General features: G+C 33.2%; 41 protein-coding genes, 3 long non-coding RNA genes and 1 pseudogene across 66 annotated transcripts; 25 read left to right on the top strand and 20 right to left on the bottom strand.

The window, feature by feature from the left end:
* Nucleotides 1–2,235: 2,235 nt before the first annotated feature.
* LOC140050478 (transmembrane protein 33-like) lies at nt 2,236–13,283 on the bottom strand. Of its 3 annotated transcripts, none has more exons than XM_072095694.1 (8): nt 13,198–13,283; nt 7,543–7,670; nt 7,139–7,233; nt 4,954–5,144; nt 4,415–4,482; nt 3,819–3,952; nt 3,451–3,534; nt 2,236–3,356 (listed from the first exon to the last, which is right to left on the bottom strand). In XM_072095694.1, exons 2-8 carry the CDS (start codon nt 7,627–7,629, stop codon nt 3,212–3,214), a joined length of 804 nt encoding a protein of 267 aa, XP_071951795.1. In that variant the 5' UTR covers nt 7,630–7,670; nt 13,198–13,283; the 3' UTR covers nt 2,236–3,211. The 3 variants fall into 3 exon arrangements, with proteins under 3 accessions (XP_071951795.1, XP_071951794.1, XP_071951793.1); XM_072095693.1 differs by having other exon boundaries at nt 4,954–5,141; nt 7,547–7,670; XM_072095692.1 differs by having other exon boundaries at nt 2,238–3,356; nt 7,547–7,670; nt 13,198–13,281.
* A 27-nt stretch (nt 13,284–13,310) lies between these two features.
* LOC140050477 (methionine adenosyltransferase 2 subunit beta-like) lies at nt 13,311–15,770 on the top strand. Of its 2 annotated transcripts, none has more exons than XM_072095691.1 (6): nt 13,311–13,380; nt 13,829–14,022; nt 14,108–14,222; nt 14,513–14,665; nt 14,842–15,035; nt 15,279–15,770. In XM_072095691.1, the coding sequence occupies exons 2-6, from the start codon at nt 13,843–13,845 to the stop codon at nt 15,525–15,527; spliced, it is 891 nt and encodes a 296-aa protein (XP_071951792.1). In that variant the 5' UTR covers nt 13,311–13,380; nt 13,829–13,842; the 3' UTR covers nt 15,528–15,770. The 2 variants fall into 2 exon arrangements, with proteins under 2 accessions (XP_071951792.1, XP_071951791.1); XM_072095690.1 differs by having other exon boundaries at nt 13,312–13,380; nt 13,826–14,022.
* A 19,130-nt stretch (nt 15,771–34,900) lies between these two features.
* On the top strand, nt 34,901–37,697 carry LOC140049926 (uncharacterized; annotated as a pseudogene).
* A 15,508-nt stretch (nt 37,698–53,205) lies between these two features.
* LOC140050476 (protocadherin-9-like) lies at nt 53,206–84,415 on the top strand. 2 transcript variants are annotated; one of them, XM_072095688.1, is made up of 5 exons: nt 53,206–53,357; nt 62,392–65,257; nt 79,427–79,586; nt 80,369–80,394; nt 81,000–81,113. In XM_072095688.1, the coding sequence occupies exons 2-4, from the start codon at nt 62,447–62,449 to the stop codon at nt 80,389–80,391; spliced, it is 2,994 nt and encodes a 997-aa protein (XP_071951789.1). In that variant the 5' UTR covers nt 53,206–53,357; nt 62,392–62,446; the 3' UTR covers nt 80,392–80,394; nt 81,000–81,113. The 2 variants fall into 2 exon arrangements, with proteins under 2 accessions (XP_071951789.1, XP_071951788.1); XM_072095687.1 differs by lacking the exon at nt 80,369–80,394 and having other exon boundaries at nt 53,208–53,357; nt 81,000–84,415.
* LOC140050479 (uncharacterized) lies at nt 53,763–61,873 on the bottom strand. The gene is made up of 3 exons (XR_011845396.1): nt 61,799–61,873; nt 56,623–56,712; nt 53,763–54,906 (listed from the first exon to the last, which is right to left on the bottom strand). It is a non-coding gene; the product is annotated as an uncharacterized lncRNA (long non-coding RNA).
* Nucleotides 84,416–105,924: 21,509 nt separating the features above from the next.
* LOC140050480 (uncharacterized) lies at nt 105,925–127,519 on the bottom strand. Its single transcript, XR_011845397.1, has 3 exons — nt 126,792–127,519; nt 120,975–121,066; nt 105,925–106,019 (listed from the first exon to the last, which is right to left on the bottom strand). It is a non-coding gene; the product is annotated as an uncharacterized lncRNA (long non-coding RNA).
* A 41,611-nt stretch (nt 127,520–169,130) lies between these two features.
* On the bottom strand, nt 169,131–177,400 carry LOC140049925 (dnaJ homolog subfamily A member 3, mitochondrial-like). The gene is made up of 10 exons (XM_072094879.1): nt 177,217–177,400; nt 176,497–176,630; nt 174,982–175,065; nt 174,479–174,694; nt 173,853–174,005; nt 173,478–173,625; nt 172,999–173,192; nt 172,559–172,674; nt 171,445–171,542; nt 169,131–170,957 (listed from the first exon to the last, which is right to left on the bottom strand). The coding sequence occupies exons 1-10, from the start codon at nt 177,398–177,400 to the stop codon at nt 170,620–170,622; spliced, it is 1,665 nt and encodes a 554-aa protein (XP_071950980.1). The 3' UTR covers nt 169,131–170,619.
* A 91-nt stretch (nt 177,401–177,491) lies between these two features.
* LOC140050471 (coronin-7-like) lies at nt 177,492–186,832 on the top strand. Its single transcript, XM_072095683.1, has 25 exons — nt 177,492–177,607; nt 178,085–178,178; nt 178,506–178,602; nt 178,708–178,859; nt 179,082–179,268; nt 179,492–179,619; nt 179,759–179,845; nt 180,072–180,154; nt 180,341–180,395; nt 180,624–180,681; nt 180,799–180,944; nt 181,050–181,145; nt 181,272–181,367; nt 181,459–181,812; nt 181,991–182,186; nt 182,470–182,612; nt 182,807–182,911; nt 183,060–183,145; nt 183,718–183,856; nt 183,961–184,050; nt 184,200–184,316; nt 184,623–184,758; nt 184,893–184,984; nt 185,088–185,177; nt 185,423–186,832. The coding sequence occupies exons 2-25, from the start codon at nt 178,119–178,121 to the stop codon at nt 185,429–185,431; spliced, it is 2,802 nt and encodes a 933-aa protein (XP_071951784.1). The 5' UTR covers nt 177,492–177,607; nt 178,085–178,118; the 3' UTR covers nt 185,432–186,832.
* Nucleotides 186,833–187,368: 536 nt separating this feature from the next.
* On the top strand, nt 187,369–188,982 carry LOC140050473 (uncharacterized). Its single transcript, XM_072095685.1, has one exon. It carries the CDS (start codon nt 187,485–187,487, stop codon nt 188,898–188,900), a length of 1,416 nt encoding a protein of 471 aa, XP_071951786.1. The 5' UTR covers nt 187,369–187,484; the 3' UTR covers nt 188,901–188,982.
* A 700-nt stretch (nt 188,983–189,682) lies between these two features.
* On the bottom strand, nt 189,683–202,974 carry LOC140050470 (leucine--tRNA ligase, cytoplasmic-like). Its single transcript, XM_072095682.1, has 22 exons — nt 202,885–202,974; nt 202,300–202,444; nt 201,947–202,034; nt 201,746–201,826; nt 201,389–201,517; nt 200,922–201,083; nt 200,313–200,557; nt 198,794–199,019; nt 198,315–198,479; nt 198,029–198,223; nt 197,688–197,917; nt 197,454–197,536; nt 195,854–195,992; nt 193,889–194,226; nt 193,246–193,523; nt 192,512–192,793; nt 192,267–192,374; nt 191,910–192,020; nt 191,689–191,793; nt 191,415–191,510; nt 191,062–191,194; nt 189,683–189,986 (listed from the first exon to the last, which is right to left on the bottom strand). Exons 2-22 carry the CDS (start codon nt 202,434–202,436, stop codon nt 189,781–189,783), a joined length of 3,537 nt encoding a protein of 1,178 aa, XP_071951783.1. The 5' UTR covers nt 202,437–202,444; nt 202,885–202,974; the 3' UTR covers nt 189,683–189,780.
* Nucleotides 202,975–203,115: 141 nt separating this feature from the next.
* Nucleotides 203,116–206,264, top strand: LOC140050475 (exosome complex component RRP43-like). The gene is made up of 11 exons (XM_072095686.1): nt 203,116–203,132; nt 203,247–203,283; nt 203,447–203,510; nt 203,641–203,714; nt 204,002–204,047; nt 204,182–204,287; nt 204,434–204,479; nt 204,650–204,746; nt 205,301–205,421; nt 205,572–205,678; nt 205,757–206,264. Exons 1-11 carry the CDS (start codon nt 203,116–203,118, stop codon nt 205,867–205,869), a joined length of 828 nt encoding a protein of 275 aa, XP_071951787.1. The 3' UTR covers nt 205,870–206,264.
* Nucleotides 206,265–206,280: 16 nt separating this feature from the next.
* LOC140050472 (uncharacterized) lies at nt 206,281–216,216 on the bottom strand. Its single transcript, XM_072095684.1, has 18 exons — nt 216,146–216,216; nt 215,684–215,737; nt 215,271–215,410; nt 214,593–214,743; nt 214,341–214,397; nt 213,688–213,744; nt 213,087–213,253; nt 212,925–212,957; nt 212,587–212,761; nt 211,995–212,154; nt 211,711–211,855; nt 210,865–210,935; nt 210,539–210,682; nt 209,792–210,013; nt 209,277–209,602; nt 208,879–208,971; nt 208,257–208,469; nt 206,281–208,019 (listed from the first exon to the last, which is right to left on the bottom strand). The coding sequence occupies exons 2-18, from the start codon at nt 215,684–215,686 to the stop codon at nt 207,828–207,830; spliced, it is 2,349 nt and encodes a 782-aa protein (XP_071951785.1). The 5' UTR covers nt 215,687–215,737; nt 216,146–216,216; the 3' UTR covers nt 206,281–207,827.
* On the bottom strand, nt 216,217–219,130 carry LOC140049924 (transcription factor SPT20 homolog). The gene is made up of 9 exons (XM_072094878.1): nt 219,094–219,130; nt 218,618–218,704; nt 218,148–218,183; nt 217,964–218,031; nt 217,561–217,627; nt 217,113–217,251; nt 216,699–216,727; nt 216,553–216,588; nt 216,217–216,387 (listed from the first exon to the last, which is right to left on the bottom strand). Exons 2-9 carry the CDS (start codon nt 218,618–218,620, stop codon nt 216,217–216,219), a joined length of 549 nt encoding a protein of 182 aa, XP_071950979.1. The 5' UTR covers nt 218,621–218,704; nt 219,094–219,130.
* Nucleotides 219,131–226,619: 7,489 nt separating this feature from the next.
* Nucleotides 226,620–237,098, top strand: LOC140050469 (glutaredoxin domain-containing cysteine-rich protein 1-like). The gene is made up of 4 exons (XM_072095681.1): nt 226,620–227,388; nt 227,695–227,934; nt 231,850–231,915; nt 234,744–237,098. The coding sequence occupies exons 1-4, from the start codon at nt 226,777–226,779 to the stop codon at nt 234,927–234,929; spliced, it is 1,104 nt and encodes a 367-aa protein (XP_071951782.1). The 5' UTR covers nt 226,620–226,776; the 3' UTR covers nt 234,930–237,098.
* A 1,055-nt stretch (nt 237,099–238,153) lies between these two features.
* LOC140050465 (uncharacterized) lies at nt 238,154–274,083 on the bottom strand. Of its 4 annotated transcripts, none has more exons than XM_072095673.1 (10): nt 273,987–274,083; nt 261,949–262,239; nt 258,867–259,029; nt 258,219–258,513; nt 257,346–257,390; nt 253,726–253,807; nt 252,369–252,508; nt 251,055–251,232; nt 241,194–241,852; nt 238,154–240,831 (listed from the first exon to the last, which is right to left on the bottom strand). In XM_072095673.1, the coding sequence occupies exons 2-10, from the start codon at nt 262,136–262,138 to the stop codon at nt 240,508–240,510; spliced, it is 2,076 nt and encodes a 691-aa protein (XP_071951774.1). In that variant the 5' UTR covers nt 262,139–262,239; nt 273,987–274,083; the 3' UTR covers nt 238,154–240,507. The 4 variants fall into 4 exon arrangements, with proteins under 4 accessions (XP_071951774.1, XP_071951771.1, XP_071951772.1 ...); XM_072095670.1 differs by lacking the exon at nt 273,987–274,083 and adding an exon at nt 268,203–268,381; XM_072095671.1 differs by lacking the exon at nt 273,987–274,083 and adding an exon at nt 268,203–268,381 and having other exon boundaries at nt 251,055–251,229.
* LOC140050468 (UPF0462 protein C4orf33 homolog) lies at nt 255,960–277,400 on the top strand. Of its 4 annotated transcripts, none has more exons than XM_072095680.1 (6): nt 255,960–256,282; nt 274,741–274,936; nt 275,050–275,107; nt 275,514–275,565; nt 276,169–276,365; nt 276,748–277,400. In XM_072095680.1, exons 2-6 carry the CDS (start codon nt 274,747–274,749, stop codon nt 276,836–276,838), a joined length of 588 nt encoding a protein of 195 aa, XP_071951781.1. In that variant the 5' UTR covers nt 255,960–256,282; nt 274,741–274,746; the 3' UTR covers nt 276,839–277,400. The 4 variants fall into 4 exon arrangements, with proteins under 4 accessions (XP_071951781.1, XP_071951780.1, XP_071951779.1 ...); XM_072095679.1 differs by lacking the exon at nt 255,960–256,282 and adding an exon at nt 257,085–257,264; XM_072095678.1 differs by lacking the exon at nt 255,960–256,282 and adding an exon at nt 268,406–268,658.
* Nucleotides 277,401–277,611: 211 nt separating this feature from the next.
* Nucleotides 277,612–282,055, bottom strand: LOC140050467 (cytoskeleton-associated protein 2-like). Its single transcript, XM_072095674.1, has 7 exons — nt 281,740–282,055; nt 281,141–281,405; nt 280,611–281,021; nt 279,834–280,026; nt 279,514–279,687; nt 278,490–278,734; nt 277,612–278,077 (listed from the first exon to the last, which is right to left on the bottom strand). The coding sequence occupies exons 1-7, from the start codon at nt 281,759–281,761 to the stop codon at nt 277,858–277,860; spliced, it is 1,530 nt and encodes a 509-aa protein (XP_071951775.1). The 5' UTR covers nt 281,762–282,055; the 3' UTR covers nt 277,612–277,857.
* A 214-nt stretch (nt 282,056–282,269) lies between these two features.
* LOC140050462 (uncharacterized) lies at nt 282,270–286,650 on the top strand. Of its 2 annotated transcripts, none has more exons than XM_072095666.1 (5): nt 282,270–282,300; nt 282,747–283,017; nt 283,198–283,374; nt 283,924–285,501; nt 285,802–286,650. In XM_072095666.1, exons 2-5 carry the CDS (start codon nt 282,829–282,831, stop codon nt 286,369–286,371), a joined length of 2,514 nt encoding a protein of 837 aa, XP_071951767.1. In that variant the 5' UTR covers nt 282,270–282,300; nt 282,747–282,828; the 3' UTR covers nt 286,372–286,650. The 2 variants fall into 2 exon arrangements, with proteins under 2 accessions (XP_071951767.1, XP_071951768.1); XM_072095667.1 differs by having other exon boundaries at nt 285,788–285,960.
* A 10,691-nt stretch (nt 286,651–297,341) lies between these two features.
* On the top strand, nt 297,342–301,265 carry LOC140049923 (uncharacterized). Its single transcript, XM_072094876.1, has 6 exons — nt 297,342–297,365; nt 297,732–297,923; nt 298,290–298,469; nt 298,651–300,183; nt 300,576–300,713; nt 301,218–301,265. The coding sequence occupies exons 1-6, from the start codon at nt 297,342–297,344 to the stop codon at nt 301,263–301,265; spliced, it is 2,115 nt and encodes a 704-aa protein (XP_071950977.1).
* On the bottom strand, nt 300,354–314,510 carry LOC140050453 (H(+)/Cl(-) exchange transporter 4-like). 2 transcript variants are annotated; one of them, XM_072095638.1, is made up of 19 exons: nt 314,432–314,510; nt 313,765–313,836; nt 311,495–311,667; nt 310,399–310,614; nt 309,606–309,925; nt 309,028–309,234; nt 308,790–308,870; nt 308,194–308,376; nt 307,985–308,074; nt 307,609–307,733; nt 307,145–307,375; nt 306,758–306,876; nt 304,812–304,926; nt 304,520–304,615; nt 304,138–304,196; nt 303,849–303,956; nt 303,378–303,502; nt 303,005–303,099; nt 300,354–302,576 (listed from the first exon to the last, which is right to left on the bottom strand). In XM_072095638.1, the coding sequence occupies exons 2-19, from the start codon at nt 313,809–313,811 to the stop codon at nt 302,486–302,488; spliced, it is 2,481 nt and encodes an 826-aa protein (XP_071951739.1). In that variant the 5' UTR covers nt 313,812–313,836; nt 314,432–314,510; the 3' UTR covers nt 300,354–302,485. The 2 variants fall into 2 exon arrangements, with proteins under 2 accessions (XP_071951739.1, XP_071951740.1); XM_072095639.1 differs by lacking the exon at nt 313,765–313,836 and having other exon boundaries at nt 314,432–314,486.
* A 298-nt stretch (nt 314,511–314,808) lies between these two features.
* On the top strand, nt 314,809–318,381 carry LOC140050452 (histone PARylation factor 1-like). Its single transcript, XM_072095637.1, has 7 exons — nt 314,809–314,963; nt 315,255–315,402; nt 315,643–315,786; nt 316,124–316,307; nt 316,608–316,706; nt 316,937–317,175; nt 317,583–318,381. The coding sequence occupies exons 1-7, from the start codon at nt 314,814–314,816 to the stop codon at nt 317,882–317,884; spliced, it is 1,266 nt and encodes a 421-aa protein (XP_071951738.1). The 5' UTR covers nt 314,809–314,813; the 3' UTR covers nt 317,885–318,381.
* Nucleotides 318,382–318,419: 38 nt separating this feature from the next.
* Nucleotides 318,420–338,334, top strand: LOC140050451 (THO complex subunit 2-like). Its single transcript, XM_072095636.1, has 38 exons — nt 318,420–318,487; nt 319,450–319,511; nt 319,632–319,723; nt 320,098–320,149; nt 320,409–320,476; nt 320,738–320,859; nt 321,286–321,437; nt 321,955–322,115; nt 322,338–322,424; nt 322,723–322,869; nt 323,438–323,610; nt 323,923–324,103; nt 325,898–325,936; nt 326,273–326,403; nt 326,708–326,894; nt 327,277–327,370; nt 327,878–327,958; nt 328,288–328,384; nt 328,691–328,808; nt 329,069–329,248; nt 329,665–329,829; nt 330,331–330,491; nt 330,852–330,978; nt 331,602–331,743; nt 331,940–332,097; nt 332,417–332,545; nt 332,666–332,797; nt 332,988–333,056; nt 333,333–333,448; nt 333,608–333,674; nt 333,887–333,992; nt 334,316–334,397; nt 334,654–334,997; nt 335,431–335,480; nt 336,581–336,692; nt 336,886–336,983; nt 337,317–337,452; nt 337,863–338,334. Exons 1-38 carry the CDS (start codon nt 318,423–318,425, stop codon nt 337,895–337,897), a joined length of 4,518 nt encoding a protein of 1,505 aa, XP_071951737.1. The 5' UTR covers nt 318,420–318,422; the 3' UTR covers nt 337,898–338,334.
* Nucleotides 338,335–340,374: 2,040 nt separating this feature from the next.
* LOC140049460 (protein unc-50 homolog) lies at nt 340,375–343,367 on the top strand. 2 transcript variants are annotated; one of them, XM_072094346.1, is made up of 8 exons: nt 340,375–340,479; nt 340,916–341,117; nt 341,244–341,269; nt 341,402–341,467; nt 341,640–341,760; nt 341,888–342,027; nt 342,311–342,412; nt 342,572–343,367. In XM_072094346.1, the coding sequence occupies exons 2-8, from the start codon at nt 340,921–340,923 to the stop codon at nt 342,709–342,711; spliced, it is 792 nt and encodes a 263-aa protein (XP_071950447.1). In that variant the 5' UTR covers nt 340,375–340,479; nt 340,916–340,920; the 3' UTR covers nt 342,712–343,367. The 2 variants fall into 2 exon arrangements, with proteins under 2 accessions (XP_071950447.1, XP_071950448.1); XM_072094347.1 differs by having other exon boundaries at nt 340,397–340,479; nt 340,880–341,117.
* Nucleotides 343,368–343,524: 157 nt separating this feature from the next.
* Nucleotides 343,525–348,128, top strand: LOC140050449 (short coiled-coil protein B-like). Its single transcript, XM_072095632.1, has 5 exons — nt 343,525–343,629; nt 344,809–344,920; nt 346,092–346,235; nt 346,668–346,806; nt 347,110–348,128. Exons 2-5 carry the CDS (start codon nt 344,854–344,856, stop codon nt 347,141–347,143), a joined length of 384 nt encoding a protein of 127 aa, XP_071951733.1. The 5' UTR covers nt 343,525–343,629; nt 344,809–344,853; the 3' UTR covers nt 347,144–348,128.
* On the bottom strand, nt 348,095–357,131 carry LOC140050442 (transient-receptor-potential-like protein). The gene is made up of 8 exons (XM_072095626.1): nt 357,015–357,131; nt 354,506–355,538; nt 353,672–354,020; nt 352,708–353,137; nt 352,060–352,252; nt 350,794–351,006; nt 350,332–350,498; nt 348,095–349,957 (listed from the first exon to the last, which is right to left on the bottom strand). The coding sequence occupies exons 2-8, from the start codon at nt 355,529–355,531 to the stop codon at nt 349,627–349,629; spliced, it is 2,709 nt and encodes a 902-aa protein (XP_071951727.1). The 5' UTR covers nt 355,532–355,538; nt 357,015–357,131; the 3' UTR covers nt 348,095–349,626.
* On the top strand, nt 351,248–382,400 carry LOC140050450 (cytochrome c oxidase assembly factor 5-like). Of its 2 annotated transcripts, XM_072095634.1 has the most exons (6): nt 351,248–351,304; nt 357,672–357,858; nt 360,502–360,595; nt 380,939–381,042; nt 381,426–381,524; nt 382,061–382,400. In XM_072095634.1, exons 4-6 carry the CDS (start codon nt 380,941–380,943, stop codon nt 382,100–382,102), a joined length of 243 nt encoding a protein of 80 aa, XP_071951735.1. In that variant the 5' UTR covers nt 351,248–351,304; nt 357,672–357,858; nt 360,502–360,595; nt 380,939–380,940; the 3' UTR covers nt 382,103–382,400. The 2 variants fall into 2 exon arrangements, with proteins under 2 accessions (XP_071951735.1, XP_071951734.1); XM_072095633.1 differs by lacking the exons at nt 351,248–351,304; nt 357,672–357,858; nt 360,502–360,595 and adding an exon at nt 380,254–380,338.
* On the bottom strand, nt 359,497–364,163 carry LOC140050445 (uncharacterized). Its single transcript, XM_072095629.1, has 7 exons — nt 364,090–364,163; nt 363,454–363,640; nt 362,911–363,099; nt 362,577–362,604; nt 362,208–362,353; nt 361,706–361,837; nt 359,497–361,261 (listed from the first exon to the last, which is right to left on the bottom strand). The coding sequence occupies exons 2-7, from the start codon at nt 363,637–363,639 to the stop codon at nt 361,082–361,084; spliced, it is 861 nt and encodes a 286-aa protein (XP_071951730.1). The 5' UTR covers nt 363,640; nt 364,090–364,163; the 3' UTR covers nt 359,497–361,081.
* Nucleotides 364,351–371,467, top strand: LOC140050444 (mitochondria-eating protein-like). Its single transcript, XM_072095628.1, has 12 exons — nt 364,351–364,532; nt 365,038–365,143; nt 365,570–365,804; nt 366,113–366,208; nt 367,181–367,315; nt 367,893–368,097; nt 368,535–368,693; nt 368,901–369,076; nt 369,353–369,482; nt 369,771–369,870; nt 369,979–370,006; nt 370,708–371,467. Exons 1-11 carry the CDS (start codon nt 364,446–364,448, stop codon nt 370,002–370,004), a joined length of 1,455 nt encoding a protein of 484 aa, XP_071951729.1. The 5' UTR covers nt 364,351–364,445; the 3' UTR covers nt 370,005–370,006; nt 370,708–371,467.
* On the bottom strand, nt 371,887–380,222 carry LOC140050443 (periodic tryptophan protein 2 homolog). The gene is made up of 17 exons (XM_072095627.1): nt 380,124–380,222; nt 379,654–379,766; nt 379,316–379,410; nt 378,629–378,872; nt 378,150–378,285; nt 377,785–377,903; nt 377,504–377,647; nt 377,011–377,218; nt 376,252–376,397; nt 375,937–376,084; nt 375,480–375,630; nt 374,797–374,977; nt 373,974–374,121; nt 373,563–373,731; nt 373,156–373,374; nt 372,510–372,735; nt 371,887–372,230 (listed from the first exon to the last, which is right to left on the bottom strand). Exons 1-17 carry the CDS (start codon nt 380,139–380,141, stop codon nt 372,146–372,148), a joined length of 2,550 nt encoding a protein of 849 aa, XP_071951728.1. The 5' UTR covers nt 380,142–380,222; the 3' UTR covers nt 371,887–372,145.
* A 347-nt stretch (nt 382,401–382,747) lies between the features above and the next one.
* LOC140050447 (histone deacetylase complex subunit SAP30L-like) lies at nt 382,748–385,586 on the bottom strand. The gene is made up of 5 exons (XM_072095631.1): nt 385,465–385,586; nt 384,620–384,807; nt 384,326–384,451; nt 383,974–384,072; nt 382,748–383,329 (listed from the first exon to the last, which is right to left on the bottom strand). Exons 2-5 carry the CDS (start codon nt 384,788–384,790, stop codon nt 383,213–383,215), a joined length of 513 nt encoding a protein of 170 aa, XP_071951732.1. The 5' UTR covers nt 384,791–384,807; nt 385,465–385,586; the 3' UTR covers nt 382,748–383,212.
* Nucleotides 385,587–385,980: 394 nt separating this feature from the next.
* On the top strand, nt 385,981–389,896 carry LOC140050446 (high mobility group protein 1 homolog). Its single transcript, XM_072095630.1, has 5 exons — nt 385,981–386,089; nt 387,300–387,467; nt 388,039–388,196; nt 388,727–388,901; nt 389,049–389,896. The coding sequence occupies exons 2-5, from the start codon at nt 387,336–387,338 to the stop codon at nt 389,232–389,234; spliced, it is 651 nt and encodes a 216-aa protein (XP_071951731.1). The 5' UTR covers nt 385,981–386,089; nt 387,300–387,335; the 3' UTR covers nt 389,235–389,896.
* Nucleotides 389,897–391,176: 1,280 nt separating this feature from the next.
* On the top strand, nt 391,177–408,118 carry LOC140050441 (uncharacterized). Its single transcript, XM_072095625.1, has 12 exons — nt 391,177–391,299; nt 391,842–392,021; nt 392,465–392,593; nt 392,918–393,023; nt 393,258–393,369; nt 393,631–393,708; nt 393,980–394,092; nt 394,240–394,319; nt 394,599–394,689; nt 395,154–395,228; nt 405,236–405,375; nt 405,688–408,118. Exons 2-12 carry the CDS (start codon nt 391,854–391,856, stop codon nt 405,823–405,825), a joined length of 1,230 nt encoding a protein of 409 aa, XP_071951726.1. The 5' UTR covers nt 391,177–391,299; nt 391,842–391,853; the 3' UTR covers nt 405,826–408,118.
* A 260-nt stretch (nt 408,119–408,378) lies between these two features.
* LOC140050440 (heat shock protein 75 kDa, mitochondrial-like) lies at nt 408,379–418,251 on the top strand. Its single transcript, XM_072095623.1, has 17 exons — nt 408,379–408,544; nt 408,935–409,057; nt 409,598–409,680; nt 410,060–410,215; nt 410,451–410,522; nt 410,844–411,001; nt 411,372–411,481; nt 411,706–411,779; nt 412,036–412,315; nt 413,982–414,051; nt 414,311–414,458; nt 414,747–414,874; nt 415,178–415,365; nt 415,783–415,868; nt 416,934–417,079; nt 417,216–417,288; nt 417,409–418,251. The coding sequence occupies exons 1-17, from the start codon at nt 408,388–408,390 to the stop codon at nt 417,511–417,513; spliced, it is 2,157 nt and encodes a 718-aa protein (XP_071951724.1). The 5' UTR covers nt 408,379–408,387; the 3' UTR covers nt 417,514–418,251.
* Nucleotides 418,252–418,554: 303 nt separating this feature from the next.
* On the top strand, nt 418,555–422,853 carry LOC140050439 (V-type proton ATPase 16 kDa proteolipid subunit c). Its single transcript, XM_072095622.1, has 3 exons — nt 418,555–418,750; nt 420,714–420,903; nt 421,581–422,853. Exons 1-3 carry the CDS (start codon nt 418,675–418,677, stop codon nt 421,783–421,785), a joined length of 471 nt encoding a protein of 156 aa, XP_071951723.1. The 5' UTR covers nt 418,555–418,674; the 3' UTR covers nt 421,786–422,853.
* A 336-nt stretch (nt 422,854–423,189) lies between these two features.
* On the top strand, nt 423,190–427,046 carry LOC140050437 (exosome complex component RRP45-like). 2 transcript variants are annotated; one of them, XM_072095620.1, is made up of 10 exons: nt 423,190–423,309; nt 423,676–423,770; nt 423,958–424,077; nt 424,272–424,374; nt 424,539–424,676; nt 424,839–424,918; nt 425,087–425,219; nt 425,756–425,841; nt 426,074–426,190; nt 426,339–427,046. In XM_072095620.1, the coding sequence occupies exons 1-10, from the start codon at nt 423,244–423,246 to the stop codon at nt 426,406–426,408; spliced, it is 1,008 nt and encodes a 335-aa protein (XP_071951721.1). In that variant the 5' UTR covers nt 423,190–423,243; the 3' UTR covers nt 426,409–427,046. The 2 variants fall into 2 exon arrangements, with proteins under 2 accessions (XP_071951721.1, XP_071951722.1); XM_072095621.1 differs by lacking the exon at nt 423,190–423,309 and adding an exon at nt 423,329–423,519.
* Nucleotides 427,047–427,329: 283 nt separating this feature from the next.
* Nucleotides 427,330–462,633, top strand: LOC140050435 (protein diaphanous homolog 2-like). Of its 4 annotated transcripts, XM_072095618.1 has the most exons (24): nt 427,330–427,522; nt 430,189–430,380; nt 436,519–436,626; nt 437,053–437,237; nt 440,747–440,947; nt 441,336–441,444; nt 441,851–441,961; nt 442,298–442,416; nt 442,618–442,734; nt 443,256–443,371; nt 444,305–444,369; nt 444,531–444,635; nt 448,146–448,538; nt 449,103–449,214; nt 449,397–449,495; nt 449,928–450,118; nt 451,332–451,571; nt 451,893–452,022; nt 452,244–452,368; nt 453,464–453,628; nt 453,836–454,079; nt 455,356–455,400; nt 457,507–457,536; nt 459,369–459,490. In XM_072095618.1, exons 1-23 carry the CDS (start codon nt 427,487–427,489, stop codon nt 457,533–457,535), a joined length of 3,237 nt encoding a protein of 1,078 aa, XP_071951719.1. In that variant the 5' UTR covers nt 427,330–427,486; the 3' UTR covers nt 457,536; nt 459,369–459,490. The 4 variants fall into 4 exon arrangements, with proteins under 4 accessions (XP_071951719.1, XP_071951717.1, XP_071951716.1 ...); XM_072095616.1 differs by lacking the exon at nt 457,507–457,536 and having other exon boundaries at nt 459,369–462,633; XM_072095615.1 differs by lacking the exons at nt 455,356–455,400; nt 457,507–457,536 and adding an exon at nt 454,989–455,039 and having other exon boundaries at nt 459,369–462,633.
* A 319-nt stretch (nt 462,634–462,952) lies between these two features.
* Nucleotides 462,953–467,311, top strand: LOC140050436 (uncharacterized). The gene is made up of 7 exons (XM_072095619.1): nt 462,953–463,084; nt 464,278–464,422; nt 464,688–464,814; nt 464,907–465,122; nt 465,399–465,608; nt 465,732–465,977; nt 466,080–467,311. Exons 1-7 carry the CDS (start codon nt 463,060–463,062, stop codon nt 466,620–466,622), a joined length of 1,512 nt encoding a protein of 503 aa, XP_071951720.1. The 5' UTR covers nt 462,953–463,059; the 3' UTR covers nt 466,623–467,311.
* Nucleotides 467,312–472,196: 4,885 nt separating this feature from the next.
* On the top strand, nt 472,197–474,797 carry LOC140049456 (E3 ubiquitin-protein ligase TRIM33-like). 2 transcript variants are annotated; one of them, XM_072094343.1, is made up of 3 exons: nt 472,197–472,329; nt 472,853–473,971; nt 474,259–474,314. In XM_072094343.1, exons 1-3 carry the CDS (start codon nt 472,243–472,245, stop codon nt 474,259–474,261), a joined length of 1,209 nt encoding a protein of 402 aa, XP_071950444.1. In that variant the 5' UTR covers nt 472,197–472,242; the 3' UTR covers nt 474,262–474,314. The 2 variants fall into 2 exon arrangements, with proteins under 2 accessions (XP_071950444.1, XP_071950443.1); XM_072094342.1 differs by having other exon boundaries at nt 472,853–474,797.
* A 7,919-nt stretch (nt 474,798–482,716) lies between these two features.
* On the bottom strand, nt 482,717–493,082 carry LOC140049455 (ankyrin repeat and LEM domain-containing protein 2-like). Of its 3 annotated transcripts, none has more exons than XM_072094339.1 (14): nt 493,061–493,082; nt 491,308–491,382; nt 490,640–490,952; nt 490,253–490,410; nt 489,889–490,050; nt 489,156–489,344; nt 488,857–488,979; nt 488,582–488,693; nt 488,040–488,218; nt 486,442–486,548; nt 485,435–485,577; nt 484,711–485,290; nt 484,013–484,141; nt 482,717–483,725 (listed from the first exon to the last, which is right to left on the bottom strand). In XM_072094339.1, exons 3-14 carry the CDS (start codon nt 490,935–490,937, stop codon nt 483,548–483,550), a joined length of 2,358 nt encoding a protein of 785 aa, XP_071950440.1. In that variant the 5' UTR covers nt 490,938–490,952; nt 491,308–491,382; nt 493,061–493,082; the 3' UTR covers nt 482,717–483,547. The 3 variants fall into 3 exon arrangements, with proteins under 3 accessions (XP_071950440.1, XP_071950442.1, XP_071950441.1); XM_072094341.1 differs by having other exon boundaries at nt 489,889–489,903; nt 490,265–490,410; XM_072094340.1 differs by lacking the exon at nt 493,061–493,082 and having other exon boundaries at nt 491,308–491,391.
* A 2,891-nt stretch (nt 493,083–495,973) lies between these two features.
* LOC140049922 (phosphatidylinositol 3,4,5-trisphosphate 3-phosphatase TPTE2-like) lies at nt 495,974–501,786 on the bottom strand. Its single transcript, XM_072094875.1, has 16 exons — nt 501,716–501,786; nt 501,225–501,272; nt 500,913–501,074; nt 500,521–500,640; nt 499,325–499,415; nt 498,946–499,009; nt 498,639–498,764; nt 498,174–498,255; nt 497,939–498,027; nt 497,711–497,772; nt 497,480–497,560; nt 497,196–497,301; nt 496,988–497,085; nt 496,774–496,872; nt 496,467–496,537; nt 495,974–496,379 (listed from the first exon to the last, which is right to left on the bottom strand). The coding sequence occupies exons 1-16, from the start codon at nt 501,784–501,786 to the stop codon at nt 496,274–496,276; spliced, it is 1,476 nt and encodes a 491-aa protein (XP_071950976.1). The 3' UTR covers nt 495,974–496,273.
* Nucleotides 501,787–504,589: 2,803 nt separating this feature from the next.
* Nucleotides 504,590–508,979, bottom strand: LOC140049453 (mitochondrial ornithine transporter 1-like). 2 transcript variants are annotated; one of them, XM_072094338.1, is made up of 6 exons: nt 508,900–508,979; nt 507,253–507,341; nt 506,476–506,872; nt 506,020–506,192; nt 505,713–505,871; nt 504,590–505,387 (listed from the first exon to the last, which is right to left on the bottom strand). In XM_072094338.1, the coding sequence occupies exons 2-6, from the start codon at nt 507,332–507,334 to the stop codon at nt 505,266–505,268; spliced, it is 933 nt and encodes a 310-aa protein (XP_071950439.1). In that variant the 5' UTR covers nt 507,335–507,341; nt 508,900–508,979; the 3' UTR covers nt 504,590–505,265. The 2 variants fall into 2 exon arrangements, with proteins under 2 accessions (XP_071950439.1, XP_071950438.1); XM_072094337.1 differs by lacking the exon at nt 508,900–508,979 and adding an exon at nt 507,754–507,885.
* An 86-nt stretch (nt 508,980–509,065) lies between these two features.
* LOC140050432 (cilia- and flagella-associated protein 337-like) lies at nt 509,066–520,556 on the bottom strand. Its single transcript, XM_072095610.1, has 23 exons — nt 520,086–520,556; nt 516,306–516,359; nt 515,930–516,010; nt 515,718–515,783; nt 515,340–515,510; nt 515,172–515,231; nt 514,960–515,048; nt 514,663–514,755; nt 514,444–514,536; nt 514,115–514,302; nt 513,644–513,902; nt 513,351–513,456; nt 512,992–513,149; nt 512,719–512,821; nt 512,258–512,605; nt 511,854–512,016; nt 511,503–511,654; nt 511,097–511,238; nt 510,964–511,003; nt 510,760–510,848; nt 510,468–510,667; nt 510,098–510,207; nt 509,066–509,746 (listed from the first exon to the last, which is right to left on the bottom strand). The coding sequence occupies exons 1-23, from the start codon at nt 520,446–520,448 to the stop codon at nt 509,590–509,592; spliced, it is 3,285 nt and encodes a 1,094-aa protein (XP_071951711.1). The 5' UTR covers nt 520,449–520,556; the 3' UTR covers nt 509,066–509,589.
* A 21-nt stretch (nt 520,557–520,577) lies between these two features.
* LOC140050431 (uncharacterized) lies at nt 520,578–522,152 on the bottom strand. Its single transcript, XR_011845395.1, has 3 exons — nt 521,843–522,152; nt 521,108–521,164; nt 520,578–520,626 (listed from the first exon to the last, which is right to left on the bottom strand). It is a non-coding gene; the product is annotated as an uncharacterized lncRNA (long non-coding RNA).
* A 131-nt stretch (nt 522,153–522,283) lies between these two features.
* On the bottom strand, nt 522,284–533,837 carry LOC140050430 (RING finger protein 150-like). The gene is made up of 7 exons (XM_072095609.1): nt 533,039–533,837; nt 530,762–531,015; nt 529,666–529,737; nt 527,425–527,501; nt 526,787–526,883; nt 525,799–526,021; nt 522,284–525,369 (listed from the first exon to the last, which is right to left on the bottom strand). Exons 1-7 carry the CDS (start codon nt 533,691–533,693, stop codon nt 525,272–525,274), a joined length of 1,476 nt encoding a protein of 491 aa, XP_071951710.1. The 5' UTR covers nt 533,694–533,837; the 3' UTR covers nt 522,284–525,271.
* Nucleotides 533,838–534,310: 473 nt separating this feature from the next.
* On the top strand, nt 534,311–539,534 carry LOC140049451 (spondin-1-like). The gene is made up of 2 exons (XM_072094336.1): nt 534,311–535,493; nt 537,949–539,534. The coding sequence occupies exons 1-2, from the start codon at nt 534,550–534,552 to the stop codon at nt 538,019–538,021; spliced, it is 1,017 nt and encodes a 338-aa protein (XP_071950437.1). The 5' UTR covers nt 534,311–534,549; the 3' UTR covers nt 538,022–539,534.
* The last annotated feature ends 8,634 nt before the right edge of the window (nt 539,535–548,168 follow it).

Here is a 548,168-nt window from a genome sequence, read left to right as displayed (position 1 = left end):
CGACTGAACCACCTTGAGTAAACGGTTACATAATGTAATATGATTGATTCAATAAGCGGCACCTTCCATTTAGTGAATTATCATTTATACATAAATTTTAACAACTTATTTAGGGAAACCGTAACTCAGACAAAAAATGTTTAATTTGAAGACCGTCGTGTGGATTTTACAGATTTGTATTTTTATTTAAATTGAATGTCGTGTGCACGTGTGACGCGTCGTTGACGTAATCATGGACTCAATGCAGTTGAGAGTTGTTTCTGAGAAGTGAGCAGCAGACGTGAAAAAGAAGTCGACAAAAGTAAGTGATTAAACATTATGTTATTAACATATTTATGTATCAGAGTATGCATTATATAAGCCAGATATTTGCATTAGGCATTTCCATCTTTGGTGGTCAGCTCAGATTTCATAAGCGTGTCTTACGTGTATTGTGTTTGTACCACCATGGAGGAATGCCATAAATACTCCGAGAATAAGAATGAAGGAGCATTTATTTTCCCTCTCTCTTCATGTGTATACTACCGTTTATTATAATACATCGATCCATTGAGGTTTTTTTCCTCCATTAATAAAACGAGTAACAATCCAAAAAATACATAGCATTGGTTTTAAACTGATAGGTACATTACAGAATGGACCGGTGTGATATAACAACCCACATTCTAAGATAGGTACATTACAGAATGGACCGGTGTGATATAACAACCCACATTCTAAGATAGGTACATTACAGAATCGACCAGTGTGATATAACAACCCACATTCTAAGATAGGTACATTACAGAATGGACCGGTGTGATATAACAACCCACATTCTAAGATAGGTACATTACAGAATGGACCGGTGTGATATAACAACCCATATTCTAAAACAAGCGCCATTGAAATTCAAATTTCTGCATTTTTACGTTACGTAATATTGCACCGATAGAAATGACCGTTTTGGTGACTTACGGTGGTGTGTGTGATGCAACCTTGTAGGTTTATTGTATATGTAGACCTACGTAGGCCCCTAACATATTGTAAAAACATTCAACTAAATTCAAATTTCTACGACAGGATTTTTTCATCACTTTTTTGGTTTTCATATCTTTTACTTCGATTCTACAATATTATTTTCGGGGTTTTTTTTCAACTGAATCGAATTTCAAGTTGCTGCGACAGGATTTGTTCATCACTTCGACTTTATTTTGGTTTTTATCTTTTACTTCGATTTCTGTTAAATTCGAAATTCGAGTTTCTACGACAGGATTTTTTTTTTCATTCGATTTTTTTTATTTCATCTTTTACTTCGATACTTACTGCGTTTCTCCGAAATTATTTTTAAGGAGATTTTTTCAACTATATTCGAATTTCAAGTTTCTACGACAGGATTTTTTCATCACATCGACCATTTTTATTTCATCTTTTACTTCGATTTACTCCGTTTCTCCGAAATAATAGTCGAGGTTTTTTAAAACTAAATTCGAATTTTAAGTTTCTACGACAGGATTTTTTCATCACTTCAACTTTAGTTTTGTTTTCATCTTTTACTTCGATTTCTTTTACATTACTTACTACGTTCCTCCGAAATTATTTTCGGGTTTACCGCGTTTACCCAAATTGCGTTCGTCGTTTATTTTGTTCAAGTCTACCATCCATGACTCTACGTATTGACCAGTAAATTTTGTAATCGACATTATGAGATTACTCATATATTATCTGAGTGACAATCAAATGTTATGAATTTAATTTTCCATCAATATAGCTTTTCTTCGTATTATTAAATTATGTTTTTTTTGAAAAATATTATATTATTTTTGAAAACTTACCTGTACAGGGATTTTTTCAAAAAATGGCCAATTTTTTTTTACTATAGAACAATTGACCATTTATGTAAAAAGTGGTTACTATAGCACAATTAACATACGCAGAACCAATTATTCGACTCTTCGCATGCTTATTATGCTATAGTAACCATTTATGTCAAAAAATAAAAGGGTCGAAAATCGGCCATTTTTCGAAAATTTCCCTGTACTATAGTACAGGGATTTTTTCGAAAAATGGCCAATTTTCGACTTTTTTATTTTTCGATAAAACTGGTTACTATAGCACAATTGACATGCGCAGAACGCATTATTCGACTCTGCAAATGTTTATTATGCTATAGTAACTATTTATGTCAAAAGTGGTTACTATAGCACAATTGACATACGCAGAACCAATTATTCGTATCTGCGCATGTTTATTATGCTATAGTAACCATTTATGTCAAAAAATAAAAGGGTCGAAAATCGGCCATTTTTCGAAAATTTCCCTGTACTATATACAGCGATTTTTTTCGAAAAATGGCCAAAATATCCACTAATTAAAATTCAATAATTATGCGATAATATTGCCATATATGCTATAGTAACCATTCATGTCAAAACTGGTTACTATAGCACAATTGACATGCGCAGAACGCATTATTCGACTCTGCGCATGTTGATTATGCTATAGTAACCATTTATGTCAAAAAATAAAAGGGTTGAAAATCGGCCATTTTTCGAAAATTTCCCTGTACTATATACAGCGATTTTTTTTCGAAAAATGGCCAAAATATCCACTATTTAAAATTCAATAATTATGTGATAATATTGCCATATATGCACATACATTGTGTTATAAACATATTATAGAGCCATAGTAACTAGTTATGGCAAAAAATAAAAGGCTCAACATTTTTGGAAAATTTTAGTACCGGGATTTTTTTCAAAAAATAGCTAAAATATCAACTTTTAAAAATATGTTGAGGTAACAAGAGCAGAACACATTGTGTGATTCTGTGCATGCCAATTAGTTAGGCCATGTGTACACATTTACAATTTTAGAGGTGTATGTGCACACATGTAGACATGTGCTATTTTAATATTTCTGATGCAGAGTATACATAGTGTAAATTTTAACCATGTTCTTTAATATAGATACATAACTCAATTGAACATTAAATTAATACAAATTGGGTTCACTAAACATTTTATATCATAGTGGTTCTCCAAATATCATTTTCTATAATGAGATCTTATTATTCCACAGGGTGTTTCAAATCCTACTTAAGTCAACACTTGTATGACAGCTTGTTTTAAGCACCGGTATTGGTTTGTCAAGTATTTGTAATATCAATATTCATTCTGTATTGCACTTTGCTATCTTAATGTCAAAATCATACAGAGAATAGAGTGTGTGTTTAAAGCCTTGGCGCAGTGTTCATAGGTACAGCAAACCTTGACAGTAAAGACACGGACTTTTCAATAGTAGTCTTAATGAAACCAGGTGTTGAAGGACGTTGTGCAAACTCTTCAGCTTTCATGCGCAATTCTCCCATAATTTGTCTGAAATAAAAAAAACGTAATGTTAAACGGATTTTAAATTAATTTAACAAAAGATATTGTCTGCTTTGAGGTGTAAAATAAATGATTAAATTACCTGGTGTATGGATTTCTGCGTGATGCATAGCGATATACTAAAAAATTGAAATGCATAAACGGCGACAAGAGGCTGCATTTACCACTGAAAAAAAATGTTTACGATACAACATTATTTATTGTCATTTTAACAAGAAGGTACAAATGAAATTAGGTTGGCTGGTTTACATTTTGTTTTTTACTAATCAGATTAAGAAAATCTTAAAAGGGAGCTGGTTTGTTTCCTCTGTTGCTTTATACTTAAGACTTATTATAAGGAAACCTTTTATTCCGAGACATTATTGTACAAGCAAACATTAATGATTCAGACAAAATTGTTCTCACATTTGTACATTTCAAAATTAGGATATATTTACTTTCAGTACTTACTAGAACAACATAAAAAATAAAAATGGAAACAAGATAATTTCATTAAAAGCAATGATACGCAGTATGTCCGTCTGCCTCGCCACCAGTTTATTGATCAAATTCCTCAGAATAGGTACTGACGTAGGCCCAGCTTTCTATACATAAAAAAATATAAAATACATCATGGTCAACAACATACAGTAGAAAGTCTTTTAAGGGTCAACTATTTAGGGTTCGTCACTGGGTCAACTATTTAGGGTTCGTCACTGGGTCAACTATTTAGGGTTCGTCACTGGGTCAACTATTTAGGGTTCGTCACTGGAAAGTTCCCCCTAAAAGGGTGTCCAAAAGGAGCAGGGTATGTGTAGGGTGTGAAAAAGAGTTTGGATGAACCTCAATTATTAGTACCTTACTCTATTAATGCTACCTAATGGTGATGATGATGATGATGTCATGGTAGCAGTGGTGAAGAATTGATGAATGTTCATATGACAATTATGGTGTATGACAGTGATGTGCCCAAATATGGTAGTAATAGGCTCATATATGGTAGTGATACGACTTTTCGTCAGTTTGATAGTGTAGACAAAGCTTAATATACATATAAAACAACTTACATCCAGCAGTTTCCTGGTGTAATTTGAGGAATGAAGTAGGCTATATAGAAAAACTGGAATCAAAGCAACTGTATATATGTTAAGGCTTGTTAAAATAAATTAGAACCAGTATTAAACTTTTCTTGATAAGCTAAATTCTCCTGTTTGTGTTAATCATTGCATTATCAGATATCAGTTGACTACACAGAATTGCATGTCCTGTACAAACAGGTCATATATATATATATATATATATATACACAGTAAAAGGCTAGTGTACTAGAATATACATATGAGAGGGATACAGCTAAACTGGCTAACACAACATGACCGTTTACAGATGTTATTAAATATGCTAACAATTTCTCTATAAATACTATATAATACTGTACTTTAAATGAGGAAAATCATATTTTAGTGTGATTTTCCATTTTGTATTGTTTTTGTTTTATACATTGAATTTTATTCTGAAATAAAGTGATCAATCAATCAATTACCAGAACGTAAAACAGGTTTTTATTTGACTTGATTGTGTAATACTGCATAGAAATAAAGGATACTTGTAATAGGTGAACCATTGATAAAGATCAAAGAGTACAAGACATTATGGCAGCTATCTTCAAGTAACAACTGAGCGAGGTAATGACGAGAGAAATGGAAATTTGGCATCCGCTGGTGTAAACGAAGGGCGCTGGCCAATGCGTTACAGATCAGTGCACGTTGATAATAACTGTAACTTTCTTCACGACTGCTGCAAAATAATGATAATTTATTTATTTATTTTCCGTCACATTTAACAGCGGGAAACCTGCCACTAATAGAATGGATTAAAAATATTTAAAACAATATTAAATATTCTAAAATTTTATACATCATACATTTATAATTATTCAGTATATTTTTTAAATTACTAGCCTGTATATCTACACATTTAAAGGGGGGTTCCGGGTTTAAAATGAATAGTAAAAAATGTAAAATATATTTGTTTGTCTCTTGAACGGTAAAAGTTTCAATTTATATAAGCGCCCAGTGAAGCAGAACGAAGGCTGTGAAATGAGGCCAGATTACAAGTGCAGCTACGGCAATATGACACTGTGTTACAGAATAGGAAATTCGTGAAATGGTCAATCTTCCGACGACTCGTTATCATTAACCATATCAATTACTTTGGAAAATTATACTTATCTGATGTAATTTTAGTCGGTCTTCCCATTTATAAAGTCAATGTTCTATGAAAATTCATCAAAACAGTGAAAAATTAGATATGTTTGCACTTTACGTTTGCCGATTTTCGCACTGACTTAGGGAAAGCCTTCAACATCAATGAAGCGTAACGTATACATTCCTGCTGAGAGCGAGGAGAGCGAGACGACGATACACGTGCTCTATCTACCCATGCCTGGCATCGTCACGTGATAAGCAGATACAGTATACAATACCAAACTGGTCGGGTCGAGTATACCCCGTCTATAATTACAACATGAACGATGTACAGTATTTGATTGAAGGTCGACTCGACCTACCGGAATGGTATAGATAATATAGCTCGAATGAGAGAGTTGGAATATTTGTAAACATAAGTATTGCTAATTTTAAGAAGTGTAGCCTAGTAAAAGGCCTGGTAGTATCAATTCGCATAGGGTCTACTACACTAGCTAGCTCAATTTTTAACTGGGCCGGATCGGCTAGGTCTCCTTCCTACTACTGGTCTACTTGCTTGATGCAGGTAGTATCCGCTTTTTTGGAGAGTAAATTAGGCCTATTTTAGGCCTACTTAGACGATCGGGACATCATACGTGCGGACGGCGAACGGCGATATTTACAGCCGATTTTGTAGAATGTTTTAGGTTTAGATTGTTTAGGAGTTTGGTTGATAGGATGGGTTTGGAATCCACTGAGTTTTGTTATTTATGGGCCAATCGTTTAGTAGTGGGCCAATCGTTTAGTAGTAGGCTAGCTAGGCCCATGATGGGCCCCAATGTTTTAGCGTTTTAATCTCTAGTCAGAATGGCTCTCACCCATGAAAAAAAATGATTTAGGCCTAGCCTAGTACGTGAAACCGATAGTACGATCTGTACTATTCGAGGTATAAAAATAGTATATAATTTATGACTCCGTAATCTGTACTAAATTTTGTATTTTATTAAATGTCAAATAAATATATGCTACTACTGTTATTATTACACTTTAGGCCTACCTTAGAAAACCTACAAATAATGTATTTCACAATGATCTGGTGGTCGTCGTTTGACAGGGGAGATTGAAAAACACAACGTACATGACGTCGCGAGTTTGGAATCCACTGATGACGTGATTTTGTGAATATCTCATGAATATTAATGAGCTTCCCTAAGCTGCTGAAAAACAGACTTTCCATGAATTTACCCTAAAATGTATATGAAATTTTATTTTTTTATTTCTCGTTATTATTTCTTCATTCTGACATGTCTATATTTTTATAATATTTTTTATTTAATAAATAAACGATATTTAAAAGCAATTTTAAACCCAGAATCCCCCTTTAACCAATATTATTTCATTTAATTTTTCATTTATTTATTTTACCAAACCAACAAAAAAACAGGTCAGCCAAGGTAAGTGACTGTGGCTACTATGACTCAATGATTAATTCACTTATATATTATAAAAATATTAATATTTGGTAATTATGAAAAACACAATTGAATACGGTACTGAATCTATTGTTTGTAAACTTATTAGTGGATGTTATGATAAATAAATTACCTTGATAAGGGCAGGACATACATGATTGAAAACGTAACGCTTGCAATGCGAGCTATCCACATTCCACAGTCAACTTTGTTTTCCAGTAGATGGCTCTAAATTAAAAAAACACACACAACAAACTTGGTGATATTGTACCTAATGGTATATCTTTATCAATCTTATTGATTGTAATCATCAATTATTATTATTAAGTGATTATATCAAACGAAATTGGTTCCTATATGAATAAGAGGTTTTGTGCGCTACAGTAATGCACAATTGAGACAGTTTTTAAGGTCAAATGAGACAAATGATTCGCATTGGAAAATTTGACCCTAACAATAAAGAATAATAGGTTTAAATGTGTATTTAACGCTGGTTTGTGAGTGGAGAATGTAATGTGTCTGTGCTTCATAGCTTACGTACACCGACAGCTCTCCAACTATGTGCTTGTTGCTCCTGCTGCTGCTGCTGTTGGCCTCCGTTGCCGGTTGTACTTGTTGGAACATCTTCTGGTACCTCTTCTATTGTTGGCATCTTGAAAACTTATCTAAAATCGATTTGAAAAAGAACAATACATTCAAGAACAACATTTTTCACATTCTCCAGATCTCTCTATCTAGTTAAACTGACTGAGTAGGCCATCCTACCTAGTCCTACTACTGAGTAGGAGTAGGCTACTCTAGTTAGAGGGGCCGACCTACTTAGCTTAGGGTTGGTTTGGGTGCAAGATGGCTAGCAGCAATAGTAGAGGATTTGAATACAGGTCAACCCGTACCCATGCCAACTCGTACCCACCAACTCGTACCCAAATTTTGGCTTACTCGTACCCAAAATTTTGGCTGACCCGTACCCATCATTGGCTGACCCGTACCCATCATTGGCTGGCCCGTACCCAAGTTTAATGCTATTTAAAGTATATTTATATTACATTTAAACCCAGTTTTATTAAATTTTTAGATACCAATCATATGTTCGATATTATAATGGCAAAAACTATTGACCTAAAATGTATAATAATATGTACAGACTCGTACGAAAAAAGCACAGCTTTCATCGTATTTGCGTACGTCGTATTTGGTCAAGTTAATACTTGAGGGCGCTGTTTTATATGGCTCTGTGGAAGATGTCAGTGGTCGGCTGCTGTGCTGCATTCTATTTTTTTTTCATTTATGAGTTATTAATCTATTATTTTCTACGAATAGTAGTACATGGAAATTGAAATACCCACTAGTCTGTGATGATGAAAACTTGAATTATTAAAAGTAAACATGAATATCTTTTATACATAATTTGTATTTTCATTTTATTTTACAGATAATGAAGTAATGTGCTTTTTGAAAATCGTTTTAAAACGAATGGTTTTTGTTGTTTTGTTTTGCAAGTTTTGGAAAATATTAAACTGTTTTAACATTTCGAAAATATTTAATACATTTTTAAATAGTCACTCGTATTTTAAAATCACGAAACTATTTAAGTGGATACCAGCCTCATTGCTGCTATGAGCATTTAGTAGTAGATTAGATTATTGCCGTTCATCTAGTATACAATGACGGATGTGAGAGTAATAATAAAAGGTAACTACTGTACTAACCTCCAATAATTTAACATTTAATTACAAACGACGACATTTGCTGTTATTACGTTTTCATTTCATAATGATTATTACTGTATTATTATGACTAAAAACCGAAATAAATACTACTAAAACTTAAAAAAATCATCTTATCGCTGACAGATACGTAAGTACTCAGACACGTGTAGGTAGGCCTTCAGAACGTTTATATTATTTTAGTAAATAAGACGACATCCGTTGCCATGGAAAAACGATCGTAGTTCATTTCATTTGTCTTATTTGACACATTATAGAATGCGTATTTTTTTTTAAAAAAAGGGAATCCCTCGTCAGCAAAAACACGTAGCTGTAAGTTATTGAGGAAACATCTACCAAAAATGTTTAATTACCGTAAACAAACAGATAATTTTACTGAATTATTTAAGAAAAAAAAATAAATAGAAAACGATCATACGCCACATTGCGTTGCCTATTTTTGGACACACTACAAATGGACCCGTACAAATGCGTTTTTTTTTTTAATAATAAAGAGGAATCCCCATTCAGCAAAAACACGTAGCTGTTATAGAAGAAAATCTGCCAAAATGTTTAATTGCCTTAGGCTACAGTACGACAGTACGTGTATATGATCATTTCACTGAATTATTAATAAATAAGATATATGGAAAATGATCATACGTCATTACTAAGTCGTCTCTTTGACGCCGGCCCTACAAATGCGTGTTTTTTATAATAAAAGGTTAATCCCGGTCAGAAAAAACACGTAACACGAAATCTACGAGTAATTCGACCCCATAGCCCGGCAGGCTTTTCGCTTAAAACAGGGTGTTGTTAATTCAACCAATTTTAAATATACCAAATACAATAGAAATAATTACTTGATCAAATGTAATCAGGGAAGATAATTAGAATTAAATAAAAGAATAAAAATTGATAAGTATAAAATTATACGTTGTTGGTGCTTTACCTGGGCTTAATTGAATTGTAATACTAACTATACAACAGTTAAAATATTTTTTTATTAATTAATGTTCTCTTACGTAAATAAAAAAGACACATCAAACATACGTTTATAAAACTATAATACTAGATTTAAATAAATGTTAACAAATATATGCCTAATTAAACGAAGTCTACAATCAAATCAATGGTCATTTTTATTAGCACACATTTCACCGAGACCTGTAAAATAAAAAAACAATTTAAATATAAAAATATTCATACGGCAAAAGCATACCACTAGTTTTACGCCGATCAAATCATTACAAGTAATTATTCAAATTGGGTACGAGTAGGCCAAATAATGGGTACGAGTAAGCCAAAAATGGGTACGGGTAAGCCAAAAAATGGGTACGAGTAAGCCAAATACTTGGGTACGAGTAAGCCAAATATTTAGGTACGAGTTGGGGCGCTAATGCAGTTTCGTACCCACCCCTTAAAATTACTCAAAATCTTCATCCAACCTACTCACGAGTTGTCTACAACATTCTGCAATCATAAAATTGTAAAAAATCAATAATTTTTTATTTAAAACTATTTTTAATCAATTAATACTGAGCACCCTTCGGAAATACATCGCCAGCTTAGCTTCGCGAAAATCATCGCTAGGCCTGCCGATAAAAGTACGGAGGCCTCACAGGACATTAACTCTATAGAGTAAACAGTTGCGTTCTATAGAGGGCGTAGTTACTAACGTTTAAAGCACGCACCAAATAATTATAATTTTCATTATTTCCGACATGCGTTTCGTATTTTTAATAAAGAAAAGAAATACTATACAATTGCTGTATTCATCATTGTGGGTATCATCATAATTATGTTATGTTTTTAATTTGTTCTTTCATTTTACTAGTAGAATTTCACACAGAAAAGAAGATAAATATGGAACTGCTGACTCTTGAAGATATAAGTACTGACCAATTTTCCTCTGTTTTAGTTTATTTTACATTATGGTTTGTAGGTCAAATAAATAAATGAAATGAATAAAAAGAATTAAAAAACAGAAAGATATAATTTATTGAAATGTAATGTACAGTAATACAATAATTATAATAAAAAATGTTTTCCATCAATTACTAGAATTTATTTTACTTCTGCTGACACTGAATACATCATTTCATGTCTATTCATTAATTTATTTCAACAATATTTTATGAGGGTGGTCCATCCAGCCGAAGCTGATCATTAGGGACCCTTACAAAAAATATAATTTGACAAGACAATAACACACAACATTCAAAATAAATAGAATTCAACATAATTAAACACAAAATATTTCTTTATGAAAAAAAATTAAAATCCGTTTCACGAGGAACATGTAAAAAATATTTTATTATCGCCATAATATGATCATATAACAGCGTCCTCTATAGATCGATGCCCTATGAGGCCTCCGTACTTTCATCGGCAGGCCTAGCGATGATTTTCGCGAAGCTAAGCTGGCGATGGATTTCTGAAGGGTGCTCAATTATTAATTGATTAAAAATAGTTATAAATAAGAAATTATCGATATTTTACCATTTTATGCTTGCTGAATGCTGTAGACAACTCGTGAGTAGGCTAGATGAAGTATTGAAATCATTTGGAGTAATTTTAAGGGGTGGGTACGAAACTGCATTAGCGCCCGAGTTGGCATGGGTACGGGTTGGTTTGGGTACGGGTTAGCCAAAGTGGGTACGAGTTGACCAATTATTTGGGTACGGGTTAGCCAAGTTGGGTACGAGTTGGCATGGGTACGGGTTGGTTTGGGGGCGCTAATGCAGTTTCGTACCCAACCCTTAAAATTACTCAAAATGATTTCAATACTTCATCTAGCCTACTCACGAGTTGTCTACAGCATTTAGCAAGCATAAAATGGTAAAATATCGATAATTTCTTATTTATAACTATTTTTAATCAATTAATAATTGAGCACCCTTCAGAAATCCATCGCCAGCTTAGCTTCGCGAAAATCATCGCTAGGCCTGCCGATGAAAGTACGGAGGCCTCATAGGGCATCGATCTATAGAGGACGCTGTTATGATCATATTATGGCGATAATAAAATATTTTTTACATGTTCCTCGTGAAACGGATTTTAAGTTTTTTTCATAAAGAAATATTTTGTGTTTAATTATGTTGTTAATTTTTAGAACTTCTATTTATTTTGAATATTGTGTGTTATTGTCTTGTCAAATTATATTTTTTGTAAGGGTCCCTAATGATCAGCTTCGGCTGGATGGACCACCCTCATAAAATATTGTTGAAATAAATTAATGAATAGTTGCTTCATTATGTAATGTTTTATTTGATTTTATTTTAATAAACACAACAGGAAAGAAGATAAAAAAGAAGAAATGAAAGACATGAAATGATGTATTCAGTGTCAGCAGAAGTAAAATAAATTCTAGTAATTGATGGAAAACATTTTTATTATAATTATTGTATTACTGTACATTACATTTCAATAAATTATATCTTTCTGTTTTTGTTGCATTTCCTATTTCCATGTATTTGAAGAGGTCTTTCATAGGTGAATAAAAAATGTTAATTAATAATAATATACTTCTATAAAATCTTAAAACAGGGAAACCATTAGCGTTTCTAGTATAGCTAGTGATAACAAATACTAAAACAATTAATTCGTCATAGCTTGATTATTGTGTTATAACATTAACAATGTAACTCAGGAATGAAGTACTGTAATTCTTTTTATTCATTTCATTTATTTATTTGACCTACAAACCATAATGTAAAATAAACTAAAACAGAGGAAAATTGGTCAGTACTTATATCTTCAAGAGTCAGCAGTTCCATATTTATCTTCTTTTATGTGTGAAATTCTACTAGTAAAATGAAAGAACAAATTAAAAACATAACAAAATTATGATGATACACACAATGATGAATACAGCAATTGTATAGTATTTCTTTTCTTTATTAAAAATACGAAACGCATGTCGGAAATAATGAAAATTATAATTATTTGGTGCGTGCTTTAAACGTTAGTAACTACGCCCTCTATAGAACGCAACTGTTTACTCTATTAATAGAGTTAATGTCCTGTGAGGCCTCCGTACTTTTATCGGCAGGCCTAGCGATGATTTTCGCGAAGCTAAGCTGGCGATGTATTTCCGAAGGGTGCTCAGTATTAATTGATTAAAAATAGTTTTAAATAAAAAAATTCCGATTTTTTACAATTTTATGATTGCAGAATGTTGTAGACAACTCGTGAGTAGGTTGGATGAATATTTTGAGTAATTTTAAGGGGTGGGTACGAAACTGCATTAGCGCCGGTTTGGGTACGGGTTGACCAGCCTAGACCTACTAGAAGCCTGCTGGGCCTACTAGTAGTAGGCTAGGCCTAGCCTAGCCCTGGTGGTGGGCCTGGCCTTAGGCCCACCTAGACCTACTCTAGATTTATCACACTTAATCTAAAAAGCATATTTTTAAATATATACCCTATTTCTTACATAAAACTTATTTATAACTAAAATAAAATGCATATACAAGCAAGAAAATACCTTTGTCCTTTCTACTTTAATTTTATTACTCAGCTAAATCCAGACGTAAGTGGCGTCGTACACATCCTTCCCATCATGCAAAAACTTGACGAAGCGTATCGTCGCGGACGACGTGTGGGCAGCGGTGCGGAACGGAAATTCAAGAAGTAAACATTGTAACATCACTGTCATTATTAACTAGCTGTAAGAAGATAAACATTGTTTAAAGCTAACAAATGTACAGATAGAATGATTACATTTAATTTTACCAAATTCTCTATAATTTTAGGTCAACCGCTCCATCCAACAACAAGAAACCCTTCCGTGGAAGTGACGGAAATGGGAACAAGAATAACATAACTGAGTCGAGGGTGGCTGCACTCTCTGACTACTGTCTCCAACCCTATGAAGAAGCAGCCTCTGTCAGTTCTTATTATTAGCACTAGGCCTAGGCTTAAGACTTAGCCTATCTCTATTAATGTAGTCTAGTTTGAAATAAAATTGGTAATGATTTAATTAAAATACACACTATTATTATTAGTGTTTATTATTAACTGTTGGATGATTAAGCGGTTGACCTGAATAAGATTGTCAATATACTACTGTAGTAACATTTTATTTTAAAATGTATAACATTTATGTTTGAAAGTAGGTTAAGAGACGATTATGAAAAAAGTCTTAATAACCGGTGCATCAGGTCTACTGGGAAGAGCCATCCTTAAGGAATTCAGCAACAATGCATCATGGGAAGTACTGGGTCTGGCATTCTCACGGTCTGGTAACAACCTAAAGAAAGTGGATCTTACAGACGAAACCGCGATCAAAGACACACTCAACACATTTAAGGTACAAATAACATATATACCAAATTTGCACAACATTATACAAGTTGTAAATACAGTAGTAAAATATTAAAATGTTTTTTCCCCAGCCTGATGTTGTTGTTCATTCCGCTGCAGAAAGACGGCCAGATATCGTACAAAATAAACCTGGTGAAACAAAGAAGTTAAACGTTGGTGCTACGGAGGTTATTGCAAAACTCTGTGGTAATTATTTATGGGATTGAACAAATCACAAACACTTCAGCAGACATGATTTAACTTATTATGCGTAACTGGAAAATCCCTATAATTTCCCAATGATGAAAATGAAAATGAATGGAAAATCCCGCATTTGCATGGTCTTATTAATATCAGAACAGCAACTTAAAACATATGTAGTGTGTTGATATATGATAAAAAAAAAAATGATTGGCTGCACATGCAAGTTACACTATTACTTTAAATACCACCATTTTGGTACATTTGTGATTTGTGAATTTTCTATTGTTTTGCAGGGGAGCTTAACACATTTTTGGTTTATATCAGTACTGATTATGTATTTGATGGAACAAAACCTCCCTATAAACCAATGGACCAACCCAACCCTTTGAATGATTATGGTCAAAGCAAACTAGATGGTGAAAAGGTTGTACTGCAATGCAATCCAAGTAAGTTTAAAATACATGGTTCACATCTAACATATCAAGGCATTTTGAAAAAGGTTTATGTGAAAAATGCCTTAAACAAGATTTAAACCCAGACGGTATGGTATTTGAAGCTGAACACCATCAGGTTTTTTTTTAATTCACAATAAATTAAATCATATATTTTACTTGATTGACAGGTGCTGTTGTGCTTCGTGTACCGATCCTTTACGGGCAAATAGAATTTCTTTCCGAGAGTGCCGTTACAATTTTATTCAATGCTGTGAAGGACTCGTCCAAACCAGGAAGTATGTGTCACTACCAACAACGCTTTCCAACACACACACAAGATGTCGCTGCTGTCATTAAACAGTTGGCAGAAAAACAGTCTAAGGTAAACGCGAACAAAAAATTATTTATGAATATAATTTATATATAATAGTTTGGCACAATAACAAACCATCCTGCCCAAAACAAAAAAAATATGGAAAGTGTAATGTTGAATGACAGAAAATGCTTCAAGAGATAGGAGGGAGTTTGGGGTTTCCTTTACCTCGCATTATGGTAAAAACATGTACACATACTGCCACATGTGTTGGTAGGTCAGTATTTACAAACTGATATTTTTACTTCACAGGATTCATCCATCAAAGGCACGTATCATTGGAGTAATAATGAACAACTGACAAAGTTTACAATGGCGGTTAAAATGGCTGAAATATTCAATCTACCACATGACCACTTGCAAGCCAATCAGAATGCTCCTCCTGGAGCACCAAGGCCTAAGAACGCTCAGCTTGATACATCTGATTTAGAAGCACTCGGTATCGGGCAGAGAACACCATTCCAGGAAGGCATTAAGGAAGCGTTATCACCATATTTGTGACTTTTTAATAATAATCATATTATAAATTTCTCCCTGATTTATTGAAATATTATAATGAAAATATAAGAACATTTTACTGAAATAAATCGTGAATATGATCATAAATAACTGTTATAGTTATTTGGATAACAAATAATTTTATTGAATTTAATTATTTTGGGTATAATAATTCTTCCTGCTGTCTTCAATCTTAGTAAAAACTAGACATAATACAATATTGATTTACTTGTTTACAGTACTTTAATTTATTTGGGTTTAATTTAAGGATACATTAAAATTACGTTTGTAAATTAATTTTTTTTTTAACTATTATGTAATACTGTAATAATAATTACTGTGCGGTATAGAAAGACTAAAACGTAGCTTCCTGACTCTCCAAAAAATAGTAATAGCGCCCTCTATGCTTATTGGGAATTGAAAACTAATTTCTGCATGTGTAGGCCTATGTACAATTACATAAGAAAGTATAGAAAATCACTTTCCAGATTTATAACAATTAACAGCACGAGAGAAAGACATCCAATTTATGCAAAGCAAACTAGTTGCTAATGACAAGAAACAACAACATTCCTTCAAATTCATAGTCTCTTTTTTTAATGCCATTTTCACACGTTTTCGTGAACTGCCATGACCCTATTAAGAAAAACATTTTTTTTTAATATTCGTAGATCAATTTAATATGATTATGACCACAAATGTGAAAAGGTCGAACAAGTAATCCCTATTATTTTATGTGAACTCGGCCAAAAGGGAAGACAAGATACACAGGTCGTGTCCTTGCCAATTGTGAGGGTACCGATAGCGGCTTTTGTTTTTTTCTCTCTCTTAAACCACGGAAATGCTTAGTTTGCTATCTACTGCTGGTGGTAAAGTAATTATGGAGGGGGTACTAGTAGGGCAAGAGACTAAATCCACATAAATGAAATGCTACTCACTAACGTACCAGCCCGATATCACCAGTTAAGAATGTTTTGCTTATATTTATATTCATCTGACCCCTTTTGTCGAGACGTCAGCATGGAACTTACTGGTCATTTGAAAATAGTGACGGGAACAATTTATACAATACCTGATACCTGGTGATCAATCAATGTGGACAACGTGACAATGACAAGCGTGAAAACAAACTACAACAAACTCTTTTTATTTGGTTTAATGATATTAAATTATCTCACACTTTCGTCCACCTCATTAATTCAGGCCCGTATGCAGCATTTATAATGGGGGGGTGCGAGCGAAGCGAGCAACAATGGCTGGGGGCCAGGGGGCCGCCAAGGGCCCCCGGTCAGGGTCCAGGGGCCGAAGGCCCTGGAAAAATTTGCGTTATTTGACGTTCTAAAGACTGATGTAAGACTGTCTGTTGTGGCTTGGGCTAGTTGAACGATGGACACCAGAACTTAACGCTTTCATGATGAGGCCAACTCAGCAGGGGTGGCGCCAGGATCTTCCCGACGCGGGGGCTACATTCCCCGATGAGGGGGCTATGCGAGCGAAGCGAGCATCACTAGGCTGAGGGCCAGGGGCCGCCAAGAGCCCCCGGTGGGGTCCAGGGGGGCGAAGCCCCCGGAAGCAACGCGTTCTAGCGTCATTTGAGGTCTTTTTAATCAGATTTAGGGTAGCCATTTTTTCCATTTTTTATAATGCATAAATAAAATACTGCGTGCAAAAAAACGATGCGCGATGACTGTTTCAATCCATATTTTTCAATTTAAAAAATAAAAGTTCAAAGAAAATTTAGAAAAATAGAGTTGGAGGTCCCGGAAATTGGACTTATTATACTTCAAAACATGAAAAAAAATATATAAGTCCCTATCATGGGTTGTGACTGAGCTAAGAAATGTTTGAAAAATAGAGATGCTAGGTCTCGGAAAATGTACTTCTTGTTCTTCGAAATACGACCAGCTTTATTGTTGGGGCTGAGCTAAGAAAATGTTTAAAACTAGAGCTGCAGGTCTTCAAAAAATTGCATTTTATACTTTGGAAACATCAGGCCTAGAGGCTTAAAAACGCAAGCGTAGACCTTTTTCAGTCGGGGAAAAAAGTTTATTCCTCCCAGGTGTATGCATGCGTACCATCTGGACTTCCGAGTGGTGAGAAATTCATGACATACAGGATATTGAAAATGTAATAACTATAGCTATAATGTTGGCTAAGCGAAAATGGCATGTTTTTTTGTTTAGTAATAGATGAAAAATTTATTTTAGGTGCCCCACGGTACAGAAGGTTACTTGTAAATAAAAAAAATTGGTGAACAAACGAACAATTAACATAATTCGTTTTTGCTGTAGTGTAGCGTACGTCGACGCAGTACACGACGTAACCGTGGGTAAACTTCGCCTGGAAAATAACACATTACACATTTTGGTCCCTGGATGAAACTTGATATCACGCGTCTCGACCCAACGTTGAACGATTCGTACAAAGGGATACCGCCAGACAAGTGCGTACCTAGCTATTGTTTAGTAGTAAGTTAGATCGCTGGCAATAATGAATGCATATAAAGTGCATATTATCACTCTGACGTACTCTCACGGTCAATGAAACGTCGCGGTTTTCTAGGCGCTGAAGCTAGCTACGAAGTGAACGCGAACGCTTTTTACTGTATATTATATTCCCCGACAAAAAGTACACGTGTTCCATTCGGTAACCGTCGGTAAACTTCGCCTGGAAAATAACTACATTACACATTTTGGTCCCTGGATGAAACTTGATATCACGCGTCTCGACCCAACGTTGAACGATTCGTACAAAGGGATACCGCCAGACAAGTGCGTACCTAGCTAATGTTTATTAGTAAGTTAGATCGCTGGCAATAATGAATGCATAAAAGTGCATATTAGCCCTCTGACGTACTCTCACGGTCAATGGAACATCGTGGTTTTAATTTCTAGGCGCTGAAGCTATATGAAGTGAACGCGAACGTTTTTACTGTATATTATACCGCGTACCGCGTACATGAAGCGCTAAGCTATTGCTTGTCGTCACATGATCGACTGCGCATGTTTTACATCAAGTTTGTAGTCAGTTCAGATTCCGTAATTTAATTACCGGTATTTTTTCATTTTATATTAGCATATTTTTGTTTGTATACCATTGATAATGTAAATTTTGTATATATATAATGATATTGTCTTTAGTTAAACAAGACAAGAAAAAATACCAACCGAGGAAATAGTGGACCTTTTGGGACTTGGGGGGGTGCGTCTGCACCCAACGCACCCCCCCCCCCCCCTGGATACGGGCCTGTAATTTGACGTTCTTATAGGCCTGAGAAAACTCATTGTTGCGCTCCATCCACACCACGCACTTCCGGTGCGACTTTTATGCGTGCTACACGCGTTTCCGCTTTTGTTACCTAGGAGATTTGATTGATTTTAGTTGAGTGCCCTCTATTAATGTAAAAAGTGTTAATCATGATAGAAAAGTAACATAATTTAATAAATACATGTAGTAGTAATTCATTTAGAATGTTGTCTTATTAATATCAGAACAGCAACTTAAATATGCAGTGTGTTAATATCTGATAAAAAAGAACATTAACGCCATTAGAATGATTGTGTTTGTTGTGCATGGTATACAGATTCTTTTGCAATAAAGTTTGAAATAGGAATAGTGTGATTTTATTCTCCCAAGATTCAAAATCTAATAATGAGGATAATATTAATAATAAATGGAAATAAACCTATAACAGGTGAGACTCATTCTACGAATGAAATAAGGAGAATAGATTAAGGATAATATTATCCACCGCAAATGAACACCTCACCCTTTTAGATAAACCGTCAGATGCGGGCCAGCCGGGATCAGGATAGGTACCAATCTGTCGCGTTTCTGTGAACTAAATGAGAACAGATCGATCATTTAATGACAAACTATCTTGATAAGGAATTCCTCGGGTATGCGTCAGGTTGATCGATCACGAAGGCAGGAGGTGCAGGATATTGCCTATCTTTTTATATCTTAACTTTTATAGTTTCTTTGCTTATACTGAAAATGCCCGTGCATGTTTAGTGCGCAATGAAGGATTCGAACATAATGATATTCAACATAGTTAAAAGTGCATCTCTCACATATTTAGAATCATTCTCGTGGGATAAGTTTAAACTTTCGCTAGAAGCATTTCAACTATCAATAAATACACTTGACTAAATACACTTGACGATTGTATACAATAGTTGATACAACATAAATCTTCATCTTACGGTTTTAAGATAAAAACATTTACGTTTTCTACCGCAATTTGTAAATGAGTCAAATTTAAGTTCAGCAGTAAGCTCCTTTCAAAATGTTCATTTTCTATAATAATAAGGGCAGGGGTAGATCTCAATGACGTCATAATATAATAATAATTTTCTCTCGGTAACTTTTTATTACGTCAGGATACTGTATGGTAATAACTGACCTAACTAATATATAGTTGTTTTGTAATATAGGCCATTGTATTGTACTTTATTTTCTAAATACAGGTATTGTGTTTAACTGTACGCACCTTTATGTTGAGCTGTGTCACTGATATAAAAGCGAATGCTTATTCAAGTTATATATCATTTATACGTGTACATCGGTAATCTGGTGGTACCGTCTTCACCCTTTTGTTTGCGCCCGCGTTAATAATATCTGTATTACGTGTCAGTTAGCAGCGCATGATGAGTGCGAACCGATGATTCTGATGAATTGTTTAGAGTGGCTTTAAACAATTTTATCTCTAAACGAAACATTAGTTAACATTCGTGTACGGAAATTTATATAAAAACCCCTAATAAGGAAATTAACAAAAAAAAAATAGCGCATAAACTGAAGATGAAACAAATAAATAGATTCAGATTTCATGTTCTAGGCAACATTATTTAGGTTACGGTACCCACAATAGCAACATTCTACCCACGCCGATAGATACGCGACCTACATTATAAAACAGAGGAAATATATAGATGAATATTGCGTATCATATAAAACAATCATGAAATCCTTTCTCCTAGCGCAAATTTGGCGCGTGTCGACTCTTGCCACGTGCAAATAAAAATAATGCATTGTTTATCACATTAATTTAGCCAGACGTAGCATTTTACGACCGCATCCGCTCCCAATTCAAAATCTGTCGATCGAATAATTTGATTCGAAAGCAAAGAGTACAGTTTCAAAATTCTTAATCCTTCCTATTGTTTACCAATGTCAACAAGTGAGGTTTTAAATTTAATCTCTTTTTACTTAATAAACTTAATAAACTGCAAAATAAACATTAGGGTGTACAGCTTGGGCAGGTGTAAAGATTTAATCGTATGTTTTCTAGGTGATTTCACGATGTTTGTACAGGTAACGGCGTTTGTTTTACCTAGAACAAAACAGGCAGACTTATAATCTTATTAGGTGGCATACGTCAGGTCGTAGAAGGGACAGGTAAGCTAAAATAATGGCAATTTTAAAAAGATATTGTTACACAAGTTATTAAGGCGTGCTTAAGTATAATTTCTGTTCACGGTATTAATTTATTGTTACTTTTCGTTCTAATAATTGTCAACATTGTTTTTTGTAAATTGCGTGGCCCATGGGCGAGGTGTGTACTTCTATTCGCGTGCCTTTTTAAAAACATCTGACTCTTGCACGAGTACCCAAAAGACTAGCAGGAACAAACGCCTTCAAAATCACTCGTTTATATGCGTATCAAGTACTGACAGTAGGCCTACTACAATCCAGTGGTTCCGCATATTGAGAAGAATAAAATATTTTCAAATATCAAGACTGAAGGAATGACGTCATCACAACTATTAAATATTCTGGAATTGTTTTCCCAATCATGATAACATTTATTTCATAAACATTCATATTCCGTGCATGATTAATAATACCAACATAAATGTAACTGCTATCTCTTTAATAAGCTAACACGTTTTGTACGCGCGTCTGGGCGTAACCTAGCCTGGGGGCATGATGATTACTCCTTTTTTTTTTAAATGAATTATAAATTGTATCATTATTATAAACACAATTTTGAGCTTTCTAATCTAATGAATTATGTATTTTTTATAGATGTTTTATCACATTAATTGTGCTACCGTATAAAAGGCCAATAATGTTTGAATAGGAAGGTCAATACGGTGGGCTTACGTTCTTGTGTTTAAATATTTTTGAGTATAATATTTTACAACAAATATTAATCTAAACAGATACTGATATCAAAAATATTTAACAATAAATCAGTTAAACACACGCGCGCGTGCCATGCCGGTATTCCTATTGTAATTACTAGGGTATCAAAACCAATTAAATTTACAAAATTCTGAATTCCTAAAGTTAAGTAATGTTATATGGATTGAACGTTTGCGAGATGCAACTTTCTCACTTTTATGGATCCTTGAAATCGGTGGGACAAGGTGTGAATGTGTCGCTTATGGGCAAGTAAATCAGGCAAGATTTGTTCCCTAAAGACCAAATTAATTACCATAAAAGCCCATATATCCCACGATTTAACGATAAGATTTAATAATCATAGCCCGTACATCAACTCAGTCAAATTGCCTAAAGTCCAATTGAACTAATTTTCTCTAGGCTAAACATCAGCATGGTAGCCAATCCCGGACAGGAAGTAAACAGCCGTGTACCGTGTTCGTCAGGTGGGGTATTTGAAAGAAAACAGGCCTAAAAGATACATTATTGCTGTAGGATACATATCACCTGAAATTACATGATTTCCATTATGACAGACAACACATTTAATTGGTACAGAGGTGTGCCCTCTGGGTCCGGTAAGACTACTGACCATATGTAGGTTACGAAAAAGAAAGGAATCGTTTTTACAAAAAGTAGACCTTATCTATACAAATGTTTAATTGTGTGTTGATTATTGGTGGGACCTTTCTTATGTCCTTTCACAGATAAAAACGTAGTTGAATAGCATATGCTGTACTTATGTGACCATGGAACTTAGCCTATATCATATATCGTATCAATAACTATCATTTCGAACTCATTCTAAGAATTTTTGTCTGTGACGACCGATAGTCAAATTTTTTCACATTATTCGTTATAACTTAAAGTGTGAAAAAACGACCCAACCATGAAAAATAATTAAACTTATGATATCAAGTAATGTAGCCTACGCGGAAGCCGACACCGTTTTCTTCACTCCAGTGCCTGTATAGCAATCGCTTTGTTAGGTGTTACGACTGTACTCCAAGTAAAACAAATATGGCCTATATTTTTCATAATTTTATGAATGCTAATAAATGAAAAGGAATTAATCCAAAACACCATTTTAGCTTTTTTGTCATGGTAACGAATCGTGACGTAACATAAGTTTCTAGACTATCAACCTTGATAGGAATGTATTTATGTAATTCTTGTGAGAATTAAATGGATAAAACACTTAAGAAAATCAAACGGGTTTACTTAATATAATGAAAGAAGACATGATAACTATTAATGACAAAAAATAGAGGAAGGACGTAACGCAACATAAGTGATTTGACCAATCACAAGCGATGGATTATTTGAACAGTGGGTTGTCATTGGTCAACTCGCTTGAGTTGCGCGTACGCCACGCCCTGGGCTTGCGTCTGTAGTGGGAACCATGCTTTAATTATTCCTGGTCAAACCAAACACTTAATTACTTTTACACAATCTTCGTCCTTCTTGGAATTCATTATGATTAATTTTAAAGACACATTTGCTAAGCAAAAGCATATTAATATCGGTGTTTTTATTTCTATTATTTTATTTCATTTATTTCGTCAAAACAGAAAGATAACAAAACATAACACAAATTCGTGAAGGTGACGGGATTAAACAGAAGCAATTGCTTATACATTTTCTTCCCCGTCGTACATTTTCTCCGCCACCGTAAATTTTCTCCGCCGCCGTAAATTTTCTCCGTATTGTGTAGGCTAACATCATCTAGGAATACGGTAAATTTAATGAAAACTAGCACAGCAACATGGTCCTGATTGTCTGGTGCATTGGGTCTTTTTTTCTAACATATAAAAAAAACCATCTATAGTAGGCCTATATTGTTGAAACACTCATAAATCAGCGTGACATTTATAAATACATAATGCACATGTTGATATTACTATAATAGTCACTCTAAATGTGTTAACAAACATCACCAGTAATTGCAGCATGAACATCTTTTAAAGGTTTATATCGTTAAACTAATATTTTAAGTTAGATATAATGTTATGTCAATGTTGTCCTTCTAATTGCACTCAAGAACATTATAATTTGTTCACCATAAGTAAGGTAACACCATTGTCTCATTTTATTTAGGAGGCCTATATATTTTATATTTATAAATAAAATAATAGTGTCTTCAGACACCTAGGCCTACAATGGTGTTACCTTACTTTATAGTAGTATTAGTAGTAGTACTTTTATATTTATATATTTTATGTCCCTTCCAAAAAAAAAGCAGTACGGAGGTTACGTAAACTTAAAAGCATGAGGTTCAAAGCATAATATAAATGTAATCTACAAAATGGATGAGCCAAAAGGTATACAGTACAGACTGTACAATGATCCCTTGACCATTGAAAAGGCTACCATTATAATGTGCCACTGACAGGCTGCAATATAATCATGATTCATCGATACAGTATTTGTTATATTTTTAAAAGAGTTCCATTTTAAAATACAACTTTGGTACATTATTATGATATTGATAGACATTTATTTATTTATTTTTCAAACAGTCATTCATTCTAATTAACGTGAAGTGTAATAATCATCTGTCATTTGTATGCTGCCTACTAGCTTATTACGTAATATTACGTAATAGATTGATTAAATCATAAGCTTCGAATGCAAACATTTCGTGACTTATGGTCTACACACAGTGTGTAGACGAGTTTATACCTCCATGGTTTATGAACGTTATTTACAATTCATTTAACTCTGTTTAGTTCTCTTATAACTCATTTAACCCCGTTAATACAATTCGCAAAGAATGTTGTATTATCAAAAAAAATTAGGAAAACGCCAATCTTAAATTGTTTACTCCGGTTATTTGCTGGTTCTTGCTTTTTATATTTTGTACATATGTACTTAGTTTCTTAAAAATGATTGAATAGATCGAAACGTTGAATTCTCAACATGTGTTCTGTCTCTTTTAGTTTTTCTGTTTATTGTTTTTTTTACTAAATTACTTTTCGTTTTTTTTTTTCATAAATGTGTATTTTAATCTTTACTCTGGCCTCGTTCAAGAAGTGTGCCATGCACTGTAGTTATTATGTTATTTTTCGTTTCGTTTATTTATTGGATCAGCATAAAATCAATACAATACTTTTTTAAACAAACAGAAAACAAAAACAACAAAGAGATGGAAATACTGGGCAGGGGCAGCTTAAGCAAAATAGATCGCTGTAACTCAAATGAGTCATCTGACCCCCCTCATATAATCTTTATTAAATTTCTTTAAAATTTGTCGAATATTATGTAAAAGAATTGCTATCAGTAACTGATGTTCGATACAAAAACAATGGACAATCACCCTGTTATGTATAACGCTCATGGGCCACGTTCTCGCTGATCTGTCATCACTAAACAAAAGAAACACATGAGCGGTCTATCCCGCAGGCATACATCATATCGCAATTGCCTGTAAAACTTTTACTACATTATGGTTAGATTATTCTTTGCATTTTTCTAATAATCGTTTATATATTAACTTGCTAGCCGGTCATTGAACTCAGCTTTAATCAATTTAATGAACCAAACACACACGCATGACTCTCAGAAAATTCCAGATTTGTCTTATTTTAGATTTAATAAATTAACAATGAATACCGTGATAACGAAGGAGTCTTCGAACATTAAAAACAATAATAGAGGCTTATCTATGAAGTTATAAACGAAACCATATATTTCTGCTATACATTCGTTTTCAGGATTAGTGGATCCCATCAGAATTCCTCGCTCTGGCAAACTTCTAGCGCCATGACGTCATGATTATAAAAGAGTTGTTTTCATTAATGCTCTAACCATTTGACTATTGTTACTAATTACTAGTCATTTCGCTAATTAGTAATTGGATTCTCAGTTAATACTACATTATTACATAATTAACAGTCTTCGTTATGTTGTATTGTACATATTCTGTTCAGTCTTGGCTCCCACTTGGAAACAAAACAAGGACGTGTGGACGGAACGCAAAGGCGAAAAATTTGACCAATCACGATGTGATAGATCATTCGAACTGTTGCTTGTGATTGGTCACTTGACTTGCGTTGCGCCTACGTCAATATTTGTAAGTTATGTCTCATGGGCGCGCATCCGACATTGCAAAGCTAGAAAGAACATTAGGTTAGGGCCCAGACTTCTACTATTTCAAAATCCTGAATCCACCACGGTTTCTTGTCACAAGGTTCTTGAAAGTTTTAATTCATATATTCCATGCATACTCCCATTGCCACACAAAAACAACACGAGAACCGCATTTTCCTCTGGAATTAGCATTTGTATATTTTTTAATTCTTTTTTATTGACGATGTACAAAACAAACGCGAGTATGAAAACCAATATATTTTGAGTGTTGCTAATAAACTTTGGACCCAAACGAAAGGTTACAGATTTAACTGGACATAGTTGTTGCTTAAATCTTTCAACAAGTCCCTATATCTGGTGTTTGGCGGAGAAGCCCGCCACTTCATTCCTTTTCTTGCCGTGAAATCGCTCGTAAATTTATGCAATAAAACTGTTACGAATTTGACGACCGCCATTTTGGTCAAAACATAATGCTCTTTGTGCTTCTTGATAAATGAAAGATTGTTTAATTACGATTGTTGATTACCGTAAATTATTCAAGTTTTTAAAACCTTTTTCTTTATAATAATCACTAAATTTCAAGACAGTAAAAGATAAAGGCGAGTAGCACTCCAGTGGTGGAATTGTCCAACAAAGTTGTATAGGCCTTAACACATTAATATTTAAACAATTTCCTCCATATAGCATTACACTAAATACGTCATTCCTAGTACGTGCTTTGCTTTTATGGGAACCAATACTATAACATATTCTTTAGTATTGTATATCAATTAATATCTAACCTTATAGTTAATTATTGTAGGAACCACCAGTTCACTTTTTCAGTTGGGCCTTAAGTCTTTGCTTAGGTTGGAATACCATGTAAGCCATGTCTATCATCACTTCTACTAAAGCGAACTTAATAGTAAACCATGTCTAGTACTCACTCATACCTGATGTTACGACTATTTAAGTTGTTACATTTTACAACTTTGTGGCGGATAAAATCCTTTGAAACACTGCAGATACGTGGGCACTGTTCCTCGTAAAATAATTTTTAAATGTCGTTAGCCTTATAAAATGATGACGAAGAATTTAAAAATTTTCGCATTGTTTACTCTTCTCATCGCGTATCACGTGTGAGGTATGCCTAGGTGAAACATTATGCAAATATAACGATTTGGAAAGCAGGTGAGAATTGGAAATCAGTATGACGTCATAAAAGTCACAAAATAATTCAAACATTTGTGGTATTCGATTGTGAATTTTTACCGTTAGTTTTGCGTTGAGTACGGTACCTATCTAACGGAGTATTTTGAGAATGTTCTTAACGTTTTCTATTCGAATGATTTTCTGTTGAGCACAATCCGTTTACAATTTACAATTCGATATAAAAAGTACTCAACGAATCTTATGTTGACAACGAAAGTTCCCAATCGAATACGACAATTGTCTATTCTATTTAATTAAGCCTATAGGCCTATCTGCATAAAATTGAATAAGAAATTATGTATGACGACGGATGATAAATGACGAAATGATAACGATACTGATTTTTATTAGTGGTAATTATAAATAAGGTGCCCGTAAGATGGTAATTTCAATTTCTATTTAGATATCCATGGTAATATATAAGCTGATCTGATGCGAACTTTCGTCCGCATTAATCAACGGTTTATTTGGGGTAGGTCTACATTTTTGTATAGTATCATACGCAGAAAGTATTGAAATCTATGGAACGCCGTTTACGCAACATTTCGATGATATGAATTTTATGACGCGATATGTGAATGAAATGCATCGATATGAATTAAAAATTCATATCATCAAAATGTTGCGTAAACGGCGTTCCATAGAAATCAGTTTGATTGAAGTGTTGTTATTGTGTACTGTATTTTCTATAAATAAAGAAATCTAGGTAATAGAGGGTCAAGTGTAGAAATACCAAATCCATCATGAACCGATACCTCAACGCGGTCAATATTTGGCACCTTACGAAACCAAGGCGTCAAGTTTAGCGAAATCTATAGACGCGGTCACTCAATTGTCAAGTACGAAACCCCAAGATGACCAGTTGACTGAAGGAGATTTTTTACCGCGGTCACTTTCAGACAGTTTCGTCAATTAAGTCTTGAAGTTAATTGAGTACGGTCTAAATTTTCGATGGTATCAGTGTTAGAAGTGTTGACTAATTATAAAGATAGAAATGCCGGATTCACTTCGGATTTAAAAAGTCTGGATTGGAAACCGCATCAAATGGAAGAGCTAAAAGCAGGTTATCTTCATATAAACACATACTTTACATTATGTATCTATCATCATCAAATCATTGACACATGGTTGACATAGGGTCATTTACTTGTCATGGTGTAAGTGGTCCATGAGATATAATACACTTCACATACGACTCGCTGGTATGTATGCCGCATATCGTAATTTTTAAATACAGTATAATTATATAAACATAAAATATTCTCGATCCGTTGTTTAGGCCTACGATATATATCTACATTTAGCAATATGGCCTAATCCAACGTTATCGTATCATAGCGGCACTAAGAATCCCGTACATCAACAGTTCATAAATCACAAAAACCTAAATGAACTTTAGCTCTGTCATACTATATACTAATTTGACAAAAATTGTGATGTGCCCAAATATGGTAGTAATATGACATCATCATGTCCATGGCCACATCACATTTCTTGGTCACATAAAGTTTGAAAGTGTAGACTGAGCTTTACACCACGGAGAAATGAGTACTTATTTAGGCCTATAAATGCTCACAAAGTAACCCTCTAAATAATAATAATAATAATAATAACAATAATAATAATAATAATAAATATATTTATATAGGATAAAACAATCAGATAACAGTGTATCTGTTTTACATTGTGGTCCTGTCTTAATCAAAATATACAAAAGAGAAACTTAATTAAAAATAATACAGTTTTTATGAAAAGAAATGAGATTTGTAAATAAAGGTTGTAGTCAACATGCATTATACTGCAGGCTGTTTATTGTCACTAAACATGATACCGTACTTTAAATTAATAACAGCAACTTTAAACAAAAGTTACTAGTACTTTTTGATTCCAAAAAAAAATCTTAACAAACAATGTCATGACCACATTAATAAATGGGCCTGTACAATAGGTCAGTGTCTTGTAAATAAATATGTACAATACGGATCCATCATTATCGGATCACTGACACCTCACATACCATATCACTGAGCTGTACTTGGCCTGCTACTCCATCATGTTCAAGTACCGTTGACAACCAGGTAGTAGAAGCCAAGCAATGTCATTGGCATTAAATATTATAAATGTTAGAATTTGTCAACATTGTGTACCGTATATAATATTGTGCCCAAATATAACATTTTATCATTTGTTAAGTGAGGTCAAGTGTAAAAAAAAGTTTATGCGTGGTCGCGCGCCACTGGATGCAAGGGCGTAATCACAACGCAAGCAAATAGTCCATCGCATGTTTGTCAAATTACGTGCGTTGTTCTTAACGCTCTGTCACACTATCAAATTAGTTTAACAAAAAAAAAGTATATGATGTGCCCAAATATGATAGTGATATACCCAAATATGGTAGTGATATGACATAATCGTGTCTAGTATATGGGCACATTTTTTGTCAAATAAAGTTTGGTAGTGTAGACAGAGCTTTACAAAAAATCCATCGCCTGTATCCAGACAAATTAGGTGCGTTGTTCTTACGTCCTTGTAAGCGCGTCGAGTGGGAACCAAGCTAATATACGTGCGTACTCGCGCACAACTGTAGTTGAAAAGCGTGTAGAGGTTTTTATGACATTGGCTTCATTTATAACCACATATTTATGATACAACATACTGTACGTATAAATACACTAACGAAATACTTATGGTATTGTAGGTTATCGCAGACCTACTTTTAAAAATAGTACGATAATGATTAAAACGATTAAAAAACTGAATTCAAAATAAAACAGTTTTTATTATGGTGAAAATAACAGTAGCATTACAATTTAATAATTGCTTCAATAACGATAAAAGTACTAACCGCTCAATTTTTCATTCCAAATATTATTATAATTCTAAAATAAATAGGCATACTTTTGTTATACCAATCAATATACATTATTAGAAAGTAACTACTAATCTAAATTTGATGATTGTCGATGAAAATTTGTTTTTGCAATAATAACTTGTATTTGTTAAACTCAATACGAATAAGCCTACAATGATTTGTATTATTCTGTAACAATAAACATCAAAATGTAATTACTTATAATCTAACAATGTTTTTTTACGTTAAATATCTGGGCCTAATTACAAATGAAGGAAGCAGAGATAGTTTAGCATCTGCCCATGCGCACATGCCAGTCCTCTTTACATAATATTTGTCACTTTGTAGCCTTTCTACAAAATGCATGTCTGTAACCTAATCCATGATAGTAATATTCTCAGTATACTTTGCATCAGACAACTAAAATTATTAGAACAGAACTACACTGTAAAAAAAATCTGTAATTTTACAGATAATATTCTACATGTTTTGTTTGTTATTTATTTTTACAGCATAATTTTGTTAAAAAATACATTTTTGCAGTGAAATTCTCTGTTATATTACGAAATTCCGTAAACTTACTACATATCTGTAAATTGACGGGAAAAAAATAATTTAACAACATAACTGTTGGAATTTTAAATTCATACTATATTTTCACTGAATGTTTTAGGTAATTAATCTGTAATTTTACAGAGAATATTTTACAGATACAGTAAAAATACATTTTTACTGTAAAGGTCTGTGTTATTTTACAGAAGACCATAAATTAACTACACATTTGTAAATATACGGCCAATAAAAATACATTATCTATAAAAAATAGATATATAAAATCTGAAATTACATTAAAAAACTATATTTTTAATTAACATTTTATTTTACTGTCAATTTCTCTTTAAATTCTACACATTTCGACTATTATTTAATTTAACAACATAACTGTAAAATAAATTTACATTTTTACTGTATTACTACGGACAATTTTAGACAGAGACAGAGAGTATTTTACAGATTCTGCAGTTACAGAACAATTTATTTCAAAAATACATTTTTTGCTGTAAAGTTATCTGTTATTTTACTGAATACCGTAAATTTACTAAATTTACAATAAAATAATTATTCTCTTTGAAAATAAATAATATAAAATTACAGAACAAAATATCTATTTACAATTAACATTTATTTTACTGTCAAAATACAATCAAATTCTCTTTTAATTCTACACATATCGACTATTATTTTTTTTAACAACAAAACTGTTAGAAATTTACATGTTCACTGTTTTATTACAGACAATGAAGATATCTAATCTAAATCTAAATCTAAATCTGTAATTTGACAAAAATACAGAGAATGTTTTACAGATTCATTACGGCATAGGCCTAATGTGTTTTTAAAATATATGTTTGAAAGTGTTCTGTTATTTTACGGACCGTAGGCTTAAATTAACTATTATTATTTGTAAATATACAGTAAAATAATTATTCTCTGTGAAAATTAATAAAACTGTATAACAGAACAGTTTCTATTTTCAATTAACATTTAGCCTACTGTAAAAACACAATCAATTTCTCTTTAATTCTACACATATCCACTATTAATTTTAATTATTAAAATTAATTCCCTAACTGTTTGGAATTTACATTTTCGCTGTTTTATACGGACAATGGAGATCTATCTAATTGTTTTCTGTTAGTTTACAGAGACTGTTTTACAGATTAGTTACGGCAATTAATTAATGTTTTGCTGTCAACCAGAACTTTCTGTTTTTTTTACAGAATACCGTAAATTAAATATATTTATAAATTTACAGTAGGCCTAAATCATTCTTTGTGAAACAAAAAAATCTCTATTTTTAATTAACTATTTAAATTCATTTTTATTGAAATAAATAATATTTTCTTGAAAAAAAAATTAAACTAACCATCATTTTTTTTAACACATTGTTTCAATTAATTCATGGGAACATCGGGAAGAATATGTTTTCCCTGTTCATGATCATTCAAACGAAAATCTTCTAGAATCTTCTTCTATTGATTGTTGGCTTACTATTACTGTATGTACGTATAGTTCCAAGTCGATGTTTTTTGCATCGACTTGGAACTATACGTACATAATAGTAAGCCAAAGAGTTAACAACTACACACTACAAGCAACAATGATATAACATGATCTTGATCTTGAAGTATCGTTAATGCGCGCAGCAAATAACAAATATCGTCTTGAACTAAACGTTCATTAAACCAACGAATATCGCAAATATCGCGCACGAGCAGCAAATGGTAATAATCCAACGCGTTAAAAGGACGACCCTAACAACAGACGTATCGTGAACACACAATTATTGAAACAACTCAATACAATGTATATAAATACATTAACATTAACTCAATCAAAATTGTTTGGGCCTAGCACTAAATTTGATTTGGATTTTTTTTTACATTTGTGGGCGAAAAGGTCTCTCTTTTTTTCACATTTGTAGGCGCTGTTTTCACATTTGTGGGTGATGCGTTTTTATATTTGTGGGCGCTGCATGTTTTCACATTTGTGGGTGATGCGTTTTCGAATTTGTGGTTTTTTCACATTTGTGGGTGATACGTTTTCACATTTGTGGTTGTTTTCGCATTTGTGGGCGTTTTCACATTTGTGGGTTCAACAAGGTTTCTGTTTTTGAGACCCAACAAAACATTTTCAAGGAGGCTAAAACTACTTTTATATAAAGAAATCGCGAAAACAGAGAACCCAAAACTCCTCAATAGGAAATTTGTCTTGTTTTTTCTATCAAGTACTTTATTTTTTTTATACATTATTATAAATATATTTTTATTACCTCTAAAAATGGGCAAAATAATTTAGATATCTGCCCAAGTAATCAATAGGGTTCATTATATGCCAAATCAAACAATCATGGTTTCAGAGGTCATTATGTTCAAAATATGCCACAGCAACCTCTAATTTTAGTTGTGAAGCCTTAATTAAGCAATAATTTTAAATCAAAGTTTTACCTCTTATACCCTGTAGTTTCAGTCTGTTTTTGATTAAGAATAAAGTTTTACTATTTGACCTTTGATTTATGGTAAAAAAATATGAAAATTATTTTATTTTGTATAATATATAGACATATAAAATAGAACACTTAATCACAAATTTATAAAAATGTTCACATTTTAGCCTACAGTTTTCATTCATGTATTCATCAATATTATCGATCTAAAAATACTATACTTTATTGAGTTGTGTCCTAATTTTGCATAATAGTTAGAGTAATTTAGACATACTGTAGGTAAAAAGTAGCAGATACCACTACTTATTTAACTATGTGGAATTTCTATATTGCTATAGTTTAATTCATTGATCTACCTACCTAATTTATTGACCTACAGGAGCATCAAATATGAGTGATTTGAGTGATACACTCACTACTGACACAGTAGACTTAGACTTACTCAAAGAGTATATAGTAGATGTTTTGAGAGTTTCAGATGATATAAGAGATGACATCATTGAAAAACTCTTAGAACTTGGTGTAGAAAAACCGTCAGATTTGGAGTATGTTAATGAGGCAGACTTAAAGTCACTTGACCTACGAAAAATACAACTTCGTAAGCTATTAAAAAGCTTTAATGATGGTAAGTTTTGATATTAACTATTTTGTTTAAAATTTGATTTCTACTTTTATTGTTGTTACTTTGAAATTTATTATAAAGTTTATTTGATTAAATCCACGTCAAAGTCACCAGAGGATTCACTTGATTGATTTAAGTATAGTGCATAATTCTAGTAAGAATACATGCCATAGTTTTGGGATTCAATATTTTGATATTAAAAATCATCAGTGATGATAATTTAATGGTGAAACATTGAATCCCAAGATGATGCAATGTATTTTTAGGTTAATATTAGTAGTAGTATGCATACTTTGTTGTCAAAATTAGCTTTGTCAGACATGCTATTGCTATTGGTAGGTAGGTTCTCGGTTGAAGTCCTTGTGAAGCTTGTCAATTCCCTGGTTAAGTGGGTTTAGGTATTAAAGTCCTCTAAAATATCTCTTTAAGAAGCGTGCCCAAATGTTTTGATCGCAAAACTCCTGCGATAATAGGCTCAGCACAGTAATGAGTTGTGGGTGGAGTATATCCACCGCAAAAGGGACTGCCCCGTTTGCACTGCGGGAGCTCTCTCCAAGTGTTTATCAAGTGCTACTCTAAGTTGTTTACAAAAACCTAATTCCTATATAGCAGACAAGTTGTTTGCGCCCCAAGGAGCTATAACTGATATAAATAGGCATGATCTTCACTCTATGTTGACAGAAATTAATGAATAGAATTGCTTTACAAAATTCCTATTTTTATTTTACCACATTTTGCTTTATTTTAACTTCAATTATATTTTCCAGGGATGTATCAACCTTCTTCCACATCTTCTCTTTTTCCGTATGATTTTTCTTTTTGCACTCCCCCTCCCTCTCCTGCTTCTGCTCCTTCTCTAGAATCTTCTACCACTATTTCTCTACCTATGCTCCAATCTTATCCTTTCTTTCCTTCAAGCCAGTATTCTTCTCCACCTCACACCCCTACTTCTATATATCCCTTGATTGTTTTCCACCTACTCCTCCTAATTATCATTCCTTTGTTTCTGATTCTCCTTCCTCATCAGTTCTTAGTTTCCCAAATGCCTTTTCTGTTTTATGGTATAGTATTGTTTTATTGCTTTCTATACTACTTTTTGTTTTCTTTTTTTTTCATACTTTTTTCATACTACTGGTGAAAATATTTTGATTTATTATTTCCCTCTTATTTAATTTCATGGTGGGTAGGGGGAGGTGTGTGTAAAAAATGATTAAATTGGTAAGTAATTAAGTACCTTGGATGAATCATATTTTTTTACATAACCTGCTTATAGGCTGGGCTAGGAGATGGATCACCAATATAGGCCTATGTACTTGCAACTTAGAATCATTCTTGTACAATTCACAAACATGTGAATGTATTGTTGGCTCATTTTATCAAGGTCTTTTTTTTTTATTGAAATACAATATTATCAATCGTTATTCATAGAAGTGACATGTCTACACTTAAACCTTAGATTCGTACCGTGGTACAGCTATTATGCAAATTACATGAATATCACTACTCTAGATTTACTGTGGTATTCACAGAAGCGGTAATTTTGTGATCAAAACATTTGGGCTCTCAAACCCTTAAGACTCTATTTCTAATTGGCATGCTACCATAATTTTGCTACCTTTCCTTAAATCGTTTGTTCATTGCTGTCCATCACATTTTTAAATATAAATTTGTTTTACTTTCGTAAAGGGATGCGATTTACCCAGCGGACAATATGCTATTCTTCTACATCACCAAATTCAAGTTGTGCAACAGATTCTTCTCCAGGCAGGTCTAGCGGTTGGAGTTCTTCATACACATTACCCTGGTCCAAAATGTCAAAAAGTCTTTTGGAAAGTATCAGAAAAAAGGAAAGACCTCTTCCATCTGAAAGGCGTGAAATGATTCGAATATTGGCCGACGACATTTCCAAGAAATTTAGTAAACCCACAAGGAGTCAGCTTGCCGAGGTTGCTTCAAAGGTAGTTTCAGAATATCCAGAAAGTTTTAAAGACTGTTTGGATGATATAGTAGTTGGAACTGGCTATAATTCCCTCCTACGACAACTCGAACACAGATTTCAAAACATTAACCGGTCTACCAAAACTTTGAAGAGGCCCAGTAGTCTTGATCTTGTGGAATCTGATATGCCAGCAAAACAAAAAAAGTCTGTTATTTCATCCTACGGCACTATTGCAATTGAGTATCAGCCTTTGCTACCAGCTGAAGAAGATGAATCAAGTCAGGATTTGAAAAAAGAAGCTATGAAGGATATTCATTCAAGAAAAGATTGGAGTTTAGATGATGTAAAAGACTATCTTGATGATACATATCCTACTGTAAGGCTTCTTATAAATGATGGCAATAGCTCAATTGCAAATTTAAAGAGGAGTGGCCATTTCTGTTTGAGAAGATTGGATTACTCCATCATTTCAAAAGATTAGTGGGTATTGATATAATTGACACTTTTACAGAAGCACTGACCTCTAAAATTCCCAGAGTATTACAGTTCATGAATGAAAAACAAAGTAAGCACTCAGGAAAATCTTGAAGGAAATAGTGGAAGCAAAGCGTGATGGTACCAACAGCCCTGATGTTCTTGGCCTTTTGATGGTATTGGCAACATTTTTCGGGGAGGAAACAAATGAATTAATAATTGTTGAAGAAGTATGTTATAATAATTCTATTTTAAGGTCAATTCATTATTGCTTTTACAAAATACACAATTGTATTTATTGTCTACCATTTCACTGTAATTATAATTTGGATTGCAATTTACTTCTGCACACCTATAACATTTGATGATGTTGAGCTTTTTAGGAGACAAGTTTAGAAGCCGATATTGACACTGAAGTTCTTCCAATCACTTCATGTATAATAGCTCTTGGTAAGTAATAATTCAATTTTTTTCATGTTATTGTATTTACTGTGTTTGTTGTTATGAAATGTTATATATTCCATAAACACATTAGTTCTCAGAGAACAATTTCCCTCTTTTAAAATGCTTATTTCACTATTTAATTCAATTATCTATTTTGTCAAGCGCTTTGGCTCGAAAATTGTCTTGCATGGGTAAAATACAGACAGTATGGGCAATAGGATAATATACAAATGCAATAGGCCTAAATACTAAAATTTCAGAAAAAGTTAAAACATGGCAAGTAGTAAAATATCATAACATTGTTAATGTTAGAGAAAAGAACACTATTTACAATCTTGATAATACGTATATTGAGCAAGAATTAATGTTAAGATACTGTTAAATTTCCAGAAAAGTTCTTTGTCACAGCTGCTTTCTTTCTTTTTAATACAGGTACATCAGCACTGACCTCAACTTCTTTCATGCTAGTTGTTGACCAAGAAATAGTAAATTGCAACATCCACTCCCCATTAGAGGCATTATGCATGTTGTTTGCATCCTTTTTCGTTTTTAACATTGAATATGGAGATAAGAACATTGCAACTTTAGAGTTTGTCCAACGGTAAGTATTAATATTTAAATGGTATTTAAGATTCATGTTAATTAAATGTTGCTTTTTCCGATGCTCCTGGGGTATGAAAAATAAAACACTTTCTACTTTTGTTTAATCAACAATGATGTCCCTTGTAATCACTAAGAATTATCTGAAGTCCCATGTCAAAATATAATGAAGAATAATTTGTCATGCCTGCTTGTATTTTTTTTTTAGCTGTTTGGTTCGCATTAACCCTACTGGTTCCAAAACAAAGAAAACCTCAAGATGTAGTGTTAATCCAAAAGTAGTTTCTCTCATCAATGGGCTGAAAGATTTTGAATCTGATTGGAGCCAGTAAGAAAGTTTTTGGAAAGATTAAATGGAAATTCAGTGGTAGATACCCTGATGTGTTTTTTAAAATTGATGTTTTTTTTAAATTGTGTTTTTAAAGAGATGTTCGGTTTTTTAAGATTTAATAGTGCCACTATGATTAAACAAATGAATTTACTGTTGAAACTAACTAACTATTATGCAATATAATCTTTGTAGAGCCATAACAGAGTGTTCTTGGTGTTGGTTATTTTTTAGAATTTAAGGTTTTCTAAGTTACAGTTATATTATGAAATCATGTCTGGCAAGACAACAATAATAATATTCATTCAATGTGTATAATACATGGTTAGTTTCAACAGTAAATTCATTTGTTTAATCATAGTTGTAGGTGGCTACCAAAATAAGTTACAATATTGAGTTATAAAAGAAACAAACTTTTAGAGATACCCTAATGTATTTTTTTTAATTGTTTGAAAAGATGTGTTGTTCAGCAAAGATTATAATTCCCCACTATGCAGTACCAGATATGTAAATTGATGGCATTATGGTATAATTTACAAATTTAGAAAAAAATTGGAAAGTAATTAAATAAAAACTTATTATCTATATTATTTCCTCCATGATTATATGTTGTGCTAAAGTAATTGTTTACAAAATAAATGATTACAGACTATTTCCTGTTTATTTCAAACTGTAGCTGTTATTTTACAGTATGCATGGTCACTGTTTATTTGCTTGTATACGAACATCACATTTGTATTGCTATTGTTGTTTTCTATTTTACTGAATTTCTGTAAAAAAAATGTCCCTTATACCATCAGTATGTTGACTTAACATCACATATGTAGTATTTTCTATTTACAGAATTGATAATAAAATAACAGCAAAAACTGGTGTAAACTGCGTCGCCATACCGTCTGTCTTTTTACTTAACATCCCATGTTATATTTTTTATATACAGAATTTCTGTTAAAAAAAATAACAGCAAAAACTGGTGTCAACCGCGTCGCCATACCGTCTGTTTTTTTACTTAACATACCGTCTGTTTTTTTTACTTAACATCCCATGTTGTATTTTTATATACAGAATTTCTGTTTAAACAAGAATATTTCTTACAAAAAACGCTGCTCGCTTATTGTTATTGCTAAGGTCAAGTCTGGGGGTCACTTCATCACGCCTAGATACTTCAAGTATCCTATTACAGTACAAACAAAAACTTCAATGGACTGTTTTGATAATAATTCAATGATTATCTGACAGTGAATTATAGTAATATCATGGGACTCATAAATACCAGAAATGCTCTGGGATTTGTCATTAGACTCTTTTCCCAGCCGTTTTTTGGATTCAACAGGTGGTACCTATAAATTATAGTCGAGTTTCCATTTTAACAAAAATGTCAAAGTGTAGTACTATACTGCTGCTTGATTTCATCTAATGAATGAGTCATTTCATGTGACGTAGCAGGCTAGAGCAGCAGCGTGAAAAATAACAGCAAAAACTGGTGTCAACCGCGTCGCAATACCGTCTGTTTTTTTACTTAACATCCCATGTTGTATTTTTATATACAGAATTTCTATTTAAAAAAATAACATCAAAAAGTGGTGTCAACCGCGTCGCCATACCGTCTGTTTTTTTACTTAACATCACATGTTGTATTTTCTATTTACAGATTTTATGAAAATAAAAAGTACAACAGGTAAAAAAACAGACGGTATGGCGACGCGGTTGACACCACTTTTTGCTGTTTTTTTACATGTTTTTTTTTACAGTGTAGTTTTCATTAGACGAGACGCACCGCTAGGACGTACGACGCGCAACGCAAGCGAGTTGACAAGCCACTATTCGCGTTAAAAAGATCTTGAATTCGCCCAATTTATAGGTCCATGGTTTTAATATGCCATTTTAAATTGTTATCAGTAGGGGCTTATTGTTTGTTTAAAAAAAGACAAACGCATTCCCAAACAATTACGTATTATTGCGACTTTCATAATCCAAATCTAATTTGTTCGATGATTACTAAAGGTCTCAACAAACACCACCGGATCGCCGCCGAGGCCAAGTATGTTTGATAAATTAGCTATAGTAGTTTTAAAACATTAAAATAGTTAATGATTAAATATTAGTTATTTACCCGGAAGGCAAACGCCACAAAAGACAATCATTTTGATTTTTTCTAAATTATCAATAAAAGAAATATGCGTTCAACCCGCATCTATCTACCATAATATTCACCCTAAGGTATTGTTGATTGATGTGTGTGGGATTCCAACGATAGGTTATTTTAAAAATCATTTCAAATATTTCTTTGGTTTAATCATTAAATTGAATGAATTAAATTAAATTTCGTTATCGTATGTGATTACGAATGTTGTCCCCCGACGCTGTTGGCAAACAATTCAGTGACATTTTCTTTTGAACTTCAGCATTTCTGAGACGATAGAATGTATAGAATTATTGGTGATTCATTGAATTATATTAAAGTTTGGTCTTGATTTTGTTCTAAATAAACTACTACCAACAATCAAGACTCGCTTCCTTGTTGCATCATATTGTCAATTACATTGTGTAGTGTATTTTGCGCGAATCATCTAACTCGTCTTGGTGACGAGTTCAAGTCTTCTTCGCCATCATCAACCTTTTTGATATTTTAATATAATGTTCAAAATGTAAGCCTGTTTTGGTCTGTATATCTCCATTGTGTTAATGAACTTCGCGTATATCTCAGCAGTATAAATCTATAAATAGCATGTCCATATGTTACTAATTGTTGTTATTGTTATTGTTATGCAGTCTTTTCTACCTGCACAGATGTAACTTCTCAGATTTGAGTTCGATAAAACGTACTTAGGTCTATTGCAACACACGTAAAATAGCAGTATCGCGATTTGTACGCGACGCGATTATTAAAGAAGACAATCGTACCCAATGTTAAAAAAGATACATAACTTAAGTACATGACTCTTAAACATGGAAAAAAAACTCAAGAGATAAGCAACGTTGATATTATTGTGATAGCTCTGATGATAGCATCAACATGATATTCTGATACATTTATTAAGTTTGATCTTAAGAATGAAACTTAATTCAGACGCAAAGCTAGATAATTGAAAATCGCTGGGTTTTAAATGTGCATCTGTGGGTCTTCTCAGACCCTCACGGCGCGGCGGGCAATCCTAGCCCTGAGGCGGTCCAACACTGATGACGAAGCCGTCAGGCCTTCAGGTGTTAAGGCCTAGTTCGGTTCACGGTCACCAATGAGGTTGCACTACAGGTTTCTGTAGCCGAATGCAAAGTTCCTTTGTCGGTAGTAAATCGCACAAACATTTGTTTCTCAGCATATCCTATGGATGATTTTATCCACTCATAAATAAATATGACAATAAAAAATGAATAATTAGAGAGTATGACTGAACTAAAATCAGCAGAGTGTAGGATCATTACCAAAATATAAAAAAGGATGGAGCAAGCGAGCTACACAGCAATCCAACTGGGAGGCAATTTATCTCAACGATCGACCAATGATGTTAATTAATACTGTATATACACTCTTATGAAATGTCAACGTTGATTGTTTGCATTCAAAGAACATGCCATAACGGTTCCATCATCTACTGTGGTAACTTTTGGCGTTCCATACCGTCCCTCTCTGCCAACTCAGTAGAGTAGTAGTTCATCAAGCTAGGACGCAACACAACGACAACGTAACGCAACGTAAAGGATTTGACCAATCACAAGCGAATGATTACTGTATTCAAACTAACGCTTGTCATTGGCTAACTCGCTTGCGTTGCGTTTACGTCCTTGTGTTGCGTCCTAGTGAGAATCAAGCTTAAGTCGCCAACGCCGTCTATATTCCGCTCTTCATACATATTTTTTATTTGGGCGTAGAACTGTTGTCATGATTATAATATCACAATTGTTTATCTGTGTTTTGACAATTACACATTACATACATTTGAAAGTGACGTTTCTAGAAATTTCGGACAATTTAGTATTATCAGCAGGACACGCTAAGTGTGACCAATCCCATGTGTGTTTCTCATATGCTAACCGTTCCATAATGGAAAGTGTCGCATTGGTATGATTCTATAGTTTTGTCGGTTTAAAAGAAACTTTCGGCAAACATTACGAGACTCAACGGTGATAGAAGGAAATTATAAATATATTTATTGATACATTATTTGTGTACACATGTTTAGCGATTACGTCATTTTTGCAACTGGTTTTCCTCTACAAGTTATTGATAAGACGTTATGACGAGTAAACAACCACAGAAAACAAAATTCATGATTAGCGAAAATGAAAGAATAAGCAAATAAATAAATGAAAACAATTATAATTAGATGATTACAAGGTATATCTAGCATCTTAAGGAAATCGCAACGTCAAAAAATGCTAGGCATGCTGATATCAAGAAATGCTAGGCATGCTGATATCAAGAAATGCTAGGCATGCTGATAATTATTAGAAACGGAATCTAATAAAAAGTAACAAAACACCACACGAAATAATAGAAATGGTTGGACCTTTAGCGTACCATACATGTTTGACAGGATTGGTTCACAACCTTCCTGCAACCAGCAATCCAACCATGGTCCTATCAATTAGATTCAACTACTATATATACCACTTTGGACCTTTGGATTGCCATACATGTTTGGCAGGATTGGTTCACAACCGTCCTGCAACCAGCAATCCAACCATGGTCCTATCAATTAGATTCAACTAACTATATCTACTGTACCACTTTGGACCTTTAGCGTACCATACATGTTTGACAGGATTGGTTCACAACCGTACTGCAACCAGCAATCCAACAATGGTCCTATCAATTAGATTCAACTACTATATATACCACTTTGGACCTTTGGATTGCCATACATGTTTGGCAGGATTGGTTCACAACCGTCCTGCAACCAGCAATCCAACAATGGTCCTATCAATTAGATTCAACTACTATATATACCACTTTGGACCTTTAGCGTACCATACATGTTTGACAGGATTGGTGCACAACCTTCCTGCAACCAGCAATCCAACCATGGTCCTATCAATTAGATTCAACTACTATTATACCACTTTGGACCTTTGGATTGCCATACATGTTTGACAGGATTGGTTGATGACCAAGATCCTACCAGCAGTTCAACAATTGTCCTATCAATTAGATTCAACTACTATATATACCACTTTGGACCTTTAGCGTACCATACATGTTTGACAGGATTGGTGCACAACCTTCCTGCAACCAGCAATCCAACCATGGTCCTATCAATTAGATTCAACTACTATTATACCACTTTGGACCTTTGGATTGCCATACATGTTTGACAGGATTGGTTGATGACCAAGATCCTACCAGCAGTTCAACAATTGTCCTATCAATTAGATTTAACTACTCTATATACCACTTTGTAGTAATGAATCACTAATTTAGAAAAATAAAGGTTAATATAACTCAATGATTCATTTCAAACGATTTCATGATATGATGATTAAAGTTCAGTAATTGATAGTTTGTTCATTATTATCAAAGTACGGTTAATACTCTATTCATGATAGGTTAGATACATTATTCAGAATACTCTATTCATGATACGTTAGATACATTATTCAGAATACTCTATTCATGATAGGTTAGATACATTATTCAGAAGACGTTGGCGAAGCACACATGATAATGCCTGTGATTGGTCAACTTACTTGCTTTCCACTCAGACGCAGCGCAATGACGTAACCACACCTCAAGTAACCAACACGACGCAAAGGATCACCCGAACGCTTGTGATTGGTCAACTCACGTTGCGCTTACGTTGCGTTGTGTCTAGAAAGTAGGAACAAAGGTTCAAGCGTATATTTTCAATTGATAAGGATTTTTAAAGGTAAATGATTTTCAAATATTCCATTTATTATGGCATGCAAGAGAGAAAGAAAATGTTATAAGTACGTGAAACAGACCATAAATATAAATAGTACTGACCCTGCCATTACGTCATCGTTGAGACAGAAAATTAGGACATCGGAAATCAAGATGAGAAGATTGAAACAGATCGATCGATCGATCGAAGAAGTCGGTAATGTTCATTACAGAAAACAATCTTTGCCAATCAACTTCCAGGGACTCCATTTGATTAGAATATTTAGGTGAACACTAATCAATAATAATCTTACGAAATTGGGTTGATTAATCACGTGATCGGAATAATTGTAAACGAAGCAATTCATTTCAGGATATCGGCGGAAAACATCTGAAAACTTAAGGTAAAGGTTTTAAATATTTGTCCTCAAACTGAGGAAATTCGGATGCAAGCAGTGCAAAGCCTACTATATCAGAACACCACCGGGAGACGATCCTCTACTTCTTGCAAATAGTGTACCAAGTTCTTTTACGTGCACTATGTACACGGGGTCAACGGCTTTATGTCCCATCCGTAGGACGAGCTCTACGTCCCATCTTTGGACATTTCTGTAGGTCCAACACAACAACATCGAGTTTTTTATAATGTCGTATGACGAATCTGCCATCACCGAATCAATCCGAATCCATGTATGATAAATATAGGCTCCTTGACAATATTTCAAATTTAATTGTTGTCGCGCGCGCAATAATTGTAAATGACAATGACAATAGTGATATTGATAATGATTTTAATAGCAATGCGTACATATGTTATGCTGGCGTAACTAATGTTACTCAAACCAGGGAAGTATTTCACTCTTCCCTGCTCCAAAAAATTATTACATAGGCATAATCACAATAATGCGAAGGATGGAAGATAAGTTATCAGGCAATAACGATATAATGTATATCATAGATGATGCTTAGCCCAGATAGTTAGCACACTGCGCTCGACGTGAATACGGTTCATTGTTTTAAGAGATGCCTGTCTTAAATTGGTTTTCACCCAAAAGAATCGATTTTCCTCAATGTTTAAGAGGTCTCGTTACTACCATCTGTTGTCCTCGTAAAAAATCATATCTGCATGAATTTAGGCTATAATAATAATTGCAGCTTGTCTTTCGAAGTTGTTAATGGAGAGTGAAACCCGGTCGTGAGCAACTCGGCTAATCGATACGAGGCGTTATCAACCGGCCTAGACGGAATCGCTTCGTTCGGACACCTGATCACGCAACATACGGTAACATAATTGATGTGATATAACTTTGATTTCCAAATATATTATGCCAATCCTGAGTATAGCAACTTAGTAGTATTACAAAACATTAATAACCAACATTACTACATCATTCATAAGTTTACAATAATTTGCATACTCGTGACGTCAAAATGGTTACTTGATGGAATACTTATTCAAGGTCGTTAAAGTGAGAGAGTGAGTATCGTAACGGAATCAATGGCAATAATATATGAAATTATTATAACGAACTCGAGATATCAAGGGGAATATTTGCGTTGCAATGGTGATAAGTATTAGGCCTAATGGGAAAATGAAACGACCTTAGAAAAAAACTGGAGAAATTGGGTTTACTGTTAGGTCTTTGATTAACAGTGTTACCACGCCACGGAGTGACATCAAGAAAAGACACGCAGTTTGACGCGCACGTTCAGCTTCCGCGGGGGAGTTTTTGTGTGTTTTTTTTTTGGCATTCAATTCTTTCGTGCACCAACGACATCAAACATTCAAGTAAATGTTATTTTTTCATTTTAAAAGGAGAAAAGCACTTTCCCATGTAATTGGCATTCATTTATGTATCTAACTATAAATTATTTTTAAATGAATAATACCTCATATTTATCAATATTCTTGCATATCACAATTACCACGCCGCTCTGTAAACGTAATGGTTGATGTGTCTTCTCATCTTCATCAATGGTTACACAAACAATATTACTTAATTTACCGTGACTCATCTTCCTTTTGTACTATCTCAAAAGTTTCTTTAAGGCATTATGTGTAAAAACGAAAGCAATCGTGAACAATGCTAGAGGCAATTTGACTCGCTATTAACATTTTTACGCACGCGCCATCGTTTATGCCGCGTCGATATATCATTAAACTGCACTTTTTCCCTTCCCCACCTCTCGTGTGACCATTATAAGTCCTGGTTGTCGCATTTTACTTAAACAATATTCCAGCGCATTATGCAGAGATTGAAACTTATTCTGTACATTAGGCCTATTTTTAAATCTTTTTTTCTTTGTCTGTTTTTTTAAATTCCAATTTCGTTGCGGAAAGTCTCATACATTCAATATACCAGAGGAGTAACGTAAGAGGTAGTCGTTTACAAAAAGGTCGCAAAAGATAAGCCTTTATATAGTATAGGCCTATGTGATATATAAACGACGATATTGTTTGTATCAACATATCATCGGCATCATTCTTTACGCTCTCCGTGTTCGAGTTACTCGCGTGCGAAACCTTTTATTTCATGCTGACAATAATTGGAGATTGTTGTGTCATCCTCTTTGTTATCATATTATACTATAGAGATAATGAACGTCACGTGTCATTAGGCATCACATGGTAATGAGAAACCATAGGTAGAATATTAATACTTCTGTATGGCACGCCAACATGGACATAACTACTATACTTAGTATTTTCAAATGTACTTGCATAACGTAAACTTACGTCAGAGTAGTAAAAACATCTGACCAATCCACGTGACATATAGTAGTTATGTCTGTATAAAATGCTCAACAAAAGGTTTGTACCTCCAACATGTGGTTAAAAACCTTGCTTTTGCAATGCCTTAATATTGTAACCAAGATGGGCCTCAATATTTTGACATTTTCATTCATAATCTCATCAACATTAAAAGAACTCTTTTTTTACAACACATCGTTAATAAACCATGCATAGTCTCCTATGAAGTGTTGTTTTTAAGTTTGGTTGTAAGGGGGGGGGGGGGGAGGCAGGAGTGAGTAAAAAAGAACTCAGAACAAGACAATTGCATTGGACAGAGACAGCTGAATCATGGTCCTATTAGTTATAGGTCGGTATATAATAGGAGGTATTAACTGGTCGGTGAACAAGCGTTATTAACCAGAAATGTACAATGTCACTATTTATCGACAGAATTGAGAACGGAATACTACAACAATAACTTGAATAATAATAATAATAATCTCATAAATAAAAATTATATTTACTATTATTTTGATAACAAACGAGTCGTAATTAACTACCATGCCTCTTGGTAGATATATTGTACGAACAATCTACCAAAGTGAACACACTAAAAACGAACAAAAGGAGAATTAGACGCTGATGTATAAAGAAACATATAATAATTGTGATTAAGAAATGATCATAAAAAAACAGACAATTCCATGGCAACGATATTAATATAATATTAAATTAGAATTTATTGGCTTGTGGTTGTTATTTATTTTAGTTTTTTTTCGTAATTATGATATCATATGCTTTTTAAATTTCTAATATTATACGATTTGCCTTTGTGTTTCTTTTATTGGTTGTTATGGTGGTAAGTTTATATACTACACGGTACTTTTATTCAGATAGGACGTTATTATACAATGTTATCACAGACGCCTAATTAGTAACAAAAGATTACATTTTAAATTTACAACTTTTGAAATACAATTTTGGTATGCTCTTACAAACAACGTCTGAAAACGCTTCGTGTCTTTAAAATCCGAATACAAAATATAAGAAAAACTATGGAATGAAATTTGAGGAAAATAACTGAACGAAATCTATAAAACGAATAATTAAATTTCTCTGTCTACATTATCAAACTATTTTGACAAAAAAATCGTGATGTTCCAAAATATGGTAGTGATATGATATCATCATGTACATATATAGACACATCACATGACAGACCTTTACTGAAAGTTCTCTAAATTAAAGTAAAAATATGCACAAAATATTGAGTAGGCCCTATACGTATTAGGCCTATTGAGTATACGTATTAGGCCTATTGAGTATACGTATTAGGCCTATTGAGTATACGTATTAGGCCTATTGAGTATACGTATTAGGCCTATTGAGTATACGTATTAGGCCTATTGAGTATACGTATTAGGCCTATTGAGTATACGTATTAGGCCTATTGAGTATACGTATTAGGCCTATTGAGTATACGTATTAGGCCTATTGAGTATACGTATTAGGCCTATTGAGTATACGTATTAGGCCTATTTAATCATGTTTTATATGCCAACGAGGGCATAGTACTTTGAACATATAACAAACGCTGATTTCTTCATCCTTATCATAATATCCACACCAAGGTAAAATGCTTATGTCTTTTAACTTAAACATTTTATCACAATGATAGGCGTGGACGAGTAACTTGCATTTCACAAAAGAACAAAATGCGATCGATATTGTATGCATATTATATAATTATTACTTAATTCCACGTGTCGAACTCTACGCGCAAAACTACCACAAGTTGTATAGATTATATACCGGTAGCTAATAATAGTCCGATAGTGATATTATTAATTATTACAGTAGCTGTTTCCAAGGTGTCCGTTCACCTGTTTTATCTCCCGTCATCGGCACTGTTTTATTTGTCGATAATAAATCCACTTCGAAAACATTAACACAAGGTATGGGTATGATATGGATATTCATTCATTCATTCAATCTTTTATTTCGGAAACTCTGGTCCATAGAAAGTAAAAAATTACATATAAATGAAATAAAATAAACAAGACTAATTACTACTACTCATCTCAGGATGACATTCCACCTAGAGAGCATCTTCGATATATGGCCTGGGCGTAGTTCAGTACTTTCTGAAAACATCACAACACACCCATAGCTTGGTCTTTCCATACAAGATGAAAAAGCATGACTGTTGTTTAATCAAATTTCTTCTAACGCATTATTGGGTACCGCAAAACGAAATTAAAAGCGAAACTTGAGACCAATAATCCATATGTTTTGGGCGATTTCAATGATTTAATGTTAAAACGAAATGAGAATAATTCGAGAACCTTCTAGCTAAGCCCACGGTACATTTAATATCAACATTTATATAAGCCTAGTTCTAAACCGACTAGCCATAAACCGACTGAAAATTAATATATTCATAACAATAAAAAACATTTACTTAATTTTGTTTGCATAGAATACGATTGACGATCTTTTCAGGTAGAAAACAACAAAGTGCCGCGAAAATAAACACTTTCCCGTTGACAAAAAGATGGCCCAAACAGACAATAAAAAAATTCCCAGCTTTGACTCTCTCACGATAAAAACAAAGTTACTGTACAAACATGTTGCACTCGGCCTGACAAAATAAACCTCCTCCTACTCCCAAGATTAATGAACAAACATTTTGAGATGTGTTTCTATCTGCGAGGTTGTAGTAATTGAAGTCATAGATTAATAAAGCCTAAGGAAGGACAAGTTAAATTAGTCTTAAGTTACATTAGACATGAAATCAATTAGTTTTGAAGATTTAATGAGCTATATCTAAATCCAATAGTAGAGCTCACGCAGAGATCCTAGGCTCACTCTGTACATGTTAAACACCTGTATTCCAATAAAGGTGTTCAGACGTGGATGTAGTAGGGAGTATTGGTCAGTTTGCAGATTTATTTGGTGGAATTATTTGGATTTTCGACACGGAGCGAATACTTCGGGAGTTTCGACATATCAGCTTTGCATATTAATCTTCTTATTTTTGACGTCATATTATGATGACGTTAGAATGAACTTAAGGAGGGTGAGGCATATACCAAAAAGAAGTTTATTAAGTTATTTTTATGTGTGTAAGCATAGAGAATCCTAACTCATTTCTCCATGGTGTAATGATATAGTTATATCTTCTTCGGAAATGTTATAATTTGAAGCAATTTAGGTCACTATGATAATTATAATGAAACCACGTGTGAGTACGCGGCACTTTGTAAAAGATTCCGAACACCCTTCGCTCATTTCCACGATCAATGGTATGAGATACATATATTATGACAATATAGTATATATACCTTGGCGAATATTACGTAATATCTCTCAAGTGTATCATAGCCAAACGAAATACAATATTTCCATGTATAGTTTCCTAGTTTTATGTATTCAAGTGCAAATGGTCGTTAATTGATATAGGATATTATAGCCTGTTACGCACAAGCCTATCGAATATAAAGTTCTATTTACACTTGTTCCGTTTCAACATGGAGAAATAAAGTATTTTTCCATGATTTCACGGATCGGAACACGGCGCAGTTGTCAAATGAATTGAAAGTGAACTCTTCCGTTCCGTGAAACGGAACAAGTGCAAACTTAGCTTAAGCATGGAATAATTACTCCATGGCTTAAGGCCCAAAATACACGTAATTATTATCTATTTATCTCAGTAATATTTTCCTTGAAAAATGTAAATTCTAAGAAATGAACCATAATTCGTTTGAACTATGTGTTCGTTTATTAAGTTAATAAAGTACTAGAGGACATTTCACATTCTGTTTTCATCAGAAGATAATACAGATTTACAGTCAAGCAATCAAACGCACTTTGTAGGCCGTGATCAGCAAGTCAATGTGGATGAAATAAAACTAATGGCGGACTAACTTGTACCTACGTACAGGTATAGCGCGCCAAGCTGTCATTTATTCATGCAACAGAGATTCCATAGTATACAGGGTATGCAATGCTAAGTAAAGCTTTGGTACCCATCAGAGACGCAACACAAGGACGTAACGCAACGTACGTGAGTTGACCAATCACAAGCGATGACTTATGCGAACTGTCGCTTGTCATTGGTCTACATCCTTGCGTTGCGTTTTACATCTTTGCGTTGTGTTTTACGTCCTTGCGTTGCGTCCTAGTGGAAACCAAGCTCAAGTGTAAATCCAGAGGTATACGTATTAATGTAATAAAAAACTCAACATATTAATGCTTCTTGTTAATTATTAACTCAACGTTTATAAATGCGGTAATTTAATAAGCATGTCTGCTTCTAACCTTTATCTTTTTAAGACTAGCTCAGAAACAGAATAATCATACAAATAATTAAGAAGGAACTTTACATCACTAAATGATGAACATAACTATTTCCCCGACACCTACAACATCATCACAATAATTCCAACACGCCTCCACTGTAAAATCACGTAAAAAGTATTATAGGCCTCTAAGAACGCGACATATACTGCGGTCGGTGTGTTTCGGACGTTCGCCTCTATAAATTTCGTTATAACAGGCCTGTACTATTTCATAACTTTCTGTTTTAATCATTCTAGACTGTTGAACGTTAGTTACAGTGATTACCTGGCCCCCCTACCGTACCCAAACGAGTGACTGACCGACCCTCGCATTACCCTCTCGCACACGCTAAACGAATTCAGCGTAAGGTTGGTCGATTTCCGAAAAACTTAATGCTTTCAAAACATTCCATACATTCATATTAAAATTATTGTCGACGGTAAATATGAAAACACTTTTCACTATCAAGACATAGTATTCTTATCCGGTATAAAATCAGGACTGTTACAACATTATTTATTTGTATAATATATATTATTTGATTTATTTGACGATTACGACACCGGTGAGTTTTAGTTTTCTTAAGTTTTCTACCATGGACCTATAACTAATTTATAGGTCCATGGTTCTACGTTTTCATTTTACTGGCCCATTTGAAATGTTGTTGTACGAGTTCAATATAACACATTTCTGCACTCACTCCATGGAGAAATAAGTCTCTAAAAGTTAAATATAACATACGATAATGTATAAATATAAACTGCTGTACATCATTTTTTTACCTTTGTTTAGTGTGCGCATGGAAGAGTGACTCCCTGGTGCGAAGGGAAGTAAAAAATGCGGGTAGTAGTGACGTAACGGTAAAACAAAGAACGTTATTTACGTGAATTTTGCAACGTAATAACGCCTGTCGTTCAAAATGAATATGTTACATAAGCAGTGGCTTCCTGTGCCAGCGTCTATCCACTGGGAGAGGCAGCATAGTGACAAAGGGTTTATTGGGAGAGGCAGCACAGTGGCTTCCTGGGCCAGCGTCTATCCACTGGGAGAGGCAGCATAGTGACAATGAACTTGAGTACAAAGCGAAGAATACAAACAGTAAAACATAGAAAATGACAAACTCGAACTGGTAACTTGTCTGCACTGAACTCTCAATATTTAACATTGGGCTTCAGTTATAATTTTCTGAAGGATTCATTAAAACATACCTATTTTCCTAGTATTATTTTATCGAAACAATCGAGTAATAATATTCCAATGCAACTACAGTACATTTCTTTTTAAATTTCAAATAGCGCCACCACATAAAACCAAAATGTATATACGTACAGTAGGCCTACTGCCTCTTTGGAATATAAAAAGAGAAATAAATATCTGGTTGTTATCGTCTATTGTTGTACTTATACACATATAGGGCAGATACCGGTTTTAAGTTCATTTTCCCAAATATTTGTTTATCTGTACTGTTAGACAATCTCTAATATCGAGGTTAGTTCACTGCCTCAAACTTTATTTCTAACATTTACAATCAATAACAGTTACAATGGCTGCACAATCGCTTTTAGGTGAATCAACTACATTATAATACCATACACAAATGTATAATTCCGAATGATACTTAAATTCATCAATTTAATGGATACCAGATGAATTTCCAATTTGTAAATAAAATGTATTTACAAATAGCATTATATAAAATGAATATGTATTTAATGTTCCTTATATAAATCAGTTGGGTTTTTGTTTGCCCTACATTCAAACATGAATTTCCTCAAACATGAACATGTGAAGTAGGCCTAGTATCGACTGCGTACAAACCAAAAGGCCAGGGTTAAACATTGTCTCGAAAACTTCTGTTATTTACTCGCAAACTTTACTAGCAGATTTTCTAAAGTAGTTATAATCTTATTCAAATATAATAATTGTTTTACTTCAATATCTTTTTAATTTCAAAGCGATAATTGCTCACAGTGAACAAAGAGTGACCGATAGTAGGTCGTAAATAAGTAAACAGCCTATAGGTAGGCTTATCAACTTTGTAGGCCAAACCCAAAGAAACTTGATTGACGGTTTCCACCTGCGGACTCACAAATCCTCCAGTTTAGTCAGGGGAAACTGAGCAGATGAAAGGGCCCAACATTTTAACAAACGGAAAAGGTTATTTTTTTGTGGAGGGATGTTTCTGCTCGAGCGGCTACTTGTTTGAGGTAAATCATTTGAAATGTACTTTGACCACGTTCAATTATTTTAAAGAAAGCTATTATTTATTCTTCTAAAGACGTTTGTTTGGCTTAGTCTGAAGGTCAAAGTTGTGTGCGTAACGAGTCCCCTATACTGATTAGACTGTATTAATGATATATATAATAATATAGAAATCTAAAAAATAATTATTACAGCGAAAAAATAATAAAATATGTTTATGAAAGATCTGTTGGTAAATTCATGGTAAATTAAAAGACCGTGCACGTTGTATTCCTAACTTAGAGGATTCCTACAGATATTCCATTTCTCATGGTTGGATTCTTAGTATTTCTTTTAAATTTCATAAATAGGTCCATGGTAACATAATATAATATGCTTTTATTCATTATGCTATAGACATTTAAAACATGTAAGATTAATATATCCATCAAATTATTATAATTATAAACAATTTAATATTCATAATAAGAAATAATCAATATTTTAGTAAAAATAAAAAGTGTTTTTCATTTATATAAAACAAATTTATATTTTATAATTAAAATATAAAACAACAATGTTTACAAATATATGTATGAACAGTGTTATATTTGAGGACAGGTAGGCATACTGGTTAAAGAGGAGGAGCCAGTGACGTATACCAGTGACGTATACCAGTGGGTTGTGCTTAAATAATGGACGAGTCCGATGAGTGTTTGAACGGACGGTCGTACTAAGCTTACAATCTAGGGTACACCGTTTCATTCATAAGCTAACAACCAATTTGAAAGGGACTCAATATTGTTTTTTTGTTTCTTTATTGAACTGCTACTAACATTTTATTTCATTTGATAACATAGCAAAGAGTTTTTTGGAATTATTTCTACTATTACGAGTTGGAACATTTTTGTGTGGAATTCAATATTTTCCTTGTTACACTCGATCGTTGTTTTATTGTGAAATATCGACGGACATCATTACAAGATATTGGTATATTTACATCGGATATGCTATTGACATCATTGGTAAGAAATATTGAAAATATTATATTTACTTGTAACAATGTAATGATGAATATTTTGCATTTCAGTAAGAAAAATACAACGTATACAGTAGAGTAATAAGTAATAAAAAATAAGAAAACTTACGTTTAAGAATTATTTAAGACAATCTAACATTCAATAAAGTAGGTACAGTGTATTGGTGAATATTTGTATCAGTTGTTTAAGCATTCATCCACAATTATGACTATTTACTATATCTTTATGCTATGAATAGTATTGAATATCCAGCCAGTGTATTGGTTCATTTAATTACTTACTCAATCAGTAATAAACGAATGCTCCATTAATTGACTTTAAAGTAATTAATTGAGTAATTAGTAATTTATTTTAATTTACTTATTCATTACTATTACCAACTCCCTGCTATTACTATAATATGCAGTTAAATATAAAGAGGTTATGTCGTATTATAATATTTTTAATTTTATTTCTCGGTTACAAACTGACCTTTTAATCGCAGTACACAATCTTATAGGATTTAGCTATTAATCGTATACCCGACTGACTGAGAGAGAATTAGTTGGGAGATGCATATCAACCACTCACTGCCACTGTGATTTTACTAGGAATACTGCCATAATTACAGCACTGACTATCGATATATTAAGTATTGGATTTAAACAACAGTGGTATCCTGTGGTTAAGCGTGAAAAATGAAAACTTAAACAGTAGGCCTAAGTATTATTAAAAACATTACAGTATGGGATATGTAAATTTTTCATTTGCGTCCCCACCCCCAAACGACCTTTATTCCAAAGTAGCTTCATATGTATATTCACGTGATCACGTGTCAGTGGGTGGGATGCGCGAGCAATTCGGCGTGCGTAATACGCGCGAATGTACAACTTGATATGACAAAACGTCAATTTTTTTTCATTCATTCCGATTTAATATTTTGGTTGTCCCCATTCATTTGTGATGGGTTTTTTGTGCACACATTACTGCTTGCATGGTTGGTTGGGCCCGTGTCCTTGCAACATAGGCCCATGTCCGAATCCTCCTTGTCACATGTGATCGCGTATTAGGCCTTGATTTTTAGCATGTTATGAGTGCTTTATGATGGATGACGCCTGTTCTATGATAGCAGACAAGAATCTTCGTAAACTTGACGTTCGATGCTTGTTCATTATAGTACAATATCTTGTTAGACATAAAGACGAGACAATTTTTAAAAAGAAATCTTACCGCTAAATGCAATTTTATTCACCATCGTTAGTAATCCAAGGGGAGGGAAAGTCAAGGGCCAGTCGCTATTTGCTAGTTTCTCTCTTCTAACAGCTTAATTATTCGCGGTTTTTTCATAAAGTTAATTTGTCGTCCACGCGTAATGTTCAACGATGATTCAACTAAATGTCCGTTTCAATAAAATCAAAAACGCTATCGATAGTGTGTGCACTCTGACTTGACGACACTGATACAGAGTAAAACGTCCATGATAATGATGATGATTGTTCTCCACAATTCAACCAAAAAAACTATGCATTTGTATGAATTTGTTCAGACAGTAGGCCTAGTAAAAGGAAATAGTGAAAGTAATCAAACAATACAAACTTAGAAAAATTCACAAATTTGCTTAATTTTGAGAGTACTGTATTGAGAAAAAAATTGTAGAAAAACAACTCATTCGCCTGTTTTTTAAGTTTGATTTTCTATGCATGCATGATTCATAAGATGGCTATGTTTCTTTAATGTTATGCGAAATATATAGGCCTACGCAGCAAGTCTTTTACGTACAATATTTATTATACAAAACTTGGGAATTTTATACATTTATCGTTTAAAGTCGTTTGCGTAATAGCCATAAGCTTGAATATCTGCCTGTTGAAAATGTTAAAATAATCCCGAGGCACACTTCTACTACCGCACTGGTGGTATTAAGGACTTATAATAACTGTTGCTTGTTGAAGTATCGCGTTCTCGTCGCTTTTCGCGCTATTACGTAACACCACGCGTATACGCATCACTTCTCTGCAGTATGACATCATCATAATGACTGCGATCATTGTCATTATTACAGTCTTCATAAATAGTATACAGATTTTGTTTATAACGCCCTCGACTAGACCATGGAGTAACACAAACGGTGTATTTGTTTTGTAGATATCAATATATATATATATATATATCAGCTATATTTTAGGAATTACTTATTCAGTTTATAAAAGAAAAACATTATTCAACGTTTAAAAAGGTCTAATACACAACTAAATATCTCAATTTCGTTTCGTTTAATTTAGAAAATACTGTATTTCTATCTAGACTAGTTAAATTGATTTTTCGTCGTTTTTGAATGAAGGTCCCACCCAACTACGAATTTATAAATGTACATTATTATGCTGCTTTTCCAAATTAAGTCACCATAACTAATATAGGGTGTTAATATTTGTATACGTTTTTTACATATTCCGTTGTTATTATCGGTTGTTTTGGTTGATGCTAACCAGAGTGTAAGGTAATGTCCTCAGGGTACGTGCAGAAACTTCTACATCTGGTCATTACACGCTCGTTACGACCGCGAACGCACGACTACCACCCGAGGGCCTATTCTACTATGGAACGCTAAAAGCGTCTAACAACCCGGGAATACATACTCAAGGTTAATATTGGATACAAACCGACATTAAAGGTGATTTTCTTGTCTGTCCCGGTAGTGTTATATTTATAGAGTTTATAAACCAATTTATTGCTACGTACAGTATGTTCTACACCGTGGTTCAGTTTAAGTTAATCATTAAGTACGGTATGTTTCCAATGTTGTGGGGGACTTCTCTTTAGATATTTAGCAGTTCTGGTTTTTGTTTAGTTTAAACATAAAAATCACATGAATTTCGATTTGTGTTGATTACGTACACAAATAAAGAGAAATTTAAGATTGCTAATTTATTAAAATAACCAAAAGCGTTCAACGGATATGAAAACAAATTAAATTAATATTCTGCAATGTTCACAAAATGTGATTAAGAATTCTATGATTAATATAAATGCGAATGTACGACTACAAGACGAATCGATTTACATATTTATAAGTATAACGTACGTGTTCGTGTCCTATATTTACAATTGTTGTATGAATAATATACAGTATTATATAGTCGGCTTGAATTTGAGTTATTATTTTGCCTTTAAGTGGCGGTAAAATAATATATTTCCAGTCACAAATAATACTGTACAGTTAGGAAGAGTTCAATGTCAAAGTTCAATGTAAGGGGAAGGTTGCAAATGTTACCTTGATTAAATTAACATCGTCTTCTTATTTTTTGAGTAAAGTCTTTTCTTCTTGTAGGCCTAACTGTGGAACGAATCTTCGCAAAACACTCTTTAAAAAAAACAAAAACAAATGCTTTACTGTAGTTTAGGCTATATAGGTCTATATAGTTAAATCGCATTGCTTACTTAGATTATGCTATTTCAATGTTATTGTTTAACTACAGCACCGTAATACACTGTGAGCTGATATTCTTAAAGCCATAACATTATTATTAATGCTTAACACAATCCCCTGCAATTAAACACCCCAGAGATAGTCTGTTATTCGAAAGACGCCTCCTTCGTCACAGTGTCTCATCAACCCCTTATTCTTTGATTGAATTTTCCATGCGTGTCATGGAAACGGATACACATTGAAATGTAGCATTATTCATCATGTCTGTCTATCTCCTCAACACTATTCATCTTTGATTAGTTTCAGAAAAGAATTTCTACGGAGAAAATCAAATTAATATGATAATGCATTTTTGTGATATCTTAGAATTTTAATGTTTCGTGATATTTCGTACGATCACATACTGTACAGTATAACTGACACGCGTTTGTAGAAAATGTGGGGTTTTTAAAACATTCTTTCATTGATAAATAGCCTAAGCTAACTGTATGTTATTTATCTCTAAATATTAATATTCAGATAGGCCAGTATGTTTTAAATTATGAATTTATGGTAGCGTACAGTATGTACAAACACATTATTAATGAGCGAATCACGATGCAAATAATCAGTCTGTTTCCGTGCAGTTTGGACTCGTTATCAATTCTAAATAAACATTATAAAACTGAAATTACCATATAGTTCTAAATATATTGCGAATTGCACAAAGCTACTATATAGTTCTGTGATGCTTCTACTAATCTATACACTACTGTAAATAGGCCTACAATATTATACTAATCTATACACTACTGTAAATAGGCCTACAATATTATTTAATATCACTGTGAACTGTGTACAGTCAGAAGATCAGTTTTATATGTTTTTAAATTTTAAATGTATATTGCATATTTATAAATAATTCTATGTAGTTCTTCTGGGCCCCAGAAATATCATGTTATGGTGACTGTTGCTTTGGGGTCCAATGACAATTTTGATGTCGAATAAAAATGAAACAAATATCCTGCATTATTGATTTTACATGATTTATGGTTAATATAAAATAGTAATAACACCTAAATAAATGCCTGTCATTTGATTGGACGATTGTGGGTCACATGGCGTGCAATATTACAATATTAAACGATTAAATAAAATACTCGACTAAATGAATGACAATAAGGCCCAGTACGTTGGGGTTAATACATTATCTGAGCACAAACTCAACGTCCTTGAGGTGGATTATCCCGATCACATCGTTACTAATGTTCTACATGTCGTGATAAATGGTTTGCATATAAATACACTTGATGGTTACACTCGTATTCACGTTGTACCAATCAAGTGGACTTAATACGAGGCATGTTTAATTACAATATTAACCTCTTTTTGTAATTACTGTAACACTACGTTCGTTCTAATATCAACAGAAACATTTTAGAGGCGGAGAGAGTGTGTATACAGCTTACTATGTATAGTGTTATTGTACATACTGTACAGTATAATGTAAATTCAAAGTTATATTTGTTTTTACAGTATGTATAAATAGGTAATTTATATCTCGTTATAAAATTACTATAGCCACTGTTTTAGTATACAGTACTACCGTAGGCCCAATCTGCAAACCCACTTCCCTCCCCCTAATCCAACCCCACACAAATGCCGTGCTTGGTTTCATGATACTGTATGTCTTGCCGATTGTGTTTTCTTTTTTCATTCAGTCGATCCTTTCAATCATTTATGTATATTTCGTTTAGTTTTTACTTGCAATTGCTCAATTATGCATGCGCACATATTAGTATTTCAAACACACAACGTTAGCTGTAGATGACAGCTCCGTCTCCAGCTAGATATGGGTGATAAGGAGAGCGCGGAGCATTGTATAGATTTCATAATGATCTGCCGCCATGATTTACTCAACTCGGAATTCCAAAGAGACTGGATACAGTTTCACAAACAACCGAATGATGCATGGCGGTAAATAGGTAGGCGTATAGTTCCCTTTAGAGCGATTGTTGTATAACAGTCCTAAGTGAAGGTACTCTTAACTCGTGCATGCAGATTATTACAGTACATTAATACTGTAATAATCTCCTCGTAGCCGGTATGACAATTTCGAATACTTTTACAATTCGATATTAACAATAGAAACAATTGTGGAATTCGCTTTACACAAAAATACACGCATCTACCACAACGCGCGCGCACAAAACTGGTTGTTGCTGGTTGACAGTCCTGTTTTAACGTAATCTAAGAGCGCCCTCGAATAATACAAAGATGAGCCCATTCATATTATATAATGAAAAGTGGAAGCAGCAGCGACGAAGCCTGCTCCTAGGTGTTGAGATACCGTTCATAGATTCTCAGTCATGTTCAGTTTTAATTGCACAGTTAGATTTGATTTGACAAGTTTTCGACAAATAATGAAAACTCAACTCCCTATAGACGTCCAACATTAATTGAAATTGAAATAATGGCATTTTTACGTGAGAAGGTAGTCTGTGATTTTTATGTTTCTACATCAGCATCCGAGTGTATTCTGTTTTTAAACATCTCATTTCTTACTTTATGATTTGTTATATATTTTATGGTTTGTTCTGTATTTTATCGTCACCTCTTGTCTATAATAGTAATAAATAGGACTGTCTGTTTTTGCTTTTCTCGGCGCAATCGGATGTTGTAATTTTCATGAACGTTAACTTGCTAATAATATATATTAGATTTTGAATACGAATCAGGAGAGAAGATGAGGTGTTTAGTGTAATAAGCAACAGCCACGTCGATCCAAGTCAAAACGACCATTTACAGTATAAATCGAAAAAATATGACGATTAACCAGACGACGTACGAGGAGGTCTGAACGAGATTTAAGTTTTTAAAGCGCATTTTCTTATCGCATCAGCATCGCAAAGATACAGTCTGCTGTTGAATAACATTAATGTTAAATCTGCATGTGTTACGAATCATTACTCCATCATTCAGAAGGTTGATTACTCAAAACTTTGACAAAACGTGACAGAAAATACAAAGTTTGATTACGGGCTGCTTTCTCCTTGATTCCAGATGCGAACAGCACAATGGATATAAATACATTATTTCATCAGCACAATATTATAAGGAGGCCGTAGTTACCTAGTTACCATATACGCGCGCAAGGGCGTAACGCAATCACAGGCGATAGGATATGCAACTGCCGCATTTCATTGGTCAATGCGTATACGTTCTTGCGTCTCTAGGAGTGTAGTAAAACCAGGCTTCACACAGAATACACAGATGACGTCCTAGTGAATGTTGTCCTTGTTTTAATTCTTACATATTATAGTACATATGTTTTAGTCATGTAACTTGTCCGATACATCGAAAGATGCAATTACACCACACATTTTAAAATAATTTGGACTAATTTCACAACTATCATTTCTCACGCTGTCCAACAACATTACGTCATAATATGCATTGGCGTTAGAAAAGCAAATACATGGCACCGACTTCGATATCATATGCTCTTTGATTTTCGACATCGACATAAATAATAGTTCGACAACTTAAAAAAGGTGAACAGATTCATAAATTGGTTTAACTCTAACATTCAAATCGAAACTAGAAATTATCAACAAATCACAAACACTTAATCTTAATGTACAGTACATCAGACCATTTAATGTGTATCACTGTAAATAATATATTTTCTAATATGTTTTGTATTTTGTAAAAATCCTGTATAAGTACATTATTATGACTATTATTTATCTGTATGTACTGTGTAAATTAAATTAAATCACAAACATTTAAAATAATGTTCATCAGAGCATTTCATGTTCATCACTGCATATTTTATAATAAAATGTTTTGGTAAAAATCCCTGTACTACACGTTATCATGGTTATCATTATTAATTATGACTAAAAAAATATTATGATTGATTGAAAAAAGTTCACAAGAAACTTAAAAGTTGTTTCTATTGTATACAGTAGTACTGTATACACATATGGGGTATGAGAATAATGGAAATAGGACGGTGGTATGTTTTTTAATTTATTTTTTAAATTAAAAAATAATCTGTTAGATCTAAAAACATGCTGGCAAAAATGACGCCACCCGTCTTGACACAGGTATATTTTCTTAGTAAATAATAATTAAATACTGTACAGGTAATAAAATATAAATATTTACAAAATAAAGAAATTATTTATTCTAAAAACATCTGGTTCAAATAAATTCAACAGATAAAAAATTATTTTTCATATCACAGCAAATAAAAATGCTTTATAATTCATAAAAACATTATTAATAATACATAATATTAAACCCAAACATTAATAATTTTTGTTTGTTCCAATAAATTTAATTGAAAAAAAAAAGATTTACATTATCAGAAGGAAAAAATTATTTTAATATTTAAACAAATACGCTAAAAAATGTGATTATTTTTTTGTTTTATTTCCTCAACCAACTTTCAAAGTAAACGTTAAATTATGGATAATCTGCATTTATTATCTAGGTAACAAAATACAGGTAACTATGAAATCTGTATGTTTGTAAACCACTTTCGGTTACTGTAGTATATTCTGTTTATAAAACAATCGTTCGTTGATAGGAAAAATTAAAAAACCACACGCGAATCACACACGACAACAAGACAATATGGTTACACCTTAAAGTGTTAGAAGCTTGGTTCAAACTTAGGACCCAACCAAAGGACATAAGCGGAACGCATGCGAGTTGACCAATGACAAGCAACAGTTCGGATAATCCATCGCTTGTGATTGGTCAAAGTAATTGCTTTGCGTGTACGTCATTGCGCTGCGTCGAAACACACTTCTAGATTAGTTTGTATTCGTTACAGAACAAACAACACAGGTAAATCACCCCGCTAGACATAATAGATATAGCATATGAGGTATACAGGAAAGATGGAATAACTGCTTTCCTGTTTCTTGGGTAACTTAACAAAGTTATCAAGGTAAAAGCTAAACTAAGCCCAAGTAGGTCATCAGTTGCTTTGTTCTCGAAACAGAGGGCATTAAACAAGGATACGTACCTGGTGAAAGTACCGACGATCCAAACCACCACATAAGACAATATTAACGCAATCAAAAATGTTACCGAGCTTACCATATTCAAAGAAACGAAATATAAAGTAGTATACAAAAGTCAATAAGTCTCATTTACCTAAAGAACAGTGTTTATACGCACTGTACACGCGCGCGCACGCATAAAGAAACAAACGTAAAACCACCGCCGCGGTAGGCCTATAGGTCATCAATTTATTGTAATGTAGGACCCGTGTGTTTCCCCATCAGCAGGGGTAAGCGAGCACTGCTGCAGCAGCTGTAGTAGGCCTATGTAATTATATACTACTAATACTGTATTGTACTATCTATCCATAAGTGACAAGGTCGTATTTCTGAATCTGTAAATTCTGATTAACTGATCAAAGTGACGATTGTAGCCTATCTATACAGGTTGACATATAAGACAGCAAGGTTGCATTTTTTGTTTACTCCATACGAAGAATAACATTTATAATTTAATGTATCTTTTCACTGTTTACTACTGTACAGTATATACAGTATATATACATATTTTAAACCGGTTTATGGACTAATAACAACTTTCGTTTTATTTTTTCAGATACTTTGATGATCGAATTGTCATAGCAAACGCTTCTCTGGCAAGAAGAGGTAAAATGGCGAAAATGATACCAGTAGCTTTCTACATATTTATATTTCTATTTTGTAATTCATCAAACGCCCAAAAAATAGTTTACGACCTTTTTGAAGAACAACCTATTGGGTATATAGTAGGCGATATTGTAGACGATGCAGGTCTTGTGGTCAGTTCGTCCGCAGAATTTAGTGTCCTTGGTGATAATGAAGTGCCGTTTGAGATAACTAATGATGGAGACCTTTTAACAACAGAAGTCATAGATAGAGAGGTTGGTATGTGTAGCGAAAATCTCGTTGATGTCTGCCAATATGAAATTCGAATACTTATATTGGACTCCGGTTCTACTGTTGTCCGAGTGACTATTAATTTGAATGATACCAATGACAATGAACCAGTATTCCCGGAGACGAGGTACCAACTAGAGGTTTCTGAATCAGCTTCTATTGGTACAGCTATTCCAATGGAGAGTGCTGTCGACGCTGACGTTGGGGTTAATGGTATCCACAACTATACACTTGACGATACATTTAACGAAATGTTTCGGATTATTGTTACGGATACTGTAGATGGAGCCAAAACGATCCATCTTGTAATCATGCGACCTCTAGATAGAGAAAATAGAGATCGATACACTTTAGTTCTTCGGGCGAGTGATGATGGTAACCCCAAAAGAGAAGGAACCGCCACTGTTGATTTGATCATCAACGACGCTAACGACAACTCGCCCGTATTTACGGAAGCAGAGTACAGAAAAGCAGTGCCGGAGGATGTGTTGATCGGCTACGAGATTCTCAACCTGCATGCAGAAGATATCGACGAACGAGGCTTGAATTCTGAAATTGAATACACGTTTGGCAAAAGTGTGACCAGTATTGTGCGTCAACACTTTGAGGTAGACCCAGTGCAGGGTATACTGCGGACAATTGCGAATCTAGACCACGAGAGTAATGACATCTTTGTAATGATCATCCAGGCCAAAGATAAAGGAGATAATTCTATTCCTGGGTTCACTACAGTAACAATCGATATTACAGATGTCAATGACAATCCACCAATAATTTCGATTAGTTATTCTGGAATTGAACGGGTCGATAACGTGATCACTATAGACGAATCAATCGGGCCGGGGGTCTTTATAGGTCTGTTAGTGGCATCGGACGCTGACAGTGGCAACAATGGTAAATTTGACATTAGCTTTCAAGGGACATACGGCCATTTTAATTTGATTGCTCAAGATCCTTCTGCCCCTAACGAGTTTCAATTTACAACAGGGTCTGGAATTGATCGAGAAAAAATACCTGAATATAACATAACTATCAATGCTACAGACAAGGCCAAGAAAGCTGAAGACAGGAAAACAACTGTAGTTCAAGTGATGATAATTGTAAGGGATGATAACGACCAGACGCCATATTTCACAAGTCCAGAATATAAGTTTATGATGCCAGAGCATAATGAACCCGGATACAGTGTAGAAACGGTACTTGCAATTGATGAAGACGAAGGTTTGAATTCTGAAATCATTTATTCGCTGGAAGAAGCTGATGGCTACTTTCAGATTGATCCTGTAAGTGGAGAGATCACGGCTTTAATGTCAATCGACAGAGAGTCTTCGGCATCTCTTGATTTCTACGTAATAGCTTGCGACAAAGGACAGCCTCAACTTTGCAACAAAACAGTTGTCGAAGTTGTAATTATCGATAAGAACGACAAAACACCATATTTTCTTTCAAGCAGCTACAGTTTTGAGATTGATGAAAACAAGGACGTAGATACATTTATTGGTGAGGTTACAGCGACTGACGAAGATATAGGAGTAAATGGAGAATTGAAATACTCATTATCTGGTTCGAGTGATGACTTTACTATTAGGGAAAGAACAGGACGAATTTATAGTAAACGTTCCTTTGATCGTGAGCGTTCCAGGAAGTACAAACTTACAATTGTAGTAAGTGATTCTGGTATTCCCGCTAAGACGAGTAGCGTATCTGCTGACATCATCATTCGAGATATCAATGACAATGCTCCAACGGTCATTTACCCAACATCAACCAATCGCACGTTCTTTATTCCATCAGCAGCTTCTTCTAACTTCTGGATTGTCGACGTCACTGCCGTCGATCCAGATGACGGAAGGAACGGCGTGATAGAATATTCCATTAAAGGCGGTGACAAGTACGACGCATTTCAGATATTGAGTAACGGTACAGTTATGACGAAACAACGTCTTTCAAAAGACTGGGAAGGAGTGTACGATTTAAAGATAAACGTTTCCGACAAAGCAAACGTTGAAAAGAAATCTAGTGCTACAACGTTAACGATAGTAGTTGCGAACAAAGATTTCAGCGAACCGCTTGGGCCAGCACCTTTCTTAGAAAGATTCAACCTGACAGTGAAGCATTACCGAGCTTTAACACACAACAATGGCGACGAAGCAAGCTGGCCATTTATAGTGGTGATAGCACTGGCTGGTGTTGCGGTCATCCTGTTCATCATATTTTGCGTATTGTTAGCAAGATGTCATAAGAAGGACAAGATGGAACACACCTATAAAGTACCAAAGGAAGAAGAACTTTTCCAGGCCGGCAAGGTCGCTGACATAGACGGCTGCAAAAAACACCCAAATAGTCAGATTACCGTATCGGCAGCACACGAGACGAACCCGTCATCTTATGCTCAATCAAAGAACATCATGAAATGGAAAATGCACTCTCCAGATACAAGACTTGGAAACAAGCAGATGATGACGTTTAGCAGCAACTCTGATTTGAATACTGGTAGTAACCCATCTCTGGCATCTACAAGAAACACGCATGAAGCTGACGCTGAGGTAAGACCACTTTACTTTTGAAATGTCTACAATGACACAAATATTCTATCTGGAGAACATGTAATTGTTTTGACGTCAAAACACACTATAGGCCCGTATTAAATGTTGTCAATAAAACCTTGCATTGTTTACGACCAAACCAATTTTAGATCAATGAACTACACACTGTATCAATTGATTTGTTTAGCCTGCAATTTTCATCGAATTTAATTAATTAAAACCTACGCCCCTCCCTACGCCTCTACTATGGGACATTGTTTGGATCCACACCTGAAATACGTAGAAGGGTTATTTAATTACTCCTAAAACTGTATGTTTTACCCTTGTGAACTGCTCCAAGGCAACCAAGAGGAACTCAATTAAATATTGTGGCTCCAGTTTCCTTTTAATTTTACTTGAAGATTTCTAATTTAGCGTTTGCCATCCGATAACTAAATGAAGTCTTATTTTCTTCATTACATCGGTTTGGCAAACGATCCAATGTTGAAGAGAATTGACATTTAAGATGTCGAGTATTGGCGTGTAATTTAACACTTGTGCTCTAGAATGAACATTCAAGAGAAATTAGGCTGATGTCCTAATTTAAATTAAATGAACGTTTATTGCTTGATCAAAATTAGAATATAATTACCTACTATAGACAAACAATTAACTAATAATATTTAAGATACGGTACCATGTTGCTCTTTAAAATACATATCATAGATAGGTTGTTTGATTAGCCAAAAACTATTTTTGAATTATATGATCAATAAAAAAGAAATTGAAAATAGACAAGTACAACAACAATATTGTAAATATTTTAGGTTAGTTTATCTTGGCTAATACATACTGACAAAAACAGGATATTCAACGCTTCACAAACATCTACTAAATACTAATACTACAAGGGTTGTACCAGCTCAACTGAATACACCATTGTGAAGGGGTACATTTATAAGTGGTTGTTTGATAAGCCAATTATCGTCTATTTGTCCCTTAGCAATGTTTTCTTAGCCTAGTATACCTCAACACTTGAGAACCCTATGGGGATTTAAGCAACAAAAGGGCCCTTCTTTCCCATATACATGTGATCTTGTAAACAAGGATAGAATTAGATGGCTCGGAGGTAATTATCATATAACATGAAAGACTTTGTATTTTTGTGATAAAATTAATTTGCATTAAATTTAATTTTCTACCATCAGAATTGTTTTATAAACAAACCCAACAATGATTATATTTTATGAATATTTTACTGTAATGTTTTGTTGAAAAGATTACCAGCTATAAAGAACAACAAAAGGAAAAATCTGTGTATTAATTTATGGGACCATTTTTGAAAAATTAAAAGTCAATGGCTATCTAGTCCAGTGGCATACTGTAGTTGATATGGAAAGCTCTTGATAATATGTAGAGATACACATTGTTACAAAGTACAAAATTGGTTTCAACGATCAATATGGATATAGGGAACAATCAATAGGAACATTTTCTGGGTGCTTAATCACCATATCACAGACAATTACACCTCTCAGCTGGCTGGTAAAATGCTAGCTAAGCAGATGGGATTTACCACAGATACTTTATGCTATGCCTCAACTCTAGAAGCCATTAATTTAGCATAAACTATCAGTTATCTCTGGTGTAAAGAAGTACTATTTATATGCTCTAGGTCTCATTAGTAAAATACACCATAAATTGAAAATATCATAGTGTGTCTTTAATTTAAAGTCTTCAGACAAAACTATGTTTGTTCCTATAAAGATGGGAACACTATACTAAAAATACATCAAATTAAAAGATAACACAGATAATCCACTGTAGAACTATCTATGATAAACTATAAATAATACTGTTGCTGTACTTTACTTTATAGCAACACAGCTATTTAACCCTTTGCTCATTTGTAAGGAATATAATATTTATGAAAAATTGAATGCCATTTACTTTCTTTGTTTAATTTCTGTTGCAGCTGCCCTGTGTCCAACTTATTATATCTTTTGAACAATCTTCTGCCAAACTAATGTATGTAGTTTGTATTATAACTCTAGATTTTACCAATAATTACAACTATTATCAAATTATACACGGGGCTACTTAGCCTTTCAATGTCTACCTTGTTGTGCTATTTGCACTGAAAGCCATGCTTAAACTTTGATATTTACACTGTGGCCCAATATCCTGTAGTAATTCAGCGTTGCTATTTACACTACATCCCCATTTGGATACTGGGTTTTGATTGCTTCTCGCTGAATAATATTCTTCAGCTTTTGGTTAACTTTTTATCTAGAATTTGCAAAATGGAACATTTTACATTGAAAAGAGATTAAAAACACTCAGGAATGATTTAGGTCGATTAAAATACTAAGAAATAATTAATTTGAATGGCAGATTGTTCATAAAGGCAAAAAATGTAAGTTACTGCCTGAAAATTAATAATTAATCTTTACTTTAATTATCAGACATATAATACTTAACTAGACCTAACTAGATTTTCAAATTAATTATGCCCTTACTGTATATATTATGCTTATTGGATACATTTAGGTAATTACATCCAGCCATTTTTGTAAGTAAATTTAGCCTCATTACCCTATTAAAACAACCTACAAACAAAACCTCACTTTCATTTCAATGCAACTAGCATAACTCATTTATTTTCTGAAAGGATTGTTAATTCAACTTGCATAAAAGAGATTTATATTTCCACGCTCTCAACCTCGTTTTATTTTTCCAGCACATCGGGAGGTCATATTAACCAATTTCTGCTAAATTTAAGGAAAATAATAATTTGACATTGGAATTTTTAGTCTGACCTGAAACAGTAAGGGAATTGGTGTGAGTCTGACAGTTCTATATATCTAACAGTGTGATGTTATCTGGACTACATCAATAATATACAGTATTTATTTCTAGATAACCATTTTGAGTGTCTAGTTTCCAGAAAGTCTATACACACTATTTTGTCTTTAAAATGTGTATTTATAGTAATATGACAGCAGACCTATACTTAGTTACACAAATCATATTCTAGCTACTTTTAGTCTATTTTCTACTGGATTTGATTTTATACCAATGAATTTTAATATTATCAAATTAGTTTGACAAATGTGATGTGCCCAATATGGTAGTTATATGCTCAAATATGGTAGTTATATGACATCATCATGTCCATATATAGGCACATCACATTTTTTTTTCATATATAGTTTGATAGTGTAGACAGAGCTCTATTGTGACTAGTATTACTACTGTACTATTTTTTTTATTGTTATATATAAATATAAGTCAGTTTAATATTTATATATTAAAAACTTGTGTAATAATAATAATTTATAGTATCAAGGTTGCATTCAACAGCATGATGTATGACGCCATCGTTCATATTCCTCTTATCTATCATCTATTTGTAATTAATATGTAGTGTTCACCACAAAAAAAACAATCAAATTAAAGAGTATATGGGATGAAAAATACAAAAAAACGTGGAGTTCAAATATTTATAGACTAGATGTAGGACTTGTGATGATATGGTCAATTGCTGCTGATGTGTATATGCCTACAGGTTTGAAATGCATTCAAACGATGATCACTTTAAAGGTGTAGTTATGAAGGTAGTATAAATTATTTATTTTCAATAAAGCTACTACATAGAGTGAGCATAAAATTAGGAATAATAAAATGAAATTCACATCAACAACCAATAGGAAGCTCCACCAATCAACTTTAAGTATTATACTTAAATAAATGTAATTGTGGCAGAATGAATGACATAATATGCTAGAAATATGTAAATATAAGGAAATATAGAAATAATATAATATTGATTATCAAATGTACAGTAGACTACTGTATGTAATCTCTATGACTTTTTTTATAGGTATGAAACGCCTTGTGTGCCAAAATATTTATCTTTTTACCAATATTAAGTGAATAACTATCTAGAAAAGAGAGTCACTACATAGATGCCATGTAAATTCTGTCGAGTTCCTTTTAGCATAGACAAATGTGGGAAGAATAGACAAATGGGGGAAGAATAGACAAATGGGGGAAGAATAGGGCTGTTTTGTATCATTATCAAAAATCGAAGCAAGTGTAGGCCTACATCAAGATGATAGGAGATAATTCAAAATCAATGATGCTTGTTGTTTTCTAATAATAAGGGCTAGAGTATTAGGCAACATTAAACTGTAACACTATAGAAAGTAGTACAATAGAATGACAAGGTATAATCAATAAATCAATGTTTAAATAATGCTGTAGAACAATACAGTTGTTTAGATCCCAAGTAACGTTAGAAATGAGTTACATTGTGAATAGCAGGTCTTATAAGATGTAATCATTGTACTTAGTACCGGTAACACACTATTCAAAACCTATTGATCGGTTGAACAAAATATATCAATATATCATTCCATTAATAGGTCAATTGTTAGAGCCTAATAAAAGTCTGAAAAAAAAAACACTAGATGTTGCATTGAATAAATATGTAACAAATAAAAAACAACTCTGATATTAGAAAGAAGTGAGTCCAGCACGAAGCACAAAGCTGAAAATGATCCTTCTGTAGTAGTACACTCAAGGACCAATTATGGTATACAGTGTTATACACTTTAGCAAATTCTCATCAAAAGCTCTGTCTACACTATCAAACTAGTTTGACAAAAAAAGTACGATGTACCCAAATATGGAGGTGAAATGCACAAATATGGTAGTGATATGACATCATCATGCCCATATATGGACACATTTTTTGTCACATAAAGTTTGATAGTGTAGACAGAGGCTGTAGGAGGTTTTTTTAAGATCTGTTAGTTTTGGTACTGCAGTTCATTGGCTTTATTAGTTTCTACATTTATTATTACCTTGTCTAAATATCATTTGAACTAGTATGTTATATAGCCAAGTCTCCATTGATTGCAATTTGACAGTCTTAAGCCGTACTTAAAATTTCATGAATGTTATTAGTGGTAGTAATCATTCGGGAGTTAATGCGTGTGTATTTATATTTTATTTTAATCAGCCTCATTCACAAAGCTGATTGTATTGCCTGATTAACTTTGTCCTATAATAAGCAACTTATAATTATTTTGTTACTGAAAGTAATTAATCATGAGATGTTCCAATCTTGTTTCATTAATCTCTCAGAAAACACAAATTATTCTCACTTCAGAAATTCTTCTACAGTTCTGCAGTAATTCTAATAAAGTGCTGAAATAATTCTAATACAGTGCTACAGTAATTCTAATACAGTGCTGCAGTAATTCTAATAAGTGCTACAGTAATTATAATACAGTGCTGCAGTAATTCTACTACAGTGCTGAAATAATTCTAATACAGTGCTGCAGTAATTCTAATACAGTGCTATAGTAATTCTAATACAGTGCTGCAGAAATTCTAATACAGTGCTGCAGTAATTCTACTACAGTGCTAAAATAATTCTAATACAGTGCTGCAGTAATTCTAATACAGTGCTATAGTAATTCTAATACAGTGCTGCAGTAATTCTAATACAGTGCTGCAGTAATTCTAATACAGTGCTGAAATAATTCTAATACAGTGCTGCAGTAATTCTAATACAGTGCTGAAATAATTCTAATACAGTGCTGCAGTAATTCTAATACAGTGCTGCAGTAATTCTAATACAGTGCTGCAGTAATTCTAATACAGTGCTACAGTAATTCTAATACAGTGCTTCAGTAATTCTAATACAGTGCTGCAGTAATTTTACTATTGCTGCAGTAATTCTACTACAGTGCTGCAATAATTGTAGTTGCACAGTATTGTAGATGCTGCAGTATTTGTAATTTTACTGCAGTAATTCTACTATAATGTTTCAATGGTGCAAACAATTTATAGGATGCCCTTATAACTGCACAATGTTGACACCATCCCTAAAAGAAAAATATGAGCATTTATCATCACAGTCAGCCTCTATTATTATTACTACCAAGTAAGTTATTTATGTGTAGCTTGTGTGATTCTGCATTTATATTGCTACCGAAAACATCGCAATAACTTCTGTCAAAAAATATAATCTTGCTCATTATTTTACGAATAACAAAATTAGACAAATTGGCAAAAAGCTCGGAATTTGAATATACGCCGTTGGAAATTTGAATTTTTAAGTCGAAGATCTTTCGGTAAATTAACAAGCTATCACAAAATATGTGCCTTGAATTTAAAAGAATGAATCTTATGCATACAAAGTAGGGTATGAAAGTATCTTGTGAATAATATATTAGGGCCATATATTCCTTGAATATAGATGTTGAGTGAAATTTTTAAATAATAACAATAAAAAATAATAATAGAGTAGTACTTATTTATAAAATAATAATATTAAGAAGAAGAATAGTGGAATAAATACATGAAATAAATGAATTTTTAAAGATAATACTGCTTAATTAAAAATATAATCTATTTGAAATTGAATAATTATTTATTTGAGGTCAGATAGTAATAACAAACAATTATCTGTTTAATTATCAATTTAAGAGAAATCTTTCTCAATTATTATTGGATTAAAGATTTGCTCCAATCAAAGTCAAATCTGTGAGAAAAATATGTTTTGATTGGAGTTCATTTAGAATCGTGAATCAACAAAGCAGTGTCAATGCGCGATACAAATGTGAGAAAATTCACTTTTGGTTGTTATTGTTAATTGCATTACGAGGATTCAATCGGACGCTATTGATCCACCTACCAAATCACAATGCCTTTCCGACAGAACCAACTTCCACTTAGCAAACAGTACACAATCATTCGGCCGCAGTTAATTTGGACAATGCAATGGCACTTATAGGTGTGGTTTGTCTGTTAGTGTGTCTTCATGGTTTAAGCGACTACCTAATGATCTTGCGCAACAACAAATCTGAATGAATGAATTCATCCTTTGTTTTGATGAAATAAAATTGATATTTTGAAACGGTTAATGGGTATTGATAAAATAGTATAAATTCTCATTGTGATAAGCAGCTATACTAATTAACAAGTTTGAATTCCTTGTAGTTCTGACAGTTAGCTAATGTGATAACCTAACTAAGTTTGGTATTGGCGCCAAAACAAAGACTTTACTTGTCTGAAATAATTACCGTTTTACAAAATAACTTTTTTCAGAGTTGACTTCAATTTCCTCAATTTGAAGATCGTATCATGGTTTTTAAATTAATTGAGAAGAGAACAAACAACTTTAGACACAACTTTGGTTTCTTTCTTGAAGACCATGTTATAGATGGCGAGCTAATTAACAACGATTTAGTTTCAAGCCAGTAGAGAATTTTGGTTTCAATTTCATTCCAATCTGACGTTTTCTTTTGTGCTAATGTTACTAAATTACTAGTTTTTGGTTACTGAGACTTTCATTACAACCAGCTTTTTAATTCACACATGGTAGGGAAAAAACTGTCAAGCATTCGAGTGTGAAATCACTGTTTTGTTATATTTAATCCCAAATTTGGCAATTACTAGAAAAGCATAAAATACAGCTTTCAGTTTTATTCAAGTCAATTACTAATTGGTTGAATGAGTTTGGCTTTGTGATAGACTGCAATCAAAATACACATTTTAATACTGTATTCTTCTACACCTTACGGGCAAGTCTTAAGCAAAGAAATTTATAATTTTGGCTTTATAGTACAAAATAATTAATTTTGGTCCCCCGAACAAAAATAAATCTATAATCCTTGTATTGTATATGTAAATAGAGGTTCTTGCACTCTGATAACCTATATTGAAGCGGCTAGGCCAAATACTTGCATAGCCTAGTGTTAAATTGTGTTTGCATTTTATTTGTCTTGCTTAAAAACGTATAGTCTAGAATGAACAAGAAATATTTCTTTAAAAAACGCTGCTAAAAGTTGTTATTAATGTTCTATTTAATCCTAATGCTTCCGTCCTCCTAAATAAAAAAAAAAATCAAACTTGGATCCTTATTTTAATCTTATTGACATTTTCTACAGTAATGATGATTTAGAGTGTTAGCCAACTGGGAAACAAGAACAGTATTCTATATTCTATATCTAGCAATATACTGTAAATATAACTTATCTTTTCAATATAAGAAATAATTAGATTTCATTAGTCTCTAGACACATAATAAAACTGGTTCATCCAAATCTTAAACACTTCTGGGAATTTTAAAAAACTTTAGGGAGTTTAACCAAATTTGAATTGGTTGAGTGCTTGACTTTTTAAAAATATTTATTATTGACCCATCAATACATATTCGCTGTCAACAACATTGAGCTGTTGTAATCTGTTAAAGTACAAACGTGAGTCTTTTACTTAAACTAACATCAATGAACTTAAATAACTCCAGTTCACCAATCAATGTACAAGAATGACAAGGTATATTTATTTGCAAAGTAGGGCAAACAAATTGGATATTTGAGGCCCTGGTTATTGCTTTACTAAACATCACAGTATTCAATACTGAATGCTTCCAAGTTCTTTGTTGATTTCTAACTGTAGAACAAGAATTATCGATTGACTGAGGTGATTGACAAGTTGAAGCGTAACGTATGTAGAATAAACGTTTGAGCGAGTTAATGCTCGTTTCATATGTACACACATACTTTTAAATATTGATGTTTGCACAAAACGTATTGCAATAGATTGCTTAATGCTTGACCCTGGGGAGGAGAATGATCATAGTATTTGTTTATGATCTTTCAGACCAATGCTAATCTGACATTTCCTGTTCCTGAGTGTTTAAGGATTACTTAGCCCCCTAGGCAAAAGCAGGTTTATTATATGATTTCAAATAAAAGCCACACTTTTTATTCTTACAGTATAATTATAAGATTGTATGTGTGATAAGAATACAAGATACCATACGCGAATGACATCCATCAAGATATGTTAGTTTGTAACAAAAAAAACATTATTTAAAAGCAATAAATGCAGCAAAAATTGGTGAAAAGATATAAAAATGTATAAATAAAGCCTAGTACGCTGAAATTTAAGTATAGTAAAAGTTCAGTAAATAGCTTCTAGTACTGTTTATATATTTTAGTTCTTTTTTCCCCTTATTTTCATTTAAGGCAAGCCAAGATATGAGCACTGTACTGTAATTTCCATTATATTGAATAATAAAAGGAATCTGTATCTGTATTTTATCGTAAACACTGCTATTATTTACAGTAAGACAATTCCTAATCATTTTCTGTTTTTTAAATGATAAAAAAGAGCTTTAATCAAGATTATTAATAGATGAGGTATCAACAATGACTTATATCCCTCGTGGATTGAGTCATGTGCATCATTAAATAGTACAAACGTAATTAGAGTAAACTACAAACCGTACTCTACAAAACATGTTCGGCAAAAAAATACAACCGATTCGTCCTCCATATTTTCAGTACTTAATAAAACCTCAATCTATTTTGTATGCAAATGAGCATATTTTTATGACTCCCTCGAGTATTATCAGACTCTGTAAAACACCGACGATCTTAAAATTTCAAAATTTGAATTAGGTGTTCGCATAATTTAGCACACCGTTGACGAGCATTAATGATATAACTCCATACGTTAGTTTGAACTTCATAATAGTGGCTTAAAGCATTTCGGATCGTTTAAGTCTACACGCGAGAAAGTCAGGGAAATTGCTATCAATTAGGTTCAACATAGTTTTTTAAATTGCTCGTTCTGTTTAGAATCAGTATATTGTCTTGTCAACAGCAGCTTTCTTTGTTCAAACATTCATCTTATTGTTTTAAATGACATTCAGCAAAGTTGTAAATATTCAAGATTGAACGAAGAAATATTATGTGATAAATTAATGTTACTTTAATGATAAATTAATGTGATTTTAAATTGAATATATTTAAGTCAGTTATTTTAACGATAAATTAATGTGATTTTAAATTGAATATATTTAAGTCTGTTATTATAAACGATAAATTAATGTGATTTTGAATTAAATATACTTAAGTCTGTTATTTTAACAGATTAACAACTTAATGTGATTTTAAATTTAAAATATACTGAAATACTATAAGTTACTTTATCTATTTAAATAATGTTAATATGATGATAACAAGAAGTATGAAAGTTGATAATTGCTGACCTAGTATATGAAGACAGTTCATGAAGAAATAATAATTAATATTTATTAACAGAAAAATGTATAAAATTTATGTCAGACACAGAAAAAAAATATATTGAAAAATATTCTTGTGAGTCAGATAATGTATCTGTCACATTTAAGATGTAAAATGACATGTGACAAATGTAAAAAATTTAACCACTGCTATTTGACAAATTAATCATATGAGTTTGAAATTATTCTGCATTCCAAAAAATTCATTTTAATCATGTCGAACTTGAGGTTGTTGATCGAGATTATGCACAAGTATTAATTTGTAATATGCATGGAGACCAATATATAAACAACTGAGAGCTGTACAATAATATGCAAACACAGCATGCAATTAATATATATAATCCTGTTGCAAATTGGAACACTTACAAAGTGAGAATTGCACCTCGGACCTCCCTGTTAATATTAATTAGGATTTCTATCCATCTGAAACTTTAATATTGTTGGTGTCAATTTCAATGATAACAGTAAAGGTTAAATTAATATTTCTAAAGTTTTAACTTCATATTTATTGTGGATTTTTTTTAAAAATCTGTCGTTCGTTTGACATCAAATTAATTTTTGTTTCCAATTTTAAATTTCAGTGCTGATAAAGCAAAATTAAAACAGGCTGGTTATTACAACTGTCAAATATCTTTTCCTCTTCTGTAATCTAAAATCGTTTAGATTTTTATAAATCAAGTACAGATGAAATTCAAAAGCATTTATTATTTGTTATTAGATAAAGGTTTAAAGGTTTATTCGCGTCACAAGTTATCATTTCACATACAATACAGGTTTGCTAATGGACAACGATCCTCTATGAATTTGCAATATATCAAACAAATAAACGACAACAGCACAATATCCACTGAAGATAGTTAGGCCTACGTGTCTGATTCAAAGTTTTTGTTGTGTTTTGTTGCAGATATTATTACATTTGAAGTTATTGTTCCCTGTTGTGTTGTTAAGTTTAAGCAGTGCTACTTGTTAAAGTTATTTCTGACCTCGATATTGTCTTTGGTGTCACATGGTGTTAAGAATGCCTCCAGATATCTATAAAATCATAATTATTGCTTATGAGCTTCTATCGAATTTCAGATTCTGAATCCTATTGCTAGCCTAATTTAAGTTAGCCAGGAGCAGGGTTGCTCCCGTGTGGTCCACAGCAGCGGTGACTTCAACATGATCACATGCATCAACATCCTAGTACCCATTATAATATATTGTATTTTCTCATTTGAAAACAAATGACATTGGCTTAAACAAAAATATAATTATATATCTGGACATTACAGTATGTTACAAACTATATATGTGCATATAAACCTTATTGAAATGATATTTATTTTATTTCATTTTAAGCACGATACAATAAATAAAAATTGTAACATGGTAAAATAAAGAGGCTGTAACTATACAGACACATACTCATCAATTATATATATACAACTTTTACTGTGGAAAAAACTAATATCTTCTTGTATACCTCAATTGCACTCAACTTGCCCCTCAACTATCTCCCAATAAAGTTACAGGTCATCTAAGTACAACAATTATATTTCTTTTTTCATAAATTGAATTCTAAATAAAAAACGAGATTGATTTATGATTTCACTCAATAATACTTTTAAAGCTATTATGGAAAATGAATGGAAGGTTTCCTCATAATCTTCATAAGGGAATTTGGTATTAAAAACATAATTATTTATTTCACTTCATGAAAAACATATTTAAATTTAATCCTTAAAAATGACTCAACGTGAAGGTTAGTAATAACATAATATCATAAATAATATCTTTAACTTATTTTTGATAAAGATTCAATTAAACTAGTAGTTGGAACACATCAATATACAGGTGAATATTGCCATGGAAACAAGAAGTGACTCGCAAAACTACTAAGTTCTAAAAGGTCCCATAATTATCATCTCTAGTTTAGAAAATTTATTACAACTGAGTCTCAATTAATTCAGACATTTTTTTTAATAAAATATGAAAACTAAAAACCTGACCATAGGAAATAAAATTTCCCCTTTTTATACTATTTAAGAATAACAAAACTATTGAAACTATACAATTGAATATATATATAAAGTATCAATTTGTCAATAATGAGCTAAGATTTATTCTGAAAACTTCCTTTTGGACTTAATCTAGTACCATGTTAAAAATATCTTCTATTTAATGTTTAGTTATATACAGTAGAAATTGTCAGGAAGTCGTTTTGTAGCCTGTGACACAAAATTCATAGTTTACAAGCCATTAGATATGGCTTACTAGGTATACCTTTGCTTGATTTAACAACTACGCATCATTTGATAGTACTAAAGAAGCCGATATAAAATTTAGGTTAAAATTATGCGGCATAAAACTGATGGTAATTCTAGAAACTGTCCAACATTATAAAACAGAATCGTAAAATACAATCATGCACACAGAATGTTTGGATGTATATTTTGATAGTTTGACATATCTCTGGTATGTAAATGTACACATTTTTTATTTGAATGCGGATTTTTTTTTCAACGCAAGCATACAGTAGATGGATTATTACAACGCTTTAGGTTGTAATATTAATATTGAATAAATTATTGCGATATGATTATCTTGATTCAAGTATAAATAGTGTTAAATAGGCATGATATGACGACAATTAATGTAAATATAAGTTCTGTAATTGATCAATTAAAGTTGCATTTAAAAAGAAACCGCAACAAATAATCTTTTGTGTTCAAACTCTTCTTGATCATCCTGAAATTATAACCCATAGCGATGACGGTGCATTCATTCAGAACTAAGTCATTATGTAAAACTGCTGTTATGTTGATGATATTAATGTTTTCGTTCTTTGATCAATATCATGCCTAACGCCGTTCTTACATATTTGTTTTGTATGATAACAAGCATTGGTTCATTAAAGTGCTTCACATGGGCTTCAGTTAGGTAATCAAAATGTCTACCCCTAACGAGCGTCTAAGAAAACATGTTTATGTTTTGAGAATATATTAAATTTAACAAGATTAAATTGTTACATATATTGCAAGATCATTACAGTAATATTCATGATAATTCAGGTTTTTATGGAAGAAAAAAACACAATAAGAATTTGTGAAATTTTCTTTTCATATAATATAGAAATAATAAATAATAATGATTAATCTATTTGAAAACTACACATTTGAAACAGTGGCACACTTCTTGAATGAAGGTGAGCCCAGAGTAAGTAAAATAAAAGTGAAAATGATTTAATAGGCCTATTTACAAACTAAATAATTACAACTATTATCAAATTATATAAAGAACAAATAAATCCTTGAATTTGGACAAGAAATTACAAGTTCAATTTTCAAAGAGATTGGCATGTGTTACTCAGTGGTCACTGTCCTTTTTGTTCATTTCTAGCCTTTGTTATATTTTTTAATATAAGAAGGAAGCAATTAGCGGTACATGGAAAGGGAAAATCGTAGAGTAGTTAACCAATGAAAATGCTTGTTCACAAGTTAAGCAATGGAAACCCCTGTTATATTCTGCTTCGAAATGGATGAACGCAATTAGTTATTTTTAGATAATAATATATATGCGCGTTGAGTAAGACCGTATGCACTTTGTTTTCCATTAAAGTGTCATGATAGAAATGAAATTAAACACTGGTTATATATTCTATGGAGAATATGATTTGAAAGCTACAAATAATTGCTATTTGGAAAATAAAGTGTGTGAAACTACATACATGATATAAAGCATTTTTTATCTCTGTAAGATCTGCATTGCTGCCGAGAGAAAATATTAATTTCAAAATTATATAAACAAATTTATTATGCAATATATAGATGAAAAATAGTTTTGTCTACAATGTCTGTAATATGTTGCTTTTTTAATTTTGAAAGAGGCGCAGTAAAGGACTTATTTACATATTACTGTTTATGACTGAGTATAATATAAATTTGGACAGAGTTTGGTAAATGCATTCTGGGTATAATCCCACCTCCTACATATCTATAACTTTCAGTCAGCCCCATGGTACTATTAGTCGGTCTCATTTATTCAACTTGAAAATGATTTTTAAGATTATGCTTATAAAAAAATGTTTTATCTTACAGGTACAAAGATTGTTGTATAAATTAAAAATCAATGATGCAGACAGCATGAGTAGCAACTCAGAAATGGATCCCAGCAGCGACAGCGGACACGGCGACAGCGAACATGATGCTTATGGTAGACACGAGATTGGCCGTAACCACCCGAGAAATGCTCTGAAAAGTAAGTAAATCATATGTTTCTTGAACAACTCTTTTGGACAGATTATGTTTCCGATCCATAGGTATGATCAAGAAATGTGATAGTGTTATCGTCAAACATTATTTGAGAGAGTAATAAAAACCCATTCATGCACTGATGATTTAGTCACATAGTACGACACACACAAACAAAATTTCAATTCCTTTCTAGTAAAGGATCTACCGCGCATTAATCAAATAACCATTGGCTGACCCACTTTCCGAGTAAACTTTCCACAAATTTCAGATTGTATTGGTAAATATAAACGCGACTCTTATAGAAGTAAAAACGTTACAAACTATTTCCATGGATACTGCTGGACATTTAATAAAAAAAAATCAATGATAAACTTGTATTGCGTATAAATATCAGTAGTAGTTTGCTCATAAAATGTGAGAAATTGATTAAAATTCATTAAAAGAAATGAAAACAGGAAGGTAAAATAATTTTTATTGCTTGTCCATGTTCTTGAGGAAGCGTTGAATTCCATAACACTTTTTAAAATAATCAAAATTGATTTACTAATTCAATTTTCTCACATTCTTGCAGTAGACTACTAATTTGATTTTTTTTTAGACCGTAAAAATTGAAATTCTTTGGCTGAAAAAACGTCTTTGTGTGTCGTGTATCTGCTGTTGAAACTTCATGTTTTGTGATAAACCATAGCATTTGCTAGCCTAGAAATTTGAAAACATCCCTGTGAAATAGTTTATGTGTAAAGGCAATTTTTTTTCCTCTTTCCTTTGCTCCGATGCTTGTATTAGACTACTTTGTCTTAAGACAATAAACGGTGAGTACGGATGTGTAGAACTCCTCTGTATTTTCCCACGTAACTGCAATTTTCGTTGCCGATGCTGTAACAATGCTTCTATAGTCTACTCACTTCATTATACCTTTCACTTATTTTTCAAATACACAAATGGGAAGATTCGTGAACTTGTCCACATAGTCATAGAAATTTAAATAAATTCTGACATTTTTAGTTCATTTTTAGCGCACGAAATAGATATTACGCAATATTTAGTTAGGGAAACAACTAACACACCAAAGCATGCTTACGTACCAGGCTTAAATAACCTCATCATTATTGGGTTCCCTAAGTATACAATTCTCAATGTTTATTTTTATGATTTTGTTTTTTTTTTGAGTTGGAAAATGCTGCTTCTGGCATGGCTTCCGTAATTGTTCCAAAATGACCATTCAATCCATCCCAGCACTTGTGGCACTGGTCAGTTTTATGTAATACTGCATGAGGGCTAAGAAAACTGTATAATATGTATTTAACATGGTCAATATTGTGGTCAGTCATCGTTGTGGACTTCTATTGAAAGTAATTTCTTTCTTTTATTTAGTTTTTAGTAATTTTAAAATTATTATTTTTTTGTGTTTAAACAGACAGAGGAACGTACATGGCTAGCCCTCACTGCACACCAGACTGCAAGATACTAGGACATTCAGACCTCTGTTGGATGCCCGACCCTAACCAGGACCCAGTATTAATCACCAAGCAACGTCAAATTGCAGCAAATTTTCAAAATGTCAACCACGGACCACGACAAAGTCCTAATACGAACAGTTATCTGTCGACCTTTGACCCAGGGGATAACGTGCGTATGGCAGCGTCATGTCCACAAATAGTTTCTGCTTCAGGACTCGTGGCTGTTTCGGGAAACCGGAGTATAGAAGACCCTGATAATGCGCGAGTCAAATCACCGGGAGGTCAACCGTTGACACCTATTCATGAGGATCCACACGAAAATAGTGATTTAGATTTGAAAAACTCAGGAACAATTGATGGAAGAGTAACTTTCCATCGTGAGAGGGGAAATAACGCCCCTGCTTCTAAAAACTATGAAGATTATACAGGTCGGAGTAGTAGCTGTTCTGTGTTACCCCAAACATGTGCTTCGTTAGGTCTTTTACGCAACGATTCTGGAGTGATTACATCGAGGGGAAATAGTTCAGACAATTTAGCGTGTTCTGCATTAACAGATGACCCAGATGACCTTTGTACCTACTCTACCATGCCAGGGAGAGGTCACAGGGATCCAATGTATGACCCTGATAAATTGACTCCAACCACCGAAAAATTATTTTTCTCTGAGTGGGTTTGATGAAATTTTTAAATGCAGAACAATTTGCCGCCTAAGACCTTAAATTGAGCTATGTGACTCTTTTCAATGCTGTAAAACTATACAATTGAGTCACTTTGTTCAAAGTTCTATAAGGCATGCAATCAATGTGCTATTTCAGACATTTCACAGAAATTTATTAATTTATGTTTTTCATTTCAAGTTTTTAAAGAATAAGTATTGTATTAAAATGCATAATTTTGTAAAAAAAAACATAAAAATAATCCATTGCTTAAATGTACAACACATTTTAATTTCTATCCATTTTAAGGTATTTTATTATACAATGTAATGGTACAAACATTAATGAAATTATATTGTCATTTTTTGCGATAATTAAATGAACAAATATATATTTATCATAAAAGTAAGAATAGACATGAGTAATTTTAATTCTTTAATTGGAATTTATGCTAAATTAGATAATTCAACCTGGTTCTCGCTTACCTTGTCCTTGATGATGTCAGAATGACCAATCATCGTGTTTGGATAAGTTTCTTCATTCTATAAGAAAAAACAAGGCATCATTTGTTTATTATTTTCATATATAACAATTGCATGCACGACTTAACATACTATTAATTGTGTTTACAAAACTTGTGCAAAATATTTGCCAAATTTGTCTCCACAATCGTGGAATAATGTTTATATTTAAAATGAACAATATGAAGAAATGATTTGAATACGATTGAGTAACTCTGTAACTAACTGACTGGTTTCTACAATTATTTTTGTGTATCGATCTATAAATAGATTATGTTTGGTTCTTGGACCTGTTAGGTGCTATATATTAAAGATTTTCAAGAAGAATACAGTGTTTAACTTACATGAAAAGCATGATACTGTATACAGAAATAGAGATAACCAGGGATAACATAGGGTTGGATAGATATTGTAAAATAACACATACCAAAAAAATAATATTCATTCACTTTGCACTCAAATAAAACCTACAGTATTAAGTTTAATAATGATGAGTTTCAAAGTGTTTTACTATTATTTAGCCTAGGCCTATTGTATTTCATATTTAGGCCTATTTCATGTTTTTCATGTTTTGCCCATATTTAGGCCTATTTTAAGTTGTGTTTTGCCCATATTTAGGCATATTTAATGTGTTTTTTTTAGTTAAAATTCATTATTTTTTGCAAGGTTTGTGACACAAAAACAAAATATTTTTCTAATTTATTTTATGTTAGGAGCTGGGCCTCCATTAATGTTTAACATTTTGTATATAAGTTTTAAATAACATAAGTTTACAAATAATTTTGCATGTGATGATATGTTGTTTTATGTTCTGCTTTCAACTCATTCCAAATAAAATAGTAAAAAACATTTTAATTATTCTGTTTGCTAATTTCAAATAAATGATTACATGTGAAATTTCAAACTGAAACCGCTAATGTGCTTATTTTGTATATTTTTTATAGTTCACAAAAAGAATAATTTTAGAGTTATTACTTGTTGACATTTTAAACATTTCATGGTTTATACACACATTCCAAGTTGTTCCATCAAATTGTCATTCCCAACATTAGAACAACATTTCAAACATGACTATAAAAACAACTCACGCTTCTAAATTTGTTGCACCAATTACGATAAAATGTGAAGGGGGTAAATTTATTAGTCCCTACCAAACCTATGTAATTCTTATTACTTAAATCTCAGACCTTTTGGCGTCTGTTAATGAAAGCAGCGCTTTAACATTTTCTAATGTTTGGGAAACCTCTTTAGCTAATCTTTCTTGTTCGCAATTCTGATAATTCAGCAAATATTTATTCAAGCTTTATTGAGAACCTCGTATTAATAGCGGCGACCTAATAAACTTTAATTTGTGAGAACAAACAAATAATTCAAAATCTAGATTTTTTTTTATGTGACTTTGTTCAATCCACAGTTCAGATCTATTATATTATAGTATTTCCACCTTGTATGTCATAGCCTTGTACATGTATATACCACTATGTATTTCTTCATCCTAATTTGTTTGCATTCACTGCTTCTTTTTTTTGCGGACTTAATTATTGTTTTTAAAATGTGTATTTAAAATATCCCAAATCAACATCAGCCTAGTTTATTATCTTGGTCCAAAATGTAAAAAAAATGGAAATATTACTTAATGCTTTGGACGCTTTCCATATATAATTTGCAGCTACACAACAATATTATAGTGTTGACGTCATCCAACGTAATTACTATTATCATTCTTCAACACTTTGCTATATACCAAAAGCTATACAGAGATAAACAAGCGTATAAAAATGCATGACCATATTTGTGCATTATTTATTGGTGAAAAGTGTTTATATGGTTCTACAAATAATTTAAATCCACCTATTTGTTGTTTAATATAAAAATATTCATTGATAGAATTATTTCTGTATGTTAATAAAAAAAATAGCATGGTTTGGACGGAGTGCCTTTCTTTAAATAAAAAATGTGCTATTGTTAAAATGTTAATTTATGCAAATTTCTTTCTAATTTCATACATGGTTTCAGTAATAATCTGTAGATATAAGATGTGCAATTTGTAGTTAACTATTGTAATAATACAAAAAGTAAAGAACAATAGGTTGTATATAGAGGAGGGTTGACATGCTTTCTGTAAAATATCATACTCGATAAAATATATTGTTCATTTTGTTGACTTTTCTTAATAAATGTGTTGCACAAAATTCAGATGACGTTTACAGTTGTTTTATTATGGGTGTTTGAGCTCACATCATGCCTAGTCACAAGCCAAAATCAATGCTGATACTGAAAAACAATCACCACTAGGACTTATAACAGATATGACAATAGTTTAAAATAGACACACGTTTCTAAACAATGGAATTACGGATTTATAACAAGTAAGACAATAGGATTGGGCAGGTAACATGGTTTAAAACAAGTAGAACAATTATTCTAGGCAGGGTACCCAGAAATTTTCACAGTCCTGGTTTCGTAAACGAGTGTATATTTTTTATATTTCATCACAAAAATGATAATCCAACTGAAATTAGATATGCATGCTGATGTAGCTAATGCAGTTGGTTCATATATGTTCTTAATTGTCTAATCAATGATATACTCGTTGAATGGCATTACTTATATTTTGATGGAAATTTAACCAATTTTCAAATGGTTAAAATAGTTATATTAAATGATCGCTTATCAATAGTTAACTGTAATAATATAGTTTCATTCTACAAGTAATTTTTATTAGGGATGATATTTTAAATTAATCACACAGTATTGGACAAGTTTTTGCATTAATAATATTGATAGTACTTATTATTTATATATTGCACATATATTAGTAAAGTTGTAATTTACATAAATAATTACAATGATTAGAAAAGTGATAAGGTGATTGATGATGAAATTATGATAACAAGGATTATAACGATAAATATAATATACTGATAATGATGATGATTAATAATGATAAGGATGATGATAACATTTTGACAGGATGATGATGATGAAATTGTGATAAAGATAATGATGAAATTATGATGATGAAATGATGATAAAGATGATGATGGAATTATGATAAGGAAGATGATGATAAAGATAAATTATAAAGATGATACAACGATGGTAATGATGAAATTATGGTGATGATAAGGATAACAAAATGTTAATTATTTAACTATCTTTGAGTTAAATTCTTTACAGAAAAACAAATTGGAACATTAATTTAGTTAAGTTAACCTCCATATAGCAAGTAAAAGGAAGCATAATTTGTCGTTCTTTATACATTTTCTCACCAACCCCAAAAAACTAGATTACCAAAAACATTTCTGAATTTTCCATGGAAACATATTGAGAAAGTTGCCGATGGCTAGGTTTACCAATATCATTTGATTTTCACTACCATCCATCTACGTCAAATAAGTAATTCTAGGTTTGCAGAAACAGACTTCATTTCAGAGTTATTTTTGTCCATTTATGCAACTAAGGCATTAATCATAAACTACATTTGGAAAATGTTTTTTTTCAACAGTAAAAATGGACCTGTATGTATTTTTTAAATGCTATTTTAAAATTGTTCTAGATTTAAATTTTAATTGTTAGTATCTAACAATGAACTAATCTACATGAATAACTGGTTTTATTTCAAATAATTTTGTGATTTTCATTTGGGCAACCAACCAATTTTTTATAATCATATTTCTGTGATTTTACCTAAATGTTCTGAAAAGAATTAATAAATGTGGGTTACACACATGAAAGAGAGAAAAAAAAGGAAAATTAAAAATCCTAATAAAATTATTATTTATGCATAAAACAATTTAAAAACATCAATTGGAGTGAGCAGAAATTGTAATGCAGGTATCTCATAAATTGTAATCATCATCATAATAATATACTGTTTGCAAACAATTACAACTAAAATTAAAATATGCTTAAGTTAAATTGCTATGAACAATAGAAAATACAATTTCAATATTGTACATCAGATTATTGTACTATTCTGTGGACAAGAACTGCTTTGTGTAAGCCGTTCAAATTTAGAACATGCCATTAACTTTAACAAAGACAATTTTGTACATCTGTAGAATTTACATTAGTAAATAATTCAGAATTTGTTGTGATTGCTTATTTTGAAAATGTTCCAGATTCATGGATTTGGCATAACATGTTCAAATTAATTTAGCAAGGTTTGGTGGCCAGATAAAGAAAGAATGAAAAATTGGTGTAGTGTTTTAAAACTAGAACCGGTTACAAACTCATTCCGGGTGCCGTATAGAATACGAAAAAATCTAACATTTCATAACTACTTATTCCTGACTCAGTGTGAATGCAGCTTTAGTTCACAGTAGTTGGGCCTGTTCACAAACAGTTTATACAAGCAACACAATAGTGCATTCTCATCATCATGATCCTAAGCCTTATAACACAGATGTTACTAAATCTTAACATTCTCTACCTGTACTGTATTCATATTGATATACAATCTAGGGTCGTCTGTCTTTCTTGGAACTGAATAACTTACCAGAGTTTTAATTAATTACATGCATAATTACAGGCATACCTTATTCAAGAGAGCAATTGTTTAAATATTAAATTTCATAACCTAATGAATAAATTAAAACTAAAAATCAATTAGAAGTATAACTTTGCCATAAATTGTATTAAAAATGTATTAAAGATGTTATGAAGATTAAAACTGAAATCTAAAGTTGATAATCAAGTTTACATCAAAGTCTACTATTTGTTATACTGTAAAAGTATTCGAGAGAAAACCAGACATATTATGCCAGCCCAAGCGTGTCCGTTATTGGGAAAGTCGACTGTATTAAAAATCTATAGTAAATATACAATAACGATGAACATGTAGAAATGAAAACTAAATATATGAATAGAAGACGAAAATAATAAATGAATGGATGATGAAAATAATAGATGAATGGATGATAAAAAGCTCATAATACAGAACTTCACATTCAAAAATTAAATCAGAAAAAATAGGCTACTAGGCTTCAACTGAGATGTATAGATTAGGATACAGATGCCTGACAAGTGTATAGCAATCATTTTGAATGAACATTATTACTAATCATCATTTGTGAAAAGCTATAAAATAAAGTAAAGCGCTGTCTACACTATCAATGTCTTATCACAATCATATTTAAGCATATCACTCCACATTTGGGCACATCACACTTTTTTTTTTTGATAATGTAGACAGAGCTGGAAGGAAGAGTAAGTGGAAATACTACAAAAGAAATGTTTGAGAGACACCATGAGGGGTGCACAAGCCTCATCTAGGGACTACCATTTATCTGATGGAGAGACACCATGAGGGGTGCACAAGCCTCATCTAGGGACTACCATTTATCTGATGGAGAGACACCATGAGGGGTGCACAAGCCTCATCTAGGGACTACCATTTATCTGATGGAGAGACACCATGAGGGGTGCACAAGCCTCATCTAGGGACTACCATTTATCTGATGGAGAGACACCATGAGGGGTGCACAAGCCTCATCTAGGGACTACCATTTATCTGATGGAGAGACACCATGAGGGGTGCACAAGCCTCATCTAGGGACTACCATTTATCTGATGGAGAGACACCATGAGGGGTGCACAAGCCTCGTCTAGGGACTACCATTTATCTGATGGAGAGACACCATGAGGGGTGCACAAGCCTCATCTAGGGACTACCATTTATCTGATGGGTTACACTATGCTTTACTTAGCAGAATATATAAAAAAAAGTCTGAATTGCTGAACGTTTTAATATTAATACTCCTGCTCCTTACTCCTGATTTCAATGCATTTCAGAGAAAATGTATGCAAGGTTGAGAGGTTGTTCAGCGTTCTGCCAGAATTCCCACCAAAGAAAAGACATGAATATGTCGGCAAAAAATACAACATCATAAGACATACAACATTAAAATACTAATTAACATTAAACAATTAAACAAATAATGAGAATCAATCAATTAACATTATTGGTAGATTAAGTATTCAGAAATCGATTGGTGTTTTAGCCTCAATGAACTGTGCTTGCCAGTAATTGCAGACTAATATCATTATTGTTTCTTGCCGAGTATCAAAATACACGCTTCATTTTGAATCCATTAGAAACTTGTTTAATAACCATACAAAGGGAGACATCAAGAGGTCAACATTTTCAAATAATTTACTTTTACATAAGTTTGTCTTTAACATAAACAATGGAATGTACATTTTCCATTTCAATTTTTCCCCTTTTTTCCATTTTTTCCCTTTTTTTCATTTTTTCCCTTTTCCTTTTAAAATGGCAACATTTTTACTACAGTTGACTTTCCCACCGACCACCATTGGGCTGGCATATGTCTGATTTTCCAGAAAATTTGGTATTCCAATTGTGTTTTTAATAATAAAAAAATAATTTTGGATTTTCTGTACCTTAAGAAAGTTGTTGGGAAAGTTTCTGGTTTTTAGAGAGTCGGCTGTTGTATTGTGAATAGTTAGCCTAAAGAAAAAAGTTTAGGAAATTGTTTAAATTTTCTGGAAATCATTATATATGTAAAGTTTGACTATAAACCTTAAAAAGTACTTTAAATGTGTTAAAAAGTATGAATTAAACAATAACAGTGAACATATGTCATTTCTCATATAAAATCAAGACTAACCCTAACCCTATATTTTGTTAATAAATGTGTAAAAAGATAATTACAGACATTTTGGATCCTGTATAATTTACGTCACCTAATAGTGAGAATATTAAAGTTTGTTAGAAGGTGTGCAAATGAGTATGAATAACAGACATTTAACACAATGAATTGTGGTCTTGTTATCGTAAAAACACAAACCCATTTCAAACTTGTCTGTTGATCAAACTTCACTTCCATTATTGTCGTTTAATCGCCCTTGTGTAAGAAAACATTTACAATGTTTACTTTGTTAAACGTTCAACAGCTCATAAAACATCACCATATACTTTATTGGACAAGTTTACAGTTGTTTACTCATAAACAATAACACCAACTATTATTGTAGAAGCACGTTTAAACCGTTTGTGTGAAAATATTTGAGATGTATTAATACAAAGATTTACTCTTCGTTAATTTCTTCAAGTGATGATGGAATAATTTGATAGTTAATTGAGTATGATTATGATTACACAAATATAGTAAAGAGTGATTTCAATGATTACAAATGATTTGAAAAAATGAATCGTTAATTATATGATGATTTGAAATTTTAAATGTAATCGAGGAAGAAAAGAAATCACAAAAAAGTGTAGCACAGATTCGGAGCACTGGTTAAAGATCTCTGTTAAGTTTTTTAATTGCTACTTGGCCACTATAAATAAACATCTACATACACATCCTGCCATATGATCTATTTTATAAGTTTATGTAAACAATCTTTTACATAATGAGAACAGTATTTCCTGGAGGTACAATTTAGTTACATACTACATTTTCTAGCTTACTGCAAAATTTTGCTAATTTTCTGATTGAGTAAAGTTTTCTATTAAGTACAGTTCAATTAAAAATAGCTGAAATGAAAGTTTAAATGATCTATTTTCAGTCTTTTCCTGGAGTTTCTACATTTTCTAGCTTACTGCAAAAATCCTAAACTACTTCTCTGAGTTTGTTCTGATTTTGATTGAGTAGGAAAGTTGATAGTAAGTAAAGATTAAAACTACAGAACCTGAAATTAATGTTTAAATCCAGTATTTAGTTGATACATAAACATTAAAATGAAAAATGTTAATAAAAAAATTAGTTAACATTTTTTTCAGTATAGAAATTTAAGAAGTTAGAAAGCCAAACAAAATGATTTATGATATAAGTCAATCAATTTGTCATTGGTAATAAAACTTAGAAATATCAAAGTACCATGCCATTAATTATACTACAAAAGTACTGCAGCATCAGTACCATGGAGTTCAAAGGTCATGCTATTTACGAATGTGCAGATCAGTGACTGTCAGTCCTCAAAATGTCAAATAAATTTGTTGACAATCGACCAAACTGTACAGCGAGGATGGACAACCTCAACCAACCAAAAGGTTAAGAAGCTGGAGCTTGGACACCCTTAACCAACCAACAAACTAAACACTAGGTTTCGAAGACCCTCAATTTAAAGACCCTCAATTAAGGTTCAGAAAGATGTGCTGTCCTAACCAACCATAGTTTCCACCCTACATTGCGTCCGCAGAGGACTAGAACCAATACCCATAAGGTCATGCTTTCCGTTTACACCGCATATAAGTGGATGCGTCAATCAAAGATACTAATTATCCTGCGTTCACGATGTGGACTATCACGTTACATGGAAAACAGTCAGTTAAGGCGCGTTTATTGAACACTATGCAAACACGCATACATGGTAATAATTATGTACAACGCAAGATTATTATGTAAAAATTTGAGTGTAGTATCTTCCTGTTTCCCCTGAGAAATCAAATAGGTGCAGTTATTGAACGTACACAAATATATAAAGATGACAATCATGAAAACAATGCAAGAATATTAAATATATGGATAAAATATAAGAAACTCGCCTTCCCAGGAGAGAAACGTGCATTTACCAGATAATTGTAGACAACAGCGAGTATAATGAATGATGAAAGAATATTTTGTGAAGATAAAATGTAAGTAAACCATACTCCCTGGAGAAATGAACACAGAAAATCTGAATGACAATGATTGGATTAGAAAGGACAAATAGAAAAAAACAATACAAATATGAGAAAATAAATGGTCTTCAGAGAAAGGAAACAGATCTTAATCCATATAAACTCTAACCCCTTGAATTCCCCTAGAAGATCAGGTATGATAAATAGTTGTTTGTTATCATTTTCCCTGGGCTCAAGTTTAGAGTAATTTTATACAAAAAGTTATGTTGGTACAGTAGGGACACTCCATACACTCAATTATAACCATACTCCCTGAACAGAATGAGCATAAGCATATTCCTCAAATGTAGTGACCCACCCAAATGAAGTCAACATATAAAAAAAAAATGTATTGACTGAATGCATGCTCAGACAATTTCGTGAACCAACTAAAGGACATATACCAATATGTTTGAGTTGGATGGCAAAAGTAGAGTTTTTTATCTAATAATAAATAGTTATTTTTCTTTATGCTATGCGCTTCTTTCCAAGTCATTTTATCAACAAACACAGTGAAACTTATTGAGAATATTATATAACACATGAAAATGATATTGTACGATCATCAAGTAAATGATACTACTGTAATGTTTACATTAAAACATCATTTTCAACATTATCTGCACATAAATATCCACAGCTGTACGGACAACTTTATTATGTTCTTTTGAAATGTCGAAATGTTAAAGGACATAAGGGGGACAATAAGGGGTAAACACAACACAAAAGTACACATTTTGTGCACCATCTTATAACAGATAGTAGATGAACCTAAATAGAAAATATGAGAAATAAAATTTTGTCTAAACCAACATATAGCTCCCCTCTTTGACAGCTAAAAGTTGGTTTCTTGAGCTCTGTCTACACTATCAAACTAGTTCAACATAAAAGTGTGATGTGCCCAAATATGGTAGTGATGTGCCCAAATATGGTAGTGATGTGCCCAAATATGGTAGTGATGTGCCCAAATATGGTAGTGATGTGCCCAAATATGGTAGTGATATGACATCATCATGTCCATATGGACACATCACATTTTTTTTGTCAAATAAAGTTTGATAGTGTAGACAGAGCTTTAGTAAAGAGGAATCCTTCAATAAGATAATAAGCTTCAACTTATCATTTGGTTATAGGAATTGAAAATGCAATATGTCAAATGTAGTGGATATTAATGATGAATCAGGTCAAGGCAAATACCAATTTAATCCTAACCCTAGCGACTCGTTAAATAATAATATTAATAATCTGGTATTTACATAGCATTCTACAGAAAACCAACATACAGTTGGCCAGTATTTCTTTATTTTGAGGTTTTTATCTTAGATTATATTATAAATGAGTAAAACATATAAAAACACAGTAAAAAGATTGAGAAATAAGTAAGGTAATTCTGCATGATTAGGCTAACATGATGATAGATCTTGCTTTGGAACAATCAGCCTGTCGTGCAAGATGGGGTTTAACTTGCTTTGGAACAATCAGCCTGTCCTGCAAGATGGGGTTTAACTTGCTTTGGAACAATCAGCCTGTCCTGCAAGATGGGGTTTAACTTGCTTTGGAACAATCAGCCTGTCGTGCAAGATGAGGTTTAACTTGCTTTGGAACAATCAGCCTGTCGTGCAAGATGGGGTTTAACTTGCTTTGGAACAATCAGCCTGTCCTGCAAGATGGGGTTTAACTTGCTTTGGAACAATCAGCCTGTCCTGCAAGATGGGGTTTAACTTGCTTTGGAACAATCAGCCTGTCCTGCAAGATGGGGTTTAACTTGCTTTGGAACAATCAGCCTGTCCTGCAAGATGGGGTTTAACTTGCTTTGGAACAATCAGCCTGTCCTGCAAGATGGGGTTTAACTTGCTTTGGAACAATCAGCCTGTCCTGCAAGATGGGGTTTAACTTGCTTTGGAACAATCAGTCTGTCGTGCAAGATGAGGTTTAACTTGCTTTGGAACAATCAGCCTGTCCTGCAAGATGGGGTTTAACTTGCTTTGGAACAATCAGCCTGTCCTGCAAGATGGGGTTTAACTTGCTTTGGAACAATCAGCCTGTCCTGCAAGATGGGGTTTAACTTGCTTTGGAACAATCAGCCTGTCGTGCAAGATGGGGTTTAACTTGCTTTGGAACAATCAGCCTGTCGTGCAAGATGAGGTTTAACTTGCTTTGGAACAATCAGCCTGTCGTGCAAGATGGGGTTTAACTTGCTTTGGAACAATCAGCCTGTCGTGCAAGATGGGGTTTAACTTGCTTTGGAACAATCAGCCTGTCCTGCAAGATGGGGTTTAACTTGCTTTAGAACAATCAGCCTGTCCTGCAAGATGGGGTTTAACTTGCTTTGGAACAATCAGCCTGTCCTGCAAGATGGGGTTTAACTTGCTTTGGAACAATCAGCCTGTCCTGCAAGATGGGGTTTAACTTGCTTTGGAACAATCAGCCTGTCCTGCAAGATGGGGTTTAACTTGCTTTGGAACAATCAGCCTGTCCTGCAAGATGGGGGTTAACTTGCTTTGGAACAATCAACCTGTCCTGCAAGATGGGGTTTAACTTGCTTTGGAACAATCAGCCTGTCCTGCAAGATGGGGTTTAACTTGCTTTGGAACAATCAGCCTGTCCTGCAAGATGGGGGTTAACTTGCTTTGGAACAATCAGCCTGTCCTGCAAGATGGGGTTTAACTTGCTTTGGAACAATCAGCCTGTCCTGCAAGATGGGGTTTAACTTGCTTTGGAACAATCAGCCTGTCCTGCAAGATGGGGTTTAACTTGCTTTGGAACAATCAGCCTGTCCTGCAAGATGGGGTTTAACTTGCTTTGGAACAATCAGCCTGTCGTGCAAGATGGGGGTTAACTTGCTTTGGAACAATCAGCCTGTCCTGCAAGATGGGGTTTAACTTGCTTTGGAACAATCAGCCTGCCCTGCAAGATGGGGTTTAACTTGCTTTGGAACAATCAGCCTGTCCTGCAAGATGGGGTTTAACTTGCTTTGGAACAATCAGCCTGTCGTGCAAGATGGGGTTTAACTTGCTTTGGAACAATCAGCCTGTCCTGCAAGATGAGGTTTAACTTGCTTTGGAACAATCAGCCTGTCCTGCAAGATGGGGTTTAACTTGCTTTGGAACAATCAGCCTGTCGTGCAAGATGGGGTTTAACTTGCTTTGGAACAATCAGCCTGTCCTGCAAGATGGGGTTTAACTTGCTTTGGAACAATCAGCCTGTACTGCAAGATGGGGTTTAACTTGCTTTGGAACAATCAGCCTGTCCTGCAAGATGGGGTTTAACTTGCTTTAGAACAATCAGCCTGTCCTGCAAGATGGGGTTTAACTTGCTTTGGAACAATCAGCCTGTCCTGCAAGATGGGGTTTAACTTGCTTTGGAACAATCAGCCTGTCCTGCAAGATGGGGTTTAACTTGCTTTAGAACAATCAGCCTGTACTGCAAGATGGGGTTTAACTTGCTTTGGAACAATCAGCCTGTCCTGCAAGATGGGGTTTAACTTGCTTTGGAACAATCAGCCTGTCCTGCAAGATGGGGTTTAACTTGCTTTGGAACAATCAGCCTGTCCTGCAAGATGGGGTTTAACTTGCTTTAGAACAATCAGCCTGTCCTGCAAGATGGGGTTTAACTTGCTTTGGAACAATCAGCCTGTCGTGCAAGATGGGGTTTAACTTGCTTTGGAACAATCAGCCTGTCGTGCAAGATGGGGTTTAACTTGCTTTGGAACAATCAGCCTGTACTGCAAGATGGGGTTTAACTTGCTTTGGAACAATCAGCCTGTCGTGCAAGATGGGGTTTAACTTGCTTTAGAACAATCAGCCTGTCCTGCAAGATGGGGTTTAACTTGCTTTGGAACAATCAGCCTGTCCTGCAAGATGGGGTTTAACTTGCTTTGGAACAATCAACCTGTCGTGCAAGATGGGGTTTAACTTGCTTTGGAACAATCAGCCTGTACTGCAAGATGGGGTTTAACTTGCTTTGGAACAATCAGCCTGTCCTGCAAGATGGGGTTTAACTTGCTTTGGAACAATCAGCCTGTCCTGCAAGATGGGGTTTAACTTGCTTTGGAACAATCAGCCTGTCCTGCAAGATGAGGTTTAACTTGCTTTGGAACAATCAGCCTGTCCTGCAAGATGGGGTTTAACTTGCTTTGGAACAATCAGCCTGTCCTGCAAGATGGGGTTTAACTTGCTTTGGAACAATCAGCCTGTCCTGCAAGATGGGGTTTAACTTGCTTTGGAACAATCAGCCTGTCCTGCAAAATGGGGTTTAACTTGCTTTGGAACAATCAGCCTGTCCTGCAAGATGGGGTTTAACTTGCTTTGGAACAATCAGCCTGTCCTGCAAGATGGGGTTTAACTTGCTTTGGAACAATCAGCCTGTCCTGCAAGATGGGGTTTAACTTGCTTTGGAACAATCAGCCTGTCCTGCAAGATGAGGTTTAACTTGCTTTGGAACAATCAGCCTGTCCTGCAAGATGGGGTTTAACTTGCTTTGGAACAATCAGCCTGTCGTGCAAGATGGGGTTTAACTTGCTTTGGAACAATCAGCCTGTCGTGCAAGATGGGGTTTAACTTGCTTTAGAACAATCAGCCTGTCCTGCAAGATGGGGTTTAACTTGCTTTGGAACAATCAGCCTGTCGTGCAAGATGGGGTTTAACTTGCTTTGGAACAATCAGCCTGTCCTGCAAGATGAGGTTTAACTTGCTTTGGAACAATCAGCCTGTCCTGCAAGATGGGGTTTAACTTGCTTTGGAACAATCAGCCTGTCCTGCAAGATGGGGTTTAACTTGCTTTGGAACAATCAGCCTGTCCTGCAAGATGGGGTTTAACTTGCTTTGGAACAATCAGCCTGTACTGCAAGATGGGGTTTAACTTGCTTTGAAACAATCAGCCTGTACTGCAAGATGGGGTTTAACTTGCTTTGGAACAATCAGCCTGTCCTGCAAGATGGGGTTTAACTTGCTTTGGAACAATCAGCCTGTACTGCAAGATGGGGTTTAACTTGCTTTGGAACAATCAGCCTGTCCTGCAAGATGAGGTTTAACTTGCTTTGGAACAATCAGCCTGTCCTGCAAGATGGGGTTTAACTTGCTTTGGAACAATCAGCCTGTCCTGCAAGATGGGGTTTAACTTGCTTTGGAACAATCAGCCTGTCCTGCAAGATGGGGTTTAACTTGCTTTGGAACAATCAGCCTGTCCTGCAAGATGGGGTTTAACTTGCTTTGGAACAATCAGCCTGTACTGCAAGATGGGGTTTAACTTGCTTTGGAACAATCAGCCTGTACTGCAAGATGGGGTTTAACTTGCTTTGGAACAATCAGCCTGTCCTGCAAGATGGGGTTTAACTTGCTTTGGAACAATCAGCCTGTCCTGCAAGATGAGGTTTAACTTGCTTTGGAACAATCAGCCTGTCCTGCAAGATGGGGTTTAACTTGCTTTGGAACAATCAGCCTGTCCTGCAAGATGGGGTTTAACTTGCTTTGGAACAATCAGCCTGTCGTGCAAGATGGGGTTTAACTTGCTTTGGAACAATCAGCCTGTCCTGCAAGATGGGGTTTAACTTGCTTTGGAACAATCAGCCTGTCCTGCAAGATGGGGTTTAACTTGCTTTGGAACAATCAGCCTGTCGTGCAAGATGGGGTTTAACTTGCTTTGGAACAATCAGCCTGTCCTGCAAGATGGGGTTTAACTTGCTTTGGAACAATCAGCCTGTACTGCAAGATGGGGTTTAACTTGCTTTGGAACAATCAGCCTGTCGTGCAAGATGGGGTTTAACTTGCTTTGGAACAATCAGCCTGTCCTGCAAGATGGGGTTTAACTTGCTTTGGAACAATCAGCCTGTCCTGCAAGATGGGGTTTAACTTGCTTTGGAACAATCAGCCTGTCCTGCAAGATGGGGTTTAACTTGCTTTAGAACAATCAGCCTGTACTGCAAGATGGGGTTTAACTTGCTTTGGAACAATCAGCCTGTCCTGCAAGATGGGGTTTAACTTGCTTTGGAACAATCAGCCTGTCCTGCAAGATGGGGTTTAACTTGCTTTGGAACAATCAGCCTGTCGTGCAAGATGGGGTTTAACTTGCTTTAGAACAATCAGCCTGTCCTGCAAGATGGGGTTTAACTTGCTTTGGAACAATCAGCCTGTCCTGCAAGATGGGGTTTAACTTGCTTTGGAACAATCAGCCTGTCCTGCAAGATGGGGTTTAACTTGCTTTGGAACAATCAGCCTGTCCTGCAAGATGGGGTTTAACTTGCTTTGGAACAATCAGCCTGTCCTGCAAGATGGGGTTTAACTTGCTTTGGAACAATCAGTCTGTCGTGCAAGATGGGGTTTAACTTTGGTATACTTGACTTCATTGCTTATCTCTAAAGCTTGGTTCCCACTAAGAGGCAACGCAAGGAAGTAACACATTGCAAAGTGATTTGACCAATCATAAGCGATAGATTATTCGAACTGTTGAGTGTGATTGGTCAACTTGCATTGCATCCTAGTGGGAACCAAGCTTTATAAAAGTAATATTGTCTTTATTCATCCAAGTAAATCAATAATTAAATGTCTAGACATTGTTAAAAGCAAGATTATATAATTTCAGTAACAGCGTGGAGATTTTTGTGAACTCAATATATACTAAAAACAACTCAAATCCCCAAATGCTTCATATTTAGGTCTTCATACTCAATATATCTAATTTATTCAACATACTTATTGATGAAATAAGCATTCTGAATTAATAAGATTGTATTTAAATAAGAAAGATGCTCGTAACGATTACATATGGAAGCAAATAATAGGGTGATGATCTCAACGTATGCGCCATTTACTTATTCACTTATTTTTATCCGTCTTTTTAAGCATAGAAAACATGTTATCGGAATTGAGATTTATTTATGCATTGATAATGTGGTATTGTGACGCTGTAAAGTCAACATCGATACATCTCCACTAATTTGCTTGGCAAATTAGTACCTGAAGCGAATTGGTCATATAGAACAATGGCGAATTTGTTTCCATTTGTTACCGTTTACATTACGTTGCATAAATCTTAATGCATCCACAGCATTAATTCATTATAGTTGTATCTGTACATTAATTCTTTGATTACATTGTGACACGACACAACACAACACAGCATTAGAGTTTCTAGTTTACTAGTCATGGGTTCGAATCTCTGAATACAAAACAAACTTGCATACAAAATATCTGACCCTATAACTGACCAGTACTAATCATTACATTATTTGGAATTAAGATAATTGACCAATGTCATTGTGCAGCAAGCCTATGCTTTAAATTGATATTCTCCGGTCGAACCTCAAATTAGATATTAGATATGAAACAACCACCCCCTCCCCCCCCCCTAATAAAAAAAACAAATATTTTTCCACACTGAAAAACAACAAATATGGAATTCTCATTAACTGTCATCCAAGTGTTGACAACATGACTACAATTCTATAACCAAAGAGTACCATTGTAATTTTCAAGAAATCGAACATTTCCAATCTGTACTTTCACAACCCATTATGTACCAAATAATGACGATACTACGCTTCTATTGACTGCCTTGTATTAAAGTCATGGATAAAGTTTCACACAAAACAATAGGAAAAGGCAATCACAAAATGAGCAGTTTTTAATGGCTTTTGTATGAGGCCAGGTGCTCATAACTTTGATGGGCAATAGCTTTTTCTAGATATAGCGAACTAATAGAGAAGAAATGCAGTAGGATAAAATGTACGTACTGCATATGGCAGGTATAATATTTTCCTCCGGGCCCTACAGCAGAAATATTACATACTATTTAATCGAAAATGTAATATTTATTTTATTCTGAGTCAAGGGATATAAACTGTATATTTTAACAAAAAAATATCTATAACAACTATATATCTATAAAAGCTATAAATATATATATATATAGCAACTATTGAATTACATGAAGTGTTTTGTATATAACTAGTCACATACTTTCTGAAATGAAATAAAAAATGTTATTTTATGAAATTTGAGGTAGAATATCAATTTTAATGACGATAAACATCGCGTTGAGATAGTGAAAACTTACTAGTGTTTAGTGTACTTATAAACAACTGTTCATATTTTTTATCACGTTGTAACTATGGCAACAAGAATTCTAACATTATATTTTAATAATTTGCTTAGAAAGGCAAACATAAAATCGATAAAATTATTTTATTAGACTAAATTCATTTGTTATTAATTTTATGGGAATGAGTGAAGAAATATAAAACAACTTGAAGGCGACATATTACAATAGACTTACTATATTAAGTAAGACCTCACAACTATATTTAACATTCAGTTTATTTTTATAAAACTATATTTATATACTATTACTGTATGCCAAGGTCCAAACAATGCAATAATACAAGTATGAAATCTCACGACAATTTCAAATGCACCCATTTATACATCTGGTTGAGTCTAGCAATGTTTTAATTTGTAAAAACTACATTTATCATTTCATTACCTATCATTAATGTTTACATTATGAATATTTGTATCTAATTTTAGATATTTTTATTTTAGGAATGAATCCATGAACTTACTATACAGCTGTTAGGAAGAGCACTATATACTTTTAAAAAATCAAAATTTAATATTTATGCAACTAATTGTCTTGAGACATGGATATAAAATAATATGGATGTTTAAAAAATGTCCATGCATCAAATTAAGCAAAAATTTTAAAAAGCAGCAAAAGAAAGAAAACTAATTATTATTTGCAGTGACAGTAATTGAATTTAGTCACAGCTCATGGGATCTTTTAAGTAATCGGCAAACACAAAAATGAGACCATACAAGACCGACAACCAGACATCTAGAGCGTGCTAAAACACTAATGACATCCGAATATGTATAAATTACATTCAATCTCCTTATTTTCTAGTTCTTCTGCAACATGACACACCTGAATGATTTTCTCTTGGGAAACCCCTCAAAGCGACCATTACATGTTTATTCCTTACAGCGTGCAAAACATAATACTAATCGGCAATACTTTCTACAACTTTCGTACAAGCCATTACTCTCGCACGTTGTGTGAGCTGGAGTTCACAAGATCTACAAGACTGCCACAACATCAATGATGGAGCATTATAAGCTGATGAGTTTGAGTAGAGATTACATACATCATGTCCAATTATGATGGATTAAACAATGTGAGATACAACATGTTCAACGGATTAAGAGCATTAAACATCAAACCAATAAACTAATTATAATAAAGACACTATAATATTAAAGAATTATTCAAAGTAGTACAGGTAGTAACAAAATTAGTCAAAATCATTTTATCTTATGTAATGAAAACCTCACTTAAAATTTACTATAATAATAATAATAATAAACAGTATTTATATAGCGCCTAATGGATCACTGTCCCCTCTAGGTGCTTTACATAGGACCTTAACTAATGGTAATAAACTATCCCCCGCCGGACACCATTCCGGTATTTCTTAGTCGAGGTTTCGGGGATGGAGACATGAATCAATAATGTGAAGGAAAAAAAATGTAACTAAGCTTAACTATGCTTAACTAAGGTAAATCTATCCCCCGCCGGACACCATCTCGGTATTTCTGAGTCAAGGTTTCGGGGCCAGAATTAAGAATAGAGAGTAAATGAAGCATGCACAACTTAAGCTAGGGTTAAACTATCCCCCGCCGGACACCATCCCGGTATTTCTGAGTCAATGATTACTTTCTATAATGAAAATTTACAATTTAATTAATTTTAACTTCATTTTAAAAATAAAACCCTGGATAACTTAAATCATCTTGTGAACCTATCATGATGAGATAATAGATGCTGCAGAATGGACATCAAGCACATAGCAAGGATTATTACATGGAGTTCTTTTATTCCCCAAAAATACTACTGTACCCAGACCAAGTAACCTAATAGCAACTGAAAATACACTGGAATCTGGGTGCATACAGATTGATTAATATGCATTAAGAAAAAATGTGAAACATTACTGTTGTCTAGTTTTTTAAGAGCACTTCTGACTATTGACTTAGTTTGAAATCAGAACAATGAGGAGCTAAAACAATCTTTTAATAATTTTCTCATTTTATTTCTCTCATATTTATTTCCAATCTTGCGTCATCTGTCTCAGATGCATGTCCCCAACACACACGTGCCAATTTTTCTTGTGTTTACCACACCGCAACTAAAACGGCATGCACAAAAGATTTAATATCAATCATACAACATTCATAACATCAAATTACATTCCATATAATACGGTCAGCATCGCCGGTTCATTATGTACAGAATTTACTTGGATTTATGGGGATTACAATTGGATTTACAGGGATTATTTCTGTAATTGACAACAGATTAAAGTAAATCTACACCTTTGGTTCTGTCTATAATCAATAGATAGGATCCTCTTGGGAGTTTGTTCCTTCAACTAAAGGTAATAAACTGGAAATAAGCGTGTGATGTAACACTGAGATGATAATCTTGCCTTATAAAGGCTTTCTTGAGGCGTTCTTCCCTTTCTTGAGGTGTTCATCCCTTTCTTGAGGTGTTCATCTCTTTCTTGAGGTGTTCTTCTCTTTCTTGCGGTGTTCATCCCTTTCTTGCGGTGTTCATCCCTTTCTTGCGGTGTTCATCCCTTTCTTACGGTGTTCATCCCTTTCTTGAGGTGTTCTTCCCTATCTTGAGGTGTTCTTCCCTTTCTTGAGGTGTTCTTCCCTTTCTTGAGGTGTTCTTCCCTTTTTTGCCGTGTTCATCCCTTTCTTTAGGTGTTCTTCCCTTTCTTGCGGTGTTCATTAGTTTAGTAGTCATTTCTTTCTTTCATTTCTTTCATTTATTTGGCATCTCAATACATAACATTAAAAATACATCAATAATATATATTATCACCTTAAATATTAAAATACATCAAAAAAGCAAATAAAAAAGGCAGGATTAATGAAGTCTGACGATGCACGGGAAAACACATAAAGTCGTTTAAAGTAAAACAACTTAATTCCAATGTGGTCCCTAAAAAGATAGTAATTACAATTTTAACAAAACAAACATTATAAGACAGGGTTCATAAATATATAAGCATATAAGCAAAACATCTGATATAATGGCACAATAATAATTTATCTATGTTTAATTTTGTAATATTGTTTCAATTCAGTTTTAAATTTAGATGTACACATCTAATTGGTGACAGTGGCTTAGGCTGCTTTTGTGCTCTCCTGGCAGCTAGTGACTATGATTTTATGTTTCCTCCTTGCATCTTGTTTGTTTAATTTATTGATTTGTATTATATTTTTTTTTTATATTTTGCCTAAATAAATAATAATAATAATAATAATTCTTTCAATTTATGGTCGAGTTATTTTTCTCTGACAGGGAACAATAAGCAGAATACAAAATAGTAAATTCTCTTTTACCTTTCTTAACCACTTTTCTTCATTGCAGGGAACATACCATGTTTGTAGTTTTTATGTTAAATCATATCAAATATAATCTTCCATCCCTACAATGGATTTTTCCATACATTATTATATTATCTTTCATATATAAAAATAATAAACTTGGTGTGCCAGTCAATGCTGATTATTCAGAATAAATTTATTAGCAGATGTTAGGAAAATTCAGTTAAATATTCAGAATCAATATACAAAAATCGGCACTATAAAAAACTTCATAAATCGTATGTTGATGGTTTCACTAAAAAATGCAGAAAACCTATTTGATATGCAATAAACCTTGATAATTGATACATTATATCAAAGGAATGCTTTGGCGTATTCAATAAATCAAATATAAATTTATGCGCAATATAAATGATACAATCTTTCAGAAAACGCAAAATAAAAACAATCTATTCATTTGAAAACCTTCGGGGGTTGCGTATGAATTATTTCAATTTTATTACAGAGATAATTTTTCTTCTAAATTATATAATACATAAACCATGAATATGTTTTTTTTTCTTGTGCACTTACACTTTGATGGTTTCTGTATTTATACAATTTTCCAGAAATTAATGTAACAAAAAATTAAAGATGAAGATTTAGCAATTATTTAGGAAACTATTTATCTCTTCCAACTGACATCAAAACATGTCACCTTTCTCCCTACAAATCTTTTCTATCTGGGTTAATCGGCTCAATAATAAATTTTCCAGAAACGCATATGTTTTATAAAATGAAGATGAAATACCAATCTAAAAATGTGATGAAACACATTTGGGTTTTTGGTTCAAACTTAAACCACATGAGTTACTGAAGCTCTTTTAACACTATCAAACTTTCTGTGACAAAAGAATGTGATTTGCCTATATATGGTCATATCACTACTATATTTGGTCATATCACTACCATATTTGGTCATATCACTACCATATTTGGTCATATCACTACCATATTTGGTCATATCACTACCATATTTGTAGACAGAGCTTAATGCAATTTCAAAGAATTAATATTCTTTGAAAGCTATTTGTTCTGAGCTTGAGTAGAATCATGAATCTATTTATTCATCTCTAAATGTTTTGTTTTATTTGGTTCACGACATAGCACCATTTATCTTAATTTTTTCAATTAAGGAAAGTGTCATGAAAGGCAAAACAAAGGCAGAAAAAGATCTCTCAACAAACAAACTGTATCTCCTGAGAGCAAAAGATAACCGATGAAGTGTATGTTACAATTTGAGTGTACATTAACAAATAAATGCAGAAAAGCAGTAAATATTCCTAAATTCTTTCCTTAACTATATTACTTATTCTATCTATTTGTAAAGGTATAGTTTTATACTGTTCATTGAAAATTAGTTATTGAATTTTGTTTTAAATTTTGTAATTGATGAATTTACTGTAACCGTTTACTGTGGCAACTCCCTGCCCTCCAGTTCAGTATAATACATTATAGTTACAACACACAAAATATAATCAATATACAACCTATCATGACCACAAATCTCCCAAAAATAATTATAAAGAAAGTGGGAGGTGGTGAAAGGGGGGCAAGGGTTAAGGAAGGATATGAAAGGGGTGGGGTAAGGGGAAATGCAGGAGTGAATGTGTTGATTGACTGAAATATTCCCCTTTTAAAACATTTTCCAATATACCAAGAATAAAATGTAAGCAATCATCTCAAATATGACATAGAAACCACAATTGATGAGTGTTTTTGTTGGATTTATTACTGTATTAGACAATTTCAGCATTGGTATTTTAGAAATACTCTGTGTCATTGAGTTGTAGAGTTTGCTGTTTAACAGTACGACCCCGTGGGGATGACGAATTGAGAGGCACGTAAATCACCCCAGATCACAATACTCATGGACAGTAAGCCTGAGATGTATCTCCTATATTGTGTCTTAGTTTAAGTCTTGTTGAACTAAACATCACTATACAGGAGTGGACGAATAATGCTATTATCGTAATGCATGGTACTTAAAGGAAAATCTTGCTACTAATCAGTAACTTAATATTTTCTTAGTACAGATCTGTAGTCAACAATCTACTGCGCACATGAAATGCATCTTTATATCTTGCTAACCAGTATATAATTTCATTTAGTTTTCATGAAGGATAGAATTAGATAGATAAAATGAAAAGGCAAATCTGCTAATTGTTGTGATGTGGAGGCCCAGTAGCTATATTCCCCTTTAAAATTAGGGAAACACTTTCCCTTCAAATCTAAAAATTCTCATTTTTAGTACACTAATTATTAAATATTTATTGACTTAAGCAAAGCTGTAGTGAGCGGTTAAAAACAGACGAGGCAAAGATGCTTTAAATACAATTATATAAAATAAGACGAGCTGTGTGGGGAATTGGCGAGCGCCTTTTCTGCCTCATGCTTGCTATGGCTCTGCTTAAGTGAAATACATAGTATTTAAGGAGAATATCTTGCTTAAGTAAGATTAGTGAACACAGCTACAGATACTCATGTAAAACCTTAACAGTTCCAAACACTTCCTATTCCTTGTCAATACATTTATTAATTTGTTTCATATTGAATTTGAAGGTTGGTTTATCATTTATCATTATTGATTGTAATGCATTTATTTAATCAAATGGCTTTCAATAATTAAATGTCTGTAAAAACTACTAATGAAAGCAGATTATTGATTATGATAAATAATATAGCAATTTAAATTAAATATTCAATTCATATTTTTAAGAGCAAAAGCAACATACTATCTGAATGTAATAATTGTATATAGAATTGTGAACAATTGGTGAGTTTTTATCAATATTTCTAAAAGATTTTGAAGTAGAAAAAAAGTTGCATTTTAAATTTCAAAAGAAAATTTCACCCTCAAAGTAATGGTAGTTATCCCATGACAATGTTTGCTTTATTGCATCTTTATCCCTAGTAGTACTACCCCATAGTCTCTCTGGAAATAAAGTTTGGGGAAAAAGCTTATTTTATGCTTGTAAAATGCATATCAAAGCCGATAAATTTAAGTGTGCCGAATCGTCTCAGGGCCGAATCGTCCCGGGCCGAATAGTCCCGGGCCGAATAGTCCCAGGGCCGAATCGTCCCGGGCCGAATCGTCTCAGGGGCGAATCGTCCCGTTACCTTATCATTCTGTCTACGAAGACAATGAAATTGCTCTCAAACACTATAAGGTAAAAACACCAATGGTAATAAGGGTCTAAAGCATGGAGATGGACAATTAGGAGTTTGAGCTTTCAGCTTTTTATTTACAAGTTGTAGAACATAACTCATAATTGTGTCATGACAATAAAGTTTGAAGAACGAAAAATGAGAATAGAAAGTGGAGAGATGAATAGTAGAATGGAGTGAAAGTCAGTAAACCTCTAGTAAAAGAAAAAAAATGTATTTGTATTCTGATCATAACAACCAATACACAATACTGTTACATACAAAACCATGAATAGGCCTAACTGAAGTAAGGCACCAAGATTCTGAATTTCTAAAAGGATTTTTAGAATACTTTTGTTTAAATTGCATTTCGCATTCAAGGCATTGAAATTGAATATCTTTAAAACATAATTTTCAGGGATTATGAAAATTCTGTGAGTTACCTTCATGAAGTCTGAGAAGATTCTTGCGAGATGTCCAGTCATGTTAGGTTTGCATTGCGTCCATGTGGGAACCAAGCTGAATTCAGCTTAAATAGGAATGATATTTACTAACTCTAATCTGCTACGAAATATATTGCAATCTAAAAGAAAAACTGCAAAAGCAGATATATTTATGTAGGAAAATATAATAACATATATTTTCCAATATTCAAATATTTGGGTGAAGTGAAAGGCGATTAAATTGTTTACTTCTGAAATAACTTTAAATGAGAAGAAGAAACTTTACAATGAATGAGAAACACCGAAAAAGAACGTGGATATAAAGAAAGTAAGAGTTGTTTTGCAACCATAACAAGAGGCATTTAGCTTTCTGCCACCATTCATACTATCAATTTCATTCCAATCAATACATTTGTGATTCCAGCAACGAAATGTTTCTTCAACAAATTGATTTTATGATTTGTAACAAATTAATTAAGAAAATGATTCCTGGGCTATTGTAATGTAGCCCACAGCAGCTCATCACCATAGAAACTTGTTGTGGTGGAAACAAGTTGTATTGATTGGATGTCAATGGATGCTTGTCCAATGTATACAGAGACTGTCAAAGAGATACGTTGTCTATGAATGGGGTAGTCTGTTGTTTTGCCATCAACCAATCAACATATGTACGCGTATTATGCAAGAAAGCTGCTGAACCATGGGAATACGACCGTTATTCCATCCATGAAAATTAAAATAAACATTACAAGATATGCTCATAGTTAGCATCTGTGACTAGTGGTGTTATAAGTAGGAAATGAAAGATGTAAACCAAAATAATTTACGTTATATTTGAATTTGAAAAATTAGTAATTTTCAACAAATAAAATATACATATTTCAAGAAAGATTTTTAAGAACATACAATTAAATAATTATATCTACAAATTACATTTAAATTTTTTAAATAAGTGTAATTTTCAACAAATAAAAACCTTTTAAACATAGCATACACATTTTAAGAAGAATTTAAAGAACATAAAATTAAATAATTATATCTACAAAATTACATTTTAAATTAGTGTAATTTTCAACAAATAAAACATTTAAACATATCAGATAGGCCTACTTCTACTTGGCATATTTCAAGAAGAATTTTAAGAACAGAAATCAAATAAACTAGACATGTAACTCGTCACTTTGACGAGTTTGGTTATCCGCCGCGCAAGTGGTGCAACATTAACATTAAGGGGATAGGTTGAGGACAAAAGGAAGTGTTCACGTTGGCATTATGACCTGAACTGAAGAATATGATATGTTGTTATTGCTGAATTTTATTATTTAAATTCATATATAGTATACACAGTATAATCTGTATCCATATCACATACAGTGTAGAATAGGTGAAATTACGGGACCCGCTATTTATTGCAATTTTTAACATGTTGACGGTTTTAAAATGAAACGCGAAGGTAGCAATTCCGAAAGGAAATTATCTCAGCAACAACGTATTAGCGTGTAGAAGAAATTTGAATACGTGAAATATTGATGCGCGCTCTTTTAAATGTAATGAATTATGACGCAAAAGATGAAAATACGACCTTTTTTATTTAACTGGCCATATGATGACGTCACAACATCCGATTGGCAACATTTTTACATAATTTCGTATCTACAATCCAATAGCTTCCAGAAAAAGTTTTAATCGTGATTATCACATTTTATTCTTACGAGCTATAACAGATTAAAATTTACTGTAAAGATGAAATTGATGCCACACGTGATTTAAATTTTTAGGCATGATGACGTCAAAAAAATTAAAATATTTTTTACTCATGCGAAAGATAGTTGATTGACCCAGACAATATCAAAATCGGGGTGAAAATGAAAAACGAATAAGTGGAGATGCGCTCTATTCAATGTGATGAGCTATGACGAAAGATACAAAAATCCTAAATTTTATATTCGCGTGGCCATACGATGACGTCACAATGTCTGGTTAGCCATATTAATACCTGATCCGATATCTACAACTCATCTACTTCCAGAATATGCCATCCATAAAAAGTTGACCGTCTAGTTTAGAAATTACGACTGTTTAAAAAAAGGCATATTTTAAACGAATTTTTTAACCTTTTCATAAGAAACGCGCGCAAATTGTCCAATTCGACGTGCTCGTATGACGTATCTTTAAGTCGAAATTGTTTAACATTTTGTAAAATTACTAGAAAAGGCTGGAAAAACATAAATCACGCGAAAAAAATACGTTTTCAATGCTACGTGCGCACCGCACACGTAAAAATGTGCGCACGCGTGGGAATTTTTGACATGCTTAAAACGACATGAAACGCGTAGAAAGTTGATTAGAAATTAATTTTGCGCATTTTGAAATTTTAAATGCGCGTGCGCGCCTAACTTTGTGTAAAACACGGAATTTTTTTTCAACAGAAAGTTAGCGCATGATATAAATTAAACTTTTGCAAAGTTTCAAGTTGAAATGTTATTTGGTTGTCGAGCTATGTTAAATACGACAAAATCGTTAAATCGCGCGTAAGTCACGTTGCGCAATTGTAAACGTCATGAAAAGCTTCGCTTGACGACGTTACGTAAATGTCAATATGTTAAGGTAGTTACCGAAATGTTATGTTTGCGAGTTTTAGAGAAAAGCGTTACACAAAAATCATACAGAATGATTTCGTACAATCACAAGAGGTTATCCTGCAACTTCGTTGCGGATAACCAAAAAGGTAATTCATTGAAGGTTTTGAGAAAAGGAAAAGTTGAGATGGAGCATTGTTAATATTGAACTCTACTGTTTGAATGAGAAATCCTTGAATACAATACAAAAGTAAAACACAGAAAAGTATGATTCTAATATTCAACATTTTGCATTTGACAGGTATTAATATCGACATTCGGTATTCATATTTATTTTTCTTTTACCTTTCAGAAATATATTTTAAAAATATATAATCTTTAAAATGAATGTTGAGACGGCAAAGCTATCCTCTTTCAACAAGTTTATTTCCTCATGAATATCACATTTCATTTGCAGAATAAGAAGATTATGAATTTCAACCATACAGCCTAAAGTCTAAGCTGGCAGAGAATAATACGATATTTTGTTTATATATTTAAAATTAAACGTATAAACATTGAAAAATACATGAGAGTTTAACCAAGTGTACCAACACTATATTACCAGTTACTGTGTATTTATATACACATAAAGTATAACAATACCCATGAAAAAAGAATAAGTGCCGTTTTGTGGCAACTCAACACGAAGGGAGACACTTTGGTTGTTGTTTATATGGTAATCCACCCCTTTCTTAGTAATGTTCTCGCCCCATCCCCATCCTTATTTGAAATACCTGGATCTGCCACTGAGATTATATTGTTAACATGTTTCAATAGTATTAAATAAATGTATAAATGAATAGAGACTTAGTGAAGTCTCAAAATGTTATTCTTAATAATATGTTTGGTAGTTCTTCAGGACATTCCTGTCTCAACATAGTTATTTAAAATGTTGGTATGAAAACTATTATACAAACAACACCCACATTCAGTAGAATACCTAATGATATAATTGAGAAAAATGTAAATTTACTGACCCTAATAATTTGAGTTGACTACCAGAAAAATTTACGATGCCAGCGTTTAACCTGGCCTACTATCTTGTCAATAATTCTTATTTTACTACCTTTCAAAAAGTTTAAACTTTTCTAGGATGAAACTAAAATTAGGTGTTGTTAGAGCATAATAGGTGTTACTTTAGGGAGCTAACCCACATGGTATTTTCACCCCAGTCATTTTTAATGTATCCATAACTCTTTTTTCCTTGACACCATTAAACAAAGGCGTCATGTAGTTAGGCATTTTACGATCTTTTTTTATATCACTATGAATTTAAAATGACCATAAATGACTTCATTATGCTTCAATATAATTTAAGCTGGGATAAATTAAGCTTTCCCTTTTATCAATATTATATACTTCTTTTCTACCAGCAAATTTTGAATACGAAAATCATGTACATATTGTATAGTACATTGAAGAGAATTGAGAATTTTATTAACAGATTTTGATTTACTTGTTCTAAGGTTGTTTGTAGACATTAGTATTTCTCAGCCAGCAAAGTGTGAGGTTTATGAAATAATCAACAAATAGTTATGACAATTTAATATACCCTTATTAAATTTATGGGTGTAAACATTCAAAAGTGTAGTTTGTGATTGGAGTATGTAGAGTATAATTGATTGAGGAGGCTGTCTTAAATGAAAAGCGAAAACAGTTAAAAAATTATAAATACATGAAGAATTTATCAATTCCAAATGTCTTAATATTCTTTTCATTTCAACCTCAACAAATCCTAATATATTAAAAGTAAATCATTTATTCACCAAAAAAAGTTCAGAATAAAACCAAGACATGAAAAATGCAATATAGCTTTCATATAATAAGCTGACCACTGAGAGATGACAATTGATTAATTAATTCATCTACCCCTAATGAGGTTTCTCCATCTCAATTTAGTTTGACCTCGCTCACAATAAAGGCACCGACAACAAATAGGAAACTTAAAGTAAAAAACCAGTGGAATAATGAGCATTGTGATTGCCAAGCTGCCAATGTCAACCATTGTCCATCTGCAATTATATTTGCAAATATGTCACCATTGGCTGTCTATATTTTGAAATCGCAGAGTATTGAAAAACTGTGATTGCTCAACATTGACATCAATGGTCACTGCATTCATTTGCAAATATGTCACCATTGGCTGTCCATAGTCGGTCAAGGAATACAATCATCCCATTATTGAAAATATTTAAAATTTAAAACAAATAGAAATAAAAAGTGTCAAAATATGGCGATTGTAGTGGCACTTTTTTCCAAGATTTTTGGTTAAAGTCATGCTACCAGGTAACCACAAAATAATAATTTCTTTATTGATTTAGTTTCTCTTGTACAGGTGACTGTAAACAAAAATGGCTCAGGTGGTAATACTGTACACTTAGAAAAGCATTAATTAGCAACCATTGAAGAAACTCATTAAGATATCCTAATTACAGGAAGTCACACATTATCTTCTGTTTAATAGTATCATGGTAAAGGCTATGAAACAAAAGGTCATTGGTTCAAAGCTCGTACTAGTCGATTATTTATCTACAAGGAAAATTTATTCAGGAAGACAAATGGGTTCCGCAACATTTGCCGCTAGTTGCTCAGTGACTGTAGTGTTTTATTGTCAGAACAGATGAAGATACTAACTTTCAATATTACTGTATGATAACCAATCAATTGGATGCATTTTCTTATTTTCAATTATTGATTGTCAGTAATCAATGTCTCGGAATGTTGATTTATATATTTCTTTAAATCCAAATAATTATGGGCCTAGGTTTGGTTAACGAAAAACTAGCATAGAGAACATTTAATCACAACATAATCGACCAAGAAGATAGGCATTTAATGCGAGTGACAATAATAATCAATAATTAGGCATAACATTAAAACATAATTCATGTTACATGGACATTAATGTTAGAAAAGATATGAATACATGGTTGATGGTACTTTCAACATCAGCATCTGAATTCACTTGTGAAAACCGACAACCAAAATGTATACTGGTACGAGGTCACAACATACATTATTATTTTGAATGTATTGTGCTGTGGTTTCATAATATCATATGCAGAAGGAGTTAATAACTGGAATGGGTTCTGAGTTCGCGTGAGTTCAAGGGTCGGGTGGAGTGTAGATAATCTTGACGTAAGGGAAGGGTATATACGAACCAGAAAAACTAAATTAACAGGTTGCTTGGTACAACTTCAAAGCTTTTTGTTGACATCTTTTTTTAATCATCCATGACGATCCTATAAATCTAGTAGGCCTCACATATGTACCGACTAAGGCCGATTGCGCTATAACCACAGCAGCGTGTAGATACAGCGTGCAACCAACGTTCACAACAATTAATGATGGGTAAAATTCTACAATCAATTCCCAAGGCACTATTAAAAAACATTCTTTGTTGAACTTTGACATATATTTGGTTTTCTAGATAATCGAAACCGTAAAAGCTATAAAAAATGAATTTAACGATAAAAAGGTAACCAGAGATTTTTCCATAACAGATGCGCTTCAACCGGCTAGCGTATATATTCCACGACGTATTATTGCAATCACTTAAGAGATAACTAAAATATACAATTTCATCCTGAACAAGGCAGTAAATTCAAGTACTTTAAGGAATAAAATTTGGTTAAAGACGGCTACCGTATTTTCAGGCTCTGCAGCTTTTTTTATCATCTTGAATTTTCAACTAAATGTATGGAAGTCATAATAACCATGGAGGATAGTTGCCTAAACAGATAGAAAACACATTTGCTATTTATTAGAATTTATATATATGATAATGGTGATTAACTTGCATAGGGCCTAAAAGAAAAATTGTCTCTTTGATCTTAAAAAAAAAGAGAGTATAGATACATGAAAGTGTTTAAAAAAAAGTTATACGAAAATTGACACTCCAGTTTTTAATAATAATAATCTTCTAAATTAATCTATAATTATTACTTTTTAGATCAAGACCTTTTTAATTGATAGCAAGCATAATGTATAATGAAATATAGTAAATATGATGGAACTATAGCATCACATACTTTGAATACAGTACAATTGGGTATTAAACAGAATTGTATTTGAATATTAATAGATTTAGTGCAATGACTCTGCTATTCCAATCTACATACTAATCCACTAATGAATTCCCAGCTAGAAGAACTGTATTCATTGAATTATATAACCTATATAAATATGTATTATACTGTATAAGATAGCTTCAAACAACATAACAATATATTAGATTACGAACTAAAATAACTAGATTTACAATAAACACGTGTGTCCTGGCTATTTCACAGTGGCATGAAGAGGACATTAATCCATCTTGTGTACTCAGAATTTATGCCAGTACCCATTTATACACTGGGTAAAGCAAGAATGATGTAGGCCCATACCTGAAGAAGGGAAGCATATGCATGAACAGTAACCAATCTGTAATTGGCATTTTACAGAGTTAGATGTAATTGTAAATGAAATTAATTAATTAAAAAAACATAAATAAAAATTAATAATCTTGATGTATCATTTAGTAATTTAAAAAATGCTTTATCACTTTTTCAATTGATGTGTTTTACATATAATTTTTCACGTTTCACTGCTGTAAAACATTTTCCAAGTTGTTTAAAATGATTCCTTTAAAGCAAGTTAGTCATGTGATGCTGGTTGTAGTAATTCTCAATAAACATGGAATGTAAAACCTAATCCATTTTCTACCATGTGAATCGTAGTGTACTGCCAGTCAATCGATAAAAACATCAATTTCAAAATTGACCATAAATCACAAAAAAACTACTCGCACCAAACAGAAATCGTAACTTGGATGACCTCCCACTAGATACACAGTATACTACGCAATAAACTCATAAACTTGAAATATCGTAAGATGGTTGCCAGATAATATAGTAAATTATATTAAAATATTTATCACAAACCTCATAATATCCATTACTACTTAATTATTCCAGTTAATGAATTTAACTTAACTCGATAGAATAATTTATTCATAGAATCAAATTTATGGATGTAATTGAGAAAAAAATTTACAATCGCAGTTTATGAACTGTTAGCTACATGATTACCACTCTAGAATTTATAGAATGACTTTTTAGTATATTTGTGCTGCCCTGGCAAACGTGGTTGGTTAGACAAAAAAATGTGATGTCATATCACTGCCATATTTGGAAATAACACTGCCATATTTAATAACATTAAACCTTTTTTTGTCATTTTTTCATTTTATTTTTTATTCGACCAAAACACAGAAACAGAATAGAACAGAAACAGAGCACAATGGTCAGGTGCAACTAAAGCAAAACAATTACTATAACTCAAAGAGTCAGTCGCCCCTTAAAAAACATCGAAATACAAAAAATATTGCACCAAGTAAAACATTTGTACAAGTTAAAAAAAAGTATCTTAAGACTCAAAATGAGTAGAAGGGATAAGTACATAAATATACAAATTTAAAACATAAAAAGATTAAAAATTGGAAACAGCATCTCTTTCAGTTTCAGTGAGGTAATGTCGGATTTTCGAAAAAAAGCATGTTAAGGAGACCTCAAATGCTGAATTTCTTACATCATCAGGAAAAACTGCCCACACACGTGGAAATAAATTGACAGAATTACTAAAGGCTGTGGTGCGAGCGAATTTGTGTCTAAACAAAAGCGAGTCGGAATGCCTTGCATTGACCGAGACACCTTCGACGATACATGAACAGGTCAGTTATACCATATAGACATTTAACAACAAAAGAAATCAGCATGTAATCACGCCGAGAGTTCAAACTATTTTGATAGTGCTATGCTTGTGTTCCATTCTGCAGCAGAAAGAGAATGGAGGAATAAATGAATGTAAATCCTTCTACAAACCTATTAAAGGCTTCATTCAGTTTGAATATATTTAGTCATCCATCCTTTAATTCAAGCCTACTTTTTAGCATAATAAACAGATTTCTTAAACAGAAAAAAACAGGTCTATATTACATTCCTAACTACATCTATGATTACAACAAGGAAAAATGAGATTGTTTATTTGTAAAAGGTAACTGTTCTACATTTTAACAGAAAAAATTGAAAAACATTACAAAGTAGTTCAGAATTAAATGCTGACGTTCGCATACTAACAGATATCAAAGCCTATATAATTCGTAGAGCTTGGCTAACTTTGAAAATTCAACATAATTATATCTCACGTATTGGGAACAATTTGACGGTTTCGCATGACGGTACATTTCCGATGCATGGATAAATCTGAAGTTTCCTTTTAATTGGAATTTGTTAGACATGTTGTTATAGGTTATCAAAGGTTATTAATTCTGTAGTAAAAGTTTAATTTCGGTAGAATTTTCATTTTTTATTTTTATCAAACACACATAAAAACATGATTTGAAACAGATTTCTTCAAGTTAATATACACCAAGATAAAATATACGGAATAAAAATTTCAAGAAAACAATTAAACTACCTAGCTTATACAGGTTAAAAGTTAAATCAAATATTTAGTCCATATTGGATAGATATGTGGAAAAAACCGATAACTGATTAATACATTTTGTCAAAACAATTTTGCTTAAATGTATTAATCAGTTATTAATAACCAATGCAGGTTTAATTGCTTTACAGTCCTACTGATCAAGAAATATTAGTATCTGGACTCAAAATCACCAACTGTAAGAGGGCGCTATACTCATTCAAAACACAGTTTTCTTTGAATGATGGCACAGACACTAATGACTATAATTAGATTTTGAAAACTGCGATACTTATGCAAATTATGTCAATTGTATAATCTTAATTCATAGTCACAGTTAACAATGATTGCAGAAACATATCTCATTATAAATGAGCACCAGTCATATGTGCATGTTTAATGTTACTATTTTGCAACATGCTTCTAAATAGAGATGTAAGATTTGACAGTAAGAAATTTAAATGGCTGGCAGTTTTGTTTAAAGCTCTGTCTATACTATCAAACTTTGTGACAAAAAATGTGATGTGCCCATATATGGATATGATGATGTCATATCACTACCATATTTAAGCATATCACTACTATATTTGGGCTTCACTCCTTTTTTGTCAAACTAGTTTGATAGTGTAGACAGAGCTTATCACAGCACCTAGATAAAAGAAGTCAGTTAGATTCTAAACTCATCCAAACGACGATTGATATCCCCAGTGTACAGTATATAAAATCTATTGACCCCACCCAGCACCTCAAATTTTGGAGGTACCTGGATCCAGCTGGTACTACGCACACTGTCTTTCCTAAATATGTTGTACAATAACTTACTAAAGAAGACACTTAAAGGAGATGGTTAAAATTAAAACCTAAAGTGCATTTGATTTTGCCATTTATTTATTTAATAAGTAAATAGTTTAATTCTTGAGAAATCGTTGAAAGTTTGCAATCAGAAATTTTAAGAGTTTGCTGTTATGATACTTAGTATGTTCAGTCAACTGGTCCCTGATGCACCGGCATCTATCACTGTTTATCTATAATTTAACAGAATGCTTCATTGGATCAAATCTATATGAATCATATTTGTACTATTTTCTTTGCTTTTATCTTTAACAATGCTCTTATGGTATGATTATAACAATGCAAGATAATGGGGATGATATTGGCTGTTTTGTATCTTTAGGCAAACTTCAAAAGTAAAAAAATAGTGAGTAAGTATCAGTAATAATGTGTTCTATAATGGAAAATATTAACTAAATATTGGCTGAATCATAACCATACCTTGCAGTGAGTTTTTATAGAGCCATGGGTACCGTGCAGATCAACCTTTCACAATTTTTGCTCTATGGCAAAACCAAGGTCTAGGGAAATACCATTGACATTTGATAGTAACTATGTATTTAGTAATAACTTTGAAAAACAGTAAAAAAATGGGAAAAAAAACTTTTCTGGTGCTGATTTCTAACCAAACTTTGTGGAAAGAAAGACAATTGATACAACCAACCTCATAAACATATGAATGCACAGACAGAGCATTCTAAATTAATTTACTTTGATATTCATGGACCCATATGTCATAGTTTATGAAGATAAGAAGATGATACAGAAATTGATTGTAACATATATATAGGTTAAAATCTCGCAGGAGAGTCATAGCGTAGAACGCAGAATGTCAACGGAGCGAACATTCTGAGCATTTAAAATGTAACTATCAATCAATTACAATAAAAAAAGTATGCAAATCAATTTTTACAACAAAAGGCTCGAGTCTCTTGGGGGCGATACATTCTGTTGTGTCTGTTTCAATCAAAACTTGTGCTATTTTTATTGAGTAAATTGATAATTTATCCTTGAGTCTGCAGTGCCAAGACTAATTATTATATAATTTGTTGTCTTTTTGTGACATTAAAAACAAATGATTCATTGTTATAAAAATGTGGACCACAATACTACCAAATCAAACATTTTGACATATAAAATAAAAAGAATCCACCTTCTCCATAGGAAGCACCTGTATAACATAGTAATTCCTTCCTTTAAGGCCAATTTACACAGACGAGCGGTAACGGAAAGCGGGAGACCGCATAACTTGTCCCACGTGTCTATCCTGAGCGGAAACCGCCCATCCACTCCGCACTGTGTGTAAAATGATCATAAGGAATAACACTGATTCTACATTTTATTACTATTACCGTTCGTCTGTGTAAATTGGCCCTTACACACACCATCCATTTTACAAATGTTTAGAAAGAAAAAAGTTAAAAATTCTACTAGAAGAAAAAGTTTTTTATCCGACTTTTAGAAGCAACAACATTAAATAGAACAACGCAGCATAAATCTGAATATAGTCATGTTTTTTAATGTAATACATCTTTGTGATTACACGGATATTTTCAGCTCTTTTTTGAACTTTCATTCGTTTCTAGTTTATGGTCAGAAATGGTTGCAGTCAATCATTATGTGATAAAACGAGGAACCGAATTCCAAACGATGACAAATTATCAATACCATTTTTCCAATATCTATTTTATTGGGATAGATGGATTCATTGGGCTTTTGGAAATTTTCCAAAATATGAGATTGTAATTCAGATTTTTTATTGAAAACAAACTTGCTCAAATAAAAATTTCACATTTTTATATAAATTCAAAGATGTCATTTGAAGAAGAGATGACAATTTATCATTTATTTTCTGTTTTTCAATTTTTATGGGAATTAGAAAAAAATAATATATAACATGGAGGAAAATTAATTGAATAGAAAATGAAAAAATTGAATGAATGAAAGAATGGTTGAACCTATGACCCAGTAATATAATGTCTGGCATCTTAACCAGTACGCCACATACTTTTACTTCAAGATAATCAATGTAAGACACACACTTAAAATGATTAATGTTAGCGGATGTGTTGAGTTGCTCAGATAAACATTGACAGTTAATATTAATGATAATTATATTAAATTATGTATTTTGCTATTATGGTAATTTGAATAGATTTAGATTTTAGATTGTTCATGATGTAGCATTTGACAATGATGGAGTATATTAGCATACATTTTATACTGTACATATAGTTGTACAGCATCATTCAAAATCCTTTACACACAAAATACACACTATCAAACAAAAGTATGATGTGCCCAAACATGGTACAGTAGTGATATGCCTAAATATTGTAGTGATATGCCCAAATATGGTAGTGATATGCCCAAATATGGTAGAAATATGACATCATCATGTCCATGTATGGGCACATAACATTTAAGGATTTCTTTTAAGTGGTTTTCAAGAATTTATAAATTTGAGGGGTGTTTCATATCAGGTGTGAATGATGAATCAACAGATATACAAAATACTAACACAATGAAAACAGGACCATGCATAAGCAAAAACAAAAACCATACTTTAAAATCCTAATTCAAAGGCTTATCAAGTAATTTTATATATAGGAAGAAGGATACACAATACATAATATTATACCTGACACGAATACATAAATACAACAAGCTTATAAAGAATGATCAAATTGAAGACAACAAATTCTGACCTGTCACTGAGAATTCTTATTAAGCAAAAATAATATATACAGCAATTACATTAGTGTGTTATAAGCAAAGAAACACATTCTAGCTAATACTCACATATATTCACACACATTTTAATTAATGAGAAACGATATATGTTTTGTACTACTTTGATAACAATGTTGGCATTACGTTAACAAGTATGAAGATAATAATGATTAATATAGATGATGAAAGGGAAGAATAATGATGTTGATGTGATGATAAATTTGATTATACTATGGTTATATTGATAATAATGATGATGATGTGATAATAAATTTGATTATACTATGGTTATATTGATAATAATGATGATGATGTAATGATAAATTTGATTATACTATGGTTATATTGATAATAATGATGATGATGTAATGATAAATTTGATTATACTATGGTTATATTGATAATAATGATGATGATGTGATGATAAATTTGATTATACTATGGTTATATTGATAATAATGATGATGATGTGATGATAAATTTGATTATACTATGGTTATATTGATAATAATGATGATGATGATACAGTATATAAATGATGATACAGTATGAAGATAATAATGATTAATATAGATGATGAATAGTAAAAATAATGATGTTAATATGATGACATTTTGATAAACTGATTATCCTATGGTTATATTGATGATGATGATACATTTATGTTGATGATGATTCTGATTATTCATGATATTGATGCCATACAGAAGATATAGAAGAATTTTAATTCGAATTTTAATTCAAATTTTAATTTACTCATTATACTAATGATTGACAAGGAATACTAAATAAAGTATCTTTCGTACTAAAAGCAAAAAAACAAAACAAAAAGGACAAATAAGCATTTTATCAAAATAGAGTACTCTGTATGTACATATATTTATTAAGCATTTTACAGAATCTAGCAATCATATAATATAAAATGTTGTTACAAGTATTACTCTGAATGTTCTTTAACACATGATAATGTAAAGGGTTAGCTAATCACCAATTTCATTGCTTGTATGATTTTAGAAAACTTTAGAGACAAAAAGTTCGTTAACTGACAACTGCGTGTAAATCATCAAAGACCAAATGTCAGTCGTTTTTTATCATCAAGCAGAGGGAATATTACGCAAAATGTATCATTTAATGAGTATATATGACCTTTTTGTGAGAGTGCAAGCACATTATGAATCAAGTGAACTAGTTCTTAATGGCGTGCCGTTGTAAAATGTGTGTAATCGCTACACAATGAGCATTATTCTAAAATTATAAATAAGAAAATAAACGAATGAAAGAGGTGTATTAAAATAAGTAAATAATAATAATATCGAACATTCCTAAAGCACTCTTTACCGGAATCTCACAGCGCAACATGAAAAGAATAACTACTGAAATAGATGAGTTTTCGGGAGAGATTTGAATTGAAAAGTGGATGGAGCGTAACGAATGGAAAGAGGAAGTTGGTTCCAGATCTCTGAGCAAAGAAGAGGTGTTGTATATTTTTGTTTAAAAAGTACTTAACTGGACAAATAAATTGTAATGTTATCACTCACAAATTAAATTACAAGCAAGAAAATAAACGAGTAAAACATGCACATGTAAACTATGCTACTGACGTGTTATATATCACATTGCCACAACAATCTGGACAAACAAACTGTTATTGGATTTTAAAAGAATTAGAATTAATGAGCTATGTACGTCGTTTATATGTCAGAACCAAATATATAAAATCTACTTTATAGTAGATATGCCTTCCATGAAAGATTACAGTCAAAACAAAACCAGCCTTTTACCAGCCATCCATAAGAATATATAAATACTATCAGTTAAATTGGTCTATATAGCAATTTTGTTGCTCATAAATTGGAAAATGGCACATTAAAATAACAAAATAATAAATATAACACTGTAAATTATAATAATTAAAATAAATTTAAGAAAAATTTAAATTACAGTGGCACTGTGGCTTAGTGGTTTCCATGCTTCCTTACCCATCCCAGGGTCCTAGGTCCAAATCCTGTCATAATACCAGGAATTACCTAACGCCAATATACAGCCTCACTTCTTGAGTCTCATATGAGACTAGGTTTATAAAAGCATTGGTTTCCGATCCTGTCATTTTGTCATTGGCGGGTCATTGTATTTGTTTGATTGTGTGAAAATAAATATTAAATTCTAATTCAATGAATATTTTGTTTTGAAATATAAAAGTAAAGTGAATATTTTAATTCTATTTTTGATTGATTCATTTGATTGGGTCAAGGGTCAATCTAGTAATTGAATGATATTCTTTGAGTCTGAAAGAAATGTTGGTAACATTTATAATTTAGATTTACTTGAAGGTACTGGTAGAGCCCAGAATAACTAATGTTATTATAAAAATAATTTACATAAATTATATTTTAATTATTTCCGAAGAGAATGATCAATAATCTATAATAATAAAAGTTAATAACCTTGAATTAATACCTGATAAAATTCTTGGTCACGTTTGATTGGTTTTTTGTCGATGAAGAATTTGAATAGTTGAGCAAATTTCCAGTCATCTATGAGAATTAGAACTGTAATTAATATAAGAAAATAATTAAGAACATTATGTAAGTGAGTAGAATAGAGTTTAATGATCAACTTGCTAATGGCAATAATATTGAATTTTTGCACAACAGTACAGAAGATATCTCTAGGCAAAGTACAGAGATTATCACAATATGATATATAGACTGGTGGTTATGATGGTGAAGTCCTGGTAATGAGGTTTAGTGGTGTTTTGGTAATGTTGATGACTTTGTGATGGTTTGGTAATTTTGATGATGGTTTGGTTTAGTGATGTTAGTGATGATTTGGTGATGGTTTGGTAATGTTGATGATTTGGTGATGGTTTGGTAATATTGATGATTTGGTGATGGTTTGGTAATGTTGATTATTTGGTAATGTTGATGATTTGGTAATGTTGGTGATGATTTGGTAATGTTGGTGATGGTTTGGTAATGTTGGTGATGGTTTGGTAATGTTGATGATTTGGTTATGGTTTGGTAATGTTGATGATTTGGTTATGGTTTGGTAATGTTAATGATGAGCTTATGGTTTGGTAATGTTGATGATTTGGTGATTGATGGTTTGATGAAGGGGACGTCTTTGGTGAGGTTGCTAAACGTTTGGTGATTTTCATAAATGGTGATACAGTAGGTTGGCAATGTTGATAATTGTGATGGTTTAATAATGATGTTGATAGTTCAGTGATGTTGATGGCATTATTAGTAATTAGCGCTAACTACCATCACTAAAATCATTATCACCAATAATATTTATCACCATCGCTATTGCTATCATTACAACTGTTACTGCACTTTTTACATTAACATACTATAAACTACAAATTGTTTGACTTCTTGTAATCTGGGTTAATGTAAACCTGTGTGGAACTAGAGTAAAGTGAACACTTGTTTATATACATTATCTTCATTCGATCTCAACAAAGTCAAATATTCTACCTAGCGAAACACTCAAGGCAATTTGTCTAAATGTTAAAAATATTTTTGCATAAAAGAATATATGTATTACAATTCATAGATCTTTATATATTTCCACCAATCATAAACATTATTAAGAATAAAGAACCGTTTTTTGGTGTACACTTATGGAAACTAAATATTCACGTATTATGAATGTTTATGAGATGAATGGATGAAAGATTGTCAAAGAATGAAAATATAATGTATCTATTCTATGAATACAAAACATTTGTTTTTTAACATACTGACTGTGAATGCACAAATTTCTGAAATCTTAAAAAAATGTTAAAACCTGAACGAGCAATTTACAACCTGAGAATGAACTGACGTATGCGCAGGACATGATACAACCAATCAAAAGGCAACGATACACTTTGGTGTGTTATAATACTTGATAATTGGCCAATTGAGGAAATCCAATTAAATTATTATTCACGGACATATTTTTTTTTATTAACATTAATAACATTTGATATATTTTAAAATGACTTTATGGAAGTAATGTTTACTGATGAACACAAATGAGAGTACAGATGTACTCAGGGTCATCATAACTGGGTTGGTCAGTTATTCGTGCCGTGAGGCATTCTTTCAAATGGTACTTTGTATGCAATCACATTTATTTTGATGATATTAAGGAATAGAAAATTTAATTCAAAGTATTCTGAATAAAAGAAAAATATAAAAACTTTTTGAATAATGGTCATTGCTGTTACATTTACATTTTCTTTCTCATTCAATTTTTATCTTCTCATCATTTCAGATCAGACTATCCTTTCATCCCATCATTTTCCAAACCCGTAGCCAGAGGGTTTGAAGGTTCAAGTTTTTCTGAAGTGCCCTTTTTAAACTATCAGCATCAAAGGTGATAATAAATATGGATAATAAGCCTAGCTTTATAATGATTTTATGAAAAAAAAAGTTGACTTTTGTAGAAAAAAAGTTGACTTTTGTGGTAGATAAAATTAACTTTTGTGGAAAAATAAATTTCCTTGTTAAAATCCTGGCTGTGGGCTCAAAGTGAATGATGTTTCACTACACTTTATGTGATGCATATAATAATATAAAATTAACATAATTAGATTGCATTATGTTTTCTTTCTCATCATTTCCGACAATGAACATCTTGGGTATGTTTAGCCTTCAAACTAGATTAAACAAACAAACCGAGCTTCCAAAGGTGTCGTGCACGAGTATTACAATCATTGCAGTAAGGAGACCATCAAAAGTATTTATTGATGCGGCATAGTAAAAAAACATTGCTCAAATGAAGGTTCTTTTGTACCTATAATTATGCAAATTGAGTGAATTTCATTCGACATAATTTACAATTCTATGATTGAATTTGCTCGAAGCAATAAAAGCAAGCAGTAATATTACTTGGGCAGAATGCTAATTGTCGCTTAAGTAAACTTGACGAGTCTGCAGGCGGCAAGCATTTGTTCAAATATCCGTGAACTGCGAAGAGGCCCAAAGGCTTGTGGTCATCTTCCCCTTATTCCCCTTGGTTAAGGTATAAAGTCAAATCGTTATTTTTAACGAAGCATTTAGCGATTACGTTACCTAATGCACACGTTTAGAGAAACGAGGTGTAATTAACAGCCTGCATATTGTAGCGTTTGTAAAGGGTTATAGAACCTGAAGAATCCTTGAAGTAATACCACTTCAATAGCTAGACTAAAGCCACAGGCAAATATCAATACAGATTTATCAAGTTAGGAATTACAGTATCGGAAAGATAATCGTTGCTGTCCTCATCATCACTCAAAACCTGTTTCGATTAAAAGTATTTTGGATTAATCTTTCTGTTTATATTCACATATATAGATTTTCCATTATACTTACCTTGCATCAATGTGCCAAAATGCTAAAAGGAATACACTGAATATGATTTTAGTTAGTTCAGTTTGTATTTAACTCTCTCTTGGAAAATTTTCCGTCATTCCGATATTACGCTTTCCATAATTTTTTTCCATATTTTTCTGTTTTGGGCAGGATGTAAAGCTAAAACCACAAGAGATTCTCAGAAAGAAGACAATGTCAAAACAAAAGGTAATAAATATGGGATTTAGGAAAATAGTAGAAGACAACTCTAGGACTATACTATAGCCTGGCAAATTCTAGGACAACACTAAACACCTCAACCCTGGAACTTGATTACAATATTACAAACTCTAAGACAATCATAAAGACTCTACCTGGGACAATCCTAGTGACTATAGGAGAATAATATATACTTGACGGCCTGTGTCCCCTCTAAATTCCACAAATTGTAATGCAAAAGATACTAGACATCAAATTAAGTCACATTTCACTACTTTTAGGCTCTGCTTTATTACAATCCTGGTGAATACAATATTATATACTACTACTACTACTGCGTCGAGCTTGCTCGGATCCTTTTGACTACTTCTTTCCAGCCGTCTCTGTTCATCATTGCTCCTGGTAGCTCTTCAATTGTATGGCCGGAGTCCGCAACTAGTTGGTCAATGAATGATTTTGGGGGCCTGCCTGGTCTTCTTGTCCCATGTGATGGCATCCAGAGCATAAGTTCAATATTATATACTTCAGGGCAAACCTGGAGGATCTAGGACAATACTATACACTTTATGACAAGCCTGGTAACTCTACCTGGGACCCTATTGTAGGAACAATTCTGAAGGCCAAACAATTTTGAATAAATTAATATTATTGTCACTAACAAATCACAGGAAAGGCAGCTTTGATGAAACATAACATTTAACACTTCCTTATCTGCTTAAAAGATGATTAATGACGTAAAAAGTATGAACAAAATACTATGATGGATTTTAATTGATTGGAAAGCAAGACGTACAAAATGATTTATAAAGAATTAGCATGGTAATGACCGAGGAATTATAGAAAAGTATGAATCATAAGTACTTTTCAGATCACTATACTTATATTCTAGAGATAGAATTACTTATTACTTACTTATATGCAAATCATTTTGATAATATTAGGCATCTATAAAACTTGATTTTCTAAAAGAATTTCAATATCACTACCACTTCAAGAATAACCTACCAAATAGCAATTAGACAAGTTTAAAACAAAAATTAATTTATATAGTTATTTGGTTAAATATAATGTGTATGGTTATAACCAGACCTTGAGGAAAACAATATTTAAACAAGATTTTCAGTAATAAATGAAGTACTTAAAATATTAACAAATTTGCAAAATCGTCAGGACTATTTTTTGTTGTATTAAATAAAGTGTATCTCATATAAATCACAAAAACACAGATTGCAAGAAAATTGCCTCCAGAAATAAATGAATGATATGAATCATTGAGAACTAATAAATTTCAAATGTTATTAATGAATTACATTCAATTATCGCTCACCTTTGACCTTGTAATTCGCCTTAAGCAATGAGGATGTTAACGCATAATTTTTTTCTTACTATTTGGTAAATAGTGTATAACATTAATATAATTATCAAAAGTTCTCATAATTTATTCTAATCTCTTTCATATTAAACAGAAGTTCTCTTAACTCTAAATTCTTTATTTAAATACAGAACAATAAAAGCAATGATATAGCCCATATAAAACCTATATTCTTTCAAATGCTCTCCTGAGAAATATATATATTTATAGTGTACTCAGAAACGTTTTTGTGATCAATCGAGGTATAGTAATCAAAAAGCGTATAGAATATAAGATGCTGTTAGTGCAAAGGGTTGACGCATTTATTGGTCATCACTGGCTAGGCATTCCCAGTAGATGTGGTGTGATGCACGTACGCATGGTTCTAAGAGCTGAATATGTTTGCATTCGAAGTTTAATTAAACGATTTGAGCCATAATTGAGAGTAAACTTCAAACCATAATTAAATACCAAATGGGCGCGGTAGGTAGCAGATAAAAACATTTCATTTTTAAGGTACAGAAATTTGAGAAATTTAGTGGATTTTGTAACTTTAATAAATAAAAAGACACTATCTAAACAGTTTTCTTTAGTACATAAAATGTCCACTTGTAAAGCGTATAAATTGCACATTTAAAGAGCGCAATCCAAATGCAGTGTATATATACTTTCATCTTCAACCTAAGTGTATAAATGCGTTAGCGTTGAGTTGTAAAGTGTAAAGACACTCATTGGTAGCTTAGAAACACCTGCATGTCTTATCAGAATGACATTCTCTTAAGTACCGTATTTAGCACCTGCTAATAGCATTTTCAATGATGCTAAGTCTATCAAATATTGGTGTTTTTACAGATACACAATAACATTTCATCACTTGATGTGGTGTCTATACTGTAAATACTGTTAATACTTTAAAACAGTAGAATATCCTTCTCCACCTTTGAAACACAACCAGGTGTTTTATAAGGGATGTCTGTAAAATGTTAAAACATTGCCCTTCATTCGTTTCACAGGAAAGTGTTCTCTTAACAAGGGTGTCCCCTGAACAGGAGTGTCCCCTGAATAGAGTGTCCAAATGGAGAGTTCAATGCATATATTTATTTTTATTTTTTTAGAGCACTGAACTTAAAATAACTAAATCACACGGAACATGATATCACACACATGAACCACCAGAATTGTTTATCAGTTGGAACAAAAAAGACATGCTACTTAATAATAAATGAAAATTGTCATCTTTGAATGATTCTTTAGTGTCATTGTCCAAGAGGATAAAATCTGTCATCTGATTGATACGCAACAATGTCTTGAATAAATGATGGAGATGGGAGTTAATAATTAATAATGAAATAAAAACAGACAATCCTCTGGACAGTTTACCTTGCATTGACTTCAGCTGAAGGCCTTAGGGCACCAGCCATTGGAGAGCTTTAGGACCCGTTCAGTCGCAAAACCTTACATCGAAAGCTGTGGTGAGCCTAACAAATTCATCTAAGACACTGCCCTCATTGGCAGGCTTAACAAATCACCTTGGAGATGCAACAGAGGAAGTAGACAAGTATTTCTTCTTACTGGGCTAAGCTTTTCACCTGTTTTGAGAAATTACCAAAGCATTTTAAGCATCAAACTTTGGCTTAAGTCCCTAATCATTGAAAACCACAGAGGGATTTAGAATGATGGATATTAAAGTCATTAGGTATTACAAAAAAAAAACATGGGAGGGAATAATTGCAAATAATGAAAATTCCAATCTCAAGCTCCTGTTTGTATTAAAGAATTACACAAAACATGCAAAAAAAAAAAACTATAACCAATAACATATTTATATTTTGTAACAACAATAATTCATTTTTAGCTTTTGTACTGACCTGGGATTTCAGCATACGCTTTAATACTGACCTGGGAATTTACCCAAATGTGCAATTTCAACATTGTCCTCAATTTATATTTAAATACTGACCTGGGAGTTAGTAATAACTACCCTGGATACAATGGAATACCGACATGGAATCCTGGTCTATTCTTTAAATGCTGACCACGTCGGACAAATAATCACTTTGAAAAAAGCTTACCATTCAATTGATGAAATTGGAGAAAATATAAAACCAATTTTTCCCAATCATTCATTTGATATTGGAGATGAATTTAAGACAATGATTGAAAATTTAATATTGGTATCAATATCTATTTTACGATGTTTTGTTGCAATATGGAAAGTAACAGTAATCAATCTAAAATGTTTAGAGCACTCGAGAGAATGAGTTCAACTTGCAATATCAGTTTAAATTTCTAAATTTTAATATTCAAAGACCAAGAAGGCACAGTTTATGAAATTAAGAATTCATTAGAAATATATAGGACACAATGAAACCTAATCATTGAGCTAACCGGCTTTTTTCTGATATTCTTGCGAATTGTGAAAAAAAACCGGTAACAAACGGCGTGTTGTATTTGACAGCCAAGAAATTTAGTAATTAAAATGTAGAATTGCTGCATAGCAAACGAGAATCCATGAAATTTGATCTTGTGAAATTATTCAATAGAAAGTTAAATACGTAATTGGCGATTGATGGCATTGGTTCTTTGAATAGTTTGTTTGACTTACTGACCAAATGTAATGAACTTTTTATGAAGATATTAAAATGCATTTAACCTCTCTTCATTCATTATACTGATGTTGTTTATTGTAATGTAATTATTAAAACAATTTTGAAAATATTTCTTTTAAGCAATAGATTAAAACCAACCAAAATATATTTATATACTATTTATTTAAACATTTTTATGGAACTAGGGATCTGAAAGAAGTGTTCAATTCAATTTAATAACAAAATATAGATGTTTCTTGTGCTGAATTTTTATATCTGATGTAGTTGTTTTTTGTTGTCATTAGTTAGTTAATTTTATGTGTACATTCAATGTTTGTCCAAAGAGCTATAACAATATTTACATTTTTTTTTTCTAATTTTGTTGTTGAAAAATATGGTAGTGATAAGCTTAAATATGGTAGTACTGACATCATCATGTCCATATATGGGAACATCACATAAAGTTTGATAGTGCAGAAAGAGCTTTAAAGTCTATTTTGAAGCAAAACTGGAAAGAAAATTGGACAATACAATAATATTTAATGAACGAACCAAGGATAAAAAGGAAGGCAAGGCATGAAAAGGTTAATTTATAATTCAAACAAATTATGGGCAATGATTAATAGCTTACAATTAATTGATTGATCATAAATTAATAATTAAATGATTCAATGTTTGATTAATAGACAAGTTTTTAATTTCACGGCTAATTAAATCAATATTAAAAAACTGACACCCTTCATGATTTACATACACGCTGTAAATTAACAATGAAAATTGTATGAATCATATTTTCATGAATTAAAAAAAACTTTTTATTGCTTCATAAAATGATTTATTCTATTGTTTGAGATCTATACATTTTCATATAAACTTATCTTATTATTTATTTATTTAAAACAATGTGTATATATAATGTATGAAATGTAAAGTGAGTACTCACAAGTTTTGTAATGGTTTGATAGGATGGCTGACTCACATGAAAGGCGTACATTTTTCGTTTTTTTGTTCATTTAAGTAACAAACAAAAGTGGATTCATTTACAGGTGCTCAATGGATGAACTCCAGAAGACAGTCAAGTCCACAGACAGTACCCTACCCCTTATAGGGGTGGGGTACTGTCTGTGGACGTGACTGTCTTTTTTTTCACAAAAGGGTAAAGCTAAGTAAGTTAGACTTATTTACCATAAGTCCCACTGCTAGTATTTAGTTGAAAAGGGCATTTCAGAAAAAACGAGCATTTTGTTTAAACTCTTGACATTTCGTAGTCTTTAAAAAAAAAATCACCTGTATTATAAGAACAGATGAGATTAGTATAGGATGATGAAATGGTCGTATGGACATCGTAATAACATGACTGTATGGACATCTTACAAGGTAAATTATGAGATTATGTGATGGTCAGAATATTAAAGCATTAATGTCAGATCAAGTGTGATTATTGTTGATAAGGGGATTAAGGGGATTTACAACATAATGAGAATAAGACATTACATATCCCACTATGTTGGATCTACTTGGATTATGACATGATCACATATCATGTTGGATGACATATGATCACATTAATCATGATGAAAATGACAGGATTATATCATTCCTATTGCGGCCACGTAGAACCATGCTTAAAGAATTAACCCTGATATAACGACTGATCCATATTAACAAATGAATTAAAAAATGCATAGCTTTAATTTCATATCGCAAATTACCTAATTAATATGGTGTTTAAGCCATCTGCCACAGAATTCTCAAACATGTTGTTTTGTCATGGTTCACTGCATCGACTTCATTACCAATCATCACAATATGATGATTACCATATACAGTAGGACATCTTCCAACTACAGTATTAGTTTTCAATAGGAACAGAATTTTACAAAACACTAGAGGGCAGACAAGAAATTGTTTATGATACAGAAAAACATACAATGGACCAATCTAAGACAATGCTCTGAGCAGCCTCTTACTCTAGGAGTATGTATAGTTACAATCATTATTTAAAAAGTTAACAAATAGAATGGACAAATCTAAGACAATGCTTTGAGCAACCTCTTACTCTAGGAGTATGTACAGTTACAATCATTATTTAAAAAGTTAACAAATAGAATGGACCAATCTAAGACAATGCTATGAGCAGCCTCTTACTCTAGGAGTATGTAGAGTTACAATCATTATTTAAAAAGTTAACAAATAGAATGGACCAATCTAAGACAATGCTATGAGCAGCCTCTTACTCTAGAAGTATGTAGAGTTACAATCATTATTTAAAAAGTTAACAAATAGAATGGACCAATCTAAGACAATGCTTTGAGCAGCCTCTTACTCTAGGAGTATGTAGATTTACAATCATTATTTAAAAAGTTAACAAATAGAATGGACCAATCTAAGACAATGCTTTGAGCAGCTTCTTACTCTAGGAGTATGTAGAGTTACAATCATTATTTAAAAAGTTAACAAATAGAATGGACCAATCTAAGATAATGCTTTGAGCAGCCTCTTACTATAGGAGTATGTAGCGTTACAATCATTATTTAAAAAGTTAACAAATAGAATGGACCAATCTAAGACAATGCTATGAGCAGCCTCTTACTCTAGGAGTATGTAGAGTTACAATCATTATTTAAAAAGTTAACAAATAGAATGGACCAATCTAAGACAATGCTATGAGCAGCCTCTTACTCTAGGAGTATGTAGAGTTACAATCATTATTTAAAAAGTTAACAAATAGAATGGACCAATCTAAGACAATGCTTTGAGCAGCCTCTTACTCTAGGAGTATGTAGAGTTACAATCATTATTTAAAAAGTTAACAAATAGAATGGACCAATCTAAGACAATGCTTTGAGTAGCCTCTTACTCTAAGAGTATGTAGAGTTACAATCATTATGTAAAAAGTTAACGAATAGAATGGACCAATCTAAGACAATGCTTTGAGCAGCCTCTTACTCTAGGAGTATGTAGAGTTACAATCATTATGTAAAAAGTTAACAAATAGAATGGACCAATCTAAGACAATGCTTTGAGCAACCTCTTTTATTTCTCACTAACTCAGTTAGTGAAGGATCTGGACCAACAGGTGGTAAACACCTCTAAAACGGTCCAGTCCCAATTTGCACAGTGGCTGTGTGACAGTTGCTGTGTTTGTGTGGACTAGTACACCGGGGTAACCCCCTACTCGTCTCGAAAGATGTACTAGGTTCTTTAAAGTGCGCATGAGCTATGTGTACACTGGACCTACGGTTTATAGTCCTTATCCGAGAAGACTCGTTCTACCACCAGAACCATGGAGCGAGTGAGCCTCGAACCCTTGCCGATGTTATGGCTACGTAATTACGGTTCCACTGTCTTAACCGCTCGGCCACTCACTCTTACTCTAGGAGTATGTAGAGTTACAATCATTATGTAAAAAGTTAACACATAGAATGGACCAATCTAAGACAATGCTATGAGCAACCTCTTACTCTAGGAGTGGTGTGTAGATTTCCAATGATGGTAGAAATGTGAGGAGGAAGGAACTCTTAAAGCAACAAAGATTTCAACCATGATCTGCTTCTTAGTACTCTAGGACAATGTAGATCTATCACCCTATAAAGAAAGTCAACAAATAGATGGTAGAAATGGAAAAAACTCATTGGCACTCATTTAAAAACATGAGCAACAAAGTCTATCAGACACCAGACAAGTATATAAATTTACGATAACATAACAATTGAAATGATTCAACATACTTTAATATTGGTGAAATTAAACTTTAATATGAAAACTGTCTGAATTTTTTTTTTCTGATTAAAACATTTTCTAAAGAAAACAAAAAGCAATTTGCAATTCTTATCATAATGAACATAAGTCAATTTAATGTTAGTAATTTTGATAATTTCAAACATAAAATGTTGAAATCATTGTCTGAATTTTAAAAAAATAATAAAAAACCTCTTTGTCAAAGGCAGTAAAACACAACGTCTAACTTAGCATTATTAATAATACAGGTAATGGAGCAATAACGCTGTATTTTAGTGTAGTAAGAACGTAATAAAATAGAAAACACAATAAGATCAATCTGCTTAAAAGCAATCGATAAGAAATAATGCCATATTACATGAAGCAAACAATAGCAAAGTACTGGAAATATAATGCATTGCAATTGTGTAAGTTGTATACAGTTTATGTAATCTAGTTACACAGATAGTATTGTATGATAACAAGTGCACATGTCAACAAAATAGGAATAAATTAGAACAATAAACCTGAGAAGGTAAATGAAATTAAATATTCATCACAGACAGATAATTTATAAGGAAATGTAAAAATAAGAGAAAATTTAATGCAGTAATTATTCCTACATTAAAGTTTTATGTGCCCAAATATGGTAGTGATATGCCCAAATATGGTAGTGAAGTAACATGACATCATCATGTCCATATATGGACACATCACATTAATTATATAAAATTATGTTGTGACTGTTTTCTACACTTTTAGTCTCTTAGTTTGTGAAGCATTTAGGAAAGTTGAATTTTCACGAACCTTTCTTATATCTTTTAAATGTTGTAATGAAAATAAGTAAATAAGTTGTATTGTGTAATAACTCAATATAGTAGTGTAGTGGAGGGGAGGAGGATGGTGAGAGCAGGACAAGATTTGAACTGGTGCCATGGAACAAGTAGGTCATCAAACCTACAGTGCCATTGCTAAAATGCTAGAACAATGAATGAAATAAGTAAAACTGACAAATGGACAAGTTGACAAGATAGTGTAGAATTATGTCAGTTAATGCTTTACTGAAATTTGAATCTTTTGATGAAATTTTAAAAAGTTGAAGATGACCTATTTTTTCCTCTATATCTCCAGAGTGTACTATATAACATCATTCATCAATTTCATTTGTATTGTATACAACATGCATTCTTATGGTAAACTTAATTAAATTTGAAATTAAAATCAATTCTGACATGACTATAATAAGTTTATAGATAATAAATAATGATTTGAAACAGTACTTTATGGTAAATAAGTAAAAATATCTCATCATGGAAAGATAGATCATGTGCAGAATTTGTTAATGAAATGGAAAAAAATTATAGAGCATGCCAATTCTCTCTGACAATTTTTATTTTTGATATGTGCTGTGATCCATGAGCACAGGACTTCCATTGTTATTATGGAAGAAAAAATAAAACAACTTTGAAAAAAAAAAAAGTTTATGGTATATCAATATTATTATTATATGGAAACTCTGACTGCCGATGCATTGCTCTGTCTACACTATCAAACTTTATGTGACAAAAAAATGTGATATGTCCATATATGGACCTGCTGATGTCATACTACTACCATATTTTGGCACATCACACTTTTTTTCAAATTAGTTTGATAGTGTAGACAGAGCTTTAGGCAAACACTGTATCTGATGCTACCAATAGTTCCTTAAATTTGGATCCAACCCTGGAAATGGGTGTACTTCTTTAACATTGAGGATAACAATTTATCTTCCTAATGTCTTGGTTTAGAATCAACATTTGTATAAACATAGCAATTGTTGCTTTTATATAACATTTAAATTAGAAATCATATTTTGAGCAAAATGAAAAATGAATTAAAAAAAAAGCAACATAGCCTTGGAAATGCGTGACATGAATACAAATAATTTCTTTGAAACTCATAATTACAATAAATTAACATGAAATTTCATGAATAGTGTGACATTCTTTCGATTTTTTCTAACTATGTAAATTTTACCCCTGCAGAGGTTTAAGGAGACCTAGAAAACTGTCTCCTCTGTAATTATATTGTTTTTTTGTAGATGCAAATTTTATGCAAATCCCAGTTTAGAAGTCTGCATAACTATATCAGCATCTTCATAAAAACATTATGTCATGTCTGACTGAATGCGTACAGTAGCTTAAATAAAGTTTGTTAACTAGATGTTTTTTGAATAAAGAAAAAGCTTTTAGTAGCCTATTAGAGGTTCAATCTAAATAACTGCTTGATATAGTACAGTATTTATCAAAGCAAAAACGTTTTTAAAAGATTTGTGAATATTATTAAATTCAACAGAAATAATTGTTTTTTTCTTTGAATCTATTATGACAGTTTTCCTTCCTTTCAACCATGCGTAACGAACATTCTCACGTCAATAACATTCTCGCGATGTATGATTGTGTGGAAAGAATTCTCGCGGCGCAAGCCTTCCGTGTATAACGCAATCAGGCGATGCAAATGTTAGTGTGACATAACCACTGTTGCATGGCAACCTCTTCTACTTTTAAGGTTGTTCCATAAAAGATCTTCTTTTTTTTTGGTTAGGAAATATTTCCTCTCTCCGTCTTGAAACGTTTTCCGTCATTCCACCCAGGTGTATAAATGGGAACCCGGTTCGATCAAGACACAACTTTGCACTGAATGCTAGCTGCATTATGGGAGTACGTTTCTATACGTGTATAGTATAATAGATGTTTATATTTTATCATTTTAAAGAGGGCCCCTAGATATCAGCTGACCTGGAAGGTAAATAAAGTGGAAATAAATAAATAAATAAATTATGCATTGAAAATGTTTGAAACTAAATATTTTAGGCCTATAGAAGTACTTAAGTTAATATATATATATATTTCCTTCATGAGTTAACATAACATACGGTGTACAATATGTTATATTTTTTTTTTCATCGAATTGGAGAAATGAATGCTTTTGGTTAAAATAGAAATTCATAACTGAAGCCAAAAAAGTTCTTATTCTTAGATTATTGAAATAGAAAAGCATTTTCTAACTAATATTCTGAAACTATATTTACATAATTCATTATTAATTCAACAACCTAACAAATATATTGAGAGCATTATAACAGACGTTCATTAGCTTGCGAACCTTTCTTCTACATATCTATTAATTTTAGATTAATAAGTGAATAATCACTCATTTATTAACTAGGTTTTGAGGCACCAATTTTTTTGTGGGTATTTTTGAAAAAAAAATTTTAAAAAAATGGAAATATGTATTTATGATGGCAATTATTCCAATTGGATATTTATTCTAATTTAGTTTCTTTAATTGGTGTGTCCTAGTTATTGTCAATATTCATATTTCCTTCATGCGATTACTTATATTGGATGAAGATTTCACTAAAACAAAATCATTCTCAGAACAGAAATACTTTTTCTTTTGGCAAAACCTTTCAGATCCCAGTTGCAATATTTTTTTTTTACTAAAAGCAAATTAAATCACTGAAAAGCTTTGTTTTTTTCTGAATGACATTCCATTAATTACACCACCATGCTTAGTTAAATTAGTTAGTACATCAAATGATCACACTTAGTTGTAAATGCTGAAATCAGATTTGACTTAACTTACAATCAGTTAAGTATGCAAACTTAGCAGATAATATGATACATAAACAACATTGTTTTTAGCATTACCATTAACACACTGACAAGTGACTGATCACGATGTAATAGAACGAACATAAATAGATTCTGTGGCAACAAAATATACATATGTGGTATGAGATAACATTAGTAGACACGGATTCCTGACAAAAAACATAGAGTGGCTCAGTGGTGAAATACTTCGTATTCTTTATGGTTCCTCGTGGAAAATAATGATAGTAAACTATCCTAAAACTGGACAACCTTTGAGACAGACAAACAATCTTAGAATGCATGTCATCTATGAATAACTAGAATAATTTTATAATTTCTTTAACAAATTTCAACCTATTTTGAGAGAATCTGAGGTTGTATAAAATTAGACTGAAAAGATATTCTGAAAGAGTCTTTATTTCTACAAGGCAAGGTACTCACAATAATATACTAGGCTAACTGATAGTAACCATCCATCTTCGTTCATCACCAGGGGCGGATATAATATTAATAATCTGTTAAGATATCAAAAAGTAGTTTATAATTTAATTTTAACTGTCAAAAGTGGGGAGGGAGAATGCACCCGAAGTGCTACATTACTGAACCCTTACCTCTAAAAAAAATTGTCCTTGCAAACTATGTCTAACCGATAAAAGATGTTTAATAATTTATACAGCACACATATTGCAGTCTTAGATTCTATTTGGTTTTGCCTATGACATTTTGTCCATGCTAAAAAAAATGTGCATTTTTTAGAACACTGAACATTTATCTTAAATCTAGGTAATCTAATGATTAGCTACAGATCTGACCACTACTCCATCAAATGTTATTAAGCTTGTCATTGGATAGAAATACTTTTATTCCGTGGCAAAAGCAGTCTATGCATTTTTGATTGGTTTCATCCATCATTCAGTCAAAAAATGTCGCCAACACATTATTGTTACCACCACAAGTAGGTAAACTTTCTACTACATTTCCATTAACTTGGCAGATATGCACCTAGTAAGCCACCCACATCATCGGGGAACTTAAGCCTCAGGACTACGTCATCCAGCAACAATCTAGACACACAGGAAACGTCGGTTCACACTGCCACAAACCATAAGTTATTCATACGGTATAGTCGATTCACATCTACATTGCGATTCATGTCACACTATAGTTGATTTATTGCGCTTGTCCTCTTGTTTGGCAGCAGGACTAACATGCGTGCTAATTTAACATCTATCAATTTTTCATCGCATATCAAAAGAAGACACATTCTTATCACACCCTGTCTTTTAAATTCTCTTAAACTAATTCAATGAAATCTATATAAAAAATAACATTCAAAAAACATGGTCACAAGAATAATGGAAACATTTACGATATATACAGTATTTTAAAAGTTAGTCTTTACAATATATACAGTAGGCCTATAGTACAACATTTTTGATCTGTATAATCTAAAAGTACATAGGGTTGTGAAATTAAAGAGTTTAAAAATTATCTGAAAAAAATAGGTCCTCGAGACACCACCATGACACAATATGTAGGTCATAGGTCATCGAAAATTGAAAACTCCCTAATATTTTGTCTCATATAAAGCTCTGTCTACACTATCAAACTTTATGTGACAAAAAAATGTGATGTGCCCAAATATGGACATGATGATGTCATATCACTACCATATTAAAGCATATTACTACCATATTTGGGCACATCACACTTTTTTGTCACATAAACTTTGATAGTGTAGACAGAGCTTTAGAAACTACTACTGAATTTGAAAAATGTTGTAAGCAGTGAAATATTTGATATGTTAACTCCAATGTGCTCATTTTGATATGTTAACTCCAATGTGCTCATTTTGATATGTTAACTCCAATGTGCTCATTTTGATATGTTAACTCCAATGTGCTCATTTTGATATGTTAACTCCAATGTGCTCATTTTGATATGTTAACTCCAATGTGCTCATTTTGAATTCAGTATCATATCGTGTATATATCGAAGTAATTACAAAAGATTCACCGATTTCCAATCAAGTGGAAAGCAAAACTTGCTTTCGTTTAATTTGTCCACAAGTATACTTTGCCCCGTGTAAGTGACATTATGCGGAATTTCATAGCTGCGGCATGACAAATATACAACTTTTCACATATTTTGATTACAAACTTACTTTATCATACGGCAATCATTTTTTATGAGTAAAGTTCTTTTCTTATATTTCAGTGCGGTAATGAGAATAACACCTTTTTTATGCTTCCATTAACAAAAAATGTACTTGAGTTGCAACGATGATTGCCGTTGCCATGACAATTACGTCTGTGATGATAAAAATCAACATTTATATAAAAAGTTATCAAATGGCTGTAAAATAATAAAACATATCTTGTTGCAGAGTTCTTTTATGTAACGGCTCGAGGTATATCATACTAAACAAACGTGTCCTTTTGTTAATCCATATTGATTTTTAATGCATTTCTTGTTTATGATATCCTAGACTGATACAAAAATGGAATTATTATTTCATTTGTTATGCTATATTCCTTTACATACTTGTGTGCAAGAATGTATGAATAATATCTTCTCAAACAGTAGTAGATCTAATAAGGAGAAAGTGATTATGGAAAAGTAAGAAAATCTATTTCATGTATTCTTCTTTATACTGGGTGACCCCAGTACACTTAGTTGGAGGACCCATACAAGACCATGATCAGTACACCAGAAAATGAGCAGGCCTACTCTTTTTCTAATGGTGTACCATGAAGGAAATAATTATTTCTTCCATACCCTGCAGTCCTCACACACTTTACATTCAATAAAAAAACATCAAGCAATATAGCACGAACAGGTCTCTAAGTTTTTATATTCATCCATAAGGAAATATAGTAAACACTAAAAATCATATATATAATAATAAATATAAAGATCTGTCTACACTATCAAACCAGTTTGACAAAGAATGTATGATGTGCCCAAATGATATGACATCATCGTTTCCATATATGGACACATCACATTTTTTTGTCACATAAAGTTTCATAGTGAAATATAGACAAAAAGGAAGGGAGAGAAAAGGCAACTACATCAGGGAATAATTTCGCCAGTGTAGCATAGCAAAAAGCTATACAAAACAACCTTTTTGCTACACATTTCTACAATTGTGTAGCAAAAAATACAATACAAAACTATCTTTCTTGACTAAAAAATCAGTTTGATTAGCAATTTATTTTCAAATGAAATTTTTCCCTGTACATATGCCTATCGAGCTTAACTTCCATTGATGGAACCCACCCGTCTCATATCCACTCTCTACAAACAACAACACAACTTCTTTAAATGAATCAATATGGATTTTTGATAAAGCGTGAAATGAATGTTTGTGGGAGAATATTAAGCCATGTCTTTAAAATTGTTGTGTATTGATGTCCTTAATTAAAATAAGATTGTAAATTAAGACTAAAAACTGCTGTAAAAGTAAGGTTATTACAAAAGTTACTGATTTGTAAAATCCTACAACCTAAAATAATTATTAAGATTGGTTGAACACCATTGAAATTTACTGATTACCATATGACTCAGTGAGTATAATTCTACCACCTAAATTGCATAAACTAGGAGAGAAGTTTAACATCACAAGTTTTTTAAACAAGTTTCAAATTATGAACTAATTATTTAGTTTCATTCATGAAAATACCATTACTGACAAGATTGGATTTAAATCCCATAAGGTGGAGAATAGGATATTTCAAATCATATCAAATTTACTTAGGTGTTTAAGCTTTTGGTGTACGAATTCCCATTTCACATCAACAAATTTAAAAAGTTTAAATGATGCTCTTAATTTAATTCTTAATATCTGGTTTATAGTTGGAGAACTATAGGCTAATGGTCAGTAAAATTAAATAGTTAAAATATCATCTCATAGCTATTTTATTGATAGTCTATCAATGTTTAGATTAGATTAGATGTCTATTTATATTCTTTATGTGTTGATTTCTGTATTTTTACCAATGATTATTTTATTATTTAAATCCAAAATTAAGAATTGTTTGTAATTGGTTCTTGTGGACCTTGTTGATGTACTTTTGTCATTGTCATTTTTTTATGTATTCCAATTTTTAAATGAAGGGCTGTTGATTGTAAAATGAAAACGAATATAAAAATCTTAAAAATATTGATAGTAATTATGTATTGCTATATTTTAATCTAAGTACATTTTAAATGAGTATACTTGAGCAAATTCTAAATATTTTAGTAAGGCAGTAACAGCATGAGATGTAGTAACTGGTAACAGTTTCTACTTAAGTTGGTTGTCCTTGAGACAGATAGTTTTATCCTCATTGTCTCTCAGGAGTAAAATGGGTACCTAGGGGTTTGATATCCAATGAGCTCATTTATTTCAGGTAAGAAAATATCAAATTCCCCTCCAGGGAGTTGTATGTCTTTCTCACAGGCGTGGTTAAAGCAATTAGACAAATAATTGTTAAGCACTTAACTGGGATAGTAATTGTAAATCCCTTTAAGGTTTTAGTTTGTGCTTTAATAAAAATACTCTACTTATATTAATTTCATTATTCAAGGACAGGATTTGCCTTGGCAGGTTTTAAAATATGAAAACTTAAGCTATTAAGTGGACAAAGACACACAAAACACTTTTACTACTTGAAAACTTATCTATTTTATTGAGAATTGAACTTTGTAGAATTTGTAAAATCTTGAACATTAACTTTTTTTTCTCGTTTTTGGTTTAAACTACCACTTTTATTTGTTAGTCATCTCACAAATACATATTATAGATGTTCGTTAATATTTCTTTTTTTTTTCATTATTTTCTTAAATTCACTTGTAATTATAGTAAATAAAAAGTAAGAAAAATGCATAATAGAGAGGTGGGGGGGGGGGGGGGGCACACTGCAACATTTGCCTAATTTTGATCATTTTATCAAATTTAATTACCATATATTATTATACAAATAATGAATGTTTATGAGTGCAATGGTACAAATAATGGCACGAGGTGAATGATGAAAGGTTATATCAACGAGGCAAAGCCGAGTTGATATAACCTTTCATCATTCACCAAGTGCCATTATTTGTACCATTACACGAATAAAAAAACATTCATTATTTGTTTTATATAACATCTAAATAACAAACAAAAATGTTTCAAAAAGTACTATTTAACGATCGTTGAATAGTGCGTACTATTGCACGCCATGTGACCCACATTCGTCCAATCAAATGACAGGAATTTATATAGGTGTTATATAAACACATATAATGAATGTTTATGAGTGCAATGGTACAAATAACTTTGTGAGATAAATAGGTTATATTTTCGAGGCGAAGCTGAGTGAAAATATCAACTTTGTACATCCAAAAGCTGTTTTACTTTATTGTTTGATTTAGCTTTTTGCTTATTTTATTTGTTATCTCCATTGAGATCCTTCCACAGATACCCACAGCATTGTCATTTTTTCAGTGCTTATTTTATTTGTTATCTCCATTGAGATCCTTCCACAGATACCCACAGCATTGTCATTATGCCTTTGCATCCATATATTGTGTGCTACTGCTTAAATAACCAAATTGTAGAAGGGAAAAGAATTAGTTGCAGTTTATATAACTAAAAATTTCTATTTTATATACGCAATTACATTAGCCCTTTAGGGGTTAGATGAAATAAAGACGGATGGTTCGGAATTTATTAGCACCAGATAATTGCTTCAAAATATGGAGTATCAAGAAATGTGGGGTAAAACAATAAAAGGGGATTAAATGATATCAACGTCTAAATGATGCTGCCTGGGGATAAACAAGAAAAAACTAATTAAGGCAAGACAAATGAGTCTGTAATTAACATGCACTAAAAGTCTGTGAAATAAGCTTTCTGAAAATTACATTTCATTAACTTTATTTTACAGTTTAAAGATAAATTTTATTAAAAAAAACAGAACAATGATTGAAGTAGCACACTTGAGTAAATATGAATAATTAAGGAATATGTAGAGCGAACATGGGATATACATTGAGTGACATCACAAACTGAACATGAGGTGACAACGGTGACCTATTTTGGCAAAGTTGACTTTATCCATAAATAAAATTTGATGGTACGACACGAAACAGAACAAACGGAAGCAAAGATAAAAGAGAACAGAAGAGATATTTTTAAAGATGATGGCATTTATGATAACATATAAATCATAAATGGCCTATATGTTACTATATGTTTTATATATAGTTACTGTACATGTCTATCCTGAACAGTTATGCTAATTAATTATCTTTTCATATCGGCAATCAAAAGAAAAAGAAATTGAAATTGTTTAAATATAGTAATGAAAATATAAAAAAAAATGAGCACGAAACAAAACTCCAGTTTAATCTACGTTACGAAGCAAACATGTTACTAACAAAATAAATAACAGCCAAAAACAGTGACACTATTACTGAAATTTAAATGACTGAGTGTATGTGCAAATTTAAATGACTGAGTGTATGTACATGCGATAAAGATTCAACCTGGAAATGAGTACTACTAGTAAAAATAATGTAAACCATAACATTTAAATTTCTCAATGTTTTTTTCTATTTTATTCTATTAAATTTAATTGCTTAAAATTGTTAAAAAGGACCCATTGGAAATAACCTCTTTTTAGCTTTATTGAGGTAATCCTGGTACGTTTTTAAAATACAAAAACCGAATAATAAAACATACACGTACAGACAAATATTTATAATGTATTCCTATTGTATTCCTATTGTATTCTTATTGTATTCCTATTGTATTCCTATTGTATTCATATCGTATTCCTATCGTATTCCTATCGTATTCCTATCGTATTCCTATCGTATTCCTATCGTATTCCTATCGTATTCCTATCGTATTCCTATCGTATTCCTATCGTATTCCTATCGTATTCCTAATGTATTCCTATTGTATTCCTATTGTATTCCTATTGTATTCCTATCGTATTCCTATCGTATTCCTATCGTATTCCTATCGTATTCCTATCGTATTCCTATCGTATTCCTATCGTATTCCTATCGTATTCCTATCGTATTCCTATCGTATTCCTATCGTATTCCTATCGTATTCCTATCGTATTCCTATCGTATTCCTATCGTATTCCTATCGTATTCCTATCGTATTCCTATCGTATTCCTATCGTATTCCTATCGTATTCCTAATGTATTCCTATTGTATTCCTATTGTATTCCTATTGTATTCCTATTGTATTCCTATCATATTCCTATTGTATGTAGAATGGGATATACATACTAAAGAGAACAGTTGCAGCTAATATCAAAATAATAATCATATTATTACATTTACTAATGAGAAACATAAGAAATTCAGGAAATGTAACATTATTGCATGAGTACCGATTAATGTTTTGTGTTTATTAATCCATCATCTTGGTTTAGGTTTAATATAAATATATATATATAAATCCAAAGGCAAATTACTGAAAAAAATGACAATGCTGTGGGTATCAACGAAAAGCTAAATCAAAACGATAAAGTAAAACTGCCAGAAAAGTTTAGCAGAGCTTTCGGGCAACACATAGCCCTTCATCAGTGCAAATATACCCATCCATAGAACTACAGTTGTATTGTTTGATCAATACAACTGTAGTTCTATGGATGGGCGTTTTTTAACTTCTATGGCCAGAATGTGTGTTGTGTAAAAACAAAAAAGGCCAAGATTTATAAATTGAGGAGTCATCTTTGGCCATTAAAAGAAATTTAACACATAAGCTTGAGTATTGGCCCCATGCTTTAGGAGGAAATTTAAAGCAAAGGATTCGGCACTATGACTAGTATACAATATATATTTTCAATTGTTCTAAATGTTTGAATTTTAGAAGATTAGAGTTTAGGTTTGTGACAAATTGCATAGTGATGATTGAAGAAATATTAATAAAATTTGTTAATTTAAACAATTTTTTCAGAGCTTTAAAGACCAATTATTAAAATATCAAGCAATTGGTAAAAATCGGAATTCCGGTTTGGATATTCCTAACCTATGTTTAAAAAATACTACTAATGCTACAATCACATTACACTTCATGCTTTATAATGTGTATATAATGACTTTATTCGAATATATTTCTTGATTTAGTTATTTATTCTCGCTAGAATGAATATACTATATACAAACTGAAATATGTTATGACATACGTCATATATATATTGTACACAAGCTGTTAAAAAGACTATAAAACATTGGAGAACAGCATTATAGCAGTTTACAATGATGACTCACTGTAACTATATTTGATTCATTACAATAGTTGATAATTTGTTTGAATGAAAGCTCAACTTTTAGTATATTCATATAATGTATTGTGAATAGTAGTAGTATGTTGAAAATAAATTATGCGTAGTGTTAACAACATGGTATAAAGATTAACAGAAAAGAAAATCATTATCTTTGCAAAGAGTGCTGTGGTCAAAAAGTAAAGGTATTAATTCTGGTCCTCAAGCTTAACTGGAAATTGGAAATTTGAAATAGGTCCTCTACAGACCCACATTCTTTTTCTTGGACCTCTGCTGCCTTCATTATTTTTATCCATCAGGCAGTTTTTAAAAAAGTCACATTTTTTAATTGTATTATTTTTAATTATCTGGCATTATTTAATATTACCATGACAATTTTAGATTTATTAATTATATTATTTTTAATTTTACAAACCCACAACATTTTTTATTTTATTTATGTTACTTGTTATAAGATCTGAGATGCATAGAAGACATGCAAAGACATAGGAAGAAAACTTACACTTTTTTACAGACTATTATTTTGATCTTTATACAGGATAAAGTTCAGTACATACACATGAGTTGAGTTGTATATGATACAATTAATCCCAAATAATTACCATCAATTTTACCCCAACCTCAACCTAAATCTGACAACCATGAGGAATACACAAATCCCTAAGAGTATTACAATCTATTCGTGGGTTATTGAAAATGAATTAACTATGAAATGAACATATGTCGGAGTCAACAAGGTAAAATCAAATTTCATTCTCTTTTACAAAACAAAGACAATACTAATGTGTGCATTATTACTAAGTAAATACAAGACATTGGGTCTTTAATTAAAATATGACCTGTGGGAAATTAGAAATAAAGGACGGAGATAATTAAAACGCATTCACAGACACTGTACAAGGTGGAAATGGAATGATTTTCAACACAATGGTTTGAATTAGAAACTAGAAACAAAGACGGGGCATCAAATAGAAGATCCAGGGGCTAAATGATTGGTCACCTTTCTCCAGGGTAGTGCTGGTTGAAATCAGATTTTAAAGCACTACAAACAATTTATATTAAATATAAGTATTCAGAAACTATTGTATTTGTTTATTAATTGTTTTTGATGTTTTATTGTTTTATGTTTCAAACCTGTAAGTGGTGGTAATTATCGTTGTTGGATCTGGTTAAATAAAATAAAAAACATTTAAAAAAACATGATCATGGATACTTGCACAACTATTAAGCACCCTAAAAACCCATTCATTCCCATTATATAAATACATATTAATCATGGCATCTAAATATAAAGCTTTTACTATTAATATTTTTTACTACATTGAATTGTGAGGTATAAATAATTTGTTTACATATGACAAAGCAACGTATTACCATGATGAATTAAAATTCATAATTTAATTTATATTAAATATTAGGAACACGCAATCCATTATGATACTGAATTATTTTGTAAACTGCGTATAATGTAACATTGTGCTACTATCACTCCTGGTGGTTGTAAATTAGGAGCTTACAAGCAGGTCTATCGCAATATGCATCGTTGTTGTACATAGATTAGCATTGAATAAAATTGCGTACATTACATTTCGGACTTTGTTTTCTGTACTTTATGACGTCTCCCGTGAGATGTTCTTTGTTTGGTACTACGTTGTCGTTATTACATCAGAAATAAATGGATTCCGGCAAAGCTCTACATAAATTAGTCTTGCAGGTAAACATGAGAACTTATATTTATTCAATAAATAAATAATGTGTTATTTAAATAAGAAATATATGTGTCCCTAACCTAGAAATAATTATACATTGTTTCTGTAATAAAAATATCTTTTGAACACAGTTGCTAATATTTCTAAAGAAAGCTTTAAGCTTTTTAAGTCTTTAAAATTATTTTTAATTGTACAATTAATAAATAAAATATTGCTGTTTGACAGTGTACAATGTATTTCTGAAAACAAAATTTCACTGAAATTTCTTTAAATTCCTTTCTTAGCTCACATAACTAGTTTTTAGTCCCGATGCAACTTATTTAAATCTTGTATTCAATTTCAAATTGAGATCAAAAAGTTGTTTTAAATAGTTATATTATGAATATTCATAAGCTATTTGGTAATAAATTGTGGTGTTAATTATTTTTTAAAGAGTGATCAATATTGAGATTTCTTTAGGACCGATTAAAATTGTTTCTAGAATTTCTTTCATCTCAACGGAAATTTGAAGGGCAATGTAACCATTTTTTTGTACTAATGGACGCGGAAGATGACAGTATCTACCTTAAATGGACGTAAAATATACCCAGGGGAAAATAGCAATATTCACAAAGATGGTAAAGGAAGCTATCATACACATCTCATCATTTTAAGATGAATTGACGAGATTAGATGGAAGTCAGTGACCTTATAATCAACGTTCAGCTTTCTAAATGTTATGCAGTCCAAAATTAATTCTAAATCATGCTTTATTTGTAACAATGTTCTTGATTGGCAGAATGTAAACTGAATGATATGAAACAATGTCTCTGATTGGCAGAAAGTAAACATGAATAATATGAAACAGTCTCTGATTGGCAGAAAGTAAACATGAATGATATGAAACAATGTCTCTGATTGGCAGAAAGTAAACATGAATGATATGAAACAATGTTTCTGATTGGCAGAAAGTAAACATGAATGATGTGAAACAATGTTTCTGATTGGCAGAAAGTAAACATGAATGATATGAAAGAATGTCTCTGATTAGCAGAAAGTAAACATGAATGATGTGAAACAATGTTTCTGATTGGCAGAAAGTAAACATGAATGATATGAAAGAATGTCTCTGATTGGCAGAAAGTAAACATGAATGATATGAAAGAATGTCTCTGATTGGCAGAAAGTAAACAATAATAATAATATAGTTAGAATAACTTGTAAAATTGAAAGAGTAAATTAAGTAAACAATTTTACTGTTTTAAAATGGTAACATCTTCAAATTTCATTTAAAAAAGGATAAAGGAATATTCTAACTTGCTACATAAATTTTAAAGTGTGCTGTTATATATTAGTTATGTAAGCCACAACCCTTAATAAATTATTTGAATTTATCAAGAAACAAAGTAAAATACTCTAAAGATATTTAAATGACATAAAACGTCAATTTCATCAGAGGTCGTTGAAAAATTTAACATCGTTTTTATCGGCAATAACATTCTGAACACGATAACTACGAGTCTTGTGTAATGGCTTTGCTTCGAAAAGAGCAAATAAAACATCAAATTAATAAAAATGTAGATAAATTCTATGATAACTTATACATGACTGTCAATTTTGTTTCTGTTTGAGAATTAAATGAATTGACATATGACCGAGATGGCAAAATGATGCTGTAAACTTACCTCTGGACGTTACTTGAGGCAGTTTGGCATCACAATCCTACAATGATAACGAGTGCTTTGATGGCTAACGACTGATCTTCGATATCATAACTGGCTGCTAAGAAAAATAAAATAGATTTATGAAATATTATTAAAGTTATATTATATTTTGATGTACAATTTAATTTCTTATTTGTACATCATAGTTATATTTAGGTCAACCAACTATACACATTCAAGTAGTGATAATATAGATAATAGTCTAGATTTTCTAGAATATAACAATTTTCCACATTTCAATATAAGAGTGCACTTTCATAACTTAAGTTATTAAAGTACTGGTGAAGTAAACAGAGGAAGATACAGGACTTTTTAAACAAGAGAGCGCTGACATAGTCTGCTAAAAATAGGTAGGCTTAATTTCATTTAAGCCAGAAAAAGTGGGGAGCCGCATGTACAGAAGCTTATAGTATACAGTAAATTCTCTCAATACCAGACTTTTTGAAAACCGGAAACTCTCCTAAAACCAGACTTTTCTTGAGTTCCAAAAGGTCCTAAATTCATTATTACCATTAAAAACACATTCCGAATACCAGACTTTCCAGAAACCCAGACATATTAAAGGTGTCCGGTATTAGGAGAGTAGACTGTATCTGTTGTTTTTTTCATCTTATATTTCAGTTAGTGTCAGTGCACAGCTACAGGTAACCCAGTAATAATCTTTTCAATAACAAAACAACAAACAAGATCATGTTCTGAATGTCACATGACCAAAGATAGTCAATGAAAGATTATGATGATTGAGTTGATGCTACTATCCAGTTCATTATCCCAACTGTCAAACTATTGTTTATTGTATAATATCATATTATGATCAATTACTAGCCTGTATGTGGTAATACTAATTGAAGAAGTAGGTTTATGGATGACAGTGCAGGTTACTAGGCAACAGCGGAAGACAAAAAAAGTGATTGAATATTAAATTTGAGATTTATGAATATGATTATGCTAAAGTTAATTAATTTTCAAATATTATAACTGGCGAATGAAGATATTGTGATCATATAATATTGTGATTGTAAAAGTGATTGAATATTATCTTTTGGATTTTATGAATATGATTATGTTAAACTTAATTAATTTTCAAATATTATAACATGTGAATCAATGAAGAGATTGTGATCATAATGATAGTATAATATTGTTTAGAGGTTTGCATATGGTGCATAAGCAGAATTAAAGTAGTCAGGTATAATGTGGTCCACCATGTGTAATAATTACAATATGATTATGAAAACATGACAAGATCATGATTTAATGAATAGAATCTAAATTAGCTAAGTAGGCCTATTTTATATTTCATATAAAGCTCTGTCTACACTATCAAACTGTATGCGACTACAAAATGTGATGTTCCCATATATCGACATGATGATGTCAAATCACTACCATATTTGGGCATATCACTACAACATTTGGGCACATCACACTTCTTTTGTCAAACTAGTTTGATAGTGTAGACAGAGCTTTTTCTTAACAAGGCCATATACATGACTGCAGTCGCTTGCTCAAATTTGAGACCGTCCGACCGACCAACTGACCAACCAACCGACATAGTGAGGTGTAGAAGTCGCGTTGCACACGACTAAAAAATGTTCATAATATATTTTCATGATGTTAATTTCAGTATTGGAAATATGAATTACATATGTTGGTTTGGCAGAAGCTGGTTGATGATATCATACTAGTCGACATTTACAAATGCTTCGGTGATTAGACAAACCACATTTCGAACCATAAGCACTTGTAGTAACACTATAGGCATTGCTTCAACATTAATCTTAAAAGGTCGCGACAGAACAGAACAAAACATAAATAATGAATTGGTCCATGAATCATTCATAAGGTTTATCTCTCACTTCATCAACACATCAAAATGTCAGTAAACGCCACAAATGTAGACTACCGAATACACAGCATTTTAAAAATCGGTTCATAAATTTGAACTTTTGTACTCATGAATAAAATATAGTTTTGGAAATTTATACGCGAGTAGATTGATGTAGTAACATGGTTATACAGACGGGGATTACAATGAAGTTGCGTACAAGCTTGAAAATTAATTAGCATTTTTCATCTACTTTTACAGGATTATTTCTAATGACATTAAAATATTGAACATTATTGATACTGTCACAAAGTGTCAATCATCTCTTACCATTAATAGGTTTAAATTACAATTTAAACTTTTAATTTAATTTTTCTTGTACTGCATGCATGAGAAGTAGGACTATCGACACAATTCTGCAAAAAAAAAATGGAATTACATTGTATGTAAAGGTGTGATGTGCCCAAATATGGTAGTGCTTTGCCACCCCTTAAGCTCTGTCTACATTATCAAATTGACAAAAAAGTGTGATGTACCCAAATGTCGTAGTGGTGATATGCCCAAATATGGTAGTGATATAACATCATTATGTCCATATATGGGCACATCACATTTTTGTTGTCACATAAAGTTTGATAGTGTATAGAAAGAGCGTTATGTCTGATTAAATGGATTTAATTATTTTTTAAAGAAGAGGAAGTGCTTGTGTACTCAAAATCTTTTAACATCTATACGTTTTTGTATACCAAATCTCCATGATTAAACTACCATGTTTTCTGTGTTAAAATGTCTATTTTTATTCATTTTATATAATAGGTATTTTGGGAAGAAGAAAAGAGCATTGACCCAATTTGGATCAACTTGACATAATTATTAAACTTGACTGCTGCAGGTGGATTCTCAATCATTTCATTGTTAAAGACTTACTTCATCATTAACTAAAATCCCATCATGCTTCAGGTAAGATTACCCAGTCGCCGTGGTAACCTTTAAACGATTGGTAAAAGTAGAAACCCCCTGTTCATCCAAGTATATATTTATTTAGAACATCCAGTACTAGAAATATAAACAAAACAAATGATCAAGTATTTTTATTATTGAATAATTACATCACATTTGGGATGTTGTAAGATTACAATACAATGTGAATACAAACAATTTACAAGCAAATACATTAAATTAGAAACCAAGGATAGCCCATGAAGTCGAAAGAAAAATCAACTGAATTCCAATGGGGTCCTTTAAAAACATCACCAATCCTGTCAAAGAATCCCCTTTACCTGCCTCTATAGCTTCTTGAAAACAATCAATTATATATCTAAATGTCTATTATGCCATTTATTCAATTCTATTCCTTTTTTTAAACATTCATTTTAGTCTATTTTACATTCCGTTCAAACAGGATTTTCAAAAAGAACAAGTTGTCAACACACAGAGCATGATGCTACAATTACACAAATTTAATCACCCAACATAATTTGTACGTCCCATATGAATCAATTAGGAGGGATCAGCAAGACAGGCCTAGTGCTTTATGACGGATCAACAATCCCCCAAGGATCCCAAGAGGTTTATACAATGCTAAGTACTACAGCTCACTACTGCTTGCAATCATTTTATTTTAGAGTACATTACATTAATAAATCATATTCTTGTTTCCAGTGATGAATACACAAAAATAGACCTACATACATGAAATCAATATTGGTGATTTTAGTTAAATCTGTCAATCACGAAGAAAATTAGTTATTTAACAGTAAAAAACATTTTTATAAAATCTTAGGTATAAAGAAGAAAAAAAGAAAGAAAGAAAAATCCAGCAGGTAAACGGAATAACCAATGAAAATGTCTTAAGCTCTGTCTTCACAAAAACAAAATGGAATTACATTGTATGTAAAGGTGTGATGTGCCCAAATATGGTAGTGGTTTGCCACCCCTTAAGCTCTGTCTACATTATCAAACTAGTTTGACAAAAAATGTGTGATGTGCCCAAATATGGTAGTGATATGCCCAAATAAAGTATAAGTGATATGACATAATCATGTCCAAATCTAAGCATTACAACAAGGAAATTCAGATTGACTCCCTCTAAAACATCCAGAAAATCTACTCATTAAAAAAATTGTTGGGAAAAGTAATTTAATGAATATTTATGTACTTGAAAACATAATCCCGACAGAAGAAAGGCTGTTAGATCTACAGCCTCAACCCCATCATTAAACAATAATCATGAATAACAGCATTGCAAAAGAAGTGGAGATCAAAATAGAGAGAAAAGGAGGTAGTCAACAATTTCACTGGTTTCCCATTTATGATCATTCTAGCAATTGGCTGTCAATTTAAAATACATACTTCAAAAGAATTACAAAGTACATAGGATACATTATACTGACAGTATACTGAGTTCATACAACTATAGGGTTGAAATTTGTAGGTTATGTGCATTGTTGTCATTCGTTGTCGTTTGTCGTATCTTTCAGCAAGATATTTAGCTATCATCATGAACTGGTAATCTTTCACTTTAAGAATGTTAAAATGTATCAGTGTTTTTCACATTTTGGTAATTTAAAAAATCTCTGGGGTTCTGCAAACAAACAGAGTAACAATTCTGGCAATAGTATATTTCAATAGGTCTCAATGATCCATGCTTGGATGTCAAATTAACACACAGACATTTTTCTGAAAGCTCTGTCTACACTATCAAACTTTATGTGACAACAATATGTGATGTGCCCATATTGGACATGATGATGTCATATCACTACCATATTTAAGCATATCACTACCATAATTGGGCACATCACACTTTTTTTGTCAAACTGGTTAGTGTAGACAGAGCTTTAAAGTGGTCTGTATATTATAGTGAACAATATACATGGTATAATAATTATATAATATTCATCAAATACTATAGAACTGCAAATTGTAAATCAAAATCGTTACAATACAATTTCAAACGGCTCAAATATTGTAGAAAGTGAAGAAAAAATTACTAACAATGTAAAAAATGATGAATAACTTAACACATTAATGTTTGAGAAAAGATTATTATGACCATGAGCATACATTATCACTAGATCCAATGACCTGATCATAAGACAATCTAAAACACATAATATATCAAAAAGTTAGCATACAATGAAAAACATGGTGATTCTAGTTTTCATTTAAGTTATAGACACGCAACCATAATATAGTAAAGACTTAAGTAAATTTAACCTATAGTTCTTTACTATATTAAAAAGTCATTCAAGCAAATTCTGGTAGAGAATCAAAAACAGAATTGCACCTTCGAAATTCAAACATTTGATTAAACCCTGATTTTTTTAACCAATGGGACCGACTTTAATGACAGTTTTACAGATCATTGCAAATGTCTGGTGGTCTTTTTGCATGACGTGTTTGTTAGAACAGTCAACATGGGACTACCAGTGAGGCCTACCTATACATGTTATCTGTTTAATATTTTGCCATACATGGCATAACAAGAACTGACTGACTGAACTATACATTATGTATTATATAACAACAAGAGCTAGCACCTGTTCATCAGACTACACTGTAATATTCATGTTAGAAGTCATTAAGAAACACAGTATCTGTATCAGCACCTGTTATTATCACATAAACATCACTGTCAATCAAATCCAAATGCTTTATCAATAAATCAAATATTTGTGTAATTGGAAACAAATATTATGCAAATTTATGCAAAAAAACACTTTATTAAGAATGTTAAAAATATGTGATTTGAAACAAATCGTTCTATCAAGGTATTTGTTGTAAATCAAAAGGCAAATTTAATTACTGAAAAAAATGACAATGCTGTGGGTATCAGTGGCTGGATATGAATGGAGATACAAAATGACAATGCTGTGGGTATCAGTGGCTGGATATGAATGGAGATACAAAATAAAATAAGCAAAAAGGTAATCAAAACGATAAAAGTAAAACAGCCAGCTTTCTGAATTTGTTGTAAATCTCATTCATAGCAAAATCTTTTTATATTTATTCATTATATTTCATTTTATTATATATCATTATTCATCAATACTTTTTCCTTCATATTAATATTTATAGAATTTGTTATACTACATTAGTGTTAGTTCTACCTCTTTCCCCCTGATAAACATAAATGCATCAAAGCGGTTGTTTTGATAAAACTCATAAGGAATTGATATCAAATTTATGAATACATTTGTTATGATAGCATTATAATGAAATAAATATAATATGATATGCTTTGCTAATGTAATCATTGCAATGACTTGATGGTTTATAAGAACATGTGTACTTAATTCAGCATAATTCGAAGCAGATAAGCATTTAATGAAAATAATGAAAAAGCCGCCAATAGCAGGTTATGTCATTTGGACAAGGGAGCGTTTGATTTGATAAGACCTAAGATCTTGTTCATTGTGGGCATGCGAGGGTATTGGGATATTAAGCTCCATTATTGCTTGATTCAATGACACAGTTTTGAAGAGTTATATGTCCAGGTGATGACCTACGACACAATATACAAAGATTGTAGGTCATTAGAAATTGAAAGGTTCCTAATGTGGAACCCAGATTCATTGACAAGTATAGCCTCTCACATGACAAGTATTGACAATTTGGCTTTATAACAATTGTTTAAAAAGTAAAAGTAAGGTTTGGCCACAACTGCACTATTCAAATCAATCAAACACAATTGTACGCCAAAAAAAAACAACTTACCGTACTTAGAGGTAATTTGAAAAAAAAAACGTGATTGCCATCAGAATTATTTTCAAGTGTGGAAAGTTGAGAACTACTGTAATTGGAATCATTACATTTTACGATTTCAACTCAGGTTATTTTTATTGCGAGAAGACAACGCTTGTGAAGAATCTAGCCCCAAGAGAACAGATAGTGCAAAACAATAACACAATGTCTCATCATAAGATGACTTATCTGTAAAGATGTGATCTGAACAACGCTACTGAAGTAACTCGATATTGTCACCACATCTCCCCATTGTACACGTAAATTATTTCTTTGTCTAGTTTCGTACGCAGGGTATCTGACATGATAAACTTACAGTTAGATATATTTAAAGTAAAAATACAAATATACTGAATAAATCGTCATAGTGTGGTATAGAATCATTTTAAATTTTTTGGTTTTTTTTATTCAACCTTATTTATAGAGGGTGACCCCAAACAGCATATGCTGACAATCAAGGGCCCTCGTGATGGTCTGCCTGTGTGTGACAGTGGGTGTGTGAACACTACTACACCGGAGTAACCCTACTCGTCTTGAAAGATATACTAGGTTCTTAAAAGATATACTAGGTGCACATGAGCCAGATGTATGCCAGTCATACACTCAACGTGCTACTTGATTGGAATTTTTAAAATTACTCTTGAAAACAAAATTCACACTTGTGATTTGCATAATGTGATCCGTTGCCAATATTTGTAAATTAAGCTTTATACTCATGTACAATACAGCAATAAGTGCTAAAATCTTATTACTATTATTAACAAATGTGAAAACTGGTAACAGAATCCAATTTAAAAACATTAAAGTTCCACAAGTTATGTTTTAGTAAAGAGATTCTATACACTCCAGAGACTTGAAAGTGTACGGTGAAAACACAGTGAAAGATTTAAGTATCAACAACACTACAAGCCATACCATTCTAACACACGACACTGGTGTAATTTAATCCCATTGTTTGAATTACATTTAAATTTTTTATTTTTCTGATATTTCTAAAGTTAAAATAATAGAATATTTAAAAATGTATTTAACAAAAGAATACAAAATAAGCAGGTTATGCATAGTAACTTGAAGCCACTGTTACATCACTCTCTGAATTAAAGTTTAAATTATTTACCTTTCTTGTTAATTTTGTTGTCAAAAACAATGCAAACTCACCATAAGATATTTGTCTGTATCACTTTAAATTACATTTGAAATATTGATCTTAACGTTATTTAAAAATTTATGTGATAATATATACACAATTGCATACACACCTTACATTTGTACACAACAAAAATATGAACAACATTTATAACGAATTTACAGGTGATGGCAGTTACGAGGTGTTAATTCATATATTTCACATCATATGTTTCATGTAAAAGGGTGTCACAAGGGAGGGGTTATACTATTGTATCTGTCATTTTTATATATATCAGTATCTTTATTTCAACATTGAATATAAAACATAAAACAATCCTTGAATTTTAAAGTCTATAAAAGTTTAAAATTTTTGACAATAGTGAATGTTTAAGCTATTGTTAATTTTTGATACAAGTTTCTGAACTTTTTTTTGCTTAATATAAATAAGTTTTACAGAGATAACTAAAATTTGCATTAACAGCAAGATGTTTCAAATCTGAAGGATGGAAAAAAATAATAGGAAATGTGAATCACTTCAGATTAAATCACAAACAACAATACAAGTCAAACATATTGAATTTTACATTTTTCTATCAATAACGCATCCGGGGAATGTTCGTAATGTTCAAAAATAATATTTATTTTAAAGAAAAGTCATAGGGGAGGGATTTTACCACTTTAATTTCATATCCATATGTTCGTATTTGTCTTTGAGAATACACAACATATAGGTTACATATTTTGTTTCTATTTCATTACTTTTCATCCTGGCGCCAACTCATAGGATAATCTGCGCTAGACTGTTCGCTGAAGCGTATCGGGGTAAATGATGCGTAAACTTGGGTGTTAAGCCACTACAGGTTTATGTCTCTCCACCCAACCTATTCTACATGAGTACACCAATGAGCTTATATAGATTAGGCTAGAGGGAGGACTACAGTACTAACATTAAGTACACCAATGAGCTTATATAGATTAAGCTAGAGGAAGGACTCCTAACATTGAGTACACCAATGAGCTTATATAGATTAGGCTAGAGGGAGGACTACAGTACTAACATTAAGTACACCAATGAGCTTATAGAGATTAGGCTAGAGGGAGGACTACAGTACTAACATTAAGTACACCAATGAGCTTATATAGATTAGGCTAGAGGAAGGACTAGAGTACTAACATTAAGTACACCAATGAGCTTATATAGATTAGGCTAGAGGAAGGACTCCTAACATTAAGTACACCAATGAGCTTATATAGATTAGGCTAGAGGAAGGACTACAGTACTAACATTAAGTACACCAATGAGCTTATATAGATTAGGCTAGAGGAAGGACTCCTAACATTGAGTACACCAATGAGCTTATATAGATTAGGCTAGAGGAAGGACTCCTAACATTGAGTACACCAATGAGCTTATATAGATTAGGCTAGAGGGAGGACTACAGTACTAACATTAAGTACACCAATGAGCTTATATAGATTAGGCTAGAGGGAGGACTACAGTACTAACATTAAGTACACCAATGAGCTTATATAGATTAGGCTAGAGGAAGGACTAGAGTACTAACATTAAGTACACCAATGAGCTTATATAGATTAGGCTAGAAGAAGGACTCCTAACATTGAGTACACCAATGAGCTTATATAGATTAGGCTAGAGGGAGGACTACAGTACTAACATTAAGTACACCAATGAGCTTATATAGATTAGGCTAGAGGGAGGACTACAGTACTAACATTAAGTACACCAATGAGCTTATATAGATTAGGCTAGAGGGAGGACTACAGTACTAACATTAAGTACACCAATGAGCTTATATAGATTAGGCTAGAGGAAGGACTCCTAACATTAAGTACACCAATGAGCTTATATAGATTAGGCTAGAGGGAGTACTACAGTACTAACATTAAGTACACCAATGAGCTTATATAGATTAGGCTAGAGGAAGGACTCCTAACATTAAGTACACCAATGAGCTTATATAGATTAGGCTAGAGGAAGGACTCCTAACATTAAGTACACCAATGAGCTTATATAGATTAGGCTAGAGGAAGGACTCCTAACATTGAGTACACCAATGAGCTTATATAGATTAGGCTAGAGGAAGGACTCCTAACATTGAGTACACCAATGAGCTTATATAGATTAGGCTAGAGGAAGGACTCCTAACATTAAGTACACCAATGAGCTTATATAGATTAGGCTAGAGGAAGGACTCCTAACATTGAGTACACCAATGAGTTTATATAGATTAGGCTAGAGGAAGGACTACAGTACTAACATTAAGTACACCAATGAGCTTATATAGATTAGGCTAGAGGGAGGACTACAGTACTAACATTAAGTACACCAATGAGCTTATATAGATTAGGCTAGAGGGAGGACTACAGTACTAACATTAAGTACACCAATGAGCTTATATAGATTAGGCTAGAGGAAGGACTCCTAACATTAAGTACACCAATGAGCTTATATAGATTAGGCTAGAGGGAGTACTACAGTACTAACATTAAGTACACCAATGAGCTTATATAGATTAGGCTAGAGGAAGGACTCCTAACATTAAGTACACCAATGAGCTTATATAGATTAGGCTAGAGGAAGGACTCCTAACATTAAGTACACCAATGAGCTTATATAGATTAGGCTAGAGGAAGGACTCCTAACATTGAGTACACCAATGAGCTTATATAGATTAGGCTAGAGGAAGGACTCCTAACATTAAGTACACCAATGAGCTTATATAGATTAGGCTAGAGGAAGGACTCCTAACATTGAGTACACCAATGAGTTTATATAGATTAGGCTAGACCCTCCAAACCTATTCTACATAAGAACATCAATTAGCTTATATTTAGGTTAGAGGGAGGACTCGTGACAGGGAAGTGAACCATAACCTCATTGTGGTGTACACATACAAGTTGTAAACCACATCACAACTAAATTAATCTAAATACATATTTTGGCATTAAAATATCATTAGTCGGTCTTGCTTAATAGTATTATGATTACACTTTACGATGTAAACTCTAAATATTCATTATTGTTCAATATCACTACAGAATATATGCAAAATATTTATTTATTCATAGAAAAACTATCAAAGTAATAATAAAATTAACATATTTTCATTTCTTGTATTGAAATACTCACCCAAACAATCTCTTTCTTTTTCCAGACTTTTTCTTCAGAGCTAATTTAGCTGTAAAAACAAAAATAAGTTAATATAAATGCTTTTTATTAATTATTCATAAATGCTCATAATTATTCCTAATTACTTATTACTATATTATTCATATTCTTATTAATATTCATAAATGTTTATTATTATTCATAAATGCTCATTACTATTCATAAATACTTATTTCTGTATTAGTCATATGCTCATTAATATTCATAAATGTTTATTATTATTCACAAATGCTCATTACTATTCATAAATACTTATTACTATATTATTCATATGCTCATTAATATTCATAAATGTTTATTATTTATAAATGCTCATTATTATTATTATTATTAAATAATATAATTAATTACAATTGCTTGATATTTAAAAAGGCAATCATTCATTATAACATATATTCAGATATACTCAACTAAATTATGATAATTAAATTCAACTAATTTATTATAATTACGAATAATTTCTGATCTTTTTATTGTCCTGAATTTGTCTTTCTTTAATATACATTATTTTTACATTTTATTTTATTTTAGTATATTTATTTAAAAATCAATAAAACAATCAAAACAGTAAAAACTCATTCTACTGACAAATGACAACAAAAATTGCCATTTTCTTTTTATTAAAAACTATCACAAATCAAGCAAAGTATGTGTACCCATTATAAATCATAAAAATCAATCTGAGGTAATCGTTAGAATTGAAATACAATATTGAATGATACACCTACGCAGCTGTAGAATCGAACCTTTGAAATCTGCGTCTGAACGTTGTCTTTAGGTTTGACGAGGATGCGTACAATTGGTGGCAGCAAACAGATATGAATCCAAAACAGAAACTTACTTAAAGTACCTTAGGAAAATACAACAAAATAGTTTTATTTGAATCATATTTAATGAGGGTGATCCATCCAGCAATTGCTGATCATTTGGGACCCTCAGAACCTTCAACATGAATCTTTAACAAGGGTGATTAATTCAGCCAAATCAGATCACAAAGTAAAAAAAAATAAAAACAATGCAAAGAATATTGATATTAAAAATAGGGAGTTGAATGATAATAAAATGATGGAGACACGTCTGGTATCAGGATAGTTAAGTTTATTGTCATTGTAAAAAAGCTGCATCAATAAACGACACTTGAGACAAACTATTTGACTTTAAGTGTTTTATTTGATGTTCACCGTTCAACAACAATCTTATCCATCTATCCCCAGTTAATCATTAATAATTTCTTTTTAGGTTTATTAGTTATGCAATTTCTTTAATAAATAAAGCATGTTTATCATTCACATTTAATATAAAAAGCAGATATCTGAAATTGACATAGAAGAGATTTTATTAAAAACCATTTCAGAAACAAAAGTAGCAAACATTTAGAAAAATTATTAATTTATACAATTATTGATATATGCAGATTTTTCGATTCATTTATTGATGTAAAATATAGAAAATGTCTTGAATTCAAACTTAACCTTGATGAACAAATTAAAATTAATTAAATAAATAAATGTAAAATGTGCAGCTTTCAAATCAATTTTAATGAATAAAATTACAATTAGAATCAATGAAAGAAACGTGAATTCATTCTAAAGCTTTGTCTACACTATCAAACTAGTTTGACAAAAACAAGTGTGATGTGCCCAAATATGGCATTGATATGCCCAAATATGGTAGTGTGATATGACATCATCTTGTCCATATATGAACACATCATGATTTTATCACATACACTTTGATAGTGTAGACAGAGCTTAAGTGATAATAAACCTTGAATATTTAAAAAGGGATAACATTAAGGCAAGAACGCCTCCAGCAAGGATACTAATAAGCCATGACCTAGGTATGACTTGGTAGGGGTTCAAGCAGGGATGAATAGCAAATAGCTGGTTTAACTTTAATAATATAAAATACCAGTTAGAACAGTAATGGTATATGTAAACATAATATTAATAGTTGTTTGCCTAATTCCAGAATTGTTGATTCACTCAAAACAATGAAGCACAACATCACAACTTGTGGCCAAATCTGGTCTGGTTCAAACTACCACTCCTAAAGTTCTGTCTACACTATCAAACTTTATCTGACAAAAAAATGTGATGTGCCCATATATGGACATTATGATGTCATATCACTGCCATTTGGAAATTTCACAACCATATTTGGGCACATCACGCTTTTTTGTCAAACTAGTTTGATAGTGTAAACTGAGCTCAATGCCTAGTCCTACAGTAGGGAGAGGATCTGGGTTCTAGCTTCTTCAAACACTCAGTGATAAAATAAAATGATTGCCGATTCATTTGAATATTCATCAATTGATTTGAATAATGTGCATACTTCAAATGTGGAATTCTTATATATAGATTATCCATTTCAAGTGAGCATAAGTATAAAGTGAACCAGTATTATAGTACAATGACCCTCTATTCAAATGCAGTACAAAAAGAATAAGCTATAGCTGACACACAGAAGGCCTACTTGTTTGCATAAACTACACGCATAATTAAAAAGTTTAATTTGGTCATTCATGCATAAATAAGCACGATATAATGTACACATCAAACTTGTAACTTGATCGAGATTCAAAAGTCACGGCGGATAATCTTAATAACTTCAAAGAATCAATCTCCATAAAGAAACGTAATAATATGCATATTTTTGTATTTGATATAATAAAACCTGAGGGGTTACATGAATTAATTAAAACAATGAATTGCCTGGTATGACTTGATGACTGGCTTCTTTTAATGTTCCTGGGTACTGTATATATAAACACATTTGCATGCATTAAAAGCAATCAATTTGTTTTTCATACATAATAGGATAAAGTAATTAATTTTAAAAATGGAAACATAGAATGCATGAACAACAATTTAGCCTAGTTTGGTTAAAATGACAAGAAAATTAATTTATTTAGTAGCGAAAAGCAAAATAATATTCTTCAAAATAATTACAATGTACACTAACCCGCTTTTTTATGAATAAATTATTATCAGAATCAAGCTGTGGGTTTCCTGTAGGTTACCCTCTTGCAAACATTTTTTAAAAATGCGCATATATTTTGTTTTATACCGATATACACCCCTGTTTTTATTAGTATGACATTTACAGTATTATAGTAATACTATTATTATGATAATAAGCCATGAACTATGCTACTACAAAAGAACAATAGGCAATATTTTATCGATTACACATAATACTATTTCTAATGAACACTATAACACATACAATACAACAATTTATTATGTTAACTCATAAAACCAATCATTTGTTATCTATTCATATACAATTTAATAGTTTTTAGTCACAAAAGAGTTAATTTTGTACCTTGTGAATGAATTTTAACGGCCAGATGGCTAATAATTGCACGCCGTATCACCAGATATTAAGGTGTGTTTGCTGTGCTCATTCATCCAAAAACAAGTAAAGTTTTAAAGGTAGGAATTACCGATGATTCCAGATACCAACAACACTGCTTAAATAGAAATTAATATGTTGATTTAAAAACAACAATTTGCTTAGTAATTCATACAGCATTGTTTAAGAATTACTGAAAGTGTTCTTATTTACAAAGTTAGCGTTGTCTGATTAGATCATTTGAAAGTATCAAATTGATACGAAAGGAATACGATGTTAACAATACAAGATAACATGGTAGATGAGAGACACCCAGCAAAAAATAAAAAGCAAAATGAATATTTATAAAATGTTATAATAACAAAATTTAAAACAAATTGTGATGTACTCTGCAATTTCTATATTTATCTAATATAAAAATTTGCATTATAAAGTATTCCAACTATTTTACATCAAGACAATAACAAGTAATTTGACAACTAAAATTATAAATTACTTTTTGATATATACAGCCTATAAGTATTGTATGTTATAGCGTTCCTCTGTCGCTGTAATTTATTTCAAGTAGTTAGAAATTAACCTATAATTTCTTTATTTCTCTGAAAATGTTTTGATTAGCGTTTTCCAATACAGCATTCATTATTATTGTTTTAAATACTTCTACAATTCTAACATCCTTTTCTATAGAATGACAAATTGGCTGTTTTATATTTGTACTATCGTTATGTGAGTAATGTGACATTTTATATAGTTATTTAAACTACTTCTAGCATTCTCTCTTCAACCAGAGCAAACATAATCTTTATATATCCCCGACTAGTTTCATTCTGTTAACTTCTGCATTAATTACTCGTTCAAAACACACTGCTCGACAAACTTCCCAACTCAGTGATCAATTCCGAAAGAAAAACAAAATGAGGTTTGTAATTAATTTTGCATTATAGATAAGTGTATGAAAAATTGAATCAAACAGAAGGGTTACAGAACGTCCCTATGGCAAAATTGAAATATGTATGAGGAATATATTATAAGCTTTGAAATCTATCGGCAAGGGTTGAAACTAATGCTGTATGCTATCCAGGGACTGGCAGCAAGAAAATCAACACTTTGTATTCATCTGTAATGTTTAGAATTTGTTATGAATTTGAATGTATTTGTTAATATGCACTGTAATGTTTGCTTTGTGGCTAACACAAGTATACCTGTAAGCATGAATATAATCATAGGATTACAAACTTATTTTGCTATGCTAATTGCCATGTTCTTATTTCTTTGTTTTACTTTGTTCTTTTGGCTACAAATTGATTAGTATAATGCGGTCTTTTAAAGTAATACCATCTCAAACTGCAGGGGACTTGATGTTAAACATCTAGTCTAATAGATCATCAGTCATAGACCATCAAACGACATGTGTTGAGATAGACCAGTACACCGGGGTAACCTTCTTTTGATGCACCAGGTTTTGCACACAAGCCAGATGTGTGCACTGCAACTCATAGACCAGTACACCGGGGTAACCTTCTTTTGATGCACCAGGTTTTGCACACAAGCCAGATGTGTGCACTGCAACTCAAGTCATCATCATATACACATTTATTCAGTTATAACAATAATAACTGGGGCCTGCACTAGACAATAGCTTGTCTCATGAGGGCCTTCAGTTATAACAATAATAACTGGGGCCTGCACTAGACAATAGCTTGTCTCATGAGGGCCTTCAGTTATAACAATAATAACTGGGGCCTGCACTAGACAATAGCTTGTCTCATGAGGGCCTTCAGTAATATAACAATAATAACTGGGGCCTGCACTAGACAATAGCTTGTCTCATGAGGGCCTTCAGTTATAACAATAATAACTGGGGCCTGCACTAGACAATAGCTTGTCTCATGAGGGCCTTCAGTTATAACAATAATAACTGGGGCCTGTACTAGAAGCAATAGCTTGTCTCATGAGGGCCTTCAGTTATAACAATAATAACTGGGGCCTGCACTAGACAATAGCTTGTCTCATGAGGGCCTTCAGTTATAACAATAATAACTGGGGCCTGCACTAGACAATAGCTTGTCTCATGAGGGCCTTCAGTTATAACAATAATAACTGGGGCCTGTACTAGAAGCAATAGCTTGTCTCATGAGGGCCTTCAGTTATAACAATAATAACTGGGGCCTGCACTAGACAATAGCTTGTCTCATGAGGGCCTTCAGTTATAACAATAATAACTGGGGCCTGCACTAGACAATAGCTTGTCTCATGAGGGCCCCAACAATACAAATATGCAGAAATACATAAAAGAAAAAACTGTATAAAACAATTAACAATAATATAAGTAAAAAACGAAAAAGAAAAAATATTAAGTAAGTTGTTTAAATGGCTAATAGGTAACATTTTACAGTGCTTAGACTAGAAGACTTGTTCATCACCTTGTCGGCCAATAAAATTACGATATCTTGTTAGTATTCAAATCTTCTGTTTTGTATTCACAGTGGACACAGATAAAAAAAAGTTAATCTGATATTGTGTAATTAAAAATCAATCAACATTCATTAAAATTGACGATATATCGCTATGGCGACTGATTTTGATAATTCCCTGTTGCACATTGATTGAAATTGATGAAAGATAGCCAGCAATCACAAGAGAGTAATTCATTTGCTTTATTGCATGACGAGAATATAATTGAATTTTCCACAAAAAAAATCAAGGAAAATGGATAAATTGTCCGAGTATAGAACTAAACCTCAGTTCAGATTCTGTATAAAGCTCTCTCTACTCTATATCAAACTTTACGTGATGTGCCAATATATGGACATGATGAATGATGTCATATCACTACCATATTTGGGCATATCACTACCATATTTAGGCACATTACACTTTTTTTGTCAAACTAGTTTGATAGTGAAGTGAGAGCTTTAGATCTAAGAAATATGTATACATGGCAGCCAAATAATTTAAATTAGTCGCACTTAACAAATTACCATTTTAAGAACCAATTAAAAATGAAGAGTCTGAACAGCCATGTTAATCTACTTCTGATTTTATGAAGAATAAAAGCGTGATATAAAAATGTCATAAAAAATAAATGTGCGTGTAAAATAAAGAGTAAAACAATTCTTTTATGAGTGAATGATTATAGTTGAGTATGCAAACATGAATACTAAATGCCGGAGATGATTTAGAAGTGAAACATCTCACATGGAAGCTTCAGGGACGTGGAGTCCGCTACATCCATCAGAAGAATCAAAACCGACAGCCATTAGTAAACACAGAAGATTAAAAGTGAAACATATAAATCCAGACATATGTTTTCCAGTACTGTACTTTGTTAATGCTATCTCCTGTATGCCTCTGATGTGTCGTACTATTTCTAAATTCTTCTCTACAATGATGCGATTGTCTGCCTCGGGCGTTTGGCTAAAATATGTACGCATAAATTGTATTACTTGCCAGATTCTTTTTTTTTAAAGTATGTCTACAGTTAGATGTTAGTATCCGACAGACATGATTTCTAGTATTAAATGATTTAAAACTAAAGGAATTATGTAATTCACAAGCCTATGCTCTTTCTATCTGTACGTCCAGTTAACTGTGTCAAAGTGAAGTGACTTGGGAAAGCACTAGACCAAAGAATGACATCAAGGATTATATCTGAGCTATTAATAACTATTTTTTTCAGACAGTTACATATTTAACTTAAGATTCACTTAATATATAGTGCCGTTCTAATTAACGTTTCACTGACTGAGAAAAACCCCAAACAAAATACTTTCAAATATCTTGCAAAAAATTATCAAAATATTACCTAATAAACCTGAAACTCAGTATAATACAAAACATAAAAAATACGCCTAGTGCAGAGTAAATAAAAAGGCTAAATTAAATAGAAAATCAACCATAATAAAATAAATAGAATCTATTAAATGTCAATAAAAAAAAGAACCAAGATAAAGTTAAAAACTTCTGAAATAGAACTTAATTTTGAGAAGTTGATTTAAGATCATACTTAAGGCTACAGTACTGCTCCATAGTAAAACATACAAACAAAAGTGATATTTTATTTAATATTTATGTGAGAATAAAATTTAAAGGAGCAAAAAAATTAAATATGATAATTGTAAACTGGTGAAAAGTGGGTAGGTTACTCCCACCAACACCTCTGGCTTACATGCATTAAAATACATCCACTTCATAAGGAAGAAATTTAGTAATGTTTTATTTCAAAAAATATCTTCATATATTACCAAAAAAAGACAATTTTCATAAATGTTTAACATATTAGCACATTTAATATGTCTATACTATGCTTTGCAAACCAAAAATAAACACACATTTATTTTCAGCGTGTTGAATAGGAAATGGCTTAAATTATCGAGGGAGACATTGCCACAGAATGAATTGCTCCGTGTGTTTATTAAGAGGTACAGTTTCAAGAGATCTTGATAGTTACGCCTTCGTGCTTCCCAACGACAAGTTTTTACTTGAAATGCAACTGTTTAAATTGTTATTACCGATAGAAAAGGAATTTGTAAAAGGTTAGTTGTGATAAATCTAATCTTGATATTTAGTAAATGTAAGTTGATGCTTTTAAATATTTTTTTTACTGTAAAACCAAAAGCTAAGCAGATTTAAAATTAAAATTATTTAACAACTGTCATCCTAAATGTCTTTTGCACAGAACATGAATCGATAAAATTAAATCATAAAAAAAACACAAAACTGAGAAAGAAAAGAACAAGAAAAGAGAAAAAACCATAGAAATGGCCAAACAATGAAGACCTGTCATATATGTGTATGGTATAGTGACGGTCTCCAACAATGATGGCAGCATTCATAAAGAGTGGTATAGATGAATAGTTTTCTACCGCTAAAATAAACTTAAATGGTATACTGTACTAAACTTAAGTCCTTTCCCTTAAGGCAATCTTACTAATAAACTTAACTAAACGCAGGTTATTTAGGAAAAAAAATTCAAATTTCAATCGTCATAGCCTTCATTTAGATTCATAATTTACAGTAACCTTGAGATAGATACAAATATCAATACTGGTGAAAATTGATGCTTAGGCTACGTATCGACTTAAACATTGTATGATTTATGGAGGCAGGCCCAGGACACATTGATAAGGGAAACATACACGAGCGTTTCGGTCAAGTTACGGTAATGAGTAAAGCGACACCTAGAGGCAGATTTATCGATTGCTTTGGGTGATCAATCTTCCGCAAACACATGCACAGGATTGTCTATTCAAGTAATTTAATGCTAGAATATGTTATTTCTTAATTTGTTTCCAAATTTTTACAATACTCTCGCTTCCTTTGTAGATGATCATGTTACGTCGATGGATAGGATTCTAAATTTAAACTGTTAATCATTTAATGAAAGTGCTCATCAACACTGAAATTAATACAACATTTCTGATATAATTTTATGAATATATGTTTGGTTTGATAGCTTAGTTGAGCTCCGTTTTATTTTGTTCCATGTGTGAAAAATAAATTAAATAAAATGAAAATACACGAAGCTAGAATAAATGAATATATGTTTATGACTTCAGACAGAAAGAGGGGCTGCAGAAAAGGTAGCAGTTGGCTTTCTCTATGGCCATCAGAAATCTGTATTATATTTAATATCTCTATTTTTTTAAACTATCCTATGGCACTACAAAACTGTGAACTCGAATGTGCAAAATATAAGTATGATAAATAAAATCTACACCCATGACAGCAGACTTTTTTCAAGAGAAGCAGACGACTATTTAAAAGAAGCAGACGACAATTTAAGAGAAGCAGACGACGAAACAAGAGTATCAGTAAGGCAACAACTAAATGTGTCAACATACATGGTCAGTAGCCTATCAAATAATCACAACATCTGCTAAAATTCAATCTTGCATAACACTGTATTCGTAAGGATACGCAAGTGATACCATGTTGTTTTCGATTCAAAACTTCTTAAAATAGGGGAAAAAAAAAAGTTGATTGAGGATAGTGAGCTGGAAAACCTATCTAGAATATTTAGTGGTGAAATATAATATACTTGCTTTTACTTCAAGCTTCTGTTAATGTTAGCAATTTAAAACCAGACCACTGTGCAGACCGAGGTTCCTACAGTATTTGGATTGTCCATAATTTAAATTTGACAAAAAAACTTCATGCACATTTCTTGAGCCTGAGTGTGAAAGCATGGTGTATGGATTGAATTTCAATCCGATATGTAGAAGATTCATAAAGTTTAATTCTTGGCGCCGTGTCTTGTATGCACATGCCTGCAACAATTAAATCTAGTTACTTGTACTGTGTATCAGGCACCGACACTGAGATAGTCAGTAGGTTTCATATTTATTTCTTTATTCTTTATACTGGGGAGTATGTTCAGCAGTAAATTACTGGTCTCCCACAGTGCCCAGTATAACAAAAGCAATATAAAGTAATGAAAAAGTTGAACAAGTACAATATGAGAAGTTTAGGTTTTTTAGTAGCCCACATGCCCTTTTGCAAGCAAAACTATACGCTTACTTAATTCACACAGAAGCTAAGCAAGTTTCCGCTTACTGTTACTGCTCGTCTGTGTAAATTGGCCTTTATAATATTAACTATCCTCAATAATATTGTCTTCCTATATGCCTCCTAATACCCTAGTTCTCTCATACCGTGAAAGTCTATTTTCTCGGATATATTTCATTGTAAACTAATATCTTCATCTCAGCTGCCTTTACATAGATAGGATTCATGTACTTGAAATAACAAGACCAAATAAAAACTGTCATTCACCAAATACAGCACAGATATATTTAGGTTATTTCTGTCGCCAGACAGAACAAACCTAAAATAGCATCGAGATAAAAATAATTACGACATTTTGTGTGTGCGTAGTTTACATTATCAAACCAATAAAACTGTACAATATATCTAAAGCTTCTTAATGAATTTCTATTTCTTTATCCACGTCAGCACTAGCTTCATTAGTCAAATTAAAAGATACCAAAAGAAGTTCCTGTCCCACTTGAAAGAATATACTTAATCACCACCGACTTATTATCACGCTCAGATGATATGCGAGAATAAATAAGTAAGAAAGGTGGATACTTAAACGCACCTAACATACTAATAACGTCTTTTACTAGCAATGCACAAATACTGACAAGACAAACGGATGACGTTTTGGTAATGGTAGTACTAACTTACTGTAAAGCACATGCTTTGATTAATTTAATGAAAAATTTCACAAGTAACGTCAAAACACCTTTTTGTTATTTCATGAGTTATTTTTCTATCTAGCCTAAACTAAATTTAACAAAAATGGTGACGACTAAATCACAATAAAACAACATTATTTAATCTTGTTGTTCTTTACTGGGAACTGCAGATTAAACTACATTGAATTTGTTCTCTACTGACGTCAATGGTAATTTGTAATCATCAGATCGTCTCAAATTAAAATTCTCCTAATCTTTTTTACTGATGTGAATGCTATCGAAGTGCACTATTTTCAATCATTTTCATGATTCGACTCATCAATATTATTCAAGTTTTTGTCAGTGGGGAAAATTACTTATAACATTGTAAACTAATTTTTAAATTAGTTTATATCAGCTGCTGCTTTTACAGATTTTTTTCCAGAGCTTTGGTTGACACCGAAGTGTTGTGAGGTGATGTTGTGAATAATGTTGCTGAACTTCCGACAGTATAATAAAATTAAAAGTGCAAAACATATGCTGTGTTTCCAAAATAAGTAATACTGTATTAAATTATTTGATTATTAAGATTTTTAATTGTTAAAATAATATTTCATGTTATAATCAATTAGAAAATTTGGACTCAAGATTTGTATTAATTGAAACAACATATTTATTTTATAATTTTAATTTATTCAGTTTATTATAATTTTAATCTGTTTTTAATAGTTACAAACACAAACAACGCAAGGAGAGCCAGTCTTAATCATAATAAGTAAAATCGTTTTAGTATTGTTGCTTACATTACCCAAGAAACAAATATATTGCCAGTGATCCCCTCAAGCTGAATCCACCAGAATAATTAACCCGATAAAAGAAATCTTCTGACTGCATTGTTAGAAAGTGTTATTTTGTGTTTTAGTCGTCTTTTAACCAAATGACATTAAAAGTGACAAAATTAAACTGAGCTAGCAGTACAGGTTATTCACCGAGTAGCGTACATTTTTACATTACAGTTACCACATATGTTGAATTACTCTGCTATTTAGTAGAAATAGTTACATTTTCATGCACTGTTGAATAAATTATAATATAAATAACAACATACTATTGATTAGTAATCTGTACATTTTGTTTTTGTATACTTAGTTATAAATAACAGCAAAAAATGAACAGAATTTTTTAATGATTATCAACATAACATTTTTTTCATGAGAAAACATGTTTATTTAACTGTATGGTTTGGTAGCCCAATTTATTATTCACCAAAATGTTTGATATGCATACCATTTAAATTGGTTAGTACTGTCAACTCTCTCAATACTGGACTCATTTAAAACCTGAAATCTCCCAAAATCAGGTTTTTAATGCAGTACTTTCTGGAAAAACCAGACATATTAGACCAGCCTAACGGTGCCAGTATTTGGAGCGCCGACTGTATGATATTGATATTACCTTATTTGGGAAAAAACAAAGGATTTAGTTTTTAAACCAAAATTTGTGAGCTTTGAAAACAAAAGTAAACATTACTTACATAAAAGTTTATTAAATTAGTTTATACATTGTCATAACTTTTTTATATTAATATTATTATAACAAGACGATAGTTCTAGTTGGAAACACCATTGCAATTTTATTATAAATTGGGTCACATCGTATAAGCAAACTAAAAATATCTGTTTAATGAATGTTGGCAATACAAGGTGCAATGTAGGTTATCAACTCATGACTCGTTTTCATACATATTAATATACCCAGATGTGTCACATTTTATAATTTGGTTTATTATAGGACCTGCTTTATTTAATTTTACTTATTTTTGCTATGCATATGTATGTTTACCATGTACGACTGCAACATATATACTACTGTGCGCAGACGGCAACGCTATTTAGTCTGTAGCCTTCTTTTACCAACTAACAAAATAAAAACCAAATATTTACCAAGTTTGGAGATGGTTTGTGAGGTTCTGTCTGTGTGAAGCCATCACAAATAATAAAATGTGGTAATATAGTCATATTTAAGAAACATTATTGAAATGTCATAAAAATATCAAAATCCACACATATCAGCCCATTTTTCTTAATAAAATGAATTACTTATTTTTGCAATAAATTTTTCCCCATATTTATGAAGAAATCCTATTTCAGGTTCTATCCTCTTGTTTAGTGTCATCTTCTTGGTCTTGGATGTCATCTGCCACTTTCTTTGCCCCTTTGTTGCCCTCATCTGCCCCTTTGTTTCCCTCATCACTAGGTGTATCATCTGTATTGGAGGATGTTTCTATGGTGTCTTTACTGATAGTGTTGTCATGTGGATCTCTACTGATAGTGTTGTCATGTGGATCTCTACTGGTAGGGTTGTCTTGTGGATCTGTACTGGTAGGGTTGTCTTGTGGATCTGTACTGGTAGGGTTTGGGTTATCTAAGATGTAGCGTATACCATGAACTATTCCGCTTGCATCATCAACTGCAATTCTTTTACCTATGCAATAAAAACGAGAATATATGAAAAAATGTTTAGGAGGATGTGTGTGAGGTCATAAAACATATTTAGAGAAAGTTGCTGGTAAACCCCTGGTTAAAATGATATCAGTGTATGTTATGAGATTGGCCAACTAATAATGGACATGAGATTCTTCAGGTAGGCAAATTACTGTACAATGAATTTGGTAACTAAGGGCCAAGCTAGCCTACCTCAAATCAATTTCGTCCAAATACCCTGTTGGCCAACCTCTCCAAAAATCCAGGCTTTTTTTCAACCTCTTCTTCTTCATCGAAATGAACATCTTCAGAGGTGTGCCCTGTAAATTCATTTTTTTCAAACATTTAAACATTTTCTAAAATTTGTCAATTTTAAGTAAATTTATACACATTTCAACGATTTGATTTTGGATTTTCCCAATTTTTCAATTCGAACATTTATCTTCCTTTAGAATGCGGTCAAAGGTCATAAAGTCAAGCATACTTACCACTTTGTGTTTGGCTGACACCATTTACGGTTCCTACAACATCCTCCTCCTGTTCAGCCAAGGAAAGTAAAAGCCCTTGTTGTTTATCAGTAAGTGTTCTGTCAATCATTAAGAAAAATAACAAACTTAAAAATAACATTCTGTGAAAGGTTCTAAAAGATTACAAGGAATTCTCAAACTAATAATAATAATTTGGCAAAATCTGGCAATTTATACAAATTATAACTGTACATGACTGTAAACGTGGACTACACCCAAGTTAAAAAGGCATAATTCTAATTCTTTATATCTAAGAATAACTAAAGATACTAGACTCTACATACACAGCTATCACTTACATTAATGGACGATATTCTAATGTCAAATTATCAATTATGATAATGGAATAAATTCTATGTTTAAAAATACCAATTATAATAATGCGTTCTATTCTAGCAGAGTAATCTCAATCTACTCTAATTGGACACAAAAACCACTTGAGAAATTCTGACCAATTGCAATAACAAATAAATTAATTAATTAACCAAGGCAAAACCAATCTGGAATGCACTTTATTAACTAGTAATTTAAAATAATTCCAGTTAAATCATCATTTTGATAAACAAACTAATTTTTTAAAAGATGGACTTACACTAATGGGCGACTACTTGTCCATCTTCAGGTTTAAGAAAAATATCAGCTGCTAACTTCCAAAAAAATTGCTCGATTTAACAGATTTCAACCGATAATAAAAATATTGATACAGGTCATTGACCTGATGAAACCATTCAGTTTATTTTCTATTCCTTTTGTTTCTGTTGCAAAAATCTTTTTTACAGACATAAGGCTAAGAATGTTTTTAAACATCCTCAATATCATAAACAAGTCGCCCTTGTGCTTTTCGTTCTACCTAAGTGAAAATACACACTAATTTTTTTTCTAGTGTCTATTTTGAAGGATTGTTATTTTAGTTGAAAATACTGAAATCTAGACAAGCATCTAATGAGTGAATAAGTTGAATATGATGTGCTATGACGTTTGTAAACTTGTTCAACTAAATCATAGGTAATGATAATGATAATATTTGGTAGGACATTTAAATACAAAAGCCCCCTTTCTGAGCAAGTGTACTTACGTGGGTACTTTGATTTTCACATGTACAAAGTGGTCCCCATTGCCGTAGCCATTTACACGTTGAATTCCCTTGCCTGGTAATCGTATCCTAGCATGTGACTGTGTGCCAGCTGGTATCTGTATGAATAAAATGCAAGATTTAATCTTAAATTTCCACAATATAATAATTTATATAGATACATTAGAACTCCTCTTTGGGTCACCACTATCAAAAAGGAACTTTCCTGTGACCTGACTGTGGCAATATATCCTTTATTAATAATAATAATAATTCAACATTTATTAGTTTCTATCAAGGGTATAGCCACCCCCCCCCCCCCACCCCTCAGTGGACACCTTATCAAGAGGGCCCATTGTTCACTCCTGAAAGTGTACCCTAATTATTTTGGAAGAGGAACTAAATCTGGCAATAAAATGAGTAGTACATTCAATAGTACTTACATTTAAGTGAATACTATCATATATTCCTTTTATACGGAGACTGCCCCCTAGAGATGCTTGTGTGTACGTCACCGCGACATCCGAATGCACGTCTGCTCCATCTCTTCTAAATGTACTGCTACGAGCGACACGAAATGTGATGAACACTTCGCGACTACCCACAGGTAACCTAACAGTTTGACCATTTTCCACACCTGTAAAATATGAAATTTAAAGAAATTGATACCTCCTATAATAAGCAAGAATATTTATTGTAAAAGGTACAAGAGAGAACAAAAACCAACTACAAGGACGTCTGTTCAGGAGAACCCACAAAGGCAATACAGCGAAATCCCGCCAGCCCAGAGAGGATACAGGCACCACTAGAATTAATTATGTTTAATATGTCAGGTTTAATACATTATGTAAAAAAAAAATTAATCCTTGATTTCTAAAAGTATAGTTTTACAAAAAATATAACTTTATTTGGTTTATCATACCTGCTGGTATGGGAACAACTACTTTCTTGCGTTGCATTGTCTGGCCTGTCGCTTTACACATAATACAAGGAACACTGATGATTGAACCTTGACCTCTGCACTGCCGACATGTAGAACGCATCATAAATGGACCTGTGTTGATTGTTTCCTAAATAAAATAACAAATTTAACTTTAAGTACTTTCTATTTTTAATAATTAGGCTGAAGTCTTTGTAAGAATATGTAATACAAATTTATACATAACAGCTGAAATGATTATTCACATTATAACACAAATCAAATAAATGGCTGTGGATTTAAACTCCTAACCACATGGCTGTGAGAGATGATTACCCTGTCCCTGAGCAAACTAGTTCATAATCCACACAAACATACCATGCCGGATCCCTGACAGCGATGACACTGCGACGTCTTTGTCCCCGGTTCAGCTTTTGCCCCATGACATCGTGGACATGTATCATCTATGACAATTTCCATGTCTTTGTTGACACCTCGGGCTGCCTCACTAAACGTCAAATCCATCATGTACTTAAGTAGACAAAGATCAAAACAAGAAGTGAATACTAATGATGGTAAATGTGATAAAGCTAAGTTACTTAAACATGTGTCATTAATCAATTAAGTCAACAGAGGCTATGCTGTATGTACTCTGTATTTCGTAAGTCTTTCATTTTTCATGTAATGATCAAATATAAAGCTAACTTACTTAAAACTTTAGTGGTTATGCCTGTGATACTGTATTTTCCCATCAAACTTAAAACTACTACACAGTTTGTCTAGACACTATGGATTTTTTTATAAATCAGTTTTGCAAAATCAGCACTGTGGTCATGTTACAAGAATTGTTCAAAACAACATAGATTATCTGAAAAAACTCCTAGAAAGTAGGAAGCCTTTTGCCATTTTCCACCTATGTTTCCTCATTCATGTCTCTTCATTCATGTCTCAGATCAATAACATCCAAGTTGGTAAATACAATCTATAATGTTTTTGCATCTCACCTCTCTTGTGTTGTCCATGCCACCACCAAAACCAGCTCCCTCAAAGATATTATTAAAGCCACCTTTGCCACCAAACACTGTACGAAATAATTCCTCTGGGTCTATGGTACCAGCTTGCTGCCAGCCTTGGAATCCACCACCGGCGCCTCCTGCTCCTCCAAATCCTGTCGTCCCCATGGTATCATATTCCTGTCTCTTTAATTTATCTCCTAATATCTGTGCAAAGAAAAATGTTATCAGATCAGTTTGTTTTACTGTCATTAATGCAGTGAGAATATAAAAAAATAAATATTACACAATGTTTCAACTACAAAGCTGTCTACACTATCAAACTAGTTTGACAAAAAAGTGTGATGTGATGCCCAAATATGGTAGTGATATGCTCAAATATGGTAGTGATGTGACATCATTATGTCCATGGGAAAACCACATTTTGTTTTCACATAAAGTTTGATAGTGTAGACAAGGCTTAAGTTTTACAAGATCTCAAAATTAATTCATACCTCATATGCTTCAGCTACTTCTGCAAACTTTGTAGATGCACTCTGGTCTCCTTTGTTCTTATCAGGGTGGTACTTCTTGGCAAGCTATATAAATCATTGACAAATTATTATTTATTATTAGCAAATGATATGTCATGCAGCAGTTTGTTTGTCTTTTTTCTGTTTAGTGGGTTGGTATTAGACAAGTTCTTTTACTTCTATTTCCGATCCCTGAAACAGGTCCTATTATTGTTACCTTTTAACTTATTGTAAATGTATGCTTGTTTTTTTTCCTAGACTGTTTCAAATAAAGTGAATGAAATAAAATCAATTGATCAATTTATACTTTTAGTGTTTGGACCTAGTAGAGTAAATGATAACTTTCAGGATATAATCCAAAGCAATCAGCAGAAATTGCAACTAATGGGAGATCTCATGTGGTCATTCAAAGCAATCAGCAGAAATTGCAACTAGTGGGAGATCTCATGTGGTCATTCAAATTATGGAATTTAGCGGTTTGGGTGGCAATGTTTTGGGGATAAGTGTAGTGTATAGTATTGGATGCTTTTATGCCCTTTTCACACCTGCATAAATTGTTCCAACTTGCAACAAGGTGTAACCAGGCAGGGGCGGATCTAGGATTTTGATAAAGAGGGGACCGATATGGGAAAATTATTTTCCCTGACCCCCAGAGATAGCATCTGAGGCGTTTAGGCCATTCGATTCTTCTCATAGAATTATCTGAATATAGTGGGTTTTATATCTGAATATAGTGGGTTTTATAGACTATATTTAATATACGGAACTGTTTTTTTTGCGCCTAAAGCATGTTTTTCCGTCGCAAATTTTTACATATTTTTTACCCGATCGTTTTTTTCTTGGTTCTTTCGACGTTGCTGGGACACATGGATGTGAAGTTTTGCAAAGCCAAGGCCGGTCACGTGCAGCCGGGCCCGTGTGAAAATTGAAAAAGTTACAGGTTTTAATGCTTCAACCCAGCCGGCCTAGGACATGTTTTCGCTGATATCTTAATATAGTCTTTACACTAAAGATAACATTAAATTTAATTGTTTTTATATTAAAATTTAGTTTTACTTACACTTGTTATTTTGAAATATCAGACTTTTTTAAAAGAGTACAAAAAACATTGTCGCGTTGTAAAAAATAAGAATTGTCACAAACAATGATGACGTAATTTATGAACTATTTGATTGGTCAGTCAGTTTTACCGATCGTAACGTTGAAGTTGAACTCTGTTCAACTTGAAAAAAAATTGATTTTAACGATTTTTAATGTTGATTTGTACCCCCTTTCCTGTAAAATCGTTGATAAAATCGTATGTAAATGGAACAATAATATATATATTACAAAAGGGGGGGCCGGACCCCTAAATCTGCCCCTGCCAGGTTTGATCTCCTGTTACATTTTGCAGATGTGAAAAGAGTATTAGTGCTCAATGTTTAGTAGTTATAGTCGTCTGCAATCAAATTGATAAGTGTCATTCCAATGCTAACATCTGATCCTAGTCTTACGAACCTCATAATACGCTTTCTTGATTTCCTTCGTTGATGCGTTTTTTGGCACACCAAGGATTCTGTAATAATCTTTTGATTCTAAATGTTGTGAAGTGTGAAAATTCCGATCTATTAGGTGATATGAACTACTTGGTGCTGTAAAACACAAAATTATCATTTAATTCACTGTAGAATACTTATATATATTATATACAATTATTAAAAAAAAAAATTTCAAAAAAGCATATATTATGCATCATAGTAGTAGTAATAGGTAGGGGACACTTCAAAGGAAATTGATTTTATCGCAACCAAAATAAATGCAACCGATATCATAAATCATAATAAAATCAATCATCATGGCCAATTTACCCAGCGACCGTAATGCAGATACTAGAGGGCCTAGGCCTAGATGGACATTTGTTTTGGCATATTAATTACAAATAAATTATACTTTATTTATAAATAGGCATGTCTGTTCTTGTTGTATTACTACTAGTAGGCCTAGGCCTAGCTAGCTACTAAAAATTAGTGTAGAACTAACCTGAGCCAGGGCCTAAGCTTAGTTTATAGGCCTAATCTATCTAGGCCTGGCAGGGCTTAGGTTATAATAGTCCTAGCTATTATGGTAGATGCCTACTGCGGGGAGAGAGAGAGTGGCTAGGCTACAGGCCTAGGCCTAGTACTAGCTAGCTAGGCTAGGCCTTAGCGTGTCCTGATCAATCATGTTTTTAAAACTTACACAGTAATCCTTTATATATTGCAACATTAGAAAGTCGATTTAATAAAATGCTATTTGTATAATTTGGAAATGTTTTTAAATAACGTTTACAGACAACGTTAGTTGCCAATTCCTCTGATGAAAGTGTACATTTTGATCGAGAAACTTTTTGCAAATTTCTCCATGCAACCCTCGTGGCTGCCATTTTCATTTTTCACGCTTGACTTCCCAACCATTGACCTCCACAAACACCGGCGTCGTGTCAAGAAAAAGAGGGCGGTACCTACTTCCGTGTTTATCTTTTCAAGAACTTTTTGTGTTTATAAAAGTGGTGTGTTTATTATTTAAACTGTCAAATCTTTTGCCAGCTGATCGGTTGTTTTGAATTGCTAAGTAACTGCTTAATTTACCTGTAAGTCAGCATATATTCTCACAATTCTTAGAAATAAACTTGATATTGTAAGTCACACAGCTGTTGAATGTGTACTGTCTGTGGCTGTAGGTAGAGTAGGAGGAGGCACTGCCACTGTGTACTGTGTCTGGCATTGTCACATGCATGCTGCAGCTGCAGTCAGCATATTGTCATTAATAGTACTAAATATAGTAATAGGTGTATGCTTGTCTGGGTGCATAATTTGTTTGAACTAATGCGTTTCTACACTGTGAGACATTAATAGCATTTCAAAATGCAATACTACGTTAGCTAGCTAGCCTAGTAGTAGTAGTACTGAATGAAGGTCCCTTAGTGGAAATATTTTTTAGAGACTTCTTGTTGTGTTGGACTAGTAATTTCAATTACTGCAAGACCCAATTTACCCACAATCCACATGATCTCTTTACTTTATTGAATTCTTTAATATAGATTTTATATTTGTATTTACTATTACAGATTCAATGATCAAGAGAAAGATTTAAAATACACCATGAATCGATTCAAGACATCAAAGTACAAGAATGCACAAGCAAAGCAACCAAAGAAAGAGGTGAACGACCTGTACTTTGTTTTAGCAAGTTTGCAAGAAAGGCTTCCCCACACACAAACCATAAAATGAAAGCACTCAGAAACTGAGTGAAGTATTTGGCAAAATATTACCACAGAGGGCTTATGTTGATATTTTGGCCCATAAATATACAAATTTGTATTTTTTTTGAGAAGTTATTAATGAACCGATTTTTTCTTTGTAAACAAATGAAGCAAGTAGCCCTACCATACTTGCCAAAATTTTATTTTGAGTAACAAGTGGAGATCTCCCTCAAATTGTTTTAGGCTAGACTTGTAACATAAATTTAATTCTTCTTTTCTTCTGCAGAATTGTATTTCGGACCTCAAAATTGGTGCATTCCAGTCGTGTGGCAACCAAATAAAAGCAAGTGGCGCCCTCATGGCTTTTAATGTCAGTGGTGGAGGTAAGAAACAACAATTCAATTTGTAAATTTAGGTTTCTTCTAATTCTGATAAAATTTCATACAATTATATAATTTTAATTTGTTTTTAATGTTTTTCTCTTTTAGCTGGTTGTAATATTTGCATACTTCCCATTGACTTCTGTGGTCGTAGCAATAATGATTTGCCGTGCCTTAAAGCTCACTCGGACTTGGTCACTGACATGGACTTCTCACCGTTCAATGATTACCTACTGGCTACCTGTTCTCAAGATTGTTCAGTAAGTGCTTAGTACTACACTGCCACCATCAGGCGATATAGTATTAATTGGCAAAACAAAATTATTATGCTGTTTGTAACAACCAAGCATTGATAGCTCTAGACTACTGTAAATATTTCTCATAATCCCCATTTCTCAATATCATTATATACTGTTCAAAAGATGTACTTTAATCCTATATTTCTATGTGTATACCAAAACCAATGTTTGTTTTCTCCTCAGATTAAACTTTGGGATCTACCAGAGGGTGGCTTGACAGAAGATATAACCAATGCTTTCCTTACACTACCAATGCAAGAAAGGCGAATAGAAACAGTTCTCTTCCACCCTGCTGCTGAAAATATTCTGGCTTCTACTGTGTTTAAATCAATACAGATTTGGGATGTTTCAACTGGACAGGAAAAACTTGGTAAAACATTGATTTTGTAGCAAAAATATTTCAATACTTCCTTCATTATCGCTAAAAAAAGGTTCATAATATTATACATTTTGTATCTGTATTTATATTTTAACTATGTGTATATTTTGTATGTGTCAAACCTTTTGTTACAAGAGTGTTCCTCCATTTTAAAGGAGAGTAACCAATAAATATTATTTATTATTAACTGTATTTTTATGTTTGTTTAATGAAGCATGGGAAGCACACAATGATCAGCTTCTTGGCATTAGCTGGAAACAAGATGGCTCCCTTCTGGCATCTACCAGCAAAGATAAGACAATCAAGATTTGGGATCCTAGAAACCCTAGCAACAGCCCACCGGTAAAGAATCACTCATCTAGTATTCCATTGCAGTATGGTTTTCAATATTTCTTGCAGCATTTAGGAATCAATTATATGGTTTTAAATTGTTGAGTTATTCTTTGTTTTTTACATATTTGTTTTTAATTTTGTATTATAGGTAACTGGTGGACATAACAACCATAAAGATTCCAAGGTCTGTTGGCTTGGCAATGAAGATCTTCTGTTGTCCAGTGGTTTTGATGCGGTATGTAACTAATCTTTATTGAAATACGTTTATTTATTAGACAGCCAGTCAGATCATGAGTTACGTCGTTTTGCGACATGACGCTTTTCACCATTTTATTCCAATTTTCTCTGTTATTTTTTTGGTCAAAAATTGTTTTGTGTTGTGTAAGCCAGCCAGAAATAGTAGATTCATTAATTAGATTTGAATTTATAATTTACTAAATTAAATTTTCTTTTCCACTCAGGGAAGACAAAGTGAACTATGCATCTGGGATCCACGGAATTTAGGTTGCAGTCTGGCGAGTCAAAGCCTAGGAACTGCTACAAGGTACAGTATAGTGTATAAAATCATATTGATAGACAGAATAAGCACTTTCATCATTAAATACCAGTTGATACTGGAAATACAAATACTAAGATAAAGTTGTGAGAGAAACAATAATAATATAATAATGTTTGTTTTGTTTTTCCAGTGCACTTATGCCTTTTAATAATGTTTGTTTTGTTTTTCCAGTGCACTTATGCCTTTTTATGATCCTGACACCAAGATGTTATTTGTTGCTTCTAAGGTAATTTGTTATAATTATTATTATTCAATAATTATTGTTTATAAAGAACAGAATTGATTTATTTAGTTGCATGTGCTTTTGAGCAGCCTCTAAGTTTGAAATTTATTTTTTTGGTACTTTCAAATGACTACTTTGTTAGAGATATTAAACTATTTTCTCTTTTAATAATGTATTTATCATTATGTCATTACATTGTATACAAGATGAGATTGTTGTTGTGTTTTACAGGGTGCAACTACAGTATTGTACATGGAAGTAACAGATAAACAGCCTTACCTTACAAGCAGTATGTATAATCAGACATTTTGTAACTTAAACTTTGACGCTTTATAAAATATTTAATGTAGTATAATATTGTTAATTAAATGCTTTGTATAATTGCTTTTCTTGTTCCAACAAATAGATGCCACCTACATGGGAACTGCTCAGCAAAGAGGTATTGCAATGGTACCAAAGAGGGCGCTAAATGTCATATCTTGTGAAGTCAATCGTCTACTGCAGCTTACCCAGAATGCAATTCTACCATTATCATACGAAGTCCCTCGTAGGGTTAGTTTTTACTTGATATTTATCATAGAATACGTATACTATATTATAATTAAACAAATTCGTAATTTGTTTTTTTATTCTGATTTTGGTGTTTTTTATTTTTAGTCACATCGAGAATTTGCAAGTGAACTTTTCCCAGACACACCTGGAAACGTGTCGGCCATGACAGTAGATGAATGGTTTGATGGCCAGAACAAAGAAGTAAGTAAATGTTGTTCTCACTCACTGTATCAATCACTTTCTTGGATGCTATGTACACAAAATACTATATATATATATATATACTAATATTTAGAACTGTAATAATTACTCTATTTCTATATACAGGTTGCTAAAATTTCATTGGATCCTTCTAAACGTCAATCAGTGATTAAAAGTACAAAGACACAAGGTGGATCCGATTCAACATCAGTAGACGTAAAGGTTTGTAGTTTCATAATGATTTAACGTTTGTTGTTTTATTTTGTTAATTATACAGATACAAGATTTATATATGAATAAATATTAATTTTAGAGTGAAAGTTCTTCAGCACCTGAAACAAATCCATCTATTCCTGCAAACAAACCACCTGTAAATCAAAACTTAACACCTAATTCAGTCGTCCCAGACAACAAGCCAAATCTTCAAGGTGCAGCAGCTAGTGGCGAATCAGGCATGGTTAGGAAATCGTCCGGCAAGACATTTGTAGCAGCGAAGTCTTCAAAGTTCCGGCATGCGAAAGGTTCACATCGGCATGCTTCAACATACATTACAAACATTCGTAATATGGGTAACATCATTTTCGGTGAATGTGATGGGTTTCATGCCAATATTGCAAGGGCTGCTGTTCCCTTTGCTGGACCTGGTGGTCAGATTGGTGTATTTGAGGTGAGTACCATTTTTTTTTCATTGATATACAGGAATTTAGGTTCTTAAACAGTGAAACAGTTAAAAATAATGCCATAGGAGCCATTAAAACAGGGCTTGATCCCAGAATTGTCAATTTTGTGTGATGAAAGGAAGTACTGTGCAGAATCTGAAGTGATTTGTGTTATATTTCATACAGCTTGACAAGCCTGGAAGACAACCAGAAAGTGAGATTCCTGCAGTGCACAACAAAAGCATGATTCAAGACTTCCGTTGGGATCCATTCAATAACTGCCGACTCGTGGTTGCCGGTGAAAACTGCAGAATTAATGTTTTTGATTTACCAAAAGGTGGTCTGGAGGATTCCTTGGATGAACCTACATTTTACTTATTAGGTAAGCACTATATTAGGTAAGCACCATATTAGGTAAGCACCATATTAGGTAAGCACCATATTTGGTAAGCACCATATATTTGGTAAGCACCATATTTGGTAAGCACCATATTTGGTAAGCACCATATTTGGTAAGCACCATATTTGGTAAGCACCATATTTGGTAAGCACCATATTTGGTATGCAACTCATTAGTGATTTGCATATAAAGAGTTGTTTATGTCATTAGTTTTGTTAATGTCATCAAGTTTTATGTACTGAATAAAATACGATTTCTTACACAGGTCACCAGGAAAAGATCCATTTCCTGTTGTTCCATCCGTTGACGAGAGATCTCATGCTGTCTGCAGCACTTGACCTCACCATCAGGATTTGGAACTTACAAGCAAGAGAAGAGGTCATGACCCTCAAAGGTCATACTGATCAGGTCAGTGATTTAGTTCATTCTTACTTTAAGATCATGCTGTAATACAAACTATAAGTAATAATTTTATGTAATTATATAAGTTTATTTTCATTTATTGCAGATTAATTTATATACATAAATGTTGTCCAAAGTGTGAAAATTTTTTAAAATTGTCTTCTTTTGGCAGGATATTTAAGTTCTTTGTTTTATCATAGATTTCAGCGGCTGCTTGGAGCCTAGATGGAACAAGAATAGCTACTCTATGCAAAGACAAGATTTTGAGAATATATGACCCACGACAGTCTGACACGCCAACAAAAGTAAGGTTTCACTGATGAGAGACACGTTACAAATTTAAAGTACAGTTCAAAAACAAAAACAAAATACTTACAATATCCAAATGTTATCAAAGGTTTCTCTATTCATTTAAAAAGAGACCTATTTGATGTAATAATCTGTCTTTTTCAGGAAGTTAGTGGCGTGAACCCCGGTCGTTGTGGTAGAATAGTATGGGTCTGTCAGGATAAGTGCCTTCTTGTGTCTGGCTTTAATAGGTAACATATCAACAAATACTCTTCAATACATTTTTGTCATTATATACAGTATATACAATAGATGACGTAAATACTGTTTTATCATACCAGTTATTATTTTACAACTAGAGAATGAAAAGCAACAGATTATTCACGCAGTAAAATACAGTACATGGTTTAAAATTATTTTTGTTTGTTCAGAGTTAAAAGGTTAAAAATTCACAAAAAAATACAAAAGTGAGGTTAAAAGTGGGAAAATACAGATAACACATTGTTCAAAATACAAGATTGGTGTGTGTATTTAAAGGGTATAGAATAAAATGATCAACGTTTCCATGTTCCATTTAATTGCCTCATTTCAGTAGGGAGAAACAAGTTAGTTTTCCATCTTATAGTGTAGATGTAGGAATTATACAAGTATTCTGCATTAAGCATCTATGGCATTAAATCAGTTAAGAATTACATTGTAAAAACAGCTACAAATTATTTGTATAATTTGTAATCTGCTTTGTTTTTATTTACAGTAATGGCCAACGTAACATAAGCTACAAATTATTTGTATAATTTGTAATCTGCTATGTTTTTATTTACAGTAATGGCCAACGTAAAATAAGTGTCTATGGTTTGACTGATTTGTCAAAACCATTACACGAAGTAGAATTTGATGTGTCGCCCTCTATCCTAATTCCATATTATGACGAAGATACAAACGTTGTCTTTTTATCTGGCAAGGTAATCATGTTTTTATTTGATTTTTTTCTTACGAAAGTTGTTTCACTCAATGTTGGTTGCAGTGATAGAAATGTGTAATCACAATTTAATTGTTATGTCTACAGGGTGAGTCAATGATCTACATAGTTGAAGTCTCAGCACAACAACCATACATATTTGACTGCTCAAATTTTAAGCTAAACAGTATTTACCAGGTAAAGGCTTAAGTATTTGTCTACCTATTTAAGTATGGAATATTATGTGAATACTCTGTCATTCCAACACAAATAATAATGCTGTCAAAAAAGCAATTGAATAGTTCTTTTAGGGGTATTTGTTTTGTAAACTTTTTAATTTCTTTTAGGCCGTGTCATTCTTGCCAAAGAACGTATGTGTTGTAAAGGATGTGGAGTTTGCTCGTGCTGTTGTCTTGACAAAAATGAATATTGAACCAATTTCATTTACTGTCCCTCGTGTTAAGGTTAGTTTGATTATGATTTACAGTATTATACTTTCAGTATCAGTACTGTATATATCTTTTTTTTTACTTATCCCTCATTAACAAAAGAAGGAGATGGATCACTTTGTCTAAGTCACTAAATATACCATTAAATGGATCAAGGCAGACATATTTCCTGTTCCAACTAAATTCCTGGAAATGCGAGAATTCAATACCCAAACATATAATGACTCTTGATTGAATAGATCTTCTGATATAAAAGCTAATAGTTTTATTACATTGACTTGTTTACAGTACATGAAATTAAAAAATTACATATTTATTTAGATGGAATACTTTCAAGATGACATCTTCCCCGACACCAAGGTCAAATGGGAATCAAATCTGTCATGTGATCAGTGGTTGAATGGACAAAATAGTCAACACCGGACCATTCCACTTTGCCCAGAGGGTATGAAGCCATGTAAGTATTCAGGAAAACAGTACAACTTTAAGGAATTTTTATACTGTACCACCAAAATTAAAGAAATTTAATTAATTAATGCAGAATTTTATGAAATCCTTTTTAGATAGTAGCTTTTTTATGTTTTTTTTTAGTAAGTTCAGTTCCGAAGTCTGCACCAGCACCAAAAAAATATGAAAGTCATAGAGAATTAGAAAGAAAAACAGACGAACAGAAAAAGGAAGAGGTAACATTCTTAGTTTAATACAACTAATGATTTCAGATTAAATTGTTTATTTACTTAAAAATATATTTGTCATTTGTTGAACTAATGAATTTTGTTGTTATAGTTACTGAGAGCAATGGTTGGTAAGCTGGGTAACAGAGAAGATGAACCACTACCTCAAGAAGAATTCGAAGGAGTTGATGATGATGAGTGGGTGAGTAACCTAATTATTTTAAGAATGTTCTTAAGTATCAGAGTCATTCCTAATTAATGTTTGCAAATACTTAACAAGGACTTAAGCAATTTGTAACAACTTAAGACCCAAGTATGTGTCTTTGGTAGTCATCCACTTGACCTAGAATCAGCAACATGTCCATACACAGTAAACTAACATGACTATCCTACTCCTACGTCATAGCAAAGCTACATACATGAATATTTGATATTTATTTTTTACAGGATGACTAGAACAAGTGGAACTCACTAGGAAATCAAGAGAAATATAATCAAATAATTTTATTTTATATTTGTGTTACAATCGCATTATGTATTAAAGTATTATATTGACTGATCATAACTGGGCCCTCTGTGAGTCTTTGACTGAAGAGGTCGCCCAGTATAAATAAAATATTCATATTTCATATCATATATATATACTATAGAAATATAGTAATATTATGCAATCATTTAATTATTAAATGGAAATTAAAATCAGTTTGAGATAAATTTAAGTGTTTTCTTGATGATAGAACCATAGCTATGTAAGGAATACGGTCCTATCAACATGACAATGACATTCAACACAACTTGTGCTTGTTTTTCTATTGTCAAAAATAACTGTTTACAAAGATGAAAAAAATCAAGCTACATTAAGAAGGGACTTAAGGGACGCATACCATTTGTTTCTATCGTAATAATTATTTTCAGTACTATTATAGAACAAAAATATAGAATTACTTAAAAGTGTTGAATTTATCTCACTTATGAGATTGTTCTCAAATATAATAAGATTGTTCTCAATTATGATAACTAATATAAGTACATGTATTTTTTAATTATTGTTCTCAATTATTAGTATAACTAATGAGTATTTTAATTAGTATAACTAATGAGTATTTTTTAATGAGGGTTTTCATAATAGTCTTTCGTATCTTACATTTTTGATATAGTTTTTATATTTTATTGTGAATTGACAAAAACACAATAACAAACAGGCTGATTTTAACTCATAATCTGGGAGTTTGCTCATCAATCAACAACATATTAGTTAATATTAAATTGTAATGTTATTAATATATAGTACATTATGCGTCACAAATAATGTATTCGTTGAATTTTGTTGTCATTGTTTAAACATGATTGTGAGTCGACAGATTGACATGAGTGATGTGTGAGTGACGTAAAAACGCATTTACCGACTGAGAAAATTAAAAGTAATAAATACGAAAAACACTACATACAACATGAAATGTTTACAATTCTAATTCACTAAATATATAATACATAATCGGCCGAATAACCACGGCGATCGTTGAAATAGTCACGGTGACCGTTAAAATAAATGCCAAATGAAAAGTGTATCTCAAATAAGATCAAATATTCAAACTCAAACTATTATTCCAATTCTATTTCAACTGCCTGTCTACTTTATGTCAGTATATATATATATACCTACTGAGTTGCTAAAATATACAATCCGGGCCTGAATTGAAATTATAACCCTAGCTCTTCATAAGAGAAAATTCTTAAAATGTTTCGATTAAGTAGGGCTATCATACTAGAGTTCACACATTTGCTTTCTGAAGCTGTTTGCAGTCATATTTTCATCCGATACCACCATGCTAGAATATAGCCTATACTCACTTAGCTAACTACTTTTTCATAAAAAGGTGACAACATAAGCAATGAAACTTCCAAAATTAAGCAAAACACTTACCCACGCTGTTAAGCCATTAAATACTTCCAGAGAAACATCAGGTTCTTCTCATTTTATTGTGTTATTTTGATTATTCCAATTCCATTGAATGACAATTCGGCATACTAAACTTTCATACCTAAACGTTATGCAAGCTAATTTGCATACCTAAACGTTAAGCAAGCTAATTTGCATACCTAAACGTTAAGCAAGCTAATTTGCATATAAAGGTTGGAATTAACAGTCTGACTGTAACACTGTGCCACAATACAACGTTTACTTTATAAACATTCGGTGATCTGATTGGTCAAAAGTCAGACTATAACCCGTGTCTTCGCATACTGCCTCCTATAAGTCCTATAACCACTTTTAAGTTCTTTAAAAGCATGTTTTTTTAGCGCGCAAACATGTCTGAACTGAGATCGCGCGCTTGAGCCAGTGATTTTCGAACACAATGTTCTTGAACGCGCGAATAATAGATTGAACAAAACAACACACAGAAATTGTTAGCAGCAATGCATCCGACCAGGTTGTTTTTAGTACGGTTTGTAGGGACTATTAAAATAAATAAGTAACTAATAATGTAAAAAATACGTGGACAATATAATGGGAAACCGACTTGAACGACAACGTCAACATCAGCAGTCCGATGCAGCGAAAGCAGGAGTTGTGGCGGCTGCTGCTCCCGTAGCTGAAGAAGAAAGTAAAGACGCACAGGATTCCGATGTCCAGCAAGACGTTAAACAAAGTCGCAGTTATACCAGTCTCATTAAGAAAAAGTCCATTGACCACGAGTTACTGTTCAGGTCAATTCAGTTACTAAAGAATGAAATTCCCAAAATGAACGTTGACTTCGTGGAGCAAGTTCTTAAAGATCTTGTGATTGTTTCCTTTCACAAGGATGAGGTCACCACCCGGCTGCTGACATTATCTTGGACGTCTGGCTTGATGTGCGCAGCTGCTCACGGAAAACAAAACATCTTGGAGTTATTTCTGAAATATGGAGATGAATTGAATCTTACACAGCGTGGAAAACGTCTGAATCACAAGAAAATGGATAAGAAATACACAACGGTTGGTTTTCTTCCTTGCGGTCGTTCAAGCTATGAAAACATTGCATCAAAATGCGCCACTTGTTCATTGCGTCTTCAGCTCAGAAAGGGTAGCAGATTAAAGAAGGAGATTCACGATCATCGGCAAGGGGTAACACCACTACATATTACCGTAAGCGCAGACAACATCGTCTGTTCAAAACTCTTGCTCAAACGCGGCGCAGACGTGAACGCACCAGACGACAAAGGAATGCTCCCGATATTTTATGCCGCGAAAAAGGAAAACGGGCGGATGTTTAAAATACTTTTGAATGCTGGCAGTGATCTGTTAACAAGATCACTGGATAGGAGGACGATACTACATCATGCAGTCAGCACATTTATACACAGATCAGATTTTGCAACAAAACAGTATATTTTAAAGATGGTTTTTAGATCAACTCAAGGGAAGTATTTAGGCATTAACGACTTGGATTCGATGTTGGATACTCCGCTGCACATTGCCGCAAGGAACTCTAACCCATCCGCTGTACTTTATTTGATCAAGAAAGGCGCGCGCGCCGACTTGCCAAACAGACAACGTCAGACGGCTTTCCAACTTTTTATTTCATACATGGGGTACTTATGTTATAACAGAGTTCATATACTTTGTGAAATTTTAAAGACAATGAACAGATTAAATTTACGTTATAAACCTAACGAGTGGGTACCAAGAATTTTAAGACGAACTAACCAGAAACGAACGGAAAGAAAGCTGCTAGAGGCATTAGACGTTTATATCAATCAGCCATTTTCACTACAGTTATTATGTAAACGTGTTATAAAAGAAAGCGAGAAGGTTACCCACAAGATTAAAACTATTGGGATGTCCACAGAATGGCTTGGACTTAGGTTTGATGACTTTGATGACGACAGCCCGGAGAGTGCCATCAAACTCTCCTTCCCAGATAATCTACATTGGAGAACATAAATCACAACATTTATACGTTTTCAGTTATATACTGAAAGATTTACAAAAATTAGTATATTTAAAAAATATAATAAATTTATGATGCCTAAATAATTTCGCTTTGTTTTGTCCTTTTCTTGCGTAAGCTTGACATACATTTCCATTTCTAAAAAACCCACTTTATTCTTGAAAGAACAAATAATACATTATGAAATATTACAGAATATAAGATTTAACATCCCCTCGGGATGATATTATGTTCTCGGGGAATTATATATCCCTCAGCTGCTGCTTCGGGATATACAGTATATATTTCCTCGAACATAATATTATCATTCCCTCGGGGATGTCAAATCTTATATTTCACCTCTAAGCAGGCAATATCTGTATAATATACTATACGAAGACTATTGATCCCATTTATATTTATTTTACTCCAAAAGTAATCAGAAAAGTTAATTTTATAGCATGCCATATAACCTGTATAATTATGTCCTTTTCTGTCTTAAAGTTGAAGTGTCTTGGTCAAAATTAAACTTTTTTTTCTAATATAGATTATCCCAAACAATGATTTATAAATACTATTGATTGAAAAAGAACAGAAGTCAGACGAATACTTTTGTAAAGTTCAGTGAAAAAGAAAATTAAATCTAGACTTTTACTTTACAATTGTTTCGAAATGTAGGTGTACTTAAATTAATACCCGATTCTGCCAATTAAATTGCTATTTAAAGCACACAATGATTTAGCATAATTGACACTACTATTCATTTGTTTTATGTATTGCTTTCACTAACCCAAACTTCAATTTTAAAATATTTATTTAGATTCTGGCACATCCACCAACTCCCGTATATCAAATCGTATCCATCAAACAATGTTTATACACCTTTCGACAGATTTATTCAATAATATATACAAGTTGTGTTCCAATACTTTTACTGGATCCATTCTGTGTCATGGTGACAAGCTTGTTGTTGACATCAATGTTGAATATGCCATTCATGGGTATGGTTGTTTTGCCTGCTGTGGGTTGATCGTAACGTGGCATGCTGCGTGGGCCGAGCTCTGGGTTGTCGTAGTAGTAAAGAGTAACTTTATTAGGATCTGTAAGAAAAATGTGAATAACAATAACACTTCCCTTAACATTTTGAATATTAAACAACTAGATGAACGCCGCGAAAATATATGTCGTAAATTTGCTACAGATTGTATTACATCTAATAAATTCAAGGATTGGTTTACTAGAAATCCTGAGCTTTCTGTTAGACTTAGGAAAAGAAAAGAATTTGTTTAGCCCCTATGTAAAACAAACCGATACTATAATAGCCCTATGCTTTATCTTACACGCCTCCTTAATGAGAGATAGACTTTAACTCAGTAAAACTAAAGACATTTTTTGAAGATGTATAAATAAATTAAACATAATATGTGAATATGTACAAATAAATATAATACTACTGTAAATAACTTAATAACTCCATAATTTTCACATTTTCTAATTTTATCAAATTTCATAATCTTGTAAATAAATAATCAATTTCCATATTTCCCTTATTTAATTAATTTTTAAATTTGTAGATAAATTTTAGCTAAATTTGTATTTTTATGTATTTTTCTTGTGCAATATGTTTGATTCCACTTTTATTTGTTCTTTGATTTCTATGTGCATTTTATATACTGTTTTACGCCTGTTTTAAATGTTTTCATATTTGTAAGTATCATGTAATTCAGCCATTGGCTGTGATTTTGATGAAATGAAATGAAAATAGTGTAGACAGAGCTTAAGCTATCTAGTTTGATAGTGTAGACAGAGCTTAAGCTATCTAGTTTGATAGTGTAAACAGAGCTTAAGCTATCTAGTTTGATAGTGTAGACAGAGCTTAAGCTATCTAGTTTGTTAGTGTAGACAGAGCTTAAGATTGTACAACCACAAAAGTTTCAATTGTAATACGTCATTTAATCTTCTAAATAAGAGCGTGAAAATTGAGCTTGTTGTGTTAGAGTTGCGATTTATGAGTTGAAAATATGAAATAGATCCTAAGCTCTGTCTACACTATCAAACTAGTTTTTTAAAAAATGGATGTGCCCAAATATGGTGGTAATATGCTTAACTATGGTAGTAATATGACATCATCATGACCTTATATGGGCACATCACCAAATATAAAATAGTTCTTACTCTTAATATTCCTCTCTTGCTTGCACATACGACGAGTAATCTTAGGTAAGGTGTCATGTTGCATTATGGGTAAAGAGAATGAAAAGAAACCACTTCCTGGTTGAGGGTTCACCATGGTAACAGATACAGAAGGCTGAAAAAAGAAGATTGGTAAAGTAATACTACAAATCTAAATATTGAATTAACAAATCTAATTATCAAATTTAACATTTTTCTGATATAGCAAATTCTTAATATAAAATTTCAGAAAAATGTTAACAGGTTTTTAAAACTTAGGCAACATTTGGTTTGGATATGTTGCTGAATTAAACTTAAGCCATATTATTACGAGATCAAAAGAACTATATTTTCACCTGAGTATAATACGTAGAATATGGTTTTCCTGGACAGCACTCCTCTTTCACCTTGGCGTCACCTTCTTCAGAAAATTTCACTTCTAATCCTTCAAGCTGAGAAAGAAAAACATTAACCATTTGTAACACATACAATGTAATTTAATACTATTAACAATTCTAGATATTAAAACAAGCAAGGGAAATTTATGTGATGGGTATAACAAGAGTTAAGGTTGTATTTTCAATTCTTGAAAATAAGACAAGAAAACAAAATACAGGCCAAGCATCTTACATCCACAGTTTGAGTTAAGTACTCCAAATTGTCTTCAAGAACTTTTTTCTCATCAAAATCCAACTCCAAGTCAAGAGCTCTCATCCCATTAACCGCGACATTTTCCTAAAAAAGAAAATAAAAGTTTCTTATTATACTGTAGGACAATTATATTCCCTAATTTTAATTTTCAACTGTTATTTTCGTAGTAAAGATAAATAAATGCAGTAAAGTTAGTTTACCTTGCTTTGTTGTACAAATGGCATAACTTTTTTCATATATTTCTTCAGTGTATCGATCGTCTTCAGTTGATTGACAATTTCTTTGTTTTCTGGGAAAGTTCCATTGTTAGCCTAGACAATAAAGAAACAATTGAATAATTCAGTAAATTTATCAGAAGGCTAGATAGTAAAAAATGTGACTAAGAGGCTTTTAATCAAGCAAGAGCGCTGTCTACACTATCCAACTACCTTGTCAAAAAAGTGTGATATGCCCAAATATGGTAGTAATACGACATCATCATGTCCATATATAGGCACATTTTTTATCACATAAAGTTTGATAGTGTAGACAGAGCTTAAAACAAGTGTCAAGCTAACCTGATACATCTGTTTCAGCTTGCTAAGGATTGTACTCTGCCATGGAGGAAACGTCTTGGCTACGTATATAGTGCCGTGAGTTGGCTTCTGAGGTGGAGGCATGCCTTTCTGTTAGAAAAGAAAAACTAGTTTTACATTTTTTATTTTTATAGATTTATATTTAGATATAAACATAAGTTTTACCTATAAATAATAAGAAATATGGAAATAAGTAAAAAAATATGCCATTTTTTAATGTATATTACCTTCTGTTTTTGTGGCTGCGCAATATTTTTAACTCGAAGACGGAAGTCATGAGCCGAATCCATGAGATATTCAGAGGAGCGAATTAGGACCTCATCCACTTCTGAGACAGTTGGCCAACTTGCCTTCATTATGGAGCCCTTCTTACCAATTAGCCCCCATATATGCTCACACAGGTGAGGACAGATGGGAGACAGAATAAGGGCTTGCATCTCAATGAATCTAAAGATGAGGTCGTGGTGCATACCTTCCATGGCAAGCTCTCGATATTTATCTCTAGATGCCTACGAAGAAAAAAAAACCAATCCTATAAATCTGACATTATTAGTTAAAGCTCTGTCACAAGACATCTCAATTGGACAGTGGTTTCAAAGACAGCCTCAATAATTGGACTACAATTAGCTGTTGGTACCAGTAAAGGCAATTTCCTTATATATAACCACCAAACCAATAAAATTATAAAGATCTGTCTACACTATCAAACTTTATGTGCCCATATGTGGACTTAATGACATCATAACACTACCATATTTGAGCACATCACACTTTTTTTTGTCAAACTAGTTTAATAGAGTAGACGGAGCTTAAGGTTGTGATGCATGGTAAATGTTTTGTTAGAAATACAGTATACAATGTTTAAATTGTTTGTGATAATATGAACATATACATAGCTGCTATCAACAAGTTCAATATCTATCTATAATATTAGGTTCAAGTCATTTGCATACTCCCTCACCTGGAATTCATAAAAGCCAGTCTTAAGTGCTTCCTTAAATAACATCTTCTCATAGTTAGAATCAGTTGTCATTATTCCTTTATTCATCTCCTGTACAAAGACTCTATCATTGTAACTATCAATTGGTCCAGTACGTAGAGTTGATTTCAGCTCCAACATTTCTTTGACCCAGTCGAGGAACGTGTAGAGGCGGAGAATACCGGCATCAGCCATGCTCTCCACAAAGTTGGCATCTTCAACAGGTGTGTCACCAGAATCAGCTAAGGCAAGACGCATACCTGAAAGGATTTTGCACAAAATATATCAATTTCATCATTTTTTCTTATATAAAGTTTAATAAGTTTTTCAAGAAAACAAAAATAGTTGTCAAATAGATGTCTAGAATTGAATTCACAACTTCTTGCAGTTAGGCATGTTATAACTGAACCGAGGATTAGGTTTAGAAGTCAAGCTAAAGTAGTCACCAACAAACAGCCTTCCTTTCTTCTGTGCTTCTATGAATGGATAACTAGTTCAGAGCAGTAATGCTTTGATTGATTGTAACGTTTTGATTTTACAATCAATTGGGACATTATCTCACACGGATACATTTATAACTGAACCCAGGGATGTTGGACTGGAGGTTAAAGGTCAAGTCACATACCATCAGCAGAAAACTTGTCAATCGCTTGTTGTAGAGTAAGGAAGTTGCCAGTTGATTTGGACATCTTCTCGTTGTTTAACATTAGATGACCATTGGTGCGAATAGATTGCGGCCACCGGCCTGGATTGTCAGGCCAGATTGCACAATGATTGTAAAGGAAATACGTCAAGTGGTTTGGTACAAGATCCTTGCCAGACACACGGAGGTCAACCGGATACCAGTATTGAAACTCCTGACGTAATTTGTTGAGTGATTTTTTTGATATCTTGGATTTTGACGGCAGTTTTGTATTTGAAAAGAAGATATAATCCCAAACGCTTCTTGTCATGTCTTCAGGTCTATTTATAGAAAAATGATCAAACATCATTAATGTAACAACATTAATTTTACTACGATACTGTCTAATGTTATTCTACAATTCAATTCGATTTCTTTTATTTCAGAAAATCTATCCATATCAACAAATCTACAAACAGAATAAGAAAAAAGAGAATTCGCAAACTCTAAGCTTATATAGGATACTTCTCCATCTGCAATACATTTTTGAGTTATATGGAGTATATGTGTACACTACTTCACTTTTGAAGGGTGTAAAGTAATTTACACTTTGGTTCCACAAAGATGTTTACGATTGGGAAAGAATGAGTAATGAAGAAAATTAATTTAATATGTTCAGTTTTCTTCAGATGTCTCTCAGTTCTTTAAATACACTTACGCCCGTATTCTTAAACCGGACTTTAGTCGTAGTTCGAGCTAAAACTAAAAAAATGACGTCATTTTAATTCATAAACCGAACTTCAACTAAATCACCGACTAAATCAGGCCAACCTCGACTAAATCGAGACGGATTTTGATCGATTTTTTTAGTCCTGGAGGGGGCAGACTAAATGGTCGACTAAATGGTTTTTAAACGATGTTTATAAAAAACGTAACAGTCATTGAGTTGTTATATTGGCCAGATATTGAAGAATGAAATATCTATATTTATATTAGCTTAATTAAATATACATTGGTATAAATTATAATAATGAAAATCATCTTTATTTACAACTGTATACAAATTACATTATTTTCTTCGCGCAAGTCCGACTTGAGCTACGTCACGCCATAGCGACAATGGGAGATGCGGCAATTCACCACGCGATGGAATGTTTAGGGGGCCTATCGCTTTCTTGTCACGCTATGAAGTGCGTGGTTCGTGGCGATCATACTTTGTTGGGGGCCTAGAAAATATAAAAGTTACCGTACCGCCATGGTTCCTAAATATATTTTTAAGATTTTATTTGTTGTTAATCAAATATACTTCACTGTTAAATTAATACTGATATTGTTCTAATAATTAACGATTAAAATTATTTTTCATGTATATAGTCCTGATGCGTAAAAAGTGTTGTAAGAAATGGAAAGTGATATCAATGCGCAAAATTTCGTCTGCTCCTCAAATACTCTCTTGTCATTGGCCAATGTATAGCCTTTGTTACCAAGACGTGTGCAACTCGACTAAAAGCTCGACTTCATTAAGTCGAACTGCAAACTTCGACTACTTCATTTTTGAATCGAATTTGAAGTAATAGCTCGAACTACGACTTTTCCAAGTCGAACTTCGAACTACGACTAAAGTCCGGTTTAAGAATACGGGCGTTAATGCTAAGTACTTGCTTACAACCACTTGCTACATCAACAAATAACATAAAATTAGAACTCCATAATATTTCTTTGGCAACTTTTAAATCTTCACTATAGAAATCATATGTATTAACCTTTTTGCCTCCACAATTGTAAATAGTTTTATATCTCTTTTCTTTCTTTTTGTTTTTCTTTTGTATTTTAGTTTTGTTATAAATAATATGTTTACTGAACCACTTTGGAAATCAGTACATTTGTATTGAAAGTGTATTTCAGTTTAAAGAAAGAACAAATAAATAAATAAAATAATTACTGGAAATGAATAATATTTTATCTTACTTTATACCAAGCGGTCCAATAGTTTGTCCATTAATGACACCTCCTTGTAAAAGATGGGCAACTGTATAATAAGCCATGTAGATGGTAGAGTCAGACAATGATTCTATTAAGTACTGTTCATCCCATGGAACTCTCGAACCTAACAGAAAAATAATAATGATGATGATGATGTCATGATTACAATGATTATCGTTGGAGTACCCCGAACATGCATATGACCTTAGGGGTGATTCTTCTACTACAAACATGCAAGGTAAATTTGATTTTGATATAAATGATATGAAAATGTCCCACCCTAAGAATTATTTAACTTTTCGCAAGTATATGTACTTAGTATCAAGTACAAAGTATGAACCAAACACCTGACTTTGATTGTATTATAGGCTGGAACATCAACCAATATCATTGTTGAACCAAACACCTGACTTTGATTGTATTATAGGCTGGAACATCAACCAATATCATTGTTGAACCAAACACCTGACTTTGATTGTATTATAGGGTGGAACATCAAGCAATATCATTGTTGAACCAAACACCTGACTTTGATTGTATTATAGGCTGGAACATCAATCAATATCATTGTTGAACCAAACACCTGATTTGATTGTATTATAGGCTGGAACATCAACCAATATCATTGTTGAACCAAACACCTGACTTTGATTGTATTATAGGCTGGAACATCAACCAATATCATTGTTGAACCAAACACCTGACTTTGATTGTATTATAGGCTGGAACATCAACCAATATCATTGTTGAACCAAACACCTGACTTTGATTGTATTATAGGCTGGAACATCAACCAATATCATTGTTGAACCAAACACCTAACTTTGATTGTATTATAGGCTGGAACATCAATCAATATCATTGTTGAACCAAACACCTGACTTTGATTGTATTATAGGCTGGAACATCAACCAATATCATTGTTGAACCAAACACCTGACTTTGATTGTATTATAGGCTGGAACATCAACCAATATCATTGTTGAACCAAACACCTGACTTTGATTGTATTATAGGCTGGAACATCAACCAATATCATTGTTGAACCAAACACCTGACTTTGATTGTATTATAGGCTGGAACATCAATCAATATCATTGTTGAACCAAACACCTGATTTGATTGTATTATAGGCTGGAACATCAACCAATATCATTGTTGAACCAAACACCTGACTTTGATTGTATTATAGGCTGGAACATCAACCAATATCATTGTTGAACCAAACACCTGACTTTGATTGTATTATAGGCTGGAACATCAACCAATATCATTGTTGAACCAAACACCTGACTTTGATTGTATTATAGGCTGGAACATCAACCAATATCATTGTTGAACCAAACACCTGACTTTGATTGTATTATAGGCTGGAACATCAACCAATATCATTGTTGAACCAAACACCTGACTTTGATTGTATTATAGGCTGGAACATCAACCAATATCATTGTTGAACCAAACACCTGACTTTGATTGTATTATAGGCTGGAACATCAACCAATTTCATTGTTGACAGTTATAGTTATTTAATATCTAGCGACTAGTATATAAATAGAGGGTAAAATACATCTATAGTATTTACCCAAACCATAGCTCCTGGAACAAGCATGTTCTCTTAGCCAATCCAAGGTTGCCAGAAAGTTCTTCCGAGTCTCATCGCAATAACTGGAAGAATAACAAATATTTTATAACTATAATAACCATAAAAATTAAAGATAATTTTAAAAACTAGTACCAGAAGAAAAATTTACTAATATTTTCGACTATATAAAAGGTTAGTTAAAAAAAACCAAATAGGACAACAACTTAGACTTACGTATTCGCGTTTTCCAAGGCCTTGGTAGTAAGTGCTTTCCACTTTTCTTCACCATAATCCAAGAACCATTGATCACATAGTGCCACCACGCATTTATCACCTGACCTGGATGTGACCTTTCTTTCAGGTTCCATGTACTTGCACGCCTCCTTGCTGTCGTACATCTTCTTCTGTACAAGTTTCTTTACATCCTGGACCTTTTGACCTTTGTACTCATCTACAAGCATCACCTGTGAAAGAATAGTTTTTCTATATTCAGTAATTTTGTTTTGTATAGTTTAAAAACATTATAAAAAGATGAGAGGTGTTTAAAGGATGCCAAAATGAGCCAACAAACTTACCCCATCATAGAAGCCTTTGAGATAGACCTTCTCTTTAGCCTCCTGTAGTTGTATTTTGTCATTTTGGCTCTGGATCTTCATCTGCTCACACACGGTCACAGCCGACAAGTTACCAAAGGATGGTACATCAATGATTGGCACCGGTTCGAATGGCAGTACCATGTGATCTGCTACACCAAACTTCTCTCTGAAAGCCTAAAATAAATAATTGCTTACATTTAATTGTTTAAACATTAATTTGATTCAAAAGAATAAAAACTATGAACAAATTTAAATGAAAACTTACAGCTTTCTTTTTCAAGTCTCTAAGCGCAGCAAAATCATCCGGTGAGTCCGAGGGTACACTGGTCACGACCCCTGAACCTTTATCCTCCTTTATGGTCAGCATAGGTAAGGTGTAGATGACCTTATATGAGGTCAGTGGAGCACTGAGAGCCATTCCCATGATATCCTGTAACCAATGAAATCAGGGGTTACAACAACAACTGAAGGATCCATGTATTATACTTGCACTGGAATAGTATACACTGTATGGTATTGTATAGTTTTACACTATCAAACTTTATGTGACCAAAAATGTGATGTGCCTATATATGGCCATGATGATGTCATATAACTACCATATTTGAGCATAAAATTATAACCACCATATTTGAGCATATCACTACCATATTTGATAGTGTTGACAGAACTTCAGTGTTTAATTATATGTAAACAAATGTCTTTTTGTATCATTAACTATTGTATTTGTTATATTTCACATACCTGCCCTGTGATGTTTGCTACCACATCAACTTTGCCTTCCTCTTTAAAAAATCCTTGGAATGACATATTGCGGGCTGCCCTCTTAGTGCTTATGAACACTTCACCGTCTTTGGTCTTGTAAGCAATGTACTTAATGTCTGGGTGCAGCCAACAATTTGTCTGCCCATACATGGTCTCTGGTCTCAGAGTAGCAGCAACAAGAAATATATCTTTGTCAGAAAGATGTCTAAACAAAAAACCAAATATGAGTTAAAAGGAATCTTATCAATTTGTGAAGTACTTTGTTATTTTCATTTCATTTCATTTCATTTCACATTGATTCAATTAATGAAAACTTAAACAATGTAAACAATATAAACAAATAATGATTTCATTAATTTGGATCAGACTTAGAGGCCAAGGCCTGTCTCAGAAAGACCCAACAAAACATAAATACAAAATAAAAATGTGTACAAATTAGGTAAAATTGGCATAATAATAATAGAATATTTATGAATGATAATTTTCCAAATAATTAAACTTAATTTGATGTCTGAATATTTTTGCATTTTTACATTTTTTTAGATTCTCTTTTAAGTTATTCCATAATTTAGGTCCATGAACTGTAATAAAAAATTGGCTTTTGCTAAGTCTTACAAAAGGAACATAAAGTAAATTTGAGTTCTTAAGATAATAACTATGGACGGTCTTTGGTTTTTTAAATAATGATATTATAGAGAATGGAAGTTGACCTTTAACATATTGGAACATAAAAGTAAGTATTTGTTGTCTATGTAAATCTATTACTTTTAAGATATTAAGTTTTTTAAACAATGGTTCAGAAGTTGAGGCAAATGGTGCTAGGTTGATAATTCGAACAACACGTTTTTGGAGTTTTAGTAACCTATCCATGTTTGAAGGATAATCACTGCACCAAATAAGGTTGCAATATTGTAAGTAAGGAAGGATAAGAGAATTGTATAATGTAATTAAAATATGTTGAGGGAAAGTAAACTTCAGTTTATTTATTATTCCTATAGATTTAGATACTTTATTTGCAACATAATATTGGTGCGGTTTCCAACTTAGATGTTCGTATACAATTATACCTAAGAATAGAGTTTCAGATTTTTTGTTTATATTTTTTCCATTTAAAGTAACTTTTAAGTTTGATACGTTAACTTTCTTTTGGAGTGGATGAAATAATAAATAATTAGTTTTTTCGATGTTTATTAAAAGTCCATTTGCATCAAACCAAGAACCAGTATCAGTATCAGTATATATCTTTTTTTTATATTCTTTTTTTTATTTTTTGAGAATGGATGAATTACATCAGCTTACAATAAAAAGTACAAATTTACATAAAATATAGAACTCTTAAGAATTATAAAATGTTTAAGTTAACATAATAAAATTTAATGTATTTAATAGCTTATTGGCAACAGGTACAAATTAATTTCTTTTACAGTTACACCTACGGCCATGAGGCAACACTTCAAATTCCTTATAAAGAGCGTGGTTTAAATATTAATTAAATTACTTCAGTTTTTCTGGGTATGGCTTATTTGCTTTCATCTTGATTAGAGTATACTCTTGTGGTCCGACGCCTTCTCCAGTCTGGCGGTCGTGGTCCATGCATGGTTGCCCATCCTTTGGCGAGTAAATGGTATAACGTTTACCAAACTTAATCTTGTTGCCTTCTTTTAGATGCAAAAACTGCCAACGTACAAATGAATCGTAGAATGGGTTCACATCGGTTGTGTAGAATGTACGCCGCCAATCGACCTGCAAAACACGTTGCAAAATCATGTACATTTTTAATAGATGTCAGGGTACACATTTGTTTTTGTTTCCAACTAGGGAAAAATTTCTACATAAAAAATTGTTTAGAAATACTGCTAATAAAACCAATTTTTGTATTGCATTTTTTGTTACACAATTTTAGAAATGTGTAGCAATAAGGTTGTTTTCTATAGCTTTTGCCTTGCTAAACTGGAAAACTTTGTACTTAAGACTGCTTTTACAAAACACTTTATTTCACGATATTTATTGTTATATTTTGTATTACTATTTTATTTTGTAGCTGTTTTATTTTCCTTTGAAGGAAAATAAAAAATTCTGAACATTGATAAATAAACTACATCAATACCTTTATACCCATGCTGCGTAAATCTTCCTTAGCTCTTGGAGGGAAGTACTCAAACCAGTACATGGCATCAGCAAATTTGGGGATTTCTTCAGCAGGAATTCCGAGTGATTCCATTATCTGCCACTGGTAGTTGGCAGTGCCTTTCTTTGCAGCCAGTTTACTCTTTCAAAAAAAAATGTAAATAATGTTATTTCCAAAGATATTTAATGTTTTTGTTATACAATCTTTCACACCCGTTCTGACATGGTTTTGGTTTGGCACCGTAAAATCAAATTGAACGTCAATGCATCGATTTCACAACGCTCCACGCGACTATGCGGCTATTGATATGCGCGTAGCCACATACAAACAAAACATCCAGGACCTGAACAATGCTGGAACAGGTGTGAAAGATCCTTTATAAAATTGTAAATCAGTTTAAGTACTGATCGATAGCGGCATAGTGATAGACATAATTCTCATGTTACCTTCTTTCCTTTTGACTTGTCTTTAATAATAGGCTCTGAATGAACAACTACCTCAACCTCAATCTCCTCTGGAAAATCAGGTGGACATCCAAAGTCCTCTATCTCTCTAGCTAATTTGTCTGCACAGGCCTAGAAAAACGACATTTATTCATTCATTTGGCATTTATTATCCTATTCACTTTGAAAATACTTTGTAAAATAACTATAGTGAGACATTTAATGAAAAGGCTTGAAATGTGACATGTTTTGAGAAACTATTCTCATCATCAGAAGGACAGAAAACAATGCGTCACTATAGTTATTTTAACTCGAAACTTTGTAAAATATTATTCACTTTTAAAGTTTTAATGACATTACCTTAATAGGCATACCAGTACAATGGAGACCGAATGGAAACAAACAATGTCTGCCTTTTAGACGTAGATATCCAACGCAGAACTAGAGGAGAAAAAAATGCTTTAATCAATATTAGTGCGACCTATAAATGTAATTTCATTGTTCAAATCAGTTTAATGAAAGTACTTTCAACTTATTACAACAAATAATGCAGTAACTAACCTCACATTTTGAAAGTGAGAATGTGTGTCCAAGATGAAGACGGCCATTCATGTATGGATAAGGAAAAGTCACCATATACTTGTCTTTTCTGAAAAAAACATTATCAATTAAAAGTATGTCTTTGGAAAGTACTTTTAGTTTAATAGTAGCTGAACTTTGCATACTTATTACAATGTATAAAGCTTTGTCTACACTATCAAACTAGTTTGACAAAAATAGTGTGATATATATAAAAATATGGTAGTGATATGACAACATCATGTCCATATATGGGCACATCACACTAACTTTTTTTGTCACGTAAAGTTTGATAGTGTAGACAGAGCTTAAGAAATATTAGTAACTGTTGTTACCCTGATTCTTTGGCACCATCTGGAGCATCCTCCTCAAACATTTTGGCATCATCCCACTTTTTTTGCACGTCTACCTCAATCCGTCTCAAGGTGGTCACCTTTTGAGTTCCTTTCCTCTTTAGGTCCAGGCCTTCCATATTTATCACTGAAAAATAAAAACAACTTTTTAAATTTGATTTGCAAAATACAGTATTCAGTAATTAATACTTTCTTTTCTCTTCTGGAAGAGGATGAAAAACAAGAGTTTTCAATCAATTAATAAAAAAAAAACAAAATTAGATTATTCAATATTTCTGTAACTTCCATGTAATCATCTTTAAATGTAAAATACAATCAATACCTAGGCATACCCTAGGCATAATTCTTAGTTGAGCCTCCTCGCCGGCGATACACGCCTGATGCGACTTCCGCTCTCGGTCAGTTTCCTTTCCTACCTAGCTTAGCCAGGGTCTAGGCCTAGAGGCCTAACTACTAGCTAGGCCTAGGCTAGACCTATTTAAATATTATTTTCTTCGGTATTGACACAACCGAATTACACAATATTTTATACAAAATAAACACAACTTATTTAAAAAGGATACCTACGGTTATTCTAGCCCAGTCTGTTGGTTAGAACCTGTGTATTTCGTTGATATATATACCTTATGTTGGGGGCTGATGCAAGTTACCGTAACACACAGCTCAGCACCGGCCACATGTTTTCTGGGCGTTACAACTCTTCTGATAACATGTTTGTTGATTGGTTAGAAAAGTTTTAACCCGACAATTGCATCCAATAAACACTGTTCTTCTAGGCGATTCGACATTATCGAAAACATGGCAGCAGACTTCAAGTAAGTAAACAAACGTGGTCTGTAAACAATGACAAATATTTTCGTTTTTTGTGTAATTTCTGTTCATTGTTGATTACAAGTGTATTCTTTTATATTTTTTTTACTTACCTATAGAACCGCACAGCCTACAGAATATTACAGAAGATTTTTGGTAAGTCTCTAGTTCTAGGCCCGTCGTGTTCTCCTTTTCTTTCACAACCACCACCAACCAACAGCGGATCTTACCCGGTCCATCATTTGTAGTGATGCTAGGCCGCTAGGCTTACAATTTAGTCTGTACAGTCTAAATGCATATTATACATATTTTTTATTAGAAAGAAGATATACGGCCAGATGGTAGGTCTCTAGACGAAATTCGACCAACAATTTTGAATGTGGGTAAGTATGTTATATTATAATTTATAATAATAATATTAAAATAAATAATTAATATATAATAAATAATATTACTTTAGGCCTATTAGTAATTATGAAAATATTCTGCAATAATTTTTATTTAAAATTTCAGGTTCAATTTCTACAGCCGAAGGGTCAGCGTTGGTCAAGCTAGGTCATACTTCGGTCATCTGTGGCATCAAAGCTGTAAGTTCTTATTTGGCCAAATGTTCTCCAATCAGCCAACAGCCGCAATGCTATAAAAATTATTCAACTTTTGTTATTGACACAATTATATTATATGGTTTTTTGAAATCATGAATAAATATATTTTTAATATTTTAAATAAAATGTTGAAGTTATAAAACTGATTTATATATAATTATATATATATGTCTACTTGTATGAATAAACCATTCATAAACGAGTCGATAGTTATGTCTCTTTTTTTGTGTAATATTATGGAAGATTTTATTTTCTTACTTTGTTTATAGGCACTTGCTAAACCAACAGCTGAGCAACCCACTCAAGGATTTCTAGGTATACATCATCAAATGGTTCTTTATTATTATCTTTATTATTATATATTTAATTTTTTTTTTTTTTATTAATTTAATTTGTGTATATTTCACTTTTATAACAACATTTTATTTTTACTCATCTTTTGATTACAGTACCAAATGTGGACTTACCCCCTCTATGTTCATCTCGTTTTAAAGTCGGCCCTCCAAGTGACCAAGCGCAAGTTGTTTCACAACTTATTGCAGATATAATTAAGAAGTATGTATACCAGTTACTTAACTAAATAATCTTGCCTCCTTAGAACATTATACAGACCATCACAAAATATCAGTTAAAACTAAAGAACCAATATACAGTAATATTGAGAACATGCTAACTTTAACTACTATGTTCTTATTTTTAAGTGCTGGAGTTATTGATCTTGGCAGTTTATGTATCTCAGAGGATAAAGTAAGTAAATAGAAGGATTCAATCTAAATTAAAAGTAGCCAACTTATTTCTCCATAAACCGGGTATTAAAGGTATACCAAATAAGGCTACAAAAGACCAAATATGGGACATAACGTTCTTGCATTTCACAATTATAATGCGAAATACTATTTATTAATGTTTTTCTTTAGTTATGTTGGGTGTTGTACTGTGATCTTGTATGCTTAGATTATGATGGCAATGTTGTGGATGCCTGCATGATTGCTTTGATAGCTGCTCTTCAAAATGGTAAGACAATAATAGACGATACAATTGCAATTGAACTAAACTGTATGGTATTCTAAAGGCATAAGACAATACAGTCAACTACAGTTCTCTGAAAACCGGAAAATCTCCTAAACTTATTTTCACCAATTAAAAACACATTCTGAATACCAGACTTTCTGGAAAACCAGAGATAATTTGCCAGCCGGTGTCCGCTATTGAGAGAGTTGACTGTACTGCCTTTATGTCTATTTTTATTTCAAACTGAAGGTCTGAAGTATATTGTAAATAATAATATATTGTAAATAATAATAATAATATATTGTAAATAATAATAATAATATATTGTAAATAATAATAATAATATATTGTAAATAATAATAATAGTTTATTGTAAATAATAATAATATATTGTAAATAATAATAATAGTTTATTGTAAATAATAATAATAATATATTGTAAATAATAATAATAGTTTTATTATTAAAATTCTTATATAGTGCATATAAGCAAGCTCTCAATGTGATGAGAGATACTCCGAACAAATTTTAATTCCAATTATTGTTCATACTTTTAGTTTTACTTGCATCTGTTGAGATAAACAGTGAAACACTGTTAGCTGAAACAAGTCGTGAGAAGACAGTGAAATTGAATATACAACAGCAACCTGTTTGTACAACGTTTGCAATATTTGATGAGTACGTATGCCTTTATCTATCAGAAATTGGAAATTCAAAAAGCTTATTGCATATAGTTTTAGTTTTTTTTTTTTAACCTTTATAATACCATTTTTCATAATGGTAAAAATATAAATATAAAATGCTTATCTCAATATTGTTTTATTTTAGCACAATCTTAATTGCTGACCCAACAATTGAAGAGGAAGACTTGGCTACGGGTGTTGTAACTATTGCTCTGAATAAAAACAACCACCTGTGTTGTCTTCATAAACCAGGTAAGTCTTGCATGGCTCTCTCAAGTACAAGTTGTTTAAATCAATCCCAACACAACTGTAAAATATTTTACTTTTTAGGTGGCAGCCCGTTGACAGAAAACCAACTGCAAGACTGCATCAACAGAGGAAAATTGAGAGCAACAGAAGTTAGAAAACTGATAACAACTACTGTTAATAGTATAGGGAGGTAGTAGTACAGTGTTAATGAACCTAGGGTGGGAAAAGAAAATATAATGCATCTATGGGTTGGGTAACAACATGGAATATAAGCCAACACTAATGTCTAGAAATTAGTAGGACCAAACTACGTCATGTTAATTAATTGTGCATACGCAAGGATATTGGCACGTATTTCCTTGGTCCACACCTCAACACAGTTTTGATGGTGTCCAAGTCAACAACGCAATAATTGACCTGACCTAGTTAGGTCATGTCGGCCATCGCAAATCCAAAGCTTCCTATTAAGTATAGTTATTATTAATCTGTTTCATTTTAGCCTTTATGAATCATGCACAGAATAAAAATGTATATAATTGTCAAAATGTCTTTTTGATAATAAAACTGTTATATATCATATAGCTACAAACTGTTTGCATTTTGCTTTATTCATTACATTCTCTCACAAGACTGTCTATATACACATACTGTCTATATACACATACTGTTACATTAAAATTGTAATCTAAAGCAATTGTATACAGCAGTATTAAGCTTTGTCTACACTATCAAACTAGTTTGACAAAAAAAGTATGTATGTGCCCAAATATGGTAGTGATGTGACATCATTGTCCATATATGGGCACATCACATTTTCGTCACAAAGTTTGATAGTGTAGACAAAGTTTTACATTTTCATATATCTTTCAATTCTTTAATTAAAATTCCTAAATAAAATTACAGTTACTATGTATGTCATTAAAAGCATTAACTAAAATTGCATAAACATTTAATAGCCATATAAAATAGAGGCATTTATTCTTTTCTGCTTTCATTAAAAATTATTTGACCTCCAAATGGCAGTGATCGACATTAAAACCAATATTATACAAATAAATTCACAGATTACACAGTTATTCATACTTTACTTCTAAAACTATATCAATTTGCTAAATCTTCATTTACTTACAAGTATATCAACATGTTCTGTAGACTTGAACAATATTTGGGATAATTTCAATTCTATAATTCTGGTTTATTTTTTATTTTTTTATTATATTTTATGTCTTTAGGCAATTTTACCAAGGATTACCAATAGTAAATTAATCACTGTCCTATCAGATAGGTGGTAATCCCCTTGATACAGGGGCTATTTTGTGAACCAGTTCACCGGGGTAACCCCATACTCTTTTTCGAATAATGAACTGGGTTCTTTAAAGTGCACACAGGTTATAACTGTGTACACTGGACCTACGGTTTATAGTCCTTATCCGAGAAGACTTGTTCCACCACCAGAACTAGGAGCGAGTCGGCCTCGAACCCTTGCCGATGTTGTTGGCTCTTTAGGTACGGTAAACGGCGCCCCCACCGCTCGGCCATTTGACTCGTGTTTGAAAACTCTAGGCAATTGTTATGTAATGCGTCTTGTTATGAACAAATTAGTTAAAACAATACAATATATTTATTGAAATATTATTAATACATCAAATATCCACAATTTATAATGTCATGATAAATTGATCCATTTTATATTCATCCATTAAAATTTTAAAATCATATCATATAAAATTCCCCTTTCACATGTGTACATAATTAAAATGAGACTTGCTGCCTCAAATCAAACAAATGTTCTAAATTCACATCACAAATTATTATTCAATAAAATCAATATTATCTTAAAACTAAATTTATTTTGGTTTTGCATGTACAGATCGCATGTTTTATATACAGCTTTTGGTGCAGTACCATAAAATGTAGGTGCTACTATAGACTTGTTCTAAGTTTATAGTTATTGTGTTTGTACTAAACTAAAACATGGTACAGTATTATATTGAAATTTCACAATAATTAATTTTGGTTCGATTACATTACACAAATTAAATAATTAAAATATTTACACAAAAAAGTTATTAAAAAGTTACATGTACTGTAGTAATAAAATATAGGTCATGGATTTTTTATAGAATTTTATTAAAATATTCTACAAAACATGTCATTTTTTCTTCTTTCCTTTCGGTTTAACTTCTGCTTTTTGCTGTTGTTGCTGCTGCCATAGTTGTAGTTGTTGGTGCTTGCTGAACGCCTGCTGGGCTGCAAGTTGCTGCTGCAACTGTTGTTGTTGACGCTGCTGTTGCTGCAACTGTTGCTGCTGTTGTAGCTGCTGCTGTTGCTGTATAGCTTGCAACTATTGAAGAAAAATGCAACCAATAATAATAATCTGTCTGGGTGTAAAGTAATCTAGAGAGATTGATTGATTTAATATTTACAGGCCTCAGCTTGTAATACGGAAATACTTTGGCATGTTAACAATATGTCACATTTCATAAGTTAGTATTGGGTATTACACAATGTAATGCGTTTTATAGATTTAAAATGAGTAGAAGAACTTAAGTCAAATCTCAACATTTCACTAAGGACAAACCTGAGCTAACTGTGACAAGTTTGTGCCGGTCACCAACTGGGTTGACCCTTGTCTCTGTATCTGTGTGTCCTGCTGCACTTGTAGCGTCTGTGTCTGGTTTGCAGCCTGAAATGTTTGTTGTTGCAACTGCTGCTGCTGCTGCAACACTGTATTCAGATTTGACTGTTGCTGTTGTAGGTTGGTGTTGTACACAATCTGTTGCTGTTGTTGTCGCTAAAATAGAAATTTGACAACAAGAAGGAATTATAGCAACAGTCAGAGTATTGTTTGAAGGTTTGCATGGCGAAATAAATTTGTTGATATAAAGTTTGCGGTGCACCACATATATATAGTTTTGAAAAGAACAGTTGAGTTTCTTGACGTTTTGATCAATATACTTTGATCATCTTTAGAAGTGAGAATAAAAAAGCGAGAGTATTATCTGCTCTTCTTAAACCTGGAATAAACTAAATATTTTGATCTTGGGGAATAAGGGTGTCTTCATAGACAGTTCTTATATGGATTGTGTTAAATACATGTAAATCAACAAATTAAACATAATATAACTCCTTTTTTGGGACACCTCTATTAGGGAGACACTTTCCATGAAAGGTGAAAATAAAAAATACATTTAACACTATACCTGTTGATTCTTGGCTGCCTGTCTGATTGACGCTACTGTTGAATTCTGGGAAATATTCTGACTTCTTTGAATAATGTTGCTGGTCGTAGGTAACTATAGAAACACAACAACAATAATAATATCCTGATTTATATTGCGCCTAAAAACCTCTAAGCGCTGAACATTATTCCCGCAGTCATTTAAATTAAAATTAGTTTGTATAAATCCAATTTAAAAACTCCCATGGAGGCCGGAGGGGGTGGTGTTATGTGAGGAGTAATGGAATAGCAACATTTAATCAGAATTTTACTAAGGTTTTAAACTACTTTTGAAAACTGCCACAGACGGGCAAACAGTTGGGAAGAGTTGGGCAGTCACACTGATGTGAGTATCTTTTCTAGTAAAGATATTAATCATACCTGTAAAAGTGAAACATTTTGTAGCTGTTGATTGGCACCAGACTTCTTAAGGACAGTCAACAGTTGGTTCATATCAGATGAACTTATACTTTGAATGTTGCTGAGGTTCACCACATTCGGCGATTTGCCAACAACAAGCTGTGTGCTGTTCAACTTGGCTTGCGTTGTGTTTGTGATGGCGATCGTGTTGCTTGATGTGTTAGAGTTTCCGAGAGAGGGAGTCGTTTGTAGAGGGATAACACCTTGCGAGGTGGATATGAGATTTCCGAGAGAGGACATTACACCAATTGGTGTGTTGATTAAATTTCCCGTGCTTTGAACTAAGCCTTTGTGATGTAAATAAAAATAATAATGTTGATAATTATTACTTTCTTTTTAATATTTCAAATAAAATAATTACACAAAATTAAATTAATTTTAAGAATAATTAGAAAACAATAATAATTAAGACAATTACCAAAAAGTTTATTCATTAAAAGCACAAAAAAAACAAAAGCTTGCGGGCTAAGCCTCACCTGACTGTGAGTGGTTTACAAGACCAGTGATGGGCAGAGCTATACTATTGCCATCCACAGTAAGAGCCACAGCGACTCCTGTCTGAGCTAGGCTAGGCTGAGTAACATTAGCCAGAGGTACCTCTTGACCGGTAGTGGAGTTGAGAAGTCCCTTAGGGCTAGGTGGTGGAGGGGTAGCAGATGTGGGCTGCATAGGAGGTGTAGCTGGAGGTGCCATAGAACCTATGTGGGCAAACATGTCAACAACATACCATAGAATGAACATCACAAATACAATATAAACTGACATACTATATTTTAAACTTCAATCAAAGAGTTAAGTTAAATTATTGAGATGGTGCTGTTAAAGGGAATGTTCTTATTTATGGGAAAATTCCTGGGGTAATGTATCAAAGAATGTGACATTGCATTACACCATTATGGAACTACTGAACATAGTTATTTATATCTACATACATCATTAGCCATACTACATGAACCATACAAAATTAATACATTTCTATCAGTAAATTATTAAGATAGTGCTGTTTAAGAGAATGTTGTTAATTACGGGCAAATTCCTGGGGTAATGTATCAAAGAATGTAAAAAGACATTACAGCATTATGACCCAACAACTGAACATTGTTATATCTACAAACATCATTACAGCATTAGGTAGTAACAGTAAGTGGCTCTACTACATGAGCAATACAATAAGACAAGACAATACACAATCACTTGTGTAAAAATGAATAAAAGTGTAATACCTTGTATATTCCTGTCATCCAATGACATGCGACGGGGGTGCCTCGGAGGTGGAGTTGCAGGGGGAGGAGGAGACTTGATTGACTGGGTGATAGAATGCGCTGAGATCGAACCCGGAAGACTAGCAAACCCAAGCTGTGCACCAACTAATACAAATATACAAAATGGTCAAATAATACTTATATAGAGAGCAGTGTTTTGCATGTTTATATTGTGTAATGATTAAGGTACTGTTATAATGAATACGTACCTGTGTAATGATTAAGGTACTGTTATAATGAATACATACCTGTGTAATGATTAAGGTACTGTTATAATGAATACATACCTGTGACAGACACAGGGGTCGTTGTAGGGCTACCAACTATATTTGAGCTCTCTCCAGATATGCTACAGGACCTGTAAGTACAAATTTGCACTATATTTATATATATATCTTTATTACGTTTCTTTTACCACGTATTGGTTTATTTTTGTTGGAAATACTATGAGCTCTGAAATCAATTGCTAAGGTTCTTAATAATATTAATATCGTGACTTCAGTGGTTGAGGTGTATTTGAGATAGGCTGGTGGTTGAGGTCTATTGCTTACCTATTAAGACTGAGATAGGCTGGTGGTTGAGGTGTATTACTTACCTATTAAGACTGAGATAGACTGGTGGTTGAGGTCTATTGCTTACCTATTAAGACTGAGATAGGCTGGTGGTTGAGGTCTATTGCTTACCTATTAAGACTGAGATAGGCTGGTGGTTGAGGTGTATTGCTTACCTATTAAGACTGAGATAGGCTGGTGGTTGAGGTGTATTGCTTACCTATTAAGACTGAGATAGGCTGGTGGTTGAGGTCTATTGCTTACCTATTAAGACTGAGATAGGCTGGTGGTTGAGGTCTATTGCTTACCTATTAAGACTGAGATAGGCTGGTGGTTGAGGTGTATTGCTTACCTATTAAGACTGAAATAGGCTGGTGGATGAGGTGTATTGCTTACCTATTAAGACTGAGATAGGCTGGTGGTTGAGGTATATTGCTTACCTATTAAGACTGAGATAGGCTGGTGGTTGAGGTGTATTTGCTTTAGTAATTTACCTATTAAGACTGAGATAGGCTGGTGGTTGAGGTGTATTGCTTACCTATTAAGACTGAGATAGGCTGGTGGTTGAGGTCTATTGCTTACCTATTAATACTAAGATAGGCTGGTGGTTGAGGTCTATTGTTTCCTTGTTGTTGCAATATATTCAATGCTTGTTGGCTAGTGAATGGCTGTGCGTTTGATGACCCTTGACCTGATATGGATATCTGCTGATTTTGTATGTTATTGCCTAAAAAAAAAAACATATTTTTTTTCATTACATTGCAATGTTTATTGGAACTGGAACGTGAATATGATTCAATAATACAATTCTCAAAAACATGCATTTTCAATATAAAATTTATCTTCAACAAAATTGTTATAAATACCTGTTATTTGCATTTGCTGAGCGTTATTGTTATAGTTTGTGCTTATGTTTGCAGGGCTACTTAGTGACGCTGCAATTTTCAATGGTGGTGGTGGTGGTATACGCCTAGTACGTTTGGCTTGCATAGTGGCGTAATCTACTTCACTGCTTACTGGTTCAGACTAAACAAACACAGATAAAATTTATAAACAAATTGTTTTGATTTTGAAAATAGATATAATTAAAGTCAAATAATACAAAAGTGAACTTAATATGGATTTATTTCTTAATATTTTGTTGTTTTAAATCTGTAGAATTTGTATCATGATGTTTATTTGTAACTATGTAACTAGAATACTGTATCTACAGTATTTAATTTTGTAAACTGTTTGTATGAGCTGAACTTCTAACATACATCCATACATATGGAATCCTCCTCTTCTACCTCATAAAGCTGGAGTTGAAAACATATTTAGCAATAAATAGCCTACTGAGGTGTTCGTTAAAATTGTTTTCGATTGTGTAATAGCTTTGGCTTGCCTGATTTTTAAATTTAATATAACTGTGATAGAATTCCTCCGTTTTTAAATGAGAGAATAAACAAAATAACTTACTTTGACAACATTTGTCGCTGTTGATTTTTGCTGAGTTGCACTGTCATGACCCGTCGATGTATGAGGGTAATTAGGCGATTGCACCACTTGTGGCGGATGTCCTGGTACGATCCTCGTTATCTTAACTGGTCTTCTGCCCTCTTCAGTGTGCAGGTCTTGGAATTGATTCAAATATCTGTAAAATAATTTGAATATTTGTGCATTTCACACATAAAATTGATTACATTGATTCAACCTGATGATTTTCATAGATGTTGGTTGTCAACTGAATACAATAAACAAAAAATTAATTAAATCATATTTTGGAAAAATAAAACAATGGATTAAATCATAATTACCTTTGTGCGTTGTGTCTTGTTCCCAATAAAAATCTGTGATGATATAAGATAATTATACAAAAATTATTTTCGTTGGAAATTAGAATCAGATTGGTTGATTCTTATCATGCAAGTTCAATTTACAATGTTAAACATACTGTAGAAGAAGAGTTGTGAACTTACTTAGTAGTTGCTCCTAACTTACGGCCTTCTTTAGAGTTGTGATCCTTGTCCGAGTACAGTTCTCCTAAATAACATGAGTCTGATAACCGTTGTTGGATTGTCAGCTTGGCGTGATGGATCTTACCATTGCTACGTTCTGTCTCTAAAATAATTTCTTCAATTGTAATCTAAATAAGAAAAAAGGTTGACAGATGATGATAGAAAGAGGCGTCTCTTGAACGAAACCGCCATACGTTAAAACACTGTAACAGAGCCTAAAATAGACCCACTATTCAACAATTTTAACACAAGATTTCATTATGCTGAAAACTATGTTACCTTAGCATGTGGTGAAGTGCTAGTGTAATCTATCGTATTGCAGTTAATGGCCTAGAACCCCATTCCCATTTAGTTGAAATTGCATGCATGAATGATTTTCTACAGTCATTTTTCTTTTTTAACAATATCATCATATTTATGTTGTTAACACAACATCCAACCAACCCAGTTTTTTCATATTGTGGCCTAATAATAAATAGAATACAAATTTTTTTCAATGAAAAAACTCATTGATTGACGACTCAGAGGATATTTGGGTTGGTAGAAAAATAAGTTTACTTACTGGTGTATTATCATTAATCATCTTTGGTTTATCAGGACAAGAAGCAAGTTCAAGTACCTATCAAAAATGACAAAACTATTAATATTACAATATTACAAACCCATATGTGCATGCATACATATGATGCACTGTCCAGCCGACCTGTACATGCATACATATGATGCACTGTCCAGCCAACCCATATGTACATGCATACATATGATGCACTGTCCAGCCAACCCATATGTACATGCATACATATGATGCACTGTCCAGCCAACCCATATGTACATGCATACATATGATGCACTGTTCAGCCGACCTGTACATGCATACATATGATGCACTGTCCAGCCGACCCAGGCCTCCTCTAAATTTCACAGTGTAATGCAAAAGATAGGACATCAAATTAAGTTCAGCACTACATTTCACTACTTTTAGGCCCTGGACCCCCTATTTCAAAATCATGGATCCGCCGCTGCTGTCCACCCTAGTTTGACAAAAAAGGTGTGATTTGCCCAAATATGATGATGTCATGATATGACATCATCATGTCTATTATATGGGTAAATCACATTTTCTTGTCACATAAAGTTTGATAGTGTAGACAGAGTTTAAAGAAATATGCAAGATTTATCACAAAGACAATGTTTGAAGGTAGTAAATATACTTACATTTAATGCTTCTACTTTCTGAGTGTCTAAAGGTCTTTGTTTCCATAAATCGACACCCTAGGTTAGTAGAAAAAAAATATATACACTTTATAAACACACTATCATGTTACTTTTTAAAAAAAGGCTGATTACACTTACTACAGTCAACTCTCCCAATACCAGACACCCTTGGGCTGGTCAAATATGTCTGGTTATCCAGAAAGTCTGGTATTCTGAATGTGTTTTTTTAAAACAACCTACAATTTCACTTACTGGTTTTCCTATTTTTAGGTCAACAGCTAATATTGCATTTCTACTTTTTCTCTTTGTTAGAAAATCATGAAGCAGTAACTCAGGGGGTGCAGGCATTCTTTTTTGAACAGCTTTTCTATTTTTAGCTACTTGTGAATATCTCTTCAAACACCTGAAGGAGGTAAAATAAAAATGATTTTCAATAATAGGGAGTTTTTGATTTGCGATGACTTAAGACCTAGTTACGCCATCCTAATTCATTGTGTGTGTGCATTCAGATACACTTTAAAATTATATAAGAGTAATAGGAATACATAGACCATAGGGTGTCAGAATTCAAACGCTCAAGTTTGCATCAATAAGTAATGCTTTCTGCATTGAACCCAAGATCTTGGGATTGCAAGACAAGCATAAATAAGGGCATGTGGGCTGATCGTGAGATCAAGGTTCGAATCCAAATCTCGCCGCATTGCTTGTATTCTTAGGCACGATACTTACTTATGTTTGTCTCTCTCCACCCACGTGTATAAATGGGAACCCGGTTGGATCAAGACATAACTTTGCGCTGATTACTAGCTGCATTATGGGAGTATGTTTCCATGACTGGGGTAATAATGTTCAGCGCTTAGACGTTTCACAACATTAGGCGCAGGATATTATTATTACATGCGCCAAGCTTCAATGCCATTTGTTTTTTACCTTCGTATAGACTTTGTATTGAATCTATGCTTTTCATTGTGTAATTTATTTGCAACACAGCATACTGAGAGAGAAGGATCTAGACACAACGGACTTTGTGTGGCCAGAAGAAGTTGGGATTCAAGTTGAATTTTATCATCCTGCAAAAACAAACATTTTAGTTAATTATAGAAACAGGCCTAGAGAGTGGAATAGCACAAGCTTTCTATTAATATAAACAAAATCAAACATTTTGTTCAATATAAGAAAGAATTAAAGAAATATTGTTTTTTCATTTTTTATTATATTTTATCTAAATATTTAAGTAAAATGTATATTGATGTGTGTGGAAAAGAATTAATAAACAAACAAACAAACAAAACTAAGCTAAATTACATAAATCAAAATGTTCAAGAATAGATTTGCTGGCTTACCATTGTCCATAGATGACCATCACTTGCTATCGCATTCACATCTGCTACTACGGACTAAAACAGAGGAAACTTACAGCACATAATAAGCTATGCTTTTTATTATATATTGTACTTAAAGTCATGTCCATAAACAGTTTTAAGAATGACCTAGTCATCTGAGATTCACAATTTTGCCATCTAGATCAAGTGACTAATATGGTTCTCCTCACCCACACCACACACTTTATTTCTCAAGTACTGTGTTGTTTTTCAAAGCGGTTAAATGGCAAAACCAGTTTTCAACTGAACATTCATATAATCCTATGTCTTTTCACTTAAATGTGTACAATAGTACTTCATATTTAAACCTCTATCACGCAATAACCCATACCTGTTGTGTAGACATAAGTAAAACATGGCGGCTTGCGTAAGACTGACCCGTTAGTGACTGTCTATAGTCTTTTACTTACTATGTACACATACCTGTTGTGTAGGCCTAAGTAAAACATGGCGGCTTGCGTAAGACTGACCCGTTAGTGACTGTCTATAGTCTTTTACTTACTATGTACACATACCTGTTGTGTAGGCCTAAGTAAAACATGGCGGCTTGCGTAAGACTGACCCGTTAGTGACTGTCTATAGTCTTTTACTTCTGCTATTATGCAACCATTGTAGAAAAGAAACGGATGCGAATGCTCTATTAGGTCCACTAATATTGGAGGAAGCTGTTGAAATATGAAGAAAAAGGGGAACAGTTACAGGGTAAAAAACAAGCATGAAAAAACCCATTCGAGAGAGGTTTAAAAATGTATTGAAACATGAAAATGAATATTAATAAAACCAGATTTAGAATAGGCCATTGTGTAGTATTAATAAAATAAATAGCTTACCTCTTCATTGTCTATAAAATCTAAAAATTCTGATTCCTAAAAATAATAAATAGAAAGACAGAAATTTATTTCGGTGTGATTGGTCAACACAAGAAAAAAACATTCAAAATATAAATGATATAAAAACTTTATTAATCTATACTTACCGCATAGGGAAGCTTCACAGTTTCTGATTCTGCAAAAATAGGGGAAAAATCACATCATTATAACAGTCTACTAATGCAAAATATAAAATTGAAATTTCCTTTTCATAAAGTGTGTTCAGATGAGTCGGATGTAAGCTCTGAAGTAGAAATTTGTTTGTTGTAAGCCCTGGGTAGTGCCTGGGAATATACTGTATTAAGTTAAAATTTACTCCTAAGAAGTCTCAGGAATACTAGTGAACTAGTGTTGTATGGGCGCAATTAGCTCTCAAGTAAAGTTCACCATGTGGACGCTCATCAGACGGTAATGTGCAGGTATAATTTCATGTTTGACGTAACTTTACCTCAGATGTAAGGCAGTCTGAACATAACTATACACTACAGAGTTACACATACAAAAAACTAATATATAAAAACCTGTTATTTCCTTTCCAGGTAGCATTAAGCTATAGCCTTGGTTAGCTGGATATAAATTGACGATTAAACAACGCCATTGCAACTTCTCCCGATCCCGATTGGCCAGTTTGTCTAGTAAATGACATCCGTACCGAACTTTCTAAAATGGAAAAAAAAAAGGAATAACTTATAAGCAACATATCAAGAATTGATTTTACAAAACTTGGCCTGTATTGCTTGTCTACAGATTCCTGGTTCCTGGGTTCAAATCCAGTCAGATGTGGATTTTTCTCATGACATCGTGAGGTAATTTCCCGCATGATCACAATAAAAAACGATACTGGTTTGGTCTACTAGCGTGCATCTTGTGTGCATCTTGAACTATCTTTAAGAAGGCTAGTAACCTAATTTGCTTATATTAATATACGGCTGTCTAAATAGAAAAGACAAATAAATAAAGCCAACTTACCTTATTTTCTGGGTCTTTCTGAATTTCTTCAACATACAAATCATATAGATTTTGTGGCAGTGATTTCCTTATGGCAAAAAAAAATAAAAAATAATTGCTTTAGTTTTGTGTGCTTTTAGAATGAGTAGTATTATTAAAAGTCAATTTTTAGGTCAAATATGTAGGAGCACACATTTAAAAGTGATAAATAGTAATTTTTTATTTCAAAGTACCAAATAAACGTGTATTTCAATCGCTGTCCGAACATGATCATTTAATTTTTTCCAGCCAAGGTTATTTAAAATACAGGAATAGAATTCTAAACAAATGATTGTCCACAACGTTTAGTGTTTTGATTCAGAGTGATCTTTCATGAAAAGTACAATAAATTAACATTTTAATATTATTAACTTAAAATAATCACCATTTTGCAGTGGATGAGCTGGAGTACTTCTGCCTAGATGGTTTGTTTCGTACATGATCAATTATCTCCTGAAATGAAACAATAACAATTAATAAAACAGGATCATATTTCTCCAGAAACAAAAGATGCTGGTATTTATTTTGACACTTTAAATGAAAATATAACTATATATAGCAATATTTACCTCAGCTCTAGCAATTGCCTCTTCTAAATTTTGCTTCTATAAAAACAGAAAATAAATATTAATTTACAGTATTTATTATTATTTATTTTATTTCCTTTATTGCATCAAGTAAACAGTGATGAAGTTGACATAAATATAATAATAAATATATAAAAAAAAAACATAGTATAACACAGACCAAACAAGTTACTAAAATATATCACAAATCAGCCATCATAGTACATCCAGTAACACAAACCAAAAGGGGTTCACAATTTGCTTATCATAACTCAGTTTCTGATCATTCACCAATCATTGAAAACTCCGTGGAAAGTAATGAAGTTTTTTGTGCGTTGTGTCCAGACTTTGGGGAGGGTGAACGATCTAACCCGTCGGAGCTGATGGTTGTGTGTGGGAGCTCACAAATTAAAATACATTATTAAACATTTCATTTCTATATATGTATCAATAAATAAAACATTTTCTTTTACCATGATTTTTTATTTGCTTGGCCACAGACACATTCAACACAATTAAACTACATCTTTTTTGGAAAAGGCATCACATCATTCATAGAACTAGAAAAATTGAAACGGGATGGCAAAAGTAAAAATAAAAAGTTCAGATTTATTACATTTTATATGTTTTGTGATACATGCACTGTATGTAAGAAACACTAAACAGCAATACAATTAAGCCTAGCCTAGATACTGTAGGACTGGCCAAGAGGGGGCTACTCTAACTAGAGTTAGACGCTAGGCCTAGCCTAGCTAGAAGTAGTAGCAGGTAGTAGGACATCTCATACAGCCTACTCTAGCTAGGCGCACCTATTCTATAGCCTAGCTAGAGTAGGCTAGGCCTAACCTATCCTAAAGTAGTAGGACCAAATATCCAATATGTCTACTTGCTACAATCTAATATCTATACTATACAATTATTAAATTTGCTTCAGCTTAATCATTCTTACATCTGTCTTTTCACAAACAAAACAACAACACTATTTTGGACTGGTGACCAACAAATAAATAGAGGGGATACTTTTTTCGCGTGTGAAGAAGTTCACGCCTAGAGGGCGCTATTGTTATTTTATTCACACATCATACATTCAATGAATGGTAGAAAGTTTTTTTAAGACAAAACTTAATAATATATAATAAATAAGAATTGTCTTTTTGTATAGCGCCTAACCAAAATAAAGGTTATTCTTGATAATTAATACTATGTTATTTAGCTGTTTTATTTTATGACTACTGATTTAAATTCGTGATCCTAGATTATACTTAATTATTATGCACTGTTTTATCTGTCCAAAGGGAATTGTCTCTCTTCTTCAGGTATCAATTACTGTGTAGCATGAAGATGCAGTAAATGTAAATGCACTGTCAGCATGAGGACTGGGACTTTCTTGGGGCATTAGATGCAGTCAATGCAAATGCACTGTCACTATGAGGACTTGGACTTCTTGGAGCATGAGATGCAGAATGATTGCACTGTCAGCATGAGGACTGGGACTTTTGGAGAAGGTCAAGATTGCATTGGATTTGTGGCTGCTCACGGTGTGTGTACTATGTACTACTGGGCAATGGATAATTCAGTGAAGCAAGTAAGTACTAATAGTTTTATTGGTATTCTTTCACAAATGTTCTTATAGTACTCCTTACCATTACTGTTATACTGTCTCTACACTGCAGTGTCTTTGTGTCAAATTAATGCAATAACGGTTTTTTTGGTGGTATTGGAAAGAAATAAAATGGCAGCACAAACTGAATTTCTTCAAATTACATTAGCATTAACTATTATTATAATTTTATCTTTTCAGGTTGAGGAACTGACTAGACTAAAAAAGAAGAAAGTCATCCAACACTTTCTGTGGTTGAGAGATGTCTGTTCCAGGCAGATGATCGGTGGTCCTGGGGTGATTGTTTAAATAGACGAAAGTATGTTCAATTTCAAGCAAAAGGTAAACAATTCTGCCAGGTCCAGTGCACTATGTTTTCAGTGTAAATACACAACAGCAAATAACAATTAAGACATGCCTCTAAAAAAAGAAAAGATTTTTTATTATAGATTAATAATATATATTATTAGAATAGGGCCTAATTAATTATGTTTTTCTTGTAGAATGGCCAGGGCAGGAAGTACAGTACATGGTTTGAAATCCTTTTCGTTTGTTCAAAGTTAAAAATTCCCAACAAATGTGAAATTATTTATTACAATAATGCATGTATTTAAATAAATAGAGAGAATACACTAGCCAGGCCAGGCATCGGCATCTTTACACATTTCTATTTATTTGTTCCTAATTTTCTGACGTAACTTAGGTGTAAATGAGGGCGCCAAACATAAAATTTAGGAGATCGGAAAGAGGCGGGTATAGCCAAAAAAAATAATGGTGTGCTCCCTTGCCTCTAGCACGGTAAGGCTCTCTCACAGCCTTGTGGGTACCACACATCAGATGCTTTGATGTTATTGCCTCATAATGTGTGGTGGAAAGGGGGGACGTTTAAGTCTGTGAACCTCAAACACAGAAGCTCGCATAGCTTTAACTCTTTTCCACCGACCGGCATGGGGTTTGAACCCATGATAATCGTGTTCCACGACGCCTACCGACTGAGCTATCCGGCCCTCTGGTTTATAGAAATAGTCCATGGGATTTAGCTAAAAAATGACCCTTTTCTCACATAAATTGCAAGAAAAGATTTTTTTGATGAAATGTGTTCTTTAGACCCTACTGAACACATTTATCAACGTTAGAACATTTTTCGACAACGGGAAGTAGCCTAATTTGCATAATTAAAAATGGCCGCCATTTTTAATAACGTACTCTGTATCTTGGAAACCGCTAGTCACAGATACTTAATTATGGTGTCAAAATCGTTAGAATATGTTTTTATATTCACTTTATTGAAAAAGTTTGTCCAAAAATGAATGGAAGTGCTATTTCTAACATTATTGACCTTTGACCTTGAATTCTCATATCTCAGCAACCACTAATCGGAGATATACAAATTAGGGCTTAAATTGTTCAGAAACTACACATTTATATCCAGTCTAATGGCATGTTTTTGCAAAAAATGGCGGATTCTAACTTTATTAACCTTTGACCTTTATTTATCATATCTTAGCAACCACTAATCTGAGAGACACACAATATGGCTCAAACTGTTCAGAAACTACATATTTATATTTAGTCTAATGGCATGTTTTTGCAAAAAATGGCCGATTCTAACATTATTGACCTTTGAACTTTGCACTACATAAAATCGCATAACTTTGAAAATATTGTACATATGAAATTATTTTTAGTTTCAAATTATTCAAAACATACATGTTTCTATAGAGTCCAATCATGGAGTATTCTTTACTCCATGGTCCAATGACACATTATGTCCAATAATGACCTATTGTATGGTTATTAACATTTGAACTATATTTGAAAAGGATTTTTAAACCCGGAATCTTCTTCATGTAGGCATTCATTAGAACATGTGATTTGGCACTACTTGTTTAGAATATGGTGGTAATTTAAAGTGCATGTAACCAGTTGATTTAAATTAAATTTAAAAACTGAAAATATTCACTTTAAAATAAAAATATTAGACTATATATACATACATTATAGGTTTGGATTATTAATACATTTTTAATTAGGTCTTACATCTTACTCAGGAGAAAGTTGGTGTTGACACTATTAACAGAACCAACAAAAATTTAGTTTTTTTTATGATATATTGTACATACTTTAAATAGGCCATGCCATTTTGCAGGTTTATTAACGTTTTTTTCAAGTTAGTAATTTATTTTTTGATCAAATTAAATTGCCATTAAATGGCATATTCAAAAAAACAAATTTCTAAAGATTATTTAGTTTATACAGTATTTTGCTAAGGATAGCATCACACTCTTGAGGGCATTCTTTTAGGTTGAAACATAATCTTATTAAGAAGGCATTTTCTACTAATAGACGCATTGTTGACAACTGGAATTTTAAAAGATCGATATTAATGCAACATATTTAGTTTAGTTTAATTAATTGGCTATCGAGACTCATAATTAGGCTGACCACCACTTGCAATATTTTCGCCGTATACAGTAAAAACCTCAGTTTCTTATGGAATTTATTTATTTATTTCAATAACCATATACAGTACGACTACTAGTGGTGTATAGTTTTTAAGCTTTTATAACTTGTTTTTGTACTTTTTTTTACGTGAATGTATTGTGTATGTACCATGTTTAATGTATGTGGTTTAATTTGTACCATTTTTTAACCATCAATTTTAATGCTTTTAATATAAATATCAGCTTCAGCTGCGAAAACGATAAGAAATAAAATAAACAAACGTGTAAACTTGTAGGCAGTTTATGGATGAATGCAATAGTTTATGCTTATAAATTTAATGTACCATGGCCTACTTTAAACTAAACATAATAAGTCAACGTTGCAACTCTTACATTTTAGAGTGCCAAATCACATGTTCTAATGGATGTCCACATGAAGAAGATTCCGGGTTTAAAGACTTTTCAAATATAGTTCAAATGTTAATAACCATACAATAGGCCATTATTGGACATAATGTGTCATTGGACTCTATAGAAACATGTATGTTCTGAACAATTTGACACTAAAAATAATTTCATATGTACGATATTTTCAAAGTTATGCGATTTTATGTAGTGCAAAGTTCAAAGGTCAATAATGTTAGAATCGGCCATTTTTTGCAAAAACGTGCCATTAGACTAAATATAAATATGTAGTTTTTTAACAGTTTGAGCCATATTGTGTGTCTCTCAGATTAGTGGTTGCTAAGATATGATAAATCAAGGTCAAAGGTCAATAATGTTAGAATCCGCCATTTTTTGCAAAAACATGCCATTAAACTAGATATAAATGTGTAGTTTCTGAACAATTTAAGCCCTAATTTGTATATCTCCGATTAGTGGTTGCTGAGATATGATAAATCAAGGTCAAAGGTCAATAATGTTAGAAATAGCACTTCCATTCATTTTTGGACAAACTTTTTCATTAAAGTGAATATAAAAACATATATTCTAACGATTTTGACACCATAATTAAGTATCTGTGACTAGCGGTTTCCAAGATACAGAGTACGTTATTAAAAATGGCGGCCATCTTTAATTATGCAAATTAGGCTACTTCCTGTTGTCGAAAAATGTCCTAACGTTGATAAATGAGTTCAGTGGGGTCTAAAGAACACTTTTCATCAAAAAAACCTTTTCTTGCAATTTGTGTGAGTTAAAAGCCTAAATCCCATTGACTAAAAGGTTAAAACTAGATTCGTTTCATCAAAAGTACTTCATGAATATGCAAATTTATGACGTAACGATTAGAATGACGTAATAGGAAGCGCGTATAAGACTATACTATTGTCATCTTTCATTACTCGTGTACATTGTGTGGCATAAGAGGTTGTGCTCTAGTAACTATCGTTTGGATTGGATTCTTCCAGCTCTATAGCTGGGGTTCGAACCTCTACGGATTTAAAAAAAAATAAATATAAAATGTTTTTCTTTTATTTTGAAAGAGAGATATTTAGAGAGTCAAGTTAATTTAGGAAAATATAATTTAAAAGATTAACAACATCAAGATTTAACAGTGTGGCATGTTGACCGCCGCGAATGACTAACAAATTAATGTTAGAAAAAAAGGAATTATAACTCGCTTCGACGTACTTGTTTAGAAAACAATTTATATCTCCTCGTTGGTATGTCGGCGTTGTTATGCAAATGAGTTTGTGCAGGTGTAACCATTCATTCATTCATCTTTTATTTCGGAAAAAAAAAAATTCTCCATAGTTCAGTAACAAATTAGTGTACATTATTGCAAATATAACAAATACATATATATAAAAAAAACCTACGCTACATAGTCACGTGGTTAGAACAATAGATTCATCCATCTACTATGTAGATTGGATGAAGGAAAAGCAAATTCATGAATACATTTTATGACAATATTGTCTGACCTCCCTAATCTGCACAACATGCCAAACACCACCTTACGTTGTAGTTTGTAGAACGAGCAGGTGTGGTTTTCTACAAACATGGTGCTGGCACTGCATGACCTAGGTTTATTAAGGAGCAGGCGTAAGGCATTGTTGAAGCACACCTTTAGTGCTTCCATAGATTTTACATTAAAATTTGCCCACAAAGAAGCACAGTATAAGTTACTACTAAGTTACTAAGTTTACTAAGTTTACTAAGTTAAGTTTTAAACAAAACACACTTTATGTTGTTAGAGCATAATGATGGTATATTGTTAGTCATCAACACGCCACACTGTTAAATTTAAATTTTTGTGCTAAACATAACATTTACAACACCAAAAATCGGGTGGCGAAAGCCACAGAAAAATTAAAATGTTATGGTGTGCTCTCCCTGCCTCAGCACTAAGGCCCATTGTAGCAGTTGTTTTGATTTCTCATTAACAATTATTCACTTAATTCAATATCATTTATTCATGCTCAAACACAGTAAAATGTAGTACATGGTTTGAAATCCTTTTCGTTTTTTGTTGTTTTAGGTTGGCAGGGGCTGAAGTCCAATTTCCGGGAAACTTTATTTTTCTAAATTATTAGCTCCACCCAACCATGGTGGGCTGGTCCTGTAGACTTATAATTTCGTTTCATGTTGTTTTTATTTAACCATGTGTCATGGGGGTAGCCCATCGAGCAAAGCTGATCGACAATACAATACATAATGTGGTCAATCACGGCTAGCCTCGTCGGTTCCGTTTTGCTTTTTATTTTTTCCTTTTTATTTGTGTAATTCTAGTACCGCATTTTTCTTTCTGGAATCTGTTATTATGTATATCAACAATAGTTTATAAGGGTCGTCCATCCAGCCAAAGCTGATCATTTGGGACCATGTCAGAATGATAGCATTTATAATAAAATAGGCATTTCAAATTAAAATGTAAGTAATTAATTGGCCACCTGCTGAGAGAGATGGTTTTTCAGTAAATATTTGAAGGCAGCGTACGATGATCTAAAGGAAGAGAATAAAAGAAAGAAGAATTTGAAGAAGTTCGAAGTAGGGGTGATTTCCTGGGATATGGAGATCACTATTAGTAATTTGCCATGTTCCTATTGGCTTGGTGGTTGTTACAACGCAATCGTATGCACAGCGCAAGCGACAGTTTAATCATTTCATTAAATCATTTTCATCTAGGACGTAATGCAACCAATCACAAGCGATGTATTATCCGAATTTTTGCTTGTGATTGGTCAACTCGCTTGCGTTGCGCTTACGTCCTTACGCAGTACAACCTACGTAAAGCGTGGTTCCCACTAGCGACGCAACGCAAGGACGTAACGCAACGCAAGTGAATTGACCAATCACAAGCGATGGCTTATTCGCTTGTGATTGCTAACTGTCTATAACTTCGCTTGTCATTGGTTAAAACGCTTGCGTTCCGTTTACGTCCTTGCGTTACGTTCTAGTGGAAACCACGCTGAAGCTTGGTTCCCACTAGGACGAACGCAAGGACGTAGACACGCAACGCAAGCGAGTTGACCAATGACAAGCGACAGTCAGAGACAGTTAGCAAGCGAATAAGCCATCGCTTGTGATTGGTCAATTCACTTGCGTTGCGTTACGTCCTTGCGTTGCGTCGCTAGTGGGAACCACGCTTTAACGAACATAGTTCCCTTTTGGCGGCACAAAGATGTTGGCACAGCGCAAGTGGCTGGATCGCACCAATCGCGCAGTGATTGGTCAAATAAATTGCGGCGCGCGCTTATGTCCTTAATTGGAATCCAAGCTTTATAATTGATCTTATTACAAGGAGTCTCTGTTTTCGAAAAGTCTAATAAAAAAAGACAGATCCCAACAAAAACATCTGAATATTGCGTTACATAGAGGTTTCCTGTTTTCGAGTTGTATTTTCTCACTCTTTTATAGACTTTATACCTCATTTTTAAATCAGGGTTTCTTTTAAAATTGTTGATAACTGTAAATAAAAATGTATATACAAAGTAGGGGTTCCTGTACGTCCCCCGGCCGCCGCAGCCCGACGAGACTGTGATTACTGATTAATTATTTTAAGGACGCGTGTGACAGCAATGTGTTGGACTACTGATCGTGAGATCGTAGATTGCTTGTATCCTTCAGGCAAGACATTTTACGTTTGCCTCTCTTCACCAAGGTGTACCTAGTAAGATTTGTGGGCTGATTACTAGTAGCATTATAGCTGCATTTATGGGGCAGTAATAGCACTTAGAAGTTTCACAACATTAGGCCCTTTAATTAAGGATATTGATATTATTTAATTAATATCAAGTTATATTATTTTTGTATACCAGCATGTTTCATCTATTTCAATGTACTATATATACGAATTCTCTATTTAACTTTTATTTGAAAAATAAAAAAAATTAGGCCTACATAGAATTATAAAATAGTTTATCATCCCGAGTACTGTACTTAAAACAAATATCTTTAAAAGTGAAACTTTCGAGGAAAGTAGGGGGCGCTGTTTAATTAGCTACCACTGTCAACGACTTGTGAGTTGAGTACGTACTTTGACGTGGTGAGTCATCGCATCACGTAGAAAAAGCGAAGGGGATCGTGTGGGTGATAACCGTTCCCTTATCATGGACTTGGCAAACATAAAAATTAAATATTAACAATGCCATCAACTAAAAGAAAAGGGATTCTCCATAATATTTTAGGTGGTAGCCGTAAAGATAAGCGGAATGATGTCACTGGCGACGATGAAGATCGAAGCCACAAACAGAAGCAACCACCACCAGCAGCCAGTACTCGACAGGTGAACTCACAACAAGGTAGTGCAGATCAGAAGACAAAAACAATGTCGTCTGCTGGGCCTGTGTTTGATTTTGATCATCAAACAGGACTTTATACGTACCACAAGAAACAAGAAAATGAACAGTATCATGCACCGAGAAATAACAAGAAAAACGTAAAAATGGACCATGGCAATCAGATAATGGAACACCAAAACGAGTCATGTAATAACATGAGTAGTAGTACTAGTAGTAGTAAAAAGCCTAGTACTAGTAGTAATAAAACTGGACAGTCATCTGGTCATCATCACAGGGTCACTGGTGCTTCATCTTCTGTTGATGAAAATAGAACTCTGCGTTTCGCTGGTCAAAGAGGACTTGCGACGGGTGACGGTGAGGACATAACAAGTAGAAAGGGCACGGTACGAGGAGTTCATAATCGTGTTAGAGCCGGAATTGCTAATTTTGAATTTAAACCTCTGGACACAACCAAGGTAATAATAAAACTATAAATAAGTTTGCTTTTTCTTTTCTGGTAGAAATTGGTAATAAGGTGTCTTTTTTTTTCAGATACTGTATATGTACAGGTTGTAACATTTTTTTACAGTTAGTAGGGCCTGTGCTTTACTGTAAATGGGTGTAAATATCATTCAAAATAAAATAGTTTTTATGGACTTTGCTTTAGGATTAGAAGGCAAGCACATTACCACAAAGTCACAGCTCCACCTCCACAACTTTTTCTGTTTCCAAATATGGGCAGATTTATTTTGACATAATAATGATATAATTATTATTTTCAGAAAAAGTATTATGACGATGAGAAAGGAAGTATTATAGTATACACGACTAGCACAACAATTGTGCGTCAAACTTTTGATAATTGTGTCAAAGTAAAAAAACTATTTGGAAACCACCGAGTCATATACGAAGAACGAGATTTATTCGTAAATCCAAACCACCAGAGGGAGTTGTCCGAGCGAATGGGTGAAGAGGATACAAGCAATTTACCAATCGTTTTTATTGATGGAGAATTAATAGGGGTAAGAGAAACAAAATCAGTGTTGACAATTTGATAATTGGTAAAATACTTTTACAGTAATCACTGTTATTCCGGATAAATCATTCAACCAATTCAGATCATCTAAAGGGAAGTACCTGCCATTACTAAGGTCCATCTGAAGCGTGGTTCCCACTAGAGACGCAAGGACGTGTACAAGCAACGCAAGCGAGTTGACCAATGACAAGCCACCGTTCGAATAATCCATCAGTTGTGATTGGTCAAATCAATGACGTTGTGGTACGTCATTGCGTTTGCGTCTCTAGTTGGAACCAAGTTTAAGTTGGCAAAATATACAAAGCATGGTATATTAGTGTTACCCCCCCCCCCCTCTCTCTTCATTTACAATCTCAGTATATGGGCCTGCAATAATTATAGTGTAATAAAATATAATACATTTTCTTCTATAATTGTATTAAAAATAATTATCAAATATTTTTATTGCACCAATTCTGAAAAAAGTGATCAAAGGTAAAATTACACTGTATTATAGTATCTTACATTTAGCTGAATAAATAAATGTTTGAATTGAATGTTAATGAATGTATAAGACAATAGGTAATTGGGAGATTGTTCCAAAGAAACGGATGCATCAAAATGTTTCATTGAATTAACACTTTGACTGCCAAACACGAAGATCTTTGTTTTTCGCGTTTTTTTACGAAATCCGGTAGATACAGTAGGTTAATTATTGGTATATACTATAAATATGGACACTATATTCGGTCTGGACCGTGAATATTTTACTTTTTGAAAGTAACTAATCTGGTTACGAACGATTGTCAAAATGGTACCTGTCGAAATAACATACACCGCGCATCACAGTAGCGCGTACAGCGATGGTTTGGCGCATTGTGTATCGGTCGCGCGCTAGCTATGCCGCCGAAGCATTACAAAGGTTTATGTGGATTGGAATGTTTGTTTGTTATCTGAATAAAAAATAATGGATGAATTTTCAATATGAAGTCTTTAATTTTATTATTGTATGTATACCCTAATTGTTTTGGTGCTTCACTGTAAGTGGCCGAGTTTCACGCAACAAACTTGTTTAGAAATGGTATGAATATTATCATCATTTTACTAGCTAGGCTAGTAGTACTAGGCTATAGCCTAGTAGGCCTAGTCGTAAAACGGTTCTGGACCAACTTTAGGCCTAGTTAACTAGGCCTGGTGTCTTTACTATGTGGATTTTGGCGAAACATTGGTGTAAGATTTATGATTTATAAAATATAATATATTTTTCGATAGTGATAACTTGTTTTTATAGGCCTACCGGTGCTGTGTAAGTAATTTTTCGTTGTTTGTTGATCTCACCGGGCGATATTTTCATATTGTGATGTCTTGCACAAAATCGCGTATCTGTATCTCGACTTTCGTGCGCAAAACTACGAAAAACTCAAAAAGTGGGTTACTTTCATTTTACTATTACGATTTACATATTGCGATTTGAAAATCGTTCTTGGTACCATTGTAAAGCTAAAATCTTGTTGATTATTTTAGTCTAAATTACATGTAAATCAGATCACATACATAGTTTCAATCAGCTTTGATAAAAACATCGAATTGGGCTATAAACGCTGGCGGTGGCAGTTTCTAACTGGAAAAACCTCTGGCAGTCAAAGTGTTAAAGTTTTTTGTTAATGATGGGTTCACACAATAATTAGTGATATACTAGAACAGGAACTGATATCCTTTCTAGCAGGTGTTACAGAATGTAGCCTTTATTCATGTTATATTGAATTTAAGATCAGCTAGCAACCTGAAAATGAGATAATTTATGAATTTTGGAGGATGAAATCGCCATAGTACTCAAACTATATAGTATTATATAATACCTAAATAAATTCCTGTCATTTGATTGGACGAATGTGGATCACATGGCATGCAATAGTACTCAAAATGTGTTATATACAGTATTATATAATACCTAAATAAATTCCTGTCATTTGATTGGACGAATGTGGATCACATGACATGCAATAGTACTCAAATGTGTTATATACTGTACTGTAGGCCATCAAGAAGACACATCGCATTGTTTTAAGATGTCTGAAGGAGAAGCTGAATTAGCTAATGTCCTTTTACAGCAAATTTTTTTTTACTTTTAGTTCCTAGTTTGAAAACAGATAATTTATTTTTAAATTGGTTGAATTATTTATTGTCTTTTTAAAATTTAGTTTCACTTCCTTCTACCATTCATTATTATTTTTATTCTAAAAACATGTTTTATGTCCGGTACAGGATGGTACAGTACATGAAGATAAAAATAGAAAAAGTTTATTTGTTACGGGTCTCTGACTGAGAAAAAACAAATTGAAAAGAAAAACGTTTGACACTGTCTAGTATTAGTCCTGGTAAATGAAATTGCAATTTAGGTGGGCTTATACTAAGGACCAAATTGAGAGATGGGCTTATTTGTACCACAGGAAATGTACATTCTGTACCAGCACTAGTATTGTACTGGAATACTGTAAGCTGAATATTGAGTATAGTACTGTAATACTGTATGTCAATTTAGGGATAGATGTGTAGGCCTACCTCAAAGAATGTTTATAATGTTATTATTTACATTATTCTACCAATCGAATATGTTAAGTAGTGAACATCAATAGGGCAAAACCTAGTCCCGCACAGGCAACGTTTTACCCAACATTAATATACTGTAGTACAAGTACATTATTTACCTACAGTATGAAAGGTTTTAACTAATTAATTTAATCAATAAACAGGTTACTTAAAAAAACAATACAATATTGACTGTTGAATATCATTCAGAATGAGTCATCTTAAATTGACTGTTGTAAAATGCATCAAATACCTGTTAAATGAAGTCATGTTTCTATCTTTACTATTTTATTAGGGTGTGTACAGAAGTATATTACATAAAGGTTTTGTTGCTCACAATGAGACCAATATACACATACGTTCCCATTGTAAATGCATGTAGCTAGAGAATAGATCTATTTAACAGGAACTGACAGGTACACCATAGTCATACAACATTGAGTTAGGATTGATTATTTCAACATTACAGTAACTATGTCATTGTCATGAAGATGTTAAAAATGTCTCTGTCTCTCTCACATGAATATGTTTCGTTTTGTGTCATTATACTTTTGAGTGTTTACTGTATTTACTGACATTTTGTATGTACAGTACTGTACAGTACTTGAAAGTATTTTTAATACCTGTACAGTATTGATAAATGTCGCTGTAAGGTCCATATATTATTCACATTTTGTGTCATTATTACAGTTACATCATAATGTTCCCTTTCAACGTTTATTTTCTAATAATGACATTTTATACTGTATGTGTTTTACATATTGATATACATTGATAAATGTCACTGAAGGTCCGTATATTATTTACATTTTGTGTCATTTTACATCATGGTGTATTACAGCATCATAAGGCCCGGTTTCATTCATTGCATTGTTTCTATGGTAATTGAGTGTCAGCTGGTTGTTGCATTCATATTGGTTCATTGCTGTATGTCACTAGGCCTACTTTTTTCTACATCACTGATATCAACGAATAATTTAATTAAGGACAGTAAAATTGTTCCTCAGTTCTCTGTCCTGTATGTTGTTGTGACAAATTTATTTTGTAATATAATTGTATGTATTTTGGAGGAAATGAATTTTATTATTCATTTTTGATCAGCACTAAAGTCTAACTAATTATAGAATATATTTTGTATTTATTATCACTGCAATAATTACAAGTACTGTATCATTTGAAAGCTTCTGAAGTGGAAAATGGCCATTTGATCACATTTACAATATTTCAAAACCACAGCAATACAATGATGCTTTTAACACATTTACCAAAAGAATTGTAAATTCTTTCATTTTCTTTTTCTTTATTTTATGTTTTTTCTTCTTTTTTTTTATAGAATATTCAACAATTAGAAGAATTAAATGAATCCGGGGAACTGTCTGATATTCTTTTGCGATTTGAGGTAAGTTATACGCTAGCCCTTTTTTTACTGTGTCAATTTATAATAACACTGAGACTAAAACATAAAGGCTGAATCTACAGACATTTATCTAAAATTGCCAACTTAATTTGACGTTACATCCATCACCATGGAAACAAAGACGAGAGGCATAATGATAATGGATCTTGAGAGGCAAATGAGTAAAGAAAATGAAAAGCAAAAAGACAACCATTAAACACTGAAACTCAAGGTTGATTAAAAACTTACCTTTTATGCAGACTTACTCAGGTATAAAATATCTTAGAGACAATACAGTGGTTTAATAGTGTACACCTCTTAAGCTGTCTAAGTGTGATGTGCCCAAATATGGTAGTAATATGCTTAAATATAGTAGTGATACATGACATCATCATGTCAATACAGGCACATCATATTTGTTGTCACATGAAGTTTGATAGTGTAGACCATTTTATAAAATATAGTAGGAGAGGGGTGGACATAAAAATCGTACAATGATAACTGATATAACCTACTACTGTACAATGTCCTATCTTTTTGCTTTGCAATGCTGCTGTTGTTTTCTAACTTGGAAATGCGTATGTTAGTATCTTATCAATTTGGGCTCTCGCAAAACATAATTGTGGTAAATAACACTATATATACTGTATGTATAATAAGTTACAGTATACTAAAATGCTTACAATTTTGGGAGGACAAACTTAAATTTACAGAAATGCTGCTATAGAAATAAAATCAAGAGTTATTCTGTGCAAAATGCTACAGAAACAGACCCATGATACTTAAGCATGAACCTACTGTACAGTATACAGGAAGGTCTCTGATTTAAGTATGATCTCTATTGTATAACCTGTCTATTCTGAGTTCACAAATAAATAATAAATTAAGTTTATTGATGATACAGTATATAGCTTCTATTGTTTCCTTTATCATTCATAAGTGAAATAATTATGAAATAAGCAATCATGAATAAACATTTATGCACAGAGATTACTCAGTATATTGATAAAAATTAATCAAATTGGTATTAATCTACATTTTAAATTAGACATAAATGTCCATCAAAATATTGTAAATATTTAATCAGGCCTCCAGGAAATTTACCTTACCTTTTACTGTACCTAGTCTCATAACATAACAATTTGTTTTTATTTCAAATACTGTAATAATAAATATAACAATAGTACTGTACTCTACTGTACTGTACTCTACTGTACTCTACTGTACTGTACTCTACTGTACTCTACTGTACTCTACTGTACTGTACTCTACTGTACTGTACTCTACTGTACTGTACTCTACTGTACTGTACTGCACTGTACTGTACTGTACTGTACTCTACTGTACTGCACTGTACTCTACTGTACTGTACTGTACTCTACTGTACTGCACTGTACTGTACTGTACTGTACTGTACTCTACTGTACTGTACTGAACTCTACTGTACTCTACTGTACTCTACTGAACTCTACTGTACTCTACTGTACTGTACTGTACTGTACTGTACTCTACTGTACTGTACTCTACTGTACTGTACTCTACTGTACTCTACTCTACTGTACTCTACTGTACTGTACTCTACTGTACTGTAGGCAAATAACATTAATTTTTTATTTTGTCTAACTACCTACCTTGCCTACTGTATGTAGGAAAATAAAATTTTTAAAATGAAATTGAGAAAAATAGAGTTTTTAAAAATAAAAAAAAAGCACATGTATTTGTAACTTACATTCAGAATAAACTGACCTGAGGTTAAACTGACCACACCTTGTGTACTGTGGGTGTGGGTACTCTTTGATGATGAGGAAGGGCGCTTAAGTCAATGGCCAATTATGCTTTGTTTATAGTGTAAGATTTTGTTATTAGTTTTTATATTTTATCAATCATGCGTGTAAAGACCATTCGTATATGAGGTATATAAATATCCCACTGATTGATTTATTTGAATAATAACTAAATCAATATAATTGCTTTACGTTTGTTTAGCACTGTTAATAATACTGTACAGTAGTACTGCAGTACTATATACAGTATAAGACAGTGGAGTAAACGCAGAATGGCAAAGGCCCTTGGTTTAACACTGGGTACAATACTTTCATTTCATTTATTTCGTCTTTTATAAATAATAAAAAATCACAGGGTACAGCGCTGTTACTGTATTTGGACTGCTCATGCTGTGGGACCCCTTAATTTAGCCAGTGAGCGCTCACATAGCTGTAACACCACTGTAAAAGGAAAATATAATAATAATTTAACTCATTTTTATAGTACAGTCAAAGAACCTTCCCAATAACGGATATCATTGGGCTGCTCTAATATGTCCGCCCTCACACAAACACTATTAAACTGATGTTATAATGTTAATATTTACAGTGCACTACAAAGAGGGGTTAAGTGTTTAGTAGATATGATTGTTCTCAAAGACCCTGTGAATATATTTATTATCTCTAAACAGGCCACACCCATAATAATGTGAATTATAGTGTTATTTTATATGGAAACGTTTAAATGACATAACAGGGTTATAAATGTATTCAGATAATAAAAATTATACAAAAAACATTCCTAAAAAATGAAGATAAAAACTCCTAGACGGAAATAATGACAGTGTCATAGTCTACCAATCTGTTGAACTTGATCCATGGTTCAAATTGATGCATTCATTCTGTTCACATGTATGTTTCTGGTTGGTATACTTGAAATAAATAACTACAATTGGACTCTAACTAGATCCTAATTGATCTCATACAGTAGTATTAATACCTGTGCTAAAAATATGTTTCTCAGAATCTACAACTTTGAACTAATAGAATATTAATTTTCTCTTTCAGAAACGGCAAAACTTTGACATGTGCCAGCGTTGTGGAGATCGTAAATATATAAACTGTGTTGTTTGTAACGGTAGCAAGAAATCCACCCACAGAAACGGTTTCACAGATCAGTTTAGAACATTACGTTGCACGCAATGCGACGATAACGGGCTCCAGAAATGCCCCGAATGTTACACCAAATCCTAACGGTGCTAGGCAATGTTGTTTAGGAAAGCACGCAACACAGCATGATGGACTCCAGAGGTTCCCCGAATGTTACACCAAATCTTAATGGTGCTAGGCAATAATTGTATTGTGTTTAGAAGCCAGTATACGTTGCTGACCCTAGGACCCGTACAGCGCCAATCAACAGTTCATTGTCAAGAAACACGCACTGCACTACATTGCATTTTCACATAGTTAAACAATAGGATATTAGAGAAATATCATTAGAAAAACCATAAATCAGCCATCTATAAATACAACAAAAATGTTAAATGGTTTTTGCTTGATCAATAAAAGGCAGATCCAGGACCGTGAGCTCAAGTGACACATCGCTTAATGTGCAAAACCCACAAAACTGTTTGATAATATCTACCTGGTTTGCTATACCTGATTATGAATTCACGCAAATCGCAAAAGAGTATTGCAGCTGTACAAAGATTGCAGAACTGTTGCTTCAAAACGGCAATCATTGTTATTGTGACGAAAAAGATTTAGCCTGTTTGAGTGAAGTAAAGCTGAAATTTAAATATTAAATCATAAATCACCAAATATAAGAGAGAGAACATTGACAGAAAAATAATATTATAAACTAGGTTAATATAAAGGACATTAATGTTACTTAATTATAAATGTACATTCCAGATGCACACATACATGTTTTTAAAAACAAAAGTGTTTTATCTGTGCTATAGATAATGGATAGCATCATTATAATGTTTCAAATTATGAATCCAAAATCAATACTCTTGCATTATCCAAACAAATTAATGTCTAGAATGTAAAAAAGGAAATTATAAAATCGAAATAAACCGCTGACCTCGTTACTGGAATATTATACTGTGTTTCGCAGCTGTATATTCAAGAATAGACAGTGCTATGTTTACTAAGCTCCACAATCAATATCATCACTCTGCCTAAACCCTCTGTAAGAGCAATTCTGATTGGGTAATGTAATTATGCATTTCAAATGTAATGCTTTTGGTGACGTTTGTATTAAATGTGGTCTTGGTGACATTTTCTTGAATACAGTTACATTTATAGAAAACATTACATAAGGTAGACTTTGAGTTTCAGATGGTGAGAGAGAGGTTGAATGACCAAAGGGTCAGGGAAAGGGAACAGGATTTGGTATATCATCTTTTGCAATGTATTTGACCTGTCTCTACAAGGAGCTATCAATAAAATAAAAAATAAAAATATAGAAGCAGCATGGCAGGTTGTTAGGTTGCCTTGATAGTAATGCATGTTCATTAAAGAAATTAAAAGGTTCTACATAATTACACAACAGATATAATGCTATATTTACTGTACCTTGTAAAAATATTTGGTGACCAAATAAAAGTAGCTTAAGGATATCATAAAGTATTTTCATACAAAATTCAACATTTATATTTTTGTTGCGATATACAATTGTTTGAATTCGTAGTGTTGTTTTAAATGTAGATTTGTGTAATGCAAATCGTACATTTCAATGCATTCATGTCAAATAAGGAATAAATGGCACAGTGGTAGGAACTGGGTTTATGTTTGGCAGTTCTGTGGTTCGATACCATTTGAATTTGCAAGTACAGTAATGTATATTAGTTAAGAATAGGATTTAACATGTAGGTGTCCACTACAACAGTGCATTTGATGTAATAAACCCTTGATTCCATAGACTAATCTTGAATGAACTAATATGGAGTATTTGATTTGGCCATGACCTATGACATATGATGTCATATGGACATTTTAAAGCACTAAACCAAACATATGATATACTGTATTGATAATCATGTTGACAATAATAGTATCTCTTAACCACCTTGATTGAAAAAAAAATGTTTTAAATTTAATTGACAAGGTTTATTATTTAATGCTTTGTGTTGGAATATATTTATCTATTGTAATAATATATTGTGTTCACTTTGAATTAAAAACTATATTGAAGTACTATCAGATACTATATACCTTGATCATATACGTGTATATTTGAAAACTCAACATTCCAATTATATAGCTTTTATTTTACGCATATTCTATTATGTACATACAGTATGTTGTATACAGTATGTTGTATATACTGTATGTTGTATACAGTATGTTGCACATACTGTATGTTGTATACAGTATGTTGTATATACTGTATGTTGTATACAGTATGTTGCACATACTGTATGTTGTATACAGTATGTTGTATATACTGTATGTTGTATACAGTATGTTGCACATACTGTATGTTGTATACAGTATGTTGCACATACTGTATGTTGTATACAGTATGTTGTATACAGTATGTTGCACATACTGTATGTTGTATACAGTATGTTGTATATACTGTATGTTGTATACAGTATGTTGCACATACTGTATGTTGTATACAGTATGTTACACATACATGTTGTATACAGTATGTTGTATACAGTATGTTGTATATACTGTATGTTGTATACAGTATGTTGCACATACTGTATGTTGTATACAGTATGTTGCACATACTGTATGTTGTATACAGTATGTTGTATATACTGTATGTTGTATACAGTATGTTGCACATACTGTATGATGTTGTATATACTGTATGTTGTATACAGTATGTTGCACATACTGTATGTTGTATACAGTATGTTGCACATACATGTTGTATACAGTATGTTGCAAATAATGTATGTTGTATACAGTATGTTGCACATACAGTCCTGTATGTTTGAAGCACATACTGTTGTTGTACTTAATGTTATGTTATTGCAATGTCCATAATAGTAAATACCTCTATGCTGTCTGTATGTGTGAACCACATACTATATCTTGTTGCACATAATGTATGTTGTATACAGTATGTTGCACATAATGTATTATTTTTCTACTGCTGTTTTCATTTTCACTATATACAGTAGTTCAATTTTATCTTATGAATTATTATTATGAGTTATGAATATTCATAAGGCATGTTTAATGTGTGTATTGTAGATTTATTGATTAAAATATTGATTTAAAACATTTTGCAATCTTTTATTTATGAATAGTAGTTAGAAAATGTAATTATAAAATGATATTTCTGTGGTGATGAAAGTACTTCTCGCTTGATTGATTCATTTGATATTTTTTTGGTTGCACATATCAGGCTCAAAAACGTTATTTTGCGCCACAAAGGTAATTTTGTTTTTGGTCCAACTTTCCGAGCCAAAAATTGAACAAATAATAAACAGATAAGACTTTAATAATATATTAAACTTTTTATTCAAAAATAATTTACAAATTCTACAATATTATATGAAGCTACCCCATTACTTATCAGTAAAAGACTGTATATTGATTTAATATTACTATAATGATATAGTACCAATGTGCTTCCATCAGTAAAGATATATCTTGTGAACAAAAGGAACATATGCATAAATTGTACTAAAACGTACCACTGTACACATCTTGGAAAACCATCAGCAGTGATGATAAATGCAGCAGAACATAGCAGTAGCATGATGACATCATTATCAATAATGACATCATTGATAATGAAATGATATCATTGATAATGATGACATCATTGATAATGAAATGACGACATCATTGATAATGAAATGGTGATATCATTGATAATGAAATGATGACATCATTGATAATAAAATGGTGATATCATTGATAATGACATTATCAATGATGTCACCATTGATAATGATGACATCATTGATAATGAAATGATGACATCATTGATAATAAAATGATGATATCATTGACAATGACTTTATCAATGATGTCAACATTGATAATGATGACAACAAAGAATATGATCCTGATGGTTATCATGCTGAATGTCAATATGAAAACTTTGATAATTATAATTTTGATGATGATATGACTACAAATCATGGAAACATTACAGAAATAGATTAACCGTAGAAAACAGCTTCAAGAAAACCAGTAATCTATCCAAAAAAATCAATAACAATAATTTATATGTATATTGTTTTATTATATATATTAAGAATAAACAGACAATTAGCAAAATATACAAGTATAGGAAAATTTACATTAGAATAAACATTTTTAGATAAAAACTGTAAATTAGATTCACTTTATAAAATTGCAATACTAAAAATATGGTATACTAAAGCTATTTAGGCCAACCTATTATTGTGTTATTGCCATAGTATAAAAGGATACCAAAATAACATTATAAATGCAAAATAACATTATAAATGCAAAATAACATTATAAACGCAACAAACATTATCAACACATTTTACCAATAAAAATGTATTAAATGTATAAATTCACACACATTCATTAAATTCCAACTTTAAATTTAAATATAAGAGAGTAAATCATTTATTCCGAAAATATTTGTATAGAAAGTATTATAATTGTACAATCTAAAGAAAATAGATCGCCTTTGGTACTGTCATGGCAAGGCACTTGTCAATATTCTATTTTGTTAATGGCAAGGCACTTATCTTGGTGAATTCCAAGACTTGCTCTACTTTTCCGAGACAGACTCTGAGATAGGCTCCAATTATTAAGTCTTGGTGACTTCCAAGATTTGCTCTACTTTTTTTAGACAGACTCTGAGACAGACTCGGATAGGCTCCAATTATTCTTAAGTCTTGGTGACTTCCAAGACTTGCTCTACTTTTTTTAGACAGACTCTGAGATAGGCTCTGATTATTCTTAAGTCTTGGTGACTTCCGAGACATGCTCTACTTTTCCGAGACAAACTCCAAGATAGGCTCTGATTATTCTTAAGTCTTGGTGACTAAACTTCTTTGAGACCAAGTCCAAATATTCTCGCAATATACCTTGTATAATATATACAGCCTACATCATACTTTTGTGTGGAAGTGAGCTATATTATATTTTACCACGTTGATCTCCCTCTTGTCCACTAAACTTCTTTGTTATAATATACTTAAAACCTCATATTTTGAACAGCTTAAAATCATGACACAGGAGATAATCACACACCTGAGTTCAAATCCTGAACTGAGTCGATTCTGCACCATTTTAATATGAAAACAATTATTCAAAACAAAATCATTGCAATATCATTTTGTGTTTTAGAGTTGTTTAAAATATTTACATAGTTGTGGTAAATGCTAAACCATTGGAAAGGCACACAGAACAATATTGTACAGTTTTTAGGTTGTGTGATGGGAAAAAAAACAATCTATATTTACTATAAAACCCCGAAACCATGTTTAATTAAGCTATTACACTTATTTACAACACAATATAATTTGTGCTCATACAACCTATTAACATAATGCAAGCTAGAATTGCTTCATATCAGACACAAACAAAATACTGTATTACATTTGATGAACAACAACATAAACTATAGAGGGGGTGTGCCTTAATTTGAAGAAAATTGTTTTTGCTCAACCAACATTGTGTCCAATGGTTTGATTTTGAAAACTACTTTTTCCAGTTTACTAACAAAATACAAAGTCATTATATTAACATCTATTATGTATAATTAAATAACCATATTCTAGTTAACAATCTCTTGTATTAATTATTTCCCCAAACTTGATCTCATTTTAATCAACTTCTGATCTCATTTTAATCAACTTCTGATCTCATTTTAATCAACTTCTGATCTCATTTTAAGTAACTTCATCTTTTCTTGCGATCCGTGAATACGACAGTACAACTTGTTCCCGACGAGTAAAACGTTGCCGACCTGTAATGTACGTGTACACTCTACGCACTTCTGACATGCTTTGTGGAATATCTTGCCCTCTGACCTTGACATCTCATTCATGTAGACAGCTTTGTTGCAGACGATGCAGATGTCCGTTTTAGGCTTGAATGTGAGTTTGTTGACGGTGCGTCTATTCTGTTGGTTTCTCTCTTGTTCTTTGCTACTGGTTTCAGAGGATTCACCAACATTGGAATTTGATAGTACCTGATGGAGGAGCAACAAAACAAGACAAATATCAACAAATATTTGTAAAAATGCATGATGGTAATAATACTATTGTCAATGATGATCTTGATTGTTGTCGTGTAGTAATGCCAATCCAATTATGTGCACTTTAAAGAACCTAGTACATCTTTTGAGACGAGTATGAGGTTACCCATGTGTACTAGTACACACACAGCCACTGATCATGACTGGGCCCTCTGGGAGACCAATCTTTGACTGAAGAGGTCACTCAAAAAATAAAAAAACAACAAAGTATGTTTGTAAATGTCATTAACAAAAATAATGAAAATGACAATGGTTATGATACAGTACATTATAATATAATATTTCCAAATTCTTACTTTATGTGAAGCATTCCCATTGTCTTCATCTTTTGAGTTCACTCTGAAAGGTACCATCTCCTTATTTCCATTCTTATCAGCAACTTCTATCTCAACTTTCCTCACCTCAATCGGACTTGAGTTGTTACTGTTGTTTCTTGATGCCGTACTCTGAAATAGTAAGATGCGATCACGGACACTCTTCCTCGGTTGTTTATCCTCTTCTTCATCACTCATTTTATTCTCGGTCATTTGTACGACTTCCTTCGGTTCTTCCGTTTTATTCACGGGTCTGTTGCGTATTACAAGTTCAGATGGGGTTAAAATGTTATTGCTGGGAGGTATATCATCTTTTTTTAACGGAACAATAATAACTGGTTTGCGTGCTTCTGTTTTCTCAGTTTTGTCAAATTTAAATGTGGTAACAGTCTCTTTCTGTTTGTTCATATCAGCTGGGTTGGTGTTCTCTTTTTGTGTTTCTCTGTTTGTTGTTGTTGTTGTTGTCACAGGCTTTCTTGTTTCATTCTGTAATTCTTTACTTTTGTTGATAATCATATGTGGGTCTACTATGTATTGTGGACTTGTGGAAGGAGGAGGAGGAGGAGTCCATTTCTGCTTTGCTTCAGTATTTGCTTCTTTTTTAAAGCTCTCAGCCTTTACAACGTCTGCATTCTTGTCACCTGAGATTAAAATAAATATAAATCTATTAAAAATATGTTTTTATACCAAACGTAGTAAAAGGATTCTTTTTGGGTATTACAATATTTTATGCTAAAAAAATGAATATAATGACTTTCCTATTCAGTAAATCTTTAAAGCCTTGTCTACACTATCAAACTTTATGTGAAAAAAAAATGTGACATGATGATGTCATATCACTATCATATTTGGGCACATCACTACCCTATTTGGGCACATCACACCTTTATTCTAATCTAGTTTGATAGCATGACAGAGCTTATGGTTTTAAAATGTTCACATTCTTTAAGATTAGATAGGGATAATACCAAAATTAAGGTTTTTGTTGTCTAGTCATACTAATATATAGGGTTACTATGTGCTCTATGTGTATGTCAAACACTAGAGTTCATAATGTTTGTATAGTCTTTTTAGTACTGTTGTTAATAGTTATGATATCAATGGGCGTAGTGTACAAACACCATGCAGTATTTAATATGTTAATATACCTATGTTTAAACTAAAGCTATTGTTAGTTATAAAAACCATGCAACATCTAATGTTAACAAACTTAAACTAATGACAAAATAGTTATCATCCATACCTTCAACCTTGATATTATAATAGCTATATATAGAATTGAAATGCATGCTGGGATAGTTAGATAAGACGTATGAAATGCCTAAATGTAAATCAAATTTCATATTATATGTAATGGCGATCCTGTGTTTTTGACACACTGTTGAATAAATAAATGTTAAGCTCTGTCTATACCCTATCAAACAAGTTTGACAAAAAATTGTGATGTGCCTAAATAATATGCAGTAATGACATCATCATGTCCAAATATGGGCACATCACTTTTTTTTTGTCACATAAAGTTTGATCTTGTAAACAGTGCTTTACAAATTGTGTAAAAAGTCAAAGCTGTATGATGGAAGATTAACAAAATGTTGATCCCAGTTCTTTTTTGGCTCAGTATATCCACAATGATCTATCAGACTTCCTTAATTACAAGTACATTGCATTGTGGGATTAAACTTTTCCTGCTTTTGTGATTTATAAATTTACAATTAAAAAATGAAAGCCAAAAAAGATTTTAGCCAAAAAAATGAAAAATCCAAAAAAGATGACGCCAATGTTAAATAATAACTTTGAAAATGTATCATGAAAAAAAATGTCATTGTATTTTAGATCTACAAGAAATATATTTACTACTTACTTACTTACAAGTATGACTAAGAATGAAAACAAATTAAGTAAATGCTTACACCTAAGTTGTTACTTAATTGAATAAACTTGCATACAAGTCTTATTTCCTAAAGCTTTTAAAAGTCTTAAAGGTAACTATTTACAAAGCTAATATTAACTACTTAATAATGGTTATCCTATGTAAAATAAGATTCTTTAAATAGCATGCGTTCTAATAATATGGTCTTAAAATATTAATTAGGTTAGGTGAGAAATAGGATGTGCTAGCTAGGTGGCTGAGTTCAATGATCTAATACTTCATTAAAATTAGATTAAAAATAAAATAGATTTTGAATGTGGTAAAAAATGTTGGCTTATTTAACAATTAAATTAATTTATTCACAGATTTCCTCAACTTCTCCATTCATTAATAAATTGATTTCCAGTATACCATTGGGTAGTTTCTGTGTGTCTGCAAATGTACATCGGAAACTTGTGGATGAGATTTTATTGTATAATTTTATAAAATATAAAGTATAATTAGTTATTATTAACATCATATAAACTTAATTAAATGATTAATGATTAATAAAAAAATGTTAAAAGTCAAATAGTTAAAATGACAGCACTACAAATAGTTTAATGAACTATAGCGCATTTGGGCTTGTGTCCATAGCAACAATAGTTGAGTGTTATTTCCTTTCTCCATGGCAACAGAGGACATGTTAATGAATTCTAAAAGCAAGGAATGAAATAAATAAACTCTGATAAAATACCCATCACCAAAATACACAAAACAGAAGAAAAGAGAAGCCAGCTTTATAAAACTGCGAAAGAATAAAAACATAAATAATAATAAAAATATAAAGGTTTTAATCAATTTTTATATTGCTACATGATTTCTTTCTTTTATTTCGTAAATGATGCCCCTGGCCCATTTTACAAATCATTGTCCTTGTTTCGGACATACAGTACGATATTTTTTTTTTTTTAATGCATTCTCTAAATAAGTTGATAATTGACCACTATTATATGAAAATTGTTTTGAGGTATGCTCCATCCTTTATGTATTCATTTGTATTCAATATTTCCGTCTCTAAAGCTCTGTCTACACTATCAAACTTTATGTGTTGTGCCCATATATGGACATGATGATGTCATATCACTACCATATTTGAGCATATCACTACCATATTTGAGCACATCACACTTTTCAAATTAGTTTGATAGAGTATCCAGAGCTTTATGTTAAATTGAAATCTAATAAACGTTTTCCACAAGTTGTGTTCTAATGTTTAATTATAATGATAAAGGATGTAGGGAAATGTGTCATGAGCCTATATAATTGAATCAGTGGTATTAACTACATTTGCCTTTTATGGTTCCGGATGCTGGCCATAGGGTCATTTTAAAAACAAAAACCAATCTGATATAATCAACTTGTGTTATCGTTTTTAAACCATTCATTGTCCAATAACTAACATTATAATAAAGTTGTAATTTAAGTTGTAATCCGAAACGTTTTTGGTCTTGGATAAAATCCTCAAGAAAAAATAATAATAACATTCCTTCGGAACTACATTTTAATAATCAGTCAGCTTACACTGTAAAAGACAAAGCAAACTTACTTAACCAATTTTTTTATTCTGTTTTTAGTCCTGTTAACAACGATTTGGATGTTCCTAATCTTCCTGAATATCCCATCGATTGCTTATCTAAACTTGAGTTTAATCAGGAGGTTATAGAAAAGCACATTAATGAAATTGATTCTCATAAGGCTTCAGGTAATGATGGTCTAAGTAATATTGTTTTGTCTTTAGCTGCCAAACCTCTTTCTTTCCCTTGTAAAATTTTATTTGAAAGATGCATTTCTGAGAAACGTTTTCCGATAAAATGGAAGCAAGCTAACGTGTGCCCTATCTTTAAAGCTGGTTCTAAATCTGATGTACGCAATTATAGACCGGTTTCATTGTTGCCAACTATTTCTAAAGTTTTTGAAAAAATTGTTCACGACCAAATTTTTAAACATATATCACCAGTTATTAGTGACCATCAACACGGATTTTACCCAGGAAGGTCTTGTGAAACAAATTTGTCTGTTCTGTTGTCACATGCGTATGACGCAATAAATGCAAAAGGGCAATGCGAAGTTGTATATACAGACATGGCTAAAGCCTTTGACAGGGTCTCCCATAAGTTGCTCTTGTTTAAACTTCAACAATTTGGTCTAAATCACGATTTAATTTTATTTTTTACAAGTTATTTATCGGACAGGTTTCAGAGAGTCACTTTTGATGGTAACGCGTCTGAATGGCTTCCAGTTTTATCTGGCGTGCCTCAGGGGTCTATTTTGGGGCCTCTTTTTTTCATTATGTTTATTAACGATTTTTCCTTTGTTCCTCGTCATTCTAATGTTCTTATGTTTGCTGACGATATCAAATTATTTAAGTCTATACAAACTTTAAATGATATGTTGTTGTTACAAGAAGACGTTGACAGACTCATTCACTGGTGCGACACTTGGAATATGTCAGTCAATGCCTCTAAATGCAAATCAATGTCTTTTACTCTTAAGAAAAAACCCATCTATTTTGACTTTTATATTAAGAATATTATACTTGAAAGAGTCTCTGTTCACAAAGACCTTGGTGTTTTTTTAGATAGTTCATTAACCTTCTGTAAACATATTGATTTTATAGTCTCTAAATGCAATAGACTTTTGGGTTTTCTTTGGAGACATTGCAGACATATCAACGATAAAAAGGCATTAGTTATTTTATACAAATCTTTAGTTAGGTCGAATCTTGAATTCTGCAGTGTTATTTTTAACTCTATTTCTCTTGCCCAGTCTTCTAGATTACAAAGTGTACAGAACAAGTTTTGTCGATTTTATGTGCGTAAATTTGGTTCTATTAGCATAGACGTTCTTATTAATTTAGCGGGTAGGCGTAAGTTATTTGATTTAATTTTTCTTTTTAAGGCTGTGAACTCAATTTTTCATGGTAATTTTGAAGTGTACTTTCCTATTTCTGTTCCACAATATCAATTGCGTTATCCTGCTTTATTTTCTATATCAAGAGGGAGGGTAAATATTACTAAAAATGGTTTTGTTAATCGTTTGCCTAAGTTATACCACTCACTATGTAAAATTGATGGATCTGTTGATATTTTTTTTGATTCCCTTGCTTGTTTCCGTCACAAGGTTTTGTCTAATGTCAGTAATATTTAAATGTTGTCTTGTTATCTGTTGATTTTTGCTTGTATATTATATGTTATATTTTACGACTTTCAGCCCTGTTAATGGTGACGTTTGGTCACTGTAGGGTGATGATGAAATAAAATAAAAAAAAAAATAAAATAACTTGGAATTAATATTAAATAATAGTTTTGATGATAATGAATATGTTGGCCTTGTTTCAACGTTTCATCTGACTTGCGTAACTTACGTAATGATGGCAAATCAATTTCATTAAAGTTCAAATTGATCTTGATGATGGGAAATAGGTAGATTACGGCATTGACCAAAGTAATGGCAACCAATTATCTATTTATCTATTCTGACCTAGAGAACGCATCACGATTCTTAAAACTTTAATTGGTTTGCCTGCTAGGCTGTACTGCTGTATGTGTACCTCCAGTAATGCCGCGTAATGATGCCTATTATTCTATTTGAGCACAAGGGCTGCGGTACCTCGCACCACTAGTAACGAGTGTTAATGATGCTTATTATTTTGAGTTTTGCAATAAGGCTGTGGTGCTTTGTAACATGCTGCTAATAATGCATCGTAAGAAAACTTTATATTTTATTTGAGTTGTGCAATAAGGCTTGGGTACCTTACACCACCTTCCCTGGTCCCACCAGTAATGTATCATAATGTAGGCTTGGGTACCTTGCACCACCTTCCCTGGTCCCACCAGTAATGTATCATAATGTAGGCTTGGGTACCTTGCACCACCTTCCCTGGTCCCACCAGTAATGTATCATAATGTAGGCTTGGGTACCTTGCACCACCTTCCCTGGTCCCACCAGTAATGTATCATAATGTAGGCTTGGGTACCTTGCACCACCTTCCCTGGTCCCACCAGTAATGTATCATAATGTATAAGCAGATCCACTGCTGAGTCACCCTCTAAATTTTAACAATAACAATGCAAAATAGAGGACATTTGGTAAAAATTTGAGCATTTATTTAAAAATCCTGGATCCGACACTCAATTTTGAGTTGGAGGCTGTGGGACTTTAACGTTGAATAATGTTCATACATACAATACAACATTTTGTGCAGTGGTGGGACATTTTTCAAAGCGTGGATACTGACATCATGGAGTCTATTGACAGACTTTCAATAATGTACTTGAGATGGTTAAATGCAAAACCATCTGTTGGCGTAGTTTCAATTAGTTATTAAGACAGATATAGCAATTCTTTCCGATTTAGTTCTTCCCACTGTCAGCTATAGATCAACCTTGAACCTTCTCACAATATATGAGTCAACATTGCATTCTATATATAAATTATTAGATAATAATTTTGTTCAACAAAAATAGAAGTTTGCAAAATAAATGCAGATTTAATTAATGAATTACTTTATGAAACAAATTTAGACAAAATTGAATACCCTGACCCCATGAGACCTCACTCTGTCATATACAATTTTATTTCGAAAAATAATAAAATGTTCTAGATAATGTTTGTTTTTTTTTCAAAAAAAAATAGTTTGCAAAGTATATTCAGATTTAATCTTGTGTAGCAATAATGTTGTTTTTATAGCTTTTTGCTATTCTACACAGACAAAATTATTCCCTGTTAATATATAGCACAATGATATATAACAAAAAACAAAGAAAGAAGTTTGTATGTATTATAGTGCAGAAACCCATATTGCACCACCTACAAGAATGCTACAATTTATAATAAAAATAATAGTAATAATTGTGAGGAGCAATAGGCAAGAACCCAAACAGAACATAATAGGCAGCCACCCCATATAAACAGATTCACTATACAAAGTAGTGTATTGGTGCAACATAATAGGCAGCCACCCCATATAAACAGATTCACTATACAAAGTAGTGTATTGGTGCAACATAATAGGCAGCCACCCCATATAAACAGATTCACTATACAAAGTAGTGTATTGGTGCAACATAATAGGCAGCCACCCCATATAAACAGATTCACTACACAAAGTAGTGTATTGGTGCAACATAATAGGCAGCCACCCCATATAAACAGATTCACTACACAAAGTAGTGTATTGGTGCAACATAATAGGCAGCCATCCCATATAAACAGATTCACTATACAAGGTAGTGTATTGGTGCAACATAATAGGCAGCCATCCCATATAAACAGATTCACTATACAAGGTAGTGTATTGGTGCAACATAATAGGCAGCCACCCCATATAAACAGATTCACTACACAAAGTAGTGTATTGGTGCAACATAATAGGCAGCCACCCCATATAAACAGATTCACTATACAAGGTAGTGTATTGGTGCAACATAATAGGCAGCCACCCCATATAAACAGATTCACTATACAAAGTAGTGTATTGGTGCAACATAATAGGCAGCCATCCCATATAAACAGATTCACTATACAAGGTAGTGTATTGGTGCAACATAATAGGCAGCCACCCCATATAAACAGATTCACTATACAAAGTAGTGTATTGGTGCAACATAATAGGCAGCCACCCCATATAAACAGATTCACTATACAAGGTAGTGTATTGGTGCAACATAATAGGCAGCCATCCCATATAAACAGATTCACTATACAAGGTAGTGTATTGATGCAACATAATAGGCAGCCACCCCATATAAACAGATTCACTATACAAGGTAGTGTATTGGTGCAACATAATAGGCAGCCACCCCATATAAACAGATTCACTATACAAGGTAGTGTATTGGTGCAACATAATAGGCAGCCACCCCATATAAACAGATTCACTATACAAGGTAGTGTATTGGTGCAACATAATAGGCAGCCACCCCATATAAACAGATTCACTATACAAGGTAGTGTATTGGTGCAACATAATAGGCAGCCATCCCATATAAACAGATTCACTATACAAGGTAGTGTATTGGTGCAACATAATAGGCAGCCACCCCATATAAACAGATTCACTATACAAAGTAGTGTATTGGTGCAACATAATAGGCAGCCACCCCATATAAACAGATTCACTATACAAAGTAGTGTATTGGTGCAACATAATAGGCAGCCATCCCATATAAACAGATTCACTATACAAAGTAGTGTATTGGTGCAACATAATAGGCAGCCATCCCATATAAACAGATTCACTATACAAAGTAGTGTATTGGTGCAACATAATAGGCAGCCATCCCATATAAACAGATTCACTATACAAAGTAGTGTATTGGTGCAACATAATAGGCAGCCACCCCATATAAACAGATTCACTATACAAAGTAGTGTATTGGTGCAACATAATAGGCAGCCACCCCATATAAACAGATTCACTATACAAAGTAGTGTATTGGTGCAACATAATAGGCAGCCATCCCATATAAACAGATTCACTATACAAAGTAGTGTATTGGTGCAACATAATAGGCAGCCATCCCATATAAACAGATTCACTATACAAAGTAGTGTATTGGTGCAACATAATAGGCAGCCACCCCATATAAACAGATTCACTATACAAAGTAGTGTATTGGTGCAACATAATAGGCAGCCACCCCATATAAACAGATTCACTATACAAAGTAGTGTATTGGTGCAACATAATAGGCAGCCACCCCATATAAACAGATTCACTATACAAAGTAGTGTATTGGTGCAACATAATAGGCAGCCACCCCATATAAACAGATTCACTATACAAAGTAGTGTATTGGTGCAACATAATAGGCAGCCACCCCATATAAACAGATTCACTATACAAAGTAGTGTATTGGTGCAACATAATAGGCAGCCACCCCATATAAACAGATTCACTACACAAAGTAGTGTATTGGTGCAACATAATAGGCAGCCACCCCATATAAACAGATTCACTATACAAAGTAGTGTATTGGTGCAACATAATAGGCAGCCACCCCATATAAACAGATTCACTATACAAAGTAGTGTATTGGTGCAACATAATAGGCAGCCACCCCATATAAACAGATTCACTATACAAAGTAGTGTATTGGTGCAACATAATAGGCAGCCACCCCATATAAACAGATTCACTATACAAAGTAGTGTATTGGTGCAACATAATAGGCAACCACCCCATATAAACAGATTCACTACACAAAGTAGTGTATTGATGCAACATAATAGGCAGCCACCCCATATAAACAGATTCACTATACAAAGTAGTGTATTGGTGCAACATAATAGGCAGCCACCCCATATAAACAGATTCACTATACAAAGTAGTGTATTGGTGCAACATAATAGGCAGCCACCCCATATAAACAGATTCACTATACAAAGTAGTGTATTGGTGCAACATAATAGGCAGCCACCCCATATAAACAGATTCACTATACAAAGTAGTGTATTGGTGCAACATAATAGGCAGCCACCCCATATAAACAGATTCACTATACAAAGTAGTGTATTGGTGCAACATAATAGGCAGCCATCCCATATAAACAGATTCACTACACAAAGTAGTGTATTGGTGCAACATAATAGGCAGCCATCCCATATAAACAGATTCACTATACAAAGTAGTGTATTGGTGCAACATAATAGGCAGCCACCCCATATAAACAGATTCACTATACAAAGTAGTGTATTGGTGCAACATAATAGGCAGCCACCCCATATAAACAGATTCACTATACAAAGTAGTGTATTGATGCAACATAATAGGCAGCCATCCCATATAAACAGATTCACTACACAAAGTAGTGTATTGGTGCAACATAATAGGCAGCCACCCCATATAAACAGATTCACTATACAAAGTAGTGTATTGGTGCAACATAACATATAGCCTGGGTTGGGTGGTGAAGAGTTTTTAAACTTACTTGTTGAGAATGTCTCCTTATTAAGTGGAAGAGTTTCTGAAGTTTCTTGTTGATTTTCTAGCAAGCTAGATGTGCTAAGTTCATCTTTGCTATCTAAAAGTACACTTGTGTCCCCTATGTTACTGGAAATTGAGCTATCATTGAATGAGGGATCTTCAGATGATTGTTCACTCTTCTTCTGGTTATAAAAAAAGAAAACATATATAGATAAAATGGATGGTATATTTTATAAGTTAGAGGATTGTGTACAGGTGAATAAATAACTACCACATAATAGCTTTGCACCAGGGATGTTTTCATTGATGCTTTATCCTGATGTAAATTACAAAATATGGGAAGCAGAGCTTGTAAAATGGTATTTATCTACTTTTCTGATCTAGTTTTAAACAGTACTTTGCGACTATAGTCAAATATGTACATTAATTTGCTGTTGCAAGAGCTCACTGATGCTTCTCCATTAATAATCTCCCCTTGCACTTACTTGTGAAGAAGATAGTGTACCCTTGCATTTAATACACTTACTTGTGAAGATAGCCCGCTACCCCTAGTACTTACTTGTGAAGATAGCCCGCTACCCCTAGTACTTACTTGTGAAGATAGCCCGCTACCCCTAGTACTTACTTGTGAAGATAGCCCGCTACCCCTAGTACTTACTTGTGAAGATAGCCCGCTACCCCTAGTACTTACTTGTGAAGATAGCCCGCTACCCCTAGTACTTACTTGTGAAGATGGCCCGCTACCCCTAGTACTTACTTGTGAAGATGATAGTCTACCCCTAGTACTTACTTGTGAAGATGATAGTCTACCCCTAGTACTTACTTGTGAAGATGATAGTCTACCCCTAGTACTTACTTGTGAAGATGATAGTCTACCCCTAGTACTTACTTGTGAAGATGATAGTCTACCCCTAGTACTTACTTGTGAAGATGATAGTCTACCCCTAGTACTTACTTGTGAAGATGATAGTCTACCCCTAGTACTTACTTGTGAAGATGATAGTCTACCCCTAGTACTTACTTGTGAAGATGATAGTCTACCCCTAGTACTTACTTGTGAAGATGATAGTCTACCCCTAGTACTTACTTGTGAAGATGATAGTCTACCCCTAGTACTTACTTGTGAAGATGATAGTCTACCCCTAGTACTTACTTGTGAAGATGATAGTCTACCCCTAGTACTTACTTGTGAAGATGATAGTCTACCCCTAGTACTTACTTGTGAAGATGATAGTCTACCCCTAGTACTTACTTGTGAAGATGATAGTCTACCCCTAGTACTTACTTGTGAAGATGATAGTCTACCCCTAGTACTTACTTGTGAAGATGATAGTCTACCCCTAGTTGTAGCTCTTCTGGTTTTAGGCTTGATAGACATTTTATGTTTGGCAGCTGAATGACTCAAAGGACCATTAGTGGACGTCTTCACTACATCCAAATCTAGATATGCTGCTGCATCTGAAAACAGCACATAAAAATATTATATATTATGTTTTTATGAAATTATTTGTATTCATTTTAATTCATATTTGATAATATGAGATGAATTCTCTCCAATTAATTTTAAATGTAAAAATTGAAATATGTTGTTTTTTTTTGCACAGTCTGTTTCTTAGTTTAAAAAATGGGTATTTCATGCATTTGCCTTGTAAGACAGACCTGGAACATGTGAAATTCTTTGAAAGGTTTTTGAATAAATAATGCAATGAAGATCAATAATGCTATATAATGTTGTTACTGCAGTAACTGGTACTGGTATTAATAATGCTATATAATGTTGTTACTGCAGTAACTGGTACTGGTTTTAATAATGCTATATAATGTTGTTACTGCAGTAACTGGTACTGGTTTTAGAAATACTGTAAATGAGAATATTCTATTTGTGTAGGCAATGGGTCTCATGGAAACAATGAGTCATGGATAAAAAACAACAGCCTACAGTACCTCCCCATGTACAGTATAATAATCAATTTCTTCCTGTTCATAATTTCTTTTACATTTTCTATATAAAGCGCATTATTAGGTTTGGTAAAACACCTAATTATTACACGATTATGAATAATGTAAAGGATTTTTATCTCAGTGTATCAGATGCTATTCAATATAACATAAAAGAGATTGAATAGTGTAAAGGATTGCTATCTCAGTGTATAGATCAGATGCTATTCAATATAACATAAAAGAGATTGAATAGTGTTTTTTAGGGTTAATAATACAAACAAATTGTATTGCAAAGAAAGATGACTGTTTGTATAAAATAACCTTTTATAGCATTGTGTAGTAAATCTTCATTTTGTTTAAAATCTATAAAGGTAGTTTTTGTTTGGTGTTTATTAGCGTTAATATTACAAAATTATCTTTTGAATTGTGAATCAAATATAAACCACACAAAAGAAGTTTAATTTAAAAAATAATTTACATCCAGCCAAAAATTGTTTAAATGGTTTTACGCAATATTAATAATTAAAATGCCTTTTTAATAAAATTTTGAATCCTTTAGAAGGCTGTTGTCTAACAAACAAGGACACAGAGATTAAAATATTATAATTGTCCTTTTTTTCTAAAAATAATATAGATTTAGAGATACAGTATAAGAATGTCAAAGGTCATAGATTAGATACATTCTTTGTTTTTTGGAAAATATATTTTTAAACTATTTAAAAAAATGTACTTACCTCCAGTACTTTTAGAAACTCTACCAGTATATTTAGTCCTTTTCTCCGCCCAGTGACTGGACATGGCTGCAGACATACTTTTCTGAAAAGTAGAAGACTTAGGTTTAACTGGTGGTGGTACACGCTTAGGAGGGTTAGCAACCAGCCCAAAAGGCTTGATCATAGGAGTGCAATAATTATTATTGTCACACACAGTCTTTGGTCCTACAGTGTGTTTACTAGGACACACAAAATTGTTTTTTAGGTGCGATACATTGCTAGATCTTGATAAACTATCCTTAAGTTCTGACAAATGATTCCTATTCTGGTCAGGTAAATTATTCGGAGGCTCTGGTGGCGACTGTTGCCTCAGCACCCAAACATCGGTGATGGAGTTGTACGGTTTCACAATAATATTCCGTCTTAGTTTGTGATAGTAAGGTGTCGGCTTCAACGGCACCTGAGGTGCCTGGCGAATTGTACTGTACACGTTAGCTTTGTGAATAACTGGGCAAGCATACTGCGGCGAAAATGGATTATCAATCCTAAAAGGCTTTTTGTGTGGGATGACCGGAGACTGGGAGTATATCCTTGGCATGTTGTTTTTCTCGTCAAGTATTTGGAAAAACAAAAGGTGTATTGTCCCGATGAAGATGATATAACTGACTAAGAAATTAAAGGGCTGCTTTATTTGTATGAGTCAACTTAAATTAGTTGCCTGATTCAATTTCCTGTGAATCCACTGAGTGCGCCATACCGCTTGCTGTATGTACATCGCCAACAACTACACAATTGACATTTACTACGAACACTTATGGGAGGGAAATTCAGGATGAGACAAGATCTATACATTAATCCTCTACAATCTGGTTCAGGATATTAAGGTGATTACTAGGGATTAGGCTACAAATTATACTAATCCCATTGGTCTGTGACAAGTTAATTTTGTATGGATATCTCAACATAAAAAAATGAAACAATAAGGTTGAATTCTACAAGTGTAAATATTATGGTTGAGGGACTAATTAGAGGGTAAATAATGTAATAATAATGTAATAATAATAATGGTAAAATACAAGGAAATCAAAACTATCCACAGGGCAAGGAAATCCATTCCAGCCTTGCACATATTGGGATTGGGTAAAAAGCAATCAAATATATTACTCTGTATTAATATAATGTATACACATATATTTATGAATATTTATAAATAATTAACATTTATAAACTATAAATAATCAACAGATGGAATATAAACTCCATTATACCATTACGGTATTATAAAATTCCTACATTACACTGAGAAAAAAATGCAAATGTGAGAAATGTTTTTGTTAGTATAAAATAACCTGTTATAGCATTGTGTAGTAAATCTTCATTTTTATGAGTTTTGTGGTTTATTTCTTTCATTTAAAATTCATAAAAGCTAGTTCATTGATTTTTCAAGAAGCCTTTGTGAGAAGAAAGAAATTAAGAGTGTATTTTTCACAAAGTATAATGGATTCATAATTTATTAACCATTTAATTTGAGTCCAAGTATAATTTACTGTGACATTCAAAAGAATAAGCTATCTTTTTTATCTCTTAATAAAGTAAAAGCAACGTTAGTATCTCAGTTTAAGATCATAATTTTAATAAGCGTTGACGTAAGCAAAATAAAAATAACATTTGATTACGTTATTGGTTGGCATTATCAAAGTTTCACAATGGTCCTAGATAGAGTTATTGTAAAAACAGAGAAGTGACAATATGTGTGATACTGATTGAGTTGAAGACACAGCTGTAGTAAACAGAAAATGGTTGTCTTAAATTGTGTTGAAAGAAATAAGTCATAGGGGATTGAATTTAATGGTGTTTTGTTTTTTAAAGAAAAGAAGATGTCGTAATGATGGTTAAAACACTTTATTGATGATTATGATTCAGAATATTGATTATAAGGATGGTAGGAATGATGATAATGATTTGGGAGATAAAAGTGAAAGAAACTAATAATAATAATCATTTTGGATGAGTTGAAGTTCCATAAAAGGGTTTATTCCAAATTTCAATAATCTAAATATTAATGATATTATGATAGTTATCTATATTTATATGATCTAAAATCGTTAAAGTTGTTTGCTGTGGAAATGTTTGTATTATCAATTGTTCTGTTTTCTGTCAGCCAGCTAAAAGGGGAATATCTCTGTTATTTGTGAATTGAATAATATAAATATTTAAACTTGTAAATTAGAATATTGACTTACAATGGCAATAGGCCAAATCAGAGTGGATTTGTTAAAATTGATAAAAAATGAAGAAGATAAAGTGGGCCTAATCATAATGAATCAATCAAAATTATATGAAGTGAAAGTACAATTAAATGTGTTTGGCATCAATTTCTATATGCTGTTAAAAAAAAAATATAAGAAACTTGGCAACCAAAACGTTCAATTAGGATCCAGATTGGCTACTGTTTAGCAATGTGTATTAAAGTGAAGTTTCAATGATTGATGTTATATAAACAAACTGACATGCTGTTACAATAGAAACATTCGCAATAGGTTTTAATTTCAGTTGTGTTATTCATCATCATGTTCTGGTAATGATTTTAACATTATTGAAGGATATAGTGTACAATAATATAGAAAGGGTGTGAGAGAAAACCTAACCAGAGGATGTGTAGAAAGTGAGATATGTAAAATAGCAGAGGCTGGTTGAAAGGAGGTAAAAGATAGTGTGCAGTATTACAGAAAGGGTGTGATATAAGACTAAACAAAGGCTAGAGAAGCCATGTAGAAAGTGAGACGCGTGGGTGGTTGGAAAGGACGTCCTGTAGGACTAACATTGTAAAATGAAGTGCTGTATTTAACCCAATGCCTTGTTTTTTTACACTGCAGTTACAATTTAGGTGGAGAGGGGCATGTGATTGGCCTATGGAATGGGTTCTATAGCCATTTATTATCTCACAATCCATTGTATACCTATGTGAAAACAGATGAAAGAACAAATTGCATTGAATAGTATTAATTTATTGGATTTATCCTGTATTGTTACTGTTGAGAGTGAGAAATAGAAAAACACATTTCATTTAGATGGAACTATTTTTAGTTTCTAGGATAACGCAGATAATTCATTTATTAGAAATGAAAAAATTAATCAGAAGACTTTATTTTTATTAGTAAAAGTGCTATAGTATAAATATTGAATGAAGCAATGTATGCTGATGATAATGGTGATCGTTACAGAAGCTGAGACATAATCATTTTGATAAAAAATCAAGTAGAAGGTTAATCATTTAATTAATTACTGTTAAGCTCTATCTACACCATCAAACTTTATGTGACAAAAAATGTGATGTGCCCATACATAGATATGATGATGTCATTTCACTACAATATTTCAGCATATCACTACCATATTTGGGCACATCACACGTTGTCGAACTATTTTGATAGTGTAGAGAGCTTAAAGCATCACGACCAGTGTATTTCAGTTGATCCTATTGTATATTGGTACATGAATATTATCTGTACTACTACATCACAATCTCTGAAACCAATGTAATTAATCAACTAAACCAGGTTAGTAATCTAAATAGCCACCAAGAAGAAAATATTTTACTATAAAAAAAGAGAAGGTTTGTAAAAAAAAACTAAATTTACCACTCTGCGGGCTGCCGTGGGTTCTTTCAGCTTTCCGTCGTTTACCTAACGTGCAAAACACCATCACATTATTGCGTATATTCCTATCTAACTACAGGTAATATTCAAATCATATTTGAAATGCATAAAGTACCAGTAACAATGAATTGTTGATGTTGGTAAGTTTTGTTTTGATACTAATCTTGTTTGGCATTGAACTTATATTAATAAATAAAAATAGATTTTGTCAATCTTTATAATTTATACAACTCTGAGATGAGATAAATAAACATGTTTTGTTTTGTTGTTATTTTATACCCATAAAAAAAATTCTGGAGTTTACACTGATACGCACACCTATACACTGGTGCTGATGTTGACCCTGTGAAAGGGTTTTAAAATGGCTTAGCATTGCTTTGCTTGGCAATACTGTACATTCAAGACAAACATTCCACAAGATGCATAGCACACATAAAATATATGCAGGGTAGTTGACCAATCATGGGTGACCCATGCAGGGTAGTTGACCAATCATGGGTGACCATATTGCTATGCATTTATGTAGTGTTCTTTAAATTTGTTTTTTTTCTTTGTCCCTGAATATTCTCAACTATTAAATACTGTAAAAGAAACATGAGGCTTTTCCACCTATAAAGTATTGAGCTGAAGTATGCAATAAAGCTCTGTCTACACTATCAAACTTTATGTGACAATAAAATGTAATGTTCCCATATATGATCATCATGATGTCATACCACTACCATATTTGGGCATATCACTATCATATTTGGGCACATCACACTTTTTTTGTCGAAAAAGTTTGATAGTGTAGACAGAGCTTTAGAAATGATTTGAACCCAGGTCCCTAGCTTAGGTAGGCAAGGTAATACTCACATCTGTATCATCAAAACTTTTTTCTTTTGATGGCATCGTCTTCCTAACTGCTTCCTCTTTTGGTTGCATCATCTTCTTAATCGGTTCCTCTTCCATATCATCTTGTGAGGTATGTACAGCGACAGCAGCCTTATCTGGGCTTTTCCTTCTAGCTAACATTGCTGAGAGATCTTTTGCAAAATCTTTAGATATATGTTCGGTAGACTTTGAGGTTTCTTCGCTACGTATTGAAGGTTGATCTGGAACGTAAACACTGCTTTCAGATCGACTGCTCATCATGTTTGCGGAAGTTTCTCTAGAATTCAAAATAAAGAATAAATCATTCCGGCATAGAAAGGAGAAATGTTACAAAGAAGGTCATGAAATGTCTAGGTCAGAGTGAAAAAATCATTGGAGTAGCTTGAGATGGATAGGACTAAGAAAGAAAAGATGAACCAGTAAGGAGAGCTTGGCATTTAGTTGGAGGTAGAAGAGAAAGAGGATGGTCAAAGGCGATGTGGAAAGATATGGTGAAGAAAGAAAGTAGGAAAGTTGGTTTGAGGAACAGGATGAGCAAGACAGGAGGAAGTGAAGAGTAGTTGGTGTAGTCTTACTCTCAAACGGTAAAGTTACTAAATAATGAGAGCTGATAGATCCTAATTGGCTTACTTTGGATCAAACATTCTCTCTTCTAAGTCAGACAGATTCAATTCTCCCGTTGATTTAGATCGTACACCATCCAAGTCATCCTCAGGTTTTGATGTTCGTTTTTTCTTGAACAGTTTACGTATTGATTTGAAGGGTCTGAATCTTTTCTTTTTTCTACCATCATCTAAAAATGAAATAAAATTATATTTTGTGTCTTATTAGTGTGAAATTGACAAATAAAATCATCAAGCAATATTGTAATATGAATTAGATCGTTGATTTACCTTTTTTCATTAAATTATTTTAGAAATACATTTACAAAATGAACCAGTAAAACACTTCTAAATATTTGTTATTTATTACATGGTAAAAAAATAGTTAATAATACTTTTTATATAACACCTATATAAATTCCTGTCATTTGATTGGACGAATGTGGGTCACATGGTGTGCAATAGTACGCACTATTCAACGATCGTTAAATAGTACTTTTTCAAATAACTAGAATTTATTTAGATGTTATATAAAACAAATAATGAATGTTTTGTATTCGTGTAATGGTACAAATAATGGCACTTGGTGAATGATGAAAGGTTATATCAACTCGGCTTTGCCTCGTTGATATAACCTTTCATCATTCACCTCGTGCCATTATTTGTACCATTACACTCATAAACATTCATTATTTGTATAATATACAGTACTGTAATTTATAATTGGGTGGTAAAATGTTGAGTGAGTCTGGCAACAGTTGGTTGCCAGGTTAACAATTACAATTTCGCACAATTCTAGAGAAAAGTACAATAGGTATAGCAACCTGTCGTTGATGCATTCAAGTGGAAAGACAATGCAATTTTGTTTACTGTGAAGTATAGATGAATGAACAAATAGTATGATATGAGGACAATGCAGCAGCCCAGGTTTAAGTGCATGCTATGGTTTTAATGAGCTATGAGTGAGTGAGTGGTCAAGCGGTTAAGAAAGTGGAACCGTAATTACGTAGCCATAACATCGGCAGGGGTTCGAGGCTCACTCACTCCATGGTTCTGGTGGTAAAACGAGTCTTCTCGGATAAGGACTATAAACCGTAGGTCCAGTGTACACATCTAGCTCGTGTGCACTTTAAAGTCTAACCTAGTAAATCTTTCGAGACGAGTAGGGGGTTACCCCGGTGTATTAGTACATCCCAGCCACTGATCACCAACTGGGCCCCCTGGGAGACCAGTCTTTGACTGAAGAGGTTACCCAGTATAAATATTTATTTCAATCAATCAATTCAATCAATCAATCAAAGCTATGATGTATTATCACGAAAAAAGTGTGTTGAAATAGAATTTGAAACAAGATAGGAATAATAAATAAACATAAACTATTAATCATAATAATTATTAAATAAATTGTAAATTATAGAAAAACGACCATGACAATGAAATCATATCATTATTAATATCATCTGATAGGCCTGTATATAAAAACAGGAATACTGTTTAGCTACATATTAAGTAACTTGTGGTATTAGCAAACTAAATGAATCATGCATTTAAAATTTTAATTAATTTACTGAAATTGAAATCATATCACTATTATTTATTAATATCATCTGATCTTTTTCTGATCTGATCTAAAAACATGAATACTGTGTAACTACTACTACTACTACCTATTTTAATTATTTAAGTAACAACTTGTGGTATTACTAAGTAAATGAATCATGCATTTAGAATTTCGTTTTATTCAATGCGGTATAAAACACCTTTTGAAATCTTGAAAAGGAATACTAATACAATTATTAGAACAGCAGACAATGTAATTTATGGTCTGTGATATCAATGCTTCAAGAGAATCTTGCAGTGTAATGTTAAAGAGACTCAACAAAATATGAATTTTAAAATCAAAATTTGTTTTGGTATCTGTTGCCATTTATTTTATTTTTTCACCAACATTATTTTATCTATATTTCAAACTTTCTTACATTTTAGACTTTGTTTGATCATGTTTTTAAAACAAAAAATAAATTTCATACATTTTCCATCAAATAATAAAAAACTTATTAAGAAATTATTGAACTACTGAGGGAGCTGTTCTATTTTAATCACTCCATTATGTTGAATGAACATTACTATGGCAACAAATCAATGTATCCTGGCAACGGCTTAACATACACAGCATTTTTGACAACTCATGTGTTTATCAAGGAACTAAGTATAGTATTAGTCACTAGGCTGTACAAGTCTGTGTAACCCATTTTAAGTCAAATATCAATAAATGATAACACTTGGTCTTGACATTTATATTGCAGTTAGGCACTAGTTTTAGAACCAAAATAAGGAAAGCATTTATGTTCGATGTTTTAAGTGTTTTGTATTTGTTGTCTTGTTTTGCCCTGCATATGCTTGGTCCTCCAAACTGTGAGCCTTCTTTCTGCCGTCTTTTTAGAGAACACTGGATTTTGGTAAATGGTAGTTCAAGTCCGTAGTATTTTTCAGTAAAACAGGTAGCGCAAGTGCCTCATGTCTTGAAGTGGCTGCTGCACCCTAACCCCCCCCCCCCCCCCCCGTTTGGTTTATATACAAGTGACCCCCCCGGGATGTTTATTAGATGTTTTTATTTGAAATAAAGGATGGTATTTACATACATTAGGTATCTATTTACGCTCATGGGTACTATTACACACTGTGTTGGGGTTAAAGACAGTTATATTAAATTCTCTAATTAAGGAATAGCTCGATCTGCTTCATTTTAAATTATAAGAATTAACCTCCAGCCACACAAGGAAAAGATTTTATTTACATTACTAAAAGTAAAGCTTTAGCAATATATAATATAATAACAATAGTATAGTACATTTTAAAACACAATTTGGCCATCTGGCCAAGAGTTGTAGAGAGATATATCCTTATTTAAAGGGTCTTTTACACCAGTTCCAGTCCGGCAAATTAAGTACCAATGTTTCGTTTTTACAACGCTCCATGTGTAATGCTCCAGTTGATATGCACATAGATGCGTGAAAACGAAACATTTACATTCGATTTTCCGGAGGCGGACTGGAACCATGCTGGAGCACTGGTGTGAAAAACGCTTTATGGATTACAATAACACAAACCTAGTCCTTCCATGTCTTCTTCATCACTAAGAAGACCTTCAGGTGACGTCGGTCTATTTGTGTCACTCATTGGTGACGTAGGTGACGATGGTCCTTCATGGGTGTCACTAAGGTCTAAATCAGTAGGAGTTACCGGTGTACGTGGTTCAACGTGTTTAAAAGAACCCTCGCTGATGGCGGCGGTGGCCATGACTGGAGTTGAGGCTTGGAACGACGATGTACTCTGTTGGGTTGTTAGTAAATGCCGAGTTTCTGGAATCTTTTCATCTATTCCTCGCCTTTGGCTCGATTCTGAAAGTGAAAATATTATAAAAATATTATTATTATTATTAGGTATAAAAGCAGACCTATCATTGGACTTGATAATGATAATAGTAAAAAACATTGAATTTCCATGAATTGGAATTCCAGGATTCCAATTTTTTAACAGATCAAAAAACCATGTATGTTTCTCACTAGAGATACAGTAACACAATGTCGAATATGCTCACTTATAAGTCGATGTATATCTTCGCTAGTACAGTAAGCTTAGCATCTGTTTGCTACAGTAGGAACTTTTAATTGAATACATAGTATACAAATAATGAATGTTTATGAGTGCAATGGTACAAATAATGGCACGAGGTGAATGATGAAAGGTTATATCAACGAGGCAAAGCCGAGTTGATATAACCTTTCATCATTCACCAAGTGCCATTATTTGTACCATTACACGAATACAAAACATTCATTATTTGTTTTATATAACATCTAGACGTTTTTTTTTTTTCGTACACAAAAATGTTTCAAAAAGTACTATTTAACGATCGTTGAATAGTGCGTACTATTGCACGCCATGTGACCCACATTCGTCCAATCAAATGACAGGAATTTATATAGGTGTTATATAATATAGGCTATTGTCGGTTTATCCAGGTAAGCTAGGCATGAAATACACGATAATAATAACACTTGAAATAAAAAATTGTGAAATGATAACATGACAATAATAATAATATAAATATATTCAGTAAGATAAATTAAAGTGTTGATATAAAGATCCTCTATCTGCTAACTGTGCAATATAAACAATATCTATTATTTGTTAATTCCAAAAAAAATAGTATTGGTACAACAAATTTTCTTTGTAAATATTATTATTATTACGTATGAAATAATTCTATAAATAAAGCTTGTATTATTAGCAAAAAGAAAAGTTTCATTGTATTTCTTCATTCCCATGCCAACGACAATAAACAAACATTAAAAGATAATAAAATAATATTATTATAAGCCAACAGTTACTTGTGAACTAATCTCAAGGTAATTTACTTAATATCAGTTTTATTATGTTAGCAAACACTTATTCCAATATTAATTTGAAAAATAATAAAGCAAAATATATTGAAATATTAATAAATTGTGATGATAACAAAATGTATATTTTTTTTTATTAACAAACAATGTGCAGACAGCATATCATTTCTTAGTATAATCTAGTGAGAAGTGATAATGCATATTGTTGCTATTAAAGTTGATTAATTTAGCTGGATGGAAACAAAAACTATTAAAAAAAAATTGAGATTCAGGGGAAAAAATGACGAAGGATCCACATTCATTCTACAGTTTAATGCTAATGAAAACAAGTCAATTTAAGACAAAAACCTAACAAATAGTAGTAATACAGTAGTACATTCTCCTCACCAAATATCCAAACACAAAAGAGCAAACTCCACTAAAGCCAACCAAAAATAGCATAACACAGGTATACATAATCATTATAAAAGTAAATACGATATCACAAATATTGCTATATTATAACTTTGACTGTATTTTGAAATAAAAAATCAATTATTTTTCTATGATGTGCTAGCTATGTTAAGCAGCCTCCAAACACAGTACACAACTGTAATTGTTGCCAATTTACCAATGGACACACCCATGGGTGTTAATGCATGCCACAAAAATGTTGCTGCTATATTACATTGTCTAAGATATGTGATGAAACTGACATGTCATTATTGTTTATAGTTTGTTGCCAAATCAATATCTTCTCTCAAAATCAATATTTATTACAGCTTTGACACTGACAATCATTAAAATATAAAAAAGGAATTGATAAAGTATGGTACACAGTTTTATATTATACAGTTAGTAAACAAACACACAATATTCTGTACACTGTCTTCTTCTACCTGGATCTACCTGAATTTTGAGACTTTAACTTTAAGCATTAATGCTTCTGTGTCCCTAGTGACCAGAACATATTCTTCTTTGATTCAAATGAGCTGTATTTTAACGGGTGGTTAGACCAGTGCTTTTTAGTGTGGTTTTAAATTGGTCTAGATTTTGAGATTCAATCACATTTTTTGAGTTTTAATAATTTATAGTTCTTATAGACAACATCTTCTGTCTTGATAGAATTAACAAGCTGGCTATTTAAAATTCCATGATAAGTTAGTCATATTGTTTAGCACCCTTGGACTATCAAGTGAGAAACAAACTCCTGTCAACTGTCACGGCAGTAGATTTTATTCTTCCTTTCGATGTCAACATGCCCGGGAAATAAATATTAAAATTGAACATGGATGAGATTCAATTTGGATGAGATTCAATTTGGACAAGGTGTCACACTTTTTGAGAGTGAAAGTTTTAATATCAATGAGTCTATACATCATCTGAATTCCTAACACTGTATTTCCCCTTAGCCCCTGAAGTAAAGTGTTGATGTTAAGTGCTACACCTTCAGCCACTATACCCTTGTGCTCTCAGATAGTGGTGGCCTCACCCACTTTAGTAGAAATTGACAATTTGGCCGCCAATTGAAATGATCAAAATCAAGTTTTTTACTGTACCTCCAAATAAAACATTCCACTGTTCCATCCAAATTGACTGCCAGTACAGATATTCACACATGTATATTTAATAAATAAACCAATCCCATTACAGTACAGTATACATACTAGGACTACAGTAAGACTAGAATTGTCTATTGTCGGTTTATCCAGGTACGGTAAGCCAGGCATGAAATACACTAATAACTCCTTCAAGCCATTATATATTATGCAACTGATTGGGCCCAATTAACTGACTCAACGAAAGCACATCATTTATTCTTAATTTAAAAGAGCCTCTCATACAAATTAAATTTATTTCAGAATTTTTGTTAAAATTCTAATTATCATAAACAAGAGATAGTGAGTACATAAAAATAATACACATAGTGCTGCTAGAAATATAAATCTATAAATAGAACAAATACTTGGAGAGTATAACTGATATGAGTAGTTTCATTTGTTAAGCTCAAGCAAACTAGTTTGATGTGTCCCAATATGATAGTGATGTCTTCAAATATGGTAGTGATATGACATCATCATGTCCATATATGGGCACATAAAGTTTGATATGATAGTGTAGACAAAGCTATAAAAAGCAAAGATAAAGGATAGAAGGAAGGAAGCAGATACTATGGTGTAATTTAATGAAATTTGTAACCCCTAAGTAGGGAATTTAATATCACTATTACCTTCTAACTCAAACATAAGTGGCTATAAAACATTCATTGATTTACACACAGACAGGAAAATAATGTAAATCTAGGAATTAACTATTAAAATTGTATTGATCATGAAATCATATTCCATTAATTGGTTAGGTAATGAGTAGGTGTAACCATGGAGAAATAAGTATATAAGTTATTTTGTCCATAATGGTGTAATTTACTAGTTCTATTATTCACCAAATTAGATATCTATCTTATGTTAATTGTACTACTATCTAGGTTGTTAACACTCAATTCCCATTAAAAACCTGATGCATGTGTAAACAAAAAAAAACCCTTTTTTTTTTCAATAAAAAAATTCCCCATTTGGCTAAATAATGAAAATGCATTCAATTAAACAATTACTCGCAACCTTTTTGGTACAGTTATTCAATCTGTGGCATAATAAAAATCCTACTGTATGTCCCAGATTTATCAAAAAGCAAGGGATGGTAGAGGAGTTACTAGACACTTTTAGATACAGTAGTCTGCCGTTTTCATCTGATTAATAGTGCAGTGTATGTAGGTCAGGTAACATGAAGCATTTGTTTTCATTATGAAAACATAAAATGGAGCTTATGGGTCTGTTTCTGCTGCATAACGCAATTTAACCGGTTATTTTAAAATAGATTAAAAATAGATAACAATAACAAGACCGCGTTTCTGCTCAATTTGTGCTCCGAAATAACCGGTTAAATCTATGGGTGGTCGTCGAGCAAAACGTCATCATTACCCAAAATTCAATACACTCAGACGGAAGTAGTAAGTTGGCTGTTTGTTTACATCGACGTCGTCAGTACACACGTGTGTATATCGCCGAACATCTCAAACATGTTAAAATAATAAAATGTTGTCTACAGGTCTACAAGTTTTGTTTTTTGTAAAGCCTACTTACTGATCGCTAATAAAATTAATTCTCATGGCGCCTTCAATAACATGGGGAGGGTCGTGCAGTGCCCGATCGCCTAGGATAATTTTTATCTAGCCTAAAATTCATCAACAAAGGCGATGATGATACGGCCCTTACCACGTGAACGACTGTTGTCTTTCGCGAGCGCGGTCCTACAAAAAACCAAACGGAAACAAAAACGAGACTTAGAATGTTGCAATACCTACCAAACGAGAGTAGATAATTGTTAATTAATTATGATTCATGAAACCCTAACCTTTATAGCAAAAATCATCCGAATTTGTGTTAAAAACGACGAGTTTAGCCACAAAAACTTAAATCAAACGAGAGTATCCAAGTCATAGAATATCGCACGCACATAGTGCCTTTAATAGAATAATGAGTATTAAACATTGTTTCGCATAATACAGTATTATGTACGAACATAAATAATAACACATTTCTATGCTTAATAAAATCATATTTAATATATTATCAAAGGCTCTCATAACCTTTGTTTTCGGTCGATGTGATGTTTTTCTAAAAAAATTTTATAAAACGATCAAATTAAGATTGTTCATTGTTCTCCTATTAAAGGCACTAAGGGCGTGCCATAAATACGCTCGTTTGGATTAAGTTTTTGTTGCTAAATTCATCGTTTATAACATAAATTCGGATGATTTTTGCTATAAAATTTGGGTTTTCATAATTAATTAACCATTATCTACTATCGTTTGGTAGGTATTTGCAACATTTTGAGTCCCTTTTGTTTCCGCTTTGGTGTTAATATAGGACCATCCATACCCTTCGCGAGCGTGTACTAACGCCTCAAATTGCTTAGCTTGGGTAGTCCCCGGAACTCCACCCCAAATTCCTCTTTTACTTTCGCAAAAATGCTCTTATTTATTATCTGTGATTCTTTTCTATTGCCTGCCATCCTTCCCCGTACTTTCTCTCCCTCCACAACTGAATAACATATCTTGTGATTTCATTCATCCACATACATGTTCACTTCTTCGTTCGACTGTCAAAACCACGAGGAAAACACACACCGTATGCGACGGTATCTGACCCGGGGTCACAACTGTCAATCAAATAACCGTTATTTCGTGTTGCAGCTAAGAATTGCTCAGCGATAACCGGTTAAACGGCGTTCTAACACCGATTTAAATTGGTGTTTTTAACCGGTTATTTTGCGCTGCCTTTTAACCGGTTACCACAAATTTGTCCTGTTTCTGCTGCCAAGAAAATGGAGTTAATTTATTCACACCGATTTTATTTTATTCACACCGATTTTAACCGGTTATTTTTATGCAGCAGAAACAGGCCCTTTGAAAACTAATTACAAACAAATGTGGATTGATTGATTGAGAATTCGTGTAGAAACTAAATCAAAGGGATGAGCACGCTTAAAAAGGATTTATGGGTTCTGTTTTATGCAAGATTGAAATTAATTATATGAATAATTTTAATAAAGTAGGCCTATATTTAAGTCTATATTTTGAATTTGGATTAATTTCAGAATATGCTACTGATTGACATGAAAATTGAAAAAATTGCATTTATTTTCTATCAATTACATTTTTAGTTTAAATACTATTTTGGCCCCTGAAATTTGGTTACTAAACTATTCAAAGATGAAACAATACTGACTATACTTTAGTCATGGCTGTTATTATTAAAATAAAAATACTGCTACAACAGTTGCATTAGTATACTTTATATACAAATATCATAGATTTTATGAATTAAACTGTGGAATACAGACTTGAAGGAAGGAAAAGCCACACCTGACGAGATAAAGTGTACAAAATAACAATAAAAATGAAGCCTGAAATAACATACCAAAGGATCGGCTCCCACATGGGCACACCTCCCGTAGTATCCTCAACATCTTGTTCCAACGTAATCCACTCAACAAATAAACAATTTCCTAATCAAACTTCCTGTCTCTAGGCCTAGATGTGTGGATTCCAAGAGGAGATTGGAGGAAAGGACCTGCTGTTATACTCAACGTCATCAATCGGGTCCTGGCAAGTTGGCCTAAAATTGTTGGTTAATTTGTGAAGTACTGTAGCCGGCTACTGTTACATACCACCCTGTGATAACCCAACACAAACCAACCAATAAAGCTTGTCTATTAAACTAGGCCTTCGTTCAACTGCTGTTCCAACTAACAGTACTCATGTTAAAGATGGGATGCATGAATCATAGCCAGTCACCAGTAGGGATAAGATGTATGGGGAAGCAGTGTGAATGTCGACAGGGTTTCCGAGACGGAACATTATATCACTTGGTGATGTATGAATAAGTTATATTTGTTTTTATTTTGAGATTTTAAAATCCTTTCCATGTGTTTGTGAACTAAGTCAATGTTTTATCTCTTTTATGCATTACCTTGAATTATGACAGATCAGGAAACAAATAATATATCAGATTAACTCGGATAAATTTATCTGTTTTGAGTTATTGACAATTTTCTAGGATGCAAACATGATTAAACCAATATACTTTAGTGTAAGTCATCTCTACGGAATGTTTGTAGTTATTGAATATGGAAACTCAGTCACAGACATGGATAAATACATGGAAATACACAAAAAGAAATGATGATGGTGATATTTCTGGGTGTGCCCATGTAAGGGTCTGGTTGACGGATCGCTCCATGATGGTGAAAGGGTGCTAAAGGAACTTTTCATATCAATATGCTTTCCCCTGGGAGATCAAGGGGTATTTTCAGTTTATCAAGGTCATGACATACACTAACAGACTTGGAGATATAAATACTAGTTACGGAAATACAATTTACAAAAAAAAAGGAAAATCTCTTTTCTACAGAAAGGTAGAAGTTCCAATATCTCATAGAGTGATTAAAAGTTTATAATATTAACACTACAGATGTTTAAAAACGCTGTACTTTACTGTTTAATTGATGCATAGCACACATACCTATGAGATAATCAGTTGGAAGGTGTGAAGTGATTGGACACTATGTGGCTCCCTTGGCCGATCCCCATGTTGTAAAGTTAAATAGCATTGCTATTAGAATTTATTAAGTATTTCATTAAAATCTCTTCCTAATCTACCTTTGTTCAAATCTAACCTAAAAAAAGTCTTTGGTCGCAGCATATGGCAGTTAAATCTCCTGTTCTTGTTCTTCTTGTTTCCTTTCTTCTTCGCTTAATTGAATATCATATTGTTCATCTTGTAATTGTACTATTGTCTTAGCAATTTAAGCTTCTGTATTTTTAATGTAAGCCGGACTGCTATTGTATACCTTCATTTTTTTTTTTTTAACTGGTGGTCACGACTTAAAGTTGTCTGCAACTTATTTTGACCTCCATCCGCACATTTTTGATGTTTTTCTTGTTTATTGTAATTTTCTTTTTGCAATTTGTAATTTTTATCTTTTTTTATTTTAAAATGTGTGGAGAAACTAATAAAACAAACAAACAAATAGCATTGCTATTAAAATGTCCTATCTTATGCATTGTGGCTCCCTTGACCGATCCCTTGTTGTAAAAGTTAAATAGCATTGCTATTAAAATGTCCTATCTTATGCATTGTGTAGCCACAAAACTGAACTTAAGCGATAATGTACTGTAGACAAGAACTACTGTGGAAGGAGACTGTAGCCACAAAACTGAACTTAAGTGATAATGTACTGTAGACAAGAACTAATGTGGAAGGAGACTGTAGCCACAAAACTGAACTTAAGTGATAATGTACTGTAGACAAGAACTACTGTGGAAGGAGACTGTAGCCACAAAACTGAACTTAAGTGATAATGTACTGTAGACAAGAACTAATGTGGAAGGAGACTGTAGCCACAAAACTGAACTTAAGTGATAATGTAGACAAGAACTACTGTGGAAGGAGACTGTAGCCACAAAACTGAACTTAAGTGATAATGTACTGTAGACAAGAACTAATGTGGAAGGAGACTGTAGCCACAAAACTGAACTTAAGTGATAATGTACTGTAGACAAGAACTACTGTGGAAGGAGACTGTAGCCACAAAACTGAACTTAAGTGATAATGTACTGTAGACTAGAGTAGAACTAATGTGGAAGGAGACTGTAGCCACAAAACTGAACTTGAATGACACTGTAAAAGTGAAAGGCGTAGCTGGTTAGTAAAGTGAAAAACAGCTGACGGATTTTAACAAAGCACAGTAAACCTTACATAAATTAGCATAAACAATAATCATTTAAAGAGATGGATTAATTAAAGGCAATCAAGCAAATAATTGACAAACAATTACAATATTGATACAAAAGCGTATTTGTATAGGATTTACTGCACATACACATGCAAATACAGTACTATAGAGTAGGCCTACAGTACAATGTATCACGGAGGATTTTTCCTCCATGATTTGTATAATAATGGAAAATGTAGGATCTAAAAAAAAAGATTTATAAAATAAACAGAAGAATCCATTTCATATTTTGGAATTTATTTGTTCATCTTTATGAGTTGAAAGATTCATTTTCCCGGAAAATATACAGTTTTAAATGTTGTAATAGAATCATGATGGCTTGCCAGGGAAAAATTTCATCTTAAAATTTTGTTTAGCAATATTGCTATAAATAAAACTGATTTTTGAGTCGAGAAACATAGTTTTCTATACTATATTTTGCTACACAATTGTAGAAATGTGTAGCAAGAAGGTTGTTTTGTATAGCTTTTTGCTATGCTACACTGGCGAAATTATTCCCTGCTTGCCTACTTTATATTCAAAGAGTTTTATTAAGATTATTTAAAATGGGGTTACAAAATTATATTATTTTAAGCATGTGTAAGCTTGACTAATTTTTATTTCAAAGAGTTTGCTATAATTATATGAAGACTGTAATCTAAAATGGGGTTACACATACAGTACTCTTTTAAGCATGTAACTTTTTTTAAGCATAATTAATATTTAATATCACTTATTCAGATAGTGTGATTCGAAGTGTTCGGCAAATACAAAGATTGAACAAGTTATAAGTTTAGTACTTTACGGTGAAGCCCTCTAAATATGGAGTAAGGAGAGTTGTTTGCTTACAATATGGTGACTATAGGATTTCCAAGTTATAAACATTACAACATTACAAACCTCCTTGATCTTTGGTCTATTTGTATTGTCTACAACTTTGTCTTTTTTATAGACTAGCAAACCTTTACTGTAAAAAATCGAACTAGCAAAATGAGCAAATCACCTATAATACAACATTAGCACTCAACCATTCTTTAGATTTAATTAATTGTACCCAAATAAAAAGAAGTTTAATATACAGATTTGTCTTTACTATACTCAAATTAAACTATTAAAAATTACAACCAGCAAATATTATAGTTTTTTTAAATTATCAACTAGTCCTGTATCACTTTTTTTTAATTATTCAGGACCTTTCATGAAAAATATATAGGTCGAAGGTGAATTTGGAGTTATGTCACTTTTTTAGTATTTTTTTTTTATTTGCCCATAATAGAGACATAGTTGAATAAAAATGTAAAATAGAAATAATAAATTATATATTATATTTTCCTAAAATAAACTGTAAATTAATAATTAGCTGTACAGTTTAATTGAAAACTGTGATTAAAAAAAGAATGTAGTCTGTTGTGATTGAACTAGTCATCTAGTACAAATAAATCATATAAAACAAACAGTTGTAAATTCATTTTATCTGATTTAGTACATCAATATAAGTTGAGAGATAAACAACCATAAACAACCATGGTATAACGGATAGTACATTTGTTAGTATCATAGACTAAAAACTATAGTACTAGTACTAATACTATTCAAGAGGTGTATTATATGGTTAAAACCTCTTAATGGTGACTGCTTAATAATCCTAAAGCCTTTATTCACCCTACTTTCTCTTATGGAACACCTACATGTCATAGTAGAAAAGAATAGGAGATACAGTGAAATTATCATAACAATACTCAACTCCTAGCTTGAGTGAGTCTAAGCAATTCAGAGGGATTTGGGCGTAAATTTTAACATACCTTTACGTGTATGAAATGCCAACAATATGGGAACAAGATAGTTAATATTAGGTAATATCATTAAAAAGAAGGGGATGTACAGTACCTGTGTATGTGTTATTGCTATATCAATGATAAACGACTTGTAAATGTTACTGTATCCGTTTGAACAATATGACAAAAGAGTGTGTTACACTATACAAACTAATTTACCTCACTACTCAATTGATCTTATCTAAAAAGTATTATGAGTGAAGTGAAAATAGGTTGACATAAAAATAATGTCATGTAATATTATGATCAGTAAAATACACTCAATAAAATTAGAATTTGAAACTGGATATCATAAAATCAATAAATTGTAATACAGTATGGACAATTTGTGCATATTGTCATCATGAAACAGATGAAATATAAAATAAAAAGGGAATTGAAATCAAATAACTTATAGTGAAAAGAAATAAATTATATATTAATATATCGAATAAAAATGGCATAAATATATGATAATTACAGAGCATTACAAATCATAGATCTTATAATAGGCCTACAAATGAGTAGTTCAAAAATAAAAATCTGAATTGAAAATATTCCGAAAGGAATCATTTAGAAGAGCTTAATTTTGACAATCAAATCAGGGAGATTTTAAATTAAATCCCTTATAAAATAAAAGAAAAGAGGGGTTCAAACAGAGTGGATTATACACACAAAAAAAGTTTTTATATAAACGTCAATTATCATAGTAATTCTAAATGTTTAGGGATATTATCTAATTAAACTAAATATTTATGTCTATACATTCTAGAGCCTCATATAGAGTAAAACATCCATACCAAGCGAATCAAAGGAGAAAATATGAATGAAGAAATAAATAAAATTAATTAGGATAATGATACGATGTCAGATTTATTAGAGAACATTAATTTGCTGCGTTGCCTCGTTATGCAAATTAGGTCATTCAGATTTTTAGCAGCTGGTCAGTCTTAATAAACTGTAGACATACAAGATTAATGCTAAAATATTTTTAATTAATTTTACTATACACTACTTTCAGAAGCAACCTGGAACAATGCTTTTTAAACTATACTCACTTCTAGGCCTAGATTTAATTTGAATACGATTATGTTTTTTTCAAAATTTTATTTAAAACAGTAGACCTAGGCCTATTTAAAAAAAATGTTTATGAACTATTATATTATAATGATGATTGATGATCTCATCATATAGTTCATACACATTAATTCCATTTTTTATCACTTTCCTTTTCTCTTTTTTTTTCAGCACAAAGTGAAAATGTTATTTTTTATTTGAAAAATGCACATTGAAACATTATGAAAAATGAAACTACATACAGAAATAAAGTAAATCTTTTTAAAATAAAGATTATTTTGGTAGGCCTGTCAGATGAAACGTGATCAGACCCCCAACAACCTACCTTCACACCCAGCATCTACCTTTCACAACCGTGGATCACTCTCAATCAATCTCATCCTCACACCACCACAACACGTCAGAGAGAGGGAAGGGGACATCCTTCCAGGGAGTTGTAAAATCAACTCCCTGATCCACTGCTGTAGAAACCCACATTCTCTCATTCAACAATCATTAATTTTATTTTTTGATAAATAATCACTTGATCTAGCTTACCTATCAAACTAACTTCCAATATATCAGTTTCTTGCGCTGTTTTTTTTACCACCAAAACATACCTGTTGTTTCAAAAATCCCAAGAGTCTTCCACAAAACAAACAGCACACCTGTTCGTCTGCTTAATAGAGGGCGGTATTTATTATTTACAAACATTCACGATCACACGTGTTTTTAAAAGTAGAAATAAGAAGATATTTGTTATTACAGTATTTAAAGGTCGCTTTTACGTAAAATAAAATAAATAATTATGAATTCCTAGTCTGGCACCCACACGATGGATTGGTAGTCATAAAGCGTTAGTACTAGACTAAAGCCTAGCAAAAACAATAGCTAGAGTTAGGCCTAGCCTTGGGCCCTCTAGCTAGGCCTAGTCTGTTCTGCTCTGGAGAACCCTTTAGATCCAGGAAGTCAGGAAGATCACTGGTTGAATCAGAATGAAATGTATTGTAGGCCTGCATACCTCCCTGATATCATTATTGCAACATGTAATAAAACACACAATGTTTGTACAATATAATGTAATATACATTATGGAGACATAAACAATTACCAGTGATGATCCCATTGGAAATAAATTGACTTGTCAATTTTATGAGTCATCCTCGCATCCATTCACTATGGTTTTAGATATTTTAAATACCATTTTTTTAAATTTATTTACTGTTTTATGTATTTTAAATGTATTGTTGAATGGATACTAAATGAATAAAGTAACAAGTAAATGTAAAATATATAATTTTTGTCTTTACAGAGAATTATGAATGAATTAACATTTGAAATCACACAGAGCTGGGATGGTGCATCCATCAGTCATGTTCCTGTTCAGCTGCGTTTAGCAACTCTCACAGATACGTTACAACTTTCGGTTAAAGCACCCTTTTTCAATGACCCTGCACCCCCTAACATGGTCCCAGGAGAACCTCAAAACCAATTATGGGATTATGAAGGTACTGTTAATGTTATATAAAATTTACATTATAGAGCAACAAACATCAGACATGTGCTACATAGTATCTTAGTTTAGTTCGATACAAATAATCTTTTACTTGTTCATTTACAGTTATAGAAGCATTTTTCTTGGGTGAAAAAAAACAGTACCTAGAAGTTGAAGTAAGCCCGTAAGTCACACAAATTCAATAATGCACAATTAGCTGCATACGGTGACATATTTTTAATAAGTCTTCCCATCACTGGCTTCTTCCCATCACTGGCTTCTTCCCATCACTGGCTTCTTCCCATCACTGGCTTCTTCCCATCACTGACTTCTTCCCATCACTGGCTTCTTCCCATCACTGGCTTCTTCCCATCACTGGCTTCTTCCCATCACTGGCTTCTTCCCATCACTGGCTTCTTCCCATCACTGGCTTCTTCCCATCACTGACTTCTTCCCATCACTGGCTTCTTTTATATTTTTGCCTATTTCCATGTTCTCATATTTGTATTATGTTATATTTATATACAGTATTTGTGCCTGTGAGTATTCGATTAATTAAAAATAAAAAAAATGTTTTATTCGTATATTAGGCACGGCTGTCATTTAGTTCTGATGTTAAATGGTTGCCGCAATATGTGTAAGGTATGTACAGTATATGTATGTTCTATTATACAAATGTTTTATTTAATCTATATACAGTAAAACAACAAATAATAGGGAGGTTTCGCAACCTTACGAATACAATAACGAAAACGGATACGTCATACATTTGTGAAACTTTTGAGCTGATCCCCATTTCATATTCGTAAAGCGTATTTGTGTTGACGAATATCACCAGTCATACTCGTAACTACAAAACGAGTATAGTTTTTGATCTATTTTGCACATTTTGCATTTGAATCAGGAATGATTCCTGATTATAATATAATTATAGATTTATTGAAAGTAATTTACTAAAGTAATTTACTAAAATGCCAAGTCAATTTTGATAAATAGCAGTTTTTAAAGTCCTCACTCGCTTTGATGTTACGCTAGGCCTAGGCAGCCAAGCACCAAGCAACACGTACCTGCGCTTCGCTCAAATTTACCGCAGTCATATTTTGAACGCGCCTCAATATTTCGTTGCCATGCGAAACAGATTTTTTTATGGCGAAAACGGATACGTCACGCACACGTATTCGTTTTCGTATGATTGCGAAACCTCTCTATTAATGATGATACATTTTTTTTTCTTCTCTTTTTTAGGACAAGCTACCACTAAAATGCGCATCAAAGTTGCACAGCAATAACACATGGACATGCGAGGCCTACATTCCATTCTCATATATTCCACCAGGGCCTTCTTATAAATTCAATGCCTTTGCCATTCATGGTGTTGACAGTGCAAGAACATATGAAGCTCTCTATCCTGCAGAAGCAGGGGTATATGAAGGACCAGACTTGTAAGTCATATACTACTGTACATATACCAAGGGTTGTGGTGTTTTCTATTTTGTTTGTGTTTTACTTTACATTTGGAATAATATTTAGTGCACATTTTCTTAAAGCTCTGTCTACACTATCAAACTAGTTTAACAAATTAAGTGTGAGGTGCCCAAATATGGTAGTTATATGACATATCATGTCCATATAGGCATATCACTTTTTTTTTTCACAAAGTTTGATAGAGATCGAAATATAAACCTGTATTGCTGTACCATACCTGTACTAATAATTTTGAGAATGAGAATGGTATATATTTAGGTACACACATTAACTTAGGTGATTGACCCACCTACAAAATTTAAAACATTCATTTAAAGTTTTATATTTTTTTCTCCACAGCCATAGACTTCACCTTTTTCAAGATCTTCCAAAGGATTTTCTACAAAACAAGGCGGTGGCAGCAGATTGGTTGCCATTGACATCAACTTAGCAACAGTATGTAAAATAATCTGAAATAACTTACACCTTCTTGTTTTACCACAGTATTTATTTTGAATGGTAACTGAAATGATTACAGTACTATATTCATGGACTATTATGACATGTACAACATCATAGTGGATACTATCGAAAAATATACCGTACTTTCATTTAAACTGTCAATGGTTAACATTGACTTTTCAAAAAATAATTCTGCAGAGATGAGCAAGATGTTTCTCTGTGACAGCTCATCTCGCCTAAACCACTAAAAAAATTAGTATTTGGCCTTGGTGGCACACCATGAATTTTCATACCCAGTGGCTGATGTGCATTTGGTCCCTGTTATAACTTATCACAACAAAAGCAATGTGTGTATGTGATATTAGTGTATAGTATTACTATGGTACTATTGTGCCACTTATATACAAAATTAAAATTGTATAAAATAAATTGTTACTTTTTAAAATATGTTTGGAATATTGTGCTTACAACTGTAAATAGAAAATTAGTATATTAATTTGCCATATAAAAAATAAAAATTGTATAAAATAATATAAATACAAAAAAATATATAGTGTTTTGTACATATTTAATTATTCAAGAATAAATTTAAAAACTGTATATAAATAAAACCAAATATTATTACAGTACTACTAATGTTATTTAATTAGTACTGCATTATTTTTTTATTAAATTTCTACTTATGGAGAACAATGTTTTAGTACTATACGGTATTATTGTTAAAACGCACAAAACACTATAACTGGTTCAGTTTGGCTCCTGCCAATCACTGGTGTGCATAAAATTAACATATATTATACTCATAGTATATAATGTTATTTAATTAGTGCTGTGTTATTTTATTTTTAAATTCCTACTCATTTCTCCCCATGGAGAAAAATGTTTGTTTTATACAGTATAATTATTTTAAAAAACTGTGTAATTGGTTCAGTTTGGCTTCTGCCAAGCACAGGGGTGTATATAAAATTAAAACATATATTATACTCATAGTATAAAATTATATTATTATTAGTTCATTGAGCCAGTAAACTCATCTTCAAGAGCTCTGTTTGGCCGCATTATTAGGCATTCCATATCTGCTGGCAGCTCTTGTAATGACGCAACACATCTGCGGTTACTTCTCGGATTAGTCTGAACTCGTTTTGCGCTTTTCTCGATGCGTACAGACCGTCTGACTGGGGTCACTAAGAAGCGCTGAGGGCCTTCATCCACAATACTTTTGTCCAACCTATGATAAAAGAAATTGTTTAATGATTATAAAGTCTACAAATTTTATTTATCTGTCCTAGCTATTAGAATTATTTATAATGCAATTTAAACTATAACCTGATCAATGAAAATACTTATGTGTTTGTTCTGTCTACACTATCAAACTAGTTTAACAAAAAAAGTATGATGTGTCCAAATATGGTATTGATATGCCCAAATATGGCAATGATATGACATCATCATATATATGGGCACATCACATACATAAAGTTTGATAATTTAGACATTTAATATGTTTGTTTTTTGTTTGTAAAGGGGTTAAACTAGACTAGAGCAATCTAAACCTCCTATTACCATTTTTGTAAATGTAAATAAAATACTATTAATGTTAATGTCAGTTTTTTTAAACTAAAAAACTATATTCAACTTGCCTGTTAATCAGTGGGGTTGAGTCTACAAGTTGGTAACGTAACACTGATGATGTATTCTCCGCAGCCCCCCGAGGGGTGTAACAGTATCTCAAAGCACTTGACACAGCTTGCAACTGGGAGGCATTACTTGATCTATTTACAGGTGTGCTTTGAGGTGATGCTGGTGTCTGATAGGATGTGGTGTCTATTATGTTGGAGTGCCTGATGGTAAAATCCTTTAATTCTGATTTCAGAATGTCAGTTGGCTGAAAAACAATATTAACATTTGAAATTTATATTTTTATATTTATACTGGGTAACCTCTTCAGTCAAAGACTGGTCTCCCAGAGGGCCCAGTTGGTGATCAGTGGCTGTGATGAACTAATACACCGGGGTAACCCCCTACTCGTCTCGAAAGATGTACTAGGTTCTTTAAGGTGCACACGAGCTAGATGTGTACACTGGACCTACAGTTTATAGTCCTTATCCGAGAAGATTCGTTCTACCACCAGAACCATGGAGTGAGTGAGCCTCGAACCCCTGCAGATGTTATGGCTACGTAATTACGGTTCCACTGTCTTAACCGCTCGGCCACTCACTCACTCTATTTGAATCATAAGGTATAAAAAATAATTTTATGGCTGCTGCGAACGACAATGTCAATTAGTTTTACATTCATCATTCATACCTTTGGTCCTATCATTGACCAAGGGCTTCTCTCGTCTAGCGCCCACCTTGACCAGAAGAAAGCCATAAGCTAGAACGTTTGCGGCAGATATTAGATGCAGGTACAAAAAAGATGTCTAATATATAGGGCATTCAAGGTGTGACCTGTGAACACACAGAAAGATTTAAGCTGCAACTGAATTGAGGACTTTTTATAATTAGCAGTTACCCTCATACACAAGATTTGTGAGTTTAGCTAAAAACCAATTAAAAATCAGCCGGAAATTTACACCACCGCAGGAATATCTAATATCAATTAAAAAAATGAAAATCAAAGAGTAGTTTGTATTGTAATATGAATTATAACATTTTGTCATACTTTAGCGTTGTTATCAATGGCTTCCTCGTAGAGGGCTAGAATTTGATTCTGCTCAACTCCATTATGCTCAGCGATTTTAGCTTGACAAATCCAGAATAATGCTCGATTACGAACTTGAGGACAGCGTTCAAGCAGCTCTTGCAGCCAAACACCAACTTTGCTTTCACACTTCATCTAAATTTGAAAAAAAAAAAAAAATTTTTTTTAATACATTTTTACTTTTATACAAGTTTAGTACTAAATATTTACAGTTTTAAAAGTTGCATAAATGAAATATTGTTTTAAATATTTGAAAAATGTTTTAATTTTTGTAAACAAACCTCGTTCATAAAGTTTACACAGCTTTGTAAGCAGTCATCTATGGTGGTATTGAGTTCTACTGTTTCATCTTCATGTATCTTGTGACATTTCTCAATGTTCATTACATCAAACGTCTCCCTTCGTACACTTCTTCTTCTTCTCACAGAGTGCGTTGTCTTCCCCCTTGTTGCTAGCCACTTTTCAAGACGAGCTCTGAAGAAGGAAAAACAGGATTTTCAGAATTGAATAAACAATACAAGACAACATTTTATTTTTGGTTGAGCAGCTGCATGTTGTCAATTAAGTTTAGATCTTACTTGGTTATAGGGGAGCTTGTATTTGCGACAAGTTATGTTAATAATCATCATATTTATATTTTCATTTTTCATTGGGATCTCTATTTTTTATACCTTAAAATTGTAATCAAAATATGTTAAGCGCTTTGATCAACTTGGAAAAGCGTAATAATATTTTGGGATTGGGTCATATATATTATTATTATCCATTCAAGCATGTCATAGAATGCTTTCTCACTAACGACATGATATGTGTACTTGGTCTTGGTGTTCGTAGATATACAGTGAGTGTGAGAGATACAGTAGGATTACAGTATTTGATTTATTTGCATCTCATTAAAAACATATAAAATTTATCAAACAAGATATATAAATATATATTTCAATTTCAAACAGAAAAAAAGATGCAGATGCATGAAAGACTCGATGTGGGCCTTATTTCTAATGGGGTCCTCAAGACGTAGAAGAACAAATTAAAAAAAAACATGAAACTGTGTTTACCTTCTGTCTATCTGAGACTTGCTCTCATTTCCATCAAACTGCTTAGATAAGTCAGGTTTCTTCAGATCTGAGTATGACAATCGTATTCCTCTTTCTGTTTCATTGCTATATACGCATGATCCAACATTCTCAATTCCTTCTTCATTTTCTCTGCTATCAAAGGTTTTTCTTCGCGGTTTAATCACACTTTGTCTACCAGTAGTTGACCTACGACCCTTTGTAGGACCATAGTGTCCCAAGTACTTGCTTGCTTCAACATCTCTTAGTTGGATGTTTGCTTCAGACTCCCATTGAATCCTTTTCATCGATGGCACCTTTCTCTTGCTACTGTTCCAGGGTGGATTTTTAATCTTTGATTTTTCCAATTCTATTCGCTGCTTTTTATCAATGAGCCATGCTTCAAGTTTCTCTCTAAAATAAAAAGAACAATATAGTATTTTGTTTGCATGTTTTAAACAAAGTTTAAAAACAAAAAAATTATTATTTAGTATAAATAACAAATATTTTACTTTAGGTTGTACTGTATGTACCTTATAGTAGGAGATTTACAACTACTTTTATTTTGTCTTGTTGTGTCTGATGTTGACAGTAATTGCCTCTTTGATGATAATAACCTCTGTTCTTTAGCAGCTGACCCCTCTGTTCTTGGCTTCATATTTTGTTGTGGGTGAGTGACTCCACAACTGCCATGTGCTTTTATACCACCAGTAGACAAACATTTGGATGTGGGTGGTTTATTTGGTTTTAACGTCTTCTTCTGCAACCGCCACAATTCCAACCGTTTCTGCATAATTTCTAAAATAAAACGTTATCCTAGCTAGAATAGTATTAGGATCCATAGCATATATTATTATAGGCCTAGTAGGGTATCTACTGTGGTAGGTCCTAGCCTAGTAGTAGCTGGCACCACACACATGGCCCGGTCCTAGCTAGTTAGAGGCCTGGTTCAGACAGTGGTTGGCCTGGTCTCTAATAATTAATAACTAGGCCTCCTAGCTGGCCTAGCCTAGCAAGGGGCCTTGCCTTGCCTGGCTTAGGCCTAACTAATATTAATATGATAACTGACAACTGATGAAAGAACAAAACACCACAGAAAAAGACGGCGATAAATTAAAAATATTGTACAAACCATGTTGCTTTTTACGAAGCATTATTATGTTTGACAGATCTTTATGTTGATTAAGCCTAGTAGGTCTAGTTCTAGTAAATTTTCACAGCAAGATTAAGAAGACTGCCTTTCTTGAAGTTGTTTTGATTTTGAAAATAAGCGCTGTCCGATCATCCGGAACCGGAACTTATTCTAAAGTCCAATCAACGTACAACAAATTTAGCACGTGGTCTTAGTATCAACGTGTCTTGACTTGCATTTTTCATAACAAAACTTTGTTAGCGGCTGTTGTTACACCCATCATTAGCCATACTGTGTAATATACTGCTAATTAACCTTTAAATCTTGAAGGAATTGCCATTGTCAGTCGATATTTTATTTCTATAAACGGAAATTCACAGATGATATAAAATAAAATGTATGTTTTTAAGATCAGCAGATGATGATAAATTAATCATAACTATAGAGGGCGGATAACAGATAACATAACACTAACAAAACCATCAAAACACAAAAACAAACGCATCACCAACCCACCCTCTTTTTTACTAGCTTAGGGCCTAGGGCTAACATTTTTCTTCGGTATGATATTTTAAAAACAAATGTAGCCCTAATAGCTTTTATATATTTTCTATTGTTAGAGTGTGTGTTTTAAATCCCTACTACAATGAGAAGCCTACTAGGGCCAGGCCTAGCCTAGGCTAGCCTAATAACCACCTTCTTCAACTTCACCTTTTTAAGTCTGGTTGGAGAGGTGCCAATGGGTACGAAATGACTAACCAAAGGCCTGGCTAGGATGCTTATAGGGATCCGCTTATAGATGGTATTTTTCCAAGACCTTGTTAAAATTTAAAAAAACTTAAATAACAGTGTAACAATAACAATGTGTGAATTATATATTTAACTTTAAAAATGCCTTATTATATTTATAACAATCACTTGATAGAATTTTTATTTTACAATTCTAGTAAGATTTTAAGATTAATAATAATTAATATAGGCCTAAATTATAAATATATAATTTTTAGTTTCAGAAAATATTTTTGTTGGAGGACAAGAAAAACAATTGCCATTTATGGAAAGCGATGAACGAATTAAAAACTGTTAACAATGGGAAAGACTACTTGCAGAAAATTCTGCAGAACCAGAGTGTTTGCAGTCAAACTTGGCATCATCAGTTGTTTCATATATGGCACATACTTTATACTTTACCTACTCTCAGATGATAGTAATGTTGAGTTAAAAAGCCCCTTGAAACGTTTGATAATAAACTCGGTTCTACGTAAACAAACTAAAACGGTATGTGAAATTGTTCTGTCTACCTACAATTCAACGTTCCTTTATTATAAAACAGAAACAGAACTGTGAAAGAAATGTGTTCACTATGCAATTTTAAATGTTCTAAATAAGCCATCATTCAACTGTTGGTTGATAGAATGTTTGGTAAAGTTTAACATTGAATCTGTTTTTGCTTTCCAGACGGGTCCTGAAGAATGTCCAGTCCCGAGGTTCAACTCCAGCCTTCCTCAACCTCATGATGGATGTCAGAGATTGACCCCTGTCAAAAGGTCATGTCAGCTGGCAAATAAACTCTTCTTCTCTTCACCACCTGACACTTGCCAGCATCAACTGAAAACTGAGATTTGTAAAATTATAGTAAGTTGGTAAATATGTGTTTGTAACCGTAAACAGTAAAGCTCTGTCTACACTATCAAATTGATGTGACAATAAAATGTACCCATATATATAGACAATTGTTTGTGAATGATTAACAGACAATTTTTTAACAATATTATATCAATTTACAATCTATTATGAATTATGTATACTAAACTACTTCTTCTTCCATTTAGGAGCAAACTTCATAGCTCCACTGGCTATAGCTATTGCAATTCAACATTTTTGCATACAGTGTGTGGTGCATATAAAATTAAATAACATTTAGGTACAATCTCTTTTGCCCAGTCTCTGAGAGATCCCCACTAAACTAATGCTGTGCTTGTTACTGATGATCGTTTATTAGTGCTTACTATTGCAAACCATGTGACCCATAATCGTCCAATCAAATGACAGGAATTTATTTAGGTGTTATATAAATAACAATATTATACGGACATAAAATCTATTATAAATAAATCTCAAGACTATTTGGTTACCAATACATTTATTGAGCAATACTAATGCTGTGTTATTGATGATTTACAGGAATCTGATGGCAAGTTAAATGTAGACTGTTCAGATAGAATTTGTGCTGAGCAGAAGGTTTCATTGGGAGAGATCAATCGCAAATCCGGTGAACTAGAATGGCAGGACTTTCCATCTACAAAGAATCTGGAGACTCACCTACGGAAGGTGCTTTCTTCAAAGACTGATAACTACGGGTTTTATTTCATTAGATGTGCAATAAATGTTGATGAAATAAAGGAAGAAGTGGCAGATGAAGTGATTAACAGTAACATTGGAATGGAGGATGAGTACATCATGGTTGATGTGGTTGCCCAGCAACTTCTTCTCATTCCTCCATTTGTAAAGAAAACTCTAAAATCTCATAATCACATTAATGTTAATATACTTTTTATAGATTCCGTCTCCCATAGTCACTTCCTTCGGTCTTTACCAAAAACTTTACAAACGCTACGTGAATTACACGGGACTTCTGTATTTAACTATGAACTGTTTCAGTCGCTAAAGGGTAGAACGTACGAGAACCTTCAAGCGTTGTTTTCAGGCGAGTTGTACGACGTTGAGAAACCTTTTGGACTTCAGGACATGCCTCCATCACCTGTCCATCTTGGACGTCTGTTTGCAGGTTTCAAGACGCAAGGATTTGAAACTATGTATACAGAAGATCTCTGTTGGCAGTGGGAATGGGGCCTTGTGAAAAACCTTTTGGCATACATGCCGGGAGATGATGTAGAAAAAAGGTGGAAAATATTCACAAAATCATTGAAAAAAGCGGGAATCGATAGGATAGATATGACGCTAGCAAGTTGTGAGATTTTGACCGACAATCAGCATCATGATCCATTCCATGGACCAGCAGCAATATGTTACAATGGCCAATATCAACATCATTATATCTTGGAGTATCTTGGCAAGCGACAGGAACAATTAAAAAAAAACAATAAACCGTTTTTTCATAACACACTCTTGAATGTCGGACATGATGATTATGGCCGCCGAATTCAAACATTAGATTACGACTTAGCTGAATATTTAAAAATGGCGTCTAAATTAAGAAACACACTTACTTTCATTCTGTCTGATCATGGAAACACGTACGGTGAATACATCAAACAAAATGAAGAAGCTAGAGTGGAGATGTTCCACTCTGTCTTATTCATGCTCGTTCCACCGGGTGTTGCTGAAACTTTAGGACCAACGCGTTTGAACTCATTAAGGATCAACCAACAGCGACTTGTCAGCATTTTAGATCTTCATTATGCTTTGAGGTTTTTAAGTGAAACAAAATTAGGAAACTTAGATGAGAAACACAAAAAATATTTCATTAAACCTGATGGGATATTTTCTGAAATTCCATCAAACAGATCGTGTAGTGACATTCCTAGAATCGAACCAAATGTTTGTATTTGTCAAGATTTTGAAAAAGTTGCATCAAAAGATGAACGCTACACACTTCTAGCGGAGTTTGCACTTGGTACCATCAACAACGCCATTCAGGAACAATACCGTAAATCAAATCCAGATACAAAGAGAGGGTTTGGTTCATGTCAACGACTAGTCGCACACCATTTTGGAAACATTAAGCAAAGAACTAATAAGGTGAGGTCATTATTATATTTTGTGGCTAGCATACCTAGATAAACCAACAATAGCCATTGCTCTACCCAGTGGGAGCATATGTTACAAAAAGTAATGACTGTGGTACATTGGGCATGGTTGATGGATCAGTCCATTATAGGAAGGATGCTATATTACATTTTGTATTTTATGCTTTTGGCAAGGGCTACTTTCGGTTTATCCAGGTAAGCGGCACTACCAACACTGCTATTGGTTTGTGTATGCATTAATTGTATCAACCATTTTTATATAATTCATCATCATATAGTTTGTTTTTTTAAGAATGGCGATAATGAAGTGAAAATGGACTTGTACATTCCCAACCCAGACACCTCAACTTCAATGGAGATCTTCATGGTTATTCTGATCGTTCCTCTCAAAAACAACGAAGACATCAAATTGGTGACATACGAAAGAATGACGCCTTACAGTCCATTTGAAACCTGTTCTGATAAAGGTGTTACTACTAAACTATGCATTTGCTCATTGTCAAAAACCCAACACCAACTCAACCAAAACGAAATACCACCACCGGTGAATTTACCACCTACCTATCCAGCAATATTTGACACTAAAACAGAAATTAAACCAATACATGATAAATGTTTATTTATATTTACAAGAAGAAACAAAGTAGGGGTTGTTTTAGAAGCATCAAACCAATGTACAGATAGAATATACTCTCTTAAGCTGGATATTACTACAACAAATATGATATTGAGCTCTGGGTCACCAGTAAAAGCTGACCTTTGGCCTGGAATGATGTCATTTTTTGTTGTAATGACCCAGATGGATAATTCACACAATTGGGATTTTAATTATACAGTTGATTATAATTGGAAGGATGTTTAAGCTATGCAATTTAATACAATTCTTTTTTATCTTTCGTGGGTGTCACCCTCATTAATTTAATTTAATCATTCTTTGTGTGTCAGATTTGTACAAAATACTACTTTCTCAACATCATATATGAATATGATGATTATAACATGTATTATTTTTTTCATTATTACTATATTACAATCTAATGAATACTATTTAGGTTATATATGGCAATTTATTCAATAAATCCTCGTTTCTTAGGTTTTTTTTTAACTTCACGATTTTTAAATAAATGGTTTATGTAATAAATGCGGTACATGACTTTTATTAACGAATATTATTTTATTTATTTAAATATATTTTACATTTGGTGCAGTCAATTAAACTTACCATAATCACGATGCAGCCTAGTAAAGCTTCGTTCTCACGTTAACGCTACGGCGAACGCACAACGCAAGTGAGTTGACCAATCATAAGCAACATTTCGGATGATCCATCGTGATTGGTCAAAATTATGCGCCTTAAAGTGAAAACTAAGCCTTACTGCAAGCTTTGCTCTTTTCGTTCTTCTAACCATACTGAAGTACGCTTCTCAAACTGTGCCCAAACGGCGCGAGGAATTGAAAACAGTTAACATTGATGTTATTTTCCAGTTCTTGTTCTGTGTACCGTTCCAATGTTATTCTGAGTGTTATCATAACAGTAACAGACGCAAATTACGGTACGAATAATAAGATAGGCGACTATACCAAATTAATTAAACAATTAATTAATTAACACCGAATGCTTTATGCAAATTAAGTCAAGTTAAAATTTTTTTTTAAAGGCAGGATAATAAAGCTGTTTAAATAGCATCATTATTATTTAATAGACCATTCACCGAAAGCACAGATATAATAATTTCTTTTGTTTGTATTGTAAGTTTATTGGCTTCAATATAATCTTTGAAAAGGTTATAGTTTTATTGACAATTGTTATTTGTATTTTCATACGAATCGATTTAACCACCGAAAACGCACGTGTGACTCGCAGGAAGGCCTACAATAGAATAGTACATTGTTGGAAATGAAGAAACACAATTTAAAAATATTGATTGTTTTTACTATAATTTGTGTGTTGTATTTTATGTGCATTGAATCCCAAATGAAAGAAATACAAAAACTGTTTAGTGTTATCCCGAAGGAACAGGTATGTGACCATCATTTGGTGGAGTTTTTGCGGTCTATCATTACAATATTTCATGTCTTTCTGATCCTTACCTTCTATTAACATACAGTATTATTCTCTGCATTCCAAATTATAAAACTGCATTCAACTAAAACGCAATATTTTCATTGATGTTCTTCTAAGACTGCATCAAAGAAAGATAATAGAAAATTAAATTACTTAACAAGTAAGTATAGCACCAGAAATGTTAAGAAAAAATCGCAACCAATATCCTGTGATCCGAAAAATATGAGTTGTATGTTGTACTTTTCAATTATTCGGTAATAATGCCTGCTCAATTAAAAGATAAGCCTAATGATTTGCGTTAAATAATATTTGTTTCAGTATAGCCCTACTTCAGAAGAATGCCACATGGAGTTGAGATATGATCCCAGTCTTCCTCTACGTCAGGACGGATGCCAGCGAGCCAAACCTGATGTTGAATCTTGTCTTTTAGCTGATGAGCTTTTTTTCTCATCTCCTGTAGCTACATGTGAACACCAACAAATTAACAACATATGTGAAATTATAGTAGGTTGTTTTCATTGTGTTAAATAACGTTCTTATTCTCATGTACATTTATAGTCCTATTGTTATTTTTAATTTTTATCAATCAATATCACTAGTTATTCTATTCGTTCTTGTAGGTTTTAACCAGTTATAGGCCTATTCTACGTTACAGGGACTGTAATGAGTAATCCATTACGAACATAGTGTGATGCCGCAACCCAAGACACATGTTTCTATAAATAAAGGGCTTATTGGGGGTGGTCCACTAATGTGTGTAACCTTGTGTTCTCCTTTAATTGCAGGAACCGTTTGAATTCAAAGTACAAGTAAAATGTTCGGAAAAAATAAATGCAAATAAAAACGTGTTATTAGGAGAGATCAATAATAAGACAGGACAACTAGAATGGCAGGATTTTGCTTCCACAAAACATCTTGAGAGTCATCTAAACAGATTGTTCGACAAAAAGGTTGACAACTACGGATTTTATTTTATAACATTTGTAATAGATGCTAATAGTAAAAATAGATACGATGCCACCCAGTTATTGATTGTGCCTCCAGTTTTAAGAAGTAAATCAAAACAATTCCAGAAGACAAATCTAAACAAAATCAACATCAATATTCTGTTACTTGACTCCGTCTCTCATAGTCACTTTCTACGATCAATGCCGCTCAGCTTGAAAAGTCTTCGTCAATTAAAACAAACAAAAGTATTTAACTTCGAATTATTTCAGTCTTTGAGAATTCATACTTATGAAAACCTTCATGCACTATTTTCGGGTGAGCTGTACTTTAGAGAACCGTTTGAAAATAGCGAGCTACCATCCACTGTCAATTTGAAATATCTTCACAAAGAATATAAGAACCGTGGTTTTGAGACCATGTATACAGATGATTTATGTTGGCAAGGCAACTGGGGTATCATCAGACATCTTTTAGTATATAAAGAACGTGATATGAATAAAAGGTGGAAAAACTTTAAGATTTTACTTGACAAAACTGGGATTGATCGTGTAGATATGATGCTAGCAAGCTGTGAGATATTAGATAGAAATAACATTAAATATGATCCATTCCCAGGTTCACCATCAATATGTTACAATGGAAAATATCAACATCAGTACATCCTAGATTACCTTACCAAGCGGCAAACGATGTTAGAAAGGAATGGCCAGCCATTTTTTCATTTTACACTCTTGAATGTTGGTCATGAGCAGCATGGTCGTCGAATACAAACTTTGGATAAAGATTTGTCAGACTATGTAAAATCTGTTTCAGAGTTAAATAACACGCTTACAATATTGTTATCGGATCATGGAAATTCTTACGGTGAATATATCAGTAGAACTAAGGAAGGTAGATTAGAGATGACTCACTCTTTCTTGTTTATGATCGTTCCAGTTGGCGTTGCCAACACATTGGGAGAAGAGAGAATGAAGGCATTGAGATTAAACCAACAACGTCTTGTTAGTATTTTGGACCTTCATTATGCTTTGAGATTCTTAGGCCTAAGTAAACAAGAAAAAGTAGATGCAGATCACCAGAAGTATTTGATACACCCTGGTGGAATATTTTCTAAAATAACACTTAATAGATCATGTGATGACATTCCCAGAATCGAACCAAATATTTGTATCTGTAAAGATTACGATAAGGATGTAGAAAAGGATGAACGTTACGCGCTTCTCGCGGAGTTTGGACTTGGTAGTATCAACAATGCCATTCAGAAACAATACCGCAAATCAAATCCAGATACGAAGAGAGGGTTTGGTGCATGCCAACGGCTAATCGCAAGCCATTTTGGAAACATCAGGCAAAGAACTAATAAGGTGAGATTCTTTTGTTTACGAAAACTAAATTATTATATTATTACTAAAGTAGTCAAATACAACATGTTATTTCTAAGCTATCTTTTATTTTAGAATGGAGATACTGAAGTAAAAATGGACTTGTACATTCCACATCCAAATATCTCAACTTTCATTGAAATAATTATGGTTGTTCTGATTGTTCCTCTGAAAAAAGGCGAAGACATCAACTTTGTGACATTTGAACGGTTGACGCCTTACAAACCATTTGAGGTCTGTTCTGATAAAGGAGTTTCTCTTGAATTGTGCATTTGTTCATTATCAAAAACCCAACACCAACTCAATCAAAACTTACCACCTACATATCCAGCAATATTTGACACTAAAACAGTAATTAAACCAATACATGATAATTGTTTATTTATATTTACAAGAAAAAACAAAGTAGGAGTTGTTTTAGAAGCATCAAACCAATGTACGGATAGAATATACTCTCTTAAGCTGGATATTACTACAACAAATATGATATTGAGCTCTGGGTCACCAGTAAAAGCTGACCTTTGGCCTGGAATGATGTCATTTCTTGTTGTAATGACCCAGATGGATAGTTCACACGATTGGGATTTTAATTATACAGTTGATTATAATTGGAAGGTTGTTTAATGTATGCAATCTAATACAATTCTTTTTTATCTTTCGTGGGTGTCATCCTCATTAATTTAATTTAATATAATTCTTTGTGTGTCAGATTTGTACAAAATACTTCTTAACATAGTGTTATATGAATATGATGATGATTATAATATTATGTATTATTATTTTTATTATTACGACAAACTAATGATACTATTTAGATTATAATATGGCAATACATATTCAATAAATGCTCGTAACTTATTAGGTTTATTTTTAGCTTTCGCTTTTTAATAAATGGTTTGTGTAATAAATGCGGTACATGACTTGTATTAACAAATATTATTTTATTTATTTAAATATATTTTACATTTGGTGCAGTCTTCTCACTTGAACTCTACGGCGTAGGCACAACGCACGTGAGTTGACCAATCACAAGCAACATTTCGGATGATTCGTTGTGATTGGTCGAAATTACGCGCGTTTAAGTGGAAACTAAGCTTTCCTATGACATACTACTAACCTATAAAATGCTCACTCTTTTCGTTCTTCTAACCATACTAAAGTACGCTTCCCAACCTGTGCCCAAATGGCGCGAGGAATTGAAAACAGTTAACATTGATATTATTTTCCAGTTCTTGTTCTGTGTACCGTTCCAATGTTATTCTGAGTGTTATCATGACAGTAACAGACGCCAATTACGGTACGAATAATAAGATAGGCGATTATACCAAATTAATTTAAATATGGTAAACAGATTAAAACTGAATGCTTTATGCAAATCAATCAAGTTAACGATTTTGTTTTATATTATTATTAAATGCAGGATAATAAAGCTGTTTAAATCGCATCATTATTATTTAATAGACCATTCACCGAAGCACAGATATAATAATTTCTTTTGTATTATTGCAAATTTATTGGCTTCGATATAATCGTTGAAAACGTTAGTATTATTGATGATTTTTTTTTTTCCATACGAATCGATTTAACCACCGAAAACGCACGTGTGACTCGCAGGAAGGCCTACAATATAATAGTACATTGTTGGAAATGAAGAAACAAAATTTAAAAATATTGATTGTTTTTACTATAATTTGTGTGTTGTATTTTATGTGCATTGGATCCCAAATGAAAGAAATACAAAAACTGTTTAGTGTTATCCCGAAGGAACAGGTATGTGACCATCATTGGTGGAGTTTCTGCGGTCTATCATTACAATATTTCATGTCTTTCTGATCCTTACCTTCTATTAACATAGTAGTTTCTGTATACCAAATTATAAAACTGCATTCAACTAAAATGCAATATTTTCATTGATGTTCTTCTAAGACTGCATCAAAGAAAGATAACAATGGAGAACATTAAATTACTTAACAAGTAAGTATAGCACCAGAGATGTTAAGAAAAAATCGCAACCAATATAGCCTACTGCTATAGGTTGTGATATGAAAAATATGAGTTGTATGTTGTACTTTTTAATTATTCAGTGAAATATGCCTGGTGCAAAAATAAAAGATAAGCCTAATGATTTGCGTTAAATAATGTTTGTTTCAGTATAGCCCTACTTCAGAAGAATGCCACATGGAGCTGAGATATGATCCCAGTCTTCCTCTACGTCAGGACGGATGCCAGCGAGCCAAACCTGATGTTGAATCTTGTCTTTTAGCTGATGAGCTTTTTTTCTCATCTCCTGTAGCTACATGTGAACACCAACAAATTAACAACATATGTGAAATTATAGTAGGTTATTTTCATTGTGTTAAATAATGTCCTTATTCTTATGTACATTTATAGGCCTATTGTTATTTGTTCAGAAAAAACATTTCTAATTTTTAATTTTTATCAATCAATATCAAGAGTTATTGTAGGTTTTAACCAGTTATATTGTATGTGTTTATTAAACAGGGACCATTTTGAATGAGTAGACTAATCCAGTACGAACATAGAGTGTGATGCCACAACCCAAGAAACATAAATAAAGGCCTTATAGGGGTGGGCCACTAATATGTGTAACCTTGTGTTCTTCTTTCATTGCAGGAAACGTTTGAATTCAAAGTACGAGTAAAATGTTCAGATAAATTCAATGCAACTGGAAACGTTTTATTAGGAGAGATCAATAATGAGACAGGAAAAATAAAATGGCAGGATTTTGCTTCCACAAGACATCTTGAGAGTCATCTAAATAGATTTTTCGACAAAAAGGTTGACAACTACGGATTTTATTTTATAAAATTTGCAACAGATGCTAACAGTACAAATGGAAAGGGAGATGCAACACAATTACTGATTGTGCCTTCAGTTTTAAGAAGTAAATCAAAGCAATTCCAGAAGACAAATCTAAACAAAATCAACATCAATATTCTGTTACTTGACTCCGTCTCTCATAGTCACTTTCTACGATCAATGCCGCTCAGCTTGAAAAGTCTTCGTCAATTAAAACAAACAAAAGTATTTAGCTTCGAATTATTTCAGTCTTTGAGAGTTCATACTTATGAAAACCTTCATGCACTATTTTCGGGTGAGCTGTACTTTAGAGAACCGTTTGAAAATAGCGAGCTACCACCCACTGTCAATTTGAAATATCTTCTCAAAGGATATAAGAACCGTGGTTTTGAGACCATGTATACAGATGATTTATGTTGGCAAGGCGAATGGGGTATTATCAGGCATCTTTTAGTATACAAAGAACGTGATATGTATAAAAGGTGGAAAAACTTCAAGATTTCACTTGACGAAGCTGGGGTTGATCGTGTAGATATGATGCTAGCAAGCTGTGAGATATTTGATAGAAATAACATTAAATATCCCTTCCTAGGTTCACCATCAATATGTTACAATGGAAAATATCAACATCAGTACATCCTAGATTACCTTACCAAGCGGCAAACGATGTTAGAAAGGAAAGGCCAGCCATTTTTTCATTTTACACTCTTGAATGTTGGTCATGAGCAGCATGGCCGCCGAATACAAACTTTGGATAAAGATTTGTCAAACTATGTAAAATCTGTTTCACAGTTAAATAACACGCTTACAATATTGTTGTCGGATCATGGAAATTCTTACGGTGAATATATCAGTAGAACTGAAGAAGGTAGATTAGAGATGACTCACTCTTTCTTGTTTATGATCGTTCCAGTTGGCGTTGCCAACACATTGGGAGAAGATAGAATGAAGGCATTGAGATTAAACCAACAACGTCTTGTTAGTATTTTGGACCTTCATTATGCTTTGAGATTCTTAGGCCTAAGTAAACAAGAAAAAGTAGATGCAGATCACCAGAAGTATTTGATACACCCTGGTGGAATATTTTGTAAAATACCACTTAATAGATCATGTGATGAAATTCCCAGAATCGAACCAAATATTTGTATCTGTAAAGATTACGATAAGCGTGTAGCAAATGATGAACGTTACGCGCTTCTCGCGGAGTTTGGACTTGGTAGTATCAACAATGCCATTCAGGAACAATACCGCAAATCAAATCCAGATACGAAGAGAGGGTTTGGTTCATGCCAGCGGCTAATTGCACGCCATTTTGGAAACATCAAGCAAAGAACTAATAAGGTGAGATTCTTTTGTTTACGAAACTAAATTATATGTAGTCAAATACAACATGTTATTTCTAAGCCATCTTTTATTTTAGAATGGAGATACTGAAGTAAAAATGGACTTGTACATTCCACATCCAGATATCTCAACTTTCATTGAAATAATTATGGTTGTTCTTATTGTTCCTCTGAAAAAAGGCGAAGACATCAACTTTGTGACATTTGAACGGTTAACGCCTTACAAACCATTTGAGGTTTGTTCTGATAAAGGAGTTTCTCTTGAATTGTGCATTTGTTTATCGTCAAAAACCCAACACCAACTTAACCAAAACGAAATACCGCCACCTGTGAATTTACCACCTACCTATCCAGCAATATTTGACACTAAAACATTAATTAAACCAATACATGATAAATGTTTATTTATTTTTACAAGAAGAAACAAAGTAGGGGTTGTTTTAGAAGCATCAAACCAATGTACAGATAGAATATACTCTCTTAAGCTGGATTTTACTACAAAAAATATGATATTGAGCTCTGGGTCACCAGTAAAAGCTGACCTTTGGCCTGGAATGATGTCATTTTTTGTTGTAATGACCCAGATGGATAATTCACACGATTGGGATTTTGATTATACAGTTGATTATAATTTTGAGAGAAGTTAAAGCAATTATATTATAGTGACATTTTTAGTTGTGTGACGTAAGATTCCCAATCTCAACACCACACTGAACCAATGACCACTCAGTCAACATTAGTTATACTCTTTAATGTCACCCATGTTCTATTAAAAGTCTTGTCTACACTATCAAACTTGATGTTCCCATATATGGAAATGATGATGTCATATCACTACCATATTTGGGCATATAATTACCATATTTGGGCACATCACACTTTTTGTCAAACTAGTCTGATAGTGTAGACAGCTTTAGACATAGATATATTATACGTCGATATTTGACATACAGTACATACATACAGCTCATTATAACGTTGTATACTCAATTTACTGCAGGTCTACAGTTAAAATGCAAACAATATGCATTTATGCGAATCAACAAAACTAACGACTTGTAAAGGCAGGCAAATCAAATGCCATTTTTTCCAAATAAAAACTGAATTTCAGTAACATTAATAATTTAACAATTTGTTTTGTATTATTTTTAGTGTTATTGACGATATTAAATTTGATCAGTAAAAAGCATATTTTCTTTGTGTTTATTGCCTTAGAATCTATTGTTGAAAATGTTTTATTGGTGATTGTTCGTTCATAATCGATTTAACGTATTAGAAGATATAAGCCATCGTTGGAAATGAGGAGACACAATTCAAAACTATTAATTTTTGGTACTATAGTTTTGTGTTATATATAGTTTGTGTGTTATATATAGTTTGTGTGTTATATATAGTTTGTGTGTTATATATAGTTTGTGTGTTATATATAGTTTGTGTGTTATATTTATGTGCATTGTACGCCAACTGAATAATACAATACAATAGAATGCTTTTGCCTTAGATATAATTTCGGTAATGGCTGCTTTTTTTATGATATTAAATATCATAAACAACATTTCTGTTTGTATTGTGTATGCATGTTTCTTGCCTTTGTTAACATATGTTAGTGTTATTATTATTAATAACATATTGCTAGCTACTATTGCTACTGCACAATGGAGTTGTAAATATTTTGCTTAATCTCACTTTGTTTTTTTCTTTTTTCTTTCTCAAAATGTCCCTTTTTTGTGTTATGTAATGCGTCCGTCTATGTTTTATGTTTAAACTACAAAGACAAGCCACTTTGGCTTCTGTGTATCTAACCCATAAAACTGTTAAATTTTGAATAAATGTTGTTAATTATTGGTAATATTTATTCGATGTATCGTTCGTACGTAAATTGCCTTAAGACCGATGATTAGAAAGAAAATCTGTATTTCTATTTTTATACGGTTGCATCAAATAATGAATGCTGTGCACTTAAAAGTAGCATTAATACCAACTTTATGTCAATGGCTACCAGATGTCCTTCATAAGAACATTTTTTTTTAAATACATACGGGCAACTTGCTTTTTTTTTTTATCTAAAACTCTCTACAGCTATAGTTTTATTCACACTTGTATGATTGAACGTCAACCATATGCGTTCCGTCAAATAATAATGTGTGCTATAAGTGTGCAATATTTGTATACAGTACTATACAAAGATTGTCTGTGTGCTGTCTGCTTATATTAACAACTTCTTCCATAATATTATTTTATTATATTATATAATAATGAATTTTGTATATACATTATTGAATGAATAAAGATTGAATGAATAAAGATGGGAGAGACCCATAAAAGATTAAAAAAAATGTGTGCTATAAGCTCTGTCTACACTATCAAACTGTATGTGACAACAAAATGTGTTGATGATATCATATCACTACTATATTTGGGCATATCACTACTATATTTGGGCACATTACACTTTTTTGTCAAACTAGTTTGATAGTGTAGACAGAGCTTACATTCGCGTTCCCGGACTAAATAAATATAAACCCGTGTGTATAGAATACAGTGGTCTGGCTGGCTGCCTACACCGAAAAAAGGATACACTAGACCTATAAACCCGTGTGTATAGAATACAGTGGTCTGGCTGGCTGCCTACACCGAAAAGAGGATACACTAGACCTATAAACCCGTGTGTATAGAATACAGTGGTCTGGCTGGCTGCCTACACCGAAAAGAGGATACACTAGACCTATAAATAGAGGATATTATAAAAGTACTATGGTGGTCCGTATTTTGTAATTGAGATAGTCCATCGGGTAATAAGAATGTTATTGATTTGATATTTTGATGAAATAAAATAAAATAAAATAAATAAATAAAGATATATTAATATTACTAATAGCATGCATCATGAGAGTACTATGATGGTCCGTATTTTGTAATTGAGATAGTCCATCAGGTAATAAGAATGTTATTGATTTCAAATAATAATAATAATAAAATGCGTCATGAAAGTTCGTTGAACATTAAAGTTAATACATTATATTGATTTCTATCTACTGTGAATTATCGTTATAAAGATCTAGTATATAACTTTACGATCTACGCATGCTTGGAAATATATGGGCATGCGCGGAATTACTTTTTTTAGGCGCGTATAGTCGAGTAGCGCGTCATGAAAAAAAAACCAAAAGCTCGATAAAATCATTCCGTATTTTCATTAGGCATTTTAAATTAAGAAAGTATTGATTGTTAATTTGTCATCACTTCATATGGGAATATCTGATGAGAACTTACAATGGCGTGTATTCCTTGGTTTACGGTATGTATACATTCTTATCATTTAATTTTGGGTAATTTAATTTACCATTATTTCAGTTACATAATATTTAAAGCATTTAGTTATTCACAAAAATGTTAAACAATTCTTATAATTTAATATCATAATAAATCATTATATACTGTTTTAGTGGCTGGTTTCCCGCTGTCGAGTGTTAGTTAGTTCAAGTTACGTTGAAACACCAATAAAAGCCATGTTTTGTATTTATGCCAGTTTGTCAAACAAAAGATTGAAACAAAAATTCTTTCGTAAGAGTCACAATTGTGGAATTAATAATTTAGTCATCCATGACATTTTTAAATGTAGGCACTTAGGAAACTATAAAACACATATAATCACCATTGCAAGAGACAGAATATTAAGAACAAGATCGTGGAAATCAAAGCAGAAAAAATGAACAAATGCGTTAATGATAGGAAGAAACTAATAGTTGGAGTCGCTTTATTTTTATCCTTGTACTTTATAATCATACGCTACGGAAGTAAGCATAGCTTTGAAGAGATACACAAACCTGCTGTTTTTTTCATAAAAGAAGAAAAGGTAGGCGTTGTACAAACTTAGTTTGGTTGCATTGTCAACAGATTTAATTCCTTAGTTTTTAACACAATTACATGCAAAGTTGCTTATTATGTCATGACTCTACTAAAGTATGTCAACTGCAGAAAATCTAGGAGGCTTTCTAATCCGGATCCTCACACTTATACGCCTGATGATTGAAGTATCTTAGTTTGTCCATTACCAGGAATCAAATGCCATCAATGTTGATATTATCCCAGATTATCTTGTAAATTAGAAAGTTACTGTATACCGAAAGGAGAGTGAACCGCTAGAATCAATCTGAAAATCAGAATTTGTAACTAACATTTTAATAGGCTTGTATATATTTTTATCTTGTTCCCGTTACAGTATACTTTTAAAGAATGCCACACGGAGCTGAGATATGATCCCAGTCTTCCTCTACGTCAGGAGGGATGCCAGCGAGCCAAACCTGATGTTGAATCTTGTCTTTTAGCTGATGAGCTTTTTTTCTCATCTCCTGTAGCTACATGCGAACACCAACAAATTAACAACATATGTGAAATTATAGTAGGTATTAGAATTATTTTCTCGTTTCCGTTTCATTTTTCATATTTTTAAATATATAAGTTGATTTTAAATCTTTCTAACATCCTAAAAGTACGTCTTTTTAAGATCAGAAATTATACATTTCATGTGTATTTCGACAATGATATGTACGTTTTAACATTGCATTCTCCTTTAATTGCAGGAAGCGTTTGAATTTCAAGCAAAAATAAAATGTTCAGATACAACAAATGCAAGAAAACACGTTTTATTAGGAGAGATCAATAATAAGACAGGAAAAATAGAATGGCAGGATTTTGCTTCCACAAGACATCTTGAGAGTCATCTAAACAGATTGTTCGACAAAAAGGTTGACAACTACGGATTTTATTTTATAAAATTTGCAACAGATGCTAACAGTACAGATGGTAAAGATTTTGAGAATAATATGGGAATTCAATTACTAGTTGTACCTCCAATATTAAGTAAAACGAAAACATCCCATGACAACATCAGCATCAACATTCTGTTACTTGACTCCGTCTCTCATAGCCATTTTCTACGATCAATGCCTACAAGTTTGGAAAGTCTCCGTCAAATAAACAAAAAACACGTTTTTAACTTTGAATTGTTTCAGTCTTTAAAAGGTAAAACATATAATAATTTAGAGGCACTGTTCTCTGGTGAGCTGTACCAAAAGGAAGAACCATTTGAAATGTATAACTCACCACCGACCCCTATTAATATTAAACGTCTATTAGATGGATTTAAAGACCAGGATTTTGAAACCATGTACACTGAAGATTTGTGTTGGCAAGGCGAGTGGGGGTTGATCAGAAATATGTTAGCATATGATCCAGGCGACGATATCAAGTTAAGATGGGAAAAGTTTAGAAAGTCAATTGATAAAGCTGGAATTGACCGCATAGACATGACACTAGCAAGTTGTGAGATCTTAAATGAAAATGGTGTTAGAGATCCCTTCCTCGGTTCACCTTCAATATGTTACAATGGGAAATATCAACATCAGTACATTCTAGACTATCTTACTAAGCGGCAAACAATCTTAGAAAGAAACGATCAGCCATTTTTTCATTTTACACTCTTGAATGTCGCACATGATGAGCATGGCCACCGAATACAAACCTTAGACAGGGATTTTGCAACTTATATAAAAACTGTATCAGAGTTAAATAACACTCTTACAATCATCATGTCTGATCATGGAAACACTTACGGTGAATACGTCAAGCGGGCCGAAGAAGCTAGAGTGGAGATGTTCCACTCTGTTTTATTCATGCTCGTTCCACCGGGTGTTGCTGAAACTTTAGGACCAAAGCGTTCAAACTCATTAAGGATCAACCAACAGCGACTTGTCAGCATTTTAGATCTTCATTATGCTTTGAGGTTTTTAAGTGAAACAAAATTAGGAAACTTAGATGAGAAACATAAACAATATTCCATTAAACCTGATGGGATATTTTCTGAAATTCCATCAAACAGATCGTGTAGTGACATTCCTAGAATCGAACCAAATGTTTGTATTTGTCAAGATTTTGAAAAAGTTGCATCAAAAGATGCGCGGTACGCACTATTGGCGGAGTTTGCACTTGGTACCATCAACAACGTCATTCAGGAACAATACCGTAAATCAAATCCAGATACAAAGAGAGGTTTTGGTTCATGTCAACGTCTAGTCGCACACCATTTTGGAAACATCAAGCAAAGATACAATGCGGTAAGTTAACTTATTATTACTATTCTGAGTTCAAACTACTGTAGTGTGCTTAGTGACACGTCACACGACGACGAACCGAATTCATAAATAGATACCGTATATTATATATCTGAAGTTACAATTACATACATACATACTCATATTTTTTTATTCTTCTTTATTATCTTTTTTATAGCATATTTATAATTATAATAATACAGTAGGCCTATATGTATAATGTTTGAAATGGGTGTCAGCCTTAAAGTTCTTTAACTTATTTGACCTCTATCCACACTCAGATGTTTCTTTTAATCTAATTTATAATTATTAATGTATGTTTTATTAGAATGTAAAACTGTATTATTTTGATGTGTGTGGAAAATTTAATAAAACAAACAATTTCTTGTTCTTAGAATGGAGATCACGAAGTAAAAATGAATCTGTACATCGCCAACCCGGATGATTCCGTTACCATGGAGCTGTTTATGGTGGTTTTAAAAGTTGTTAAACGTGAAGGCCCGGCGGGAATGAAGTTCGTCGCGTACAACCGTGTAACGCGTTATAGACCTTTTGATAAATGCGCGCATAACTCGAGCGTTTCAACACATTTATGCGTTTGCGCATTAACGCATAATAAAACAACCAATCAGAAAGAAGTTTCACACAAGTTACTCAACTATCCGTCCATGTTTGGTAGCAATACAAGACTCAAACACGTACATAAAGACTGTTTAGTTATTTTCACAAGAGTAAACATCGCGGGTGTGGTACTGGAAGCAGCGAACCAATGTACGTATATTAAATATATATTATATTTGCATATAGTTACAGAAAATATGCTACTAAGTTCCCCGTCGCCTGTACAATGCGAGCTCGGTCCAGGTATGATGTCATTTCTTGTTGTGATGGTACGAACGGAGGTTAATTTAAAGTGGGATTATAATTATACAGCTCGTTATACATATACAATACTTACTTAACAAGAATATAATAATATGCATTTATTTTTACAATGAAAAAATATGTGATGTTTTATTATTTATTTTACTAAAAAGGTTAAATGTGTAGGCGATAGTTACAGACAGTTTGTGAAAGTACCATGAAAATACTAGGTTTGGGTGTCAATTGTGATGGTAAAATAAAAAAATTAAGCCAACGGCGCTATTTTGACACTAACAATAAGTTCTATTTTAATCCACTTTATTATTGTGTTTTTTATTTCTTTTTTAAACTTTGTAACTAATTAAGCTTGTTTCCCACTTAGTTATGACGCAGAACAAGGAAGTACGCGCAACGCAAGTAGATTAACCAATCACACGCAGTGGATTATTCGAACTGTCCTTTGTCATTGGTCAACTCACTTGCGTTGTGCTTACGTCCTTTACTAGGACGCCATGCAAGAACGTAAAGTGACACGAGTGGGTTGTCCAATCACAAGCGAAAAATCATTCGAACTCTTGTTTTGAAAATTACTGTATGTGTGTTGCGCGTACGTCATTGCCTTGCATCATAATTTATGCAGAGAATTCCTTATTCATACTATATAATTGGAATGGCTATAACAACAAGGTTTTTACTTAAATATATAAAATATTTTCTTAAATGTACATAATTTGATATGCAATAAACTATGTTCAAATAAACTACTTTTTTGTTTTTTTTTGTTAGGTTAATATGCTTAATAAAATAGTTGAGGGGAAAAAAGTATACATTAAATATGCTAATATGAATATCTTACACAAACATAATGTAAAGTATGTAACGATTAAAAAATCATTGATAAGAAATCATATTAAAATTAGTTATAAAACAGACATTTAAAGAAATAAATAATGACATTTATTTATATAAATATGATAAAAATGTAACATTATATTATACTGTATAATCAGGGAGATTACCTCTCCCTGGTATAATGTTGAATACTCCAAGGGTCTCTAGGCTTTATCAAATTCTTAATGGAAGTGTACCGGCCTACTGTAGTATCTCAAGTTGGCATTTTCACAATTACATGTTTCTACAGTATACTTTTTTCTGTTTGAGTATTGCATACACAACCATCCCATTAAGTTACATAAGCCAACCTTTAACATTTACCCTCATCAAATTAACAAAACAAATGTCCTTGTTTAATAGTGGATTCACTCCTTTGTTTTGATCCATGCTGCAATAAGTTGGATTCAAAACAGATTCCAATCTCCCTCATTACAAATCTTCCTTTTGTAAAAACTCTTTTCTTTTCAGAAAATGACAAGGACCAATATCAATCCCATCCACATATTATACACCATCTATTAACCATGTTCACCCTCTAGTGTTTATTTCAATGGAATAGTATCGAGCCAGGGTCTTGTTGGTCCATTTCTGCTATATGACGAAGGACGTCTTTTTTCGTTATTACGCCAAGTACTCGTCTGCAGAAATCACAACAAATTATTTATTAATAGTAAACAAAATTACATGATGATTAGGTGGTTGAAAATGCTAGAACACTTAAATATCTTATTTATGATGAGACATATTACTTGGAATTGATTATCCAAAAGCTTATTTAAGCATACATATTTGTTTTCAATTTGTTAATTTATACGTAATTATGTTTCTTTTCTGTACAATTCATTCAACATTTATTTAGAAACAGTTCAAGAAATAACAGAAGAAAGCAACAATAACTAAAATGGTAACAATAAATAAGAACAGTTTCATGGATTTGAAAAAGAATTAAAAGAACTTGTCTTACACCAAACCATCTATGAAACAAAGATTTCAAAATGAAAGATCGTATTGAACTGAATTTGCTAAAAGTCTTAGATATGCTGATATTTTGTTAGTGTATGCTTACCCATTGTGTGATACTAAGCACAGTCTCAAGCCTAGCTTTCTAAACATCTCAACTACTGTACTCATTGGTGTTTGATCAGTGATCTGGAAAGGACACTGTAAGAACAAAGAAATATAATCAGGTATCAATAACTTATTATACAAATATTCCAATTTAAATATTAAAAACTTCGGTATCAATCAAGGATGAAAGTTGGAAAAACACTTGAAAAAATCCGTTAAAGCAGCAGCAGCTGATATAAACTAATTACAAAATTGCAAAACATTCGGCATGTTTCCAAAATATATAATAATCCAATTTTTGTTTGGAACAAACAATATACTCTAAAAAGATCACCAAGAAGAATATAAAAAAAATATAAGAGAAAACTTACTGCATCAATGATTTTAACAAGCTTGAGAGGTGCTGGGGTGCCAGGTGGAGCGTATCGAGGAAGATGGTTCGAGAAGTATACTTTGGATTGGCTAACAATGCCCTCGTCATTCTCACGAGCAGTTGCTAAAATTGAATGTAAATTATAAAAATTATGTAAAAACAATTGAAAATCTCATTAAAACACATTTTGCTAAAGCTCTGTCTACACTATCAAACTAGTTTGTGATGTGCCCAAATATGGTAGTAATATGACATCATTGTGTCCATAAATGGGCAAATTTTTGTAACATAAAGTTTGATAGTGTAGACAGTGCTTAAAGGTTTTGTCAGAACTCTCTCTCTCTTCGCAGGTGATGGTTTGTGCATTATTTGTTATGGCTACTGCAGTTGGTAATGAAATAGATAGGCTGTTATTACACAATTTGCTTGATATATATTTCAGACACCCTCAGAGAGGATTGGAACTTACCTATAGCCATTGTCAAGTCTCGTCTGTATACCAATCCCACAAGTCTCTGTGACTCAGAAGACACTATTACGGGATATGAGTTGTAGGTCGTCTCAGTGATTATATTTTCTGTAAAAAAAAAACAGAAATATATTAATTGGAAGAAATAACTACTATAAAAACCTATGTTTACATATATTTCAACCTGTATGCACTTGACCAGACCTTGTACTTTTCTATGCACAGGGTCAAAGGTTACAGATTCTTAACAAAACAGTTCAGTAAAATAAACAGATGCATGATTGCATACCTATTTCTTCAACTGTCATGCTCTCTTGTGTCAAAGAGGACAACGGTGGATCCGAACGCCTAAAAAAACAAAATAACATTAGAGTATTTGTTATATATGCATGTTTGACGCCTATGGCGTACCATATGATACGTTCTCTTCTAAATAAAAGTTTTGTTGTTGACACGCTTGTCTAGAGCCTACTACTCTTCTAATAATTTATTATATATACACCAAATCTCTGCAGGTTTCCATAATGCTACTGAAACCATTGAAAGCAATACTGTATGACACAATGCTCAGAATTGTTTTTATTTTCTTATTAAACTCCAGATTATATATATATTATATTATAATACAGTAAACTACAAAATATACAAATTGAGTGGTTAAACTTATTTACCTTGGCCTCATTACATCAGCTGCAAGTGTTGTATACATAAATTCCTTTTTACTGTCCAGAAATGGGTAACCATTAAGCTTAATATGTCCATCATAACTAAAGTACCATTAAAGAAATACACATTTTAAAAGAATCGCAGATCCAGCATTATAATAGAATGTCTAGGATCCATTCATATAATATTACAAAAAATGTAAAATGTAATTTCCTGCTTTTCATCACTAAAGAGATGCACAAAAAAATAAGAGTATTATATTTTTTGTCCCCACTGCATTCAATTATAAAAGGATACATTCCTTCATGTACTAGAGCGTCTCCTACCCACTTACTGACCATCACAGCAACCATCAGTGGTACAATGTACTCCAATCCTCCGGTCAGCTCAAACATAATGACCACTAACGATACTGTAAAGTAACAATTAAATCAATCATATATACTGTATGAAGAATGGAAGAAGATGCAGAAGAAGGAACATGTTTTATTCTGGAACCACATTCACCACAGCAGAACGAATAAAAAAAACCATATTTTACATTATGTATTAGTATTTTTTGTTTATGATTACACAAAAGAAGAAGAAGACTGACATTTTCTGGACACTGTCTTTGCAATAAAAAAGAAAATATTTCACATGGGCTTGCAAAACAAGAAAGGCCAGCTCTCACATACATTGATGTACCAGAGACGAACTTGCTTTCACAATGGCAGATAGGAAGTTAAGGAGGAATAGTGATATAAGTTTGTCCTTGACTAAGTAAGTATACAATGGCAGATAGGAAGTTAAGGAGGAATAGTGATATAAGTTTGTCCTTGACTAAGTAAGTATACAATGGCAGATAGGAAGTTAAGGAGGAATAGTCATATAAGTTTGTCCTTGACTAAGTAAGTATACAATGGCAGATAGGAAGTTAAGGAGGAATAGTCATATAAGTTTGTCCTGAACTAAGTAAGTATACAATGGCAGATAGGAAGTTAAGGAGGAATAGTGATATAAGTTTGTCCTTGACTAAGTATACAATGGCAGATAGGAAGTTAAGGAGGAATAGTCATATAAGTTTGTCCTTGACTAAGTAAGTATACAATGGCAGATAGGAAGTTAAGGAGGAATAGTCATATAAGTTTGTCCTGAACTAAGTAAGTATACAATGGCAGATAGGAAGTTAAGGAGGAATAGTGATATAAGTTTGTCCTGAACTAAGTAAGTATACAATGGCAGATAGGAAGTTAAGGAGGAATAGTGATATAAGTTTGTCCTGAACTAAGTAAATATACAATGGCAGATAGGAAGTTAAGGAGGAATAGTGATATAAGTTTGTCCTGGACTAAGTAAGTATACAATGGCAGATAGGAAGTTAAGGAGGAATAGTGATATAAGTTTGTCCTGAACTAAGTAAGTATACAATGGCAGATAGGAAGTTAAGGAGGAATAGTGATATAAGTTTGTCCTGAACTAAGTAAGTATACAATGGCAGATAGGAAGTTAAGGAGGAATAGTGATATAAGTTTGTCCTGAACTAAGTAAGTATACAATGGCAGATAGGAAGTTAAGGAGGAATAGTGATATAAGTTTGTCCTGAACTAAGTAAGTATACAATGGCAGATAGGAAGTTAAGGAGGAATAGTCATATAAGTTTGTCCTGGACTAAGTAAGTATACAATGGCAGATAGGAAGTTAAGGAGGAATAGTGATATAAGTTTGTCCTTGACTAAGTAAGTATACAATGGCAGATAGGAAGTTAAGGAGGAATAGTCATATAAGTTTGTCCTTGACTAAGTAAGTATACAATGGCAGATAGGAAGTTAAGGAGGAATAGTGATATAAGTTTGTCCTTGACTAAGTAAGTATACAATGGCAGATAGGAAGTTAAGGAGGAATAGTCATATAAGTTTGTCCTTGACTAAGTAAGTATACAATGGCAGATAGGAAGTTAAGGAGGAATAGTAATATAAGTTTGTCCTTGACTAAGTAAGTATACAATGGCAGATAGGAAGTTAAGGAGGAATAGTCATATAAGTTTGTCCTTGACTAAGTAAGTATACAATGGCAGATAGGAAGTTAAGGAGGAATAGTGATATAAGTTTGTCCTTGACTAAGTAGGTATACAATGGCAGATAGGAAGTTAAGGAGGAATAGTGATATAAGTTAGTCCTTGACTAAGTAAGTAAGTAAGTATACAATTATCCTCACATTGAAAAGTACTCACTAAAAGAAAACAGAGTAAACATTTACTGTACCTGTCATTCTGGTGACTCCTCCCAATGTAGCAGCTGCCCCTACCATAGCATACAGCCCTGGCATTATACACGCCTCAGTTGGTTTGCATGAGTTAAATATCATCAAGTCTGGGTTATGTCTGAAAAGGAAAAATAAAAAGAAATCTTGGTCCATTAATTTTATTAAATAATTATACATATATAAAACACGTATAAACACTGCTGTTGCCCTATAATTGAAGGGATTAATAATAATTAAGGTCAATCAATAAATAATATTCATTATTGTTGATAATTTCTTACATCTGTGTGTTTATTTTTAAAATGCTTATCTTCTCATATCATTATTAATTAGATTATGAATTTCCTATTTTTATCAATAAAAATAATAACGAATCTGCAACTCACACTGCAAGCTGCTCAATTCCGATACCCACAATCCTTCCAACGATAGCGCCTACAGCCATACTCGGAATAAACAAGCCAGCTGGTACCTTAATACCAAATGTAAACACTGTGATAACAGCCTTGAAAACAAGTGCTAAGGATAGCTGCCACATGGCTGTGTAGAGTCCAGGACCTGCTACAGCTCCAGGCCAGCTGTTCTTATCAACATCTGTAATGTTCCGTCGATAGTCACTGCAAAAAAGAGAGAGAAAAAAAAAAGCCTTAGGTAAAATAACTTTTTTTTTGCTAAACTTGAAAAGTCAATTTACATTCGATTTAATGAATGAATGATTGAAAAGAGAGAATGAAAAAATGAAGATTTAATGAATGAAAAACATAAAAAATGAAAGATTTAATGAATGAATGAAAGACTAAAAAAATTAAAGCTTTAATGAAAGAATAAAAGCATTGGTGAATTTACAAACCATAAATTAACATCGTCTTCTGGACCACAATTCTGAAAAAGTTGCGCAATGAGTTCGCTTGTATTCTGTTTAGTGTACGGGTTAAGATAGCTAATTATAGCTGTGATAAAGGTTAACAATACAACCTAAAACAGAGAAATTAAAACTATTATACACATGAAATATAGAAAAGTAATAAATGTTGTCAGACAAAACAGTTTACAGTGAAGTGAGTTACACTCAACTAAAAAACAAGCACATTAAAATTATTATACACATGAAATATGTATATATATATTGTGCAGTTTACAGTTTACAAAAGAGTTTATTTTTACACTCAAAAACAAGCTCTAATAAACCTCATTCAAGGTCAATGTAAAAATATAAATGAACATACCTCTGTAATAGCATAGTTACCGAGTGAAGAAGTTTTTCGGTATCTGCACCATTTTAAGTTACAATAATTAAACAAAGCACCATAAAGACCCTATAAAATGAAATATTAATGATTAATGTAAAGAAATCATTTATAAGAAGTATTCATGTCTTGTGATTATCTATGGTAATATTTAACTACAATATAAATAAATAAAAAATGTCACTTACCCCAAATATTCCGAGCAAAATAAACGGGAAAAGTTCCCAAATAAACCATGGATTGTTGTAATCAATGTAAAACATAACAAGATGATCAGTACTAAACGGATTGATGGCTCTGAGTACAAAGGCCGCAACAAGGGCACAAAAGAAAGAACGCCACAATGTCTTCAGTGGGAAATAGTAGCTAACCTGTAAATAGAAACACAATTAAAACGTACAAACTTAGATTTGACTTTTTCTACAACATAATGCAATTTATGTTTGTAAAGCTCTGTCTACATCATGAAACTTTATGTGACAAAAAAATGTTATGTTATATATGGAAATGATGATGTCATATCACTACACTATATTTGGGCACATCACACTTTATTGGTCAAACTAGTTTGATAGTGTAGACAGAGCTTAACACATGAATTGGATGTTTGATGCTCTCTGAAACAATTTTTCTAAAATTAGTGGTGGTTAATATGCTTCCAATCACAAGTTCCAGGTACATTTTAATTGAAAGAAGGAATTACCAACCACACTTAAGTGAAGTATTTCTTTTTCGAGTACACTTAGCCTAAGTGTGATTGTTGAATATGGCCACAGGTACCTACCTCCTCTAGACTGAACAATATACCACCAATAGGAGCACCAAACGCTACAGACACACCTGCAGCGGATGCTGCTGACAATACCTGTTACAAAGAATATATATTTAACCACTCCGGCTTTTTTTGTTCTAAATTAAGCTCAAATATATTTATACACATGGGTGAAAAAAAGACACCACCAAGCATAGTGAGTTAGGTTACAATTTATAATAGTTGGAAAAAAGGTTTTTAAAATGTATACCTCTCTCTTCTTTGCCTCATTTGTTCCATACTTTGGAAACAAATATGAAAAAATGTTTCCACAGCAACAGGCAACATGAACAAGTGGACCTTCCTTGCCCAGACTTAGACCAGCAGCGACTGCTAACATCATAGTCATAGACTTAATTAGCAGAGTCCATTTTCCTAGATAACCTCGTATTATAAAACCACTTAAAATTGTTTTGATCTGTGAAAGACAATATGAGTTGGTGGCTGAAAGGGACATAGATATTTTGAGTATTATTTTGAAATATGTGCCTCAAACTTACATGGCACCAGTCTCGCACTACAGTGGCTATATTCACAATTAAGTGAGATATTTCACTTAAATATTGAGTATTTCACTTAACTCAATAAATATTTAAGTATTTCCCTTGTATTCACTTATATAGGAGATTTTTTTAATTTTAAGGGTACAGTAAATGTTTCTCTTAGCCTAAGTCTGAATGGTGAATATGGCCACTGACCACTATATAGAACTATATTTGTCACCATAGGATGGTTGCACAAATTGTAATAAATACAATGTCTTACAATGTACATTAAGCCTTACAGTACCTCTGGGATTCCTGAACCACATGCATATGGCGCAAAAACTCTAACAAGTAACACAGCCATCGATGCCATCACCATCGCTAACATCACAAAAAATACATAGTTGACAGCGTATGCAAGATCGCTCTCGTCTTTACTCCCTTCATGTTGAATCCCGAGTAGCTCGGCCCAAGTGTACCAGTGGGGGCACTGTGTCACACCAAACGTTAAATTTGATGCCCAACAACACTGTTCTGCATTCAGCCAGAAGGCTTTACGACAGACTCCATCTTTTAAGTCACTCATCCAGCCTGTGCCAATGTCAATAATACCGGCACATGTTCCTAAAAAGTTGTAAAAAAGTAAACAATACTTTACAATTCTGACATTCAAGAACCAATACATATACATACATAGCTATTACATATACATACATAGCTATTACATATACATACATAGCTATTACATATACATACATAGCTATTACATATACATACATAGCTATTACATATACATACATAGCTATTACATATACATACATAGCTATTACATATACATACATAGCTATTACATATACATACATAGCTATTACATATACATACATAGCTATTACATATACATACATAGCTATTACATATACATACATAGTTATTTATGGTTATCAATAGGCTATTAACTTAGCAGATAACTAAAATAAAAGACCAAACATCAATCGATGTTTTTTAAAGCGTTTAGGAAACTGATTCATGAAACCTAAAAGCTACCAAACCAAAGTAAATATTCCTCTGACATTTACATGAAATGACCTATGACCTACCTGCTGCAATACCAACCAATAGAACAACAAGCCAACCAGACCCATCATCAATGGATGCAACGATACGAGCCCACCACGATTGTTTGCGCTTATAGCGTATCTTTTTTTGTCTTTGCATGGATCGGTTTTTATCGTGAAGCCAATCTATGGTGTAAAAATCTTCATATTTGTCGTTGCTTGGTAACATCGCTTCAAATGTATCGACCAATGAGCTACCTGCAAAATAAAGTGAAAAAAATACATAATATATTCTTAGATTATTATGAGAGGAAATGGTAATCATTTATTGTAATAAAAAGTAAAAATCACAATTTAAGATTTCTCCTTACTGCATACACTCACATTATCATTTAAACATTTTTTAATTTGAAAATAAATATTCTACCATTAACAAATTGTTTTATGATTCAATTTACAAACTTATAAAATAGTGACGTAAGTACCTAAGCTGTAAATCCCCTGTTTAAATAATGGTATAACCCATCTAAAGCTGCTATTACGATTGCCAAGTCTCATGAGAATCACTTACACATTTTGATACTCAACATACTTAGTGCGCATATTTTATTTCATTTTTATATTATCATTTTCTTATGACGTAATGTCATCATTATCATGAATTGTTCAATTTGTTAACAGAATTCGAATAATGATAATTTCTCGTAACCATTATGTGATACATCATTATTTGTAGCAAACATTTTGATTAAATTCAAAATCATAACTAATGAAATATACTGTAGTATTCAGAAAATTCAAAAAGAGGGTTTTATAAAGCTCTGTCTACACTATCTAACTTTATGTGACCACAAAAATGCGAGGTTCTCATCATATATGGACATGATAATGTCATATCACTACCATATTTGGTTATATCACTATCATATTTGGGCACATCACACTTTTTTTTGTCAAACTAGTAGTAATTGGTAGTGTAGACAGAGCTTTAGACTCAAATAAATCTTTAAAAAGTCAGTTGTTAAAACTTCCAACAGAAAAGACTTCCTTACTTCTAATAAGAACCCAATTGACAATTAAGTTTGTACTCTCCCCCTGCCCCAGGTGGTTATTCAAATGAGTATGATAATTTTCTCACCCTGAGAAAGGTCAATTTTTGCTCGTTTTGAGGATGACCGATATCTTTCATCGGTGATGTCTAATAATTCATCATCATCTTCAGGATCATTAAATGTGCTTTGATATCCATTGATATCAGAATTATCTGTATCTTCTAGTAATCTTGAGCTCTCCATTGGTGCCAGTTCTACCCTAAAGAGTAACACAAAATGAATGTGTTAAAGCAGAAGATGCCACTTACCTGCTTCAAATGCCTTTGAAAATATTCATTCATTTATTCAATAGAAAATTGTCTATTCTTTACAATTCAAGTTAAAGAGGTCAATAATTTGTGTGGGCAACTACAATAGTAAATTTCAAGTGATATATATATAAAGCATGAAATGATTTACAAATGAAATAAATGCGTATAAATGTGATTACTGTTCTACGTTCTGGTCGTTCTACTGGTTTTTCTGATGATTCTAATAAATCAATTTACAAAACATATTGTATTTGTAAGCGCATACTTAAAATAACTGGCAATTATTCTTTACTATTGTGAAATCAAAAATAAAAACATAAAAATAACATTATGAAAAGAAAATATTAAATCCATGCAATAAATCGTGTGTTAAACTAAAAACCCTTACAAACAAACCAATAAGAAATATTATATTAATTAAACAAAATGCAAAACAATTTATACATTAAAAAGAAGTTTAAAAAGATACATTTTATAGTTGAACCTGATGCCGTCACCAAACATACAGTAGAAAGATTGATATAATCCGAAGAATATTGCTGCGTTCGTTCTGATACATCTTTACTTACCTTAATGTAAGTGTTCAAACTCAATATAAATCTTTATACAAAACCATATTACAATATGGTCTTGTCAAATTAATTCAGAATAAAAACCGGTAAACAACCCTACCAGCACTACTAGACCAATGTGGTGCGAATATAATTATTTTCATTATCCGAAATAGCAATATTTATAAGTACTGGTACTCTATGTAATTCAATTAAAACAAAATACAGGTAGCACATCCCTGTTTCATTAATGGTACAGTCCAGATTTTGTGACAGCATCGTACATATTATATATAATCTACTAATAGCAGTGGTGCTGTTTTTTGGCTAAAAAGATCAATATACGGATATTTACAAAAACATTATGTAAACTCACACATAGATTAGCTTTATGGCTCATAAAATCAATGAATTAGTTTGTTTTGAATGAAATGGTTCTTGTGTCAGTGCAATTGTGGCCCAATGCTATTAGCTTTATGACAAAAATAGTGATTTATATTAAAGATGTATTGTCCCCCAAAACATGAAAAATGAAGACTAATTAAATCAAACTTTCAATATCTTATTTTGTAGTTTTAATAAAGTTAATCACTTCCTTAAAACGACAAAATAAATGGTTAAATTTAACCAAAAATCCATTGGCTGGCAGCCAATTTTACCATTTTTTGCTTTAAATTAATTTTTTTTCAGGTAAATACATTTTTTTTAGATCCAATTTTTGGTCAAAGTGGATAACTATTACATTATATTAAAATAGAATATTCAACAAAAATGTTTTTAAGAATTATTTTTTAGGGGGAAAATACGTCTTTAAGATAACAAATTATGAATATGCTATGAATATATTTATATTATCTTTTAGTGCCAACTCATTCCTGGAAGTTGTTATCTCTGTAAATTTGAAATAAATGTAATAATTTAATAATTATTAAAGTTCGCTCACTTAATTAGTGGTTCTAATGTATTGCCTAAAATTAAAATTACTATATAAAGATCATATAATGTTCGCAGTGGTGTTCACCTCTTTGTTTTAAGCTTACCTTTATTTTAATGTGGTTTTTTTTTATTGTGCTGCATTTACACAATTTTTTGGTGATGAAATTATGTGAAATGATGAAAATTTGTGCTACTGCTTAGAAGCACAATTATACAAACATTGTTATATTTAACATTATTATATTTAATACACTCTATAATTTTTAAAATTATTAAAAAAGGAAAATAATACCGGTAATAATAATTATTATATATATTTAATAAAATATCTACAGCATTGTAATTTTTTCAGTAACTTGCTTTTGGATTTTTATAATATTAACATTATATTCAATATTATTTATCTGTTGGTAAAATAGAAGGCTTGATCATGAAAATACTACAGAAGTAAGCACATGATGGTTAACATTGATTCATACAAGGCTTGATCATGCAATGTGAGTGACTAGCAAACAATATAAAACAGAACTAAGCGCATGACAATACATTATTCCTTACTCATTTATAAGGGACGGTTTTGGGCGAAAAGCTTCAAATAGACTCATGAAGGACAACTGCCAATTTCTTGAGCTAAATGCAGAATTTAAAAAAAAAACATTAGAGTAAAAAAAAAATTAGAATAATTGATTTAACATTAAATAAATATTTTCCATTAGAAATAAATTATGTACAGTAATGGTATTGGGGGAGTTGTGGTTAGACCAGTTCAACAACCAGCATATTTTAAATTGAAAATAATTATTATGAGATGACTTCTTTAAATTTATTCACAACAAATAATAAAAAATAATTAATACCAATTCAGATGATATTGATTGGATAGCAGGCATATGATTATTAATATTAAATGATATTTGTACATTAGTCTAATTCATTGTAACTGTTATTCTATAGTTTTATATAGCTTATATATCAGTTTAAAAATCTAGGCCATTCTATAGCGGGTTGGAAAGTAACAAAAATAGAACAGGGAGGAATTAAAAACAACAGCAGGATGGGTTGTTGGTTGTTATGTGTTGTTAATAGTCTAGTATAGTACTAAGGCTAGCTCGAGAGGGTTGGAGCAGGCGGATACAAAATACACATATATAGGTGGCCTTAAAATCCAACTAAATAATGTTATTTTTTATTTAGTATTCAAGATAAAAACAAACATTGGACTTACATTTATTCATGAGGTATCTTTACATAAAATTCAAATTAAACAACATGCATGATCGAATCATGAGTAAACATCACACGACACTTCTTCCTGTTTTTTATTTACAAATGAGGTCAAAGGTCAAGCTGGAATACAATTTTGGAATGAACCATTTTGTTGTATAAAATTATATCTTTACCTTATTAAATAATTCGTTTTATGTAGTTTTCAGACACTAAGTGATGATATAGATGTTTTTAATTGTTTAAAATATATAATACGTAGGCCTAGTGGTAATTATTTATTGTTTATTTTGTTTTTACACAATTAAGAGAGAATACATATAACATTAATGAATTCGTCTCATCCAAAAACAAAAACACTCAACTTTGAAACGGCGCGAAACATGGAGAAGATAAAGGAAGAAACTTTGTTATCCAATAAAAATGGAGAGGAAACCAACCTTCCTTTCTGTAAATATGGGTCAAATTGTTACAGGAAAAACCCAGATCATTTCAAACAGTTTTCTCATCCTAAAAGAAAGCCTGACATTAATGTAAGTGACTTAATTCTGTGTCAGTATCATACAACACATGCCTAGGCTTGCATTGTCTGTATGTCTATGTATGTTGTTTTGGGAATGAGGGGAGAGAGAGGGCCACAGTCATTTGCATTTCTGATATATTGGACGTAGACTGACTAGAGGGCGCCTATTTAATTGCAGTCTTTAAATATATCAATCCATGATGTGGTTTTATTAAAACAAATGTCAGATAAAGGCCGAGCCTATTTTTAAATACTAACGTTATATCTTTATAATTGTTCATTTAATAAATTAAATTTCAAGATTGATTCGTCACCAAAAAAGAAAAGGAAGATAGATAATGATGATAAGGAGAGTGAAACACCACCAAGTGAAAACAAGGTTGAGGAAGAAAACAATGCCGAAGAAAGCAAGGAGGAAGGAAAAGGCAATGAGGGAAAAAGCAATGAAAGTACGCATAATCACTAATCAGGGCCATTGTCATTTATAGCAGCACTAATTCTTTTTGCCACAATCTTCAAATTAAGAAAAAAAATATTGACAAATTTAAGCTTACATGTTTTTATTTGGGTTAACAAGAAAAACAAATGTGACCTTTTTCAAATCCAGACATATTATTCAATACTACTGTGTTAATATAAATTGATTTAATTACCGTAATTCCTTTTGAATTGATATTTTATCATTTTAGATGAAGATGTTTTAGAATGTCCACCAACACCGCCCTCTATGGACATCAAGGAGGAAATAGAATGGAAGTTTAAGGTCTTTATGCCTCAAGACTTTTACGACTTTTGGGATTTTTGCAAAATGCAAAATGAATCGTCTCCATCTGGTAGGAACGAACTAATAAAATATTAATATTTAGTTGTTTGCTCCATTATAATAATGATGATATGATATAAATTAAAGCCTTGTCTACACTATCAAACTTTATGTGACAAAAAAATGCGATGAGCCCATATATGGACATGATGTCATATCACAGTATCATATTTGAGCATATCACTACCATATTTGAGCATATCACTACCATATTTGAGCATATCACTGATAGTCTAGAAAGCTTTACATGAGGTTTATGAGAAAAAGCCACTGATCTTGTATATATATTTCTTATTTTATATAGACTAATTATATTTCGTATTACCTTGTCATTATTTGGTTTAAAGATGCATTAATAGACTTAGGTCTTCAACTTGTTGGGCCTTACGACGTTCTTTCTGGTAAACTATCAGCAACTAAAAACAAACGACCAAACTATGTTCTTCATTATCGCTATTACTATGACCCTCCTGAGTTTCAAACTGTTGTCAAGGGCGATGACGACTCACAGTTTCACCTTGGATATTACAGGTATTAGTTAGTAGATCAAAATTTGTAGGCTCTATTCTAGTTGCAGAGTTTGTGAATTAATAGACTCTAATCTTTTTATAGACACTTTTCTTTTAAAGTATATAGTGTCACATATCTATCTCTAATATGTTTGTATATGACGTCATAGTTCTTAGTTCCCAGAATGCATCATGAATAATAGTTACTCTCCATCTTGATCTCTAAAAGTAGTTGGACGTTTCTTTCGCAACTAATAATTGCAATATAATACAGGTAAGGTATATATAGGTAATAGTTATCTATTTTCTAATCTTTCTTTAGAGATGAACCTAAAAAAGCTCCAGTGTTTGTAGCTTCAAATAAGTCAAAGGTCAACAACCTGTTTACGCCACAGGGAGAGAACTTGTTTGCTGCCACCAAGTAAGTAAGAAAACAACAACACACACGTTGCCTTTGCAGGTGCAGTCAATACCAGAGACCCGTGGACTGGCATAATATGTCTGGTTTTCCAGAAATTCTATTCCTTAATAGAGGTGTTCCCTGAATAAGAGTTGGCTATAGTGTTTCCCCTTAATAAGAGAGTCTGATGTACAACACTTCCGAATGTGTTTCATCCAGTTGTCTCATGACTTTATTTTTTTTTTTGATAGACTTCAGTTGGATGTTACTATTGGAAAGATCAAAGACAGTGAAAAGAAGCAATCACTGGAGAAGTTGTTAAAGGAAATGTGTGCATTTGCTAAGAAGCATGACTACAGTCTAGATGTAAAGACACCAGCTATGAAAGCAAGAGAGAGACTTGTGGTAGCTAAAACCTTCCATGGTGCGGGGATCATTGTTAATGTGGATGAGAATGATGTTGGTTACAGGCCAATTCCTGAGACCAATGGTAAAGCAGGACATTGTAATGATATGACATGATACATGATAGCGCCCTCTTCCTTACTTCAATAATCAACATGTTTCTATTAAAATCATCTTATCAAACGAATTAACGTGTAAAATATTTCAGATAAATTATACTTGACCTAATTTTAGTTATTCCATAGGCCTAATTAACTATAGTATTCATTTTTTTTTTTTTTTTTTTCCTAATTTTTGGAACTCAAATTGCTTGTTAAAATAACCTGTTATAAATGTTTAGCTGTTTCAGCTTTATAGTCATGAGTCATCCTGGTATAGTTTTGCAATGTGATCACCGAATAAAACAAAAAAACAGGCATGAAAAGAAAGATATGGGTATAGAAAGACAAACTCTTAATATTGAATAACATAAATAATTTTGTTCTATTGCAGCATCTCTAAAGAAAATATTTAAGAGTATTGCCGACAGCAAAAATGAAGGAGTAAGAATGAAGAAATTTGAGGCACTGCAAGAATTGACAACAATTGTTCAGTTTGCTAATGATGAGTGTGATTACGGGCAAGGCTACGAGTTAGGCTTGGATCTGTTCTCGTACGGTGGCGACGTCTTTCACAAAACTATCAAGAACCTGTTATCAGTTGCATACCAGTTGCTAGAAAGGGAGGAATTCTGGGAAATACTTGAAGCACATTTGGCTCAAAGAAATGTAGATGATGTTAGTCAGCTGAAGTGAAATAGATTATGCGAACATTTTATAATAGTTTACACCACTTCACCTTAATATTGCCGTTCATTTTACAAGGAAATGGTTTTAACAAACTTTAGACAATTTAAGATAATGCATCCTCTATGTAGACTAGTTTATTCTTATAATTAATGATTAATTATGATGATTAGTTTAAAGCACCACATGTTCTATACATTTATATTTATACACAAATAAATAGAATTAATTTATTTTTTATTGATGTTGCAGATACGGTTGGCTACAATTTATTAAAGTAGTTAATAAAACTTTTTTAAGTGTGTACTTAAATATATTTCTCTTTGCTCTGTAATCCAATTTTTTCTGGTCTTGGAAATAAAAAGTTATAGATTTTACGTATTTGGTTATTAGTGTTTTATTCCAAATAGTGAAACAGCAATACAGAGAGTATAGGCCTACTACTTAATTAATATCATGAACAAAACCAATGTTCAAAAAAGTTACTACAAATAAAATATAAAATGCTCTTTTGGCGTTTCGTAACATCCGGGTCTGCTGAGGAAATATGGCTGCATGTTTCTGCTCGCCGGAGATTTGGAAATGTTGGGAAAAGTCAGGAAAACATGAATTGTAAGATGAATCATAAACCGAATACTAATATTAGATTGAAAATAAATATCTATATTGTAATTATCTGGTAGTTAAACTGCTGTGTTATTATTATTGGTGTATTAAAATACGTTTTGCCCTAGGCCTCGATTAACGTTTATGAGTCACTCACTGGCGGTTTTGTTCAGGAGCTCAAAACCGACTGTTCCCGCTAAAACATGAACGTTCTTCGTCGGCCTAGGACTAGGCTCCATCAAGATAAAATTCTAAATAAAGAAGAAATGTCCCAGTTACGTAAGGTAACATGCGTATGTAAATAATATGTATGGGCGCCTATGTTTATTTTAGGTAGAAATGCACGATTATTATAAACATGCAAAATACATACATTACAGTTACATATTTAATGCAGAATAATTTTTATTAAATTAAAGGAATGGTAAAAAATGTTGTAAAAAATACTGTATAGTCTAGGTCTAGGCCTACATAGTCATAGATTTTAGCCAGAATAAAGGCCCTTTCACACCTGTTCCGGCACGGTTCCGGTTCGGCGAATCGAACGCCAATGTTTCGTTTTCACGACGCTCCACGCGGCCAAGCACCAATTGATATGCGCGTAGGCCTAGCCGCGTAAAACAACAACGATTGGATTTTCCGGCACCGTGCCGGAACAGGTGTGAAAGACCCTTAATACAGTAGCTTATTTTTTAAAAGTTGTAATTGCCAGTTTTCGGTCATACTAATTTAATTAATCACCAGATAGCATTTCATCATAAAATGCTACCATGTGCAGATTATATTATATAAATTATAATGCAATTATTCCAGCAGATGTCTATATTAATAATTATCTAGCATCAACTAAAGTCTATATACTACAGCCTAGGCCTAATAACTCTAAATAAAATCTGCATACAAATCACATGTAACCAGTCAATCCATTAAAAAAATATTACATACAATCATTTTTCTTTATTTAACAGTTTAAAGCTTTGCCAGAACCTAATTTCATTCAGCAATGATGGCATACTAACCGATTCAAAAGGTACAGTACTAATTAACAACGTATGATAATATTATTTTTAAAACATAGTACTGTTAACAAATTACAGTATATTTAACCTGATAGTATACTGCTGAAACTCCTTAATTTAATTTTAATTAGAATTACGAGGAGCAGTTTATGACCTCCTTTGGAATGCTATACGAGGCCAAATCAAACTGGAACATGCTGCCTCTGTTGCTAAGATACTATCTGTAAGTTTTTTATATTTTTCTCAAAGAGTTTTAAAACATTTTATGAATTTAAGTAAAATTGTCTAAAGCATGCTTTTAATGTGTATGGAAATGTTTATTTTTGTTTATGATGAACAAATTAAAAAAATATTATGATGAACATTTTACAGTAGGTAAAGAGGAAGTAGAGTATGTTTCTAAAAAATTAATCCTAGGAAAGATTTTCCAAATTGTGTTATTGCTAAAATTGTTAAGGAATACCGGGGGTAATACATTATCTCAGACGTTAACTATTTAATTTTTAACTTCATGGTCATGAAATGATAAAGAAAGACCTGGTAAATTTAGCAATAAAGCATTCTTGATTTTACTGATTTTTCTTTGTTATTATGAAGGATACTCACAAAGGAGTGGTGTCATTACTGGCGGATACATTCAGTATCATAGGTATGTATATATGTTGTAGTTATACCATTCTATTATAGGTATGTATATATGTTGTAGTTATACCATTCTAAAGCACATACTATAAATACTACTATTCTTATTAAAAAATTACCGTTTTACATTTGACAAGTAGTAATATACTGCTTTTTACTTTAATTGCTCAAAAGATCACCATCAAAATGTATCATTATCTGTTTCTCTCTCTCTCTCTCGTATTCAGGATATATTTAAAATTAAAACAATTATATTTCTTTCACAGATGTAGAAATCGTGTGTCTGGAAGAAAAGTCCAACAGAGATAATTTCTTGTCACTTCTCACATGTTTGGTATGTTGCAATTTCAATTGACACTTTGAAAAATTAGTTTTATATTTATTTGGTCATTTCAATAGTCTTTATTTCATTAAACATTGTCCGAATTTTCTTTCAAAGTTCAGTGTTTAAATATCTTTCATTTCATTGCATGCATATTCTGTTTTAGACAAATGTTATTACATAATTGTAAGATATCCTTTTAGTTTAGTGATCTAAGCTGTTTATTCTACGTTTTCATGTTAAGCATTACAGATTTTCTCCTTTTAAAAATAGAATTTCATCCCAGACAACATCTTAAAAGAAAGGCTGGAAAATGATACTTTAGAGTCCATCAATGCAATAAACAACAAACTTGTATACAGTCAGAAATATGTCAAGTTGAAAACAAAATTGTTGTAAGTATTTTGTTTTTAGCTCTTGCCACCTCCCCTCCATTTTAGAATACAGAATCACACTGGCCTATGTGTGAAATTTGTTTCTTTTATAGACATAAATACTGAGAGTGAAGGTAAAAAATGAAATTGACACTATTTCATTTCTTTATATTTGCCTAATGCTAAACTGGGTGTAGATGTATCTATTAGGTATAATAAAAAGTAACAAAACCCTACATCACCTACGTTTTGAGAGAGATTTCCTAAAGCTCTGTCTACACTATCAAACTTTATGTGACAAAAACTGTGATGTGCCCATATATGGAAATGATGATTTCATATCACTACCATATTTGGGCATATCGTATCACACTTATTTTGTCAAACTAGTTTGATAGTGTAGACAGAGCTTTACTATAACTGATATTATTTTGTTTGTTGTTTCAGCTACAAACAGCAAAAGTTCAATCTGTTGCGTGAAGAGAGTGAAGGATACAGTAAACTGGTTACTGAATTGTTACAAGGAGTTCACAATGAGAACAGCAAAACACAAAACAGAGACAACACAGCCATACTGCAAAACATTAGGTCATTAGTTGGTATGTCTGTTTGTATACTTTTAGGGCTAGCCAACTTGCTAGCCAACTTGCCTTGCTTTGTTAGTGAAACGTTACTGTGGTGCCAATCCCAAAATAATGCTTACATATGATTTAAAGTAGCTTTTCTTATTCCAGTGGTTTAAATATATTTTTCGACTTCTGATTTCTTAACAATATTAAGGAGCTTTCTGTTAGAAACTCATTATGTCAATCATGGTAATCCGTTAGACATTAGAATGTCATTCCTCATTCAATTCTAAAGCTCTGTCTACAGTACACTATCAAACTTTATGTGACAAAAAAATGTGATTCTCCCATATATGGACATGATGATGTCATATCACTACCATATTTGGGCACATCACACTTTTTTTCTCAAACTATTTTGATAGTGTAGACAGAGCTTAACACAGTTCAGATTCTGTGTCCATACGACAACAAAACATGCGTAGGCATTTTCGTCCCAAATCAAAAGCTTCCACTTAATACATCGTTTTTTAACATGTTATTTTTACAGGTGGGTTTAATCTTGATCCAAACCGTGTGCTTGATGTTATCCTTGAAGCATTCGAAAATGCGCCCTCTATGGCCGATCTTTTTGTACCTCTCATACAAGGCTACATGACTGATCCTATTACGATATGTGATATTCTAGGATTCAAGTTTAAATTTTACAAGGTAGGTCTAAATAGTGGAGTTGTAGCTTGTTGGTTAACATATTGCCTTCCAATCCCAGGGTTAAATTCTGACTTAGTGCCAGGGTTGTGCTCCACTCCCTCAACCTCAAATGATACTATGTAAATATATATATAGTTTATCTATTCTGTAATTGGCGAGTTACTCGCTGTTTGATGTGGATAAAATTTAAAAATAAAAAAATATTTGTAAATTATTATACAGGACGATGAAACTGTTGGTTCTCTGTACGATGTAGCTGCATTACTGCTTAAACATTCCCTCATTAATCTCAATGATGTCTATCCACATGTAAGTATACTTCTTTTTATTTTATTCCATTCTATTTTCTTTTTTTATCCTTTAGTACCCCCTTTTAAGGGGACACTTTCCTTTAAAACAAAAAATTAGATATAAACAGGAAAATATATATTTTAACACTAAGCCAATCCCTATTTAAGGGGCACCCCTATTAAGGGAACGCACATTTTTATATATACTTTATAAGTGGCTATATCTCATAAACCAGTAAAGCAGTGTTGTGGTTAAAATTTTAAGGAAGATTTTAAGACTCACTTAATATTTACACACGTTATTTTTAATTTTGTAGCTATCTCCTGAAGACGCTGAAATCATAAAGGTTTACAAGAAGGAAGTCACTGATGCGCGTCAATATGCCCGTAAGCTTAGTATGATCATTTTATCAGACAAACCAGCTGAAAGCAACGCAGATGAGAATGATGAGAAGCAAAATGTTGTAAGTAATTTACTTTACAGATTACTAATACAGATTTAGCATATTCTACTGCAGTTACTGCAGTAACTACATTTATTTTACTATAATAACTAGAGGTTTATGAGGCAGACTATGATTACCCAAAAAAGTTTTTAAAAAGTGCTAAATAGTTGGATTAACAGTAAAGAGTAAACAAACATATTTACTGCTGTAACTGCAGTAGAATATTTTTAATATAATCCTTTAGTGATGTGCATTGAGTCAAAGAAAACTTAAACAGAACAGCGTACGAAAAAAATAAGTAGGCTGTAAAACAAGATAACTTCCACGATCATCATGATATTTAGCTATAACAATTTTAGAAAATAGTCTTAAGCTCTGTCTACACTATCAAAATTTATGTGACAAAAAAATGTGATGTGCCTATATATGGACATGATGATGTCATATCACTACCATATTTGGGCACATCACATTTTTTTTGTCAAACTAGTTTGAAGTTGCTTATTCATACTATGTAAAGTGTATTTTTTATTTATAAATTATTATGTTTTAAAAATAAAAGTTATATTTGTTTCTAATGTTTTAGATTGAGAATAACCAGAAGATAGGTGTGTGTCGATCACTGTTGAAGGTCGGTGACTGGACACATGCTCAGCAATTGATGGATCGTCTTCCTCCATTCACAGCCGTTGCTGATGCATCTGTTTCCATGGCGTTATGTGCGCTTATTTCAGATACTATTCAACATATTTATACAAAGTGAGTTTTTATTTTTATAAAACATGATTGTGACGTCAAATGGTGGAATAAGACCATTAATATGCTTATTACTTGCTCCTAGTTTATTACAGTATATAGCAGTGTTTAATCCCATGTTATAAATATAATCCCCAACCCTGTAATTTAGACTATAATCATACATTGTTAATGCAATCCAAGTATAATCCCACTCCATATATAATTTTGTATACAGGTATAATATGATATTGTTGTTACTAGATAATCACATTAGAATCTGTTCTATGTTGAAGTTAATTATTATCAAACTATTATAAACTTGTTTCCTGTAAGGTATGCACAGCCTGCTGGGGCCAAAGGTCAGAAAGGCAGCAAGTCCGAAAGATCAGTAAATGACATTGAGGACTTGGATGAAGCATTCTTTAAGATGGTCAGTTACTTAGGACCATACTTAAGTAGGGATCCTGTGCTTATGTGGAAACTTATTCGACTAAGCAAAGTTGCCATGAAAAAGGTATGATTATCTAAAGACTACCATAGCTACTTTTTTAAGCGTATACTTAAGCATACAATGTTTGGGTTCATTAAAACAAGTATAGTCAGAATTATTTCATTTAAAACAGTTTGGAAAGTTTTAAAAGTTAACTATTATATCATGTTAATAATGTAGGCGTATATTATGCTAAGTGCTTAAAGACCCCTTCTCTGCAATTTTGGACGTTTTTTGGAAAATAATACATATACATCACTTTAAAAACATTAAAGGTCATTCCTTGTCTTAAATGTACGTTTTATGGTAAATTATGATAAAAAGTGAGAAACAATGCACTACCTAAGTAGCTCGCGGCGATCGACCTCTCGTGGACGGTCTTAGGCCTAGCCTAGCTAGGCTTAGTTTTGTAGGCCTAGCTGGTAAACATCGGTAACGTACGAACATCATACGCTAGCTATATACCTAGCCTGACGTTGTATAGTTGCTGCATTAATTGTCTTTCTATTTTTATCAGACTCCGTTGATACAAATTGGGGAAAACCCGGTATTTTCGCTGAAAAGTTAGGAGTCTTCCATTTGTTTTGGCCTCACGATCGATCGAAATGTGGGCGAATTACAGGTGAAAAACAAAAATATCAATCCGCGCGCAATGCATTTTGGGATTTATAGCGGGCCGCTATAATTATTAGAATCGACTTATTTTTCACATTTTTAACCATTTAAAGACGAAAAAAGTTATTGCAATAGGACCATATAGTATTATTTTTACATTAAATATAGTTTGTGATCTTAAATTACCGTATTTTCCGGAGTATAGGTCGAGATTTTATGGGAACATTTTAATTGCAAAATCGGTGGGTCGACTTATACTCCGACCATGCGATTTTTGAAAAAAATCAGGCCGAAAAAATATGTTCAAAAGCTGTCAGCTGTCAAGGCCCAGCAAGGTCAGTGGCCTATCATCAATCACTCACAGAAGTTTTCAATTTAATACCTACATTGTACAAAATAATACAACTCCAACAAGTACTGGTCAATAAAATATTAATATATCACAATGACTCATTTTGATGTTAATATTACGCTTTTAAGATAATTAAGAATAAATAGTTTTCTTTATGCTTCTTATTCACTCTCGCGAAAACATCGTAACACACAACAGACGTCGGAATGTCCATGCAGCATGTTTGTTATTGCGCGATATTTTCATCTATACACATGCGCAGTTTGTTTGTTTGTTCGTAATTACAATTACTGCGCATTTCTTCTATTCATAAAACAAATTCTCCTTAGTCGGGCGCGTGTACATTTACAGATAACGCGATTTACAACTACTCGCCTGTACAATTAATAAGCCTCCTAACGGAAAACTCGTTTTAATTTATTCGAGTGACGCGAAAAACATCGCTGATGGCAAGTAACGCTACATCGCTGTCATTTATTATAGGCTGGTGAAGACGGCGACGAAGTCGTCGTCATTACGTCTGTCCGATATTGATTAGGCCTACACTTTAATAATATAAACAAACAACCACATTTCATACATTTCTAGCCCTCTTTGAACTTTAAAGTAAGTTGTGTTATTAGCCGATTTTGGGGGTCGACTTATATTCAGGTCATACCAAAATCAACGATATTCTAGGCCAAAGTTGGGGGTCGACTTATACTTGGGGTCGACCTATACTCCGGAAAATACGGTAGATCTAAAAAACGTAGGGAAGGGAGCTTTAACAAAGAATATTGGTAAATTAAGAAAAAATGCAAATAAATATCAATAAAGAGGTTCTATTAATATTACATTTTTATCATTTTCAGATAAAAACTAAAATCAATCCCTTTGATAAAGACAATGTGGTGAGTATATCAATATATTAATATTATTTGGCTAAGTTTAAAAAAGGATATATTTACTAGGAGCAAGTAAGCCCATGCAGAAAACATGCTTTTACTCTATCAATACAATATATAGGATTTAAACTGTACAAAAATACAATAATATCAAATGACTGGTTTCCCAATTTGTTGAAACAAAGCAAAACATCACACACATATGTGTTTAACACAAAGACATTTTATATTAGATATCCACAAAAAACTAGATAAAATCATGTTTAATTATTTTAAAATGAGCTATGTACTTTCATGTACTTATGTTATAACATAATTTGCATGTATATTTATTTTTTGCAGGATGAGTTATATGTTGGTATAATTTCAATGACAGATGAGGTGTTATTACCGTCACTGAGTCTTTTACCTCACAATCCATGTATAACAGAGGAACTATGGACTCTTATCTCCATGTTCCAATATGAAATAAGGTACTTACTTTTATAATGTATTAGTGAATTTATTAGTTCAAAAACGATGAACAATAAGAGAGATTGAAAGACTTTTTTAAAGATTGGTTTATATCTTATTTTGGTGACCTATCACACACTGTTTATCTTTAAGCTCTGTCTACACTATCAAATGTGATGTGCCCATATATGGACATGATGATGTCATATCACTACCATATTTGGGCACATCACACTTTTTTTGTCAAACTATTTTGATAGTGTAGACAGAGCTTTATAGTTTATTTTAATCCTTTTTCTTACTATTCATTATTATTTGCAACAGATATCGATTATATGGAAGATGGAAGAATTACAGTTATGCCATACACCCTTCTTTGATTAGAACTAAAGCAAATGTTATAGAACGTGGAAAGTATATAATGAAGAGGCTGAGTAAAGAGAATGTAAAACCATCAGGTAGACAGTTAGGAAAACTAAGCCATGGCAATCCTGGAGTCATCTTTGAATATGTGAGTTATCTCTTTATTTTGTTCTAGTTGTCATCTTTGAATATGTGAGTTATCTCTTTATTTTGTTCTAGTTTTCTAGGGTGGATGAACAAACCTTAGAGAGCTACAGCAATTTTGTTATGCTTATCCTTGTAATGTCACCCTAGATCTTGTTTCTCTGATTTGGTTTGATAGTTTTAAATGTATTGTGATAATTTTGAAAGACACTTCTTCAGTTTTCTTCTAATGAATAATTTAATATTTTGTTTGTGGATTTGCTCATCTGATTCTATATCACCCAAATTTTTCTCTATTTTTAATAATTCACAACTAATATGTTTTGGTAACAGCTTTTAGGTTTGGAAAAGAAATAAATTTAACTTTGTTTTTTGTTGTTATCTAGGTTCTGTCTCAGATTCAGAAGTATGATAACTTCATTGGTCCTGTTGTGGATTCCTTTAAGTACTTGAGTTCCTTGTCATATGACATGCTTACTTGTATCCTTTTACTCTTAAAATGATCAGCATTTACAACAGAATTGTAGCTTGGTGGTTAACATTCTTGCCTTAGCATGTCAAAGGTCAAAGGTTGACTCCTTGGTTGTAACCTGCGACTGTACAAAAACTTCACTCTTTTACCCTCAAATGAGATGAGACTTTCAATTCAATTCAAAATAACATTTATTTACTTCTTTTTAAAGATTTAAACAATAATAGAATAAAAAAGAAATAACAGACAAATAACAATAAATCTGGGGGAAAGGAAGAAGGCAGGATCCCAGAAAGATGCAGAATCTTGAGTCGGGTCTGCCTGGGATACAAAATTGAATACTTGCTGTTAAATGCGAATGAAATAACAAATAAAATATAAAACTGTTCATTGCATTCTACTAGTACAAGTTTTCAAAAAGCTTGTCATTCAACTTGTTACTACCACATCAGTTATCAAATAAACATTTAAAGCTTCTTCAAATTTACAATATTCCTTACAACAAATGAAATAAGATGTGATGATAGAAGCGTTAGCAAACCCTGAGAAAGAACGAATGAAACACGACGGTGCAAATCTTTCATTATGGATACAAAGTATGTATTTTTTTTTTTTTTTTTTTTTTTGGAATTTGTTATTTTGATTGATTTACTGAAATTAACTTCATTGTATGCAGCCAACTTCATAAAAAATCTTATAAATATTTTCAAAAATAAAAAAAAAATAAAGGAAAAAGAGAATCACAGATCATGTTCAGCTTACACTGAACATTTTATGAAATGAAAACATGACATAAAATATTGGACAAAATCTATAAAAGATGAACTTATTAGATTCTAAGCTTGGTTTGGTTTTCACCTTATTGTAGTTCATAGCAATGATAAATAGGTAAAGTGTAATAATGAACTGTGTTATTTATCATTAGGTTTGGCGAGCTTTAGTGGTTCCATATGTCGCAAGTATAACATTGAATTAGCAGGATTTATTCAATATGTTATCAACCAATTGAAGGCGGGTAAAAGGTACGTTTTATTTTTATTTATTTATTTTAATTACATTATCTGACACAATTTAACTCTAAATTTAACTCTGTTTCTATTGTATAAAGCTCTGTCTACACTATAAAAATATGTGTGATGTACCCACATATGGTAGTGATATATGCCCACATATGGTAGTGATATATGCCCACATATGGTAGTGATATATGCCCACATATGGTAGTGATATGCCATTGTGTCCATATATGTACACATTACATTTTCTTGTCTTCTAAAGTTTGATAAAAGAAATGTAAAATTCTAAATATGATGATTTGATTTGTATAGTTATGATCTGTTGATCCTGCGTGAAGTTCTACAGAAAATGACGGGTATAGAAGTATCTGATGAAATCACTTATGACCAATTAGAGGCTCAGGCTGGAGGAGAACTATTAAGAGCTGAGGTGAGAATCACATAAACTGTACTGGCTAATGTACATGAATGTAGAACTATGCAGTACCTGGGCTATCAAGGCCGTAGCGAGAGGTTAAAAACAGACGGGGCAAAGATGCTTTAAATATAATTATTAATTTAAAATATGATGATCTCTGTTGGAGAATTGGGGTGGGTGGTGAAAGTTAAAAATTTAAACAATCAAGGCTAACATACATATGAACAAACTCATATTTTACAAACTTGTGTATTTATTTTTTGTTTGAACAGGGTGGATATTTTTCTCAAGTAAGAAACACAAAGAAGTCATCTCAGAGGTTAAAAGACACGTTCTTAGATCACAATCTAGTGGCTCCATTATGTATTCTAATTGCTCAACAAAGGCTATGTGTTATATTCAAAGACGGAAAAGAGAGACATCTGAAACTTATTGGCAAACTCTATGATCAAGTATGTTATTTTAAGTACTATCCTAAAGCTCTGTCTACACTATCAAACTTTGGTGTAGACAGAGCTTAATACAGACAATATAATGCTCTCTCTGTTGTTTATACTTGGTTACCTCTTCAGTAAGGCTGTTCTCCCAGAGGGCCCAGTACAGGACCACGATCAACACACCGGGAGACGACTTCCTACTATTTTTAAATAGTGTACCAAGTTCTTTATGGTCAGATAGGGGATTACCCCTGTGTACTAGTACATCACAACCACTGGTCACCCAGTGTAAATTAATAATAAATAAAAAAATTGTAAATTCCATTTTACACCCATTGTATCTTCTCTTTACCCTTCTTTTCTTCACCCTTCTTTTCTTCTCCTGTTATTTCTTGCACTTGTTAAATGAATTGTTTTGTTTGCGTTTTCAGTGTCAAGACACGCTAGTTCAACTTGGTAATTTCCTTGCAAATCACCTAAGTTCAGAAGATTACATAAAGCACCTTCCAACTCTTAAGGCCATGGTTCAAGAGTATCACCTCACCCCTGACTCCGCATTCTTTTTGTACCGACCGATGTGTCAACACGCTATTATGGTAAGTGTCCTCTTATTTATTTTATTTCCACTTTATTTATAGAGGTTAACTCTTCCAGTTAAAGCTGCAGACCAGCTGATATCCAGAGGCCTGCTTTAAAATGATAAAATATAAACATCTCTCTTAATTGAAACAAAACATTCAGTTGAAAAGCTTGAAAATAAGCCCATGGGCTTCTTTTAATACTCTTGTGTGGACTTGTTTTCGAGATGAGCTTCTACAGTTCAATAAAAGTAACGACTGCAATTTTTTTAAATTGCTCATTTTAAATGTAATTTAAATGTATTCCCATTAGGATTAATAGCCCTTTCACATTCCCTAGCTTTTAAGTTTAACACACCGTGGTGTCAACACATTTTGTATGGTGTGCAACAGTGCATCCAGTGTGTATAAACTCACTCCATAGATTAGGGGCTGTGAAAGGGGTATTAGAGTCACTCTTGTTTGTTTCTGTAACAACATTATATGATATTTATGAATACATTTATTTTTTATGAATAGTCAAAGTTTGATGAACTGCGGAAAGTTGATCGTTCTTTAAAGCAATCGTCGAGTACTTCATTAAAGACGCAACGTTTTGTAGAAGCTAGTGAGTCTGTATTGGAGCCATTAGTAGAAGATGTCAAATCATTACATCATATTAAAGTCTGGGATGATATCAGGTAACTGTTCTTGTTTCTTTATGTTGTCATGGAAATTTACATAAGAGAGACAAGCCCTTTGGCAATAATTGTCTTTGACAGCTATTGTTTCTCCTAAGTGTGCCAAGGAATAAATAAATCGAAAACTATGTGAGAGTAGGGACAGATTGATGGAATATTATAAACCTTCTATACAATGATATTTAAACAAGCTGAAATTATTTTGCATTAATTTCATAGTTGGAGAGACACGCCCCTTTGGCGATAATTGTCTTTGACAACTCTTGTCTCTCCTCAGTGCTCCATTTTATGTTTCACTGAAAGGAAAAAAAAAAATAAAATAGATAATAAAGTTTTTGTGTTTTCTATATTAATATCTAGTCCACAGTTTTATGTGTCATTTTGGACATTATCAATGTACGACTTGGATGTACCACATGCAAGTTATGAGAAAGAAATCAACAAAGTGAAGATGAATATGGCAAGTCTAGAGGACAACAAAGATATGGTGAGTGTACGGTATATCATGTCACATTGTATAAACCATTAAGATATGGTGAGTGTACGGTATATCATGTCACATTGTATAAACCATTAAGATATGGTGAGTGTACGGTATATCATGTCACATTGTATAAACCATTAAGATATGGTGAGTGTACGGTATATCATGTCACATTGTATAAACCATTAATACAGTTGGATACAATATATACACAGTCAGTCATGTTACATAGTATTAATAATAATTTATAGTTGTACATAAAACTGCTATTACATGATGCTTGAATATTCAATATAATTTTATTTTTTTGGCCTGTAAACACAGAGCTTTGTTTTTGGTCAGTAGATAGCCCATAGCATTCAGTTCCCACTAAAATAATATCAAATGTATTTTTTTTAATTTTTAAAAATAAAATTTTTTTTTTTTACCATATTTAATGAGGGTGATCTATCCAGCAATTGCTGATCATTAGGGACCCTCAGAGGTTCACAAGACAAACATATACACAGGATGCTCTACATAAACAAAGTCTTATTACAAGTCTTTAGTCTTTAGAAAAAATCCTGACAGAATCCTTTACAGAATAACAAATTTTAATATTGTGCTTCATATTTCTGTCTTTCTAGGTTTCTGCGAAGAGAAAGAAAGAATCTGAGCGATATCAAATTTTAATGGATAAACTGAAAGATGAAGTAAAGAAGCAGCAAGACCATTGTAACAGGGTGATGGCACGATTAAAACAACAGTGCCAGGGATGGTTCCCAAAAAGTAAGTTGTTTGGCAGGATGTAGCATGAAAAACATTATATGATGTACTGCTTGTGTTTATACTCTTGGTGTAGCATGGAAATCCATACTTTTGTACTGTTTGTACTCCGGAAACAATAATTTTGTAAAAGTGTTTGTTTATGCTGCAGCATGGAAAAAAAAAGAATAAAATATCTAAATAAACTTTTTTTTTGCAGGATCTACCAAAAATGAGACAATAACCCAGTTTCTACAGCTGTGTATATTTCCACGATGTTGCTTTACAGCAAGTGACGCAATGTATTGTGCTAAGTTTGTACTTGTTATCCACAATTTGAAAACTGAGAACTTCTCCACTCTTCTTTGTTATGATAGAGTAAGTAACTAAAGATGTGTCTACACTATCAAACCACTCCCAAGCCCCAAATAAATCTATTTATAAGCATGATATAGTTTAGTTAGTTACAGTTGGATAGGTACTGTATGAAATAAAAAAAGATTGTACTTTATGTAGTATATAATAATAATGGTAGTCTTATATAGCGCCTAATACAATGTTTCTAAGCCCTTTACACACAAAAATGATTCATAAAATATCCTAACCAAAAAAAAGAAGAAAAGCAGAGGAACCATTTACACCCCTCTGCTCTCGAGCACGTTTAAATTGTATAATGGAAAAATGTTTTTCTTTTTAGGTGTTCTCAGAAATTACGTATACGTTAACAAGTTGTACAGAAAGCGAGGCAAGTCGGTATGGAAGGTTCTTGTGTTGCATGCTGAGCCAAGTCATCAAATGGCACTCTGATAAAAGTGTTTATGAGAAGGTGAGTTAGCAAGTAGAAGACATCACCTCATATACCTTTGTCATGTCATGTTATTGGCAGCCAACTACGGTGCCATGTATGGTACATCCTTCTTAAGCCTGCCTGCTTGTTGTATTTTAGGAATGTGGTGATTTTCCTGGATTTGTGACGGTGTTGAGAGCTAGTGGTGCAGAATCAAGTAACAAAGCTGATCAGTTAGATTTTGAAAATTTCAGACACGTCTGCCACAAATGGCAATACAAGTTAACAAAGGTAATTATTGTATTGGAGCTAATCTTATATACTATTCATTTGTTTTCATGATTAATTTTTGTATTTTATACTTGTTCATATTTTTCACTACTGTACTATTTGTGGTGGTTAATACATGCCAACCAATCAGAGCTCTGTCGAATATATTCATAGGGCTTAAATAATTAATTTGATCATTTAAATTTTGCAGGCAGTTGTGGCTTGCTTGGAATCCAAAGACTACACTCAGATACGCAACACTCTCATTCTCTTAACAAAGGTAAACTATTAATTAAAAATGATTATTAATTTAAAGCATTATTGATTATTATTGATTATTGATCTTATACCAAAGGTTTTGTAGTATGTTAAATGTTCCCTTTTTAATTTTTCTTTTTTGTTGATCCAATAGAGATGGTACTTATTGTACAGCAATGTTTTTTGTTGATCCAATAGAGATGGTACTTACTGTACAGCAATGTTTTTGCAAACATTCAGTTCTAGATCTTGTTCTCCTTTTCACATTAAATTAAAATGGCCATTGTTCTTTTTTTAGATTCTACCATACTTTCCATTGGTTGAGAATCTTGGAAATGTTTTAGAGAAGCGTGTTGACAAAATCCGGGTTGAAGAAAAAGAAAAGCGTCCCGATATCTATGCTCTAGCTATGGGGTACGACTTTTGCATTAGGAAATTAATTGCAATAAAACATAACAAAATTATATCTGTATAATGAAAAAGTAGAATTGCCTAATAAAATGCATCTGTGCAATAAAACACTTAACATAATTTGTTAATATATCAATAATTGTTTAACCTGTTTTTTTATAGATATTCCGGCCAGCTAAAGGCTCGGAAGCCTTCCATGATTCCTGAAGCCAAGTTTCACACAAAAGAGGTGAGATGTTATATATTGTTTATTTCAATTTGGCATCCAATATTCCTTTCTTTTTGTGTAATTATTATTATTATTATTCAACTTTATTTCAGACAAACTGTCCATATGAAACACATAAAGTTTACAAAAACAACACATTATTATGGCTATACTGATACTAGTTAACAACCATACAAACATACTCTATCTCTCTTATTATCTGGTGTGTTTAGGCCAAAGCATCAGCACCTATAAATGTGAAGAAAGAGCCTGGTACAGCAGATGCTACTGATTCAGAACAAGTACAAGTGAAGACCGAACCGGATGTTAGAGTCAATGGTATGTCAAAAGCCTATTAAAACTTTGCTTGTATTGTTTAGATTTAATTGGCTATATACTGTATGCTATCATCATCATTATCAAAATTACATTAAATATTCATTCAATAACATTTGATAACAGAAAATAAATTATTAATAAGTGGCATTGCATTTACATTCTTATATAAAAAGTATAAACATTTAAAAATTTCATTTATACACATTGTATTTGAAGAAGAAATGTAGCACACAAACCCGATTTAGACAAGTATTTTTAAAGAAAATAGACGTTCTCATATTTGTGTCAAAGTATTCTCAGTATTTTTCAATTTACTTTTATAGGTGAAAATATTGAAAAGAAGGAAAGAATCACCTCCAGCAGCAGTAAGAGTGACTTGCATCACAGTAAAAAGACAGATCAAAGGTTTGTACGGAAAAAATATAATTTAAAAAATAAAATCAATCAAATCAAAATTTAAAATCAATGTTTACATTCCCAATGTTATGTTTGTATTTATCAAAACTTTTGTTTGTATGCAAAACCAATTGAAATTGGACAAAATTAACATTATAACTAAATATATTATAATTTGTTTTTTGTTGTTGCCTAAATTGATATTTGTAAATATTTCTAATACATAACTTTACTTACATTGGATATATATTATTTTTTACTTTAGTTCCAAGAGTATGAACAAAGATAAAGAATCAAAAGAAGACAAAATTGAAAGTAAGAGCAGAAAAATAAAGGAAGAAAAGAATCACAGATCTAGCAAAAGTCACAGAGAGGAAAAAGAAAAAGGTCACTCAATAAAAATAAAAGAAGAGAATGGGAGAGAGGAAAAGACAAAAAGTAAGAAAGATAAAGAAGATAGAAGGGAAGAATCCAAAAGAGATGGAAAGAGTAAAGGTGATGAGAAGGAACAGCGTGCAAGTAGTGAGACATCCAGCAGCTCAAGTCAAGGATCTGCTAACGTACCAATCAGACAAGAACTGTCACCAGTTAGGGATGAATCGGAACGAGGTAAACACATAATAAGATGTGTCCTAAAACATGTTTACCATAATTATAATAATGCCACATAGACTGCATCACACCGCCACAAGTGGTAATGCCAATTTTGAGTGCCTTCCAATACAGTCAACTCTCAATATTCAAAAAGTGTTTTTAATGGCAAAAAAAGAATTTGGGAACTTAAGAAAAGTCTGAGAGAGTTTCCAGTTTTCAGAGATTCTAGTATTGGGAGAGTTGGCTTTACAATGTTTACAAGTTGAGTAAGTCACTGGTAGGAGATAATAGATCCACAACATACACAAATAATACACTACTGTACTTCCAAATTATTTTATTATTATTTGTGCTAATGTCTATTACTTAATCTTTGCTTAAAGTGTGTCATTTTGAACTTTTGCCGAATAATTTTATTATTACAATAGTATTCTTTTTAAAATTGTAGAACCAAAGAGGAGGAAAATGGAGGGAAGTGCATCCAGCACAGTTTCAAAGGTTAGTAATTAATATTGGAGCTCTGAGAAACGTTGTCTGCTTATCACTACAGTGAGAACACCAAGCTGACCAAACCGTGTCGAAGGATGCCCAAATACACCTTTAAAATAGAAGTGTGTTGTAAACCGCAAGGAAAAGCGTGTTTTAAATCCTCCTTAGCAAGTAAATAGTATAGTTACCTTAAGACTACAATGTGAATACCAGGCTGACATAGGACCAAACCGAAGGAAGCCCAAATACATCACTACCTTTAAAATAGAAGTAAACCGCAAGAAATGGCGTGTTAAAAATCCTCCTTAGCAAGTAAATAGTATAGTTATCTACGATGTAAGTATTTCTACCACTATTGGGCTGGTGAAGATACCCCAATGCAGTACTGCCCCAAAGAAACCAGTGTCGGTTTGCTGTTGTTTTTGGGAGAACCAATAACTACCGGTAGTGCTGTTACAGTAGCTGTGTGTGAGATGCAGGGTTGAGCAGCTTAAACATTAAGCTGTAGTTGTTACAAGGCTTTGTGGTGAGTATCTGATTAACAGATTGCATTTCTTTGCAGTAAAACTAAAATGATGTTTTAATAATTGTTTTCATTTTCAATTTTGTTTTTATCTAATCCTAACAATGATATTTTCTTGTTTATTTACTTAAACCTTTTTTTCCCCCAACACTCTGTCCACCATACATTAGTTATCTATGTTAACCACTACCACTCATTTGCATATCTTCCACTCATTTGCATATGTTGACATTTCAATCTCATTTCTGTACATACTGTTTATATCTTAGAGATTTGTTTTGAAATTTACTAACTTTTCTCTCTCCATGTGCCACTGTCGTAGAACAGAAAAGTAAGACTTATGAAATATTTATTTTTAGTTGTCTTTTTTGAAAAAGAAGAAAAACCATTTTATTTTAATAATCAGTTTAAATTATTAAGACTCCCTAACAGTTGTTGATATCTAAATAATTTCATAAAACAATGTCTCGCCTTAAAAAATTACATTGATATTTATCGGTTTAAAAATAATAAAAAAAATAATCTCATAAAAAATGGTCTTTTGCTTTTATTTTTCTTTTTATTTCATTGCCATTTGTCATTTCAGAATAGAGAAAGAAAAGATAAAGATAGAGGTCAAAGAAATGAAAAGAAACGAGAAATGCCTGATATCGAAAGAGAAGATCATGAGGTTAAACGACATAAGGAGGAAGAGTCAGGTTGGTTGCTCTATGTTCTTATGTTATCTAAATATCACAGTAAAATAACTTCAGAAAGCCTTGTTTAGACAACAACAAAAATTTGATGTGCCCAAACATGGTAGTGATATGACATCATTGTGTCCATATATGGACACATCACATTTGTTTTTACATAAAGTTTCCTTTACAGAAATATAAGTTTATTTTTTAGGTACTAAATTCTCAAAGTCACCAAGAAACAACGAAGAAATCGGGAAAGAGCGTAAAAGTAAAAGCAGTAAAAGTTCACAAGATGGTGAACGAAAAAGGGTAAGTAGAAATACAAAATGCTGTTTTATTGTACTCTCTAAAAACCGGAAACTCTTTCAAAACAAAATTTTTCTTGAGGTCCAACAGTTTCTAAATTATTTTTTTACCATTAAAACTTATTCTGAATACCAGTATTTCCAGTCAGCCCAAGCGTGTCCGGTATTGGGAGAGTTGACTGTGTATGTTGGCTTAAATCCTGACTTAAAAATAGCACTTGAACTCTGACCTTCATTTATTATTTTAACATTTATAAAGTAGAATTTTTATAGTTTACCAAAAAGAAAAAAAACAAACACATAACATTTAAAATATTGTTATGGTTAAATTTTTTAGTCAAAAGAAAAGAAAAGTGATGAAAAACCTTCCAGAAAAGAAAGTAAAGAGGATGGAAGGAAGGAACACAGGGAAGATGGGAAAGAAAACAAGAGGGAAAAAAAAAGCAAGAAGGACAAGGAGGATAGCATTGATGGTAGGTTCCACTTTAAATTGGTAATTTTCACTGTCTTAAGCTCTGTCTACACTATCAAACTTCAAGTGAAAAAAAAATGTGATGCGCTTATATATGGACACAATGACATCATATCACTACCATATTTAAGCATATCACTAACATATTTGGGAACATCACACTTTTCTTTTAGTCTGATAGTGTAGACAGAGCTATAGACAAATAAATAAGCTTGGCAAATGTTTTGATTTTAGTTACATAAATTTGGAGAAACCCTCAAATAATTGATTAATTTATAAATGGTGAAAATATGAGGAAATCTGTGAGAATTAGAAAAAGCTGTCCCTAACAGAGATTCAAACCCGTAATCTTCTTTATGTAGACATTCTACCATTTTTTAAATGATATCAATGTTTATTTTTATTTTTCAGGATTACAAAAACATCGTTCAAAGCCATCTCCATGAACTGAAAGCAGCTGTAACCTTGTTTTTAAAAGGAAGGAGTTATTAAGTCGTTACTAAATTTTGGTTAATTAATTTCGGTTTATATTGACTGTATTTTTTTGTTAAAATGTTAAACATGTGATTTAAAAACACAAGATAAAGATGGATCTAATGCACTGTGTGGGATTACTGTATATAATGTATTGGCTCTTTGAGAATTTCAGTGAGTGAAGTATGTGCAAGGCAAAAAATGCCACACTCTTACAGGATGAAAGCTGGTGTTTCTTTAGGATAAACATTATAGTAAGACATTAACATTAATGTACTGAAATAGATGGAATATACTAAACAAACTAAAAAGTATACATACATTAATTACAGGGAAAAAGTGAAAAGCTTTTTAAGTTGTAACAGTGGTTGCTTAAAACAATCTTTGGAACCAAATTATGATTTAAAACCAGTTTGTAGTTTGTGTATGTATTGGTCAACATCAGTTTCATCAGCATTGATGTAGTGGACGGGACAACCAGTCTTTCAAGTATACTGTAACACTTGCCTATATTATAACTTGTATACACAATTTGTCAACAATTATTCAATTGGAGGGAAACTCATAAATTGGAGGGAAACTCATACATTCTTTTACAGTAAATACAATGCTTTATATTATCTTAATAAAAATAATGTATAATTAAAAATAAAATACTCATCTTTCATGATTTATAAACTATTAAATTTTACAACATTTCTAAGTCGTCTCCTTCTTTGATATAATATATATATAGCAAAACACCCTATTTTGTAATAATCTGTTTGCAGTCTGTAGGTTAGTTAGGCTTCATTTGTAAAATACTTCAGTTGGATAAACAGGCTTTTTGTTCAGTAATATTTTAATGTACATTACACTATTTAAAATGGAGAATGGTTGAAATCAATGGAGTGTATAGTTTCTTATGTCAAAGCTTCACAACACCAATGTAATAAAGAATGCTGAGATAATGCGGTAATTTAATGAATAAACCAACTCTCACGTGTATAATAATTGTTTAGTTCATTATTATTTTGAATGGTTTTCCATATAAATGAATTCGTCCATTTTTCAAATCCCATCTCTGCTGTAACTGCAAAACTTTTACATTCGTATTCGAGGTATATTCTGACGATGGAGCATTCTTTACTTCTCTTTACTTCTCTCATTTATGCCTTTATTTACTTCCGAAATAGAAATAGTACTACAGTAACTGCTCAAGTGGATCACATTTGGCACCGATGGAGCACAGTGATGTAGAATAGAAATAAATCACTAAATTAAATATATTTTCATATATTAATACACTGTGCTCAAGTGGACCAAATTTGGCACCAGTGGAGCAGTGATATAAAAAAGAAATAAGTCACTGCATTTTAATATCTTTTCGTATGTTAATACACTGTGCTCAAGTGGACCCAATTTGGAGCACAGTGGTATATAGAAATAAAGTCACTAAATTTTAATAAATTAAAGAAACAACAATATCCTTTGTGTTCCCTTTAGCAGAGTCAATGTTCTTTAAAATGTTTAGGCCTACATCAGTAACATCTTATAATAGTTTTAGTCCAGGCCCATCCCCTTATCGACATTTTTAATTCCAATCTTTATCTGTTTCGTCGTAATTTAAGTGTTTCTGAGTTGTTGTAATTGTCTTTGTATCTGTTAAACCAAGCTGTAAGTGGCGGATTTGTTTCTGCTGTTGTTTCTGGTTTAAAAAAACTAGAGACTTAATATTTAATTTCATATTTCAATGAATAGGTGCACTTTCCGGAGACAAGCTCTATTGTCATAATTGTCTATTGTTATAATTTCAAATCATGTAGGCCTAAAGTGCCTTTTTTCCGGGCGGGAACCTATGCAGCTCTGTTTTTCAAAATTGTCTTTGCTCTGTACTGAAGATTCTTATATATGTTGTTAAAAAAAATAATAGATGTCATTTCCGGGGACATTGCAGCTCTATTTTAAACAGTTTGGTATGCCGTGCGTTGTTATACAAATGAGTTTGTGCAGGTGTATTATGGGGAAGATGGTATGTTAGTCATTCGCGATAAAATTCTTGGCTCTATTTTCATTATTAGCTCCATGGTGGGCTAGTACTGGAGACTTAATATTTAATTTCATATTTCAATGAATATGTGCACTTTCCAGGGACACCAAATAAGTATTTATCTTAGACAAACGCAAGTTATTAAAATCACTCAGTGATATGGCTTGAAACTAATTTTTCTTTTGCATTACGGATGGAGTAACCGATATTTAACATATATGGCAAGTTTGAAATATTTTTGAAGTATTTCCAGAAGTTTTTTTTTCTCGATATTTTAAACTTACGAAACGATATTAACATTCAGTGACTTATTTATAGTTTATATCATTGTGCTCCCCTGGCTCCAAATTGGGTCCACTTGAGCACAATGTATTAACATACGAAAAGATAACAAATTTATAATTATTGATCTAAACCAGACAGCGCCCTCTAGCAAACTAAATTAACGTCGTCGCGTTTTACGTGTAAAAAAAGTTTTACTTGAATGCCGAGCCTAGAATCAATTTCAAATGCCAGTATTTTAAGGTTTGTTTCATAGTTTTCCAATTTGTTACTCTCCTTATGTCTTTAAATTTTAATTTGGCATGTTTATAGTAAAGGTATAGACATCCTCCATCCCTACTCGCATGTTATCCCTGCCTAGCTCGGCCTACTACTAACATAGAGAGTCTACCAACACAGTTCTCGAACCTAGCTAGGCCTGCAGTGGTCATCTCGTACCAAAACAGTAAATTGGCAGATTTTTGTTGTGGGCTGAAATTGAAATATAACCACAGTTTATGGTGATATAGGCACTAGCCTACACTACTAATTTTGTTTAAAATAGGTCTACTTTATTATAGATTATATAGCCTGCACAAAATAATATATTTAAATAAATAATAATACCAATATTCCGCTGGAATTGTAATTGCTTTCTTTTTAGTTTTTTTATCTAGAATAAATTGAGTGTTCTTTACAGGAAACATGTTGACGAGTGTACATGTATCAAAAACTGAGAATTCTTCCCCAAGATCACTAAGTGACAACGGAATGATGGAGGATCGACATACAGCTCAAGCAAAACGACGAAAATACTTTCGCAGAATATTCAAGTACAGACAAATGGACTTTGATTTTGCCATGTGGCAGATGCTATACCTTCTTCTGTCACCCCAAAAAGTGTATGTTGTATTTAGTGTATACGTTAAGAAAATCCTTAGTAAATAGTACAAATTCACACCAATTACCGGATGATAACTTTTTTACTGAAGGGATGTTAATTCTATGTATTTGATTTATATTTGCAGGTATCGCAACTTTCAGTATAGAAAACGTAAGTATACTAAACATCTCTTCGTAGAGAAGACTGGAGATAATAGGCCCTATACGTTATATCAATTATGTGTCCTTGTTATTTGTAAGTATTCTAAAAAAATAAGTATTAAAATTCACATTTTTTCCTCAGAAACAAAAGACCAATGGGCAAGAGATGACCCAGCATTTTTAGTACTTTTAAGCATTTGGCTTTGTGGTAAGAAATTGTCCAAAATTAACATTAATTCGTTGTTGTGATACTCCACCTAGAACACAAAGTTTTAGTCAAAGACTAGAATATATTAGGACAACATAGCATGAATACTACTAACCCTGTATGGGTGGTGGGCATCAGTCTATACACTGCTCATTGAGATGTTTATTTTCAGGGTCTTCAGTTGGTTTTGGTATTGTGTTGAGTCTCGGATTTGTTGGTACACTAAAGTTTTTACTCTGGGTTGTCTTTGTCGACTGCATCGGTGTTGGCTTGTTGATAGCTACTTTTTTTTGGTAAGACATCTTTTTATTTAAAAAAGTTAAAAGTAAATGCACAGTTGATAAACCATCATTGAATACACTACTGTCCCTATTCTTATTATAGCTACTACATTTTAAACTTTTTTTTACTTTTTACTAGGTTTGTAACGAACCATTACTTAAAGTTGAATAACAAGAACTTTCAAGAGGTTGAATGGGGATTCTGTTTTGACGTTCATTTAAATGCATTCTTTCCAGTTTTAATTCTTTTACATGTTATACAGCTCTTCTTGTACATGCGTACGTTTACCATTTTATTTTTTACAATACACATTGTGATTGTGTATCATTTTCCAGCAACAAATCTAACTTATATCAAAAGCAGTAATATTTTAGTAGTATGTAGTATTTTACAATATTCCAGTAATGTTTTAGTAGTATGTAGTATTTTACAATATTCCAGTAATATTTTAGTAGTATATATGTAGTATTTTAGAGAACTTAGTAAGATCTGTTTCTAAGCAGGTCAATCTGTTAACATTATGCTGTACTAATATTTAGTTTATTGTGTTTGTAATTCCAGCTGTAATAAGTTATGATTACTTCTTGTCAACCCTGCTTGGGAACTCGCTGTGGCTTGTTGCTATGGGATACTATGTTTATATTACGTTTCTTGGATACACCGGTAAGTCTATAATAAAGTTAATTATTTGATATTAATTGTTAGACTGAATTCTCAAATTGGAGAAATTGTTTTGTATAAATGATAATCAACCTTATACTGTTTATAAAGTTATTAAAACAGAACAGTATTAAAATAAGTTATTGTTTATATTTTTTCCAGCTCTGCCATTTTTAAAGAAGACAATTGCGTTGCTGTACCCGCCATCTCTCCTTATTCTCATTTTTTATTGTGTATCTGTGATCATCAACTGGAACTTATGTAAATCATTGATGTATTTCTATAAATATAGGGTTAAATAAACCAACCGTCATTTTTTAAATTCAATATTTAAATTTACATTGTTAACTCCTAGAGTGTTGGACTCTCTCTCTCATAAAGTGGCATGTTCCCTATTAATATGGCGAGGGCCTTCAATATTTATTTGGTATCATTATTACAATTTTTCCAGTAGACATGATCACATAGCTGAGAGATCTGGTAAAGGTACATTCCGCCTGGCTAGGCTGTGTTGGGAATTTCCCCAGGTACCTCGATAAGGTTGCTTTGGAATTTTCACAGGTACCTTGATTAGGTAGTGTTGGGAATTTCCCCAGGTACCTTGATAAGGTTGCTTTGGAATTTTCCCAGGTACCTTGATTAGGTAGTGTTGGGAATTTTCCAAAGTACCTTTGCTTCATTGAAGAATCTAGTTTGTATATTAAAATTAAAGATATCCTGTAAATTTGTTTTATGTAAAATATATATAAATACATTTTATAAAAAGAACCGATTACGCTTGCGTTTGTTCAGATGAGTGCCCTATATTCTAATAGTACAATATGCAGGTGTATTTTGTAGCATATAGTTTGGTAAATAGAGGCTGTACTAGCCACTAGACCTATAGTTTATTTATGCTTGTTACACTATTTACAAGTAAATACTTCAAATAACTTTTCAGAAATAAAATTCATGTATTATAAACCTTAAAAATGTTGTTCGGTTTTGTTTTTAATGATTTCTTGCCAAATAAGATAATTTCTGATTATCACTTCTCTGCAGTATAAAAACCCTGAATACTGGTCGGCGTACACATTTATGCTGCTGGGGGGGGGGGGGGGGGGGGAGTGTGTCATGTCAAAATATAAAATGTTTGTAGTTGTAGAGGGCGCTCTACAAAAATAAAAAATTAATCAATCACCGGATATTGGAGGTTGCTGCCGAATTGTTGACCGATTTGGGTAGGTTGAAAATTGGCTACAAAATACGAATATTGTTAATTATTCTTTACTAATAGTAGATAAATAATCATTATTAATAATTGTGCCATTGATGTTTAACTTCTTTAACACTAAATATGTAACACAAATGAGAGAAAATGGTTGCAGTTTGGCTCTGGGCTAAGGCCTAAGTAGTGTCATTTAGAATAATACTTCGTCCTGTAGCACAACCCACTCGACGTATGCGTACGTACTTAGTCGATTCGACCCTGTTTCTTTTTGACAGCTTATAACTGCACATGCGCTGATCGTGTCAATGTAGTCAGTATAACTGTTATGCGCGATTTGAACGATTTGCGCAATTTAAAATTGCGCAAAAAAATCCTTGCGCAATTTGAAATTGCGCAAATAATTCTTGCGCAATTTAAAATTGCGCAATCAACTTGCGCAATTTCAAATTGCGCAAGAAAATCTTTGCGCAATTTTAAATTGCGCTGCACAATTTGTAAATTGCGCAAGATAGTTCTTGCGCAATATGACACCTTTGCGCAATTTGAAAACGAACTGTAAATTTTCCCATACATGGCTATAGGCTAGGCCTAGGCAGAGGAGTTTAAAATTTAGTATTTTATTATATAAATAAGACCATTTCAATGAAGATAATGTTTAATACTCACTTTTTAAGTTTTTAATATTAGTTTAAGCTAGGCCATGTAACCTAGTCAGTATCAGTAGTCCAGACCTCTAGCTAGGCTAGAGTAGTATAGCCGGCCGCCCGCCCCGCGCCCGCCTGGTGGAACACCACCGCTTCGTTTTCCTTCGTCTGTTCTTCGACGGTATGCTAACTTATAACAATATTTGCACTACTAAAATAAGGAAATGCGATATTTATCTTTAAATTTGAATCATTCTTAGAAATTACTATAAAAATATGGGTGTACATGATTTCACAATCTGTCGAAAAACCTTGCGCAATTTGCAGATTACTTGCGCAATTTAATACGTTGCTTGCGCAATTTGAAACACATGTTTCAATTCAAATTGCGCAAGGATTTTTTTTGCGCAATTTCAAATTGCGCAAATCGTTCAAATCGCGCATAACATAACCACAAATGATTCACTCATAAAAAATATAGTAGGAAGACCACTCTTTAATTAAATTGAGGAATATGTATTGAATTAATTTGTTATTAAAAATAGGTTTGAAATACACTTTTCTATACATCTGATGAAGTTGAGTGTACTATGGAGTCCCCTCTGAGTCCAGCAGATCAAGGAATGGTGAATGTATCCTTGTCAGACAATGAATCAGGTAAAGTGTCTTCTTTTATTTTTTACATGAGTTTTAATTCATTTAGTAAAAATGGTAAATAATAAACAGTTTGTCACCACCGTTTCTGGCCTATGCTTATACAGGTGTCTGATCATTTCGGCCGCCAGTCATTTCGGCCGCCGGTTATGGAATTGCCAAATTCATGAAACGCCAAAAAGGAAAAAATATGTTTTGTTCATTTCTGCCGCCATAATTGTAATTATTCTTGAATATGTATGACACCCCATGTGTGTTAAAATGTTAATATTTTACTAAACACTGTATTTTTTAAGCCGAATCGGCGGTCTTCAATTCCAGAAACAGCAGCGATATTTATGGCATAATTTATGGCGTGCACTTTGCCATCACTACAGTGAATATTAATAATATTTGTTTAATAAGAAGGAGGTGATGCTGAAGTTTTTTTATGTGCCAGTCAAAAACACTTAATCGTATGTTTTACATTTATTATATTCATAAATAAACACATTTTTACAAAGCACGCGACATCTTCAGGACCTGTAAAATAAAAATATAAATAAACATTTAATCAATATTCATTTTGACCAAAATATTCAGATGGTAAAATACCGTAATATAACTTTAAATCTACGGCAAAAAAAAATGTACTTAGCCCATTGCACAACTGATCTCTGGTTTAAATGACCATAGTTCTCTGTGGCGTTCCATAGACTTGGTAAAGTAATTTTTTTACTGTATTACTGTACAGTTATTTCTGGCTATTTTAATTTGGTGCACCATACCTGGCGGCTGAAATGATCATGCCATATTTTGTCCTTTTTGGAGTTTCATGAATTTGGTCGTTCCATAACCGGCGTCCGAAATGATGGGCGGCCGAAATGCACTGTGACCCTTATACACTGTGGTGGTGAAAAATGTTTCTCTAATGTTTTTCAATCATATACAGTAGTTATGTAGACCAATCCTGTAAGAACATTTTACAGAATTTTTTTTCTTATACAACCCTCTGTTCATTAACATTGTGTCCTGAAATCCCCTGAAAACAATATGTTAAATTTCTGTTGGTTACGCTTGTCTGGTCACGACTGTCATCTCTGCAAGATGGCTTCCGTAGCATGAAAATCGTCTATTAGTTACAGAATACATGTCTCCTAATATTAATAATTATTTGGTGTTTTTTTTCAAACAGTAAATCAAAGTTTTACAACTAGTCGCTCAATAGGAGATCTAATGGCTACAACTAACAGTAACATTACAACACCAGATGACGGCGATGACGCAGAAAAAGCAAGATTAATATGCCAAGTTCTAGAATTACAGAACACTTTAGATGGTGAGTTTTTATTTATTTTATTTGCATCCAACCAACAGGTTCTCGCTCTCCAATTACAATTTGTTTGAGGCATAGAGATTGGAGTTGTTTTTATGAGTTACAACCCTGACACTAGATCAGCATCGAACCAGGTGGAGTTGTGGCTTGGTGGTTACGCTGATTGGCTCCCAATCCAAGGGCCTGGGTTTCAAGTCCTGTCATGTCAGGATTTATTCTAATGAAAAATTACAACTTCACTCCTAAAGACTTGCAATAAGACTTTGTTTATGTAGAGCATCTTTTGTATATGTTTGTCTTGTGAACAGGATTGCCACTAAGGAGGATAGTGAATGAATTTGCTTATGGTTATCCTTGCCAATTTGCCTACATATATAAACAACACAAAAGTTAAACGAGAAAAATAATTAATGACATTTTGTGAATTACTTTCAGATTTGTCATCACGAGTCGATGGAGTGAAAGAAGAAAATCTAAAATTGAAATCAGAGAACCAAGTTCTTGGGCAGTATATAGAAAACCTTATGGCTGCTTCTAGTGTTTTCCAATCAACTTCTCCAAAAAGCAAAAAGAAGTTAGTATAAAGATAATTTTCAAAGAAATTTGTTGCTATTAAAGTGTTTTATTTGACCATATAGTAATGTAAATGTCTGTGGCTGTATTCACCAATCACACTTAAAGTGAAATATTTCCCTCAAATATTAAGTATTTTACTTAACTCAATATATATTTAAGTATTTCCCTAAATTGTATATATAAGAGATTTTTTTAAAGTTTTAAGGGTAAGTGTTTCCCTTATATTAGGCTAAGTGTGAATGGTGAATACGGCCACTGGTACTGGTAGTATAATGTTGTGTATGCTTTTGTCTTTTTTCAGGTCTGGTGGAAAGGTTAAGAAAGTTGATAAGTGATTGCTTAGGTGTGGTACCAATTGAAAGATGGTGCTTGAAGACGATTTCAACTTTTTTCTGGCTTTATTTGTTATAAGTAAAATATTTATAAGAGCACATGTGTAAAATTTAAAGGCTAAATTGCCAGTTGAAAGCAAGACGTATATACATGTTCCAAAATGAAGAAATTATTCATTATATTATTAAGATTGCTTATTTGTAAAATTGATGAGAAAACAGAATTTAATGTTTCGGAAAATCTTCTGTCTTGATAATGACAAATTAGTGACAATGAAAAATTTGTGACAATGAGATTTTGTGACATCCTCATCTCAAATTCCCTTCATTGTTTTTCTTTTGTTTTATGCCCTATATACTATTATAATGATTACCACTGAGTATTTCAGTAAAAGTAATTACATTTAGACACTCCAAGAGGTTGACCGCTGCTTATGAGAAAGTATTATATTAGTGTCACAAATAAGTAGTGTTACGTTTCTAGATGTGTCTTAAGAATGTGCTAAAACCAGAAAAACGAAGCTGCTACAAGACTTGTTATCATATAATAAGTTAACCCATAAGTGCAATGTTTTAATTAATTTTATTTATTTCATACAATGAATAAATGTAAATATATATATGTATCTACTATTAAAACCAAATTAGCTGTGTTTAGTTTTATTTAGATTAAGATTGCATGCTTTACTATGGAACGCCTCCTCTGCCTAAATAGGTATGATACCATTTACATTTTGTTACTGTGCTAATGTACTGTCATTTATATTGAACCTCGTACCAATTTATATTACATAGTGTACTGTATAAGATGCACAGTTAGAATAGGATATGATGAGTGGAGCCATCTTTTCGATTTCATTTGTATAGTATAGGAATATAGAGAAAGTTTAACAGAAAAGTGGTTTATTATACAAACGACAGAAAGGTATATGTACAGTGTATGTTGTAAATTGTATTACAGTATGAATAAAAAAAAGAGAATTATCTACTCCTGCCTTCTCATTTCTTGTTTGTGTTTTTTCGCCTATTACTGAGAGTGTCAATGATTCGTCGTTTCGTCCAGTTTCAATTTAATTTGTCGAGGATTTTTTCATGAATGCTGCCATATTTCAGAATAGCGTATGTATATGGAATGAAATAAGCACGATGACGACGTTAGCGCGTATTATAACACACCTGAATAATGTTCTTGTCATTTGATTGGAGGTTTGTGGGTCACATGATATACATTTCAACTCTTTAATTACGTCATCGAGAGTGCAATAGTCTTTCAGCTTCGCCATGTGGAAATATAACTCGTTTCCGTACGAAACCGACAGCTTGACGTTCCACAAACTAACCATACGCAACATGTCGTAGGCTTAGATCAATTTGTGGCCTGTATATACAGTATTATATTTGTGTCTCCCAAGTAGGCAGGCTGTTTGCAATTTTAATTTAAATACACATTAATCTCAACCATAACATTAATAATTTTGGTAAATAAGTAATAATATAATCATTCAGAAATATTCTCCATGGTATAATGAAAACATTGCAACCTCTTCGCCGTCAATCAACCTTTCATGCATCTTATCTGGATATAATTAACGCAAGCGAGTTGACCAATCACGCGCGACTGTTCGAATAATCCATCGCTTCAGATTGGTCAACTCGCTTGCGTTGCGTCCTAGATGAAACCAAGCTAGTAAGACATAGTACACTAACACTTGAAGATGTGCAAATAATATGAAAGATGTACCAAATAGATACATTAACCTGCAGATCTTTCCTAATTAAGTACAATTTATTATAATATGATGTATTGATTTTTGAAATAGTGCATATATGTACGTAATTAATAGTATTTTTGTAAACTCTTTACATTATTTACGTCTTTAATTTACGTGATATTTGCAAAAGTGCACAAAGTCAAAATTAGAGATGGAGGCTGGTCGACAACTACGGGGCACCATACGCAGCAAACGTGTCATGAACATTTTAAAATACATGTCTCTATTTCTTCAAACCTAAAGTGTAATTGTTAAAATACACAAGTTACAGCACCATCCCTTTAAAAAGTGAAAGATAATTTATACAAAAGTTTTAAACTAAATTCACACTCCTATTCCATGGTTTAAGCAAGGGCGTGGCTACGTCTATGCTAAGGTTAATGGGCGTGGCACTTATACTGTAGTAAAATGCCTCCATCTAACATCGTTCATTAAATACGAAAGACTATTAATATTATGATTATAACGTTGAACGAATATTATACTAAGGAAGGATGAGTGACGTCATCATGCGCCCACATGTCGATGACACACTCGATCATCATCTTAATGATATCTTTTTATTGTCTTTCATTCGCGTCAATTTCCTGTCTTAACACAATTTTCTGTAACATTAATGTCTTTTTAATTAGTCATCTCATGTCTTCTATAAAAAAAAATCTTTCTGTCAGTCGTAAATCATTTTCTAAATCTTTTTCTCCACAACAAATGACATTATAATTCTGTTGCTAGGTGCGTAGGCCACGTCCGATCCTCTTCCATATAGTCTTCTCTACTCCACTTATCACCATGTCTGTCGTTGGTGGCATATACGTCATTACGATCTCTACCATGTAGAGTTGTCGTTGTTAATTCTTTTTTGATACAGTCAATTATTTCGAATTTAATCATTTCCAATTCTCTAGACGTTGCTACCTTTGCATCCGTGTTAAATGGTTTCTGATTATCAGCACCATTTTGGTATGTCAGTACTGTTCGCTTTAAATCTTGGAGTAACGTGGTATGACTCTGCTCTTCTTTTTTACGATCTTCACGAAGCTCGTATCTAAATGATAGAAAAGAAACGCAACGTCAGATATGTCTTATAAGACAAAAAGTGTAACGCGTTTTACCTACCGACTGACCAAAGATAGTAATAATTGGTCCTCGAAACAAACTTAGCGGGTAATGCTTGGTTACGCAACGCAAGGAAGTACACAACGTAAGTGATTTGACCTGCAACCACAAGAGCGATAGATTATTCGAACAGTGGCTTGTCATTGGTCAACTCGCTTGCGTTGCGCGTACTTCCTTGAATTGAATCTCTAGTGAGATAAATAAGAAAAATCTAACGATAGACAAACGCCACCACACTTTCTACTGTTACAAATAAGACAAATTCGTTTAGACTTAACATGAAAACATGCTGCTGCTCCTTACCTAAGACTTGATATGTCTTGTTTGATTTCATTGAGGTCATCTTCCGTCACACCATCTCCCTTCTGTTCTGCTTTGTATTGATGAATGTAACGACTCACTAACCGCTTCATAATATCCTGGTATTTAGTTTCTTGCTCTAACGTTGAGCCTAAGATACTGTCACTGCTCTAAAATGATAAAGGATATTGTTGGATTTTATTTAATTCAAAGCATGAAAAAAATGATCCAGGATAACAAAAAGAGAGTGAAACTAAAGCTCTGTCTACACTGTCGAACTAGTTTTAACAAAAAAGTGTGATATGCCCAAATATGGTAGTGATATGACATCATCATGTTCATATACATGTACATGGGCACATCAAATCAACTTTGATAGTGTAGACAGAGCTTTACAATTTGTCACAATTTGTTTTGACGGGTGGTTATTTCATCATGATAAATATTTAAAAAAATAAGGATTACCTTGAGTGCAGTTTCAAGGGATTGCTTGCTGCCTGGTATGGACGTATCTTCAATACACTGACCACACAAAAACTGTTTGGTGTGTGTGAACGCATAGTAAATCGATTTTGGACTGATTATAAGATTGAAGGGAGGGGGTAATGTTGACCCCTCATCAAAATACCCCATCCATAATTTTGATCTGGCAAACTTCCATTCTTCATCAGCATGATTCTATAATAAACGTTTAAATGGATAATAAAAAATAGCATACATAAATGGAAAAGGCACAAAATCGACGCGCGCGTACAATCATTGAAATGCCTATAATAGCCGTCTGCACCCGCCCCCAAACTATGCAGACTTAAAAACTATAATCGACTGCCAAGTTTGAGAATCTATATATTGACGTAATGACTACATTGACTTCTGACCAATCAGATCATTGATATTCAGTGAAACATCAGACGATTGATTTTACTGGGAAGTTGAATTGAGAGGGGATGATTGAGGTTACAAAAAGGCAAAATAAGTTAGTAATTTACTGTTTTTAGAAATGATAACTATGTACATCTTTGAATTAACATATTCAACAATCACAGTAACATAGGAACAGGTAGATTTAGTTATTAAATTACTATTATTCCAAAGTTTTAGCTAGGCCTCTTCACTTACACAACGCTCGTACTTAGCCCAATTCGAGCGGTCTCACTGTAGGTCGCGAAGCCGTGTGCTTTGGTAGTCCGTGCGCCCTCGTTCCCCGAAAGCATCATGGCCTATAATGAAGTCATCGGTTTTAACGCGCTCGCGTACAATTGTCTTTCGTCTGATATGAACAAGATGTAATTAACTTGAGTGTTGCTTTTGTGAAAATGTATACAATAATGATAATGGTGATATTGTAATGTGTCGAGTTTTTGCTTTTTTCAAAATTAAAGATAATAGCCTATAGCTGCAGATAAATCTAAATTAAGTGTCTTTAGCCATAGGCTATGCACTCTCCATTTTGCAAACAAAGTACAAAATAATTATGTACTGATCATAATTTGTGTTCAAAGGAAATATTGCTGTAAAGTAAATTTATTTCATCACCTTGACTTAAAATTAAGTGTTTCAGTACACTGACGTAAAGTTGACGCGCGCGTACCAACGCTAATTACCGTCACCACCGTTGTCTGTCTGTTGTGACGTCACTGACGAAATAAAAATTAAATCAGGTAATATATTCATAGATTGGCCTATATAATATCTCAATGAATAAAATTAATTAATTTAAAATTAATTTACCTCAATATTTTGAAATGAGCTGCTCATCATAGCGATAAGCATGTTCAGAAGAACTATGATACCCAGAATATGATATGACAATAACAAAAGCTGCCCAACGTAGGCTACAAAGTCATTCTCTTCAAGCTCTACCTCGTCCTTGCTTAAAAGTCCAAATAATGCCCAAAACAAAGATAGTAGCGAGCTATCCAATCTTTAAAAATTTAAAAATAATCAAATTAAATCTTATTGCTAAGACAACGTCATAGGCCTATTTTAATAACAATAATATATTCATATATTCCAAAATAAAAAGATTTTTTTCAATTAACTTAACCAAATGAGAGACAAGACATAATTGTAAACCAGATCCACATGCGGGGCCTAAGGTCCATACTGCTATAAAATTTGTGAAGCATATAAAATTTATATCAATAAAAAAAATTGTAATTTGGATGATTCTAACATAGACGCGACGTAAAAAACTACGTAGGCACAACGTTGACCAATCACACGCGACAGTTGGGATGATCATTGGTCGTGATTGATTGATTCAAATCATTCGCCAGAAGCGCCTACGTCATCGGGTTACGTAGAAGTGTGAACCAAGCTTACTTGTGGAGATCCTGGCAAAATGTTATAAAAAGGTTTAAAAAATGTTAAACTTACGACTTAAATGATCCTTTTATTTCTTTTCCTTTGTAGAAAGTGTACAATTGGTTCATTCCACATGTGAATGATAGTAGTACCAATAAGAAAATGAATAGAAATTTCGCTATGTCTATAAGCATATTACCAAGCGAAATCTGCAATGGTCCAAGATATTGATTCGCCTGAAATAGGTAAATAATTCGAGCGAAACTAAATACGATCGCCACAGAAAATATACACTCGGAAACAATCGTAGGATCGTAAACTGGCCATGCGCCGCGGAACGAGCAAGTGTGGAATTCTTCCTGTTTGATGTAAGCGACAATTCTAAGACTCAATGCCATTAAGTAAAGTGACAACATGATAAAATCCAACCAATTCCACCATTGTCGCGTGTAAGCTTTCAATCCTTCTTCCCACAGCTGTTTACATTCGGCCCATATCATGCCTGAAAAGATGTACAAATTATAATAACGTAGTAAATACATCATGCTTGAAGTTATTGATGTGCGCGAACCAACGACCTCAAAGCATGGTAGGTGCAACTATATTGGTTTCCACGCAACGAACGCAACACAAGTACTTGGACCAATCACTGCGCGATGCACCAAGCTTTAGGCTTCGTTCAGGTTTATGTGTAGTATGGGTTCCATACAGAGTTTTGACTTAATAATATTAGTAAAAAGATAAATATTTTGGCACATATGGCGTTGCATACGTATACTACTTGAGCTTTTCCAGACAAAACTCGAAAAGACGACGTGTGGGACTAACATAAAAAAGACAATAAATACATACTTTGAGCAAGTCTAGTTTATGTGATATAGAATGATGCTGGCAAAAATATAATAACAAGAGGAATCTCTGCTCTTCTAAAATACCACATGCAGAATAATGTTATATCATCGTTGAATACGATACTACGCGGTGTCTTTTTTTAGTGTTAATTCTATATTTAATTTGATATAATCCAGTAACCTACCTAAGACAAAAAAGATGAGTAAGAATTCAACTGCGTCTGGTTCACGCCCCTGTTTGCTGCATTCTTCGACCTCTCTCGAACATAAAACACCGGTTGAAGCGAGGACCAGGAGAATTAAGAAGAAAACAAACGATACACTATGGTTCAAAAACTTCATAAAAGGTGTTCGTAATACGTTACCAATCCTAGATCTCGGAAATATTAAATAGTAGATTGACATAAAGGGGAAAATAAGAAGTAGTACGGCACAGGTGAGAATCTTGATTGTCCAATGACGTCGACGCCAGCTTGGTAGACCTTCGTACCAAATAGTAGATAGCAACTGTTGTGTATGTGCGTGTGCAACAAACTAAAAGACACAATCAATTATGTTAATAATGTATTTATCATTATTCGTCTCAAACACACATAATAAAACTCTGTCTACACTATCAAATTCAAACTTTATGTGAGAAAGGGAATGTGATGTGCCCATATATGGACATGATGATGTCATATCACTATACCATGTCTTTATCTATTTTACTTTTCAAGTCATGAACAGCACTGAATATCAATATAATTTGTGATAGTTTGAAGTTCGATTCCAGATTAAATTTCATATTTTAATGACGGTCCCTGACCATGGCATAAAATGAGTGAATTGTGCGTTTCCACCCGGTTTTAGTATATAAAGCTTTGTCTACACTATCAAACTTTATGACAAAAAAATGTAATTTGGCCATATGGACATGATGTTGTCATATCACTACCATATTTGGGCATATTGTTACCATATATGGGCACATCACACTTTTTTCACATATACTTCGATAGTGTAAACGGAGCTTTTACCTGTTTCTGTTCGTATTTCAAGGCCAGTTTCAAACGAGCTAGTGTTAAATTACCACTGTCAACCTCTTCATCCAAATCGTCCTGCGGATCGTTCATTTTATTCATTACTGCTACTACTTCTTCAGTACTTCTGCACTGATCGAGCAAGCCTACAGCAAACATCTTACATTGGTCTAACAAAGTTAGGTAGATATCCTTGAACTCATTCTCTCTCATCGCCATGTGTTGTAGCTCCCAACTTAGTCGGAATGCTGTCAGTATCGGGTCGTTGCTGGTCAGCGCCATCCATGCTGGGCTCGCCAGTGCTTTGTAAGCGTTGATTCTTTTCAGAGAGTACCTCAGACTATCATGTTTTTGTCGAACCTTACATTCATCACAATCACAAATGACTGAATGAGGCTTAAAGATGGACGCACCTCGAGTAAGAAGAAGCTGAAGGATTTCGAATTGGTTGACGTGAGCTGCGAGAATGATTGGTGATATATCGGGCGAGTAATCCGAACTGTCTGTCTTCAAACTGTTCTTCATGTCATACCATCCTTCACCGAGCATTTCAACACTTATACTTGGATGGTTCACCATCATTTCAACCATCTTATAAACACCTTCTTTAATCGCGTAAAGCAAAGCGTCGCCTATGAACACATTTTCTTGCGCTAAAAGAATTTCAACGATTTCAATATTTTCGTTATCAACGGCCATCTGCAGAGCGCTTCTTCCCAAAATGTCTGTTACGTTTACATTTACAGGGTCGTTTTTGTTGCTAAGACACCGTAGAATTGTTGCTTTGTCTCCCTTTTGGGCGGCTTCTAATAAATTTCGTTCGTTTTTTGTCAGTCTGTTGCCCTCACTGAACAACTGGAGTGGGATGCTGCTCATACTGGATACGAGGTTCATGGATGTTGGTATATAAGACGACACGGTTGGGATGACCGTCTGCTGATGGTGAAGGCGCGCGTTGTCCGTCCCGTATATCGGATAAATGTTATTCATGGTCGAAGGGGTAGTTCGTATTCTGAATGACATTATAAATCTGCAAAATCAAATTAAATGTATCAAGCATCATCATCACACTTACATTCAGTGTCATACTTTAGTAGGGATACAGGAGCCCTATAGCATGTACCATTACTTTATCATCAAAGCGTCATCGACGTCACGAAATGAACAGTTAGACGCGCGTGTGTTAACGCTGATAACAAATCATACAACGCGTGGCATGTAGGTCGGAGAATAATGCTACTAAAATTAATACGATTCAAAATATACATTCTGTGCCCCCGGTAGAAAATGAATAAACTATGTTATTAGGATTATTATTAACAATTATTAACACTAGACACCAAGAAACGTATTAGACATCGCCACTGTGTGCATCAGGTTCCATTTCGCAGCATTCAAGACAAACGCAATGCGTAGATGACCATTACACATACATATTGATAAATGGAATTTAAAGAAAAAAGCACAATACAATGCATTAGCTCGAATAAATCATAATAAAAGTAATAAGCTATATAAAGAAATATACGTCAATGCTTTGAATAGCTTGGCCTTGTATTTGTTGCACACGACCTTATCATGAATTCAAAAGTGCGTATACATAAATTACATAGCGTTAGCATAATTGACTTTAAATGGCTTCTTTTATTTCATATTTTGTCTTTTGTTTCCTATTCTAATTAATATGATGCATATCACAATGTTAGATTTAATTTATTTCCATTTCAACTCCAGTCTCCACGATTGTAGGCCTAATCTTTTTCTTGGAAATTGATTTTGATCAAATAAATAAGTGAATGAAGTTTAGGTTCACCAACACCTAGTGTTTGTTTGTTTAATATTTATTGCTATAATTATTGTTATGTGACATAAGACAGCAGATGAAACTCCAAAAATCTCAAAACCTCAAACAAAGCACCAAAATATGACATAGCAGAGGATAACCCCTTAAGGTGGAATGCTTTTTTCAGAAAGGGTCCTAGAAAACGAACGCAAAATAATAAGGTTCGCGCATGTCTCGCGATGGCGCGTTAAACGCGAAATCGCCAGTCATCTCAGATTTTATTTCTAAAATTATTTGAACACCGGACATCTTTCTCTTTGTCATGTAGCGCCCTAAATTTGCTTGTGCTCCTATGATATGTTATTAGCTATCAGTATGAATTAATGATGTTTATTTATTATATTATAACAACATACCGTATAGATTATATACTTATAACAACATATTATAAATGCAAAGAAATAAATTCGATCACGTCTAGACCTACGCAGTTTCGAGTACGAAAATAGCAACAGGTATATCAATAATAAAGACACGGCGCGGTATAAGTTATTCTATCTCAGAGATACTCACGTGAAATATCATAGTATGTATATACAGTTTTGACGTGACAAGAGATAGAACAATTGAAAACATAATTTTGGTGAAATAAGATGACAAATATTAACAAACTTAGAACCGGTACTTATATAATTAAGTATACTAAACGAACACTGCACCTACCTTTATAACTATCCTAATATTTCCGAATGCTGTGTAAATGAATGCTTCTTACTTAAAATCTAAAGAATGCTTTAATAAAGATCATTGTTGATATTTGTGCAGATTATGCTTCCGCCGATAGCAGCTAGCAGTGATCGTAGCCATCACTTTCTTAAGATCACGTCGTCAATATTTAAGTATCGATCCTATATTCTGATTTCCTGTAAGCAGCATACGAGTTACCATGGCAATACCATAACGAAACAAAGGGTATTGGTTGTTGTATTTCCCATTAAACTTAAACTGATTAAGTACAAAAAATGCTGCTTTCTCATTACGTATTCGCTGGCTATTGTCATGCTAATTTAATAGATAATAATTGCAAAGGGATGAGCATGGTTAAAAACTATATACCAAGACCATTACACTAATCACATTTAACAATGACCCATAAGAATTATTGTAATAAGATCTCGTACAAACATACTGTGTATAAGGGACTAAAATATTATTTTCTTATATAAAATCAATATTACTCTAGTATCATAATATATTCTGATCAATAACATTTATATAGGCCTATAAATAATTTCTGCAATTCATTGAATAAGTTTCCTAATTAGATACGCATTGTGTAAACAATAATTTATTGTATTTTTATATTTCTATTTCTTGAAGGGTGTCCTAGTCAACGCTCACCCTGAATGATGCACATCTGAACCCCATTTATAGTATCTTAAAGGCCACAGACGAGTGGTGACGGGTCAACGCTCACCCTGGATGATGCACATCTGAACCCCATTCATAGTATCTTAAAGGCCAGACGAGTGGTGACGGTAAGCGGAACACTTGTCCCACGAAGCAGGTAGGTATAAAAAATAAACCCCCCTGCACGAAGAAAGAGTTCACGTTTATTTAGCCAAAAAGATACCTTTTTTTAAAAAAGGGCAATTCATCTGCAGTTAGTCCCATTATAAAATAAAAATACCATCTTTTACTGTCAAAGCTTCGCATGCCCTAACTTGTTATTTTTACTACAATAACAATAATATTGGATTTACATTTAATATGCAGCAAATGTTATTAATCGCAAAACAATATATAATATTGTATTGTAACATTTGTTTATTATATATAGATACAGATTACTGTATTTGTTATTATGATTGTTGTTCATGTATACTAATATTCTAATATGAATATACCATATACTTACATCATGTTATCAAGATCAGCTTTGTACGATTACATGAAGTACAATAATATAAATAAGAAGGCCTATTATATTAAGGCTACATTGAAGGCCAATTATATGTTGTATTCGTGTTATATCATATCAGCAAATATAGATTAGTCTGAGTGTTCTGAAATTAGTGACAATATAAAATTACAGCAATATTTCACATTGTCATTATTATATATCGATAACTCTTGCTTCCCCCACTTGGCGCGCAACCAATGAGAGAGCGATATTTCGAATAATCTTATAATAAGCTTGCGATTGGTTGAACCCTACTTGCGTTGCGCTTACCTCCTTGTGAAGTTGCAAGAATCAAGCATTAGGCCCACACCATGTGTAACTTCAGACAACTCAGATCAGTAGGGCGACAAACTGCATTTGCCAAAGAAATGGTAACGTGATTTTGAGTGCACGGCAACATTTCAAATATAAAAGGCCCATAGTAAGACTCTTCTCAAACTAATTCAGATCGAGTGATGCTATTTTCAAAGGAACATTCTTCTTTCTGTTTTATATGAAATATAATATCGTCGGACCATTACGTACTGAAATTCATTTCAAACATTTATATTGTTAGAGCTAGATATTTAAAAACCGTTAAAGAATTAATAACATCGTGCGTCGTTAAGCTGGTTCCCACTAGGACGCAACGCAACGACGTAGACACAACGCAAGCGAGTTGACCAATAAAGCGACAGGTTGAATGATGAATCCCCTACTTTGCGTTACGTCGTTGTGTTGTGCGCTAGATGGGAACCAAGCATTACTTTTCAAATTCATTCTTGTCGTTTTCTGGAAGGAGTATTTGGAGGAGCACTTATTATGAAACAATAAAGACATCCGACTAAAAGCCATTTCGATTATTATTAGAATAATTCAATTTCTACAAGCTCATCATGCAAAACAGAATCAAACTTGTGTCAAGTTGTATCAACGAATAGAAGCATTCGTTCTTTGTGACGCGAACATCTACTTGTGTATTTTATGTAGGTCTCCTGAACAGTGTATGTCCGTCACACCCAATGTAAAACAAACAATACATGAATCATTAAGCTTGGTTCCCACTACCTACGCAACGTAAGAAAATGCCCTTCTAATAATTTTGTTTGCCTGCGTGAAATCAAACCTGCGATTTTTGCAGGTTCCCACTTGTGATTACGCAATAGGCCTACAGCATTTTGCGTCGATACGTTGCGTTCTAGTGGGAACGTCGCTTTACAAAGTTTTGGTTAAATTCCATTTAAAACATTAAATTATTGCTTTTTGATGCGAGATATAAATGTATATGCATATTTGAAACAACAATTGTCGACTTGCGTATCATTTATATGATTGCGAATATTTATTAATGTTGTATTTGAAATCAATAATAATAAATAGCCTAAAGCTGGTTTTATGCGAATATTCGTGAAAATCGAAAGTGTTGACAATTTACATGTATAAACAATGTCATTTACTCTTTATTACATTTAAAAAATTATCGATTTTTGTGAATACATTCGCTAATGGAAAACATGCTACTCATCTAGAGTATATTATATCAAAGATTGTATTTACTTAAAGTTATGTTTAAAATAAACTGAATACAGAAAAATAAAAACCTTTAGCTAAAAATCGTGCCGAAAGCGACGCCCTCATGAGCTTGTTTCCCAATGCTTCTTATGACGTTGCGTTACGCTACATGACGTTAACGTCACGAAAGGACGTAACATCACATTTTCATTCGTTGTTGCGAGTACATTCATCGCGGGAACCAAGTCCCAAATATGCCTATATTTTATATATCTCATAAGGCAGGATGGAATTTTTGTTTTCTATTTAATCTTAATTCTGTTTCTGTTACTGGTGCTCAAAATGCCTTGATGAATACTAGTAGTCGAGATCAATATATATTCATAAAATGTGGCGTCTATAACTAAACATAGTGGATTATCTAAATTCAACTATATAAACTATTTACTATATAAAATCTATATCTAACAATACTGCACTTTAATTCTATTGCATTTAAATACCTTTTTCAGACATGTTTAAAATTGGCTTTCTTAAATAAACACCTGCCCATCAATTTACATCACAGGTTATTAGCACATTAAATATAACATGATTCAAGGTAATGTTCATAATTAGTACATAAAAGTAGTATGTTCTAAAAATGTGCACACAACATATTTACAATAAGATCATTACATTTTCAGACAAAAATTCACACACACACAAAACTGTAAAATAGCAATTATTAAAACATTTCCTATTGTCTTAATATAGAAGTTAGATGTTCTTTAAATTCACCTACGGAACAAAATTGGAAGAAACACTACAAAAACTTCAGTGAAATTGTCTGTTTTTTCGTCATTTTCAGGTAAGTTACTTAACATCACTTTTCTGAAAATAAAAAACGAACTTACCCATCTGTAATGTATAAATTACTAACTAACTTGCAAAATACTGCCACCTATCATTTTAAATGTGCGTTAATAAATTGTCCTTTAAGCCTGGTTTCCATTAAAATCGCTACACTCACAGATGTCGCCGACGCAATCGGGAAGGCTCCCCGATTCATCGCAGTCAAATCGGCAAAGTTCAACTTTGCCGATTGTGTCGGCGATGAATGGTATACGCGTACCAAAGAATATTTAGCGCTCGTGTACTAGATCCCCGATAAATTCTAGCGTTTCCATAGAATCGCTACGCTCTGTCGTGTAGCAATTTTATGGAAGCCAGGCTTTACACTACTGTCACTGAAATTCACGATATATAAATGTTACTCTAACCTATTAAATTATGTCATATAGTATTGTAGAACATTCTCAATACAGAAAATGCCATGATTACAAGTTGTTCTTTGTCAGCGCACTTCACTATCAATATCATAATTATTACATGATGCATTATAATGAATTCTAAATAATGTTCCAGTGTTTGTACTTATACAGAGTTGAGTTTTTTTACTTATGTTAAAACCGTCTTCAATTGTCGCTAGGTTTTCTGCAAACAGACCATCAAACATCTTCAGATAAATATTTTTCTAAAATTAATAAACAAAAAAAAATTAGCTGAACTGTATGTAAAATATTCAAAAACCTAATATCATAAAATTACGCGATTCTTGAAACGAGATAAGAAAAAGTGACAATTAGTCCTCAGGAAAATAGCAACAGCTAATGACAGGTCTGGCCCATGCAAATAGAGTATTACAGTACATATAGTATAGTATTTTAAAGATCAAAACACAAAATGGGGTCAGTGGCTAATGCAGAGGCATTTAGGAACCCTAAAAGTGGCACTCCAACGCTGGAGACCTCAGGGAGTTTTAGCCCTTTTTAGAGGTTTTTAGCCCTTTTTGACACATTTCAATGCCTGTTTTTTCCTCTGGCCACTGCTCAGGGGCCCTGGGTTTAGCCAGTCAGCACTCTACGACATTGGATGGGGTTCTAAAAAAGAGGGGATGGGGGAGAAAGCTTTTACTTACCTTAGAATGTAATGTTAATGAAGACGACGTCAACTGCATTTCGTTGCTTTTAAAGTCAATATCTTCACCAGCTGATATGTTTAAATTACCCAACGATGTCAAATGTAATGTATTACCTGTTGAACTGCTCACCTATTAAAAAAACAATCAATATTATGAAACTTTGTCCTCTAATAGTAAAATCTCCTGAACTGCATGACTTTTAATTTTCCTTTAGACATTTGTGTAGAAACAGAAATTTCTTTACGAAAGCCAAATTGTGTGTACAGCAAGCATGGTCTGTATTGTAATACATGTTTTGTAATAAATGTTTTGTAATAATGTTAATGCTTGGTTCACACTATGATGTAACACAAGAATGTAAGCGCAACGCAAGATTTGATCAATCAAAAAAGATAGGTTATTCAAGCTTCGCTTTTGATTGGTCTACATTGCATCTACATCCTTAATTTGCGTCTCTAGTGAGAACCATGCTTAATTAAATTTTCAATAATTATCTTACCTTGCTTGTGTTCAACAATCCAAAGCTTACTTTGTTTAGATTAGAAACTTTAAAATTCTGTTGTGGGAAAACCGTCTTGTTATTGGTTGGATTGACAACTTCAAATGAACTGCTGTATATTTCTGTCTTCTTTACTCCTATTCCAACTTTAGACAAAAACATTAGAAATTGAAATATAGCTTGTTATTTTATTTACCATTTTTAAAGAGGAAAACCTGTGCAGTTTTTCACTTAAAAAGATATTGAGGGGTCCTCAAACGGTTATACTTTACAACTTTTCGTGACATAAATCAAACTTTATTTCTAGAATTCTGTTGCCACAAACAACCACACTAATGTAAAAAAATGATCAAATAAAAATATACTTACTGTGTGCATTGGTTTGTGGCTGCAGATTCTACAAAATAAATAAACAAATTGCATAAGTTATGTATAGTACTTTAGTATAATAGAGTATGTTGATACAAACATTGTTTCTTTTGTGATTAGTTAGGTTTACTAGATGTTGCATGGTATTGAAATAAGTGTTAAACATAAACATTTCATTCCTGAAGTAGAAAAGCAGAACCCCAGGCATTAAGGATAGACACCAAAGTCTTACAAAAATGTTTATTTCACAGGAAAGTGTCTCCCCTGAAAAGAGATTTCCTCTGAATATATGGCAAGATGTCCCAAGTGATGGGTTCCACTGTACTGTACTTACAATTTGTTCACCAAAAAAATCTAGATTTTGTGAGTGAAACGAAGCAAGTTGTGCACTTGTTGTTCCATTTAGAGTAATTTTGTCCATGTACAACTGATGCAGGAATCGAATTGCTCTGTCAGGAACCACCTCCATTACTGCCATCCCTTCATCGTTTATCTTGAGTGAAAACATGATCAACAGAAGTACCTGAAAAATAGCAAAATCAACATTATTGATTAAATTGAAATATAGGGTATTAAGGTTGTTGTAATTGAATCTTATCATTTTTGAAAGTCTATAATTTTAAATATCTATTCTTGGGTCATGTGCTGTTTACCCAATGTTCAGTCAGGTTTTGATCTAATATCTAAATACTATGTTTCTTTGGCTTTATGTATGCACAGTATGTTTATGTTTGAATATTGGGGTTTTTTTGCAGTGATATTCTGAAATATGTTGTTAAGTAATCTTAATCTAAGATCATTGATTATTTTATAAATTAAATAATCAATATTATTTTGCACTTGCACTCAAAAAGTTATCTTTCATTGATTCACATACCAGCAGGTTGCTGACAACAATTATATATAACACCAGGAGTATCATATAAAAGAGAAAACGTTTTCTTCCTCGAAGTCCAGTTTTATAAAGTTGATTTTCATTGACATAAACATGACCAGCTCTAAAGTTGCTGTTGTGTTCTTTAGTTACTCGGCGACGTTCAAGTGACTTTTCTCTCATTGACATCCTGAAATAGATAAAAAAAACTAATTTAGTTACAAGTCACTATCACAGGCAAATACAATTATTCAAAATTCATATTTTTATAATTTATTTTATAATAAATTTTAAAAACGTCTAGGTTCTAGGAGGTGCCTACCTACTATACTTCATAGCAGTAGGTTTGTTAATTATTGTTTTTATAAAAATAATTCTGAGAATATCATCGGATATGCATAGGTAGGCCTACAAAGCACTATCAAACAGCTGATAAACTGCCACTTCTTCTACAATTTACAGGCTAGTTACGCCTAGCTAGCTAGTACTATAGTAGAGTACACTAGTAGTAGTAGGCCTAAACTAAAACATAACTTAAAACAGCGTATTATCTATATGGGATATCCTATATGACGTCTATATATTTAGTTTGAGACTTGGACAATGCTCAATAACTTCAATAGTATATAATATATTTACCTGCTGGTGTAAAATTGTTTAAAAAAATGTAAAACTAAATATTTTTTATCACACCGAGAGCGTCACGTCTGTTGTAAAATTAAATCTCTTTGTTGACCTTTTTGATCATTCAAGCATATCTTCGCAAAATTAAGTCGTAAAGAAGCCTTCTTCTGATTGGTTAGTTATATGCCACATTTACGGGTTTAACCAATCGCTCAAAGCTTTTTAACGTACCGTCAGTTTATTTATATCTCGAAAATGCGCATGCGTAGCGTCTCTTGCACCTTGGAGATTTTTTAATCGCGTTTTTTTAATCGTCGCATGCAAAGTTTTTAGTTTAGTTTTTTTCCGAAGTTGCAAGGCATTTGTTTAGAATGGCAGAATCTCTGCGAAGACTAGTAAACAGCAACATATTTTCTCTGCTTCATGACAAACTTGTCAGATGGAATTCAACATATCTGGTAGGTACCTGGGAAGTTTATTATCTCCTTACTACTATTCTTTTTTTGGTGGCCTGGCGCCAGGGGAAGATAGCTACAGTACGGTCTTCCCCCACTGGGCTCTTTCTATTCTGAGAGAGGCCTACTGTAGGTATATAGAGGGCGCCTTATAGGTAATAATCCTTTGGTTTTGTTTTTGTCCATAAAAAATATTTCAATAATAACAAATAAATTTTTTTATGAAATAAGTGAGATATCTCGATATTGCATGTATGTTGGTTGTACTATGGGTTTATTATTAATTAATATTAGACTAGACATACAGACACTAGGCCTAGCTAGTATAGGCCGTATACTGTATAGTATTATTATTATATGGATAGATCATGGAGTAAAGAATAATTATTATTATTCTTTACTCCATGGATAGATGCAAAAAATAGCTTATGCAAATATAATAATAATATATATAATAATTATATTTTTTAATTTTTGTGATCAGTCCACTAAATATAATTTTTTTCAGTTAAATACGTGTGATGACAACGTTTCTCGCTGTTGTGAGATATTGGAGCTAACTTCTCGTACTCAGTCGCAGCTGTTTGCGCTACTGAATCTGACAGCTTCTGAAGGTACAAGGCATTACTACGTTACTTAAGCATGTTCTCCATAAGCGAATAAATTTACTCAATTGATTGGCTGCGCATATTAAAAATAGATATATAAATACGCATGCGCAGTATTATTAGATATATTAATTAAATATTAGACAACGCTTTCAATTCGTACTAATAATAAATTTGCTTAATAGATGATCCAGTTTTAAATTAAAATAATTTAATACTAATTTTAAATTAATTAATTAACAAAATAACTAAATATATTCTGTGCTTATTTTATTAAATTTTAGAGGTTTACAAATTGTTTTTTTTTTAACCTTCATACTTAGTCTGCTGTAAATTAAACATGTTAATATACTTTCCTTCCTCTTATATTAATTTTATAATCTAAATATATTAACCTATAATCATAAGTAATTTATTTGATTGTTTTTTAAGGTGGAGCATATGGTGGTTGTGACGCTATTAAGTCGCATCTGCTACCATGGCTAGGTGCTGGCGGTTATTCAGCCAGTGGAGGTCTGACGACAACAAGCAGCTTAAAGTTACTGGCCGAGGCGACTGACAAAGAACGTCAGATAATGTTAATGAAGTCCGAGTATGAGGCGCAACTTTCAGAACTTGAACATGATCTTAATAAATCTCAAAATGAAAAACATGATTTGCATTTAGCGTGAGTAGTACACATTTTTATGACAAATAAATCTTCAATCATTTCAATAATATTGCTGTACAGTAACCAAGGGGACAGTCACACATTCAAGTGACATTTTAATGTCACAAATAAATATTCACTTTGACCAAAAATTAGATTGGAACAAAAAAGATTTACCTGAAAAAACTGTAATTTAAAAGAGTAGTAGTCAAATGTGTTTTTGGTTGAATTTAACCATTTATTTGTCATTTTATAAGTGAAAACCTTATTTTTTGGGGTAAGTTACATAATTATGCTATTAACTCTTTGTTTATTTAAAATTAAAGGCTGGAAGATTCTAAACTGAAAATAGAATCAGAAAGAAGCAAATCATTTGATGAAGCCATAGTGAGTGAAGAGGGTTCTAGAAGACTACGTGATAGGTAACAAATATACTTTATTCTTGAACCAACATAGACTAGGTTTTTGCGCTCACTAAAGCATTTATTTGAACAAAACTAATTTTTTTTAATGGTGTGTAATAATATTTATTTATTTCACTTTTACAACAGTGGCACACTTGATGATTAAGATGCGTCAAAAGAATAACTTAAAATGAAACAAATAAATGCAAAAATATCATGAGACATAATGTTTAACAACATAATTCTATCCATTGCAGTTAAGAAATCTACTTGATGAGTAATGAATATATGATTATAAAACTGATTTAAATGTAATATAAATATTTAATTGATCTGTACGATTATTATTTTTTATTATTTACCATACATGGATTTCTTCAGACTTATTACAACACCATTCACGAAACTGAAAAAGTAAGACACAATCATTAATTCACAGACGTGTTGCTCTTCATTCACTTGCTATTGTATTGGAAATCAATTTATTTTCTTTCAATGTAATGACCATGCATGTCTCTGTTTAAATTGATTTTGTCTTTAAATGGTCAATCATCTGCCTCTCTTGGTATTGGTGTTGTTCTTTGGTGATTTTATATGCTTGCAATTCTAATATATTTATTCAACTTTGTTTCACCATGGAGTAAGAATAGCTCTAACAGCTGTACTACAGCTGAATTGAAGAGGCCCTCTAATATTGAAGAGGCCCTCTAATATTGAAGAGGCCCTCTAATATTGAAGAGGCCCTCTAATATTCTATCTTAATTTAATTTGGTGTATTATTATATATTTTCTGTATGTATGTATTTATTTTTATTTCTTTCTCTAGTGTGGTGGTATTATTGTGTGCTTACTAATAGTAAACTCTTAAATGCTAAGCTGGAATTATTAAAATGTGATTTTAAGTGAATGTTTTTAAGGTTCGAAATATGTAATATTCATTGTTTTATTTAAAAGATGCTATTCAATGGTGAAATCAATTAATTTTCATAGGTTGCAAGATGCAGAAGATGAATTGCGACGTTATAAGATGCGTGTTGGGGTTCTAGATGAGTACGATGAACAAGTTCAGCGAATGAGAGACGAGCTGATAGCTCTCAAAGAAGAGAAGGCTCTTCTTACTGGCCGGTATGTATAATTATTGATTCAGAGCACTGATTGGTCAGAAGGAAAATTATGGAAATTGCTTGTTTATTTGTAGTGAAAACTTAATAAACTCAAAGTTTACATGATAGTCTTTTTATATAAATCATCAGAGGCTATTGACGGCTAATTACTTATTCAAAATTTGTAGTGAAAACTTAATAAACTCAATGTTTACATGATAGTCTTTTTATATAAATCATCAGAGGCTATTGACGGCTAATTACTTATTCAAAATTTGTAGTGAAAACTTAATAAACTCAATGTTTACATGATGGTCTTTTTATATAAATCATCAGAGGCTATTGACGGCTAATTACTTATTCATAATTTTATTTTCATATGGCAAACATACAGTATACAGATGTGTAAACAAATATTTATAAATATAAGTGTTATATGATTCTTTATATTTTGATAAAAGTTTAGACAATTTCAAAGAGAAATCTGAAAACTTAACATTGAATATATCCAGTGTAAATTTTGCTTTATCTTGTCATAAACCTAATTTACTGATTCTGACTGATTTTTAACAGAAAATTCTTTTTTAAATTAAATCTAGAATGGATTACATAAGTACATTACCACCAGCTATATCTAGTAAGATGTCAGGTAACAGTGACGTAGTCCAACGTGTGCGACAGGCAAATCTTGTGACTAGATTTAGTCACATGTTTACTGAAGAGCGGATGAACGCTATGGACATTTTGCGAAATCATTGTGAAGATCATGAAATGAACCAGAGAATAATAATGGCATGTGTTAAGGTAATGATAATAATGCTAGTCTTATATAGCGCTTAAAGCTCTGTCTACACTATCAAACTTTATATTTGACAAAAGAATGTGATGTGCCCATATATGGACATGATATCATATCACTACCATATGTAAGCATATCACTACCATATTTGGGCACATCACACTTTTTTGATATAATTGTGTATGAAGAGACCTGTTGTCTGATTAGTTTAATCAATAAGCTAGTTTGGTTCCAGGGTTGTAGGTCCAAATCCCATCAGAGATCACAATTTTATTTTCATGATACACTATCTTGTGCATTTGTTTTTATTGTTAACAAGATTGCCTTTGAGAAGAAAAGTGAATGAATTTGCTTAATGGCTATTCTTAGAAATTTGCCTAAATATAATATAAGTATATGTTGATTTAACTGATTATTTTCAATATTGAATCATGTGTTTCAGGAGTCATTTAGATGTTCTCAGCTTGCGTTTCAACAGTATCGTACAAAAGTAAGATCTACTTTGCAGTTGACTCACGATGGCTTGGAAACCCTTGATCAAGCTGTCCAGAATTACATCAACAGGAACGGTCAGCTGCTGGATGTGCATAGCATCATTCAGGTAATGGAACAATCTCATATGTGATCTAACTACTGTAGCACATACTTTTATTTTAATATCTTTCATATTTCGTTGCTTATATAAAGTTAACATTTGTAATATAGTTGATAACAATGCCATCAATACTCGTCATCTTGAGAAGCTATATATAAATGCTTTAAAAATATTTGTTTATATACCATTGCTGTTTATTTTTGACTTGAATAGGAAGTTCTAAGCTCCTTGAATCACCATCCAACCATTGCGTATCCACCAGTGGTTGATTTCAAAATTTTGATCACTTTTATACGGGAACTTGTAAAAACTGCTTGGAATATGGCGGCACTTCCATCACCTCTTGAAGTCTCTGTCTGCAGGGAAGCTGAACTGTTTGATGATCTCAAGTAAGGAAAGTTTTGGTATTATAAATTAATGCCTTCATAACAATATGCATTGTTCAAAACATTGTTTTTTTGTGTTAGTTTCCCGCTTTTTAAAATATTTTGTGAGCGCACTGAGTCTTTGCATAATGCGCTATATAAGTTTAATATTATTGTACAAATAATGAATGTTTGTAATGTTTCCACTAACTTTAAGTTAAGTTTATAAATTAATGCCTTCATAACAACATTTTATGAACATTGGTAATTATCATTTGTGTTTTTTCCAATATCTTTTAGGTATCGTCGAAGCTTTGATTCAGAGTATTCCGCCCCTCTTGTGAATCACTACATCTGGCCAGCACTGTTGGATAACAGTGGTAAGGTGCTCTTGAAGGGCGAAGCAGTCACCCGTAGAGGAGCATCACTGGTAAGTTTAAGCCCCAAAAATTGGGCTTTCACCTTGCATTAAAAATATATGCCCGAAAGCTCTGCTTTTTCTGGCCGTTTTACTTTATCGTTTTGATTTAGCTTTTTGTTTATTTTATTTTGTATCTCCATTGAGATCCAGCTACTGATACTCACAGCATTGTTTCAGTAATTTTCCTTTGAATTTATATATATATTTATTTGAAACAATGGCATAGTGTAGTTAAAGGGTAGATGCAATGATAGGAGATGTTTAGAACTCTAAATCAAAATGTTGCTATTACTTTAGGGTTCACCAAGGAGAAGTCGCAGTCCAACACGCAACTTGACCCCAAGTAGAAGTCGATCACCAAGTCCAAGCAGACGAAGTAACGGTGCTTTGACCCCAAGTAAGATTCTTATTTTTGTTTATATTTTTATCCCAAAAAATGACTTATTAATGATTATCCCCATAGTTGACAACGTTAAGTGTTTACTTTAAATATTTATTTTTTCAGGCCTAACAGCTTCCTATCTATCATAAAGGTAAGAATACAAATGTTTATTTTAACTAAATACTTTTTAATAAACAAACTGCTATAATTTATGTTAATAGATATAACCATTCAGTAATTACATTATATATGTATATAATTCTCTACGTTAAACCATTCATGAATATATCGCACACGTACATATTCATGAATAGTTTAACGTAAAGAATTATATACATATAGTTAATATAAAAACCAAATGAAAACATTTTTCAAAGATTATATGACAGTAGCATAAATCATGGAGGAATATTTCCTCCATGCATAAATCAAAGACAAATGTTGACAAAGTATTTGTCTGTTGAACGTAGAAGTGAGAAACTTGTTTTCAGACATGAGAAGTCTCGTACTAATGCTTTTTTTTATTCTGTTTTTATTTCATTTCCACGGATGTGGGATGAGATTCCGGTATATATCACAGACATGTTTATTTATAATGATTGCAATTTTTATTCTGTTTTATATAAATTCTATGTTACCGGGTTGTTAAATGTTTATCCTTGTTAATGTTATTTTGCCACCAGCACTATCAGGAGAGTCTTTTATAGCGATATTTTTTGCTTTTTGACAATCCGCCAGGATAGTGTTCTGCGCTTTTTTCTCTGCTTCTTGTTGTTATATGTAATTTATGCTTTTTGTATAATTTTTGTTTTATTTTTCTGGATAATAAATGAATATGAATACAATTTTCAGAATCGAGAGAAGTGTATTGCATGCAACCCAACGGTGGTACAGTGAAATATACCATTGCAACATGTGTGGGATCAGAATCAGAGAAGTGTATTGCATGCAACCTGAAGGTGGTACAGTGAAATATACCATTGCAACATGTGTGGGATCAGAATCAGAGAAGTGTATTGCATGCAACCTGAAGGTGGTACAGTGAAATATACCATTGCAACATGTGTGGGAATTGGGCATTATTGCTAAGAAGGAACTTAAGCTTGATGTTGAACTAACTTGATTGATGTTATTCCATGTTTAACATTCCAGTAAATACATACAGTATTAGTTATTAGAATGTTTGTCTTATATTGTCTAATTTGATGTGGTGTACAAGAAATACAGTAAATATAATGTTAGAATTGTTATTTTGCATTTGTAAATATAATTAAAAATACCGTCCATACTCCTTTTAAACTGTTTATAACGTTATGGAATGATTGTATATCATTTTAAGCTGGTTATCCAACTACTCAGATTAAGTTTCCATATTACAGCTTCTATATATATTCTGTTAGTGTATTATACAGTGTAAAGCTTTTAATTATTATTTATTATATACAGTAGTATTTTGTCAGTCTGTGTAGTTGAATTAAACAATTAAATAAAACTATGCAAAATTAAATATCATACAAATTATGCCAAATGAACACTTTCAACCTTGTTATATTCTTTTATTAAAATACAAATGTTACATAGTTTGTTTAGTATGTTTTATACAATGTTAGATTTGTATGTTTATACAATACATAAACAGTACATAGATGACAATTACAGAAAAGCATTTGAATAATAATATGTTCATTCTACCATGAAGGAATTATGAGCCAATATACAAAGCTGCAGGTTGAATTAGTAAAAAATAAGGTTGGCTGTCAGTCCAAATATTTCAACTGATTTCTAATTTTAAAAAGTAATATGCATTTTTAATGAAAGCCAAATTGAACAAATAAAAGTGTGTGCAAACAGTTTCCATTTTAATCCAGTAATTTTTAGTAGATTGTAATTAGAAATGATTCGATAAATTTTTCCAAATTATTTGTAGAAAAATCCATAAAGGATTGTACAAGTTTGATGTGATGTTTTTAAAGGTATTACTAGTTGTGTAGTTGCTCATTAATTTATATTTTTGTAATGGAATAAATTTGTAACGTGGAATAAGTATTTTGTTGTTACATTTATTTTCTAGTGTACTGCATTAACAATGTCCACTGACATCGTGGCCAATTCTCTACTAGAATTGTACATACAGTAACATAGGCACATTCTGTAATGCAGTTTCAATCTATCACATCATGTATTCCCTGTATCCTAGGCCTTAACATGATACAGCCACCGTATGTGACACTATTACAGAATGATATAGTACTAGCATCTAAAAAAAAATATTTATTTGAAATTACTAATGTTATGTTTCTTCTGTTGTATCTTCCTCTTTCTGCATTTTAGCTTGACATATAATGTACTGCAAAGTATAAGTGTTTGAATCGCATCTGAAAAAACAAACATATGCTAATTAGTACAGCCCTTATCACAGGTGTGCCAAAGTAAACTCTCCTTTTTTTATCCCAGGCGCTCCCACTAGTGGTGGATTCATAACATTTGTAGAGGGCATTAACCATTTTTTTTAATACTACTCTGAGTAGAGCAAACATCTAACCAATTACATAGCTCCTTGACACAAAGCTACTCCACATTCCTTGTTCATTATTATTTATACCAAGTACTGTATATATGCATCAAGTTTATACAAAATGTTAGCATTAACCTACAATTTACTTAATTCATCACGTCTTGTCGTGAGACTTTTCTGTAGTGTTCTTAGGAGTGCCATGACAGAGCTTGACTCAACCTTGATGCTAGGTCCATGTTCCAATAATAAAGCTTGACACCAGTCTAGATAGAATTCAACATGGTGGGAATTCTCCAACTGTTTTGCCACAAAAGCGAGTAGTTTCCGCACGTAAACATTTGCTAGTCCTTGGCAAACAACACTCACTAAAAAATAGGAAAATGATGTTATTGACAATATTTAATAGAAAATATTACATTACAGAAAAGTGTGTGTTATGTACAGTAATAATAATATCCAAAGAATACAGTACAGTAGCAGTATATGAAATTACAGGATCATAATCACAATAATCATCATTTCTAGTCATGTTAAACCAGGGAGTTGTTAAAACTCATTGGTTAACCCACTGCAGGGTGAAGGCCTCTCCATGTTGCCTCTGTAATTGTCTATGTTGTGCTGTTCTCATCCGAGGCAGGTTATTTAGCACAGATGAACAAAATCTGGATCATACTGTATTAATACAGTTCATTATTTTAATTACGCTGGACGTACCTTCATTCAATTGTGCCACAGTTTAAAAGTGTAGATTCCAAATACATTATTATTGTGAATGTACCATTTACCTTGTGATACAGGAATACTTTCTACTACACGCTGAATCAGATTCGCTTCATTGAGTCGGAAGCTCAACATTAGAGCTGATGACCATTGGCCTTCTTTTAACTCATGCATGACAGCATCAGGTGTGACATTTACAGACAACTCAAATGGGTCAAAGGTCAAGCTACTGTTCAACGAGTAAACAAGTAAACCTTCTGTTGTAGTAGCTGCCCATTGTTGACCTAAAAACAAGAAAATAAAATAAAAGATTAGAAAAAAACCTTAATTTTTTAACCGATGACAATTTATTTAGTTTATACTTGAAATATATAGACATTGTCTTCGATTTTATTTGAGGGTAGATTTTTTAAAATCTAACTTTTTTAAACATCAATAAAGTGGTATTAAAAAAATAAAGTTGAACTTTAACCTGTGGGTGAGAACCTCACACATGAGACCTTAGCCTCAGGAATATAGAATCTTGAACTCATGTCGCCCTTAATAACGCCTGGCAACGTGATACTTTGATTGTCGTTGTCTGTTGTGTCAATTAAGGCCATTGCTCCAAATTCAGTCATTTTATGACGATTCAACATTTCCTTTGATTTAAACATTATTATGGTTAAAATGCAGAAATAATTTTTTTATCGATCAACTTTATCACTACACAAAAAATTAACAACATAAAAAACAACACAAGCAAAAAAATACTTGACTTGAACAATCAGTAAAAAATAGTAACAAAAATAAGCATTTAAAAAATGGATTCGCATGACTTGGTGGTAAAGTGCCCATCTTCAAATTGTAGAATCCTGGGTTTAAATCAATGCATGATCCTTACCTGCATACCGTCAAGGGACATGTTAGTAGATATCTCAAACTTCTTTACCAGCATCTGTTCTGCAATGCTATAAATACAAACATTTTTAGACTTTCCTGCCGCCAATATGCATCTACCATCGGCAGAGTAACATAAACTTGTAAATGACCTGAGCATAAAAAAAATGACAAGTATTTAATTGTGGTTTAATTAATATGATCATCATTCAGTACTTTTACAAGTGTTGATAACTTTCACTTGTTCCACACTGTCTTTTACAAGTGTTGATAACTTTCACTTGTTCCACACTGTCTTTTACAAGTGTTGATAACTTTCACTTGTTCCACACTGTCTTTTACAAGTGTTGATAACTTACACTTGTTCCACACTGTCTTTTACAAGTGTTGATAACTTTCACTTGTTCCACACTGTCTTTTACAAGTGTTGATAACTTTCACTTGTTCCACACTGTCTTTTACAAGTGTTGATAACTTTCACTTGTTCCACACTGTCTTTTACAAGTGTTGATAACTTTCACTTGTTCCACACTGTCTTTTACAAGTGTTGATAACTTTCACTTGTTCCACACTGTCTTTTACAAGTGTTGATAACTTTCACTTGTTCCACACTGTCATTATAGCTCTCCACTTTATTCTTATAAAATCTCAATACATTTAATAATAATTATATTTAATTATTCACCTTAATATTTTTCACTATTTTTTAAGCCTTTCCCATAATACTGTACATTATATATAGGTTTATGTTTACAACGTTTATGATGATTTTGGGTAAAGAAAAAGAAATGTAAAACATCCCAAACAAACAAAATGCTATTACTTACTTAGAAGAAGCTGTTTTTTTGGCAGTAACTAACTGAGATGCTGAGCGCCCAGCACCAACATCAAACTTGCCTTCTACTGACCCGGTTTGAGTTGCATTTTCTACATCCCAAAATGTAATCTGAGAATCTAGTGTACCCACAGCTAATTCCTTACCATCAGGTCTAAATGCTACACAAAGAGCTGTAAAAATAAATCTAATCTCATGAGAAAATAAAATGGTAAACTTGTTTTATGGTTCCAATTTGTGATCTAAAGCTCTGTCTACACTTTCAAACTTTATGTGACAAAACATGTGTGATGTGCCCATATATGGTAGTATGTGACAAAACATGTGTGATGTGCCCAATTAATATGGTAGTATGTGACAAAACATGTGTGATGTGCCCAAATATGGTAGTATGTGCCAAAACATGTGTGATGTGCCCAATTAATATGGTAGTATGTGCCAAAATATGATGATGTCATATCACTTCCATATTTGGGCATATCACTACTATATTTGAGCACAAACTTGTTTTGTCAAACTAGACAGAGCTTTAATCATTAGAAATAAATCAACCAAATATCTCATATTTGTTTATTAATTGTTCTAACAATTTTGAGAATTTGATTTTTTTAATTTGTTTTATTTATACTTTTAATTGCTATTTTACCATACTTGTCATTGTCATTTGTCACTTACCATCAGTTGACAAATGAAGTGTTTCCCTTGATCCTTTGTTTTCAAATACATCCCATAATTTCACTGTGTTATCCCATGAGGCTGTTGCTAGCAACGCTGCTACTGGGCTGAAGTGAATACTAGCTATGGGTCCTTCATGTCCAGATAACACCTATGGGAACAGCATTTGAAACATTCATTTGTACAGATAATATATTGAATGGAAAGTTTTGTATAAAACTATATTCATCTTTCCTATTTAATGTCACATCTACAGTAACCATCCACTTCAACAGCTAGTCCAAACCCAGGCCTTTTATCATTTTAATCATTTTTATCACTTCTATATACTAAAAGATACAGACAGCAAACCTATAGCACACATGTGTAATTTGTAGCATGCCTACATTTTCAAAAACGACAAGGCCTACAAACCTGTTCAATTAAACATGAATGTTAAGTGTAAATAGAATCTCACCTCTAAGAGTCTACCATTTTGCATTGACCACACAAACACCTCAAATGTGTCCTGAGCACTTGCACAAACTATGTCTCCACTCACATCCAATGCCAGGCTAGAGAATTGTGTTGGTCTTGGAGATGTAAAGGTTTTAAAATTCCGGTATCTGAAATTAAAATAGGTGATAGGTTTATATGATTGCACATAAGAGGCAAAAATTAGGGAGTGGTTTTATACTTGGATCGTGTCCACATTAACTATAATTGTGCAAAATCGATGTTCAATAATGATAAATGATGACATGGATAAATGGATAATGAGATAAATACATACCTATGAAGATCAAAAGCTCTGACTGTTCCATCCAATGAAGCAGAAACGACGACCTGCCCTCTCTTACTAAACTCAACATCAGTAACGCCAGCAGTGTGTTCACTAAACGTCACAAAACAATACCCACACATGCTCCAAACTTTCACCTACACACAAACATAAGCATCAGATACAACATTAATGTTGAATGTTTATCTTGCATAAATGTGTTTATAATATAAGGTATCTCATGTGTATGTATTTTCTTTTGTATGTTGAGGGGGATGTTAGCATGATAAAATGTGATCTCAACCACATAATCTCATTATTTCTGGAGGAAATAAAGAATAATTAAGCTCTGTCTACACTATCAAACTAGTGTTATGACATAATCGTGTCCATATATGGGCACATCACATGCTTTTGTCACATAAACTTTAGTCTAGTGTAGACAGAGCTTTATACTGCAGTGATTCATTCGCTGTGCATACAGGAGGGGAGAAAGGAGCGTCCACACTTATGTGGTGGTTGGGCCCTGATGTTATAGAGTATTTTAGGCTGTATTAGTACAATTGATGAAGTACAGTATACTCAAGGGTGTTAATTAGAAATACACCCAAAAGCTAATTCCTTCTAACACCAATGGTAATCCCTTCCAAAACCAATGGTAATCCCTTCCAAAGCCAATGGTAATCCCTTCCACAGCCAATCCCTTCCAAAGACAATGGTAATGCCTTCCAAAGCCAACGGTAATCTTAAATGTGGTATCATCATCCATACCTTAGCATCTTCACCTCCTGTTGCTAGGTACTGGCCATCAGGTGAATAGGCAACACTTGTCATGTTGTTATAATGTCCTTGTTGTTTCATTATAAATGATTCACTTTGCCACTCCCATACCACTAGTTCACCACCGTTATGACACCCAAGTCCAATCCAATCGCCACTTATATTCACCGATATTGTAGATATTGCTCTTTCTCCGATACTAAAAAAAATTACGAAACAAAATTATTTATGGTATTTGTTTTGTTTGTTTTTATATACTTAGGCAAATTTCCAAGGATAATCATAAGTGAAATTCATTCACTATCCTAAAAGGTGGCAATCCAGTTCACATGATAAACATATACACAAGATGCTCTACATAAACAAAGTCTTATTACAAGTCTTTGGGAGTGGAGTTGTAATTAGGAATTTCTATTGATATATTAAGAGATGTTTTGAGTATTTTTTTTGTATTTTATCTTCTTACATGTCCAATTATTGTTACCTTAACGATTGTATTGGGTTAAAATCTGGCATTTCATGGATTTGAAAGACACCATTTGCGAATCCAGAAACCAAAATACGAGTTTCTTTATGATAATCCACGGCAGTTAGCTGTCGCATATCGCTTGGTTCATTCAAAAAATGTCTGAAAAAAATAATAAATTTTTTATTCTGCTAAAATTTAAAATCTCTGATTCAGCTAAATGACGGGAAAAAATTTATATTGTTAGCCAAAATGTCTGTACTGTACTACCAATAATAATTTAAGATTGAGTTGAATACCTGGCTGTTTTTGAGTAGCGTATTTTATCACTAGGGTCCAACTGTGCTGTCTTAATATCCTCTAAGTCTGCACTACATTCCCATGAAACAACTGCACCATCTCGACTACATGTGTAAATCTAGCAAACAATCATAGGATTACAACAATTACATGGTTAACTTCAACAGATATACATCCTTTCTTTCTTTCTTTCTTTCTGATTTGGCTCAGCTGATGGTATATATATATATTTTGTTTAATATTATTATTTATAGTAAATTAATTTCAAAGGAATTTTAAACTCTCTATTTATCTGATAAATTTGATTAAGAATGTGCTATATTAAGCATGATAATGTATTCTGTTATTTCATAGAAAGGGATACATCCAAAGAATTCTTCTCAAAAAACACTCCAACAATAGCGTCCTTGTGACCACCGACAGCAAACATACTAAGCCTTTCCATTGGTTCAGCAGCATAGATACGTGTTGACATGTCCAGTGAACCCACGGCAAATACACTGTACAAAAAAAAACCAATGTGTAACAAATAAGTTTAATGCTGAAAACAACTCTAAAAAACATAAAATGTTTTACTCTAATGTGTGCACCAAAAATATTGAAAGCAAATATTAGTAGGTATGGACAATATCATCCAAAACCTAAACTTCTTCTTTCTTTTCAATACCCATTTTTTATCTTCACACCATAGAGTAGCAAACACACACGACTCATCAATGACAGAATGAGAAATCTATAGTAGTATTGTAGGCCTATATTGGCCGTCAGAAAAAAGCTTTAACTGTGACTGTAAGAAATCATATCAAGCAAACACCAAGTCCCCTGCTTGACCCCTTGACCTACCTTGAGTCATCTGACCAACATGCACATGATGTATCATCATAAGCACCATGATAAACACGATGTAAAACAAAAGGATTAAAATTGATTTTGTTGCCGGGGGAATGATACACTTGAGCAATGTTCTCCTTCAGCACCACAAACTTCCTGCCATCAGGACTGAACTTGATGCATTCAACTTTCTTATGAAAGTGAAAATGATGTAAAATAGTACGGCTGATTAAACTACATAGTACTGCTGCTCCATCTGTAACATTAACACATTTGTTATGTTTTCTTTTCAAATCATTGTAATTAAATAATATCATAGTGGTTCTTAATGTAGTATGTTAGGCCTATATTATTTGACCTGTGATGATAAGTGTTACAGATATTCTAGTGATTCAGTGTCTTTGCCTACCTATCAGGCAATATATAGCCCAAATATTATACATATGAAACACCATGTGTGCCAAAACATTTATCTTTTTACCAATATAAGTTGAAGAGTGTGAAGGAAAATATCAGTTTAGTTTCGGTTTTACTTCACACAACAACATCTTAATTATGATACTAAATAAATAACTTACAATAATTTTCTAAATCTGTTATTATTTTATTATTCGTTGCAGCAGTGCAGTATTATTGTAACAATATGTTTTTGTAAAAGTAATTGAAAATTTAAATATCTAAAGATAAATTGGTACCTACCCTCATCAACAAGGATGGCAGTGTTTCCATTTGGAGATATTGCTACATAGTTTATGTTCTTGTTGGTTTCAATAGGTAATGTATGTGATGCATTACTAAAAAAACAACATGATATAAAGTTTGTATTGTAGTGTACTGTACAATACATACGTTTTCTTGGAAAATCCTCACAACAGTCAATTTTAGTTTTTAATGTAACTAAACAAAGTGAAATAATCAATTGAAAATATTTTAAGTAGACTTTTAATTGTATCACATAAATATCTCTACTATAATTATTAATAAATTAAAAAACATTATAAGAAACATTGTTTTCAATTTCTAAAAATTAGACTCACTTTTTTAGATCGAACTTTGTGATTTTATTTCCCACTGGACTAAAGATACTGTTACCATCCACACTGAAATTCAGGTTACCACATCGATATACCACTCCAAGTAGATTGGAAAACTGCAAACAAATTATTTTTTCATGCAATTTAAAAAACAGTAATATTTTTCTTTTAATTCTAAAAATTCTAACAATAGAAAAAAAAATTATTACATTTTTAAAAACAAATATCAAATAGTACGTGCAAGGCAAGCACACCAGAAAGATCAACTAACGTGGTCTAGTAGGACGAAACGACTCTTAAAGCAAAGCTTCCTAATGCCTGAACAATCTGGATCCTGCTGCCTGCTGTCTCACATCCACCTTTTCGAATGACTGACCTAGCTAGGCTAGAAAATAATCTCACCTTAAATTTGTCAAAATAATTCTAAATTGTTTTTAAACGTATATATATAAATCATTATTATACTAACTCACCTGGAATGAAAATTTCATTTTATATTTTTGGCTATAGGCCTGCTAATCTAGGCCTAAATCACCCCAATGTTTTTCTCGTGTTCGATGTTCGTCGTTGTTTAAAACCCACGTGTTGTTTTTGTTGATAACTAAACGTAGTCTCGAGGTCCAGACGTTTTAGAAGTAACTGCTGCTGATTATTTCTTCATTGGACACTCCATGACATGAAAGTTTAGGTAATAAAGAGAGATCTGAAGCCATTAATTTCAATTTTTATAGATTGTTTAATATGATTTGTATATGTTAAGTGTCTAATAAGCAGCCCGAATCAAGTAGAAGTATCTGATTATAGATAAGCAGTGTGTTAACTCTCTATTTGAGTCGTTCATACTTCTCTGGCTACAATCAGGATTTCCTACAATCACTGGACTGTATGATATAGTTAGCATCTATATAGTATACTGTATTATTAGTAAAATATTAGATGTTGTACTATATTGTACATTCAAGTAGAATAATAATAAAACCATTTACACTTTTATAGTTTTGTCAATGATAATCCGTTATGTTAAATAAAATTGAGTAAGTAGGGTACAGTATTGATTGACAATAGTGCATAGAGATATATTATATATTTTATTGGTATGCAATATTAACGACGACATGCAATCAGCCAACTAATAATTCTATTTAGAGATTAAAAATGTATAATATTAATATTGTTGTAACAGTTTAATGGCATCATGCTGGTGGTTATTCAGCATTGTTGTTCAATAATCTTAATTTACAATATAAATACTGAATTTAAATTTATTTTGTTTATCGCTATACTACAGGAATGCCAAAATATTATGAGGATAAACCAGAAAGCAAGCGACCTTGTTCCGGGTTAAAAGAAGACTTAAAAACATGCTTATTGGAAAGCAACTGTGTGCGCAAGGTAATCATAGAGTAATATGTGTCGTTGGTTGTCATCTGGACTTGTCATAACTGAGTCAAGGAACTGAGTGGTGAAGAAGCACAACCAAAATGTCCTTAAAATATTAGCAAAATGTCCCCAAAATATTAGCAAAATGTCCCTAAAATATTAGCAAATATTCCCAAGGAGTAACTGAGTCAAGGAAGTGAGTGAAGAAGCACATTCAAAATGTCCCCAAAACATGTCCCCAAAAATATTAGCCAAATGTTCCCAAAATGTTTGAAAAATGTCACAAACTGAAGGCTCCCAGTATTATAAAACACTATGATTTGTACTGTATCATTTTGTTGGAACAAACCATTCTTTATACCCTAAATTAAAACAGTGTATGTTTTTTTCCACAGGAGGGTAAAACGCCTAAGGAATGCTTACAACCAGGAGGTGATGTAGATAGCCACTGCAGAGCTTTGCAATACTCGTTCTTTGAATGTAAACGTTCTTTAGTAAGTTAACTTTTTATTTTCTTATTTGACTTGAGAAATACCTTCAGTAAAGCTCTATCTACACTATCAAACTTTATGTAAGTTTAGTTCTATTCATGTAGAATTCTAGACTTATAATTTCATGGTTGTCTCTAAAGCTCTATCTACACTATCAAACTTTATGTGACAAAAAATGTGATGTGCCTATAATAATACGGACATGATGATGTCATATCACTACCATATTTGGGCATATCACACTTTTTTGTCCAATTATGTTGATACTACAGAGCTTTACAGACAACCATGAAATTGTCAGTCTAGAATTCTACATGAATAGAACTAAACTTAAGCAGGAAACAGAGATCAATTAAAGTAATTAGACAAGTCTTAATGGGTCATGTGTTCAATCCTCAAATTTATTATGGTGCTAAGTTTAATATTTTCCTTGTTTCATTTTAATATAATGACAATAATCTGTTTAATTTATATTCAGCTTATGTAATTCATAATTTTACACTGTTATTTAGTAATCTCTGTCCTTCGGTTATTTTCAGCTTGATACAAGGAATCGATTTCGTGGCAGGAAAGGTTACTAGAAGAATCTTATCAGCATACATGATTTGAAGTCATTTATTGCATTTGTATAGAACACTTCTATCCTATACTTAAGTATGCAGTTTGTTATCCAGATAAAGTACCACCCACAAGCTATTGGTACTGTGTTAAGATATTGTATTGTGGTCCTGTGTTGTAATTTGATGAGTATGCCATTGTTTCAGCATATTCTCCAAATGTGAATACCACCGGTATGTTCAGAAATACAGCATATTTTTCATTGTAGACAAACATTGTTTTAATGCATATTGTTTAAGCATGATCTGCCACAACATGATTTTTTTCTCTTTAATTTGGTAAACTCTGTCTACACTATCAAACTAGTTTGACAAAAAAGAGTGATATGCCCAAATATGGTAGTGATGGCATCTTCATGTCCATATATGGGAACATCACATTTCTTTATCACATAAAGTTTGATAGTGTAGACAAAGCTTTAGAATTGTGGCTGTGAAGTATTAAACTAATCATATGATAAGGCTACAGTTTAATATCTTCACAATTTGAGTGCATAAGATTTGTTGCAATTCCTGCTAGGGCAAATATTGATAAAATAAACTTTTTTTTGAATAAACATTACTGTCATTTGTCAATTTTTTTAGTTTGAAAAATAAAAAAACAAATTAATGTTTTCATACTACTACATTACAAACATTTATTTCACTCTTGATAAATAATGTACATAATTTTTTAGATGTGTATCTTAGATGTTACTGCTGCTATAGAAATATAAATACTGTTTTAGCAAAAATGTGATACCTCTGGCATGATATCTCCCTTACAATATGTACATTCTTTCAATGTAGTTTTTTGTGGATTCCACTACCTTAATGAACTCAAAATAATCACCCCAATCATCAGCCTAATGAAATATACAGTGCTTATAGGATACAAATTAGTTATGTACACTTAAAGAGTTCATTCTATGTTATGGTGTCAAAATCATGAAACCATTTTCACAAGCACTTTATGATGAATTGAAATTTCACAATGTCGCCCTCTATTGTCCAAAATAACAAAATCTGGATTTAATGTTGTTGCCAAACAGTTCACAAATATTTAATTGACATCATAAATGAATGCGTTCAGTTTCAACAGTTGTCATGCTTTTGGTCAAATCTGCTCTTGTTGTTCTTCACCATATATATGAAAAATGTCAGAGCTTCTTTCTCAACGACTGGTATTGTTTTGAAATGCCTTGCCACCGTCTAATAAAAAATAAATCCAATACTGTTAATGTTAAAATCATTTTATAACATGTCATATAAATGCACAATTTTGACTGAGATCTTAAACACAGCAAAAGCAAAAAAACTATTACTAGAGAGACCATGGAGAAATAAGTTAGTACACCCATGGAGGTAATTATACCTCCATGGTACACCAGTAGCAGGTTTGACCTTCTAACACTGGGTTACATTACACACATGTACTGTATACTACAGGGAATTTGAAGGTTGTTCTCTTATAACCTTGATAATCCAGACAGTTAACTCATTTTGGTAAAAACATTGAATGAGGAAATAACTGGATGATAAAAGCATTTTATGGCATAGCATTTATGCTAGGCATAATTTTAGAAAATCTAGCATAATTTGAAAAATTAAATTCTACAAAAAAATCTAGTTGACCCAATCTAGCATAATTTGGCCGAAAAACCTGAAGACTTTTTTTTTGGGCATAAAACATACACATACACTGCCCTTTCATTATTTGTTTTTGTGCTATTTTGGCCGTAATTGTGCCTGGCATAATTTTGTGCTGCCACCTAGCATAATTTTATTTCCATCACTGGCCACACAAAGTCATAAGCTGAATAGTAAATGGAGTTATTGTAACATTTTAAATTTACCTCGGTCAGTTGTGCTTTATTTAGACCTGGTTTAGTTTGCAGACGGAAATGCCGCTTATAACGTCGCAAAGTGTTCACTTGCAGTTGAAATAAATCAACCTAGGAAAAAAAAAGCATTTTTTTTTATTATACAATGACTAATAAATAAAGAGAGAGATACTGGGTTAAGTCTGTACTTAAGAAAATCAAATCTTGTACAAGACTCCTATGCTTTTCTGATTTTTAATAATAACAAAAAAATTATGTTTTCTCAGATATTACAGTAGGATATTATTATTAGCTCAACTTTTGCAAGACAACTTTATTTTTGTAGGTTTGTAAAAATCTGAAAAAATTTCGAGCAATAATTTGCCTCAGGTGCGTCAAACTCTCTGTCAGGTGATATTCCACGCTCTTCGTCACTCTCTCGTTTCTTGCGTTTATTCCGTACGCTCTGAATTACTGCTTTGTGATAGTCACATATGTAAATATGCCGCACCTGAAAACCAATCAATTAAATGATATTGTTAGTACAGTAAATGTTTGTCTGTATTTATCCATTTTTGTGCTAATGGTATTAAGAAATGCATTGTATAGGCCCAATGTTAATTTATGTTTTAGTGTGAATCATATTATAAGTGGTTACAATGTACTATGTTTCACTCACACTATGATCAATGTTCAGCTTCAGTTTTCTTTGTTGAACTGTTTTTGCAATTCTTTTACTATAACATGCATTTCCAGCCGCTCTGCTACACCTTTCCCCATCATCCACTAAACAGCATATTTGACCATGTCCACCATCGTGAATGTCATCCTCAGTGCTAAAGCCATTCATTATTTAATTTTCGATGCCTAAAGAAAAAAAAAGGTTTCAATTAAAAAATAATTACTACCACTACTACCTATTTCTTTTTTACGACACATTGAACATTCTCAAAAAATTTCATCTAATTTCAAATAGATATTTCAAAATAAATGTTAACTTGACCACTGGTTTAACAAAAAAGTTAACACATTGACCATTGTAAACTTAGGTAGCAGTGGGCCTAGCCTTTATTAAGTTATTTTATAAATAATGTTTTAGCCTATCTATACTGTATATTTTAAATTGTAGGCTATGTATCAATTTATCAAATTAATCCTAAACTAAATTTAATTTAGTGAGTTCTTCACAAAATTTTATTTTAATAAAATTGTAATGACACTTCTTCCTATCTTCTTAGGCCAACCTAACTTTAAAATTATTTTCTAATCCTACCAACATGTTAATTTTAGTGTCTTAAATGATCATTCAAGCCTACCAATCGTAGGCTTGGTGTACCCTCTCTAGCCCCGCAGCCGCGACCTTCAAATCAAGGAATCTAGAGCCTACGTATAGGCCTAGGCCTAGCTTTTACCAACATATTCACCATTGATAGGTCTAAATTAATACCTATAAATATTTTAAGAATTTAGACTACGATTAAAGCGTGTCTAATAAATCAATATTTAACAAAAAGGTATACCAACCCTGTATGCATTGAATGTTTTTACTCTGTTTTTGTTTTTTCCTAGTCGAGTCGACCTTTATTTTTTTCTGCACAAAATGTGTTGTTGATCATTGGGTTTTTGTGCAAAGATAAATCATGAATATGCAACACGCTCGAGAGCAGACAGGGCATACAACGCTAGTTATTTTATATGGTAAGATAAAAAGGAGACCCAAGTAATTACACCAATATGTAGAATATATTTAGTATAATATGTGTATAGTATTGGTTTATAAAGATTTTTTATAAAGAAAATAAAATTCTGAAAATGACTGTCAATGGTGTCTTCATTATGTCTATTTTATAACAATAAGCAACGCATTGATATAGGAATTCGATCAGTATGTAACTTAACACAGTAGTACAGAAATACACTGTCTCCCGCTACATGGTCACGTGGCGGAAATGTTTGCTATATCTAGGCGCTGATTGGTTAAACGTTCCCACACTGTTTAAATTGACCAATGAAATTGCCATATTGGTTGCCTCATGTTTCTGTACTACGTTTTGCATAAGTAGCGTGGGGTATAGCCGTGCGTTATAATACAGAATACCCGTATGGTTTTGTATTCATAGTTGTTGGACGCTTGAGAAGTAGAAATAAGGTAAGTTTAACTGCATATTTTTCAAAGCACGATCAAAGACTTGTTGAGAAAAGTACTGGGTGATATAAAAAAAATATATTCAAAGTTCATTAGTATGTTTTCAGAGGCTAATTTGTGTTTTCAATAGTGATTTTGGTATTTTAAAGTGAGCATACCCGAACGGCATTCAGATGCGCCCAGTACATAACACTGGTCTTCGCCATGATGTATTGCCTTGTTGAGCTTTTTCACTGGAATTGTTCTTAATTTAAAATTTATATATTTGTAGTTTTACAGAAGTATTAGTAGTTTTCGGTTTAAATGCACAATACTAATACTCTCGCAAAATATTAGTTCAAGATTCACTTACAGAATCGAGAAATAAATGGTTAAAAATACCACCCCTACCTCTCCGATATGAATGTCTATTCCGTCTATGAATTTCTACCAAAAACCTGGCTATATCTTGCAATATAGAAGCCAATTCAATGCAAAAGAATAGGACTTTTGGTGAAAAATAACGAGAATCTATTCAGGACGAAAATTACCAATACTTTAGTATCTACATGGTAAAAATGTTTGATTTTAAGGGGTGTTTCATTCATGAGAATAAAAATGACGTTTTCGGGTGTTGTTTTCGGCTTTGTTATGACCCCGGTTTTTCGTCTTCTCGTGTTATAATTTTGAAGCCTGTAACATGTATGTGTTGTCTATCTCTTCATTGCATAGTGTATCTTGATTTGCCATACTAACCAAAAATACTCGATAATTTTGATAGCAATTGAATTGAGAAATTCTGGCGTATACATACGAATTTATAATGATTAAATGTCGTGTCTGTTCACGAACATTCCATGTTCGTGCGATTTAATGGCGGATTTTTGATGTTTGATAGATATGGCTCTGCAACTGATTTGCATATTCTTGTGTTGTGTATTTTCATAGTACAGACCTGTAGTATCAGTGTGATTACGCATAGGACCATAAACAATGCATTTTGATATCTTGAAAACTAACTATTTATTTTTCATATATATCGTAAAAAGATTTTATTTAATTGATTGAAATATATAGTTTCTCTCTCAAAAAGAAAATTAAATTTGGATGAAATAAATTAAAAGAAACTTTTAAATTTTGTAATTAATTGGCAACACAGTTTTTGCTTCATATGACAGGTCTGGTAGTCAATTTGGGATAAGTTTTAAAATTTAAATATGAATTTTCTCCTTAGATTTTACAGTTTATTATCAATTAATTTCAATACAACATGGGAAAGAAAGCAGGAAAACCTAAAGGAGCCATGTCTGGCTACGCCTTTTTTGTCAAGAAATGCCGAGAGGAATTGAAGGAGCATGTGGAGTTTGCACAATTCTCAAAAAGCTGTGCTGCTCAATGGAAGGTAAGCACGTTTAAATACATGTATTGTTCTAATCAAACACCCCTTTAATCAAGAAATTTGTATGTGGGTAAGTTAAAGAGTAAAATATCCAAAATTCAGCCAAATACAGAATATAAAAAGATAAAAAGTTTTCTACTGTGGAGCAAAAATATTGATTTAAGATTAATTCTACTATTTTTGATAGTGAGTTTTATAATTATTAGCATTTCTGTTTTAATTTATATCTAACTTTAAATCTATTAATCCATTAATAATTATCAATTTATATACCTTTTTTCCTTTCCATGTGTAATTTTTTTATGATGTTCATAATTTTAGTAGTTGAATTTACTTTTTCTTTAACACGGCCTTATGGAAGAACACATTTTGTGGTGAACGAGCCTCCATTTTAAAAGGATTTAAAAAAATTAATTTTATTAACCTTTGTCTTGCATTTAGTGTAAAACTACTATATTGTACACTAAACAGTATAAGAAAAATATCGCAAACAATGATGTAGTTAATTTCAAGTTACATTATTTTTAATTTCGGAGGGCATGATGAATAATATTAATTAATTTCAATTTTATAGGCACTTGAAGATCCAGAAAAAGAACCATTTATGAATTTGGCAAAACATGACAAAGAAAGACACAGACGTGAAATGAAGGACTATATACCAGAGAACCCAACGGTCGGCAAAGGGCGTAAACGACGAAAGAAGGACCCTAACGCACCAAAGAGAAATTTGTAAGTGTCTTAAAATGACTCAACATCCACACCTTTTGCTAATAATGGACTTCTAAAGTAGCTTGGTTACATTTGAATAAAAGGCCATGGCTTGGTCAGGTACTAATGTGTGTAAGACAAAGAAGGGTGGGGTCACTAATGTGTGTAAGACAAAGAAGGGTGGGGTCACTATTTCACCAAGCCTATGCTCAGCATTGTTTTGTTGTCAATGCTGTTAATCTGTTGTAAAAATTATTCAATTCTCTTAATAATTACACGTTGAGTTATCAAACTAGTTTGGTAAAAAAGTGTGATGTGCCCAAATATGGTGGGATATGCTTAAATATGGTAGTCATATGACATCATTGTGTCCATATATGGGCACTTCACATTTTTTTGTCACATAAATTGTTTGTTCTTTATGCATACCAAATAACAATAGTGATACATAATATAAAAAACACTTTAGTTAATCAATAAAAATTCTCTTTATCGACCTCAACTCTCACTATAACATTTTTTTAATTAATAAGTTTTATCTATTCAAACAGGTCTGCATTCTTCTTGTTCAGTCAAGATGAGCGAGCTGGAGTGCGAGAAATACATCCCGACTGGAACGTAGCGTCAGTCGCTAAAGAACTGGCTATTAAATGGAGAAGTATCACGCCTGCCCGCAAAGCAAGTTATGACAAAGATGCACAAAGAGATAAAGAAAGATACTTGAAGGTAATTTAGGGGATTTAAAGCAAAACAATATTCAAATGGGGTTTTGGTTGAATTTAATTTTTATTAAAACTCAAAAAATTATTATTTTTTTTTTTGTCTATTTTTGGGGGACAATACATCTCTAAATGTTTTATGGGTTTGTTTTAGGCAATGGAAGCATACAAGAAATCGTTAAAATCACCACAAGCACAACAGAAGGTACAACCGCAGCAAAAAGCAGCTCCAAAGGGTGCAAAGAAACAGAAGAAAGACGACTCTGAATCCGGTTCAGAAGACGAAGAGGAATCGACATCAAGCGATGAAGCCTCATCATCCGAAGAAAGTGATGAGTAAATAAGTGGAATGACACGTCGGTCTGCATCCATGCGGTGTAACGCCCATGCCTTGACTTCATGCTGTTCGTAGAATTCTTGGAACAAAAAGCTTGATAATGTCGCCATGTGGATTTCCTTGTATGTATGTACATAAAACGTGCATGAGAAAAAGTTACAATTAGATTGAAAAAAAGAAAAAATTAAATAAAAAAAACTGTTAGGTGGCTGAGAATATTGTGCACATTTGTGGCTTACTGTAGGTTTTATCCAGCTTACATATTTTACACTAAAATGTTACATAAAATTATTTTAGTCTTGTATTATGAAGGAATTTAAGCAAGTATTGGAAAAGAAAATATTGTAATTTTCTAAATTCTTTTCCGTGTCCAAAGTTTGTACAGAATGGCCAACAAGTAATATTTTGAAAATGATTGTAAAAATGTCGCGTGTGAATTCTGAAATCTAGTTGGCTCGTCGTTAAGCATGTCATTTTATTCATGTTGGGAGAAGAGTTAGCAGATACTTAAAAAATCAAAAACATGTAACTAGACAGCCATCTTGTTTTATAGGTTGTTTTACGATAGCATGTTCGCTTATTGATTATTATAGCTGTTTGTATACTGCTTTTTTTAAATGTAGGTTTTGAATGAGATTTACTCAATAAAGTTATGTTTTAGTGTATGTTTGTTTCAATCTTGTTTACTTTTCACATACCTAGTAGTTTGGGTTGTTATACCAACATTGTGTCTAATTCAAAGAGTTATTATTCTTAATCTATAAATACCAAATATACAACCACTCTGATACTTAGCAATGCAAAATATTTCTGGCTAAATTGAAGTATTTTATAAGCATTTCTGACGTCGCCAATATATTGATTTTCCTGATGAATCAATAGACATTGTCTTGGTACTGTATACCGGCCTGGACTACAGTTGCATACAAGTTGAACAATTATTAAAAAAACAAAGTTTTAAAATTATAGCAGTAGTGCTTTGCATCCAAGTGGGAACTAAATCTTATTTTCCATTTAAAAAGCAATATTCGAACCATGGGTTTATGAATATTTATTCATCCATGTTTAAACACGCATTCCCGAGTTCTAATTGGTTGTGCATTTTCTTCACGTCGCACAAACTTTAGATGGAAATTATATCAATACACGCAACGTACATGGGTATTTAGTCTACGCTTTTAATTCGCCTTATTGAAAGAAGTCAGTGAAAGTAAGTTACCTCTTTCTTGTTTTATACAAATATTTCTATCGCTAATTATATTGTTTGAACCATTGAAAAGAATACATCAAAAAATAAAAAATCTGTTTCTCTTTAATAAATGTATATATTCCCTCTACTAAAGTAACTATTCGTAAAATAGCATTAAAGATGCTACCAGATTACAAACTTTTTTTAAATAATAATCATAACAGTACTAATAAATTAGTATGGTATTTTAATAATATATTATAGTAATAACTTTTTCACTCAGGCTTATCTGCACATTATGCTAAAGGCCTAACAAATGCCAGAAAATTATATAAGAAAAGTAGTTAGATATTTTATGTGATACTTCTGTCAAGAAGTTGACATTAAAGTGCATGGTTTTTTTTTCAAAAAGTTTTTCTCCTCTCTATTATATAAGTCATAGATTCTATATAGTTTCTATAAATAATTTAGTGTGCATACTAAGACCATGGAGGTAATACCTCCATGCTAAGACTTGGAATCAGTCTCGGAAAGAATACTAAAAACCTCTTTTAAATTCAAATAATTAAATTTATATTAAATAAAAACATAAAATTAATACTTCAAAATGTTATCAAAATAAACATTTATTTGTTAGTGGTGAAAAACAAGTTTAAAATTGTATTGGTAATGATACTAAAAAATCGACCGCCTATATCACATCCATCACGTGCGTATAACATCACGTCCGACGATATCTTCGCGCGTGTTGATTGGAGGATATTTTGTAGGTGAAAACTCGAGCGTAAAAAGAGGAACTTTAGAATGTCGTCGAAAAGTCGGGCCTAGCAGAATTGATTTGTAAAAATTTGATTTAAATGTTGATTTGAAATTATTTTAGTGAGTTATATGCTTTTCCATGTTTTGTTTTGGGATTTTGTTGTATGAAACATTTTTAATATGCTTGCATTGGCCAGGCCTGACTTTTTTAGCTAGTAGCCTAGCTAGCTAGAGAGGCCCAGCTAGCTAGGCCTTCGTCCTTACTCTGTCTCCGTAGTGTCTGTGTGCGTTTGTTGTACGTAATGTACGTGTGGTGTATGGAATACCCAGTGCCGTGTGTGTGCAGCTGTCCTGTGTGTAGAGTTTACTTTGGCCTTGCTTGGGGCCCAGCCAGGCCGTCGGCGTTGTAGGTGCACCGCTTTCACAGCCAGCTAGTTAGGGAAATGGTAAATTGCGGATGCCTAGATTTCTATCGCCACAGTCAACCATGCTGCTTATTAACGTAATTCTTGGGTGCATGGTCGACTGTATCTATAGAAATCAGATGCAACATCAATACTAATAGTCAGTTCCAATAAATATGCCTGCAGTAACACTTAATAATAATAATTAATATCAGGCTTATAAAATATATTATAATTTGATTGATTATTATATTTTAGATCGATGGAAAAATGGGTCGTTTGTGTTGTCTTTGTTTGAACATAAGTGTACATTTTAAAGGCAGTGATTGGGAAGCCACAGACATCAGTCAATTTAATCTCGATCCTGAACATTTGCGCCACCCATTTTTTGAACAAGGTGTTGCGCTGGTGCAGTTGGATCTTGCAGGAATTTCACAGGTTTGTGCAACACTCAATTCTTCAACAAAGACAACAAGATGGACACTTATCCAAACCTGTCATAAAGATCTCAAATTATTTTCTTTAAAAATGTTTTCTGTAGTGGAGTTGTAGCTTGGTGGTTAATGTGCTTGCCTTCCATTTCCAAGGTCCGTGGCTCAATCCTGACTTAGTACCACGGTTGTAACTCTTTCAATTTCGCTCCCTAAGCCTCAAATGAGACTTATAATAAGCACGATAAATTATAAAATAGTTTATCCATCAGAGTAATTGGCGAGTTTGTGCTCACTGTTGAATGCGTATGAAATTTTAAAAAACATTTAGCCGTTGTTTGTTACTATTATGTTTGTGTCCAAAGTTTAATTATCTTTCAAGTTTCTATTAATTTCACAAAACGACTTTCAAATGAATGTTACTAATGAATGTTATGTTTTATTTTGCAGCAACAAGAAAAGTTAGTTCAAGAGTTCAAATTAGGACAGTGGATTGTCAACAAGTGTGAAAACTGTAATCTTGGTGTTTATGCAACAAGTAGTGCTAAAGATATTGTGCTTGTTAGTCTGACATTACTGGTAAGTCCTTTCCATTCATTACAATAATATTAGCAGCAGTGTACAAAACAACAACAATTACTACGGAAATTTGGCTCCAATTATGGACGACAATGGAGTTAATGATGTTATACATTCAAACTATGCAAAATTATGAGTTGGTCTAAAATCATTGAAAAAAACAATAATTATGGACAAATCAACAACCCACACACCATGAAATGCCCTCCCTCTGGAAAATCATTCCGTGTACACTTGGAAACGTTTTTTGTGTTCATTATTCTGTGTTCATTATTTTGTGTTCATTATTTTGTGTTCATTATTTTTGTTCTTTATTATGTGTAGAGTAACAGTACAGTTATTGAAGAACTATATCAGTCTGAAGATTATTCGCCGCAATATCACATCATATTGAGAGAAGATGGAGACAAGGATGGAGCAACCTCCTTATGTAAGTACTCGTACACAGATCCTGAGGGGCCAAATTTAAAAAAAAAGTGGAGTTTGAGAGATGAGGGTTAGTTATTTATTTGGAGTTAACCGGTTTTATATTCTCAAGGTTCAAGGTTTAATTTTTGTCTTTTAAAAACTGCAAAATACAATTGGCATGTTGGTCAAGCCAAAAGAGATAAAGAATTGTTTTAAAAACATGAATAAATTTAATAAACATTTTATATATTTAAAGTATATCCAACAACCAGTCACCATGACATCATGAAAACAACAGTTAATGAGCTTCAGGAAAACCTGACACAATATATAAAGAAAGAGAAACTTCTAACTGAAGATAGAATAAGGTAAGACTAGTGTGACTATAAGTACATGATGCTGAGCTCCGGAGATCAAATGGTTTATCTGTGGCTGTGACATGATTAGTTCCCCTCCCTTTAACAGACACCGCGCTGCAGAGAATATGTACATGGTACAGTACTGTTGGTAATTGTCGCAGCAAGACATAAGATCAAAGGACTGTTACGAGTTGCTACAGTATCTTGTCAAGGTGAGCTCAGTGTTCTGTTAGATTGACAAGTATGTTTATTCTACTCATATTCTTACAGGAAATACACAGAGGAGCAGAATGCAGCTTATGCCGGCATTCAAAAGAGAGCTTATAGAGACAAGAACTTAATGGTCGGGTAAGTATGACTTATTTACAAAACTATAACCAGTTGTGTTTAACTATGAGATCCTACACAGGCATCAGGGCCTGTATATTATGAAAGTCTCCCAAAATAGTCTTTTTTTGAGGTCCAAAAGTTTCCAAATTCTCTTTCATAAGCTTTTTCTTTCTCTTAGCATTAAGGAAAACCAGACATATTTAGCCAGCAGCACAGAGATATCTGTACCATGAGAGAGTTAATTGTATCATTTAACTGTTGTAAACTTTTTAAAATTGTTTTTTTTTAGATTGTTGCTGGAGATAGAAGAAAGAAATCTTGTGAATTCATTATCAGATGCGATGAATGAAGCGAGTATCCCAGCATGCAATTCATCTGCTTCCACTAAGTCAATAATGAGAGGTAATGTTAAAATCATTAGTTAATGATAAATCATCACATGACCTGACACCAGCGACCTGTGACATTTATTATCAGTCTATGACTGTCTTAAGTGAAATTTAAACATGATTATGCTTACAATAATTACTAATATTGTGTTTTTTACAGCAACTTCATCCAAAGTAAAAGTGTCTCAGCTAAGCAAGTCAGCATCTCAGAAAGTACCACAATTACAAACTGTTACAATGGTATGAATTATTGCCTCATTTTATTATGTATGTGGTTTTTAGTAGCGTACTCAGGGAGTTGCAACAACTGTTGGTGTAACCATCTTTCTCCAGGTCGTTCGTTGTTCCTTTTTCAGATTTTTTTTTGTAATTTGTACCATTTGTTTGATAAAAGGATTTTATACACATTGTTAATTACAAACTAGATTAACATTACAATCATAATGCTACAATTTTATACACATTGTTAATTACAAACTAGATTAACATTACAATCATAGTGCTACAATTTTTCCGCAGAATACCAGAAGAAATTATGAAAAAACCAAAAACCGACAGCAGCCAGTTTCAAGGAAGAACAGACAGCAACAACAAGCAACAAAAGATGATAGTAAGTTGCATTATCTTTGTAGTTGTAGTTTATCCATGAAAGCTAGCACCAACGTATTGGTTTCTAATTTATTTTTTCTTTATACTGGGTATCCTCTTCAGTAACAAATAACTGTTCTCTCTCCAGTCCTAGTAAACACCACACACCATGCTATAGTACCATGTGTCTAGGTTAAAGAGTGTTTAGAGTGTTAGGACCAAGGTAAAAATATTTATGTGGAAGGAGTATTATAATATGGTAATGTATAGCATTGTGTTGTACGAGTGGTGTTTAGTCTTCTTTTAATCAAGACCAGGGGAGGTAATGCACCCTTGTCAATGTGTCATTACTTCTCCTTTAAATTGTAAATTTTGTTACACCTGCATCCAATCCCAGTATAGCTTTGTTATGAGCTTGTAAGGGATCAACGCACCAAGTTCCAAGTAGAAACACCAACAGGTATATATTCTCTTGTATTTCTATAGCACTATTTGATTTAGAAGGATTCAGTGAAGATTGTGAACCATTTTTTGAATCTGAAGATGACAGTAGTGTTGATGGTAAGTTTATTTTGAAATATTCTAATCTGGATACCCTATTAAAAACTAAATGGACTATATCTACAGTATTTTAAAGCAGTGGTGTCATTCCACAGCTAAAGTTTAAATGGCCTAAATTTCTCTAAAGAAATAGATCAAATAGGTTATGTCAACGGCTTGCTGCAAGCCAGTTTACAGCCTACCGCTGTACAGTTTGTCAACGGCTTGCTGCAAGCCAGTTTACAGCCTACCGCTGTACAGTTTGTCAACGGCTTGCTGCAAGCCAGTTTACAGCCAACCGCTGTACAGTTTGTCAACGGCTTGCTGCAAGCCAGTTTACAGCCTACCGCTGTACAGTTTGTCAACGGCTTGCTGCAAGCCAGTTTACACCCTACCACTGTACAGTTTGTCAACGGCTTGCTGCAAGCCAGTTTACAGCCAACCACTGTACAGTTTGTCAACGGCTTGCTGCAAGCCAGTTTACAGCCAACCACTGTACAGTTTGTCAACGGCTTGCTGCAAGCCAGTTTACAGCCAACCGCTGTACAGTTTGTCAAGGGCTTTCTGCAAGCCAGTTTACAGCCAACCGCTGTACAGTTTGTCAAGGGCTTGCTGCAAGCCAGTTTACAGCCTACCGCTGTACAGTTTGTCAAGGGCTTTCTGCAAGCCAGTTTACAGCCTACCGCTGTACAGTTTGTCAACGGCTTGCTGCAAGCCAGTTTACAGCCAACCGCTGTACAGTTTGTCAACGGCTTGCTGCAAGCCAGTTTACAGCCAACCGCTGTACAGTTTGTCAACGGCTTGCTGCAAGCCAGTTTACAGCCAACCACTGTACAGTTTGTCAACGGCTTGCTGCAAGCCAGTTTACAGCCAACCACTGTACAGTTTGTCAACGGCTTGCTGCAAGCCAGTTTACAGCCAACCACTGTACAGTTTGTCAAGGGCTTGCTGCAAGCCAGTTTACAGCCTACCGCTGTACAGTTTGTCAACGGCTTGCTGCAAGCCAGTTTACAGCCAACCACTGTACAGTTTGTCAAGGGCTTGCTGCAAGCCAGTTCACAGCCAACCGCTGTACAGTTTGTCAACGGCTTGCTGCAAGCCAGTTTACAGCCAACCACTGTACAGTTTGTCAAGGGCTTGCTGCAAGCCAGTTCACAGCCAACCGCTGTACAGTTTGTCAACGGCTTGCTGCAAGCCAGTTTACAGCCTACCGCTGTACAGTTTGTCAACGGCTTGCTGCAAGCCAGTTTACAGCCAACCACTGTACAGTTTGTCAAGGGCTTGCTGCAAGCCAGTTTACAGCCTACCGCTGTACAGTTTGTCAACGGCTTGCTGCAAGCCAGTTTACAGCCAACCGCTGTACAGTTTGTCAACGGCTTGCTGCAAGCCAGTTCACAGCCAACCGCTGTACAGTTTGTCAACGGCTTGCTGCAAGCCAGTTTACAGCCTACCGCTGTACAGTTTGTCAACGGCTTGCTGCAAGCCAGTTTACAGCCTACCACTGTACAGTTTGTCAACGGCTTGCTGCAAGCCAGTTTACAGCCAACCACTGTACAGTTTGTCAAGGGCTTGCTGCAAGCCAGTTTACAGCCAACCACTGTACAGTTTGTCAACGGCTTGCTGCAAGCCAGTTCACAGCCAACCGCTGTACAGTTTGTCAACGGCTTGCTGCAAGCCAGTTTACAGCCAACCACTGTACAGTTTGTCAAGGGCTTGCTGCAAGCCAGTTCACAGCCAACCGCTGTACAGTTTGTCAACGGCTTGCTGCAAGCCAGTTTACAGCCTACCGCTGTACAGTTTGTCAACGGCTTGCTGCAAGCCAGTTTACAGCCAACCACTGTACAGTTTGTCAAGGGCTTAATAATAATAATAATAATAATAAGATTTTTATAGCGCACATACCACTCCAGAGTGCTCAAGGCGCATTTAAAAATAAAAAAGAAATAAATCATACAAATTCCTGGCAAATAAAATGCAATTTCTTTGGAGGGTCCCCATCCGTTGTCATTCTGTCGCGGTCCCGGACCCCTACCTAGGTGACCAAACAAAGGAGCAGGATACACATTTGCCTTGCCACAGACGACCGGGTGCTCAGAGACAACAACCAAGACAGAGGCACCCCAAAGAGAATGCTGGCCAGGAAAAGGTATACAAAACAATTCTAAGTCTAAACAACTTTAAGAAAACTCATGATTTCCATATGCCTTAATGAATAAATGTGTTTTTAATAATTTTTTAAAAGTATCAACAGTTTTGCAAAATCTTATAGAGCTCGGTAGAGCATTCCACAGACGAGGAGCAGTAACAGAGAATGCTCTGTCACCCCATGAGTGGTGAGACTTAGGCTGATGTAGAAGCAGCGAGTCACTAGAGCGCAGATTACGTCCGGGAACATACAGCCTAAGCATGTCAGAAATATATTCAGGAGCCATGCCATTTATAGACTTAAAAACAAAGAGTAATATTTTAAAAACAATGCGGTACCTAACAGGGAGCCAATGCAATATTTCCAAAGTATTTGATATGTGTCCATATCTTGGTAATTTTTTAACAACTCGTGCCGCTGTATTTTGAATCAGTTGGAGCCTGTGGAGTTGTTTTTGTGGTAGCCCGTATAGCAAAGAGTTTCCCATATCTAGTCGTGAAGTGACAAAAGCATGAACAAGTTGTTTAGCTGCTGTCTCATTTATAAACTTACGAATCCTTCGAATGTTTCGCAAGTGAAAAGACGACGCAGAAATAGTTTTTGAGATATGAGAAATCATAGTCATACCCACATCCATTTCAACCCCAAGATTTCTAACCTGCATAGCCGGGTCAATTTGGGTTTCACCAATGTGAATAAAGCTTGGTGGCAGTTTTTCCAACTGCTGTTTTGATCCAAAGAGAACAAATTCTGTTTTTTCATCATTTAATTTAAGAAAGTTGTTTTTCATCCAGACACGCAATTCATAGATACAATGTTGGAGCAATTCCAAAGAAATGTCACTGTGTTTCATAGTAGGTTTAAAAGAAATATAAATCTGAGTATCATCAGCATAAACATGATAGCACAGATCATATTTACTTATGATATCCCGTATCGGGTGTAAATAAATAGTAAACCATTGCGGCCCAAGAACAGATCCTTGTGGTACCGAAAAGTTTAGAAAAGAAGCTTTTGAAATAGCATCACCAATACATACGTGTTGAGGTCGTTTTTCCAAATATGACCGACACCAATCAAGTGCATTTCCTTCAATACCAATATAAGTACTGAGTCTATTTAGCAACACAGAATGATCAACCGTATCAAATGCTGCACTTAAATCTAATAATACTAGAGCAGTTAGCTTTCCATCATCCATCCCACGTAGGATGTCATTATTTACACGAAGTAATGCCGTTTCAGTACTGTGATGCGCTTTGTAGGCAGATTGATACGGATCAAGTAGGCCATGTTTTTGTACATGCGACAAAATCCGTTTAGAAACAACCTTCTCAATTATTTTTCCTAAAAAACTAAGATTCGAGATAGGTCTGTAGTTTTTCAGAATCTCGGGATCTAGACCTGTTTTTTTCAATGTGGGTCGAACATGGGTGACTTTTAGAGACTCTGGGAAAGAACCACTTTCAAGAGACTTATTAACAATATGTGTGATTAATGGAATAAATGCAGAAGTACATTTCTTAATCAGTGAAGTTGGTACCGGGTCAAGTGCACATGATTTAGAAGGAGAATTTTTGACAATTTTTAAAATTTCCTCATCACTTGCAGGTTCGAACTGAGAAAACCGTATAGACCTAGTTAAACCATAAGATATATTACATTTATCAGAAGCAGTTATAACTTCGCCAGTATTTTCATTTTCTAGTGAATCACGAATTGATTTAATTTTATTTACAAAAAACACAGAAAATCTTTCAGCAAGAGCTTCATCGGAGACAGACGAAGGAAGGACCGATGACTTGGAGTGATGTAAAAGTTTATTTACTATATTGAAAAGTTTCTTTTGATCACCTGTGCAGTCACTAACCAGACTAGAGTAATACCGCGTCTTGGCCTTTTCAATCAGTCCATTTACAACGCATCTTTGAACACAGTATTCCTGTCTATCCTTAGGAAGCTTTGATTTCATCCATTTACGTTCAAGTTGACGACGTACTTTCCTTTCAGATCGAATTTCATCGGTATACCACGGTTTAGCTTCCTTTTGCCTAATTGTTTTGTTCTGAACTGGCGCATGTAAATCAAGTACAGCTCTGAGATCAGAATAGCTTTCTACACTGTCTTCAAGAATTACACTTACATCAGTTATATTAGACACACAGGCTTTAATGTCATTTGTGAATTTATCAATATCAATTTGTTTTAGGTTGCGACTTTTTCTTACAGTTTTGTGTGTTGTGGGCCGTTTAAGATCAAACTTGCAAAATATGGCAAAATGATCCGACAGGCCAGGGTGTATCTTTACATCCGAGAGAAGTAGATCATCTCTAGTGATGATAAGGTCGAGGCAGTGCCCACTACAGTGTGTGGGTTCATTTATATGCTGCTGGAGACCAAACGATCTAAGCAGTGTTTTAAATCTATCCGCTGCCACATTTTTTTTATTATCCATATGGATATTAAAGTCTCCGCAGAAAACAATTTCAGACGAAAAGAGAATAAAGTCAAACAACATTTTTTCAAAATCATTTAGGAACTCTGTAACAGACAAGGTTGGTGGTCGATATATGTTAACTAAACGAAGAGATTTCGAGTTAGACGTAATATGCACATGTATAGCCTCAAATGATGCATATGTATGTACATCCGTTTTCAAGTTAACAACTAAGCTTGACTTAGACAGAATTCCAACACCACCCCCAGTTTTGTCCACCCTAGGGACATGCACAAAGCGATATCCTAGTGGAGTTAAATCTCCAATCACAAGATCATCATCTGGTCTTAACCAGGTTTCAGACACCGCCACTACATCTAGATTATAGCTAACAACTAAGTCCACAAATTCATCACACTTGTTACGCAGTGAACGTGCATTTAGAACGCCAAAATTAAGATGTTCTTTTTCTATAGACCTATGCTTTCCTGTGGATTTAGTACTCGTCTCACCATTTCCAGATACTTGCTCCACTCCTTTTCTTGAGGCTTTGCGTTGCGTGGATCGAGCATTAAGTACACATAATTTTAATTTAGAAAAATGAGTACTTATGGCGCTGTGTCCTTTTGCAGTCGGCGGACTGTGTCCAGGTACTGACTCCACTCTTGGTGTATTTGGTCTCTGTGGGGTTTTATTTGTAGAAATTGATGATTCTCCAATGGACGATTTGCTTCCGTTTGTCGTTGATACATATTCGCACGATGAAAAATCGACGACTGTGGCTTGTGTATGTCAGGCACAGGTACAGACAAAGATTCGTCGCACGAATTTCCATTGATGTGGTCTATAACATTTTTGGCAAATGACCCAACTCCAATTTGGTTTAGGTGAGTTCCATCCGAAGACAGGTGTTTTGACATGATACAACTATTGTCAATAAAGCCCCAATTTCGCTGTCTAGCAACTGCTCGTATCTTGTCATTGGCATCGTTTATACGCTTAGATTCTGTAAGAGATTCATGTTTTCGATGAATTATCGAGGAGATTGTTACTCTTCTCGGTTGTAAAGATTCTCCGAGAGATGATATTTTTACTGCAATAGTGGCTGGGTCATCTGAGGAGTTATTAGTTCCCGCGTGTAGAATAATTCTATCCACATTATGTTCTGTTGACAGTACTGCTGCCTTGTGTGCAATGTCATCAATTTTCGCGCCTCTCATTGTCTGACAGATTACGTTCAGATTTGTTGACCTGCTAAGTCGTTTTGGTTTAAACTGTTTTATCATCGAATCTCCAATAATCAAGATTTTTTTATCTAAAGCTGTATCAGAGTGTATCTGTTTGTGTTTGTTTCTATATTGGCTTAGTTGATCCTGGTATGCAGCAGACGCAGATGATTTTGATTTGGTCAGTTTTGAAGGAGTAGAAGATGGCTGCCTGTTGGTAAGCTCCTCAAACAGATTATCAATCAATTGTTCAGTTTGTGTAATAGAATCGTTTGTGTTAGAAGAAACTTTCCTTGTTTGCGTTGTCGTAGAACTTGTGTGACTTTCCATTATTTGTTTTCTCGTCCTACGTTGTAGTTCAAAATCTGAGGTGTCGATGGCAATTTGCGTTCTTTTTAGTTCATATATTTCGTCTTTAGCTATGGATAAGCTACGCTCCGTTTCTGTAACTTGTTGACGTAATGTCTTTATTTGTTCTTCCTTGTTCATTGTCCGTTTTTCCCATAACCTCCAAGACTCAAAGTCAAGTTTCAGATTTTTGTTTTCCTTCTCCAATTTTTTCATTCTTTCATTAGATTTGTCGATATCAGCTCTAATTTTAGAAATGTCATCATTTTTTTTGGGACAGTGTATTTTTAGATGCCTTTGTTTCAGAGACTCAACCTCAGATTTTAGTGATTTGTTTTCTGTTCTGAGATTTTCATTTTCTGTTCTTACAATTTGTAGCTTAAGCTCATAGTTTTCTTCCATATAGTTGACAATAATATTGTTAAACCTTTTATCAAAGGTTCCAGGATGTTGCTCATTTATTGAAGGGAATTCATCGCAGATTCTCAATAAGGTTGGCGGAGAACAAGCAGTTTGTGAGTTTGGCTTAGAATCCATTTTTGTTAGTGTTGGGGGAGAATCAGATATGTCGATCCTCTCCATTTCTTTTTCCATATGTATACCATTTGTATTAGCTTGGCATTTGTATATCTTCTTTTTTTCGTTTTTCTTTTTCTGTTTCTTATCAGCCATCGCCTAGTCGTATCAAAAAGCTATTGTAAACCGAGAGTCGATCAAGCGTGAAGACCAAAAACAAAAGAAAACAAAAGATCTTGACAGTCCTTTCAGTGTTGCGTAATAGCTTGCACTGGGCGGCGATTCCTTTGATCTGACAAAAGGCGCTAAAAATACGTATCAATCTTCTCAGTAAAATCAGTCTAAATTTGTAAAAACAGCTAACAGAGATATTAATTAAACTTTGATATTTCTTGTAACTAAGGTCGAGATCTTCACGATCGTTGATAAGTTGATTCTTTACAAAAAAGTTTAATGTCAAATATTAAAGTAGACGGAAATTATAGAATGGTCGATTTAATTTATTTGAGTAACCTACTATACGATCGTTTTTCGTGGGGGACCAACGTAACGGCTTAGCGTTACAATACACTGACTGGAGCCTACCTGATGATCAATTTGAAAAACCAAGTTTCAACACAGATTTCAACTCCGATGCAGGTTTATTTAAGTTCAGCAGTTTTCGTATGTCTTCAGTGCTATCTATATTAAAAATCCGTTGATTAAGAACTGAGATTTTTCGATGTTTTTAGAGCAGCAGTATTAGAAAATTTTAAAAACCAACCGTTGTTTCACGCCCTCAATCAATCTTGCTTGCTGCAAGCCAGTTCACAGCCAACCGCTGTACAGTTTGTCAACGGCTTGCTGCAAGCCAGTTTACAGCCTACCGCTGTACAGTTTGTCAACGGCTTGCTGCAAGCCAGTTTACAGCCAACCGCTGTACAGTTTGTCAACGGCTTGCTGCAAGCCAGTTTACAGCCAACCGCTGTACAGTTTGTCAAGGGCTTGCTGCAAGCCAGTTCACAGCCAACCGCTGTACAGTTTGTCAACGGCTTGCTGCAAGCCAGTTTACAGCCTACCGCTGTACAGTTTGTCAACGGCTTGCTGCAAGCCAGTTCACAGCCAACCGCTGTACAGTTTGTCAACGGCTTGCTGCAAGCCAGTTCACAGCCAACCACTGTACAGTTTGTCAAGGGCTTGCTGCAAGCCAGTTTACAGCCTACCGCTGTACAGTTTGTCAACGGCTTGCTGCAAGCCAGTTTACAGCCAACCGCTGTACAGTTTGTCAACGGCTTGCTGCAAGCCAGTTTACAGCCAACCACTGTACAGTTTGTCAAGGGCTTGCTGCAAGCCAGTTCACAGCCAACCGCTGTACAGTTTGTCAACGGCTTGCTGCAAGCCAGTTTACAGCCTACCGCTGTACAGTTTGTCAACGGCTTGCTGCAAGCCAGTTTACAGCCAACCGCTGTACAGTTTGTCAACGGCTTGCTGCAAGCCAGTTTACAGCCAACCGCTGTACAGTTTGTCAAGGGCTTGCTGCAAGCCAGTTTACACCCTACCACTGTACAGTTTGTCAACGGCTTGCTGCAAGCCAGTTTACAGCCAACCACTGTACAGTTTGTCAAGGGCTTGCTGCAAGCCAGTTTACAGCCTACCGCTGTACAGTTTGTCAACGGCTTGCTGCAAGCCAGTTTACAGCCAACCGCTGTACAGTTTGTCAACGGCTTGCTGCAAGCCAGTTTACAGCCTACCGCTGTACAGTTTGTCAACGGCTTGCTGCAAGCCAGTTTACAGCCAACCGCTGTACAGTTTGTCAACGGCTTGCTGCAAGCCAGTTTACAGCCAACCGCTGTACAGTTTGTCAAGGGCTTGCTGCAAGCCAGTTTACACCCTACCACTGTACAGTTTGTCAACGGCTTGCTGCAAGCCAGTTTACAGCCAACCACTGTACAGTTTGTCAAGGGCTTGCTGCAAGCCAGTTTACAGCCTACCGCTGTACAGTTTGTCAACGGCTTGCTGCAAGCCAGTTTACAGCCAACCGCTGTACAGTTTGTCAACGGCTTGCTGCAAGCCAGTTTACAGCCAACCACTGTACAGTTTGTCAAGGGCTTGCTGCAAGCCAGTTTACAGCCTACCGCTGTACAGTTTGTCAACGGCTTGCTGCAAGCCAGTTTACAGCCTACCGCTGTACAGTTTGTCAACGGCTTGCTGCAAGCCAGTTTACAGCCTACCGCTGTACAGTTTGTCAACGGCTTGCTGCAAGCCAGTTTACAGCCTACCGCTGTACAGTTTGTCAACTGCTTGCTGCAAGCCAGTTTACAGCCTACCGCTGTACAGTTTGTCAACGGCTTGCTGCAAGCCAGTTTACAGCCTACCGCTGTACAGTTTGTCAACGGCTTGCTGCAAGCCAGTTTACAGCCAACCACTGTACAGTTTGTCAACGGCTTGCTGCAAGCCAGTTTACAGCCTACCGCTGTACAGTTTGTCAACGGCTTGCTGCAAGCCAGTTTACAGCCAACCGCTGTACAGTTTGTCAACGGCTTGCTGCAAGCCAGTTTACAGCCAACCACTGTACAGTTTGTCAACGGCTTGCTGCAAGCCAGTTTACACCCAACCACTGTACAGTTTGTCAACGGCTTGCTGCAAGCCAGTTTACAGCCAACCACTGTACAGTTTGTCAAGGGCTTGCTGCAAGCCAGTTTACACCCAACCACTGTACAGTTTGTCAACGGCTTGCTGCAAGCCAGTTTACAGCCAACCACTGTACAGTTTGTCAACTGCTTGCTGCAAGCCAGTTTACACCCAACCGCTGTACAGTTTGTCAACGGCTTGCTGCAAGCCAGTTTACAGCCTACCGCTGTACAGTTTGTCAACGGCTTGCTGCAAGCCAGTTTACAGCCTACCGCTGTACAGTTTGTCAACGGCTTGCTGCAAGCCAGTTTACAGCCAACCGCTGTACAGTTTGTCAACGGCTTGCTGCAAGCCAGTTTACAGCCAACCACTGTACAGTTTGTCAACGGCTTGCTGCAAGCCAGTTTACAGCCAACCGCTGTACAGTTTGTCAACGGCTTGCTGCAAGCCAGTTTACAGCCTACCGCTGTACAGTTTGGGGGAGAGAAGCAAACATAAGTGTCTTGCCTAAAAGCACAAGCAATGTGACCAGCATTGGACCGAGCATTAGACCTGAACTCCCGATCTGGAAATCAAACTTTAAACAAACTATTTGACATCAGTCCCATTTTTTCACAGCAAAAACAGACCCATTACGAGTAAATATAATTGGTCCCAATATTTCGAAATCACCAGCCACAAAACTACAAAGTCTCACGCTCTCTTTGTACTGTCATAGTTGTAAACCTTTTTTCTTCTATTACAGATAACTCACTGCTAGATGAGGTAATGGACCACCATCCTATTGTTAACAGACATGAGCATCAGTATGCAACTTCTGTACCCATTACGATGCCTACATGGGGAAAAGATAATAAACATCCATTTGATGAGTTCGATGACAAGGTAGTAACACTAAACTTAAGCTCTTTTTACACTATCACACTTTTTTTGTCAAACTAGTTTGGTAGTGTAGGACAATCTCATTCAAAGGACACTCCTATTAATTGGAAACTTTCCTGTGAAAAGAATGAGGGGCAATAAATGACACACAGCCAACCTCTACCTATTTCTTACAATACTTCATATGTAACAGTTAATAATACTGAGCACACAAACACACACTATATTAATGTAGTATTATGTTTTACTATGAATTGAATCTTGAATAAAGTTTTCTTATTATATGAATTTTTGTCTTGTAATTTCTTTTGGTAGGTGCCCATGCCTGGTCCTGATAGAATCATTGCCAGCATGCAAGCAATGGCTGCCAGTGTTAAGGATGGTACAGAAATGTTTGGTGATCTACCAAGACCCAGGTTAAACATTGCAGATACCAAGAACAGGCCTCGTTAGACATGTTGTACCTATCAATGACTGTTATCTTTACTACAATCATTCAACTCCCTCAAAACCAGACACCCATCTTGTCCCTGATGTGCAGAGTGAAATTTAAAGGAGCAAGAATATTCATTCATCTATCCTTTCATGAATATTCATATATCCTATCATGAATATTCATGAAAGGATAGATAAATATTCATATACTGTATCCGTTCATGAATCATGAATATTCATACAGTATATCCTTTCATGAATATTCATCTGATGTATCTTTTCATGAATCATGAATATTCATATATCCTTTCATGAATTTTCATCTATACTTTCATGAATTTTCATCTATCCTTTCATGAATGAATGAATAACTCAGGATTTGAAGCTTACAAAATATCAGACGAGTAAGAACATGTACTGTAGCTTGTGACCAGTGTTCACACATTTTTCAGTTTAAACTTTATTTCACATCTTAGTATTCAGTTTTGCATATTTCTGGTTTTGAGCAAGTTGATTGAAACATTTGTTTTGTTACTTAAGCTAACAAGGAGTTACTTTTAAAGCCTAATTATACATGGTGCTAGATTGACACATTCAGCTTGTTTATTTAGTAGTATTTAAGTATAATGTTTTTTGTTTGCATTACAATTGTAAATAATATATTTTATTGTTGATTTACCATTTTTTTTAGCATGTTTTAAGTTGAACTTAATCAGAGTAGAACAAGGAGGTTTGTTAGATTATTTAAAAAAAAATATATTGATAATCGTACTTTAGTTTTGATAGTATACTCAGAAAGTAAGTGATTAGATTGTGATGTAACTGATTTGATTTAACCATGTCTTTGAATTAAGTGAATAAAGTAAGTACATTTATTAGTAATTAGAAACATTTCCTTATGAATTTATTTATTTTCACTTAAAATGTTGACTAAGATATTGTTTTGTTGCAACCTATTTTATTCTCCATATTTCCCTCTAACTAGATTATAATAAACATTTCGTTTATTTTATTTGCTCAATACAAAAGTTTAAGGCTTTAAATGATAGTGACCCTTAAAAAAATAAGGGAGACCATTTTGGTAACCACAACCCAACTTGAAAGAAATTTTATTTTAGCAGGAGAGTGGTGGAGATGACATCAAGAGACTCCCTCCATTATTGGGAGAATTGTGAGGTGTGCCTAAATTTTGAAATCTTTAAAAAAAAAATGTAATTACAGTGATAGTTGAGTCACTACCATCAGCTGTACATTTTTCTTTTTTTCCTTTTTGTTCTTTCATGGATTTAATTGAATATAATGTGTATAAGCTTTTCATTGCTGTGAACTGCTTTGGGCCCTACAGTAGTTTACTTCACAAGAATAGGCCAACCAAGTATACTAGCCTCTTGGTGTGTAATAGTATGTTTACAAGAAGCCAACTGAAATCATTAATCACTTTGTAGTTTCGTACATTTTTGATTATAATATTGTTTTTGTTCCTGTTTTCGCAAGTGAATACATTTGATAATATATCGTGTTGGTTGCAGCTATGCTGTTGATTAGTTCTCTAGTATTATAATATATTTATATTATCATAATATGTTGCAAGTGGCGTAACATAGAGGCCCAAAGACCAGAGGCCGGTTTAGGAACCCTAAGTAGCCCTCCAGCGCTGGATGACTTAGGCATTTTTAGCCTTTTTCGACATATTTTAATGCCTGGTTTTCGGTGGCCCCTGTGTTTAGCCAGTGATTGCTCATAGCCGTTACGCCACTGCAAGTATATATGCTACATTAAATAATTACCTTGTTTCCAAGTGAAGGCATGTTTGTGCATAATGCAACAAAATGCTTTATTGTGCTGTAGCCATTGTTAAAAAGAATCAGTTGTTATGGTAACTACTACAACATTATATAATCAATGTATTTATGTTGAAATTATGTAACTATACCTAAATTGATAAAAATATGTTTTTGTGTTGCAATGTATAAAATAAAATCACTGTTGTCTTCTTGAATGTTACTATGGTAATGCAGCATTAATATGCTAATTAATATAACTGTAATATGATTATTTAAGCTTAAAAATGAAGTGTGTTATATTTTCCATTCATATTTTATTTATATATTTGTTAACACAATATAATATTGTTGATTCCTTTTAGATAATTATTTATTGCTCAGTAATTGGCAATTAGTAAATACTGTATTATTATTTTATCTTTATTTGTTACAGTAAATGATCTTGATTCTATTTATAGTTATAATTGCTTTTATTATTTTGAATTTTGTTATTTAGATTTAATAATTTAAATATCACATTATAATAGTGTAGTCAGAAGAATAATAAATTTTATATTTCGAATTATTATTTTCAAAGATTAGCTTTCAAGAAATGTGACCCATAAATGACCTTTTGTCATGGGTAATAATGTGATTAATTAAAAAAAAACATGGTTTATTAAAATATGGTTTAAATGAATTATTTTTGGTTCCGGTATATGCCTCATTAGAAACACGAACATATCCGAAGTCCAATTTGGTATGCTAAACTTACCTCTGAACGCATGCATTTTTCATAAAAGAATTAAAAAACAAAATGGCAGCGTTCAGTAACGTAAATGTGCTTCGAACACCGCTCAACTTTTTAAAACAATTACGTTGTTCAAATACTATATATACACGTGGAATATCAAAACATTGTCTTCAAAGTACTCATAATCTTAAGTATAGATCAAAACTAGTTTTTAGTCCGAGTAAGTATGAATAAAAACATTTTAGGTTAGTAGGCCCAGAGCCTAGATAGGCCGAAAGTGAAAGCACAAACATGGCGAGTGAGAGAAAACCATGCGGGCGTGTATGAAAGTTTTAACCTATTGTTAGAAAGAGAGTCGTTTCGACCTCATTTTTTGAATTTTTATTTTGATTTTTATTACACAGAAATGTTATCAACATTTATGGATTTAATTTTTGTGGTAAATTAAAGTTAATAAATTGTAATTTTTATATTTTAATAATATAATTTTATAATAAAAATGTTTATTAATATTAATTCATATTCATTACTAAAAATATAAATAGGCCTATACTAGGCCTAAATAATATTGAAAATGCTGAAAAAAATGTATTTATATTAAAATTTTTAGGTTCTGTTTCTGTCAGCAGTAGTCGTCAAACATTCACAAATAAATTTAATTTCTCCCGATGCTTATGTTCAAATGTTGCTACTGAAAGATCTCAAGTTATCACAGATACAGAAGAAGTTAAAGGTACATTGCATACATGTAATAAATACTAAAGTTAACATTGGCCTATATATATAGTATTTTAACACACACATATAATAAGGCCTTCACTTGCACTGATGAAGGGCTAGTGTTGCCCGAAAGCTCTGCTAACTTTTCTGGCTGTTTACTTTATCGTTTTGATTTAGCTTTTCGCTTTTTATTTTTGTATCTCCATTGAGATCCATCCACTGATACACACAGCGTTGTCATTTTTTTCAGTAATTTGCCTTTGGATTTATATAATAAGGCCTATATATATATATATATATATATAGAATTTTAACATAGGTCTATAGTATTTTAACATAGGCCTATAGTATTTTAACAATTTTGTTTTTTCAATTTGATGTATTTTTTGTTGTTGTTTTATTGTCTTAATTTATACTGTATATGCCAAGCAAAATAAATTTCGTTTTAAAAGTGTACCAATAAAATTGATTGAATCTTGAATATAAAACCGTCCAATGTGCAGGAGGATATTTGAATTTTTGTTTTCAATTATTGTTTGTTTTATGTTTGCAGGAGAACCAGAAAGTCATGAGTTTCAGTCAGAAACTAAGATGCTTTTGAAGATTGTAGCTCAGTCCCTTTATTCTGAGAAAGAGGTTAGATGGAGCTGTAGAGTAGAGGATAATATTCTCTCAAATAGAAGTTTAATAAATACAAATGTTGAATGTTCTAAAGCTCTGTACACTATCAATCTATTTGATAAGTGTGATGTGCTCAAATATGATAGTGATATACCCAAATATGGTAGTGATATACCCAATAGTAGTGATATGACATCATCATGTCCATATATAGGCATATAACATGACTTTAGTAGATAGAAGATTGAAATATTTTGTTAGACCCCATCCTAAAAATCTCTCTTTCTTTGTAGTGTTTAAATCCTTTGCACCCTACTTACTTACATTAAGCTCAGCACCTTTTTGAATGATTTTAAAACCCTTATTTCACAATCCAATTACTCTTTAATTCTAGGTTTTTATCAGAGAAATCATATCAAATGCCAGTGATGCATTACAAAAACGTAGATATTTACAATTGACCAATGAGGAACAAGCTGAAGGCGGTGAACAAACACTGCTTGAAATTCGTATAAAAACAGATTCTGACGCAGGAACATTCACAATACAAGTAAGTATTTTCATTTCATTATCCCTACTATATTATAATTTGTTGATCATACAGTATCACATGCTGTAACTGTATCATACCTGAATTCATTTGATTTAACACACATTCTCCCTGTATAATACTAACGTCAATATTATATACAGTAGCGCTTAATGCTCAAAGCTTCTAAGTGCACATGCGCATGTATTTAGGAAAAGTGTATAATTTATTGAATTTTTTAACTTATTTTTTTTAGGATACAGGAGTTGGAATGACAAAAGAGGACTTGATTAAGAATCTTGGAACCATCGCAATGTCAGGCTCTAAGGTAAATACAATTTACTTAAACAGAAATGGTTTGATTTGATCATTTTTTAATTATTTAAAATGCATTATGACATGTAAAGAAATCTGGAGCTTCCTATACCAGTCATCATAATGATTTAATGGATTGTCCAATGCCATTACATTTATTTATGTCAAGATCAATTCTTTCTTAAACTCTGTCTACACTATCAAACTTTATGTGACAAAACAAAATGTGTTGTGCCCATATATGGACATGATGTCGTATCACTACCATATTTGGGCATATCACACTTTTAACGCATAACAAACTAACCTTAGTGGTTTTCCACCTTTGCTTCAGTCATTTTTAGAAAAAGTTGAAGGCAAGTCATATGCTAGCGATATCATTGGTCAATTTGGTGTTGGGTTCTACTCTACATTCATGGTTGGTGATTCTATCGATGTATTTACAAGATCTCAGCAACATCCAGACCAAGCTTACAAGTGGTCATCAGATGGGTACATAAAATAGTTGTAATTTATCAAGCTTTTAACTACACTCACCCTGATTCTATTTCACAGGATGGAAGACTCTGCCATTTTTTCAAATAATAGAAAATTGTACATGTAAATTAAACGGTGCCGTCTTATGTTCTGTGTAAAGTGTTTCAGTTTTTGTCACAAAGTTTTTCAACCATTGTCTTTTACTTTGTTACTACTCTTTGTTAGGATGTGATTTTTTGTTTTATACAGAAAACTTGCCCAAAACCAGGGTGCCTTATAAAGCCAGAGTTTTCATGCATTTTCCAAAGATCACACAATTTTTCATACTGTATTCTGATAGTAGACATACTAACAAAAAACCATATTATTCTTGTATATGTTTTAGAAGTGGAAAGTACTCAATCACTGACGCAGAAGGAGTTCAGTTTGGAACTAAGATTGTCATCAAACTTAAGAGTGATTCCTGGAAATTCTCTGTAGAAAATGATGTCAAAGGTCAAACTTATTACTTTATGTTCTATTTTGAGTTTTTTTATTAAGTAATCAAGGTCAATTAAAATACTCTACATAAGAAAAAAAACGGAATATCATTACAAAATTTTTAAAAATTGCGCAATAGAACAGACCTTGATTTCCTTATTTCCACTTGGGAAGTCATATTACTTATCTTTCTTGATGACTTTCAATAAATAATTTGGTGTTTTTTCTTATATTATTAGATATCATTAGTAAACATAACAACTTTGTTGGCTTTCCAATCTACCTGAATGGTGAACAATTGAACACTCAAGAGGTGAGAATTAGATTGATAATATATCCCATCTATCTATCTTCTCCATATCATTCGTATCATTTAAAACATTACAATTCCAATAATTCCAATACTGCATGCATATGAGTACATGCAACCTATAAATTTGTATAAAAAATGCACTTCGTGAAAAAACAAAGAAATGTTAGTTGTCAGCAAATGCAATTAAAAGATACAAATATAAACGGACTAAAAAAGTAATATTAGAAATCTTTAAAAAGGTGAAATGTATTTGCAGGCTTTGTGGAGTAAAGATTCCAAGTCCATTACTGAAGAAGATCACAAACAATTCTACCAATTTATAAGTCGTAGTACTCACGACAAGCCAAGGTTCACGTTACATTACAAGACAGACGCACCAATCAACATCCAGAGTGTCTTCTACATTCCGGAACGACCACCGGCCATGTGGGAGTTTAGTCAAGAGTACAAAAGTGGAGTTGCACTCTACTGTAGAAAGGTTTTGATTCAATCAAAAGCGGACAAGATTCTACCAAAATGGTTGCGATTTATTGTAGGTAGGTATTGTTAATGAGAACTCTTCCAAAACCACCCATTTGCAGTCTCAAAAAATAACGGGATGTGTGAAAGATTTTCCTCTTTTTTTCAAAGTCCAATTTCTCAGTAGTTCACTGCATAATATTTTGGTTCATCACAAAGATTATAAACAATAAGAATAAACAGTTGTTAGGCCAAATAAAAAAAACATACTTGTTAAGCGTCACCGCCCGCTCCTGATTATCCAGCCGCCTCTCTTTTTATTTTTATTTTTTTTTTACCGATATACAACGGAAAGTTCAGCGGCCCGGCCCAGCTCCAGAGTAGGGCTCGAAATTCACGCTAGCAAACTAGCATTTTGCTAGTAGATTCTTCATAATTGCTATTTGAAAATTTCAAAACTAGCAAATGTTTGTTAGGCTAGTGTAATTTTTGAAAAATACGTACTTTTTAGCTTAGACAACGCTAGCCGCCGATCGCTCTATGTCGACAACGGCAATTTGGTGAAAACAATTGTTTCATTTACACGCCGCCGATTTACGTCAAGGAAACGCGAATAGCACCGTGAATCATGTAATGTGGTAAACAGCAAGCTTTTTCCCCAACACATTAAATCATGTGCATTTAGTACGTCGCTGAGAATTACATCATCAGTCACGTGATTACAGAATACGCGATTATCAATTTAGGGATTTAACGAAATAAATATTTTGCCTACACAGTGGTCGAAGCGCGTTTTTTTATAGGTTCGTAAATAGGAAACACCCCATACATAATGGACTCTACCAATTTTGTTTACGATGATCTCGCGCTCGAGATCGGCACACCACGAGGTCCTGTTGGGCGATGGGTTTCCTTATGCCTGGTTTACCTGTGGAATAATTGCATACACTTTTTGCATCACAACTTTAAATACTGATTTACACAGCAATTGGCAAAAGATTCATCAAAGAAGAATGAATACTTTGAACAAAAATTCACTTAAGAAATGCCGTAAGCTGTTTTCAAACTATAAATCAGCCCACTATTTAGTATTATTGAGACCAAATCATGCTTCTCGCGATATGGAATTTCCTGGATAGATGAGTCGAGCGAGAGACGGCGGATGGCCGATGAGTGAGGTGGGGGTAGCAGCTTGGACGGATTAGTTAGCCTAGGGCCTACAATTTCGCTTGGTGGCAATTAAATTTAATGTTTTAATTACGTCTGGATATAAACAATACAAAACTCAATTTTGTCATAAGCAATAATATTTCATACATAGTCAATTTTGTTCTGTTTCGCATTTTAAAAGTTTGACGTTTCGTCCTAAAAAAAGTGGGCCAAAACGTCCACCGCGCAAAAATATACCTCTATAAAAAGTAAAAAAAAAAAAAACCGTCCCCCCGCCCCTGAAAATTTATGAGGGTGTGACGCTTAACAAGTATATTTTTTTATTTGGCCTTATATTAAATTATTCTTCCTCTGTCTACATTATCAAACTAGTTTGACAAATATGGTAGTGATATGACCAAATATGGTAGTGATATGACCAAATATGGTAGTGATATGACATCATCATGTCCATATATGGGCATATCACATATTTTTGTCACATAAAGTTTGATAGTTGTGGATGGAGCTTAACACAAAGTCCTAGTGCTGTGTTGATATCTTGTGGTTATCTTTTCAATTTGTTGTTTTTAGGTGTGGTTGATAGTGAAGATATTCCTCTCAATTTAAGTCGTGAAATCTTACAAGATAGTACTCTCCTCAGGTTAGTTACATGTTCTTATTATGTTTCATTACATCTATAGACAAAGCGTACACTGTATTTGGCTTAAAGATCTGTCTACACTATCAAACTTTATGTGACAAAAAAATGTGGTGTGCCCATATATGGACAGGATGATGTCATATCACTACCATATTTGGGCATATCACTATCATATTTTAGCACATCACACTTTTTTGTCAAACTAGTTTGATAGTGTAGACAGAGCTTTAGATGTATGTACCTTACTTTTTGTTTCTAGGAAGCTGAGCATGGTACTGACATCCAAGATTGTTAAGTTCTTGGTTGACAACTCTGCAAAGGACCCGGCTGGTTATGACGCATTTTTTGATGATTATGGAACATTCCTACGGGAAGGAATTGTTTCATCTGGCGACCAAATTGAAAAGGTACAATTAATAAGGTTTTTGTTTTGTTGATTTAGAAAATGCTTTACATTATAGAGTTAGTTAGAACACTTGATTATCATACAAAAAGACTGATAAAAAAACAACTCCCAGTCCAATCAGCTGTAAATGGTATCTGGTTGAAAGTATGATAACAATTAGGATAAGGCGGCGTGAAAAGGAACTGGCCACCCGATCACAAAATGCGTTCTTAACTGTTCATTCCCCTACGTTCAGAATAATCACAAGATTCACCATCTTACATGGGTTGTCCTATTTTATTATTTTTAGGAAGAGATTGCAAAACTTCTTCGTTACGAGTCAAGTGCTCTAGAGGCTGGTGTAAGATGTAGCCTCCAAGACTACAGCAGTCGCATGAAAGCTGGCCAGAGAAGTATATTCTACATTGTCGCTCCAAAGTAATTTAATTCATTATTTATTTACTATTTTAGGGCCGTAGTCAGCATGAGGCAGACGAGGCGCTCGGCTCGTTTTAAATCTTCTATTTTTACTACCCAGCCCAGATCATCATAATATATATTAATAATTATATTTAAAGCATTTTGCTTCTTCTGTTTTAAACTTTTCGCTACGGTCTTGTATTTGATATACATTATGAATATGAGAAAAAAAAATTAAAATAAATTGACTTTCCTATTTTACAACCTGGATTAGATTCAAGTGTGTACTGAAAGCTAAAATGTAAGTTTGATTAATTTCAGCCGTGAGTTGGCAGAAACGTCTCCATACTACGAAGGGATGAAGAAGCTTGGAATGGAAGTCCTCTTCTGCTTCGATGATTATGATGAACTGGTGATGCTTCAGTTAAGAGAGTTTGACAAGAAGGTTTTGACATCAGCTGAAAATGAACTGCTTGCGAGGTCAAACACAGAAACAGATGAAAAGCAAGGTAAAGTATATTTTGTTTCTATATTGATTCATCTTGCATTTAATTTGAGAGAAATGCCTGCCTGATTTAGAAGGTAGGCCAATGCCTGCCTGATTTAGAAGGTAGGCCAATTTGAGAGAAATGCCTGCCTGATTTAGAAGGTAGGCCAATGCCTGCCTGATTTAGAAGGTAGGCCAATTTCAACCGACGAGCTGTAATGGTAAGCGGTAACGGTAAGCGGAAAACAAAAATATAGAATCTATGTTATTTTTTATGACCATTTACACAAATCCGCTCAGGATAGATACAGATTCTATGTGGGACAAGCTATTCGGTTTTCCGCTTACCGTTTAAGTCTCCTCAAATGCTGATGAGGTGTTCACCCTGTCATCTAAGTAGCATGTACTAGTATTTACTTGTAATATTCCTATTATTTAGTTGAAGGAAGCTTATCTGTAGAAGAAACTGATTCGTTGATAATGTACTTGAAAGATGTGTTAGGTGACAAGGTGTTGGAAGTAAAGGTAATCTATTTATAAAAGCTACCATTAAACATCATCATTGAACTGATTTAAGTCATTACTCAAACAATTACTTAACAATATTTGATTGTTGGAATGGCGCTATACAAAATGAACGATTGATTCAAAAAAATTATAAGTATTGTACACTGTGCTCTTAACTATTAATGAGTATTGTACACTGTGGTCTTAACTATTAATGAGTATTGTACACTGGGGTCTTAACTATTAATGAGTATTGTACACTGGGGTCTTAACTATTGAGTATTGTACACTGTGGTCTTAACTATTAATGAGTATTGTACACTGTGGTCTTAACTATTGAGTATTGTACACTGGGCTCTTAACTATTAATGAGTATTGTACACTGTGGTCTTAACTATTAATGAGTATTGTACACTGTGGTCTTAACTATTAATGAGTATTGTACACTGGGCTCTTAACTATTAATGAGTATTGTACACTGTGGTCTTAACTATTGAGTATTGTACACTGGGCTCTTAACTATTAATGAGTATTGTACACTGTGGTCTTAACTATTAATGAGTATTGTACACTGTGGTCTTAACTATTAATGAGTATTGTACACTGGGGTCTTAACTATTAATGAGTATTGTACACTGTGGTCTTAACTATTGAGTATTGTACACTGGGGTCTTAACTATTAATGAGTATTGTACACTGTGGTCTTAACTATTGAGTATTGTACACTGGGGTCTTAACTATTAATGAGTATTGTACACTGTGGTCTTAACTATTAATGAGTATTGTACACTGTGGTCTTAACTATTAATGAGTATTGTACACTGTGGTCTTAACTATTAATGAGTATTGTACACTGTGGTCTTAACTATTAATGAGTATTGTACACTGTGGTCTTAACTATTAATGAGTATTGTACACTGTGGTCTTAACTATTAATGAGTATTGTACACTGTGGTCTTAACTATTAATGAGTATTGTACACTGTTGTCTTAACTAAAATACAATTCATCATGATACATTGTATATTTTATATGACATATGTTTTTCTTTCTTTCATTACTTTGTTTTTTCTTCTTGATATAGGCAACTGGAGACTTGGGAGGCCATCCAGCCATGATTACAGTGCAGGAGATGGGAGCTGCTCGACACTTTCTAAAGACTGCGCTTAAGTCACGTTCTGAGGAGGAACAGTTGCAGATTCTTAGACCAACACTTCAACTAAATACAAAGTAAGTGATTTTAACCTAGAATTAGTATTAGGACAGATTCCAGGATTATTTTTCAAGTAAAAAAAATCCCACTCTGAAAGGGATTTTGTTTATGTTGTCACCTGGATTTCATGTGAATAAAATCATTGTTTTACAGACACAACTTGCTCCATCTACTATCAGAACTTAAGTCAAACAATCCAGCACTAGCCAGGATGCTTACAGACCAGGTAGGTGCTTAAATATTAATGCTTAGCTTTAACCAAGTGAATTATTCCCATGCCCCTTGATATGGTCCTGACTGACATAAGCAGAGGAAGCCACTTTGATTTCTTTTCTTTTGATCATAGATCTTTGACAATGCCATGATAGCTGCAGGATTGGTGACGGACCCAAGGACAATGCTAGGACGGTTAAACACATTATTAGAACGAATTCTAACTCAAGAGAAATAACAGGAAAACATCACATGTTTTGGAAAGAATTGATACAGTCAGAGCAAATGTTAAGAACAGAAGCAAAATACATGTTGAGAACAGTTGTATGACAGATTGTATGAAAAAGTATGTTTTTAAAAAGTTGCTACTAGTAGAATACATTGCTAAAACTTGCTTCAACTCAAGAAAGAGCACAAAGAGATTGCTATCATATGGTAAATAAATGCATAAGGAGAAAACCTCAGACATGCAAGGGGGCATATTGTTGAGGAACAACCCCGTCCCGGTTTTTATAATTTGTTTGACACGTCCAGCCTCTGATTCTAAAGAGACTGCCCTTGATGTCACATAACTTGAAATTAATTGCAGAATCATGTAGTTATACTAAAAAAAACAAACAAAATTAAATACCACCCTGCACAGGATATATTAAATATTGCATAGGATAGTTGGTATGAAATGCCAGAGGTGATAATTATCATTATAAAACAATTTACTTTATAAAATAAAAAAATATTTAACTTAGACAATGGCTATTGATAACAGACAGGCCTAGAACAACATTTTACAAATTCAGGTTTAGGCCTATATAAGAAATATAGTGATATACTTTATAAATCATATATTGAAATTATTATTGTGTTTTAGCAGCTAAACAACTTGTTTACACGACAAACTCTGATTGGTAAAATAAAAGAATTATAACATATTATTGATAATTGATATAGTGTTGCATAAATTAAACAGAATAAAAGTTAAAAGCAATTAAATAAAAGTGAGTTGTGTTTGTTTGTCTTCATAACTTTTTTTGTTGGCCCATCAACTACTGTAGGGTTTATTCAATTAAATAGTACAGCAGGCCATGAATTATGTTTTTAACTGTTTAATTTTGGTTCTAAATGGCAAAAAAATGACGACCACTTGTTTTATATTTGATATTTCTGTCTAAAACCACCTAATACAAAAGTCCTTAATCAACAAGATAGAGGGCGCTAGAGACGTTTTGCATAATGAATCTAAAATCACATGACCTAATCATATGATCGTCATTTTTCTGTGACCGACCTTCCTCCTTTTTATCTTCCACACGTCTTTTCGGTAGTCAGTCGCCATTTTCTGAAATTCAGATTTTAACAAGTTTGTTATTTGTGTAGTTATAAACAGACTATTATTTTTAAAATGACAGATGAAGCCCCACCATCATACACTCCATTCTTCGGAATCATGGGAGCCACAGCAGCGATGGTATTTAGTGGTAAAGTATACTGTTTTTTACGTTCTCAAAACAAGCCTTTTTTTCATTCGTCGTTACCCCCGGCGCCCTGGCTGGAATTTGATTTGGCCTGCCTGGAATAAACTCCATTGTTTGGCCAAGCCTTTTTTCTCATATAGGCCTAGCTTATCCTTGGTATTTACGTAATTATATATGTATTTGATATTAAAGTATATTTTTATTAGATAGGCTTATTTATATTTGGAATTATGTAATTTTTAAAGTTGATAACTCACCTGATTTTGAGGAATTGGTGAGATACAATTTATGATTTTAAATTTTGTAGTTGATTCTGTTTTTGGAGACAATGTTCAGTCTTGTTTTATATGTAAACGGCTACTATCAAATTACATACAGATTAATAAATAAAGATATCTTGACATAAAGAAATGAAAATAAAAGGATTGGTTGCCGAACCTGACAGTAAAAGTACATTATTATTAGCGTATTATTTAACTTGAATCTACAAAATTCATAATTATTAATACTACAGTATATATAATATAATTTATTTATTTATAACGTTTATTTAACATTCTAATACTAGTTGCAACAAAAGAATATAATTTTCGTTTTTTGTCCTACAATCAGTTAATTTAGACCATTTGAAAAAAATTAGTGCATCTTAAAATGGACCTGAAATGGAATTTCGATTTTCAAGAAATTCACACATGTTATTTAAATGTATCGAATTAACACAAACCCATACAAATAAAAACAAAATGTATAGTATTTTGAGTAAAAACGAAATTTTAAGATACCATGGTAAATTAGCGAAAATTACTCACGCCATTGCTATATTCTATTTCAACGGCCGTCGGAAGCCTCTATATTCACGACGTCACATATACACACGATGATATCGAGAGCGTGTATGCCGCCCGATAGTCAGTGAATGATCGACGGCCTGGAAAGATACGCGAAGCGTTGACACTAATACTAATTTATTCAATATCTAATGTTGTTGAAATATAGGTCCCTAAAATGTACTTCGTTTGTTCTAAAACCCGAATTTAGAAGGCCTACCTCCCAAACCTTTACTAGGCCTAGGCCCCCAATCCAGCGCGCGGAGTCGATCCACCACCACCCACATCATGCGGCGAAGCTCCGTTTCATGTGCATCCAAGGACCAAAGCGATATCAACAACTTGCTGCGCTCATTGTCAAGCCAAAGTAAAATATGAATAAAATTCATTTTTGAACTGCCTGATTCGTGACAAATAAATTATCATCTCATATTACTAATTTAATTCTGCTAAACTAAAATAAAAACTAAAGAAACTAACACATTTTAGCAGTATAAATTACGAACGATATACAAAATACACGAACGGAAAATATGGATACGCATCATTGCGCACGGAGCTGTATCCCGGACAACGTTGCCAGGCCAACTTCGGTATTGCCAGAAAAAAACCGTTGATTTTAAGATTTTAAATCGTCATTTACTCGATGAATAACCGTTTATACGGTAATAATTTTATCTAAAAAAAATCTAAATACGTTTCTGCAAATTCACAAGCATTTTTTAGAAAATACTCCATAGATTTCAAGAGTTATAGCCAAAAAACTGCAAATTGTCCATTGGAGGGATAGGAATATATTCGCAAAGTGACGTCACCCGCGAATTTTTTTGATTTTCAAATGGGGCTTTCCCCAAAAAGGCCAATTTATATTTTGTAACAATATACATTCTAGCAACACCTAATAGCCCCCAAAACATCATTCTAAAATGAAAAAAATCGAAAATCCATTTACACAGGTCCATTTTAAGTTTAATTACAGTACCATTTTCTCCTACTGTACTTCTGCACGAAAATTGAAATTTCTGGGCACAAAACTTAAGTCACAAACAAAAAAGTTGCAAATAAATTAGTAAAGCAGTCACAGTGGATCAGTTAACTGAATTTGCGAACCCTGTATTAATGATTGGTTTTTTTTACAGCACTTGGAGCAGCATATGGAACTGCCAAGAGTGGTACTGGAATCGCTGCCATGAGTGTGATGAGGCCTGAACTTATCATGAAATCTGTAATCCCTGTTATTATGGCTGGTATTATTGCTATATATGGAGTAGTTGTTGCGGTCGTAGTGGCTAACTCAATTACTGATGATAGTAGCTATACTCTTTATAAGTAAGTAGTCGTGCTCAGTATTCCGTAACACTTTATTGATCTCTAAAAGAGATATCCATTTCCATGAACAAATATACAAAAATTAAAATCATTAGTTTGTTATAAACAACCGAATTGTAAAAATTAAAATATACACACATAAAACACATTTGAAGAATACATATGAACAATTTGTCATAAAAAAATAGTATAAAACTTATTGATATTAAAAGTTAACATTTTATGTCTATTGACAAAAAAGTGTGTGTGTGAAACTGACATACAGTTGTACTTGACATGAATAATTTGATAGATTTCGCAAATATCCTGGCAATTATACAGCCATTGGATAGCATGTGTTGACACTATACCAGCACAATTACCTACCCATTCATATTTTTTGAATAGATACACTTATTCTAGCATATATTTTTGCCGGTGCTGGTGTCATTTAAATCAGTTTCATTAATTCAATTTCACTATCTGTGTAAAAGGCCTTTAGTCAAATTTATACAGTTTAACAAAACAATTTAATTAAACTACCTTTGTTGTAAGTCATTGATTTTTTTTTACATTTTCAAAATAACCTGAAAAGGTATTTTTCCATAAGCCTCAATTAAGCACTTATCCTATCTTGACTTTTAAGCAAAAAGATAGCTACCACTCAATTTTAATTACCTTTTTGTTTTGCCTAACAGGAGTTTCTTGCATCTTGGTGCTGGACTAAGTGTTGGTCTAAGTGGCTTAGCTGCTGGTTTTGCTATAGGTATAGTAGGTGATGCTGGTGTTAGAGGAACTGCTCAACAACCCAGACTTTATGTTGGAATGATTCTTGTTCTTATTTTTGCTGAAGTTCTCGGGTTATATGGATTAATTGTTGCCCTTATTCTCTCAACAAAATAATTTTTCCCTAGTAATTATTCATATCCTTATTTGCTCTGTTACCACATCTTGAACATCTGAAATTGTATACAATCAGACACTAGAAATGCAACTGTCATTGTCAGTAGCAAAGAAGTAATGATAACTTGATGTTCACAATACACATGTTGTTGTGAGCATTTATATTATTATTGTCAACATTAATTACATTAATAATTACCCACAATCCATAGCAATAAAGAGCATCCAATCAGAATGAGTGGTTATACCACACAGTGAGATTATGTAAATTTGATTTACATTTTTCTTGTTTTAACTTTGCAATGAATAGAATGTTGTGCTTTCCTTTCATGACAGCAATTTAATCTTATTAGTATTGGTTGTTATATCGAAAGTTACGGAAAAACTATTATTTAAAACATTTAAAAATGGCTGTAAAATAGCTTAATTAAAATCGGATTGCTAAAAAAAACTTAGAAAACTGTAGAGTTAACATTCCAATGTTGCAACTGATAAAAGTTGCAAATGTGAGAGATGTTGCATGTTACCAGTAGTAATGTATCGTATGTTCTACTCCATTATAAACATTGGTTTATGAACCCCGTAGATAATTGTATTATAGGATGTACTATTGTGAGTTAATAATAGGTATCGCCCTGTGTGACACTGGGTGTGAATAGGTGAAATTGTACTACTAATCGGAATAAATGTATAAAGAGATGATACTGTATATTGTTGCATGTCCTATAATGTTTATTTATTTGTTTATTAACATAAACAAATGTAGAGATATGCGTGAATGTTATACAGATAGAATTAAACCATAAGAAGGAAAATTCTCAATGGTCAAATATTAAGACTCTGTTGACTACATCAGGTTTTTTTTTACAGTTTTATTGAGAATTTGGTTTATATGTTATACATTATTATACAGTCTTTTAAAATATTACTGATCATAGATTTCATTTCAACAGGTTTGTTTTGCATTATAAAGGTTTTAATTTCATTTGTAAAATTGGTTTCCCAACTTCGTGAAAAGTATATATATATAGGTGAATTATGTAAGAATTAATAAATGTGATCACAGAAGTTATGAAGTCTATTTTTATTTTGGTGTGGTTGAAACATGCATTATTTGTGCAATAAGTTTTTATCAAAAATATAATGCGTTTTCCAAGCAGTGACATAAAAATGATGCAGATCTGTATGATACATCGAAATAAATTCGAAATTAATTATGTCATCGTCATTCAAGAATGGAGTCCGATTCGTTATCGACTACAATCTATTACGAACCCCCTAAGTTAACAAAGAATATGCGTGCCTGTGTAGACTTTCCCACCAGACGTCGTACTGTTGTACCATACTTAACCTACCAATATGGTATAATGATTTCAAGTTACTGTATATATAAGTAACACACATGTGTGTGTATATGTAGGCCTATTTTACAAGTATAAAATAAATAAAGGCAAGAAAATGAAAGAAGTACCCATACCTAAGATCTCTTGTGATTTTGTATTACATGGCCTGAAGAATGGAAAAGTGAGTGTTTTATCAGGCAATCAATAAGGCCTATTCGCTAGTGGTTTTTATTAGTCGCTAGCTAGGCCAGGTAGCTAGGCTCTCGGACAGATCAGGATTACAAATTGATACCAACGAACGTGGTTGCGATACATTACGATTCATTTGTTGGATGATTCGCCCAAAATATTTGATTATCACAAAATTAAATTTATTTTGTCATTATCGGGAGTAAGTTTTATATTATTTATCTTATTAAAATGCTAGACTATTAACACAAAAATATTGTTATATATGAGCATGTTTTATTGACAATATAATATATTATTTAAAAATGAAAATTAAAATAATGACTTTTTTTTACCTTTTTGTCTTTTTTTATTACAGCGTCTAGATGGAAGAAAATCATTTGATTACAGAGACGTCAACGTGATGTTTGTTGGCGATAGTGGTGGGTGTGTTGCATCTATTGGAGATACAAGGTTTAAACAGCTTTTAGTATTACATTTTAAAAATCTTAAAATGATTGAAACAGCATAAAAGTAATTTAATGACATTCAGCAATAAATTAAGACAAGAGACAAGATTAATTAAAGCTTTTTATCACTTTCAATTTCAGATTCTTCTTATTGAATGCTGATTTTAAATCCTATTTTCTTCTTTAAATAGAGTACTTGCACAGGTATCTGCAGAATTGGGAGAGCCAAGACCTGGTAGACCAACAGAAGGGGTGCTCTATGTCAACTTAGAATTATCACCAATGGCATCGCAAGGCTATCAAATATATGGGTACAGTTACTATTAAAAACATTTGTTATGCTGCCTCAGTTTATGCACAAAGTTACCTTGATATCTTTAGGACTTTTAAAGCTGCGCATGTGTGTCCCTACGTCCTCCATGGATATAAACATTTCATAATGTAATTATAAGGTGAAAACTTCATATTGCATAGGAAGACCAACAATTGTTTTCACTTTATTCAGGATGTCGGAACAGGCTGTTGAGTTAGGCAGACTGCTAGAACATTGTATTAAAGATTGTAGATGTTTAGATATGGAATCACTGTGTGTTATATCCGGACAAAAGGTAACATGTCTGTTGGTGTTTAGTTTAAGTGCTTGAATTACAAAATGAATGTACAGTCTTTGAAATTGGAGGTTATTTTGCTTTGAAAACGATGTGGTTATTTCCACTTTTGCTGAATTCAACTATTGGTTAATATATCATATCATGTATTGCTTCTATTGTAGGTTTGGCAAATTCGATTGGATGTTAATGTTTTGAACTATGAAGGCGCAATAATGGATTGCGTAAGCGTTGCTGCCATGACCGCATTATCTCACTTTAAAAGACCAGATATAACAGTTACGGGAGAAGACGTTAAAATTGTAAGTTAATTATCAAAATATTGATAAAAGTTGTGGGTTTATTTTTGATCGATTGAGAATATGTTCTTGGTGGGATTCGAACCCCACTTTACAAACCCATCTTCTTATTTGATATTTTAACTTATTTATAATTATTTAATTATTGCTTGTTTTTTTTTCCAGCACTATGATGACAAAGACCCAGTTGCATTAAGTGTTCACCATATGCCCCTTTGTGTCACCTTTGCTATTTTTGATCATGGGTGAGTATTTCTTTCAATATATCGTTTTTTTTAACAGACGTACAATGAATTCTAAAACTAGAATAGAATTTTGCAGTAGTTACACCAATTCTTTACACAGATTCCTTACTGTAATTAATTAAATATCAAGTCTATAATCATGTAAATATTAATTTATTTTAATTAAAGAAATTTCATAGTCGTTGACCCGAGCGCTGAGGAGGAGAATATAATGGAAGGATTAATGGTGGTGGCAATGAATTGTAATAATGAAATATGTACTATACATATGAGTGGTAGTATGATGCTAACTAAAGATCAGGTAAGTACAAGAAGCTAATCCACTGGTGTAATGGAATATATACTATACATATGAGTGGTAGTATGATGCTAACTAAAGATTAGGTAAGTACAAGAAGCTAATCCACTGGTGTAATGGAATATATACTATACATATGAGTGGTAGTATGATGCTAACTAAAGATCAGGTAAGTACAAGAAGCTACTCCACTGGTGTAATGGAATATATACTATACATATGAGTGGTAGTATGATGCTAACTAAAGATTAGGTAAGTACAAGAAGCTAATCCACTGGTGTAATGGAATATATACTATACATATGAGTGGTAGTATGATGCTAACTAAAGATCAGGTAAGTACAAGAAGCTAATCCACTGGTGTAATGGAATATATACTATACATATGAGTGGTAGTATGATGCTAACTAAAGATCAGGTAAGTACAAGAAGCTACTCCACTGGTGTAACTGGACTGGTGGGTGTGGTCCTTCTATATTCTTCTTCACTGCAAAATTATTATTTTAAGATTATAACTATGACTTGTTGATTTTACTTAGCTTTTATATTGTACCAAGATTGCAGCTGTCAAAGTAGATGAACTTACAAATGTAATCAAGAAATTTATGCAGACAAGCAAATTAAGGTAAGTTCATGCTTAGATTGGTGTCAGTGTTTAGATTGGTATCAGTGTTTAGTTTGGTGTCAGTTTTTAGGTTGGTGTCAGTGTGTAGGTTGGTGTTACTAATTAGGTGTCTGTACACAGATAAGTTGGTGTTTAGATGAATATTAGTATTAGTGTTAGATGTTAGCCCATGTTGAGGTTGGTGTTGTTGATTGATTGTTGTTGATGCTTAATCATATTTATTATAATTTAGGTCAGAATCAAAAGAAATGAAGAAATTAATAACCAAGCAAGAAGCACCACAACAATTTATTAACATTAAAGGAGTAAAAGTGGATTTGAACCAAGAAATTCATGGTCAAATGGATGTGTATCCTTTCATGCATTTTAAATACGCATTTGCTTTATGCTTTAAGAAACTGAATACTAGCATACAAATACTATCGATAATAATAAATAAATCAACTTAAGTTATATAAAATGATTTTGAGTTGTTGTTTACTTAACTTATTTTAAAGATCACATGTTCAACTGGAGGAGTCAGGACTTGGCGTAATTGAAAACGATTCTACATGGAAGAAAGTTTGAACTTGAACAAGTTTAGTGAGTGTCACACTTGACTGCACACAGAATGTCTTCCTTGATATGAAAAAAACAAAGAATCTTGAAATTGGTCATTTGAAAAAAATGTATTACCGTATTACAAATCATATCACAAAAATGACAAAAATCAAAATTGGTAAATCTCAAAGATTTTTAAAAATCATTCATTACCCTAGTGGAAATTCTTTTATTATATATTAAAAAAATGGAAGTCGAAGAAGAAGAAAACAAAAAAGCCTTTTTGTTTTGTTTAGAAAAATTTGTTGAAGATTTTTTTTAATGATATAACAATTAGCTGGAACAAGAAGGCTATCAGACCTGATGAATTGTTTGTTCAAGTGTCTTCATTGGAAGCACATCGCAGTGATAAATATCTCTCTAGTTTTTGCTACAATGTATGTTTCTTTCTGTAAATATTTAAATTGTTGATGATAATAAAAGTGATAGGATGAAAGTGACATTTTCTGCTGCCAAAATTTAAATACCATTTGTCAAGACTGACGTGCCTCATCCATCAATAGAAAAAACTTTGGCTTCAGTTGATGAAGAAGTTAAATTTAGTATATTATTGAATGTTTTTTGTTTGTTTTTATATCAAAATACCAAATAAAAACTGAAATTGACAATAGTTTTTCAGAGTATTTTTAACATTGAGTTTACAATTTAGCATGTGGAGTAAAATAAAAAACTACAAGTCATCCAATCAGAATGAAGTAATCATATAGAATCCCCTAAGTTACCAAGAATTTGTACATTCAGGTAGACTTTCATCCAGCAGACTGCTGCTGCTGTATTTGAAAGTCGACCATGCTCGATCTACCAATATGGTACGATCGACGTTGATTGGGCCGGGCGGCGGCAGCAGCCCACATTTCGTCGTGTGTGTATATACGTAACAGTGGTATTTTGATCTCTGATGAGTTTTTTTGCGGTGAAGAGCCATTTTTCTCCCGCTGAGTAGTTTTCTCGACCATCTAAAAATGGAATTGATGAGTAATACTGGAATATAAATTGGAATACCTTATGTTGGATTTAGACAATTGCAAGTTTGATAAGAAACAAGATGGACAAAAAGGATCCTACAAAAAGACATAGTTTCGTAAGTAACACTTGTAAATTTATAGGCCCAGGCCGCTACTCGTACCTCAACTCTAGCCAAAGAAGAGCATAGACCGTAGCTCTAGTGTTTAGGTAGGTGGTAAGGCTAGACCTCGCTAGACCTGGCGGGATGAACTTACTTGGGAAGGCCATGTCTGTCTGATAAGCCGAGTGATTGACATGCCTAGGGCTAGGCCAGTCCATCACTTTCAGTTTATTGTTATATTTTCAATTTTGTGAGTGTTATAATTATTTATTATCAGTACGTACAATTTACAATTAAATAAATTAACAATATCGTGCTTTGATTAAGTGATGAGTTTCTACAACCCCACATCATCATGTCCAGCAGCAGGAACAGGATATCATGTATGAACCAGCAGTAAGTATGGTAAGAAGAGGATGGATGCAACATGCAATTTCTATTTAGTATTAAATAATCAATTATAATATTTCATAAACCATGATTTTAATTTTAACACAAGGCCTAGTTTTAATATTGTTTGTAAAATGTCTTTTATACCAGGGTCTCAATAATCATATTAAGGTACCTATACCTGTGTTTGTTTATTTATACTGTATGCCCTGCCCAAATTAAACAAGTTAATTACTTGTTGTAAATAAAGATAAACTTTGTACTCCCAATTCCTATTTATTATTACTCTACAGTAAACAAGGATACTGTAGTATAATAATGTTAGGATTTTATATCCAATGTAAATATGTTGACCATCTAATTTAAGGTATAAATAAACACTCACTCTTCCAAAGAATGTGGATTGTAATTCTGCTTTATATAATAATGGGGTTGGGTAAAAAACAGGTAAATATTTTTATAATAAAGACTTCATTGTATTAATTAATCAAACGGAAACAAGAAATGGAATAAATTATATGTAGGTGCTACTGAACTAGCATGCCATTGTATACATGCAATGGACAATACATTGGTGTTGTGTTCCTTAAACTTATTTTAAAGTTTTGGTTTTTAAATTAAAGATTTTTTTAGATTATGAGGAAGTGTATGTACAGTAGTAAAGGAAGTGTGATTTAATATGTTGTCTTGGTGACCAAGATCCTTAACAACATTACTGGTTACCAAGAAATGAGCATCTAATAGGCCTATATGCATGATTAGTCATCAATTACAGTATAAAAAAACTTCCTAATTTTAATGAATACCATAATCAGGAAGAAATAATGCGACTCCAAATAAAGAAACACATTTTGAGACTGAAATTATTTAGTGGATCTTCTTATTAAATCAGGGAAGTCTGTAGAGCACTGTCATAAACGATACTTAGTAATTGTTTGTTTGTTATCACTTCCAGGTCAAAAACAATTACCATGTAGTTATGGTACATTATCCATGATTACTGTAAAACAGTAGTAATGGCAGAGTTGTGTAATGTCCATCAAGGTGAATTTGTTGATGGAGTAGTAGTTGATGATGCATGGTTTAGTAATTAGATAATATTCTTTATCTTATGCTCTGAACCTTTGTAAATAACATGTGAAATAGATCCAGGCTATTAAGGCTGTTTGCCATAAAGAATGTGGTTTGAAATTATCTTATAACTACAGTATCATACAATATTTAAATTATAATTTATCAACAAAACTATTACTCTCTAAGGCCCTGTTTCTGCTGCCAACTAAATACCGTATATTATACGGTATTTTTTGAATACCGTATATATACGGTATATTTTTGGCAGCAGAAACTGCGCTCATAAAAAATATACCGTATTTTGTATACCGTATTTTCCCCACAAAATTTGTGGATAAAATACGGTATTTACAAATTTATACCGTATTTTTTGTACCCGTTTCTGCTGCCAATAAAAAATACCGTATTTTTTTTTACATGACAAAAGGTCACCATTCGTGTTTTTATTTTCTGTCGCTGTTAGCTGCTTTACACACATGTATAGATATATTCGGCGAAAATGTGGAGCGAATACGTCACAGTTTTACTAAATAAATGTGTGTGGGGAAGCTAAAATGTCTGACCAACTAAAAGGTAATAAAAGGGACAACCACATTTATAAAGACATTTATAAAAAAATAAAGCAGGAGTATGGAATAAACTTGTCTCCAAAGCAAGTAAACTCAAAGCTGAAGAGCCTGCGAAAGCAGTACAACATTGCAAAATACAATAACTCGGGGAGGGAACGAATTAATTGTCCCCATTACGATGTTTTCTGTGCTCTCAACATCTCTATCACTAGGGCTAGGCTGTTGAAAGTGAGACGTAAAACTTCCTTTATTGCGACTTTTAATTATCGATCAAATAAATGAATGGCAATTTGGGTAAAAAAGATGAAATTTAACACGACCACCCAAGAAGTATTGTTAGCAGAAACGGGGTACTAAAAAATACGGTATAAAAAATACCGTATTTTTATACCGTATTTTGAGCAGTTGCAGCAGAAACAGGCCCTAAAATTTTCTTTTACCGATGATGCTGTAGTTATTATAATAACACTTTGAAACTTAACATTGATAACTATGAGTGCATTAATAGCACATTCATTTTGAAATTGCTGATTTATTACAAAGCAACTGACTCAGTCAACACAATAGTGATTTCTTTTCTCTAAACCTCAATTTGGAATTTGTATTACAAAACCTAATTCCACATTTTTCATTTGTTTTTCTTTTCAGTTTTCATCATCAAAAGATAAAAAATCCAAATCAAAAGCTCCCAGGGATATCCAAATCGCTAGGCCTGTGTCAATAGTTGCTTACAATGAAGCCAATGGTGAAGGGATGCCTCAGGTCCAGGAGGACGCTGATGCCCCCACCTACCAAAACCTCACAGATCAGGAAGTGAATGCTGCATTTGATCGCATGCTGGTAGGTTTTATTTTTAATATACTTAATATTCTACATTTAGAATACTAAAAACTAAGTGTAGCATTTATAAGGAAAAATAAAAAATATTTTGTTATCAGAGTCAAAAGAACTAGTCATAAAAAACAGCATAAAATCATCTAACACGTCATAACACTGAAATAACAATTGTTTGATATATGAAAATACCATAAAGATGCTGGTATGACATTTCAATGTTTCTCTGCTGCTGTTGTTATGTGTGTCATGTAATTGGTAGTGATGATGTAACTGTGACATTTGTTCTTTGGTCCTAGTTAAAGCTGATAAAGTAAATTGTTAACCATATGCCTGCTGTGTTCACAGGCCATGTTCAGTTATCATATAGCGCAGAGTGGTGTAAATAACACCATCAAACAGGAAGTGAATTGTGATGAGACAGACAGAACAATAATACTGTACAATATTGGCATTCTGATGATTGTGCTGGCTATTAAATGACAATGATGTATTTAACTAAAAATATAAATTGTGTGTCAGTTAAAACTAATGTAAAACGTACCAATATTAATACAGTTTTGTAAATGTTTCTTTATTTACTATATAGTACATACATTGATGATTACAAAGTGATATCTCTGTGATCAAGGTGTACTGTGAAATCTACTGAAAACCTATAAATTTCATAAATCTAAAATGGCTGAATAAGGTAAAAACAACCCCATGGGACACAATTTGAAAAAAAACTTAATTTGGTAAATAGGCAAACCTTGGATTACAAAAAAAGTAGGGGTACAACATAACTCACCTTTGCTATTAGACTACTGCACAGTATTTCTAATGTAACCTGTACATTAGGTGATACAGTACAGTTAGGTTACAAGGCAAACAGACTAGTTTATATTAGAAAACATTTAAAAATTACTTCCCATTAAAATATCTTTCACTATAAATGATGATTTATTTCTATTAATTTAAGAATAAATATATTTAATGATTTGAGTAGCTTAGTGAGGTATAACTATACATTTCATCACCTCTCTCATACTACTGTAATCTGGCTCATTAAGTAGACAACATGTACATTCAGACACAATGATGCACTTAACACAGTACTGACAGGGATAGAGATTCATGGCCTTGCATATCAAAAGCTTATTGTCCACACACTAATTCCTTCATGAATTGTTCAATTTATGATGACACAGGTACTGTAGTACAGTTCTTATTAGAACAGATAGATCTGAATACAATGTAGAATACTGGATGTAAATGCAATGATTAGACCAAGGCACTACAGTATAACCTGTAGTGTGTATGCTATGTTTTAGTTTAGAATTGCTAATAGCGTGTTGTATAAACGCGCCCTTAGTTTAGGAGTGCTAATAGCGTGTTTTATAAACGCGCCCTTAGTTTAGAATTGCTAATAGCGTGTTGTATAAACGCGCCCTTAGTTTAGAAGTGCTAATATACTGTAGTATTACACACGCAAATATTTATTTCGTGGCTGGATAAACCGAAAATAGCCCTCTTTTCAAAGAGAGGATACAATTTACCAATTACAATTCCTATTGAATAATGGTATCTTCTGCAAACCGCGCACTCAAATGGGAGGTATCCCACCTCCCATCATCATAGACTACCAACACCACTGTTGGTTTGTAGTTTTATTTTGAGTTAAAGTCCAATCAAATTGATAGTATCATGTTTTATTTATGTGAGATTTTATTTGACCTATTTGACATGTGTCATCATGGATAAATAATTTCCCTATGGTTTATATTAAAAGGCTCTGTTTATTTTTACTTACTGTATAAATTTCAGAATGACAAGGCACCACCTCAGTGTTCATATTTACCTACTACTACTACTACTGTAAGAGTAAGACTACACTATACTGTACTTACTATCAACTACTGAGACAAACTGATCAGGGGTGAAAGTAACTTCTTTACTGTAATATTTTATTTCAGCATACTTATTACTGTACTAAAATAAAGTTAGGCTAGCAAAAGTAGATCTTAAGCTTGGTTCCCACTAGAACGTAACGCAAGGACGTAAACGCAACGCAAGCGTTTTAACCAATGACAAGCGAAGTTATAGACGTTTAGCAATCACAAGCGAATAAGCCATCGCTTGTGATTGGTCAATTCACTTGCGTTGCGTTACGTCCTTGCGTTGCGTCGCTAGTGGGAACCATGCTTTACTATTGAGGTATCGGGTTTATACCATATCAGTAAAATCCAGACAAGTAACAATAACATTCAATATCTGGTTTATTTCCCCGGTGGACCTTTAGATGCCCCTTGTTTGTATTGTTGGTTGTTTTATTAAATTAATAATAATAAACAAATAAATCTACAGTATTCTATTTTAAATATTATTACAGATTTTTAAAAAGTAGCTATAATTAATAATATTAATAGAAAAAAAAAATTATGATTATTTTAAAATAATTTTTAATGACATCATTTTGTTCATATGATTCCAGGAAGGAAGGGAGTTGGTATGTACAGTAATATTAGTGGAGACAATATTAATACCTTCTGGATGGTTCCTGCTAAGAGCTTGAAACCAGTAAAAAAAAAGGCTTAAGGTCTATCCTGTCTTTGACCTTCGACCCTATATTAAAATATAAATATGATTTACCAATACAGTAAATAAACAGACACTATTCTGCAGACAGTTTTAAACTTGTTGTATTAAATGATAATACTGTAGGCGCCATCATAGAGATATGTTTATTAGTTGATAATATCTTTATGAGGCTATTTATGAAATTAGTTATGTAAGCAAGAGCTTTACAGCTAGATACATGTACAGTAGTAATTATAATGAATTTATTTTGGTATACAACAGTAAATATATACATCATACAAACAAGCTGTTACATACTGTAGTTTTATGGAAGGAGACAAAAGTTAAAAGAATTAACTTTAAAGTTATAGCCACCTTTTACAGTAAACACAGTTGAAAGGATTAACAAAAGTTGTTAAGTGCTACATGAGTCTGAGGCTATGCATGTTATATACGTGTCTACTAGTTTGATTATCACTCAAACTACCACAGTTGTTCGTTTTATTTAGTGCTGCGGTCGAATGCTATTTGTAGATGTTATCATAATGTTTACTTACCATCGTACAGTCTTCAAAAAGATAATCTATTTTAGTGCTGTTAATTTATTTTTACATTTTACTGTATTTAGCAGTAGTACAGTATAATTCAGATTACTAGATTTAGTCAGGATCATACCCACATTGTCAGATTTAGTATTAGAAATCATATTATCATCAATTAGCCAGCGTTAACTACAGTGAGTGTCATTTGATACTGTAATACTAATGAAGAAATTGATTGAGACGCTATGTCAACAGTTACTGTGGCTTCCAGTTATTGATTCTTTTGACAGCCTTCTGTACAGTAGATAGGAGAATTTGCAGCTTCCATTACAATTAGCAAATTCAGTGGTGGATCTAGGATTTGGGGAGGATAGCAATCGAGGTGTGTAGTACCAAGGGGGGTGGGGGTATGGGAAGGGGTGTCCTTTTCTGAACGTTTTTTGCAAAAAATATGCATTTATTTATACATTTTATAAGGCATCCACAATTGCAAGATACTGTTCTATCTCATTTTAACAACAAATGTAACATAATGTAAATTGAAATGATTAACATTGACAAGGAAGAATTGACAACATTCTATTAATGTACTGTTACCATACACTGTAATGTCTTTGAGGAAATATAATGATATTAATGTAACTATAAGCTCTGACATGCACATTAAGTACTGAAACTTAAGATAAGACGATTGATATGATCACATCAATTATATGCTTCAATCAAATTTCAATTTTTTTGAGTGTATTATAATTAGGATAGATTGCTCAGATAGATAGCTTATTTTAGAAAACAAAATCACTCTGTAATAATGGTTTAATATCAATATCCTGGATCTTGTAAAATCAAAATGTGAATAATTGACTACAGTACAGTACTGTATGAATTTATCATACTAATATGATTAACAGAACATACACCTGGAAGAAGAAACTACGAGATAAAATCTGTTTAAAATTACACGCAAACGGTCAATAGTTTATGCTATCTAATATACTAACAATCAGTTATTTATAAAATAGATGATTATTTCTCATTTTATACTCCTTATATGGTCATAGCGGATTGACATTCAACTTACTCTAGCCTTTGCTAACAGCGGTACATCATGATAAAAAGCTTTTTAATCAACAAAAATACATTGTAAAAATAGATTGTTGTTATGATGACCACTTAATGAGTCTAAAATTAAACACAATGATCTAAAATTAATCATAATATTCTAAAATTAATAACGATATTCTAAAATTAATCACGGTATGCTAAAATTAATATTCTAAATGTGTAGTGGTGGTCAATGACCAACATTTAATAATATTAACAAATGAACTTTGTACATTAATTTTAGTTTTTTTATGTCATTATTGTTTATCCTGAGGACAAGTATCTAGTTTATTTTGAACTGTAGATCCTAACTAGAAGACCTTGTGTTCGTTAAAACTGGATTACCTGTTTGTTATAATTTGTGTTGATTTATCAGGAATATTATGAGAACTCATGGGTCAAACTATTCAGCTCTCAATGTAGGGGACATGGATTACTGTTTTTTCTAGAGTATTAACTATTAGTATTATGAGAATATGGGTCAAGCGACTATGACTTGGTAGATAGTACTGTAGTAGTGTAGGGCCAGCAACTTTCCTTTTCAAAGGAGTTTAGGATCACGAATGAATGACCTACTTTTATGTTTTAATAGAATATCTGTATTCTCTATATGCTGTAAAAGACAAATTTACAAATACAATGAGAATTGGCATAATGATATTTTGAGTATAAAAGAATCCATTTAAAAGCAAGACTATAAAGTTAATGTCATCGTTGGTAACCAATATTGCAGGCAGTTAACATGTACAGTATTGCAATTAAACTTACATGCAAAATGAGACATATTGCCAACATATTATTAGAGCTGCTGTATATATCCTGGGGGAAATAATTGCGTGTTTGAATGTATGGATTGTTGTACATATGCCATCATAACAACTGAACTGAACTTAAATCAAGTCTATTGCTTGTTTGAATATGTCACATATTAGTATACAATTAGACAGTGAACTTAAGTTAACTAAGTTAAGACTATAATTGCTGGTTAACAAAGTACCTCCTTAAAGTCATCTTACATTCTTTGACAAGAATTCACTTAAGACATTGTAATTATTTAAACTTACTCGTCGATAACTATTTCCTTAAAATTACTATTAGGTTTCCTATACTTTTGGCTGGTGGTACTTTTTCATGATTTTTAAGTATTGTTTCCAAGGCTAATAAAAAAGTAACATTTTATGTAACAGAGTGAAGGTGTATACAATAATACTGCTGGTATTTGGCGGAACAATCTTGTTTAAGTTATACCAGGGAAATGCAGAATCAACTCCCTGGTTGTTCTAATACTGAATAAAGACAAACAATTTATACAAGTTTATGTACTACTACTATACAAAAATAAGCTGTGAATGAAATTAAAATTTAGCCATTGCCAAACCAAAATACCACCTCCTTCTATCAACAATGAAACCAATAACTTGCTATCAATTGTTTGTTAAGTAATTATAGGTAAATATTTCATTTAAAATTCAACTATCCTCCATGACATTTGTAAGTATTCAGACACATTAGGCATGAAGCAGTTCCCATAATTTGTCTCACAGGAATAAGTTGAAGCATAATGTCTCCATGGTTGACTGCATAATGGATTGTTAAAACAAGTATATAATCCTAATAGTGTCATATTACTATTTGTTATTCTTTTTCAATTATGAAATATTTTAATATTATCATTTTTTTGGGCAATTTTGGAAGGATCATTTATAACTAAATTATTGATTGTATTTAAAAAATATTTGATTCACTTTTTTAAGATAATAATATTTATGATTATTCAATTTTAATTTATTAGTTTATAATTAATACAAGTTAATGAAGCTGATTTAGATTCCTACAACCATTTGAAATAAAGGTACATAATTCTCTTGTTCACCCCACTTTGAGTAAATACCTGTGATATCACTAATTATTTTATCTTAATTTTCATTTTCTTTTTTAGGAGGACATGGGTATACATGGAAAAAAGGCTGATCCTTTAAAGAGTCGGGACATGGGACAGAAAAGAGAAATGGTCGCTCAATACATGAAAAGGACGGGATCAACAAGGGTTTGTACTAATTCATTATTGTGACACTATATATATTATATATCTCTTGGTATCTTTATTTTATTTCCAAAAAACATCAAAACAATTTGAACACAATTAAAATCTGTAACAGCCAAAAGACCTAGATTGATGTTTTTTTTTACAAAAGGCCTTCAATTAAAAACATCAATTACAAACAATTTTGTAAAAAATTCAAAAGTTGGGCTTCATCATTATTACTGACAGAATCTAAATAATTCTCCTAAAGAAATCTTTAGAATATATTTTGAATTGTACAATTGCAAAGTATGTACTACACCACACCATACAATACGCAATCACCCTCCACTATGTAAATGAACATAAAGTAAAACAAACAATATTTGTTCTGAACCAAACAAATTGCCACAGATTGAATATCAATAGTATTCATCTTGTTGTTTTCAGAGACAAACACCAGGAGACTTCATTGATGGCCTACGACAAATCAACCCGACAGACTATGACCGTTTGTTACCAATCCTGAAAGCGTTACGTGTCGCTTTGGCGAGTAACACGATAAGCTGGGTTAAACAGTTTGGTGAAAAGGGTCTCCAGTTGATTATTGAAATCACAGAAGGTTCTTTTTCAAAGTAAGTATACAGTGGAACGGCTAGTAAGGGACATCTTTGGGAACTTACAAAGAAAACGACAAAATGTCCCTTTGTTCAAATTTCATAATTCGTGTAAAGCTCTGTCTACACTATTAAACTTTATGTGACAAAATATGTGATGTGCCCATATATGTACTTGATAATGTCATATCACTACCATATTTGGGCATATCACTACCATATTTGATCACATCACACTTTTATTGTCAAAGTTTGATAGTGTAAACAGAGCTTTACATGAGAATGTAGTAGAATATTGCAAAAATCAAGCTACAGTTGATTCCTTATTGCTTGTTACAAGAGTTCCAATGTCAAGACTTTTTATGTGGTTAGATCGTTGGTATAGGATTTCCTGTATACTGTAGGTCACCTCACCCAAACTGAACTTTAAAAATTAATTTATATGCTTCTTAATGAATATTAAATACATGAAATATTACAATTACCTTTTTAACTGAAGGCACATTTTACAAAGTAATATTATTTTATTTTCTGTTAAAGAATGTTACAAATACAGTATTACCATTTGATGAGTCAATAAAATTAAGTTTTCTATTTAACATGCTAATAAAATGATTATTTCCTTGTAAATAACCGTTATTATCCGTTATTATATAAAACAACTGGTTTTTTTATAGCAATAAATCAATTTGCATAAAAAGTATGGGACACTGTAGTTAACATAGAACATCATTTTCTACACAATTTTTTTATTATTATTTTATTTTTTGTTTATTGGCACTAGATTAAATATTACTTTTTCCAATTGTATTTACAAATTACACTAAAACAAAAGTAAAGCAAAATATAGCCATGTTGTGCAAGTTATACTGGCTATCTTGCAGTGCTTTTTAGCTACTAATAATTATTGTTATTCAATGTTTTAAACAATTGAATTCAATAACTTACGGTACCTTATTTTAGAAACAAAACTGTAGTTTTTATAATGGTGTGAAAGCAAAACTATTTTTTTAGTTATGTTTGTTAATTTGCTTGTTAGGTACATTTTACCCATGACGTAACACAGCAATGTCTGCACATATATCTTATCTTAAAATAAATATTTAGAGGGTGATTACATTTCATTGTGACAAACTAGAGTATAACCAGGGAAGAGTTAAAAATTTAACTCTTCCCTGGTATAACTCAGTTGGAGTATCCTAGGAGATATCCATGTAAACAAATTACTACATATTGTGTTGTACGTGAATTGAGTTAATATCAGAATAATTTTTATTTATTTATTCAAATTCTCACAAAAATGTACATACAAAGAAAGAAAAAAACATAACATATAAAAAGAACAGAGTACAAACAGATTAATTAATACATTTCCTTCATTCTGTATTCTCATTCAAGTGGCTATATTATATCAATATAAAAAGTAAATTCTCTTCCAATACCGAACACCTTTGGGCTGGCCAATTATGTCTGGTTTTCCAGAAAGTCTGGTGTTAGGATTATGTTTTTAATGGTAAAGAGGAATTTGGGACCTTTAATAGACTTCAAGAAAAATGTGGCTGGTATTACAGTAGATGAGTTTCTGGTTTTCTGAAAGTCCAGTATTGGGAGAGTTGGCTGTAGTATATTTTGGATGAACCTTTCCCAGATTGTGTACAGAGGTCACAGCATTCAGGCCATTGAGGCAATAGCAGTTTCATACTGCATGTATCATATAGCCTATAATATGCTTCACTAGATGTGTATTGTTTTTGTCTCTCACTCTGTTAATTCGTAAACAATGCATTGAAATAATTTATTGTCCTGGTGACAATTTCATGATCTGTTGATGAGAATAATGTTTTACCTTATACTGATGAACTTTGTCATAAAAATAACAAACTCAATATTTGATTAATATGAATGATGAATATTAATGTTTTGACCTCGTAATTTTACACATGATTTAACCTATGAACAATATATACTTTATATTGTAATAGTATTGCCTAAAATCCCTGAAGCTGTTCATTAAATTCATTAAACAATCTTCAAATCTCTTCACTAAATGGGAACAATCCTATTTTTAGTGTAATTTTCCGTTTTGTATTGTTGCATGGAATTTTTATTCTGAAATTAAAATGACCAATCAATTAAATGTCCGTCAATAATATAAGACATTTTGGTAGAAATAGCATTGTGTACAAATACAAATCTACAAATAGATTATTTATACAAAAGATGCTGTAATTCAGGTCTAAGTGGATGTACTATTAGTATAAATAATAACATTATTAGAAAAATATTGTTTGTCAACCCTTAAGAATACAGTAGTGTGTAATTCAATATTTTTTTCAATCTATGAAAGTTGTCCGAAAGCTCTGCTTACTTTTCTGGCTGTTTACTTTATCGTTTTGATTTAGCTTTTCGCTTTTTATTTTTGTATCTCCATTGAGATCCAGCCACTGATACCCACAGCATTGTCATTTTTTTCAGTAATTTGCCTTTGGATTTATATATATATATATATAAATATATGTCCACCCAGGCAGCACTTGCCAGCTTTATACTCTGACGTTATCCAAATTCCTTCACTTGCACTGATGAAGGGCTAGTGTTGCCCGAAAGCTCTGCTTACTTTTCTGGCTGTTTACTTTATCGTTTTGATTTAGCTTTTCGCTTTTTATTTTTGTATCTCCATTGAGATCCAGCCACTGATACCCACAGCATTGTCATTTTTTTCAGTAATTTGCCTTTGGATTTATATATATAAATAAATAAAATAACAGCAGAAAACTTGGTTACTTCGTTGTTTTAATCACTACAAATTTGTTTCGTACGACCAGCATGTAGCTGGCCGCACTCTTCAGGTGAAATATAAAACATAAGTGACACAGTTGTCTCATAGTGCTTAATATATACTTAATACAACACAAGAGGCAAAGAACAATAATTCTAAACCGCCCGGTGATATCCAGTTCGAACAATACCATGAAAGCCCCAGTGGTCTAATGGTTAGGACATCTGCATATCAAGCAGGCGGTCCGAGTTCGAGTCTCGGTTGGGTCGACTTTTTCTCATTCTCACAGATTTCCTCATCTTTATCGTTTCAAATTAATTATATTATATATATATAAACAAATCAGGCAAAGAACATTAATTCTAAACCGCCCGGTGATATACTGATATATATATATATATATATATTTCCTTGTTCTGTTTATTGAACCAACTGTAGTAGCAGAACATGTTGGTGCTATAACACCTAATTTAATTTATAGAAGATTTTATCAATTCATTATTCTATTTTATAGTCCATAATTAATATACAAAAATCAAATCAAATTTGTTCCATGTATAAAAAGTGTACATGGAAAAATTGTTTTCCTCGACAGAAAATATGGTAAAACTTTTACAATTACATCATACATAGAACAAAATTATAATTAAAAACATAATGTTACAATAATATGTACCAAACCAATGTTCTGCAGCTACTGTATATCTAATGGATTATATGATCAAATTTGTAACCTTTTTATTTTCAGGACTTCGCACAAGTCCATAGACTGTAAACATGAATGCATCAAGGGGCTCAAAGCTTTTATGAACAATTCGTTCGGTATCAGCACCGTGTTTAAAAATGACCGTGTGCTTGTCGATGTCGCCAGCTGCCTCAACCCAAGACATGAGAATTTAATGACAGATGCGGTTAAAGTTATGGCACCCGCTTGTCTTGTTCCTGATGGGTAGGTTCAAATCACAAATTAAATCAATTTTACAGTCAAATGTTCTGCTTTACTCTGATTATCATCAATATATAATTAGTTTTGATTGACTGAGAAATGCAGTTGAGATTGTGGAACCAATGAGTGTAGGTTCAAATCATTATATAGTCAATTAATTAATCATTACTGAACTAAAAGTGTACAACACATCATGTGTACTTATCGCCGTGATTTCAAACTATATATAAGTATATAATTCTTTACGTTAAACCATTCATGAATATGTACGTGTGGTAACGTGAGAATTATGTACAGATATAAAAAACCAGATGAAAACATTTTTTGAAGAAAATCCAATAACGTTACATTTCTTTTTGTTTTATTAAATAAATTGTGAATATGATTGCAGACATTACAAGGTTTTGTGTGCATTGTCTGAGGTACAAGAACTCAGGAATAGGCCTCGTTTTCTGCCAATCATTGATGCATTGAAAAAGGATGATTCACCACAATTAATGGTAATTAGTTTGTGGATAATAAACCCAACAAATTTCGAATTCATTTCATTTATATTCGTCAATTAAAAACATGATAATACAATACAAATAACCATAACAAAACCCATGACGGTGACAGAATTAAACAGAAACAAACTTAATTGCTGTACAAATTCGAAAAATGATTTGTATGTAATACCAAGGACCCTTAATGATCAGTTTCTTCACTGGAACTGAATAGGCCACCCTCATTAAAGATGAACTGAATAGCCCCCTCATTAAAGATGGTATTACATTTTTTTTTTAAATTAAAGAATAACAATAATAATTTATTTGGAAGCTACACTTTTGAAACAGTGGCACACTTCTTGAATGAACAGCTTCTTAAAAAATTAGATTTGTTGTAATAAGTTTTGTTTGTTTCTAGACGTACAGCATGCAGCTAATGAACGCTATAATTAGTACTCCTGAGGAGTTGGACTTCCGTTTACACCTAAGGAATGAGTTTATGAGGACCGGTCTTAAGGAGATTATACAGGTAACACAATAAAAAATATCACTCATCACATTTATATAATAATAATAGTTCCTTCTTATATAGCACATTATAAGCAAGTTCTCAATGCGTGCACATTATTACCCCGGTCATTATTTGGATCAAACACGTATGGAAACATGCTCCCAAATGCAGCTAGTAATCAGCGCAAAGTTGTGTCTTCATCTAACCAGGGGTGCGACATGATCAGTTCCACTCCCCCTTAACAGACACTGCGGAGAATATATGTACATAGTGCAGTACTGTTTAAGGCAAGTTCAGTGTCCTGTTGCCCTATTTATACCCATGACCCCATCTTCTGTTTATTTTTACTTTCAGGATTTAAGAGAAACTGAAAATGAAGACCTGCAGCTTCAGATGAACGTGTTTGATGATCACGAGGAAGAGGACGCTGAGGAGTTCATGCAACGATTTAATAACATCAAATTAGACTTTTAATATCCTTCAAACTTTCAATTTTTCTTGTATTTTTAACCAATTATATGAAATACTGTATAATCTATTATTTCAATCTATCTAAACTTTATACAAATTTTGACTTATTGATAAATGCCTAATAAGCTCTGACTACACTCTCGGCAGAGATTTAGAGGTTGGGATCTGTTCTTGTGTTTTTTATCCTTAATTGTTTTGTTTACTGATATTGAAGATGTGTTTAAGCTTCTTAAAAATGTTACAATAGGATCTCCTATGGAAGGAGATCTATTGTCTATATTACAACATCTATTACTGATACGGGAGGATTCCTATGCTAGGTAAGTTATTGCTCTTTTGATTTACGATTAGAGGTGGAAAGTGATTTGGTCTCACTTTCTGGTGTAACCTTCTATTTCTGAAAGATTCACTGTATTTATATGAGCCAGCAGTATACATTGGGCCTTACCTCATGCTAGACAAAACTAAACTACCATGGGGTTTGTCAGTGTAGGTTTTAATAATAATAATAATAATATACAAGTTCTTGTATAGCAAGAATTCTAATCTTTCATTGCTCATGGCGCTGTGTACTTGGATGTTACACTTTTCAACTACATGCTTCTGTCCTAAGGGTCTCGTCACGTCAGCTCAGCCACTTAAATGTGCTCTCTCATCTGTCCACGACACAGTCAGCCACTTAAATGTGCTCTCTCATCTGTCCACGACACAGTCAGCCACTTAAATGTGCTCTCTCATCTGTCCACGACACAGTCAGCCACTAAAATGTGCTCTCTCATCTGTCCACGACACAGTTGCTGTGTTATTCTTAAATTTATGATTTGTTGTTTGTTTATTTTAGACCTCAATATTATAAGTTAGTAGAAGAAACAGTAAGTCAGATTGTTCTACAGCGGAGTGGACTTGACCCAGACTTTGTGGCTAAGAAAGTTGATTTTGAGATAGAGCACATGATAAGTAAGTTGGTTTGCTTTGATTCAAATGGAGTGGAGTGACTTGGTGTTTATGATGCTTGGCTATCACTCCAAGGGTCCTGGGTTGGTTTGCTTTGATTCAAATGGAGTGGAGTGACTTGGTGTTTATGATGCTTGGCTACCACTCCAAGGGTCCTGGGTTGGTTTGCTTTGATTAAAATGGAGTGGAGTGACTTGGTGTTTATGATGCTTGGCTATCACTCCAAGGGTCCTGGGTTGGTTTGCTTTGATTCAAATGGAGTGGAGTGACTTGGTGTTTATGATGCTTGGCTATCACTCCAAGGGTCCTGGGTTGGTTTGAAATGATTCAAATGGAGTGGAGTGACTTGGTGTTTATGATGCTTGGCTACCACTCCAAGCTGCCTGGGTTGGTTTGCTTTGATTCAAATGGAGTGGAGTGACTTGGTGTTTATGATGCTTGGCTATCACTCCAAGGGTCCTGGGTTGGTTTGCTTTGATTCAAATGGAGTGGAGTGACTTGGTGTTTATGATGCTTGGCTACCACTCCAAGGGTCCTGGGTTCAAGTCCCATCACATGTCAGGATTTTTTCTAAGGACAAAATTACAACTCCACTCCCAAAGACTTGTAATAATTATCTTGAGCATCTTGTGTATATGTTGGTCTTGTAAACCTCTGAGGGTCCTTAATGATCAGGTTTAATTCTATGTTAAGTTTTTTTTTACCAATCATTCACGAATAGTTAATATAAAAACCAGACAAAAACATTTTTGAAGATTTGCAGAAATTCATTCATTTATATCAAATGGACCAATATATAACAAACAAATATATTGTATAAAACGAATTGATATTATTAATTGCTTGTTTTAATTTTTGTTTTGCTTATTTCTCCATTGAGATCCAGCATTTTTTAATTTGCCTTTGAATTGATAATATTGATTATTTTATTTTTAGCAAACCTTACGGAGAAGGCTAAATATGATGAACTTCACGGGAAGATAGACAAACTTGACAAAGACGTAAGTATAATTGTCTGCAAATTACTACTACTGCTAGGGTACGTTGTCGCAAATCCAGCTATCGAAAAGACTCTAACCCGTAAAGCTTCTTCCATCTATTATCCTTATTCATTCTATTTATACAAAATAATATATATAAATACATCTATTACTAAACACAGTTTCAGAAAGAATGTACGCTGCGACAAGAATCGGAAGCAAAGTTAACGACTACTGAAAAAAAATTAGAAGATAAGGATAAAGAAATTGAAGAACTCAAAGCCAAGGTAAATAAGATTTGTATTTCTTTACTATTTTATATTTCACAACATCCTGCACTGTTACATTCATGTTACTATACTCTGGTGTGAACCATGCCTGGGTTCATCCTATAGTCATCTTATTTCGTAAGTATACTGTATCTAAAAGGAAGAGTGTTAGTAAAGATTGGGAGAGATTGTTTAATGGTTTTAAATTTATATAGCGCAAAATACAAATATTATCTACATGCTCTGTTTAGTGTAAAAATTAAAAAGTTGATGTAAAATGGTTCCTATGACCATCTTGTTCAGTAAGTATACATGTTAAGTCATGTGTATGGTTCCTATGACCACCTTGTTCAGTAAGTAATGTACGTGTCTAAAGGAAGATTCTGACTCCGTCTGTCGCTACAGTCTAATTGATGCTCCATGGTAATTGTGTATTAAGAAATAGTGTAACATTAATATATTTTAATCATTTCTGTCTGCATCCTACAAGAATATTCCTCCATCTGTTGTATATAGTAGTACAGTGTTCTACCATGAACAGGATCTGATGTCTACGTTCATCTCATCCATTCACAACCAGTCATCCATACATTTGTCCGTAGTGTTTCCGTTCAATTTTCAGTCTATCCCTACTCATTTTCCATCCATCCCTCTTCATTTAATTGTCTGCTTCGTAAACCTAAGATATTCAACATGTACAGTACAAGCATATTCAGTTTATTTCCATTGTAGGTAATGACATATCCATTTGTTTAACACCATTCTAACGTTCATTGTTCATGGCGCTGTTTTAACTACATGCTTCTCCCCTCACGTCATCTCAGTGCTTCCAATTCTAGCACTTTCTTGTCTGTCCACGACAATGGCTGTGTGTACTAGTAGACTGGGTAACCTCCTAGCATCTGTTGTGATCATTCAGCTTCTAGTCATTGTAAGAGTTTTGTTGACCATTTACATTTTCACTTGGTATACTACCACATTTAGAAAGATTTTGACAGAAAAATGGAATGTCATCACCAAATCATTGACAAACCCACATACAGTATAAATCATTGACCCACATATAGGTCATTAACCCACATATTTTGCCATTATTATAAATTTTTTGTAATATATCACAAATTTATCACAGAAAGAAGTAGAAAGTCATTGTCCTATTCATTCAAATAGTAGATGTCACAACCTTTGTCATAGTGAATCCCAATAGTAGATGTCACAACCTTTGTCATAGTGAATCCCAATAGTAGATGTCACAACCTTTGTCATAGTGAATCCCAATAGTAGATGTCACAACCTTTGTCATAGTGAATCCCAATAGTAGATGTCACAACCTTTGTCATAGTGAATCCCAATAGTAGATGTCACAACCTTTGTCATAGTGAATCCCAATAGTAGATGTCACAACCTTTGTCATAGTGAATCCCAATAGTAGATGTCACAACCTTTGTCATAGTGAATCCCAATAGTAGATGTCACAACCTTTGTCATAGTGAATCCCAATAGTAGATGTCACAACCTTTGTCATAGTGAATCCCAATAGTAGATGTCACAACCTTTGTCATAGTGAATCCCAATAGTAGATGTCACAACCTTTGTCATAGTGAATCCCAATAGTAGATGTCACAACCTTTGTCATAGTGAATCCCAATAGTAGATGTCACAACCTTTGTCATAGTGAATCCCAATAGTAGATGTCACAACCTTTGTCATAGTGAATCCCAATAGTAGATGTCACAACCTTTGTCATAGTGAATCCCAATAGTAGATGTCACAACCTTTGTCATAGTGAATCCCAATAGTAGATGTCACAACCTTTGTCATAGTGAATCCCAATAGTAGATGTCACAACCTTTGTCATAGTGAATCCCAATAGTAGATGTCACAACCTTTGTCATAGTGAATCCCAATAGTAGATGTCACAACCTTTGTCATAGTGAATCCCAATAGTAGATGTCACAACCTTTGTCATAGTGAATCCCAATAGTAGATGTCACAACCTTTGTCATAGTGAATCCCAATAGTAGATGTCACAACCTTTGTCATAGTGAATCCCAATAGTAGATGTCACAACCTTTGTCATAGTGAATCCCAATAGTAGATGTCACAACCTTTGTCATAGTGAATCCCAATAGTAGATGTCACAACCTTTTTCATAGTGAATCCCAATAGTAGATGTCACAACCTTTGTCATAGTGAATCCCAATAGTAGATGTCACAACCTTTGTCATAGTGAATCCCAATATTGTCAATATTTCACTTTCAAGCATAGCATTTCAGCTTTATTAGGCGTCATTCGAAACCACATTTAAAAAGCAATTGATATGCGTATTATCTCCACCAATGATGCTCAATGTGTATAAAAAGCAATTAATATGCATATCATCTCCACCAATGATGCTCAATGTGTATAAAAAGCAATTAATATGCATATCATCTCCACCAATGATGCTCAATGTGTATAAAAAGCAATTAATATGCATATCATCTCCACCAATGAGGCTCAATGTGTAGCAACTAACAAACATTTGTTATTGACAACTCAGTATCGGCAAGAACGGCGACTTAGAAATGAAATGGAGGAAAAATTAGCTACAACGAGAGATGAGAAATTGAAAGAGAAAGATAACGAGATTGAGGAACTTAAAGCTCAGGTAGTTCTAGAAAAAGAATTGATATCCAAAACATTTAAATATAAATGTATTTAAATATCGTCTTACAGATTGTCTTGTCTAGGTACAGTAGTGAACTAGGTGTTATGTAATCACCTTCTTCATTCCTAAGAATGAGGGTGTGGGTAAGAAATGTATAAACCAGTACTTAAGACTCACTAAACCCCTAAAAGTGCCAACAGAAGACAATTGTGTAAACTGAACCAGCTCCATGAAGACTAAGGCTATGCATAAACTTTAGTCCTGGACTTTTTTTAGTCATTGACTTTCATCTAGGTTCCACTGCCAATAGCCATGTGGTTCAAAACACCTCTGTGCTATCATTTTAAAGTCTAGTAATTGAAGACGAAACAGTACAAAAGTACATTCTAGCCGTTTTATTTTATAATTAGTAAACTCTTTGTTTCTGTTTCCCAGTTTGTTTGGAGTCGCTGATGTGTTTATTTATCGTGTTGCTTCAGACAGTCTATGTTTGTTTCAAATAATTATTAGGTTTCTGTGTAACACAACCAATGCATACTAATAATACACATACTAAACTAATTACTAACTTCTAATATAACAGCCAAGTGTCTTTATACAATACTATAAGTAATTGGGTACAAATGTTATGTCATATATTTATAGTGTATATTATTGAATTTGATTACATTTTTTAAAATTTTTATATCTTTTAAATTTAATTGTGATTTTTAAATTTTTTATTTTGCCTGAAAAATATTAAAATACTGTACATCAACAATTGGTGGAAGAACTAAGTTATCTTAGCTTTTCTCTAAGATGACACAGTAATATACCACCAACATTGACAATAATTCCTTTGTATTTTTTGTTGATTGATATGTTTATTATTTTTCAGATTGCTGCAGGACCAGTAGTAATAGCCAACCCAGGGGGTGCACCCCCACCTGCTCCACCACATCCTGGCCCTGGTGGAGTCCCACCACCCCCGCCACCGCCAGGACCAGGTGGAGGACCTCCCCCACCACCCCCGCCACCTCCAGGACCTGGTGGTGGACCACCCCCACCCCCTCCTCCGCCATTTCCAGGAGGAGGAGCACCTCCACCACCACCGCCCTTCCCTGGAGGTGGAGCTCCCCCTCCTCCACCAATGCCAGGAGCCCCACCACCGCCACCAGGGGGTAAAGGATTCTCCCCTTTTTCAATTTTCTCTCCGGGACTACCACATGGGATGAAGGACAAGAAGAAATACACCCCTGCAACACCAATGAAACGAGCCAATTGGAACAAGGTACAGTGTTCTTATTGTTTTATAAGTTTGTATAAATTTACAGGCAAAAACTACCCAATGGTATACTGTAAATTAATTAATTTACAGGCATAAAGAAGTTCTAAAACTACCCAATGGTATACTGTAAATTAATTAATTTACAGGCATAGAGAAGCTCTAAAACTACCCAATGGTATACTGTAAATTAATTAATTTACAGGCATAGAGAAGCTCTAAAACTACCCAATGGTATACTGTAAATTAATTAATTTACAGGCATAGAGAAGCTCTAAAACTACCCAATGGTATACTGTAAATTAATTAATTTACAGGCATAGAGAAGCTCTAAAACTACCCAATGGTATACTGTAAATTAATTAATTTACAGGCATAGAGAAGCTCTAAAACTACCCAATGGTATACTGTAAATTAATTAATTTACAGGCATAGAGAAGCTTTTAAAACTACCCAATGGTATACTGTAAATTAATTAATTAATAAATGGTGAAGATTAAGAAATCTGTGTGAATGAGATTGCCTAGCATATTACTTGCACTGATCACGTTACAATTGTTTTTCCCATAGGTAAACCCTAAACAGTTGAAGAAGAATTCCTTCTGGGTGAAAGCGCAGGAAGATATGTTAGAAGATGAAGATTTTTTCAAAACATTGTCATCGGCGTTTGCATCTAAACCAGGTTTGTTTTCTACAAATGATATAATTAGTTTACCTGGATAAAACAACATAGGCCTGTCCTTCACTGATAATTCAACCCCAAACATAAATGGAACATGCCAAGTGGAACCAACCTGATATAACCACCATTTACTTATAAATTGATTAATACTAATCAACGATTCAAATGCCTTTGTTTTTTAGCCAAAAAACTTGGAGGTGGTAGTGATGATAACAACAAGAAACCTGCAAAGAAAGCCAAGGCATTGAAAGTGCTGGATGCTAAATCTGCACAAAACCTTGGTAAGTGCTCAACTTAATTCCGAATGTTAGCAAAAATTTGTGTTTTGTGGGAGAACATTCTCCTTTAAGAACAAAGAAACTTAAGTACCCATCCTAGACTCAAGTCCCAATTCAAGACTTATGTCCCCATCTTAGACTTAAGTACCCAGCTTAGACTTAAGTTCCCATCATAGACTTAAGTCCCCAGCTTAGACTTAATCTCCATCTTAGACTTAAGTCCCCAGCTTAGACTTAAGTCCCCATCTTAGACTTAAGTCCCCAGCTTAGACTTAAGTCCCCATCATAGACTTAAGTCCCCATCATAGACTTAAGTCCCCATCTTAGACTTAAGTCCCCAGCTTAGACTTAAAATGATGGCAAGGCATGATATCTTAAACTAAACTGTTCTATTAAACATTGTAATAATGTTAATAAGATAATCTGTTATTTTAGCCATTCTTCTTGGATCACTACGCATTCCACACGCTGAAATGAAACGTAGAATTTTAGAGGTTGATGATTTGTCAGAAGAAATGATCTCATCTTTGATCAAGAATCTTCCAGAACCTGAGCAGATAACGGCTGTCTATCAAATTAAAGACCAGTATGCGGACATGACGGATGCAGAACAGTTTTGTGTCACGGTATTTATCAATCAATCAAATCTTTATTTGTTCCATATGTAAAAATTGTTTTCCTTGACAGAAATATGTGGTAAAACAATTCACAATTACATCATTGCATAGATAAAATTATAATTCATAAAAAAAGATTAATTAAAACATACATCAATCCCATATAAAATGTTATATTTAGGTTAAAATGATTCTATTGAAGTTACTTCCATAACTTTTTTGAAATACAAGAACTTTTTTAGTACAATAACGATTTTAGTTTAGTTTTAGAAGTTTATGAGACAGTCACTGCAATAATGTGATCACCTAATTATTACATATAAACAGGTTAAAGAGTAAACAAGATGTTGATACTGCAGTAACTGAAGTTTTGACATGATCCCAATGTGTATAGGAATTAAAGCTCTGTCTACATTATCAAACTTTATGTGACAAAATAATGTGATGTGCCCATATATGGACATGATGATGTCATATCACTATTATATTTAAGCATACCACTACCATATTTAGGCATATCACACTTTTTTTTCTCAAACTAGTTTGATAGTGTAGACAGGAGCTTAAGACTACAATGTTTAATATGAACAATAATGATCTAGCTTATAGAATGAACTTTCGCAATGACCACACAAGCTGGTAATTATTCAAGAGTTTATATTATGATTCTAACATGAAGAATGTTGTTTATTCTAACTAATGTAAACAATGAACTAAGAGAGGGTGATTTAAGTTCCATGTCAACTGGAACTAATTATGTTTATATAAATGTTTCTATACCGACATCATTTAAATTGAAAGTAGAGTAAGGAGACAAAATGGTTTTTAAACTCAGTAAGACTATTATGCTCTAGCCTCTTAAATAATTATTATAATAAAAGATAAAAATGCTATAGCGCCATTCCAACGATCATGCTCATGGCACTGTGGACTAAAGCTCTGTCTACACAATCAAACTAGTTTGACAAAAAAAGTGTAATGTGCCCAAATATGGCAGTGATATGCCCACATATGGTAGTGATATGACATCATCATGTCCATATATATGGGCACATTACATTTTTTTGTCACATAAAGTATGATAGTGTAGACACAGCTTTAGATGTTACACTATTCATCTACATGCTTCTTCCACTAAAGGTCATGTCATGTCAGTGCTGCCAATCCAGGTGCTCTTGCATCTCTCTGTAAAGAGACTAAACTTTAATTGAATCATTTGTAGATTGGCAGCATCAAGCGCATCGTGCCTCGTCTACAGTCTGTCATGTTCAAGATGCATTTTGACGAGCAAGTTAGTGACATCAAACCAGACATTGTGATTGGAACAAAAGCTTGTGAAGAACTACTTCAAAGTAAAAAGTTTGGTAAACTTCTGGAGTTGATCTTGTTGATGGGAAATTATATGAACTCTGGGTCAAGAAATGCCCAGTCGGTCGGCTTTGACCTCAGTTATTTAACAAAGGTATATAACAATTAAAATCTTATTCAAATAAAACAATGCATTATGGAGCTTTCTTGAAAAAACTAAAGATCTGTGCATTAATGTGTTGCTGGCCAAGAAACTAGAGTAAGGAAGTCAGTGGCTTAACGCAGAGGCCTGAGGCCCCTGGTTTATGAACCCTAAGCCCTCCAACGCTAATCTTTTCTTCTCTTTTTTTTTTTTTAATGCCTGTTTTTTCCTCTGGGCACTGCCCCTGGGTTTAGCCAATGAGCGCTCATATGATTCAAATGATGAACACATCCTTTGATGAAATTAAGATTGAATTTATTTTTATTTCCAAAGTTAAGAGAAACAAAATCTGCCGATACAAAACAAACGTTGATGCACTTCTTAGCTGAAGCAGTCAGCGCCAAATATCCTGACGTGGCTGGCTTTGCAGAGGAGTTGTCTCAAGTGGACAAGGCGGCCAGAGGTATGTGTCTGGACCTTCTAAAATTCCAGTTAAACCAAATTTCAAATTGAAATTGATTAGTTTGCTAATGAAGCTATACTGAAATTGGGTGTAGGGGAAGCGTCGGAGTGAAATTGGGTGTAGGGGAAGCGTCGGAATGAAATTGTCAAAAATTTAAAGGAGAAATGAGGAAAAACAAGGATGCATTAAAGATGCTAAACCATTGTATTTTCATTTTTTAGTTTCTGAAGATAATGTGATAAAGAATCTACATTCAATGGAAAAATCTATAAAGGAACTTGAGAAGGATTTGAAAGCATTTAAGGCACCTAAAGAAGGCACTGACAAGTTTAAAGATGTGATGTCGATATCCTTAATGACATTCACGTTACATTCGTGTTACACTTTAGGCTAAAATGACGTCATGAGGTATTTTCCTGGGTGATCGTAAGATCAAAATGGTACTGGGTACTATATTTCTTTGTTCAACTAGCCACCCATTTATAAAAAGTACTGATGAAGAAGTCTATCTGTATGGGGGCTGTACGATCACTCTGGAAAACACCTTACAATGTGTCATGATATGAACAGTGATCGTATGTAAGACTATGAAGCTGGCAACAGAAAAATCTCCTAATGGGTCCCAACAATTTTTTTTATTAATCATTAAAAACACAATAGGAATACCAGATTTGTTTAAAAACCAGACATATTAAGCCAGCCCAAAGGGACCTGGTATTGGATGAGTATCCCTACCATACAGTACTTACAACCAGACATATTAAGCCAGCCCAAAGCGTCCTGGTATTGGATGAGTATCCCTACCATACAGTACTTCAAAATAATAGGTTTGATATCAAAAAGTTGATTACTTCATTTCATAAAATAAAGTGGTGTTCCATGTGGTGAGAGCAATATGATTAGGTGATTGTGACTGCTGGATATATGGTGATATTACTATGTTTCTCTTTTAGCATTTTACTGTTTCTCTTTTAGCATTTTACTGTTTCTCTTTTAGCATTTTACTGTTTCTATTTTAGCATTTTACTGTTTCTATTTTAGCATTTTACTGTTTCTATTTTAGCATTTTACTGTTTCTCTTTTAGCATTTTAATGTTTCTCTTTTAGCATTTTACTGTTTCTCTTTTAGCATTTTACTGTTTCTCTTTTAGCATTTTACTGTTTCTCTTTTAGCATTTTACTGTTTCTCTTTTAGCATTTTACTGTTTCTATTTTAGCATTTTACTGTTTCTATTTTAGCATTTTACTGTTTCTCTTTTAGCATTTTACTGTTTCTATTTTAGCATTTTACTGTTTCTATTTTAGCATTTTACTGTTTCTCTTTTAGCATTTTACTGTTTCTCTTTTAGCATTTTACTGTTTCTCTTTTAGCATTTTAATGTTTCTATTTCAGCATTTTACTGTTTCTATTTTAGCATTATATTCTTTAACAGAAAATTACGAATTTCTTGGTAAAGCGAAGAGTGAACATGATACCCTCAAGATAATGTCAGAAAAAATGCATAAATTATTTAAACAACTTGGTGAATATTATAGTTTTGATACAAGTAAAAAGAATTTTGAAGATTTTTTCGGTGACTTGAAAAAATTCCTTGAAGAATATAAGGTAAAGTAGAATTACTGGTGACGTAATATTGTAGTTTGACAAAAAATTGTGATTTGCACACATATAGTAGTGATATGACATCATCATGTCTATATATGGGCACATCACATTTTTTGTCACATAAAGTTTGATAATGTAGACAGAGCTTAAAAGATGTTTTTACCATAAGGATGTTACCTGCATTATCACTTCATCTCATATTTGTAGGCGGCTGTGAAAGAAAATGAGCAGAAAAAGAAACTAGAAGAGAAAGCAAAGAAGATGCAAGAAGCGAAGGAGAAAGCAGAAAAGGAAAAGAAAGCCAAAAAGAATCGGACACAACTGGTTGACCTCAACGGTGAAACTGACCAAGAGGGAGTCATGGATAACTTGCTGGAAGCGCTCAAAGACGGCAGCGCGTTCACGAGGCCAAACGACAAACGCCAAAAGAGAACACCCAGAACTCAAGCAGGTTAGTTGAACTTTTGTCAATTTCATAAACATTTTATTATACTACAGTAGCTTTTACAACTGTTTATTAAGGTTCACGGTGCTCTAATTGTTTTTGGTGGCAAGTATCAATGTAAATCTCTTAAGCAATTCAAGTCACTTCTAAAATCTCACCCTTTTCAATAATTCTTGTTGGTCTTTTAGCGCTGTGAGACATCAGTAAATAGCGCTTTATAAAAGTTTATTATTATTTATAATATTACATGAGTTGATATTGAAAGGCTTGATATTGGCCATGGAAAACCATGAGAGCACTATGAATTCTTTATGACTTCTTTATGGTGTTCTAATTGTTTTTGGTTGCAAAATATCAACTCATATCATTCAATATGAGTTGATATTTGCCACCTAAATTGATTAGAACACCGTAGAACTCAGCATTTTTGACATAGAATCCTTTGTTTACTTTTGCAAAATAAAATTACTAACAAATTCACACCAAAAATACCAAATATTTAGAAAATCATCTTTACTAAAAAAAAAACTTCATTTTGAGCCTAGATAGAAAATTGTATACAAAATGAACTAACAATAAAATGTTTAATAGTATGTTATGTGCACTAAGATGTATTAAAATCCTTCATATATGGCAACTAGTTGCAGTAATCATGTTTTTAACTTAATTACATTTAAGTACTACACCAGTAATTTAGTCCAGATGGTAATGCTGTTTGTCTGAAACATAGTTAACATAATGTTGCAACATTCAGAGGCAAATCCAGAATATTTTAAACGTTCATAGTTTCATTTTGCTGTCAGATGGAGAGTGTTGTGCCTCTAGCGCTGCCTAGATTTGCCCCTGAAGCAACATTTCATGAAATACATACCAGTGCTTTCATGATTTTATTTACTAATATTTACAATAAACCAGGAAGCTTTAGGAGAGAGATTGAGGCCAGAAAACGACCCACAGCATCACCAGGTATACGAGAGTGATCGGACAGGGTTTCTTTCCTTTTGACTACACATTTATTTTGTCAGCACAACTTTGGATAATTCATTAAGCCACTCACTTTGCTATTTATAGATGGTCATGTGACAAGCAGGCATTTCTTTATCCTAAAAACAAAGTCTGTAACAGACATTGAAATAAATAGTGTTTATGTTTTTAACTGTTTACCATATTACACAACAGTAGAACTCATTAGGGACTGTGTCACATGACCAACCTAGCGGACTGTGTGGCTTAATTTAAGTAGTTCTAGTAAAAACTTAACAAGCATGTTTCAAACATTTAGATTTGGACGTCACACCAAGCTATAATACACTGCCGTTCATGTCTGGTGAGTTGTGTACTGCATGGGGTGTGGCCACTGCCGCCGCTATTGCCATAACCCAGTCGCTGGCTGGAGCTGGGGTGCTAAAGTGCTCATAGCATGTATATTGAGGCAGTTCACAAAAGCACTATATAGTATTATTTCCACCTCATCGCCATAATTCTTGCATGAAAAAGCAAATTTTTGATTAAAAAAGGGATATAAATCATTTTTGTAATAACTCCTCTTTTTATATTTTATATATAACAATTATTGTTTAATATTTTTTGTAAAAATATGAAATTTGATTTGAAAAATAATATTTGTATTGCCATATGGTAGTATTTAGTTCAATAACATCCATATTTAAAACATTCTAAAAATATCTTATATGTCATACATGAGATACCATTGAGCTTTTAAACAACCTCCGATTCCACACATATTCACTGCACACACTGTATTTAATAGTATGAATTATATAACCCCTGTATGGTGGGTCATTGTCACATGTTCAACAGCTAATTAACCTATAATACACCTACCAACTACTAATTTAAAACTATTAACACTACTTCTGTTGATAAAAAACATTAAATTGTACTCAAGACACACTGGGATTCCAAAGTAAGCATGTTGACTACTTTCTAGGAGTGTTATCGGGTCAGTCTAATTACCGAAAACAACCGAAAATAACCGAAAACAACCACAAACAACCGAAACAACCGAAAATAAACCGAAAACAAACCGAAAACAAAATAAAGAAATCTAAATACCGAAAACAAATTTGTATAATATTTTTGTTAATGTCGCCCTCTATTGATGGGTGTTTCTAAAGCTAAGACCGGCCATCATACAGAGAGAAAACCGCGCGCGCAAAAGCCAAGGAAGACAAGACCCTACGAAATGGCAGTGTGCACAATTAAAATACAACTCAAAATCGTACAAATTCAATGAAATACACCGTAGACTACATTTACTTACAAAACACATTTCGTTTTTAGTCTTTTCAAAACAAAGCATATGATTTTACCTAACTTTGCGTTTTCGTCCCCGGTTTTCGTCACTTGAAGTGATTAAGGATAAAAACGTTATTTACTCGACTACGGTAATTTTACTGAATAGATTATATTGTGAATCCTTTATCGTGAGCTGGTTTTAAGTATACTTTAGTCCCTAATATCAATATTCTTAAAAATATCATTTTTGTATTATTATCTTTGAAAATCTATAATTAAATTGATCATGATTAACCATAGTCAATTTACTTTCTATGGATTAACGTGATTCACAATTATTGTGAGGAGTAAATGCGTTCGTTTCTGGATCAAAAATTGAAAGACTAAAATTAAAATATTTTTATAGATTCTGTAGTAAATGCGATGTTATCATTGATTGATTGTACGATTTTTAGTTGTATTTTGTGCACACTACCATTTCGTAGGGTCTTCCTTGGCTTTTGCGCGCGCGGTTTTCTCTCTGTTATGGTCTTTAGAAACACCCATCAATAGAGGGCAACATTAAAAAAAATATTATACAAAATTTTTTTTCGGTATTTAGATTATTTTATTTTGTTTTCGGTTTGTTTTCGGTTGTTTTTGGTTGTTTATGGTTGTTTTCGGTTATTTTCGGTTGTTTTCGGTAATTAGACTGACCGGTGTTATCAGATATTGTTTTGACAACTCTTGTAACATGACCACAGTGCTGTCATTTTCTGTTAATTATGGATAAAAAGTATAAAATATATCTCATCATGTTATTGTTTCATCATTGTTTTTTTTTTTCATAATTTAAAATGGACTCTTCATAAACTTGTTTGTCTATAATAATGGGGTTTAATTTTAAAATTATGTATGATATTATCATCATGAGTTTTGTGTGTTTGACATAGGATACTTCAAACAATATAATACTGTGAAATGTTGCCAGGGAATTAATAATAATGTATAGTATTAGTATACACTTGAAGGGCTCTACTTTATCATGTTTATGTCTCAAGAACATTAAAATATTAATATTAAAAGACGCATTAAAAAAAACAAGTGGATCGACAGTCCAGAACAACCATGGAATCATTTAAACAAATGATAAATTGTGATTTTATTAAGATTTTATTAAAAACTTTAATTTCAGCACAAAAATCAAAATACAAAATAATATAAGGTAAAATCAAGATTTGATTTGTCACAAATATAATCATTTTTTGGTTATTTACTTACACATATTGTTATTATTATTTATATATTAAGCTTGGTTCACACTAGGATGCAAATGCAAGGATGTGTACTCTTGCATTGCATCCCAGTGTGAACCGAGCTTTAGGGCTATCACCTGACTTGTTAGTGGTAGATATACAAAGATGGGTAGAGTACACATGAGGGGTATTGGTGGTACAAATTACAATAACAGAGTGGATATCTAGAAAACTAAGACTTAAAACCTCTTAGTTTTCTAGATACCCTATTTGTACATCAATATAAAAATACAAAATAAGTTATTATTTTAATATTTATATAATATTAATTTATTTCATTTCATACAATTCTGTTTCAAATCCAGAACATGGCATTATACATGCCAATCAGTATGTTATAATATCAGGTATATATTTTTTGACATTTTTTTGTTTACAATTTTTCTGTTTGTTTTCTTTTTATTTGTAATTTTCAACTAATAATAATTTAATATATTGTTTTATAACTGTTAATATTTAGACGTTTGTCCGTTTTCAACCCTTCTAAATTTATAATTCGTTTTAAAACAGTGATATTTTTCAACCATTAGATAATTAGGATTGCATCATTTACTCTTTCCCCATCCTCCCTCTTTTCATAAATCGCTTTGTCCTCTCTCAACGCTTTTCCTCATACCTCTTTCCATAAATTGTGGTGTGCAATTTAGTCAGTTTTTAAATTATTATTGCCCAGTGGTTTTACCTTAATAGTATTTTTTGATTTCAAGTCATTTAATTTTCTTTTGTCAGATTCTTTGTCTACCTAAAATGAATTGTGAGTTTTAAAATCATAAAAATGTATTTATAAAATAAAACAATATTTTTTTAAGTGTTGTAACTGTTTAGCATGACATTTTTAAAAATAAACTGAAGAAAAATTTTAAATTTTTGTCAGTGTTGATAAATGCATGGTTTACTGTTTGTATTGGAAAATAATCTACATAATATATGCATTCATATATTTACCACAAATATATTATTTAAAGTTTGACTGTACAAAACAAAATACTCTGTATAAAGATTTTTTTTAAATTGCTCTATGTGTTTATTAACAGTGTGTACCTTTTTTTTCGGGACTGATGAGGTGGGATGAGGTGGTTGTGTTTATAGAAACTTGTATGCCCCTACATCGCTTTTAATTTTATAGACAGATGTTTGACCAAATATTTACTTTTTATTTACTATTTAAGTTCTGTTCAGAATCGAACAAACAACCCCCAGATCATCAGCCTGGTGTTAATACTTGTTCTTGCATGCAATAAGATCATTTTTCTATAAATTATATTCAAATGTGCAAGTGTGTATACATATTTTGTTATCCCACATCCCAGACAATGCTCAAAATGTAAAGAGTGTACATTTTACCCTGGTGCAAAGGTCTGGTAGTTGTAGTGTGGTTTCATTACTTGGGATTTGCATTGCAGACAGGCACATAAACACACATACAATCACTATTGTAGTGACACCAATACGATTGATACGTGCTCAGAGAAACGAACTACATTAGGCATTACAGAATGACGCAACAAGACGTTTAGCGACCAAGGGTGTTTTTAAATAGCATTCGATAGTGCATGTTTAGAAAACAATATATAAAATGTATATTATTCATTGATTACAAATATTTGTGAATGTATGGATATTAATGTTTTATTAAGTAGTCTAGGACCTGGATAAGATTTGTATGCCTTTATTCAAGATTAATGTTATTAGTTACATATTTTACTTGTTGTTGATTACTTTCACCTTATTTTATTTGCAGGGCGGAAACAACTTACAAGATCACGGTCACGAGTCGGTGGTGCGATGCTCAGTCCGACTTTAACATCTGCCGTTGATATTGACATTGACGATAATAACAAAAATAAAGGCAGAGGGGGACGAACGAATGGAGTTTCAAATAAATCAAGAACTATACTTCCAGAAGACGATAAAGAACTTATGTCCATGCTTTCGGGTTTTTGAAAATGTTCTTACCTTAGCGGAATTAATTATTAATTTCATCTATATTACCAGATGATTTATTTTGTCCTAATGTAAATATGCTTTATGTTGCACTCGACACAGCTTGAGAAAGAACAGTCCTGCCTTTGTTAATGATGCAGTTTTATAAACCAGTTAAAGCCAGTTTTATCCAGATTATACAGTAAATGTAAATGATATGCTTGTGCAGACGAAACTAGTTTTATCCAGTTCTTCTTCTAAGACATCTGTGTTTTCAACCAGGTAATAACCAATTCTTTGATGCCATTTGATACTCGACGAAGCCAGTTTTAACCAGTTTGTCTTGGACATCTTTGGTTTCAAACAGATTAAAATTAATCCATTGGTATTCCAGAAATGTTGCCAGGATGTTCACATTACGTTGTCTGCTGTGCATCTGCAGACACATGACACATTTTGATCATTGAAGTGATTTTGTTGTCGGCTGCAACTAACAAGAAACCATGCCGAAGGAGTTTATTTTTCCAAACAAGAATGCTTCCATTTTGTTTCAACTTTCTAACCCACCAAATATACCAACTCTTAAATATATTATTTACATATTTATTTTTAGTTTCTTATCAGTTTACTAACCATTTAATTATATTGATATTGTAATGTTTTACCCGTCATTCCATTACATTTTTAAAATGTACATATTTAAATCAACCATTATTATTTAAAAAAAAAACAGGTAATCAGGGATTTGCTATTAAATTCCATAGATTTGCTATTAAATTCCATAGATTTGAAATAATTATAACCATCATTCCATTCCGTTTTTTTTTTTTCAAATTTGAGGTTGACATTATAGATTTTAAACAATCAAAACATTTCAATTTGACATAAAAAATGTATGGAATACTCTTTGCTTATTGATTCTCAAGTAACACTCAAACCCAGAATCTCCAGATACATCATTCTAGACCACTACATTCTGGTTGATAATTAGGGTCGAGAATCCGATTAAGCAGCAGGTACTGCAGATGTCATACAGGTCAAGGGTCATTAAAAACCTGGAAAATCATGGTAGTCCATTGCCTGGAAAGGTCATGGAAACGTTTGAGTTACCCTGTAACTTGAATCCTTTTGAATAGAATATATATAATTATTGTAAAGTTGTATAAAATGTAATAAGACGATAGAATTTGCATAGAAAGCGTAGCTAGTTTAGATAAATCTGATAGAAGTACATTTGATCTTCCATAGTATTAATACAATCATTTTTCATATTAACAATTATTATTTTTTATAAATATATACAACTACTGTGTAATCTGTATTTTCTATACCAATTTGAAATTTAAACTGTATCATTTTCTGTAATTTACTCTTAGTTTAATATCTTAAAATAGTTTTTCAATTTAAAAGTACAATCTAGTAAAAGGAAGTTTATTTAAATAGTTTAATTATGTTTCAACTATGTAACTAATGCACTTGTACGTCGTTGCATACAGTATACCCCTCATTTGAACCCCCTACTCAGGGACACTATCCTGTGAAGTAAAGGATGCACTACATGCCTTAACATTACGGCTAACCCTCAGACGAGTATTAAGGGACACTTTTTTGGAATTCAACTGTTTCTTTTATTGCGTGGATGAGTTTAAAAAAAAAAAATTATTTTTAAAGGTGAAAAATGACTATCAATACGACTTTTAGAAGAGTTTTTGCAACTTGTATGGATATTGCTTACTATCAATTATGTTATGCATATGCAAATATAATTATGAATATGTATGATGAGCTAATGGGCATAAATTAAGCGTTCATCCATTATTGATAACACGCTTTAGTCTGAATAAGCTTGAGCTGTAAATTAAATGTTATTGACTTGATCAGTAAGTCATTGTTTGGCCAGGGAGGAGTAATATCACACACTTCATTGTTTATGTATAATCATGGTAATTAGCAACATACATATTCATGAGGTATGTATTACATATTTATAAGGTATATATTACATATTCATGAGGTATGTATTACATATTCATGAGGTATGTATTACATATTCATGAGGTATGTATTACATATTTATGAGGTATGTATTACATATTTATGAGGTATGTATTACATATTCATGAGGTATGTATTACATATTTATGAGGTATGTATTACATATTCATGAGGTATGCATAAAGGCTAACTCAGACAGCGTTGTATGACAATTTGCCCGAAAAGTCGTATTTTCTGGATAAAATTAAAGATTTCTCCGGACGACCTAAAAATTACGCCCGACGGTATCTGAAGACGACTCGTCTCGTTGGGATTAAACTCAGACAGCACCGACGAGTCAAGATTAAGACGGTTTGTCGGGCCTTGTCGTACGACGCTGCCTGAGTGGGCCTTAATATTTCTGTAATTTTTGTACTCATTTGTTGTTTTTTTTTTAACTTTTGAAATGCAGAGCTCAGGAACTATCAATACTGATGTTAAAACCAAAGAAAGTGAGAATCAAAAACACTGTTTGTTTCTTTGTTACTGCATTCCTTAATATTGCACTGTACATAATATGTAAATATGCAGGTGGATCATGATGTATTTACATATGTAAATACGTAGGTGGATAATGATGGGTTTTTAGCATAAAATATTTCTTACCCTCACCTTTTAAACACAGCCATTCAATAATTTTTCAATTTGCCAAAAGTTTTACCTGTTTTGAGGAACTAAAATTATGGTTAAAATTAATTAATTTTTGTAGGGGTAGTACTTTGGGGAAAAAACTCCTCATTTTTGATAAGTTAGCCCTTCCCGGGATCCGCCCCAGTTTTTTCATATTCAAACATCACAATTTAATGTGTATAATCAATATGACTGTCTGGTTTGAAACTAAAAAGAAACTTTATCTGAAATTATTTCTAATGTAATGATTCTTATTACCAATAGTGATTGCAATAGAAACAATAGAAATGGAGTATATAATTATTCTTGTATTGAAAATTTTTATACTATAAAATGTAAAGGGTGCAGTGGAATTCTTTTGTATCTAGTTTGATTTATATGAATTTGAATAAAGGGAGCGAAAAATGTAATGTGTTATGTTTATAAGTGACTAGACTGGATTGTAATACCTGTATATCATAAATATGGATATTTTTTGCTGGTAGTAGTTTCATGGTAAGAACATTGTTGATTGTGACGACTTATTATGAATCAAAGAAAATAATGCAAATTTATGTAAAGTTATTCTAAACAACTTTAATTTTTTTTTTGTTTCTTGCCCGCCAGAACCATAACTATAAGTACGCAATCGGAATTGAATAATCAAGTCTTCAAAACACATAATCTAAAAAATTCACAACTTTTGACAATGTAGATGGCAGCAAACATGCCTTACGTCATTTGTTATTTTTAGTGTAAGCAGCAGAAAATGTGCTAGTAGTAGTACAGTATTACCAAAATATTATTCAAGTTAATTTCTCCCATAAATCATGGAGGTATCCATGCATAAATAATGGGTTTTTAAGATGTGGCGTAACATATCAACACGACGTAAGTAATTCTTAAATATAATTGGCGTTTAAAATTGTTTTTGATAGATAAATAATGTTCTTTTTAGGGCAGCATATAGAATAGTGGCTAGGGCTAGCCTTCTTTTCCTCTGACGCATGTCGTTTATTTCGTAGAGTAAAGCCTGGAAGAGCTCGCTGAGCAGGCTAATACATTTCGTAAGAGAAGGGCCTACACACTCCCAAGCCTAAAAGGCTATTAATAATTACAAGTATTATTCGTGGGAATTTTGATGCAAAGGCTAACTAGAGTATGTATCTACTACTATTATCGAATGATTTAAATACAACTTAATTTATCATAATTTAAATTTGTATGTTTTAATATTTATGGTTCGTTTTTTAGGCACGGACCTTTTTTTAAATCTTTTATTTAAAAATTAAGGCCTAATTTTTTCTTTTTCACACTCACAACATAATATTATGTAACATGTTTATACGATTCGACCACTTACGAAGTAATTTTTTTTAAATAACAATACTTTTCAAAACATTTTAAACAATACTGAACTCGATGTCAACACACTGCGAAATGTTCGCCATCTTATATTTATCACTTAATTGCCAGAATGTATGCTTCATTTTCCCCAAAAAATGTAGAAACTATAGAGGCCAGTGTAATAAAATCCGATTACACATATATAGGCCTAGGCCTATTTAGTTTTGAAAGGCAAGAAATATTTTCAGCTGGCGAAAGAGAGGTTTAATTAATATTTCGTTATTAATATTAGTATTATTATTCATATTAATAGGTCCTATCAATGTTTTATGTACAGACTCATATCGTCGCCGTTTTGATATGTACAGCTAGCTGGTTCTTTATAAAAACCACTCTTTGCAGTTTAAAAATAAAAACAGAAAATAAAACATGCATTGATTTCTGGCAATTTTCTGATTCTAAAATGGCCACAGTTCGATCGAGGTATTCGCGGAAATAGAGCTGTTTTGAAAGGCATTTTTTATTGTGATAAAGGTAAATATAACGGTGGCTAAATCATGGAAACATGTTACATAATGGCCCAAAATTGTATGATGTGGGTGTGAGAAAAAAATCAAGCGATAAATCGAAGATTTAACAGTGTGGTGCGAAACTGCAGTAGCGCCGGATTTAGTAGTAGTAGTAGGGGACAGTAGGACTTTTTCACAGTCATTTCAAATGTCTTGTTTAATTTATAGTATTCAGACAGTATGTACAGGCGGGAATTCAAACCTCTGGTGCTGGTTGCCAAGATGAAGAGTGTAAGCGAACATTACCATCAGGTTTCTACCTGCCAGAGTACACTCTAAAAGAAAGTAACTCCACAAACCAATCCAGTATCAGGTATGTAAAATAGAGGCATTGTGGGCAATACATACATTCACCTGCGTAATTTCTTCCAAAAAAACTTAAGCTCTGTCTATACTATCAAATCAAAAACAGTGATGTGCCCATATATATGGACATGATAATGTCATATCACTAACATATTTGAGCATATCACTACAATATTTGAGCACATCATTTTTTGTTACATAAAGTTTGATAGTGTAGTCAGAGCTTTAGGATGTTTTGTGTGATAAATAATAATTGCCATGCTTCTTTTCAGATTGTATTCATCTTTTGAGGATGGAGACGATTGGGAGGAGAAGAATGATCAACATCAACATTTCCGTTGCGGAAGTTTCTGGGGTTCATGCTGGAACCATGGCAACATCGCTGAAGCAGTGGGGTTGGTAAGTGAAACCTTCTTTTAAAATGTATGATATAATAAAAAATAGTTTATGAAATTTAATATTTATTTTATTAATGTTTATTCATGTTGTAGGGGTCAGCTATTGTTCTTGGTCTGCAGCTGGGAAGGGCAGTAAATAACCAAGAAAAACAAGATGAGAAAGTGGAAAATGGACATTTGTATCAATTGGCAAATGGACATTTGTATCAATTAGCATATGCCATGCCTTTCAGTAAACATATACGTAAGAGCATCTTGCCTGCAACCAAAGACACATTACAGGAAAAAGATAAGCCAGACAAGAGTGAGGTAAATTGACCCTCATTTGGTGTCCACCTTAATTTCTGTCCACACTATCAAACTATTTTGACAAAAAAGTGTGATGTGCCCAAATATCATCATGTCCATGGGCACATCACATATTTTTGTCACATAATCTTTGATAGTGTAGGCAGAGCTTGTATGTCACTGTATTTACAATCTCTAGTTCCGTTTTCAAGTAATAATTAATATATCAGTAACATCATGTTGAGATTGAATATTTCAACAATGAATTATGTTTTAATCTTATTATTTACGTTACAGGAGGATGCATTAGAGGCTGTTGAAAGGGAAGCTCTTGAAAGTATAGGAGAAGCATACAATACTTTGGCGTTGGAGTTTTCCAGGGCAGGCCAGTATATTGATGCTGCCAGCTACTTCCGGGCTGGTGCCAAGGCTGGTAGTCAACAAGCGCAGTATAATTTAGCTGTGTGTTATGAGCATGGCCGGGGCCTTGACACAAATGATAAAAAGGTTTTTGATCATTTTACTTTTTAATTCTACCAAAATTTAAGCTTTAATTGAAAAGATGTTTATTTAATTAAACAATGGCCAGTTGTTATCTTAATCATAACACTTTTTTATAAAACATTATAGGCAGCATATTGGTACAAGAAGGCTGCATTACAAGGACACGCCATGGCACAGTACAACTATGCAATCTTTCACCTGCTAGGCCTAGGGATTAAAAGAAATGAGAAAGAGGCTGTTCACTGGTTGAACAAGTCTGCTAACCAGGGTTTATGCCAGGCTCAAAGCTACCTAGGATCTAGGCTGATATATGGGCCTAACCAAGATCTGTCTAAAGGGATCGATTTACTAAAAAAGGCTGTCAAACAAAAGGTATTACTATAATATTTATTTTGGTTTTGATGTGATTCCATTACAGTGATAATATTTGCTTATTTTGTAAATTTTGAATGAAATTGATGTTTTTCTAAATAGGATGCAGAGGCAACATACAGGTTAGCAATGTGCTATGAAGATGGTATAGGAGTAGCCATCAACCAAGCTAAAGCTGTTGATCTGTACAACAAAGCTGCAATGAATGGACATAGTGAAGCCCAATGCTGCATGGGTCGATTCCATCAGCTAGGCCTAGGAGGCATTCCAGCTAACAGAACTGAAGCTAAAGCTTGGTTTAGTAAAGCAAGTGAGAATGGTAACCAGGAAGCGAAGGAAAGTCTAGCATCCTTAAGATTCCTGGAATCTGACGAATCCTTTAAAAATGTTAGCAATCTGGCTTCCATTTCTCTTCCCCATTGTTCTCATTCTTCTCCAAACTTAGTAAGTGATTTTGGCCTGATAGATCATATAGGTAGTGGGGATTCCAAGCCCAGTATTTGGGCGAACTGGCCTAGTATCTCATACTTGGATCTATTACCAAGTTTTCAGAAACATTCACAAACAAATTCAAAACATTTAGGGCGTAGCTCATTCCAATTAGGGGATGATGACAATATACATACTTTTAAGGAAAATAGATAAAAAAAAAAAGATGCTCTTATTTTGTGCTTGAGTGATTTCTATTCCCTTTATGATGGGTTAAATATGTAAGTAATTATGGGGGTTATAGTTTTGTGATCACACAACGAAAACATCTTTTTACATTTATTGTTGAAGAAAATAGTTTATTTAACAGAGTTTATTCAACAAGCTGATTTATCTACCCACAAATTTCCATTTGCACATGGTTGAGGCATGTTTATACCTCCATGGTTGAGGTTTAAGAAAATAGCGATGGTTTTCTGTAAGTGCGCTATTCTGTAAATTACCATTATATAACCATGTTACCATTATTTTTCTTATACTATCTGAAATTTAAATAATTGTTTGTACATTTGTATAGTATACAAAGCCAGTAAAGTTTTAAAACCTCTAAATATTTTATGAGTGGCAATGCAGGCGCACTTTTTATAGAATTTATTTGCGTAATTTTAAATCAATAAGAGGTGATTTCATGGTGAATTTACTACCATTTTTGGTGCTATTTTGATAAAAACATTGATAGGGTCTGTTTGTATTTTTTTTTTCCATGAAAAAATCCTTTCTGCTTCTCGTGTTAATTTTGTAGTGTTTCATTGATGAAATAAAAAGCCGACCATTGATTACACTTCTGTGAAGTGGAATTGTGTAAATACAAACAAATGGGAATAAACATGTTCGAGGCACGGTAAATCACGTTGTGTAGAGTTTCATTAAAATGTTTGAAGGAAAATTTGTACAAACTATACTTATTCCGGTCATTTTTTAGGCTGTACTTTTTTTACATTTAATCTAATTTCATGACTCAACGCAAGGATGTAAACACAACTCAAAACAAAGGATTTTCCTTCGAGGACCTCTAGCCTACGGAAACAATGTCTATATACCTTGTATGGTTATCCTCTCTCATCTTGGTATCTGATTAAGCGCAACCATTACGCCGTGCGTACAGTAATCTGTTAATCACGACATGATTGATCATCCGATTGCTTGTGTGTGATTGGTCAACTCGCATACGATGCGCTTCCTTCAGTTGCGTACATGGTGGGAGAACTACTCCGTTAGTGTTCAAGTCTTGCCACCTTCCATTTCCCTTGTTTTAAACAAACGTATAACGTAGATTTGATGATTTCTACATAGGAAGGATAAAACTACATTTAATTACTGTATGAGACATTCGTCATTATAATTATATAATCATTAGTTATCTGCAATCTGTAGACATCTAATAAAAATCATAAATCGCTAACTTATAAATAGTATGCTCAAGATATACAGTACCGTACTTAAGCTTGGTTCCCACTAGAACGTAACGCAAGGACGTAAACGCACCGCAAGCGTGTTAACCAATGGCAAGCGACAGTTCGAATAATCCATTGCTTGTGTTTGGTCAATTCACTTGCGTTGCGTTACGTCCTTGTGCTGCGTCTCTAGCGGCAACCAAACATAATAAAAGATAATCATAGTTTGTTGAGCTGAACCATCCAGCTTTAATTTGTTTTATTTCGTTATTATTTTTTGTTAATTTCTGTTTCAAAGTGTGTTCTTTATAAAACAAAGTGTAATTATTTTTACTTTTTGCGCTCGAGGTCGGCTCCAACGTTGATGTTACGTCCATTGCGCTCGAGGTCGGCTCCAACGTTGGTGTTACGTCCATTGCGCTCGAGGTCGGCTCCAACGTTTGTGTTACGTCCATTGCGCTCGAGGTTGGCTCCAACGGTATGTTCGTTACGCTCGAGGTCGGCTTCAACGTTGGTGTTACGTCTATTACGCTCGAGGTCGGCTCCAACGTTGGTGTTACGTCCATTACGCTCGAGGTCGGCTCCAACGTTGGTATTACGTCCATTACGCTCGAGGTCGGCTCCAACATTATGTTCATTACGCTCGAGGTCTGCTCCAACGTTACGTTTATCACGCTCGAGGTCGGCTCCAACGTTATGTTCATTACGCTCGAGGTCGGCTCCAACGTTACGTTTATCACGCTCGAGGTCGGCTCCAACGTTATGTTCATTATGCTCGAGGTCAGCTCCGACGTTATGTTCATTATGCTCGAGGTCGGCTCCAACGTTATGTTCATTACACTCGAGGTCGGCTCCAACGCTATGCTCATTATGCTCGAGGTTGGCTCCAACGTTATGTTCATTACGCTCGAGGTCGGCTCCAACGTTATGTTCATTATGCTCGAGGTCGGCACCGACATTACGTTCATTACACTCGAGGTCGGCTCCAAAGTTATGTTCATTATACTCGAGGTCGGCTCCAACGTTACGTTCATTACGCTCAAGGTCGGCTCCGACGTTATGTTCATTATGCTCGATGTCGGCTCCGACGTTACGTTCATTATGCTCGAGGTCGGCTCCAACGTTATGTTCATCATGCTCGAGGTCGGCTCCAACGTTATGTTCATTACGCTCGAGGTCGGCTCCAGCGGTATGTTCATTACGCTCGAGGTCGGCTCCGACGTTATGTTCATTACACTCGAGGTCGGCTCCGACGTTACGTTCATCATGCTTGAGGTCGGCTCCGACGTTATGTTCATTACCCTCGAGGTCGGATCCAACGTTATGTTCATTATGCTCGAGGTCGGCTCCAACGTTGTTGTTACGTTTATCATGCTCGAATTTGTGTCTATTGAATTTGTTATTTAAAAAGTAATATTTTGTCAAGTAAATAGTTTTTATATTATTTCATTTCTTTTTCTGTCAAATTTACACCTTTAATTATCATAATGGACAACTTTAGTTAACGTTTATATCTAAGCATTTATTCAATTCAATTTAGTTATTTTGGAAAAAACTTCATCCATACCAACAAAATTCACAAACTCTAAGCTTTTATATATAGGATACTTCTCCATCTACAATACATTTTTTAGTTATAGAGTATACTGTATGTTTGCAAAAACAAGCAACAAGAATATTATATGTACAGAAAGTATGTTCGCTCATTTAATCGAATATGGTAGAACAAGTCTTCTCGAATAAGAACTATAAACCGTAGGTCCAGTCTACACATCTAGCTCATGTACACTTTAAAGAACCTAGTACATCTTTCGAGACAAGTAGGGGGGTTACCCCGGTGTACTAATATATACACAGCCACTGATCATAACTGGGCCCTCTGGGAGACCAGTCTTCTGACTGAAGAGAACCCAGTATGATTTAAAAATATTTCAGTTCAATTGTCGATAAGACTTACCTGATATTTCACAAATCCAACTTCTTTCCCCATCCTCACAAGACAAGTCATTCCAAAAATTATTGTACTGGCGGGAATATTCTGCGCATTGTTCTTCAAAATTGTCTGGCATATGCTGATACCAATCTGTCAAAATAAATACATTAATATTTATCATACCATGATTTTAGGGAGTACATTACGCTTGCTGGGATTAGACAAAGTTCTCGCTAGCCGAGAACCCCTTATAGGCTAATATGAACCGAGTTGAGTTATATACAACTCATTGCCTCTTGGCCTACACACGTATGTAATCGCCATGTAATATACTTAATTTATTTTTGTAATTTTATCATCACTCTTATATATCTTTAAAGCCCTAACCGGATGAAAAAAGGGTAAATGCTTGACGAAAAAATTAGCTAAACAAAAGTTGAACAACCTTCAAATAACCTAGGTTCGCCCGTGATCCATTGCCAATAATTGTTTTTAAATGTATCCTTATATCCAATCCAAGTACCATATGCCGTGGAATTTCCAGTTAAGTTACGAACAAATTCATTTTCTGCGGCTGATGAGATTGTTACAAGATGAGCTTGGTATGATTTACAATTGTCGACAGCTTCTTCCCACTTAATCATCAAGTTAAAGAATTTGTAGCAATTACTTCCAAACAAACTCCATGAAACGGGACATTCGCCTGTAATACAGGTAGATAAGTTGAGTTTCAATTATACGTAGGCTTAATAGTACGGAAACATGACGTCAAATACTGAACTTTTGAAGACGTTGATGATCTGGCTAATCATTGGCGTAATGCACATTTTAACGTTACGTTACTTGATGTGCGTCGCGACGTGAGGTGCTCGAAACTAAAGCTTGGTTCTTACTAAAGCTTGGTTCCCACTAGAACGTAACGCAAGGACGTAAACGCAACGCAAGCGTTTTAACCAATGACAAGCGAAGTTATAGACAGTTAGCAATCACAAGCGAATAAGCCATCGCTTGTGATTGGTCAATTCACTTGCGTTGCGTTACGTCCTTGCGTTGCGTCGCTAGTGGGAACCACGCTTTAGCGACCTACACAACGTAAGAAAAATACCCTTCCAATAATTGTTGCATCTTCGGTTCACACTTGTGCTTACCAATACAGCACTTTGCGTCAATACGACGTTGCGTTGCGTTCTAGTGGGAACCAAGCTTTAATGGCAAACGTAACGTAACGTTATTCGGAAGTTATTTAGAAGCATATAACAAAAAAGATTGAAGTATGGAAAATCATAAAACATCATGGAACAATATTATTCATGACCTAGAGCGAAGTTAATAGGTCAATACATGGAACAGATCAATATATTAGCACTGCAGCAGTACAATGAAAAAAAATTAAAACTAATACAAAACAATACATTACCCGTATTTGCTGAATGTATCAACACAAGTACGGTTATAAATACGTGTAACATCCTGCCAACTAAGCTAACGATTCGGTTTATGCCGCTAGCAAAATTCGCATTGATCTTTAAGAAAGCATTACAATGCAGGAAAATATACAAACATACAAAACCATGTTGATGTGATGTATTTAATAATAGCATCGAATACAATATAATTTAATAATATAATCAATATATATTTCAAATGTAAACTATCTTCCACATTGTATAACAAACCAAAATTGATTAAAAAAATCATATCAAACGTCAACTATCATTTTACTCCTTTCATAACAATTAAAGATATTGAGTTTCAACAACATAACAGACTTGTATAATGTGTTATTAGATCAAGTATATCATTTACTCGGTGTCGTTTATCTACAAATGAAGCTTTGTTCCCATTGGACGGTCACAAGCGCGTCGCGCGTAATTTGACCAATGACGAAGCGATGGATCATTCTCAGTCGTAAAGTGGTGCGAATGTGAATCTTGTTGAAAATACCAGATAGTCATTCTAATAAACATGATACATCTTTCAGAAAATACTAAATTGTATATATATAATTGTTAAACAACTATTTTTCAAATTTTGTTTCGAAACTTTAGAAAGGGACCTAAAACGGGCATGCGCGCGAATTGCGTATGCCGGAAAATCAGTATGTTTACATGCTCTTATGCCACATCCATTGTCGTTCTGGATGCTGACATACGGTACGGTACGTCGAGATTCTGCACTTGTGCAATACAAAGGAAATAATTGTTTTACTTTATCTATGCAAACACTATAAATCACAATTATATTACGCATAAGTACTAACTAGATTGATTTATGTTTAGTTTCAATAACAGTTTATTGACTCGCTGCTCACTCACAATACCCGAGTCGTCCCCAATCCTTTTATAATGAATGAAATCAGTGATGTACAAACAAGGAAGTAACAATGTATTTTTAAATCGATAATGTGACGACGGTTGGTGTTTTTTTTAATCGGCACCAATAAGTAGAAATGGCAGCCCCAGAGACTACAGGGCCCGTGCCTCAGCTTTACTGTGGAAAATGTAAAACGGAATTAACATTCAGTACAAAGAAACAGGTAATAACATAGTTTCTTCAATTCTAACCGTAGAAAAGAAAATCGGATAATTCGTATAGGCCTACGCCTTGATTGAAGTCTACTTGACACCAGGCTCACGTCACCCCTTCCACTAGACGCCGTACTACAGTAGTAGGCCAGTACTAAATATCAATCACACTCACTCCAACCTCATCAAACCAAATATATAATTATCACAACTGTAGGCCTACTTTTATTACAATACTAACAATATGGATTTATATTATTTTTCTTAGACTTGTCCCAAGACTCTAGATTGTCTTATTTATGAATAGGCATGTTAGTCCACATTAAGTCGGCCTTTTAATTTTTGTCTGGAAACTAGATTTGTATATAACACAATGTGTGCCAAAAAATGTCTTTTTTACCAATATCTATATATTTAGACTATATTCTCTGGGTTCGCTTACTTCATTTTTGTTTTTGGTTAACCTCACAATCGAGGCATACCACCGTAAACTACCCAATGATCTTATCATAATAACTGTGTATTGTTTTGCAGCTTCCACAGTACCTTTGCTGTTTACACACAATATGCTACAATTGCATACAAGAAATAGCTGCTGCTAATAAAGGATCAACGTCAGAATGTCCAGTGTGTTTTGTGCCATTTGACGAAACAAATACAAAAGATGTATTCTTCCTTAAAGATTTATCATTTTCACAAAAAGTTGTGAATTTTATTAATGGAAAAGACTTTTCTATAGAGTGTCAAAACTGTATTGAAGAAACTGCATCAGCGTACTGTCAGAAGTGCGAGTATCCTCAATTTTATTGCGAAGAATGTATTACTGCGCATGACCGTTTACGGTTAAATTTACATCATAAATCGCGCTCTCTTGACGATATGAAAGAAAAAGGTATCTACCCAAATGTTAATCGACCTAGCGTAGGCCTATGTGAATGTTCCGACACTGTACTGACACATTTCTGCAGACTATGTCAGCAACCAGCTTGTACCAAGTGCTCTGAAACAGACCATTCAGATCATAAACCTTTTGTAGTGGAGATTTACGCCGCATCAAAAGAGATTCGCGAAGAATTGGTCAATAAGCAATTGCAATTACAAAATAAGGTGGATATACTTAAAACGCGGGAAAAACATATAAAATATGAACACTCTCGTCTATTGAATTCATATATTAAAACAGCAGAAAACATGACAAGATTTTTTGACGAGATAAGAGGATGTGTCGGAGAACGAGAGGCAGCACTTCATAAACAACTCATGGACGCTGTGGACATCAAGATCAAAGCATTTGATATCGATGGTGAATCTACCAAAAAAGAAATACACGTAAACAACCAAAAATCAGAATTCTTAAAGTGCGTTAACCAATACGGAGATGATATTGATATTGTGACGTCATTACAAACCGTTGACGATCAGTGTGACTTCACAAAAGCTGCAAATGAAGAACCGATAGATAATGGTAGCATCCAGTTCAGGGTTGGTGACGTAACACCATTCAACGAAAACTTACAAGAGTCTGTTAATACAACGGATTTCTACATTAAACAGATTCCGAAGGTTTTCTCAAACTTAGGAGTCATAAAACGAACCACTACAGTGGCCAGTCTATCATATGCAACGTTGGACATTGCTGGAAGAGAAATCAGGGTAAATATACAAGCTATCGATAAAAACAATTTAAAATGTTCGATTGGCGGAGACGTATTTACAAGCGAGATTGAAGAGCCAAATGGGTCCACTGTGAAAGCAATAATCACAGACAATGATTCTGGCACTTACAGCTTTAAATACCATTGTTTATTTAACGGTAGACACAAAATTAATATTTCTTTATTTAGTTGTCAGATTATGGGGAGTCCAATGTACATCGATGTCAGTAAAAACAAAATAAATATATGTGTTAATCAAACTGATGACCATGATAATATATACAGTGAAATAGATGAAAGTTTGTATGGCAATGTGGAAGTGACGTCAGCGCGCGATAAGAAGAAGAGGTCCCGTCTGCCACCTGTTCCACCAAAGCCGCAGAGAAATACCACCTATGAAAAAGTGATTTGGTGCAAGAAACCCTCTCAATCAACATAGTTCCCATACAAGATACAAGTCAACTTTACCTATGAAGAAGTGATTTGGTGCAAGAAACCCTCTCAATCAATATAGTTCCGATACAAGATACAAGTCAACTTTACCTATGAATAGGATACAATGTACACTTGTAATAGAGAAGGTAGAGTCGGTGGTGGAGTTTGTCTATATTTAAAAGAACAAATCAACACCGTAACACGTGATGATTTTGTATTTAATGATAACTCCATTGATTCACTTTTTCTAGAAATAGTAAAGACAAACGGCAAAAATACTATTGTAGGTATGTTGTATCGACCACCAAATTCAAACGTCAACTCAAAGCGTTTCAAAGCAAACATGGAAAGTTTTAAATGAAGTTCTAAATAGAAAAAAAATCGAGTGTTAGGCCAAAATAGTAATAAAACTTTGGTATGTGATCCAAAAAGGTATGTCTGACGCTTTTAATGACTTCTTCTCCAACATTGTAAATGAATTAGCAAACAAAATACCAAATGTAAACAATTCTGACTTTAAACAATATATGAAAGAGAGTCAATCCCAATCCATATTTTTGGGCAGAACCCATTATTCGCCTCTGCGCATGTTTATTATGCTATAGTAACCATTTATGTCAAAACTGATTACTATAGCACAATTAACATGCGCAGAAACCATTATTCGTCTCTTCGCATGTTTATTATGCAATAATAACCATTTATGTCAAAAAATAAAAGGGTCGAAAATCGGCCATTTTTCGAAAATTTCCCTGTACTTTAGTACAGGAATTTTTCCAAAAATGGCAAATTTTTGACCTTTTTATTTTTCGATAAAACTGGTTATGATAGCACAATTGACATGCGCTGAACCCATTATTCGCAGTTTATTATTTGAAATAAATGGTTACTATAGCATAATAAACATGCGCAGAGTCGACTAATGGGTTCTGCGCATGGTAATTGTGCTATAGTAACCAGTTTTATCGAAAAATAAAAAGGTCGAAAATTTGTTTGAAAAAATCCCTGTACAGTCTAGTACACGGAAATTTTCGAAAAATTGCCGATTTTCGACCCTTTTATTTTTTGACATAAATGGTTACTATTGCATAATAAACATGCGCAGAGACGAACAATGGGTTCTGCGCATGTCAATTGTGCTACAGTAACCACTTTTGACCATTTATGTCAAATAATAAACATGCGCAGAGTCAAATAATGGGTTCTGCGCATGTCAATTGTGCCATTTATGTCAATATGGATAGCACAATTGACATTTTTCGACTCTGCGCATGTTTATTATGCTGTAGTAACCATTTATGACAAAAAATAAAAGGGTTGAAAGTCGGCCATCGGCAAATTTCCCTGTACTATAATAGTACAGGGAAATTTTCGAAAAATGACCGATTTTCGATCTTTTTATTTTTTTACATACATACATACATATATTTTAAAAAGTGGATATTTTAACCATTTTTCGAAAAAAAAACCTGTACAGGGAAAATTTTCCGAAAATAAGCAAATTTCGACCTTTTTATTTTTTGCCATAACTAGTTACTATGGCTCTATATTATAACACAATATAAGTGCATATATGGCATTATTATCGCATAATTATTGAATTTTTAAAACTGGGTATTTTTTTAATTTATTTATTTATTTAGGTTTAAAAACACATAAAAAACAGCAGCCATTGGCTGATAACGTTTGTTTACAATCAATATACATATATAATTAAAAGTAAAAGAGGCACAATTACAAACAGCATAGAAAAATAACTATATATTATAAAACACAAAATACAATATTATTCGTTCATAAAATTGAGCACGTCATTATTATTATTATTATTTAAGATTATTATTAATATATACATTATTAAAATTATTATAATAAAAGGTCGAAACGGCATCTAGAAAGTGAGAAATAATCATGGAAATCAAACCTATATCAGTTAGCATTAATGAACTTAACAATCGTAGGTATGGCAGACCTTTGGTATCGTTCAGTTTTACACCTGGGGGGAAGGAGACTTCCGGTACTAGTTGTATTAGACCTAAGGGTTCTCTTCTGCCCGCGGCAAGGAGGTAGCATGTCTCGAAAACAGTTGGACTTGAGTAACCCCCTGCCAAAGGACAACACAAGAGTGTCTCTTTTGCCCATTTTTTGAAAAAATCTCTGTACTATAGTGAAATTTCCTGGCAATACTACGAGTCTATAAACTTTATAAATTTTGAAAAGTCAAATATTTTACGTACAGGTGCAGTAGTGTGTATGTACAACCAACTTTTAATTGTTGATTAAGACTAACTAGTTATTATTAGACTATATAAAGAAAATAATTTATATTCAATTATATTTACATTTTGCTGAATCAACCTAATCAACATTTTGATTAATCAACTTAAATCATACATGACACATGATGAATGATGGTTTTGTTGATACTGTGCTGATTTAGCACCGTTCCTTAAAGCATAACAATGCAACGTGTTTAGCTGATATTGAACAACAGTGCATTCACTAAGTGAGACGCAGAACTTACTACAACGAACCCTGCTTGCTGTTTTTATATAATCGATAGTTAATGCTTGTAGATTGTGTTGTGTAAAGCAACGTGTGGACTGTACTTCACCAAAAACCATTAAAGCGAGAAAAAACCGCATCGGTTCTACATTAAAAGAAACAAATACAATTGTGTATACGAATTACATTATAATAATTAGAAATAATTCCTCCATGATTATAGTTTAAAACGATGGGAGACTCATAATTTGTTGACGCTGAAAAGTATAGATTATACATCTATATAAGCTGTGCTGATATGCTACTTCTTCAACTTAGGTTTATTTTGATTTCGTCGTCGGACCTAATCTTGTAGATTCTAGGTTCATGTGAGTCACAGACCTGGACGACTTGGGCAAATGACGTAATTCACTTCAGTTACGTCCTAGGTTTAATTCCTTAGTATAAATATCATAATATGCTTCTGGTTGTCGCCCTTCCCGTCTGAAATAAGGTACTGGAGTGGAGTTGTGGCCTGGTGGTTATGATGCTTGGCTGCCAATCCAAGGGTCCTGGGTTCAAGTCCTGTCATATGTCAGGATTTTTTCTAATGACAATTTACAACTCCACTCCCAAAGACTTGTAATAAAGACTTTGTTTATGTAGAGCATTGTGTGTATATGTTTGTCTCGTGAACGGATTGCCACCTTTAAGAAGGATAGTGATTGAATTTGCTTATGGTTATCCTTGGCAATTTGCCTAAATATATAAAATAAAAAATAAATAAATAAATAAAACTACCGGGTAATTACCACCCATAATTGTCACACCTCTAGTACGTACGTTCTTGATAAAGAAGAAAATAGTACTATGAGTATTAGGAGTAACTTACGATTGTTTTCGTCATTCACACTTGTTGTTGGGTCAAAGGTTGTTACTTCCGTTGAACCTGAAAGGAAATGATCAAAGTAAGCAAACACTACACTTAATTATAATCTTGCATTTCGGAGAAATTCTGATCATACCTGTCTATTACAATTTCGTTGTCAAACGTCACCAAACAACGAATTAACTTGAGAGGAATAATATACTGTATATTATAAAATATAAACATAAATATAAACTTCCCAAACACTGTAAATCCAGATAATTATATTAGATGGGTACTACAGAGTCTCTGTATCGGCTAAGTTCATGACTGTATGTATACTGCCAGACATGAAAACTGAAAACTGAGAAATACACGCGAAAATTAAAATACGCGCAAGTGATCAGTTTAAGAGTAGGCCTACCTACCTAAGTCTGCAGTTGTGATCTTCAAAGTAGTAACATGTGTTGTTGTTAAAGCTGTCGTCTTTAACGGCGTCGTTTCCACTAAAGTTGTCACTATCGGGGTTGTAGATTCAGGTGTTGTAGTTAAAGCTGTCGTCTTTAACGACGTCGTTTCCACTAAAGTTGTCACTATCGGGGTTGTAGATTCAGGTGTTGTAGTTAAAGCTGTCGTCTTTAACGGCGTCGTTTCCACTACAGTTGTCACTATCGGGGTTGTAGATTCAGGTGTTGACATAGTTGAAGCTGTCGTCTTTAACGGCGTCGTTTCCACTAAATTTGTCACTATCGGGGTTGTAGATTCAGGTGTTGTAGTTAAAGCTGTCGTCTTTAACGGCGTCGTTTCCACTAAAGTTGTCACTATCGGGGTTGTAGATTCAGGTGTTGTAGTTAAAGCTGTCGTCTTTAACGGCGTCGTTTCCACTAAAGTTGTCACTATCGGGGTTGTAGATTCAGGTGTTGTAGTTAAAGCTGTCGTCTTTAACGGCGTCGTTTCCACTACAGTTGTCACTATCGGCGTTGTAGATTCAAGAGTCGTTCTTTCTGGTGATGTCGTAATTGGCATATCTTGAGTTGTAACTTCAATAGCTTCTATTACATTACATTTTTTAAAAATTACAAATTTAAATTATTTTGGATTGTTCAATTCAACCAAAACGCCTCTAAAAAATTGCACAAAAAAGGAAGAAAAACAATAAAATAAATATAAAATCACATAGAGTGGCAGAACAATTTAGAACATTTTCAAATCTTAATCGGTAATAATAAATAAAAAGATCGGTCGGAGAGAAATTGCAACTTTACGGACAACAATAATGTACTTTATTCATTCTTATTTTTATTTTGAAATAATAATTCTCATAGAATCCATAGTCCTGCATTTTGCGCTAAATCAAATTGAACTTTATTCATATTATTATAACAAATGAATAAGATACCGTACTTAACCACACAGACAAAGACACTAGTAAGCAAATGAATAAGATACCGTACTTAACCACACAGACAAAGACACTAAGCAAATGAATAAGATACCGTACTTAACCACACAGACAAAGACACTAAGCAAATGAATAAGATACCGTACTTAACCACACAGACAAAGACACTAAGCAAATGAATAAGATACCGTACTTAACCACACAGACAAAGACACTAAGAAAACATCATTACATATAGACAATTAAACCTAGTAAAGTAGGTATATTTAAGGTACACATGAGTAATTATAAAGTAATTTAAACAATTGTAAATAGACCTAAATATTACAACGTACCTTTTTCGCAAACTGTATGTTTTTTGGAAAACCAGCTATTACAGTCTACATCATTCCAATCACCTACAGGGCAGTATATGTGTACGCAGTCCTCATTCAAAAAATTATCAGGCTGACCGTTTTTCCAATCTAGAATTAAGCCAAAAGAAACTAGGATTAGATCCAATTTATTTTATTTATATTTATAAACATATTTCTACTGGATGACAATATCAACGTTGTCCCACAAAGGGGACATTGTTGTTTTTCAAAAGGTCCAGCATAAAACCTAACAACATACATGATTATATAATACATCGTTTCTTAAAAATAGTAAAACATGTTAAAATTAAACAGTCTAAATAATACAAAAATGTGAAAACCATACATTAAAAATACAAAAGTATGATTCAATTGACCATGTTTTGCAATTGGGGACTCTATGGCAATATGAATGTTAATTTTGCGGTTTAGCCAGCTTGCAGAAAAATTAGAAAGGAATTGTATGGAACGCCAGTAATATCTTCACATGCGGTGACGTCATGCTCTCATACTATTTCATTAAGCTCTTTACTGCACACCATACCATTATCTTATACTCATTCCTAATGCGCTTATGCGTATACCTATTGCTCTTATACGATTATTTTACATTTGAAGTAGTGCGCCACGTGCGTCGAGAATATGTCGATGCATTTTCAGTTACCTCATGAGAGCATGATACGTCGCATAATTTAAAATGACGAAAGAGTATAAGAACATGGAAAGTCACATAAGAGCATGACGAAAGAGTATAAGGTCATTAAGAAAGAGTATAAGAGCATTAAGAATGAGTATTTAAGAGCATTAGTTATGCGCATAAGAGCATAGAAATGAGTATAAGATAATAGTGTGCAGTATAAGAGCATAATAAAATAGTATGATAGCATGACGTGACGTCACCGCATGAGAAGAGATTACTGGAGTTTCATAGAATTGGGGCCCTCCTGCCTCGTAAATATAACACACAGACACAAAAATGATGTCACTACACTGATGCTTCCGTGCGCGCGCACCCGACGATAAGATAAATGGAGGCCTACTACTACATTCGCTTTTGTTTGTTGTAATAAATCAAAAAAACTTTATACTAGCTAGTTTCCTTAATTTATAGCTAAAATGTTTCTCCTTATTTTACAATGTTAGAAGAGGATGTCCATTTTTGTTTATTTCTTATTAGTTATTACTGAATAGTTCTTATTAGGCCTACGTACTTAGATAGGTAATATCTTCATCTGTGATCCATACAAACGTATCTTCTGTAGCTTTGTCGTTCAGTCCAATCCAAAATTCCTGACAAGTTCCCGATCCGAGGGAGTTACCAAGAAAATGATTTTCTTCTTGCGATGAAATGGTGACTAGATGAGCGTTTAAAGTTTCACAATATGCCACAGCCTCGTCACCTTTATCGTTGTTGTTAAATAATTTGTAACAACTACGCTCAAACAAGCTCCACGTGGGTTCACATACACTTGCTAAACGTAAAAAGAAAAAAAATTATATGCAGTTAATTTTTTTCGTTGATGCTGCATAACAGTGCTATTTTAACAAAGCATGGCTGAACAATCTTTGTAACGTGACATAACATTAAAAATCTGTAAATATAAATGTCTGTACATTTACAGATATTTTAGTACAGTACTGTACACAACCGTAGTTCTAATTTCCGAGGTTTCCACGAGCCCTTGTCGCAACAAATGGAATGATCGCATGAAAAATGCAGATAGCGCAGGAGGGAAGGCGCAAAAAAAGCTACATACGCTAATTTTAATATAATTTAAATTTTTATTATAATGCCTATAAAAGGTAATTTTGAGATCAAATCTGGGTCAGGTTGAAACCAACAACCATAATCGTGACTACCGATCTGGATATATGAACAATAAAAATACCAATCATTTAAGAAACTGAAACTGTACACTTTTGAAAAAATCACCACATCCTTTTTACGATATCTTGAATAATTTCCGCCTGAAGCAAAATTCCACTATCTTTCCTTCTTCCCCCTTCCCAATCCAAACCAGGTTTAAAACATACCTGCATTAACGTTAGCAAACAGCAAAGTAGTTATCAGAAAACAGAACATGATATTAATGTTTTTGGTAACGTCCACTGTAGAATGTACGACGTGTGTCTTAAAGTAACTGTCGACATGCCTATTCATACTTTTATCTGTGATGTCAAAAAGTGCTCGACAAATCAGAGCCCAGGAATATTTGAATAGATTCGTCTAGCGAAAACATTCTTTGTAATATAGAGTATTTATACATCTAAAACATACATTACCTATAATTAAAATCAGACGGAATGGCACCTCATTGTTTCTTTATGAAGTATTGTCTTTACCTGAATCGCTGTTTTCTGATTTGATTTAAAACGAGAAACAGTCGATATTTAAGTATACATTCTCAGCTACGTATTAATCAATCTAAATATTGAAAGAAGTTTAAACAACCTGTATTCAGTATACTATTCTGCATTATCACCTATATACTAATGCCGCCAGGTTCACACAAACTATCACCTAGTTTATTAATACCGCTGAGTTCACACGAACAATACTGACAAAACACCAATTTCCGTTCGTGTTGTTAACAACTATCCAACGTTCGTCAATCGGGCACGTTAATTACAAAGAAGTAGGCCTACATCTATTAATACTTTCGGTGAAACACGATCAATTAATTCCAGATACATGGTGAATACGCGTATAACAAAAATAGTAGCAAGTAATTAATTCTTTATTTAAAACTTATGTAAGTCATAAAATACAAGAAACATTAATGGTCTATTCGTCTATTTATTTATCTATCTATTTATTTTTTTAGGCTATATTAATTAATGTAACTAGTTTTTAGTGGGCCACCTTTCACTCTGGAGGTCTCTTTCATCGTTAAAAATATGTTTTACTCCTTGCTTGCTTTGTTTGTTTTATGAGATGAATAAAGAGATTTATGTTTTAAAAAAAAGTAAACGTAAACAAAAATTTACATTTAGGTTAGTTTTATTTGAAAATTTAACATTTAAAAAGTCGTTGGCGAAAATACAATAATTGTTCATATATTCGTGTAGACTAACAATGTTATATTGTTATCACAACTAACATCATATAGGTACAAGTTGAGGCTCTGTGACAATGTAGCGATATGACAAAATATGAATGTGACAATGTGACAAAATATGAATGTGACAATGTGACAATATAATAATGTGACAATATAATAATGTGACAATATAATAATGTGACAATATAATAATGTGACAATATAATAACGTGACAATATAATAACAGTACAATATAATAATGTGACAATATAATAATGTGACAATATAATAATGTGACAATGTGACAATATAATAATGTGACAATATAATAATGCGACAATGTGACAATATAATAATGTGACAATATAATAATGTGACAATGTGACAATATGGCTGTGACAATGTGACAATATAATAATGTGACAATATGGCTTTGACAATGTGACAATATAATAATGTGACAATGTGACAATATAATAATGTGACAATGTGACAATATAATAATGTGACAATGTGACAATATAATGTGACAATGTGACAATATCATAATGTGACAATGTGACAATATAATAATGTGACAATATAATAATGTGACAATATAATGCTGTGACAATGTGACAATGTTACAATATAATAATGTGACAATGTTACAATATAATAATGTGACAATATGGCTGTGACAATGTGACAATGAAAATATATATTATTTTAGCACATATTCAAAAATGGTGCAGGATAAAAGTAGATAGAGAATGTCACTACGAGGCTAATCTTAAAAATATTTGCGTATGCTTTCAAACTAATTATTTTAGTAAGGGAATACCTCTTCTTTTAGTAAGGAAACATTCCTTTTCAGTGGACAGTTTACTGTGAAACTCCTGTTAAGTGGACTCTGTTTTGGCAGTGTCCCCTGTTCTACTGTATTTCTACCATGGTTATCACCAATTATGGAAAATCCAGTAAAATGTTCAACTTGGATGACAAATGTTAATTTTCAAACAACTTTCCTTTAATATCTAGGTACAATGCGCTTGAAACTGCTGCTGTCCTTTTATTAAAAATAGGCGAAAGTGAATCTGACGTCATTTTACCAATTGTAGGACTTAAAATACTGTTTTGTTGCCTAGACAACAAATCTTGTTTTACTCGTATCGGCGTTTTCCAACTAAGAGAAGAAAAAAGAAATAAAACTGATAAACAAAATAGGAGGAGTAAATAATATGTTTGTATCATGAACAGCTAAACTAAAATTATAAAAAACCGAGTTAAAATAATCTTTCTTTTTGAGATAATTCAGAATAACCTTATACTATTATTATAACAAATGGAGGACATTGTATCAAGTTCTCAGTACTATAGTAATACATACTGTACATACATACAATCATTTTATTGCAACTTATCATATAATTTCAAAGCACATTACAAATTATTAAATAAATGTATGCATACCTTTTCCTGTCAGACATGGAATAGCCTTCTATAAGCTGTTTAAAGCCAATGATGTGAGGATATGAGCTAGGTATATGAACATGCTCTAACGCCAAGTACACATTCATGTCCAGTTTTGATGGTTCACAACTAGTAATGAGGAAACAAAAACACATGGATCATAATGATAATAGCAAAGTGGCTATCAGCAGCCATACATGTCAATTAATATTAATATCAGCATGACCGTGCATATAGTTACTATCAGCACAGTTGACCACAACCTAGTTTTCTGTCTTGACAACAGAATAAAGACCCATAGTTGACCCTGACGACAGCACAAGATTCTGGGAGTTATATTAATTAAAAAGGTAACATATAACCAAATTTCTTAAACAAAGAATTCACAAGCTTCACCAAAAAATATTGATTCTTGTAGATGGTTCCAATTGTAAATTGTGTTTTACAACAATTTACAGTCTTGTTTAATTAAAGTTTGATTATAGCTCATATTCAATTTCAAATTGACACAAAATAAATGTGAACTCTAGAACCAAGCACACAAAGAAAATTGAATATTATAGTTAGTCTACAAACCTAATTGTCTTGTTAAATATTGCAAAATAATATTTGTAATGTCATACTATCTTTACTTATTACCCTTGTAGGGTAGATTTATTAGGCATTTGGTAAAAGCTTCGCATCAAGGTTTTTCTTACCCTTGGATAAACATGAATTTCTGACCACGATTAACCATCGGTGTTGAGATGTCAATACTTGGGATTGGTTCTTGACATTCGATAGAGCAATCTTCAATTTGCTCAAAATCATTATCACATGATTCGCTAACATTTGGCTGTACATTTGGCTGTACATTTGACTGGTCATTTGACCGTTTCTGATGTGGAATGTCACTAGCAGCTGCAGTATTTAAATCTTTCTTTCTTTCATTCTTTTCAGCATTGTATTTCCTATGTAACATCTCATCATGGTGTTGCGACCTTCTAAAAAAATTTTCCTGACTTTTTAATGAAATTGGAAATAACGAAATTTCCTTGTTTAAAATGCAATCTGGCTTTATTGATATTTTATCATCTTCTAGATTTTGCATATTATCTTCGTGTTCTTTTAAACTTTTCGTTTCTTCTGTATTTTCACTTTTAAAAGAGATTGTTCCAGTGCTTTCCTCTGCAATACCCGAATCACCATAAGCAGAGATGTTTTTCTGATTGCCAGTAACACTTTGAGATTCAGCTTTTTCATCGAGTGAAAGTGAAACAAATTGCCCTATCAATTCATCTAAACAAAAGCAAACAAATGATCGTATCAAATAACATATCAATTAACATATCAATTCCAAATTTATTATTATTATTAAGTAGTGAAAGTACAGTATCGGAGTAACAGAAATAAAGAGAAATGTTGAGCCAGCTTATAACATACCACTACAACTTGTCTTGATACAGTTTCTATGCTTTAAATAATTCTCTAGCAATTGTAATCCCTCATCAGTTGAAAAATCAGCAAATTTATCCAGAAATTCCCAATATTCAGACCAGGGTACTGACATGCTTTGTGCTATATTTCTGAAGAAAACAAATTTGAAAGAAAAAACATTTTGATCACTAGGATTACTAAATACTTTTTCTATATATTGTACAGTAGATGTCCTTCTATGGGACACCCTATTCAGGGGACACCCTCTTCAGGGGACATCCTATTCAGGGGACACCCTATTCAAGGGACACCCTATTCCGGGGACACCCTATTCAGGGGACACCCTATTCAGGGGACACCCTATTCAGGGGACACCCTATTCAGGGGACACCCTATTCAGGGGACACCCTATTCAGGGGACACCCTATTCAGGGGACACCCTATTCAGGGGACACCCTATTCAGGGGACACCCTATTCAAGGGACACCCTATTCAGGGGACACCCTATTCAGGGGACACCCTATTCAGAGGACACCATATTCAGGGGACACCATATTCAGGGGACACCCTATTCAGGGGACACCCTATTCAGGGGACACCCTATTCAGGGGACACCCTATTCAGGGGACACCCTATTCAGGGGACACCATATTCAGGGGACACCCTATTCAGGGGACACCCTATTCAGGGGACACCATATTCAGAGGACACCATATTCAGGGGACACCCTATTCAGGGGACACCCTATTCAAGGGACACCCTATTCAGGGGACACCATATTCAGGGACACCCTATTCAGGGTACACCATATTCAGGGGACATTCATTAGTTCCCTACTGTGTCCTCTTAATAGTAGTTTTACTGTAGTAGTTAGTAGTAGTTTTTCTCAAAATAACACTACACAATCTTTTGTCACTGTTTTCACTGCGAGCACCCTGATTCTCACTCTAAGTATGCTCTAGCGAGTGGTACCTACAGAATGTTGTACGTATCAGTGTCCTTTTAATACTTACCTGCCTATTCTCTCCAAGCCTTTTTCATCATCACTTCTCCGGATTTCTTGATACTTGAATTTGTACGATTTATTTGGTGATCTCCATGAACAATGAAACTCATAAGCCTTAAAAAAATTAAAGAAAATAAATTAATTCGCCTGTGTGGAAGAAAAGAACTAAACCATGTGCTGAAAAGTACTGTGTTTGAACAGCATCATGGAGGCCCTGTAAAATAAATAATGTTATACCTCTATGAGAGGAAAAAGGTGTCAAATAACACAAATAAGCCAGAGCTGCTTTTATCCACTATCAATTTTATAGACGCAAGCAGAACACCAACGATCCGATTTACTTGAAAGTAAATAGGGTCTTCCCTATTAGTAATATGCACGTGTGAATAAGAGGTTAGGCCACGCTAGCTAATCAAGTATGTGAATAAGAGGTTAGGCCACGCTAACTAATCAAGTATGTGAATAAGAGGTTAGGCCACGCTAGCTAATCAAGTATGTGAATAAGAGGTTAGGCCACGCTAGCTAATCAAGTATGTGAATAAGAGGTTAGGCCACGCTAACTAATCAAGTATGTGAATAAGAGGTTAGGCCACGCTAGCTAATCAAGTATGTGAATAAGAGGTTAGGCCACGCTAGCTAATCAAGTATGCGAATAAGAGGTTAGGCCACACTAACTAATCAAGTATGTGAATAAGAGGTTAGGCCACACTAACTAATCAAGTATGTGAATAAGAGGTTAGGCCACGCTAGCTAATCAAGTATGTGAATAAGAGGTTAGGCCACGCTAGCTAATCAAGTATGTGAATAAGAGGTTAGGCCACGCTAGCTAATCAAGTATGCGAATAAGAGCTTAGGCCACACTAACTAATCAAGTATGTGAATAAGAGGTTAGGCCACGCTAGCTAATCAAGTATGTGAATAAGAGGTTAGGCCACGCTAGCTAATCAAGTATGTGAATAAGAGGTTAGGCCACGCTAACTAATCAAGTATGTGAATAAGAGGTTAGGCCACGCTAGCTAATCAAGTATGTGAATAAGAGGTTAGGCCACGCTAGCTAATCAAGTATGTGAATAAGAGGTTAGGCCACGCTAGCTAATCAAGTATGTGAATAAGAGGTTAGGCCACGCTAACTAATCAAGTATGTGAATAAGAGGTTAGGCCACACTAACTAATCAAGTATGTGAATAAGAGGTTAGGCCACGCTAGCTAATCAAGTATGCGAATAAGAGGTTAGGCCACGCTAGCTAATCAAGTATGTGAATAAGAGGTTAGGCCACGCTAGCTAATCAAGTATGTGAATAAGAGGTTAGGCCACGCTAGCTAATCAAGTATGTGAATAAGAGGTTAGGCCACGCTAACTAATCAAGTATGTGAATAAGAGGTTAGGCCACGCTAGCTAATCAAGTATGTGAATAAGAGGTTAGGCCACGCTAGCTAATCAAGTATGTGAATAAGAGGTTAGGCCACGCTAGCTAATCAAGTATATAAACAAGTTAATGAAAACTACAGGAATTCAAATACATCATCCCTGCTAGGTCCATGATGCTATGTTCTATTACCCATTCTATGAAGAACTCATGAGATACAACTGTAAGCATATTGTACCTTTTGTGGAGACATAGGACCAGCAAATGCCTTCACTTGTAAACTAGGGCTGATTGGACTCGCATGTGCTGTGTTGTGAATTGATACCACCGCATCACCAGTTGTAGGAGACCATGGTTCACCAACAACTGCTTGCATGGTATTACCATCTGATCTAAACACTGGTACATAGAAGTAATCTAACAGAAGGAAATCAGAAATATCATGACGGATAGTATGATGTGAAAGATGGACACACTAGCCTCTGGAAAAATTGTTTATGTTATTTTTACTTGTGTGTCTACCGCTTTTTTTTTTTAATTTTCTTTGTAACACCCTGTATGGCTAATTGTTTATATCTCATTTACATACTTATGAATAGACTGTAGTTATAATTGTCTGCCTTTGGAATTATTTTTCATTCCTGATGATGATCAAATAAAGATCGAAACGTTGAATCATGGCTTGCCTACCATTATTTGGAGTTAGTTTTATACTATGTTGTTTAAACATAATCAATGCATCTATTGGTTTATACAAAGAGGATATCCAATTATTCTTACCATCTAAAAGTGAATCAATTTTAGATTTCAACACTTTAATACTAGCAATGTTTCTTGTCGACGTTTGACGTAAAGTTTCTAAATTACTTTCATCACACCTTTCACAAATAACCTGAAAATAACAAACACAAATAACAGCATTTTAAAAAAATATGTAACACTTTCCATTGAAGGAGAAATTTGTACTGGTTATCTGTGAAATCATTTTATTTTTAGCCACAAACTTATATATTTTTAGGTCCAAATTCTAAGTGAATAAACACAAATAAGCTTACATTCCTTGGAGTATTGCCGTATTTGTTACGAACACCTCGGTCACATAAATGATGCTGTGTGAGGACTTCTACAACATCGATATGCCCAAATTTGGATGCAAAGTGTAAAGGTGTGTCACATTGCTAGAAAAAATATTAGACAAGATTGTCAAAATAACTAAAAAAATAGAGACACTATGTTCAATAGAACATGAACCCAGTCGGCCATTTTGTGTGATCATAACAGAAATTAGAATGATGTACTATTATTTGTATCATTTGTGTTTTCTTCAGTAATGTATGCTTCATTTTTTACTCACTCCTTTGTCTGGTGTGTTAAGATAAAGATCTAAAATAAAATTGCTTCTTTCTTCTCTAGCGGCTGGACTGTCATTTTCAAACATTAAACTTAAAAACCTATCATTCTCAATGGTATTGAGTATCTCACGACACATAGAAGGAACATTGTGCTTGGCAGCTATATGTAAAGCATTGTAGCGTGGCCCTGCCTAGAAAAAACAATAAAGTACACACTTGGTACAAATATTTAAAAATAATATGTCATTCTACACTTCATGCTCAAAGCTATTGTTTTTGATCAAACATGTATGGAATCATACTTGCATAATGTTGTGCCCATTTGTTCACCTGGGTGGAGAGAGGCTAATGTAAGTGAAGTATCTTGCGTATACTTGAAAGTCCAACACACTCAATACAATCTTCATTTCATTAAATTAATTCAATGATCAAAGCTTCACATTGTTACCTCAGTCAACTGAGTATCTTGCCTAAAGCATGGTTCCCACTAGCGACGCAACACAAGGACGTAACGCAAGTGAATTGACCAATCACAAGCGATGGCTTATTCGCTTGTGATTGCTAACTGTCTATAACTTCGCTTCATTGGTTAAAACGCTTGCATTGCGTTTACGTTGTTGCGTTACGTTCTAGTGGGAACCAAGCTTAAGGATACAAGCAATGCGATGATCACTGGACTAAAAAGCCCAACACATTGCGTCACTCGCTTCAATAAATATTTCTCTTTTTTCTTACCATCAAGATGACAGGAGTATCAGCTGAGCTAATCAGGTATCTTGGATTAGTCCACACAAGTTGATGAAAGTTGTCCATATCATTCTGCTGAATTGATCTCATTAAACGAACTAAATCTATCGTCTTAGGTGTTTTATAGTTATTACTCTTCTCTAAAGTCACCTTATTAAAGATAAGAAAAAAAGCATTTTTTTTCAAAACAATCTGCAACATTAAATTAAATAGAATCAGTCTTTGAACTATATTTGTAAATGATTATTTATATTTACGCAATCTGTCTTTTTTAAATATACATAAAAAAAATCATAACTTTTAAGACAGAATACAAAAAAAAAACAACTTTTGCTCTCCAAAGTTTGCATACTTGATTGACAGGCACACTGGTACTTGAAGGCATTTCTTGACTTGATTTTGAAAACTCTCTGGCTTCTCCTTCCGATTTAAATGCCTTAAATCGGGCATTAGGGTTCTTTTTGAGTACTTTCATCACTTCACTCCGATCCTCATAAACATGATCAGCCGCTGCAATAAATCAAACATTAAAGGCCTGACAGCTGACAAATAAAATATAGTAAATATGGTATTTAGTAACTACTTATTATTATTATATAACGCAGCAAATCATGAACAGATATGCATATATTGATTCATAAAGACTGTCTCCACTCATCCACTGATAAATTCAAAAACCAATCCAACCTCTCACGTGTCATTCTTTTCTAATTTGCCATTTATTATTTGCCATTTTTACCTTGAGAATCTGTGAAATCATGTTCTAAGGCAGGAATGCAAATTCCAAAATAAATTCCACTTGAAGCTTTTGATTTTGTTTTTATTTCTTGTGTTTTACCATCTCCATCACCTTTATTAATTTCAGCGTCCTCTTCCAACTTCTGGTCATTTCCTACATTTTCTTTTTCTTTTAAATATTTCGCTAGTTTAGCCTCAAATATTTTTCTTGTTGTTTTTGTGATTGGTCCTGAAGGAAGCCCACCTTCTTGCAACCTCGTTCTCAATTCGTTTGCAGTCAATTTTGAAAAATCTTCCATTATTGCCTCAATTATCTATTAAAAATATTTAAAAAAAATAAACTACCGCGCTACCGGCAGCACATTGACAAACTTGTAATCAGACTCGGTCGCATTTCAAACCGGTTTTTGTTTTTACTCACCTACAAGATAATGATTATGCCTAGCTAAGGTCCTGCCCTAGACCTGGCTCCCTATCGAACTAGGCCTAGTAAGTAGGCCGTCGTCTTCTAGATAGCTTAGCTGGTACGGTCCTGTCTGACATGACAGAGAGAAGCTAGGCCTAGGCCTAGCCTAGCTAGGCCTAGGCCTAGTACCACCTCTATCATGAGGCCTAGCCTAGCCTAGCCTCCTACCTAATATTATTATTATTGGCCTTATCTAGGCCTACCTTCTACTAGCAGGACTTTTTGTAACTTATAAGACAGATAAATATATTGAGAAAGATATAATTGAGAGCTAGCATCAGCGTTGCCAGCGATAAAATTTAAATTATGCCGTATCCTGTCTCAAATAATGCCAGATTGGGAAAAATAATGCCAGATCCCCAAAATGTGGCCCTAAACAGCGCCACCAACGGTTGTATGTCTAATAAACGTTTGTAAAACCCCAACTGAAATTGAAATTGTATCCCTATGTCGTTCAAAAATTGTATTTTTAGTTTTGTGAGTAATAACTAATAATTCTAAAAATATCTGGGGTGCGAAAATGTAATTGCAAATGACACAAACACCAACCCACGAACCCTTCTCCCCCCACCCCCCCCCCCCCAAAAAAAACCTGTTACAGCCATGGAAATTTAGAATTTTTTAGCTGAAATATGAGAGCTCCTCGATCTTTGCACTTAATTTCAAATATGAAAGGATCTTAGCCCACCATAATTAGAAAATGGCAATTATAATTTAAAATAGGAAATAAAAATATATATTAATATATTAAGTGTCTCCAGGACCTCAACCCCACCATGGTTGATAAGAAAATTTTGAAAAATGCTGATGGCCGGAAATGCCACTTAATTTAAAATATGAAATAAAATATATTTATTAGTGTCTTAGCCCACCATAGTTCGAAAATGGCAATTATAAAAATAGGAAATCCAAATATATATTAAGTGTCTCCAGGACCTCAGCCCCACCATGGTTGTTGGGACTGAGGTACACAAATTTGGAAAAATAGAGCTGCTTGATGGCCGGAAATGGCACTTAATTTCAATTATGAAATAAAATATATTTATTAGTACCTCCAGGATCTTAGCCCATCATAGTTTTGAAAATGGCAATTATAATTTAAAATAGGAAATACAAATATATATTAAGTGTCTCCATGACCTCAGCCCCACCATGGTTGGGGGTGAGGTAAAAAAAAATGGAAAAATAGAGCTGCTCGATGGGCGGAAATGGCACTTAATTTTAAATAATTACCTCGCCCACATGGTCACTACTGGGGCTGAGAGGTGAAGAACATTTGGAAAAATAGGGTTGCTACGACGATGCAAATGGAACATAATTTGAAATTGGAAAACAAATTCTCCTAGAAGAAATTCTTTTTAAAATTAGAGCTTCTAATTAGTTACTGGAAATTGCCATTTCAAGGGTTGGGGTAGGGGTGCGGCCACTTATAATTATGAACTGAAACAACAAAACCCCTTTCATAATGTTTTCGTTCAATTGTCTCTATATCTGGGGCTCCAATAACCTGCATGGTCTCTGAATAGAGCAACATAATTGGCCAATAGCTAGCCTCTTCGGATTTGTTGTGCTGCCTATATCGCACACACGTAGTTTTCGAGCAGCCTTCCTATCCGAAGAGTCTATTCAGGGAGTTGTTAATAACAACTCCCTGGTCTATTTAAGTCCGAAACAAAAGGATGGAAGAACTATTGTACGGAAAACCCGAACAGACCTGTTTTGTACGATATGATATTGTGTAAGGTGATATGTACGGTATTAAATTGCAAGATTAAACAAAATATTTTATTTTTGTTCTGTGGTATATTATTTTTTTGGTTGTTCAAAAAACACAAAATTATGCCAGATTATGCTAAAAACGGCTAAATAATGCCGCGGCATTATGCCAGATGCCGTGGGCCCCTAAATAATGCCAAAAAGCATAATAATGCCAGAAATGGCAACTATGGCTAGCATTCTCAATTAATTAATCAAAATTAATCTTACAGGCAGCAGCCCATCGTATGTGCGTCGACAACCGACCCACGATTTTGTTTTCACTTGTGTATTTCTTTGGTATTCGATTGGGAACTTTTTTGGCTTGGGGTCATATTCGATTGGTCATTTTGTACTCTGATTGTAACAATTGTCGTATTCGATTTAGACTTTCACCGTTGAGTACAGTTTTTCCGTTGAGTACTTCTTTAACGGAGTACTAATGGATATAAGACCGTGTTCGTACGGCGATTGAAATACACGTTTATTTGGTTTTTACCCTTGGGGTAAAACCCATACGACGTTCGTACGAATAAACAAAGTACCGGTAAGCTGACACGAAACCAATTAAGATCGGAATTCTTAGGTCAAAAAGCGCCCTCTGTGCGTCGACCCATATCAATTGACATGGCGTGTTGACAAATTCAACTGGATATTGCATGTCGTTTCGCGCGCGAATCGTTCAATTATTATTTTTCAATCGACAACCAGACCTATATATTTATAATACATCGAATACAATTTACTTTTTAAATAAATAATGATCGAAAATCCTGCTAACGTATGTTGTTTGTTGACCACGTGTATTTATCGTGCGAGCCGAACTATTGTTGTGGAAATTCCATTTAATGTACACGCACTGTACCCCTCTTGTAAAAATCACCACGTGTATTTATCGTGCGAGCCGAACTATTGTTGTGAAAATTCAATTGTACACGCACTGTACCCCTCTTGTAAAAATCACCACGTGTATTCATCGTGCGAGCCGAACCATTGTTGTAAAAATTCCATTTAACACGCACTGTACCCCTCTTATCGTGCGAGCCGAACGGTTGATGTGGTAATTCACAGACACCAGGCTACCACAATACAGAACTCCCTGCCGTTACATGTACATTATAAGCCACCGATTCGCAAGTTTGTCACCGGAAAAAAACCAACGAGTTGATTATTTATATATAATTTTACAAAACAATAGATATACATTCGCATTAACGAAAAAGAACATTTTAAACAATAATTGTTAAACAATCAGAAAGCTTATTTGAGGTCGCGATTTGACATGACCCCGTTAACGCTTGATTAATTATACCCCGAGGCAGCGTGTAATTGGAATGGGATTGAAATAACCAGTAAAGTTGGTGGATTTTTCAACCAGATGGTTTTCTAATTTTTTATAGCCAGAGGCGTAAGTTAATTGCCACACGCGACCTCACAGTTGGAAGTACACGGTAGTTTCAGTCCCGTCCGAACGGGCCCTAATTGTACTGTACATTATTCTATACGGATTATCGGGTAGCACATTCTTTCAAATGGATAGCAAATTATTTCAAATGGATAGCATGGATTTGGGTAGCACAATCAAATTGAGCACATTGGGTAACACATTGCATCAAATGGGAGCCTACTGTACAGTTATTCTATTGAATTGAATTGAAATATATATTTATACTGGGTAACCTCTTCAGTCAAAGACTGGTCTCCCAGAGGGCCCAGTTGGTGATCAGTGGCTGTGATGTACTAATACACCGGGGTAACCCTCCACTCGTCTCGAAAGATGTACTAGGTTCTTTAAGTACACACGAGCTAGATGTGTATTCTATTATCGGGTGTAGCACATTAAAATTGAGAGGATAAGATGGACATCATAATTTATTATTAAGGGGAAAAACAGCAAATCTTTACTGAGGGGACACTCCTATAAAGCGGACATTAAGGGGACGGGGAACATTTAAGCTCAGTGCCAATGTTCACTCAATATATTTTCCATCACAAAATAACAAAAAAGACGAAATATTTATATCCATTTATCGTTATTAAATAAAAATGGATATCATGATAATTATGATACTTTGTTTGTCTTGAAAGTTTTCATTGGTGAAACGTTGCCTGCTACATTTTGAATTTCCGAGTCCAGATCAGTATTACTATTGGTATTGGTTTTCCGTGATCTATTCTAACCATGGAGTAACTCCATGATTCTAACTAATGAAACAATTTTTAGAAAATGATATATCTGATAGATATCATCTAAGTGATGTTTTACATAAGTTATAACGTTTAACTTTTCAGTCTCCATACATTCAATTCTTTTAATATAGTTCTTGTATAACACCATATCAAGTAGTAGTAGAAATTATTGTAGGGTTTTCTTATTATTCAGTCAATTCAGTGTTTCTATACAGAAAAGAGTAGTCAGTGGCCTTAACATCAATTAATTGTATAATTTGCACCCAAGGTCGAATAGCAAGAAACTCAGGTCCAGTTACATTGGTGTTCATTGGTCAATAGGAAATGAACAGCACACTTATGGGTGGTGACAAAGTTTAGTTATTGATAACTTGTCCTTGGGAAAAACACATTAGTTGGGTTGACCATGGGCTGACAGAGTTAACGACTTCGTAACGCTATCCGGGGCTCCTGCGCCTAATGATTTTGAGCGTGGAGATTGTTCTTAACGAAAAAGCTTTCGTTGTCAACGTTTTCTATTCGAATGACTTTCTGTTGAGCACAAATTTACAATTCGAATACAAAAAGTACTCAACGAATACGACAAATAGCTACTTTGCGAGTGAAATTTGAGGGCTGGCTGTAGCACACAAATTCAATTCAATAATCAATCATCATTTCCCATCTGTGTTAAATTTCACAGTTTTAAACAAATGAGACGATATTGTTTGTGGAATGCGCTATATTAACATTATTATTGTCATCCGTAGGCCTACTCGGTGCATTATGTAGTTTGGCATCACACATTAGGCCTACTCATTTCAGAAAGTACAACAAATTAATGATTCTGTCTGAAATTTAATATTTTACAATTTGTTTATAAGCTGCTATACTCATTTGAATTAAGCATGCATTCTGCAGTAAATATTTTCTGAAGTAGGCTGGGAAGGGAGCTAATATTTACGATGGGCAATGCATGCTAGACTTCAACGATCCTTTCAATACTTTCCCAAGAATACAATACAACTTGGTTCTTCATAAATATTAAATTATTAATTAATTATTAACTGGAATCTTAATATCTGGACAGTGTCCGAAAGGTTAGATGATTCACTCCTGATCCTCTTCACTTTGTCTAGTTTGTCCCACTTAGTGCTCAGATAATAACTCTATCGATTAATGTAATCGTAAGTATCAAAATATCATTGCAACTGCGAGCCAGCAGTATTAACAGAGTACGGTAGTTTAACAGTTTTGCGTAAGTTTTACATGAACCGCAAAATTCTTGTTGAACACATTAAACTGTTCATCTTTGTGAGGATTATCCAGCTCGTCTCTTGTCAGGAAAAGGCTATAGACAAGACAAAAGAAGAAGTAGATTTTTTTTAAATTAAAATTAAGTACTGGATTACAAGCAGTAACTAGAACACTTTTTTACCTGTCGTTTTTAATGAAAGCTGTGTGAAACCAGAAGAAGAAAGCACAATGATCATAGGCCTTTGGCACCTTCTGGAAAAAGAAAAACCAGAGATGATAAACGGCGCAATCTGTTAGTATGATAATTCAGTTGACTAGACGTGTAGGCCTCAAGCTCTGCCTCAAACTTTATTATTTGACATAATAATGTGATATGCCCAAATAATTATGTACATGATGATGTCATACAACTATATTTTAGCATATCACTACCATATTTGGGCACATTAAAAGAAATTGCATGAATTCGATAGAATTCTCTGACTTGCCTTATGAGATGAAGTAAAACGTATTTTGATATCTCCCTTGAAAGGAGGACAGTTGATGAGATTTGCTGTGATGTTGTCTTTGCCTGCATCGTAGATTGCCTGATAATACAAAGAGGTAATAAAGAGGTTTTATCTAACAAACATATTTAAAATAATAAAGTACCGGTTTAAAGAAAGTAAAGATAACTTGATGTCGCATTAGGTGATCACTTACCGTGCAGTTGAGATTTTTAGCAAACACAGATTTTAATATTGTTTTACCGCTACACATTACCTCCAAACTTAGATCACTGCCATTACCTGCACCAAATCCTAGTAAAACAAGATGTATGAATTACATAATTGTTTATTGAAATGATTTTGTGTCTACAGAACGTTTCTTTTCATGAAGTGATAAGAAAAATATAAATAAAAGTACGAACCCTGTAAAGACTGTACTTGGATGGACTCTATCTTGAATGTGGACGAGTTAGGAATCATACCATTGTGCGTGTATTTAACCATTTCATAATAACCAACATACCGAGCCTGTGGTAACAACAAATACACATTGTAAGAACTACTACCAACAATTGTACAATGCAAACTAACTTACTTAATTTTGTACAGTTGTTCTTACTTAAGTACTTGGTACTTAATTGACGTACTTGGGTACTTACTAACTTACTTAAGTGTTTACTTGAAATACTTAAATTCCAGTACTTACTTGACTGGGTGTTTGTACACCTTGAAATTTACTCCCAACATCGTAATCTGTTCTACGATTTCCAAAATGGTCCAGCGCTTCCTAAAAATCAAAATAAAACATCACTTGAATATGAAATTTGAAAACGTAATAATGAATAATTAATTTATTCTAATATAAGTGTTAAAATACGTGTATAGTTTATAAATAAATTAATATACTTTTATTTGACAAAGTTAAAATATGTCTTACCTTTGCTGTTTTAAATTCAGCCGATTCCAACAGCCAACAACTTATACATGTACCAGTCCGTCCTATTAAAAAAAACAATATTAGTTTTAGGAGGATAAATGAAAAGATACAATTACTTTACTTGCTTAAGTGCTTATATGTTCTTACTTACCTTATTGAAGTACCGGTACTTGCTATACTAGTTATTACTAAACAACAATAACGAACGCTAGAAACTTAAAAACGTACCTTTTCCACCTTTACAATGCACCACAATTACATTCTTTGGGTCTTTTTCAATCCATTCTTTGGCATTAGCAGTGAACTTCTGTAGTTCTCTGAAACCAAATATTCAACATATTCATTCACATTCACATGTATGCACAATTTATCATCATATTGAAATGCGATAAAGATGAGTTTTAGGAAGAAAAGAACAAATTTAGACAATTAGTTGACTTAATCAGTAAAGGGTCCAACTCACACTAGATGTGGCACATTATGATCATCTATCATGACTCGTTGAACTCGAAATTGGAAATAAGATTCATCGTAATGTTTCTCACCTAAAACATAAATATAAGTGATAATTGTTACATTATGGTGTAATAAACTTAGACGTTCTTCTAAATCATCTAAATGTTTTGATATAATTTGGTTACAAATGGTTGAAAGCGTCCAATATAAAACATAATATATATGCCTATTGCCTACGTCATTTTCATTGCAAAAAGCATTCATCAACCACCATGTAATATCTCATGTGTTATAGGTGGCAGGTAATGTATGGTACAATCATAGTAAGTAAGTTGCTACTATACACACAAGTTATCAAAGGATAGGATCTGCGCTGTTGTAAAAAGTCCCCTTCATTTCCAATTTATATTCTTAAGTAAGTATTCTTAAGTTAAGTACCGGTAACCCATATACAAATAATAATGTAACTTACTGCAAAGATTGTAGACTTTGTAATGGTTGCAGTGTTTGAATTCTAAAAACTTGGAAACTTCTTTGATAGAATTTCTGTACAATTTTTGTTTACCAGATGATGGGAATGATGTAGCTATAATACGATCTGAAACAGAACATTTTAGGGTGTATACATCCAACAATAAACATTGATACAACATTTCCGAGAATGTGATGCTCTATTGAGAAAATAAACCCATAGTTTAAACATTTCAATCATAAAAGTTAAGATTCAAGCTGCTGTGTACACATTGTGTTAACATGTAAGCAATCTATAATCGCCAAACCTGTTATGTATGTTAGATCCAGGTCAAATCCTTCTTCACGATACCTTCTTTTGTTTTCCGAAACCTAAAGACATTAATTACAAGGCAAATGAGATAAATATTTTGCATATATCAGTAAACAATTAGGCATAACAGTAAAGTATTTAATCATTTTGGCAATAGACATGATAAACTTTACAAAACATAGAAATATAAAATATAAAAGTAGAAGATGGAGCCGAGGAGAGACAAACGCATTAAGAACGCTGTCACCGGTATGTGTGTGTGAGTCTCTCCAACAATCATACGTTGTTTTTTGTTGTTAACTAAGAGTTCTCATCTGTTATATGATTGAATGGTCAGTTTATTGTCTTATTATAAAACAAGAAGTTCAATTCACCATTCGTCTTGAAGCCTTGTTGACATGATCTCTTTCAGTTAAAAGACGTACGAACAAGAAGACCCTCATCAGACGACACACTACCACTAATCTGAAAAAACACACCAAAGTAACATTACATTTATATAATATTGAGGGAGAAATATTAAAATATGCTAATGAAGTCACCAACCAATAAAGCATATCTCACGAAACATCGTATTCTCACAAGTTAATTTGAATACTACTATAACATTATTTATATCGTCCCTGTCCCAGCCTCAGCTGTTTTAAGTCACCCTCATTATTTATATCGTCCCTGTCCCAGCCTCAGCTGTTTTAAGTCACCCTCATTATTTATATCGTCCCTGTCACAGCCTCAGCTGTTTTAAGTCACCCTCATTATTTATATCGTCCCTGTCCCAGCCTCAGCTGTTTTAAGTCACCCTCATTATTTATATCGTCCCTGTCCCAGCCTCAGCTGTTTTAAGTCACCCTCATTATTTATATCGTCCCTGTCCCAGCCTCAGCTGTTTTAAGTCACCCTCATTATTTATATCGTCCCTGTCCCAGCCTCAGCTGTTTTAAGTCACCCTCATTATTTATATCGTCCCTGTCCCAGCCTCAGCTGTTTTAAGTCACCCTCATTATTTATATCGTCCCTGTCCCAGCCTCAGCTGTTTTAAGTCACCCTCATTATTTATATCGTCCCTGTCCCAGCCTCAGCTGTTTTAAGTCACCCTCATTATTTATATCGTCCCTGTCCCAGCCTCGGCTGTTTTAAGTCACCCTCATTATTTATATCGTCCCTGTCCCAGCCTCGGCTGTTTTAAGTCACCCTCATTATTTATATCGTCCCTGTCCCAGCCTCGGCTGTTTTAAGTCACCCTCATTATTTATATCGTCCCTGTCCCAGCCTCGGCTGTTTTAAGTCACCCTCATTATTTATATCGTCCCTGTCCCAGCCTCGGCTGTTTTAAGTCACCCTCATTATTTATATCGTCCCTGTCCCAGCCTCGGCTGTTTTAAGTCACCCTCATTAAACAAAGTGTAATACAAATATAAAAACAATACTAGATTGTACGATAAATGAAAGAAAATTATATTTTAGTGTGATCAGTATAGTTACATCGTTCTTGTTTTTTTTGTGTAATAAATAATACAGAAGTTATTTTCTGAAAAAAGGGTAATTAAATCAAACAAATATGTCTACATACTTGTAATACTGGCCCACATCTCCAGAGAAATCAACAGATACATAGACAATAGTAACTGAACCCGTTAAAAATACAATAAATGTATCAATTAAATCGATAGTGCTGTAGAAAAATTTCTTTCTAAAACAAAACAAAATATACATTGAATGTACAGAATAAAAAATGAATATAACAAACATTAATTCTGGTTATAATATGTGTAATGAAGAAATGATGATTATAATGTTGTTGATGATGATATGATAAAGATTTAAGGGTCTTCTTAAGTTCTGTTTACACACAAATATGGTAGTGATATGCCCAAATATGGTAGTGATATGACATTATCATGTCCATATATGGGCACCGTCAAATTTTTGATAAATAATGATGGATATTAATAATGTTCTCACCCTTTAGCAAACATACGTAAGGACAGTTCCATTATAAAGTAGCTGAGTATAGTGAGAGATATGATGTCATATGTTGTAAGATACGGTCCTTTTACCGGGTCTTCTATTATATCAACAATCACGATAATAATATCGAAAATAACCAGAAACACGCCAAAAAGTCTGTCAAATTAAACATTGTTTTAAACAAATTTCACAATCGAATTATTAAGAAAAACTTTGGTTATTCCATTTAATTATCGTTTTAAAGGAAGTCTGTGTGTTAATCTTAATAATTAGAAAGATTACAACAATCTATAAATTACATGTTACCTGACATATAGATGCTCCGTAAACCACTTTGCTTTTAGCCTGGCTTTTCTGTGAAAATAAAATGTACAAAGTTCGACAAGTATGAGGGGTTACAATACCAGACGGCACAATAATTATAATATAAATTATAGTTATATAGGTCCAGCATAATAATGAGTCTCTCAATCATTGAAGTAAAGCAAGAAATGGCAAGATTGTTAAATAAACGAAAAAGCTCGTTGGAAGAAAAGTCTTCATCTTGATCTTAGAATTGGCTAAATTAGAAATTGGTAGAGAATTCCGCAACACAATAGAATCATCAACACCTTCAAAGTGTAGTTTTCGAATAAATTGGCACATAGATTGAAATTGGTAGGGAATTCCAACCAACACCTTAAAAAATGTCTATATAAATGATTATTATAAGATAAAATATATTACTTTATTGTTGTAAGTTCTTTCGTTGGTTGAATCCCATTTAGTGTTTCCTGGTGGTCTGACAGCTGCAAGACAGCGCTAGAATTGCTTTGTGCATCACCAATCCCTTGTAAATGCACTGCATCGGTTCCATTAGACAGGTCATTTGAAAAAGTGACTGCTATTTGTGGAATGTCTTCCTCATCGTCATCTTCAAATCTTTCATAACTCATGGTGAATGCTATGATATTGTACAGATGAACAATAAATGCAGATTAATCTATAATAATATGCTAATGTTCATCCCACTATGTAGAAAAGATGATAGATAGGCCTATACAGCCTATATATAATTACAAACACTAGAGATAGATTTTCAATTAATCGTAAAAATGACAATAATTTACTAAACACACATGGCTAAATAAAGTTGTATACTGCTGTATTTATCAGTTGATCTCAATAAACAAATTTAGTGGATTAATATAAGGGAGACACCTTAAGTATCCCTTAAGTCCCCCCCCCCCCACCCTGAATAATGGTTGGTCTTTAGAGAGTTAAAACAGGGACTTGGTTAAAACCTCCTCGTTAATTTCAAGGGAATATGTTTCCTTGAAAGGGAAGTCCTGTCATTTAATATGGATGTCCCAAAGGGGAAATTCTACTGTAGGAAATGAATAATAGATTGTAATTAAAAAAACAATTGTACACAAGAAAATTAAGTATCTACCTTACAAATAAGTAACAGGAAGCAGGCAAGTACTTAAAATAAAGCACGTCCCGTGCCTGGAGTTACCATACTCAAGACTAAGTACTGTAGTTGTAAAGTAAACTGGTTATCATGTCTAATATTTAAACTAAATAACAAAGTTCACATGTAATCATGATGTACGGTCAAAGTTCATAAAGTTTCATTGAAAGCTCATATTATTGTAAAGCAATACAAAAAAACCAATAATTCTATCTTTAGCAACATGGTCTTTAGAATCATATAAACACTGATCGTTTTGTTTTAATTTTGAATTTTTGTTAGGGGCACTGTTTACAATTATTCTACTGCAGTTGTTGAGCTTCAAAATGTTTATTAAGAAAGCATTTTTCATTAAAATCATATGTTACTGCAGTAAGAAATGTAGTTACTACAGTAAAACAGCAGTAGAAATGTTGACGTGGTTTGTTACTAGAAACTACTCCAAGAATGTTGGTAAATAGGCAGAATTAGTCCAGTAAAACAGCAGTAGAAATGTTGATGGTTTGTTACTAGAAACTACTCCAAGAATGTTGGTAAATAGGCAGAATTAATCCAGTAAAACTGAGCAGTAGAAATGTTGACGTGGTTTGTTACTAGAAACTACTCCAAGAATGTTGGTAAATAGGCAGAATTAATCCAGTAAAACAGCAGTAGAAATGTTGACATGGTTTGTTACTAGAAACTACTCAAAGAATATTGGTAAAAAGGCAGAATTAATCCAGTAAAACAGCAGTAGAAATGTTTACATGGTTTGTTACTAGAAACTACTCCAAGAATGTTGGTAAATAGGCAGAATTAATCCAGTAAAACAGCAGTAGAAATGTTGACGTGGTTTGTTACTAGAAACTACCAAGAATGTTGGTAAATAGGCAGAATTAATCCAGTAAAACAGCAGTAGAAATGTTGACGTGGTTTGTTACTAGAAACTACTCCAAGAATGTAGGTAAATAGGCAGAATTAATCCAGTAAAACAGCATTAGAAATGTTGACGTGGTTTGTTACTAGAAACTACTCCAAGAATGTTGGTAAAAAGGCAGAATTAATCCAGTAAAACAGCAGTAGAAATGTTGACGTGGTTTGTTACTAGAAACTACTTCAAGAATGTTGGTAAATAGGCAGAATTAATCCAGTAAAACAGCAGTAGAAATGTTGACGTGGTTTGTTACTAGAAACTACTCCAAGAATGTTGGTAAATAGGCAGAATTAATCCAGTAAAACAGCAGTAGAAATGTTGACGTGGTTTGTTACTAGAAACTACTCCAAGAATGTTGGTAAAAAGGCAGAATTAATCCAGTAAAACAGCAGTAGAAATGTTGACGTGGTTTGTTACTAGAAACTACTCCAAGAATGTTGGTAAATAGGCAGAATTAATCCAGTAAAACAGCAGTAGAAATGTTGACATGGTTTGTTACTAGAAACTACTCCAAGAATGTAGGTAAATAGGCAGATTAATCCAGTAAAACAGCAGTAGAAATGTTGACGTGGTTTGTTACTAGAAACTACTCCAAGAATGTTGGTAAATAGGCAGAATTAATCCAGTAAAACAGCAGTAGAAATGTTGACATGGTTTGTTACTAGAAACTACTCCAAGAATGTAGGTAAATAGGCAGATTAATCCAGTAAAACAGCAGTAGAAATGTTGACGTGGTTTGTTACTAGAAACTACTCCAAGAATGTTGGTAAATAGGCAGAATTAATCTTGTATAGTGAAGTCAGCAGAAACAACATCATCACTCATCATTATTATCACTGGTGTAACCATCATTTTTTTAAATCATCATCACCATTATTTATAATTTGAAAGTACAGATTACAAATACTATACACAGTGTTTATGAAAAAATATTTAATTGCTATTATCACAGGATAAAAGTTAAGATACAGAGTTTAGTACTATTTATGTTATTTATTAAAACATCTTTCAAACCTCCTTCTGGAGTCCGACTCTGGCAAATAATGGCATCCGAATGTGAAGATGCTCCACGCGGCTATGGACCAATCATGCTTCTTGATATGCGCGAACCAGAACTGAAGCCTGTGTGAAAGATCCTTTAATTTACCTTATACAATGCAAAGGATAAAATATTATGAGTTCAGCAGTTTATTTTTCCATGTTTAGGCGATGCCTCTCTCCCTCCGCCTCCACACTCAGCTATTCACACTCAGCTATTCACACTCAGCTATTTCTAAATCTTACAGCCAACAATAGGCTAATATATTTCTTTTTTTTTCTCATTACATTTCAATGATTCACCAAGTAGGTTTGCAATTTTTATTTTAAAATGATTTATCTCTTACCTATAAACTGGGATTACCATAGTAATATAAATATATTTACATTATTTTGTAATATATATACAGTATGTGTAGTACAGTATATTTCTTTTTAAAATTAATTACATTTCATGATTTACCCTGTAGATTTATATTTTACAATTATTTATTTATACCTAAAAACTTTGATTACTATAGTAATATAAATATTTTTACATTACTTCATAATTTATTAATATTACTACAGTGCACAAATAAATAAATAAATAAATAAAAAATATAAATAAAGTAAAAAAAAAATTAATTAAATCAAACCTCTACTAACAGCAAAATTAATATCAATCAACCAAATAAATATTAAATACAGTATTGATGGTTCTAAGAAGCCTAAATTTAGATATACTGTAAGTGTCAACAATCAGAAAGAGCGTTTGATTTGAGATGGCCAACGACCTAGGGCTTAGATATGCAATGTGTCTTTGGTAATCATCCTAAAACCTAGAAATCAACAAAACTGTGTCTAGGAATAGGGTGTCCTAATTTAATGCATGAATTAACATGACCTGACATGTCATCACTAACCAAAAGATTCCTTAGTAACTAGAGAGTTAAAATGATAATTACTGAGGACCAATGGCACGTAGATGATTCTTGGTCCATTCAAACGTGATAAACATTGCAGCATTTGCAGGGAAGGCCCTCAACACACACGGAATCAAACCGCTTGTAAATGCTGGAAGACCTGAAATTAACAAATACATAGATCATTCATTTTAATATTAATACTATTTTGAGATTATACACTACTCTAACATGGACTGCAAAATGCATTTCTTATGGTCCTAACTTCTTTTGTTAAGAGGCAATGAGGATTTCTCAATGTACCTTTATTAAGTTCTTTATGTCTTTATGTCTTATGGCCGGCTTTATGTCTCAAAAGACGAGTCCAATATCACATTACCATTATGCCATACTGCTCTCTCTATTTACTTTTATGGAACGGACATCGAACGGATGTCAAATGTTGAATATGATTCAATTAAAAATAAAAGTATTGCACAACTTACCTTCAGTTTTGAGTACTTTAATGAACGTAGCTCCAAAGCCTGGCATTGCGCCAACCATTGATTGGACTTGGATTCTAGATTTAATAACATCAATTGGATAGATAAGAGTCCACAGTGCTGTACCAGCTATACCACCACATATCAATGTAGGTACTGGTCCTGCAAAATACACACACAATAAGTTATTGGTTGTAACACATAGTGATGGTAAACAAAGCGTGAGCAATATTTCAAATTTTAAAAATATGTCACATTATGAATGATGATGATAGACTTTTATCATTTACAATGCTACCAGTAAACCTACCAATGTCTTCTTTTGCTACACCAGCTGGTGCTATTCGTTGCCTACAAAATTCATAAACCCCAAAGAGGATAAAGAAGCCTGGCATTTCTCTCAGCCATGTACTTGTCAGGCCTTGAAACAGTCCTCCTATACCGTCAGCTTTTATCAAATTTTTTGTTACTTGCCATGGACCACTACAATAAAACAATGTTTGAATACCAGTATCATTAAGTTACAGTACTTATTTAAATAATATTTACTGTTGATTTAAAGTTTGCGGTACATCACATATATTAGTTCTGAAAAGAACTGTTGAGTTTCTCAACGTTTCGATCAATATGCTTTGATCGTCCTCAGGAGTGAGAATGATTTACTATACTGTACATTTTTAATCTATATTAACTAAAAAGTAAGTGCTGCACAAATGAGGCAAGACTGAAGAGCAAAAGTATGATGCAATGTTAACCTTTGACCTACACTTTTTTAACAGATCCCAGTTCATTTCCATACGCTTCCTGCATAGCTTGTACCCGGCATTTAACCAGTTCTGTCGGACATAAAACAATAGAAGAAAAAAAGGCCGCTGTTCCACCAGCACAAGAATTTTGAAAAGTGGTTAAATTTTCCGGTTTATCAACACGAAAAAGACTACAAATTGCTTTTTGACAAAGTCCATAGCACATGAAGACTACAGACGTCTCGCCAACGACCGCAGCGCATGCTGGCAGACTCCCTCTATAGATTCCTGGTATACCTTCTTTGTTTAAAGTCTGTTTCAGACAAAATAAACTATTTTTGTACAGATGTGGATAAGTCTGCATTTTAACTTTGATTGTATCAAATGGCTGGCCTACATATGCACACACAACACCACCTGTGGATAACAAAATTATACTTAGGTTTCATTTAAATCAAATTTCAAAAAGCTTTTTTTGTATAGAATGCAATTTAAATAAATATCTTGCTTGAAGATTTATCAGTTAATTGATATGTTTTAAGCTCTGTCTACATTATCAAACTTTATGTGACAACAAAATGTGATGTGACCATATATGGACATGATGATTTCATACCACTACTATATTTGGGCATATCACTACCATATTTAGGCGCATCACATTTTGTTTTTCTAAACTGGTTTTATAGTGTAGACAGAGCTTAAGCAGTAATTCCTCGATGCTTAAATTATATTAAGAGCTGAAAATGAATTTGTATGAATTCAAAATGAACTAAAATTGCGTTAAAATAACTGACCTACAGCTCCTGCCATTAAGTCAGCAAATGCATGGTAAAAACCAACAATCTTACGACGTTGCTCTGGTTGTGCAGAAGCCATTTCAAATCTACAAAAATAAAAATAGTTATTAATAGTAGTAATTTTACTGATAAAATACAATGGCATGAAAACCAATTTAAATCTTTTGACGTCCTCTAGCTAGGCCTAAAATAAACTAAGCTAATTTAATTATCAGCCTTTATTTTTCATTATGTTTTATATATTTAAAAAAAAAATCAAAATTAGTTAATTTAAGTCAAAATATTGATTAGGTTTATTTCAAAACTAAAGACTGCCCTCTCAGTCTCTGTGGTTGTTTATTGACGTATTGTATGTGCCGAATGAAAAGTTATTTTTATTATTTTTTTACCGATTTTAACTTGTTTTTGGAACAAAAAATATATATAAGTTACATTTACCACTAACTAGAGAATGTTAATAACATGTAATTGACATAATTTTATATTATAAAACCTTACCGGGAAATACCGGGTGTAGATTAGAATGACCGATCGTTTTGGCTTTGCGCCGCGCCATGGTCCTTCCTACTAGACTGTACTAAAAACGGAACAGCCTAGCCCAGGCCTAGGCTAGCCTTTTTTGGGCCTAAGGGCCTAGGTAGCGACTAGCAAAACCGCTAGAGGGCAGCAGACATCTTTAGGGAATAGACAAGTGTGACCCTTAACCTGTTAAAAAGGGGTCAACTTGCGCATGAATTTACGAACTCTGATTGGCTATTCAGAAAAAACGAATGACTGTACGATCTTTTCCGGAAAATTCCGATGAAAAATTTGAAATTTCTTTGCCCACATGTCTTCGCGATGACATTTTATTTTGGGCTCGAAATGTTAGTAAAATCAGAAAAAATCGAAAACATGCCTAATATTTTGGGATTTTGCTTATATATTTTAGATATATTTATATTTTAACAGTGTACGCCTTTGGTTTTACATAAATATCACCTATATTGGATCACAAAAGGTTTTTAATCACCTGATGCTAGGTGAGTAAGCAATTCTAGGCCGCGAAGTGCCTGATGACGTCATCACACAGCCTGGCTGAGGTGGGGGTATTCCTCCGGGACATTCGCGCAGTCCGGGGAGAGGGTAAACATAAAATAAGTACTTTCTATCTTATTTTTGTGATTTTGACACAATTTCCAAACAAAATGTGGTACTATGCAAATATATATTTATCACCATCAACTTTCTAATTAAAAATATGTTCATAAAATGTATTTATATGTGTTTTAGTAGTATTTTCACCCAGTGACTATTTGTGTACAAGGTCACAAACGCGGGGTGGGGATTCCTATGTAAACAAAGGATAGTGATGGTGCCAAATTTTTACACCTTATTTTATTCATAACTTTCGAAATACTCAATCAATTTTGTTGATTTAAAGTTTAAAATGCTTACGATTATATACTCTTTCAAACTGAACACTATTCAAATGCAGAAAGATAAATTGAAAAACATATGCCAGTCCCTAGCCTAGGTAGCCTAGGCTAGCTAGCTAGACATAATACTGTATAGGCCTAGGGCCACGCCTTTTGTCTAATTACATTACATATTTGATAAATTAAAATAGAAAATAGAAAATTCGGATCCATATACGTCACTTACGTTTGTCTTAATCTTAATCAAATTAATTTAGGAATGAAAATCAACAGACACAAAACAGTAAACTAAAAAAAATACACGAGTCGTGCAGTGCTGTGCGTTCTGGGGCGCGATAACGTTATTGCTTTGTAAAACGCGTCAACTACCAAACTTGTTTGAATAAAACCGTCAACACAACATATTTAAGCAATTATGATATTTAATAACAAAAACATCACATAATATATTATTATTGCAAGGTAAAAATTAATTGTTTTCATGATTTCATAAAATATATGTCAATTTCTTTAGGTGTAGATCAGGCTTGAAATGTATATCATTTGTTGCTATTAGTATTATTATCAAACATAATGTTTGATGTAATTGGAAGAATATCAGGTAAAGCCCACAAAAAAGAACATTTCACTTTTTAGTATTTACAACAGCCATATTGTTATAATTCACAATTTTATAAAGAAATACACCAGGCCATAACCGAACCAAAAAGTCCTTTTTAAAACACTGAGTCAAACCATACTAATATATTTTTATCATACAATATATAATACAACAACCACACAATGATTTATATACTTTAGAGAACAATATAAAAAATAACGAAACAAATCTGGTAGCAAAATATATTTGCATGAGGTACACCTCTTATATGTAACAAATAATTGCACATGTTTTAGTATTGATAGGTAAAATAGTTTAGAAGGGAAAGCCGAGTGGGTCTTGCATCTTATCTTTGTTTTTGATTGGATGAGTTATTGGAGGCGTGTCATCCAGGTTGAAACATTTTAACTGTTGGTACGCATTCTGACCTCCTCTGTCTTTTGGGTTGACCTTTAAGCGCTCATGACGTAATCTGAAAAACATTTGTAGAAAATGATTTTGTAAAAGATGTTATGAAATATGTTATACAATAAAGGACATTATAAAAACTAATAAAAAAAGCTCAAGAATGGATCAATTTTGTAAAAAAGTCTGACAGGAATACAACCAGCAACCTCTCCCTTAAAAAGTGGGTATCATACCATGAGACCGTTGTATTATCATGACTAAAGTTCAAAAAGAGAAAGTTTGCCTTTAAAACCCTGGAATGTTTATCCAAAAATATTGAGACTGCACATTCAAGTACAGTACTAGGATTTATTTCAAAATGTTAAATTTGCTCAACTTTCCCACAACCTAAATACAGATACAAATGATACCTTACCTTTTTCCACAACTGTTATCAAACGGTTTTGTTTTCAGTTCATTTGCTATCATTGTATCATCATAATGGAATGTAAATCTGCTATTAAAACTCATGCTTGTCACTTCCGCCTGCAAAAGAAAGCAACCAAATTAAAATCAAAGTGAATCTTTGTCCTCCTCTGGACCAATGCAAAGAAACTACTCTATTGAAGCATGTTAGGGTTAGATCACAATTCCACGATAAAGGCAGGTCCTCTAAATTTAGAAATTTCCAATGCAAAAGATAGGACATTAGGTTTGGAACTTTTACCATTTTTAGGCCATGTCTCCCTCCTATTTTAAAATCCTGGAGCCACCACTGCACATTGTATTAAAAAAGACAAAGTTACCTCATCTGTGGAGCTGGTTCCATTCAAAGAGTCACCATCCTCCGAATCTGCACGGATGACATCTTCAGTTGAGGACTTTGTATTAAGAACAGGATGAGATGGCATACTTAGTGGATCAACTAAGACATCATATGGAACCATTGGGTGTATATAAGTAGACGGATTGTAAATGTCCCATGTCTCAGTTTGGCCAAGGGTACCTTGAAGAAGAAAAACAAATCTTTTATTTAAAATTACTGAAGAGCTCCATTTCAATTTATAATGTATCAATTTACAACAAAAAAACCCTTACCAATGTAATGTCCTCCTGTAGTCCACAGTCGAACAGTGCAGTCATTTGAGCTTGTTATGACAACATCACTACCCTCAACTAAGTCCATGCTTTACAGAATAAAACAATTAAAAGATTTAACAAAAGTACATGAATTCACAAGTAGAATGCATATTTGCAGAAAAATGGAAAAAGAATGTTCACATTATTGTACTAAAAACTTACCAAGTTATGCTTTCAACATGTGCTCTCCATGATGCCAGGGCTGAGAATAAACATAGAAAACATAAAGTAAACTCATACTGAAAGAAATACAAAATATAAAGCTAAATTAGGACCAACAGAAGACGTGTCTTACTTTCTGGAGGATCAGACTCTTTTACACCGTCACAATAGCCTTCAATGTTGTAAGTATTCACAAAGCCTTGAGCGTCACCACTTAACAGCTTTTTATTATCAGAACTAACCACAAGGAAACTTAAAGGACACTGCTTCTTATTCTGAAAAAAAAAAGTTATAAAGTAATAATAATGCTAAAAATGTTCTTTTCTTGCTAATACAGTACTATTTCAGAAAATAATATAATATCAACGACTGCTTCAGTAAAGGTCATCTCATCAGATGTAGAAGAGTTTACAGCTAAGATAATTTGAAGTAAGTCTATCTTTTCTGGTAGTCTTATATGAATAATATTTCTGTATAATGGAAATTTTAAAATATAGACGGAACAGTTTTAGCAACAAAAACAAATTAGTTTTACATACTACTTGGAACTTTGAGTGGAGGATACCGCCATTATAAACATTCCAGAAATGTATACATCCTCTTGGTCCACTAGCTACAAGCTGGGCTGAAAATTTATCACTTACTCTAGAACATAGAAAGACCAGCTTACGGATGCTGTTATCACCATCCACTATCAACATAAAAGACAAGGTGTTTAATTAATTTGTGTTATAGCAAGCAACACGCAATTACAAGATGGATAAACAAGGTCTTTAAAGATAAAGGTTTATGGAGTGGAGAAAAAACACTAGGAATCAATCACACTCAGGCTAAAGGAAACAAACAGTCTAAAAAAATTCTCCTATTATAAACTCCTATTATATACTCACACTGTTGATGATCATACTCTGAGTCAGGAGGAGAAAACAAATGGCAATAAATATGACCAGATACGAGATTCCACACTATGACCTCTCCATCATAGCTTGATGTTGCTAGAAGACTAGGAGCACAGGCAGCAACAGACAGGATGTCTTCTCTGTGACCATTTTTCTACAAAAAAAGAGAAAAATATTTGGAATTATCTTTATTTTTTAGAATTTCAATTCTGATATATACAAAGTAACATAAACAATAAAATTGCTTTTCATTTTCAGTAATGTCAAAGATAACTACTGCAGAGATCAAAACAGGTCTTAATTTAATACCAGATTTGTGACCAAGCCGGGTCTTTATGTTAAAGCTTAATTTTTTCAACTATGATCAAGATTTAAAAGCAGTTCCATTATCTTACCACATCATCTGTCCATTTTGGTAAAGGGTTCTGTACATGTCTAAAATCATCCATTGAATCAGAATACATATTTATCCTTCGATCCCAACCGACGGATAAGACAAAACGATTCTTGTTCATTTCTACGTAAACAACATCTGAAACTTCTTCAAAACCTTCAAATCTTTCAAGTCTTTTTAAACAATGGCCATTATTGTAATTCCATACTTTAAGTCTTCCATCTCGACCTCCTGTTATAAGACGTCTTCCTGATACATCAAAAGTCATACATGTAATTGCTTGATCGTCATGGGCTTGAGAAAATTCAAAAACTGCATTTCCGGTTTCAAAATCCCATAATTTGACGACCTGAAAAATAAAATTTAGGTTAAAAAAATCATCAGAAAATAATGATCTTAAATTTACTTACATAATTTATTTATTTATTACTAAGTTTTGACAAACAGTAAGTGTGTACTTACAGATCCTTCTGAGCATGTGACAATATGTTGGAAGCTTGAGTTGTACTTTGCACACAGCACTGGTTCCTTGTGGGTAATTGCTATATCTGCATGCATCTGTACTCTATACAGAAAAAAACAAGATTTTTAGGAGTAAAGGAATTTATTTCCAATTGAGTTCTCAATAATGAATGCCTTTATTTTAATTTTTTCTTATTAGGTAAACTCATGGTTCCTAAGATTATTAAGTCATCTGCTTATAGGCCTAATATAAAGTATGTCTTTTGAACTTACTTAATTTTCAAGCCAAGGAAAGCCATCTGGTCAGTGCTTGTGGCAACAGCTAGGCACTTGACAACAGAATTATAATGACAGGCTTGGATGTCGCCTCGTATCTTGTGTGATTTGGGTCTGACAGTTAGCATGCATGCTTGGTCTTTGATGTCCCAAACCTTTTCAAATTGAACAATCAAATTTTAGTTTTTTATTTTACCAAACACTTTTTGTAAAAAATAAATATAGCAATCATTTTTTTGCCAGTATCTAAAAATAGATCAATTTTTTTCCTTCTTCCATGTTTTTCTAAGAAATGTTGTTTTTGCCTTTCTTAATCAATATAGACAAGTATTTAAGTAGTATTTTGAATACCATACCTTGACAGTTTTATCCTGTGATATGCTGAAAATCCTATCCTCATCAGTTGCTATGAAAAGACCAGTTATTGGAGCATTGTGTCCACGTAGCATTCCTGTTGGTTTCCTGTTTTGTGTAAAAAAAAACCGATAGAAAATATTTTGGAGAAAATAACAAGATGCCAATAAACCATTAAATTCTACCTATGATTCTGTACAGAGATGTACTTCTTTTTATAAATTATCACATAAAAAAATTATTGCAGATACACCTGTATTTATTTGAAACAGATGGTATACACAATATTACTTACACAGGGACATAGGGATTCCAAATCCTAACAATTCTATCCATTCCTCCAGTAACAATCACATTCTTTTTCTTGGAAAAGTCAAATGTTTTCACTCCTTTATGAATTCTAAACACTAGCTGATCGTTGTCTAGATGTCTTCGTGCTTGTGCATAGTTCTGTTGCGCAATCTTTGCCTTTCGTTCAGCCGTGTCAGGTGACTTGGTCATTTCACGAATTTCCCTAAGCTGTGACTCTACATGGGTGCTGCCTACTGTGTTGCCTGCCAAAGCAAAAAAAGAAAAACATTTCATATGGATTAATTACTAATTGAGTAAGAAGAATAAGAACTTCATGAAATTAAAAGTCAAATTTGCACAATAAAAAAGTTGGTAGAATATTATAAATAAGTAGTGGTGTGCAGGTAATGAACTGGGTCTTCTGGGAGAATTTGTACTGATGAGGTTGCCAAGTATAAAAAAATTAAATACTTACCAATGACAAGTGCAGTGTTCTCATTGTTTGAACATGATATAATCATTCTAATTTCATCATAATAGCGGACTTCAGCTACCCAATCATTGTGAACTTTCCAACGAAGGAATTTAGTGAGAGGTGAATGTGCTACCTTCTCAAGTGTGACACTGGCTATTCCATCAGTTTTTGGCATTTTTTTCCAAGTTCTACAACAAATAAAACATTGATGTTCAGAAGGTGGATTAATAGGCCTACAGAAATCTAAGAATCACTAAATAATTATGCAACTAAAGATTAAAAAATAATTCTGTTGTGGAAAAACTCCTAGGATGATGCGCCATTCATACCTGAGAGTTTCGCCTGCACCTTTGATAATAATGATATTAATGCAGCCTTCACTATCACCAAATATTATCAGACACTCATCATACCCAGTAGCACTGAAATAAGAACATAAACAATTTCTAACTCTAACAGGTAAAGTTACTTTAATAAAAACTTGAATCTTCAAAAACAGAGGTAATATTTAATTTTTTAAATTTAACAAAACAATAAAGAATACTCACCAATATGCCAATTTGAGTGGTGTTGTTTCTAATCCTGATATCTGGCAGTATGGCTCAAATGTACTTAACTCGTAAAACTGTATTTCTCGATCCCTAATTTAACAAAATTAAATATATAATAATAATAATTTTGAATTTTCTATGAATTTATCATTTATCAAATAATCAAGCAATTGTTAAAGATAAAACATTATAACACAAACTATTTACAGTTTTTACAGAATCCTTTGGTAAATCAATTAAACTATTGTCTCTTCTTTCTTGTAAGATAAGAAGTGCAGAATGAATGTAACTTACCCTGTTCCAAGAATAAACTTATTATATTGTGGCATCAGTATGAAGTCTGTGATCCATTTTGGTTTCTGTCTACTAGTGTTCTGGTCAACCTGAAATGTTACAGTAGTACAACACGTTAATCTCACTTCACACAAAGGAACACTTTTAGCTTTATTTTAAGTATTTTTAATGTTCGTTAAATTTCATAAAACAAGTTTTTTTTTCAAACATACCATAACGGATCTAGTTCTTTTCAATTCCATTGCTCCGTTCCAAAAAGATATTGCACCATCCTGAAAATAATCAATCATAACATTCATAAACAGTAGCACTTACAATAATTATCTTAATCACTATTAATATATTAAAATATTCTCATCATGAAGAATCATTATATGTACCTGACTAACAACGACAAATGTCCCATCTGACATGTTACAAACTCGCAGGACATTTTCGCGATGCGGCATTGGATGAGATGTGGCTGGAAGCTGGAAGACTACTTCTTTTTCACGTAGATATGAATCTTCCTTTTCCTCATATTCAAGTTGCATGTAAGTACAAAATTTATCCTAAAAAAGAAGGATATTAGTTAATCTTAATTACAATTACTCTTCACTCTCATTTTTTCTTCAAAGTGGTAACAGTTTTTTTTCTCTTTTTTAAACTAAAATACCTCCACTTTTATTTATTCGTCGTAATTCCTTTTTCCATTTTCTTTTTGTAACTTTTATTTTGTTTTTTGAAAATAAATAGTAAATCAATAAGACAGTACTTACCCAGGCTATGAAGCCTTCAGACGATGAATCAATCTTCATAAACAAAGCTGTCACTTGGTCTTCATTCTGAAAATAAACGAAAAAATGTTTATAATTATTAAATTAGAACATAAAAACATCTACAGAATAAACAACAGATAAACTATAAACATGTATTGCTTTACAGCATGTAACATGAACTAAACACTTTGATTCTTGAAAGAGAAACTTACCAATTTACCACGTAACCCAAGTGAGTTCTTAATAACTGCCTGGAACTGTTCCAATGATAATGTTCCATTTTTGTTCACTTCCTAGAAAAATAAGTAACACATTGAAAATCAATCAATCTATTTACATAAGTAAGCCATTTAAGTAAGAATATTACACATACAATCATTTTAAGTGCTCATTGACTGTTAATATTGTCTATATATTCATAAAAAGTCTAAATTTAAAATTTATAGAGTACATTAAGATTAAATGAAAAAACATTGAATTCAACCATCAACTTCAAATCAGATCCAGCAATAATTTGAAAAAAATAGTTAATATTAAATGATTTTGACATTTAAGATAGAAAACACACACAAAAAATATCTAATTTACCAGAAAAGATTGCTTCAGCTTGTGTAAATGCTCAAGACTGATTCTTTCTTCAATCTGTATAACAATAAAAAAAGTAAATTTACTTATTTAATTTACTTTAAACTAAAAATGTAAACAATAATGAAAGGAAGTTTGCATAAGCATATCTTCTGTTTGTTCAAAATATGCTAAACAAAAAGTAAAAGTTTTGCAAAGAAGAATTGTCAACCAAAATAGTCTTTTTCTTCTATATGCAGCTACACATTCTGTCACATACAAGTTTGACAATTCATCTGATATTATTGAAACAAGAGACAAAAAATGAAATATAAAAGTACAGCCAAAAGGATATCATTACCAATGCTTCAAAAACTTCTGTTATATTTTCCATAAATGTCGATTGTTAGGAAGTTTATCAACAAAAACCTGGTAGAAATCTTAGTTTGCAACGCTCTGCAGGGATATTGTTTAAATAATTAACTTGGTGTTCACTTGCCAAGCAATTACTAAGGTATATTGTTCACAGTTATTATATTACACAGTATTAATTAGTTGCAATGGTTTCTGGAAATTCAAGCCAAGATAGATTCTAAGGTTGGGTTCACACTAGGATATATTCAAGCTGCATCAGGCTGTCCCTGTAGCAACCAAACATTATATGAAAATAATGTTGAAGTCTCTTTTCAGTGAGAAGAAATACTCAGTACACTTCTACCGAGAAGAAAAACACTCTAACACTAAAAGTTCAATCCTCTTTGGACACAGTTCTGCAGCATTGTAGACAAACTAAAACAAATTTAAAAATAATTGCAAACAAGAGAAAAAATATTGATATTGATAGAATTATGAAATAAGTCTGAGCCATAATTTATACTTACCCAACCTTTAACTTTACCAGAAGCAAAATAATCATCTACAGACCTATCAATCAATGCATTTAACATCACTATACCTAAATACTGCTGCTTAATACAAATATACCAAATGAAATGAAATAGTAAAGGAAAAAAAAGATACCGTCTGTAAACTGCTCTGGAACATCAACTGTTTTCTCAGCGGCTTCATAATTGTCAAAACAGAAATTTTATCTTAAAATTTCCATGGTAATGAATGGAAAAAATAATCTTCGCATCTCATCAAATTATGCTACGACATTTATTGAATACAGCTGCTTTCAAGTTTTAAAATTGCAAGGTTAAGAGCGAAGATAGATGGAACCTCTGTACAGGGCACACGTACAATCTGCTAATTGAATACGCATACTGTCTTTTGTCTTTACATGTAAAAAATGTGTAAACATCTATAACATAATTTATATGTTTTTCTATATCAAAATAATGAGATTGGATTAAATGATTAAATCATTTCTCAAAAATGTGTACGCACATCCCTACGAGATAAATCAATTCAACCGGTTTGAAGTCTAAATTCAGACTCTTAACAGGAAAATTCAATAGAGTAGTTGCTATGGCGATGAAGCACTAGGAGAGATTTAAGCAGAAATCTATTAAAAGAGTCGTTACGTTGCAGCTGCTAACAAACAATGATCAACAGACCCTTCAAAGTAATTACTAATTGAAAGTTCACAAAACCATTGACACATAAAATGATGTGGTCAACTCACGAATCATTTTCACCGATGCTTGACCAGTTCATACCAAAACATAGACACATGTGTACTGTATTTAATAATATCTTCATCCTCAAATTGAGGAAAATTGAATTAGCTTCTCTACGATGACCCACAGCAGTCATAGTGCAGGTCGTCCACGACAAAAATGTGTACACTTATCTGAGAAGACTTTTTTTTATTGCTTATAACACAATTTAAAGTACATAACACTTTAACAGTAGTTTCCGAATAGCATCATGAAACACATGTTGGAATATTTCAAATCTTATGTATATGGTCAGGTTGGCGACTAAACATTAAGTTTATTTATTATATTGTTATCGCAAATTTACAATTGTTAGGTGTAGATAATCGATCATTGTTCAATATTAAACAACACATTATATATTTTTTAATACAAAATAATTATAAGTTATACTGTATTCCAGTATTCACCACAAAACACATGTAAACTATAATTGCAACATAATTCAATGAAGAAACAACATCCTACCCCCTCAACCACTCCCCTTCCTTTTAATTCACAATCACCCCCCCCCCCCCCTTACCTAGCCTAAAAGTATCCCCCTTACCTAGCCTAAAAGTATCCCCCTTACCTAGCTTAAAAATACCCCCTTACTTAGCTTTAAAATAACCCCTTACAGGGGCGCAGCCAGTGGGGGGGTCACGGGGGTCCTGACCCCCCCTTTTTTTTAGAAAAAATAAATAAAAACATGAGACAACAATACAGATCAAATCATCCTGGAGATACTGTGGAAGATTACTACCGAGCAGTATTACCAAATCAACTTCTTGATCATTTACAAACCGAGTTAAAAACCCGTTTTTCTGCCGATAACAGGCCATGCTTTAAAATATTTGGCGTAGCACCCGAGTCTATCGTGAAGTGTAATGTTGAAGAAGTCTTCAAGGAACTTGAATTTGGTACGATGATCTGCCAAGACACGAACATCTTCATTCCGAGCTTCAGTGATGGAAGCGACTGTGTAAAATTAGCGGATCCAGATGTGTTCCCGAATGTGCGTGCACTTCTTCTAATCGCGTAGGCCTATGCCCGTAACGTCTGCTGAAGCTGAGCGGAGTTTTTTCGACGTTGTGGAGAACGAAAACCTGTTTGCGAAATCACATGTCTTATGAGCAGCTTTCGGGACTGTGCCTCATGAACATACACTTTAACATGAACATTAATACAGAGAATGTCATTCGCGAATTCTGTCTCCAAGCCAAGAAGAATGTTCCAAACTTATGTGTTTAAAGATGCATCACGCGATGTCTAGAGCGCCGTTATAGTAACTAACGTAAAATGTATGATAATAATTTAGAAGTTAGTTATTACAATTATGTATAAGCTATCACCTACTGTATACTATACATTCGAACAAAATAGGTGTATTTTTTAACAAAATATTGTATGTACTGGGTATGATAAGCGTCTCACATACACACGGAGCCAAGATAGCTTCTTGGACTTGCACAGTGTATGAACTCTAAACTTACGGTTCTCATTTAATAATATCACTCCATGCTATCATTCTAATTTCTTTTTTCAAACTTTTGTAACTCTACGTTCATTTCATGCAACTTTTTTATTGGTGAAAAGGGAGGAATTCAAATAATTCCTCCTGAGTTTACAGCCTCTCTACACAAATCAACAAACAAGCAAGAAAAAAAGTGTTTGTCTGTGGCAGCCTGGAATATAAAAATGTTCTGTAATGAAAATGAGAGTTGTTTTTTGTTTTCTTTGTTTCAGTTTATTAGTGTTAACATTGTCATATTTGTGTGTGCGTAAACCGATTCAAATGATCTAGATTGCGCTAGACCGCCAAAGCTTCCAGGGGGCGAAGCCCCCTGGACCCCGACCGGGGGCCCTTGGCGGCCCCCTGGCCCCCAGCCCATGGTTGCTCGCTTCGCTCGCAAAATACTCACATATTTGGTTGACCCCCCCTTTAATTCTTTGTTGGCTGCGCCCCTGCCTTACCTAGCTTTAAAATATCCCCTTACCTAGCTTAAAATACCCCTTACCTAGCTTTAAAATACCCCCTTACCTAGCTTTAAATACCCCCTTACCTAGCTTTAAAATACCCCCTTACCTAGCCTCAAAATACCCCCTTACCTAGCTTTAAAATACCCACTTACCTAGCCTCAAAATACCCCCAATTATTATTTACCTTTATCTTTGAACCAGTCAATATTTGAGCAGTTTGTATTCTAGTACGTTTAGTTGTATAAGCATTCTCTTCTTGCCTATCTGCTATACCGTCTGCACCACTGATACTTAGCCGTCGAACTTGAGTATCAATCTTACCAAAATCATCTTCTTGTCTGGTAGTCCAACAGGCCGACGTTAGCCCCTGTCGTGACTTAGTTGATTGAAGTTTGTGGCCTGGTCTGTCCCCATTATATACCAAACCCCCTGCCGCTGTAGCGGGACGAACTTCATCGAAGTTGTTAGGCACAGTATAATAAGACTGAAGTTTAGCATTAGCTGATGTTGGTCTAATAATACGTCCGGACTTCTTAACATGTGGCATGCCTTTGGCTGCTTTAGGCTGCTGGCCTACCAAGTCCAAAAGTTTTTGTTCATCGTATGTTATCTCACTGCTGAACTTGAAGCGATTATCGCGGTCAGCACGACCCGTGCTTTCGCCCCATTTACTTCGGTTTAGAATCTGATTACCCAGGGCAGAGTAATCCGCCGAATTCATTCGGCTAAAATAAATTATGAATGATAATTAAATTAATCAAATAAAATATTCAAAAAAACATATTAATACAAATTTTGAATTATTTGTAGAAAATAACAGGAAATAAGTAATTTACAACCGAACTATTTGTTTACTTGTCACGGCTTAGCATCATGTTGCTATGGTAACAACTTAAGTAACTCACCACAGTACGAGAGTAGGACTATGTATCGATTAATACAGTTACTGCGTATTAAGTTGGATTGAATTAAAGTAATTTCTATTGATTATCGATCAATTATAACACTGTTAAATGTAATATTAGGCATAATGACAATTGAAATAATAATAAACAGGCCTATACAATAGTAGGCCTAGTATACTATAATAGGTCTGTTTAAAAAAAATAAAAACAAAAAAGACGGATATTAAATATTCTAATTATTATATCATGTATATAACCTTATTATATTTGATTGTTGTTTTAAATATAACCAGGTATTTACCGGCGATTAGCCCGTCTATGATACCAAATTGACGCCCATCCTTGGTTTGAACCGTTCCTGAAATTTATAAAAAATTTTACAGTATATTAAGCCTAGGCCTAGTGAATATTTCAAATTTTAATATCAAATAAACAAAAACAAGGAATTAAACTAGGCTTAAGGCCCATTTACACTAGGACGATATAACGATCGACGATAAATAGACAATATGTGCATTTTTCATACATAAAACAAATATAGGCCTAAAAACTTTTCATTCTAGAACTATAGAATGACCTATGCTTCCTTTGATGAAAATGATATTTTCACACGTCCAATCAAATGACGTCATGATTAGTAAGAGCAATAATATCGTGACAATACAACGATTTTATTGTTTTTATTTATCATGACGTCATTTGATTGGAATTTTAAAAATATTATTTCTATCAAAGACAGCATAAATGATTATCCTATAGTTCTAGAACGAAAACCTAATTTATTTTGTTTTATGTAAAAAAAATGCATTTTTATATATTTATCGTCCATCGTTATCGTCCTAGTGTAAATGGGCCTTTACGTAAAATAGCTTTTAGCCTTTCATTTATCTGTGTCAAACAAATTGTTATTTCAATGTTGTGGGGAAAGGATTTACTAATACTTGGGTACTCATTTGGAGCTCAACCCCACCTAACCCGCCGCTTCTGATACCATATGATACGTTATTAAATATTATTATTATTATACACTACTCACTGCTGTATATCGTGCCACGATGAGTTCGGCGTTGTCCAGGCAACTTTACGTGCGGCTTTGATCAAATTAGCTGCTCCTTTAAACCCCGTCTTTTGTTTGCCACCACCACCAGCAGCATTATGATTTAAATGTTCATTCGAAGACGAACCTGGCATCCAGCTGATTTTATTTTAATTACAGTATCACATTTTAAATAACAAATTCAAAAAGAGAAGTAAATATTAAGTTTGAAGCTTATTTTTTGTATATGTCGTGTCCGCTCTCTCTTCGTTGACGACGGCGCAGCGTACAAGGTTACCATGGAATAGTAACCAATGAGACGCGTCATTCCGTTTCTGCGTACGTACGGTACGCATACACGCGGAAAAAAAATTCTTTCTTTTGTGCATGCTTTTAAAAAACCAAGTAAGGAGACGAAAACAAATTTACTAAACACCAAAGTTTACTTTGCATTATTTTGTTGTATTTATTCATTGTAATGATAACGGAAGATTGATATTTGAGAGACGACGTTCCATATTTAACTTGTCCATATTTTAGAATCTTATCCCCCACAACAAACTAATTAGTACTAGTGAGGTATGATATGTTTACACTAACTTAACCACGCTCTTTTTAGTTCACATTATAGCAGTTTCTCTGTAAGCTACTTTCAAATTATATTCATATGCAAGCATTACACAAAACTTTACTGTCTAAAATATTTTATATACAGCCTATCTATCATTCCACCACTGACCTTAGACTATGTCAACAAATTAACGCGCGGTCGTATAAAACATATGTTTGTAGACGGCTGGTAACGCTTTAACTCTCCGTCGTGCGCCCACCACACACCGACGAAAAACGCACCTGTTGCGTTTCACGCGGAACGCGCCACTGTCTTCCGTAAAACGCAACAGGCGCATACGGGCAGCGATACGGGCCTGGGAAGAATTGTCGTATATACCACAGCTTAAATAATAATTAAAATATAGTCAATCTAAAAACTATAAACATATTGGCTGTATAAATTAGTAACTAATTACATCTATCTAATGATTACATTTTGCATTCCTTCAATAAACATGGCAAGAGAGGTTTTTGAATTCGGCCTAAAACGATTGTCAATTTTAACTTTTGGAATGGAGTAGGAGGGGTTGGGTGTGGTCGAGTTGGGGAGGTATAAATGGGGAGTCTTGAATTTTGTTTAACAGTTGCGTTAACATATACAATTTAGGGTGTGGGTTTGTGAACAAGAAATGTGAACATATACAGCTTTGTATACATGACTATCAAAAAGTGTGCCCAAATATGGTAGTGATATGCTCAAATATGGTAGTGATATGACATCACATGTTCATATATGGGCACATCACACATATTTTGTAAAATAAATATTGATAGTGTAGACAGAGCTTAAGCTAATTCATTGTATGTGAACTGGGATTGCATTTTTTCAGTATAATTATTGCAACTAAAATTAAACACAATAGGGGAGGTTTGCAACTACAGACCAGATGTTTATTTGTATCATACCCTAGCAAACTGTAAATAGTTAGCAATCATGTCAATATTATTCTACTGCAGTTACTGCAGTACAGTGACTATATTTTGTTTACTCTTAACCTTATAATACAATTATTGTTTTACTGTTTACTCCTCATAAACCTCTATAATTGAAAAAACATAGTTACTGCAGTAACTGCAGTAGGTTAATTTTGATACGATCCCTTAGGAGGTAAGCAAGTAATATGTGTAAAGTAAAGTGATTTTTTTGTATATAATATAGGAGTACATATCCTACTCTAATTCAATAGCAGTTGTAGGGTTAATATTGTCAAAATCACTCATATAGGCCAAACTCATTAATATTGATTAGTTAGCTCATTATTATTCATTAGTTAGGGAAGGTATAAAAATAATTTCGAACTATGATACATAACGTAAATTCTGTCTCTAATGTCAGCAACCTACTCACTCAGTTTTGATCTACAATTTTACATTATTCTACTGATATGATATAATATAGAACCTTTGACCCTTGACCAGTATAATACCATCATGATATGAGCACTAAATGCATTTTAAAGTATAATGGCCATAACAAGCTACAATGCCCTTTTTATTTTAATCATCATCCGGTGTTTGACCTGGCTTGACCTGTGGAAACCTTACACAGCACTTGCCAGCCTGGGTCACTCTACTCACCCCAAGCTGGCAATAACATTAGCTATGTTTTGTTGGATTGTCCTGGGAACTAAATATTTCCCAAATACCATTCTACCACCCTATAACAAGTCCGTACCAGCACTAACTTGCCCCACCCTAACTTAAACATTCCATTCGCACCAAGTACACACACATTTTCCTATAGCAAAGTACCTATAGCAAATTACCTATAGCACCATCAGCTTGTTTTCTTCATTCATTTGGCTTAAAGATAATTTGATTTTTATTAAGTAGTCATAATACAATGTCACTTCCAGTTAATAACATTATAATACAAATATATGTGTATATCATAAATCAATAATAAATCTGTATTATTATACATATTTTAAACCATACATTTGTGTAGTATCTAAAGCGCTGTCTACACTATAAAACTAGTTTGACAAAAAAGTGTGATATGCCCAAATATTGTAGTGATATGATCATCATGTCCATATATGGGCATATCACATTTATGGTCACATAAATTTGGATAGTGTAGACATAGCTTAAGATTACTACTCTTTGATTTGAATGATTTTGAGTGTGAAAAGATTGTAATGTAGTAGAAACACTCCTGTGAAACATTTTTAAAAATTAAGAGGACGAGTTATTTTAACACAGCCAACCCAACAGGGCACATCTCTATTAAGGGATAATTACCTATGAAACAAACAAGGTAACACTACAAGTGGAGCACACTTTGATAGGAGTTCTATGGTAAGATTCTTTATTTCATTTACTCAATAGAGCTATTAGTGTTAAATTATGTCAGTCAATTAACTTTAAATCTACACTATATATAGAAGAATGTTTCTTTGTAAAACAAGAATAGGCAGAGATGGGGTGGTGAGAGGTGGGGAGCTGTAGAAGGGAGAAAGCATGATACAGCCCTCATGTGTTTTACATGTGCCACCTGTATCATAGACCCTAACCTAACTATTAACTTGCAGTAACCTTCCATGATATGGGCAACACATGTGATACACATGAGATGCTGTTTTATTCAATTTGCCTATGATACTGTCATAGTGGAGATACAGCTTATTGAGAATCAAGTGACGAGACTGTGGCTAAACAATGCTCCATCTTTCCAAAACTTCATTACAATTACTATAGTATGTCATATTATATATAGCGTCTGATATATGTTATAGTAAAAATGTTTGGTGGTAAGTGAATTATTGACGTTGACCGGCAAAATAATACTGCCCTCATCTGCTACAAATGACGGTGTCATACTAATGATGACCCAGGTGGCAAAACAACACCGCCCTCAACCATCGGTTCAACGTCATGATGCATTTCAGCAACTGCCATTACCTCTTGAAAACCTGTTTAAAAATATATGCTAATTTAAAATGATTATGTCACAATTTAAATATGTCCATTCAAAATAATAATATAAAATATTGTGTTTGATGAAATAATTAATTATTTTTTTTATTTTTATTATCAGGCAGACTCAATATGCTTAGCAGGATTCTGTGCTTAATTCATCCATAAGAGGAAATTTGGATTAGGCCCTAAACGGACCCATGACTATAAACCAGCTCATGTGCACTTTAAAGAACCTAGTACATCTTTTGAGACAAGTAGGGGGGTTACCCCAGTGTACTAGTACACACACAGTCACTGATCATAACTGGGCCCTCTGGGAGACTAGTGTTTGACTGAAGAGGGTTACCCAGTACGAATAAATAAATAAAAAAAAATACAGGGCAGGCCCCCCTTCCTGCCTACCAGTAAACCATGTCAATTACCTTGTTCATCTTGTGACCTATCTTGACTGCTACTATTGGTTGAGCTGTCTCCTTGACCCATCAGATGTGAGCAGCTAGATGAACTAAGACGTCTACTATATATAGGGTTAAACTGAATACTCTCTAAATGAACAACTAAAATACCACTACTGTCAGACATGGGCATGACGGCCTGCTCAGCAATCTCTATTGCAAATGTATCTTCACTCGGCCTAGAAGCGGGCTGAAAACAAAAGGAAAACCAAAAGTGTTTTATTTCTGTTGTTAGATTGGATTGAGTATAGATATCTCTCAGATGACACTCTTGGGGCAATCTTTAACTCGAAGAATACAGTATCTTTCCTTTGCATGGCAGACATAGGACCTACAGCTTAACATCCAATTTGAAAGACAGTAGGTTCATACCACTTTTGATCAGGGAATTCACTCTTCCCTGCTTTGATAATTTTAATAAAAGAAACATTCATGGTTAAGTGAACAGCATTAGTCAAATGGCCGAGCGGTTAAGGCAGGGGCGCCATTTACCGTACCTAAAGAGCCAACAACATCGGCAAGGGTTCGAGGCCGACTCGCTCCAAGTTCTGGTGGTGGAACAAGTCTTCTCGGATAAGGACTATAAACCGTAGGTCCAGTGTACACAGTTATAACCTGTGTGCACTTTAAAGAACCCAGTTCATTATTCGAAAAGAGTAGGGGGTTACCCCGGTGAACTGGTTCACAAAATAGCCCCTGTTTCAGGGGGATTACCACCTATCTGATAGGACAGTGATTAATTCACTATTGGTAATCCTTGGCCACATTGCCTAAAGACATAAAATAAAAATAAAATAAATATTATGACCTTCACAGTTCAGTGCACAATATGACCTTTATGGTTCAGCGCATAGCAGTATGACCTCAGCCAAATTAGCTGACAAAATAATAATGTTGGCATACTACACTATAATTATGCATTTAAACATTTCAAAATGAATAGTACTGTACATACCTGATAACCTAATGCTTTTAAAATATTGAGTTTACACATTGGACAAGTCCGGTGTTCTATAAGCCATTGATCAACACAATGTTTATGGAAATAATGTCTAGACAAAATTGAAAAAAAAAGAGGTAATTTAATACTTAGACTAAGTGATTAAAAGATTCAGTAAGTATTAAGTAATAACAAACATAACTTCATCATCACACCATATTGGTGGATAACAAGCTTCATTTTGTCAACCGCTTTTAAGGTTTGCTTTGGTTACCTTGAGACATTGGAAGGAAAATTCTTGATACTTTATGGTCAAACAAAAGAATTGTCACCGATTTAATAAGAGGGTGCTATACAGCACATAATTCTTATTTTTTAATAATTGTATATTGCAAAGGGTTGTCAAAGAGCATATCATCAGTTTGTTTATTAATCCAAAGAATGCAAAAAGAAATGAGTACATTTGTTAGTACTTAGTACTTAGTTTGTACTCATTTTTTTAGTCTTTGCCTACATTTGGTTTCTTGTTAACGCTTGATTAATACAGATGCGACACACAACGACGTAATGCAATGTGATTTGACCAATCACAAGTGATGGAGTATTTTAACTCCTTGAAAATTAGTAATGAACACAATCATAATGTCACTTACTTGCATGGTAAAATCCTTAGATTGTCATTTGTCCTGTAACTCTCAAGGCAAACTGGACAATTCTCATAATCAAAGTCCTGAAGAATAACAAATTTAATCTTCATACTTTAATGCACAGTTGTCTTTATAATAATCTTTTATCGGCTTTCTTTATTTCTCAAATATAAAAAATCATAACTTAAAGCCCCCTTCCCTACGTTTTTTAGATCTAATTTAAGATCACAAACTATATTTAATGTAAAAATAATACTATATGGTCCTATTGCGATAACTTTTTTCGTCTTTAAACGGTAAAAAATGTGAAAAATAAGTCGATTCTAATAATTATAGCGGCCCGCTATAAATCCCAAAATGCATTGCGCGCGGATTGATATTTTTGTTTTTCACCTGTAATTCGCCCACTTTTCGATCGATCGTGAGGCCAAAACAAATGGAAGACTCCTAACTTTTCAGCGAAAATACCGGGTTTTCCCCAATTTGTATCAATGGAGTCTGGCAAAAATAGAAAGACAATTAATGCAGCAACTATACAACGTCAGGCAAGGTATATAGCTAGCGTACGATGTTCGTACGTTACCGATGTTTACCAGCTAGGCCTACAAAACTAAGCCTAGCTAGGCTAGGCCTAAGATCGTCCACGAGAGGTTGATCGCCGCGAGCTACTTAGGTAGTGCATTGTTTCTCACTTTTTATCATAATTTACCATAAAACGTACATTTAAGACAAGGAATGACATGGTTTAATGTTTTTAAAGTGATATATATGTATTATTTTCCAAAAAACGTCCAAAATTGCAGGGAAGGGGTCTTTAAGACAAAAAACAAGCTGTCGCCTATCGAGTTCTGGCCTTTAAAATAAATAAGACTTAAACTAGAAAGTATATCATTTCTGATATAACATACAAGCTTGGTTCCCACAATGCAAGGACATAAACACAACGCATGAGTTTTGACCAATCAAAAGCACTGGATTATAATCAAACTGTCGCTTGTCTTTGGTCAACTTTTACTTTGTGTGTACGTCCTCTAGTGCTAGTGGAAACCAAGCCTTAGAGGCTTAGGCCTATCTCGTAATAGAAGGATTGCAAAGAAAAAACAGAAATGCATTGAAAAAATGGAATGCAGAGAAACATGTTGAGAAAAATGGAAGGTAGATTGGTTTTATTTTAAAGATACTTTAGGCTATTACAAAATCAGTACAAGGAATACCTAAACAATCCAAGATGAAGATTTAAATTCTCCATGCTTTATCTAATCTATAATTAGAAGGAAGGCACCCTTCATTAAAAAAGGCAGTAATAAAATTGAGCTAGACAACAAATATTCAGTTTAGGAAGCACATAAGGACATCAAGGTCAAAAGTTGGCCATACACAATAGGCAATGTTGAACACACCGCCTTGCAAATTGTTATTCATAACAATATGCACGGTAGTCTAATTAAAAAATATTCCAATTTAAAATTAATGTTTTTGGATTAAATTTTTAATAAAAATACAATCTATATAATTACACAGCCCGGTTTTTTATTTAATAAGCACAAAAGCAGCATATGTATTCAATAACAAAGGACTGTACAACTAATCTATGTACAGTATGACATGTCTAAAAACACACATAATAGTAATACACTACAATTGCCTATTATATTACTTGCAATACAGTGTTAAACATTTTGTTATTTCATACACATCCAACAGCAAGCACAAACTCGCCAATTACAGGATGGATAAACTATTTCAGAATATATCGTGCTTATAAACTAGGTCTCATTTGAGGATTAGTTAGAGAGTGGAGTTGAAACAGTGAGTTAAAACCCTGGCACTAGGTCAGGATTGAACCCCGGACCTTGGGATTGGAAGGCAAGCACGTTAACCACCAAGATACAGCTCCACTACAATTTTTCCTTTTTTATGCACTAGCAAACCTTTGCTAGTTAGTTATATTTAAAAAACAAGCAAAATGAGTAACTAACCTACTTCCATCAAGAAAGCAAATTGGTATTATTAAAAACTTGAGTTTAAACAGATTTAGCAGATCACGCTTCAAGCATTGTACAGTATGTAGGGACTACCTTTGCTAAACTAAAAACTAACTATAGTTCAAAAGCAAACATTAGTTTTGAAATGTTTAACGAGTAAATGTTACTCTATGGTAAATGTTATGCTACTTTATAGCACATTCCTAATTTTCTAGGGTGAATTAGTCCTATAAATAGAAAAAAAAAACAAAAACAAACTTACCAGGTCACATTCTTTGACAGACTTTGACGGCAACTTCGCAATCGCTTTCCTTGCTGCCCTTCCAAGACGTTTCTGTTTAAAAAACCAAAACACAGAATAAATCAATTCACAAGTCCGACACATTTTATCTGCTTTTGATAGTGGTTTCTAATGTTTAGAAACTCATCATCTGTAACAACACTTTCTTTTGATTTTCTGGTGAATGATGACTATAGTACAGTATCTAACAGCAGACACACAGCTTGTAAATATATTCTGTTTTAAACAATCTCAAAGTAAGCTCACAAAAGGAAGTGGATTGGAATAGAATTGGAACATCCTATAATCAATAGACAATATTTCCTTTCAACAGTGTAACATTGAATCAACTGATTGTCTAAAACACTAAACCTTGACTTGGATTGGAACATACTATTATCAGGGTAGTGATAAATATTTCAATAATATGATCTAATCATAAAAATCTTTTCAATATAAATTTAATATACCCTTATTTGTAACATTTTTACTGGCATAATAATGGAATGGTTATTACAGAAGATAAAGCCAGTCTAACTCTGCTGCCCTCTATAGATTATTCAAGGGCATTCAGCAGATTGACAATGGAATCAAAAGAGCTCTGTCTACACTATTAAACTTTATGTAACAAAAAAGTGTGATGTACCCATATATGGTAGTGATATGCTTAAATATTGTAGTGATACTGTATGACATCATCATTGTCCATATAGGGGCACATCACATTTTTGTCACACTTTGATAGTGTAGACAGAGCTTAACATTGGTGTTTTCAAAAATTTGAAGAAGTAGTTAATAGATTGTGGTGTATTGAGATGGTTTCACTTAGATGAACAGCATAGGATGGTTTCCATTGACATTTGTCAAGAAGTTAAATTAAAATCTAATATTTTAGTGTGTATTTGTTGATCTCATGTACTTATTAATTATTACTCGGGTTTAAGATCTAGTAGACTTAAATGTTGTTGAGAGATGCTCTCTTTTTTTGCGAATCGCAATATGCATATAAATGATAGCCCTCCAACAAAAATCTAGTTATGCCTTATCTATATCAATAACATAAATGAAAGTTGCATACCTGTGTCCTGTCTCTAGCTTGTGCAAATCGGAATCTCTGTACATAATAAAACACCAGCCATGCTAAAGATATGACCATCAAAACAATAAAAGAAATAGACACAAATAATACTGAAGACTTTCGTATTGGAGTTGCAACTTTAGAATTCAATGACGGCTGCAAATCAACCCATATCCTCTTATCGTCTCCAGAAATTTTTTTAGAAATATCCTCACCCTCACTTTTCGATAATTGAATTACTGGAATTTGCAAATCTGAAATTAAAGTTGATAATTATGTTTCTAAATAAACCTCATGTCTCTATGATCTGAATTGATCTATCATTATATTATCCCTAAATATTTGGAGGTTTGTACTGTATAGTAAGATGATGTTAATAGACTTGATTATTTACGATGATGTTGATAGACAGGATGATGTTGATAGACAGGATGATGTTGATAGACAGGATGATGTTGATAGACAGGATGATGTTGATAGACAGGATGATGTTGATAGACCTGATGATGTAAGATGTTGATAGACTTGATGATGTAAGATGATGTTGATAGACTTGATGATGTATGATGATGTTGATAGACTTGATGATGTAAGATGATGTTGATAGACTTGATGATGTTAGATGATGTTGATAGACTTGATGATGTAAGATGATGTTGATACTGTAGACTTGATGATGTTAGATGATGTTGATAGACTTGATGATGTAAGATGATGTTGATAGACTTGATGATGTAAGATGATGTTGATAGACTTGATGATTTAAGATGATGTTGATAGACTTGATGATGTATGATGATGTTGATAGACTTGATGATGTAAGATGATGTTGATAGACTTGATGATGTAAGATGATGTTGATAGACTTGATGATGTAAGATGATGTTGATAGACTTGATGATGTAAGATGATGTTGATAGACTTGATGATTTAAGATGATGTTGATAGACTTGATGATGTATGATGATGTTGATAGACTTGATGATGTAAGATGGTGCTGATAGACTTGATGATGTAAGATGATGTTGATAGACTTGATGATGTAAGATGATGTTGATAGATTTGATGATGTAAGATGATGTTGATAGACTTGATGATGTTGATAGACTTGATGATGTAAGATGATGTTGAGAGACTTGATGATGTAAGATGATGTTGATAGACTTGATGATGTAAGATGATGTTGATAGACTTGATGATGTAAGATGATGTTGATAGACTTGATGATGTAAGATGATGTTGATAGACTTGATGATGTAAGATGATGTTGATAGACTTGATGATGTATGATGATGTTGATAGACTTGATGATGTAAGATGATGTTGATAGACTTGATGATGTAAGATGATGTTGATAGACTTGATGATGTAAGATGATGTTGATAGACTTGATGATGTAAGATGATGTTGATAGACTTGATGATGTAAGATGATGTTGATAGACCTGATGATGTAAGATGATGTTGATAGACTTGATGATGTAAGATGATGTTGATAGACTTGATGATGTAAGATGATGTTGATAGACTTGATGATGTAAGATGATGTTGATAGACTTGATGATGTAAGATGATGTTGATAGACTTGATGATGTAAGATGATGTTGATAGACTTGATGATGTAAGATGATGTTGATAGACTTGATGATGTAAGATGATGTTGATAGACTTGATGATGTAAGATGATGTTGATAGACTTGATGATGTAAGATGATGTTGATAGACTTGATGATGTAAGATGATGTTGATAGACTTGATGATGTAAGATGATGTTGATAGACTTGATGATGTAAGATGATGTTGATAGACTTGATGATGTAAGATGATGTTGATAGACTTGATGATGTAAGATGATGTTGATAGACTTGATGATGTAAGATGATGTTGATAGACTTGATGATGTAAGATGATGTTGATAGACTTGATGATGTAAGATGATGTTGATAGACTTGATGATGTAAGATGATGTTGATAGACTTGATGATGTAAGATGATGTTGATAGACTTGATGATGTAAGATGATGTTGATAGACTTGATGATGTAAGATGATGTTGATAGACTTGATGATGTAAGATGATGTTGATAGACTTGATGATGTAAGATGATGTTGATAGACTTGATGATGTAAGATGTTGATAGACTTGATGATGTAAGATGATGTTGATAGACTTGATGATGTAAGATGATGTTGATAGACTTGATGATGTAAGATGACAATTGATTAGTGAATGATGAATGGTTTAAAAAGTGTCATGAACAAAAAAAGTTAAAACTTACTGATGCTTTGAGTTTGACGATTGTTGTGGAAGCTTTGAGAACCGTATACTAACAAAGCGGATGCGTTCAGCGCTTGCGCTACCGCACTTTTTATTTCAAAGTTTTTGATGTTGTTACTATTCTGGGAGTTAGGACATTTTTCGTCCGTAACTAAAGCAATCCACTGTTCATTATTTGGTGGTAATTTTAACTTTCCATTTTTGTAATAATCTTCATTTTTACAACCTTTTTTTTCACTCGGTTGTATAAGAATACCAAACACATGCTTTGGAAGATTTGGTGGTATAAGATATTTAGCAGATTGAATAATATGAGTTTTGTTCACTTTTTGAACTTCCTCAATATATGTTACATTAACATTTTTCTCATTATTCCGATTACTTGCGTACGAGTCATATGTACATGAGACTGACGGAAAAGCAAATCCAAGTAAAATTAGTAAAATTAAAGCCCAACTCAATCCTGATCTTCTCATTTGCTCAGTTAATAAAAGTGGTATTTTACCACTGACAATGCCCACACGACTAGGCCTACTACTACTAGGCCTAGACCTTGTTGTTGATGGTCGTTTCGGCTGCGGCGGCCAAAGAACACAGAGAAGTATCATCACAACATTCTGAACGCTTCTTACCATCTTGGAACGAATACAAATCATTACAGTACCTATATCGTTATATTTTTAACACCCTGATAGTTTCTTAAACTTGTAAATTCGAAGCTATATAATATTAAATACATATTTGTGGTGTTTTATTTTGTAGGCCTTGTCTTTTTGTTCAGGCTTTCATCTTGCTCGCTTTTGTGCTCGTTCGTTCTCTCGTTATTAAAACCCCTCTGTATATGAAATATACCAAATTGGTAGGTCGAGCACGGTCGAATATTCAACCACAGTACGTCTGTACAAAAGACTACTCAAAGAAAATGATTGTTATCGATTTTGGAAATTCCTATTTATTTCTAATCATTCGATCGACGTCGACGTTCTGCGCAGTAGTCACATACTAGATAGAAGATGGGCGGTAAAGCAATTGCAATAATATTTCTGTTCGTAGTAGTAGCTGGTTTGGGACTTTTTTTCGGAGGAGTGGGTTACGAGAAAATACGTAAGACAAAGTCTAGTGAATACATTACAAATCATTATTACAGTACCTATATCCATGGAGTAAAGATATCGTTATATTTTTAACACCCTGATAGTTTCTTAAACTTGTAAATTCGAAGCTATATAATATTAAATACATATTTGTGGTGTTTTATTTTGTAGGCCTTGTCTTTTTGTTCAGGCTTTCATCTTGCTCGCTTGTGCTCGTTCGTTCTCTCGTTATTAAAACCCCTCTGTATATGAAATATACCAAATTGGTAGGTCGAGCACGGTCGAATATTCAACCACAGTACGTCTGTACAAAAGACTACTCAAAGAAAATGATTGTTATCGATTTTGGAAATTCCTATTTATTTCTAATCATTCGATCGACGTCGACGTTCTGCAGTAGTCACATACTAGATTGAAGATGGGCGGTAAAGCAATTGCAATAATATTCCTGTTCGTAGTAGTAGCTGGTTTGGGACTTTTTTTCGGAGGAGTGGGTTACGAGAAAATACGTAAGACAAAGTCTGAACACAAAAGTGGATGTACGTACAGTGATTGGGGTCCATGGTCTGCGTGCTACTCGTCAGAATGCGGTAAGACTTCAGGAACTCAATTTAGGGTTAGGAACGTACTCCAGATGGATGTATGTGGACCGCATGTGTGCCCTGAACCTACAACTGAAGAACAATCATGTAATGTACCATGTAGTGGATGTGAGTACAGTGATTGGGGTGTTTGGTCGGAGTGTTACTCACCAGAATGCGGTAAGTCTGGTACTCAATTTAGAGTTCGGGACGTACTTAAAGTATGCGGAACATGCTCAGAACCAACCACTCAAAAACAAGAGTGTAAGGAAGGATGTAGTGAGTGTCAATACAGTAATTGGAGTAACTGGTCTGAATGTACACAGGAATGCGGCGCCAGTGGAATCCAATTTAGAGTTCGAAATGTTCTAGAGGTATGTGGACAATGCTCCAAACCAACTACTGAAGAACAGTCGTGCAATCGTGTTTGTTACAACGGAGGTATACTGACAACAAAAGGTTGTGATTGTCTGAAGACCACATACAGTGGTCAGTGCTGTGATTGCAAAAACATAGATTGTGAACTGAGTAGCTGGACTGCATGGTCATCGTGCGAGAACGCAACGAATCGCGTACGGTCACGTGATGTTGTACGGGAGTCCGAATGCGCAGGTACAAAATGTAAAGGACCTTATACAGAAGAACAAAATTGCGGTATCGCTTTGAAGGGAAAAGTGTTGGTGTCAAAGCCAGGATTCATCGCCTTAAACGTTATTACTGCAGTGGTGTTGACAATTAGCTTCATTTATATGGCACTATTATTTTATACTAGACATAAAAGGTAAAACCATTTATAATTTAAGATTTCACTGTCAATTGGTGCTCACTTTCTTTCTAAATTATCAGCACCAGAGGTCATTAGCATATCATCATCAGAAAACCTTTGAATATAATATAATCGTTCATCATGATTAATCAACCTAATCATTGTAATTCACCGTAATCTTAACCGTTTAAGGTCTATCATACACTATCAAATAATACCCTGAAAATGGTCATAAAAAATTGTTTTAGATTTTGGAAATACGCCGAACGTTTTACAATTTGTTAAAAGCAGCAGCAGGGACAGATCCAGGATTTTGTGAAAGAGAGTCCACACAGTTGAGGCAATTTTGAAAATGTAACACCTCTAGATGGTCGGAAATGGCACTCTCGCGTTAAATAAATGTAATACCTCTAGATGGTCGGAAATGGCACTCTCACGTTAAATGTAACACCTCTAGATGGTCGGAAATGGCACTCTCACGTTAAATGTAACACCTCTAGATGGTCGGAAATGGCACTCTCACGTTAAATAAATGTAACACCTCTAGATGGTCGGAAATGGCACTCTCACGTTAAATAAATGTAACACCTCTAGATGGTCGGAAATGGCACTCTCACGTTAAATGTAACACCTCTAGATGGTCGGAAATGGCACTCTCACGTTAAATGTAACACCTCTAGATGGTCGGAAATGGCACTCTCACGTTAAATAAATGTAACACCTCTAGATGGTCGGAAATGGCACTCTCACGTTAAATGTAACACCTCTAGATGGTCGGAAATGGCACTCTCACGTTAGATAAATGTAATACCTCTAGATGGTCGGAAATGGCACTCTCACGTTAAATGTAACACCTCTAGATGGTCGGAAATGGCACTCTCACGTTAAATAAATGTAACACCTCTAGATGGTCGGAAATGGCACTCTCACGTTAAATAAATGTAACACCTCTAGATGGTCGGAAATGGCACTCTCACATTAAATAAACGTAACACCTCTAGATGGTCGGAAATGGCACTCTCATGTTAAATGTAACACCTCTAGATGGTCGGAAATGGCACTCTCACGTTAAATAAATGTAACACCTCTAGATGGTCGGAAATGGCACTCTCATGTTAAATGTAACACCTCTAGATGGTCGGAAATGGCACTCTCACGTTAAATAAATGTAACACCCCTAGATGGTCGGAAATGGCACTCTCACGTTAAATAAATGTAACACCTCTAGATGGTCGGAAATGGCACTCTCACGTTAAATAAATGTAACACCTCTAGATGGTCGGAAATGGCACTCTCACGTTAGATAAATGTAACACCTCTAGATGGTCGGAAATGGCACTCTCACGTTAAATAAATGTAATAGAAATTGATTTTTTAAATATGAAAACTGAGGTACTAGCCTATTAAAGGGTGACAGTTTCCCTATAGGCCTATTTTGAGTAAAAGCGTCACAACAGGACGTTTCGCGCAAGTCAGCGTTTGAATTGCACGTACATGGCGGAAAAAGGTGCTTGTCCAGGGCCGTCGACAGGACCTGTGGCGAAGCGAACTTTGTTAAATGACGCCCCAGATGGCCGGAAGAAATGGTACTCTCGCACATAAAATTCATGATAAATGGCACCTTTAATTTGCAGGATAAGACACCCTCATATGTAGCATTCTACCAATGAGCAAAACGATCATACTTTTTCCCTCCAATAAACACACGTGACTAATTACAGAACGATATAAAATTTTGTTGCCGATTTCATTCACTCAGTTAGTTTTGATTGCGTTGCGTTCAAAAAGTTCAATGCGAATGTACATCTCGGGGAAGCAAATTTAATGCTTATAGCTCAATATTTAGGCCTATTTACATCAATTTGTTGAAGAAATTAAATACATAGATATAAATAGGTATTGATACAGTTGGGTGGGTGGCCTAGAAAAAAAAATCGGTTGCTACTACAGTACAGTTACCACAGTTAGTGTTCTATATTATTATTAAATCCTCTATAGTTGATGATCTAGGTAAACCACGGCGTTCCATTTTTTAGGTATATACACTAAACAATAGGTAGGCCTAAGCGGTTGTATGGCGGTGTCCTTTGTACGAATCGTTCGTGCCTCGAGTATGGGTACGATACACGCGTCAATATCATGTTACATCCAGGGACCAAAATGCGTTTCAGGTGAAAATAGGCAATTCATTTCGCAACACATTACGGACCGCAACGGCAATGGTGACCTCTAATAAAAAGTAAATTAGCACGGCGCTAAAACAATGTGTTTTAATCAAAAGTGAAATACTTTACTCTTTTTTACGCTTTTTCCCCCCTTTTTTTTCCCTTATGGTAGGACAATTTTTGTTATCCAGATTTATAGGGGGCGTGCGGAGGGTACGCCCCCCCCCCTGGATCCGCCACTAAGCAGCTGATATAAACTACTTTAAAAATATTTATAATGTTATAAAAACTTTGTTTTTTTTCAGAAATGTTGGTGGTGCTGCTACGTATGTCAACTATAGCAGTATTGAGGACGAAAAGTCTGCTATTAAAGGATAGCGACCTTCAAAAATCACTCTGCGCATGTTCGTTGGCATTAAGCACTATCATCACTATCATACACTATCAAACGTTATGTGACAAAAAAAATGTGTTGTGCCCATATATGGACATCATGATGTCATATCACTACCATAAAATAAATAAATAAATAAATAGTTTGATAGTGTAGAGAGACCTTTATGGGCATGTTTTTAAGAACGTGTGACGTGCGTACGATGGAGAAGGATTGATAACACTATAATTATGTAAAAGTTAAACACTTAAAAAATAAATAAATCGTGAGAAACAAATATTTATTGTATAAAATTGACAATGAACTGAGCTGTGAAACGAAATGACTCGAGGCTGAATCAGCTTAGAGAAAGCATTTAATGAGGCAATATTGAGAATATAAACGCTACAACTTTAAATATTGTATTTTACAAAATCTATTAATTAGTACTGTATAACTTGAGAGTACGTTGTTAGGTCGGTATACTTAACTTGAGAGTACGTTGTTAGGTCGGTATACTTAACTTGAGAGTACGTTGTTAGGTCGGTATACTTAACTTGAGAGTACGTTGTTAGGTCGGTATACTTAACTTGAGAGTACGTTGTTAGGTCGGTATACTTAACTTCAATTTACTTAAATTATTATTATATTAGTATTATATTTATTGTTATAAAAAATTGAAAATTTGACTTTAGATTAAGGTATGTTTTGATGTGCTTAAGATGCCTATAGCACTGCAGCAATATATTTTACAAATGCTTGATTCCAACTAGAGACGCAACACACTAAGTACGTAACAAAGAAAGTGATTTGACCAATCACAAGCGATGGATTATTCAAACTTTCTCTTGTCATTGGTCAACTTGCTTGCGTTGCGTCTGCGTTGTTGCGTTGTCTGGTCTGGTTTTGTATATAGTCTACGGTACTGTACTTTAGCCTTTCAGAGACCTATTTGAAGCCCACAAAGCAAATATATAAATGATAGCAGGGAATTATTGTACATACTTCACGATTGTTATCTTGTACATACTCATGTACTCAACTTAATTCGAACAAAAATAATTATTGACTTTTTTATAAATGTTACTTATTAAAATGTTATACTGTATTTGCCAAAGCTTGTATCATCAAGTACTTCGACTGTAATATTGAAAAAGAGTGCAAAAAAGGGGGTTCTTTTACTATACATCTTGATTTATTGATTTTATAATATAATTGTCTACAAAGCAGAACAGTAATAAAAGTAATTTGTCAAATATTGTTGTATTATTGTTGACGTATAGTATAATTGCATGGATATGAAACAGTTTCATTTCAACTTGCAAGCTATATTATCGTAAAATCGGACTTAAACAGACGAAGAAAAATAAAACACAAATTCCAACAAGACCAGGCACCAAAAAACTTGAGGAAAAAGAGCGCAGAGACGTTAATAAGGTCTCATTCTAGAGTTGAAATTAAAAAGCATCAAAATATTAATACCACCTACTTGAGTGGTGACTGTGTAAACAACGATCTTCATTTAACATTACATGGTAAATATTTGACCAAGTTTTATTATCAGAACTATTACAATCACGGAAGTTCAAATGTAGTTGTGAACCGTATCATTGTGGAAGGACCTGTCTAGACTATGGCAGAAAACAAAAAGAAGTGGAGTTGCAAAGCTATAGTAGCAGTAGTAGTAGCATTATGTTTAGGCATAGGCCTAGGCCTACTTGCAGGATTTTTTATAGGAAAAAAAAGTTACAAATGCTCTCCATTCGCATGTCAATGGGAAGGGTGGAGTCCATGGAGCAACTGTTCACATGAGTGCGGGACACAGGGTATGCAACACAGGTATAGAAAAATACACAAAGAATCAACGTGCGGTGGTGCGACCTGTACAGGACCATCTTATGAAAAAAAAAGGTGTAATCGGATTTGTTATAATGAAGGAACACTCATAGACGGTAAATGTGTCTGCACAACTGAATACACTGGTAATTGTTGTGATTTCAAGGTAAAAGGTTGTTCTCTATCATCTTGGAGTGATTGGTCAGTTTGTTCCAAAACATGTGGAGCTTTAGGAACTCAGTTTAGAATTCGTGACGTCACCAACCGGCAGAACGTGGTGGATCATGCCCTTTTTCTTTATCAGAAAACCAGAAATGTAATCAGTTTTGCTACAATAAAGGAACACTTGGAAACGATCAATGTTATTGCCGAAATGGATACACTGGTGAATGTTGTAACTGTACGGTAAAAAACTGCTTACTATCTTCTTGGAGTGATTGGTCAGTTTGTTCCGAAACATGTGGTCCCCTAGGAACTCAGTTTAGAATTCGTGACGTCAATGAACCGGCAAAATGTGGTGGATCGTGTTCTTTTTCTTTAGCAGATAGCCAACCATGTAATCAGTTTTGCTACAATAACGGAACACTTGCAAACGACCAATGTTATTGCCGAAATGGATACACTGGTGAATGTTGTAACTGTACGGTAAAAAACTGCTTACTATCGTCTTGGAGTGATTGGTCAGTTTGTTCCGAAACATGCGGTCCTCTAGGAACTCAGTTGAGAATTCGTGACGTCTACCAACCAGCGGAATGTGGAGGACTGTGTTCTTCTTCTTTATTAGAAAACCAACCGTGTAATCGGGTCTGTTATAATGGTGGATTATTAAACAACAATGGTTGTAGATGTTCCTCTGGATATAGTGGAAAATGTTGTGATTGTGAAATCACGCATTGTGAAATGACAGATTGGAGTGATTGGTCACCATGTTCTCACGAGTCTGGTCCTTTAGGAACTCGATTTCGAACACGAGATATCCAGCGGTCATCAGAGTGTGGTGGAAGTGAATGCCCAGCTGTCTTTTCCCAACAGGAACAATGCAACCTAATTTGTCACAACAAAGGTACTCTGGTTCCCTCGGAGGATGTTTGCAGATGTCCAGATGGGTTCAGTGGGCAGTGTTGTCGCTGTGCTATGGTTCCTTGGAACCAATGGTCGTCATGTTCACATTTATGTGGTGCGCTAGGAAAACGATTCAGAACACGTGACATTGACAGATCGTATGTTTGTGGTGAAACCATGCTTCCGTCGAAATTATCTGAGGAGCAATCTTGTAATCGTGTTTGTTATAATGAAGGAACACTCATAGACGGTAAATGTGTCTGCACAACTGGATACACTGGTGAATGTTGTAACTGTACGGTAAAAAACTGCTTACTATCGTCTTGGAGTGATTGGTCACCATGTTCTCACGAGTGTGGTCCTTTAGGAACTCGATTTCGAACACGAGATATCCAACAGCCACCAGAGTGTGGTGGAAGTGAATGTCCATCTGTCTTTTCACAACAGCAATCGTGTAACCGCATTTGTTACAACAAAGGTGATCTGGAGGATGTTTGCAAATGTCCAGATAGGTTCGATGGTCAGTGTTGTGAGAAAAAATTACAGAACTGTTCTATGATTCCTTGGAGCCAATGGTCGTCATGTTCACATACATGTGGTGCGCTAGGAAAACGATTCAGAACACGTGACATTGACAGATCGGCTGTTTGTGGTGAAACCATGCTTCCGTCGACATTATCTGAAGAGCAATCTTGTAATCGGATTTGTTATAATGAAGGAACACTCATAGACGGTAAATGTGTCTGCACAACTGAATACACTGGTGATTGTTGTGATTGTAAGGTAAAAAGTTGTTCTCTATCATCTTGGAGTGATTGGTCAGTTTGTTCCAAAACATGTGGAGCTTTAGGAACTCAGTTTAAAGTTCGTGACGTCAACCAACCCGCAGAATGTGGTGGATCATGCTCTTTTCCTTTATCTGAGGAGCAATCGTGTAATCGAGTTTGTTACAATGGCGGGACACCTAATGACATCAAGCAGAGATGTGACTGTAAAGATGGATACAGTGGTGCTTGTTGCGACTGTAAAATACAGAACTGATTGTAGATGTTCCTCTAGATATAGTGGAAAATGTTGTGATTGTGAAATAAAACATTGTGAAATGACAGATTGGAGTGATTGGTCACCATGTTCTCACGAGTGTGGTCCTTTAGGAACTCGATTTCGAACACGAGATATCCAACAGCCACCAGAGTGTGATGGAAGTGAATGTCCATCTGTCTATTCTCAGCAGCAATCGTGTAACCGCGTTTGTTACAACAAAGGTACTCTGGCTCGGTCAGAGGACGTTTGCAGATGTCCAGATGGGTTCAGTGGTCCACAGTGTTGTGGTGTGAAATTACAGGACTGTGCTATGATTCCTTGGAGTCAATGGTCGTCATGTTCTCATACATGTGTTGCGCTAGGAAAACGATTCAGAACACGTGACATTGACAGATCGTCTCTCTGTGGTGAAACTATGCTTCCTTCGATGTTATCTGGGGAGCAATCTTGTAATCGGGTTTGTTACAATGGCGGGACACTTAATGACATCAAGCAGAGATGTGACTGTAAAGATGGATACAGTGGTTCTTGTTGCGACTGTAAAATACAAGATTGCATTATTAGTGGTTGGAGCAAATGGTCAGCGTGTTCTAAAAATTGTGGACCTTTAGGAAAGCAGTTCCGTACACGTAGTATTATGAAAGATTCAGCTTGTGGTGGTGCTGTCTGTCCTATAGACCTTGTTGAACAGAAAGAATGCAACCAGTACTGTTACAACAACGGAGTCCTCAAACCACATGAGAACGAATGTGACTGTAGAGATGGATATAGTGGAGTGTGCTGTGGGTGCGAAGATGTCGATTGCAGCTTCATGGAATGGAGCGATTGGTCCTCGTGTAAAAATGCAACCCGTCAATTAAGATCACGAGACTTCGCTACATACGCATCGTGTTCCGGAAGAACATGCGAAGGGCCGTTGACAGAAGAGAAATCTTGCCAAGAAACGTTAAAATCACAAAAGTTGGTTCAAAAGGCAGGATTTGGAACTTTGATTTCTTATGCTTTGCTGGTTACCGTCTTGCTTGGGATCACAATCAGGTAAGAACACATGTTCCAGTCTTACCAGGCAAATACAGGATACTCAATCAAACACAAAAATACACTTAAGATGTATTGTCCCACTGAAAAATTAATTCTTAACAAACTTTTGATGAATATGCTATTTTAATGTAACATACAGTATTATGTTTGTTAAAGATGAAAAAACATGAAAAATGATTAATTAAATCAGACTTTGAATATGTTATTTTGTAGTTTTAACATTTTTTCATCTATATGTTTGTTAAAGATAAAAAACTGAATAAAATGATTAATTAAATCAAACTTTGAATATGTTATTATGTAGTTTTAATAAAGTTAATCTCTTCCATAGAAAAGCAAAAAAAAAAAAAATAATGTTTTCACTTATAAAATGACAAAATAAACTAATTTGAACCAAAAACCCCATTGGCTGGCAGCTAATTTGACCATTTTATGCTTTAAATTACAGTTTTTTTCAGGTAAATACACTTTTTTCGATCCAATTTTTGGTCAAAGTGGATAACTATTTTTTTAATGTTACAGTTTGATCTACATCTATAGAAGAAAGAAACGTAAGTCTACTTTAAAAAATAGTAGACCTTCTGTGCAAAACTACAGTACGCCTATGGAGGTATACCGCCATGGTAGACCTAGGCGACAAGACTACACAGATGATACGGCGATAGTAACCGAAGAGTCACGTTTCGTTAGCAACCCAACCATATCAGGATAAAACAAACTACAGTAGACCTAGGCAACAAGACTACACAGATGATACGGCGATAGTAACCGAAGAGTCACGTTTCGTTAGCAACCCAACCATATCAGGATAAGACAAACTACAGTAGACCTAGGCAACAAGACTACACAGATGATACGGCGATAGTAACCGAAGAGTCACGTTTCGTTAGCAACCCAACCATATCAGGATAAGACAAACTACAGTAGACCTAGGCAACAAGACTACACAGATGATACGGCGATAGTAACCGAAGAGTCACGTTTCGTTAGCAACCCAACCATATCAGGATAAGACAAACTACAGTAGACCTAGGCAACAAGACTACACCCCTGATACGGGTGTCACGAAACCTAAGACCACGAAACCTAAGACCCCCTAAGACCTAAGATCACGAAAGCTAAGACCCAAGACCTAAGATTACAAATATTTATCTTTCGCACCTGCCTTGTATTTTAACTCCCAACATTTATTCTGAATACCACACCTTAGAATTGGCACTTTCATGAAAAAGAATCACATAAAAAGTAACAAATGCATTTTTAAATGATGATTTGATGATTTTACAGACGTTTTTCTCGCACACAAAATGACTAGCCAACACAGTACAGTTCAGTAGGCCTACCCCATGTTCAATGTTTTTGTTTCTATGGAACGTCAAAAGAGCAAAAATTATATAGAGGGCTGAAAACTCTGTGGAGTCCATCTACAGTGTGGATGGAACAATGTAAAATTAAAATTGTAATGTTAATAGTATAATCATGCAAGTACGAGGAAATAAATACTGGCAAATAAATTTTAATTAAAAATTCATGATAAGTTTTTTTGTTTCGTTTTCTTTCTGTTTTTATACTTGTACTATTATTGTTGCTCTTTTGGCGCTCCATAGAAACAAAAACATTGAGCATGGGGAGCTCGAGGAGTTACATTACAGTATACCAGGGAAGAGTTAACTAATTTAACTCTTCCCTGAGTATACAAAGAAACACATCTGTAAAATCATAAATTTAAAGGATTTATTTATTTGTTATTATGTGTTTCTCCTTCTGAAAGTACTTATAAGTCCTAATTTTAAAGTGTGGTGTTCAGGATAAAGTTAGTCAACAAATTTGTCAAAATACAAGAAAGGCAGGTGCGTAAGAAAAACATCCTCTGAACCAACACAATGGAGTAAATATATACAAACAAACACCCCGTCAAGTTTGTTTGTTGTAAAGAAAAAATATACATTTACTCAACAGGCGAAAATAATGTGAGTTTATCTATGTTTTGCGGTGGTATTAAATTATATTTATGGTAATAAATGAAACCTACTGTGTTTAAAATTATGTATGGATAAACAAGTATTGTTTTTAAGCTGTAGTATATCTTAGAATTTGTAATCTTAGGTCTTGGGTCTTAGCTTTCGTGATCTTAGGTCTTAGGGGGTCTTAGCTTTCGTGGTCTTAGGTTTCGTGACACCCCAGATGATACGGCGATAGTAACCGAAGAGTCACGTTTCGTTAGCAACCCAACCATATCAGGATAAGACAAACTATTCCCTTTCTACTCTACTTTGGTGTTGTAAGACTGTTAAAACTTGTTATTTTTTGGATTTCTTTTATCTGTGCTTGTTTTTAATTGCTATATTATATATTTGTTCACTCATAATCCAGAATTGGCTGGTCTTGTAAACAAGAGTGTGATTAAATAGGGGTATGTGGCGCAGTGTGTTGAACGTTCGACTACTGATCGAGGTTCGAATCCAACTCTCGTCGCATTGCTTGTATCCTTTATACTTTACTTACGTTTGCTTCTCTCAGCCCGGGTGTATAAATGGGAAACCGGTTAAATCAAGTATCGAAAGTGTTTCAGTAAACCACTAAGTTTAGAAATTTAACTTTAAAATACACACTGACAACTTTACAGGTTATTTATTCATGATTATAGTTCATTGTTTTCTCTTTAGTAGGGATTTCACCCACATTTAAGTCTAGATAAAAAAAACGTATTTTATAAAATATGATTGTAGTATAATATTATGATTTATTAACTAATATACTTATACACTTTATAGGGTATATTTAAATAATTTTATAATGCATAATTACAATTTCTTCTGAAAATCATTTCTGATTCTAGTTCTTTTAGTTTTTTGTTTCAGCGAAATTACTACTTTTTGCGAAGGGAACAATTGCGTAAAATCAGAGCTAAATGTGGTACACGTTTAAGAGGACTCTACAGGAGAATCTAAACACTAAATTGTAAACAGGGTTTGCTGGGCTTGCTTATAAACAAAGAAAACTCAAAATTAGTCCGTACCATTTCAATATGATAATGTTTATCGCAAATAGCTTGAATTCGCGAGGAACGTCATTGCACAATGCATGGTGGGAAGGGTTTGAGAGCAAACGTCACGTACGTACGTGATTTGTTGTTTGTACGTACGCGTCGTGACGTTTTCTCTCAAACTCTCCCACCATGCGTCGAGCACACTGCGATAAACCTTATTAGTGATCATCAGACCTGACTTTTATGAAGCTCCCATAATCTGTTCTAAATGTCTTTCTTTTATTTGTATGTACAATTTTGAGACATGTTAGAAAGGGAGCAATTTATTTTGATTATTGAAATGACAATGACAACTTCATTCTTTTTATATAGTCCAGATCCCTATGTCAAAAAAGTGCCTTCGTGTGCAGATCATGGGGAAAGTGTAAACATGAAAAAATGAAGATTGAGGGCGCTGTTCACATAAGTAAAAATACACTTTTTTGCCTGTATCTAATTAAGTTTTAGCCATAATAATTTGAAAATAGTCTTATTTGATAGACAATTAAATTTTCTTTATATAAAAAAAAAAGAATTTTATATTAAATACACATATTTTCTGATAAATTCATGTGAAGTGCTTAAAATCAGCAAATATGACACATTTTAATATTATAACAAATGCTAGTGATGTTAATAAATTACAAAGTTAGTGATCATAAATAGAATTCTTTTAAATTTCTATAAAATGTTGTTATTATACAACATATAAATGTAAATTTTTCGAACCATTTCACAAAAACAACCATTTTACGGCCAATAGTTTTTGAGATTATAGAAATATGTACTACCAGTACAGGTCAAAGGTCAATAAAAATATTTTGGGTCATTTTCTTGAAAAAGTTCTTATTATTTATTTTTTAAATACTGACTGAATAGAAACATATACCTTCAGATTAATTTGAGCCCTATTTAAAGTTTGTCCAACTATTATAGTTACGGAGTTATATGATATGTAGGTCAAAGGTCAAATATGCCAAAAATCATACTTCCAGCCATTTTTGGACAAACTTTTCCATTAGAATATTAATATGCATCTCCCAAATAATTTGACACTAACATTATTTCATTTAATTTAAGCGTTGCAAAGATATGATCATTTAGTTTTCAATGGGTCAAAACAATCAAATTGAGGTCAAAGATGAATTTTAGAAATTTGACAACATGGGGTTTTATAACCAGCATAATTCAAATATTCATAAAACACAATGTTTACACTTTCCCCATGATCTGCACACGAAAATACATTGGGATCTGGACTAATAGGGGCGCGCATGATTTGGATATTATTTTGCCTGTTATCAATTACCGTACAGTATGTTAACTCCGCCTGTTTAGGAGACATAATTAATTGTTTTTGAAAGTTTCGATGTTGTTTATTTGTTTGTTTTGTTGCCTACCTTCTTGCAGTGTTAAATAATTGTATCAAATTTGTTTTGATGTATTAATAAAGAATTTAATTGGATTGTATAGACTACACAATATAAAACCACATTATCTACATCATAACAAGTTGATTCAACAACAATGGTGAGGTACAGTACTAATTCAAACAAGTTTTGTTTGCTTTTCTGTATTTATACCATCACATAACACTTATTGTCTACTGTACACAAACAGTCTATTCAACCTTAAAGAACAGGTACAGTTCACTACAAAGTAAAACGGAATGGAAGTAGTACAACTCTTCGATTGGAAAGAGCAAGCTTTCAATGATACTCCATTGACGCTCACCAAAATACCAGACGTTCGTTACTTCGACGCTTATAAGTTTAAACGGACCCGAAAGCAGAATAAAAGCATTGCAAATAGCAAGGTATAAGAAGCACTCGCGAAGCCGCCGCTGGCTTACGGTACTGACGTGTGAGGCAAGTGGGTGCTGACGACGACGAGCAGAAATAAAGAAACATGTCTGCATTGCAACTTGAAAGTAATTAATGATAGAGTACACCAAGCAGATAACAGAATCCTCAACTGTCACGTTCACGTGACCATCTTTACCGGATACCGGTACATCGGCAGCTGGTTTGATGCTGAACTGATGCAGAAGCAACGATGACGTCAGAGCTGTGAACGCAGTAGTCAAAAACGTCGCAGTGACTGTGCCAAAGAGCAGCTTCTCGCTTCCGTCGAGAGATGGT

This window comes from Antedon mediterranea, chromosome 5, assembly GCF_964355755.1.
Source record: "Antedon mediterranea chromosome 5, ecAntMedi1.1, whole genome shotgun sequence".
Lineage (NCBI taxonomy): Eukaryota > Metazoa > Echinodermata > Crinoidea > Comatulida > Antedonidae > Antedon > Antedon mediterranea.
The sequence above is the reverse complement of the archived record's forward strand: the minus strand, read 5'-3'. Positions and strand labels throughout refer to the sequence as shown.

Excerpts from the sequence above, each read along its gene's own strand:
- LOC140050478 (XM_072095692.1), bottom strand. The coding sequence starts at position 7,657 with ATGCCAACAATAGAAGAGGTACCAGAAGATGTTCCAACAAGTACAACC. Across the intron at positions 3,535-3,818 it reads TTATTTTTTATGTTGTTCTA|TGGTAAATGCAGCCTCTTGT; the intron begins GTAAGTACTGAA and ends ATTTTTTTTCAG. Across the intron at positions 3,357-3,450 it reads CGCAGAAATCCATACACCAG|ACAAATTATGGGAGAATTGC; the intron begins GTAATTTAATCA and ends TTTTTATTTCAG.
- LOC140050477 (XM_072095691.1), top strand. The coding sequence starts at position 13,843 with ATGAAAAAAGTCTTAATAACCGGTGCATCAGGTCTACTGGGAAGAGCC. Across the intron at positions 14,023-14,107 it reads ACACACTCAACACATTTAAG|CCTGATGTTGTTGTTCATTC; the intron begins GTACAAATAACA and ends TTTTTTCCCCAG. Across the intron at positions 15,036-15,278 it reads TGGCAGAAAAACAGTCTAAG|GATTCATCCATCAAAGGCAC; the intron begins GTAAACGCGAAC and ends TTTACTTCACAG.
- LOC140050476 (XM_072095687.1), top strand. The coding sequence starts at position 62,447 with ATGGCGAAAATGATACCAGTAGCTTTCTACATATTTATATTTCTATTT. Across the intron at positions 65,258-79,426 it reads CGCATGAAGCTGACGCTGAG|GTACAAAGATTGTTGTATAA; the intron begins GTAAGACCACTT and ends TTTATCTTACAG. Across the intron at positions 79,587-80,999 it reads CCCGAGAAATGCTCTGAAAA|ACAGAGGAACGTACATGGCT; the intron begins GTAAGTAAATCA and ends GTGTTTAAACAG.
- LOC140049925 (XM_072094879.1), bottom strand. The coding sequence starts at position 177,400 with ATGGCAGCCACGAGGGTTGCATGGAGAAATTTGCAAAAAGTTTCTCGA. Across the intron at positions 176,631-177,216 it reads AATATATAAAGGATTACTGT|CACCAAGTAGTTCATATCAC; the intron begins GTAAGTTTTAAA and ends TGTGTTTTACAG. Across the intron at positions 174,695-174,981 it reads AAGTAGCTGAAGCATATGAG|ATATTAGGAGATAAATTAAA; the intron begins GTATGAATTAAT and ends TTCTTTGCACAG.
- LOC140050471 (XM_072095683.1), top strand. The coding sequence starts at position 178,119 with ATGAATCGATTCAAGACATCAAAGTACAAGAATGCACAAGCAAAGCAA. Across the intron at positions 179,846-180,071 it reads TGTCCAGTGGTTTTGATGCG|GGAAGACAAAGTGAACTATG; the intron begins GTATGTAACTAA and ends TTTTCCACTCAG. Across the intron at positions 183,146-183,717 it reads CTTGTGTCTGGCTTTAATAG|TAATGGCCAACGTAAAATAA; the intron begins GTAACATATCAA and ends TTTTATTTACAG.
- LOC140050473 (XM_072095685.1), top strand. The coding sequence starts at position 187,485 with ATGGGAAACCGACTTGAACGACAACGTCAACATCAGCAGTCCGATGCA.
- LOC140050470 (XM_072095682.1), bottom strand. The coding sequence starts at position 202,436 with ATGGAAGGCCTGGACCTAAAGAGGAAAGGAACTCAAAAGGTGACCACC. Across the intron at positions 194,227-195,853 it reads ATTGGACCGCTTGGTATAAA|ACCTGAAGACATGACAAGAA; the intron begins GTAAGATAAAAT and ends TTCTATAAATAG. Across the intron at positions 193,524-193,888 it reads TGACAAGTTTTCTGCTGATG|GTATGCGTCTTGCCTTAGCT; the intron begins GTATGTGACTTG and ends AAATCCTTTCAG.
- LOC140050475 (XM_072095686.1), top strand. Across the intron at positions 203,511-203,640 it reads ACCAACAATTTTGAATGTGG|GTTCAATTTCTACAGCCGAA; the intron begins GTAAGTATGTTA and ends TTAAAATTTCAG. Across the intron at positions 204,747-205,300 it reads GATAGCTGCTCTTCAAAATG|TTTTACTTGCATCTGTTGAG; the intron begins GTAAGACAATAA and ends TCATACTTTTAG.
- LOC140050472 (XM_072095684.1), bottom strand. Across the intron at positions 214,744-215,270 it reads AATACAAAGTCTATACGAAG|GTGTTTGAAGAGATATTCAC; the intron begins GTAAAAAACAAA and ends TACCTCCTTCAG. Across the intron at positions 208,470-208,878 it reads AGGCAGCCAAGAATCAACAG|CGACAACAACAGCAACAGAT; the intron begins GTATAGTGTTAA and ends TTTCTATTTTAG.
- LOC140049924 (XM_072094878.1), bottom strand. Across the intron at positions 218,032-218,147 it reads AGGCAATTGCTAGAGCTGAG|GAGATAATTGATCATGTACG; the intron begins GTAAATATTGCT and ends GTTTCATTTCAG. Across the intron at positions 216,589-216,698 it reads CTGTGAAGCTTCCCTATGCG|GAATCAGAATTTTTAGATTT; the intron begins GTAAGTATAGAT and ends TATTATTTTTAG.
- LOC140050469 (XM_072095681.1), top strand. The coding sequence starts at position 226,777 with ATGCCATCAACTAAAAGAAAAGGGATTCTCCATAATATTTTAGGTGGT. Across the intron at positions 227,389-227,694 it reads AACCTCTGGACACAACCAAG|AAAAAGTATTATGACGATGA; the intron begins GTAATAATAAAA and ends TATTATTTTCAG. Across the intron at positions 227,935-231,849 it reads TTGATGGAGAATTAATAGGG|AATATTCAACAATTAGAAGA; the intron begins GTAAGAGAAACA and ends TTTTTTTTATAG.
- LOC140050465 (XM_072095670.1), bottom strand. The coding sequence starts at position 268,251 with ATGTTGAGGATACTACGGGAGGTGTGCCCATGTGGGAGCCGATCCTTT. Across the intron at positions 262,240-268,202 it reads ATGTGGGAGCCGATCCTTTG|AATCGAGCCAAAGGCGAGGA; the intron begins GTATGTTATTTC and ends TTTCACTTTCAG. Across the intron at positions 259,030-261,948 it reads AGAAGACATGGAAGGACTAG|ATGATGGTAGAAAAAAGAAA; the intron begins GTTTGTGTTATT and ends TTTCATTTTTAG.
- LOC140050468 (XM_072095675.1), top strand. The coding sequence starts at position 274,424 with ATGAAATGTATTGTAGGCCTGCATACCTCCCTGATATCATTATTGCAA. Across the intron at positions 274,937-275,049 it reads CCAATTATGGGATTATGAAG|TTATAGAAGCATTTTTCTTG; the intron begins GTACTGTTAATG and ends GTTCATTTACAG. Across the intron at positions 275,108-275,513 it reads CTAGAAGTTGAAGTAAGCCC|GCACGGCTGTCATTTAGTTC; the intron begins GTAAGTCACACA and ends TTCGTATATTAG.
- LOC140050467 (XM_072095674.1), bottom strand. The coding sequence starts at position 281,761 with ATGCTTCGTAAAAAGCAACATG. Across the intron at positions 281,022-281,140 it reads TGTAAATCTCCTACTATAAG|AGAGAAACTTGAAGCATGGC; the intron begins GTACATACAGTA and ends TTTTTATTTTAG. Across the intron at positions 280,027-280,610 it reads AAGTCTCAGATAGACAGAAG|AGCTCGTCTTGAAAAGTGGC; the intron begins GTAAACACAGTT and ends TTCCTTCTTCAG.
- LOC140050462 (XM_072095666.1), top strand. The coding sequence starts at position 282,829 with ATGGGAAAGACTACTTGCAGAAAATTCTGCAGAACCAGAGTGTTTGCA. Across the intron at positions 283,018-283,197 it reads TACGTAAACAAACTAAAACG|ACGGGTCCTGAAGAATGTCC; the intron begins GTATGTGAAATT and ends TTTGCTTTCCAG. Across the intron at positions 285,502-285,801 it reads TTAAGCAAAGAACTAATAAG|AATGGCGATAATGAAGTGAA; the intron begins GTGAGGTCATTA and ends TGTTTTTTTAAG.
- LOC140049923 (XM_072094876.1), top strand. The coding sequence starts at position 297,342 with ATGGCGTGTATTCCTTGGTTTACG. Across the intron at positions 297,924-298,289 it reads TTTTCATAAAAGAAGAAAAG|TATACTTTTAAAGAATGCCA; the intron begins GTAGGCGTTGTA and ends TTCCCGTTACAG. Across the intron at positions 298,470-298,650 it reads ACAACATATGTGAAATTATA|GAAGCGTTTGAATTTCAAGC; the intron begins GTAGGTATTAGA and ends CTTTAATTGCAG.
- LOC140050453 (XM_072095638.1), bottom strand. The coding sequence starts at position 313,811 with ATGAGTCTATTTGAAGCTTTTCGCCCAAAACCGTCCCTTATAAATGA. Across the intron at positions 310,615-311,494 it reads AAAAATTGACCTTTCTCAGG|GTAGCTCATTGGTCGATACA; the intron begins GTGAGAAAATTA and ends TTTATTTTGCAG. Across the intron at positions 303,100-303,377 it reads TTGTTAAAATCATTGATGCA|TGTCCTTTCCAGATCACTGA; the intron begins GTAAGTTTTCTC and ends TTGTTCTTACAG.
- LOC140050452 (XM_072095637.1), top strand. The coding sequence starts at position 314,814 with ATGGAGAAGATAAAGGAAGAAACTTTGTTATCCAATAAAAATGGAGAG. Across the intron at positions 315,403-315,642 it reads TGAGGGAAAAAGCAATGAAA|ATGAAGATGTTTTAGAATGT; the intron begins GTACGCATAATC and ends TTATCATTTTAG. Across the intron at positions 317,176-317,582 it reads GCCAATTCCTGAGACCAATG|CATCTCTAAAGAAAATATTT; the intron begins GTAAAGCAGGAC and ends GTTCTATTGCAG.
- LOC140050451 (XM_072095636.1), top strand. The coding sequence starts at position 318,423 with ATGGCTGCATGTTTCTGCTCGCCGGAGATTTGGAAATGTTGGGAAAAG. Across the intron at positions 327,959-328,287 it reads TCTTTCATTATGGATACAAA|GTTTGGCGAGCTTTAGTGGT; the intron begins GTATGTATTTTT and ends ATTTATCATTAG. Across the intron at positions 333,993-334,315 it reads ACCGGATGTTAGAGTCAATG|GTGAAAATATTGAAAAGAAG; the intron begins GTATGTCAAAAG and ends TTACTTTTATAG.
- LOC140049460 (XM_072094346.1), top strand. The coding sequence starts at position 340,921 with ATGTTGACGAGTGTACATGTATCAAAAACTGAGAATTCTTCCCCAAGA. Across the intron at positions 341,468-341,639 it reads TTTAAGCATTTGGCTTTGTG|GGTCTTCAGTTGGTTTTGGT; the intron begins GTAAGAAATTGT and ends GTTTATTTTCAG. Across the intron at positions 341,761-341,887 it reads TTGATAGCTACTTTTTTTTG|GTTTGTAACGAACCATTACT; the intron begins GTAAGACATCTT and ends ACTTTTTACTAG.
- LOC140050449 (XM_072095632.1), top strand. The coding sequence starts at position 344,854 with ATGGAGTCCCCTCTGAGTCCAGCAGATCAAGGAATGGTGAATGTATCC. Across the intron at positions 344,921-346,091 it reads CTTGTCAGACAATGAATCAG|TAAATCAAAGTTTTACAACT; the intron begins GTAAAGTGTCTT and ends TTTTTCAAACAG. Across the intron at positions 346,236-346,667 it reads ATTACAGAACACTTTAGATG|ATTTGTCATCACGAGTCGAT; the intron begins GTGAGTTTTTAT and ends AATTACTTTCAG.
- LOC140050442 (XM_072095626.1), bottom strand. The coding sequence starts at position 355,531 with ATGTCATTCAGAATACGAACTACCCCTTCGACCATGAATAACATTTAT. Across the intron at positions 353,138-353,671 it reads ACTCATCTTTTTTGTCTTAG|GCATGATATGGGCCGAATGT; the intron begins GTAGGTTACTGG and ends ACATCTTTTCAG. Across the intron at positions 352,253-352,707 it reads ATAAAAGGATCATTTAAGTC|ATTGGATAGCTCGCTACTAT; the intron begins GTAAGTTTAACA and ends AAATTTTTAAAG.
- LOC140050445 (XM_072095629.1), bottom strand. The coding sequence starts at position 363,639 with ATGTCAATGAGAGAAAAGTCACTTGAACGTCGCCGAGTAACTAAAGAA. Across the intron at positions 362,605-362,910 it reads ATTTTTTTGGTGAACAAATT|AATCTGCAGCCACAAACCAA; the intron begins GTAAGTACAGTA and ends TTTATTTTGTAG. Across the intron at positions 361,838-362,207 it reads GATTGTTGAACACAAGCAAG|GTGAGCAGTTCAACAGGTAA; the intron begins GTAAGATAATTA and ends TTTTTTTAATAG.
- LOC140050444 (XM_072095628.1), top strand. The coding sequence starts at position 364,446 with ATGGCAGAATCTCTGCGAAGACTAGTAAACAGCAACATATTTTCTCTG. Across the intron at positions 364,533-365,037 it reads GATGGAATTCAACATATCTG|TTAAATACGTGTGATGACAA; the intron begins GTAGGTACCTGG and ends AATTTTTTTCAG. Across the intron at positions 369,077-369,352 it reads GAACTGTTTGATGATCTCAA|GTATCGTCGAAGCTTTGATT; the intron begins GTAAGGAAAGTT and ends AATATCTTTTAG.
- LOC140050443 (XM_072095627.1), bottom strand. Across the intron at positions 379,411-379,653 it reads ACAAAGTTCGATCTAAAAAA|TAATGCATCACATACATTAC; the intron begins GTGAGTCTAATT and ends TTGTTTTTTTAG. Across the intron at positions 373,375-373,562 it reads TGTGAGGTTCTCACCCACAG|GTCAACAATGGGCAGCTACT; the intron begins GTTAAAGTTCAA and ends TCTTGTTTTTAG.
- LOC140050450 (XM_072095634.1), top strand. The coding sequence starts at position 380,941 with ATGCCAAAATATTATGAGGATAAACCAGAAAGCAAGCGACCTTGTTCC. Across the intron at positions 381,043-381,425 it reads AAAGCAACTGTGTGCGCAAG|GAGGGTAAAACGCCTAAGGA; the intron begins GTAATCATAGAG and ends TTTTTTCCACAG. Across the intron at positions 381,525-382,060 it reads TTGAATGTAAACGTTCTTTA|CTTGATACAAGGAATCGATT; the intron begins GTAAGTTAACTT and ends GGTTATTTTCAG.
- LOC140050447 (XM_072095631.1), bottom strand. The coding sequence starts at position 384,790 with ATGAATGGCTTTAGCACTGAGGATGACATTCACGATGGTGGACATGGT. Across the intron at positions 384,452-384,619 it reads AGCTGAACATTGATCATAGT|GTGCGGCATATTTACATATG; the intron begins GTGAGTGAAACA and ends ATTGGTTTTCAG. Across the intron at positions 383,330-383,973 it reads ATAAAGCACAACTGACCGAG|ACGGTGGCAAGGCATTTCAA; the intron begins GTAAATTTAAAA and ends ATTTTTTATTAG.
- LOC140050446 (XM_072095630.1), top strand. The coding sequence starts at position 387,336 with ATGGGAAAGAAAGCAGGAAAACCTAAAGGAGCCATGTCTGGCTACGCC. Across the intron at positions 388,197-388,726 it reads AACGCACCAAAGAGAAATTT|GTCTGCATTCTTCTTGTTCA; the intron begins GTAAGTGTCTTA and ends CTATTCAAACAG. Across the intron at positions 388,902-389,048 it reads ATAAAGAAAGATACTTGAAG|GCAATGGAAGCATACAAGAA; the intron begins GTAATTTAGGGG and ends GGTTTGTTTTAG.
- LOC140050441 (XM_072095625.1), top strand. The coding sequence starts at position 391,854 with ATGGGTCGTTTGTGTTGTCTTTGTTTGAACATAAGTGTACATTTTAAA. Across the intron at positions 392,022-392,464 it reads ATCTTGCAGGAATTTCACAG|CAACAAGAAAAGTTAGTTCA; the intron begins GTTTGTGCAACA and ends TTTATTTTGCAG. Across the intron at positions 395,229-405,235 it reads AGATGACAGTAGTGTTGATG|ATAACTCACTGCTAGATGAG; the intron begins GTAAGTTTATTT and ends CTTCTATTACAG.
- LOC140050440 (XM_072095623.1), top strand. The coding sequence starts at position 408,388 with ATGGCAGCGTTCAGTAACGTAAATGTGCTTCGAACACCGCTCAACTTT. Across the intron at positions 409,058-409,597 it reads AGATACAGAAGAAGTTAAAG|GAGAACCAGAAAGTCATGAG; the intron begins GTACATTGCATA and ends TTATGTTTGCAG. Across the intron at positions 410,523-410,843 it reads TCGCAATGTCAGGCTCTAAG|TCATTTTTAGAAAAAGTTGA; the intron begins GTAAATACAATT and ends CCTTTGCTTCAG.
- LOC140050439 (XM_072095622.1), top strand. The coding sequence starts at position 418,675 with ATGACAGATGAAGCCCCACCATCATACACTCCATTCTTCGGAATCATG. Across the intron at positions 418,751-420,713 it reads AGCAGCGATGGTATTTAGTG|CACTTGGAGCAGCATATGGA; the intron begins GTAAAGTATACT and ends TTTTTTTTACAG. Across the intron at positions 420,904-421,580 it reads AGTAGCTATACTCTTTATAA|GAGTTTCTTGCATCTTGGTG; the intron begins GTAAGTAGTCGT and ends TTTGCCTAACAG.
- LOC140050437 (XM_072095620.1), top strand. The coding sequence starts at position 423,244 with ATGAAAGAAGTACCCATACCTAAGATCTCTTGTGATTTTGTATTACAT. Across the intron at positions 423,771-423,957 it reads GCATCTATTGGAGATACAAG|AGTACTTGCACAGGTATCTG; the intron begins GTTTAAACAGCT and ends TTCTTTAAATAG. Across the intron at positions 425,220-425,755 it reads TGATGCTAACTAAAGATCAG|CTTTTATATTGTACCAAGAT; the intron begins GTAAGTACAAGA and ends GATTTTACTTAG.
- LOC140050435 (XM_072095615.1), top strand. The coding sequence starts at position 427,487 with ATGGACAAAAAGGATCCTACAAAAAGACATAGTTTC. Across the intron at positions 441,445-441,850 it reads ATGATTCACCACAATTAATG|ACGTACAGCATGCAGCTAAT; the intron begins GTAATTAGTTTG and ends GTTTGTTTCTAG. Across the intron at positions 450,119-451,331 it reads CAGAACAGTTTTGTGTCACG|ATTGGCAGCATCAAGCGCAT; the intron begins GTATTTATCAAT and ends AATCATTTGTAG.
- LOC140050436 (XM_072095619.1), top strand. The coding sequence starts at position 463,060 with ATGTGGCGTAACATATCAACACGAC. Across the intron at positions 465,123-465,398 it reads ATAAGCCAGACAAGAGTGAG|GAGGATGCATTAGAGGCTGT; the intron begins GTAAATTGACCC and ends TTTACGTTACAG. Across the intron at positions 465,978-466,079 it reads AAAAGGCTGTCAAACAAAAG|GATGCAGAGGCAACATACAG; the intron begins GTATTACTATAA and ends TTTTCTAAATAG.
- LOC140049456 (XM_072094342.1), top strand. The coding sequence starts at position 472,243 with ATGGCAGCCCCAGAGACTACAGGGCCCGTGCCTCAGCTTTACTGTGGA. Across the intron at positions 472,330-472,852 it reads CATTCAGTACAAAGAAACAG|CTTCCACAGTACCTTTGCTG; the intron begins GTAATAACATAG and ends ATTGTTTTGCAG.
- LOC140049455 (XM_072094339.1), bottom strand. The coding sequence starts at position 490,937 with ATGGAAGATTTTTCAAAATTGACTGCAAACGAATTGAGAACGAGGTTG. Across the intron at positions 488,694-488,856 it reads ACGGCAATACTCCAAGGAAT|GTTATTTGTGAAAGGTGTGA; the intron begins GTAAGCTTATTT and ends TGTTATTTTCAG. Across the intron at positions 485,578-486,441 it reads GGCTTGGAGAGAATAGGCAG|AAATATAGCACAAAGCATGT; the intron begins GTAAGTATTAAA and ends TGTTTTCTTCAG.
- LOC140049922 (XM_072094875.1), bottom strand. The coding sequence starts at position 501,786 with ATGACCTGTCTAATGGAACCGATGCAGTGCATTTACAAGGGATTGGTG. Across the intron at positions 496,538-496,773 it reads GTTTTACTTCATCTCATAAG|AAGGTGCCAAAGGCCTATGA; the intron begins GCAAGTCAGAGA and ends TTCTTTTTCCAG. Across the intron at positions 496,380-496,466 it reads GCTTTCATTAAAAACGACAG|CCTTTTCCTGACAAGAGACG; the intron begins GTAAAAAAGTGT and ends TCTTGTCTATAG.
- LOC140049453 (XM_072094338.1), bottom strand. The coding sequence starts at position 507,334 with ATGGCTTCTGCACAACCAGAGCAACGTCGTAAGATTGTTGGTTTTTAC. Across the intron at positions 506,873-507,252 it reads CTTAATGGCAGGAGCTGTAG|GTGGTGTTGTGTGTGCATAT; the intron begins GTCAGTTATTTT and ends TGTTATCCACAG. Across the intron at positions 505,388-505,712 it reads TAAAGTACTCAAAACTGAAG|GTCTTCCAGCATTTACAAGC; the intron begins GTAAGTTGTGCA and ends TGTTAATTTCAG.
- LOC140050432 (XM_072095610.1), bottom strand. The coding sequence starts at position 520,448 with ATGCCACATGTTAAGAAGTCCGGACGTATTATTAGACCAACATCAGCT. Across the intron at positions 515,511-515,717 it reads CTGAAGGCTTCATAGCCTGG|GATAAATTTTGTACTTACAT; the intron begins GTAAGTACTGTC and ends CTTCTTTTTTAG. Across the intron at positions 511,239-511,502 it reads TCCACTCAAAGTTCCAAGTA|AATAAGAAGCAGTGTCCTTT; the intron begins GTATGTAAAACT and ends TTTTTTTTTCAG.
- LOC140050430 (XM_072095609.1), bottom strand. The coding sequence starts at position 533,693 with ATGATTTGTATTCGTTCCAAGATGGTAAGAAGCGTTCAGAATGTTGTG. Across the intron at positions 526,884-527,424 it reads CTAAGGATTTTACCATGCAA|ACATTATTTCCATAAACATT; the intron begins GTAAGTGACATT and ends AATTTTGTCTAG. Across the intron at positions 525,370-525,798 it reads TAGGTCACAAGATGAACAAG|GTTTTCAAGAGGTAATGGCA; the intron begins GTAATTGACATG and ends ATTTTTAAACAG.
- LOC140049451 (XM_072094336.1), top strand. The coding sequence starts at position 534,550 with ATGGGCGGTAAAGCAATTGCAATAATATTCCTGTTCGTAGTAGTAGCT. Across the intron at positions 535,494-537,948 it reads TTTTATACTAGACATAAAAG|AAATGTTGGTGGTGCTGCTA; the intron begins GTAAAACCATTT and ends GTTTTTTTTCAG.